At 45.0% G+C, this 576,716-nt stretch overlaps 2 protein-coding genes, 2 long non-coding RNA genes and 1 pseudogene across 10 annotated transcripts; 2 read left to right on the forward strand and 3 right to left on the reverse strand.

The window, feature by feature from the left end:
- Window positions 1-228: 228 nt before the first annotated feature.
- On the reverse strand, window positions 229-275,310 carry VWA3B (von Willebrand factor A domain containing 3B). Of its 5 annotated transcripts, none has more exons than XR_007915479.2 (29): window positions 275,086-275,295; window positions 266,333-266,560; window positions 248,386-248,480; window positions 246,244-246,494; window positions 243,519-243,678; window positions 234,435-234,604; window positions 229,298-229,413; window positions 194,248-194,373; window positions 169,378-169,574; window positions 161,979-162,133; window positions 157,201-157,339; window positions 155,964-156,095; window positions 144,677-144,775; window positions 135,967-136,149; window positions 111,374-111,501; window positions 107,041-107,198; window positions 100,107-100,223; window positions 98,104-98,188; window positions 97,859-98,015; window positions 70,185-70,303; window positions 61,770-61,820; window positions 46,905-47,106; window positions 27,832-27,943; window positions 18,133-18,257; window positions 16,158-16,295; window positions 11,154-11,254; window positions 1,184-1,325; window positions 730-947; window positions 229-290 (listed from the first exon to the last, which is right to left on the reverse strand). XR_007915479.2 is itself a non-coding variant. In XM_051835635.2 (28 exons), exons 2-28 carry the CDS (start codon window positions 266,526-266,528, stop codon window positions 810-812), a joined length of 3,792 nt encoding a protein of 1,263 aa, XP_051691595.2. In that variant the 5' UTR covers window positions 266,529-266,560; window positions 275,086-275,296; the 3' UTR covers window positions 229-809. The 5 variants fall into 5 exon arrangements, 3 of the variants coding, with proteins under 3 accessions (XP_051691595.2, XP_051691596.2, XP_051691603.2); XR_007915488.2 differs by lacking the exon at window positions 275,086-275,295 and adding an exon at window positions 249,373-249,573 and having other exon boundaries at window positions 266,333-266,445; XM_051835635.2 differs by having other exon boundaries at window positions 229-947; window positions 275,086-275,296.
- A 44-nt stretch (window positions 275,311-275,354) lies between these two features.
- LOC103347167 (uncharacterized) lies at window positions 275,355-288,981 on the forward strand. Its single transcript, XR_516083.4, has 3 exons — window positions 275,355-275,579; window positions 282,687-282,859; window positions 287,822-288,981. It is a non-coding gene; the product is annotated as an uncharacterized lncRNA (long non-coding RNA).
- Window positions 288,982-382,624: 93,643 nt separating this feature from the next.
- On the reverse strand, window positions 382,625-385,072 carry LOC138848554 (uncharacterized). The gene is made up of 2 exons (XR_011386478.1): window positions 384,890-385,072; window positions 382,625-382,971 (listed from the first exon to the last, which is right to left on the reverse strand). It is a non-coding gene; the product is annotated as an uncharacterized lncRNA (long non-coding RNA).
- A 337-nt stretch (window positions 385,073-385,409) lies between these two features.
- On the forward strand, window positions 385,410-554,499 carry TMEM131 (transmembrane protein 131). Of its 3 annotated transcripts, none has more exons than XM_017339810.3 (41): window positions 385,410-385,860; window positions 441,546-441,607; window positions 447,589-447,629; window positions 459,533-459,601; window positions 474,094-474,217; window positions 481,353-481,469; window positions 482,290-482,412; window positions 487,291-487,371; window positions 490,582-490,732; window positions 490,836-490,892; window positions 492,118-492,179; window positions 497,793-497,901; window positions 501,128-501,236; window positions 502,072-502,225; window positions 502,331-502,501; window positions 504,283-504,393; window positions 504,486-504,620; window positions 505,789-505,893; window positions 507,528-507,614; window positions 511,238-511,390; window positions 511,491-511,566; window positions 511,741-511,858; window positions 513,775-513,913; window positions 514,012-514,121; window positions 514,556-514,622; window positions 519,677-519,828; window positions 520,033-520,175; window positions 521,155-521,341; window positions 522,337-522,522; window positions 523,602-523,760; window positions 524,124-524,716; window positions 538,246-538,421; window positions 541,927-542,054; window positions 546,668-546,792; window positions 546,981-547,130; window positions 550,268-550,433; window positions 551,538-551,659; window positions 551,741-551,837; window positions 552,216-552,313; window positions 552,860-553,017; window positions 553,512-554,499. In XM_017339810.3, exons 1-41 carry the CDS (start codon window positions 385,677-385,679, stop codon window positions 553,782-553,784), a joined length of 5,628 nt encoding a protein of 1,875 aa, XP_017195299.2. In that variant the 5' UTR covers window positions 385,410-385,676; the 3' UTR covers window positions 553,785-554,499. The 3 variants fall into 3 exon arrangements, with proteins under 3 accessions (XP_017195299.2, XP_002710047.2, XP_051691624.1); XM_002710001.5 differs by having other exon boundaries at window positions 385,529-385,860; window positions 552,857-553,017; XM_051835664.2 differs by having other exon boundaries at window positions 385,529-385,860; window positions 550,313-550,433; window positions 552,857-553,017.
- On the reverse strand, window positions 535,317-535,659 carry LOC108176062 (large ribosomal subunit protein eL39-like; annotated as a pseudogene).
- Window positions 554,500-576,716: the final 22,217 nt, after the last annotated feature.

Genomic DNA, 576,716 nt, shown 5'->3' on the forward strand with positions numbered 1-576,716 from the left:
ACTAGATTGTAGATTTTGAGAGCATCAGAACCCTGCCCTGTCCAATACTTTTCTTATTAATAATCTGTAGTCTATTGTTACCTAGCCTCAGGGTTATTACCAACCAGAAAAAGGGAATATGGGAGAGCTATTTCATTTTGGAAATCAGTGAGCAGAACCAAATCCTTTTCCATGTCATTGCTAAAATGAGTTCTAAGATAACAACAATGAACAATCCAGGAGTTGTGAAAGGTTTCCAATGTAAGAGTTTTTATTCTGTTCCACGCTCAATTAGAGGTACCTACAACAGACTACAGACAAAATAATTAGGGAGGGCTCAATTTAAAAAAATCCAGAAAACAATCAAACAGTGAATGCTCAGTCTTGTAGCTCTGAGACAAGTTACCAGTTGTTAATTCCAGTCCTCTCAAAGGGTGACAAAATACCTACTTCACATGGGGCAACCAATTTAAAACAAGGCTGCAGGCTTGGATCCTGGCCTTGCTGACTTCCACAAACATTTAAAAGCCTATGACAGTAACTTGGCAGGTTAAAACCTCTGGGTGTGGACAGTCTGCCAGAAGACTGAGTGCTGTTCTGTGAGGCCAAGGCCAAACACAAGATACCGAGTGGTCAGGAAAAGCAAGAAGCACAGGCTCCAACAGGTAGGTGAGCCAGGTTGGGGGTGCCGGGGGAGAGGGGCCCGTGCTAGACAGAGGAGGGCACAGGTGGGATGCAGGGCGGCCTTACCTCAGCAGAGGGCCCAGTGTCACCGGGTGAGGTCTTGGGCAGCCCTGCAGGAGCTCTGGCTTTCTTAAACATGGTTGCCTTTAAGGTTTCCCAGTGATGGTCCTCAGCCTTTGCTGCTGTGGGCGCCTCAAGGAGGAAGGGGAGGGGATGCCGGAGGCGGTGGTGCGGCAGCGGTGGTACGGCTGGCTGACGCCTACACCTCTGGCCCAGGGCTTTCTCTGGAGAAGTGGGTTTCAGCATTACTTAAGGGGGTTGGTATTCTTGCTGTGCCGGGCCCTACGCTGGCCTGGAAATTGGGGAATGATCTCACATGCATTATTTTGAAAGAGATCTCAGGGCATGCTGGAGATTACACAGTGTCGTCCCTCCCCCTACCCTGGGCTTGGGGCACGTCTTGGCAGGGGGACTCGTGGGACCTGGTGCCACGGGAAGAGTCGTCCGAGTCTGAAGGTACCATCTCCTGGAGAGGCGGCCTCTTGACGGGTTTCTTTTTCTTCTTTCTAGGGTTCTCCTGTTTTGGCTCTTTCAAAGCTCCAGTGTCAACTTCTTTCAGTGGCCAGAGTGGGAAACTGTAGCTACTTGCTTCTACATCCTCCCTGGAGAGAGAGAGAGAGAGAGAGAGAGAGAGAGAGAGAGAGAGAAGGAGGGAGAGAGGGAGAGAGGGAGAGAGGGATGATTATGCTGGTGTTGACAGCTGCTGTGTCTATAGCAATATCCAAGCCAGCTCCACAGGCATTTTCTCAGCTCTTGGTCCATTGTTTCTCCCGGGGGCCCAATATTCCAGGAGGGGAAATCTTTTTGCACCAAGATAAATTTACTTAATTTGAGGCAGTAGGGAAAGAGTGAGCACAGGAGTGATTTCATCTACTGGTTCACTCCTCAAATACCTGCAGTGGCCAGGACAGGACTAGGTCGAAGCTGAGAACTGGCAACTAAATCCAGGTCTCCTTGTGTGTGGTAGGGACTCAGCTACTTGAGCCATCACCATCGTTTCCCTGGGTCCACACTGACAGGAAGCTGGAGCCAGGAGGCAGAGCCTGGACTCAAACTCAAGTACTATGATATGGGATGCTGGCATCTTAACTGCAAGGCCCAAACACTTGTCCCAAACTGATATTTTATTTTTATTTTTTTAAAGTTTTTTAACTTTTATTTATTTGACAGGTAGAGTTACAGACAGTTGAGAGGGAGAGACAGAGAGAAAGGTCTTCCTTCCATTGGTTCACCCCCAAAATGGCCGCTATGGCTGGAGCTACACCAATCGGAAGCCAGGAGCCAGGTGTTTCTTCCTGGTCTCCCATGCGGGTGCAGGTGCCCAAGCACTTGAACCATCCTCCACTGCCCTCACTCCCGGGCCACAGCAGAGAGCTGGACTGGAAGAGGAGCAACCGGGACTAGAACCCGGGGCCCATATGGGGTTCTGGTGCCGCAGGCAGAGGATTAGCCAAGTGAGCCATGGCGCCGGCCCCCCAAACTTATCTTTTAATTCCACAAGCCTTTTGAAGTACCTTCCTTAAGTTCAGTGATACCAAGTTCCCAGAGACATCATGAAATGACATGCCACTCAGCACCCCTGCTCTGTGAAATCACAAACCTTATCTACCCTACTCTAGTGACTTTTCACAGGTTTTTCTCTTTGTCCCATGTATTAGTTGATTGCAATCTCATCTATGAACTATAACCCCTCAGAAGGAAGAGTAACAAGAATTCAGAGCAGGAAGCAGAAAGTTTTTCCGGTATATACAAAGGAGATGACAAGCCTATCTATGTACCTGTCTGAAGAACACCAGGAAGGAGATCTTGGAAGAACCCAGAAGGAATAAGAGAGACACCCCCCCAACAAGGGGTTGGTATCATAAGTTATGGACCACATGAACAATGGAATCCTAGGCAGGCAATAATGAACAAGAGGTGTCATTGTCATGGAAAGACCCAGATAACATACTAAGTAGGAAAGCAGTTATAAAACAGGATGGATATTACATTCTCAGTTTTGTTTTCAAGGTTGGGAATACATAAGGATGACTGGAAACCATGGCATCAAATGGTTAATGGCTGTGTCTGGGAGATGGATTCTAAGACCAGAACTGTCACTTTCTCCACATTCAAAAAAAGTTTTTGCAACTATCATACATGATAAGGAGAAACAATGACTTTTTATTACAAGAAAAAATAAGGATCAACATAGTATGAACCAGCACTGTGGCATACCAGGTTAAGCTGCTCGTTGGGATGTGGACATCCCATTATCAGAGTGTCTAGTTAAGAGTTCCCGTTCCTCTGCTTCTGATCTAGCTCCCTGCTAATGTGTACCATAGGAAGCAGCAGGAGATGGCCCAAGTACCTGGGCCTCTGCTACCTACACAGGAGACCTGGATGGAGTTACTGGCTCATGGCTTCAGCCTGGGCCAGGGCCAGCCCCAGCCATTGCAGCCATTTGGGGAGTAAACCATTGGAATGTAGCTCGTTCTCCTCTCTCTCTCTCTGTCTCTTAGTCTCTCTGTGGCTCTTTCAAATAAACAAATCTTTAAAAAAACAAGAGGGAAGAACCAATGCAGCAGAGAAAACATTATAGAATGCTATGTACCCAAATATAAATGGTGACCACTTTTGAAATGTGGAACTATGGATGGTCTGTACATTTTTCCACTGGTTTCCAATTTATAAATTATATTAATTATGTCTTACTTTTGGAATAAGAATAAAACAGTATGAGTTGTCATGATCTGAGGAAAGAGCAAGCAGGGGTTTTGATCATGGAAGAGTCTATCAGTGAAGCAGAAGACGCTTGGTCACCATGTTCCACTCTCCAAAATGACCGATGCTGACCAAGGTCAAGATATTTCACCAAGAGGGATGGGGTAGGTATAAAACTGACATGAAGGCTGTTGCCCACTCCTTCCTCCATGCGCCTCACTCTAGTGCTTGGCCCAAACCCACTCTATGGGCAGGGGAAGGGCTGCCATGATTTTGACTTCCAGCCAACAGACTTTCCCCATGAGCTTGCCTGGAAAGGCCCTACTACATGGCTTTCTTTTGCTTAATCTCACACCACAACAATGTTTTTTTTTTTTATCTTTTATTTAATGAATATAAATTTCCAAAGTACGACTCATGGGTTACAATGGCTTCCCCCCCCCATACCGTCCCTCCCACCCACAACCCTCCCCTTTCCCACTCCCTCTCCCCTTCCATTCACATCAAGATTCATTTTCGATTATCTTAATATACAGAAGATCAGCTTAGTATACCTTAAGTAAGGATTTCAACAGTTTGCTCCCACACAGAAACATAAAGTGAAAAATAATAGATGATTTTTTTTAAATGATGATGAAATCAGATCAGACCTATTGTCATGTTTAATCCCAGTGAGAGTCAAGTTGGGAATTGATAATTTCTTTTTTTTTTTTTTTTTTACAGAAGATCAGTTTAGTATACATTAAGTAAAGATTTCAATCGTTTGCACCCCCATAGAAACACAAAGTGAAATATACTGTTTGAGTACTCGTTATAGCATTAAGCCTCAGTGTACAGCACATTAAGGACAGAGATCCTACATGAGGAGTAAGTGCACAGTGACTCCTGTTGTTGACTTTACCAATTGACACTCCTGTTTATGGCATCAGTAATCTCCCTGTGCTCCAGTCATGAGTTTCCACAACAATGTTAAGTCACATGCCCTGCTAATCACTTTAGGCTACAGATTTGATTGAATCATGTGATAAGTAGGCCAACAATGTGTGTGTGTTTGGGGGGGTGGGGAGGTAGAGCCGAATACTGTACCTTCATTGACTTTTCAGGAGAGGCTGGTCCTAGTTCTGGCAAGAAACTGCTGGGCACCCCTCTCCAAGCTCTCCCGGGGCCCGAACACCTTTAAGTCATCAAACATCACTAGCTTGCCCAGATTCCTGCTGGTTGTCTGGGGTCTCATGTCTATCTGTCAGCCCAGCTGTCTTAGGACATACAGAACATAAGTACATATGACGTAGGCACCAAAGGGATGTCTGATGAGAACCAGTAGGCTTCTGAGTCTTAACAGTTGAAGAGGCAGAAAAGGAAGAGAGTGGTAAGAAAAGAGAAGAGAAGAGGAGAGGAGAGGAGAGGAGAGGAGAGGAGAGAAGAGGAGAGGAGAGGAGAGAAGAGGCTGCAGCTGTCCAAATTGCTACCCCTGGCCCTGGAGTTCAGTGAATCATTCTGACCCTTTAGGTCCTCTGTCCCAAGTGCTATGGCAGTGCAGCATGCTTCTGAAAGCAGCCAAGGGCATCTGTCCTTGTGGGTAACACAGGTCACTTGGAGACAGAGTTTATCACTGAACTCCTTATTCTCAGGGCTTTGCTCCAGCAGGAGAAATGGGGCTCCTGAGCTTACCAGAAAGGAGACAGGGTGTGAATGACACACAGAGGCTTAATGATTCCAAATGCACATCTCGCTGGAAGGGAGACATCGTCAGGAATGACCGACCAGGTGAGATTAAGGGAAGTGACCCATGTAATGTCATGTTAGAGGCAGTGCTGAATCTTGAAGCTTCAATCAATGACTAATTTCACTGCTGTTGGAAGACAATGTGAAGCACCCTACGTGGAGCGAGGGAGGAGCGCTAAGTAATGCCGAAGTTTCCATTGGGACGCACTCCTAAATCCAGTAGCTTCATGGCAAGTTACAAAACTGTTCAAAAGGCAGCAGTCTGTGGAACAGGAATTGGAGAACTGACCGTATACACAGAAAAGGCACAGATGAGCCCTGGCAGGGTCTCCCCACTGCAGACTCAAACATGGCCACGTCCCCAAGATCACATAAGGACAATCAGACAGCAAGGGAAGAGTGTTACTTGCCTGCAGGATCTCAGTATTCAGTAACTTCCTTCAGGTACCCTGAGAATTTTCTGGAGCACAGAGAAAATTATTAGTGCTATTTGTCTTTCCTGAGGTCACATTTGAAATGTGATCCCTTTTCAAAAAGAAATCACACTTACTCTAGGGAGCATCTTCTTAAGGAAGATGGAAGTAATTTGCCCAAGCCTGGCTCTGCCAGGACTGATAGGAGGAAGCATTTTAGTTCTGTTGGAGGGATTTCTGGCCAGTCACATGGTCAGTTACATTTCTGGCAGGTATGTCTGCCAGAGCCCCTACCCTGTAGATAGTTGAGGGATACTGGCAGAGGCGCTTCCCTTCACTGAAGAAAACCAAGAGCCAGAGCATCAAACCCACCTCTGCCCTCTTCTGCAGCAGAGAGGGGCCACAGGTCTCCAGTGTGAACAGGACCCCAGAAAAGGCAGCGAGAATGAGCTTGGTCTGTGAGTCACCTTCCCCAGTGAAGACAGGATGCAAAATGGGGGAAGTTGCTCCCGTTCCACTCGCTTCTTGGAGTTATTGAGGCTACACTGGGAAACTACGTGTGTGTTCTCTACATGGCGAAAGTTATAGAGAGGTAAGGGAGTATTTCCACTTGGACAAGATCTCTCTGGTGTCATGGAATGTAGAAGAAAGCTCAGGGTCTACTCAAGGGAAGGGGAGGAGGGGAAGAAGAACAATCATTTCCTTCTGCAGAGACCCACTCTCAGAAGACCCACCACCCAGATGTGGTGTGTCAGCGAATGCAGTGGTCACACTACCTAGCAAAGAGGAAATTGGCACAGCCTCATCCATGTCTAACTGCACACACGGGGATGCCAAAATGCTCTCCTTGAAGACTTAGGCCTTTGGGATTGAGCAATATGGATAATGTAGGTTGCACGGTCTTCAAGAATCATTTAGGGATAAATCTTGAGTTGAAAATGAAAATCTACATCATCTTTGCCACATCAAATCAATGTTGGACCTGCCTTCCTCCTACCCCCAACATAATACTTTCCTTCCCGTTTTTCACTGTGCACCATCCTCAGTTACAAACCAGAGGCTGGATCTGCAGGAAATACATTCAGTTACCCACAGCTGAAGGCTCCCTGGGAGAAAGAAAGACAGGAGAGGCAGAGGATGGAGAGACGGATGCTGAGTATCTTGGTTCACCCAACTGTCTGAGGTCAGGTACTCCTTGTCTGACCACCCCAAATGGATGGTTATAGTGGATTCAAGATTTTACAATTCAATTTAGTCAAATTATATCCTGTTGGAGATGCCATCTTTGGTACATTTCTTTAATAGCCCATGAAAAGCAGTAGGTTTAAAAAAATAGTCTCATCTGCTATAGTGGCATGAAGACTTACTAAAGAGCAACCAAAGGGAGATGGACTATTTATAGAGCAAGAAGAGCGAGCTCCGGATTAAAGGACCTGCCAGAGGGAGCTCTCAACATAGATACAATATAAGACCCATACCTTTATCTCTGTGCTCAGCTCAGAAACAGAGACAGATTAAGCTCTGAAGGCACTGGGTTGAACGTGACCTCTGCTTAGGAGAATTAAACTCAGTTTCTTGCTCCCAGAGAGGGCAGCTAGAGCAAAAGCCAGTGGAAATTACAAGGAGGAGACTAGGGACTGAGTGGATATGTTCGCTCTGTGAAGCCCTAGAAGTGAGAGAGATAATTAGTACCTAAGAGCTTTCAGAAAGGCCAGGGGAAGATGATAAGCCACAAAAGGATTTCATCAATGTAGAAAGAACTGAATTTTAATTCTAAAAGGATGGTTGATAGAGTTGAGTTTAGTGAAAATGGGCAGTATCTTGACATGTCCATTCATATTCTGTTATGTACTATAATTTGGATATCATGTTGTTTGAGCAGAATTTTGAGATGGACAAAATGTGCTATGATATTCAGTGAAATATCATATTCATCAAGAGAGGATTGTAGCGTATGTTTTCTAGCTACACCTAAACAAAGACTCTCTGTGGAGTGGCATGCCCCTCAAGGAGCACCACTGGGCGTGCACTCCCATTTATTTCTTCATTCATTTGTTCTTCAGTATTGATTGAGCCCATCCTGTGAGCTGAATCTGGCAACCGGGATTCAGGAGTAGATAGAACTTGACCCCTATCTTCAAGGACTTGTGCCTCCATGGTCAACTATACCATGGATATGTTTTGGCCCCTACAGATTCATGTACTGGAGTTTTGGTCCTCAGTGTGCTGATTTGAGAAGTGCTGGATCCTTGAAGAGGAGAGGCCCAGTGCTAGGTGATGAGGTCACTGGGAGCACCACCCTCCGAGGGGACCATCAGTGCTGGCCTTGTGGAGTGAACTCTGCTGAGAGGGAGTTGTTATAAATAGTGCAAGACTTTTCCCCATCCTCTGGCTTCCTGTGATTTCTCCCTGTCACACCTACTCCTGAAAGATGCCATCTACTTATGTTGTGTGACCAAGAGGGCCCTCACCAGAGGCTGAACTCATGGGGCCACCTGACCTTGAACTTTCAGTCTCCAAAACTGTGAGATAAATGAACATCTTTATAAAGTACTCAGCTTCACATACTTTGTTATAGCATCTGAAAATGGACCAAGACCAAAGTCCAGTGCAGTGAAATTTCCTTTGATGAAACCTCTACAGGATGCACAGGGATCACCCCACTATGTGGGAATGTTGGGTGCTGGGACATGGCATAGTGGGGAAAAACTTGACTTCTATCTTAAAGTTCCCCAGGTGGCAATGGCAAGGGATGGCATTCCAGGGAGGGAATACTTAGTCTTTGCGTAGTGAAAAGTATAGTACTGGGTGGGGAAAGCTTACAAATATTTTAATGTGATTAGCATGCAGAGGGCACTGGGATTAGGGACAAGCAAGGATAGGAAGGCAGGCCTGGGTCAACCACCAAGAGGCTGATAAGAAAGGAGATAGGGGTGGATCTGAAGGATTGACTTATTTGAGAGGCAGAGAGAAAGAAAGAGAGCAAGTGAGCACTTCCATCCACTGGTTCACTCCCCAAATGTCCACAATGGCCAGGACTGGGCTGGGCTGCAGCCAAGAGCTATGACTGCAGTGCAAGCTGGCATGCAACTACCTGAGCCATCCCTGCTGCCTCCCAGGGTGCACAATGGCAGGAAGCTGGAGTCAGCAACTGGAGCAGGAATGAAACCAGACATTCTGATGTAGGACGAGGGACACAGGTATCTTAACCCACATCTTCTCCACTAGGCCAAACATTAACCTTGGATTTTTAAAGAGAAGGATGGGCAAGAGCAGATTTGCATGTGAGGCAGGTTATGGGGAGTGCCTAGGACTCCAGTGGGACATGGCTGGGGGAACTGAGAGCTCCTGACCTTGAACAGCAGGGTAGGACAGAGCTGAGAAACGTTTGCAAGTTGAGGTCCACCTAACTTGGAGACCAGTGGGGTGTGATGGTGGGTGGAGGACAAGAAGTGAAAATTATGGCAGATTTCTGCTTGGACGACTCTGTGACTGGTCGGGGGAAGGGGAAGTCTGAGATGGGAACAGGTTTGTGGGAAGCTTTGATTTCAGTTCTGGATGTGCTAAATTTGAGATTTTGAAGACTCGGGTGGAAATACCCAGTGAGCTGTTGAAAATATAATCCCAGCCACGTGTGTGAAACACCTGCCTATGCCAGGCACAGCAATGATCACTCTCAACCCTCACACTGCTCTAATCTTGAACTCAAAGATGATAAGGAACCTCCCTAGGGGCATACAACTGAGGTGGGCTGCCTATGAAGCCATGCCTGAGTTTCACAGGGTCCTTTCCACCATGGCCACCTTAGGAGCTCTCCAAAACCCATTGCAGCCCCCCTTCCTGCAGCGTGCATGATGTTGATGTAACAGCACAGAATAGTCTGGGTCTTTTGTGCAGAGTCATGGAAGCAAAGAGTGTGTGCAGAATTGGGCAGGGAGAAAGCCCATGGCACAACTCAAGAGGAGCAGGTTAGGGAAGGAGGGAGGGGCTGGCAGTGTTAAACACAACCGTGAGAGCGAGCACTGTCGGTGTGGGCAGAGCTCATTGGTTCAGTCATGGGGAAGGTCCCGAGTGGGCCCTGCACTAATAGTGCATCCCCTTTTAGGGATGAGTGCAGGAGTACCTCCTTCATCAGTAATCAAATCTGTTAGTGTTCTTTGATTTTCAACGAGGTATTCTTCGGTTTTCAATGCGATTGCTAACCACACACAAACCTGTATTGTGTGAACCTGACTCAATGCCTGTACCCACTCCGTAAGGCAGTACAAAACCTGTAGCCAAGCTCAGACTGTGGAACAGTCAGCACAGACAACTGATGGGCTGTTTCTGTGTTCACATGCTCAGTTAGACTGGCTGGATCAACTTTCGCTCTGATTTCTCAACTAGATTCTCATTTTCAGTTAACAGAAGGTTGACTCCCAAAGACAACCCACAACTTCTAGGTGAAACTGGAGGGTGTTTCCTGGGCCCATTTTCCCAACCCTTGCTCAAAATTCCATCCTCACCTCTTTTTGTATACCCTTGACTCCAAGGTCATGGCTGTATGACTGCAACTCTGATGCCCCTGGTGGACGTGGGTTTCCGCACACTCTTTATGCCTCAGCTCTTTTCTATGACTTGGCTTTAATTCACATTCACATCTCTTAGCAATCCTACTGCCTCAGAGGAAAATTCATTCACCTCACTACAGACCCCGGATGTAACCACCCATTCACTTACCTGAACACAGACAAGCCAGGGATAGCACCTTTCTTCCCAGTCCCAAGAAGGGGGAGGCAGATAGGTTCTTGCTCCCAAATGCAGTTCAATTAGAGGGACCTGAATCCTTAGTTATTTAAAAGAAATACTGTGTTTTTTTTTTTTTTTTTTTTTTTGAAGTGGAGCAGCCAGGACACGAACCAGTGCCCATATGGGATGCTAGCACTGCAGGCAGAGGCTTACCTTACTATGCCACAACTCTGGCCCCAAAATCACTGCTTTTTTTTTTTTAATTTGACAGGCTAAGAGAGAAGGACAGAGGGAGAAGGAGAGATAGAGAGAACTCCCCAATCTATTGGCTCAGCCCCTACATGCCCACAACAGCTAGGGCTGGACTCGTGGCTGGCTGGGAGTTGGGAACCAAATCTAGGCCTCCCCCATGGGTAGAGACCCAAGTATTTGAGCCATTCCCTGCTACCTTCCAGGGTCTGCATTAGCAGGAAGCTGGAGTCAGAAGCAGGAGCCAGGTTTTGAACCTAGGCACGCTGTTGTGGGTTGCAGTGTCTTAACCATTAGGGCCAAACACCTACTCCTGAATCCCTAGCAGAAGGCCTTGGCTAATTCCTGCACTTTCAACTCAGGACTGAATGCTTATTTGAAGTCTGGAAAATAATGTTAGATGTTAGATCAGAACCAGAAGAAGGAATGAATAGCAGATAAATGTGTGACCTTGAAGGGATAATAATCATAGAACTACATTTTAAGTAAGAAGTTGTCCACCTCTGCTTTTTGCCCCTAGAATTTAGACGTCTTGAATCTCAACCCAGAAACAGATGCTTTAAGGTTCAAAGACATAAATTATTATTTGAGAACACAGTTAGGTATACTCACACATGTGGATCCTCCTGGATCGGAGGCGACTTTATATGAGAGCAAGAGAGAGCGTACTTGTTTTGGCTGATCTTAATAAGTGCACTCCGAGGGCAGAATTCCTGTAATGCCAAAAGAGTTCTCTCAGTTTAAATCAGAAATGTCCACCATTCAAAGACAATATTATTCTAGCTCAACTCATTGTAACAGCGCCTGGTCATTATCCCATTCAGGGTGACACCTGAGAGAGCAGTTTAAATTTAGAGCCTCGCTTGGTAATTACTTGCTGAATAAAAGTCATTACCGAGGCCTGTCATTTCTCCATATTCGGAGTTGACTGCCAAGCTTGTCCACCTAAAATGCACACATGGCCCTTCCCAGGGTCACCTTCCTTTCTATTTCAGCTATCCCTTGCCTTAAGACCTGTAACCATCACCCTTTTGCTAACTATCCTACCTTCAGCCTCATGGGGTCTCCAAGAACTGTTTCCAGTGTCCCCATCCCCCTGGCCATGCCGCTGTGCCTCCAGCCCCTCATCCTCTGCCCCGTGTGTCAATTCCAAGATCCTTCTCTGTCTCTGGGGATTTTCCTTGGGAATCTTGGGCCAGTTGTCTCGTCGCTGCCTGCATTCTGAGGCTTACGTGAGGACATCTCTTCAAATGTCCCTCGGTTTGCTTCTCCCTGGCATAGTATATATCTCATAGCAGTGCCGACTGCCAGCAATACTCCCCCACATTCTGTTCTTCTAGAATGCTTCTTTGCATATACCCAGACAGCTCCAGGAAGCTCCTATTTCTTTTTTTTAAAAGACGTATTTATTTATTTATTTGAAAGTCAGAGTTACACACACACATGGGCGGGGTGGGGGGAGAGGTCTTCCATCCACTGGTTAACTCCCCAATTGGCCGCAATGGCTGGAGCTGTGCCAATCCAATGCCAGGAGCCAGGAGCTTCTTCTGGGTCTCCCACACGGGTGTAGGGGCCCAAGCACTTGGTCCATCTTCTGCTGCTTTCCCAGGCCATAGCAGCTGGATTGGAAGAGGAGCAGCCGAGACTAGAACTGGCGCCTATATGGGATACTGGCACTGCAGGCCAGGGCGTTAACTCGCTGCGCCACAGCACCGGCCCCGAAGCTCCTATTTCTTTAATGGATTTTTCCTGGGTTGATGGGGAGATGCCCCCTTCTCCTCTTGTTCTGTCAGATGGGATATGCTGCTGCTGTGGCCCCAGCATCTCATGATCCTCATTCTTTTCCTTAACCCTCAAATTCATCTCTCATGGCCCTGTCCCTGATGGAAACACCTCATGCTACAGTCAAGAATGTATTGGATATTTTGGGTGGACATTGGCGCAATGGTTAAGATGTTATTTGGGATGTCCACACCCCATTGTGGAGTGCCTGGGTTTTAGTTCTGGCCCTGCTCCTGATTCCAGCTTCCTGGGATGCCCCAGATGATGGCTCAAGTAGTTAGATTCCTGCCACCCACATGGGAGAACTGAACTGAGTTCCTAGTTCTTGGCTTCAGCCTGGCCCAGTCCCAGCTACTACAGGAACTAGTGGACAGGAAATCTGTTTCCTTCCCTCTCTCTACCTCTGTCTCTCTAACTTTCAAATAAATAATAATAAAAATTGTACTAGATATTTTAATTCTTTAGATCAGCAGTTGGCACAGTGATTTAGAACGCAGGCCAGGGAGCCAGGTTGCCTGATTTCCAATGCCTGCTTAACGGCTTGCAGGTGCATGATGTGACCTATCTGCCTCAATTTCCTTATCTGAAAATGGGGACAGCAGTCCCTTCCTCACAGTATCCTGCAGATTCAGTTTCACCCCCTGCAAAGTGCTTGGGCTTGCACCTGCAGCACAGGGTAAGGGCTTTAAAGCCACTGTTCTTTCGCTTTCTGCTTACCAACCTATTCTACTTGCCGGGATGTTTACCAGGCATTTTAAGTGGTCCAACCAGAGTCAGTTTCCATTAGAAATGTCATTCATTCAATAATTTTCAAAAATTATGAAAACTTTCTCTTCATCAGCAGCTGTGCTGGGGTGGGAGGGAGAGGCAAAGATGACTAAGACAGGGTCCTCGTGCCCTTAAAGGTTGAGATTGGTGAGGAAGAGACTTGACATTGGGTGGTGAAGAAGAGTTGAGATTGGTGGGAAAGAAGAGCTGACACTGGTGTGGGAAGAAGAGTTGTGGTCAATGTGGGAAGAGAGCATTAGAGTATGCAGGAGAACCCGCTAGGGCTTAGCAGCGAGCCACACTCAGGGAGAGTCTATAGGGTGACAGGAGTTTCCTATGGAAAGGAGATGGAGAGGTTAGTCCAGAAAGAGGGAAATCCCCGGGGCTTGGAAAGTCCACTGTGCAATGGGATTTTCACTTGGCTGGGAGTCAAGTTCATGGGTCAGGCTAGGACCATGTTGGGGCCACGCTGGAGCCATGCTGGGATTCTCCTTGAGGGTAGCAGGAAGTATGTGTGTGTGCGTGTGTGTGTGTGCATGCATGTTGGTAGGGGGGCACATCAAACAAATGACATCATCAGATATGTAAACTGAAGATTTTTTTCTAAAACTTTCAGAAGAAATTTCTAGAGAAATATGAAATGAAGGACTTCTTAAGCCAAATACCATAGAGGGCAATTCCTAAGGGAGAAGATGTATAAATTTGGCCATTTTAAATTTCTCTGCCAATTTCCGGCGCCGCAGCTCACTAGGCTAATCCTCCGCCTTGCAGCGCCAGCACACCGGGTTCTAGTCCCAGTCGGGGCGCCGGATTCTGTCCCGGTTGCCCCTCTTCCAGGCCAGCTCTCTGCTGTGGCCCGGGAGTGCAGTGGAGGATGGCCCAAGTGCTTGGGCCCTGCACCCCATGGGAGACCAGGAGAAGCACCTGGCTCCTGTCATCAGATCAGTGCGGTGCACCTGCCGCAGCGTGCCGGCCGTGGCGGCCATTGGAGGGTGAACCAACGGCAAAAGGAAGACCTTTCTCTCTGTCTCTCTCTGTCTCTCTCTCACTGTCCACTCTGCCTGTCAAAAAAAATTCTCTGCCAATAAAGATTTTAAATTAAAAGACTGGCAACAGACCAGGAAAAGAATACTGGCATGGCCATCATTGTGTGCAGCAGTTTAAGCTGCCACCTGCGACACCAGCATCCTGCATTAGCATCACTTGGGGTCCTGGCTGCTCTGCTTCTGATCCAGCTTCCTATTAGTGTTCCTGGGATAGCAGCAGAATATGGCCCAAATACTTGGGCTCTAGTACCCACATGGGAGACCCAGATGAGACACAGGCCCTGGCTTTGGCCTGGCTCAGGTCTGGCCATTGTGGCCATTTGGGAAGTGAACCAGCAGATGGGAAAGCTCGCTCTCTCTCTCCTTCAAATAAATAAATGTTTTAAAAAAAATACTGAATAGAGCCGGCGCTGCGGCTCACTAGGCTAATCCTCCGCCTTGCAGCGCCAGCACACCGGGTTCTAGTCCCGGTCGAGGTGTCGGATTCTGTCCCAGTTGCCTCTCTTCCAGGCCAGCTCTCTGCTGTGGCCAGGGAGTGCAGTGGAGGATGGCCCAAGTGCTTGAGCCCTGCACCCCATGGGAGACCAGGATAAGTACCTGGCTCCTGCCATCGGATCAGCACGGTGCGCCGGCAGCAGCGCGCTGGCCACGGCAGCCATTGGAGGGTGAACCAACGGCAAAAAGGAAGACCTTTCTCTCTGTCTCTCTCTCACACTGTCCACTCTGCCTGTCAAAAAATTTAAAAAAAATACTGACTATATATTACCAAGAATTACCATTCAGGAGGCACACAGGACCTTCCCCGATGCATAAAAAGACAGTGGTCCAATAGAAAACATAGGCTCTTGACAACCATCTATCCAATGAATGAATCAGTTTTGAGGTGACAGAGTTCATCACTGGCCATGGGGAGCGGTGAAGGAGGAAGATTCAGGGCTGAATCTACCGCAGTGACATCATCACTGCTGTTGTCTCACCCCCATCAGATGTACAGCTCTCTCATGTACACACAGAGTTTTCAAAAAGTGCATGGAAAATGCTGCCCATGGGCTTCAGATTTTTTTAATGAAAAACCATGCATAGATTTAAAAATTTTATAGCAAAATCATTTTTAATTCCTATTTCCCCGCAAACTTTGTGAAACACCCTTGTATTTTCTTTAATCCTCCCGGTTACCTAGCAAGATAGATGGAGGGTGTGATATAAAAAATACCCATTTCATATGTGATGAAACTGAGGCTCAGAGAAGTGAAGCAGCCTGCCCAGGTCACACAGCCAGTAAAAAGGGCAGAGTGAACAACGAAGGAATCCAGATACAGATCTCCTTCAGTGTGAAGCCCCCATTCTTTCCACTGTGCTCCACTCATGCTTCTGTCGCTCCAAATTCCCCACCGCCTCCAGCCATTGGAGGTGTTCCCTAAGCAGGCATGAGTTGGAGAACCTGCTGGGGGCATCCCCAGTAGAGGGAACACAAGAGGAGGCATGGGGGAGGAGGGGCTATCACAGACTCCGACCCTGTGGCTGAGCTGGAGGGAGCACTCTAGGAGGAGTCAGAAATGCAGGCTTGGAGCTCCACCCGGGGTGGCACCGAGAATCAATCGTCCAGAGATGGAGGCTCCCCGGGGAGACAGACCATGAGGAGGCAGAGGAGGACCGGGTTGGGAGGGGGCCTGGAGACCCCCACAGCTGCAGGGCCTGCAGTTGAGCGCAAAGCAGGAGCAGTCTGAGGAGGAGGGACACAGGGTTCAGAGAGTGTCCCGCTGTCAGAAGCAACCAGAGCTGGCCACAGGAGCCACGAAGGCCGCCCAGTACAGGGCTTAGGGGGTCACAGCAATCTCAGTGGGGGTAGGGTCTGCACTGCAGAGAAAACAGAATCAAAACACAGGGGGCAACCAGACATGGCCGGGGAAATCATTCTTACAAGATACCTAGCAGTGCCTGCCAAGGGGAAGGCAACACTCAAGACCCAGCCACTTTCTCCCTGGCAGGAAAGTCCTTTTCCAAGCGGAAGTCTACTCACTCTCCGGTTGTTACACTTTAAAACTGTGTAGAGCTTTTCTGAGGCCACATCTGGATTTGGAAGTGCTATGACAATGGCAGGGACGTAGAAGTCAAATCCTTTGGGTATCACAATTTTGGCAAACACATAATCTCCGACCTGCGGGGGAGAACGTATAGATTTTATAGACAATGTTAATATAAGCTTGTTTCAGAACACCCAAAGATGATTGGCAAGTACTGATGTTAAACTTCACACACACATTTTTCTGTTAATAAAGAGTTCCAGGGGCGGGGCGTCCCAGGAAGCTGGAATCAGGAGTAGGGGCAGGACTAAAATCAGGCACTCCCAATGGGATGTGGACATCCCAAATAACATCTTAACAACCACGCCAAATGCCCACTCAAAATATCCAATACATTCTTGACTGCAGCATGAGGTGGTGGTGCAGTGGGTCAAACAGCCACTTGGAATGCCAGCATCCCATACTGGAGCTCTGGTTCAAGTCCCAGCTGCTCCACTTCCAATCCAGCTCCCTGCTGATGTGCCTGGAAAAGCAGCAGATGGTGGCCCACGTGCTTGGGCCCCTGCATTCACATAAGGAGACCTGGGCTCCAAGCTTATTGTGGTGGTTTGGAAAATGAACCAACAGATGGAAGATCTCTCTGTCTCTCCCTCTCTCTCTATGTCACCCTGCCTTTCAAATAAATAAATAAATAAATAAATCTCAAAAGAAAAAAAAAAGAGTTACAACGGCAGGCATTGTGGGGCAGTGGATTAAGCTGTTGCTTGTGACACTGTGTCCCTGCCACACATATGGGAGATCTGGATGGAGTCCTTGGCTACTGGCTTTGGTCTGGCCCAGCCCCAGCTGCTGGGGACTGGACTAGTGAATGGAAGATTTTCTCTCTCTCTCTGCCTTTCAAATAAACAATAAATAAATATTTAAAAAAGTAAAAGAGATCCAATGTTCCATAGGCTCACTGGGCCTCGCCTGGAATTCTGTGATCAGTTTGAGGAAAGACTTTGGCTACTGACTGGGGTGCAGGGGACAGCCGGCAAGATGCTGAGAGTTCTGAAAATCTGACCCTACAGAGAAGGGTGGAAGGAAGTGGGGAGTTTGACACAAAGCAGTATGAACTGTGCCCTCCTATATCAGAACAGCTGTCACCCGGGCAAAGGAAAGGAGCAGGTTGGTTTCCTGGTGTTTCAAAGCACACACCTTGGAACCCATGAGTGGCAATAGCAAAGGGATGACCCGCAGTAGAAGAATCTCGTGAAGGGGCATACAGAGGCAGCTGGGCACTTGACAAGGGCACTGATGTGTGCCCGGGCTCTGGCTGGGGCAGCAGAAAGAGAGGACCAAGGCTAACTCCTTGCATTCCTCTCGGGGGCTCCTCCTCTTGCCCACACCATGCAAGAACCAGCGCTAGTGAAGATCTGCAGGTCTCTCCTTCCACTCCCTGGAACTGCAATAGCACCCAGGGTAGAGGCCAGATATGGCAGAGTTTTTACGAATTTATGAGTCGAAGAAAACACTTAAGTCCAGGTCATCTGTGGAATGCATGGGATAACTGTGGTGACGCAGCTCCACGGTCTGACATCCAATGATTATGATGCCAAGAAAAGTGCCACTCTGCTCCTGCTATTATATATTATATATTATATACTATAATGTTTTACAGCTAAAATGTCAAGAGCACTAGCAGTCAGAGCAACTCCCTTCCCCAAATCATCTACTGTCTTTCTTGCCAAGTGCTAAGTGCCACAGGGTGCAAGGTATGCACATGGGTGCAGATGTTAGCACCCAGGGGAATTGGCAGGTCAGAATTATGGATCATGAGCGAAGAAATTGCCAAGTGAAGGGGTGTCTGATACAAGCTCCCTGCAGGAGCCCACTTGGGTTAGCAAAGGACCAAACTGTGGTCTTGCCCTCCCATTACCCAAAGCCCTGGGGATGGTGGAAAAAGACCCTGAGTAGATGTAGAGCAGGTACCTGGAGCAGAGGGCAGGGCATGGCACCCCCGACAGGCGTGATGAATGAGGTGGGCACAACTTTGGTGTCTCCATACCTGAAGCCCACCAATGCATGAGTCCGGTTCAAACACTTCTTCACAACCCCTAGAAGGAATAATAAAAAAAAAAGCTCTGAAGATAAGAATATACTTATTTCCTCAGGCTTGCCCCCTCTCTGGGCTGTGCTCATTTTAACACTTTGCCTGTTTAATTCAGTTTGTCTATTTGATTTCCAGTGGGCAATGTTGGAAACAGTCCAAAGCCTACTGGGCTGAACCGCACAGAATGGAGAAGCACGATGCTCTAGTCTGAGGTGGGAAACCAAGAGAGCACGAGGGAGCGTGTGCACCCCGCAGGACACCGCTCCTAGAGATGAAGATCCTCTTCCCGGACGCCTCCTACCCCCTGATCTCCTGGTCACTTATCTACTCTCATTTTGTCCTATAAAGACAGAAAACAGGTGTTGCTAAATTGCGGAAGTCAAAAGGAAATGTGAAGTCCATCCAAAGTGAGAGGGTGACTAGGTCGCACACACACTACTGATGCCCTAAATGTACAGGGAAAAAGAAAACAGAAAGATGTTTGCCTTTTACTCAGAAAGTATGTGTGTGTGCCGGGTCTTGAACTGGCACCCATATGGGATGCTGGCGCTTCAGGCCAGGGCTTTAACCCGCTGTGCCACAGAAAGTCTGTGTGTGCATGTGTGCGTGTGCACTGTTTGATTATATCTTATAATGATATAAAAAGCTTATAGAAAATGAATTAAAAGATAAGCTCATTTGGTGCCAAAGAATTTAAAATCCATGCATGCAATGGGTATTCAAAACATTCATGGAACATATGTACTATAAAAAAACTATGCATGGATTTCAAAATGTTTTGCTTCAAAAGAGACATCTTTTAATGATATTTTTCCACATATTTCTTTGAAGATCCCTCACTTTGTGGGGAGCAATTCGGACTAGACTAAGTTACTGGAATTAAGACTTATTCTATGCATCTGCTCTCCCACAATATGGCGCTGGGAGAGAAGAAAACAGCTTCTGCACAGCTGCCTCCAGTTCAGCCAATAAACTGTGGGACTTGCTCCTGATTGGAGGAGAGCAGCGTACTCGGCGTGTGGGCAGCCGAGTTGGGATTGGCGGAGGAGGACTATAAAGGAGGAGAGAGACGGCATGCACCAGGAACATATAAGGGGAACACCTGTGCAGCCCCCGAGAGAGCCGGCCGGCGGTGTGCCGCTCCCCCGCGGAAGTGGGGAATGTGGCAGGGGGAACCGCCCTTCCACGGAGGTGGAAGGGACGGTAGCCAACCCGGGAAGGACCAGCAGCCAACCCGGGAAGGACCAGCAGCCAACCCGGGAAGAACCAGCAGCAAACCCGGGGAGGGCTGAGCAGACGAAAGAACAATGCAGGGTCCTGTGTCGTTCCTCCACGAAGACGGGGAGCGACACACTTAATTATTATAACAGGGAAAGAAAATACTTATGTTAAGATTCACATTTTTGTCATTTATTTGAGTTGAAATTTAATTTCTCATTAAATGGGATTCTAATTCTAATTCTAATTGAGGGTAAATGTTGACATTGGACACTTCCCTAGGCAGTAAAGCTGCTCACTGGCTGCCACTCAGAGACAGAAATACGCACTCGTGCCCAGTACCCCCACCCTCGCCCACACCCTAGCCTTGGCACAGTTCCACATCCTTCCATGTGGCAAACAAATAGCTGTTGATTTTCATGTGGATTCATGTTGCTGGCTTTAACAGGCGAAAGAAATAAAAACCCCTTCTCTAAAGGCACACACAGACAATAGCTTTGCATTGCATGTTTTCTTACTGAACTAAAATGTTTCACTTGGTTTTTGAAATTATATACTTGGGGCCAGCACTGTGGCCGTAGTGGGTAAAGCTGCCACCTGCAGTGCTGGGTCCACTTCCGATCCAGCTCTCTGCTATGGCCTGGGAAAGCAGCAGAAGATGGCCCAAGTCCTTGGGCCCCTGCACCCATGTGGGAGACCTGGAAGAAGCTCCCGACTCCTGGCTTTGGATTGGCCCAGCTCTGGCCCATTGCAGCCATCTGGGGATATATATATATATATATATATATATATATATATATATACTTTATTCACATAGCTACCATAAGCTTTCTTTATAAATCCTTTTTTTAAAAAGATTTATTTATTAATTTGAAAGTCAGAGTTACACAGAGCGGAGAGGCAGAGAGAGAGAGAGAGAGAGAGAGAGGTCGGTCTTCCATCCGATGGTTCACTCCCCAGTTGGCCGCAATGGCTGGAGCTGTGCCGATCCAAAGCCAGGAGCCAGGAGCTTCTTCCAGGTCTCCCACTTGAGTGCAGGGGCCCAAGGACTTGGGCCATCTTCCACTGCTTTCCCAAGCCATAGCAGAGAGTTGGATTGGAAGTGGAGCAGCCAGGTCTTGAACCGGCACCCATATGGGATGCTGGCGCTTCAGGCCAGGGCTTTAACCCACTGTGCCACAGTGCTGGCCCCTATAAATCCTTTTAATCAGAGAAAACAGCACTACTTTTTAGAAAGAATTTCTATTAGGAGAACAGTGAGCAAAACCACTCCTAGATGAGAACGAACAGAATCCTCACGTGCTACTCCCTCCCACTGCTCAGAGGTAAGGACCTGGGCGGCCCACGCTGGCCGGCATGACCCTCCTCCCACTCCTGGCCTTTGGGACTTAGCAGCATCCACCATTAAACCTGCTGTGCAGTTTTCAGTTGTTTGTGTTGAGGTCACCTGGCCCCCTGGCAGAAGTCCCTAGTAAAGAGGAGATCACTAGTGACGGAAAGCCAGTGGCAATCTGCCTTGGGCATTTCTCCCGGATTCAATCTGCATTGCCGCAGCTGTCAGCTAACAGCTGGCCTGCTCGCCTGTTGCTACCTTGCAGTGTTTTTTGTTTGTTTCTTAAGATTTATTTTATTAATTTGAAAGGCTGAGTTACAGAGATGGAGGAGAGAGACAGAGAGAGAGAGAGAGGGAGAGAGAGCTCTTCCACCTGCTGGTTCACTCCCCAGATGGCCCCAATGGGCTGGGGCTGGGACAGGCCAAAGCCAGGACCCAGGAGTTTCTTCCAGGTCTCCCACATGGGTGCAGGGGTCGAAGCACTTGGGCCATCTTCCACTGCTTTCCCAGGTACATTAGTAGGAAGTTAGATCGGAAGTGGAGCAGCTGGGACCTGAACCGGCACCTGTATGGGATGCCGACGTTACATCACAACGCGGGCCTTGCAGTGTATTTTAGTAAAATCTAACACAGCTCATTTCTCTCTGTATTTTGTTGCTCTAGTGAATTCTTCTTATTGCCTGTGACATTGGCCTTAGTGGGTCATTTTCTGTGACAGTTTGCCCCAAGCTGAGAAGTTGTGACAGAGATTGTGTGGCACACAAAACCTAAACCACTTTCTTTTACAGGAAAAATACAAATCCCTGCACCTGCATCTCTGCACCTGGACTTGGGAGTGTGTTACGAGGACTTCTTTTTAGTCCCATCAATTCGGTTTCTTCTTTGTACATGCTCTGAAGACAATGAAAACAAAAAAGAAACAGGAATGCCATCCAAACCCACTTTCCAGCTAATACTGGAGAAATGAAAGGTGACTAGGCTCAATACAACCTATGGCTTCCCTAAAATATACAACACCAAGAGGAAAAAGGGAAAAGAAGCAAGAAGTTTCCTTGTTTTTAAGTTATGCTCACAGAGCATATATATTGAGTATATGATATTGTAATAACTTAGGTATAATTCTATTTACAGTAATAAAAGGTTATTGCCATAAAGAAAGTAAATCCTGGGTTAAGATTCACAGTTCTGTTTTTATCCAAGTTGAAATTTATCTTCCCTTTAAAAAGGATTCTAAATTCTCTTTGGACTCTTTTGGAGTCTTTGTTCCCCTCCGGAAGTGAGAGTGGGTTCTCGCTGTCCATCAGCACCGGCTCCCCGCCAGCTGCACCCTGGGGAGCTGCAGGACCCTGAGGAGGTGGGGCCGAGCTCTCCATGTGCTCCTTCTCCGTCTAAGGAAGGAACTCCGTCTAACTCAGCTCAGCTCTGGTTTTCGGCTTCTCTTACACTGCAGTTTCTCTCTGTCCTCAGAGCCTCAGGTGAAGCTGTGTCTCCTGGCTCTGGAACCTTCCCTGGGACTGTTTCAGGGCCTGGACTCAGACAAACGAACAAGCAGCGTGAACTGCTTCCCTTCGTCTGTCTCCTGCTGGAGACTGGCCACTCCAGGCCTCTTCCTGGTTATCCACCAGCTCTCTGCCTTGGCCAGAGGGTGCTCCTATACTCAGCTGGGGAAAGAGAACACATTCCTGTTGAGACCCCCAGTGAAAACCTTGCCCATGCTCAGTGCTCAGATGATTGGCAGATTAGTCTAGTAGACAGCGTACGTCAGTTTGCTTGGTGACAGACACCAGTGGGCGGGCATTTGGTGCAGTGGTTAAGTTGCTGCCTGGGACACCCACATACCATATCACGTTGCTGGTTTGGGCCCCAGCTACTCTGCTTTTGATTCCAGCTTCTTGCCGATGCACGTCTTGGGAGGCAGCAGGGACGGCCCATGCACTTGGTTCCCTGCTCCCCGTGTGGGAGACCAGATGGAATTCTGGGCTCCTGGCTTCAGCCTGACTCATTGCAGCCATTGTAGGCCTTAAGGGAGTGAACCAGAGAGATCTCTGTCTCTATCTCTCTCTCTTTCAAATAAAATGAAAATAAAGTTTAAAAAAAAAAAAGTTGCATAAAAGTATCTGCTCCAAACTAGTTTCCTCTGGTTGGTAATTGGATTTAACTTTTTTTTTTTCCACTTCTGGCTTTATCTTCTGATAATTCAAAGTCCAGCTTCAATTCCACCTCCCCAAGCTGGCTTTCGCTTGGCTGCAGCCTCGGCCTCCTCTCCGCCTGCCCCAGCAGTGTCATCCACACTCTATCCGTCATCTTCTTCCTTTAGTCTCAGCAGTCGCTTCCTCGTCCACGGTGCTGATTTCTGCCTCTTTGACTTGCTGTTAAAGGTTTTCAACTGCTGTGAAGTTAAAAGAGCCCCCTCCTCCCCCAGGAGGGGACGGATTCACAGAGCCCTGTACCTGACGGCGCTTACACGACACGACAGTGCTATGTTAGCGGGTGTTGTTTTAAATCCTATTTGCAAAGACAGGGAGAGTGAGGCACAGAGATTAACAAAGTGACTGCAGTCACGTGGCTGGTCGAGGAGAGGGGGCAGAATGGAAGTGAAGGAAAACCTGACACCATTACACCTGAGGAGGAAGTGTGTAGTTTTGCACCTGTTTGCACCCATCATGATTTGTTCCTTTGGCACGGTGCAGCTACTACTGTGAATTTCCTGAAGTGAAGCGCTTTTGCTCACTGAACAAGAAGGATGGCCCAGTTCCTCAAAATCATGATTTAAAATCAGGTCTCTTCCTCCTTCCCTTTCTGGGTAAGTCACACTATCAGCTTGTCCCTTCCGTCCTGTACAATGTAGTCATTTCTTTGACTAGAGGAGCCAACCCCTGGAATAGAGCTGGCCATGTGGAAATCAGTGCCATGGTCCCCAGGAGGGTGAAAATACTGTAATTCCCAGCGAGGTGGCAGCAGTCGGGGAGCCCCACCCCAGCCCTGCTCCAGTGTAGACCTGCCCTCAAGCAGCGGCCACTCACTTCCGGGTGCTCCAATGCTGCCTTCACTAAAAACGTTTAGGAGGTTTTGAACAACAGTTAGCATAATAGGAGTCACCAATGAGGCCGGCACCGCGGCTCAATAGGCTAATCCTCCACCTAGCGGCGCTGGCACACCAGGTTCTAGTCCCGGTCGGGGCGCCGGATTCTGTCCCGGTTGCCCCTCTTCCAGGCCAGCTCTCTGCCGTGGCCAGGGAGTGCAGTGGAGGGATGGCCCAAGTGCTTGGGCCCTGCACCCCATGGGAGACCAGAAGAAGCACCTGGCTCCTGCCTTCGGATCAGCGCCGTGCGCCGGCCACAGCGGTCATTGGAGGGTGAACCAACGGTAAAGGAAGACCTTTCTCTCTGTCTCTCTCTCTCACTGTCCACTCTGCCTGTCAAAAAAAAAAAAAAAAAAAAAAAAAAAGGAGTCATCAACGAATGACAGGCCTGTGCTCTGCAAAACTGTATCTGCCCTTGGGCCGACGCTGTGGCACAGTGGGTTAAAGCCCTGGCCTGAAGCACCAGCATCCCATACGGGCACTGGTTCCAGTCCCAGCTACTCCACTTCCAGTCCAGCTCTCTGCTATGGCCTAGGAAATAGTAGTAAGATGGCCCACATCCTTGGGTCCCTGCACCCGCATGGGAGACCTGAAAGAAACTCCTGGCTCCTGGCTTTGGATTGGCTCAGCTCTGTCCATTATAGCCATTTGGGGAGTGGACCAGTGGATAGAAGACCTCTCTCTCTCTTTCTCTCTCTGCCTCTGTGTAACTCTGCCTTTCAAATAAATAAATAAATCTTTAAATAAAAAACCTCTATCTGCCTTTCTTTTACGCAAGGAGGAGAACAGAACTCAGCGCGCAGGTGACTCTGAGTTAGTATCACCAATGGGGACAGATGGACACCTTGTGTCTCTGGATGGGAGGCCCCGAGAGAGACATGGCAGCCCTTAGGTAGCTTTCTGGCCATGAACACATCCTCTGAATCCAGTCTAACCCAAAGTGAGGACCATTCCAGAACATCACTGGCCTTCTCCTCAAATAATGTTAATATCATGAAAGATGATGGGAAAGGCTAAATAATGATTTAGCCTGGATTAAAGAATACCAAAGGGACACACATGTTAACTAAATGCAATATGTGGTTCTGGATTAGGATTTGCACCAGAGAAAAACATGCTATAAAGGCCTGGAGCACTGAGACAAGATTAGATAAAAGTACTATAATAACGATGTATTTCCTGAATTCTATTACTTCACTGTGGTTATATAAAGACTATCCTTGCTTCTGAGAAATACAGGTTGATGTATTAAGGGCTAAAAAGACAAGATAAATATTACATAATTTCAAATATTTCAGAAAAAATAATGTGTGTATATACATGTGGGGGGGAGAGCAAGAGAATAAAATAATATATATGGTAAAATGTGACAAAATATCAGAAATTGGTAAAACTGGGTAAAGAGCGTAAGGCGTTCTCTGTATTATTCTTACAAGTTTCCTATAATCTTCAAATTAGTTTTCTAAAAATAGAACTTCATAGAGGTAAAGTTGGAATCTCCACAGAACAGATTAGCTGACTTCTTGGGGCAGAGAGAGGAGTGGGCACAAACACTAATCTCAGTCCATTTGCCAATCCATGCACTGCACTTAATTTGGCTGAGTCAGTGTTTAGTAACCAGCCACTAATCAAAATTACCGATTATATGACTATATTCAAATGTTTATTTCCTTCAAACTGACTTACCTGAGTTTAATAACAGCTACAACTAGTCAGATCCCACATGGCTCTCTGCCTCTAATTGCACATTTTTAGAAAGTCTGCCAATATGGTCGCAGGCATTGGCATGGTTGTGGTGTTAGTCCTAACTCCTCTGTTCTCACCCGGGAGGCCTTCCACATTTTTCCCTCCCCCAGGGCTGATGCTGGGAGGCATTTACTGTCTCCCCTGGGGCTCTAGCGGCAAACTGATCCCAAGCCCTAAACCAGGCAATAGAAACCCGGTCCCTTTCGGCACTTCCATTCAACTGCCAGGCTAGCCTTAGATCCCTCTCAGTCTCTCACATGGGGATGGTCTCCTATGATCAGCCACTGGCAAATGGGAGCCCCAGAGAAATGGAAGACCCCAGTCCCTGTTCCTGTAGACAAGACTCACATCTTGGAGCCCACGCTGTGGCATAGTGGGTAAAGCCACCTGCAGTGCCGGCATCCCAAATTTCAAAGATGTTCTGGTTCTACACATATGCCTGCTGGAGACCAAAAATCCTGCTTCATGAAGTATTTTTCCCACCCCAAAATATTATTTAATTAAATTTAGTGAATAGTTGTTCTTTTTATGGGTGATTGATAGAGAATGCCTATGCAAGACCAGTTTTGTTTCTGCAGCCAAAGGTGTGGTTTTTTTTTTTTTTTTTTTTTTTTGTTTGTTTTTTTTTTGGACAGGCAGAGTTAGACAGTGAGAGGGAGAGAGACAGAGAGAAAGGTCTTCCTTTTTCCATTGGTTCATCCCCAAGTGGCTGCTGCGGCCGGCGTGCTGCGCTGATCCGAAGCCAGGAGCCAGGTGCTTCCTTCTGGTCTCCCATGTGGGTGCAGGGCCCAAGCACTTGGGCCATCCTCCACTGCCCTCCCAGGCCACAGCAGAGAGCTGGCCTGGAAGAGGAGCAACCGGGACAGAACACAGCGCCCCCACCGGGACTAGAACCCGGGGTGCCGGCGCCGCAAGGCGGAGGATTAGCCTAGTGAGCTGCAGCGCCGGCTTTTTTTTTTTTTTTTTTTTCTGACAGAGCTTCCTCCCAGGTTTCTTTCCCCACAGACCCTTCTCATGACTTCAGCAATGACCTTTGTGTTGATGTCTGCAAGATCTCTAGACGGATTTCCTCTCTGGATTTGAGACCCTCTCTCCAATAGCTTTTCTGACCTCTTCACTTGGGCGCCTCCCAGGCACCTATACAGTTGCTTGCATCCTGGACACAGTTCTGTGCTTTCCCACCCATTCCACCATCTGCTGTGGGCACCACTACCTACCTAGTGGCCCACGCCAGGGACTGAGTGACAGCCCCATTCACTCCATGTCCATACTTCCCGTGGCAATGGAAGGGATCTTTTGAAAACTGCACTTATCCCTGCTTTAACTCTGGCTCCCAAAGCCGAGAGTGGAGCTCAAACCCCTTAACAGGACCCCTTATGGATGATGGATGGCCCCATACCAACCCCTCGGAGGAACTTCAATATTTTCTACCTTTCCTTTGCATGGTGGGTTCCACCCACAATCAGTTTGATTCCTCTAGACATCGAACATTGTACTCTCACTCTCCATGAAGCTCCCGTTCTAGCTCCACTCCTGCCAACCTGCACCTGGGTGATTCCTTCAGTCTTGGGCAAACTCCCATCCAGCTAAATTGGTCTTCCCGCTCTTTTTCACCATGCCGTGTGCACGCCAGCCTCGGGCCTTTGCACTGCTGTTCCCTCTGCTTGGAACTCCCTTCCCTCACATGATCTCACGCTGCACTCCTCCTCATCGACGGTCACCCTCCCCAGAGGCTCTTCCTTAACCATCGCGTTTCTAATTGCAACTTTCATCCTGACACTCTGGCTCGAGTTTGTGCTCTAGCACCGCATGGGATGTACTCCATGTTTCACTTGTTTGCTTTCTTCTCTCCCTCTCTAAGCTTCTGTCCCCTGTGAAGATAGGAATTTTCACCTGTTTGCTGACTGCGCAAGGCTGGTACTTTCACAGTTATTACATACATAGATCATAGGAGGCATGCAATAAAAATTTACTTCTTAACCAGGAGAGATTAAGAGATATTTTCTAGCTATCGTTATTTTTTTTTTTTTGCCCCCAAAACTCATCATCGTTTTCTTTGAGAAGTGGGATGCTTACTCACCGAGCTTATGAGACGCTGGTGTGCTAGGGAAAGCACTAGATGAAGTCCCTGGTCTCTAATATCAAATTATTCAGCAAAGAAGGTCTCACAAGTAAAACAAAACAAACAAAAAAATCTACCTGGAAAATAAAAGCCATTTTCATCACATCTTGCAATAACTTTCTGGCCTTTGAGAGGATCCACTTTTTTGGATTTGACTTTCTTTGTTGAGTTTCCTTGCGATTTCTGTGGCTGAAATAGACAAAACAATGACAACTGATGAGAAACAGTTGATGCAGGTAGTGGAATTCTTGGTGCTATGGTGTAAACAGGCCATGGCTCCCGAATCATGCAGATATTTAAAGCTCAAAGGTCATAAGCCATTGCCAGTAAGAGTATGGGAACTTAGTCCAATTGTGGTTTGTTTTTTTGTTGTTGTTTTTGGTTCACTCCCCAAATGGCCACTATGGCTGGCACTGCGCTGATCCGAAGCCAGGAGCCAGGTGCTTCCTCCTGGTCTCCCATGCGGGTATAGGGGCCCAAGCAATTAGGCCATCCTCCACTGCCTTCCCGGGCCACAGCTGAGAGCTGGACTGGAAGAGGAGCAACCGGGACTAGAACCGGCACCCATATGGGATGCCGGCACTGCAGGCAGAGGATTAACCAAGTGAGCCACGGCGCCGACCCCCCAATTGTGGTTTAAGAGATGGGCCTAATGGGAGGTACTTAGGTCCTTGGGGGGATGGAGCGTGCCTCTGGAAGGTAGTTCTAGTGAGAAGGTGGGTGATAGCAGCTCATTGGGCTCAGCCCCTCTCTGCCTCCTGGCTCGTTATGTGGCCCTTATTCTGTACAGCTTCCCTATCCACCACCCTCATCAGATGTCAAAACATCAGGGCCGCCTGAGCTCGGACTGAAACTCTGAGCTGAAACCAATTTCCTCCCTTCATTAGTAGCTTGTCTTAGGTACACTTAGAAATTGTGACAAAAGGCTGAAGAACAGAAAATTGGTGCTGAGGAGTGGGGTCATTACTGTCCCTACACGTGGAGGTGTGGAGGAGCCTTTGGAATTGGTTTATGGAAGAGTTTGGAGGAGGAGGCTGGAGCGAGACTAAGATGCAGTAAGCTCAGCATTAAGGCGCCAGGATGCTGATAGCAATGCGGACGGTCAAGGCCATGCTGATGAGATTTCAGATGGAAATGAGAATTCTACTGGGAATTGGACTGAAGGCCACCCTTGTCACACAGTGGCAGCAAAAACAATCTGGCTACATTTGATGCCTGTCTGAGACTTTGTGGGAAGCTGAACTTAAAGCTGATGGATTAGTTTTTTTTGGGGGGTGGAGGAGATTTCAAAATGGAAGCATTCAGGCTGCAGCTTGGATATTATTAATCATTTTAGTCCCTTTTACAGTGAGAAAAATGATACGGGCATACAGGTTTGGAAACTTCACAACCTGGTATGAGCGTGCATTCAGGATGAGAGCCTCTTGCTAAAGATACTAGTGCAGGTCAAAGGAAGCCATATACTAGCAGGAAGACAATGGGAAGAAAGACCCCGAAGACTTCAGAGTTTTCTGAGCGTCCCTCCTGGCCCCCGTCACCCAGAGGCCTGGAAAGGATGAATTGTGTCATGAAGCCAGGGCTTTCACGTGAGCGTGCTCCGTACCGCCTCAGGGCTCACTTCCCACGTTCAGCTGGCAAAGTGCTCCACAGCTGTGGCGGTGATTCAAGGGGGCCTGGCTGCAGCTCGTACAGGCAGCAGATCCTGGAACTCTCCACACGATGCTGGCTTTGCAGGTGCTCAGAACGACAAGACTTAGGAGGTCATGGTGGCTTCCATCAGTACTTCAAAGAAAAGTCTAGGAAGCCAGGCGAAGTTTGCTGTAGAGTCAGAACCCCTGCAAGGTGCCCCCAATGGGGTAATGCCCAGTGGAACTGTAGAGAGGAACCCCAGATAGATAGAGCAAACAGTAATGTTCAACACCTGCCTGGGAAAGCTACCAACCTCAGTGTGTAGCCTCAGAGAGTCGGTGAATAGAAGAGAGCAACAGAGCTGTAGAGGCACAGTGGGCTCCACCTAGATTTCAAAGTATGCTGTGAGTCCAGGTGGAGACCGCCACAGGGACAGAGCCACTGCAGGGAACCTCCACTAGGGCAATGCAGGCCGACAGGTGAGGTCGGAGCTTCTGCAGAGTCTCCCCACCAGGGCCAGGCCTCGTGGAGCTGCAGATATCGAAACTCCAGCCTGTGAGAACGAAGCATGGGCTATGACCAGAAAAGCCCGAGGACCACCGCGGCCCAAGCCCTTGGTGCCTTGCCCACCACAGCGTGTTCCAGGTGCTGGACTCTGGGGATTAATGTGTTCCCTGCTGGATTTAGGTCTTGATCTGATTAAACCTTTCTGCTTGCCTGAAGTTTCTGAAGTGGAAATGTTTACCCTGTGCCTGTCCCCAAGTCTGTCATGGAAGCATGTAACCTGGATTTTTATAAGCTTACAGCTGGCAGTTGCCTTGAGTTTTAGATGAGACTTAAGACTTTTGGACTTTTAAATTAACGTGGAACTGACTTAACACTTTGCCACTTTTTTGGATGGAATAATTGCATATAATCTGGGAAAAGGACACGAGATTTGGGGATCCAATTGTCAAGGTAAAAGGTGATCAATAGATACCAAAATTGAGAAGACCCCGCTGGTGAAATGTTTAGAACAAGACTTTAAGTCAGTTGTTAACAATAGTCCACGAGATAGGTTTTTTTTTCAGCAGAGAAATGGAAATTTAATAAAAAATAAAAATTGGGGTTGGGACTCTACAGTTGGTAAAACCACCACCTGCAGTGCTGCATGCCATATGGGTGCCAGTTCAAGTTCCGGCTGCTCCACTTCCTCTCCAGCTCCCTGCTAATGTGCCTGGGAAAGCAGTGGAAGACGGCCTAAGTCCTTGGGTCCCTGCACCCACATGGGAGACCTGGAAAAAGCTCCTGGCTTCAGATCTGCCCATTTCTGGTTATTGTGGCCATTTGGGGGAGTGAAACAGCAGATGGAAGATCTCTCTCTCTTTCTCCCTCTCTCTCTGTAACTCTACCTTTGAAATAAATAAATAAATAAATCTTTAAAAAATACATCTGAAGGATTCAATGGAAGAATTGATGTATCAGAGAGAACAAATATACTTGCAGATGAATCAATCAAAAGTTTACAATTTGAAGAACATACAGAACAAAAGGGTTTTAAAAAATGAAAACAGGGTCCTTTTTCCTGTTTCCGATAAGACCTTCAAAATCAGTTCAGTTAAAATCTTTCTGGAAGACGTTACTCCCAGGACATTTCTGAAAATATAAAGACGCTTTGTTATTTCAAAATCGTACTGCATGAATCAGCACTGGAGTAAATATCATGGCCATGTCCGCTATGTGAATAAACTGGTGGCTTCATTTTCATATGTGAGGTCAACTCTAAAGTTCTATTTTTTTATGTTCAATGGCTGACCATTAATATAAAGACCCAGTCCCTACTACCCTTGCCCCTTCAATTCCCCAAGCCTTCATTTCATCATTCAGAATAGCCATTATTTTAAATCCCTAATAAACTAGATGACCAATTCCCTTGTAAAATATATTAAAAATGAATTACTAGGGAGGTGAAGTAATGTACACACATAAAGAGTTTGATTCTAGGTAAATATATCCAAGGATTCTGAAAAGCAAATAGTAGTCATTGGGTGGGGAAGGAAAATGAATATTCAAAGTTCCACCAAACTAGTGATGAGTATAACAGGTTTTTTTTTTTTTTTTTTTTCCCCTCTAGTGTCTTCTGGCCTGATCTCAGGGTAGACCAAAACCCAGAAGTTGGCTCCTCAATGCAGACAGAGAGAGCTCTAAGAGAAGGCTTTCTAGTTCGGGATTAAGAAATGGGAGAAGGAACTCCCAGCGCTCAAAGAAAGAACACAGCTGTATCTCCCCTTTTATTCTCCATTCTCACAAACCAGTCCCCAACCAATCCCCATGGCAGCGGCAGCACTGTTGGCAACATGAGCCCAAAGGAGCCAAAACTCTGAATGAGGGGCATCTTCCTGTACAACTACTGGCACTGTGGTTCTCAAAAAGGAGCTGAATTCCCCAACCACGTTTTTCTCTTTTGCCGCCTCTGGCCTCAGATGCAAGTACAAAACGTGGATGCATACAACTAAGTCAGGTAAATAAAATGCCAGATTTCTGGCTGCAGGATTGGAAAGAGGAGCTCTAGGGAACTGGAAGTCACTAGATCACTTACAATAGAAAAGACAAGGCCGAGTGTCACCCCACATCAAACATACAACGGCATCACAAGAAAAGGAAACTACAAGCCTATATTCCTCATGAAGAGATGCAAAATACACAAGAAAATATCAGCAAGTAAATCCAATAACATGCAAGAAGCATTATACACAATGCCAAGTAGGATTTATCCCAGGTTGCAAAACTGGTTTAGCATCCATAACAGCAGAATAAAGGATATCAGTTAATTTTAATATATTAATATTATTATTAATAAAGGATAAAACTATATGATAAATAGAATAAAAGGTAAGACCACATTAAATGTATGGGAAAAGATTACTTGACAAAATCCAATACCCTTTCATGAGAAAAACTTAATAAATCGGGTATGGAGGGGAACATCTTCAAATTTATAAGACACCTACGAAAAGCCCTCATTGAGGGTAGGCATTTAGCCTAGTAGTTAAGATACCACATTCCTTGTCAGGGTACCCAGGTTTAATTTCCAGTTCTGCAGCCAGACCTGACCAACGCAGACCTCAGCAAGCAGTGTTGATGGGTCAAGAAATTGGGTTCCTACCACCCATGTGGGAGACTTGATACAAGGCAAGGCATTCTTGTCCGTTCTAGTTAACACTGTATCATTGTATTTGAGATTCTAGCCAGTACAATCAAGCAAGAAAAAAATATAAAGCTACCAAGACTGGAAAGGAACAAATAAAACTGTCTATTCATAAATTATATGAGCCTATATATGCAAACCCCTAGGGAATCCATCCAAAAGCTGCTTGAATTAATTAACAAGCTCAGCAAGGGGTCAGTCATGTGATAAGATAAATGTAGAAAAAGTCAATTTTTCCCATGTGTTAGGAAGCAGCACTATGAAAATGAAATTAAGAAAACATACCCTTTATAATAATATAAAATAACATTTAGGAATAAATTTTATCAAAATAAGTAAAAGATCTATACAATGAAAAAATACAAAACATCATTGAGATAAATCGAAGATTTAACAAGTGGAGTGACAGACCATGTTCATGGATTAGAAGACTTGCTATTATTGAAACAGTCATTTTTCACAAACTGATCTATAGACTCTATATTATTCATATAAAGTACCAGAAATCTTTTGTTTGTTCTTATATATTTTCAAAAATTGAGGTGATCCTAAAATTTACACATAAATGCAAGGGACCCAAATGAGTCAAAACAAATTTGAAAAAGAACAAACTTGGAGAACTTATGGTCATTGATTTTAAACTTCCTATCAAGCTACAGTAATCAACAAAGTGTGATACTATAATGGAACAGTATTTAAAGTCAAGGAATGAATATTATAGTAGATTGATTTCTGATACCTTGGAAAAAAATTGGTGGTTTCCTAAAAAATTAAACTTACCACATAACTATAAATATCACTATTTAGTACCTAGCCAAGAGAAATGAAAGCATCACCATACAAAGACTTGTGTGCAGGTGTTCCTATCAGCGTTACTCACTATAGTAAAAAAGCGGGGTTAATTCAATGTCCATTAACTGGGGCATAAACAAAATGTGATATACAATAGAATATTTTCAGTAGCTTATGTATGAAATATACAAAAAGGCCAAGTTTATAGGACAGAAATTAATTACTGGCTACTCAGAGCTGAGGGTGTGAACAGACACCAACTACAAGTGGGCTTGAGGATCTTTCTGGATGATGAGAATTTCTTTCTTTCTTTCTTTCTTTCTTTCTTTCTTTCTTTCTTTCTTTCTTTCTTTTTTTTTTTTTTTTTGACAGGCAGAGTGGACAGTGAGAGAGAGACAGAGAGAAAGGTCTTCCTTTGCCATTGGTTCACCCTCCAATGGCCGCCACCGCCGGCGCGCTGCGGCTGGCGCACTGCGCTGATCCAAAGCCAAGAGCCAGGTGCTTCTCCTGATCTCCCATGCAGGTGCAGGGCCCAAGACTTGGGCCATCCTCCACTGCACTCTGGGGCCAGAGCAGAGAGCTGGCCTGGAAGAGGAGCAACCGGGACAGAATCCGGCGCCCCGACCGGGACTAGAACCCCGGGGTGCCGGCACCGCAGGTGGAGGATTAGCCTAGTGAGCTGAGGCGTCAGCCTGATGATGAGAATTTCTATAACTGGATTGCGGTGGTGGCTGACAACTCTGTCCATTTTACTAAAATCATTGAATTGAAATAGATAATTTTATGGTTTGTAAATTATACTTCTATGAATTTTTTTAAAATAGGTGGCCATTTATTTTTGGTTTGCTCTGCACACCATTCATGGTATTTTGACTAGTGTAGGCTGAAGGAGTGAGTGATCCCAGAAGCTTCTGAATAAACTTTTAAATCAAAAGATAAACCACACAGCCCCTTTCTTCCAATAGTTACGCTGCCAAAACTAGGAACTTTTCCTTCCTGGATTTTCTTCATTTTTTTCTTATCATTGAAACTTATTAATTCAGGGCTGATGCTGTGGTGCAGTGGGCTAAAGTTGTGGCCTGCAGTGCTGGCATCCTATATGGGCACTGGTTCGAGTCCCAGCTGCTCCACTTACAGTCCAGCTCTCTACTACTGTTCCTGGGAAAGCAGTAGAAGATGGCCCAAGTCCTTGGGCCCCTGCAACCACATGGGACACCTGGAAGAAGCTCCTGGCTCCTAGTTTCAGCCTGGCCCAGCTCCGGCCATTGCAGCTATTTGGGGAGTGAACCAGCGGATGGAAGACCTCTCTTTCTCTCTCTGTCTCTGTCTCTGTCTCTACCTCTCTCTGTAACTCTTTCAAATAAATAAGATACATTAAAAAACTTATAATTCATTGGCTTCCTAAAGAAATGAGTCCTCCAACCCAGTTAGTGTCTAGTGAACTCAACTTCCAGTTTTTCCTCTCTCGAACCTTTCAATGGTCTCTCCTCCATGACACAAAGCACAGAATAAGGTATCTTCACCGGCACATTCGTGCCATCTTTTTGCAGTCCTCTATCTGTACAGCTATAGCTATATATTTGCCACGCCATAGTTATAGCATAAGTAAAGTATTTAATGCATACTTTATGAGTTCATCTTCAGGCCTCTCACTTAAGGAAGTCTGTAATTTATGAGGCAATTGACTATAAAAATTTAAATAACTTCAAGCAGCCCGAACACCATTTGCTCTTGGGTCATTATTCATGTTCAGTTCACTGTGGGTTCTGGAAATCAGCGGGCTCATTTCCATGGTGCCCTGATGAGACTGGGTTCTGTTGCAGCTGTATATCCCTTGGATCTGTTTGCAGATGCTCTTCAGGTTCATTAAAAGAAAGGGAATATGGTTTATTTTCTCCAAGATGAAAACTCAGGAGCCAGGTCTTCAGAAATGAAGAATTATTGAGCAAAGGGGTTAAGGTCTCCTAAAGGAATAGTGGGATATTTTCAAGCCTTCAGACCTGCCTGGCTTGTAACCTCTATAGCCAAGGACAAAAATGCACAATGAATGGAACACTCCTGTTTTGTTTATGATGTTTGTCATTTAGCCCGATTTTTCTTGGGTCCCTCCCTTCTCGTGGAATTCGTGCTTTCACTGAGATAGTCCGTATGTCGAGGAGAATGACCCAGCAGCCCTGGGGGCTGGTGAATGCTACCTGCTGATTCCGGGGCTTTCCCCCAGAGGAGAAGCTGAAGGCTCCCTACTGTGGGGACTCACACCGACCTTCTGCAGAGCAAAAGTGTCCCAAAGGGAGGAGCCTGCATCAGGACACGGCAGAAATAGCAGAGTGCTGCCTACCTGGCTGCGTGTCTTTCAGTAATCTCTTAACCTTCACAAGGCCTTTATTTATGCACATGCAAAACGAGGGGACAGGCTAAGTGGTCTCTAGTGCCCTCTGATTGCACTGCTCTGTCCAGGAGTGCCCGAGTCTGCTATCATTCTATGTGCACACAAGGAAAGGGACACAGTATGCTGCCTTGTTTCCACAATACGAGGGAAATTCGCCAGCCAGAACTGTGAAGCCAAGTAGCTCTCTTTTCCCATCATCCTACTTCAAAGCTATTCCACGGTCTCCTGCAGTCGGCTCCTCCATGTAAAATAGAGTAGTAATTAGCAGAATTTATACTCTGGAGAATCTGGAACACTCCAAGTTAAATCAGCTATTGCCAAAGGAGACTTTTAACTTAGCAGTAAGACTTTGGAATGCCTAGGTGAGATTCCTGGTTCTTGTTTTCCAGCTTCCTAATAAAGCAGACCCTACGGGGCAGTGGTGATGGCTGAAGTACTTGGGCTCCTGTCCCCCATGTGGGATACCTGGATTGAGTTTCTGGTTCCTAGCTTTGGCCCAACCCAGTCCTAGCTATTGTGGGCATTTGGGGAGTGACTCACTAGATGGGAGTTCACTCTGTCCATGTCTCTCCCTGTGTATCTCAAATTAAATAATTAACTAAAAATTTAGCTCTTGCCTAAAACTCTCATCTTTACACAAAGTCTGACTTAAAAATCTCCTTGCTTTATGTCATCAGTGTTCTCATTGAAGAGTGGCTGGTCAGGAGGCCACCAAGTAACAGCCTATTAGTCCAAAAAGATGTCCCACATAGAGTTCAGAAAGGACTTTAGATTTTGCCAGGATAACCCATCGTTCGCTAGATATATTTAAAGTCCCCTTTCAAAATTCTAAGTGAGGATATTCACATGATTTATTTAAGTAGTCCCCTTTCATCTTTAGATTTCAAACACTGACTATTCCACATCCTAGCAAGATGCTAACGCATGAGACTGCTTTCTGCAGTTTCAGAAGGGGCCTGGAGACACACAGCTATGAAGTCAGGAAACTAAAATAGTCAGGGAGCTTTTCCCCTGTAGCTGTCCCTCACGCCTCAGCTCATCTGGTACCGGGCAGCCCCATTCACTCTGTGAGGACCTCCTCCCTCTGCTCGGGCAGCTGCAGTGCTTGGAAACAATGCAGAGAGCTATGGTGCTCATTTTTTAGCACCAAGTCCCACTCGAGAAAATGCCTTTCCAAATGGCTAAAGGTGGCGAATCATTCACACACCTGTGAGTTCACCGGAAGTAACCAGGACAGGCTCTAAAGGGCTTTGGGACTCATATTTACTCTGCTTTTGTTTCCAACCGTTATTACTATCGAGAATTCATTTCAATTTGATGCCATAGCATGGAGTTCTGTGTGGAAAGAATCTCTCATCACGGCCTACTTAACGATGCATTTGCGGCCGGCGCCGTGGCTCACTAGGCTAATCCTCTGCCTGCGGCGCCGGTACCCCGGTTTCTAGTCCCGGTTGCTCCTCTTCCAGACCAGCTCTCTGCTGTGGCCCGGGAAGGCAGTGGAGGATGGCCCAAGTGCTTGGGCCCTGCACCCCAACATGGGAGACCAGGAGGAAGCACCTGGCTCCTGGTTTCGGATCGGCACAGTGTGCCAGCCGTAGAGGCCATTTGGGGGTGGGGGTGGGGTGAACCAACGGAAGGAAGATCTTTCTCTCTGTCTCTCTCTCTCTCTCACTAACTCTGCCTGTCAAAAAAAAAAAAAAAAAAAAAAAAAAAAGACGCATTTGCATCCCTGCACAACCAATTCAGCTCCACGGCTGAGAAAGCCAAGTAGCGAAACACGGCTCATCCTGCAGAAAGAGAGTGCGGGCTTCCCAGGATGGAGAGATGTCTTACAGGGCAGCTAGCCACGCCTCCTTTCTTCCCTGCCATGCCTCACCTGTTCACGCACCTACACTTCTTGTTTAGAAACCACTACAACATGTTTTTCCTGCCCCAATTCATGGACCTCCACGGCACATAGTCCCCAAAGTGTCCCACAGCAGCTCCGACTCGCCTCTCTGCCCGTGTCTGTCCTTTCGGCCAAGTCTGTGACTGCTGTAATTAAGGTAATGCACCAGGGTCAGGCAAGTTTTGTTTTGTTTTAATTTTTTTTCTTTTTTGACGGGCAGAGTGGACAGTGAGAGAGAGAGAGACAGAGAGAAAGGTCTTCCTTTGCCGTTGGTTCACCCTCCAATGGCCGCCGCGGCCGGCGCACCGCGCTGATCCGAAGCCAAGAGCCAGGTGCTTCTCCTGGTCTCCCATGGGGTGCAGGGCCCAAGCACTTGGGCCATCCTCCACTGCACTCCCGGGCCACAGCAGAGAGCTGGCCTGGAAGAGGGGCAACCGGGACAGAACCCAGCGCCCCGACCAGGACTAGAACCCGGTGTGCCGGTGCCGCAAGGCGGAGGATTAGCCTAGTGAGCCGCAGCGCCGGCCCAGGCAAGTTTTGCCCCTTCCTCTCTCTAGGATTCCTCATTACGAGGCCAGAACATGTGCAAACTGTCTCTGTGAATGATTCACCTCCCTGAAAAACCCTGCAGATAGGACAGGGTCAGCCCGGGACGTTCTCTGAACTCTCTCCTCACTTAGAGGTAGACACCAGGACGTATCCAGGGCCTGCAGCCCTTTAAAAAATGGCTCTCAGGGTAGGCCCTTGGCACAGTGGGTGAGACGTCCCTTAACCGTCTTAAACGTCTGCTAGGTTTGAGTTCCGGCTCGGCTTCTCACTGCAGCTTTCTGGTTATGTGCACCAGGGAGGCGGCAGTGATGGTTCAAGTCCTTGGGTCCCTGCCACCCACGTGGGAGACCTGGATTGAGTTCCCAGCTCCTGGCTCTGGCCAGACCTTTCCTGGCTGCCGCTGGCCTTGGGGGAGTGAATCCCCGGATGCAAGATCTCTGATTGTCAGTCTCTACCTCTGTGTCTTTCAAATAAGTAAAATAAAATCTTAAAAAAAAAAAAAAAAAAAAAAAAGAACTCTGGAGAGAACATGAGGAAAAGACCTTACAGGAAAATGTAAATCAGGAGGGTCAGACTCGCACCCTCAAGGACAGGGAGGGATTGACCCACGGAAACAAGCTGAAAGGCCTCCATGTGCTTTCTTTCCCGGGCCACTTTGGTTTCAACAGGAGGCAAATACTGTGCCAAAGAAGCGAAACTCTAAGTGGAACACCTGCCTCAGCCCTGAGGGAGAAGGAAGTCTCAGTACATCTGTTTGGGTTGGGGTCATGGGCTCACGAGGCTGGAATACTGCATGGGAGTCTCACGCTTAAGGGGGATTAAGGGCATTACACGCCTTCGGGCACTCCTCCTGCTTTAGAAACCCCAGGGCTGCCGGGGAGTGCTGCTGTGGAGTGGCTGTTTCTCCCTCCACAGAGAACGGCGTAACTTTGGAAAACAGCCCGAGAACCATGCAGCCCCAGGACTTGATGAAGTTTGCACAACCCTCTGCAGGGGCTGTCTCCAGAACCGATCTCAGAGCTGGGGCACAGCCCGGGTCCAAGCCTCCCCCCAGTGAGGGGGGCTTTGTGCCCTGTGATTGCCTCCTTGAGACGTGCCAGAAACAATCCCACTTGAAGCCAGGGCAGCAGAAGGGAAGAACCGATCAATTTGAAAGTAAAAATCTCCAAACACGAACAGATAGCAACGTCAAGAGCTTTTATGAAAAGATGAACTGGTGTGTTTTCTTTCTTTGGTTTTTTGGTAGCAGTGAAGGAATCTAATAAATACACATTAGAGGGGCCAGCACTATGGCGCAGCAGGTTATCACCCTGGCCAGAAGTGCCGGCATCCCATATGGGCACGGGTTCAAGACCTGGCTGCTCTGCTTCCAATCCAGCTCTCTGCTATGGCCTGGGAAAGCAGTGGAGGATGACCCAAGTCCTTGGTCCCTTGCACCCCGTGGGAGACCCAGAAGAAGCTCCTGGCTCCTGGCTTCAGATCAGCCCAGCTCCAGTTGTTGAGGCCAGTTGGGGGGTGAACCAGCAGATGGAAGACCTCTCTCTCTCTCTCTCTGCCTCTCCTCTCTCTATGTAACTCTGACTTCCAAGTAAATAAATAAATCTTAAAAAAATAAATAAATATACATTAGATTCTGAAACAAAACAAAACCAATCCCCAAAACTACTTCCCTAGCTTGACAGGCAAACCTGTAACACTCTCTCAGGGAGTACCCCTGGCTGCTTTTTTAGGGAAGTACCAAAGAGGAAAGTCTGAAATGTTTTCAGTGTTTAAATCTGAAAACTACCATAACTTTGGCATCTGAGTACTGGCTGGTACGTCTAGAGTTACCCATCTGCTGCCACTCCAGGGGTGAATAAAAGCCACAGGTTGGAGCCCACCTGAGGGTCCCACGTGGGTCCTGTTTCCAGCTGTTAAATCATCCCTGTGGTGCTATCCAGGGACTGTGTGGCCTGCCTGTATATGAGTCAGTCCTTCTGTCAGTCTTCCCGTTAGGACAACATCCTTGATATGTACCCCAGACTTGTCCATCTCTCACACCAGGAGACCTTATTGTTTTGGAGGGCCACTCAAGGTCACCAGGGAGCTATCTTCCTACCAGATGTAAAGCTTTGGGTGGTGGAAAGAGAAAGGCTGGCTACTTAGGGTGTGACGCCTCCCACCTCCCTTTAGAGAGGGAATCTTGGGAACTGAGACGGAATGGATCACAAAGCGAGAACTAACGGGTGCTCTGTTATCATTTGGGAACACAGGCAACCCTATATATTCTGACTCCGTTTTCTGTAACTCAAAGAACCTTCTGTCCGAATCTCCCCAACTAGCTTCTCTCCTGTGCGTAAAGTGTCGCAGTCACAGGCCAGCAAGTGTTCTCCCCGGCCGCGCCCACTCCTCCCTCCCCCTCGGTGCATTTTTCTAACACTCTCTCACACTGTGGGGCATGTGATTCACCATTCCTAAAGGCCACGGCTTCGGGAGGGAACCACGTGCAGCCAGCTGCGTGGGTGAATTCCAAGGCCTCCTGTAGTGTTGCTGGCAGCTTCGAAAGACTTTCTGCCTCCAAATTTTCCAAGGTGGTGAAGGTCGTGAGTCTGTAGAGGCCCGTGGATTGCCTCTGGGTCTGGACTCTGTGCTATTTCTCTGGAGAACAATACTTATTTATCACGGAAATGTTGCAAGAGGGCATGGCTGCCCTAGACCAGGCTCCCAAGAGACTGTGTGCAAGGTGAATTAGATTTCATGGATGTCCTCCAGTGATTCCCACTGCTGCTCAGCTCTGAGGACTGGCTAGTGAGGGTGAAATCTGCAGTCATGGGAACAACAGGGAGTTTTCAAGGGGGGAGTTACAATGCCAGACTTCGGATTTTCTTTCGTTATGCAGTCTTAACAGCTGATCACCTGTCTCCAGGATATCACAAAAACAGTGGAGGATGGAAACAGGGGGAGGCCATTACAGAGGCAAGCACGGATGTGCCCAGGGGAGCATGCTGGGCAGAGCAGGTGAGAAGCAAGGGTCTCACCTTAGGTCCGAATGGGGCCAGCCCAGTCTGAGGGAGTGCCAGCAGGGCCTTGAGCATGAAAAGCAGGTGCAGGACATGCCTTGTGCAGCCACATTTCCTTCCTACCCCTAATCCTCACCGAAAGAAAAATCTCAGAGCTGTCCCCAACTCAGGAAATAACGGGGGCAGCTCCCCTGGGTGTCAGCATCACGCCAGGGATGATACTAGCAAGCCAAAGACATCAGACTCCATAATGCACCCTGGAGTGGGCCTAGGACGGTGGCTTTTTGCTGCACATTAGCAATAAACTCTGGGGGAGGGGAGCTTCCATGAGGAACAGCGGATTCTTTCCAACTTTATAATCATCAGTCAAAATTTTTGGCAATTGCTAAAATAATTTAAAATGAGACAAGTGAGTATTTATAGGTGAATTAAGTGCTTGTAAAAATGACTTGCATCTGTGATGAATTTTTTACCTCAAGATCTCAAAAGGCCTGGCAATTTTGAGCCAATCAACATTTTTATCACTGGAGGTTGAGACCCATCAAGCGCATCAGGAAATCAAATCAGTGGGGCACGATCAAAATGGAATTACACAATTTCAGCATATAAACACGTGGTAAGGAGAAATAGCCTTCTAAGGAGACCATTGTGCTGAGGGGGGAAAGAACTCTGGAGATAAGCTGCTAAAATCTGAACCGCTCTCCCCAATTCATTTCCCACGGACACCTGTGCCGGGCACATGGGAGTTTCCCTGGGGGCTCGGGACGCCTTGTGGGGACCAGGGCAGTGATGGGAGAGCCGCACTCCTGATGGAGGCGAGGGCAGTCGTAGCTCAGGATACCATCACACTCTCCACATGCCGCCTCCCACACTGGCGCCCCCGCAAGGTCCCCCGTCTCCTCCTCCCTGCCTTCTCTATGAGGATCTAGAATGACCTGGAAGATTCAGTCTTCAGCTCCTATGGCGACTTCCTCAGCTTCCACTCACTCCTCCACTAGGGACAAACTGGCCTCACAGTCCCACCGCCATTCTTCCGGCTAATGTCACCCATGAGCCCTCTCTTGCCAAATCCAGTGGCTTTTCAGACATCATTCTGTGTAACTTTTCAAAACTCCCTGATCACAACTTTAGGGACAGAGGTTGCAATAATGAACAACATACTTACGATTGAACATCATCACACTGGTGAGCGCCCAGTGCTGCACACTGTCCCAAGCACATGATATGCACTGTCCTACAACTATCTTTTAGGCTGATCCTCCGATTTTTCTATGTTAAAGACAAAGATACCAGGTGTAGAGAGCCCACGGAAGGTCACCTGCTTCCAAGTGGCAGTGCTGAGACTTGTATCCAGGCTCGTCTGACGTGAGCGCCAGGGCTCTGAACCGCCCTCCCCTTGGCTCTCACACTGTAGCCCTCTACCCCGAGCCTCCTGCTCTTATGACTTCCGAGTTTCTCCAGTCCTCTGTCTCCTCTTCCTCTTGGCACCTCAAATGGCTCCAAATCTATCTCCTAACTCAGCCCCCTCTCCTAAGCTTCAAACATGGGGCTCTCTGCTGGCCTTCCTCACCTGGAAGCCTTGGGACACCTAGGAATTAAAGGCTAAAACCTCTACCTGTCTCTGAAAATCTCTCATCACACCTCTTTCTCGCCTTGCTTGTTCTTTCATTTATTCGTTGATATTTTTAAGAGGGTCCACATGGTGCCAACCACTCTTGTAGGTCCTGGGAGCACTTAGTACATCACAGTCCAGGTCACACCCTTATCCTGGCAGAGAACACGTACTTTAAATGTGTACATCAGGTGGGGAGAGGTGCTGTGAAGGGAATACCAGTGTGGCAAGGGATTGGAGAATGACAGGGGATTAGGCAGGCCAGCCCAGGAACATCTGTCTCCCCAGGGAGCAGAGAGGTAGGAGGAAGGAGTTAACAGTGTCCTTATCCCCCAAGTTGTCTAAGATAGAGATTTTGTGGGCATCTTCAACTTTTTCCTCTGCCTCCCCCCACATTCAACTTTCCAACAACTCAGCTCTCTTTACCTGTTCCCTCTCCACTGCTCATGCTTGGCTCAGGAGCTCCCTACAGGAGAACCTCCCTACAGGAGACCTGATTTTGGTCTTTTCCCTCTACATTGAGGCTTACCTGGATGCTAAAATGATGCTTCCAAGTCACAAGTCTGTTACTGTCTTTCACCTGTTGAAATCCATCACTGGGTGTCCATTTTCCTACCAGCACAGGTCCCGGATCCCAGGAGAATTCTGAGTCTATCCTATCTGGTACCATCTTGCCACACTTTTTGAACATCCCAGCTTCTTCCCTACATCCTTGCCTTTGCACAGGCTGCTTCTTTCACACCCCCATCCCCATTTCCTATACATCTTTCTAGAATAAACTGGATCATCACCCCTCTGTGAAGCCATCCCCAAGTCCCCAGGCAGAATTATGCACTTCTGCCTGTCTGTCAGTTGTTCTGTAAGTGTGCCTGTCTCGTCACATCTATCATACTCTTCCATAAAGATCGGGGTTTTATTCATTCAGTACATACCAGCTGAGTGCCCACTGGGAGCAAGCTCTACTCTTAGCGCTAGGGTGCAGCGACAAGTAAGGCCAGAGGAGGCGCTCTCGCAGGGATTGTGCTCTACTCCACATGTCTCCTCCACCATCCTGAGCCCACATCCTTGATGCAGGAAACAGACCCAAGTTTTGTATCCAATCTACTGTTTCTCCTAGGGAGACCCCAGGGAGGAGAAAGATGAGACCCACTGTTCTCCATGGGATCACCTTTGCCAAGAACAGAGTCTTATCCACAGTAGGGAGTGAACAAATGTTTTTGGGTGAATATATTATGAAAATTATTTTTATTCCAACTTTGTGGAAAGAGAATAAAGAAAGAAAACAATGAATTTATGTCTGGTGATAGTGAGCTTTGGATTGCCAGACAAATTCATAGAACACACTATCTTTGTTCCGGATCACAAGTGACATGTTTTCCCTCCACTAGCAACACTTCCTACTTGCAAATTTAACATAACATAGACTAAAAGAGTGTAGAGCTGGAGCCGCGGCTCACTAGGCTAATCCTCTGCCTTGCGGTGCCGGCACACCGGGTTCTAGTCCCGGTCGGGGCACCGGATTCTGTCCCGGTTGCCCCTATTCCAGGCCAGCTCTCTGCTGTGGCCAGGGAGTGCAGTGGAGGATGGCCCAAGTGCTTGGGCCCTGCACCCCATGGGAGACCAGGAGAAGCACCTGGCTCCTGCCATCGGATCAGCGCGGTGCGCCGGCCACAGCACGCTGGCCGTGGCGGCCATTGGAGGGTGAACCAACGGCAAAGGAAGACCTTTCTCTCTGTCTCTCTCTCTCACTGTCCACTCTGCCTGTCAAAAAAAAAAAAAGAAAAAAAAGAAATTAAAAAAAAAAGTGCTAGAAAGTTCTGCTCTCAGGCCATGGTGTCTCCAAAGTTCAACACAGAAAAGTTCATCACTGGGACCAATAATGGTCTCTGACTCCCTCACTGGAGTAAGGGTAGGACTTAGTTCACTGTGTTCCAGCTACTCGCAGTGCCTAGGATGGTGCTTTGTGTCTCGTAGGCTCTCACAAATGGTTCAGTGAATAGAGATGATGGGACAAGAGAACAGGAAGATGCGCAATGACAGGAAGAGCATAGACTCAAGGAGCAGGAAATTAACCTTCAGTCATCTTGACTGTTAGATGTCCCCAGGGCAACCAGGTAAGAAAGATGAGGCGAAGACAGCAGAATGTGTAGAGGACCAGAGGGTGTCTCCCAAGGAAACAGGAACAATTGCTTTGTTTGAGTAACATCAGTAGACACATGCTGTTTTGTAATAAAATGTTTGCCTTCTGCACAAAAGACATTACTTTTATGTTAAAGACAAAAATGTGATTTTCAGAGAGAAAAAGAGTAAAGAAAAACTAACAAAACACATGGATCTATATCAGTAAGTGCAGAATTTACAACCAGGCAAAATCAGTATCTCTCGGCCAAGACTGAAACCCAGAGGGTGAATCCTGATGGTCAGTTCTCCAGGAACGCTTTTCTCATATGGCAAATACCCAGAAACCTTCTAGGATGCAGTAAGGTTGTGGAGGAACTCTTCCATGTCCACACAAATCCACATGCAGCCAGAAAGGAGGGGAGTGCCACACCAGTAACATCTATTTAGAGCCGCAGGATCCCACTATCAAGATGGTATCCTAGGGGGCCGGTGCTGTGGTTCACTTGGTTAATCCTCTGCCTGTGGCTCCAGCATTCCATATGGGCACCAGGTTCTAGCCCCAGCTGCTTCTCTTCCAGTCCAGCTCTCCGCTGTGGTCTGGGAGTGCAGTGGAGGACGGCCCAAGTGCTTGGGCCCTGCACCCCATGGGAGACCAGGAGAAGTACCTGGCTCCTGGCTTTGGATTGGCACAGCGCTGGCCATAGTGGCCATTTGGGGAGTGAACCAACAGAAGGAAGACCTTTTTCTCTCTCTCTCTCTCACTGTCTAACTCTACCTGTCAAATAAAAAATAAAAAAAAAAAGATGGTATCCTAGCAAAAAAAAAAAAAAAAAAAAAAAAACCTTGACTATATGTACCGCAGGAGTCATGTAAACACTATGTGAAAGAACAGAACCTGGAAAATAACCCAAATGTCTAACACTCAGGTGCAGAGTTCAGTAAACCAGACTACACACAGGCCACAGAACATAAGGCAACCATGACACAGCAATCTAAAGATGCAGTAGAAACATATGCTTATGAAATAACATTAAGAACAGAGCAGAATATAAAGTAAATATGGATACCCTGACTGCATCTATTGTAAAAAAAAGTACTATTTACAGGGGCCAGTGCTATGGCATAATAGACTTAACCATATGGGCACTGGTTTGAGTCCTGGCTGATCTACTTCTAATCCAGCTCCCTGCGATGGCCTGAGAAAGCAGCAGAAGATGGGCCAAGTGCTTGGGACCCTGCACCCATGTAGGAGACCCGGAAGAGGCTCCTGGCTCCTGGCTTTGGGTCGGCTCAGCTACGGTCGTTGCAGTCATTTGAGGAGTGAACCAGTGGATGGAAGACCTCTCTCTCTGTCTTTCCTTCTGTAATTCTACCTCTCAAATAAATAAATCAATCTTTTTTTAAAGTGCTATTTACTTGAGAAAAAAAATGAAAGGCAGTATTCCAAAGTGGTGGTATTAAGGCAGGCAAAATATGAATTATTATTTTTTTTTCATTTTAAAAGGTTTGCTTTGTCATCATTATCATCATCATCGTCATCAATTACTAACACTTATGGTGGCCTTCAACACTGAGTACATTAAATGCTAATGTTACCCTTTAACCCAGGAGGCAGATACTGCTTACAGAAAACTGAGGTTTAAAGACACTGAGTAACGATCAGCACCATGCACAGATCAGGTGGTAGGTCCGAGGCTGGACCTCGGTCTGGCTGCTACTAAAGCCCAGGCTTTTACTCACAGCATTAGATTAACGTTTGGTTTTGTTTTTCAATTAAAAGATGTGTTATTTTAAAAATAAGGCTATCATCAAATTGAACAGCATTTCTTTTCTGATGAGAAAAGACCTGAGAGGTTAACTGGGTTGGTTCTAACTCTTTTCAGTGTGGTGAGGGTGGAGGGAGAGGAGGAAGACCGGCACAGGGACAGCAGTGACTTGGGACAGGCAGGGAGGGAGGAAATGTGGAGAACTCCGTGGCACCCACCTCTCCCAGTGCCTTGTTCACATAATCCTTCTGGGCGGCCTCCTGGAATTCCATGGCCTGCTGGATGTACCTTTTCCCAGCTAGGATTTCATTTTCTAGCATTGACAGCTCTTTCAACGAAATGGGCCAATTCAACCGTTCTAGTGCTTGGTTTAAAGCTGCCTTGTTTTCCAAGTACCGTATTGGTTTGTCTGCATCTAACCTAAAAGAGAGAAATGAAGAGGAAAAAAAAAAGCAAAGAAAATAACCATTGTAGAAAAAATATGGCAATATGGTCTGTCAGCCAACCCTCCCCTCGGAAATATCTGTCGAAGCAGGTGTCTGATGCCAGATGGCAGTCACACTTGTGTCCGCTGGCCCACCAGGACTTGAGTAGCTTGCACAAGTTAAAAACAACCATCCCTGTGAATTACAGTAGGAACATTCCCCTGTTACCTCATTTCACCATTGGATTTTAAAGTCATTTGATACACATGAGGCTTTTTTGCTTTTTTTCTTTTTTTTCAGCATATTTGGGACCCACTGCTTTATTCTGAGGCCTAACATCTGGCAGGACAAAATGTGAGCGTCAAAGAGATGTCATACAACTGCTCTGGAAAACAAAGCAAGACCCAGATGTTCGCCTCAGTGCAGTAATTCTTCTTGTTTCAGTCACTGAGGTCCAAACGTCTGGCTTTGTTGTTTTGGTACGTGAGGAACAGAAGCCAGAGCTTCAGTGCACCCACGGACAGGTGGGAGGACTCCAGGGGAAGCTAGTGTGGTGTGATGGCCTGCAGCCCAGATTCCACTTCCTGTCCCAGCTTCCTCTAAGCCAGATATTCCTATATGGAGAAGGGCACAAAGAAAGAAAACAGCTCATAATTATCAATTAGCTTCCTGCTGACAGTGTCACCAATTTGCTCCTCTTCCAGTCCAGCTCTCTGCTGTGGCCCGGAATCTATAGACGTTGGAAGTTGAGAGGGTATAATCTAAACTCAGCATAAACACACACAAAAAAATCAATCCAGAAACAAAACGTTGTCTACAGAAAACAGAAAAGATCTTCTTATTAAAAATCTAAATCGGAGACACAAATACCGCATGTTGTCCCTTATATGTGAGAGCTAAAATTTAAAGAAAGAAAGAAAGAAAAATCTAAGTTGGAGTGGTGTCAGAAAAATGATAGACTAAGAGGCACTGGTCCCTTGTTTCCCTGTAGAGATGCTGACTTAATAGCAATACACTGGAAAAATTGCCTTTGTGAGAATTCCAGAAGCTATTTACAGATTGCAGCACCTCAAACAGCTAAAAGCTGGGAAGAGTCACGTGGAAGGGAGTGAGAAAGCTAGTCGCACTTTTCCTTCACTACCTCTTCTTCCTCCTTGGAACACTACTGTGCAATGGGGAGAAAACTTCCAAATCCTGTCCTCTCCCTTGAAAGAAAGAGCGTAGAAGGTGCATCCAGCCAGCGCCGCGGCTCACTAGGCTAATCTTCTACCTGCAGCGCCGGCACCCCAGGTTCTAGTCTCGGATGGGGCGCCAGATTCTGTCCCAGTTGTCCCTCTTCCAGTCCAGCTCTCTGCTGTGGCCCAGGAGGGCAGTGGAGGATGGCCCAAGTGCCTAACCCTAACCCTAACCCTAACCCTAACTCCTGCACCCACATGGAGACCAGGAGGAAGCACCTGGCTCCTGGCTTCGGATCAGCGCAGTGCTGCGGCCATTTGGGGGGTGAACCAACGGAAAGAAGACCTTTCTCTCTGTGTCTCTCTCTCTAACTCTGCCTGTTAAAAAAAAAAAAAAAAAAAAAAAGGTGCATCCAAAATTCTTGCTTTTTAGAGGGTTGCCCGAGGGACTGGTTTCTGAGTTGCTTGACTCCAAGAGTGCTGACAGAAACAGTGGTTGCGAATGTCTTTTAGGTCAAATTGGTCTGTGTTATTCAAGATCTTCGGTTCCTTATTGATCTTTCGTGTGACTACTCTATCCATTATTGGAAGTGGATTATTACAGTCTCCCATATTTGTGGCTTGCTGTCTAGTTGTCTCTTCAATTCTCCCAGTTTATATTCCACTTCCAATAATGGATAGAGCAATCACACAAAAGATCAATAAGGAACCAAAGGACTTGAACAACACAGACCAATTTGACCTAACAGACATTTACAGAATCTTCCACCAAACAGCAGAATAGACACTCATGTTCTCCAGGATAGACTCACTTAGGTCACAAACCAAACATTAAAAACTTTTAAGATTGACATCATATGAAGTTATTTTCTAATCAAAATGGAATGAAGCTAGAAAGAACAAAAGGTAAACTAGTAAATCCATAAATAAGTATAAACAAAACAAACTTTTAAACAATGAATATGTCAGAGAAGAAGTCACAAGGGAAATTGGAAAACATTGAGATAAATGAAAATAAGAACTCAACATATTGAAACATGGGATGTAGCCAAAGCAGTACAAAGAGGAAAGTCTATTAGTTAACAGATTTTTTTTTAAAAAAAGTGTGATCTCAGAATCAATAATTGAACTTGACATCTAAAGATAACAAAAGGTAGCCCTGTTTCTCTCCCCACCTTCCCTGGGGTGCCATTTGGGGCACAGTAGTTGTTTCAATATGCATCACTGTACTAAAATAAATGATCATGCTGGTTATGACCAGTATGTGGTACTGTAGTACTTTTTTTTTTATTTAAAAAAAGTATGTTTCTCTAACTGAAAATTGATCCCTATTAAAAAATAAGAGTGGGAATAAGAGAGGGAGGAGATGTACAGTTTGGCACATGCTCTCTCAGCCTTACCCCTAAGTGTAAAGCTAAAAACTTGCCATGGGAATCCGAATCCCATTAAGTTGGCAGGTACCAATGCCACCTTACTAGTTAAAGTGATCAGTTTAAGTTCATAACTGATCATAAAGATAGGATTAAGAGTCAAAGGGATCACATAAATAAAACCAGTGTCTGCTAATAATAATTGATAGAATTAAAAAGGAGGTAATGGTCCAACATGGGAAGAGGGATACAAAGCAGACTCATAGAATGACAAATGCCCTAAACAGCACTCTGGCCTCAGAATCAGCCCTTAAAGGCATTCAGATCTGCCTAAAAAGCCCATGAGAGTATCTCAGGCATGGAAAGCCAAGACACTCTGGCAAAAACTGTCCTAAATGAAAGATCTCTGTGAATGAGATCTCAGTGGAAAGAAGGGGCCATCAAAGAAGGAGGTACCTTTCTCTGAAGGGAGGAGAGAACTTCCACTTTGTTTATGGCCTTATCTAAATAATGTCAGAGTTTGTGAACTTAAGAGGCTTCCATAGCCTTGGCAGCTCATGACAAGAGCCTTGGGTGATTACTGATGTCATAAATAAGAGTGTCAATTGTTAAATCAACAACAGGAGTCACTGTGCACTTGCTCCCCATGTAGTACCTCTGTCCTTTTTTTTTTTTTTTTAATTTATTTAATGAGCATAAATTTCCAAAGTACAGCTTATGGACCACAATAGCCTCCTCCCCGCCCCGTGTCTTCCCTCCCATCCACAACGCTCCCCTCTCCCACTCCCTCTCCCCTTCCCCTTCACATCACAATTAATTTTCAATTATCTTTATATACAGAAGATCAATTTAGCGTATGTTAAGTAAAGATTACCACATTTTGCTCCCACACAGAAACATAAAGTGTAAAATACTATTTGAGTACTAGTTATAGCATTAATTAAACACCTAAGAGTAATTGTGTATTAATTACAGAGCTCAACCAATAGTTTTAAGTAGAATATAAAATGCATCTTTTGCATTGTTGTGGCTTCCCCCCTACCTCCCTCCCTCCCGTGGCCCTCCCCTCACCCACTTCCTCTCCCCTCCCCCCGCCTTCATCACGTTTCATTTTCGGTTACCTTCATATACCGAAGATCAATTTAGTATATACTAAGCAGGGATTTCAACAGGTTGCACTCACACAACCAAACCAGGTATAGGGTATTGTTCGACTAGTAGTGTTGTTTTTGAGTTTCATAGATAAACATATTAAGGACAGAGATCCCGCGAGGGGAGCATGAACCCAGTGACTCCCGTTGTTGATTCAACAATTGGCACTCTTATTTATGACGTCAGCAATCACCCGAGACTCTTGCTATGAGCTGTCTAGGCTATGGAAGCCCCTTGAGTTCACCAACTCTGAATTTGTTTAGTCAAGGCCATATCACAGTAGAGGTTCCTTCCTCCCTTCAGAGAAAGGCACCTCTCTCCTTGATGGCCTGATCCTTCTGCTGGAGTGTTGTTCACCAGGATCCTTCATTTAGATTGTTTTTTGCCACCGTGTCATGGCTTTCCATGCCTGCGAGACTCTCATGGACCTTTTAGTCAGATCCGAATGTCCCAAGGGTTGATTCTGAGGCAGGAGTGCTGTTTTGGGCATTTGCCATTCTATGAGTCTGCTGTGCGACCTGCTTCCCCCGCAGGATCATTCTCAACCCTTTTGATTCTATCTTTCATTATTTGCTTACACTGGTCTTATTTGTGTAATCTCTTCGACACTTACCCTATCTTTTGGATCAGTTGTGTATTTATATTTGTCTCTTTACCAAGTGTGCTGGCATTGGTACCTGCCTCCTTAGTACCTCTGCCCTTAATGTGTTGTACTATGAGAATTAACGGTAAAACTAATCTTTAAACGGCACTTTATACTTTGTGTGTCTGTGTGGGTGCAAACTGTTGAAATCTTTACTCAATATAGAGTTGCTCTTCTGAATATAAAGATAATTAAAAATTAATCTTAATGAAAAATAGGATGGGAGAGGGATTAGGAGATGGGATGGTTTGTGGGTGGGAGGGTGGTTATGTGGGGAAGAACTGCTATAATCCAAAAGTTGTACTTTTGAAATTTATATTAAGTAAAAGTTTTCTATTAAAAAGTGTGTTTCTTTTTAGAGAATATAATTTATAATTGATTTTTATAATGTGCAACTTAATATAAACAAATCCTCTTTAATGAAAAGAGTTTTGTAATCAATTGGAGGATAAGATCATTTTACTGTGGAAAAATCTGCTATTTTTCAGTAAATTCAATAAAAATGTTTTAGCAAAAGTAAGGAATCAATAAAGGTTAGAAATAAATTAAATAGAGTATAGAAAAATAATAGAAAAAAGAATGAAACAGGGTTCTTTAAAGTTCAGCAAAATTGACAAATACTTAGCTAAGGAAAAAAAAAGACAACTGAAATCAGAAATTAAAGTGAAGGATTTTAAAACTGAAAAACAAAAAAGATCATATGAGGCTACTAAGAATAATATTACACAAAGAGATTAGATAAGCTAGAAAAGGTATATAAGTTCCTAGAAACATATTGCCTACTAAGACTAAATCATGAAGAAATAAAAAATCTGATCAGACCTATAGCTTTAAGATATATAAGAGGAAAATTTTAGGAAAGAAGAAAATTTATTTGAGGTTACAACTGAGAGGTTCACGGTCCAAGATCAGGCAAACCCATCAGTCTGGAATCTGATAGAGTTTGTCAGTGCCAGAGCATGAGCAGAAGAAGGGGCACACGGTGAGCAGGAAGTGAGAGACAGGAAGTGTGAGCTGCTTGCATAATAACCATCTCGCAAGTTCTACCTTCCAAAGGCTAATCCCCAAAGACACAAAGACCTCCTGTTGGACTACCTCCCAGACACCATAATCAGATCAAGTCTCTACCATTAATCCATTATCATTATCTATTAACCATTAACAAAAGTCAAGACTTAGGAGCTTAAACACATTCATGAGTTTGGGGTGTCAAATCCTATTCAAATCCTAACATCTAGTAAGGACATAAAATCAGTAATCAAAAGCCTACCATCAGAGAAAATCCCAACACCACAAGGCTTCACTAGAGAATTCTGTCAAATCCTTTCAAAGTTAACACTAATCCTCCTCAAACCTCTTCCAAAAAATTAAAGAGGAGGGACCACTTTCAAACTCATTCTCTGAGATCAGCACTACTCTGATATCAAAGTCAAACAGAGATACCACAAGCAAAGAAAACTACAGGCCAATATTCCTGGGGAACTGTGGTGCAAAATTCCTCACAAACTGAATTCAACAGTGTATTGATGGGAAAATACATGATTAGACATAGGATTTAACCCTGAAATACAGGATGGCTCAACATGTGAATATCAATCATGGTAGCGCAAAAACATTAACAGAAGGACAAAATCACACGATTATCTCTATGTAAAAGAGGCACTTAACAAAACGTAACACCCTTTTATTATATAAAAAATACTCAGCAAACTAGGAATAAAAACTATCTCAGCATAATGAAATCCACAGTTAACACTGCATCCAATGGTAGCTGAAAGCTTTCTCTGTAAGGTTAGGAAGATGGCAAGTTTGTCCACTCTTGCCCTCTTTTTTCAACAAAGCACTGGAAGTCTTAAAGACATTGGGGAAGAAAAAGACATAAAATACATATGAACTAAAAAGGAAGAAGTAACATTATCTGTCAAATACATGATTTTTAAATGGATCTATCTATCTATCTATCTATCTATCTATCTATCTATCTAGAACGCAGGATGACAGAGAAAAGGAGTGACAGAAACAAAGAGAGATATTTTATCTGCTGGCTCATTCCCCAAATACCACAATAGCCAGGGCTGGGCCACGCAAAAGCCAACATCCTGGGACTTCTTCTGGATCTCCAATATAGGTGTCAGAGACCCAACTGCTTGAGCCATCATCCGCTGCCTTCCCAGGTGCTTTAGCAGGAAGCTGGGTCAGAAGTTGGGCAGCTGGGACTTGGACCAGCACTCTGATATGGGATGCGGGCATCCGAAGCAAGGGCTTAACCTGCTGCACCACAATGCCTGATCCAAAGGACCTGATTTTATATGTAGGCAAAATTCTGTTAGAACTAATAAATGAATTCAACAAAGTTTGCAGGATACAAAATCAACACACAAAAACCCAAAAGTTGCATTTCTAGACACTAACAATGCATTTCTAGATGCTCTTTCAATGAACAACTCAAAACAAAAGTTAGGAATGCAATACCATTTACAATAGCATCAAACAGAATTGGCTTCCTCAAAAAATTACAAATAGAATTACCATCTGACCCAGCAATCCCACTTTTAGGCATGTAGCAACAGAATTAAAAGTGAAATCTTCAAGAGTTATTTCCATACTCACATTCAATGTAACACTGTCACAATCACCAAGAGGTGGAAGCATCTCAAATGTCCATCAACAGAAGAGAAGAAAAAGAAAAGTGGTATGCACATAAAATTTTGTCAAAGCTACAACATGAATGAACCTTGAGGACATTATGCTAAGTTAAATAAGCCAGTCACAAAAAGACAAATACTATATGATACCATTTATATGAGGAATCTAAAACAGTCTAACTCATAGAAACAGGAAACAGAATGATGCTTGCCAGGGATATAGGGATGGGACCCAGGGAAGCTGTTGTTCAAATGGTATGGAGTTTCAGGTTCCCAAGATGAAAAATTTCTAGAGATCTGTTACAATGTGAACACAGTTAACTCCAGTGAACTGTATAGTCAAGAATGGTTAAGATAACAAATTTTGTATTACATGTGTTTTGGAATTACAATTAAAGATTAAAAACTTGAAAAATCTGAATTAAGATTCCTGGGCTGTGTTCTTAATCTACTCATGGAAGAAAAGATTTCTGCTGATAAATTAATGGTCACCTGTTCAGAAAAAAATTTTGTTTTCATGGAAATAAAGGCAGTTTCCAGGAGGCTGGAGTCAAGGGAGGAAACCTTACTACGTGCTCTACTCATTCTTAAATTGAAATTTGTAAGATCAGGTTCAGTGGACATCTACAGTGCTCTACCCTGGTTTATGAGGCTGCATATAAATGTTGCAGCCCCTTTACTAAGTGCATTTCTCATAGTTATTCTTTTTAAAAGTTTTTAATTAATTTATCTATTTGAAAGATAGACACACACAGGGAGGAGAGGGGATTCCTATCTGCAGGTTAAGCTGGAGTAGTTATACTATTATATAATATTATATATTATATTATATTGTATTACATTATATATATAATATATAAAATAGTAGTTATACTATTATCAGACAAAAAAGATTTTAAGTCATAAATTGTTATGAGACAAAGGATAATATCTAATATTGATAAATGTCAAATAAAGATGATATAAAAATTATAAACAAATATGTACCTATCATCAGAGCCCTAACATATATGAAGCAAAAGAGAAATAGCTGTCCAAAAATAATTGGAGACTTCAACACTCCACTCTTAAAAACGGAGAGAATATCTATAGATGAAAATATGAAATAGAGGGGCCAGGACTATGGCATAGCAGGTGAAGAAGTCACCACCTGCAGCACCGGCATCCCATATGGCTGCTGGTTCATGTCCTGCTGCTCCACTTCCAGTCCAGCTCCCTGCTAATGCACCTGGGAATGCAGCGGATGATGGCTCAAGTCCTCGGACCCCTGCAGGCACATGGGAGACCTAGATGAAGCTCCTGACTCCTGGCTTTGGCCTGGCTCAGTCCTGGCTGTTGCAGTCATTTGGAGAGTGAACCGGCAGATGCAAGATCCCTCTCTTTCTCTGTCCTTGCCTCTCCTTCTCTGTAACTCTGACTTTCAAATCAATAAATAAATCTAAAAAAAGAAAAAAAATAGGGGTTGGCACTGTGGTGTAGTAGGTTAAGCATCTTCATGCAGCACCATATGGGTGCTGGTTTGTGTCCCAGTTGCCCCTCTTTCGATCCAGTTCTCTGTTAATGGCCTGGGAAAACAGTGGAAGACAACCCAGGTGTTTGGATCCTTGCGCCTATGTGGGAGACGTGGAAGAAGTTCTTGGCTCCATGCTTCGGAAAAGCACATCTCTGATCATTGCAGCTGTTTGGAGAGTGAACCAGCGGATGGAAGACCATTCTCTCTGTCTCTCCCTCTCACTGTCTGTAACTCTGCCTCTCAAATAATAAATGAATAAATCTTAAAAAAAAAAGAAAAAATGAAATAGAAGACTAGAAAAGATTTAAATATACTATACTAAATAGACACACACAAAACACCTGACCCACCAACAGAACATACATTCTTAAATGCACACTTAATATTTTGAAGGATAGGCCAATGTTAAGCCATAGAAATTCTCAGAGTATTTTAATACATCCAAAATATCTTCTCCACCTACAACAGAATGAAGCTAGTAATAGTAATCATGGGGTGGGGGGCAGCGCTGTGGTGTAGCAGGTAAAGCTGCTGCCTGCAGTGCCAGCATCCCACATAGGTGCCGGTTCAATTCCCGACTGCTTCACTTCCAATCCAGCTTTCTGCTATGGCCAGGGAAAATAGTGGAAGATGGCCCGAGTCCTTGGGCCCCATGTGGGGGAATCCAGAAGAGGCTCTTGGCCTCTGATCAGGCCAGCTCTGGCCATGCCATTTGGGGAGTGAACCAGCAGATGGAAGATTCTCTCTTTCCCTCTCCCTCTGCCTCTCCCTCTCCCTCTGTCTCTCTGTAACTGTGCTTTAAAACAAATATTTTTTAAAAAATGGTAATCATAGGAAAACTAGAAAAATGGCAATTAAATAGAAATTAAATATCACATTCAAACAACCAATGGGCCAAAGAAGAAATCACTTGAGAAATTAGAAAATACTTTGAAATGTGTATAAGGGAAACACAATATACCAAAACCTAGGAGATGCAGCAGTGCAAGTGTTTTGAGGGAAATTTATGGTTATAAAGTCTGTCATTGAAAACAGAAAGGTCTCACATCAATAATATAATACTTAATTATAAATACTCTTTATACTTAAGGAGCTAGAAAAGAGGCAAAAACTAAACCCAAAGCCAACAGAGGAAGGAAATAATAAAGAGTAAGAAGATATGAAAAAAACTAGAAAAATAGAATCAACAAAATAAAAAGTTGGTTCTTTGAAAGTATCAACAAAATTGATAACTTCAGACAGCTAAGAGAAGACACAATTGCTAATCTCAGAGATGAAAGCACAGATATTATTATTGACCTTATAAAAATTGAAAGGATTATAGAGAATATTAGGAACAGTTGTATGCCAAAAAAACTAGATAATCTAGATGAAATGGAAAAATTCCTACATATACAAATTAATAAAACTAACTTAAGAAAAATATCTCGTCTATCACAAGTAAAGACACTGAACTAGGAATCAAAAACCTCCAACAAAGAGAAGTCCAGCTCAGATAGCTTAATTGGTAAATTCTACCAAACAAATGAAGAATTCACGGGCCACGCTGGGGCGTAGTGGGTAAAGTCGCCACCTGCAGGGCCAGCATCCCATGTGGGCGCTGATTCGAGTCCTGGCTGCTCTTCTTTCAATCCAGCTCTCAGCTGTGGCCTGGGAAAGCAATAGAGGATGGCCCAAGTCCTTGGGCCCCTGCACCCATATGAGAGATCTGGAAGAAGCTCCTAGCTCCTGGCTTTGGATCAGCCCAGCTCCAGCCCTTGCTGCCATTTGGGGAATAAACCAGTGGACAGAAGACTGACTCTCTCTCTCTCTCTCTCTCTGTCTCTGGCTTTGCCCCTCTGTAACACTGCATTTCAAGTAAATAAATAAATTTTTGTTAAAAAAAAGAATTCACATCAATCCTACTCAAACTTTTCCAAAAAAATGGAAGAGAGGGAACACTTTTTAACATAGTGACAGAAATACTGTTATACCAAAGCCAGAAGAGATATCAAAGAAAACCACAGACCATTTTTCTTTATTAATATGGGCACAAATATCCTTAACAAAATACTAACAAGTCAAATCCCACATAGCCAGGGCCTGGGAAAACAGTGAAACATTATACACCATGGCTAATGAGATTTATCCCAGGAATTCAAGGGCTCCAAATGGAGCTGTGGGCTCCTGGCTTCAGTGTGGCCCAGCTCCAGCTGTTCTAGGCATTTGGGGAATGATCCAGCAGATGGAAGAGCTCTCCTCTGTATCTCTCTCACCGTGCTTTTCAATTAAATAAATCTTTTTTTTAAATAGGAAAATAATAGTCTCTTAAACAAATTGTTCCAGAAAACTGAATATCCACATGCAAAAGAATGAAGCTGAACCCCTACCTCACTCCATATACAAAAAAAAAATTTAAAAATGAACAAATCAAACATAAAAACTAGAGTCAGATCATATTATAAGAAAAAAGGAGAAATCTTCATGACCTCATATCTGACAAAGATTTGACATCAAAGTACAAACAACAAAAGAAACAAATAGATAAAAATTGACTTTCTCAAATAATGAAGATCATGAAATGATAACTGTCGCTCCCCCTCTTCGTGGAGGAACGACACAGGACCCTGCGCTGTTCTTCTGTCTGCTCGGCCCTCCCCGGGTTTGCTGCTGGTTCTTCCCGGGTTGGCTACTGTCCCTTCCACCTCCGTGGAAGGGCGGTTCCCCCTGGCCACTTTCCCCACTTCCGCAGGGGAGTGGCACACCGCCGGCCGGTTCTCTCGGGGGCTGCACGGGTTCCCTTAGATGTTCCCCATAGATGTTCCTGGTGCATGCCGTTTCTCTCCTCCTTTATAGTCCTTCTCTGCCAATCCCAACTCGGCTGCCCACACGCCGAGTACGCTGCTCTCCAATCAGGAGCAAGTCCTACAGTTAATTGGTTGAACTGGAGGCAGCTGTGCGGAAGCTGTTTACTTCTCTCCCAGCGCCATATTGTGGGAGAGCAGATGCACAGAACAAGTCTTAATTCGAGTAACTTAGTCTAGTCCGGATTGCTCCCCACAATAACCAACAGAATGGGAGAAAATGTTGGAAAATCATGCATCTGATAAGTTTCATATCTAGAAGATTTATAACTCAACAACAAAAATACAACCTAATTTAAATGGACAAAGGATTATTTGAATAGACAATTCTCCAAAGATATACAAATGGACAGCAAGAACATGAAAAGATGTTCAAGACCACTAGTCATTAAGAAAATGAACATGAAAACCACAATGAGATAGAACTTCACACTCATTAGTTGAATCCAGTATGTCTCATCATCCTATTTACATAGGACACCTATAAAAAGTTAAATTGAGCAGTAAAATAGATCATTTATGGTAACTTTGAAATAAACATGATGCTTTTAGATTCTATTCCTTTAGGAAAAGTAACAGGTGAATGAATAGAGCATTTGAAAATAGTTTTCAATTCTGTGAAGACTGCAGAAACTTTGCTGCAAAAGTTACTTTTACTAAATATTCAACTGAACAAAAGATTGCATACATAACTGATATCTAATATAAGAAATGCGTTCGTGGAAGTGTTTTCTAGAATAAGGTTGTCACTTCATTTTGAAGCATGCACTGTATTCGAAAAGGTCAGAGTGTTCTAAACCAGCCGTGCACGGGACACTGGGACCATGCACACGGCACAATAACGTGGAGTGTACTGCTCCAGTGTGTTATTTGTGGACAAGCTGTGACTTGAGTGCTTGAGAGGAAGGTAGTTCCACAGAAGAACCCGCAGTGATACTCTCTTTTGACAGTCTGCCTGTTCACCGGTTATGACTGCTTGGAACACCTCTGAAAGATTGGATTCCAAGCTACAGGCAGCACCGTGAGGGAAAACGGACTACACAAGTGTCCTCTGAAACTGACAACGCTGATGGAGAAACAAGCAAGAGGGCCATCTGATTACAGATTTGACACAACAATAAAATTCTCCCCGTGAAATGGTTAGATAATACATGTGTCACTTGTTGCAACAAGCTAGGACACAGTGGGATCACGTGGCAAAGTTCAACAACAGAAGAAATAGAGAGTAGAGCCAACGTGTCTCAGCAGAAGGGATCAGGCACCTGCTACCATTTCAGTGGTGGTGTGGATAAGCACAAATGTCTGGTTTCCAAACATCCCATTTCCAGTAGAGGTAAAAAATGGTACTGACCTTTGTTCACTTGAGTAATTGATATGTGTATCGTAAAGGGATGGATTAATCCCAAGTTTGTGAACAAAGACAGCAATGTTCCCATGAAGCTCTTGGATTTCAAAAGAGACATTTGCTCAGTATACCTACACCGATGCAATGAGGAATAATCAAGAGGAAGAAAGCCGATTGCTCCCAGACCTACAACTGTCCAAGATGATGCCAGACTTGACAGAAGCCTACGCACTCTCAAACAGCAAGAGCAACAGTGATGTCAGAATAAGCTGTATTATGGGAAGCTGTAAACATTTGTTGAAAATTTTCTGCTAACCCTTTGAAATGTTTTTGTTTAAAAATAATTATTAATCAAGTCATGAAAGCTGCTTCTTTGCAACCTGTGTAATGTAACAGAATGATATTTCATTTGCCTAATGTCCTACTTATAGGAGAGCTTTTATATACCGGAGAAAGACACTGTATTATCCCAGTATCCTACTTACAGGACCACCTGTATTTTCACTCTTAATGAGAATAAAGAATACATAAGCTCTAGATTATGGTTTCCAATTTATTTTTAATACAGCTGTGTCAATTTTGTTGAAATATTCACATAATTTGTTGAAATAATTAACAGAAACTTGGGACTTAGTGGGTTAAAAAAAAAAAAAAAGGAAAATAACAAGTATTGGTGAGAATCTGGACAAATAAGAACCCTTACAGATTGTTGGTGAAAATGTAAAATTGTGCAGCTGTTGTGGAAAACAATTTGGAGGTTTCTCAAAAGGTGAAGCACAAAATTACCACGTAGCTAGCAAATCCACTCCTAGGTATACACTCAAGAGAAATGAAAACACACGGCAAGAGGCTGGCACTGTGGCACAGCAGGTTAAGCCGCTACCTGCGACAGCAGCATCCAGTACGATAGCTGGTTCGAGAACCAACCTGGCTTACCACCCAGCTCCATGCTAATGTGCCTGGGCCCCTGCCACCCACATGGGAGACCCAGATGGAGTCCCAGGCAACTGGCTTCGGCCTGACCCAGCCCTGGCCATTGTGCCATTTGGGGAGTGAACCAGGAAGATAACTCTGTTCCCTCTCCGTCTCTCCCTCTGTCTGTAACATTGCCTTTCAAATAAATTAATAAATATTTTTTTAAAAAAGAAAAAACATATGTCTATTCAGGAGCTTCTACACAAATATGTATATCAATGTGGTTTATAATGGTCAAAAAGTGGAAACAGCCCAAATGTCCATCAATGGAAGAATTGATAAACGAATGGTGAGATATACATACACATACAGTATACGTGTAGTGCTGGCACATGCTACAACTTGGATGAATCTTAGAAACATTGAATTTTGCATTAAATAAAAGACAAAGATCATATGTGATATGATTCTTTTCAAATGATATCTCCAGAATAGACAAATTTATAAACATGAAACAGACTAAAGGAGGCAGGTGTTGTGGTGCCACAGGTTGAACTGCCACTTGCAACACCAGCATCCCGTATCAGAGAGCCAGTTTGGGTCCCGGCTATTCCACTTCTGAGCCAGCTTCCTGCTAAGGTGTCCAAGTATTTGAGTCTCTTCCAACCACTGAGACCTGGATGGAGTTCTTGGCTTCAGCCTGGCCGGGTCTGGCTGTTGCAACCATCTGGGGAGTGAGCCAGTGATGGACAACCTCCCCCTGTCCCTTGCCCCATCACTCTTTCAAATAATAAATAAATCGTGGAGAAGGAAAACAACAGACTAGTTAGTTACTATGGGCAGGGGCGGGGGGTGGGGGGCGACAGCTGCTTTCTAGGTCCAAGGTGTTTTTCTGGGTGATAAAAAGTTCTGAAACTAGAGATAGAAGCTGGTTGGCACAACATTTTGAATATTCTAAATACCGCTCAATTATACATTTGAACACGGTTAATTGTAGGTTACGTGGAATTCTCCAAAATTGAAACACAGTTCTGAGGGAGGGGACACAATGGCTTACCTTTCTTTTTCCTCTTCAGATAATGCTCTCCAAACAATTTTATTCAAGCGCCTGTTTGAAACAACAACAATTTAGTAACAGTACTTCATTCCATGGCCAAAGGTCAACCCCAGACCCAAGCCCAATACCATCACCATGGGACCCTGTCACTGTACCTACTTAAAGGCAGTGGACAGGAGTGTCTCCCTTCCTTAGCACCACTGCAGATGCTGCAAGGTGTTGTGACAACTGTGTCAAATGTTAGAGGAGCGCTCAGCTAGCCGCACAGCAAGGTAAAGCCGAGGCTGAGGACAGGTGGGAAACAAACTGGCCTTCATCATGTCTGTATGAAGGTGTGTATCCAGACACCCACCATTTTTCTTCCTAAGGAAACCACAACTGAGCCCTGGTTCTCCTTCTATAGACATTCTCCAGCCTGGATTCTCAGAGAAGGGGGTTCCCAGAGTCATCAGTAACAGGCTGGAGACACACTGGAGAGATCCACCAGCCCGGCCGCCTCGTTTTCCAGAGGAGCTGAGAGGCGCTGCCAGGTGAAGCGCCTTGCTCCTCCCCCAGCTGGTGGGCCACACTGAAAGGCCAGCACTTCCCTCAGCAGCTTTTCAGAGGGAAGCTGTCAACCCAAGGAGACTGGAGCCAGTAGCTCCTACAGGCAGGTCAGCTCCTCTTGTTACACTAATCAGCGATGTGTCTTTCAGGGCTCCAGGCCAGTTCTGTTCCACTTCATCATTTCCTGAAAGCAGGCTTCCTGGAGTGCAGGGCACAGAACACTGGCTTTGGAGGGTTTGAGCTGATGGTCCATGAAAATAAAATTGCTTCAATAAAAAGAGATGGGAGAACACCACACTCTCCTGGAGGCATTCTCCTAACCACTGGAGCCAGCATCAGTGGATCAGGGCCCTGAGAATACACTTTGGGTGGAGGTGCTGTTCTGCCCTGCTGTTGGGTCAGTACCCAACTCTGTCAAAATGGATAACAAGGGAAGCTCCTAGCTCCTGGCTCCTGGCTTCAGATTGGCACAGCTCCTGCCATTATGGCCAACTGGGGAGTGAACCAGCAGATGGAAGACCTCTCTCTCTGCTTCTCCTTCTCTCTGTGTGTAACTCTGGCTTTCAAATAAATAAATAAATCTTTGGAAAAAATGGATAACAAGGGGCCGGTGCTGTGGTATAGTGGGTAAAGTCGCTGCCTGCAGTGCCAGCATCCCATACAGGCGCCGGTTTGAGACCAGGCTGCTCTACTTCCGATCCAGCTCTCTGGTATGGCCTGGGAAAGCAGTAGAAGATGGCCCAAGTCCTTGTGCCCCTGAGCCCATATGGGAGACCTGGAGAAAGCTCTTGGCTCCTGGCTTCAGATCAGCGCAGCTCCGGTCATTGCAGGCAACTGGGGAGTGAACCAGCGAATGGAAGACCTTTCTGTCTGTCTCTGCCTCTCTCTGTGTGTAACTCTGACTTTCAAATAAATAAATCTTAAAAAAAAAAATCAGTGCGATGGAGCAAGAGGAGTGTCACCATTAGACTCCTGATATTTGTGTTTATTTCAGGATCCATAGATTCAATGAAACTGGGAGTTAATTCACATGAATTGCTCTTTATATGTAACTGACATGCTCCTCACAACAGCCCTGTGACACAGGTCCTATAAATAAGGAACCTGAGGTTCATGACCTTCACATCCTTGCCCAGAGCAGGCGTTGGGGATAAGAATGAAACCCACAAGCACTGTCTGACCTCAAAGCTGTAGCTTGTGCCCTGCACCAGGCCTTCACAAACCAGATAATTATAGAACTCGAATACTTCAATTACTCGAGCAAATTACATTAGAATTTGAATGGTAGTATATTTGCATTTTGAATAACTGAATTTGAAGAGTTTTAATGATTATCCTGGAATTAGATAAAGTATGAATTGATTTCAGATAACCAAATATATAAATATATATTTACAATCCAACAAATATATCAGCTATATATCCTGACATGTGCTGGGGATAGATGAGGCAGGAACATGGCTGGCCAAGCCACCAGCCTGTGCTGCCACTTCGTGGAGCAGAGACAGTCAACAAGCCACAGTCCTGTGCAGAAGCCCAAGTGTTTCAGCAGCCACATGCAGAGAAAGGTCTTTGGAGGAGGCCCTTGGCAATGAGGCAAGGAGGGAGGAGCAAGCCAGTGGGCAACAGCAGCGTAACTGGAAGAGGATCAAAGCTGGGAGAAGGGAAGGCCTGCGTGAAAGCCACAGGCCCATGGGAGAAGGTGGGCCTTGCAATGACTCACCTGCCTGGGAGAGAAAGGCCAAGGACCAGTGGAACACAGAGGGACACTGAGAAGTCTCAGTTCTGATGGGGAGGGCCAGTGGGAGAAGCTCCAGAGGAAGTGGGCTTGGGCAGGCCTGTGCGGGGCACAGGGCAAAGGCCTGCCATTGGATTGCATGATGTGCTCCTGTGGACAGGAGGCGAGGCCTTGTGCCTGTATTAAACACACACTGGACACACTGCAAAATGACAACAGACCAACAAATGCTGGCCTGGGCCACTGCATTGACTTTTGTTGACTTTTTCTCATTTTTTTTCCGCTCCCACAGGGTAGAAAAGGAAAATCCAACTAACTGTACAGCTTCCCAAAGAACGGGTTTACCTGAAGAAGCTGGACACACTCCAAGTTTAATTAAGTGCTGTGCAGCAAGGATTAATTAAGTGCTAGAGGGCAGGGGCAGACAAGGGTGATGACTGGATCATCTGCCTCTGTGGGGAGAGGTTCCTGTGTCAGCACAGACACAGGACTATTAGAGAATATCACTTGCATGGTAGTCAACTTGATCATCACCTTGAACTTGATACAAAAAAATGCTGAAATTATATAAACAGTCATACCTTTGTATCCGTGAGGGATTGGTTCCAGGACCCTCAAGTCCCTTCCATAAAAAGGTGTAGTATTTGCATACAAGCTATACACAAGGGAAGCCGCCTTGCTTCCTTCCCCTACCCGACTCCCGCAGAGTAACATACGCAGCAGCAAAAAGTCACGCAGTGCGCCTCTGTTCTCCTACCACCATCACAGTCAGGGCAACATGTGGGGGCAAAGGACAGATCCCTTGCATCCTGCAGCTGTGGGCGCTTTGGGGCATTAGCCCCAGAGCTACACTCACACACTCTATGTGAGCAAGGGGGATTCACCTTAGCTTTTGGGAGCTAGCACTAGAATCAGCCCATCAAAAAATCCCACCCTGGACATCTGGAGAATGACCCCACTATACCCTGCAACACCAGGACTATTAACAATTCATTCTAAATTTCCCAGTGCCATTGGAATATGCCTGGTGGACATAAGGAATAACCTACCTGCATTCCACTTCTCTGGACTCAAATCTTCCAGAGTAAAATCTCCTGTATACCTTGTAGTCACCCTGTAGGGCTGGAACAAGGGTCAGTTCATATCTCCTAGTCCCAGGACAAGGGCTGCTGGTCTTATAAGCCACAGCATCTGTTGGACTCTCCTAGCAGGACCTAAGGAAGGGTCCACCATTTCCACAGCCCTAGAGCCACAAGTCCTGGCATCACTCAGGCTTGCCAGTAGGACAAGGGGCAGCCACTCTTGTCCCCCACAACACCAACAACAAGGCCTTGGCTATCACATTCACCAGAGAGACTAACACTGAACTCTATGTAGACCAAAGATACACACCCAAGGAAACTCTTATTCATCTCAAAGCCACACTTCTACCCTACGAGCTGCAGCAGACTGGTCCCCTGTGCCACTTATAGACAGAGCAGACATTGGTGAAGCAAAAGAAATCACTCAGAGACTACACTCCTAAGCTCACCTAGAACCAAAGCCAAAACAACAAGTCAAGTGATACACTGCATTCCAGTCAAACCATAAATTATTTTACAATAAAACCCACTCCATAAAGGAAGAAGAGACAAATAAACCAGTTCAGCGGGTTACAGCCTTGGCTTGCAGTGCTGGCATCCCAAATGGGCGCTAGTTCGAGTCCTGGCTGCTCCACTTCCAATCCAGTTCTCTGCCATTGCCTGGAAAAGCAGTGGAAGATGGCCCAACCTTGCACCTATGTAGGAGACCTGGAAGAAGCTCCTGGCTCCTGGCTCCTGGCTCTGGATCAGCTCAGGTCTGGCTGTTGTGGCTATCTGGGGAGTGAACCAGTGGATGGAAGACCTCTCTCTCTCTCTGGCTCTGTAATTCTGTCCTTCAAATAAATAAGTTAAAAAAAAAAAAAGAACAAACTACCCCTCCGGAAATAGATCCTGAACTGAAGAAAATCTATGAAATGGCAGATACAGCATTCAAAATAATAATTGTAAGGAAACTCAATCAGATGCAAGTGAATACAGATAAATTAAAGAAATGAGGAAATCAATGAGTGACATGAATGAAAACATTTCTTAGGAGATAGAACTCAGTAAGAAGAACCAAATAGAAATCTTAAAATAAAATCTTCAGTGAAATAAAAAATACAATTGAGAGCTTTAACAGCAGAATAGACCAAGAGGAGCAAAGAATTTCTGACCTTGAGGACAAGAATTTTGGAATAACCCAATCAGGCAAAAATAAAGAGAAAAGAATTTAAAAGAATGAAATATGTGAAATATGGATACCATTATACAACCAAATATTTGTATTTTGGGCATTACAGATGGAGAAGAAAAGGAAAAAAAGAATGGAGAACCTGCTAAATGCAGGTATTTGAAAAATTCCCAGGTCTTAACATAGACATGGATATTCAGATAAAAGAAGTTCAAAGAACCCCAAACAGACTGAATCAAAAATGCATCGAGTTACATATAAAGGGAAACCAATTAAATTAACATCAGACTTCTCAGTGGAAACCCTACTGGCCAGAAGACAGTGGGATTATATATTCAAGGTCTTCAAAGAAACAAAAAAAAAAACACTTCCAACCAAGAATACTATATTCAGCGAAGCTATGCTTTAAAAGTGAAGGAGAAGCATTTCCCAGATAAGCAAAAACTGAGAGAATTCACCACCACCGGACCAGCCTCATAAAAAATCCTGGAAGGTGTCCTGCATTGACGTAAATGCTGGGGCCGGCACCGTGGTGTAGTGGGTAAAGCCACCGCCTGCCATGCTGGCATCCCATATGGGTGCTGGCTGGAGTCCTGGCTATTCTACTTCTGATCCAGCTCTCTTCTGCGGCATAGGAAAGCAGTAGAAGATGGCCCATGTCCTTGGGTCCTGTACCCATACGGGAGAGCTGGAAGAAACTCCTGGCTCCTGATTTCGGATTGGCAAAGCTCTGGCCATTGCAGCCAATTGGAGTTAACCAATGGAAGGAAGACCTCCCGCCCTCCCCCCTTCTCTTTCTCTGTAAATCTTTCAAATTAAAAAAAAAAAAAAAAGTAAATGTCATGAAAATACATAAGACCACCAGAGCAGGTAGACTCATTATCAAGTCAACAAAATGACAGGTCTTAGCTCTTATCTGTCAATACTAACCTTGAATATAAATGGATTAAATTCACAAACCAAAAGACTTAGGTTGGTTGAATCTATAAAAAAAACTAGGACCCCACTACATGCTCCCTACGAGAAACTCACTTCACAAAGGTATACACAGACTGAAAGTGAAGGGGTAGAAAAAGAAAGACCAGGCAAATGGAAACCAAAAGTGAGCAAGCTTAGCTATCCTGATATCAGAGAAAACAGACTTTAAATCAAAAACTGTAAAAAGAAATAAGAAGGACATTATATTTTGATTAAGGGTACAATTCAGCAAGAAGACATAACAATCATAAATACATATATACACGACCACCCAAATATATACAGAAAATAGGAATAGACCTAAAGGGAGAGATAGACTCCATTATAATAATAGTGGGTGACTTCAACACCCCACTCTCATCAATGGACAGGTCATCCAGACCAAAAAAAATCAATAAAGCTACACTGGAGTTGAAACATATAATTGAGCAAATGGATCTAACAGGCATTTATAGGACGATTCACCCAACAGCTACAGAACATACAGCCTTCTCACCAGCATATGGAACACCTCTAGGATAGACCACATACTAGGCCATAAATCAAGTCTCAGAAAATTTAAAAAATTGAAATCATACCATGTATCTTCTCCTCAGACCATAAAAGAATAAAACTAGAAATCAACAACAACAAGAAGAATACACTCATAAATACTTGGTTTTAAACAATATGCTTACATTTTAAAAAAGAGAAATATTTCAAACTAGAGATCTAATGATGCATCTTGAAGACTTAGAAAAACAAGAACAAACCAAACCCCAAATCAGCAGGTGGCAAGAAATGAAGATCAGAGCACAAATAAATGAAATTGAAACTAAAAAAAAAAAAAATACAACAGATCAACAAAACAAAACATTGGTTTTTAAAGAAGATAAACTGGGGGTGGGAAGACAGGTATGATGGGAAGAATCACTATATTCCTAAATGAAATTTGTACTCATTAAATACATGGTTTCTTGGGAAAAAAACATAAAGAAGATAAACATAATAGATAAACTTCTAGTCAGACTAACAAAAAAGAGAGAAAAAATTCAATCAAATAAAACTAGAGATGAAAAAGGAGACACTACAAGTGACACCACTGAAATGCAAAGGATCATAAGAAACTACTAAGAAAAATTATATGCTAATATACTTGAAGGCTGCAATTGAATCCAAAACCACATCAAAAAGATCATACATCATGGTCAAGTGGGATTTATCCAGAAATGCAACAGTGGTTAACATTTGCACGTCCATAAGCATCACAAATCACATCAACAGAATGAAGAACAACAGTAGTTGCAAGAAAGCATTTGATAAGATTCAATACCACTTGATGATAAAAAAAAACACTCCACAGGCAGGCACAGCGGCTCACTAGGCTAATCCCCCGCCTGCGGCACTGGCACCCCCGGTTCTAGTCCCGATTGGGGCACCAGTTCTGTCCCGGTTGCTCCTCTTCCAGTCCAGCTCTCTGCTGTGGCCCAGGAGGGCAGTGGAGGATGGTCCAAGTCCTTGGGCCCTGCACCCGCATGGGAGACCAGGAAAAAGCACCTGGCTCCTGGCTTCGGATCAGCGCAGCGCCGGCCGTGGCAGCCATTTGGGGGGTGAACCAATGGAAGAAAGACCTTTCTCTCTGTCTCTCTCTCACTGTCTAACTCTGCCTGTCCAAAAAAAAAAAAAAAAAAAACCTCCACAAATTAGGTATAGAAGGAACATTCCTCAAAATTATAAAAGCTCTATATCACAAACCAACAGCCAAAAATTTGAGGGTGCAGGGCCCAAGGACCTGAGCCATCCTCCACTGCACTCCCAGGCCACAGCAGAGAGCTGGACTGGAAGAGGAGCAACAGGGACAGAACCAGTGCCCCAACTGGGACTAGAACCTGGAGTACTGGCGCTGCAGGTGGAGGATTAGCCTAGTGAGCAGCAGCGCCAGCTACAAATGTTGTTTTATGAAACTTTTTAAAAATATCTTTGTCAAACCAATGGTTAAGAATGCTATACTACTACAGTTTTAATAATATGTAATTACTTTAAAATGCACTGCATATGGGTGAAATGGTCGTTTTTCCATTCAACTATCATTTATAACAGCTGTGGATATTCCCACTGATGGTCTTTTTGCTTTTTACTTGTTAAACTTCTTATTTGGTGAAGTATTAAGCCTTTTTACTGTTAAATTTAATATGTTATCTCAAAAACTAAAATATAAATACAAAGAAACAGAGAAGGAAGGAGTGAGGGGGGAAGGAAAGAGGGAATATCATTATGTTCTTAGAATTATATCTACAAGTCACATTGAATCTGTTAAAAACTAATTAAAAATTAAAAGTAAAAAATAAAAAAGAATCTATGCATATAGTAGTGTACTTTGAATCTACATATCCCATATAGTATACTTTGAATCTATAGAGATATTTATAATACCTAATACTATGCAAATGCTGAGTAACTAGCAGTTGTACTGTACTGTTCAGGGAATAATGACAACAATAAAATGTGTACATGTGCAGCACAGACCTGAATTTCTTTATTGTCTGCGACTGTTTGAATCCTGGGATGAAGACCGTGTGGATACTGAGATCAGCTGTGCTACGTACATCCCTGCGGAGTTTCAGTAGTCACGTTATAGAACGTTAGGTGCCAAAGTGATCAAATTCATTGTGCTCACTGAAACATGAGATGTCTATAGAGTTTGGAAAGGGAAGATGGTTTCTTTGAAACCGCAGAAAATATTCAGGTAAATTAACGCAGTGCCTGGCACATAGGATACCCATATGTTAGCTGTTGCGACTGATGTTGAAATTGGACAATTTCTAAATGGCTGCTTCAGATGAAAAACTTAAGCTTAAATAAAAGAAAATAAGCCAAACCCAACAAATAAAGAAATTTGAGAAGCCACGAGTGATACTTACTTTTCGTAAGACTTAATTGCCCGTTCCACTTTTTGCTTGTAGATATTGAGCTTGACCCCTTGGGGGTTAATTAATGTCATCTTATTTGCGTTGTTGCACACGTGTGCCAGAGGGAACACCTACACATCAACACCAAGAGCAGAGAAACTGTCACTTGATAAGTTAACAAAACCTTCAAAACACATCCGCATGGCTGTGCGGTATGTTTTCCTGATTGACAATGACATACATTATGAACTTAGAAAAACTGGAAAATACAGGAAATCATAAAGAAAAAAATAAGAATCAGTTATATCATCGTTAACCCTTTCCTTCCAATTTTGAAAGCTACATATTTTTGATAAAATCATCACCACTACCACAAACACCTCCATAAACATACAACACACACACACAATCAACAACAAAATAAACCCCAAACTGGTATAGGAAACCCTAGTCAGAATACAGTATTACCTTCAGAAGCCTATGTCAGATTGGTAAGAGTGGGCAATAAGAAATAAGATCTCATTGCTGTTTCTTTATAAATTATGAGCATGCGTGGATTCCAAAATTGTTTGCACCAAAGTAAATTTATCTTCTAATTCCATTTTCTGGGGCCGGCTCAGTAATGTAGCCGGTAAAGCTGCCACCTGCAGTGCCAGCATCCCATATGGGCGCCGGTTCCAGTCCCAGCTGCTCCACCTCCAATCCAGCTCTCTGCTATGGCCTGGGAAAGCAGTAGAAGGTGGCCAAGTCCTTGGGCCCCAGCACCCATGTGGGAGACCTGGAAGAAAGCCTGGCCCCTGGCTGTGGATGGGTGCTGCTCTGGCCATTGCGACCAATTGGGGAGTGAACCAGTGGATGGAAGACCTCTCTCTCTCTCTCTCTCTCTCTCCTTCTGTCTCTGTGTAACTCTGACTTTCAAATAAATAAATAAATCTTTAAATAATAATAATAATTCCATTTTCCATGAACTTTCTGGAGTATCCTCATACTAGTTGGATTACACATCTTTTTCATATGCTTATTTTACATTTTACTTTCTTTTGAGAATATTTGATTACAGTTAATATCTTCTTGACCATTTTCCTAATCAAATTAAAGAGGCTCTTACACATATCAAAGAAGGCTTAGTGGTCCAAAATTCCACACCCTAGGGGAATAGCAGAGGACCAGCAAGGCTTCTTTCTGTCTGTGCCTGCTGCTTATTCCTAGGTTTTGGGATACTTCTGATTCTCTGCCAGGCCACTCCAGGGAGTGAGGGAAATGCTGAATTTATTGCTAGTTTGGTAGAATTTCAAATTCTGCTATCTTTTCTTGATTCTTTTGGGGCCATTTCAATTTCAAAGTTTACTGATAGCTGCTCCAGGTTTTCTGTCCATAATGTCTGCTTGTATTCAGTGCGGAACCTGGGTGAAGTGTGCTTACTCCATCTGCCCAAGAGCCAGAACCCTCCATCATTCTTTTCTTCCCAATTCTTTCACATTAGTAGTACCTGTAATTTGATGTTGACCCATTTGCATATTACCTCTCTCTCCCTGATAGAATGTAAGTTTTATCAGAAAAGTAAACTGGTTTTATTCCTATCACCTAGAATAATACCTGGCACACAGTATGCCCTCAACAAATATTTGTTGATAAATGAATAAATTTATGTTTATAAGAAGATATATCCTATATCTCAATATTTAAATAAAGAACAAGTCTAACTGGAAAATATTAAGCTATACTATCATTATTTCAAAATTGTAGCATTCTGAATATAAGAAGCATGTAAGAATCTTGTAAATATAGGTAATAACTTTTAAGGAATAAATTACTTTCAATCAAGATGATATAGCTCATGTTTTTATATTCATTTTTGCCAATAAAATCATGCAATTTGTATTATGCTATTATAGTTTAAGAAAATAATGCAGAGAAGGAAAAAAGAAAAAAACTCATGCTTGCTGAGTAGATTTCCAGGCACAAAAAGCTGAACAGAAATGTTAATAAGTGAGCAGGGTTGAAGCCTGTTAGCTCTGTTTTTCAAAGCTGGCAGGGCCATGGGAACCCAACTCCAGGAAAGCAAATGGTACTGAGTGCTCTGGCAAACAAAGCCACAAGTCAGGATCAGTGCTTGCAGTCAGCATTGGTATGAAGGTCTTACAACCCTGAAAGAAGGCCTTGATGGCTAAGGCTGATGTGGTCTCACAACCAAAAACAGAACTAAGCCACTATTATCCTATAATATCCACAGTGTCTCTATGGAATAATTGCCCTAAATGCCTATGGTTGAGGAGGTGGGGAGTTCAGGGGGTAGATTTACACAACTGTAAAACAGAAGGAGAAAAAGAAAATCCAGATTTAACAAAAATATTGTTAAAATGAACCTGCATGATAAAATTCCTAAGTACATACAAAAAATAAAATGCCAAAAATGACAGCTCAGCAAATCAACAATTACCATGTCAATTCACTTGAGAAGAAATTAATTTGTCGAGCTATTTAGCAATGATGTTGACTTAATTATGATTAAAAATAACTTTTGATTAGGTTATTTCAACTCTATGAAAGCACAAAAACTTACCAAAGTGCTATAACAACAAATAATGGGAAAAATAAATTTTAATTTTTGAAGAAGGACTCTGAAATTGACACTAAAATAGTAATAGAATAAATTTTACACTAGATACAATTGAAAAATAAGGATTGGTGAACTGGGTGATAGTATTAAAGACTTTCCCCAAAATACAGCACAGAGAGACAAAAAGAATAGAAATGACAGATAGATTAAAAGATCAAGCAACTTCAATAAATAGAAATTTCAATAGAATACAATGGAATTTTAAAAACTTACTAGAGAAGCAAGATTTGAAGCTATAATAATTGAGTTTTGGGGGCCAGCGCTGTGACTTAGCAGGCTAAGCCCCTGCCTGTGGTGCTGGCATCTCATATGGATGCTAATTCATGACCCAGCTGCTTCATTTATGATCCAGCTCTCTGATATGGCCTGGGAAAGCAGCGGAAGATGGCCCAAGCACTTGGGCCCCTGCACCCATGTGGGAAGCCCAGAAGAAACTCCTGGTTACTGGCTTCTGATCAGCCTAGCTCCAGCCACTGCAGCCATGTGGAGAGTGAACCAGCAGAGGGAAGACCTCTCTCTCTCTCTCTCCCACTATGTCTGTAACTCTGACCCTTAAATAAATCAATGAAATCTTAAAAAAAAAAAGTTGAGATTTCTACAACTTGTAAAAAGAAGTCCTCAGAGTAAAAATAAGGCCACAACTTACTGATGATGAAATAAAAAGTAAACACACACACACACACAGTAAGTAAAACTTAAATATATGAGATCCCAAAGAAAATAATAAAAGCAATCCAAGCAAAAAAGACTGCATAAAGCATTGACATATAAAACAAAAGAGATATCGAAGATATTGTCTTCAAGGAGATAAGGAGTATTGTCAAGAGACCTTTATACCCAGCTATACTATCACTGAGTGAAGACAAAACTAAAGGCATGTTTAGATATGTAAAGAGACACAAGTGGAACTGTTAAATTTAACTCCTGAAAGTTAAAAAAAATATTAATATATATGTTCTAAAGGAAAAGTGAAACCCTAAACCAGGTTCTGAGGGACAGGATTTTCAATGATTTGTTAAAGATTACTAAAGTCTCTGATTATATTTGGGAGTATAAAAAAAATTTAATAACTTAAGGCTTAGTTAGAAAAGTATTGATGTACATTACAACTTTTAAATAATCAGTAAAAAATATTATCTATTACTCTCAAACAGGTGGATTAAGGGAGGAATATCAATAACTTAATCAGGGCCAACACTGTGGTACAGCGGGTTAATACCCTGGCCTGAAGCGCTGGCATACCATATGGGTGCCAGTTCGAGACCTGGCTGCTCCTCTTCCCATCCAGCTCTCTGCTACAGCCTGGGAAAGCAGTAGAAGATGGCCCAAGTCCTTGGGCCCCTGCACCAACGTGGGAGACCTGGAAGAATCTCCTGGCTCCTGGCTTTGGATCCGCGCAGCTCTGGCCATTGTAGCCATCTGGAGATTGAACCAGTGGATGGAAGACCTTTTTGTCTCTCCCTCACTTTGTAACTCTACCTCTCAAATAAATGAATAAAATCTTTAAAAAAAAGTTTGATACTGGCATAAAACCTGATACATAGATCAATGGAACAGAATAGACAGCCCAGAAATTAATCCATGTACAAACAGCCAACTGATTTTTGACCAAAAAATACTCAGACCATACAGTGGAGTAGGATAATCTCTTCAGCAAATGGTGCTAGTAAAACTGGATGTACATATGTAGAAGAAGGAAATTAGATCCATACCTCTCACCACATACAAAAAGCAACTCAAGATGGATTAAAGGCCTAAATTCAAGACCTGAGACTATGAAGTTGCTGGAAGAAAAAGTAGGAGAAACACCCTAAAACATTAGTGTAGGGGATGACTTCTTGGACAAGGCCCGCAATGCACAGCCAACAAGAGCAAAACTAAAAAATGGAACTACATCAAACTCAGAAGCTTTTACACAGCAAAGGAATTGACCAAAAGAGTAAACAGACATCCAACAGAATGGGATGTTTGCAAACCACCTATCTGACAAAAGATTGATATCCTAAACAAATCAACAACTTAATGACAAAAAAAAAAAAAAAAGAAAGAAAAAATACAAATGACTAACAAATATATGAAAAAATGCTCATTACTAGCCATCAGGGAAATGCAAATCAAAACCACAATGAGATATCACCTCACCCCTGTCAGAATGGCTAAAATCCAACACACAGAGAGTAATCAATGCTGACAAGGATGTGGACAAAGAGGAACACTTACACACTGTTGTTGGCCACTGTGGAAAACAATGCGGAGATTTCTTAAAAAAACTTGAAATAGACTTGTCATGTGATCCAGCAACCTACTACTGGCTATACACACACAAAACTTGAATCCACAGTGTATCAGGGATCCTTGTACCACCATGCTCATTAGCAGCACTGTTCATAATAGCCAAGATTTGGAACCAACCAAGGTGTCCATCATCAGATGAATGGATAAATATGATGTACATATACATAATGAACTATTATTCAGCTATAAAAACAAATGAAATTCTACTATTTGCAGCCAAATGGACACAACTGGAGGACACAATGTTGACTGAAATAAGCTGAACCCAGAAAGACAAATATATTGCATGTTTTCCCTTGTATGTGGGTCCTAAAATTTAAAAAACAAACAAACAAACAAAAAGAAATGTCTGTGTGTATCAATATTGTTGAAAATACAGTTTTGTAAAACTTTGTTTTATACCTTTGTCAAACCAATGGTTAAGAGTGTTATACTACTATAGTTTTAATGATCTGTATTTACTTTAAAATTTATTTTATATGGCAGAAAGTCATTTTTCCATTCAATTATTGTCAATAGCCACTGTGATACTCCCATTAAATGAGGGTCTTTCTGTTTTTCACTTGTTGAATTTCTTAGCTGATGAATATTAAGCCTTTTTATTCTGATGTTATTTTATACATTTTATCTCAAAAACTAAAAAAAGAAAGGGAGAAGGGAAGAGGGAGGGGGAAAGGGGAATGGGAGAGAGGAGGAAGGAAATGTCATTATGTTCTTAGAATTATATCTTTAAATCACATTGCATCTGTTAAAGATAATTAGGAATTAAAATAAAAATAGCAAAAATATGAATGAAGGTAGTTAAAAATCTCAAAAAAGATAATATTAATCAAATACCAAGTTTCAGAATGAAGCTTACAACATGATACAGCTTGTATAAAGTTTTAAACCTGTAGAACAATGTTTTAGTACTTTCATATTAATGTTAACACACACATTGAAACTCGGGCTAGTGTTTACCTCCGGGAAGGAGGAAGGGGAATCGAATCAAAAGGAGTTGCTCAGGAGACTCGACATTTATCAGCGAGATTCTATTTACTTTAAAAATATCCACGGGTGAGCACTTGGCTGAGGGGTTAAGATGCCGTTAGGACACCCTCTTCCATGCTGGAGTGCCTGGGTTTGAACCCTGCCTCTGCTCCTGATTCCAGCTTCCGCTGGTGTGCACCCTGGGGAAGCAGGTGATGGTTCAAGTGCTTGGGCCCCTGCCACCCAAGTGGGAGACCTGCTTTAAGCTCCTGGTTCCTAGCGTTGGTCTGGCCTAGCCCAGACTGTTGGGGGGCATCTGGGGAGTAACCAGCAGATGTAAGCTTGCTCTCACTCTCTCCGTCTCCATCACTATTTCAATAATAAAAAAATTAAAAATGAAGTATCAGAACCATAAAAATATTAGATTTAAAACTTTCAATAGTGGCTACTTCTAAATATTAGGATTTCAGAATGAGTGAAGGAGATAAATGGGACTTTTTTTTTTACTGTATTGTTTCATATTTTTAAAAATTACATTAATTAATTTTGTAACCAGATCATCACAACAGTGGGCAAAGATTTAGAAAACTGAAATGAGTTTAAAAGACCCAATATGTGGCATTTAAATAATCCTTGTCAAAATGAGGGAACCAGAACAGTGGCTTAAAAGGTAGGATGAACGGACTTTGAAAACTGAATGAAGCCTGCAGAAGTGAGGGAAAAAATCATCTCCAAAACGGAGCAACATGTCACATACCCTTCAGAGGAAAAATAAATCGCCTCAACAGAACGATAAACCGTTAGCGTTTGTCCCTCCCCTGGACAAAGTACCCCTTTAGAAATCCGTAAGACGCTCTTCGAATTGATTAACTCATAGCTCAACTGTAAAACCATGCCACAAAATAATTAACGACATGACATTTCCCAATGGTCAGCTTAACTCGCGTTAACACTGCTAAACACAGTTAAACCCACTGCTTGATGTTCTACTTCCCTCTTTCGTGGATTTAGATCTCATGCTTTGCGAGGCCATAATGTCCTTTAGCGTGGGAGTAGTTCAAATCTGGCTTTGCGCACCCACTCTCATTCCTTTCTGCGTGCGGCTTCGGGGAAAAACAAAGTCATACTCCACACTCTCAGTCTGCGGTCTTGGTTTTATAACATGGTGGTCAGGTGGCTGTCACATGGATACTGTCTTTATGATGTCAACCTCATTGTGATGATGAGGTCACTAGGGGCATTCTCACAGGGACTTGAGGGATTAGAATCATGGCTGCCCATCTTCTGTGAGGAGGCAAGTGGGGAGCAAAGGAAGGTTGATGAAGAAACCCAACCATCTGGCTTACAGGGAATAAAATCACATGATCCCAGCATTTTTTAAAAATGGCTTAGTTGGGGCCAGCGCTGTGGTGCAGTGGGTTAACACCCTGGCCTGAAGCACCAGCATCCCATATGGGTGCAGGTTTGAGACCCGGCTGCTCCACTTCCAATCCAGCTCTCTGCTACAGCCTGGGAAAGCAGTAGAAGATGGCCCAAGTCCTTGGGCCCCTGCACCCACATGGGAGACCCAGAAGAAGCTCCTGGCTCTTGGCTTCAGATCAGTGCAGCTCCAGCCATTGCAGGCAATTGGGGAGTGAACCAGTGGAAGGAAGACCTCTCTCTCTCTCTCTGCCTCTCCTCTCTCTGTATAACTCTGACTTTCAAATAAAAATAAATAAATCTTTTAAAAATTGCATAGTTATTACTTCCATAATGTAAATGGAGCATAACTGGCTAATGAGAGAAACTTCTGGACAATATTTGATGACACAAAGGAGCCTCAAGGTATTACCTACTTTGATGATCTTGAGGCAGAAACCTTGCCAAAGTGATATTACTAATAATCACATGCTTTGTGAGTGACTTTGACTATGAGTGAGCGAGAAAGAGCAAGAGAATGAGAGACAGACAGACAGTTACTGACAATGAAGGCAGAAGAAATTTTGAAAATAATGGACAGGTCTATTTGGAGGAATTCTGTGAGGATTTTTCCCACAATTAAATGAAATACTCCATAAGCATCCACTGTAGTCAAGAACAGCTTTACCAGGGGGCAGGCGTTGGCCTAGTGATTAAGATACCACTTTGGATACCTGCATCCCATGTGAGAGTACCTACGTTTGAGAATCAGCACGGGCTCTTGACTCCAGCTTCCCGCTAAGGAAGACCATGGAAGAGTGGTGATGGCTCAGATAGATGGGTCCCTGCCATCCACCTGGGAGACTTGCACTGAATTCCCAGCTCCCAGATTTGGCCTGGCCCAGCCTGCGCCTGTTGCAAGCATTTGAGGAATGAACCAGCAGAGAGAAGATATCTCTCTCTTTCTCTCTCTCCTCTCTCTCAAATGAATAAAATAAAAATAAAGAATAATAGGGTGAATGGCCCAACAATTAAGATGCCACTTGGAACACCTGCATTCCATACTGAAGTGTCCAGGTTTGAGTCCAGCTCCACTTCTGATGACAGCCTCCTGCTAACGCACACTCTGGGAGGCAACAAGTGATAGTTCAAGTACTTGGGCCCACTGCCGCCCATGTGGGAGATCTGGACTGAGTTCTGGGCTCTTGGCTTCAGTCTGATCCAGTCTAGCTCCTGCCAGCATATAGGAAGTCAATCAGCATATGGAATAGCTTTCTTTTTTTAAAATTTTTTTTATTTGAAAGGCAGAGTTACAAGGGGAGAGGAAGAGAGGGGGGGGGGGAGAGAGAGAGAGAGAGAGAGAGAGAGAGAGAGATTGATTTTCATCTGCAGATTCATTCTCCAAATACTGCAATGGCTGGGGCTGAAGCAAGCTGAAGCCATAAGGCTGGGTCTCCCATATGTGTGGCAGGTGCCCAAGTACTTGGGCTGTCTTCTGCTGCTTTTCCAAGGCACATTAGCAGGGAACTGGTTTGGAAGTGGAGCAGCCAAGACTCAAACCAGCACTCATAGGATGCCAGCCATTAAGGCAGCAGCTTAACTTGCTACGTCACAACACCAGTCCAGATTCATATCTCTCTGAAGTGAATAAAAGTAAAGTATTTTAGAAAGCAATTTTATTTTATTTTATTTTTTGACAGGCAGAGTGGACAGTAAGAGAGAGAGAGACAGAGAGAAAGGTCTTCCTTTGCCGTTGGTTCACCCTCCAGTGGCCACTGCGGCCAGTGCGCTGCGGCCAGCACACCACGCTGATCCGAAGCCAGGAGCCAGGTGCTTCCTCCTGGTCTCCCATGGGGTGCAGGGCCCAAGCACTCGGGCCATCCTCCACTGCACTCCCGGGCCACAGCAGAGAGCTGGCCTGGAAGAGAGGCGACTGGGACAGAATCCGACGCCCTGACCGGGACTAGATCCCAGAGTACCGGCACTGCAGGTGGAGGATTAGCCTATTGAGCCGCAGCACTGGCCTAGAAAACAATTTTAAAAGTAGAAAAAGAATAGATTTCTCAATAATGATAATAGTATTCATGCTTATTCTCTACCATGCAGTAGGCACTTTGCATGTTTCCTCATTCTCATTTGTCTTGATACACAACAAATACATTCCATTACAGTTTGTTATGCAGCTTTCCTCTGTAAAAACCCTATATTTATTCCTTTTTAATAATATACTAGTTCCTAGCACAATATATGAACAAAGTAACTATCCACTGAATACATGAAAGACTCTCCATAATAAATTAAAATGATGGCTGGGGATGCAAAATTATTTTAAAGTCATCTTACTGCAAAAACATAATTAAGTTTGCATTCCACCAAATCTGAATTCTGCTAGCTGAGGTATGGGATGAAGTGTAACATTGCCATTTCTAAAGAGGTACTTACTAAGAATATATAATGATTTTTATAAGAAAAACATTGACAAGCAATAAAAGCTCAAAATAAAAATGAACACCACTTTTACACAGCAAATGGCAAAAATTTTTTGTGGTTGCTTTGTATTCTTACTGTTCTAAGTGATAGCAAAAAAAAAAATCTAGGAAAATGAGCATTCTCAAAATTCCAAGTAAGCTGCCCAATTCCAGGAAGAACAGTGAAATAAATTGCAACAGCACAAATATGAAAATTCAACCCAAAATGGTCATTATAAGAAAATGGTCATTGTTGGCCAGCGCCGCGGCTCACTAGGCTAATCCTCCACCTTGCGGCACCGGCACACCGGGTTCTAGTCCCAGTCGGGGCACCGGATTCTGTCCTGGTTGCCCCTCTTCCAGGCCAGCTCTCTGCTGTGGCCCGGGAGTGCAGTGGAGGATGGCACAAGTGCTTGTGCCCTGCACCCCATGGGAGACCAGGAGAAGCACCTGGCTCCTGCCATCGGATCAGCGCAGTGCGCCGGCTGCAGCGCGCTGGCCGCGGCGGCCACTGGAGGGTGAACCAACGGCAAAAGGAAGACCTTTCTCTCTGTCTCTCTCTCTCACTGTCCACTCTGCCTGTCAAAAAAAAAAAAAATGGTCATTGCTGAAAAATACACTAAATGAAGAAAGTAGAATATACAAGGTGTACACACAGCTATTGATTGTTCAAAGAGAACAGGTAGAATTCCACCTGAAAACATTCTAGCTAGGTTTCAAAGTTAGCTCAAAACATTTAAACTTGAGAAAACAGTATGAAACTGGTGATTATATCTTTATTGTTCAACCTTAAGTTAATTCACCAACGTCACTGTTTTTTCAACTAAATTAGTTCTTCCCCTAAAAATCCCAGAGCTACTACCAGCCTGGCCAAGCAAGGCTCTGACAGGATCTATGCAGTACAAATGCGCAAGCTGTGCCGATCCCACGTGGCTGAATCTTCGAGCACAAATGCAATGGCTTTGTAGATACAGCAGGCGTACACACTGCTGAGTGCTGAAGCCTAAACGTCTGATTTTCAATTGAAACATCTGCAGGTGACGGAGAACGAAGGCAAGACAGCAAAACTTACTGGCAAGATGCTGTGGCAACGAGAGCATTCATTAAACCCATGAAAATATGTTACCACAGTATAGACTGCATCTCACATTTTAAGATCTAAACTTGTAGAAAATAAAAGATTATTTTTGATGTTCGTATTCCTTTTTTAATTTGAGAGTGGGAAAGCAGGTAAGGAGGGAGAGAGGGAGAGAGAGAAAAGAGAGAAAGCTCTCATCTGGAGGTTCACTCCCCAAATGCCCAGGAGCTGGGAATCCAACCCAGGTCTCCCATCTGGGTGGCAGGGACCCAAATATCTGAACCCCCACCTGCCTCCTCCCAGGTGTGCATTAGCAGGAAGCTGCACAGGGAGCAGAGTCAGGACTCAGACCCAGACACTCATATGGGTGCAGGAGTCCCAAACAATGCCATAACCACTGTACCAAACGCCAACCCCTGCTAGTGAGTGAGCGCTTTAACTGGCACAGCAGATGAGTATATGCTAGCATGGGATGATGATCATGAAAGATGGGAGAGTAAAAATACAGCTATAAAACAGTATGTTAAGTCTGACTCCATTCTGGTAAAAATAAAAACAAAGAACAAAGGATACACCTGTATGTGTAGTGAAAAAGGTCTGGCCAGATAATCACCAGATAATTCATATGCATGGAATTATAACTCTAATCACTTTATACAATGAATACATAAATAGCTTTCATAACTGTCATTAGACATTTTTAATTGAAAGGTTTTTCTATCAACATGTCGTTTGTTTGACAACCTGTCACGACTTACACAGTATCTCTAACCTTGGTGTATCTAATATCCCTTGTCAGCTAAGTGATGCAGTGAACCTCACAGGTTGCTCTAAATTTCAGACGGCACACTTTGAGGCTATCAAATGCTTTGCTCAGGACCTAGTATGTCATGAAAGTTCATCACATACTAGATTAGGGACCTTGCCATGGCCCTTGAGGAGTAAGTGACAGAGATGGAGCGCAACTCCTCTGAGTTAAGCGCAGAACTGAGAGGAGGACCAAGCAGGAGGCCTTGATGGGATGCTGTGAAGGCATTATGATAATGACGGGGATGATGGATGGTGACATGGACTCTCCAATGGTGCAGACTAATGTTCCCAAATTGTTTCTTTCTTTCTTTTTTTTTTTTTTCAAAGCAACTGGCAACAAAGAGCTGTGAAATCTAGGTTCATCAAATAGCTAAAGCACTTTCATTCTGTATGTGACTTGGTGATGAATTCATCTTTTTAAAAGAGCTAAGATAAAAATTATCTGGTCCATTTCTCATCTTGTAATGAAGAGTTGCTAGGGCAACCTCTCTGCTCAGTACTTCATTTCCAAGGTGACAGATCAGATGCTGGCCCAGGAAACACTGAAAACCATGACAGCATTGTGTTGCAGTAGAAAAGCCCATGCATAAGTCCTGAATGAAACAAAGGCTGGGGACAGAGCCAACACGGCTTTGCAATTCCACCCAGGCAGATGTGGCCAGGTGCAGAACATGGGAGGAAGAGTTCAATGAAATTCTCAGCGAAGAGGGTTAACAGGCCAGCAGGTTTCCAGCTCCATTCTACTTACTATCTACTTTTTCCTAAGATGTCAAGGTCCGAATCTCCATAAAGCTATCCATCCCATGAAGTGGGAGATATTTTAGGTTACTGTGTTGTTATTCTTTACATTTATAGCTGAAAGTCTCTTCCAGTCAGAGAAAATATTAGGGAATAAAAAATATAAATGCAAGACATTTGGAATTTACTCCCTTCGTTATTTTGAAATATACAAGACATTGTTTATGACTGTAGTTGCCCTGCTGTGCAATACATCTCCAAACCTATTCCTCCTGTCCAAAACTTCACGCCCTTTGATCGACATCTCCCCCTGCCCTCCTCTTCCCTCTTCTCCCTGCGCCCCAGCCTCTGTAACCATCACTCTACTACGATGAGTTCAACTTTTTAAGATTCCACATGGAAGTGAGGCCACACGGTCTCACCATAAAAAAGTGACAGGTAAGCCAGTTAATGATAATGGTCACATGAGCTTAATTAAAACCATACCACATTTATATGCACACGAGGACAATTCAGAAAGTTCCCAGAAACAGAATTAAAAGATATATTATGTGGGTGCAAGAAAGTTTAGAAGTCCATGCATCATCTGTTTATAACACACATTTCCTATGAAATTGTTCAAGTGTGTGTGTATATGTGTATATATGTACATATATGGCATTGTACTCTATAAATAGGTATAACTGTGATTTGTTTATCACAAATAAAATAATGCAGCATGTGGTGTAGCAGGTTAAGCTGCTGGCTGTGACACCAGCATCCCAGAAGGGCACTGGTTCACTTCCGATCCAGCTCCCTGCTAATGGCCTGAGAAAACAGTGGAGGATGGGCCAAGTGCTTGGGCCCCTGCACCCAAAAGGAAGACCCAGAAGAACCTCCTGGCTCCCTGCTTCGGCCCAGCCCAGCCTCAGCTGTTGCAGTGAACCAGTGGACAGTTCTCTTGCTCTGTAACCCCGCCTTTGAAACTAAAAATAAAATAATGTTTGAAAAGATGCAGATATGCACTGGAGGTGAAAATGAGTTTATTGCGGTGCATTTCTATCATCACCAGGCTTCTTGCTCTTTTCTGTTACTAAAGGATGGTGAGCAGCCTGGGCAGTGCACTCCCTAGCTGCAGGTTTGTGATGAGAGTTTACAGTGCCACAAATGGCACCAAGCACAAGTGCCCATGGAAGGCACCTGGGGAATGTTCCTCCCCTTCTCTTGGCTTTGACTTCTAGAGACAGAGACTAGACAGTTCTCCTGAAGAACAGGACCCTTGCTATTCTCCCTCTGTTTTTTGGCCTTCTTGATAATCTTTTTTTTTTCTTTGACAGGCAGAGTGGACAGTGAGAGAGAGAGAGACAGAGAGAAAGGTCTTCCTTTGCCGTTGGTTCACCCTCCAATGGCCGCCGCGGCTGGCGCGCTGCAGCCAGTGCACCGAGCTGATCCGATGGCAGGAGCCAGGTACTTATCCTGGTCTCCCATGGGGTGCAGGGCCCAAGCACTTGGTCCATCCTCCACTGCACTCCTGGGCCACAGCAGAGAGCTGGCCTGGAAGAGGGGCAACTGGGACATAATCTGGCGCCCCAACCAGTGCCACAAGGCGGAGGATTAGTCTATTGAGCCACGGCGCCAGCTCCCTTCTTGATAATCTAAGCTGAACTCCAGAGACCAGTTCTTGATGTTTCTCTCTTAGTTCTGTAGATCTGAGTATATGGATAGGCTCAGATGTCGCCCCCCGAAACCTCAGCTCCTGATTGCCCATCCTGCTTGCACCTCTCCAGGCATTTTCCATATAGTAGCCAAAGCTCAAAAATTAATTCTCTCGGGGAGGAGTCAAGATGGCGGAATAGGAAGGGAGCACACTGATAGTCCGGGGAGAGATAGTTTAATAAAAGTGGAGATACTGCAGGTTCAAGGAAGAGTAGGGGAGGAAACAGCAGAAGAAACTCTTCCGGAACGCGTGACTCACAGCAGACCTGCGTGGAAAGCATGGGAGCCCACAGTTTGGGACACCAGCGGCAGACTCAACACACCAGCGCTGGAACGCGTGGTGAGCCGAACCTCAATAGCCCGAGACACTGGCAGGCAAGCGGAGAGAGGAGACTAGAGGGAACGACCCCCGGATGGGGGGGGGGGAGTTCACCAGGTTAACTGGAAGAGAGAGAGAGAGAGAGAAAAAAAAAAAGGTGACTGGTACGGACACGGGTTTCTCTCTCTTCGCTCACCTCTCAAGGGCGAGCAAGACAAAGAGCAGGCGCCATCTTGGACATACGTCATAAGCAGAGCGACCTCAGGTCTGCACCGGCCCTGAGCCTAGCAGAAAAACCTGACTCTGGGCGGGGCGAATTAACAGGAGATTAGGACCTAGTAAATTTGTGGTGCTACTGAACTGAGACTGTGAAAAAAGAGACAGTGGGGGAGAGAACTCACGGAATTCACATGAGCACTCTCCAGAGATGCTACAATTCCGTAACGTTGGCAACCCAGTGGGAGACTGAAGGAGAATTTGAGCCCACTCTGAGGGCCGAACAGATTCCCTGTGTGGTCCTTGGGAAAGAGCTTCCGATCTCTGGCTCCTGTGGGTATATCATTTGCCTGCTAACTACCTCCAACTTCGTTCAGCTGTGCAGAATTACTTCCCTTTTGAATCAAAAAAAAAAAGAAAGAGAGAGAGAGAGGTTTACCACGCCTAACCTGGGAGTGTCACCTTTGGCACACCAAACAGAGCTCTCAGGCCACACCCATCTCAAGCCCTAAGGCTCCATCAAAAACAGATAGTCCACTTCATCTAGAGTCATAGTATAACAAGAAAAAGCACCACAGTGAAGAAACCAAATATCTCCAATATGCCAAATAACAAACGCAAAAACCGAGGTAATAAAAACAAGGAAGTCACCATGACGCCCTCAAATGAAAAAGACACCCCAATTCAAGATTATGAAGATGATGAGATAGAAGAAATGCAAGAAGCAGATCTCAAAAAATTGATAAGAACATTAAGAAGTTCTCAAAAACAAATTCTTGAACTACAGAAATCCTTCATGGACAAGATAGAAAATCTCTCTCGTGAAAATGAAATATTAAGGAGGAATCAAAATGAAACGAAACAACTAGTACAACAGGAAACTGTGATAGTGACTGAAGTGAAGAATTCAATAGATCAAATGAAAAACACAATAGAGAGCCTTACAAACTGAATGGGTGAAGCAGAAGAGAGAATATCGGACTTAGAAGACAGAGAACAGGAAAGGATACAGTCAGACCAAAGAAAAGAAGAGGAAATTAGAAATCTAAAACATATTGTCAGGAATCTTCAGGATACTATTAAAAAAACCAACATTCGGGTTCTAGGAGTTCCTGAAGGCATGGAGAGGGAGAAAGGATTAGAAGGCCTTTTTAGTGAGATATTAGCAGAAAATTTCCCAGGTTTGGAGAAGGACAGAGAAATCCTAGTACAGGAAGCTCACAGAACCCCTAATAAACACGACCAAAAGAGATCCTCACCACGACACGTTGTAATTAAACTCTCCACAGTGAAACATAAAGAAAAGATCCTAAAATGTGCAAGAGAGAAACGTCAGATTACTCTCAGAGGATCTCCAATCAGACTCACAGCTGACTTCTCATCAGAAACTCTACAAGCTAGGAGGGAATGGCGAGATATAGCCCAGGTACTAAGAGAGAAAAACTGCCAGCCCAGAATATTATATCCTGCAAAGCTATCATTTGTGAATGAAGGTGAAATAAAGACTTTTCATTGCAAACAGAAATTGAAAGAATTTGTTGCCACTTGTCCAGCCCTGCAAAAGATGCTTAAAAATGTGTTACACACAGAAACACAGAAACACGGTCATCAATATGAAAGAAGGTAAAGGAAGGAAACCAAGGAAGGAAACCTCACAGCAAAAGATCACAGGGAATTCAAAGCATATATTAGAACTTATCTTTGGCAAATGGCAGGGCAAAGTTACCACTTATCATTAGTCACATTGAACGTGAATGGCCTGAACTGTCCAGTTAAAAGACACCGATTGGCTGATTGGGTTAAGGAACAAAACCCATCTATTTGCTGCTTACAAGAAACACATCTTTCCAACAAAGATCCATACAGACTGAAAGTGAAAGGCGGGAAAAAGATATACCATGCCAACAGAAATGAAAAAAGAGCGGGCGTAGCCATCTTAATATCAGACAACATAAACTTTACCACAAAAACTGTTAAGAGAGACAAAGAGGGACACTACATAATGATTAAGGGATCAATTCAACAGGAAGATATAACAATTATCAATGTATATGCACCTAACTACAGGGCACCGGTTTATCTAAAAGATTTGTTAACGGACTTAAAGGGAGACTTAGACCCCAATACAATAGTACTGGGGGACTTCAATACTCCACTCTCAGAAATAGACAGATCAATAGGACAGAAGATCAACAAGGATACAGTAGATTTAAACGACACTATAGCCCAAATGGATCTAACAGATATATACAGAACTTTCAATCCTACAGCTAAAGATTTTACATTCTTCTCAGCAGTACATGGAACCTTCTCTAGGATTGACCACATACTAGGCCATAAAGCAAGTCTCAGCAAATTCAAAAGAATTAGAATCATACCATGCAGCTTCTCAGACCATAAAGGAATGAAGTTGGAAATTAGCAACTCAGGAATCCCTAGAGCATACGCAAACACATGGAGATTGAACAACATGCTCCTGAATGAACAATGGGTCATAGAAGAAATCAAAAGAGAAATCAAAAACTTTCTGGAAGTAAATGAGGATAACAGCACAACATACCAAAACTTATGGGACGCAGCAAAAGCAGTGTTAAGAGGAAAGTTTATATCAATAGGTGCCTACATCAAGAAATTGGAAAGGCACCAAATAGATGAGCTTTCAATTCACCTCAAGGATCTAGAAAACCTACAGCAAACCAGACCCAAATCTAGTAGGAGAAGAGAAATAATTAAAATCAGAGAAGAAATCAACAGGATTGAATCAAGAAAAACATTCCAAAAAATCAGCCAAACGAGGAGCTGGTTTTTTGAAAAAATGAACAAAATTGACACCCCATTGGCCCAACTAACTAAAAAAAGAAGAGAAAAGACCCAAATCAATAAAATCAGAGATGAAAAAAGAAATGTAACAACAGACACCACAGAAATAAAAAGAATCATCAGAAATTACTACAAGGACTTGTATGCCAGCAAACAGGGAAACCTATCAGAAATGGATAGATTCCTGGACACATGCAACCTACCTAAATTGAACCAGAAGACATCGAAAACCTAAACAGACCCATAACTGAGACAGAAATTGAAACAGTAATAAAGGCCCTCCCAACAAAGAAAAGCCCAGGACCAGATGGATTCACTGCTGAATTCTACCAGACATTTAAAGAAGAACTAACTCCAATACTTCTCAAACTATTCAGAACAATCGAAGAAGAGGGAATCCTCCCAAATTCTTTCTTTTGTATTTTATTCCCATGTGTCCTGCATCCCTGGGTGGGCTTGGCCCTCCCACAAGTGCCCTTGGAAGCCCTATGGGAGCCCCGGGCCCCGCGACCCCGGAAAGCCAGAGCCTCCCAAATTCTTTCTATGAAGCCAGAATCACCTTAATTCCTAAGCCGGAAAAAGATGCAGCACTGAAAGAGAATTACAGACCAATATCCCTGATGAACGTAGATACAAAAATCCTCAATAAAATTCTCGCCAATAGAATGCAACAACACATCAGAAAGATCATCCACACAGACCAAGTGGGATTTATCCCTGGTATGCAGGGATGGTTTAACATTCACAAGACAATCAATGTGATACACCACATTAACAGACTGCAGAAGAAAAACCATATGATTATCTCAATAGATGCCGAGAAAGCATTTGATAAAATACAACACCTGTTCATGATGAAAACTCTAAGCAAACTGGGTTTGGAAGGAACATTCCTCAATACAATCAAAGCAATCTATGAAAAACCCACAGCCAACATCCTATTCAATGGGGAAAAGTTGGAAGCATTTCCACTGAGATCTGGTACCAGACAGGGATGCCCACTCTCACCACTGCTATTCAATATAGTTCTGGAGGTTCTAGCCAGAGCTATTAGGCAAGAAAAAGAAATTAAAGGGATACAAATTGGGAAGGAAGAACTCAAACTATCCCTCTTTGCAGATGACATGATTCTTTATTTAGGGGACCCAAAGAACTCTACTAAGAGACTATTGGAACTCATAGAAGATTTTGGCAAAGTAGCAGGGTATAAAATCAATGCACAAAAATCAACAGCCTTTGTATACACAGACAATGCCATGGCTGAGGAAGAACTTCTAAGATCAATCCCATTCACAATAGCTACAAAAACAATCAAATACCTTGGAATAAACTTAACCAAGGACGTTAAAGATCTCTACGATGAGAATTACAAAACCTTAAAGAAAGAAATAGAAGAAGATACCAAGAAATGGAAAAATCTTCCATGCTCATGGAGTGGAAGAATCAATATCATCAAAATGTCCATTCTCCCAAAAGCAATTTATAAATTCAATGCAATACCAATCAAGATACCAAAGACATTCTTCTCAGATCTGGAAAAAATGGTGCTGAAATTTATATGGAGGCACAAGAGACCTCGAATAGCTAAAGCAATCTTGTACAACAAAAACAAAGCCGGAGGCATCACAATACCAGATTTCAGGACATACTACAGGGCAGCTGTTATCAAAACAGCATGGTACTGGTACAGAAACAGATGGATAGACCAATGGAACAGAATTGAAACACCAGAAATCAACCCAAACATCTACAGCCAACTTATATTTGATCAAGGATCTAAAACTAATTCCTGGAGCAAGGACAGTCTATTCAATAAATGGTGCTGGGAAAATTGGATTTCCACATGCAGAATCATGAAGCAAGACCCCTACCTTACACCTTACACAAAAATCCACTCAACATGGATTAAAGACCTAAATCTACGACCTGACACCATCAAGTTACTAGAGAACATTGGAGAAACCCTTCAAGATATTGGCACAGGCAAAGAGTTTCTGGAAAAGACCCGGGAGGCACAGGCAGTCAAAGCCAAAATTAACTATTGGGATTGCATCAAATTGAGAAGTTTCTGTACTGCAAAAGAAACAGTCAGGAGAGTGAAGAGACAACCGACAGAATGGGAAAAAATATTTGCAAACTATGCAACAGATAAAGGGTTAATAACCAGAATCTACAAAGAGATCAAGAAACTCCACAAAAACAAAACCAACAACCCAATTAAGAGATGGGCCAAGGACCTCAATAGACATTTTTCAAAAGAGGAAATCCAAATGGCCAACAGGCACATGAAAAAATGTTCAAGGTCATTAGCAATCAGGGAAATGCAAATCAAAACCACAATGAGGTTTCACCTCACCCCGGTTAGAATGGCTCACATGCAGAAATCTACCAACAACAGATGCTGGTGAGGATGTGGGGAAAAAGGGACACTAACCCACTGTTGGTGGGAATGCAAACTGGTCAAGCCACTATGGAAGTCAGTCTGGAGATTCCTCAGAAACCTGAAGATAACCCTACCGTTCGACCCAGCCATCCCACTCCTTGGAATTTACCCAAAGGAATTTAAATTGGCAAACAAAAAAGCGGTCTGCACCCTAATGTTTATTGCAGAACAATTCACAATAGCCAAGACCTGGAACCAACCTAAATGCCCATCAACGGTAGACTAGATAAAGAAATTATGGGATATGTACTCTTTAGAATACTATACCACAGTAAGAAACAACGAAATCCAGTCATTTGCAACAAAATGGAGGAATCTGGAACACATCATGCTGAGTGAAATAAGCCAGTCCCAAAGGGACAAATACCATATGTTCTCCCTGATCGGTGACAACTGACTGAACACCAAAAAGGAAACCTCCTGAAGTGAAATGGACACTATGGGAAACGGTGACTTGATCAGCATAGCCCTGACTGTTAATGAACAACTTAATACATTATCCCTCTTAGTAGTTTTTTTGTCTGTTCTACTTAATATGACTGGTTTAATTCTGTAATTAATACACAGTTATTCTTAAGTGTTGAAAATTAACTGAAATGTGATCCCTGTTAAACATAAGAGTGGGAATAAGAGAGGGAAGAGATGTATAATTTGGGACATGCTCAACCTGACTTGCCCCAAATGGTAGAGTTGGAAACATACCAGGGGATTCCAATTCAATCCCATCAAGTTGGCATGTACCAATGCCATCTCACTATTCCAAGTGATCAATTTCAGTTCACAATTGATCATAATGAAAGGACTAAGAGTCAAAGGGAGCACATAAACATGTCTAGTACCTGCTAACACTAACCAATAGAATAAATAAAGGGGAGAGTGATCCAACATGGGAAGTGAGATACTCAGCAGACTCATAGAATGGCAGATGTCCTAAATAGCACTCTGGCCTCAGAATCAGCCCTAAAGGCATTCGGATCTGGCTGAAAAGCCCATGAGAGTATTTCAGGCATGGAAAGCCAAGACACTCTGGCAAAAGATCTCTGTGAGTGAGATCCCAGTGGAAAGAACAGGTCATCAAAGAAGGAGGTACCTTTCTCTGAAGGGAGGAGAGAACCTCCACTTTGACTATGACCTTGTCTAAACAAGATAAGAATTGGAGAACTCAGAGGGCTTCCATAGCCTTGGAAACTCATGACTGGAGCATAGGGAGATTACTGATGCCATAGACAGGAGTGTCAATTGGTAAAGTCAACAACAGGAGTCACTGTGCACTTACTCCTCATGTAGGATCTCTGTCCTTAATGTGCTGTGCATTGAGATTTAATGCTATAACGAGTACTCAAACAATATATTTCACTTTGTGTTTCTATGGGGGTGCAAACTGTTGAAATCCTTACTTAATGTATGCTAGGCTGATCTTCTGTATGTTAAGATAATCGAAAATGAATCTTGATGTGAATGGAAGGGGAGAGGGAGTGGGAAGGGGGAGGGTTGTGGGTGGGAGGGACAGTGTGGGGGGGAAGCCATTGTAATCCATAAATCGTACTTTGGAAATTTATATTCATTAAATAAAAGTTAAAAAAAATAATTAAAAAAAAAGTAATTGTAAAGTAAAAATTAAATTAAAAGTAGTTGTAAAATGAAAAAAAAATTAATTCTCTCTCTCCTTTATTAAAAAGCCTTCCAGGGACCGATGCTGTAGTGCAGCAGGTAAAGCCACCATCTACAGTGCCAGCATCCCATATGGGCACCAGCTTGAGTCCCAGCAGCTCCACTTCCAATCCAGCTCTCCACTATGGCCTGGGATAGCAGTAGAAGATGGCCCAAGTCCTTGGGTCCCTGCAACCACATGGGAGACCTGGAAGAAGCTCCTGGCTTCAGATCAGCACAGTTCTAGCCATTGCCACCATCTGGGGAGTGAACCAGCGGATGGAAGATCAATCTCTCTCTCTCTCTCTGCCTCTGCCTCTCTTTAGCTCTGCCTTTCAAATAAATAAATAAATCTTTTTTAAAAAAAATTCTGTTCCTCTCAGAAAAAAGTTTAAATTCCTTAAATCAATCAAAGCCATTCCGGCTTTACCAGCTTCCTCTGGTCACAGTGCACTTCCCTTCCCCAACAAACTCTCCTGGACGCTCAGGCCTCATCATAGCCCCTCCACTGCCTGGCCTCTCTTCCCCAACTCTTCACCTTCCTAACTCCTTCTCTTCCCCCAGGCCCGACCTTGACCATCTCTTGCAAAGGCAAGCCTTATCTGACAACGGAAATGGACAGGGGCCTCTCCGGCATCTTCCCTTGGCACTTCCCACTCGGCACGTTTAACTCGAGCGTCTGTTTCCATTGCTATTTCCTGCACGAGACAGTAAGCTGTGCTTGGCCAGGGGGGTTAGCTGCCCTGTTTGGCGCTGTAACTGCAGCCCAGGACAGGTCTACAGGAGACACGTGAATATTCGTTGAATACAACAAGAGGCAACCTCTAGCAAGTGGCTGCTAAGTACTGCCCACCACGTGTATGACTTCTTTCAAACCCATAACAACCTTGGAGTAGATATATTACTAAGACGAGAGTACAGCTGTCTTGCACACATCTCAGAGAGCAGATTTCTCGAGGCTGGACTGGATTCCTAAGCTGACTGCTTCAGTGGATGAAAGGAAAGGAGAGGTGAATAAAAATGTTTGTCTTCATACTACTTTCAGAGTTTTAAAAACATTTTTACACTCAGAACACAGAACTAACGATTATCAACAATTATCGTCTAGAGTTCTAAGGAAAAGGGCATTATTGTATTTTGTCTGTGGAGATACAAACTAGTAGAAATGTAAAGGGTATTTGTGAGACGATTTGGATGTATCCATCAAAATTCAGAATCTTGCCCTGGGAAGCAGTGGAAATGGCTTAAGTAATTGAGTTCCTGCAATCTACATGGGATTGAATTCCTGGCTCCTGGCTTTGGCCTGGCCCAACCTGGCTGCTGCAGACATCTGGAAGTGAATCAGTAGATGGAAGTGCGCTCTCTCTCTTTCTCTTCCTCCCAAATAAATGAATACATAAATAAATTTAAAATCACATACCCTTTAGGTCCCATCAATCCTACTTGAGGGGAACTATCTCAAAGACATTCTTGGATCTGTGCCCAAAAATCCATGTGCAAGGAAATACGTTAGAGGATTGTTTGTAATGGAGAAAGGAAGGACACAACGTCAGTGTCCATCAACAATGAGGAGGGACCTTGAACTGCTAAGAATGAGACAGACACAAACCCACTCAGGTGGAAAGGTCTCCAAGATGATTGTGAAAAGCCAAAAATAGCAAATGCATATAGCATTGCTTATTTATGTTTATTAAGATGATCGCACACACATGTATGAACAGATGTTCTGCATAACCAATTAACATTAGTGTGTATAGGAAAAGGACTGGAAGGAAGTTCACCAGAGTTCAGAATATCTTGTTTGCAGGTGGAGTAGTTGTAGAGAAGCTTCCACATCTTCCCCTAAAGACTTCCATATGGTTAAACCTCACACATTGAGAATGTATTTGTATATTACTGATCAAGTAAAAATAAAACAATGAATTCAAATTAAGTTCCCTTCATATGTGCACCCTTGTATTATTTGCTTTTTGTCCTGTTTCTCTTAAGCATTTTCCTCTTTATAAACTTACTATATGTTCAGCGTTCAAATCAGCACAATAAAAACAAAAAAAGTATGTAAATAAAAAATAATCATCCCCAACAATCTCATTATTCAGTTAAACTGTTAACATTTTAGTGAAAGAAAAAGGGAGGGAGAAAATGCTATGTATACACAGTACATATGTTTAATCAAATTGCTAACAGAATATCAATGTAGTTTTAAGCTCTGATTTTTAAAATTTAGCCTAATATTGAGGGCTTTTCTCCATGTCACTATTTATTCTTCAGAAACATGGTTAACTAACGAATGTAAGACATTCCATTACATGAATGTAATGATTTCAATTTTTTCATCATTAGATAGAAGGCAATAATAATTTCTCTCTGCATTTTTTGTCAGTATCTTGTTATTTCCTTATATAGAATCCTAGGAATATATTGCTTTGCTGGGGTGTATGTTATAAGCTTCAACAGCCTCTGAGTATATTGCACCAATTTATACATCTACTAGGAGGATATAAAATTTCTCATTTCACCCTGATTGTCATTTCCATTTTTTAGTATTTTTTACCTTTGCCATTTTGATGGAGAAAAGACTGTCTAATTGACTTTTTTCATTTTATAAATTTTTTTTGACCCTTTGGTTCCTTGGTACTTCCATATAAATTTTGTGTGTGTGTGTTTTTGTGTGTGTGTGTGTGTGTGTGTTTCGACAGGCAGAGTGGACAGTGAGAGAGAGAGACAGAGAGAAAGGTCTTCCTTTGCCGTTGGTTCACCCTCCAACGGCCGCCGTGGCCAGCGCACTGCGGCCGGCGCACTGCGCTGATCCGATGGCAGGAGCCAGGTGCTTCTCCTGGTCTCCCATGGGGTGCAGGGCCCAAGGACTTGGGCCATCCTCCACTGCACTCCCTGGCCACAGCAGAGAGCTGGCCTGGAAGAGGGGCAACCGGGACAGAATCCGGTGCCCCGACCGGGACTAGAACCCGGTGTGCCGGCGCCGCAAGGTGGAGGATTAGCCTAGTGAGCCGCGGCGCCGGCCCAGTACTTCCATATAAATTTTAAGAACTCTTTGTCAATTTCTACAAAATATAAAAACAAAATATAAACCTGCTAGGATTTTGCTAAGGATTATATTGAATCTGTATGCCAAAACTTGTGAGAGAATTGCCTTCTAAATGATCTATCATGGGAGCATGAAATGCATCTCCATTTATTTATACCTTTCTGATTTATCAGAATAATTTTTATGGTTTTCAGTGCACAAATTTAGCACTTCCTTTGTTAAGTATTCCCTTATCCTGAAGTCAAAGAAATAATTCTTTTTTTTTTTAAGTGTGAATCTCTCTTTGCCTTTTGTCTGTTTTTTTTTGTTTTGTTTTGTTTTAACTGACACATAACAATTACACAAGTTTTTGGGGGACAATGTGATATTTTGATACATGTATACTTTGTATAATGATGAAAACAGGGTAATTAGCACATCCATTTCTTTGTGGTAGAACAATTAAAATTCCCTCTTCTAGTACATGTATATATATTGGGTTACCAAAAAAGTTAAAGATTTTTATGTGGTTTTAATTTTTTTTGTTTTCATTCCTTAGCTTTTCCACTGACATATCCATCATTTTCTTATTCCTCTACGGTATGGATATGTATGAATGCTGATTTATATACACACATTGATTTATATTGATACACGCATATTAAAATATTCCCTATGCCACTTTGTCCATCATACGTAACACATTTTTCTGAGATCTGCCCTGTAATTCATTTATGTGTTTTTATTCAAAAATTACATTTTTCTGTACTCAGTTTATAAATCTTTCCATTATGATTTCTTCCTTTGCTTTTATACTCATGTTTCTCTACCCTGCCATGTTTGTTTCTGGAGAAATTTACTCTTTTTTTTAAAGATTGATTTTATTTGTTTGAAAGACAGAGTTACAGAAAGAGGTAGAGACAGAGAGAGAGGTCTTCCATCCACTGGTTCACTCCCCAAATGGCCACAATGGCCGGAGCTGTGCTGATCTGAAGCCAGGAGCCAGAAGCTTCCTCCGGGTCTCCCACGTAGGTGCAGGATCCCAAGCACTTGGGCCATCTTCTACTGCTTTCCCAGGCCACAGAAGAGAGCTGGATCAGAAGAGGAGCAGCCAGGACTGGAACCGGCACTCATATGGGATGTCGGAGCTTCAGGCCAGGGCTTTAACCTGTTGCGCCACAGTGCCAGCCCCGAGAAATTTACTTTTAAATGTAGCTCAAGTTGTTGGGACATTTGGAAGGGAGCATGATGAGTTCAAGAAAGTTCTAAGTCCAGAGAGAGCTAGCCTAAATGTATTTTTCCCCAAGTAAAACTCAAGGATGCAAATACAATAAATTCACAGAATATAAAGAACCTGTCACAGACCTCCAAGAAGACATTAATCAATGTTCTGTCTTTCTCTGTTGCTTCTTGAAGAAGTGAACTTCAAGTGATAAGCTGGTACCTAACTAATCCAAACAGAGTTCACTGGAGATACAAACAATCTGCCAATCAGAAGGGACACAGTCAGGAACAGGGCCATGCATGCTGAGAAAAATAGCCAGGAGCCAGCCTGAATTATGACACAGAACCCTCCAGAAGAAGATAACTCAGGATGTATGTTGACTTCCATGGGTCATAGTTCTTAAAATACGATTAACAGGGAAAAAAAACCTCACCAATTCATCTGCTTTTTCCAAATACATCAACCCTCTACTATGTCAAGACCTGTTGCATAAGATCTTTGCTTTTATAGAAAGTTTTCCTGCCTTTGACTTCTAAGACACGTTCTACTAAGGGAAATGTTGTGTATATAAAAAAGGAGAGAGAATAGCAGAATGAGCCTCCCTCATCCTACCACCAATATTATTATTAATCAAATTTAACAATTATCAACTCATGATCCACCTGTCTGAGCTACTCCCACCATCTCCCATCTGTTCCTACCATCCCGATCACATCGACATAAATCCCAATCATCTTATCAATTCTTCTGTAAATATTTTAGCATCAAAAAAGGTATTTTAAAGCTATTGTTTCCATTTTAGTGACTGCAAAGCCTACTGTGTTGTTATTTAACTCCTTAGTTGCTGTTACACTTGCTAGGAAGCATAGGGTTCAGTCCTTATATTCTCATTGCTCCTGACATCCTCATCCCACAGCAATCTATCTGGCTGCCCCAATGGAACTGTTATTGCTAAAGATAATGGCTTTCTAGGTGCCAAATCAATGGCAACATTTCAGTACAGTCATGTCTGAGCCACGGGGCTTCCAGGACACCCCTGAGGATACCAAAATCCACAGATGCTCAAGTCTCTTATATAAAACGACACAGTACTCGCCTATACCTATGCATTCCTTCCATCTAATTTAAACCATCTCTAGATTACTTGTATAACCTAATGCAATGTACATACAATGCAAATAGCTGTTATTCTGCATTGTTCGTGGAATAATGACATGGGGAAAGGTCTGTACATGTTCAGTACAGATGCAACCTATAGGCCTAACCACATAGTATACATCAGCAGTTACCTAACATCGATTTTCAGACTCTTTCTGTTTTGCTTTTGGTTGGACCTCCAAATGTGGAACCCGTGGCTATGGAGGGCCAACTGCCTGGCTGGCCTTCCTCCACATTTAACCCTGCCAGAACCTTCCAACAGAAGTTCTTCTTCTCCTCTCAAGATACAGCTATCACTCTCTGGTGGCTCTCACACTCCCTCTCTCTTTTTCTTTCTCTCTCCTGCCACCCTGTCTCTCTTTCTCTCTCTGAACTTTTTCCTTTGGAAGCTATTCAGTTTAGGGAGAGAAGGTAAGAGAAGGAAGGGTGGAATCTCTCACAAGTTCTTCCTGTCCCTTGATGTTGGATGATGTCCACTCATGGCTCCAACTTAAGAGTTTTTGAGCATTTCTTCAGCTCCACCCCTCCACCCATCAACAGCGAGCCAGGAGCTGCCAGTCCAACAAAGGCCAGTTTCCTTGTAGCTTACGAATTCTCAAGAAGCTCATTTTCTCCCTTTTCCTTGCCTTTACAAATAATGTTTTCCATTGACTGAAATAGACTTATTGCAACTACACATAACTTGAAATAGACAACTTCTTATTGGAGCAGAAAATGAAAAGTGCCTCAAAAGCAGGGACATATACACGATTTGATTACCTCATCGAAGACCTTGGAAACAACATGCTTGTCCAGGATGGGGACATAGGTGGGGCTGTGTGGGACTGTGGTCGCTGACAGGGCATCCGTGATGGTGAGCTTCTTGGCAACCAGGCCGTGGACCTGCAGCCAGTCTGCTGAAGATGTATCTGCAGAGCTAAGGACAATAGACTGGGGTGTTTTAAAACATACAACTTGACAGGCAACAAACACACAAGACTGTCCACATGAATGAAAGCACTCACTCGTCGTCATAAACTTGGCTTCTTTCTTGAATCAATCTTGATGATGAGTTGTCACTCAGACACTCATTTCTCTGTAGGGCAGTTTCTGTGGAAGGAGAAATGACATATATTGTCCTCATAAATAGGGTTTAAATCAAAATGCAACAAGGATCATGTGTACCGTGACTGACATGTGAGAGGACTTCAAAAAATTCACAGAAAGATGGAATTAAAAGATGAGTTTATTTTGGTTCAAAAAATTTTGAAATCAAGCACATGAGGGATCTTCAAAAATTCATGGAAAATGTATATCATGAACAACTACATTGGTTCCAAAAAAATTTTTGGCATCCAAAGACACTTGGCTTTTATTTTATTTTCCATGAATGCTTGCAGTCCCCTCATATTATGTCAAGATGGATTCTCAGGCAAGAATCATTTGCAAGACCAACTTGATAGGTGAACATGGCACTGTCATTGTTTTGTGTATCTCCGCAGCTTACTTCCTTTGAGTCTCTCTCCATGGAGGGAAGAGCCATACTCATTGTCTGGAAGACACCTCTAAAATATATGCCACAAGCTACCAATAACTACTGACTGCCCAGGGTTGACCTCAGTAGACTTCCTCCGAGTTACATAGGAGAGGCTTGGTCAACATTTCGGTTTCTAATAGTTTGTGTTGTGGTTCCTCAGCTCTACACAAAAAAACAAAAATCCTGTTGGGTTTGTGAACTCAAAATCTCCACATTAATATCTGGGGATTTAAATGTATACCCTTACACAAGCTTGGATTAGGAGCATATGTGGGTGTGAGTTAACTAAATGTCTAAGAAGTCATACCATAATCATCATAGGACAAGCTCTTCAAGGAGTGTGCATGTAGCAGACTGATGGGCTTACCGAAACCCAGGAAACTACATCACACAGATCAGCACTGCGGGAGACACATGAGGTGTGCATTTGTCACCCAAGCTTCCTGCTACCTAGGGGACTGTATGTATGCATGTTTGGGATTTATTATTTATCAAGTATGAGGGACCTTCAAAAAGTTAATGGAAAATGTGTGCCATACAAAAACTATGCACAGGTTACAAAAAAAATTTTGTACCAAAATAAACAACTTTAATTATATTTTTCTATGAAATTTCTGCAATACTCTTCCACTTGAAAAATAAGGAAAAGCACTATAGGAATTAAACTTTTTTAAAAATCTATTACTTCGATAATAATAATCCTATCAATAGGAATAAATATTGAGTGGGAATATATTTTCCTCACATTTCACTCCCAAAAGCTGACAATTTGGAGCCAGAGAGGTCTGGTCCAACTTGGCTCATTGGATGGTACCACTTGTGAATGAAGGAAAGAAAATAAATCAACCATGAAGTATTTGAGTTTAAAATGCAAATCACAGAGTGGCAGTGAGCATTACCACTAGCATTGCAATTTATGTTTTTTGAAAGGCAGAGTGACAGAGAGAGAGGGAGACACAGAAAGAGATCTCCCATCTGCTGGTTTACTCCGTAAGTGGCACAAGGGCCAGGGCTGAGCCAGGACAAAGCCAGGAGTCAGAACTCCTTCCACGTCTTCTGTGTGGGTATCAGGATCCCAAGCACTTGGGCCATCTTCCACTGCCTTCCCAGGTTCATTTGCATGCAGCTGCATCAGAAGTGGAGCAGTTAGAACTCATATGGGTGCTCTGATATGCGATGTTAGCTTTGCAAATGGCAGCTTGACCTGCTGTGCCACAACGCCAGCCTCGTACCAGCACTGTAGTTACGTGAGCCCTGCACGGACTTGTATAAAACACTCAGGTGCTGTAAGCGTAAGCGTAGCCCTGAGAAACAGTTCACTAAAGCAGGTAGACGTGATTTACAAGGGATTCATCTGAATAGGAAGCAGTCTGGGCCCATTTAAGTTAGGATTTCCCCCAAACACACCTACACCCAGATGCTTCAGGAGCAAACACACTGAGCAAAGGGAGGCCAGTGTGGGTTTCCTGGGATAGAGACTCTCTGGCTTGCCTTTGTCCTTAGGAGCAGGGTTGCAGCTGCTAGAGATGCAGGGGCTGTCCTTCTCACTGCTGGCTGAGCTCCTGAGGGCTGACATCTGGCTTCTGAGCAGGCTGGTTTTGGTTGATTCTGTAGGTGTCGCATGGAAAAGGGTTAAATCAATTTGTTTGGATCCTTAAGAGTTTCCCAACACTCAGAGGATGGTCCTGCCACAAACTGAATGCCACATAATACTTTGCTTCCCTTATCTGAATTCAAGGGGTACTCCTCCAGGAGAGAAATCCGCTTCCTAGCTTATTCAGGTTGTTGGAAGAATTCAGTCCCTTGCAGTTGTAGGATGGAGGTCTCATTTCCTTTCTCAGCTCCTTAAGCCACCCGATTTCTTCTCACACAGCCCTAGTTAATCTTCAAGCCAGCACTGGGGTACTGAATTCCTCCCCTGGTTCAAAGCTCTTGGACATTCGCTTTTGCTGCTAGCTGGAGAAAGCTCCTGTTTCTACGGGCTTGTGTGATTACACAGGACTCGCCCAGGTAAGCCTGTCTTCAGGCCGATATAACATAGTTGGGAGAGTCATGTCTCATCATATTAAAAAGTTGCATGGCTGGGGGCAGGACGTCTTTGGCAAGCTGTTGTAGAAATTTTGTCTACCACAGTTGCTGTCCAGACCTTTATTTAGATTAGTTTTACTCTCAGTTGGGTCCCTTCAACCAGTAAGTGGGCACTTATCAAATGCTGATATTTAATCTGTATGCTTTAGAGGACCATGAACCTGTGCCAGGACATCTTGGTTCCTTTTCATGGTGTAACCTACACCAAGTGATTGTAGTACACAAGTTAGAGGCTCAAGGGTCAAGGCCTTATGAAAGCTTTCATGAATGGACTGTGTCTGTTTTCAACACAAGGAACTCACCCTCTCCTACATGATACAGATGGTCCGGGTAAACATCAGTTAGTAATCTGCCAGTGGCCTATCCTGAGCACAGAAAAGCAACACCAGAATTGTCTCCATGCATGGAGATGGCAGTGTGCTATGTGGCAGTCACTGTTTTTCTGGGTACCAAGAGGGAGTGAGTCCTGTCTTGGTAATCTCTGCCACCAGAAGTTAAGGTAGATAAATTTTCTTGGGAGCTGTGTCTGCAAGCAAAAGAAATAAACGGTCCACACAGGAGAGTTCATCTTCTGCTGACTACATTGGCAGCTCCTTCTCCCTAGATCATTACACAGAAACAACCAGATACATGAGTGAGCCAAACTTAAAATGAAATTTACCTAAAAACTGTACTATTTCCCAAACCTGCAGAGACTGAATAAAAACAGGTTTTCCTGGCAGTAGATTCAAGCATTTGCCCCACTTCCGAAACTGTACAGTGACTCACTACAATTCTTTACCCCTCTACATCAAAAGTGGAAACCAAATTTCAACACATGGCTGCCTGTTAATACCAAAGAAACCAAATTGAAGTGAAAAATGGCCAAAGTGACGAAAGGTTATAAAATGTTTAGGACAAACAGCAAATAAAGTTATATGCTGTTTATTTATTTATTTTTTGAAAGAGTTTCTGAGTGAGAGGGAAAGATACAAAGAGAGATCTTCCATCTGCTGGTTCACTTCCCAGGTGACCCAACAGCTAGGGCTGGGCCAGGCCAAAAGTCAAAAGCCAGGAGCTTCCTCCAGGTCTCCCACATGGGTAGCAAAGGCACAAACACTTGGGCCATCTCTGCTGACTTTCCCAGGCCACTATCAGGGAGCTGGATTGGAAGTGGAGCAGCCAAGACATGAACCAGTGCCCATATGGGATGCCGGCACTGCAGGTGGTGGCTTTACCTGCTGCACCACAATGCCAGTCCCTATGTACTATTTAACATTGGGAATATGTCCTGAGAAATGCATTGTTAGGTGATTTCATCATTGTGTGGATACTATGGAGTGGATTTATACAAACTAAGATGGGTACGATGTCACTAGGCAATATAATCTTTTTTTTTTTTTAAGATTTATTTTATTTATTTGAAAGACAGTTACAGAGAGAAGTAGAGACAGAGAGAAAGGTCTTCCATCCGCTGGTTCACTCCCCAAATGGCTGCAACGGCTGGAGCTGCGCCGATCTGAAGCCAGGAGCCAGGAGCTTCTTCCTGGTCTCCCACGTGGGTGCAGGGGCCCAAGGACTTGGGCCATCTTCTACTGCTTTCCCAGGCCATAGCAGAGAGCTGGATCAGAAGAGGAGCAGCCGGGACTAGAACCAGTGCCATTATAGGATGCCGGCACTTCAGGCCAGGGCATTAACCCACTGAGCCACAGCGCCAGCCCCGGCAATATAATCTTAAAAAGACCACTGAAATGTTGCTACGTGGCACACGACTGTAGCAACTCTGGACAAACCCAGGTTTACTAGGGAGCACAAGCAGGACTGACAAAAACAATACAGCCACGCAAATGGCCTGCTATGGAAAACCTCTTGGCCCCCGTGGGTCTAAGACACTGCGCCCATGTACGAGACACTAGAAGCAAGTAGACAGACTGCACAAGAAGCTCTGAGCTACAGCAAGCAGCCATACTACGAAGCCTCTTTGTTTTGTTTCAAAGATGCTCTCCCCTGCCCGAGACATGGAGAACTCAAAATACAGCAGTGGGAGAAGTCACCAACCCATCCCCCCTGCCTCCGTGAGATGCACCTAATACCTGGCCGTTGGAAATTTGCTGTACCTCAGGCACTACTGGCAGGGACCAGGAGGAGCCCAAAAGACACCAGAAAAGCAAGATTAAAATATAATTATATTACTGTTGGAACCACAGCCCACACAAGACAGCCAAGGCCTACAAGCTAAATATAAACAAGGTGTCTACCTCCCAAAATAAAAGATTTAAATATAATCCTGAGTCCTTTACATAACAGACAAGATGTATAGGATACTACAAACAATTACCCATCATATCAAGAACCAAGAAAATCATAATCTAAATGAGAAATAGAAAAAAAACCCCACCTGGAATCCTATGAGTCGATCAAGATGGATCAGATCCAACATGGGAAGCAGGCCACACAGCAGACTCATAGAATGACAAATACCAGCACTCTGGCCTCAGAATCAGCCCTTAATGCATTCAGATCTGGCTAAAAAGCCCATGAGAGCATTTCAAGCATGGAAAGTTAAGACACTGTGGCAAAAAATGACCTACATGAATGATCTTTGTGAGTGAGATCCCAGCGGAAAGAAGGGGCCATCAAAGAAGGAGGTACCTTTCTCTGAAGGGAGGAGAAAACTTCCACTTTGATTATGGCCTTGTCGGAGTTTGTGAACTCAAGAGACTTCCATAGCCTTGGCAGCCCATGACAAGAGCCTTGGGTGATTACTGATGTCATAAATGAGAGTGTCAGTTGTTAAATCAACAACGGGAGTCACTGTGCACTTGCTCCCCATGTAGGACCTCTGTCCTTAATGTGTTGTACTATGAGAATTAATGGTAAAACTAGTCTTCAAACAATACTTTATACTTTGTATATCTGTGTGGGTAAAAACTGTTGAAATCTTTACTTAGTAGAGAGTTGATATTCTGTATATAAAGATAGTTAAAAATTAATCTTAATGAAGAATGGGATAGGAAAGGGAGTAGGAGATGGGCTGGTTTGTGGGTGGGAGGGTGGGTGTGGGGAGGAAGAACTGCTATAATCCAAAAGCTGTACCTATGAAATTTATATTTATTAAATAAAAACTTTCTAAAAAATGAAAAAGATGGATCATAAGTTGGAATATCTGACAAAGACTTCAAAGGAGCTGTCCATAAAAATGCTTCAATGTTTGATGAGAAATTCTTTTGAATCAAATGAACAGATAGAAAAAAACTGATAAAACCTCTAGTGAGATTAAAAAAGACAAAAAAAAGGCAGATCCAAAGGACTAATCAACAATAAAACACGGAATATCACTACAGATTTTGCAGATATTGAAAAGATAACAAAAGAATATAATGAACAGGGCCAGTGCTGTGGCGTAGTAGGTTAAGCCTCCGCCTGTAGCACCAGCATCCCATATGGGAACCACCTGGAGTCCAGCTGTTCCTTTACTGATCCAGCTCTCTGCTTATTGCCTAGGAAAGCAGTGGAAGATGGCGTAAGCTCTTGGGCCCCTGCACTCACACAGAAGACATGGAGGAAGCTCCTGGCTCCTGGTTTCGGATCAGCCCAGCTCTGGCCGTTGTAGCCATTTGGGGAGTAAACTAGTGGATGGAATATCTCTCCCTCTCTAATTTTGTAATTCTGCCTCTCAAATAAATAAATAAATAAATCTTTTTTTTTAAAAAAGAATATAATGAACAAATTTGCCCTCATAAATTTGACAAATTAGAAAATAATGGACTAATTCCTCAAAACCCACAAACTTCCAAAATCCAACAAAGATAAAATGAATGACACAAATAGATTTAAAACCATTATAAAAATTTAATTCATAGTAGTAGGCATTTGGTACAGCGATTAAGACACTCACATTCCATATAAGCATCCCTGTGTTTGAGTCTTGGCTCTGCTTCCAATTCAGCCTCCTGCTAATGTGCATTCTGGGAGGCAGCAGGTGATGGTTTACGAACTTGAGTTGCTGCTACCTTTGTGGGAGACCTGGACTCAGTCCCAAGCTCCTGGCTTCAGCCTGGCCTAGCTCTGGCTGTTGCAGGCATTTCGGGAGTGGATGTGGAGCAGTGGATAAAGGAACAGTAGATAAAAGAGCTAGTGTGTTCTCTCTCTCTCTCTCCCCTTCTCCCTCTCCCTCTCTCTCTTTCCCTCTCTCCTTCTCTCCCTGTGTGTATGTAGGTGCCTTTTAAATAAGTAAAAATAAATTTGAAAAAAAAAAACACAAAAATAAAACAAATTGAATTTATAATTTAAAAAAACTCCTGAAAAAGAAACTCCAAGTTCACATGGCCCTATGACACTTTTACCAAACTTCCAAAGAAGAATAACATCAATTTCTCCCAGGGATAGAAGGGGGTGGGGTGGGGGGCGACTTCTTAACTCATTTGATGAAGAAAGTATTAGCTTGTTACCCAAACCAGATAAAGGCAGTATCAAAAAAAGAAAGGAAACTACTGACCAATAGTGTTCATGAACTTCGATTCAAAAATCCTCTACAAAAGATAAGCTGATTTAATTCAGCAATTTATTCAAAGAATTATACACAGCAAATGGTACTGGAACAACATCCATAGGCCACAGGAAAAAAAAGTGGGGAGGGAAGAAGAAAAGGAGAGAAAAAGAAATGACCTAAATGTCACACCTTATACAAAAGTGAGCTCAGAGGACAGACTCAAATATAACACATAAAGCTGTAAGACATCTAAAAGAAAAAAGGTCAGAATAAAAATCTTCAAGAATAAAAGCTAAGGAAAGAGTTCTTAGATTGGACATCAAAAGTATGATCCAGCAAAGACTAATCAAATGCACCTCACCAAAATTAAAATTTTTGATCTGTAAAAGGCCCTATGGAGAGGATGCAAAGACAAGCCATAGACTTGGAGAACGTATTTGCAAATGACATATCTGGCAAAGACCTAGTATCTAGAACATATGAAGAACTTTTTAAAAACTCAACAGTAAAAAAACAAAGCATTCATTTAGAAAATGAGCAAAATGCATGTATACACATTTAACCAACAAGGATTTACACATAGCAAGTCAGTGTGCAAAAAGACATTCAGCTAATTAAGACCTTCATGAGATATTACACCATTATCAGAAAGATTAAAATAAAAAATAGTGGCACCTCATACTGGCCACTCATTCACTCTGTGAAATGGCACAGTCACTTTGGAAAATGGATGGATGTTTTCCTTAAAATTAAGCATTCAATTATCATGACTCAGCAATTATACTCTTGGACAATTATTTTAAATAAATGGAAATTTACACTTATATAAGCTTTGTGCATGAATGTATGTAACTGCTTTATGTGTAATAGCCAAAAATTAGAAATGATTTAGGTGTCCTTCAACAGGTAAGTGTTTAAACCATCTGTGGCACATCCATCTCTTGGATTGTGACTTAGACAGAAAAAGGAATCAAGGAATACTGGCATATGCAGAATCTTAGATGAATCTCCAGTAAATTAAGCTGAGTGTAAAAGTAGTCAACTCCAGGGGCTGGCGCCGGCTCACTTGGTTAATCCTCCGCCTGCGGCACCGGCATCCCATATGGGCACTGGGTTTTAGTCCCGGTTGCTCCTCTTCCAGTCCAGCTTTCTGCTGTGGCCCGGGAGGGCAGTGGAGGATGGCCCAGGTGCTTCGACTCCTGCACCCGCATGGGAGACTAGGAGGAAGAACCTGGCTCCTGGCTTTGGATCGGTGCAGTGCCAGCCGTAGCGGCCATTTTGGGGGGTGAACCTACGGAAGGAAGACCTTTCTCTCTGTCTCTCTTTCTCACTATCTATATCTCTACCTGCCAAATAAATTTAAAAAAAAAAGGAGCACAGGCTCTATTAAAAAAAAAATAGTCAACTCCAGAAGGATACATACAAGTCCATTGCTATAAATGGCAACACTGTAGAAATACAGACCCTGGTAGTTGTCCAGGGTTAGAGAAGGGTTGCAGTGGGTGAGCACAGTATAAAAGGGCAACATGAAGGACCATGTGATGATGGAAACATGAACTCACATAGGGATATGGACCTAAATACAATACTGGAACAATCTAAATAAGACCTGTGGATTGTATCAACCTTAACAGCCTGGCTTCCATATTATACTATTATTTTATAAGATGTTACCATTGGGAGAAATGCTGTGAAGGGTAGGTATATGGAGGTTATGTGAATGTACAATTATCTTAATACAATTTCAATTTAAAAAATCCAACAGGTTTAAGGCTTTTAAAATTATACTATGCAGATTTAGTTTTCTTTGATTGTCATGCATTGAGGGAAAACCAATAAGAGTCAAACTACTTTGTTCACCAGTACCTGCATGGAGAACTTTCTTTCTCTGAATCTTTTGATTTGAAAGGTCCTCTGGTACTTTCAGCATCTTTAACGAAGTGGTTTGTGTTGATTCAACATCAGATTGAGGTTTTGCACATTTTTCTGGTGTTGAAATTATTGAAGAGATTTCCTTCTGATGCCTGTTTTGATTTAGATTTTAAAAAGAGATTAAATAAAAAAGGAGAGGAAAAAGAAATTTGCTGTCAAGAAAGCAGAGTTAAGTCAACACACTCATGTTACACATTGCAGATTTCAAGAAGAGATTTGGATTAACGTGAGAAGAGTCATTTCTCATTGCCCAGGCAAAAGAGTGGATGAGGGGACGGTGGGCTCAGCCCTGGAGTCACAAGACACCACTCACATCACAGGTCTATTCCTTCCCTCGAAGTCACTCAACCCTCCCTAAACGTCTTTCCTTTTCTCATCTATAAACTGCAGGAAACTTCACCAGTGCACCTCTACAAGAGGCTGGTGTGAGGACTACAATGAGGCAGAGCTGGTTAAAAACATACGAGCATTATAGGGATCCACGTCTCTTACCCAAGAGTCAACTAGCAAGCTGTTAGAAAAGCTAGAGAGGTCAGCGCCGCGGCTCACTAGGCTAATCCTCCGCCTAGCGGCGCCGGCACACCAGGTTCTAGTCCCGGTTGGGGCACCGGATTCTGTCCCGGTTGCCCCTCTTCCAGGCCAGCTCTCTGCTGTGGCCTGAGAGTGCAGTGGAGGATGGCCCAGGTGCTTGGGCCCTGCACCCCATGGGAGACCAGGAGAAGCACCTGGCTCCTGGCTCCTGCCATCGGATCAGCGTGGTGCGCCGGCTGCAGCGCGCTGGCCACGGCAGCCATTGGAGGGTGAATCAACGGCAAAAGGAAGACCTTTCTCTCTGTCTCTCTCTCTCTCTCACTGTCCACTCTGCCTGTCGAAAAAAAAGAAAAGAAAAGCTAGGGAAAGAAAATTCCTACTTTAGGCCGGCACTGCGGCTCACTAGGCTAATCCTCCACCTAGCGGCGCCGGCACACCGGGTTCTAGTCCCGGTTGGGGTGCCGGATTCTGTCCCGGTTGCCCCTCTTCCAGGCCAGCTCCCTGCTGTGGCCAGGGAGTGCAGTGGAGGATGGCCCAAGTGCTTGGGCCCTGCACCCCATGGGAGACCAGGAAAAGCACCTGGCTCCTGGCTTCTGCCATCGGATCAGCGTGGTGCGCCGGCCGCAGCGCGCCAGCCGCGGCGGCCATTGGAGGGTGAACCAACGGCAAAGGAAGACCTTTCTCTCTGTCTCTCTCTCTCACTGTCCACTCTGCCTGTCAAAAAAAAAAAAAAATTCCTACTTTGGACCTCCCGTGCCAGTACCAGATCTCAGGGAACCATTCAGGGGAAGATCTGGGACCAGGAGGGATCCAGAAATGCTTGAGTGTTTTCCCAGACATTTCTTTCTGTGAAGCTTCTCTGAACATAAAAGTCACAAAAAGAAAGTTTCCAGAACCATCTCCTGCCTTAATATAAAGGGTGGCTTCCCTCCTCTGCGAGTCCTCCTAGACCTACACTGAATACCTCCACGGAGCATCTAATCCATCTTCCACACATAAACCTTGCTGTGACTGTACCCACACTGCATCCATGGCGGAAGGACCAGGCTTACATTCATTTGTGCAACCCTGTTCTCCTGGTATGTGATTTGTATTCACTAATTCTTTGGGGAAAAAAATAAAAGATCCCGGGGCTCTAACATTTCTGTCACCTGGTAGAAAACTTGAAAAAGCCAGTTGGTTGTTGACTGTAGATAATTAACTTTTCCTGAAGTTACAAGGAATCTAGAAGCATAATACCTATAGAAGGAGGCATTGCCTCTTTACTCTTTATTCTTGCCTTTATGTAAAGTCAGAACTCACTCCACAACAGGTCTACTGTCACTGAATCCACCCCAGAGCCCTGTAACTATCACTTTACTGGTGTCACAGGTGAGAGAACCGGGGTTCAACAACTTGCCCAAAATCATCTCGCATGTAATGGTTGCAACATTAAAATGCTGCTCTGACTCCAAAATCTGCTCCCTTTAGTTCCCAAAAAGAAAGAAAAGCCAGCACCACGGCTCAATGGACTAATCCTCCACCTGCAGCGCCGGCACACCGGGTTCTAGTCCCGGTTGCCCCTCTTCCAGGCCAGCTCTCTGCTGTGGCCTGGGGGTGCAGTGGAGGATGGCCCAAGTGCTTGGGCCCTGCACCCCATGGGAAACCAGGAGAAGCACCTGGCTCCTGGCTTCGGATCAGCACAATGCTCCGGCTGCAGCACGCCGGCCACAGTGGCCATTGGAGGGTGAATCAAGGGAAAAGGAAGACCTTTCTCTCTGTCTCTCTCTCTCACTGTCCACTCTCCTTGTCAAAAAAAAAAAAAAAAAGATAGAAAGAGAAAAGACTACATCCTCTATTTAAGCAAACAGCAGACAGCCGACTGACCAATTTCAACTTTCAAATAACAGCTGGTCATTTTTTTTCCCCCAAGTTTTTTTTTTTTTTTTTTTTTTTTTTTTTTTTTTTTTTAGTTTGATTAAATCAGGGGAAGAAGATAAAGTAGTGGCTGACATAGTGAGAAGGTAATTTACACTTATGGGCTGCGCGTTTTCTTTAGTCTTAAATTCTTGGTTCACATTTTCTGAGTTTAGAAGATTTAAGAGGCAGGCCGGCGCCACAGCTCACTAGGCTAATCCTCCGCCTAGCGGCGCCGGCACACCGGGTTCTAGTCCCGGTTGGGGCGCCGGATTCTGTCCCGGTTGCCCCTCTTCCAGGCCAGCTCTCTGCTGTGGCCAGGGAGTGCAGTGGAGGATGGCCCAAGTCCTTGGGCCCTGCACCCCATGGGAGACCAGGAAAAGCACCTGGCTCCTGGCTCCTGCCATCGGATCAGCGCGGTGCACCGGCTGCGGCAGCCATTGGAGGGTGAACCAATGGCAAAAGGAAGACCTTTCTCTCTGTCTCTCTCTCTCACTGTCCACTCTGCCTGTCAAAAAAAAAAAAAAAAAGATTTAAGAGGCATCTTCAAAAAGTTCATGGAAAATATGAATTATGAAAAATATATGCAAGGATTTCAAATATTTTTGTACCAAAATAAACCTATTATTTAATTCCTTTTCTCCAACCAGCTTTCAGAAGTGCCTTGTATCTGTGCTTTCCCAAATACTTAAAATATAAGGCTGTAGGGCCCACGCCATGGCTCACTTGGTTAATCCTCTGCTTGCGGCACCGGCATCCCATATGGGCGCCGTTTCTAGTCCCGGTTGCTCCTCTTCCAGTCCAGCTCTCTGCTGTGGCCCGGGAAGGCAGTGGAGGATGGCCCAAGTGCTTGGGCCCTGCACTCGAATGGGAGACCAGGAGGAAGCACCTGGCTCCTGGCTTCGGATCAGCACAGCGCACTTGCCATAGCAGCCATTTGGGGGTGAACCAATGGAAGGAAGACCTTTCTCTTTGTCTCTCTCTTTCACTGTCTAACTCTGCCTTTCTAATAATAGTAATATATATATACACACACACATATATATATGGCTGTAAATCTCATTTTAAGTAAGCCCATTATAACACTGATCTCTTTTTTCTGATTTTATGTCCAGGCCCTGCCCCCAGAACAATTAGTTTTCAATTAACTAATAGCAAGAAAGTGAATTTTGATGAACAGAAGTTCTGATTAATAAATATATTTTCAGCTTCTTTCTATTTTGCTGTCACTCTTTCAAATAAAAAATGTTCCTGCCAGGGTAGGCTGTGACTCTTGAATAACTATACAACGTTAAATCATTTCAGTAAAAGTTGGCATATTTCTTGCATGTTTGGAGTTGTTTTGATTTTGACTTGAAAATCTACCAGTTAGAAACGTATCAGAATTTTAAGTACAGAGTGGGGAAAGACTTGAGAAATTGTCTAGTCCAAACCCTACTGTCACAGTCACCATTTTAAAGATGAGGAACAGACCCACAGCCCTGGAGAGGTGTGCACAGAAGTTAAGGCACCGGCCGCGGTCACAAAATGTGAAGGCCACACCTTGGGTCTGAGTCAGATCTCTTTCACTCACACATGGCCCATCACTGCTTGGGTTGGAAGACCTGCCCACATTCAGTGGAGAGCACAAAGGGACACTCTCACCTCTTCAAGCCCTTTGTTATTAAGTTACTAATTCACTTTGTTTTTCAAAAAATCTGAACTTAATTGTACGAGGTGATTCTTTTCACTAAAAGAAACCTCGTGAAGCATTTCAGAAAGGAAGTGGGTCAAGGAGAGTGAGTCGAGTGTGCGAGGGGACGCCCAGCGGTGGGGATAACAGGCGGTTTGACAGGCTCACTTGTCTCCTTCCTTTTCCCCGTTGTACCACCAGTCCATGATCAAAGACTCAGAATAGAGGGTCTGCACTCTCTCCAGGTCTCTGTATCCCTGCTCCATTTCTTGAACTAGAAGAGTCAGATCTTCATTCTGCCAAAAAGGAAAAGTGAATACATCATGAGCTTCTATAAAAGGGTTCAGAGTTCAAATATTTCTAGCAGAAAGCCGACTGTCTCAAGAAAAGACAGATCTAAAGGTGTTCATGTAGTTTTTTTTTTTTTAAAGAATTATTCATTTATTTGAAAGTCAGAGCTACACACAGAGAGAGGAGAGGCAAAAAAAGAGAGAGAGAGAGAGACGGGGTGGGGGGCAGGCCTTCCATCCGATGGTTCACTCCCCCATTGACCACAACGGCTGGAGCTGCGCTGATCCGAAGCCAGGAACCAGGAGCATCCTCCGGGTCTCCCACGCAGGAGTAGGGGCCCAAAGACCTGGGCCACCTTCTACTGCTATCCCAAGTCACAGCAGAGAGCCAGATCAGAAGTGGAGCAGCTGGGTCTCGAGCTGGCGCACATATGGGATGCTGGCGCTTCAGGCCAGGGCGTCAACCCACTAAGCCACAGCGCTGGCCTTTATGTAGTTCTTACATTAACCCATTCAGCTTTATGGACATAGACTTCACATACAATAAACTGAACGTGTATAATAGTATAACATTGAAAAGTTCTGACATTCACACTTGTGAAAGCATCCTCAGTCAAGATAAAGAATATCGGGGCCAGCTCCGTGTTACCGAAGGTTAATCCTCTGCCTACGGCGCCAGCATCCAATATGGGCGCCGGTTCTACTCCCAGCTGCTCCTCTTCCAATCCAGCTCTCTGCTGTGGCCTGGGAAAGCAGTAGAAGATGGCGCAAGTGCTTGGGCCCCTGCACCCACATGGGAGACCCGGAAGAAGCACCTGGCTCCTGGCTTTGGATTGGTGCAGCGCCGGCCGTGTCGGCCATCTGGGGAGTGAACCAACAGAAGGAAGACCTTTCTCTCTGTCTCTCCCTCTCACTGTCTGTAACTCTACCTCTCAAATAAATAAATAAAATCTTTAAAAAAAAAAAAAGACGATATCCATCACCCCAAAAGTTCCCATATATCCCATTAGAATGAGCATGTCTACAACCCCCAAAAGTTCTTTTGTACACCATTACAAGTCTGTATTTATATAAATATAGAAATTACTCATCAGCTTTCTATCACCACACATTAGTTTCAGTTTTCTTGATTTTTATATTAATGTATTCCTAGAACATGTACTCTTTTATTCTGGCTTCCTTCTCTCATATAGGTGGAGTAACCCTTATATAAATGTTTGGGTCAAACATGTCTTGATTTCCAGATTTTGGAATATTTGCACTTACATGTGATATCTTGGGAATGAGATCCAATCTAAATATAAAATTCATTTATGTTTCATATCTACCTTATATATTTAGCCTAAAGGCAATTTTATAATATTTTTAGTGTATCTGAATTTTGATTGCAACTTCTCACATGAGGACACTGTGGAATTTTTCACTGGTGGAATCATGTCAACAATTTGATTAGAGATGTTCAACTTGTACATTTATTTTGAGATTCACCAGTGCTGCAGAGTCAATCAATAGCTTATGTGTTTCTAGTGCTGGGTAGTATTATACTATACACTAAATACCAAAGTTTATTTATCCATTCACTTGTTGATGGACATTTGAGATGTTTTCAGATCTCAGGTATTATATAATAAACACATGAACATTTGTGTACAAGTCTTTGTATGAATATTTGCTATCATTTCTCTTTTGCAAACTAGTGGGTGACATCATTGCATCACATGAATGTCAATGTCAAACATTTCTTTTACAAGATGTATTTATTGAGGCTGGCGCTGGGGTGTAGCAGGTGGGACCACTACCTGTGGTGCCAGCATGCCATATGGGCGCTGGTTTGAGTACCAGCTGATCCACTTCCAAACCAGCTCCCTGCTAATGTGCCTAGGAAGGCAGTGGAGGATGGCCTAAGTCCTTGGGCCCCTGCACCCATGTGTGGGACCTGGAAGAAGCTCCTGGTTCCTGGCTCTGGATGGGCCAAGCTCTGTCCATTGCAGCCATTTGGGGAGTGAGCCAGTGGAAGGAAGATCTCTCTCTCTCTCTCTCTCTCTCTCTCTCTCAGAGAGGGAGAAAGAGTATACCATCTGCTGGTACACTCTCCAAGTGGCTGCAATGGCCAGGGCGGGGCCAGGCCAAAGCCAGGATCTTTTTCCAGGTCTCCCAACTGGGTGGCAGGGGCCCAAGCACTTGGATCATTCATTGCTGCTTTTCCCAGGCCATTAGCAGGAAGCTGGAAAGGATGTGGAACAATCGGGATACAAATCAGTGCCCAAATAGGATGCTGATGTTGCAAGCGGCAGCTTTACCTGCTACACCACAGCACTGACCCCAATACCCAACTTGTGATGAAACTACCAAACTGCTTTGTAAAGTTGTTGTGCCAGTTTACATTCCTCAAGTGACGTAGGAGAGTTACAGTAACCCCTCCCCCAGCTCTTGCGTTCTTGGCATAGTCAGCATTCTCATTTTAGCCATTCTGATACCTTTAATCATAGCTTTCATTTGCATTTGCCTAATCACTAATGATGTCAGGAGAATTGTTTTAAAGTTTGACAAAACTGTACTTGCAGTAATACTGATACACCCATTTTTTTCTTTTGTTCTTTGATTTTTAAAAAAATTTTAGCTCCTACAAATAAGAGAAAAAATGTGGCATTTGTCTTTATGTGTCCTTTTTATATTCTTATTTGATATGCATATATCTTTTTGGTGAAGTGTATGTTTAAATATTTTGCCCATTATTTGAGTTTACTCATTATTTTTTTAAGATTTATTTATTCATTTGAAAGTCAGAGTAACACAGAGAGAGGAGAGGCAGAGAGAGAGTGAGGCCCTCCATCTACTGGCTCACCCCCCAAATGGCCGCAATGGCCGGAGCTGAGCCAATCCAAAGCCAGGAGCCAGGAACCTCCTCCAGGTCTCCCATGCGGGTGCAGGGGCCCAAGGACTTGGGCCATACTCTACTGCTTTCCCAAGCCACAGCAGAGAGCCGGATCGGAAGTGCAACAGCCAGGTCTCGAACTGGCGCCCATATGGGATGCCAATGCTTCAGGCCAGGGTGTTAACCCGCTATGCCAAAGCACCGGCCCCCACTATTGGTTTTGTGAGATACTTATATATTCTGTACATAAACCCTTTATTAAGTAAATAATTTAAAAATTTTCTCCCAATTTAGTTTGTCTTTTAATTGTCATAACATTTTTAAGAAAAGATGTCTTTAATTTTGTTCAACTCCAATGTATCAATTTATTCTTCTATGGATTACACTTTTGATATCTAAAATTTTTTTGTCTAACACAAAGTCACAAAGAATTTTTCCAATATTCTTCTCAAGGAAGAGAAAAACACAGATTTCATGCTTTGGTTCATGAATCCTTTTGTGTTAAATTTTGAATATGCTGTGAGGCATGGATCATTTATTTACATATGAATATTCAATTGTTCTATCATTTGTTGGGGGAAAATATTGTCCTTTCTTGATTAAATTGCCTTTGAAGTTTTGTTGAGGGTCAGTTGTCCGTATGAGTCAGTCTGTTTCTGGTTTATCTATCCCACTGTGTCAATCTAAGTGGTATCTTTACCCTAATTTCACACTGTCTTGATTACAATGGCTTTATATGTCTTGAAACATATAGTGTTGACTCCCTGACTTGGCTTTTTTTCACAGCTGTTTTGATCATTCTAAATCCTTTGCATTTCCACAAAATCAGTTAAATTTTTTTAAGTCTACTTGGATACATTTTAAAAATATTATTTATTTTGGGATTCCGGCAAGATGGCGGAATAGGAAGGGAGCACACTGATAGTCTGGGGAGAGATAGTTTAATAAAAGTGGAGATACTGCAGGTTCAAGGAAGAGTAGGGGAGGAAACAGCAGAAGAAACTCTTCTGGAACGCGTGACTCACAGCGGACCTGCGTGGAGAGCGTGGGAGCCCACAGTTCGGGACACCAGCGGCAGACTCAACACACCAGCGCTGGAACGCGAGGTGAGCCGAACCTCAATAGCCCGAGACACTGGCAGGCAAGCGGAGAGAGGAGACTAGAGGGAACAACCCCCGGGGGGGGGGGAAGTTCACAAGGCTAACTGGAAGAGAGAGAGAGAGAGAAAAAAAAAAGGGTGACTAGTATGGACACGGGTTTCTCTCTCTCCGCTCACCTCTCAAGGGCGAGCAAGACAAAGAGCAGGCGCCATCTTGGACATACGTCATAAGCAGAGCGACCTCAGGTCTGCACCGGCCCTGAGCCTAGCAGAAAAACCTGACTCTGGGCGGGGCGAATTAACAGGAGATTAGGACCTAGTAAATTTGTGGTGCTACTGAACTGAGACTGTGAAAAAAGAGACGGTGGGGGAGATAACTCACGGAATTCACGTGAGCACTCTCCAGAGACGCTACAATTCCGTAACTTTGGCAAACCAGTGGGAGGCTGAAGGAGAATTTGAGCCCACTCTGAGGGCCGAACAGATTCCCTGTGGGGTTCTTGGGAAAGAGCTTCTGATCTCTGGCTCCTGTGGGTATATCATTTGCCTGCTAACTACCTCCAACTTCGTTCAGCTGTGCAGAATTACTTCCCTTTTGAATCAAAAAAAAAAAAAAAAGAAAGAGAGAGAGAGAGATTTACCACGCCTAACCTGGGAGTGTCACCTTTGGCACACCAAACAGAGCTCTCAGGCCACACCCATCTCAAGCCCTAAGGCTCCATCAAAAACAGATAGTCCACTTAATCTAGAGTCATAGTAAACAAGAAAAAGCACCACAGTGAAGAAACCAAATATCTCCAATATGCCAAATAACAAACGCAAAAACCGAGGTAATAAAAACAAGGAAGTCACCATGACGCCCTCAAATGAAAAAGACACCCCAATTCAAGATTATGAAGATGATGAGATAGAAGAAATGCAAGAAGCAGATCTCAAAAAATTGATAAGAACATTAAGAAGTTCTCAAAAACAAATTCTTGAACTACAGAAATCCTTCATGGACAAGATAGAAAATCTCTCTCGTGAAAATGAAATATTAAGGAGGAATCAAAATGAAACGAAACAACTAGTACAACAGGAAACTGTGATAGTGACTGAAGTGAAGAATTCAATAGATCAAATGAAAAACACAATAGAGAGCCTTACAAACTGAATGGGTGAAGCAGAAGAGAGAATATCGGACTTAGAAGACAGAGAACAGGAAAGGATACAGTCAGACCAAAGAAAAGAAGAGGAAATTAGAAATCTAAAACATATTGTCAGGAATCTTCAGGATACTATTAAAAAAACCAACATTCGGGTTCTAGGAGTTCCTGAAGGCATGGAGAGGGAGAAAGGATTAGAAGGCCTTTTTAGTGAGATATTAGCAGAAAATTTCCCAGGTTTGGAGAAGGACAGAGAAATCCTAGTACAGGAAGCTCACAGAACCCCTAATAAACACGACCAAAAGAGATCCTCACCACGACACGTTGTAATTAAACTCTCCACAGTGAAACATAAAGAAAAGATCCTAAAATGTGCAAGAGAGAAACGTCAGATTACTCTCAGAGGATCTCCAATCAGACTCACAGCTGACTTCTCATCAGAAACTCTACAAGCTAGGAGGGAATGGCGAGCTATAGCCCAGGTACTAAGAGAAAAACTGCCAGCCCAGAATATTATATCTTGCAAAGCTATCATTTGTGAATGAAGGTGAAATAAAGACTTTTCATTGCAAACAGAAATTGAAAGAATTTGTTGCCACTTGTCCAGCCCTGCAAAAGATGCTTAAAAATGTGTTACACACAGAAACACAGAAACACGGTCATCAATATGAAAGAAGGTAAAGGAAGGAAACCAAGGAAGGAAACCTCACAGCAAAAGATCACAGGGAATTCAAAGCATATATTAGAACTTATCTTTGGCAAATGGCAGGGCAAAGTTACCACTTATCATTAGTCACATTGAACGTGAATGGCCTGAACTGTCCAGTTAAAAGACACCGATTGGCTGATTGGGTTAAGGAACAAAACCCATCTATTTGCTGCTTACAAGAAACACATCTTTCCAACAAAGATCCATACAGACTGAAAGTGAAAGGCTGGAAAAAGATATACCATGCCAACAGAAATGAAAAAAGAGCGGGTGTAGCCATCTTAATATCGGACAACATAAACTTTACCACAAAAACTGTTAAGAGAGACAAAGAGGGACACTATATCATGATTAAGGGATCAATTCAACAGGAAGATATAACAATTATCAATGTATATGCACCTAACTACAGGGCACCAGTTTATCTAAAAGATTTATTAACGGACTTAAAGGGAGACTTAGACCCCAATACAGTAGTACTGGGGGACTTCAATACTCCACTCTCAGAAATAGACAGATCATCCGGTCAGAAGATCAACAAGGATACAGTAGATTTAAACGACACTATAGCCCAAATGGATCTAACAGATATATACAGAACTTTCAATCCTACAGCTAAAGATTTTACATTCTTCTCAGCAGTACATGGAACCTTCTCTAGGATTGACCACATACTAGGCCATAAAGCAAGTCTCAGCAAATTCAAAAGAATTAGAATCATACCATGCAGCTTCTCAGACCATAAAGGAATGAAGTTGGAAATTAGCAACTCAGGAATCCCTAGAGCATACGCAAACACATGGAGATTGAACAACATGCTCCTGAATGAACAATGGGTCATAGCAGAAATCAAAAGAGAAATTAAAAACTTTCTGGAAGTAAATGAGGATAACAGCACAACATACCAAAACTTATGGGACGCAGCAAAAGCAGTGTTAAGAGGAAAGTTTATATCAATAGGTGCCTACATCAAGAAATTGGAAAGACACCAAATAGATGAGCTTTCAATTCACCTCAAGGATCTAGAAAACCTACAGCAAACCAGACCCAAACCTAGTAGGAGAAGAGAAATAATTAAAATCAGAGAAGAAATCAACAGGATTGAATCAAGAAAAACATTCCAAAAAATCAGCCAAACGAGGAGCTGGTTTTTTGAAAAAATGAACAAAATTGACACCCCATTGGCCCAACTAACTAAAAAAAGAAGAGAAAAGACCCAAATCAATAAAATCAGAGATGAAAAAAGAAATGTAACAACAGACACCACAGATATAAAAAGAATCATCAGAAATTACTACAAGGACTTGTATGCCAGCAAACAGGGAAACCTATCAGAAATGGATACATTCCTGGACACATGCAACCTGCCTAAATTGAACCAGGAAGACATCGAAAACCTAAACAGACCCATAACTGAGACAGAAATTGAAACAGTAATAAAGGCCCTCCCAACAAAGAAAAGCCCAGGACCAGATGGATTCACTGCTGAATTCTACCAGACGTTTAAAGAAGAACTAACTCCAATTCTTCTCAAACTATTCAGAACAATCGAAGAAGAGGGAATCCTCCCAAATTCTTTCTATGAAGCCAGCATCACCTTAATTCCTAAGCCAGAGAAAGATGCAGCACTGAAAGAGAATTACAGACCAATATCCCTGATGAACATAGATGCAAAAATCCTCAATAAAATTCTGGCCAATAGAATGCAACAACACATCAGAAAGATCATCCACCCAGACCAAGTGGGATTTATCCCTGGTATGCAGGGATGGTTTAACATTCACAAGACAATCAATGTGATACACCACATTAACAGACTGCAGAAGAAAAACCATATGATTATCTCAATAGATGCCGAGAAAGCATTTGATAAAATACAACACCCGTTCATGATAAAAACTCTAAGCAAACTGGGCTTGGAAGGAACATTCCTCAATACAATCAAAGCAATCTATGAAAAACCCACAGCCAACATCCTATTGAATGGGGAAAAGTTGGAAGCATTTCCACTGAGATCTGGTACCAGACAGGGATGCCCACTCTCACCACTGCTATTCAATATAGTTCTGGAGGTTCTAGCCAGAGCTATTAGGCAAGAAAAAGAAATTAAAGGGATACAAATTGGGAAGGAAGAACTCAAACTATCCCTCTTTGCAGATGACATGATTCTTTATTTAGGGGACCCAAAGAACTCTACTAAGAGACTATTGGAACTCATAGAAGATTTTGGCAAAGTAGCAGGGTATAAAATCAATGCACAAAAATCAACAGCCTTTGTATACACAGACAATGCCATGGCTGAGGAAGAACTTCTAAGATCAATCCCATTCACAATAGCCACAAAAACAATCAAATACCTTGGAATAAACTTAACCAAGGACGTTAAAGATCTCTACGATGAAAATTACAAAACCTTAAAGAAAGAAATAGAAGAGGATACCAAGAAATGGAAAAATCTTCCATGCTCATGGATTGGAAGAATCAATATCATCAAAATGTTCATTCTCCCAAAAGCAATTTATAGATTCAATGCAATACCAATCAAGATACCAAAGACATTCTTCTCAGATCTGGAAAAAATGGTGCTGAAATTTATATGGAGGCACAAGAGACCTCGAATAGCTAAAGCAATCTTGTACAACAAAAACAAAGCCGGAGGCATCACAATACCAGATTTCAGGACATACTACAGGGCAGTTGTAATCAAAACAGCATGGTACTGGTACAGAAACAGATGGATAGACCAATGGAACAGAATTGAAACACCAGAAATCAACCCAAACATCTACAGCCAACTTATATTTGATCAAGGATCTAAAACTAATTCCTGGAGTAAGGACAGTCTATTCAATAAATGGTGCTGGGAAAATTGGATTTCCACGTGCAGAATCATGAAGCAAGACCCCTACCTTACACCTTACACAAAAATCCACTCAACATGGATTAAAGACCTAAATCTATGACCTGATACCATCAAGTTACTAGAGAACATTGGAGAAACCCTTCAAGATATTGGCGCAGGCAAAGAATTTCTGGAAAAGACCCGGGAGGCACAGGCAGTCAAAGCCAAAATCAACTATTGGGATTGCATCAAATTGAGAAGTTTCTGTACTGCAAAAGAAACAGTCAGGAGAGTGAAGAGACAACCGACAGAATGGGAAAAAATATTTGCAAACTATGCAACAGATAAAGGGTTAATAACCAGAATCTACAAAGAGATCAAGAAACTCCACAAAAACAAAACCAACAACCCACTTAAGAGATGGGCCAAGGACCTCAATAGACATTTTTCAAAAGAGGAAATCCAAATGGCCAACAGGCACATGAAAAAATGTTCAAGGTCATTAGCAATCAGGGAAATGCAAATCAAAACCACAATGAGGTTTCACCTCACCCCGGTTAGAATGGCTCACATGCAGAAATCTACCAACAACAGATGCTGGCGAGGATGTGGGAAAAAGGGACACTAACCCACTGTTGGTGGGAATGCAAACTGGTAAAGCCACTATGGAAGTCAGTCTGGAGATTCCTCAGAAACCTGAAGATAACCCTACTGTTCGACCCAGCCATCCCACTCCTTGGAATTTACCCAAAGGAATTTAAATTGGCAAACAAAAAAGAGGTCTGCACCCTAATGTTTATTGCAGCTCAATTCACAATAGCTAAGACCTGGAACCAACCTAAATGCCCATCAACGGTAGACTGGATAAAGAAATTATGGGATATGTACTCTTTAGAATACTATACCGCAGTAAGAAACAACGAAATCCAGTCATTTGCAACAAAATGGAGGAATCTGGAACACATCATGCTGAGTGAAATAAGCCAGTCCCAAAGGGACAAATACCATATGTTCTCCCTGATCGGTGACGACTGACTGAACACCAAGAGGGAAACCTGTTGGAGTGAGGTGGACACTATGGGAAACGGTGGCTTGATCAGCATAGCCCTGACTGTTAATGAACAACTTAATACATTATCCCTCTTAGTTTTTTTATCTGTTCTACTTAATATGACTGGTTTAGTTCTGTAATTGATGCACAGTTATTATTAAGTGTTGAAAATTAACTGAAATGTGATCCCTGTTGAACATGGGAGTGGGAATCGGAGAGGGAAGAGATGTATAATTTGGGACATGCTCAGGCTGACTTGCCCCAAGTGGTGGAGTTGGAAGCATACCAGGGGATTCCAATTCAATCCCATCGAGGTGGCATGTACCAATGCCATCTCACTGTTCCAGGTGATCAATTTCAGTTCACAGTTGGTCATGGTGGAGGGACTGGGAGTCAAAGGGAGCACATAGACAAGTCTAGTACCTGCTAACGCTAACCGATGGAGTAAATAAAGGGTAGAGTGATCCAACATGGGAAGTGAGATACTCAGCAGACTCATAGAATGGCAGATGTCCTAAATAGCACTCTGGCCTCAGAATCAGCCCTAAAGGCATTCGGATCTGGCTGAAAAGCCCATGAGAGTATTTCAGGCATGGAAAGCCAAGACACTCTGGCAAAAGATCTCTGTGAGTGAGATCCCAGTGGAAAGAACAGGTCATCAAAGAAGGAGGTACCTTTCTCTGAAGGGAGGAGAGAACCTCCACTTTGACTATGACCTTGTCTAAACAAGATAAGAGTCGGAGAACTCAGAGGGCTTCCATAGCCTTGGAAACTCATGACTGGAGCATAGGGAGATTACTGATGCCATAGACAGGAGTGTCAATTGGTAAAGTCAACAACAGGAGTCACTGTGCACTTACTCCTCATGTAGGAGCTCTATCCTTAATGTGCTGTACATGGAGATTTAATGCTATAACGAGTACTCAAACAATATATTTCACTTTGTGTTTCTATGGGGGTGCAAACTGTTGAAATCCTTACTTAATGCATACTAAACTGATCCTCTGTAAAAAAAAAAAAAAAAGAAAGGAAGAAATTATCAATTCCCAACTTGACTCTCACTGGGATTAAACATGACAATAGGTCTTCTCTGATTTCATCATCATTTAAAAAAAATCATCTATTATTTTTCACTTTATGTTTCTGTGTGGGAGCAAACTGTTGAAATCCATACTTAATGTATACTAAGCTGATCTTCTGTATATTAAGATAATCGAAAATGAATCTTGATGTGAATGGAAGGGGAGAGGGAGTAGGAAAGGGGAGGGTTGTGGGTGGGAGGGACGGTATGGGGGGGAAGCCATTGTAATCCATAAGTCGTACTTTGGAAATTTATATTCATTAAATAAAAGTTTAAAAAAAAATAAAAAATAAAAAATAAAAATATTATTTATTTTAAAAGTCAGCGTTATAGAGAGAGGGAGGATCTTATATCTGCTGGTTCATTCCCAAGATGGCCACAACGGCCAGTGTGAGCCAGACTGAAGCCCGGAGCCAGGGACTTCATCCAGGTCTCCCACATGGGAGGCAGGGGCCCAAACCCTTGGGCTGTCTTCCACTGCTTTCCCAAGCACATCAGCAGGGAGCTGGATTGAAGCGGAGCAGCCAGGAGAGGAACCAGCTGCTCGTGTAGGATACCGGCATCACAGATAGTGGCTTCACCTACTACACCACAGCACCAGCCCCACGGACTTGGATCTTGATTGGGATTGTATTGAGTCAATAGATCTTTTGGGGGAGAGTAGATATCTTCATATTGTCAAGTCTTCTGACTCATAAAAAAAAGACGTATCTCTCAACAAGGTTTCGTAGTTCTCAATGTAAAGGCCTTCAGGTTTTGATAGATGTTTCTCTACATAGTACGTATTTTTGAGGCTATGGTAAATCATTTTTATTTCCAATGTTCTTTGCTAATATAGAGAAACAAAATTCATTGCTAAGTTCCATGATTAGTTCCAGTAGTTTCTTTGTATGGTAGAGTTTCTAATGGGTGACCATGTGGAATGAAAGTTTTACTCTATTCTTTCCATTGCAGATGCTTCCACATTCCCTTGCTTGTTGTACCAAGTAGAACCTCCATTTCAGTGTTGAATAAAAGGGGGGACAGCAGACATCCTTGTAGTTTTCCTGATATTACGAGGAAAGCACACAGTCTTTTATCCTTAAAGTGCTGTTAGCTAATAGGTTTGTTTTTTAAAAGATACTATCTGTCAGAGGAAGGCCTTCTATTCATACTTTGCTGAGAGCTTCCATTGGAAATGCATGTTGAATTCTGTCAAAACCTTTTTTATATAAATTGAAATGATCCCAAGTCTTTTTGAAGTATGTTAATATGGTGAGTTACATGTTGATTTTCAAATGTTAAAGGAGACTTGAAGTTCCATGATAAACCCAATCTGGTCATGCTGTTTCAGGCTGTATTTGCCATCAAAGGCTTTGACTTGCCAAATTCTGTTCAGCATGTTTGCATTTATGTGAAAGAGGAAGGTTAGCTTATACATTTCTTTCCTTATAATGTCTTGTGAGATTTGGTAAGGTTAATGTTAGCTGTATGGGACAAGATGAGCAGCAGTTCCTCCTTTCAGATTTCTGGAGGATTTTATGTAGAGTTGAATTTGGTTTCCCTTAAATGCTTGGTACAAATCTGCAGTGAAGTCACATGGGACTGGGGTCTCCTTTGTGGAAAGGATTTTAACTAGAAACTTAATGTTTTTTAATAGAAGTAGGGCTATCAAAGTTACTTGCCTAGCCAAAAGTCCTCCAGATTTTCTTCCACATTTCTTTCTGGAAATTTCATGATTTACATTTAAGTCGATGATCAGTTTTGAGTTAACAGCTGCATAAGGTGTGATGTTCAGGTTGAAGTTCATTACTTTGCTATGGACACTCAATTGCTCCAGCCATCTGCTGAAAAGGCCATTCCTCCTTCATCGAATTGCTTTTGCACCTTTGTCAGAAATCGGCTGGGCGTGTCACGTGGGTGTGTTTCTGTAACTGTCCATTCTACATGTCCAGTGCTCTGCTAAAGCCATGCTGTCTTCCTTAATGCAGCCGCATAGCAAGCCTTAAAATCAGGGACTGTGATTCTCCTCACTTTATATTTTTGGCAAGCTTATTTTTAAAAAAAATTATTTAAAAGGCAGAGAAACAGGGAGAGGTAGAGACAGAGTACGCTCTTCCAGCCACTGGTTCACTCCCCAAATAGCTGCAATTGCAATTGCTGGAGCTGAGCTGATCCACAGTAAGGAGCCAGGAGCTTCTTTTTTTTTTTTTTTTTTTTTTTTTTTTTTTTTTTTTTTTTGACAGGCAGAGTTAGACAGTGAGAGAGAGAGAGAGAAAGAAAGAAAGGTCTTCCTGGTGAGCTGTGCCGATCCAAAGCCAGGAGCCAGGTGCTTCCTCCTGGTCTCCCATGCGGGTGCAGGGCCCAAGCACTTGGGCCATCCTCCATTGCCTTCCCGGGCCACAGCAGAGAGCTGGACTAGAAGAGGGGCAACCGGGACAGAATCCGGTGCCCCAACCAGGACTAGAACCCGGGGTAGCCTAGTGAGCTGCGACGCCGGCCATGGAGCCAGGAGCTTCTTACAGGTCTCCCACGCCATTGTAGGGGTCCAAGGAATGCAGCCAGGACTCGAACTTGTGCCCATATGGGATGCCGACACTGCAGACTGAGCCTTAACCCACTGTGCCACAGCATCGGCGCCAGCAAGTTTATTTAATTGACACATAATAATTGTATATATGTATGGGGTACAGTGTGATATTTTGATACTTGTATATAATATTTGATGATCAAAGGAGGGCCATAAGCATCTCTGTCACTTTAAACATCTGTCATTTCTTTGTATTGGGAACATTCAAAATCTTCTAGCTATTCTGAGGTACACAGTAAATTACTCTTAAAAGTAGTTACCCTAGCCGGCGCCGCAGCTCACTAGGCTAATCCTCCGCCTTGCGGCGCCGGCACACCGGGTTCTAGTCCCGGTTGCCCCTCTTCCAGGCCAGCTCTCTGCTGTGGCCAGGGAGTGCAGTGGAGGATGGCCCAAATGCTTGGGCCCTGCACCCCATGGGAGACCAGGATAAGTACCTGGCTCCTGCCTTCAGATCAGCGCGGTGCGGCCATTGGAGGGTGAACCAACGGCAAAAGGAAGACCTTTCTCTCTGTCTCTCTCTCACTGTCCACTCTGCCTGTCAAAAAAAAAAAAAAAAAAAAAAAAAGTAGTTACCCTGCCATACCACAGAACTCCAGAACTTATTTCTCTGACCTACCTGTATATTTTTACCCATTAACCAACCTACCACTATCTCCCCCTCTCCCCTGCCCTTTCCAGCCTCTGAGAAGCACAATTCTACTCTCTACAACTACTAGATCGTATTTTTAAAATCTTGAACATATGAGTAAGAACATGCGGTATTTGTCCTGCTGTGCCAGGCTTATTTTTACAGGTTCACCTGTGATACCACAAGACACAGAATTTCATCCTTTTTTTATGGCTAACATTTTATTGTGTGCACACACACACATATATGGATACACATATATGTATTTATATATACATGTAGTATATATGTATATGTGTGTATACATTTCCTTTCTCCATCTATTTATGGACACTTTAGGTTAATTACTAATCTTGGCAGTTGGGAGTGCAGCTATCTTTCTGACATATTGATTTTCTTTGCCTAGAGTATACACCCAGTAACAGGAATGCTGGATCAAATGGTGTTTCTATTTCTAGTTTTTTGAGAAACCTTCATAGTGTTTTCCACACTGATTTTATTCATTTATATTCCCACCAACAGTGTATGAGAGTTGTCTTTTCCCACATTCTCATCAGTATGTTATTTTTGTCTTTATGATGATAGCTACTTTAATTTGAATGAGATGATAGTTCATGGTTTTTTTGTTTGTTTAAATTTATTTGAAAGGCAGAGTTACAAGAGGCAGAGGCAGAGAAAGTTTTCCATCTGCTGGTTCACTCCCCGAATGGCCTCAATGATGGAGCTGGGTCAGTCCAAAGCCAGGCATCAGGAGCTTCCTCTGGGTCCCCCATGCAGATGCAGGGACCCAAATACTTGAGCCATCTTCCACTGCTTTCCCAGGCCATAGCAGCGAGCTGGATTGGAAGTGGAGCAACTAGGTCTTGAACTGGTGCCTATATGGGATGCCAGAACTGCAGGCAACGAACAAACAGCTTTACCCACTACACCACAGGGCTGGCCCCAGTTCATGGTCTTGGTACACATTTCCCCAGAGATAACTGACACTGAGCATTTTTCACATACCTATCAGTTGTTTATGTGTCCTCCGTTGAGAAGTGCGTATTCAGATCATTCCCTCTTTTACAAAATCAGATTACTTTTGTTTTTTTTCTGTGAGTTCCTTATACACTTTGGATGTTAACGCCTTATCAGGTTAATAGTGTAAAAACAGTTTTCTCCCATTCTGTAGGTTTTCTGACTTCACTCTGTTGATTATTTATTGTGATGTGCAGAAGCTTTTTAGTTTTATACAATCCCATTTGTCTATCTTTGCTTTCAGGGGTCATGTCCAAAATAAGCATTGTATGGTCCTGTGATCAGGATTCAGTGTTTCAGAGCCTGTGCCCTGGGGTGGTGAACTTCACACACACTCCTCAGTCCTCCCCATAGCAAACAGAATCCTCTAGAGGTGGGACAGGGTCGCTGCAGTGAGCTGAGGCTGCATATTCCCTTCTTCCTTGTGAAGGGGTGGAGGTGCCTGGAGTATTTCCCCTCTCCCAAGTCAGTGAGGCAGACTACCACAGGTTAGTTCTGGTTAAATAGGTTCTTCTCCCGAGAGCAGAGCTTGTGAAGAAGAGAATGCTCTGGTGTATTCCAGAATGGCTCCTTTCTCTCCCCGCTGCTGGAAGCACAGGGGGACTTTTCTGATATCACCATGAGAAGCATGCAGATCTTCAGGAGGTAAAGCTCACAAAACTCAGGGCCCCCCTGGAGACTGTATGTCTCAGACTTGTTCATAGTGAGCCTCCAACAATTTGTCAAGTGTAGTTCAGGTTTCCCCACCTCGTAACTGGTGTTCCTGTTCAAGAGAGGGGAACCTTTTTTTCTGCCAAGGGTCATGTGGGTATTTATAGCATCGTTCATGGGCCATACAAAATTATCAACTTAAAAATGAGCCTGCTTTGCCGGCGCCATGGCTCAATAGGCTTATCCTCCGCCTGCAGCACCGGCACACCGGGTTCTAGTCCCAGTCGGGGTGCCGGATTCTGTCCCAGTTGCTCCTCTTCCAGGCCAGCTCTCTGCTGTGGCCCGGGAGTGCAGTGGAGGATGGCCCAAGTGCTTGGGCCCTGCACCCCCATTGGAGACAAGGAGGAAGCACCTGGCTCCTGGCTTCGGATCAGTGCGCCGGCCGCGGCGGCCATTGGAGGATGAACCAACAGCAAAAGGAAGACCTTTCTCTCTGTCTCTCTCTCACTATCCACTCTGCCTGTCAAAAAAAAAAAAAAAAAAAAATGAGCCTGCTATAGATGTGTTGAATTTCAAGTCCTGCTGCAGTTGCCTTGGCAGGGCCAGAACCGAGGATTTTGCTGGCTCACATGGCCCAGGCGGGACATTCCCCACTCCTGCATGGTTCAGCTCATGGGTTTGCACAACGTCTCCTCTCTGTATTCACCTGCTGGTCTTTCTGACTTGGGGGGAAGTGGTTTGCCCTGCTAACCTCAGTTTTCTTGTGACCATAGGAAGAACAGCTGGTTTTTCAGTACATTCAGCTTTGTACTTGTCATTAGGACAGACTAGTGATTTCCAAGATTTTACATGCTGGACCAGAAACCAGAGGTCTGATACTTTCTTTACAGAAGTTTCAAAATTACAGTGTCAATTTCTCTCATGATTTCATGGCTACTCACAACATCTGTTTTATTTCCATAATTGTAGCTTCTGGATAAGTGGTGCTGTTTTTTCCTAAGTGGTCACATACATGAGTGCAAAACTGTTTACTGTATTTTTTTATTGCCCTTTTAACGGCTACAAGATCTGTAGTGATGTCTGATATTTAATTCATGATATCAGTGCTTTTTGACTGCTCTTCTTTTGTCTCAATCTTCAAAGAGGTTTTACCTGTAAAGCTGCTGCCTGCAGTGCTGGCATCCCATATGGGTGCTGGTTCAAGTCCTGGTTGTTCCACTTCCAATCCAGCTCTCTGCTATGGCCTGGGAAAGCAGTAGAAGATGGCCCAAGTCCTAGGGCCCCTTCACCCGCGTGGGAGACTTGGAAGAAGCTTCTGGTTCCCAGCTTCAGATCAGCGCAGCTCCAGCTGTTGCGGCCATCTGGGGAGTGAACCAGCAGATGGAGGACCTCTCTCTGCCTCTCCTTCTTTCTCTGTGTAACTCTGACTTTCAAGTAAATAATAAATACATCTTTTAAAAAAAAAAAAGAGGTTTTTCATTACCCGCAAATAAATAGTTTTTTGCCTCGTTAATTTTCTCCATTGTATTCGTATTTTCAAATTCATTGATTTCTGTTCATATCTTTATTGTTTCTTACTGCATTCATTGGGTTTATTTTGCTCTTCTTGTAGGAACTCGGATTGTCAATTCAAGGCTTTCCCTCATTTACACATGGGCATGTAGTGTTATAAATTTCACCCACAGTGCTGTCTTAGCTGCATTCCATATGGCTTGATATGTTGTGTTTGTGTTTTCAGTCAGTTCTAACTTTTTTATTTCCTCTGAGACTTTCTCTCTGAGCCATGGGATATTAAGACTGGGTTGTTTAAATTCCATCTGTTTAGATATTTTCCTGTTGTCTTTATTAATTTTTAGTTTGATTCTGCTATGGTCAGAGGACAAATTCTTTATGATTTCCATTGTTTTGTATTAGTTGAAGTTTATGTTATAGTCCAGTTTATGACCTATCTTGATAAATATTTCATTAACACTAGGAAAAAATATATATTCTTCTGTTATTCCCACTGTTGGTGGGAATGCAAACTGGTAAAGCCACTATGGAAGTCAGTCTGGAGATTCCTCAGAAACCTGAATATAACCCTACCATACAACCCAGCCATCTCACTCCTTGGAATTTACCCAAAGGAAATTAAATTGGCAAACAAAAAAGCTGTCTGCACCCTAATGTTTATTGCAGCTCAATTCACAATAGCTAATACCTGGAACCAACCCAAATGCCCATCAACAGTAGACTGGATAAAGAAATTATGGAACATGTACTCTATAGAATACTATACAGCAGTCAAAACCAATGAAACCTGGTCATTTGCAACAAGATGGAGGAATCTGGAAAACATCATGCTGAGTGAACTAAGCCAGGCCCAAAGGGACAAATATCATATGTTCTCCCTGATCGGCGACAACTAACTGAGCACCAAAGGGGAAACCTGTTGAAGTGAAATGGACACTATGAGAAACAGTGACTTGATCAGCCCTTGTCCTGACTGTTGATGTACAATGTAATACTTTATCCATTTTAGTATTTTTTTGTTCTAGTACTATTGGTTGAACTCTGTAATTAACACACAATTATTCTTAGGTGTTTAAATTTTAACTGAAAAGTGATCCCTGTTAGGAATTTGGAAAACATTATGCTGAGTGAAATAAGCCAGTCCCAAAGGGACAAATATCATATGTTCTCCCTGATCGGTGACAACTAACCAAGCACCAAAAAGGAAACCTGTTAAAGTGAAATGAACACTATGAGAAACGGTGACTTGATCAGCCCTCACCCTGACTGTTGATGAACAACTTAATACGTTATCCCTCTTAGTATTCTTTTTGTTTGTTCTACTTAATACTTTTGGTTGAATACTGTAATCAATACACAGTTATTCTTAAGTGTTGAAACTTAACTGAAAAGTGATCGCTGTTAAATATAAGAGTGGGAATAAGAGAGGGAAGAGATGTGCAATTTGGGACATGCTCAACCTGACTTGCCCCAAACGGTAGAGTTAGAAACATACCAGGGGATTCCAATTCAATCCCATCAAGGTGGCATGTACCAATGCCATCTCACTAGTCCTGGTGATCAATTTCTGGTCACAATTGATCATAATGATAGGACTAAGACCCAAAGGGAGTACATAAACAAGACTAGTGTCTGCAAATACTAGCTGATAGAATAAAAAAAGGGAGAGAACGATCCAACATGGGAAACGAGATACACAGCAGACTCATAGAATGGCAGATGTCCTAAACAGCACCCTGGCCTCAGAATCAGCCCTTAAGGCATGCAGGATCCGGCTGAAAAGCCCATGAAAGTATTTCAGGCATGGAAAGCCAATACACTCTGGCAAAAAAAAAAAAAAAAAAAAAAAAAAAACCACCCTAAATGAAAGATCTCTGCGAGTGAGATCCCAGTGGAAAGAACAGGTCATCAAAGAAGGAGGTACCTTTCTCTGAAGGGAGGAAAGAACTTCCACTTTGACTATGACCTTGTCTAAATATGATCAGAGTCGGTGAACTCAAAAGGCTTCCATAGCCTTGGCAACTCATGAAAAGAGCCTAGGGTGATTACTGATGCCATAAACAAGAGTGTCAATTTGTTAAGTCAACAACAGGAGTCACTGTGCATTTACTCCTCATGTAGGATCTCTGTCTTTAATGTGCTGTACATTGTGATTTAATGCTATAACTAGTACTCAAACAGTATTTTCACTTTGTGTTTCTATGGGGGTGCAAACTGTTGAAATCTTTACTTAATATATGCTAAACTGATCTTCTGTATATAAAGAGAATTGAAAATGATTCCTGATGTGAATGGAAGGGGAGAGGGAGCAGGAAAGGGGAGGGTTGCGGATGGGAGGGAAGTTATGGTGGGGGGGAGCCATTGTAATCCATAAGCTGTACTTTGGAAATTTATATTCATTAAATAAAAGTTTAAAAAAAATTAAAAAAGCAAAAAAAAAATCTTTGTCAATCAGATCCTGTTGATTGATTAGGCTGTTCGCATATCCTCTGTCCTTGCTTACTTTGTGTCTGGTAGCTCTTTGACTTGCCAAAAGGAAGGTGCTGAGGTTCACGACTGTAATTTTGTTTGTCTCTCTCTCTCTCCTTTCTGTTCTGTCAGTCTTTGATTCACACATGCACACACATTTAAAAACACTGAATGTCTACCTGATATATTGCTCTCCTTATAAGGCAAATTTGCTTTGCCTCAAAGTCTGTTTTATTAGATAATAAATTAGCCTTTCATTTGTATAATATATATTTTTAAATAATTTTACTTGAATCTACATATACCATGGTTGAATTTTCTTATAAGCAGCATATTCTTTTATCTACTCTGCAAATATGTCTTTTGGTTAATGTAATTAGATCATTCAATTTAAAGTAATTATCATTATGATGGCACTTACTTGTTATTTTATGATTTTTCTGGTCTCATTCCTCTATTTCCCTTTCTTGTTTGCTCTTTTTCCTTCAAGTTAGTTGAACTTTTAAAAAATTCTGTCTTGATTTATTTATAGTGTTTTTGAGTCCAGCCCTTTGTAGAGTTTTCATAATGGTTTCTCTGGGCATGACAGCATATATATGTGATTTATAACAGTCTACCAGCTTCAACTTTTTACTATCCTGAGGGAAATGTGGAAACCTTGCTTCAATTTAGGTCCCTTTAACTTTGCTAGTATTAAATATCTTTGTCTTAAATGTCAGGTGGTATTGTAACATTTGTTTCAAATGTCAAATATTATTTATAAATCTCATGAAGAAACAGATCTATTATATCTACCTATATTTTGCTCTCTCTTCATTCTCCAGATGTCAAGATTCCAACTTTAAGTTTTTGTTTGTTTGTTTGTTTTTTGCAGAGTCAGTGCTGTAGCATACCAGGATAAGCCTCCACCTGTGGGGTTAGCATCCCATATGGGTGCCAGTTCATGTCCTGGCTGCTTCACTTCCAATCTAACTCCCTGCTAATGTGCCTGGGAAAGCAGCAGAAGATGGCCCAGGTGCTTGGGACCCTGAACTCATGTGGGAGACCCAGGGGAAGCTCCTGGCTTGGGCTTGGCCCAGTCCCAGCCATTGTAGCCACTTGGGGAGTGAACCAGCAGATGAAAGATCTCTCTCTTCCTCTAACTCTCTTTCTCCTTCTCTCTCTGTATCTTTGCCTTTCAAATAAATAAATCATTTTTAAAATAAAAAAGATTTATTTTGCTTGAAAAACTTCCTGTAGCCAAGCTAGCAGAGCAAAACTTCCAGTAATAATTTATTTTTTATCTGAGAATATTTTTATTTTGCCCTCATTCACGAAGGATAGTTTCATGAAATATAAAACTTATAGTTGATAGTTATTTTCTTTCCACCCTGGAAAATACTGTGCCATTTTTCCCCTAGCCATCTTGGTTTTGGGTGAGAGACCTGCTGTCAAATTTGCTGTTGAAGCAGAGCCATTTCTTTCTGGATGTTTTAAGGATGTTTTTCTCTAATTTTCAAACTGTTAACTATCTTACATGGATTTCTTTGGGTTTATCCTGTTTGGAATTGACTCAGCTATGTAAATCTGTATGATTGTGAGTTGCACTGACTTTGGAATTCTCAGCTATTATTCATGTAGTTTTTCAGTCTCCTTTTTTTTCTCTCTCTCTTCTTAATGTTAGATCTTTTGTTATTGTCCCACATGTCCCTGTGGCTCTGTTAATTTTGTCTTATTTTTTTCCTGTTATTTACATTGGCTTAATTCTGTTGTTCTAATCTCAAGTTCACTGATATTATCCTCTTATTTCCACTCAATAATTGAGCGCATTCCATGAGACTTTTGATATTTTGTTACTGTATTGTTCAGTTCTAAGATTTCCACTTGGAAATTTTTTGTAATTCCTACCTATTTGCTGAGATTTTTTTCTTTGTTCATTTGTCTCAAGAGAATCTATAATTGGCTATTGAAGCATTGTTATGACAGCTCCTTTAAAAAGCCTTGTCAGATAATTCTAACATCTGATTCATCTCAATGTTGGCATCATTTGATTGGCTTTTCTCAAATTGTGGTTTTCTTGTTTCTTAGTATGATGGGTGATTAAAAAAAAAAAACTATATCCTGGGCATTTGTCTAATATGTTACAAGACTCTAGATCCTATTTAAAATCTTTTATTTTAGTTGGCAACTGCCCTGTTTAAATGTAGCATTTGAGACTTGCCCTATTTTTGTGGGGTTTTGCTTCAACAGGAGTTCAGTTTTCAGAGCCTTTTTGGCATTGGTTTTGTCTTCTTTGTTAATCTGGTGCCACTTTGGCTCCTGCTGGTCTCTGGTGGTGCTGCCTGAAGGAGCAGAAGGGGGTCCCTCTAGTCAGCTAGCGGGAGTCTAGGGCACCTCTACTGCTATCTCTCAGTGTCCCTCTGTCATTGGCCCACAGAGACAGGAGTCCTCTGGAGTGGGCCACTTGCTCTAGCTGAGCCCTTCCTGCCCATTCTGGTGTCTCTGAGGGGAGGAAAGTGTGAGGCCTGCTGGCACTAAGAGAGCCTTCCCAGACTGAGTCACTTGTGGCTACCCTTCTGTCTACCCACTAACCCAAGTAAACCTGTTTTTCTAGTATACTCCACATTTCATAGCTAAATGTCTGTTTCACTTGGGCACACCTATGTACCTGGTGAGTTTTTACAGCTATTCTTGTCAAGGTGAGCTGTCAGTATAGCCGGGGTCAGGAGTTCACTCTCTTTTTTGTGGGTGTTGTTTCCAATTTATTCATGGGTGGAGCTCCTAGGGGTGAGGGTTTGACAGAATACTGAGAAGCCACACCTAGCACTACCTCATTTGGCCTCACTGGTGCTGCATGAGGGTGGGGGCTCAGTTGTCCCGTGGGCCCATCTGACACCGTGGGGAGGACCACAGTGGGTCCAGGTTCACTCTTTCTCATTTGCTCCCCTCTCATCAAGCCTCACTCACACCAGGGAGAGGGGAAAGTGGGAAGTTGCAAGTCCTCAAGTCTCACTTCCTTTTTCATTTTCACTGATGCTGGGTGTTTGTGGAAGCTCAGCTCCTTGCAGAGTCCTGCTGACGTGAGGACTCTGGTAAACCCTGCAGGTGACTAGACTGGTCTTGCTTTGCCTTGGTAAGCCTCAGTGTTGGCAGGTAGGAGTATCCATGGACAGAACCCTGGCCAGAGAATCAGTGTACTGCTTACTTCTCCTGGAGGGAGGAGGGAAGATCAGCTTCCCAATCAGATACTACCCTAGCACAGGAATAGGAGCAAAATCTGCTTTTTGCCTGGGGTTCATAACTTTCTTGGATCTATGAGTTTATGGTTTTAATCCAATTTGGAAAATTTCTGACCACTATTGCCTCCATTATATGTTTATTGGGTTGCTTAAATCTTCCCACAGTTCACTAATGTATTCTTAAATGTGTTTTTTGTTTGAATTCTCTTTCTTCTCCATGTTACATTTTGTATAGTTTCTATGGCTGCCTTCCAGTTCACTCATCTTTGGTTCTGTAATTTTGGATCCACTGTTTAGCCAATGTATTTTTCATTTTTCACATTGTATTTTTTCATCTCATACCTTGTATTTTTCAAAAATTCTAGAAGTTTATTTTATGACTAATCCATTCCTTCCCTCCCATGTCTCCCCCTTTTGGACATATCAAATATGGTTACAGTAACTATTCTCATGTTTTAATTTTTTAGTTTGCTTTTTCTTCTCATATGGGTCATTATGGATTTTCCTGCTTTTTGAATGCCTGGTAATATCTAGTCGAGTCCTATACACTCTCAATTTTTCTTTGTAGTAGTGAATAATTATGTTTTTTAATAATTATTCTTGGGGTTTGTTCTGGGATGCAGTTAAATGATTCAGAAAAAGTTTGATCCTTTAGACTGTGTGTTTAGGATTTGCTAGGTGGAACTGGAGCAATGATTTGTTTTCCCTACAACTAAGGCAAGACACTCTTGTACAGTCTACCCAATGCCCAAAGGGTTGTGAAATTTTGCAGTCTAGCTAACGGGAGTAATCACTACTCCCAGTCCTGTGTGAGCACAGAGCACTGTTCCATCCAATCTTTCTGGATGGTTCCTTCCCCAGAAGCAGACAAATCAATACAAGCACAGATTGATACTCTGGTTTGTCCTGGTACCCACTTCACTTAAAGTGACTCCTCAGGACATAAAATAGGACACACACAAAAAAACACATTCTCTAGAAGGGCATTCTTAAAATGCACATCCTCAGGCCAAGATTGGAAAATAGAATTTTATTTACATTCTCTCATTAGCCCATAGGAAAGAGTTGCTTTACCAGGAGTTTTCATGATTATGTAATGCAAGTAGTCAGGAGACAATTACCTAACATCTGAAATTTCTGAGAGCTTCCCACAAATGTCTATACCCGACAACAGTTAACAAACTTCACACAGGAATCTCTTGGGATCCTTATTAAAAACACAGATTTGACAAAATGTTGATAATTACTGAATTTGAGCGATGGTGCATGGGGATCCATATACTCTTGAACTTTTGTGTATGTCTGGGGCTTCCCATAATCAAAATTTTAGAAAAAAAAACTGAGATATATTAATTGAGATTCCTGGGCCTCTATGCCCACAGCCTGATTGAGTAACTCAGAAGTGGAACCTAGGAGTTTGGGTTCATAAGCACCTAGCTCAGGATGTCCTTGGACCGTACCTTGAGAAACACTGGTACGCTCATGCTGAGTGATTCATTTCTTCAACTTAGTTCCCTTTGCACTTGGCTGTTTTCCCAACTAAGGTGATGCCCACAGGTGTCTGCCTTGTAGTGAACACACACTCTCAGCCCATCAAGCTCTTACCTGAACCGCTTCCGGAGGAAGGGGATCCTTACAACCAAAATTATAGGAATGAAACTCTCCTCCAGTCAAAGAAGCAAGCTCTTTCAAAAATGTATTTGCTGTCTCATCATGGTAATTGAAGGAAATGGCATAAATAGGAATTTTCTGAAAAACTCTGACTTGATCCATGACCATTTCAGGTGGCTGAAATAGGTTTTTGAACAGGAAAAGGGGAGATGGAAAGAGAGAGAAAGGAAAGAAAAACAAGACATGAAGATCCTTAATTTTTTGCTACAGATCACAAAATTCTCATATAGTAGTTCATTACTCAGTGGTGACTGGCTTCTTATAAATGTGTCAATTCAATTCATCAAACAAAGCAAACTTTGACAAGCAGGGAGAGTACAAAGACCAGTAAGACATGGTCATTGCTCTCTGAGAGTTCAGGCTTTGGTGGGAAAAGAAAGTTAGGAGAGATTTGACTAACCAAAGCATTCCACCGCAGGTACACCTAGGCCTAGGGTCCAGGCTTCTCAAGTGGTGTGTATGCTTTAGACCTCTTACAGTGCTGGGGTCAGAACCATGGTAGAACATCTGGCACTGGGGATTCTGTAGAGTAGTCTCAGGGTTCTCAATATGGCTTTCAATGCATCCCCCACACAAAGAGGAATTTCTACCTCTGACATGCTGTAGACAGCTTGCTTCCCACAGAGAAGACAAGAGACTTTTATTCAGCATCCTCCTATGTGTTGGGCATTCCTGTTCGGATCCTAATCTCTTGCTTAATCCTGACAACTGTCTTGTGAGACAGTGATGGAAAGATTGCTAATTACCTATCTAGCAACCATTGCTCTCCTCCTTTTTTTTATTATCAAAGCCCTGGTTTTCTTCTCACAGCAGCAATGTGCCAGTTAAAAACACAAATAAACAACAACGACAGATGTATGTAAAACCCACCATTTGAGATACTCTGGCAGCTAGAGGTGGCCTTGTGATCTAGTCCTGGCTAGTTAAGACATAGGCAGAAAGGCTCAGGGAAGGGATTCCTTTTCACCAAAGACTAGATCTGCAAGTAAAAGACTAATGTCCTTCTCCCTCTCCCTCTCCCTCCCTGGAAGCAGACACACTACCTGGAGGTCCAACAGCCCTCAAGACTATGAGGGTGGAAGTCATATATAAAGATGGTGGAGCACAAAGTAAAAGGAAACTCATGTTCTTGGAGACATCCTTGAGTACCTGGATAACCTAGACTAATATAACCTAGACTAATTACCACTGTATGACCTAGACTAATTACCACTGTACTTCCTATTCACATAAACATAAAGCCTTCATTTGTTTCAGCCATCTGATATCTGCTCTTCTGCTTTTCCCCTGGAATATGCAACTCTCATCAACTTACAGGATGCACAAGAGATAGAAGCTCAGAAAGAACATATATTTCCAGGGTCACTGGAAAACTGGGATGCAATCCTGATTCTGGCACTAGAATTGATGCCAGATGTGTGAAGACCGTCTCTTGGTAGGGATCAGCCCTCTGGGAAAATGAACTCCCCTGCCACCTCTTCTCTACACCCTACCACAGCCCAGCTGGGAAGAAACTGCTTCTGATTCTTCTGCCCCACCTAGCTCTGTGGGTTTCAGGGCTGGGAGATCCTCTTCATGGACCCAACTTGCTGGCTCCTTTAGCCAGTTCCTACCCTTTGACCTTTAACCTTTCCTCATATATTTTTCCAAGGCAGAGTGATCAAAGAGAAAGGGGACTCTGGGCTCATCACAAGCGAGCATTGTGCATCTCTCTCTCACACACTCTCTCTCTCTCTCTCTCTCTCTGCCTAGAGAAGTCAACAGTTAAATGGTCCTCAAGGGTCTGGTCTCAACCCAGCCATCACTTAACACACAGCCTTGTTCTCTGTGGCTGCAGTCCCAAGCCTATTCCTGCCCACGAGTTCATCATTACCACTACTTCCTCTGTCTCTCCTCTCTCTTCTCACTGTCAACTAGTTTCCTACTAAACACCAACCCAAACAGCTGGTCAGCTGAAGAGCTGACCCCTCTGTCTTGTCAGCTGCAAGGAGACAGCAAAACCCTTTACTGCTGCCTCTCTTCCTTCAACTCAGCTTCCATCTGTGGGCTCCTTGTACTTACTAGGCACTAAGATCTCTGCTTGTGTCTCTCGTTGGCTCCCTGCTACAATGCTTTGAGGTTGATACTACCATTAGTCCCCTTTTGTACCAGGGACTCCTGTCCACTGCCCATCTCCTTCATATACAAGACTACATTTTGTTGGTTTGTTAGACACAGTGCCAGCCACAAACTACTCCTATACTGACTTACAGATGAGCTATTTGGGAAAGGAAAGAAACACTGATTTAGTACCGACTGTGTGGGTACCACACATCTAGGGATGAGAGTCTATCTATAGAGCAATTTCCATCACTCTACACAGTTAAATTTCCATCACTTGCACCCAGCCCAGGTAGCCCCTTGTGCTAAGCCTGCATGATATTCCAGTGCCCCCAGGTGGCATGGGAGAGCTGGACAGAGGGTGGGTGCCCCTCGACTGCAGAGGGAGCTCCATCCCTGTGATGGGAAAGAGCCATTCCTTCGCTCCCACACTCCAGGGAGTCCTTCCAAAGGCTTACATCCATTCCCCAGCTTTGAAAGGCAGCAGCCACGGCAGCACCAAGTACAAGTAAACACCTCATCCCCCAGCCTGACCAACCCTGGCCATTCCCTTCCACTTACTCCAGCAGCTGGTGTAGGCTGTGGAGGGGAGAGCCCACTGCCTGTCTAGCTCCTGTGCAACAGCAAGGCAGGCTTTCTCAGCCCTGGCACCCGATGCACACACCTTACGAAGGCTGCCAGCTCCCTCAGGCCCTAAGAGGAGGGCCAGCAGCACAGCTGAATGACTCTCCTTGGTCCCCTCCTATCTGAGTCGGTACAGGCGGTACACCTTCCAGCACAAACAGCAAGCGGGGGCGACAAGCAAGGCAGGGCCCTGGTTCTCCTGGCTGCCTGAAGCTGATTACCTGTGCCTTTGCCATCTCCTAGCCCTCCCATACCTCCTGCTCAGCTTTATCCTCTGGTTTAATACAGAGGGTTTCTTGGTTTCTGCAGGGGCGAGCCCCTAACTTTGAAGAAGTCCTCAATGACCACAGCCCAAGCTGGGCTGGTGTCTTCCTGCGAGGCCCTCCCGTGGTAGTCCACAGTTAAGAGACGCCCACTAATGGATAGCTGCCTACTGTGTATCTGAATCCTTTTTATTGAAGACTCTTTCTCAGAACCCCTTTAACTTGATTCATTTTAAGGGTTTATCTCGATTTTAAATGCTACCCTGGACACCTAACAATCCAGCAATGAGTTGGTGTCCACACTTCTTTGTGGGTTCTTCCAAGTACAAAGCACTGTTGAATATGTGAAACGATAACATTGGCCTAAGAAATTCAGTCAGTGAGAATAAAAAACTAATGGGGTTGAGAGGTACACCTTAATATCTTCTACATAAAAATGAACATCAAACATCAGAGTCCCTTTGCTCTTTTGAAAAACTCTAAGGAATAACACAAAACAAATAGACTATCTGTGTGGAAAAAAAAGCAAATATGAATGCAAAACTTCTCAAGATTTGATAAATTATGTCACGGGAAATTTGTATATTCTGATTCTATATCCTGGGTTCTCTGGTTTAAGTGAACACAGACCTGTAAGAATCTGGTGAAATCTTCAGATCTTCTCCACAAAAACGTGAGTGCACTTTGTACAAACTATTGGGAAACTCCAAACCCTCGCAAGTCCCTGACAGGCAGTAGATCAGGAGTCCTCAAAATGCTGCCAGAAGGAGTGTTCTTTGGTCTGTCCTCTTTTTTTTTGGGGGGGGGGCACTATTTGGTAGCATCCATCAATACCATTTGGGTGGCAGATGTTTAACCTAGCAGTTAAGACACCCATATCCCACACCGGAGTACCTGGGTTCAAAAAAGCAGCTCTGGCTCCTAACTCCAGCTTCCTGCTAATTTGAGCACCAAAAGGTGGCCCTGATGGCTCAAAGTGATTGGGTTCCTGCCACCCATGTGAGATGTGGCTCAAGTTCCCTGCTGTTGGCTTTGACCCAGCCCATCACCAGCCTTTGTGGGAATTTGGGGAGTTAACCTGCAGATGAGAGTGCCCTCTCTCTCTCCCTACCCTCTTCCCCTCTGCCTTCAAAATAAAAATTTTAAAATATGTACCTTTTGACTGAGTCCACTTCTCAAAATTTATACTACATATGCGCAAAATGAAATAAGTATACAATACCTTTTACAATATTCAGTATAATGGAAAGATTGGAAACAGCCTAAATGCCCATCTCCATGAGCCTGGTTAAATAAATGATGGATTCGCCATGTAATGAAACCATAAAAAGAACAAGGAAGCCCTTTATGAAATGATATGATACAGCCAGCGCTGCGGCTCACTAGGCTAATCCTCTGCCTGCGGCGCCGGCACACCAGGTTCTAGTCCCGGTCGGGGCGCCAGATTCTGTCCCAGTTGCCTCTCTTCCAGGCCATCTCTCTGCTATGGCCCAGGAGTGCAGTGGAGGATGGCCCAAGTGCTTGGGCCCTGCACCCCATGGGAGACCAGGAGAAGCACCTGGCTCCTGGCTTCGGATCAGCGTGATGCACCGGCCACAGCGGCCATTGGAGGGTGAACCAACGGCAAAAAGGAAGGCCTTTCTCTCTGTCTCTCTCTCTCACTGTCCATTCTGCCTGTCAAAAAAAAAAAGTGATATGATGCAATCTACATTGTCTTATGAATAGAGGTACAGAATCATATGCTAATATTTATATTTTTAAAAGATCAAATTTATATAAGCATACTTCTACGTACATAACAAAGTATTTCTGGAAGGAGATTTTAAGAAATTAGAAATATCAGTTGCCTCCTAGCTAGTACAGGGATGAGAGGAAGGATTTCCTTTATGTGCTTTTTGTATCCTTATAGTTCACACTGTAAATGTATTACTATATTAAATTAATACTTATAGAAGCCTTACTGAACCCATATAGTGGAAAATGATGCAGTCATTGAGAACGATGCTTTTCATTTTCTCTTAGAAAAAATGTGTGACATAGTAGATGAAAAAATTCAAAACAAAATTGAATTATAGGGGCCAGCACTGTGGTGCAGTGGGTTAATGCCCTGGCCTGAAGTGCTGGCTTCCCATATGGGCACCAGTTCAAGACCCAGCTACTCCACTTCCAATCCAGCTCTCTGCTGTGGCCTGAGAAAGCAGTAGAAGATGGCCCAAGTCCTTAAACCCCTGTACCCTTGTGAGAGACCCAGAAGAAGCTCCTGGCTCCTGGCTTTGGATTGGCGCAGCTCCAGCCATTGTGGCCAACTGGGGAGTGAACCATCATATGGAAGACCTTTCTCTCTCCTCTCTCTCTATGTATCTCTGACTTTCAAATAAATAAATAAATAAATCTTTATTTAAAATTGAATTATGAGTATTTTTCTTCTTTATGCTTTTTCTAAAGTGCCTATAGTATAAGCAATTTTTAAAAAAGATTTATTTTATTCAATTGAAAGAGCTACAGAGAGAGGTAGAGACACAGAGAGAGAGATCTTCCATCTACTGGTTAACTCCCCAAGTGGCCACAATGGCCAGAGTTGAGCTGATCTGAAACAAGGACCCAGGAGCTTCTTCTGGGTCTCGCAAGCACTTGGGCCATCATTGGCCATGGCAGAGAGCTGAATCAGAAGTGGAGCAGGGGCCAGCGCTCTGGTATAGCAGGTAAAGCTGCCGCCTGCAGTGCCGACATTCCATATGGGTGCTGGTTCTAGTCCCAGCTGCTCCATTTCTGATCTAGCTCTCTGCTATGGCCTGGAAAAGCAGAAGATGGTCCAAGTCCTTGGGCCCCTGCACCCATGGGGGAGACCCGGAAGAAGCTCCTGGCTCCCGGCTTCGGATCAGTGCAGCTCTGGCCATTGCGGCCAATTGGGGAGTGAACCTGCAGATGGAAGACCTCTCTATCTCTCTCTCTCTCTGCCTTTCCTTCTCTCTCTGTGTAGCTATGACTTTCAAGTAAATAAATCTTAAAAAAAGAGGAGGAGGAGGAGAAAAGAAGAAAAGAAAAGAAGAAGAGGAAGAAGAGGAAGGAGAAGAGGAAGGAGAAGGAGAAGAAGAAGAAGAGGAGGAGGGAGGGGGAGGGGAAGGGGAAGAAGAAGTAGTAGTAGTAGTAGTAGTAGTAGTAGTAGTAGTGGTGGAGGAGCAGCTGGGACACAAACTGGTGCCCACACGGGACACATCTTTAAAACAAACCAACAAAGGTTCATGGAAAATGTGTATCATAAAAACACCATGTGTGGATTTCAGTTTCTCGCACCAAAATAAACTTATCTTTTAATTCCTCTTATCCACAAATTTTGAAGTCCTCTCAAATTTCCAAGGGCTTCTGGATACCCATCTACTACAGTTGCATAAACTCAGCTTCCTCCATCAGCAATCCCTAAGCTTGCTCCTTCTTGACCTGAAATTTCTATCAGTTAATAATTAATTACCAGAAACCAGTCACCTGCCTGCCTCTGCACTGCTTCCACGTTCTCCTCACCTGGTACTTCCTGCTCTCCAGCTGGTCACCACATCTTGCTGATGCCACTTTCCCTGTCCCATCCCTGAAGACAGTCCCCTCCTTGCTGTTCCGCTGCTTCTGCCCAAGGCTGGGCCCGCGCCAGCCCTCATCAAGGGCCCAGCAGCAGGTGCTCATAGCTCCAGCCCTCCCTTGGCTCTACTGAGGCCCCTTCCAACGTACAGATGGATGAGACCTGAGAGTTCCCCACAGCAGGGACGACTTCCTTTCTTTTTTTGAAAAAAAAAAAAATTTATTTACGTATTTGAAAGGCAGAGTGACAGAGAGAAAGCAAGAGAGACAGAGAGAGAGAGAGAGAGATCTTCCATCCACTGGTTCACTCCTCAAATGGCTGCAACAAGCAGGGCTGGGCCAGACTGAAGCCAGGAGCCCAGGACTCCACCCAGGACTCCCACATGGGTGGCAGGGGCCCAAGTACTTGGGCCATCTTCTATGGCTTCCCCATGCTGCTAGTAGGAAGCTGGACAGGAAACAGAGCAGCTGGCATGGAAACCAACATTCATATGAGATGTTGGATCAGAGACAGCGCCATGACACTGGACCAAGGCCCTCCCTTTCAACGTGGCATTCAAGAACCTTCACACTCCCCTCCAGCCCAACGTTCCTGCTTCACCCTGACACTCTGCCACCATCGCCCTGCCCTCAGCTTGGGCTCTGAGCACCCTCTGTATTGTTACACCTCCGTCCCTTCTGCCCAGGGTGCTGGCAGTCTCCTCTGTTCAGAGAATTCCTTCTCGACACAGCGCAAGGCCCCCTCCTCAGTGGCACCGTCTGCAGGCTTCTCTCCCTCTTGTATGGTGGAATTCATGGCTCTGTACTCCTAGACAGAGCCCAGGCCGCTCGTTCCCTGTGTTGTATCGGAGTTAACAGTATATGCCCAGCACAGCCCCCAGAGCTAAGCTCTCCCTACGGCAGGATCAAGATATTCCATCATGGTAGTGTCAAACCTTGGCACTGCACATGGAGCCTGACAGACACAATAACCTGCCTCTGAATGGAAAATACAATGAAGACAATAGGAAAATCACTCCAAATAAAATTATACTTTAAACACTATCTCTCTGCCATGAATTTAACACTATAGTAAAAAAAAAAAAAAAAGTTGCTTTACTATTTAATCCCTAACCATTTGACACAGGATAAGTTAGAATATTTATCTAGCAGTCTGCATATGCAAACATCTTAGGAGGAAGGACGCAAGTTGATACTAATTCACTCCAGCGGTTAATTTACACTGTGCCGGCCTGAAAACCCTCGTATTTAGTTCCTGCCTGGAGCATGTCTTTCATTCACAAAGCTCAAAGCTGAACAGACTCCTCTAACACTGTTCAGTGATTTTCCAGCCAGGCTAAACAAAACAAAGAACATTTCACTAGAAAGGCACGCTTTTGTTTAAAAGAGGGCGAAGCTAAATTTAGAGGTGAAACCTAGGACATTGTGCAGTGCCGTGCTTAGGTTCAGAGTCCTCCAAGGAAAACAGTATGGAAGACTCTCCCAACTCTCAGTTTGTAATAAAACATGAGCCAGTCTTCCTTGAAGGCAGATGGCTCTGAGGTTGGCCTCCAGGTGTGCCCCACGTTAACCAATGTTCACCACCACAGAAACTCTCCACAGGGCTCTAGCGGACAAAGGAAATCCTTAGTGTGCTTTCTCACCTCCAGTCTGGGCCCCCAGGTTAAGGAAGAATCAACAGTTTTTCCATGGCAGTTGAAGAAGTCTCCCACACCCATTCACAGGATTCACTTTCACAGCTGGCAAGTCTCTCTGTCCCCGGTTCCGATAAGGACCTGATCGGGTCTCTCTCTGTCCCCGGTTCCGATAAGGACCTGATCGGGTCTCTCTCTGTCCCCGGTTCCGATAAGGACCTGATCGGGTCTCTCTCTGTCCCCGGTTCCGATAAGTACCTGATCGGGTCTCTCTCTGTCCCCGGTTCCGGTAAGTACCTGATCGGGTCTCTCTCTGTCCCCAATTCTGATAAGTACCTGATCGGGTCTCTCTCTGTCCCCGGTTCTGGTAAGTACCTGATCGGGTCTCTCTCTGTCCCCGGTTCCAATAAGGACCTGATCGGGTCTCTCTCCGTCCCCGGTTCTGGTAAGTACCTGATCGGGTCTCCCGTCTGTCAGAAGGTAGATTGCTTGCGTTTCTTTATCAGTAAAGGCGATCTGCAGAGCGTCCAGGGTGTTTGTGGTACTTCCAACCTATGGAAAAGAGAAATACAAGGACATACGTGAATCTCAAAAAAGATCTCACGAACAAGTGGTACTAATTTTCTGCTCTCAAAAAGAAAAGGAAAAGAAGGAAAAGTGGTTGTGAAACGAAAGGTAAATTAAAATTATACTGAGTCATAATTGCAGCCCCGTGATTCTAGGAAATGAAATTTCTGGGTGTGCCATGAAAGTCTCTGCTCTGGCAGTCCAAGAAGAAGCCAGGACTGTGGATTTCCTGTCTTGAAGAGAGAGATCGTAAGCAATTCTGTCTTTGTGTATTTTTATGTGAGATGCTAACTCATTTATTGCTCACTCAGCTGTCAGGAGAGCTCAAACACATAGCCTAAATACACCCTGGTGGGGATTATGCTTGTTTCAAACCAGGATTCACTCATGACACCCAATGCTGGGGAAATACAAGCATGGCATCATTAGCAATCTAACGATGGACACACAGACATATCTCATGTAACCTGACTCACACAGGTCTGGTGACATATATACCTTCAAGCGCATGAACACACTGTGACACCTTATGTGAACGCATGGTATTGAATAGGGGAACCCAAATGTTGTGCTTTACATATGATGGGAATAAACAAGCAAATACAAAAGTCAAAACTAAAATCCATCAAAAGGAGTTGATTGTGGCTCATTCTCTCTTCCACACATAGCAACAATCATACACCATCCATAGAAAAACAAAATAGATAAAATATACATACTACATATCAAGAGAAATTAGTGATAGATTTACATCGATCTCTCAAACTATATCAAACAATATAAATTGAAAAATCTCTTGAATACTTTTTAAAAAAGATTTATTTATTCATTTGAAAAGGCAGAGTTATAGAGAGGCAGAGGTGGAGAGACAGAGAAAGGTCTTCCATCTGCTGGTTCACTTCCCAAATGGCCATAATGGCCAGAGATGGACTGATCCAAAGCCAGGAGCCAGGAGCTTCTCCCAGGTCTCCCATGCGGGTGCAGGGGCCCAAGGACTTGGGATCTTTTACTGTTCTCCCAGGCCATAGTGAGAGCTGGATCAGAAGTGAAGCAGCCGGGACTCAAATTGGCGCCCATAAGGGATGCCACCACTGTGGGCAGTGCTTTTACCTACTATGTTGCCACAGCGGCAGCTCCTCTTGAATACTTAATCAATATGGAAAGGGATAAATTTTTAGATAAATTCAAATTCATTGGGATATACTGTTTACTATGCAAAAATGATCCATACCACAAGACCATAAGATATGAAGGACCCTGAGTTGTCCAAAAGCTGCCTTAAACTTCCCACCTCATCTCAGTTCTAGTCTATCAGTCCAGCCTCTGTTGTAAGAAAACCAACAGAAAGGAATTTCTGTAAAGGGCAATGGTCTGACTCACAGGATCACAAAGACGGCAGAAGAACCTCATTGCGACCTCACACCAGGAGCGAGGTCCCAGATCCTGCCTGGTGGAGCCTCGTGGCAGCAGCATTGCTGATCAGTGCAGCTACAGCTTGCCCCACTGCTGTCACTGGGAGCATAAGCCATGAGCGGAACCAGCCGCCTGCCGACCCTGCCACTCCAAGAGCTACAGTCTATACCCACTACCACTGCCACAGTTCTCCATTGAGCCTGCCATCTGGAGTCATTAACTCTCCATTAAAACCTAGAGGTTGGAGCAAGTGTTGTGGAGTAGTAAGGTTCAACTGCTGCTTGAGACACCTGCATCCCATATTATAGTACTTGGATTCCAGTCTTGTCTTCTCTTCTGATCCAGTTTCATGCTAATGTGCCTGGGAGGCAGAGGATGATGGCCCAAGTACTTGGGTTCCTTTCACCCATGTAGGAGACTGGATGGAATTCCTAGTTTCTGGCTTCAGATTGCACAGCCCTAGTTGTTACAGTCATTTGGGGAATGAACCAGTGGATGGAATATCTGTGTGTGTGTGCGTGTGTGCGTGTGTGTGTGTGTGTATCTGTCTGTCTCCTCCCACACCTATTACTTTACCTTTTAATTAAATAAATAAGACTAAAAAAAAAAAAAAAAACCTCTAGAGGTTATTGTGACTGGTGGTGCCTGGGTCACGTTACCCCTTTACACAAAGGATGCCAGGACTTCCAGCTCCCAGAGTGAACAGGCTCATTCTCTTATAACAAGGGAGGCTGATGGGCAAAACAATGACAGATATCCAAACACATACCCAGCCTCTCTGCTTTCACCCGGGCCATTAGCAGCACCTAAGTACCACGTGCCTAGCACTGTGCGAGGCCTGGGACACAACTTACAAAACCAGCAAACTCTGTGTCTTGAGGGCGCTTCACAGAATGGTGCTGGAGGCCAAGGAAACCACCCTCCAGTACTGGGCCCAAAGCTGTAACAGCGCATGCCCAGTGTAGGATGCATCTTGCTCTAACTGAGAGGGTAGCTACAGACATCTCACAGCAGGGATTGGGGAGACTATTAAAGGATGAGTAGGGTGGGTGGGCAGACATAGAAGGGACGGTGGGCACTCCAGACTCCTATCTAGTTCAGGATTCGCTAAGCAATTCTACACTTGCAAGCTTCTTATGATGAGAAAGCACAGAAAAATGATGTGGTCATGATAATCATAAAAGCAGCACCTATTGAGTACTAGGCTAAGGACTTATTTTCCCTCATTTCTACCTTATGGCATAAGGAGACTCAGGCCCAGCAACTCCCACCTCTGTGTCCCGAAGACTGCAGAGCAACAACAGGTGGGCCAGGGATATGCCTTCCACCAAACCGGAACTGAGTGGGAGCCCCAGACGGCTCAGAAAGCTAATCTGGCACTGGAACAAAAGCCTGCAAATGTAAGTCAGAACTTGCTAAACCTAAACACGATGACTGCCTGCCAAATGAGAAGATATATTTGGGAATAGAGAGTCTCCTAACATATTTAAATTGTCCAGGATACAATAAAAAAAAAAAAAGTCACTCATTGTATCATGCCCAGAACCAGACATACCATATTTGCATGAGACAAGCAATCAGTTGACACCAATACCCACATACAAGCTCCCATATCTGGCACAGTAAAGAAGATATGATATTGATGCCATGAGAGTTTCAGAAAAGGAGTGATAGACTTAAAAGGATTCAAAAAGCAATGGTTGGCCAGCGCCACAGCTCACTAGGCTAATCCTCTGCCTGCACCGGCACCCGGGGTTCTAGTCCCGGTTGGGGTGCCAGTTCTGTCCCGGTTGCTCCTCTTCCAGTCCAGCTCTCTGCTGTGGCCAGGGAGTGCAGTGGAGGATGGCCCAAGTGCTTGGGCCCTGCACCCCATGGGAGACCAGGAGGAAGCACCTGGCTCCTGGCTTCGGATTGGCGCAGGGCGCCGGCCATAGTGGCCATTTGGGGGGTGAACCAACAGAAGGAAGACCTTTCTCTCTGTCTCTCTCTCTCACTGTCTAACTCTGCCTATCAGAAAAAAAAAAGTAATGGTTAAAATCATCTCAGATTTGGTGAAAGATACAAAACTACAATTCAGTTTGCTGGGCAGAGAGCCCAAATAAGATAAAACTGAAGAAGTTCACACAAAGACATGCTATTTAAATTTCTGAAAAGCAAGACAAAGAAAAATCCTAAACACAGCCAATGAAAAACAGTATGTTACCTACAGAAGGACACCAATTCAAATGGTAGCAGTTTCTCATCTGAAAACCACAGCTCTCTGCTGCGGCCCGGGAAGGCAGTGCAGGATGGCCCAACTGCTTGGGCCCTGCACCTGCGTGGGAGACCTGGAGGAAGCTCCTGGCTTCAGATCAGCACAGCTCCTGCCGTTGTGGCCAATTGAAGAGTGAACCAGTGGATGGAAAACCTGTCTGTCTGTCCCTCTCTCCCTCTCTCTCCCTCTGCTCTCTGTAACTCTGCCTTTCAAAAAAATAAATAATTTTTTTTTAAGAAAAGAATTAACATGAGTTTTACTCAGTCTACTCTAGAAAAGAGAAGAGGAGGGAACACTTCCCAATCAGCTTTATAAGGTCACTAGTACCCTGATACTCAAACCAAAGATAATATGTGCTCACATACACACACACAGACACACACACACACACAGAAGCAGAGAGACACACATAGAGACTACAGAGCAACACCTCTCATGAATTAGACATAAAATTCTCAAATTTTTAAAATTTTAGCAAATTGAATCCAACAATATATAAAGTTAATAGTATTCCATGACCAAGTGGGATTTATTCCATGCACGCAGAGCGCTTTCAGAATATAAAAATCGATGTAACCCACTATATCAACAAATCAATGGGGAAAATCCCATGGGCGTATCAGTTTACACAGGAAAGGCTTGACAGAATCAGCCCCTTCTACTACGCTGGAATGGAACGGGGCCTTCTCAGTCTCACAGAGAGCACGTGCACAAACCTGCTGCTAACATCAAACCGAATGGTAAAAGACTGCATTTTCTCCCTTACTAATTAGGAAAAAGGCAAATATGTGTACTCTCACCATGCTTCTCTAACACAGTACTGGAAGTTACAGCCACTTCAATAAAGCAAAGTAGGGACTGGCGCTGTGGCGCAGCGGGTTAAAGCCCTGGCCTGAAGTGCCGGCATCCCATATGGGTGCCGGTTCTAGTCCCAGCTGCTCCTCTTCCGATTCAGCTCTCTGCTATGGCCTGGGAAAGCAAAGGACTTGGGCCCCTGCGCCTGCATGGAAGACACGGAAGAAGCTCCTGGCTCCTGGCTTTGGATAGGCATAGCTCTGGCCGTTGCGGTCAACTGAGGAGTGAACCAGCGGATGGAAGACCTCTCCGTCTTTACCTCTCTCTGTAACTCTGTCTTTCAAATAAATAAAATAAAAATCTTTAAAAAAAAAAAAGCAAAGTAATAAAAGTCACAGAGATCAGAAAAAATAAATACAACCATCTCTGCTTGCAGACTGCTTGATTTTCTACATAAAAAACACAAGATACCTACACACACACACACACACACACACAACTCTTGGAATAAGTAAGTTTAATAAGGTTGAAAGATATAAGATCAACATGCAAAAAATCAATTCCATTTCTGTATGCTAACAATGAATAAGTGTGGAAATTAAAATAAAAATGCAACATCATGGGTAAGCACAGCGGGTTAAACCTCTGCTTGGGACACTTGCATCCCAAAAACAGAGTGGCACTTGAATCCTGGCTACTCGACTTCCAATCCAGCTTCCTGCTAAGGGATCCTTGGAGGCAGCACATTATGATGCTTGGGCCCATGGGCCCAAGTAGGAGATGTGGATGAAGTTCTGGGACCCCAGCTTGGGCCTGGCCCAGCCTTGGCTGTTGTGAACATTTGGAGAGTAAACTATTGGAAAAAAGATCTCTTTTCCTGTCACTCCTTCAAATAGACAAAAATAATTTTTTAGTATTTCACTATATTTTTTGAATAAGATCTATTCATTTATTTCAAGGTAGAGTGACAGAGAAAGAGGGGAAAAGACACAGAGAGAGATATCTCCCATTCGCTGGTTCACTCTCGAAATGGCTGCAATGGTCAGAGCTGGGCCAATCCAAAACCAGGAGCCTCTTCTGGGTCTCCCATGTGAGTGCAGAGGCCCAAGCACTAGGGCCACTCTCTGCTGCCTTCCCAGGCACATTAGCAAGGAGGTGGATTGGAAGTGCAGTAGCCAGGACTCCAACCAGTAACCATATGGGATGTCGGCACTGCAGGTGGTGACTTTTACCAGCTAAGCCACAATGCCAGTCCCTCACTATGTGTTTTATTTTAAAACATAATGTTTGTAAAGCAATCAAATTCATGATATTTAGCATTAATAAAATACTATTTTCCAACACAAACTCTATATATAAATTTTGATAACTGTCCCAGTAACGGCCCCCAACACATCCTCACCCCAGCCAGCTTCAAGATCCAGTTATTCATCAATGTAGAAAAGTCTCTTAACCTTTCTCTTAATCTTTCTTGTATTTACAGTTTTGGAGACTAGAGTTCGCTAGTTCTTTAGGGTGCCTCTCAAATTGAGTTTTTTGATGTGTTCTCATGCTTACATTGAGGTCACACATACTTTGCGGGAACACTTGCAGACCACAGCTTGTCCTTCTTAGGGCACACTTTAAAATGTAATATTGTTTGCAATTGCTCCGAAGAAAATGAAATGTGTGGTACTTCATTACTAAAGTACTTACTTCAGTGCTTTAAGTACTTAACAAATATGCACAGGATCTGTATGCTGAAATTACAAAACGCTGGTGACAAATCGAACACCTGAGTACTTGAACAAACATACTGCATGCATGGATTGGAAGAATCCCATAGTAAAGATGTCAATTCTTCCTAATGGATCCACAGGTAGTTTAATGCAGTTCCGGATCAAAGTGTCAGGTTCTACTGCATGATTCTGTGGTTACCTGGAGAGGGGAGGGATGACTGCCAAGTGACACACGAGGCAATCTGGGGAGGAATAGGACTGTTTTCTCTGGCACCGTGGTCAAGATGTATGGCTGTTTACATTATCAAGATCCAGAGAATTATACAGCAAAAACACGGTCTTCACTGGTATAAATTAAAACAAGATTCATGCAGGCTGAGAGAGTAACCCAAAGTGGAAGGCAGACAGTGACCAGTGAATCTACCTGCATCACTAGTGGATGCTGTAACCACACTGAGAGGAGTGGATGAGAAAAACCTTGACTTTAAAACTTTGGAAAATGGGTTTTTAACTGGACACTGTAAAGATGAAGAGAAACAGACTAGTACACAAACATTATATTCTAACTACTAAATTTGTTTCTCATAGAGTGTGGGTTAGCAATTCTAAAATCACTTTGTATGTGCATGATGGTTGAACATACAGGTAAATACATTACTGATGAGAGTTAGGTTTCTCAGAGTTGAGGAAGTTACAAATAGGAAAATAGACTGATTACAAATGAACTTTGTGGCTCTGGAGTGTATCCAAGAGGTATCAGTATGAATTTATGGTTTGTTTATTTCATATAACTACAGAGAGATATAGAAACAGACTGTTGTATATACAAAGACTATAAAATGTATTCTTTTCTATCTCTATCCAGTGAGAAGGCATAGAAACAGTGACACAGTCCTGTAGCAGTGAGCACATCTAGGTATTCCAATCTAGGTTTCTAAATTCTCCAACATAACATTCTCTAACATAATGAACCAAAGTTCCTTGGAGAAGTGGTAGATTCCAGGGCTGGGACTGAGAATTACAAGGTGATCAAAAACTTTTTCTAGAGACTTAAAGTTAGGAAGTGCAAAGGGAAAAATAAAGATAGACACATATTAGGGCTGGCACTGTGGCACAGTGGGTTAACGCCCTGGCCTGAAGCGCTGGCATCCCATATGGGCGCCGGTTTGAAACCTGGCTGCTCCTCTTCCGATCCAGCTCTCTGCTATGGCCTGGGAAAGCAGTAGAAGATGGCCCAAGTGCTTGGGCCCCTGCACCCGCATGGGAGACCCAGAAGAAGCTCCTGGCTTCAGATCGGCGCAGCTCCAGCTGTTGTGGCCAGTCGGGGAGTGAACCAGTGGATGGAAGACCTCTCTCTCTCTCTGCCTCTCCTCTCTCTGTGTAACTCTGACTTTCAAATAAATAAATATTAAAAAAAGATAGACACATGTGTAAAAGACATGGGAAGTTGCTTGAAAGAGTGCCCAGTGACCAGAGTAGAAACAATTTTCATAACAAAATAACTAATAGTATTGGATTATAACTCCAAGAGTCCAATCAATATTAATGAGGCTATACTGGATTAAATATATGAATTTTAAAAAAGGAAACTTCTTTAAAGAAAAGTTCTAATAAATAAATAAATGTAAAAAAGCACACACAAAAAAATAATCACCATCAACTCATTAATAATGCTATAGGAAAAAACCACCACTGAATGCTAAAATTACTGGGCAGAGTTTAAGAGACCAAAGACATCTGTAGTCTCAAAGTATCTCCTCTAAAACATTTATTATTTACAAATGAATTCACAGTAACTTTACAAAGGAGAAAACCTGGTAAATGATATCTTAACTAAATGATCAGAATTAATAAGGCTTACTAACACTATATGAGCTGTGATGAGATAAGGGCTCATCACCCCTATGATATTCCTTCCCCTGATTCATAGCCCAAATTTGATCACAAGAAAATAATCACTCAAAATCAAAGTGAGCCATACTCTACAAAATATCTGAGCAGCAGTCATGGAAACCATCAAAGTCATTAATGACAAGCAAAGGCTGAGGAACTGTCACAGATTGATGAGAATAAGGACACACTGCAATTCAATGTAACATAAGTGGCAGACATTTGGCTTAGCAGCTAAGATACCGGTAGGGCTCCCACTTCTTCCTGGTCCCATATGGACAGCCTGAGTTCAATCCCCAGCTCTACTCCCAACTGAGCTTCCCGCCAGTGCAGCCCTGGGAGGTAGGCTCAAGTAGTTGGGTCTCTGCCACATACATGGGAGATCTGGTTGAGTGTCCAGCTCCCAGCTCTGGTCTGGCCCAGTCCTAGTATTGCAGGCATTTAGCAAAGTGGAGCAGTTGATGGGAGCTCTGTGTACGTGTGTGTGTCTGTCTCTTTCTGCCTATCAAATAAATAGTAACATTTTAAAATTAAATAAATAAATGTAATGTGAGATTGGTTCCTGGAATATAAAAGGAACATTAGTGGAAAAGGAATGGGATCTGGATAAAGTCTGTGATTTAGTTAATAATATCAAAATAAGAACTGGCCCTGTGGCATTGTGGCCATCTGGGGAGTGAACCAGCAGATGTAAGACCTCTCTCTCTCTCTCTCTCTCTCTCTCTGCCTCTGCCTCTGCCTCTCTGTAACTCTGCCTTTCAAATAAGTAAATAAATCTTTTTTGAAAATAGTATCACTATAAATTTCCTAGCTTTGACTACTATGCTGCATCTGTCAGATGTTAACATTAAAGGAAGTTAGGGAAAGGTATCTGGGAAGTCTATGTCCTATTTTCATAACTCTTTTCTAAGTCTAAGGTTGCCTCAGATTTAAAATGTAAAACAAAACAAAACCCTCCTGCAGGATTTGGATACGCAATCATTGTTGGACAAGTCAGCTGTTAGGGCCCTGTTGAAAAGGTGGTGCGAAAGCTGGAGAGAGTCAGATGGAAAGAACCCCAGGGAAGATGGTCAGGAGCTGCAGTCTGCTTTGTACCTGCTCCCTGGCGGCCTTTGGCCAGACCCCTCCTACAACTACCGACAGCACTGCCCCAGTTGGGCTTCTCTGGCCTTAGGAATGACTGCCTGTTCAGGGACCTACTGCTTTATGACCAGCAGACAGCAGGCTCCAAACATCCTGAGTGGTGTTCTCAATTAACTGGGTTGATTACTGGACCAAATTAGCCAGAGAACAGCAGAAGAATTAGGTCCTCTTCACTACTTTAACTTATTTTTATTGACAAATAGAAAGTAGATATATTTATGGTATGCAATGTAATATTTTGATATATAAGCATGCGCATGCACACACACACACACTGTGGAACAATTAAATCAGGCTAATTAACATATATTATTATTAACATCCATTTGTGTGTGTGTACAGTAAGAACGTTTACAATCTACTCTCTCAGCAATTTTCAAGTGTATGGTATGAAACTGACAACCAATGTTACCATGCTGTGCGGCAGATCTCTAGAACGTATTCCTCTTACCCAAGTGAAACCTTGGACCCTTTGAAAAATCTCCCCAGCCCCCTGTTCCCACCTCCAGCCTCTGGTAACCATCATTCTATTCTCTGTCTCTTTGAATTTGACTCTTTCAGATTCCACATATATGCAAAATTATGCCTGACTTATTTCACTTAACATAATGTCCCCCATGTGGTCACAAATAACAGCTTTTCCTTCTTTTTTAAGGCTGTGTACTACTCCATTGTGTGCATATACCATAATTTCTTTGTTCTTGGTGTTCTTGAAAATGAATTTTGGATATTCAACAAACAAGCAAGGAATCATCAACAAATGGTTTTAGAGAGAGTAGAATCAATCTTTACAGTAACAATTTGAGTTATTTTGTTTTGCCAAATATCTAAAGTCTAAACAGTGGCTAATTCTGTTCATTAGTAGCATAAAAAGCAGAAGCCAGTAATATGTTTTCCAATGGAATTGCACGTATACTATCACCCTAAATCCTAAACTACTGGGTTCTGGGTTAACAAACCATTTCCTATTATCTAGAGTTTGCAAAAGGAGAGAACTTATTTCAAGTAACTTCATTAGTTAATCCTGGAAATTTAACAAATTGGGTATGAATCAATATTCTTTCCCAGGAAAAAGCAGTTAGGTCAAAATCTTTCAGGCATTAATATTTCTTATAAAACACATTTCCTTCTTTTTCCATTAAAAAAAATAAACCTCAAGGGAACCATGTTGCATCTTAATGACAGTACAGGCTCTGCTTTGGTTAATATCCAAGGAGTTCTGCTAATGTCCATTCGTGGCTTTCTGTCAAAGCCAGAACTCTGAACTCAGACACTGAAAAATCTCAGATTTTGTGATCTATATCAGGCTTTTTAAGAATAGCCCTTAGTCTTTCACCGTGTCTCAAGTCTCTGGAATGCTAGATGGTTCCGAAGAATGCTCAAAATTAACATAGGCTCAGGACAAGGAAAGTCCTTCTGGTGGTCTCTGTAAATACCAACAGTAGGTTTAAATGTCTCCAAATAAAATACACAGGCTAAAGAAATTATTTCTCCTTCATACTGTATCCTGCTGCCCTTTCTTCTCGCTTTCAGTCCTAAATACTGAGATTCTACTGTATGATTCCACAAGTTCATTGCTTGTGAATGAAGCCACTGTTAAGAAAAGCTGCAGCATATCTTTGGAAACAATAACAAAGTTTTACACAAAATAAATATGGATATCTGAATGCAAAAAAAATTATATGGCATTTTGAAATTTGTTTTCATAAATGGGCTGAGATTTGAGCCAAGGGCAGATCTGGAAATGTAGTACTGTGAATAGAGACTTTGCCTAAACTTTAAGATTTTAATCAATGAGATTGCATTAATGATGACTTTGGTAATCAAAATGAACGTCAGTGTGAAGCCACTGCCCTCTTTGGAGCTTGAAAAACTTCTCAAGAATTTCTGTCCTGTGAACAAATTCAGTACCCAGATGAGAAGCTCCCACTTGCTCTCCCAGGTTGAGTCTCCTTTTTACCTTAATATCTCTGATCCAGGACTGAGCCTGCTCCAAATTTTCTTCATTGATTTCAGCAAGTTTTTCCTGCCAAGCAACTGCTTGACCATCAAACTTTACAAAATTGAATTTACTTTTGTATTTCAGCTGTTCCTGTAAGACAAGTACTTTTTAATTATAAAATCAATCATATGTAAGAAAGGGTCTTGAAAAGTTCATAGCTTGATAAATGTTAATCATAGGACACCTATTTTCAGTTCTACAAGCTAAAAGTTACATTCAATAGAAAAAAATCTTTTCTACTACAAAATGTATTTAAATAAAATATGCAGTTTGGATGTTAAGACCTTCACAAATGTGTATATATATAAATATATATATATCGATCACATGTATGTATAAGTTTATATATGAGAGATTTTCAACAAGTGTGTAGAAAATGCTATTATAAAAAAATACGATGGGTTTCAAAATTTTGCAAAGAAATAAGTTTATCTTTAAATTCCAAATAACTATTACTACTGATATTATATACCAAATAAGCATATTAAATATAATATTCTTAAAGAAAAAATTCAAAATGGTAAATTTCATTCATCATCTTTTGGATAAAGCTTTTATTTGGTTACAGATTGATTCATTTGCCTTCCATCAATCCATTTATCTCCAGTGGAGATTTGTCAAATTAAATTTATGTAGTATTTCTCAAACACTCCCTACTACTACTGTTTAGCCAATGCTCACATCAATATTGACAGGCTAACAACAGCACTATGATGTCCACCACAGGCACAGGAGCTACAGCCTTAGAAATCCAAGCAACTGCTTCAGGTCATACAACTCACAGCAGCATAGGGAGAAGAACTTGGAGCTCCCAAACAGCCTACCCTCCTCCCATGCATCTATGCTGGGGCCTGTGTACACACATCCTTCCCCAGTCGGTGTACACCGGAAATTAAAGCAGAAATGGCAATATGACGAGTGTCTGGGAAAAGTCTCTGGACACCACAGACTTCTGGACAGATGCAGCCTGAAGCAATGAATGTATAAACTCACTGAAGCAACCCGTGTGTTACAGAAAGGGTCCTTGGAGGAGAGGCCTGCTTGCAAAGGAGAATGATGGTTCTCTAACTGATGAAAGGCCTAACTGAGCCAGCCTTCTTGCAGATTTTTAGTGCCCACAACAGACAATAGCCAGTGAAAATGCACTGGTGACACACAGGCCCCCAGATGCATGAACCAGGCAGCTCCATCTAACCTGTATGAACTGAATGATCTTGTCCTTCACCAAGTCCAGTTTGCTCTTCATCGAGTGAGATGTATCAATGAGGACATAGATGCAATCATTTTGTGCTTTTCCAAAGAGGAGTTGACTCCCATCCTGTAGCCATTTAATCCTAAGCAGAAAAATATGTTGAAAGTAAACAGGGACCACAGGCAACAAAATCTGCTTCCTAAGAACTTAACAGGGCCATCTACAGAAGCCATAGCTGGGCTGAATTCTTTATTACCCAATTTTCAGTGAGTGGATTATAAACTTTGAAGTTTTTCTGTAGAAAACCCTACATTCAGAATGGCTGACTTATCACTCTGCTCCATTACCCAACATTAATCCAAGTAAAACAGAAGTCAGAAAATGAATCTGTCAGAAAAATAAATCCAACACAAGCACCAAAGCCAAAGCAAAGTAAGTAACTGGTATTTTGAGGCCCTCAGCTATGAGTTCTGGCTATCTGTTCTGACCCTGATGCCTGCAGTCAATCTAGTAAAGCTAGCATTTTCCTGAAGCTTCCCAGGAGGCTTGGGAACAGCAACAAGTGACCCCAAGCCTTGTGAGAACCAAGCAACAAGTGGTGGTGTGAGCAGGACTGCTGCCTTTGTCCACGCTCAGGTGTCCATCACAGGATGTCAATGAAGCTCATGACTGTGACCGAAGCCTGGGAGAGGCAGGTGCAGAACAGAGGACCAAAGACAATGTTCAAAATTGAGTATAGCAGGGCCCAGGGAACTAGACTTTGTGGGGAAAAATACTGAAGAGGAGGTCACAGCACAGAAGAAGAGGGAAGGGGAAGAGGAGGGATAGAGAGAGAATAAGACATGGAGAAATTTTAGAAGAGTGCCCTAGAGAGTCTAAGTGCTGACCAAGGCATGCATGTGAAGTAACTACTGAAGCCAAGGAACAATTCGTCAAAAAGGAGTAGATGCATCAACAGCCTCAGAGTTTACACAAAGCTGGCAACAGTTCATCTTCCAACCAGCCAGAGTGTGGATACCTCCTTAATACATGGAGCATCAAGGAGAGTCCTCAAAAGGGCATTGCCTTAGTTATAGCACCAAGTCGGTCCTCACCCAAAGGCCACCCTGGACTTATGCTAACATAACTTAAAAACAAGTCCTAAAGAGTTCATATTGGCTCCAAACAACTTAACCACACCATAGAATACACATTTTAAAAAGTGAAATGAAATCCACCACTCAATAATATAAAATTCAAAATATCTGGCATGCAGTAAAAATTGTCAGAGCTGCAAAGAAGCAGGAAAATATGTTCCATAATCAGAAGAAAAATCATGTTCCATAATCAGAAGAAAAATCAATCAACAGAAACAGACCCCAAGATGACAAAGATAATGTAGAATTGGTGGAAAAGGATGCTGTTGCACAGCACAGCTAGCATAAAGCCAATGTACATGTTCAAGAAGTAAAGTATGAACAGAAGGAGGAAAGCAATGAAAGACATAGGGGGGAAGTCCCAAATGAAACTTCTAGAGAGATACAATATCTTAAATTAAAAAAGAATACACTGCATGGCATCAACAGCAAATTAGACATTAGGAGAAGAAAAGATGAAGGAACCTTGGAAAGACATAATAATATGAAACAATTAAAAACGAAAGACTAAATAGTCATACACATGCATCAAAGCAAAACAGATAGGGTTAATAAGTTAGTAATGAAGATAAAATAAAATAAAAATTCAAACAAAAGAAGACCATAAATGAAATAAAAGAGAAAGAACAGATGAGACAAAGAGAAAGCAAGTAACACAATCTTATATTTAAATCCAGCTGAATCATGGGGCCAGTGTCGTGGTGTAGTGGGTTAAGCTGCTGCCTGTGATGTTGTATCCCATATGGGCGCTGCCGACTCAAGTCCCAGTTAGCTGTCTGCTAACGCACCTGGGAAAGCAGAAGACTGCCCAAGTACTTGGGACCCTGCAGAGACCCAGATGGAGTTCCAAGCTCTGGCTTCAGCCTGGCCCAGCCCCAGTTCTAGCAGTTGCAACCATTAGTGAACCAGTAGATGGAAAATCTCTGTCTCTCCCTCTCTTTTTGTAACTCTGCCTTTCAAATAAATAAATCTTTTTAAAAATAAATGTATAAGTACAAATCCAACTGTATCAACAATCATTTTAGTTGTAAATAATCTTAGCATTCCAATTAAAAGGAAAAGGTTGTCAAGGCTGATTTAAAAACAACATTCACATACATGCTGTCTATAAGAAATTCCTCCATTAAAAGATAAGAGTTGAGTAAGGGGGAAAGGATAGAAAAAATAAACTATGTAGACAATTGGTTATATGGAAGCAAAGTACATTTCAGAACCAGGGATATTACCTACCAGACATAACACAGACCTTTCATAATCACCAAGGAGGCAATCCATCAAGAGATCCTAACAACCCTAATGGTACATGCACCTGCTAACACAGCTTCAAAATACACACGGAAAACCCTGATGGAATTGAAAGGGGAATTGGGTAATCCCAAAACTACAGTTGGAGGTTTCAACACTCTTTTCTCAATAACATATAAAACAGTTAAAAAGAAAATCAGTAGCAATCTGGAAGACTTGAGCAACACTGTCAACCAGCTTGACTCAACTGATATCTACACTGTACTCCACCCAACAAAAGCAATTTTTTTCATATTCTTGGTTACAAAATGGGGCCCAATAAATATTGTATGAAGTTATTAAAATAGAAATGAAGAATTTAAAAACTATGAAAGAAATCCACAAGTATTAGGAATGTAAACAACACATTTCTAAGTGATCTTTTGGTCGAAGAGGAAATAACAGGGGGAATTTAAAAATATTTTGAAGTCATTAAAAACAATACACAACATATCAAAACATGTGAGAGGCAGTTAACAAAGACTCAGAGGTATATCAGAAGGGAAGAAAGTTCTCAAATTAGTAACCTAAGCACTTATCTTTAGAAACTTAAACCCAAAATAAGTACAGCAAAGATAATAATAAATATTAGTGGTAATCAATGCTATAGAAAGCAGAAAGCCCTTTAGAGGAAAATCAGTGAAACCAGAAATTCTTTCTTTATCAAGATCAATAAAATGGATAACCTCTAACCAGCTGAGAAAACAAAAGGACATTAATTACCAGTATCACTTCTATGTGCATTTAAAGAAACTGAATGCATAGTTCAAAACCTTCCCACAAAGATGACTCCTCCAGACCCAGATGACTTCAGTGGTGAATTCTGCCCAAGAGGCAAGGGAGAGATGGTGCCAGCTCTTCACAAAGTCTTCCAGAAAACAGAAGAAGAGAGAACGCTTCCGGACAACCCTTGACGTCCTGTAGGAGGTGTGGGACAAAGGGACCCAGCGGCTGCCAGGTGGGGTGCTTTGCAAGAAGCATCCTCTGTCCTAGATCCAGAACCCAAACTACCCTCCCCATGGGGTCAGCTCCAAAGCCATGGGCAGAGAAGATTCCAGAACGAGAGGACTTGTTCTGAGCAACCCATCACCTGGGTTTTCAGAGGTAGGCTCCATGTGCAGCCTGTGGTTTATAACAGAAAACACAGGAGGGTGGTGGGCTCTCTCATTTTCAAATGGCTGCTGCAGGCTGGTACTGACTTAGGCTCATTTGATTTCATGTCTGATCTAATCCATAGAACAAATTCATAAATGACATTACTATTTCCACTTTATAAATGAAGAGACAGATGCACAAGACATTAGTTCACTTGCTCAGGGTCACACAGCAAGTGGCAGAGCTGGGATTAGAATCTTGTATTAGCTGACCTCAGAGTCCATGCACCTAAATGGTCTTGGTCTTCAGTATCTAAAACTCTTCTCTAGTACCTAGGAGGTGAAGGTAGATCATTCCCATGGGGCTGACCTTGAGATCACAGCATTCAAATGCTAGCGTCAAGGGTATTATCATATGTTACATATCCAGCAGGGGGCCAGCAGATAAAGCTACAGCCTGTAGTGCCAGCATCCCATGTGGGTGCTGGTTCAAGTTCCAGCTGCTCTTCTTCCAATCCAGCTCTCTGCTGTGACCTGGGAAAGCACTGGAAGACGGCCCAAGTCCTTGAACCTCTGCACTCACATAGGAGACGCAGAAGAAGCTCCTGGCTCCTGGCTTCAGATTGACCCAGCTCTGGCTACTGCGGCCATTTGGGGAGTGAACCAGCAGCCTGAAGACCTCTCTCTCTTTCTCTGCCTTTGCTTCTTTGTAACTCTGCCTTTCAAATAAATAAATATTATATATATATATATGCATATATATATATATATATATATATATATATATATATATATAAACCAAACCAGCAGGGTTCAGAGGGGTCACATGGAATTATTATTAGCTGACTTATAAAGTATATATATTAATTAGTTGTATTCAAATATTTTACAACATTGTAACAGTTGTCTTGAAATGTAATATTCAAGGATAGAGAAGACAGATGTAGTATCTGTCTACAGTATACTTGTAGCCCACAAAACACGAAAGGGCAGAAGCATTCCTTGGCCTCCTACACTTTCATGTAAACATGATAAACATACTTTTGCTGTTTTTAAGAATCTACAAAACTAGCATCAAGGCAGCTCTGAATCTGAATTCAAACATCCTCTTTCTTGTTAACAATGCCATCAGCAAATCATCAGATGGCAACCCTGACTTAACAATATTTAGCGGCCTTTTCTCCCAGTTGAGCTTTTACCAACAGATCTGGTAGATTTGCACTTCAAGAGAGACTAGACCACTGTACTGCCCAGCAAATACACCAACCTCCTTTGGATGTGAGCCAGGACTGTGTGAATTCTCTCACTGTACCACTTGCACTTCTCCTTTGTAATGTTGACATGGACCAAGCTCCCATCCTTCCAGGGAGCGTGAACAAACCTGCTACAATATTTTGCATGGACTGTCTTCTTCTTGGTCTCCTAAGGAAAGGACAAAGAACAGAAGCCACTCAGAAACTATTTAGGTGCCAGTGCTGTGGTGCAGCGGGTTAACACCCTGGCTTGAAGCGCCAGCATCCTATATGGGCGCCGGTTCGAGATCTGGCTGCTCCACTTTCAATCCAGCTCTCTGCTATGGCCTTGGAAAGCAGTAGAAGATGGCCCAAGTCCTTGGGTCCCTGCACCCACGTGGGAGACCCGGAAGAAGTTCCTGACTCCTGGCTTTAGATCAGCGCAGCTCCAGCCATTACGGCCATCTGGGGAATGAACCATCGGATGGAAGGCCTCTCTCTCTGCCTCTCCTCTCTCTGTGTAACTCTGACTTTCAAATAAATTAAATCTTTAAAAAAAAAAACCATTTAAAGAAAAGTTTCAGATGACATCATTTATTCCAGATGGCCTTATTTATTCAGCTCTTGGCACTCACCCATACAATAAATAATTTTTTAAAGGATTGATTGATTGATTAGAAAGAGTTACAGAGATGGGGGAGGGGAGAGAAAGGGGGTAGAAGGGAGAGAGAGGGAGAGAGGGAGAGAGAGAGAGAGAGAGGAAGTTTCTATCCATTGGTTAACTTCCCAGATGGCCACAACACACAGGGTTGGGCCAGGTTGAAGCCAAGAGCCAGGTTCATTCAGGTCTCCCACGTGGGTGGCAGGGACCCAACTACTTGAACTATCTTCTGCTTTCCCAGGCCACTAGCAAGGAGCTGGATGGGAAGTGGAGCAGTCAGGATACAAGCCAGTGCCCATATGCAATGCCAATGTCATGGGCAGTGGCTTTACCTGCTGCGCCACAATGCTGACCCTCTGTGCAGTAAATCATTTAGTCATTAGTGTGGGGAGCAACTCGGACTAGACTGTTACTGGAATTAAGACTTATTCTATGCATCTGCTCTCCCACAATATGGCGCTGGGAGAGGAGGAAACAGCTTCTACACAGCTGCCTCCAGTTCAACCAATAAACAGCAGGACCTGCTCCTGATTGGAGGAGAGCAGCGTACTCGGTGTGTGGGTAGCAGAGTTGGGATTGGTGGAAGAGGACTATAAAGGAGGAGAGAGACAACATGCACCAGAAACATCTAGGGGGAACACCTGAGCAGCCCCCGAGAGAGCCGGCCGGCGGTGTGCCGCTCCCCGCGGAAGTGGGGAAAGTGGCAGGGGGAACCGCCCTTCCACGGAGGTGGAAGGGTCGGTAGCCAACCCGGGAAGAACCAGCAGCAAACCCGGGGAGGGCCGAGCAGACAAAAGAACAGCGCAGGGTCCTGTGTCGTTCCTCCATGAAGAGTGGGAGTGACAATTAGCTCAGTCGAAGATGTCCTAGGGCCTACTACATGGGTAACTCTGTGCTGGGTGACATGTGTCAGAAAGATATGTATGATCCCATCCATGCCCCAGAGAACCCAATGATTCCAGCAGGGAGAAGCTGCACACATACACACACTTTGGAATGCAGATAATTAGATACCCAGTACTGGGTATAGGGTTCAGACAGTGAGGATTAGGACTAAGAAAGTCCTGGAAAAGAAGAAAGAGTTTGCAATGAACTGGAGGATCAAAAAACTATTCTGGAGGAAGTGAGACTTGAGACTCACATAAACCATTTTCCCCATTGCTACTCCCAGCTGCAAATGAAGTGAAGTGGCCAAGAGCTCCAACTCTCATGTAACACTCTCTACTGGGACACACAGAACTGGTCCCAGGACAAAAGCTCCCCACAAGGTGAGCTCTCATCAACTCTGTCTCTATCACTCATCTGACCAATACTCCTCCAGCACGACTCCAGGCCATGAACTCTGCTAAGCACTAAGAGCGCAATCCATAAACAAGCACATGAATCCCTGCTTTGTGGAGATCTCCTTACAGGGAAGAGCCAACTAACAAAGAAACATGGTCAGAGGATGACAAATTCTATGAAGAAAAATGAGGAAGGAAGGAGACTATAGAATCAGAGAGTGCTAGACAGAGAGGGGGAGAACGGAACAAGTTAAAATCTAGAGGAGAACGCTTCACATGGAGTTTAGTGGACCAGAGACCCGAAAGACTGAAGACTGTGGCCATGTGAAGATTCGGAGGAAGTCTGAGGACATGGCAGGCATAAAAGCCTGAGCTAAGAGTTTGCCTGCGGTGTTTGTGTAATTTTCAGATGTCCAGTAAGCCGAAATAGGGTGAGCAAGGGAAGAATGAACAGGATGAAACTGGAAAAATAGGCGGAGGAGGAGAGCCAGAATGCAGATCCTGTAAAATGTGACAGCTGATGGAAATGACTTTGGCCTTTGCTATGAGTGAGAAAGGAATCACGTACAGACTTTATCAAGAGAAGTGGCACATCTAATTTATGGTTTTACAAGATGACTCTGATTGCACTGCTGAAAATAGACTGCAAAAGGTCACAGGCAGAAGTAAGGAGTCAGGGGGTCATTTGGGGCATGGACAGGGGGAAATAGCAGCAGCAGTAGGAAGCAGTCAGATTATGAGTGATAGGCGATTCTATCGTGGAGAAAGAACTGGCAGGGTATAATGAGAGATCAGATATGGATGTGAGAGAAAAGAGAAGAGTTGGGAACGCCTCAGGTTTTTCAGCCCAGGAAGTGAAAGAATGAAGTTGCAATAAACTGACAGGACAAAGATTGTGGGAAAGCAGATTTGACTAGGGATGATCAAGGTTTGGTGTCTGATCTGCTGGGTTTGAGATGCCTGCCAGACATCCAAGCAACATGTCAAATAGTGAGGTGCAGATCAGAGAGGGACTCAGTGCTGGGGATGCACACCCGGAAATCACTGGAATGCACAGGACACTAAACAATATGGGCCTGGATGAGCTCACTCAGGGAAAGAGTGTAGACAGGGAAGTTGTCCAAGGTCTGCACCCGGAGGCCCTGCAGCATTTACAGGGTGGGGGCATAGGGAAGAAAGAATAAGGAAGACAGATGAGGAAGAGCCAGCAAGGTAGGAGGGAAACCAGGACTGCGTATATTCTACAAATAAAAGAATCTCAAGGAAGTGATCAACAGCATCAATGCTGATAACAGGTCAAGGGAGACCTAGCCTGAGAACTGACTCTAGCAATCCAAGTATTCCTGAAGAATGAGTTTTGGTGGAGAGGTGGGGACTTTTTCCTAATGGGAGTGGGTTCAAGAGAACATGGGAAGAGAACTGAAGAACTGGGGAAGTGATATGTCCACAACTCTTCTGAGGAGTGGAATTCTTTCTTCTTTTTTTTTTTTTTTTTTAAGATTTATTTATTTGAAAGGCAGAGTTACAGACAAGGAGAGGCAGAGAAAGGGAGAGGGAGGTCTTCCATCTGCTGGTTCACTCCCAAAATGGCTGCAACGGCTGAAGCTGCACAGATCCCAAGGCAGGAGCCAGGAACTTATTCCAGGTCTCCCACATGGGTACAGGGGCCCAAGGATTTGGGCCATCTTCTACTGCTTTGCCAGGCCATAGCAGAGAGCTGGATTGTAAGTGGAACAGCCAAGTCTTGAACCAGTATCCATATGGGATGCTGGCACTGCAGGCAGCAACTTTATTCACTATGCCACAGTACCAGCCCCTGAGGAGTTGAATTCTAAAGAGGAGCAGAGGGGTTGGTGCTATGGCAGAGTGGGTAAAGTGGCCGCCTGCAGTGCTGACATCCCATATGGGCACCGGTTCAAGACCTGGCTGCTCCATTTATGATTCAGCTCTCTGTTATGGCCTAGGCAAGCAATAGAGGATGGCCCAAGTCCTTGGGCCCCTATACCCCTGAGGCAGACCCAGAAGAAGCTCCTGGCTCCTGTCTTTGGATTGGCCCAGCTCTGGCCATTGTGGCCATTAGGGGAGTGAATCAGTGGATGAAGACCTCTCTCTGTCTCTGCCTCTCTGTAGCTCTGCCTTTCAAATAAATGGATAACTCTTACTTTAAAAAAAAAGAGTGGAGGAATGAGGCAAATGAGGCAGGGCCAGAGGCAGCTATAGGAACCACATTTTTAAGATGAGAGAGATAACAGCATATTTGGATGCTGATTGAAAATATCTAGAAGTGACTACAAAGCACTGTGTAAGAGGCTGGCAGACCCTGCCTCCAACCTGCTGCGAGATGAATTGCAGGTGAGTTACTTGCTCTTTCAGAGGCCATGCAACTCGGTTTTCTTGTGTTAAATGACAGCACAAATATATTTACCTTGTATATAAAGCATAAAGGCATTCCATTAGGGCTCATTTTTGACTCACAATTTTTGCAAGACATGAAAAGAAGGAAGGCAATATCCACTGTGCATCTCCTAAGTGCTGGGCACTTTATACCACCCCATTCTATCTACAGACAAGGAGAGGAAGTCTCAAAGAATCAACATGTCTCGTTCATAGTTACTAACTGGTAGAAATAGCACTGACACCCATTTCTGGTCACTCTACCCTGTGACAACTGCCTGATACATATTAGAAGCTCAATAATTATCTGTTAGAAGAATGAATGGTGAGATAGCTCTGGTTTTGCGCCAAAGCAGCAAACAACCATGCATGCAACATGACTTCAAGGGTGCCCAACATACGGTTAGTAGATTTTGCCTGAAATATGCTAATTAGGGTGAATTTTTATCTCTTCCTTCTACCAGTTCATCCATCTGAGAAACTTGACTTAGCAGGGCCTGTTTAATTATTTATTTCTCATTATAAATGGATTCCCTGGATCTGGTATAAGCCAGTTTTTATTGTTATTCATTTAGGGGGTCCAGCCCAGTGGCAGTCTTAACCTAACAAATTTCATAGCCTCATTTTCTCCCTGCTTGAGACATATCACCATTTTAGGTATAAATCCAGTTTCAGATATGTAGTCCCAAATACTAAAAGTATAAGTGTCTCTTTTTCATCAATATTTGTGGAAGAGGACAGAGGTACTATATAATTCTCAGTATTTATATTATTCCTTAGCACATAAACTTTCAGATAAAATTCCCTTTTATAAGTCAAATTCTTCAAACTGGTCCTGTAAAATTTCATTTTAAAATGTCAAGAAAGAATCAGGAGGAAATTAGTATTCACACTAGCTCTGAGCCTACATTGTCATAAGCTCATGGTACGTAATGTTTAAATCAACAAGTATTAATATTTTTATATATCCAAGGCCTAATATATTTTCAAAATGAAAATTCAGGTATGTGTGATTTCCTGAGCATTACTGAATAATGTCTACAAAACTGGAAAACTGGGCTGGGGGAGGAGACTCACAAATGAGATTTTGCCTGCATTGCAGCAATTGCTCCATATCCAAGGGTAAGTCAGGAAACAAGTCCTGTGTCAATGCTGTATCTATCTAATTCAATTTTTATATCTTCTTCTTTGCAGTTCATCATGAACACGCAGCAGTAAGGAAGCAAGAATACAACAAGGCATGGCTCAGGCGGCCCTCGAAGGAGAGACTCTTGCCTGATCAGCCAGCTTCAGAACAAGCCAAAGAGACTGGAGTCAAACATCTCAGTGTAAGGAGAGCCTTCACTGCCTTTCCCAGTTATCCCCACTGAGCTGCAGTCACCGGCGTGGCTGCTTTGTGGCTTCCATCTTAGCTTTCACTTCACAGTGAGTACCTGGTACTCTACCACCTCCTAAGGAAATTCTCTTTGGTTTTACAAACCTGGGATCCTCATGTCATTTTAGGTTTCATATTGAGATACTTCTTAGTCTTTCCACACTAAACTTCTGACATCTAGATTTCTGGTTCCTTGACATCAGTGTTTCTCACATGGCACCTGCACCAGCCGCTTCCGCACCACCTGGGGATTGTTACTGGCTATGGTTTGGATAGGATTTGTCCTCACCAAATCTCGTGTGGAGGCTTGGCCTTCAGTGTGGTGGTGCTTGGAAGCGGTGCCTTAAGAGGTGATCAGGTTTAGGGAGATCACCGCCTTTCTCTTGGGAATGAGCTAGGTCTCTTGGGAATGGGTTGGTTACTGCAAGAGTGAGTTGTTAGAAAGTTATTATAAAGAGTGGATCAGCCTCCCATCTCTCTCCCTCTCTCATGCTCTCCCACCCACATCCCCACTTGCTTTTTCACTTGCCACCACTAGCTGACACAGCACGAGGCCCTCACCAGAAGTCAAGATGACCGCACCATGGTTTTGGACCTCCAGAACTGTAAAATCAACAAATGTGCTTCTTTGCAAATTGCTCAGTCTCAAGTCATTTCTTATAGTAACACAAAATGGACTGAGAGACTATTGATGCCAAGTCTCGGGCTCTCCTCAGGCAGACTCGCTCATGTGCATGATGATAGCATTTAGGACCCACTGCTATTGAGCAGTATTCTTCCATCAGGAGGCAGAATCCAGCACTATGAGGAGCTGTATTCCCATAAGATCCATTTGGCATAGTGGAACTACAATTGTCAAGTTTCCAATATATACCTACCCAGTGTCATTTGATTTGATATTTACCGGGAGTCTGATTTGATATATACTGGGAATCCATTATGTGCTGGCTGGTAGTGATTAGCATAATGTGCCTTTAAAATAGTAGAAATATAAGGGGACCACAGAAATGCCTGTTTTGAGCCTATTCACCAGCAGTTTTTTGCTTTCATTCAACATGCGGAGACAAAAGGCTTCTCTTTTGATCGAATGGTAAGTAATTCTGAAATTCCAAATGCCTGAATTTTTTTTTTTTTTTTTGACAGGCAGAGTGGACAGTGAAAGAGAGAGACAGAGAGAAAGGTCTTCCTTTTGCCGTTGGTTCACCCCCCAATGGCCGCCGCGGCCAGCGCGCTGCAGCCGGCGCACCGCGCTGATCCGATGGCAGGAGCCAGGTGCTTCTCCTGGTCTCCCATGCAGGTGCAGGGCCCAAGCACCTGGGCCATCCTCTACTGCACTCCCGGGCCACAGCAGAGAGCTGGCCTGGAAGAGGGGCAACCGGGACAGAATCCGGCGCCCCGACCGGGACTAGAACCCGGTGTGCCGGCACCGCAAGGCGGAGGATTAGCCTAGTGAGCCATGGCGCCGGCCTGCCTGAATTTCTATAAGTCCACCCCCACCTTGTGAATAATTCCCATACTATAAAACCTATTTCCAGGCTTGCCCTCCTCTCCCAAGGTATCCCATAGAGGAGGGTAAGGTGGGAAGCATCTCCACCTTTCTTCTTGGAAACCCAGGCTGGCTTGCCTCCCTGCTGCCCTTCAACCAAGGCTCAGCCTTTAGCTTCTCATCTGAGGGCATCACCCACCCTGGGCATCAAGGGAAGGCCACAGCCCCCACCTACCGCACTGGTCTGCACAGACTCATTCTCTGGTTTGGCTTTTATGTCAACAACTCCATCAGCGTGGCGAAAGGAGCAGTTAGCAAGCACATCATAAAATGACAGCTTCTGAGATTTCAAGCCATATTTCTGCAGCCACTTCTTGGAGTCCCAGGTGTCCTCTGGATTTGACGCGTTCCCAGCGGATGCTGCTCCTGACTCTGTTTGGAAGCACAGTTCATCAGCCATTTATGTCGGTTCGAGTTTATACTGCATGCACCATTTCAATTCAATCTCCAACTTAATATTTACAGAGCTGGAACATGTTCTTTGTTAGGCCACAAAGACCATGTTTCATTTCAGGAAACATATTTTCCAAAGCAGGATCAGCAATAAATTAGTTCACAAGACTGGAAAGCAGGAATCTGTTTCTTTTCATCCCACTCCCTCCTCTACTTAAAGTGACTGGCCTCATGACTAGGTGGAGTTGACTGACAGGCCAAGTGTGTCTTGAGAGAACATTCAACTTGGGATCAGCAGTTTTGGGTTCAAGTTCTGGCTCCATCACCTACTAGCTCAGGCAAATTGCTTAAACTTGGGCAAATCATTCTGGAAGACATCTTCACCTGCAGATGGAAGGGAGACTCTGTTTAGCCTTCCTGGGGCTTACTACAGCTAAACAGTGAGAAAAGTTGAGTGAACATGCATTGCAATTAGGGAGAAAGAGAAGCAGAGGCATGGAGCCTGTGCTGAGGCTCAATCACCCCTCAAGGCTGGCAAGCTGCCCTCCAGGAAACTCCCTTGTCACCTTCTCTATTTATGCTGATTGTGAGCCTGGCTCTCACTTCTGCGGTCTTAGAAACCTCATACATCAGCTCCTGTGCCCAAAGCTACAGCTAGAACAACTTACCTTAGGTTCACAGTTGAAATATAACCCAGAACACTGTTTACTCAAACATTTCTAGCTTTAGGCACATTCCCTTGGGTTTTTATTATTCATTTATTTGAGAGGCAGAGACACAGAGATCTTCCATCCACTGCTTCATTCCCTGAATGCCTACAACAGCTGGGAACTCAATCCAGGTCTCCCACATGGGTGGCAGGGATCTAAGTGCTTGAGCCATCACCTGCTGCCACTCAGGGTGCGCATTAGCAGGAAGCTGGAATTGGGAGTGGAGCCAGGACATGAATGTAGGCACTCTCATGCGGAAGGCAGACATCGGAAGCTGTGGCTTAAACACGCCACCAAAAGCCCCGCCCCTTCCTTGGTGTTTTCCAGAGCTTACCTACTCCAACTGGAAGGTGGTGTAATGTTACCTGAGCAGGATATGCCAGTGTATCATACATGCAGGGGAGTACAAGAGGGCTTCACAAAGTTCACAGAAAATTGAATTAAATGAGTGTATTTTGGTGCCAAAATCTTTGTAAATCCGTGTGTCATTTTTTTCCTAATTTACATTTTGCATAAACTCTTTGAAAACCCTGCATACACTCTGAGGAGCAGGTGAATAAATGTGAAGCCAGAAAGGAGACAGTGGTGTCCGGAGTTGACTATGCACCTTTCCTTCCGACTCTATGCCCAGTGATAAACAGTACTTCGGTAGGGTGACCCACCATTGCCATAGTGGAGGACCTGACTGAGTCTGGAAACTGGCACACGCAACAGATCGGAGCTTTGTTATTCGAGAGCTGCACACCACTAGAAGGCAGGCTGAAAGGACCCTGTGCTTTTAGTCCCATGGGGACCAGCCAAGCACCAGGAGGACTGGAAGGGAGTGCTGGGTAGACAGATAATTTTTATAATGCTTTTTATCACACATGAGGTCCACCAGGACCATAAAGATTACTTATTTCTACTGAGATCAAGGGCTCTAAGGAGCTTTAAAGAATACTGGTGTGTGGCGGGCATTTATCCTAACAGTAAAGACACCCCACATTGTGTATCAGAGTGCCTAGCTTTGAGTTCTGGCTCTGTTCCTGATTCTAGCTTCCTCCTAATGGGTGCTCTTAGTGGCACCAAAGATGGCTCAAGTAATTGCCACCCACATGACAGACCTAGATTCAGTTCTTGGCTCCTGGTTTTGACCTGGCCAAGCCCAAGCCACTGTGGGCATTTGGAGAGTAAACTAGCAATCAGAAGCTGTTTTTTTCTTTAGTTTTCTTATTCTCAAATAAGTTTTTCAAAAAAAGAATACTGATGCCTGGGCCCCATCCATTACACTCTGTCTTAAATAGTTTGAGACTGTGACCCAAACACTAATTTCCCAGAGCTCCCCAGATGACTGCACCATGAGCCAAGCTTAGCAACTGGCATAAGGTGCAGTGAGCTTCTGTAGTTATCACTTCATAATCCCATCAGTTATGCTTCTACCAGACACAGATGCAAGGGAAATTACACCGTTAATTAACAAGTAACACTATCCGGGAAACAAAAACATTATGCAGACTTACCCATCACTACATTGAAAGAGAGACATAATTGGAATAGGATTTGATGAAATAAAAACACATAAGGGCCAATTATTTCTTGATCACATGTAAAAGATATACCCATTAACATTTCATGTGTACCATGTTCAGAAATTTAATAGGATATCTTTGGAGGAATGTACTCTGAAACCTACTAGAGTTGGAACTTTTCTGAGAATCTTGTTTTGGCTTTGGAACTTTTTTTTTTTTTTTACTGTTTGAGTAGTAGTTTTACTGTTAATTCGCATAGTACAACACAATAAGGACAGAGGTCCTACATGGGGAGCAGTGCACAGTGACTCCGTTGTTGATTTAACAATTGACACTCATTTATGATGTCAGTAATCACCCCAGGCTCTTATCATGAGCTGCCAAGGCTATGGAAGCTCTTTGAGTTCACCAACTCCAATCTGATTTAGACAAGGCCATATTCGAAGTGGAAGTTCTTTCCTCCCTTCAGAGAAAGGTATTGCCTTCTTTGATGGCCCATTCTTTCTGCTGGGATCTCACTCACAGAGATCTTCCATTTAGGTTTTTTTTTTTTTTTTTTTTTTTTTTTTTTTGCCACAGTGTCTTGGCTTTCCATGTCTGCGAAACTCTCATGGGCTTTTTAGCCAGATCCAAATGCCTTAAGGGCTGATTCTGAGGCCAGAGTGCTGTTTAGGGCATTTGCCATTATATGAGTCTGCTGTGTATCCTGCTTCCCATGTAGGATCATTCTTTCCTTTTTAATTATATCAATTATTTGCAGACACTGGTCTTATTTATGTAATCCCTTTGACACTTAATCCTATCTTTTTGATCAATTATGAACTTAAACTGATCACTTTAACAAGTAAGATGGCATTGGTACATACCACCTTGACGGGATTGAATTGGAATCCCCTGGCACGTTTCTATTGGCTTTGGAACTTGAAAACATCTAGGCATCAAAAGCCCCATGCTGAATGCCAACACCTGGTTTTCACACGAAGCACAAAGTCTTTTAACTGCTGTGCCAAATGCACACTCTTTTGAGGGTGTGTATGTGAGCTCTTCAATCCACTGGTTTTCTCCCCAAATGCCCTCAACAGTCCTGGATGGACCAGGCTGAAGCAAGGAGCCTGGAATCCAATCTAGGTTTCCATGTGGTGGGAGAGACCCAAGTGCTTGAGCCATTGCCTGCAGCCTCCCAGTAATATCAGTAACATATCCCCTTAAAAGTCTCATCTGGGGTGCCAATTATGTTACCGGGTGCTTAATAATAAGTTTGGGATATTAATAAGCCTTATGCGTTCTTGTCACGAATTCAGAGAAGAATTCTGAATACAGGCACAAATAAACAAGGCAGCATGATAAATTCTTAAGCTTTTATTCAGTGGGAGAAATACATAGGAGAGTGAGGGCCCTATCTAAAAGACAAAGAGAAATCTGGATTCATACCAAGCGCCAGGAGCCAGCCGCGTGGAGGAGCATGCAGGCCAGAAAGCATGGGGAGGGTGGCCTGAAGGCCACGCACCCCAGAGGCACAGGGCAGCAGGGGGATTCAGGGCAGCTAGGGAGGAGAAGGGCAAAGGGCAAAGGGGAAAGAAAAAAAAAAAAAAAAGGCTGGGCTCACCGGGTTTCAGGCCTTTAATCTACTTCCAAAAGGGAGTGGTTAATTAGTCTGATTGGCTGGTGGGCACGAAGGTGTGATCAGGTAGGGGCATGAGGTCACACGGGTGGTCTTCCAGCTCACAAACCTGATCAATTTTATCCTGTATGCCTGCCTACAACACCAGGGTGCACATTAGCAGGAAAGTGGATCGGACTTGGAGCTAGTATACAAACCCCCTCTGATATGGGGTGCAGCTGTCCCACTCTGGTCAGGGGCTCAATCCAGAGCCTTCCCTGAGGTTCTCCCAAGCTCTCAGGAATCACAGGAAGCAGCTAAGAGGACAAGGCCCCTTTTGTCAGGGACATCACTCCTTTGGTATAACTATTTTTCTCCAATTGTTGTTAATTGTAATCTGACTCTTTGTCCTCTCTTTAGTTCTACCTATGGAGACATTTTCTTTTTACTGACCAATAAGTATACTAGGAAACAAAATTTTTCACATAATTATTTCCATAGCAACATACAATCACTTCCCCCTACTCTTTTTTCCAGTTGCCTTCTTTCATAAAGACAAAAGGCCCTTATGAAGTACAAATTCAAGCTTAGCGTGAAACAATTGCCTAAAAGCCCATCTCAGCCTACCTTAGCAGAGGTTTTAAAGAGCCAGGAGCTAACTCTGGACTCCTGGCATCCCCTAGGACCAGGCAGTGCAGGCGCTGAGGGCAGGATTCAAGCTCCCTATTAGCATCTTAAGAAAGGGGTTTCAATGGAACCCCCAAAGCAACTTGAACTTACCGAAGGCAAGGAAGGGCAGCCAAGCAATCAAAAACAAAGAGCCCAGGTGCTTGGAGCTGAAGAAAGTAGGGGAAAAGGGGAAATCTTTTCACTGTCTGTGCTAATTACACCAATTAGTGGCTGAGCCTGGTTTCCCCCAGGAGGAGCGGGGGAAGGGCCTCATCACTCACTATGGGGTCCTTTCCATTCCCCTGCAGTCATCTTAATTAAAAGTGTTGCAGGAATTCTCACCTACAGAGCCTTCATTTATTAAGGAGGTGTGAGTTCACAGCTAATGCTGATTAGGAGGCTTTTCTACTTCACCTGACAGATTGCTAAAGATTTTCTATTGGTAATGGAGGCAAACAGCAGGGTACATCCATGGCACAGAATTAACTTGCCAAGTCCTCTCTGGCCTACTAACCAATCTCAGCACATTTTTTTTTCAAAGAGTAAGACCTACTAGCCAACTCTCTTTTACAAAAACTGCCATAGCCAGGGCCATAAACCAAATGGTAACAGTTGGCATGGTTCAGCAGAGCCACTCCCTCCACCTGTCCTTCATCCACCAACTCTCAAGGTTCAGCCTCCCAGGAGCTCTGACACGCAGCCGCCCCGGCTGCAGATGCTAGATACTATCAGGTCCTAGTCTCCCACAGGCTCCCAGCCTTTCTTCCGTAGAGTTTCCTTGTTCTGCTTTTATGACTACAAAGCAACCTCTTACTGAAGTTAACTCACTCAACAGAGAATGACATGGCCATCCTCATAGAGTCCTTGCTCACAAGACTCAGAAGGTCATTGATCTCCCCAGTAGATAACATCTTGCTGTTTAGTCATCTTGAGGGGTTTTCCAGGAACCCTGGGCTCGAGCCATAAGTACGCATCACCTGAATGAAGCTCACTTTGCCGTCATCAAAATTCCCAGAAGAGCACACAGTATCCCTGACCTGAGGAGGGTCGCGAGCACCGCAGAACAAAGAGGGGGCTGTATGCAGGCTGAGCACACACCTCCCAACGCCAACCTCAATCTATAAGAACATTCACCCCCAGTCCAGGGGTGGGGAACAAGCAGCCTGAGAAAACATTTGCTGGCCCGGCCAACGCAACTGCAGGCAGGCAGGACTTAGGATTCAATCCATCTGTGTAGCAGGCTCATTTTGAAGTTGATAATTTTATATGGCCAGGGAATGATGTTATAAATCTCCAAATGTCCCTTGGCAGAAAAAAAGGTCGCTGCCCCCACCCCCACCCCACCCCCCGCCTAATTCCCTGGAGAGCCTGGGAATTAAGTGATAGCTGCCAGGCTCAGCTCCATGCTCTGCGCTTTGCAATAAATACCTACTTTCTTCCACAACGCCAGGGTCAGTGATTGGCTTGCTGTGCGCTGGCCAGGCAGCCTCAGGTTTCAGGGCCTTCTACAGCAGCTCCACCCATCAGGAATTGATCACTCCCATACCTCCCCCACCCCCATGCCACCCCAGCCTCCTCCAGTGTCAGTGAGTGATTCAACTACAGCTCTGGATCTGGAACCAGCCTCAGAGAGCATCAAGCCTGCTTTGATTGCTGTTTGCCACAGTGGGTTCCACAACACTGGTTCCATTACACTTCAGTGGCTGCTAATTTGAGAGTTCCTTAGGCAAACACTCAGAGAGCTTGACAATGAACGGCCTCTGGGTGTTCCCCATCACAGGACTTCTCTATGCCTTTATTCTTGGAATGGGCAGGTGGGCTCAGCACACACAGGATTCCAAATAACTTGAAGTTAGTTAGCTTCAAAACACAGAGAACACTCTCAAGGGCTTGAGCTTTAAAGACCACCACTTGTTACACACTGTGTAACACCCCTGTTATCACAAGTGCACTAAGACACTGAACAAACTCTTCTCCACCCGTGGGAAGTAGTACCAAAAAGGCTGGCGTGAATTAAGTGAAAAGGAAGGAGGGACGCGGAATTGAGGCGAGCTGGGAAGGGAAAGGAAGCAGCTGGCAGGAAAAGAAACCCAGGTCCCGCCTGCTGGTGGGAAGAGTGAGGTTTCAGTCCCCTGAGCTCAGCAAACGACAGCTGCAAAGCCCGGCTTCTCTGAAGGTGAGGAGTCCAACTTGATCTGAGCCCCAGGGGACAGGTGGTGACAGCGTGGCCTGAGAGGGCAGCAGTTCTCCGGGCAGTTGTAGTAGGGTTCTTCTGAAAGTCCATGGCAAATGGAATGAAAAGATGTTTGTTTCAGTGTAATTTTTCTTTTTGAAATTCATGCAAACACAAGGGGTCTTCAAAAAGTTTATAAAAATGTGTATTGCAAAAAAAAAGCATGGATTTCAAAATTTTCTGCACCGGGCTTAAGAGAAAAAGCTGGGGAATTAGATGTCCACTGGTACTGGACAATGTCATGACAAGGCCATGCACGTGTACAGGGTGGTATATATGCCAGGGCTGTGTATACTCAGAAAAAGACTACGCTCTTGTTTGGGCTGTGCACAAGCAGGAAATGAAGGCTGGGGCAGAGTTGTAAACTCCTGTAGTCCTGAAAACTGGGTCCAATACAAACCCAGAGCCCTCAGCAAAAAGTAGCCCAAAGCATTTAAGGATGTGTCTGTTTAACTAGTAGCTGACTCCTAAGCTAAATGAGCAGAAACCTCCATGACTACAATGGCAAAAATACAGATTTTTATGGAATTTGAAAGTCACCAAGCCAGCAATAACAAGGAGAAACCACAATAAACCCTGGACAGGTGGGAGAATCTGATTTCCAGAGTTGCCACATTTTATTATTTAAAACTGTCCATTTGTCAGTAAACTTTGAGATATGCAAAGAAACAAGAAAATATGGCTTTTAGTAGAAAGGCAAACTGCAGGAACAGTTTCTCAGGAAGTTCACTGCTGACCTTACTAGACAAAGGCATTAGATAACTCATTAATTTTTTCTGTCAAAAAATATTTAAATTTTATTTGTGAGGAAGAGAGGGAGTGTGGGGAGCAACTGGGAGCAACTCGGACTAGACTAAGTTACTGGAATTAAGACTTATTCTATGCATCTGCTCTCCCACAATATGGCGCTGAGAAGGGAGAAACAGCTTCTACACAGCTGCCTCCAGTTCAACCAATAAACAGCAGGACCTGCTCCTGATTGGAGGAGAGCAGCGTACTCGGCGTGTGGGTAGCAGAGTTGGGATTGGCGGAAGAGGACTATAAAGGAGGAGAGAGACAACATGCACCAGAAACATCTAGGGGGAACATCTAAGAAGAACACCTGTGCAGCCCCCGAGAGAGCCGGCCTGCGGTGTGCCGCTCCCCCGTGGAAGTGGGGAAAGCGGCAGGGGGAACCACCCTTCCACGGAGGTGGAAGGGTCGGTAGCCAACCCGGGAAGAACCAGCAGCAAACCCGGGGAGGGCCGAGCAGACAAAAGAACAGCGCAGGGTCCTGTGTCGTTCCTCCACGAAGACGGGGAGCAACAGGGAGAGAAAAAGAGAAAAGCAAGCACGCCATCCAATGGTTCACCCCCAAAGGCTCACAATTGCCCCGTGACTGGGACTGAATCTGGGAGCCAGGAACTCAATTCGAGTCTCCTAGGTGGATGGCAGCAGCCCAGTCACTTGAGACATCACTGCTGCCTAGTAAGATCTACATGAACAGGAACCTGGAGTCAGGAGCCACTGTTAGGAACCTAACCCAGCCCCTCTGGTGTGGCATGTGAGAATCCCAGCTAGCATCTTACGACTAAACAAAATAACTGCCCCTAAATCATTATTTTAATATTTCAGATAACTAAAGGAAACTATGTTTAAAGAGCTAAAGAAAGTGTAAAAATTATGCCTCACCAAACAGAATATCAATAAAATAAGAAAATGACTACTCTTTTTAAATAATCAAATATAAACTCTGGAGTTGAGAAGTGCAAACATTGAGATGACGAACTCACTAGAAGGGCTCAACACTAGATTACGGCAAGCAGAAGAGTGAACCAGTGAGTTTTTAGATAGATGAGTAGAGATTACCCAGTGTGCGCCCAAGATGAATAAAGAAAAAGGAACGGAGCTGCAGAGACCGGCAGAGCAGCAGCAGCCTGCACGTGCACAGTGGAATCCCAGAAGGATAAGAGTGCGGGAGAGGGGGAAAGAGAGGGAAAAGCAGGAAGAGTATTTGAAGAAATCCTTGTAATGGATTTCTGACAAAGTCGGCTGCAATTGTGTGGGGACTGTGCTGAATCTATACATCAATTTGGGAGGTACACACATCTTAACAACACTGGGTATTCACAAACACGAATGTCTTCACATTTATTTAGGTCTTACTAATTTCTTTCAATGATATTCTGTATCATTGAAATGTATATATATGGTACTTGTTTTGATAAATTTATTCCTAATATTTTAATTGAAATTAAAAGTGGATATTAACATACTCCAAAAAAACCTAATGGGTGAAATATATCAAGTGGGAAATTAGGAGATACTTTAAGGCAAAGAAAAATAAATATTTCAACATGAAATGCAGCTAAAGCAGTGTTTAGAAGGAAACTTACAGCTATAAATATTGCTTAAAAAATATCTCAAACCAACAATTTAATCTTCTCTCTTAAGAAGTTAGAAGATCAAATTGAAAATAAGCAAAAGGAAGGGAATAATAAAGATTATAGAAGCTATTAATGAAATAGAGAATAGAAAAGCCATAGAGAAAATCAAATATACAAAATATTGGTTATTTTAAAAGAACAACAAAATTGATCAATTTTTAGCTTGATTAGCTAAGGAAAAAGAGAGAAAGAAAGACTAGTATTACTAAAATGAGGAATGTAAGAGGGCATTATGTCCACAAATAAGATAACCTGGCTGAAATGAACAAATTCATGGAAAGACACAAATGACCAGAAGGAATTTAGAAAGAAATGGAAATTCCGCATATATCTGTTATAAGAAGTTGAGTTAGTAATGATAAACAAACAAAACACACAAAAAACCTTGGCAGAAAGAGAGAAGCCTGAACAAGATGACTTTACTAGTGAGTCCTTTCAAATAAATATTTGAAGAATTAACAATTATTCAGATCCCTAAGAGGAAGAAACACATTGCAACTGAACCTGTGAGATCAGTTACCCTAAAATCAATTCCAAAGACACTATCATAAAAAGAAACTACAGTTTTCATATGTATATGCAAAAACACTCCACAAATATTAGCATACTGAATCCAGCAACATATAGAAAGAATTATAACAACTTAGTCAAGTAACAGCAGACTCATAGAATGGCAGATGTCCTAAACAGCACTCTGGCCTCAGAATCAGCCCTAAAGGCATTCGGATCTGGCTGAAAAGCCCACGAGAGTATTTCAGGCATGGAAAGCCAAGACACTCTGGGAAAAAAAAAAAAAAAAAAAAAAAAAAAAAAAAAAACAACAAACCTAAATGAAAGATCTCTGTGAGTGAGATCCCAGCGGAAAGAAAAGGTCTTCAAAGAAGGAGGTACCTTTCTCTGAAGGGAGGAGAGAACCTCCACTTTGACTATGACCTTGTCTAAACAAGATAAGAGTCGGTGAACTCAAAAGGCTTCCATAGCCTTGGAAACTCATGACTGGTGCATAGGGAGATTACTGAGGCCATAAACAGGAGTGTCAATTTGTAAAGTCAACAACAGGAGTCACTGTGCACTTAGTCCTCATGTAGGATCTCTGTCCTTAATGTGCTGTACATTGAGATTTAATGCTATAACGAGTACTCAAACAGTATATTTCACTTTGTGTTTCTATGGGGGTGCAAACTGTTGAAATCTTTACTTAATGTATACTAAACTGATCTTCTGTATATATAGAAAAAAAAAAAAAAACTTGGTCAAGTGAAATTTATCCTAGGACTGCAAGGTTGGTTCAACATACAAAAAGTGTCATATACTATATTAATAAAATGAAGGACAGATGTGACATAATCATCTCAATGGATGCAGAAAAATCACTTGACAAAATTCAGCAGCCAATCATGATGAAAATACTCACAAATTGGGAATACAAAGGAACCTCCTTTACCTGTTAAAAGGCATCTGGGGCCGGCGCTGCGGCTCACTAGGCTAATCCTCCGCCTGCGGCGCCAGCACCCCGGGTTCTAGTCCCGGTTGGGGAGCCGGATTCTGTCCTGGTTGCTCCTCTTCCAATCCAGCTGTCTGCTGTGGCCCGGGAATGCAGTGGAGGATGGCCCAGGTCCTTGGGCCCTGTACCCACATGGGAGACCAGGAGGAAGCACCTGGCTCCTGGCTTTGGATCGGCGCAGCACGCCGGCCGTGGCTGCCATTTGGGGGATGAACCAACGGAAGGAAGACCTTTCTCTCTGTCTCTCTCTCTCTCTCTCTCTCTCTCACTGTATAACTCTGCCTGTCCAAAAAAAAAAAAAGCATCTGTGGGGCAGGTGCTTAGCCTAGAGATGAAGATGCTGGTTAAGATGTCCATGCCCTGTATCAGAGTGCCTGGGTTTGATTCTCAGCTCTAGCTTTCAGCTCTAGCTTCCAGTTCCAGCTCCCTGCCAATGCAGACTCTAGGGGCACAGGCTCAGTAGTTAGGTCTTTGCCACCCACACAGGGGACCTGGACTGAGTTCCTAGCTCCCAGTTCTGGCCTGGCCCAGACCTCTTCTTTGCAGGGATTTGTGGTTGGAACCAGTGGATGGGAGTGCTCTATCTATCCGTCTTTAACTCTGTCTCTCTGCCTCTCAAATAATTTTTTTAAAATGCCTTATAGGTGGGGCCGGTGCTGTGGCGCAGTAGGTTAATCCTCCGCCTGCCGCACCGGCATCCCATATGGGCGTCAGGTTCTAGTCTTGGCTGCTCCTCTTCCCATCCAGCTCTCTGCTATGGCCTGGGAAAGCAGTAAAGGATGGCCCAAGTCCTTGGGACCCTGTACCCATGTGGAAGACCCGGAAGAAGCTCCTGGCTCCTGGCTTTGGATCGGCACAGCTCCGGACATTGCAGCCATTTGGGGAGTGAGCCAGCGGACAGAAGACCTTTCTCTCTGTATCTCCCTCTCACTGTCTGTAACTCTACCTCTCAAATAAATAAATAAAAAATATTTTTTAAAATGCCCTATAGGTAACATTATTCTTACGGTGAAAGACAAGGTTCTTTCCACGATATCAAGAACAAGACAAGGAAGTCTGCTCTTGCTACTGTTAAGCTTTCTATAGGAGATTAGAGCCAGCAAAACTAGTCAAGAAAAGTAAGTCAATGGGAGCAGCTTTGCAGTTACCCTATGGTTTGTCCTGGCTGTTTTCCACAACCTCAGACAGCCACAAAGTTAGTCAATTACTTATTGTTTTTGACACTTATCCCCAGGGAAACTCTTTCCACACAGGCAGACTTGGAGTCCGGTCAAATAAAGATGGCCTTGCAGGTGGAGTCTTCCTGAGACCCAGCAAACGAGCTGCATTATGAGAATCCTCTGGGAACAGGGCTTTGAAGGAACTTCAGCCCCTTCCCAGCCCCTCCAGTGACTGCTAGGCTCTCCACTGTGACTGCAGGCTACTGGTGTGCAAGGCTAGTGAGGAGCTGGAGAGGTGAAATGTGAGTGGGCCAAGTTAAAATGCCATCCACTCACTTTTCTCATTGAGATGCAGTCAATTTTCTTCAGCAAACACTCTCCATATTGCTGCATACTTTTGGTTAATTTCCAGGGTTCTAAAAAAGTTGATTCTGACAATGTCTGCATTGCTTCTATGGGGGAAGAGAATTTTTATGGGGCCTTAACTTGGCCATTATGACCTATGTAATTTTAGTCTTTTCCTAATTAAAGGGTACAATTATACTGCATATAATTACTTAATGGATTTGTTGTGCTTTTCCACAATTTTTTTTGAATTAAAAACTTTATTTGAAAAGCAGACACACACGCACACACACAGGATAGGCTGAGAGATCTTCCATTCGCTGGTTCACTCCCCAAATATCTGCAACAGCCAGGGCTAAGCCAGGCCAAAGCCAGAAGCTGGGAACTCAATCTGGATCTCCGACATGACAGGGACCCAACAACTCGAGCCATCACCTGCTGCCCCAGGGTGTGCACTAGCAGGAAGCTGGAAAAGACAACAAAGCCCAGGCACTCTGGCATGAGGTGCATGGATCTCAAGCAGAAGCTTAACTGCTATGCCAAATGCTCATCCTATAATTGCTTTTTTTTTTTTTTTTTTTTTTTTTTTTTTTTTTTGACAGGCAGAGTGGATAGTGAGAGAGAGAGAGACAGAGAGAAAGGTCTTCCTTTTGCCGTTGGTTCACCCTCCAATGGCCGCCGCGGCCAGCGCGCTGCGGCCGGCGCACCGCGCTGATCCGATGGCAGGAGCCAGGAGCCAGGTGCTTTTCCTGGTCTCCCATGGGGTGCAGGGCCCAAGCACCTGGGCCATCCTCCACTGCACTCCCTGGCCACAGCAGAGGGCTGGCCTGGAAGAGGGGCAACCGGGACAGAATCCGGCGCCCCAACCGGGACTAGAACCCGGTGTGCCGGCGCCGCTAGGCGGAGGATTAGCCTAGTGAGCCGCGGCGCCGGCCCTATAATTGCTTTTAACAACTTGATTTCAACTTCAACATTTCATCATACATTGTATTGCTTTTCAAAATTTATCCTAAATTAAATGCATCATATCTAGAAAATAATTCCAATGGAACAATTCTTCTCCCACACTTTCAGAGAAGTTTTTGAACCTTAATTCTGAGTTGTGGAAGCACTATTTGCTACTCCAATGCAGGTGCTTTGCTCTGTATGATTTTTGTCTGGAAAATACGGAGCCCACTATTCATGAGAAAAATGCATGCTTGAGTCAATGTAGTCTTGGTCCTTCCTAGCACTTTCACTTGCTGCTTACCAATCAACCTTGTCAGTATACATTTGATGGGGCTGAAGCTGTGGCGTAGCAGGTAAAGCCGCTGCCTATGGTGCCGGTATCCCATATGTGTGCCAGTTCACATCCCAATGGCTCCACTTCCAATCCAGCTCTCTGCTATGGCCTGGGAAAGCAGTAGAAGATGGCCCAAATCCTTGGGCCCCTGCACCCACATGGGAGACCTGGAAGAAGCTCCTGGCTCCTGGCTTCGGATCAGGGTAGCTCTGGCTGTTACAGCCAACTGGGGAGTGAACCAGCGGATGGAAGACCTCTCTATCTCTCTCCCTCTCTCTCTGTCTCTGTCTCTGTCTTTCTCTCTCTCCTCTGCTTCTCTGTAACTCTGACTTTCAAATAAATAAATAAATAATTTTTTTGACAGGCAGAGTGGACAGTGAGAGAGAGAGAGAGACAGAGAGAAAGGTCTTCCTTGCCATTGGTTCACCCCCCAATGGCCACTGCTGCTGGTGCACTGCAGCTGGCGCACCACGCTGATCCAAAGCCAGGAGCCAGGTGCTTCCTCCTGGTCTCCCATGCGAGTGCAGAGCCCAAGGACCTGGGCCATCCTCCACTGCACTCCCGGGCCACAGCAGAGAGCTGGACAGGAAGAGGAGCAACCAGGACAGAATCCGGCACCCCAACCGGGACTAGAACCTGGGGTGCTGGTGCCGCAGACAGAGGATTAGCCTATTGAGCTGTGGCGCCAGCCATGCCCAAATCTTATTCCACAGTCCCATTTGAGCTAAAGGGGAAGACACTCTTGAGAAGGTAAACAAGGTCAAGTTCTCTGTAAATCTGGTTTGTCCTGATCTCAAACCATAAGTCACCATGTTGGTAACATAGTCTTCATGTGGCGTACTAGCTGGCCATCTACCATTGGTGAGGCACAGAAAATTCTGATGATACATCCTTCTCTGGGTATCAGAATCCAGAGAACGTGGGGTCAAAGATTCAGAAACTCAGTGTCCCCACTTGATGTGTCCATATTTATCCTTATGCCAAACAGCGTTCACCTCACCCCAACAGTGTGTTCCTCACAGCTATCTGAATCCCAGACCTGTATCATCAATCGCCTCCTGTAGTGGATCTCTCACGGATGTTCCAGGATAAACAGGTTCAACAAAGTTCATCATCTTTCCCCAAAAACCTGGTTCTCCCCCAGCATTTTCTTAGCTTGATGGCTGGCACCAGATCTTTCTAGGATCTTACTTTTGACACCCGTATCTCCCTCACTCTCAAGCCTTGCAAATTCAACAACTCAACATTGCCTGCTATCTGTCTACTTAGCTCCTTCTTATGCTAACAGCCTAGACTAAGATGCCACTACCAGTCATCTGTACTAATGTCTTACTCTCTCCCCTCATCCATGTTTGCTTCTTCATCTCCAAATTGTTTTCCACTTAGTGGTCAAAGTGATTTTTGGTAAATGCAAATCCAATCTTATTACCCTGCATAAAATCCTCTAAATGGCTGACCATTGGTATGAAATTTAGGGCCCAAATCTCTACCATTGCTTTCTAGAGCCAGTCCCTGCCTACCTACCCAGACTCATTAGTGAACTGAGAGCTTCAACCACAGTTATCTTTCTAGTTCCTCTCAAGCGTCATGCTCTTTCCTGTCCCAGGGCCTTTGCATATGCTACTCATCTACCTGGCATGCTCTCCTCCCCCACACCCATCCCTTCACATTGTTAGCTTACCTCCTCACCCCCTCAGACACCAGCTACAAAGGCATGTCCTCAAGGAAGCACTCTTCACCCTAGGGAACAGCTCAGGCTCTCCCACTTGAACTTTATCATAATACCCCAGTTGTAATTATTCTTTTATGTTCATCTGACTGTACACCTTCACTGGGGAAGAAAAGGCGTTTATAGGTCCTGCTTTGCAAGGACCCATTTTGTGTGTTTTATTCACCACTATGCCTACCATCTAGCATAGCACCACATAAGCTAATGAAAAGAATAAGGGGTTGGGGCCGGTGCTGTGGCCTGAAGCGCCAGCATCCCATATGGGCGCCGGTTTGAGACTCGGCTGTTCCACTTCCAATCCAGCTCTCTGCTATGGCCTGGGAAAGCAGCAGAAGATGGCCCAAGTCCTTGGGCTCCTGCACCCACGCAGGAGACCCGGAAGAAGCTCCTAGCTCCTGGCTTCGGATCAGCTCAGCTCTGGCTGTTGCAGCCAATTGGGTAGTGAACCATTGGATGGACTCTCTCTCTCTCTCTCTCTCTCTCTCTCTTTCTCTGCCTCTCATCTCTCTCTGTATAACTGACTTTCAAATAAATAAATACATCTTTAAAAAAAGAATAAGGGGTTTTTTTCTTAAGATAGCATTACATTCTAATTATATGCTAACATTGTTCTAGCTATTATACAGATATTTTTCTTTAATTTTTACAACAGCCCTGCAGCGCAGGTATTATCATTATCACCAACATTTTGCAAATAAAGAAACTAAGGCACAGTTAATACACATCTTGTTTAGGGCCACGCAGCAGGAGTGGGCAGAGCCAGGTTTAATATCTTTCTAACACCATGTCTGCATGAATCACCACCACTCAGGGCTATGGGGAAATCTTGCTGGTTATTTAATACAATGCCAAGAAAAATGAACATTACCCCCCTCTCCATTTGTTCAAAAAACATGTGCCCCAGCCTCCTGCCGAGCCACTGGCTGGAAGTGCCTGCAGAGTGCGAATGAGCCTCCAGCCACTTCCTCGTCTTTTGACATTGAGTTTGATGTTTTCAAGCAGCCAAGTATCGAGTCAAATCTGGAGTCTCAGATGGCAATCTCTGGGTCTGTCTCTGTTTGTGATTAAAGCATGACTCCACACGATTAGGCCAATTATGTCTAGTGAGTCACAAAATGACTGTGAAGGTTATTCCACATGAGGAGTTCCTGAAGAGTCTTTAGCCGAATCATCATTTTAAAAAAAGGGGGGGGGGGTAAAGTTTTTCTAACATTCAACAAATGAACATGTTCTGAGAGAAGCACCTCCTTGTTTGAGTCATGCCTCCATCTCCTTTGTACCGTGTATCTTCAGCACACACTAGCACAGATGGCTCTAAACATCTCAGATCCTTCTCGCCCATCAACAGCTGCCTTAAGGTATAGTTAACACACAACACCTTTAAGATGCACTAACTGATGGTATTTTTTAATTAAAAATTTTGAATGTTTAAAATTTATTTTCATTTTATTTGAAAGGCAGAGAGATAGATCTTCCATCCTCTGGTTCATTCCTCAAATGCCTGCAACAGCCAGGGTCGGACCAGGCTGAGGCCGGGAGCCCGCCACTGCATCTGGGTCTTCCTTGTGGGTAGCAGGGAGCCAAGCATTTGAGCCGCCACCTCCTGCTTCCCAGGGTGTGCGTTATCGGGAAGCTGGAATCAGAAGTACAGCAGGCTCTGAAGACCCAAGCTCTCTGATAAGACACGGGCCATCACGAGCTGCATCCAACCTGCTGCGCCATACACCCACCCAGACTAGCAAGTTTTGACATAGTATGATAGGTTTGCGTTTACCCTCTTGCTATTTGCCTTCCATTGTTCTTTGTTCTTTCCCTGTGCTTTTTTCTGACAGCTTGTGGAGGGTTTTAATTCGATTTTATCTCTTGTTCTGTGATTTTAGTGGTTACTTTAGGTTTATAGCACACATCTTCAACTATCTTGGTCTGACTGTAAGTAATATTGTATCCCTTCACGTGTAATGATAGAGGTCTTCGAAAAGTTCACGGAAATGCTTATTTACAGAAAAGGCATGCATGAACTTAAACATTTTTTGCACCAAAATAAATTTCTCTTTAATTCTATTTTCCCACAAACTTTTTGAAGTATTCTCAGATGTGTTAATGAGCAATTCTTTTCAGCTTTTGTATATCTCAAAATGTCTATTCTGCCTTAAATTTTTTTTTCTGAATATAGAATGCTAGGATTTATGCTTAAGGTACTGAAAGATAAGAAAAATGGTGCTCCACTGTCTTTTTATTTGAATGAGAAATCTGCTGTCATCCTTATCTTTGTTCTTTTATACATGGAAGTTTTTCTCTGGTTACTTTTAAGGTTTCCTATGTATTATTGCTTTTAAGCAAATCAATTTAGATATTTTTTGGTGTAGCTTTCCTTATTGTCATGTGCTCAGCATTCATTGAACATTTTAGATCTCTGGGCTTGGAGTTTTCATCAAATTTGGAAATTTTTTAACATTGCTTTCTTCTTTTAAGAATTCTCTATTTACTTGAAAGGCAGAGTTACAGAAAGAGAACAGGAGAGAGAGAGAGAGAGAGATCTTCCATCCTTCACTCTCCTAGATGGCCACAATGGTCAGGCCTGGGCCAGGAGCCTGAAACTGCATGTGTGCCTTCCACATCGCAGGGCCTTCTGCTGCTGCTTTCCCAGGTGCATTAGCAGGGAGCTGGAGCAGAAGTGGAGCAGCTGGGACTCAAACCATAACTCATACAGAATGCTGGTGTCCTGGGCAGCTGTGGGGAGCAACTCGGACTAGACTAAGTTTCTGGAATTAAGACTTATTCTATGCATCTGCTCTCCCACAATATGGCGCTGGGAGAGGAGTAAACAGCTTCTGCGCAGCTGCCTCTCGCCAACTTGAGTGACGACCTGCAGGAGCTGATCCTGCTCCTGATTGGAGGAGAGCAGCGTACTCGGCGTGTGGGTAGCAGAGTTGGGATTGGTGGAAGAGGACTATAAAGGAGGAGAGAGACAACATGCACCAGGAACATCTAAGGGGAACACCTGAGGAACATCTGAGCAGCCCCCGAGAGAGCCGGCCGGCGGTGTGCAGCTCCCCCGTGGAAGTGGGGAAAGTGGCAGGGGGAACCGCCCTTCCACGGAGGTGGAAGGGTCGGTAGCCAACCTGGGAAGAACCAGCAGCAAACCCGGGAAGGGCCGAGCAGACAAAAGAACAGCGCAGGGTCCTGTGTCGTTCCGCCACGAAGAGGGCGGATATTTTTCTTCTCTGAAAGTTTTCTTCTCTAAAAGTTCAAGACAGGTCTTTTAAAAACATCTTCCCTGTTCGTCTTAACTTTTTGAATATCGGGTATCTAGGAACAGTAACTCTGAATGCTGTTCTGCCAATTCTAATGTCAGTGTCCGTTCTCAGTTTTGATTGGTTTTTGTCCTTATTGAGAGTCACATTTTTCTGCCTTTTTTTAAAGATTTTATTTATTTATTTATTTGAGAGGTAGAGTTACAGACAGAGAGAGGGAGAGACGGAGAGAGAGAGGTCTTCCTTCCTTTGGTTCACTCCCCAAATGGCCACAACAGCCGGAGCTGCGCCAATCCAAAGCCAGGAGCCAGGAGCTTCTTCCTGGTCTCCCACGAAGGTGCAGGGCCCAAACACTTGGGCCATCCTCCACTGCACTCCCGGGCCACAGCAGACATTTTCCTGCTTCTTTTCACGTCAGGTAATCTTTGGATGCCAGTCATTATGAACTTCCCCTCGTTGGAAATTAGATGTTTCTGTAGTCTTATAAATTTTCTCGACCTTTGTTCTGAGATGTACTTGTTACCTAGGAATAGCGTGTTCTTTTCGTGTCTTGCTTTCATGATTTCTTAGGAGTGTCCAGAGCTGTGTTTAGTTTAAGACTAATCATTCCCTGAGATAAGAGCTTTCCAAGTAACTCATCCAGGGCCCTATAAATCAAAGTTTTCAGGCTGGTGAGAACAGGTGTTTTCTTGGAGCTGTGTGAATTCCAAGCTCCTTCCTTCTAATTGTTTCTCATGGCTCTTTCCCCAGCCTCAGGTCATTTTTTTCACATGCTTGAGCTGATCATTAATCAAGTAGCTCCAGGGGGGCCTTCTGCAGACTTCTGGAGTTCTCTGTACAGTTCCCTCTGGTTCTCTGTCCTGTGAATTCTAGCTGCTTTGCTATCTCCAGAGCTTTGTCTCTCAAGCTTAGCAAGCCTGCGTTCTTCTGTGCACCAGGGCCTGGAACTGTCTAAAAGCAATAAGCTGGGAAAATCTAGAGTTTCCCTTGTTTTTGCCTTGTATCTTGGGGGTCAGTGGCCTGCACTGCTTGGTGTTCAATGTATTAAAAGCCACTGTTTGGGGGCTGGCCCTTGTGACACAGCTACTGATTATGATGACGGCATCCCATACTGGAGTGCTGGTTTGCGTCCTGGCTGCTCCACTTCCATTCTAGCTTCCCCGCTAAAGCACGTAGGAAAACAAGAGTAGACGACCAAAGTGCTGGGGCCCCCGCCACCCATGTGGGAGACCTGGGTGGAGTTCTGGGTTCCTGGTCCAGTCCTGGTCCAGCCCTGGCTATTACAGCCATTTGGAGAATGAACCATTTGGAAGATCTTTCTCTTTTTCTCCCTTTCTCTCTTTCATTTTGCCTTTCAAATAAAGTCTTTAAAAAAATCATTTCATATATTTTGGTCAGTTCTAGCCCCTGCCCGCCCCCTCACCCAGGAAATACTTAGGTCCTGCTCACAGTAATTAAAAGAGGCCAAAATTACCAGTGACCAGAAGGCCTGGTCTTATCATCTTCCCATCCCAGGCATCGGGCTGGTGAGTCGCCTCTGACAGAAACTGCCCTCCTGGCCCTAGGGTTAAATGGACCTGCTAATCCCTGAACCATCGTGCCCAGCCCAAGTGGGGGCCAATATCCCCAAAGAGGGCAGCCTTTGTGTAATTCACCTGAAGGCTCCCTGTGGAACAGCAGCCCACCTGTCTCTGGTCTCCCCCTTACTCTCTCCAGCTGGCTACCATATCGCCTGTAGCCTGTAGGCTTTGAGAAGCCAACCTGGGGGAACGGCTGCTATCTTCCCAGGAAGCAGACACAGAGTCCTGGACTGACACAGACTTTGCCTCAATAACAGTGGCCTGTAGGCAGGAAGTCAAGCGGGCCAGACACCCTATATAAAGCCAGTGGAGCCAAACCAAGTTTACAAAAGCTTCCTCCTATAGGAGGAAGGGTCCTAACCAATTTTTTGAAAAATCCAAATAGTACATTCTAAGTATTTTTTAAAAAGTTTTCTGTTCGGGAGCCTTTTCATGTCCTGGCTGCTCCACTTCAAGTTCAGCTCCCTGATAATGGCCTGGGAAAAGCAGTGAAAGATGGCCCAAGTGCTTGGGCCTCTGCATCCATGTGGGAGACCTGTAAGCAGCTCCTGACTCCTGGCTTTGGATCGGCTCAACTCCAACTGTTGCGGCCATCTGGGGAGTGAAACAGCAGATGGAAGACCTCTCTCTCTTTTCCACTCCCTCTGTACTCTGATTTTCAAAAAAATAAATAAATCTGGGGGCCAGCGCTGTGGCACAGCAGGTTAACGCCCTGGCCTGAAGCACCGGCATCCCATATGGGTGCCGGTTCAAGTCCCGGCTGCTCCTCTTCCAACCCAGCTCTCTGCTATGGCCTGGGATAGCAGTAGAAGGTGGCCCAAGTCCTTGGGTTCTTGCACTCATGTGGGAGACCCAGCGGAACCTCTTGGCTCCTGGCTTCGGATCGGCGCAGCTCCAGTCATTGTGGCCATTTGGGGAGTGAACCAGTGGATGGAAGACCTCTCTCTGTCTCCTCCTCTCTCCATAACTCTTTCAAATAAATAAAATCTTTAAAAAAAATTTTAAAAATAAATCTTAAGAACAAAAACTTTCTGCTTGGAGTTACTTGGTGTTTTAGGTGTGTGTTAGATTGAAACAAATGGACAATCATAGATCATTGTCTAATTTCAGAAGCCTATAGCTCTTCTGTGTCCTTTACAAATAACTTCTAAAACCTCCTGTTAAGCCTACACCAAATATGAAAACTCCCTGTATGGTCTGCTTGGGCTGCCAAAACAAAATCCCAAAAGCTGGACAACTTAACAGAAATCTACTTCCGTAGCTTTGGAAGCTGGAGGTCCAAGGCGTAGGTGCCGGCAGCAGTGGGTTCTGGTGAGGCCTCCCGCCTGGCTCGTGCCTATGTAGAGAGACAGCTCTCTGGTGTCTTAGAGGCCAGCCATATCTGATCAGGGCCCTACCACCTTTAGGACCTCATTCAACCCTAATTACTCTCCTAAAGGTCCTGTCTCCAAATACAGTCGCATGGGGGCTTCAATGTCGGAGTTTGGGAAGTCATCGTTCAGTCCGTGGCACTCCCCAAACAAACAGTGCAGCAGCAGGCTCACCGTCCTCTTTGCCTGGAATAGAGGTTTGCTTTAGCCTGGGCCCACTGCTTTATTTTCACTCTCCTGGGATGACAGGGGAGCACCTGAGTCTTTGAGTGAGATGTCTCTAGAGTGGCTCCTCCAGTCCAGCCAGTGTAGGCACCTCCTTAGGAAACCTCAGGGGACTGGTCCCCAGGAGTGTATCAAGTCACAGAGGGAATGCTCACTCATGCCTAAACCTCTCCCTGCCTCTGCACAGGTCCCCGGCCCACTTCTCTACTTAACCACATCTCCATCCGCAGCCAGCCGGCCTCCTTGCTCTTAGCCTCCAACAGACACCTCTGCAATTTGGGCAGTACCAAGAGGAGCCACACCCTGGACGTGTTGGTCCAAACCGTACTGCACGTTAGGATCACCTGGGGAGCTTTCCAAAGTCCCAATGTCTTCCCACAAGGTTTCAATTAGAATGTCTGGCAGTGGGAGGCAGACATCAGCATTCTTATGGATGGAATAGATTTCGAATCCAGGTTTCATCACCTACTAGCTGTGTGCCCTAGGGGAAATTGCTTAATTCAAATTGAAGATAATAGCAGCAGCAGCACCTGTCTCATGGGGCTGCGGTAAGGGTTCGATGTTAACACTTGTGGAGACCCCAGAACAGTACCTGACATGTAAGGTTCCTGTGTTTATTGTTAACTATTGTCAGTACAGGTATGCCGGACAGTAACTTCCAGAAGAAAACCCTTTGCTAGCTCAAGAATTTACACAGGAGAATCAGCGTACAAACTCCCCTGTGAAAGGGAAAGAGTGAGCTGACATTGCTCAAGCACCTGCTTGGTGCAAAGCACACATTATTTAATCATTACGATAATCTTTCAAGATGATTATAGTAATTTTTCGGAAGAATAAACAAAGACTGAGAGAGGTTAAGCTACTGATGGAGTTGGGATTTATAACTAGGCCTTTCTCATTCCAAAACTCATCCCCTTTTTTATAAAAAATATTTTGGGGCCGGCGCCGCGGCTCACTAGGCTAATCCTCCGCCTGCGGCACCGGCACACCGGGTTCTAGTCCCGGTCGGGGCGCCGGATTCTGTCCCGGTTGCCCTTCTTCCAGGCCAGCTCTCTGCTGTGGCCAGGGAGTGCAGTGGAGGATGGCCCAGGTGCTTGGGCCCTGCACCCCATGGGAGACCAGGAAAAGCACCTGGCTCCTGGCTCCTGCCATCGGATCAGCGCGGTGCGCCGGCCGCAGCGCGCCCGCCGCGGCGGCCATTGGAGGGTGAACCAACGGCAAAGGAAGACCTTTCTCTCTGTTTCTCTCTCTCACTGTCCACTCTGCCTGTCAAAAAAAAAAAATTTTTTTAAAAAAATATTTTGATTGTCAAGAAAAACGTGGGGAAAAATACTTCTCAATGTCATCCATCCACTAATAATAATGTAATGAGCTCACTTCTGTGCTGTGCCTGTGGGGCCTGAACACCTCAAACAAGGGGAGAGGGGAGCTTCCTTTTGGTTATGATAGCGTAAGTGCTAATTAGTAACTGGGAAAGTAATGTTAAGGTGGATGTAAGAGAAGGTGTTGTGGTGCACTGGGTTAAGCTACCACTTGGGATGCCCACAGCCCATTCTGCAGTGCCTGGGATAGAGTCGCACCTCCGTTTTGAATCCAGTTTTCTGCTAATGTATGTGGGAGGCTGTGGATGATGACCCAAGTACTAAAGTCCCTGCCACCTACTAGGAGGCCAGGATTGATAGCCCAGCTTCTGGCTTCAGCCTGCCTTGGTCTGGCTGTTGAAAGCATTTGGGGGAGGAAACCAGCAGATAGAAGGTACCGCTCTCTCTCTTATTCTACCTTCCAAATAAATAAAAACTAGTAAATTTGACCGAAAAAAAAGATGAATGTAGCTTCACTTCCAACGTCTTTTGACAATGCAGTCAGGAAAGCTTCTCTTTGGCACTGGAGTTCAAAATCAGCCTCCACGCTTTCCAGCTGCATGTCTTCAGGCTGACTACTTAATCTCTCCCTGCCTCGGGTGTCTCACCTGCCAAACAGGGATAATAGTTATGGGCTCAGCACAAGCCTAGTCCTCAGCCTGACTATAGCAAGTGCTCTCTAGACGGCTGTCAGCATCGTTGTCATCACCATTTAGGGACAGCAAATCAGATTTCTGACCTCCAGAATTGCAAGGGGCTTTTCCAAGTCACACTAAAAAGCTCTAGAGACTGGGAGATGCAACTGGAGTGTGGTCATTCCTTTTTCATAGTAATAATGTAAACCGTTCCCCTATCACCCTCTCCCTTCCAGGCAGGCACTCCACACTCCTCCCCAGCCTGCGACCCCTCTTCTGCAGGGAGGCTGCAGATCCTGCTCAAAGAAGCGTGATGGCCTTAAGTCAGGACGAGAGAGAACACATCCAGCCTTCCTGTCAGCTGAGGAAGGTGAGTCAGGTGACTTCCTGCTGCAGGCAGTGTAGATAGGATTGAGGCTGCAGGCCAAGGCCAAGCCCAGGTGTACCGACAAAGTCTCCCCTTAACCAAACTTTAGTCAGGCTCCCCTGCGTCCTCTTCCACACTAGGCCTCAACCTTTGGACTTTTATGTACATCTCTGCATTGCCCAGTTTTAGCAAAAATCCTGCTGAGTCAGTTTAGCCATCATGATCGGGCTAAACTTCCCTAGGCTTCCATCCCCACTCACCATCCTATCACCGTGGCCCAACCTCAGCAAGAGTCCTGTCATACAGGTTTAGCCAAAATCTCCCTTTACCCCTGTTGTCTCCTCTTAGAAATTTCCCATCCAAAACCCCCGCTCCCTGTTCCTTGGCCTTAAATCCTCACCTGTCCCTGCTGCATTCAGAATTGAGTTCAGTTGTCTACTGAGGTCTCTTTCCCCTATTGCAACAGTTCCAGAAAATTTTGTGCTTGTCATGTTGGCTACCGCCCAGCTCTCATTCCTCTTTGACAGTCCACACATGCATGTGCAGCGCACGCACACATGAACACACACATACACACACACCCAGAACAGCTCTAGGAGCTCTCAGCAGCTCCGCACACCTGCCCTAACGCACACCCTTTGGTTAGGATCATGGAAACGACTCCCCATTCCCAACTGGTAGCAACAGTACAAACCGCAGTCTAACGTGGTCATGTTGGACTTGGGAGACTCGGCCACCAGCCTCTGGATCTGGGCCAGCGTGCTGCAGGCTTCCTCCATCTCCCTCCAAATGAGAAACACGTCCTCTCTGACTCCAGCTCCTGGAAAGCAAAACACAGCATGGGTGGCCACCTAAGACAGGTCCGGGAGCCTCCACTAGCCCTCACAGCCCTCACACATTCCATCCACGTCTCTAGGACATTTGTGAACATCACACTGCACTTTCCCCACTAAACTCTTTCTCAGAGTCAGAACTGAAATCCCCCAAAGAAGTGCTGTGACTTCTAGAAATCATAAATGTGAACCTTAGGCTACCGTATCATTGTGGCAGGTACAGAGGGTTAAGCCACTGATTGGGATGCTTGCATCCCATATTGGGCACTGGTTCAAGTTCCAGCTACTCTGCTTCCAACTCAGCTTCCTGCTAATACGCCTGGGAAGCTGGCAGATGATGGCCTAAGTACTTGGGTCCCTGCTACCCATGTGGGAGACCCGGATGGAGTCCCTGGCTCCAGATTTTCAACAGATAGAAGATGTCTCTCTGTCTCTCTCTCTCTGTCACTTTGCCTTTCAAATAAAAATCAATCTTTTTAAAGAATCCAATATATCCTTGGGAATATCTGTAGCAGAAATAATATTTGAGGATAAAATATAGCTAACACTCAAACATTCAAAAGTGTCCCATCAAGGCCATGGTCCCATGGTCACTGCCCTGAGGAAGGGAAACACATGAAAGCGGCATCCCCCCCCCCGTCCTCTCTTGATTAGGCTGAGACTCCTTGCTGCTTTTAAACCACCTTCACAAGTCTTTATTGTCCCCTAACCTAACAAAGATTCTTCAGCCTCTTTCTCTGAATCTTTGCTACTTCAGTGAAGGACTAGGTTTAGCTGTATGGTATTTAGAAAATAATATTGCTAATAGTGCTTAATTGACAGAGATAGTTCTGTCTCTCCAAGTTCATCCAGGGTGCGCGATTGGCCTAGTAGTTAAGATGCCACCTAGGTTTGATTCCTAGCTCCTGACTCCAGCTTCCTGCTCATGTTCACTCTGGGAGGCAGTAGTGATGGCTCAAGCAATTGGGTTCCTGCCACACAGATGGGAGACCTGGCTTGAGTTTATGGCTCCCAGTTTCAGCCCCCAGTCCTGAGGGCCACTGCAGGCATTTGCAGAGAGAACCAGCAGATGGGGGTACTCACTCACTCTCTGTTTCTCTCTCAAATAAATAAATTAAAAACAAACAGAAATCATTTTAAAAGTTCATTCCACAGTAGGTAGTCCAGGGCTGGGACGATGCTCTGCCTCCATTCAGGGCCAGGCCCTAACAGACCACTGGCTTCCAGCAGCTAAGGAGGGTGCAAAGGGCAGGAGGGACACAGCTGCGATGATGATGATGGAGTACAACATGAGGGATCCTGTGCTGGGATCTTTTCCAAGACATCACTGTGCGGCACACGGGGCAGAGGGTGCACGGGCACCCCTGGACTGTCTCTCACAACTATTTGGGGAATCTATAATCAGCTCAAGATAGAAAGTTTAAGTACAAGAATTTGAAAGCCCAGGCTCTGTCTTCCTGCTGCACCATTCCAGCATATCCTTCTGTCCTGAGTCGCCTCACAATTCAAGATGGCTTGCAGGCTGCCAAGCTGGGCTAGCGTCCAGAGGCAGAAGGGATGCTGCACAGGCAGATGAGCACCCCCAAGACAGTCTCTTTCAAGCACCCTTCCCAGGAGTCCCAAATGCAAGCTCTATTACTTAACCATGGCCTCACCACGTGGCCCTGTCTGGTGCAAGGAAAACTGGGAGATGGAGCTTTTAACCTACATCCTACAGAGGGTGGGGTGTGGGTGTGGGTGGTGACTGGCAGTGCCGGCTACCTCCACTGAGACCTGTTCTGCTGCCAGACGCATCCAGCAGCGCCGACTCATAGCTCCTGTCCCCTGCTGCTGACAACTCGCCAAATCTGCAAATTATGATTTAAAAAAACACCTTCCCCATTCATTTTCCAGCTGTTCCACAAACCCCTTGTTAGAGGGCATGGGGGAATCTTTTTTATCCTGTTGCTGATCAGAAATCTCAGCAGCGGTTTCTTTTAAAGGAGCAAAAAGAAAAGACAAATACCGTGGGACCTGCAAATGTTGATGCCAGGCAGCCCCCACCTGGCAGAGCTCCTGCACCTCTCAGCCGGGGCCTGTGGCACTCACAAAGCCAGCATGGACCCTGGGAAGAAACCACAGCTGCATTTTCAGTGGACTCCTCGGGCCCAGCCACCAAGCTGCAACCACTTGGAGAATCATGGGGTGAGGACAGTACCTACTTTGAGGCTGCTTTTTTTGGGGGGGAAGGGGGAGGAGAATGGGAGGGTATTTCCTTTTTAATTAACTAAAGAAATTTATTAATACATTAGATTTTCAGGGTCACAGTAAATGCTGATATTACTACCATAACTCTCATCAATTTTTATATTAATGTGGTATTAATACAAAGAGAACAAATTCAATGTAGTTCCCTGATACAATCCTAAGAATATAATGCTATTTCCCATTCTTCTCCCTCCCCCTCTCCTCTTTCTCTCTTTTCTTCCAAGGTCACTTCTAATATGGTTGTGTAGGCAAGAATTCAGCAGACGTATTCTCTGGTTTTAAAACCTCCACTGCAGCAAGGGGCGTGCAGTCTAGCAATTAAGATGCCACTTGGGGCTGGCGCCGCGGCTCACTAGGCTAATCCTCCGCCTTGTGGCGCCGGCACACCGGGTTCTAGTCCCGGTTGGGGCACCGGATTCTGTCCCGGTTGCCCCTCTTCCGGGCCAGCTCTCTGCTGTGGCCCGGGAGTGCAGTGGAGGATGGCCCAAGTGCTTGGGCCCTGCACCCCATGGGAGACCAGGATAAGTACCTTGCTCCTGCCATCGGATCAGCGCAGTGTGCCGGCCGCAGCGCACTGGCCACGGCGGCCATTGGAGGGTGAACCAACGGCAAAGGAAGACCTTTCTCTCTGTCTCTCTCTCTCACTGTCCACTTTGTCTGTCAAAAAAAAAAAAAAAAAAAAAGATGCCACTTGGATGCTTGCATCCCACATCAGAGTGCCTGGGTTCAATTCCCAACTCTGCCTCCCAATTCCAGCTTCCTAGCCAGGCAGACCCCGGGAGGCAGGGGTGGTGGCTCAAACTTGGTTCCTGCCGCCCACATGGGAGACCTGGATTGAGTACCTGGCTCCAGCCTGGCCCAGCCCCAGAAACTACGGTCATTTTGAGAGTGAACCAGCAATGGAAGATCTCTGTCAGTTATATCTCTGTTGCTCTTGAAAAAATAAAATATAAAATAAAAGCTCCATTTCAGTAAAATGGTTATTTTTTTAAATGACAACCGAACCCCTCTATTCTACAAACTGTATATAGTCAGCTCAGAACACTGATGGTGTCATCACAAAAGCCAACAGCTGATTCCAAACTCTTTGATGAAGAGCCGTGATACGCCTGGCATTGCCCATGGACCTTTTCAACATTTTCTCGTTTTTCCTCACCACAGCTCTGCAGGCAAATTCTATTCTTGCCCCAACTCCAAAGGGGAGTCAACTGAGACAGAGTGAGTCATCCCGGGTCCCTCAGCGATGAGAGGCAGAGCAGGCAGGCGAACTCAGGTGGATGTGGTTATACCCACTCAGCTGCTGCTCCGACTAGATGAAAAAGGCACGGGTGGCCATGAGGGGCTCTGCCACCGCCTCCCCACACAGCTGGTAAGAACCCCCTTACCCAACCTGTCTTACTGTTCACAGTTCCCTGAGATATCGCAACAACCGAGAGTGAGAGCTTACCATCCAGTCTAGGGGACACCCGAGGAGATTCATCCACCCAGGACCAGAGGACTGAACATAAACTACCAAGGCAGACCAGTCAATGCTTCTGCTTTTAAATCGTAGCCAGGAAGGGCAGGGCAGAAGCAAAAGGACATCAGGACTCCAGCCCTCCAAGGTTGTCCAGATCAAGTGAGAGAGTATTAATAGTTCTGTTCATCAAGAAGCAGGTGACAAGCCCGGCGGAGATACATGATCAGTGCAGCTTTGCAGCCCAAGGGGAGAGGTTCCGTGTGTGCTGAACTCCACAAGCAGAGCACGCTGCTGCCAAGTATGAACCTTAACCTCACAGGACTCCTGACCGCTATGAAACCAAGACAATTCCGGCTGCTTCCTTTAGCGTGGAGGTGCTAAGTAGCCGGATCCTCTCTTAAAAAGTCTCAAGTAAGTCAAGGCTTTCTTCTAGACTTGTGAAGACACTGCAGGCCAGCATCAGTGGAAACATTTCCAGGGAAACACAGTTAGTTCTTGATTATCCAAGGACAGAGAAGTGTGCCTCTGGGTAGCAGTGACCAGGGTACGCTCTCTGTGCAGGCAGTAACTCGGTTGATATTGTACTCAGGCAACCACAGATGGCCTTAACCAGAAAGCAAAACAATGCAAAACTACCCACTGAGTTAGCTTGGCTGAAAAAGAAAAGGCATGAAAAAGAGAACCCCCAGGGCAGAAAAAGCATAACTTGGAAAGCACAGGTTTGATGTGAAGTTATTCCACGGGCAGTGACGAGAGGCTGCCACTGTGTCCAGGGTCACTTTTCTCCAGGGACTTAGCCAGGATATGTGACAGTGACAGCTGAGGCAGAGAGCTCCATGGAAATCGAAGAGGAGGAAAGCCAAGGCACAGAAAAGCCAGTGTTCACAGGGCTTTGGGAATTGGGAATTCTCCAGGCGAGTCCACACAACGCCTTACGGATCTCCACTGCCCGGGGTTATTTTAAGCCAGCCAGGGCCTGCCTTACCCAGAAACAGAGGTAGATCCTCAGACATGCTGCGGAAGACCTTAACTGCCTCACACCCGATGGGCCCACCTGCACCAACCACTGACCTGCCTCACACTAACACAGCCAGAAGCACCTGGAGGCGATGTCACACTGAGCTTCCGTTTTTCATTCTGGGCTTGACTTCTCAGATTGGCTGGTTTGGCAAATGAAATGAGACCCCGCAGAGATACATTTTGGTGTGGCCAGCAGAAAGCAGAAAAGCCCACAGAGAATCTGCAGCCAAATGCCATCTCACCTGCAGGATGGAGGCTGGCTGTCTCCGTGGAGTTGGTGAATATATTCATTTAGCAAGTATGTCTTTGGTACCCACCATGTAATGGGTGGGCACTGTCACTGCTGGTGATATGGAGTGAACAGGGCACTGCTCCTTGAACTGATTCCAGTCCAGGGTACAAGGTCCTCTTTTTTCTTTTTTTAAGATTTTATTTTTTTATTTGAGAGATAGAGTTACAGAGGGAAGGGAGGGAGGGAGGGGGGGAGAGAGAGAGAGAGAGGGAGAATCTTCCAACCACTTCCAACCACTGGTTCACTGCCAAATAGCCACAACGGCCAGAGCTGAGCCAATCCAAAGCCAAGAGCCAGGAGCTTCTTCCAGGTCTCCCACATGGGCACAGGGGCCCAAGAACTTGGGCCATCTTCCACTGCTTTCCAGACATAGCAGAGAGCTGGATCAGAAGAGGAGTAGCTAGGACTTGAACCAGTGCCCATTTGGGATTCCAGTGCTGCAGATGGAGGCTTAGCCCACTGCATCACAGCGCCGGCCCCTCAAAGTCCTCTTTAACACTCTCCCTACTACTGCCCCTGTGAGCCAGGCTCATCACAGTACTGTTCTCCTGGGCCTGTAGGGCCCCTGTACCCATGTCAGGGGACTCAGCCCTCCTCCGCAGCCACTCCATCCCACCCTTCATTCAAAACACACTGCTGGCTCCACTATCAAGCTTCGTTCAGCTTCTCCAGGCAAAGGCGGTCTGCCTCCTGCTCCCCTCTCCTCCATTCCCATGGAATGGACGAGCTACACTCCTGTTGTCCACCCTCGTGCTGCCAGGGCACACTGTGGCCACGCCATTAATTAGGCTGGCAGTACACGAAACTCCCGGCTGACCGTCACGCCAGCCTCCGATTTCAGAGAGCACCAGGAAGCATGAGCCGCTGATGGCACAACCCTGAACGCGCTCTGATTAGGTCAACCCTTCACAAGCACGGGGCTTAGGTTTAGGAGGCAGCTCCCCACTCGGCTGGAGCCTGCCCGCGTCTCTCCTCTGGTACTGCGCGTGCAGTCCCGGGTTGCTGTCTCTGTATGGGCTGACTCTGCCCACTCTACCATCTTGAGTGCATAGACATTGTCTTTCCTTTCTCTGTAACCGCCACAGCATTCAGCGCAGGATCCAGTGTTCTCAGGCTCCTTCCCCGTTTTTATTTTTCCCTATGTCAGAGGGACCATGATCGAGAACCTCATGTATTCTCTCCTGGTAGAACTGCCCTGCCAGATAACTTACAGCCCCCATGAGCACAAGCAACTCATGTACGAGGTACGTGACAGCCCCACCCCCACCCCAGATAGGACACAGACCACTGAGCCTATGGCTGCACCGTAGAGGTCCCAGACATGGCAGTGACACGGTCCTCATGCCACAGCAAGGCAAGAATGTCCCCCAGGCACTACCAAAGTACTATCACCCGAGGTCAGGAGGGTAGGCATGATTAGAAGCACAGGTAGGCCTGGCACTGGTTAAAGGGACAATTTAAGGTAGCCCTGGGAGAGTGCCATCCAGAAACAAACTGTCCTTCAAACCAACCTCTAGGCCCCATGAGGCCTCATTGGTTTGTGGCCCCTTCCTGTCGCCCATGACTCGTGGGTGAAGAACTGGCCCAGCGGGGTGGGGATCTGCTGTCTGCCCGAGCCCCAGCCTCCTTTTCACATGTGCAGGTCTGAGAGATCTACATGTAACTACAAAAGGGAAGTGCTTCAGGAAAAGGCAGCGTACGCTTCTATTTTCAGAAAGCAATATTTTAAAAATAAAGTAAACTGTGAAATGTCAAAAATTCCCAGAGACCTAAGATGATGATGTGGATCAGGTGAAAGGGGGCACATTCCACCCTTCAGGGGACTGCCAGTGGGGAAATTGGTAGTTTTTGTTGTAATCAAAAAATTCCCACCTGCTTGTGTTAAACTGTATTTTAAGATGTTTTGCTGTCAAGGGGTAATTGAACACCTGCTGGCCTGACTCAGCCCCAGGGCCCTAACAGCAGAGGCACACTGTACAGGTGCACTTAGCCCCACCCTATGGGCCTATGGAATTAACCATTGATTAATTGAAAGCAAGTACAGAGTCCTATCTCCAGCTAGATAAGTGTTTAATGTTTTCTGGGGACAATGAAAATATATGTTTTGTAGGGGCCATTCTGTTACCTGAGAAGTGGTTTCAACCACATAGTATGAACAACTTGAGCTATAATCTAACATGTGAATGTGGTACTGTCTCCACCCCTCCCCCCTTTAAGTGGAACACTATAAAATGCAAAATGTAACAGAGCTGAGTGGTCCAAAACTCAATCAGCAAACCTGAGAATAAGCTGCTGCTGTTCTGCCTGCAGGAAAGTTGATTTGCTCCCGCAAACTTAGTAGGCAACATTGGCCTCAGGTCACGGGGTGCAACTAGACAAGCAGATGGTCAAAAGTCAGCAAACGACAGAGAGGCAATGTCTAAAGCACAGAGGCACTGATAAAAGCTTAGTTGGACAAATCTGTTCTATTTAGAATAGGTGATACCTATTTATAAGATACCAACTCAAGAGGTAAGTGTTTTTAGGCCAGCACCATGGCTCACTAGGCTAATCCTCCGCCTGTGGCGCCGGTATACTGGGTTCTAGTCCCAGTCGGGGCGCCAGATTCTGTCTCGGTTGTTCCTCTTCCACTCCTGCTCTCTGCTGTGGCCCAGGAAGGCAGTGGAAGGTGGCCCAAGTCCTTGGGCCCTGCACCCGCATGGGAGACCAGGAAGAAGCACCTGGCTCCTGGCTTCAGATTGGCGCAGCGCACCGGCTGTGGCAGCCATTCGGGGGGTGAACCAACAGAAGGAAGACATTTCTCTTTGTCTCTCTCTCTCACTGTCTAACTGCCTGACCCCCCCCCCAAAAAAAAAAAAGAGGTAAGTGTTTTTAATGATATGTTAAATTCAGGTGAACTTTATTCAAGCAAATTTACAAGGATTGTTGCTTTTCCAATTTTTCCACCACAAAAAGGCCAGCACAGAAAACAAAACAAATGCAGAAGACAGAGAGCTGCTCCCCAATTTCTCATCAGCCAACTCAGAACTGACAGAGAGGAGTCAGGATAGGACTGCTGCTACTGGGGAGCAACACCCCACTAGCATGTACTCCGCCTTGGTCCTCAGCAGCAGCCATCTTTGTAACCACGGGTCCCTGTGACCGCTCAGTCTCACTCACAGAGTGGGGTTTGTTCGCTGTTCTGCCAGGTCATTCAGGAACACGCAAGCTCTAGGAGATTTTCTTCAAACTCACAAAAGACTTAGAAATCAGGAAGCCGATTATTTAATAACACTATCCTCTTCTCAACAGGACAACCTACTTGGAGAATCATCATGCACTTGTTAATTCAATCAGACTGGATCAGTGCCCATTATATCAGGTACTGGAAATTCAGGGTGAATAGGAAACAGCCCCAGGTCTTCAGAGGTCCTCACTCCAGTGTGGTCTTCCCAGAGTGTGATCCTCAGAACCTGTGCAGAACCCCTGAAATGCTTCCTAGTGCTGATTCCTAGGCCCCATCCCAGGCTCATTCTAAAGGTGGGGAACCAGGAAAGAGGATTCCTAAAAGCGTCCTGGTGACTGTTTTGCAACAAACGGTCACAAAGCTTTAGTTCAATCGATGAGACGGGCATGTGAGCAAATTATTACTATCCAAGATACTCTGAGAGGAAAAGAAACAGCGGGTGACTCCCAGGAACAACACTCTCCCGTGCTGATGTCCCTGTTTCTGCTCTAAGGGGACATTAGCCAGCGATGTTAGCGCTCCTCTCCCTCTTCAAAAGCCAGGGGGCTCCCTGACGTGCCATTTCCTCCATATGCATTCCAGGCCACCTCTCCCTGATACCCTTCATAACATACTACTCTTTCTGGGAGTGTCACTTATTTCTATACTGGCTGCTTCCTGCTGATATAGGAGGGAGGGGGAGCTAAAATTTACTATGCATCTAGTGTGCACAGGTCATTGTTGCTGTAGATACCCTACTTATTTGCACACAACGATCTCATTATTTGCAATCCTTGCCTCTTCTGCAGAGGAGCCCACTGTGATTCAGAGAAGGTAATGAACTTGCCCAAGGCCACACACATAGCAAGTGGGGAAGATAGGTTTCAGCCTCAGAGCCATCCTCCTTCCACACTGCAGCATATCCCTGTATATCCCTACAAGCGATCACAGTGCACAGCCACCAGGGGCTTGCAGGCCCACTTGTTCTAGGGTGGAAACCACCCGGTTTGTAATTCTGCTGTAGTTTGTGAGTGTTGGTGAGCTGTGCCCCCTGAGCCAGGTCTAAGGTACCACTGTGATGAGTGGCAACACGTCTGTCTTCTGGCTCAGCTTCAATCTGCCTGCCTGGGGCTGCTGGGGTTGTTAACTCTGAGGGCTTGCATGGGTTGGGCTGCCACTATCTACTTGTTTGTCTCTGCTATGGTTTGGATTTGGTGTGTCCCCAAGGGTTCACGTGTTGGAAGCTTGGTTCCAGGGTGGCAATGTTAAGAGGTAGTGGGACCTTTAAGAGGAGGGGACTAGTGGGAAGTCATTAGTTCATTAGAAGAGATTAAGGTAATTCTCATGGGACTCTGGTTAGCTCTCATGGAGGGCTGCTATAAAAGAGCAAGGCTGTCCCCTCCCTAGTGTCTCTGGCTTCCTGTCTTGCCAGAGATCTCCCCCTCTCACACGCACCCCTGCCATGATGTATCCACCATGGTGTGATGCCATTAGGAAGGCCCCTGCAGAGACAGCACCACGCTGTTGGGACTTTCTGCCTCCAAAACTGTGAGTTAAAGGAAACCTTTTTTCTTTATAAAATACTTATTCCTGGGTATTTCATTAAGCAATGGACAACTAAGTCTCTTTCATCAACCATGACTTCCCTGGGAGCAGAGCTATGTTAATCTGTTTGTGTAACCACCCTCGTTGGTATATCCCTGACACAAGGTCAGTGTTTCTGAAGCTATTCTAGAACAGCAGCTTCTTGAGGAACCTCCTTTTTACATAATGCATCCCCAGAGCCTAGCACAGCCCTTGACTTCTATTTATGTGTGTGTTTGTTTATTTATTTACAAGGCAGTGGCAGAAAGACAGAGAAGCGGGTGAGGTAGGGTCTTCCACGTGCTAGTTCACTTCCCAACTGCCTACAATACCAAAGGCTGGACCAGGTTGAATCCAGGAGCTTGGAACTCCATCCAGGTATCCCACATGGGTGGCAGGGATGAAACTATTTGAGCCATCCCCTACTGTCTCCCAGGGTACACAATAGCAGGAAGCTGGAATTGGGAGTGTACTGGGACTCAACCCAGGCACTCTGATATGGGATGTGGGCTTCCCAAGCAGCACCCCAACTGCTGTGCCAAATGCCTGCCCCAGCACTCAACTTTTAAATAACAAATGTGCGGGACCCGGCGCTGTGATGTAGCAGGTTAATGCCCTGGTCTGAAGTGCCGGCATCCCATATGCGCGCAGGTTCTAATCCCAGCTCTCTGCTATGGCCTGGGAAAGCAGAAGAAGATGGCCCAAGTCCTTGAGCCCCTGTGCCCACGTGGGAGACCTGGAAGAAGCTCCAGGCTCCTGGCTTCGGATGGGTGCAGCTCTGGCTGTTGTAGCCACGTTGCGGCCAATTGGGGAGTGAACCATCAGATGGAAGACCTCTCTCTCTCTCTCTCTCTGCCTCTCCTCTATCTCTGTGTAACTCTGACTTTCAAATAAATAAATAAATCTTTTTTAAAAAAATAAATAAAATAAGAAGCATGGAGTGGATCTCTCATCTTGAAATCAGAGCAAGTTTATTCTAACATAATCAAAAATTTACAGTGGCTCTCTTTTTCCACAATTCAATTTAAGTTTTAAAGACTATCTCAGCCACCGCCGCAGCTCACTAGGCTAATCCTCCGCCTGTGGCCCTGGCACACCGGGTTCTAGTCCCGGTCAGGGCGCCGGATTCTGTCCCGGTCGCTGCTCTTCCTGTCCAGCTCTCTGCTGTGGCCAGGGAGTGCAGTGGAGGATGGCCCAAGTCCTTGGGCCCTGCACCCGCATGGGAGACCAGGAGAAGCACCTGGCTCCTGGCTTCAGATCAGTGCGGTGCGCCGGCCGCAGCGCGCCAGCTGCGGCGGCCATTGGAGGGTGAACCAACGGAAGGAAGACCTTTCTCTCTGTCACTCTCTCTCACTGTCCACTCTGCCTGTCAAAAAAAAAAAAAAAAAAAGACTATCTCTATGTCATGTGTTGTTGGGTGACAGGATGCCTGGATCCACTCAATTATTTCAGCATGATTCTAAGGGGTTGATTGCAATGGCTGACCCAAGACCTGGACTGAGCCTGGCACTGCCCATTGCCAAGGGAGACTATAGTAAGTAGACCATACTGCAGCCAGGAGCTTCAAATGAAACAAGGAACCTAGATCATAAACCCAAGATGGGGGATAGGAATACAGAAGCTCCCTGCCCTTTGGGGCTTAACTCTGTACTTTGGAAACTAGACCTGCACACATCAGACAAAGGTGTGAACTAATAGAAGAAGAGGGGAAGGAACAAGTGGGCATTTTCTAAGTCAACTGGGTTCCTGGAGTTATGGTGGGAAGCAGCAACCTCTGGATCACAATGCAGAAGCAAAACTGATGTCTTTTTTATATATAAGATTTATTTATTTATTTGAAAGGTAGAGTGATATATAGAGAGGGAGAGATAGAGATTTTCCATCCACTGGTTCACTCCCCAATTGCCCACAACAGCCAGGGCTAGGTGGGCTGAAGCCAGGAACCAGGAACTCCATACAGGTCTCTCATAAGGATGACAGAGACCCAAGTACCTAGGCCATCACCCTGCCTTCCTAGGCACATTAGCAGGAAGCTGGATCAGAAATAGAGGAGCAGGAACTCAAACCAATGTTCTGATATGGGATGCAGGCACCCCAAGTGGAAGCTTAACCCACTGCACTATAACACCTGCCCCGCAGAATTGATATTCTGAGGACCTGGGGTTCCTTGACTTCATTCCTCACTTTTAGGAAGGCTCTGAAGTACGCAGGAGGTGTTAAATAAAAGCTTGTTCGCTAACCAGAGGACTGTCTCAGAACAGCAATGAGAAGTTCACAGCGCCTCACTGTTAGAAGGAGCAGGACTTCGGAGGTAATTAAAGTCACTCAGCCTAGTAAACCACAACATGGCAACAGTCTGGGGAGTGCAGCTGCTCCGGCTCCATCCACTGAATTCTAGGGAGCAGGAAGGAGACTTCTAAGAGAACCTCCGGCTGTCAGTAAGCTATAAACAGGCACCAACCAGTGCTCCTAAATTAAACAGGAGAAATAAGGCAGCAGTGCCAAGCCTGGGTGATGTGCCAGTAAACTCCAATATCTAAGGAAGGACCACAAGCGTCTGCCAAGAATAGGACTTGGTTTTTTCTCTGTAAATAAACCCACCTGCCATAGCCTCAAGTGAACACGGTTTAGTTTCATCACATTTAGTTTTAGTTCACGTACTTTTCTCTACCAACACAGAAGAGGTCAGTTTGTTTCCAAAGCTAGAATCAATCATAACAATCACAACATTTTTGGACTTAAAAACAATGCTAGGGAGTAAAGCACATTTTTGAATTCCATTTTGATGGGGGTACCAGATGCAAACAACACTACACTCAGAAAAACAAAGCCTTTTGTTGTTACCTAGTACTTGCTCCTTTTAATTTGTTTATTGCAAAGTCCTCCCCCGTCCCACAGCAAAATAATGGTGATGAGCACAGTGAATCCTATTTGCCTGCTCTGATCAACGAGTTGGGCTGGCCAGAGTGCTACACTGTGAGGGTCAAAGGCCAAGCACAGGCTCCATGGGGAGAGTGATGATGCATTGATCAGTGATGGCTGCCATGGGTGGGGTGGGCCTAGAAGTGAAAGGCTGCAGTGACAACCCTGATCTACTGAGATGGGGTTCTGAGCTGTTGGTACTTTGGATTGCACATATGAAACCACGCCAAGTCAAAATGATGCCCTGATTGTCGGCAATCTCCCCTCTCTTGTTGTCCTCAGATACAAAGCATGATGCTCTGGTCTGAAGCGGGACCCCAGAGCTCTGACTGCGGCTTTTACCCTGGGTGCTCATCCTACCACGTGGCTTCTTGAATTTCCAAGTCCAAAGGGCCTGACATCGTCACAGGCCTTCTCAAGTAGGTCCACTGTCAGCCTCACCGGTTAGCGCAGCCCCTGAGCTAGCTCCATCAGTGCCAAAAGTATCTACGTTTCTTTAGCCTGATGCTGGGCCTTCAGTGAAAAATGTTTACTCTAATGTAATCTTACTAGTCCATAATTACTATTTCAGTTTTAAAATTTCCAAGGATAAAACAAAAGAGAATAAAAGAGAATCAAAATAAAAGACGAAACCTGTCCCATGCCTAAAAGATCAGAAGCCTTGTTCCTTCCTGAGGAGTCCTCAGACCACTGAAGACAGAAACAGGGCCCTGCCTGCAGGCCTACACCTTGAATAACCTAAGGAGAAGCTGCCCAGAGGGTCACCATGGTAGCCCTTGGAGATACAGTTCCTGGGGACCACGAGTAATTAAAGTTCCTTCCTAAACAGCAATAAGCCCAGCACGCATCCAGGATAATCTTTCCCTACATGAAAGCTGCTGAGAATGGAAGTTATCACATCCAATTTACAAATAGTCTCACACCATTCAGGCTTCTCACTGGGCTCTGTCTAATAACAAAGACAAGAGCAAAAACCATGCCCAGAAAAGGCCTTGCAGGATAACCCCAGAAAGATGGGTGCTCCTAATTTCCTACACTAAGTCCCAGTGGCCCACTGCTGGTACTGGCCTTGAAAAATGGACCTGTTTTCCATGAGGACACAGGTCAACATTATAATGTTGACTTCTTTGTTCCAAATTCCAATTCTCATCCATCATTATGCATGCAAATAAAGTGGTTAGTACTATGACTATTATAAAAATGTTCTTTTAAAAAAAAAAAAAGATTTATTTATTTATTTGAAAGGCAGAGTTACAAAGAAGCAGAGGCAGAGGCAAGAGAGAGAGTCAGAGAGAGAGGTCTTCCATCCGCTGGTTCACTCCCCAAATGGCCACAATGGCTGAAGCTGGGCTAGTCTGAAGCCAGGAACCAGGAGCTTCTTCCAGGACTCCCATGTGAGGCCCACATTTGCAGGGGCCCCAGCATTTGGGCCATCCTTTACTGTTTTCCCAGGCTATAGCAGAGAGATGGATCACAAGTGGAGCAGCCAGGTCTTAAATTGGTGTCCATATGGGATGCCAGCACTGCAGGCAGCAGCTTTACTTGCTACGCCATAGTGCCGGCCCCAAATGTTCTTTCTTTTTTTTTAAGAGATGTATTTTAATTTGATTTTTCTAGAGCTTTTTTAAATATTGATTTATTTGAAAGTCAAACTTACAGAGAAAGAGGGAGACACACAGAGAGTTTCACTCCTCAGATGGCCACAACAGCCAGGGCTAAGTCAGACAGAAGCCAGGAGCCAGGAGCTTCTTCCAGGTCTCCCATGTGGGTGCAGGGGCCCAGACACTTGGGCCACTTTCCACTGCTTTTCCCAGGCCATTATCAGGGAGCTGGATTGGAAGTGGAGCAGCCGGGACATGAATGGGTGCCCATATGGGATGCCGCCATCGCAGGCAGCATCTTAACCTGCTATGCCATGATGCTGGCCCCTAAAAAGTGTTCTTTATGAGACAATCTGCCACACTCTTTGGGATGATTTTACTTACAGAACCAATTCCTATAATAAAAGCCCACTTGGAATCCCACAAAATAAAAAGAAAATTATCATTTTGGGCTAAGTATTTCAATTTGCGTCATGTGATTTAATTCTCCCAAGAACCATATGGGTGTTATTATTCCCAATTTTATAAAGAAAACATAACTCATATAGGTTAGGTAACTTGCCTAAGGTCATAAAAGCAGTTAGTGGCAAAACTGGGGTTTGAAAACTGATTTCAAAGTTGATCCACTTTCTAGCAAATACTGTATCTGAAGAAGAAAAAGAATCACACAAGAAAAGATTGTGGTAGTGTGCATCATTGTTCATCAGATATTCACTTCCTTCCCCATCTCAGTTAACCGCTCCCCCACCCCACACTGATATTGGACTTGGCTGTGTGATTTGCTTTAGCCAGTAGAATGTTAATGGATGTGGCATGAGCCCTAAATGTGGCTGCCTCATTGGCCTTGGCTCTTATGTCCATGCTATTCACCACAATAAGGATATACTCCGGAGAGTACAAGTTAAAGGAAAACAAATCCACCCTAGATTAATCAAAGTGCAATTGACAAGTAGAACTATCATTAAAAAAATAAAAATAATGGCTAAGGGGCAGGCCTTTTCCTAGCAGTTAAACCCCTACTTGGGACACCTGCATCCCATATTGCAGTTCCTGGGTTGGAGTTCCAGCTCTGCTCCTGATTCTAGCTTCTTGCTGATGCACACTCTGGGAGACAGCATTGACGGCTCCCATGTGTGATGCTATTCACATGGGAGACCTGGATGATGCTCCCAGCTGCTGGCTTCTGGCTCCTGGTTCCCAGCTTGGCCTGGCCTGACCCCCGTCATTGCATGCATCTGGGGAGTGAACCTGTATGCTGGAGCCATCTGTCTGTCTCTCTGCATTTCAATTAAAAAGTAAGAATAAATACTTTTGAAAACCAAACATTTAAAAAAAAAAAAGAATAGCTTAGACATTTCCATACTTAACAAAAACTATAAACCAGCAAGTCCAAATAGCTCAATAAACCTCAACTACAAGACATGTATCATTGGGGGTGGAAGGAAGATTCAGTGACATTTCTCATTCTTGAAAAGAAACCATGAGAGGCTTCAGGGAGTAAAGATAGAAATAGCAGGGAAGAGCCAGGGAGGATGTTGGTCTGTCTTTTCTCAGCCTCTAGAGAGTCAGTAGCAGCTATTAAAATCACACTAATGAAATGTGAGAAGATGGCAGAGGGAGGAATCAAGGAGTTGAATTCCCTTCCAGGCCAATGTGAGGAAACCACACAGCACATGCAAACATGACCACCGAAGATCACAGGAATAGACGGTTGACTCCTCCCTGAGAAGTTCACAAAAATCCAGGGAACAGGTCTTAAGACCTCACAGGATCAGGGGTTTGAGGCAGGTGCTCCTGATCCTAAAGGGGGCAGGTCCCAGCATCACATCTGGGTCACATCTGCCCCAGTGCTCAGAAAGACTCCCGACTCAGGGGATGCCAAGAACCTTTGTCCTCTCTCCCTGCCCTTCATCCTCATACTCTTGACAGCCAAAGAAGATCGACCATGAACTCTTAGGAGGTAATGTAGGAAAGACTTAAAATGTACCACCCTCAATAGCACATAGTGTCTGTGTCCAAACATCGGGAAAGTTTTTCATCATCTGAAAAGGAAAATCCTGGATAAATAAAAGGAAAAAATTAAATTTGAGAAGGAAATCTTCCCCAAAGAATTAATGTACGTGTGAGAATCCAAAACAAGCACAGCATAAAGAAGTGATTTAACATAATATATCTATTTTTGTCTTTGCAATAAAGCAAGAAACAAGACAAAATTGCTCCTGGCCTACAAATACTTTTTGTTTTCTCAAGGAAAGAGGGTGACATAAGGAGTTACCCCAAATACAAAGCCTAAAAGTTGGTAATCAGTCACATATAATTAATTTATTTGAAGACAGTACTATAATTTAATAATCAAGCCCATTATAAGAAATGCAGATTTCTACAAATATCCACTTGCCAACAATTATTAAACATAAAAATTGAATGAAATTAAATTTGTTAATCTAATTTATCCAAGGTTCTACTAATTTAGATTGGAGTGGTCCTTTTAAAACTTTTAATCATAGCCTTTTAAATCTCCAGTTGATAAAGGATATAATTACACTATCCTTGTTTCAAATTTTAAATATTTGAATACACCTACAAGCAGAGCTGCAGTAAAAAAAACTGCTGATACAGCTCAAGATGGTTCTCCTTTCACACGGTAGCACTGGGGATACTCAAACCTGTATTAATAAATCAAGGAATGGGGGGGAAAGAGAGAAGAAAGGAAGGAAGGAAGAAAGAAAAAAAGAGAGAAATGTATTTGAAGCAAAGCTCACAAAAGGTTAGAATACCAGTCAATACCATAAGAAAAATAATGTGCATTGAATAAAACAGCGGAGAACCCAAGTGAATATGTGCTCATGCCTTAGAAGATTTGCTCCAGCAACATATAAAATGTATGCAAGTTTATTCAGATTACATCAAACCCATTTTTCACATCTACGATAGATATTTGGGCAGATGGAAAAAAATATCAATGTCAAAAACTCAAGACTAAAAAAAAAAAAAAAACTCAAGACTAACCTCAGACTAGAAAGGAAAGAGTGATGAAGCTGTATAGGATAATCCAGGGGCAAGACCATCATATATAAGAATAGATTACAAAGGATGTCACAAAAGTCAGTGGAGGAGGATGTGAAGGCAGTACACACACATAAATACACACACACACACACACACACACACATATATATATAGCTATTTATATCTTCACATCGCATCATACCTCAGATTAAGTCTGGATGGACCAAAGAGAGTTTTGCTTTTGTTTTAAAATTCAGGCCATAAAGAACCAAGAGGAAAATCAATAAAATCACAAAGGAGCTATAAGATTTACAGATTGTAGTTACTGTGCAAATTTTAAGGTTGCATATAAAAATAGCCAAAATGAGAACAATGACTAGGATAAATTATCCATAAGTAATACACCAAAGAGTTAATGTCATCAGTGTATAAGCGGTTCACACAGTGTGATTAGGAAACATAAGACCCCACCAGATAAATGGGGAATAGACAAACGACGATTCACGAAAGTTAACAAATGAAAAATACTGAAGCCTACTACAATTCACTAGTCATTGACATTATTCCTTCATCAAAAAATTCAAATGAGATATTTTTATAACACTGTGTTTTTATATTCAGTGAGATGGGTATCATATATACACTGTTGACGTGAGTCTTATTGTATTAAAATATTTTTGGAAAAAAATTTAATGTGAGATATCATCACCAAAATATTCAAACACCTTGAACCAGCATTTTCACTATTTTCACTTTTATAAGTTTATTCTTTTTTTTAATCTAAACTACAGAAGGAAACATACTACAAAAAAGTAGCATATTATTTCTAATAGCAAAAGAATTAGAAATTATCTAAATTTCCAACAGGAAATGATTACCAAAACAATAATATACAACTTTAATAAAGTATTAGACACGTTAAATCTCAACTACAAAAGTTTTTATAGCAATATGGGAAAATATTTGCTACAATATTAATTAGAAAATGCAATATTCAAATTACCCAATAATATTTATGTCTTAATTATTTTTAAATTTTATAGTAAGAGGGCTGGTAGGAAATACACTAAAATATTCAATAGTGAAAATCTTTGGATGGAGAGAATCACTCATTTCCTTCCTTTCTTCTCCATACTTTCCAAATTGTTTATGTTATATCTATAAATTTCAGTATAACCATGCTCATTACATCCTGGATTCAGACCTCCAGTTCTGTCCCTTCCCAACCATGTAACCTCAGCAAGTTATTCAAGATTCTTTCTCTCCTGAAAACCTGAGATAATAGTAGTCACTTAGCTCGCAGAGCTGCTGTGAGTTTTAAATGAGATCTTGTGGCCGGCGCCACAGCTCACTAGGCTAATCCTCTGCCTAGTGGCGCCGGCACACCAGGTTCTAGTCCCGGTCAGGGCGCCGGATTCTGTCCCGGTTGCCCCTCTTCCAGGCCAGCTCTCTGCTGTGGCCCGGGAGTGCAGTGGAGGATGGCCCAGGTGCTTGGGCCCTGCACCCCATGGGAGACCAGGAAAAGCACCTGGCTCCTGGCTCCTGCCATCGGATCAGCGCGGTGCGCCGGCCGCAGCGCGCCGGCCGCGGCGGCCATTGGAGGGTGAACCAACGGCAAAGGAAGACCTTTCTCTCTGTCTCTCTCTCTCACTGTCCACTCTGCCTGTTAAAAAATAATAATAATAAAAAAAATGAGATCTTGTATGTGATGCATCTAACAACACTGTGAAGCACTGAGTAAATGTTAGCCTAATGGGGAAAACAAACACATGGGGAAAGGGGGTGGGGGGAGAGATTGATTTAATTTGTAATTGTCCTGGGGGAAAATGCTTTGAAAGAATAAGAGTTAAGCATTTAGACAATCGGTGGTCATCACCCTCGTCCAATCATTAGAAATCATATGATGGTTTCCAGGAGGTAACTGATGTATTGGTGTGCAAAGAAAACAGATGATGATAGAGTTGTTTCCTAATATTTATAATTAATTGTATTCTAAACGCCAGGATTTGATGCCACACCATCAAAAGCCTTTGGTAATTTAAGGAATTGATAATAGATGGACAAAGTGTCCAAATGATACTTGATCAATTACATATAAGTACCGTGAGTGGCAAAACAGTATGACACATAAATACAGGACGAAAACCGAAGTGACAGGTACTGTCCACCCCATTCAGCACATGAAGACATCGGGCTCCATACCGGCTCCTAGAGCTCATGTCCTAACACATCTCTGAGTATAGCAGACCTAGCCTTCACTTCCAGGATGACCTCGGCTATGTAAGTCAGTTTCTTTTCCTGTTCTCTAGAAATTATGGGAGGAAAATGGGAATGGGAAAGAAAACACATACACTCTGCCAAATTGGGAAGCAAAAATAATATCCAGATAAGGTTTGTCAAGAGCAGCTGAGATGGGACCAAAACTGTGCAGCAGAGGGCACAGACGGCGTGCACCTGGAATGCTCAGGCTACGGCAGGTGTTAGGAACGGGGGCTCACATAAAGTCAAGGGGGAGTCTTGTTGGCATCAAGGGATGCTGGAACATCACTGACAAGGGCAAACAGCCAAATCTGCCTGTCTGGGGAAGAGGGGCAAAGGAGGTAGGGCTCCAGAAAGCATCATGCCCCTCACCACCACACACACACACACACACAAAGTATGCACAGAAACCACTCAGTCCCTCTAGCAGCAGAGAAGTAGTGAACCTACCTTAGTGACTCCCCTAACCCATCTCCCGCATGATCCACCTGCATGTATCATTCTCCATTCAGTGGCAAACAGTCAAAAAGGAAGCTGGCATACAGTATCCAAATAAGGATACTAGAAGAAAAGGATGTGGAGAGAGAAGCAAAACTCCCCAGAGATGAGGAATACTCCACTGGAAATGTTACAAAGGAATATTTAAAATATGAACCAGTGCTTCTCCATGAATTAGGGTACATCTGCATAGATATTTATAAACATGCATATATGAAGACATCATCTCCACGATCACAAAGCAGAAACTCAAGAACTGGAGAATGAGATAGCAAAGCAACAGAAGGAGATTAAACTTGAAAAAAAAAATCCAAGAAGAAAAAAATAAATCACAGAAGTTACGATGAAATTAGTGAAAACTCAAGAAGACACTATGGCACTCCCGATAGAAACCAGAAAAGAGGAACATGGCCGGAAGAAAGCGTTTTAAGATATAGAGAAAATGACAGATATGGAAGACATGCAGAGGAAGCATGGCAGCCACACACAGCGAGTGTCTGCAGAAGAAAAGCAGATGGTGCGAAGCTCCAGGAGCAAATGGTCTTGAGTTTGAACCTTGACTCTGCCACTTTCTAGTTCAGTAGAGTTGGGCAAGTTTCCTATCTACTCTCTGCCTTGGTTTCTCTGTGACTAAGATGAGGACTAAAAATGCTACTACTCCATATGGAGTAAGTAAGTAGGAGTAAGAAGATGGAGTTAAAAATTTATAAGAGGCTGGAACAGTGCAAGTACCAAGCAATAGGTAATGCACATGCTTGTTGAATGTAAAGACATCCATGAAACCATGGAATAGGACAAATACTGACAGACACGACTCATGGAAACCTGCCTCTGTTCAAATTCCTGAATCCCATGTGGAAAGGGCACACTGAATGGAAAATGGACTACAGCATTCAACAGTCAGACAAATCTAAAACTTAATGGACTTTAAAGATTAAAGAAAAAGAATTCTCTGGGTGTTGGGCATCTGGCCTAGCATCCCAGTTGGGACCCCTGTGTCCCAATCAGAGGGCCTGGGTTCACTCTCTGGCTCTGGGTCTGGCTCGTGAGTTCATCTTCCTGCTAATGCAGACCCTGGAAGATCAAAGTGTCGGCTCAAGTAGTTGGGTTCCTGCCACAAACAATGTAGATCTAGGCTGAGTTCCCAGCTCCCAGCTCCGGCCTGCCCAGTCCACGCCACTGTGGGCATTTGTGGAGTGAAGCAGTGGACAGGAGCTCTCTCTGCCTATCAAAAAAAGAATTATTTGGGCAACCAAGCAAAAAGATAAAGGCACTAGGCCAGCACCATGGTTCACTAGGCTAATCCTCCACCTGCTGTGCTGGCACCCCTGGGTTCTAGTCCCGGTTGGGGCACCAGATTCTGTCCCGGTTGCCCCCCTTCCAGGCCAGCTCTCTGCTGTGGCCCGGGAGTGCAGTGGAGGATGGCCCAGGTCCTTGGGCCCTGCACCCCATGGGAGACCAGGATAAGTACCTGGCTCCTGGCTTCGGATTGGCGAAGCGCCGGCCGTAGCAGCCATTTGGGGAGTGAACCAATGGAAGGAAGACCTTTCTCTCTGTCTCTCTCTCTCTCACTGTCTTAACTCTGCCTGTCAAAAAATAAAAATAAAAATAAAAAGGATAAAGGCACTTACAAAACAAGGATTCTAAGTGGCCTCAGATTTTTCCTCAGCAGCAGGCAGCACAAGAAGACACTAGAACACAACCAGGAGACACTCAAGAGAAAAACAGTGATTGGAAGACATTGTATCAAGCCAACCTGGCCTTCAAGTATGTAAGACTACAGAAAAAAACATTTGAAAATTCTGGGAATATTGTTCCTTTGGCCCTTTGTGAGGAAACTACTAGAAAATGAATGCTAGCCAACCAAGAGGTAACTTGAGAAAACCAAACTAAACATATTAGAAGTGAGATTTGGGGCCAGCGCTGTGGCACAGCAGGTTAACACCCTGGCCTGAAGCGCCGGCATCCCATATGGGAGCCAGTTCAAGTCCCGGCTGCTCCTCTTCCAACCCAGCTCTCTGCTATGGCCTGGGAAAGCAGTAGAAGATGATCCAAATCCTTGGGCCCCTGCACCCACATGGGAGACCCGGAAGAAGCTCCTGGCTCCTGACTTTGGATCGGCGCAGCTCCTGCCATTGTGGCCATCTGGGGAGTGAACCATCGGACCAAAGACCTCTCTCTCTCTGCCTTTCCTCTCTCTGTGTAACTCTGACTTTCAAATAAAATTTTTAAAAAGTGAGACTTAAGTATATTTTACGATAAAGCTAAAAGAAATGTAGAAGTTAGGATTATAGGAGAGAAGTAAAGACAAGAAAGATTTAGCCTTATGGTTGGAGCTGTGGTGTAGTGAGTGAAGCCGCCACCTGCAGTGTTGGCATCCCATACGGGTGCTGATTGGAGCCCTGGTTGCTCCACTTCCACTCCAGCTCTCTGCTGTGGCCTGGGAAAGCAGTAAAAGATGGCCCAAGTCCTTGGGCTCCTGCACCCATGTGGAAGCTCCTGGCTCCTGGCTTTGGATCAGCCCAGCTCTAGCCATTGCAGCTATTTGGAGAGTGAACCAGAGGATAGAAAACAACCTCTCTCTCTCTCTCTCTCTCTCTCTCTCTCTCTCTGCCTCTGTGTAACTCCTTTTGAATAAATAAATAAATCTTAGGGAAAAAAAAGGAGGAGGATGAGGAGGGGAGAGGGAGGAGAAGGAGGATGTGGGGGAAAGGGAGGAGGAGAAGAAAGAAGAGGAGAAAGAAAGCCTTTAAGTTGTTTACCTAGAGCTAATGACCTTAGCAGCACAATCCATAGAATGATGATATTATGGCAACAGTAACAGCTGTAAACTACTGACTGCTTAACTTTGTGCTAGATACCATGAAAACATTTTTTTCATACATATATAAATATATAACAATCCATTCATAAGTAAGAGAGCAGAAGCTCAGATTAATTAAGTACTTTGACCAAACTCAGGTTTGACTGAGTGCCTCCCCATCAAGGAACATGGTCAATGCAACAGCAACAAACTCTTATTCCATTTTACACCAGGACATTTTGAAAAGTTCATGGGAAAATATGCATGATCTTTTAATTACATATTTCCATGAACTTTCCTTTAAAATTTATTTGAGATGTAGAAAGACAGAGTGCTCCCATCTGTTGGTTCATCCCACAAACTCCTGCAGGAGCTGGGTAAAAGTCAGGAGCCAGTAGCTGGGAACTCAACCCAGGTCTCTCACGTGAGTAGCCAGAGCCCAACCACCTGAGCCATCACCACTGCCTCCCAGGGTCCACAATACCAGGAAGCTGGAGCTGGGTGTGGAGCCAGGTATTGAACCCAAGTACGCCAACATGAGACATAGACATCACAACAGCATCTTAGCCACAGGCTGCACAGCTTCCCCTTCCATGAACTTTTAGAAATACCCTCATGGATGATGAAAAGCAGGGAGAAAGCCTGAATAATGTGCCCAAAGTTACAGAGCTATTTAAGTGGTGGGGCCAGCGAGTTTGCCTCTATAGTGGTGTTATCTGATAGACATTTGATACAAGCCACATATATAATTTTAAATTTTCAGGGCTAGCACTGTGGCACAGTGGGTTAAAGCCCCAGCCTGCAGTGTCAGCATCCCAGATGGGTACCAGTTGGAGTCCCAGCTGCTCCACTTCCAATCCAGCTCCCTGCTAATGTGCCTGGGAAAGAAGCAGAGGATGGCCCAAGTCCTTGGGCCCCTGCACCCACTTGGGAGACCTGGAGGAAGCTCCTGGCTCCTGGCATTGGTCACTGCAGCCATTTGTGGAGTGAACCAGCAGATGGAAGACCTCTCTCTCTCTCTCTCTCTCTCTCTTTCTGTAACTCTACCTTTCAGATAAATAAAATAAATCTTTTTTAAAAATTTCAATTTTCTAGTGGTCACACTTTAGACAGTCAAAAGAAGCAGATGAATTTAAATTTACTAATATATTTGATATAACTCAGTATATGCATGCTATCATTTCAACATATAATCTATATTCAAATTATTAAAGAGATGGTTTCTATGTTTTCACACTAAATCTTTGAAATCCAATGTATATTTTATACTTACACACATCCCAATTTGGATTTGCTACATTTCAAGTGTTCTATAGCCAAATATAGCCTGTGGCTGATGGATTGTACTATGGAGTGACACAGTTCAGCAAGCAAACTCTTCATTTTCTGTTCTCCAGCATCTATTCCAGAAGTGTGAAATTAGAACAACAAAACACAAAGTAACTAACTGTATAATTTCAATGATTCCAACCTCCACAGAAAAGCCATCTGTGCTGGGACTGAACATTATACCCCTGGCACTCAGAGAAGATGCGCACGGTTGGATCACGTTCTGCATCCGTAATCTGATTTCCTTCTCCTCTCCCTCCTGCATCCCCTCCTCCACACTGCCGCAGAAATCTGACTTACTGCAAACTTGCCCCCAACGAGGTATAGGGCAGCATAAGAAGATGAAAAGAAGGACACTCTGGCTTTTTAAAACCTAAATCCCCAGCAGAACTGTTAGGGCTTACAAGGCAGGAGGGAAGAGGCTTATCCCAGATTCAAAGGAGATTGCACTTGACTTGGAGCAGAAGAGGAGAGAGGTCCCAGGAGAATACATGAGCTGGCTCTGGGTCTCTGCAGCACCTGGTAGATGCAGGGGAGGGGGGAGCCCGAATGGGGAATCCAGGGAATTGGGCACAGTCTGCACAAGATTCTCATACCCAGCGCCCAAATGTGGGAGCAGAGAGAGCTACTTGACCGGAAGTGTCCCAAAGACAGGGACAATGGGTATTTACAGGGTGATTCGCTGGAACTGATGTACAGTTCCTAGAGCTCCCCTCCCATGGGCTAGACACTGTTTGGGATCTCCAAAATGTGGTTAAAGCTCAGGAGGAAGACCTTGATGATGCCCGAAGTTAATTTCCCACCACCCAGAACAGAAGACGACTGGCATCAAAAATCAAACTGAATTCTAGAAGTCAAATGGTCAACCTCATCTTGGTGATGAGTCATTTCTGTCTGTCACTTAGGGGGTCTCACTTGAGTCTGCCAGGACCTTGGGCACTGTGCCCTATACAATCAACACCCTGGAGTAGACAGCAGTAACCACAGGGACCTGGTGAGCAGAGACAGCTGTGACCCCTCAGAAGTCACTGCTTATTTCAGGGACACTATTGGCCTGGGACAAGATTGAATTTCAAAGACTATCAGAGAGTACTTTTGAGTCTCTGGCCAGATACAAAGTGGTCAGCAGAAAGGCCACAAGGAGCTGGCTCAGGGATGAGTTTCTCTGACTCCCCGAGAATGCCCTGAGATAGAGGGGCAGGGGTGATTTTCCACCTCTGTTCCAGACTCTGCCTCTCTTCCAGATTCTGAAGGAAGAGGTCTCTTTCAGCAGCACCAGCTGGAGCCCCACCAGCCAGGGCAGTGGCTGCCACCACGGCCAAGGCAGGGCTGCCGTGTTTCTAGGCTCTAGGAAGCCAAACAGGAAAAGTCCCAGAGAGACTTCAGTGACTTGCACAGAGTCCCAAAGAGCCAGGTGCCAAGGCTGGCACTGATGGCTGCATCCCTTCATGTCCGTGCCTTATCATGCCATCCTCAAGAGTGCCCAGGGCCTATGTGGCTGCAGATGGGGGAATGATACCCCAGGGCAAGAACAGGGAGAGTGTTGCACAATGTTGGAGAGGAACCCTTTCCAGGAAAAGCACCTAGCGTTCAGGGAAGCTCAACATGTCTCTATCTTACTTTGCTATGGTTAAAATAAATATTCCCTGGTAGACAGAGGCTATGCAGAGAATCCACAGTCATTAACAGGGAAGGGCAGCCAAGTTTCAGGATTGCCTGGAGCAGCATCACTCTGTCCCCTAGTAATCCAGATGCTGCTGGTGGCTCTCCCCTCTCCGGCAGACAGCCAAGCCCATAGGAAGAGACAAAAAGGCAGACACATGGGAGTGGAAGGTGCCAGTTAGCCAACAGTATAGCTCCTGCCTTGCTCTATGCTCCAGATATGAGCAGGGGCCCAGCCAACTCTGGGCCACAAGCCAAAGGGAAGGATGGCTATGATGAGGAAGAGCACAGAGCTGGAGCTTCAGGTCGGTGTCATCTGCCAGAATCAATCTCCCACACTTCCTAAATCTAAGCCGAAGATCCTGTTTCCCCCATAGGGGGAGCCCATGTCAGCTTGATGGAACCCTCCTGGATGGGATGGACCTGCGCTGGGAGGAAGTGGAATCTTCAAGGCAGGAAGTCATCCTCAGAAGTGAAAGAGGAGGAGATGACCCAGTGCCCGGGTTCAGACACACTGCTTGGGGTTATGACCCACTCAGTACAGGCCAGCGACATTGTAGTCCCACCCGCTCTTCAAGTAAGAAGTTGTTCCTTTCTAGAAACAGTGATTTTCTTCAGGATACGTGGATGGCTGAGATCATGTTGTGAAATATTATGAGATATGCTCCCCCGCCACCCACTTTTCATTTGTCATTATTCTGTGCTGCCTGCCCTCAGGGAAATGCCCAGCAAGGAGGAGCAATGAAAATCTGCTCATTTTCTGCTGGTGTTTAAGGAAACATGGGTGAGGCCAAGAAAAAAATAAAATATCATTATGAAATGTTTAATTGATCTATCTAGCATATCAGGATTTGTGAACAGAGATTCTTGCCTGCTTTGGTTTCTGGACCCTTCTCAAAAGGGATTGTCCTGGGGGCTAGTGCTATGGTTCAGTGGGTTAAAGCCCCAGCCTGCAGTGCCCAAATCCCATATGGGTGCTGGTTCAAGTCTTGGCTGCTCCACTTTCGATCCAGCTCCCTGCCAATGTACCTAGGAAATCAGTGGAGGATGGTCCAAGTGCTTGGGCCCCTGCATCCAGGTGGGAGACCTGGAGAAAGCTCCTAGCGCCTGGCTTTGGCCTGGCTCAGTCCTGGATGTTATGGCCATTTGGGGACTGAACCAGTGGATGGAAGATGTATGTGTGTGTGTGTGTGTGTGTGTGTGTCTTTTTATCACTCTGTAACTCTGCTTTTCAAATAAATAACCTTTAAAAAAAATGAGACTGTCCTGTCTACAGCTCATATGTTACAGCAGATGCCTCCACAAGCAGTCTGAAAAGGCAGAGAAGAGAAGCAGGTTAGAGAAGGCTTCCAGAAAGACAAGGTCTATACAGAAGAGGAGACACCCCAACAGAGAGGAGGAGAGGCATCTTTGACGGCTCTAACTAGAGCCAATGTCCTCAGGAGACAGCAGATGTTTAGACGGGACCATAAAGCACAGTGCATGTGGAAAAGTGATGGAGGGGAGCTGGAAGGCGGGGAAGGACCATGTGAGCAGTGCCATGCAGAGCTGAGAGCAAAGGAGAAAAACATAACCCCCCCTACATATATACATACATGTTGAATGGTTATTTTCCAGAGCATGAAACTAATTGAAAAGAATACTGAGAAATTGCAAAGGGAGAATATTAAGATTTAAAATTTACATTATTTTAAACTTAAATATTTTATTTATACCAAACAATTGATGATAATTTTATTTCCCTGTTTTTGATAAAAGCAAATTCATCAATTAAGTATTTTCAAAATCTATTTATTTTCCTGTCTCATTTTCAGCTGAGAATTGTCAGTTACATCAAAGGAGAGAAAGAACTTTGAATTATGTTTGACAAATATAAAACCATAGCAAGAGATATGAATGTCCTCTTCAAATAACTAAACTTAAGATAATCTGTGGGTTGTAATATGTCTATTTCAATCTTCAAAACCACTTTAGTAGCCTGGAAAAATTAATCATTAAAAATAATAAATAAATTGGGGCCGGCGCTGTGGTGCAGCGGGTTAATACCCTGGCCTGAAGTGCCAGCATCCCATATGGGCGCTGGTTCTAGTCCCGGCTGCTCCTCTTCCAATCCAGCTCTCTGCTGTGGCCTAGGAAAGCAGTAGAAGATGGCCCAAGTCCTTGGGCCCCTGCAGCCGCGTGGGAGATCCAGAGAAAGCTCCTGGCTCCTGGCTTCGGATGGGCGCAGCTCTGGCCACTGCAGCCAATTGGGGAGTGAACCAATGGGTGGAAGACCTCTCTCTCTCTGCCTCTCCTCTCTCTATGTAACTCTAACTTTCAAATAAATAAATAAATCTTTTTAAAAAAAGAAAAAAAGTAATAAATAAAAACATGTTCAGGGTACTTCAAAAAGTTCATGGAAAATGGAATTAAAAGATAATGTAGGGGCTGGCACTGTGGCATAGCAGGTAAGGCCACTGCCTGCAGTGTCGGCATCCCATATGGGTGCTGGTTCGAGTCCCAGCTGCTCCACTTCCAATCCAGCTCTCTACTATAGCCTGGGAAGGCAGTGGAAGATGGCCCAGGTCCTTGGGCCTCTGCACCCACGTGGGAAACCCAGAAGAAGCTCCTTGCCCCCGGCCTCAGATCTGCACAGCTCTGGTCGTTGCGGTCAATTGGGGAGTGAACCAGCAGATGGAAGACCTCTCTCTCCCCCTCTCTGCCTTTCCTTCTCTCTGTGTGTAACTGTGACTTTCAAATGAATAAATAAATCTTTAAAAAATAGATAATTCTATTTCGGTACAGGAATTTCTGAAATCCTTGCATTGTCTTGTATCATATGCATTTTCCAGGAAATTTTGAAGACTTCATATTCAGGAATTTCGTTGTTTTTTTTTTTTTTATTTTTTTGACAGGCAGAGCGGACAGTGAGAGAGAGAGACAGAGAGAAAGGTCTTCCTTTGCCATTGGTTCACCCTCCAATGGCCGCCGCGGCCAGCGCACTGCGGCCGCCGCACCGCGCTAATCCGATGGCAGGAGCCAGGTGCTTCTCCTGGTCTCCCATGGGGTGCAGGGCCCAAGCACCTGGGCCATCCTCCACTGCACTCCCTGGCCACAGCAGAGGGCTGGCCTGGAAGAGGGGCAACCGGGACAGAATCCGGCGCCCCAACCGGGACTAGAACCTGGTGTGCGGGCGCCGCTAGGCGAAGGATTAGCCTAGTGAGCCACGGCGCCAGCCCATATTCAGAAATTTCAAAACCTTTTTGCACCAAAATGTAACTGTCTTTTAATTCCATTTTCCATGAATTTTTTGAAGTCCCTTTGTATAGACAGCCATAGATTTTTTTTCCCTATTGGTTCAGGTCTAAGATGACCTCAAATAGCACTGTTGGAGCCTGTCTTTATTTAAAATTGCAATATGATCATTGTGGATTTTTGTATTAATCTTGATTTTTTTTGAAAAAAACTTATTCTAACCATCATGTGAAATGATGCTCAACATCACTAATGATTGGGGGGTGCAAATCAAAGCCATAATGATCTAGATACCACCTCACACTCATTAGGATGGCTATTATCCCAAATAAAGAAAATAACAAGTGTTGGTGAGAATGTCGGACAATTGTACACTGTTGGTGGGAATGCAAAATGGTATAGTTGCTATGGAAAACAGGAGGGAGGTTCCTTCAAAAAATTGAAAATAGAATCACCATACATGATTTAAAACTTCCCCTTCTGAGTATATATGCAAAAGAACAGAAATCAGGATCTCACAGAGATATGTGTACACTGTGCACTAGGCAGTATTATTCTCAATCACAAAAAGATGGCAGCAACCCAAGTGCTCACTGGGTAAAGAAAATTTGGTTTACACATACTATGGAGTATATTCAGCCTTAAAAGGGATGTAAATTCTCAAATATGCTACCGCATAGATGAACCTTGAGGACACTACACCAAGTGAAATAAGCCAGTACTGTTTGAGTCCTCTTACTTATGACATGCCTAGAAGTAGTCAAAATCAGAGACAGAGGCAGGTGCCGCGGCTCACTTGGCTAATCCTCTGCCTGTGGCACCTGCAAAGCGGGTTCTAGTCCCGGTTGCTCCTCTTCCAGTCCAGCTCTCTGCTGTGGCCCGGGAAGGCAGTGGAGGATGGCCCAAGTGCTTGGGCCCTGCACCTGCATGGGGACCAGGAGGAGGCACCTGGCTCCTGGCTTCAGATCCGCACAGCAAGCCAGCATGGCGGCCATTTCGGGGGTGAACCAACGGAAAAAGGAAGACCTTTCTCTCTGTCTCTCTCTCACTAACTCTGCCTGCCTATAAATAAATAAATAAATAAATAAATAAAATCAGAGACAGAAAGCACAGTGGAGGCGGCCAGGGCTCAGGGGAAGGGAAACAAGGTGGTACGGTTTGAATGCATGCTGGAAAGTAATAAAACCCAGTGTGAGAGTGTTAAGAGGTGAGGCCTTTGGGGAAGTAGTTAAATCACAGGGGCTCCACTTTGGGAGCGGATTAGTGTTCTTATAGAAGAGGCTGGGCCGGCACCGTGGCTCACTAGGCTAATCCTCCGCCTTCCAGCGCCGGCACACCGGGTTCTAGTCCCAGTCGGGGTGCCGGATTCTGTCCTGGTTGCCCTTCTTCCAGGCCAGCTCTCTGATGTGGCCTGGGAGTGCAGTGGAGGATGGCCCAAGTGCTTGGGCCCTGCACCCCATGGGAGACCAGGATAAGTACCTGGCTCCTGCCTTCGGATCAGCTCAGTGCGGCGGCTGCAGCGCGCCAGCCGCGGCGGCCATTGGAGGGTGAACCAATGGCAAAGGAAGACCTTTCTCTCTGTCTCTCTCTCACTGTCCACTCTGCCTGTCAATAATAATAATAATAATAATAATAATAATAAGAGGCTGAAAGTAGCACCCAGTTTTGCCTGTCCATTTCTTCTGCCGCGTGAGGACATAGGCGTTCTGCCCTGCAGGGGACTCAGCCAACAAGGTGCCATCTTGGAAGCAGAGAGCATGCTTTCAGCAAACACTAAATCTGTTGGCGCCTGATCTAGGACTTGGCAGGCTCCAAAACCCTGAGAAACAAATTTTTATTCCTTATAAATTACCCAGTCTCGGGCATTTTGCTATGCAAGCCATGGAAAGTTCTTGTTTCATGAGTATAGAATTTTAATTTGAGGAGATAGAAAGTTTTCCAGAGTTACAGGGTAGTCACAGTAATGTGAATACAGGGAACTCTACTGAAATCTGCTCTCAGAAGTGGTCAATAGGGAGCAGAGGTTCAGCCTAGCAGTTAAGATGCCATGTCCCACTTGGAATGCCTGGGCTCACTTCCTGGCTCTGGCTCCTGACTCCAGTTTCCTGCCAGTGCAGACCCTGGGAAGCAGCAGTGATGGTTCAAATCAGTGGGTTCCTGCCACCCACATGGGAGACCTGGATTGAGCTCCTGGCTTCTGGCTCCTGGCTCCAGTCCCAGTTCAGCCCTGGGCATCGCAGGCATTTTGGAAGCAAACCAGCAGATGGGAGCACTCTCTCTCTCTCCTTCTCTCTCTTCCTCTCTCTGTTTCTCTGCCTTTCAAATAAAGGTTTTTTTTTTTTTTAAATGGGTAAGATAATACATTTTATATTATATACCTCTTACTATAATTTTTATAAATATTCTTTATCTTGATGACAGAGTATATATATATATATTTTTTTTTTGCATTGTTGCACAGCATGGGCTAATGGTAAGTTTGTCCTCTGAAAGCTAGAATCCAGAAAGTCAGTAACAGCAGGGAATTTCTTTCAGATTTCCAGGTGAGTCGTTTGAGAAATGCTTCTCCAGCCACTCACTCCATAGCTTCTACTTTATATACAACAGGAGGCAAAATCACCCCCTGAGGAGAACCCCCACCCAAACTGCAGACTGACCTGAGGGAGCTGACACTGATAAAGCTGACAAGACAATGGGGAGAAGGAGTGGATCGGGGAGGGTCAGAGAGCTGCCTCTGAGGCCCAGGTGAGGTGGGAAACCACAGGAGTCCGTCAAAGATTTCGGGACAGTTTCTGAGTGGGAAGGGAAGGAAGGCTTTGAACGCTGGCGTTTCTAGGACATCGTGATGGATGGAGGAGAGGAGATTGCATATGCGGTATTGGAGACTCTCCTCTCGAATTCAAATCATGTGATCACTGTAATGGCTTTAGAATGGCAACTCCTGCGGAGCGTTTCATTCTAAGAAAAATGTTTTTATCTGTAATGTAATTTGTATGCTTCACAGGGTGGGGAAGATGGTAGCTGCTGGAAGTGCTAAGTTCTGCAGCCAGATCCAGTTTCCTTTATGACTCAATCGCCGAGTGCTGTAATTTTGAAGTGTTCTCCGGAATTCATGTGTTGGAAACTGAGTCCCTGGTGCATCAGTGTTGGGAACTGAGGCCTAGTAAGAAGTGGTTAGATCACGAGGCCCTGGCCTCAGGAATGCCTGTATCACAGGAGTGGATTTGTTTGATTTGCTACAAAAGTGAGTTTGGCCCTTTCTTGCTCCCTCTTTTCCACCCTCTCTTGCCTTCTGCCATGAGATAACACGGGTTGAAGGCCCCTGCCAGATTCCGGCACCAGGCTCTTAGACTTGTCAGCTTCCAGAGCTGTGAGCCAAATGAATCTCCGTTCCTTATAAATCATACAGTCTCAGGTATTCTGGGATAGGCGCAGAAAATGGAGTAAAACACCATGGAATAAATAGAATAAAATTAAACCTCATTTACAGTGATGGCATGCCAAGGGGAACTGGTAACATCTCACATTCTTTACCTGATTGAATCATTACCCACTAGGCTTAATCCTTTTTTTTTTTTTTTAAGATTTATTTATTTATTTGAAAGACAGAGTTACAGAGAGAGAGAGTGAGGGGTCTTCCATCCACTGGTTCACTCTCCAGGTGGCCACAATGGGTGGAGCTGCACCGATCCAAAGCCAGGAGCCAGGAGATTCTTCTGGGTCTCCCACAAGGGTGCAGGGGCCCAAGGACTGGGGCCATCTTCTACTGCTTTCCCAGGCCATAGCACAGAGCTGAATCAGAAGTGGAGTAGCCTGGACTTGAACCAGCGTCCGTATGGGATGCCGGCACTGAAGATGGCAGCTTTACCAGCTCCACCACAGCGCCAGCCCCTAGGCTTAATCTTATAACTTTCTTTCAATAAGCATGGCAAACATCTTTTTTTTTTTTTTTTTTTGTGACAGGCAGAGTGGACAGTGAGAGAGAGAGACAGAGAGAAAGGTCTTCCTTTTGCCGTTGGTTCACCCTCCAATGGCCGCCACGGCCAGCACGCTGCGGCCGGCGCACCGCGCTGATCCGAAAGCAGGAGCCAGGTACTTATCCTGGTCTCCCATGGGGTGCAGGGCCCAAGCACTTGGGCCATCCTCCACTGCACTCCCTGGCCACAGCAGAGGGCTGGCCTGGAAGAGGGGCAACCGGGACAGAATCTGGCGCCCCGACTGGGACTAGAACCCGGCGCCCCGACTGGGACTAGAACCCGGTGTTCCGGCGCCGCAAGGCGGAGGATTAGCCTAGTGAGCCGCGGCGCCGGCCCGCAAACATCTTGAATTGATTTTTTTCTTAGATGAACACAAATCTTGCTTATCAATTGGCACTTTCTCAAATCCCCTCGAGATAGATGTCAGTTACCTAAAGAAGTGCCCGTTATCTGCACAGGACCCTCTCCCATGCTGTCCTCCGGGACAATATGACCCTGAATCTATAAAGCAGGTGTCACGAATAGGCTTCAGAACCCAAACGCTTGTCTTTATCTCCATCGGACAAGCTGGCCTGGTAGTGCGACTGCCTCCTTTCAGTCCCAGTGCGCTTCTCCTGGGAGCCTCCGCAACCTCACTGTGTATGCAGAGGGATCTTTCAAGCTGCTACGTGCTGTAGCTTCTCTACCCTCAAAGAGTCATCCCTGCCTTACTATGACGCTGGAGCTCTAAGAACAAGAAATAAGCAGGTGTGTGGAGGTGGGGAGGGCTTACTCAGAGTCCTAACCGTCCGCCGGGCCACAGCACCTAACCATCAGACAGTAGCTTGCTTCCTTCCTTTTTGCGCTGGTATTTATTCATTGTCTTCGGCAAACTCATCAGCTCCAAACAAACTCCCATCTCTCGGCTTTCTGAGTAAACTCCTGAGTCAGAGCCCTACCTCTCGCGGACTTTGTGACCTCATTCTCTGTGCCTGGATAAAAAGGGGAAGTTCAGCCAGCTCCCCTAAAGGTTCCTGTGCAGCCAGCCTTGGCCCTCACAAGGAGGAAGGTCAGTCGACAAGTACCACTTTCATCACAGGAAGCACAGCAGAGAAGCCCCCACCCCCGCCCCAAGAATTGCTGGCATCCTCACGGCAGCCTCCCAGCCAACCCCCCAGCTAACCCAGGCAGCAGAGCTCATCTGCACTGCCCTGAACGAACACTGGTATTGCCACGTCTCGGGCCACATCTCCAAAAGATTCCCAAGTCAGTAAACTCACATCACTTAGACCATTTCCCTGGGCAATAAACTCAACGCTTGGTGACTAAGCTGACAAAGTCACCATTAACCTCCATTAATTCTGCCCTTGTACTACACTGATAATGAAGAGACGGGTAATCCCTACCTAGTACTTTGTGTCTTTTAAAAAAAATTTTTTTAAGTTGTTTGAGACGCAATGAATGTGGGGCGGGGTGGGTAGAGGGTAGGGAGGCCTGGGCAGGGGAGAGTGCGCCCATGCTCTGGTTCTCTCCTCAACTGCCCACAGTGACTGGGAAGCTGGGAGCCTGGGACTCATCCCAGGTCTCTCACATGGGTGATAGGGACCCAGGTACTTGGGCCATCACCTGCTACCTCCCAGGGTCTACATTAACAGGAAGCTGGAATCAGGAGCAGAGTCGGGACTGAACCCAGGCACTCCAATATGGAATGTGAGTGCCCCAACGGTGTCTGAACTGCTACGCCAAACGCCCACCCCAACACTTCATTCTAATGACACAAGCATCACGGTTGTTAAGGATATACACACTGCCTCTTTTGGATTCCAGGTACCTGGAGGGAGTTTTCCTTTCAGTTTCCTGGAATTCCAAGTAATCACACTGTCACCATCCTCCGTGGGGGACGCAGGAAAGTCTACACACTCTGACCTCTCGGCAAACGCGTGGAATCTGAAACATGAAGTTCAACATGAGTTCAACGTGAGGCTGGTGCAGAGGAATCTGCACAACACTGCTAATTCTCCCGGGACTGCGAATTGGCTCTTCTGTGGGACCAAGCATTTTTTAAAAATGTTTAACCAACACATAATAATCCTAAGTATTTATGGAGCTCAGTGTGACATTTTAACACATGTGTATGGTGTGTAATAATCAGATCAGGGTAACTGGCATTAGCATCACCCCAAACAGTCATCATCTCTTTGTGTTAGGAACATTCAAAATCCTCTCTACTAGTTATTTGAAATATATAATCGCTGTCGAGCACAGTTGTCCTACTGTGCTGCAGAATATTCTTCCTCCTATTCAGCTTCTCCCCCGTACCCAGGCACTGAGGACCACTATTGCACTCATCCTCTGCTTCCATGAGATCGACATCTTTGGCTTCCACCTTTGAGTGAGATCATGCAGTGCTTGTATTTCTGTGCTTAACTCATTTCACATAACACAGTGTCCTCCAGTTCCTTCCATGTCTCTGCAATGACAGGATTGGATCCTTTTTATGGCTGACTAATACTCCACTGTGCATATATACCACATTCTCTTTGCCCATTCATCCATCGAAGGGCTTCCCGGTTGATCACTATCTTGGCACTTGTGAACAGTGCTATAATACACATGTAAGTGTTTACGGGCATCTTAATCTTAGTTGTGTCCACTGCTCTTCCCTGTGCCTTGTCATTTCCATAAGCGACAGAGAAGCAGAAGAATACAGAGAGTGACTTCGGATTTTAACTGATGACATGTCTTTTCACTAGCGGGTAATTAGCTCAACCAAGTGGCAGTTCTTGACCCTGTGCTTCTGCACTCCTCTGATTTCTTTTTTTTTTTTTTTTTTTTTTTTTTTTTTTGACAGGCAGAGTGGATAGTGAGAGAGAGAGAGACAGAGAGAAATGCCTTCCTTTTTGCCGTTGGTTCACCCTCCAATGGCTGCCACGGCTGGCACTCTGTGGCCGGCGCACCACGCTGATCCGATGGCAGGAGCCAGGTGCTTCTCCTGGTCTCCCATGGGGTGCAGGGCCCAAGCACTTGGGCCATCCTCCACTGCACTCCCTGGCCACAGCAGAGAGCTGGCCTGGAAGGGGGGCAACCGGGACAGAATCCGGCGCCCCGACCGGGACTAGAACCCGGTGTGCCAGCGCCGCAGGCAGAGGATTAGCCTAGTGAGCCACGGCGCCGGCCCTGATTTCTATTGTTCCTAGAATTCCATCATGTCAACACAGTGTTGAGAAGCCAGGAGTATAATGAGGGGCCCCAAAAGCTCCCATTAGCAGTACAGGCTCAGTGCTGAAAGCTGGTAAGGCCAGCGGCACTGGCTGACCTGCCTACTGCTGACGGGCTTCAGTCAACTTGAACTTCTCCAGGATTCAGGCTGAAGCATGAATGAAAAGAACCCCTGTGTGGGCAAGTTCTAGGGGCCTGCCTACTCATAGTGTGGCCCAAGGAGCAGCCACAGCAGCAGCATGGCCTGTGAGCTGCTTACAGATACACGTTTCCAGGCCCCCAGCTGAACCTGCTGAGTCAGACTATGCACTTTAACAGGATGCCCTGTACACTCGTGTGTGCACTTGTGTGTACAAGCGCCAGCGTAGCGCACAGCGTGATGGGCGAAGCTGCAGCCTCGAAGCCGTGTCACTAGAATCCAGAAAGCAAATAACAGCATGGCACTTCCTTCAGATTGTCTTGAGAGTGCAGAGGAATTCCTCTTCTGCCTGTTGCCCATCACTAACTCAGAAAATCTTGCAACCCGGCTTGGGATGAACAGAAGGGCAAACAAATGACAACAGAGGCCTAGGAGGCTCATGAGAGCCACAGAAAGCCCAGCCTTACTTCTGAAAGGTTTCAGGTAAGACTGGGAGAAGAACTTCACGGCAACGAACTAGACAGCCTGTGGGCAGTGGACTCTGAGCCTGGCCACGCCCGCCTCCTATAGGAGCTTCATCGAGGGCAGAAACAGCCAGCTCCTCCCTCCCTCCCATGGCCTCCTTGCCCTGCAATGAGGGCCAATGCGTGAGGTTTGTCCTGGGAGGCCCCACAACAAGAGTGCAAAGGCTCCTGGTGCTTTCCACTCTATGATCTGTTCTCCAGGTTAGAAAACAGAACCGGCTGGAAGTTTCCTCTGGCTAATGCAGCTTCCCTGGTGCTGAGGCAAATGACCAGTGGGACAGGCTCTCTGGAGTCTGTGGAGTGCAGCACTGTCCTAGATGGGTGGTTTCACCAGACACAGCCTCAGGCACACAGGAGCCACAGTCCAGCTTGAAGGCCACTAGGCTGAGGCAGCCTCCCACGAGCTGAGCTTCCCAGGACACACCACTTCCAGATTGACAATAACTATTTTCAGCTAGGGCCCAAAGCCCAGAGTACACCAGGAGAGCACCCAGGAGCCTTGGAGCTCCTGGGCAGGGAGGGGAGCAGGTGGGACCACCTCTGGCTGTGGGCTGGGCTTGCTTGCAAGGCCCACAGCATGCACAGGAGGGCATGCCTACACCTCCTCCCTTTCTGCAAAACTCACCCCCAGGCAGCGCACAATCTCAGTCAGTAGCAGAACTGCAGCTTCTCTTGCACGTCATTACTCCTGTGCCCCAGCAAGAGCTGAGCAGAGGACCAGCAAGAGAAGTGGCCCTACCCGTTGTGCCTTTTTCTCTCTCCACAGGCAAAGGGGGTGGGGGGCAGGGAACCCCCTTGTGTCTTCTGTGGGGCTCAGGAACCCAGAATTGAAGCCAAGTACCTGACAGGGAAAAAAAATCTCAGAGCTCTCAGAGTGGCCAGAGCAGTGGCCCTCAGGATCCCCAGAGGTTAAAAATGAAGATTCCTGGACCACCTCAGACCTTGGGCTTATGGCCATGGACGTTGCATTGCTAGGAAGCTCCCCGGGCAGTTACGCACACTGGCTGACTAACATGCCTATTCCGGAGCTTCCCCCTATTAGGTGGAATCACCCTCCAAGATGAAGCCCAGGCCTCCGTCTCAAGAACAGGTTCCTCGGGGCCCTACAGTGAGTGAGCGCCTACACTGGAGAACAAGTGCCCTGGGCAGACCCTGTCCCTGTTTCCAACAGACTAACTTGGGAGAGGACTTGGCAGTTCTCCATATAACCACAGAAGGAGCTGGCCTCTCTCCCCTAGAGACCCATGTGTTCACACATATACAAGCCAAGGGAGCAATTTATGCTTGAAAATGCAGCCTTGGGCAGGAGCCGTGGTTAATCCTCTGCCTGCAGCACCAGCATCCCATATGGGCACCGGTTCTAGTCCCAGCTGCTCCTCTTCCGGTCTAGCTCTCTTTTTTTTTTTTTTTTTTTTTTTTTTTGACAGGCAGAGTGGACAGTGAGAGAGAGAGACAGAGAGAAAGGTCTTCCTTTGCCGTTGGTTCACCCTCCAATGGCCGCCGCGGCCAGCGCGCTGCGGCCAGTGCACCACGCTGATCCGATGGCAGGAGCCAGGAGCCAGGTGCTTTTCCTGGTCTCCCATGGGGTGCAGGGCCCAAGCACCTGGGCCATCCTCCACTGCACTCCCTGGCCACAGCAGAGGGCTGGCCTGGAAGAGGGGCAACCAGGACAGAATCCGGCGCCCCGACCGGGACTAGAACCCGGTGTGCCGGCACCGCTAGGCGGAGGATTAGCCTAGTGAGCCGCGGCGCCGGCCCCAGTCTAGCTCTCTGCTGTGGCCCAGGAGGGCAGTGGAGGATGGCCCAAGTGCTTGGTCTCCTGCACCCACGTGGGAGACCAGGGGGAAGCTCCTGGCTCCTGGCTTCGGAACGGCACAGCGCCAGCCATAGCGGCTATTTGGGGAGTGAACCAATGGAAGGAAGACCTTTCTCTCTGTCTCTCTCTCTCTCTCTCACTGTCTAACTCTACCTGTCAAATAAATAAATAAATAAAAAAGAAAATGCAGCCTTTATTATTATTCAGCTATGGTGAAGCCAACGCATCAGGGGACTTTGCCATTGAAGAGAGAGTTTATTACTTACCGTTGCTATGGACTGAATTGCGTCTCCCACTTAAAATTCCTGTTGGGGCCTGATTCCCAATGTGACTATATTTGGGGAGAGGGCCTAAAGGGAAGTAGCAGTGAAGGTTAAATGAGGCCACAATGTGGGCAGGGGGCACTCTGATCCACAGAATTAGTAACTTTACATGAAGAGAATGAGACACCAAAGAGCTCACGCGCGCTCCCTCTCTCTCTCTCTCCATACCACGTGAGGACACAGTGAGAAAGCAGCTGTTTACAAGCCACAGAGATGGCCTTCACCAGAAACCCAACTGGCCTTGATCTTGGACTTCCAAGACTCCACCAGTGTGAGAAATTAATTTCCCGTTGCTTGTGCCCCACCTCCAGCCTGTGGCATTTTGTTAGGGCAGCCCAAGCAGATTAACAGATTTCAAGAGCAGGATCAGGCTGTACCACAGGGGGCCACACAGGCAAACACCAGGGCAGTGGTCTTGTGGTCAGGAGGTAGAGGATGGAGGTGAGACACAGCCCTTACGGTGATTTCAACTGGAAGGAACAGGTGAGGCAGAAAACACAGGGTTAGGATTGGCTGATCTGAATAGTCTCAGTGGGCCTTGGGGTGCAGGATTGTCTAGAATTGTTTGATTAGAGCGGAGGATAGTGGCTGAGAGTGTGGCAGCCTGTACTGAGGGAGCAGGCTCTGGGATTGGCTGGTTTGCACATGGGAGTCGTACCCTATGCAGGACCTTTGCTATCTCTAGGACCTGGCTAGCTCTGGGAATAGCAGTTCCTCTCGGGTCAGACCCTCAAAATGGCAAAGCCTCAGAATTACTGAAAATAAACAGGCATGACTGACACAAGACAGAGAAGAAAAGATGCCCAGAGAAGAAAGGCTGTATTGGAAAGAAGGGAAGAACAAGGCAGCAGATGGGTTAAGAAGAACCCAAAGAATCTAAGACCCACTGTTGATCCTGTATAAGCAGCGATCCCTTGCTGTCACTCAAGACCATGTTTCCTGCCTACCTGCTGTGGGTCTTGGCACTCAGATCCTTTAGGAAAGCCATAGTGCCTTCTCCTCTGGCATTGAAGGACACTGTGTAGACTGGACACGGAATCTCCAAAGCTCTTTGCAGGAGAAGCTCCTTGGCTTTCTCAGGAACATCCCCCACCACAAAGTAGTAAATGGATTCGATCTGCAAAACAGTGGCACCAACAGATCACCTCCCTGACACTCCCCAGGTTTCCCGAGGTTTGTCCTGGACTCGCTGACAACAGACTTTCTCTGAAGTTACCTCTTGATTTTTTCAAAGGTGGGCAGAAATAATGGCAACATGGCTTGATGCTGTGTGACAAAACTGGGAGGCAGAGCCAGGAAATGAGACATTCAAAGCCTTGTGCCAAGAAGGTTCCTTGGAGTGGCTCTAATCTTAGGGACTGCATGAGAAGAACGTGGTTGGGAGATTTGGAAAATAGCTCCCTCTGGGCTCACAAATCCATTATACGGGTTAGACATGTTTATTTTCAAGTCAAGAAACAAAGGAAGGGGCCAGCAGGTAAAGCCACCACCTGCAGTGATGGAGTCCCTTATGGGTGCCGGTTCAAGTTCCAGCTGCTCCACTTCCGATCCAGCACCCTGCTATGGCCTGGGAAAGCAGTGGAAGATGGCCCAAGTCCTTGGGTCCCTGTACCTGTGTGAGACACCAGAAAGAATCTCCTGGCTCCTGGCTTCAGATCGGCGCAGACCCAGGTATTGTGGCTATCTGGGGAGTGAACAAGCGGATGGAAGACCTCTCTCTCTCTCTCTCTGCCTCCGCTTCTCTGTAACTATGACTTTCAAATAAATAAATACATATTTTTTAAAAAACAAACAAATAAATAAATATATCTTAAAAACAAAAAAAAGAAACAAAGCAAGTACTGGCCCAGCTAGCGCAAGCAGGAAGCTGATGAGCCACTTCCAGTGGCAGTGCCAGCACTCTACAATGCAAACTCATCCATCCCGGAAAGGAGGGCTTATTCCCAGTTGGTTTACTGTCTGTGGTCTCATCTCACAAAGAAACTGGCTGTTGGGGACCGGTGCTGTGGCAGAGTAGCCTAAGCCTCCCATATGGGTGCCAGCATCCCATATGGGTGCCAGTTCGTGTCCCAGCTGCTCCTCTTCTGATCCAGCTCTCTGCTATGGCCTGGGAAAGCAGTGGAAGATGGCCCAACTCTTTGGGCCCCTGTACCTATGTGAGAGACCCAAAAGAAGCACCTGACTCCTGGCTTCAGATCAGTCCAGCTCTGGCCATTGTGGCCATTTGGGGAGTGAACCAACAGATGGAAGACCTCTCTCCCTGTCTCTCCTTCTCTCTGTCTATAACTCTGCTTCTCAAATAAATAAATAAAATCTTTAAAAAGAAAGAACAGGCTATCTTAACTGTAGACAATTAGCCAGGAACCAGGTATACCACTGGACCTTGCCCGTCACCACACCAGGCCAAGAGAAGAATGAGAGAATGAGCAACCCCTAAACTTTTTACTGGAAGCCAGGTCCCACCCCATCTTAAACCAATGACTGTGGGAAATGCATACCACACCCAGGTAGGAGACAATTCAAAGGAATGCTCACTTCTTTATTTAGAGTGATATAAACCCATCTAAAGGGTCCCTGTGACAACACCCTCCATCCCCTATTGCTTTTGTTCTTCTCAAGGATTTCCTTCCACCGTAGTTTTTTTGTTTGTTTGTTTGTTTGTTTGTTTTCTTTGGACAGGCAAAGTTAGACAGTGAGAGAGAGAGAGAGAGAAAGGTCTTCCTTCCATTGGTTCACCCCCCAAAATGGTTGCTACGGCCGGCGCGCTGCGCCGATCCCAAGCCAGGAGCCAGGTGCTTCCTCCTGGTCTCCCATTCAGGTACAGGACCCAAGCACTTGGGCCATCCTCCACTGCCTTCCCGGGCCACAGCAGAGAGCTGGACTGGAAAAGGAGCAACCAGGACAGAACCAGCGCCCCAACCAGGACTAGAACCCGGAGTACTGGTGCCACAGGCAGAGGATTAGCCTTGTGAGCCTCGGCACCAGCCTATTCCACCGTGTTTTATTCTTCTGCCACTAATGCGATCTGTCAGCTGGACCCGTGATCTAACTGCACTTTCTTCACTTGTGAAAAGGGAGATAATATGCTTTATTCTTCATGACTGAGTTTTAACAAAATGACTTATGCTAACATGTATGTGAATTTATAGAAATCTCAGAAAGTAAACAGCAGGAGAACTGGGAATACACATGAGGAGTCTCAACAGAGTTCATGGAAAATGCATATTATGAAAAATCTATGCATAGATTTCAAAAAATTGTTATGCAAAAGTAAATTCCTTTTAATTCCATTTTCTATTAATTTGTTGAAGTCCTCATGAATTTGCAGTCCCAAAAATGTTCTAATTGATTGTTTCCACAGATAACTGGGGAAGAAACACCAGTAAGTGCATTGTGTTTGGAGGGACAGATGTCACTACCCCTTTCGGATTCACGAACTTCACCTTGCTTTCATCCCAAATCCCCAAGAGCTAGAGTCAATAAATGGTCTCACCTCAACTTCAAACCTACAACTTAAACTCACCTGGCAGAGACAGCGGTGGACCCCACCTGGCTCCCATTTGGTCAGGAGGCTCTGTCTGCAACAGACAGGACAGACTGCACCCAAGGAGGCAGGTATGGGCAGCGATGGCCCAGGGCCCAGGCTAGGAGTTAGGAGAAGGCCAGAGTGGGAGTGGAGTCCAGGCTACATCAGCGTCCCTCCTCTATCTAGGCACAGAAAAGCCCTTGCCCCAGCACGCACACGCATACACACACACACACACACACACCCCTCTGCCTCTTTCTTTCAACTTCAGCTTCCTGGTTTTAAAAATCACCTTCTTAGGAGCTCAAGACTGAAGAATGCAGTCAATGGGAGGCAGAAGAAAAGAAAACAGAAAGAAGGAAGAAACAGTGTCCTGGAGACACCATTCTAGGCAGCTGCTAAGTCCCTCCAGCACAGGCATCGCCTCTTCTTCTTCTCCTGCTGTGTGACACTACCTTGAGTACTAAAGAGGCTTTCACTGAGCCACACTGCTGCTCATTAGAGTTTCCTAGCTGTGTCAGTGCCCAAGTGTAGCATGGGAACAGGTGCATCCCATCATAAGGATAAAAAATGACACATGGCCCAAGACAGGGGACAGACACGGGTTGTCTTCTGGGAGAGGCAAGAACAGGCCAGGGGTATTCGACAAGTTCATGGGAGATGCATTTTATGAAAAAACTACACAAGGATTTCAAAACTGTTTATAACCAAAATGAATGCATCTTTTCCCATGAGCTTTTTGGAGTCCTCTCCTCTATCTCTAGGCGGGCTTTCAGCGCTTCTGACACCACTGCTTCTCTGCTGCACTTCAGGCTTCTTTGCTCTGGCAGTGACCCAAGAATCTGACTCCTTGTGCAGAAATTATTTTCCCTTGAGATTATATCAAACCGAAAACTGCTGCAGTCAAGCGTGAGTCAGGATTTCCTTTCCTTTCCTAAAGCTTTGACATTATTCACTATTCATTAAATTCATGACTCATCTTCTTAAGTGCTATGCGTGCAGGCAGCTCTCAGTTATCCATACTACACACTTTGCACTGAGACCACCAACTGCGCTTGCACTTTCCGGCACACTGCATTTCTGCTCACATGATGACATTCAGAAAAATAGGAAGATAAATATGTAAACTCTTTTTTAAAAAAGATTTGCAGGGGGCCGGCCCTGTGGTGCAGCGGGTTAACGCCCTGGTCTGAAGCACCAGCATCCCATATGGGCACCGGTTTGAGACCTGGCTGCTCCACTTCCGATCCAGCTCTCTCTGCTGTGGACTGCAGTAGAAGATGGCCCAAGTGCTTGGGCCCCTGCACCTGCATGGGAGACCTAGAAGAAGCTCCTGGATCCTGGCTTTAGAATGGCACATCTGGGGAGTGAACCAATGGAAAGAAGACCTTTCTCTCTGTCTCTCCCTCTCACTATCTGTAACTCTACCTCTCAAATAAATAAATAAAATCTTTAAAAATTTTGCTTATTTATTTTAAAGTCAAAGTTACAGAGAAAGACAGAGACAGAGAGACCGTGGGGAGGAGGGTAGATATCTTCCATCCTCTGAGTCACTCCCCAAATGACCACAATGGCCAAAGCTGGGCCAGGCCAAAGCCAGGAGCCAGGAGCTTCATTTGGGTCTCCCACTTGGATGTCAGGGGCCAAAACACTTGGGCCATCCTCCGCGGCTTTTCCCAGGCAATTAGCAGGGAGCTGGATTGGAAACGGACCCAAACCAGTGCCCATACAGGATGCCAGTGTTACAAGCAACGGCACAAGCAATGGCACAACACCAGCCCCACAAAATGCTTCTTAAAGCAAAATGGTTTTATAGTTATCTACTATAAGATGATAAGCTATGATAAATTATTTCATTTAATATTTATAATAGTCTTATGGAGTACAAATTATTGTTATTACACCCAGTTTACAGAATAAGAAACTGAGGCTTAGGAAGGTTGGTTGACTTGGTCTTGGAGATAGTAAACCCTAGTCACCAAACACCATGAGCTCTGCCTTGTTCTCAACCACTACGCTGTGCCAGCTCACTACAAGGCTGGTCACCTATTAGAGACGGACGTGAATCCCAGAACAGTGAAAGCAAGATCGTGGGACCAGAACAGGCATTTGGCATAGCAGTTAAAGTACCACTTGGGACACCTGCCTCCCACAGAGGAGCACCCGAGTTCAAGTTCCAGTTCTCGGGATTCCAGCCTGCTGTTAATACCCACCCCAGGAGGCAGCAGGTGACGGCTCAAGTAGTTGGCTCCCTGCCACCCATGTGGCAAATCCAGATTGAGCTGCTGGCTCACAGCTTCAGCCTGTCCCAGTTCTGGCTACTACAGGCATTTGGGGATGAACCAGCGGACAGATCTCCTTCTGCCTTTCAAATAAAGACAATATAAAAAACAAGTGTTTACAAAGATCATGCGACAAAGAAGGTGACCATAGGCAGGCACTGTTTTCACTTTGGAGACTCTCCCACTGTCCAGAGGTTTAGGCTCCTATTCCTGATCAACAGCAAGAACCAGAAGTTGGGTCCTGGAGATTGTGCAGCTTAGGGGAGTTTTCCTCGTGGGAGTCCCCTCCTAACCAGTACCTGTCAGCTTCCTGAGGGCAAGGGCTAGTCTTGAGGCTCAGTAGCAGCATCCGGGCCAGGAGCAGCTTCATCACTGACCAGCGTCTCCCTAAATGCTGATGTGCACTAAACGCAGTAAAAATGCATGGGTTCCACTCAGCTTCCTTACTTCGAGGCAGGAACTCTTGTGCTTCACACTATAAAAAATAGTGTCAAGCCTCTAGGTTTTCATTTGAAATGTCTTACTGTGTCCGGACCATTACTTCCGCAGTTTCACACTGTAACCTGCATTCTGCCTAGCCGAGGACTTCTTGACCTTTGTTGTCGGGGTTGGGGGAGAAACACATGAGATGTGGCTGCTTCTACCCTGGCTGCCCTCTGCACCAGCCTGTTACAAATCTGCTCTCTCACCCCTGGGCCTTTAGCTTAGAAAAATCTCAATTTTTCAAGGAAGCAAAAATGAAAGTCAGCCAGAAAAGTAGCGACAGTTCCACCTAAATTCTGTCTTGTTCTTCATACAGCTTTGGGCATTACAATATTTTTGGCCAACACCAGGCCTTGGGCTCTACCCTCCAGACACTTCCTGCACCTGTGACATCCCTTTCCTGGTATGGGCCATTTTGATTTCCTGATTTCCTTCATGGTGGTGACCATTCCCTGTAAGTATTCAGCCAGCTCACTTCTCAGATCCCTCCTAACACCCTTGACCATTGCCAACTTTCTGACCTCTCAGGCTTCACGGTCCCTGTCCCCATGCCCTACCGGAGTTCCACAAGGCTCAAAAAATTCACCTGCCTGGTCCCACACTGACCACCTGCCTTCAGTGATCGAAATGCAAATCTGGGGGGCCAGCGCTGTGATACAGCAGAGAAAGCCACCACCTGCAGGGTCAGCATCCCATATGGGCACCAGTTCAAGTCCTGGCTGCTCCTCTTCTGATCCAGCTCTCAGCTATGGCCTGGGGAAGCAGTGGAAGATGGACCAAGCTCTTGGGCCCCTGCACCCACGTGGGAGACCCGGAAGAAGCTCCAGGCTCCTGGGTTCGGATTGGCTCAGCTCTGGCCATTGTGGCTATTTGGGGAGTGAACCAGCAGATGGAAGAACCCCCCCCCCTTCCTCTCTGTAACTGCGCCTTTCAAATAAATTTTAAAAATCTTTGAAAAGAATAATGTTATTTAAAACACACACACACACACACAAATCTGTGCCACAGCTTGGGGATGGAAATCCCTGAGACCCACATACAGCTCCCACACTCAGGAATATCAACATTATTTCCATCCCTTCAATGGCTAACACATAGTTATAGAGCTCGTATTCAGCATTAGGAGCACAAGAATGAAGAGTCGATGCCTGCTTGAATCAGTACAGGGAAATCACTGCAATGCCAAGTTCATGGAGTGATATGACCAGGCTTTCAGCCTACAGTCCAGCACCAAGGTTCCTTATAGAATCAAATGCGTCTGGATCTAATTCACCCACTCAGTCTCCCAGTGAGTAAGATCTGAAAACCCCCAAAACTAAACTGACTTGTGCCTGTCAGGTGAATGGAAGGGAGTCCGAGACAAAAACAGATCAACAAAGCTGTCTTCTAGGCAGAAGGCCTTTTCCTGAAAGCAGAGGCAAAGTCCCTGTTAGCTTTCTCAGGCAGCTTAGAAGCAGAGCTCCGGATACACAGCCTCTCTCTCCTACAGACCTCTTAGATCCTGTGTCAGTCAGCAGGCTTTCCAGGCTTCCCGGCAGCCCACCTTCCCTCGTAAAGGCCGGGGAAGCTACTAACTCCAGAAAGATGTACATCCTAGGCCCAGGGGATGCTGCAGTGCAGAGACCACTTGTTGGTCAACACACCTAGGCTCTGAGGATGCCAGCCCCTGCAGCGGCCCAACGTCTCCTCGTGCCGCCCTTCTCATGAGCCAGGTCCTGACCTGCAGCCCATGACAGTAATGCATGCAGTTATGTGGATTAATTTAAGACTAATTGATGTAGACATAAGAGGCACAGAGCCGTGCCTCTTTTATGGGAACTCACTCCCCTTTCCAACCCCTCCTCCCCAACACATGCTTTTTTTTTTTTTTTTATTGTAAAGCACAGAGCGTGGCATTTTTAATATATGAAGCAATTGCATGTATCAGAATTTTCCTCAGAACCGCCCCCAGTTAGAAACTCTAGGTGGAGGGACAAAGAGGTCATACATTGCTTTGTGTTTCCTGTATGCCACACTCTTCTCCAGAGCACTTTCAATTTTCATTTGATGCTAAGTGCCTGTGAACTTCCTTCTGGGTTCTTCCTCTTCTGTAGGACTACTCCGGAACTCACTGAAGTGTCCCTTATTTCCTAGACTAGGGACATAGAGAAAGGAGAGGCACAAACTGGAGGGAAGTGAAAGAGAAAGGCAGGGTCACCATCAGGTGGCCAGACACAGCTATGACCACAACAGCCAGATTCACAGACAAAGAAGAGGGCGTTCATGTACACACACACACACACACACACACACACCACATTCAAGGGCCTGGATAATGTCTTTGGTTCTTTGTTAATGGAAAACATTTGTTCCTCTGGTTTTGGGGGGTAAAAAATGTGCTCCCATGTTGAAGCCATCACACTCAGCGATGATAAACACAGGCTGGTGACCAAGGGTCTATTCTTTCAAAGGCCAATACACAGTCTCTCTGCCCAAGAGAGGATCTCTGCGCACACCCAGGCCAGGCTTGAAACCTACAGAAACCCCAGGCCACTACACTGGAAGAAGCAAGAAAATACCGACTACCTGTGTCCAAAGGCAAGCAGACCTCCGAAGGCCCAGGGAGTGGAGGCTGGCCCAGGATCCGACCTTGTCCATCATCTGGCCACTACCCTGTGTAGTCCATCACTAGAGTCACAGAAACACGCTCCCTTATGGCTGAAAGGGACGTAAGACTTCAGCATTTAATTGCTTCTTCCAGGTAAACGTTTATTTCCTAAAGGTCCTTAGCACGATGCGTTAGTCAATGTATTAACATCTGAAGACGGATGGGCTCATCAGCACGCTCACCTTAGAAAGCACGCGCTCAGTCTCTCTGAGAGCAGAAGGAACTGGGGAAGATTCAGAATGTGGGTGCTGTGGAAACCTAATTCCCTTGACCTCGGAGCTCTGCGAGGAGTCTTCCAATCCCCGCCCGCTCCCCTTGGGAGATGCACAGCTCTATCTAACCGGCAGGCAGCAAGAGGGGAACAGGTGTGCTGAAGACACACAATGATGGCCTCACTCCCAGTGTTTTCGTGAAGCCCATGGGTATGAGCAGCACTTGGCTCTTCTGGCGCTCGACAGTGAGGGTTCACAGAGGGTGTCTTAGCCACACTCAGGGGACAGGTATTTGGGAGTCTCATTTTGGTTGGCCCAGCTCTGCCACCACAAAGTTGCTATGGGACCTATAACCTATTTTTCAATTGGTTCCAGATTCAGAGTGAGTAGGATTATGACTCATGGGGTTTTCAGTGCCAAAGATGAGGCCTCTGTGGGCAGTCAGCTGGGAGGGGAACATCTGAAAGGCAGGTAAAGATACTAAATATGAAAAGCCATGCTTGGGAGCCGGTGCTGTGGCGCAGTAGGCTAAACCTCCACCCACAGTGCCAACATCCCACATGGGCACTGGTTCATGTCCCAGCTGCTCCTCTTCCGATCTAGCTCTCTGCTAGGGCCTGGGAAAGCAGTAGAAGATGGCCCAAGTGCTTGGGCCCCTGCACCCACATGGGAGACCCAGAAGAGGCTCCTAGCTCCTGGCTTTGGATCAGCCCAGCTCCGGCTGTTGTGGCTATCTGGGGAGTGAACCAGCGGATGGAAGACCTTTCTCTGTCCGTCTGTCTCTCTCTCTATCTCTCTCTCAAATAAGTAAATAAAATCTTAAAAAAAAAAAAAAAAAAGTCGAGCTGGAGCGCGGGGGCGCCAGCCATGTGTACACTCACAGTTCTGTCTGCCCCAGCTGCCAGCAGAGCGTCCAGACGGCTAACCTCACTCTCAGTCTGCTCAAAAGTCAGTTTCTTAACCCAGCTGACGGCAGCAGCTATGGCTTCTTCAGTCACAGGAGTGGCAGTTTCCTGCCATTTCACAGGCTCTTGAGAAACCCTGAAAGGAATCACATGGAGTGGTCAGCGGGCAGTGATCAAGGCCCCCGGGGGAATGTCAGCCCTCTGCGTCACAGCCATGGGCGACAAGACCCCTAACGTCGTCAGGGCCAGGAGAGCTCTCAGTCCTTGAGAGGTACTGGCCAAACAGGTCAGCTGTTAGGATGGTCTCCCAAAACACCCTTCTGATCTGTAAGCCACACTGACTGGGAGAAACCACACCTGCGTGGGAACACAAACCTCAAAAACGCAAGCATTAACAAGTGCTTTAAAATTACTGACAGGAGTCATTTTCATAAACAGGCAGGTTTACAAGAAACTGTCTTCTGTGGGTAGCAAATTGACAGTATTAAGATTTGCAAATTGGCAGCAATTCTATTACTCTCAATGTTTTTTTTGTTTTTGTTTTTGTTTTTTTGTTTTTTTGTTTGTTTGTTTGTTTTTTTGATAGGCAGAGTGGATAGTGGAGGGAGAGACAGAGAGAAAGGTCTTCCTTTGCCGTTGGTTCACCCTCCAATGGTCGCCACGGCTGGCGGGCTGCGGCCAGCGCACCGCGCTGATCCGATGGCAGGAGCCAGGTGCTTCCTCCTGGTGTCCCATGAGGTGCAGGGCCCAAGCGCTTGGGCCATCCTCCACTGCCTTCCCGGGCCACAGCAGAGAGCTGGCCTGGAAGAGGGGCAACCGGGACAGAATCCGGCGCCCTGACCGGGACTAGAACCCGCTGTGCCGGCACCGCTAGGTGGAGGATTAGCCTATTGAGCCACGGCGCCGGCCACTCTCAATGTTATTTCTGATTCTTCCATATTATTTTCATTGCTGTTAAGAGATTCCTCTTCAGGTACCTTCTTGGGATCAAAAATGGTATTCTTTGCTATAACTAGTACTCAAACAGTATTGTTCACTTTGTGTTTCTATGTGGGTGCAAACTGTTGAAATCTTTACTTAATATATGCTAAACTGATCTTCTGTATATAAAGAGAATTGAAAATGATTCTTGATGTGAATGGAAGGGGAGAGGGAGCGGGAAAGGAGAGGGTTGCGGGTGAGAAGGAAGTTATGGTGGGGAAGCCATTGTAATCCATAAGCTGTACTTTGGAAATTTATATTCATTAAATAAAAGTTTAAACAAATGGTATTCTTTTGAGCTCAGCAAAGCATTATTTTTTAAATCCTGAGAAAAGTTGGTTAAACCATTTAATTTTGCCTTGGAAATGACTGAAGGAAACCCACAAGGACAAAAAAAAGAAGGGCCCCCTGGATTTATTTCTGCTTATGACCATGAATCAGTTGGCCTGGTAGTCCTCTCATGGCCTACCTCACAGGCAGAGCTGGCTCCTACTTGTGTCCCCGCTGTGTGGCTTCTCTGGGCAGAGACTGGCTGAGCATTATATACGTGATAGCAATCACCTCCAAGAAAGCAAAAGCTCTGCAGACTTCGGTACTTTCTTCCTTCAATAGTATACCAGTGACAGAAATAGACATCTGGGGGCCGGCGCTGCTGCACAGTGGGTAAATCCATTGCCTGCAGTGCCAGCATCCCATATGGGTGCCAGTTCGAGTCCCGGCTGCTCCACTTCTGATCCAGCTCCCTTCTAATGCACCTGGGAAAGCAGCAGGAGATGGTCCAAGTCCTTGGACCCCTGGGCCCATATGGGAAACCTGGAAGAAGCTCCTGGCTCCTGGCTTTGGAATGGCGCAGTGCCAGCCATAGCGGCCATTTGGGGGGTGAACCAACTGAAGGAAGACCTTTCTCTCTGTCTCTCTCTCTCTCTCTCACTGTATAACTCTGCCTGTCAAAAATTTTAAAAAGCACTTTATTTTTAAAAATTTAAAAATCTAGGGGTCTCTCTTGGAGCCCTACTCCTGGCTGCTGCAGCAGGAAGCTTCTGCCTTAAACAAATCTTACTTTGTTCTCTCTCTCTCTCTCTCTCTCTCACACACACATGCACACACACACACACACACACATCCAATTAGGTGGATGCTCTCCGGCTTCATCCAGATGCTTCTTGTCAGGGAGGTGCAATCACTGTTATGGATGGGAAGGCAGCAGTGAGGTCCAAATTTTCTTGAATCCAGGAATCCATAAATAATTGACTGTGAAAATTCTGAAATGTGGGAAATTCTGTGAAGCCAGGCACCTGTTGTTCTGATTAAAAGGGTCAACTTACAAAGGGGATGAACTGAAGTCACAAATTCAAAGTAGAAAAGCAATGGAATTTGTGATCTTTGACTTCACCACCCACACCGAAACCTAAAACGAGTGGAGAGATTTAGGGCCTTAAATATTTATCTCATATAATTCGCATTCTTGTATTTTGCTCTTCCCAGGAATTGAAGAAAAGTGTGTTTCTAAATCTCTCGCAATGCGAAAATTAAGATACCTAGAAAGGCAAAAAAAAGTTTCCTAAGATTTACTCAGCGCGGGTTTTCTGCTGAGATTGTATAGTCTAGGAGATTACAAAATCACACCTCCTTCCCGCCCCATGGAGCTACCTTAGCTATGCCACTTAATTCCAAATATGTGCAAATTAACTGAAAAGACCCCCTTCCCGCTGGAACTCACCCTATGATGTTGAACTTGGTTATGTGAGCCACCTGCTCCTGCAGGACCATTGCGAGAGCTTCTTGGCACAGAGTGAGCTCGCCTTCCAGAAGGCCACCACAATCCAGCACTAAGGTGACGCACCGCTCTAAGATGACGCCAAAAATCTGCCGGCTTCCGCTGGTGAGCCACTTCATCCGCTGCTTGTAGCGCTCCACAGCTTGTGTTAAATATTCCACCAATTGATAGATCAGGTCTGACTTAGCGGTCAGCTTTATGAAAATAAAAGGCACAAACAAAAATGATACAAGTGCCAGTAAGTCTGAACCACAGTGCTGTTGTCTAGAAAGGTGCATTCATAGCAGTGCTGGGAGGGATCCGCCAAACCCCACGGGATCCAGGAGGAAGTCCTCCAAACTTCCCACTGGAAAACCTGGAGTGGTTCCCCAAAGAAGAAAAGATCAAAATACAGCACTCAGGGAAAAAAAAAAAAAAAGTGTTCCCAGGTTGTGTTTTATGGGAGATAGTCAAAAAGTTCATGGGAAATATGTGTTACAAAAATGCTTTGAAAGGATTTCAAGATTTTTTGCACCAAGATGAATTCACCTCTTAATTCCGTTTCTCTGCAAACTTTCTGAAGCACCCTCATAGCTTTGTAGTTACAGATTTTCTTCATCATGAAATGCCCAGGGGCACTTTTAAGAAGCCAGGTAGAAGAAAAGAAACAACAACAAAGGCAGATGGGGAAAAAAAAAAAAAGCCTCACTTTTCCTACATAAAACATGTCAAAAATTTTTCTGCAAAGGCTTCTAAGCTGGTGCTTGGCACATCTGCCTGGCTTCCTCTTGGGGACGACAGCTGCATCACTCATCTCCCTGTGCATCACCTTCGTCCTCTGTCCTCTGTCTCTCAGGCCAAGCACCCCTATACCTGGAGCGCCTGATCGCCTTTAGCTGCCATCAGTACTTCCAGGGGCTGCCCTGGACAGAGCTGGCAGAGCCTTACTGGCAATTTCTGTTATGCACAAATAAACCATAGATCAGGTTCACTCAGATCAGGCACAACTATACAAGGTCTTTCAAGGGTATAGGTAGAACACATAGAAAAGGACTAAGAAAAAATGGTGCCTTGTGCCACAACACATAAAAGAAGATCTGGTACATAAAAAAATATTTTAATGACACTAAGACACCCTCAAATATACAAATCGTTAAGGAAACTGTGTCTTCTGAGTACACCACATAGTTCCATGTTTTCGTACTTTGGCTCCTTAAACCCTTTCCTTTCCCCTCCCCAGGTCTCTGTCAAGCACCTGCCTCAAGTAAAAGTAAATAAAAATTTTAAAATGTGTATGTACTGAACGTATAAGGGCTTTTTATGCTTGTCTTTATGCCCTACACAATACAGTGTAACAACTATTTACATTATTAGGTGGTGTAAGCCTTACAGTATACATCAGTATACAGGAGGCTATGCAGAGTTTATGTGGAAGCACCACGCCATTTTATATAAGAGACTAGAGAATCTGGATTTTGGTATCTGAGGGGGTCCAATAAGGAATCCCCCATGAGCACCAAGGGCCGACTGTATCAGGAAACAGCAGCCCAGGTGGTACACGGATGCACGTGAACAAGAATCTATAAATGGACATGACAGAACAAGTGTCTGAGAGAGATTCTGAGCTCCATGTGGTGGAGCAGGGCCTGCACAGGGCCTCACACACACAGGGGCACAAGAACCACCTGGTGAATTGCTGGAAACAAACAACGCCAGTTCAAAGAACTGCTTGCTCTCTCTCCTCTTCTACCTGCGAAGATGGCCCCCACACCAGGAGCTGCTATCAGATATCAGCAGCAGCTTGCCCCTGGATTTTAGCTAACACCTGTCATCTTGCTTTTTCCCTTACTTTCCAGTCCAAACAACGTGTTGATGTGCAAAGTCTTCATCTCTGGTTGAGGGCTTGTCTGCCTCAACCTCTGACAGGTCAAGGGTTTCCTTCTCCAGCTCAGTGGCCACGACTTTCATCACCCCACTGCCAAAACAAAGCCTGTGGCCTGAGCTCTCGCAGCTCAGCTGTATCACTGCCAAGCAACATGAGCCCACTCCCTGATGCGACCTCGGCATCATGTCACAGGACCTGTTCAGCAAGGAATGGCGCCTTACGTTGTAGACTCTGCCGTCTTCTGCCCTGTAGAACTGTGGAAACAGGCCATCAGCGTACCGAGAAGCCACGAGTCTCCCCAGAGAAGACACATAATCTGTATTGTTATAAAAAAAAAAAGACATACAATTTGGTGAACTCTTTACTTAACACAGAGTTAATCGTATGTGCATAAAGTTAATGGAAAATAGATCTTAGTAAAAAATAAGAATAGGAATAGGGGAGGGAAGAAGTAGAGGGGTGGGAGGGCTGGTGGTGGGCAGAATCACTATATTCCTAAAGTTTCATTTACGAAAGGCATGAAGTTTATATTCCTTCAATAAAAGGTTCCTTTGGGATAAAGAAAGACAATCAAAACAGGGCATTATTAAAGCATCTTATTTTTATCCAAAAACATTTTTGCTGGCCCCATGCAAAGCATATTCCCAGTGACATAAACAATTGGCAATACTTTGTATTCTGTTCTAAATCATGGAGCATAAAGTGTCTTCAAAAAGTTAGTGGATAATGTATGTTATGAAAAAAACACATAGATTTCCCAAAATTTTTGCACCAACATAATCATAACTTTTAATTCAGTTTTCCCACAAACTTTCTGAAACGCCCTCCTATTTCTAAGCGAGGTGATAAATGTAAGTGCTTGTGGCTTGTGTAATTTTCTCATGCATGAAGTGAGAGGGAGAATAGCTCTGTTTCCTGGTTTCCTGGTTCTTTGACCCAGGATGATCATGGCAGAGGTCAACATTGTGTATAATTCCCCAAAACTTTCAAAACCTGGATTTAGTTCTCAGAATTTTAAAATTGAGCGTCAGTACTATCTGCTGTTCTCTCAAGTGGAGCTTCCTGAATTAATGAGTAAAATGATGCCTGCAAGTAATTGATACAGAAGAGTCGCACAGAACACGCTAGAAGCACGAGGTTTCCTTCTCATCAGATCATAGGCTCAGCCGCTCAGACATTTACCACACAAATGCTTACTGAGCACCTACCACTAGCGAAGCACAGTGCTTGCTGCATGGGAGTACAACACGGCGTAAAACGCATCGCTACTCCTTCACGGACCACCAGCAGACTACAGACTGGCTTCACGGACTAACCAGCTTAGCAGGATGGAACTGAGATAAGGCTTCACAGAGATGTTTCTATTATGTGATTACTTGAAGGATGCTTTTCAGAAGCCCAATTGATGCCTTTAGAGACAAAGTAAGAGGAGTTTTCAGATCAAATTTCTTTTTAGATTTTTTTTTAAATTTTTGTTTATTTGACAGGTAGAGTTACAGTGAGAGGGACAGACAGAGAGAAAGGTCTTCCTTCCGTTGGTTCACCCCCAAAATGTAGCTCCACTATGGCCGGAGCTATGCCAATCTGAAGCCAGGAGCCAGGAGTCTCCTCCTGGTCTCCCACGGGGTGCAGGGCCCAAGCACTTGGGCCATCCTCCACTGCCTTCCCAGGCCACAGCAGAGAGCTGGACTGGAAGAGGAGCAACTGGGACAGGACCGGCGCCCCAACCAGGACTAGAACCCGGGGTGCCGGCGCGGCAGGTGGAGGATTAGCCTAGTGAGCCACAGCCCTGGCCAAGATCAAAATTAGTTACCACTATTTGTCAGAGGGTCTGATGCAGCCACTCATGGCTCCCAAGAATTCCTAAACCAGGTCAATGGGGTCACATTGCCAATGCCTCACTGTAAAATGACTTGAGTCTAGTGAAATTTCATTAGGGTTAAGAATATTTCAGAGGGACTGGCAGTGTGTCGTAGTGGGTTAAACCTCTCCCCGCAGTGCTGGCATCCCATATGGGCGCTGGTTCGAGTCCCAGCTGCTCCACTTCCAATCCATCTCCTTGCTAATGTGCCTGGGAAAACAGTAAAAGATGGCCCAAATGCTTGGGCCCCTGTACCTGTGTGGGAGACCGGGAAGAAACTCCTGGCTCCTTGCTTCAGATCAGCTCAGCTCCGAGGCATTACAGCCATTTGGGGAGTGAACCAGCGGATGGAAGGCCTTTCTATCTGTCTTTCCCTCTCTCTGTCTATACCTCTATCTCTCAAATAAATAAATAAAATATTTTTTAAAAAAAGTCTCAGAGATCCTTAATATGTTTATTTTTGTTTTCTGAAAATGGATTTTATCTTATAATTTCAGTTCATCTAAATCTTGTGTTCTGTACATGTGACTTTTATTTTTAAGGATTTATTTATTTATTTGAAAGTCAGAGTTACACAGAAAGAGGAGAGGTAGAGAGAGAGAGAGAGGTCTTCCATCCAATGGTTCACTCCCCAGTTGGCCGCAACTGCCGGAGCTGTGCCAATCCGAAGCCAGGAGCCGGGAGCCTCCTCCAGGTCTCCCACACAGGTGCAGGGGTCCAAGGACTTGGGCCATCTTCTACTGCTTTCCCAGGCCACAGCAGTGAGCTAGACCGGAAGTGGAGCAGCAGGGACTCAAACTGGTGCCCATATGGGATGCCGGCACTGCAGGCAGCTGTCTTACCCACTACACCACAGTGCCAGCCCCTGTACCTGTGACTTTGCACCACTTGATTGTTATGGAAGTTCAGTGCTGCATGTCTCTCTCTACACTGGGGTGCACTTAATTTGTGGATTTTTTTAGACTAAAAATGTAGAATAAAGACTATTTTGAAGGCCTGAATAAAGTGATAAAGTTGCATTACACCTCACTCCAAGAATTCTTCACTTAGCTTGTTTGCAAGATTTTTCTGTCTGAATCTTCTTTAAATTCCACCCAGCATTCAGCTAGGTGCTGCAGTTTGTTCAGTTTTCCTTAATAAAGTCTTTGAAATCAACGCAGGAGTACGAGGCTAAGATTTGGCCATTTTCATGAGTTCCACTTTCAATGTCCAATTTTACTTCCTGAATTCTTTGAGATCTTGGGATTCGGAAGCTAAACTTAGAAGTAAGAGAACAAATAGCTGATTCTTTTAAAGTGCTTTGAAATTTGGTTTCAGGAAAACGTTTCTGTGTAGCACTTTGTATGTGTTCAGGGCCACCTTTCGTTTCTCCAAAGTTCTGTGTGGAGAAATAGGGAAACTCCAGAAGTCTAGGCTGCCAAGATGGATTCCTCTTGGGTCTCACCTTGGGTGGGCTTGAGTTGGGATTGGACAATGGAGGCAAAACACTGCATCTCAAAGGAGATCAGATCTAGCTTAACTTCAAAGTTGTCAGTGCCTGAGGGGCTAGTTATTTTAAACGCACTCATTTTGAGACTTAAATCAAATCTATGTCAGATTCCCAGAACGCTGGAGGGAAAGGCGGGTGGGCAGATTGTTCCTGTTCCTCTTGTGTCTAAATAGAATGAGTTCTGGAGGTTCTGGCCCCTGGCGGATGGAAGCTACACCAGCTATCTACCAGGTTTGTTTTGGCTCCTCTGGGCCAAGCTTCCCTGGACCATTGTTGCCTCAAAGTCCTGAGATGGTTCTGGGAACTGCTGCTTGTTGCTTGAGAGAGAACACGGAAGAGTTAAGCCAAAGAAAATGATGTTGAAAAATTTAAGCAAGGATAAGTAAAATGCAAAAGTAGTTACTTCTTTTTTTTTTAAAATTTATTTTATTTATTTGAAAGAGTTACAGAGAGATGTAGAACCAGAAAGAGAGAGAGGTCTTCCATCTGCTGGTTCACTCCCTAAATGGCACAAGCTGAACTGATCTGAAGTCAGGAACCAGAAGCCTCCTCCAGGTCTCCCACAGGGGCGCAGGCGCTCAAGGACTTGGGCCATCTTCCACTGCTTTCCCAGGCCATAGCAGAGAGCTGGATAGAAAGTGGAGCAGCCAGGACTCGAACCAGCGCCCATATGGGATGTTGGCCCTGCAGGTCAGGGCTTTAATCTGCTGTGCCACAGCACCGCCGCCCCCAGTAGTTACTTCTTGAACTGAGAGTCTGTTATTGAAAATTTTAATTGAAACAAAAAAGGCCTTAAGTTTGAGGTTGTTGTGTGAGGAGTCAGATGGCTTAATAGGTAGTTAGGGTGGTCCCAATGAATTTGGGGTGTAAATATTTGCTTCCTTCCCCCCCCCCCCAAAATGGTTATCTTTAACAAGAACAAACAGGCCACCCTCCTTCCTTCAGAATCTCCAAATTTACCATGTGAATAGCAAGGGAGCTCTTCCAGAGCTTACTGTGAAAACAAGTTACCTATCCCACCCTTCTGGATGGTCTTTGTTTCATCTGAGCAGGCCAGGCAGAGTGGAGAACTGTAAATCAGGTCCTCTGGGTTTTGTCCCTGCCGGGTAACTGAATGCCAATCTGATCGTCATTTTTTTTTTACTTCAAAATTGTACTTAAAAACCCGAATGCTACCTATTCTAGGTCCTTTTGGGTTTCTTCCTCTCTTGGAAGCCCCACTCCATGCCACTCTGGCCGGAGCTCTTTGACTCTAATAAATTTTTTTAAACCTCTCTGTTGTCCGCTTGGAAATTCTTCCACGTGACCCAGAGAATCAAGGTAACAATATTTTCTCTGCCTCCATTTTCATGTAACAGTTGGGGAACGAGAAAAAGAAGGAAGGGATGTCATTCATCAGGACTAAGATCCCCACTGTCTCCTCCACCCCTGGCCAGCCTACGGGAAGTTCTGTGGTCAATATTTCCTCTGGGGTTATCACTACGTGACCAGGGAGGACACAGAATGGAGCAGTCAATGACTCCAACTCTTTCTACTCTCATCAACCTGTGAGAAAAGTGAACATGGCCGAGCATATGCTCCAAGGCTCCCTGCTTCAGCCAGTCACGTGCACAGGCTCTATAATAAAGACATCCCAGGCAGCTCTCTCCACGTCCCTGGAAGCAGCCATGTTGGCACTTGCGCCTGTGTCCTGGAAGAGGTTTAAATTTTCCCACATCAATCTGCTTCTCACTGGGTTCACAGAAAATCTTCATCTAATCAACAGTCCACGTGTTAGCCCTGGAGACAGGAATAACCTGCTGGGCCTGGGGATCATTCCATGAAATACTCTTCCTTCTCTTGGTCCTTGGCTGAGTTACTCTCCCTCTGGAGCGTGGCACTGGGCTCCACTTCTGCAGGTTCCTAGGTGACATAGCTACCTTTGTTCTTTTTTTTTTTTTTTTACTTTTTTTTTTTTTTTTTTTTGACAGGCAGAGTGGACAGTGAGAGAGAGACAGAGAGAACGGTCTTCCTTTGCCATTGGTTCACCCTCCAATGGCCGCTGCGGCCGGCGCACCACGCTGATCCGATGGCAGGAGCCAGGTGCTTTTCCTGGTCTCCCATGCGGGTGCAGGGCCCAAGCACTTGGGCCATCCTCCACTGCACTCCTGGGCCACAGCAGAGAGCTGGCCTGGAAGAGGGGCAACTGGGACAGAATCCGGCGCCCTGACCAGGACTAGAACCCAGTGTGCCGGCGCCGCAAGGCAGAGGATTAGCCTAGTGAGCCGCGGCGCCGGCCACCTTTGTTCTTGGTACAGGTAAAACATTAAGACCACAGTGCTAACAACTGCAAATGAGGGCTGTGAGGGCTTCTTCAGCTTCTAGGGACAAGGGCCTGCAGAACTGGAGTGGCCATCAATCCTCCTGGAGAAGGTGTGGTTGAGAGGCTGGTCCTTGCTACTAAAGGTCAGGCACCTGCAGGGAGGAGTGGATCTTTCCAGTCACACAGGCCTCCACTCTGCGTGGGGCGGGCACCGCAGTGCTCTTAGAGCCTGGAGAGGCCGACTAGGAGACCAGGCCAAGGGACGCACGGATCTCAGGCCTGCCAGGACATGGGGGCCAGGCCAGCTGGATGGGACAGGAAAAGAGAAACGAACTGTCCTCTGCAGGTTCCCGCCAGCCACCAGGCCGCTCCACTCCCTTAGGAGGAAAGACTCTCTGTACTCCCCGGCCACAGCTTTGCTCCCATTACTGAATCTTACAGGTGGCAGAAATTGGTGGCACTCACCGTTCCACTCCTCTCTTTCCCCTGCTTTTTTCCTTTTTCTTTTTTTGAAAGGCAGAGTTACAGAGAGAGAGGCAGAGACAGAGAGAGCAGTCTTCTATCTGCTGATTCACACCCCAAATGGCTACAACCACGAGGGCTGAAGCCAGGAGCTTCTTCCAGGTCTCCAACATGGGTGCAGGGGCCCAGGCACTTGGGCCATCTTCTGCTGCTTTCCCAGGTGTATTAGGAGGAAGCTGAATAGGAAGCGGAGCTGCCAGGGCTGTAACAAGTACAGGTGGTGTCTTTACCTCCTACACCACAAGGCTGTTCCCTTTCCTCTGCTTTCCTATGGAGACAGGGTAACAGCTTGTTTTGGAAAGAAAGAGCAAGGCTAAATTTAACAGCCACCTGGCCAGGCCTGGTTCCAAGCCATAAGCAGTGACAAATGTTACAGGTTCAACTTTCATAACAGTAAAGAATAAAGAATGGATACCTGAATTCCATCCACTGGATAGACCTCTAAGACTCTAAAATCTCTATTTCCAAGACTTCAGTTTCTGCTATGGTTTGAACATGATTTGGCTCCCAAAATCATGCAGACATTTAAACCCAAAGGCAGAAGTTAATGGTACTAGGAGAATAGAAATCCTATTTAATTCTGGTGTTTAGGAGGTGAGCCTGGTGAGAAATCCTGAGGTCACAGAAGCCTTGCCCTTGGATTGTAATTCTCATGAGAAGGTTGTTATAAAAGCCTGAATTCAGAACCAGTTTCTCTCTCTGCTTCCTGGCTCACCATGCAGAACTCCCTCCATGAATGCTCTGGCATTGGCCATCTGCCACCCTCAAGAGGTCCAAGCAAAGGGGACACCTGATCTTGGACTTCAATCTGCAAAACTGTGAGCTAAATAAACCTTTTCTCGGGGCCAGCGCTGTGGCGCAGCGGGTTAACACCTTGGCATGAAGTGCCGGCATCCCACATGGGCACCGGTTCTAGTCCCAGCTGCTCCTCTTCCAGTCCAGCTCTCTGCTGTGGCCCAGGAGTGCAGCGAGGATGGCCCAAGTGCTTGGGTCCCTGCACTGGCATGGGAGACCAGGAAGAGGCACCTGGCTCCTGGCTTCGGATCAGCGTAGCTCCGGCCATGGCAGCCATTTAGAGGGTGAACCATCGGATGGAAGACCTTTCTCTCTGTCTCTCTGTCTCTCTGTCTCTCTCTCTTTCTCTCTCTCTCTCACTGTCTGTAACTCTACCTGTCAAATAAATAAATTTTAAAAAAATCTTTAAAAAAAATTTCCATTTATATGAAATGGACAGAACAAAGAAATCTGTAGAGAGAGAAAGTATACCGTTTATACATCGGGGTGGGGATAGAGTTGTAGGAGAGTGGATAGCTAACAAGCTAGGACATGTATGTATGCATTTATTTATTTAGGAGAGGACAAGAGAGCACTAGCTCCTATCTACTGATTAACTCCCCAAATGCTCAAAACCGCCAAGGCTGGGCCAGGACTGGAGCAGAAGTGCAATCCAGGCCTTTCACAAGGGTGACAGGAACCCAGTTACCTGAGCCATCATCTGCTGCCTCAAAGAGCTGCATAAGTAGGAGGGTGGAGTCAGCAATCGTGCCAGGAACCAAACCCAGCTACTTCAATGTGAGCAGAGGCATCCTTTTTTTTTTTTTTTTTTTTTTTTTTTTTTTTTTTGACAGGCAGAGTGGACAGTGAGAGAGAGAGAGACAGAGAGAAAGGTCTTCCTTTTGCCGTTGGTTCACTCTCCAATGGCTGCTGCGGCCGGCACGCTGCAGCCGGCGCACCGCGCTGATCCGATGGCAGGAGCCAGGTACTTCTCCTGGTCTCCCATGGGGTGCAGGGCCCAAGCACTTGGGCCATCCTCCACTGCACTCCCTGGCCACAGCAGAGAGCTGGCCTGCAAGAGGGGCAACCGGGACAGAATCCGTCACCCCGACCGGGACTAGAACCCGGTGTGCCGGCGCCGCAAGGCGGAGGATTAGCCTAGTGAGCCACGGCGCCGGCCTGAGCAAAGGCATCTTAACCAGTTGGCTAACCACTTGCTCCAAATGGTTTTCTTTATGAGGTTATGAAGATGTTCTAAAGTTGACTATGGTAATGAGTGCATATAGTGTGAATATACTAAAAGCAACTGAATTGTACACTTTAAATGGATGAATGATACAGAATATTTTAAGACAACATAGGTCGGCGCCGCGGCTCACTTGGCTAATCCTCTCCCTGTGGCGCCGGTACACCGGGTTCTAGTCCAGGTGGGGGCGCTGGATTCTGTCCCGGTTGCTCCTCTTCCAGTCCAGTCCAGCTCTCTGCTGTGTCCCGGGAAGGCAGTAGAGGATGGCCCAAGTGCTTGGGCCCTGCACCCGCATGGGAGACCAAGAGGAAGCACCTGGCTCCTGGTTTTGGATCAGTGCAGCGTGCCAGGCGGTAGCAGCCATTTGGGGGGTGAACCGATGGTAAAGGAAGACCTTCCTCTCTGTCTCTCTCTCTCACTGTCTAACTCTGCCTGTCCAAAAAAAAAAAAAAAAAAGGCATCAATAAACTTGTTACAAAAATATATTCATTTTTAGATAATGAAAAAAAATCAGCTGTATTAGGAAAAAGATAAAACAACCCAAAGTCTGTATAACCATCCACATTGTCCAGCATAAAAAAAAAAATCAAGACAGGTAGTCAGTGCTGTGGTGCAGTGGGTTAAGCATGGCCTGCAGTGCCAGCATCCCACTTGGGTGCCAGTTGGAGTCTCCACTACTCCACTTCTGTTCCAGCTCCCTGTTAATATGCCTGGGAAGGCAGCAAAGGTTGGCCCAAATCCTTGGGCCACTGCACCCATGTGGGAGACCCAGAAGAAGCTCCTGGCTCCTGGCTTCAGCCTGGCAAATCCCTGGCTGTTGCAGCCCTCCAGTGGATGGAAGATCTCTCTCTCTGTAACTCTACCTTTTAAAGAAACAAGTAAATCCTTTTTAAAAAATCAAAACATACAAAGCAACAGGAAAAAGGTGGCCAACAGTTCAAAGAAAAAGCAATAAAACCTATCCTGAGACTGACCAGATGTTGGAACCAACTGAAAAAGGCCTCAACACATTTATATAATAAATATTTTGTCTATGTAAACATATATTATAAATATTTTCATTATGAACATTATAAATATGCTGCAGGGAAAGAAAGATAGTAAGTAAACAAATGGTAATATTAGCAGAAGATCTGAAAGAACCAAAAGTAATTTTAGGGCAAAAAATAAAGTAAAATATACACTTGGGCTTAATAGTAGACTAGAGATAGCAGAAGAAAGTGTCAATTACCTTGACAGTTTGTCAAGAGAAATCACCCAAACTAAAGAACAGAGAGAATACACTATTTACATAAATGAACAAAGTTTCAGTAATCTGTGGGACAGTATCAAGGTGTTTAGCATACCAAAATTGGAGTCTCAGAAGAAAAAGAAAGGAAATAAGGCATAAAAGAGATTAGAAGAAACAAGAAATGAAAATTTCCAAGATTTGCTGGAGAACCTACTGATCCAAAAAGCTTATCACATATAATGTTGTTTTTTTGTTTTGTTTTGTTTTGTTTTGTTTTTTGACAGGCAGAGTGGACAGTGAGAGAGAGAGACAGAGAGAAAGGTCTTCCTTTGCCTTTGGTTCACCCTGCAATGGCCGCTGCGGCCAGCGCGCTGCGGCCAGCGCACTGCACTGATCCGATGGCAGGAGCCAGGTACTTATCCTGGTCTCCCATGCGGGTGCAGGGCCCAAGCACTTGGGCCATCCTCCACTGCACTCCCTGGCCACAGCAGAGAGCTGGCCTGGAAGAGGGGCAACCAGGAAAGAATCCGGCACCCCGACCAGGACTAGAACCCGGTGTGCTGGCGCCGCAAGGCGGAGGATTAGCCTAGTGAGCCGCAGCACCGGCCACATATAATGTTAATACAGAAGCTCAGGTTGCATACTGATAAATTCATCACAAGTTATAAATGTCACAAACCAAAAGTGAATTCAAGGGGCCGGCACTGTGGCACAGTGGATTAAGCTGCCGTCTGCAGTGCCGGCATCCCATATGGGCACTGATTTGAGCCCGAGCTGCTCCACTTAAGATCTAGCTCCCTGCTAATGTGCCTGGGAAAGTAGCAGAAATGGCCAAAGTGCTTGGCCCCCTGCGCCCTCCTGGAAGACCCAGATTTGAAGCTCCTGGCTCCTTGTCTTCAGCGTGGCCTAGCCCTGGTGCTGCTGCCATTTGGGGAGTGAACCAGTGGTTGGAAGAGCTCTGTCTCTGCCTCTGCCTCTATCTCTCTCTAACTCTGACTTTCAAATAAACAAATCAATTTTGTTTTTTAAAGAAAGATTTATTTATTTATTTGAAAGGGAGAGAGACAGAGAAGAGATCTTCCATCTGCTGTTACACTTCCCAAATGCCTGCAACAGCCAGGGGTAGGCTGAGTCAAAGCTAGGAGTAAGGAAGTTTATCCAGGTCTCCCACATGGGTGCAAGAACCCAGGTACTCGGGCCATCATTTGTTACCTTTCAGGGTGCACATTAGCAGTGAATTGGAAGTGTAGAGTAGCTGAAGTTAGAACTAGCACTCTGATCTGGGATGTGGGTATCCCAAGTGGTGGCTTAACCCGCCACACTGCAATGCCCACTCTCTGGGTTTTTTTGTTTGTTTGGTTTTTTGTTTTTTGCTTTTTTTTAGTGGATGGAAGATCTCTCTCTCTCTCTCTATCTCTCTCTCTTCCTCTCTCTCTGTAATTATGACTTTAAAATAAATAAATAAATAAATAAATCTTTTTTTAAAAAAAAAAGTGAATTCAATATACCTATCCTATCAAACACTATAGCTTAGCAACACAGAACACTAGAGAATATTGGTTGTTTACCCTCATGATTGTGTGTCTGTCTGGGAGCTACATTTCACTGCTGCTGCCCAGCACTGCAAGAGAGTATTGTACTACATATTGCTATCCTGGGGGAAAAGAAACCAAATTCAAAAATTGAATTACAGGTTCTATAGAATGCGTATTGCTTTCATACCACTGTAAAGTAGAAAAACCCTGAGTTGAACAACCCTAAACTGGAGATCATCTGTACAAAGAAAATCAAACCAAGGCATACCACAGGTAAAGAACTGCACAACAGATGAAACCATCGATAAAGGGAAAAATCTTAAAAGCAGCCACAGGATAAAAGGATGCATTCTGTATATCACATACAGAAGAAAAATGCTATGATTTATGGCTTATTTCTCAGGTGAAAATCTGGAGATTAGAAAACAATGAGCCGGCGCCGTGGCTCAATAGGCTAATCCTCCACCTTGCGGCGCCGGCACACCGGGTTCTAGTCCCGGTCCGGGTGCCGGATTCTGTCCCGGTTGCCCCTCTTTCAGGCCAGCTCTCTGCTGTGGCCAGGGAGTGCAGTGGAGGATGGCCCAGGTGCTTGGGCCCTGCACCCCATGGGAGACCAGGAAAAGCACCTGGATCCTGGCTCCTGCCATCGGATCAGCGCGGTGCGCCGGCTGCAGCGGCGGCCATTGGAGGGTGAACCAACGGCAAAGGAAGACCTTTCTCTCTGTCTCTCTCTCTCACTGTCCACTCTGCCTGTCAAAAAAAAAAAAAAAAAAAAAAAAAAAAGAAAGAAAACAATGGATTGGCATGGTTAAAAATCAGAAGTAACACAAATCTCAACCAATAATTCTGTAGCAAGCAAAAACACATCCTTCAAGAATTAAGCTGAGGACTGCTGTGTCTGGAGAGATGAAACATTTTCTTCCTTAACTAAGTACAACTAAAACCCATGGGCATTATGTATACAAAACGAAGTGTAAGAATAGCCTAAAATGGGGAAAGGAAGAGGCAGATTGGGTAGCGACGGAAGGACCTAACAAACGACACTCTACTCCAGCCACCTACCAGAGAGCAGTGCCAGAAAGTAGCTAAATAAGATCCCCTCTTATTACTTAGTGCCCAAAATGCTGCAGTTTTAATTAAGATATCATTCATCATCCCCTAAACCAGGAAATCTCAAAGTTAGTTAAACAAAAAGAATCAACAATATCAACACCCACCAAGATGGCACACCTGTAATAATGATCTGACAAGGATTTTAAAGCAACATTCATAAAAATACTTTAACAAGCAATTACAAACATGCTCGAAATCAATAAGACGCAGGCAATCTTGGCAAACAAACAGAAGATATAAAGAAGAACCAAATGGAAATATTAGAACAAAAAAAGAGTAACAAAAATTTAAAACTTATAGTCTATTAACTAACGAATGGATAAAGAAAATGTGGTACATATCCACAATGGAAAACTATTCAGCCATAAAAAGGCTTAAAGGTTGTCATAAGCAATAACATAGATGGAATTAGAAGTCATTACATTAAATACACCAAGAACAGACATATAAGTACTACATAATGTCACTTATATGTAGAATCTAAAAAAGCTGATCTTATAGAAAAGTATACTGTTGATTATGAGAGGCCGGGAGAGTAGCAGGGAGGAACATGGAAAGGTGGCTAAACTGGTACTAAGTATAGTTACAGAGGAGTCGGAAGTTCTGGCACAGTAGGGTAGCTATAGACAATTAAAATGTATTGTGTATTTCTCTAGGAAAAAAAAAAAAGAAAAAGGGATCTTAAGTGTTTTTGCCATGAATAAATGTGAAATGTTTGAGATACTTTTACTCTGATTTGACAATGCAAAACGTACATGGATCAAAAAAATCACATAGTATCCCATAATTGTGCTGAGTTGTTATGTCTCAGTGAAAATTTTTCAAAAATTTTAAAGACTCAATGGGTGGGCTCAACAAGACAAAAGAATGAGTAAACTTGAGAACAGAGCAACAGAAATTACACAATCTAAATAACGCAGAAAAACAGACTGAACAATATGAAGATAGCCTCATGGGTATGTGGGACTATAACAACAACAGCAGCTAATAATCAAGTCACTGGAGTGCCAAAAGGTGAGGAAGAGGCCGAAAAGAAATTAGAGTTGAAATTTTTTCAATTTTGACAAAAACACAGAAAGTATAAAGCGATGGATTCAAGAAGCTGAGTAAAACTCAGAGAATAAACTTAAGAAATCCACATCAAAACACACCATGGCCAAACTTTTGAAAACTAAAGACAAAAAATAATCCTGAAGGACAAGAGTTCATTTCAGTGGTTAAGAAACCTGTGGCACAATGGTGGAGAGAAAGATAAAGGTGAATAAAACAGAACAGAGAATCCAGAAAGAGCCCCATGTAAGTACAACTAGCGAGGTTTTAACAAAGATGAAATGGCAATTCAAAGAAGGAAGGATGATCTTCCCAATAAAAAGTGCTGAGCAACCAGATATCCACAGCCAAAAAATAAAATCTTAAAAAGAAATGAACTCAAAACAGCATAGGCTAACTGCAAAATGTAAAGTCATATAACTTGCAGAAGAGGGGGCCAACGCCGTGGCTCACTCGGTTAATCCTCCACCTGCGGCGCTGGCATCCCGTATGGGCGCCACATTCTAGTCCTGGTTTCTCCTCTTCCAGTCCAGCTCTCTGCTGTGGCCCAGGAAAGCAGTGGAGGATGGCCCAAGTCCTTGGGCCCTGCACCCACATGGGAGACCAAGAGGAAGCACCTGGCTCCTGGCTTCAGATCGGCACAGCACCGACCATGGCGGCCATTTGTGGAATGAACCAACATAAGGAAGACTTGTCTCTCTGTCTCTCTCTCTCTCACTGTCTGTAACTCTACCTGTCCACAAAAAAAAAAAAAAAAAAAAAAAAAAAAAAAACCTTGCAGAAGAAGGGAAGGGAAGTTAGCATAAGCAATATTTTTATGGTAATAAACCATTCTGTATCTTGACTATAGCAATCATTATCATTACAAAAATCTACACGTGATAAAATTACACAGACTTACATACACGCCTTATACCACAAATGTCAAATTTCTGGTTTTGAGATACTTTTATGAATTTGGTTCTTTGTTTTTTTTTTTAAGATTTATTTTATTTATTTGAAAGTCAGAGTTACACAGAAGCAGAGGCAGAGAGACAGAGAGAAAGGTCCTCTATCCCCAGATGGCTGAAATGGCCGGAACCGTGCCGATCTGTCGCCAGGAGCCAGGAGATTTTTTTGGGTCTCCCACATGGGTGCTTCTACTGCTTTCCCAGGCCATAGGAAGCACCCATATGGGATTCCAGCACTGCAGGCAGTGGCTTTAACCCCTTACGCACAGGGCCGGCCCCAGCTAGTTTGGTTTTGATATCAATTTTTTTTTTTTTTTTGACAGGCAGAGTGGACTGCGAGAGAGACAGACAGAGAAAGGTCTTCCTTTGCCGTTGATTCACCCTCCAATGGCTGCCGCAGCTGCCACGCTACAGCCAGCGCACCGCGCTGATCCGATGGCAGGAGCCAGGTACTCATCCTGGTCTCCCATGGGGTGCAGGGCCCAAGTACTTAGGCCATCCTCCACTGCACTCCTGGCCACAGCAGAGAGCTGGCCTGCAAAAGGGGCAACTGGGACAGAATCCGGCGCCCCGACTGGGACTAGAACCCGGTGTGCTGGCGCCGCAAGGCGGAGGATTAGCCTAGTGAGCCGCGGCGCGGGCCTTGATATCATTGTTTAAGACATGATCCTTGAATAAACTGGGTGAGGTGTACATGGGATCTCTCTATGCTATCTTTGTAACTTCCTAAGAATCTACATTATCTTAGAACAAAAAGTAAGAGCAGAAAGCAGGCCTTTAGCCTAGAGGTTAAGATACCTGCATCTCACAGCGAAATACCCAGGGTCAGTTTCTAGCTACAGCTCCTGACTCCAGTTTCCTGCCACCACAGATCCTGGAAGGCACCAGTGATGGCTCAAATAATTGGGTTCCTGCCACCCACATGGAATAACTGGATTATGTTCTAGCTTTCCATTTCAAAACGGCCCCTGCCATGAACCATCAAAGGACATTCTCTGTCTGCCTCCGTCTCTGTCTCTCGGTGACACTCTGCCTCTCAAATAAAATAAATATATCTTTCTAAAAAAGGCATTTGGGTCTGTGACCCGCCTCATTCTTTTCTGCTAAAAAAAAAAAAAAAAGCATAAGAGATTGAATAAATGAATGAGTAAAAAAGTAAAAATGAGGCTGAAATAGGACACTTTAAGGTCCATAAAAATTGAGAAAATCTATCACCAGAAGACCTGTACTATAAGAAATATCTAAAAAGAAATTCTTTAGAGAATAATACCAAATGGAACTTAAAATCCCATAGGAAGGAAGAATATTGTAAGTGATAAATTGTGGGGAGCAACTGGGAGCAACTCGGACTAGACTAAGTTACTGGAATTAAGACTTATTCTATGCATCTGCTTTCCCACAATATGGCGCTGAGAAGGGAAACAGCTTCTACACAGCTGCCTCCAGTTCAACCAATAAACTGTGGGACCTGCTCCTGATTGGAGGAGAGAGCGTACTCAGCGTGTGGGTAGCAGAGTTGGGATTGGTGGAAGAGGACTATAAAGGAGGAGAGAGACGGCATGCACCAGGAACATCTAAGGGGAACATCTGAAGGAACACCTGTGCAGCCCCCGAGAGAGCCGGCCGGCGGTGTGCCGCTCCCCCGCGGAAGTGGGGAATGTGGCAGGGGGAACCGCCCTTCCACGGAGGTGGAAGGGATGGTAGCCAACCCGGGAAGGACCAGCAGCCAACCCGGGAAGGACCAGCAGCCAACCCGGGAAGAACCAGCAGCAAACCCGGGGAGGGCCGAGCAGACGAAAGAACAGCGCAGGGTCCTGTGTCGTTCCTCCACGAAGAGGGGGAGCGACAATAAATATGTGCATCTTAAAAAGTTTTTTCTTCTAAGTTTTACTAAAAAGAAAGTGACTTTTAAAACCAAAAATTAAGACACTGGATTGTGGGATTTATAAAGTATGTAGAAATAAAATATCCAAAAATAATAACACTCAGAAGTGAAGAGTAAGTAGAGCTATACTATTGCAACACTCTTCAGAAAATTAACTTCTACTGGACTGGGACAAGTTCAAGATGTAATCACTACAGCAATCACTGAAAATATAATGCAAAAAGGTAAACATAAAAAGCCTATTTGAATTTAAATGAAAATCAGATTAAAGACCAAAAAATTCAATTAGCCCAAAAGAATGCAAAAGGAAAAACTAAGGGGAAAGAAAAAGGTTGGACAAATAAACTGTATGTCTTAATTTAAGTATATCAATTAGTTACATTAAATGTGGAGAATCAAACACTATAATTAAAAGACAGAGATTATAAGGCTGGGATAAAATATAAAAGTTAACTAAAGTCTGTCCCTAAAAAGCACCTTTTTTAAAAAAAAAAAGATTATTTATTTATTTGACAGATAGAGTTACAGACAGTGAGAGGGAGAGACAGAGAGAAAGGTCTTCCTTCAGTTGGTTCACCCCTCAAATGGCCGCTATGCGCCGAGCTACGCCAATCCAAAGCCAGGAGCCAGGTGCTTCCCCCTGGTCTCCCATGCGGGTGCAGGGCCCAAGCACTTGGGCCATCCTCCACTGTACTCCCGGGCGACCGCAGAGAGCCGGACTGGAAGAGGAGCATTCAGGACTAGAACCCGGTGTCCAGATGGGATTCTGGCGCCGCAGGCGGAGGATTAGCCAAGTGAGCCACTGCACCAGCCCCTAAAAAGCACCTTTAAAAATAGAGACTATAGGCCGGCGCCGTGGCTCCCTAGGCTAATCCTCCACCTGCGGCACCAGCACACAGGGCTCTAGTCCTGGTCAGGGCGCTGGATTCTGTCCCGGTTGCCCCTCTTCCAGTCCAGCTCCCTGCTGTGGCCCTGGAGTGCAGTGGAGGATGATGGCTCAAGTGTTTGGGCCCTGCACCCTCATGGGAGGAGACCAGGAGAAGCACCTGGCTCCTGGCTTCGGATCAGCGCAGTGCGCCAGCTGCAGCGCGCGGGCCGCATCGACCATTGGGGGGGTGAACCAACGGAAAAAGGAAGACCTTTCTTTCTGTCTCTCTCTCTCACTGTCCACTCTGCCTGTCAAAAAAAAAAAAAAAAAAAATAGAGAGAGACTATAGATATTTGAAGGTAAAAGAATGTAAACATATATGCCATGTAAAATTGAAGAATAAGAAAGCTGAAAGGGGTATATTAATATCAGAAAGAGTACATTAAAACAAGGACTGTTACCTCAAATAAAACATGGAACATTTTCAAAATCACTAAAATTTTTCAAGTCATCAGAAAATTATAACAATTCTAAATATGTATGTATTCAGAGTTTCAAAATATATGAACAAAACTGACATGATAAAGGATAAAAAAATTATCAACTGCACAGACTATCTCTAACACTATCAACTATCTTGGCCTAAATTAACATTTACAAGTAGTATCTAACAAGATAACATGCAGGGGCCAGTGCTGTGGTGTAGCAGGTTATGCTTCCAACTGCGGTGCTGGCATTCCAAATGGGTGCTGGTTTGAATCCCAGCTGCTCTACTTCCGATCTAGTTCTCTGCTATGGCCTGGGAGGGTAGAGAAGGATGGCCCAAGTGCTTGGCCCCCAGCACCCACATGGGAGACCCAAAGAAAGCTCCTGGCTCCTGGCTTCTGATCTGCTCAGCCCCGTCCATTGTGGCCATTTGGGGAATGAACCAGCGGATGCAAGACCTCTCTCTTTCTGCTTCTCTCTCTCTCTGTAACTCTGCTTCTCAAATACATAAATAAATATTTTTTTAAAAAAGAGCAGAATGCACACTGTTTTTAAGTGTATATGAAATATTCACAGCTATTGTCTTAGTGGCCTCAAAAGGGACTTGCAGTACATCCCAGGAGACACATGACTTCTGCTGGGGTACATATAAACACAAATTACTTCTACTTTTTTATCTTTTAAAAATGAATAATGCATTGTTAATATTTAACGTGTGGACTGACAAATGTACATCTGTCTACCTGTTCATCTACCCAGGGGGCACATGCATAAGCATTTCGTGACAGATCTGCATCAGAACTAAGGCAACCTCCTCAAAAGGTATCCGGCAGCAGGCTGGTGGCTTGTACTTCACCTTCACAATGTGGGAATCCGATCTGTGACAAAATCTGCTTCAAGGTCAGTTTGTTGCTCTTCAGCCCGTGCAGTTGAAGCCATTTCTCGGATGAAATAAGACTTTGCTCAGCCAAGCCTGTTGTGGTGTTGCTCGGTGCCCCCTGCCTCTGCAGCTGCTGCTCAGAGATGGAAGACGAGGAGCCTGATTTCGCCATCTCTGAACCGGGATCTAAGTCACGGGGACCTCCTGCAAGGGCAAGTGTCAAACTCAGACCTCGTGAAAACTTGGAAACAATCAAACATTCACAGAGGAGGGGATTAATATAAATTATGGTATGCCCATGAAGTGGCATTCTATGTGCTTAAATTTAAATGTAATCGTAGGCCGGCGCCGCGGCTCACTAGGCTAATCCTCCGCCTAGCGGCGCCGGCACACCGGGTTCTAGTCCCGGTTGGGGCGCCGGATTCTGTCCCGGTTGCCCCTCTTCCAGGCCAGCTCTCTGCTGTGGCCAGGGAGTGCAGTGGAGGATGGCCCAGGTGCTTGGGCCCTGCACCCCATGGGAGACCAGGAAAAGCACCTGGCTCCTGGCTCCTGCCATCGGATCAGCGCGGTGCGCCGGCCGCAGCGCGCCAGCTCCGGCGGCCATTGGAGGGTGAACCAACGGCAAAAGGAAGACCTTTCTCTCTGTCTCTCTCTCTCACTGTCCACTCTGCCTGTCAAAAAAAAAAAAATGTAATTGTATATTTGTTGGCAAGGAAAATATATGTATTGCTAAGAGATAATCACAATATTCATATGTATATTCACACAGAAAAACCTCTAGAAAGACATATGCCAAGAGGTTCCTAGTAGGTGGTTTTTTTTTTAACTTTTATTTAATGAATATAAATTTCCAAAGTACGATTTATGGATTACAATGGCTTCCCCCACATACCGTCCTCCCACCCACTACCCTCCCCTTTCCCACTCCCTCTCCCCTTCCATTCACATCAAGATTCATTTTCGATTATCTTAAAATACAGAAGATCAGCTTAGTATACATTAAGTAAGGATTTCAACAGTTTGCTCCCACACAGAAACATAAAGTGAAAAATAATAGATGATTTTTTTAAATGATGATGAAATCAGATCAGACCTATTGTCATGTTTAATCCCAGTGAGAGTCAAGTTGGGAGTTGATAATTTCTTTCTTTTTTTTTTTTTTTTTTTTTACAGAGGATCAGTTTAGTATACATTAAGTAAAGATTTCAACAGTTTGCACCCCCATAGAAACACAAAGTGAAATATATTGTTTGAGTACTCGTTATAGCATTAAATCTCAATACACAGCACATTAAGGACAGAGATCCTACATGAGGAGTAAGTGCACAGTGACTCCTGTTGTTGACTTTACCAATTGACACTCCTGTCTATGGCATCAGTAGTCTCTCTATGCTCCAGTCATGAGTTTCCAAGGCTATGGAAGCCCTCTGAGTTCTCCGATTCTTATCTTGTTTAGACAAGGTCATAGTCAAAGTGGAGGTTCTCTCCTCCCTTCAGAGAAAGGTACCTCCTTCTTTGAAGACCTGTTCTTTCCACTGGGATCTCACTCGCAGAGATCTTTTGCCAGAGTGTCTTGGCTTTCCACGCCTGAAATACTCTCATGGGCTTTTCAGCCAGATCCGAATGCCTTTAGGGCTGATTCTGAGGCCAGAGTGCTATTTAGGACATCTGCCATTCTATGAGTCTGCTGAGTATCCCACTTCCCATGTTGGATCACTCTCCCCTTTATTTATTCCATCGGTTAGTGTTAGCAGGTACTAGACTTGTTTATGTGCTCCCTTTGACTCTTAGTCCTTTCATTATGATCAATTGTGAACTGAAATTGATCACTTGGAATAGTGAGATGGCATTGGTACATGCCACCTTGATGGGATTGAATTGGAATCCCCTGGTATGTTTTTAACTCTACCATTTGGGGCAAGTCAGCTTGAGCATGTCCCAAATTATACATCTCTTCCCTCTCTTATTCCCACTCTTATGTTTAACAGGGATCACATTTCAGTTTTTAACACTTAAGAATAACTGTGTATTAATTACAGAATTAAACCAGTCATATTAAGTAGGTTTTTTTTTTTTTAATGTGTTAGAAATATGTGTGGTTAGGGTCGGCGCCGAGGCTCACTTGGTTAATCCTCCACCTGCAGCACCAACATCCCATATGGGCGCCGGGTTCTAGTCCCGGTTGCTCCTCTTCTACTCCAGCTCTCTGCTGTGGCCCAGGAAGGCAGTGGAGGATGGCCCAAGTGCTTGGGCCCTGCACCCCATGGGAGACCAGGAGGAGGAACCTGGCTCCTGGGTTTGGATCAGTGCAGTGCACCAGCTGTAGCGGCCATTTGGGGGGTGAACCAATGGAAGGAAGACCGCTCTCTCTGTCTCTCTCTCACTGTCTAACTCTATCTGTCAAATAAATAATAAAAGAAATATGTGTGGGTTTTTCCTTTTATTTTTTTTTTAATTTATTTATTTGAAAGCAGAGTCAGAGAGAGAGAGGGAAAGGTCTACCATCCACTGATTCACTCTCCAAATGGCTTCACAGTGGGGCTGGGCTGGAACTTCATCTGGTCTCCCACTTAGGTGCAGGGGCCCAAGTACTTGGGCCATCTTCCGCTGCTTTCCCAGGCACGTTAGCAGGGAGCTGGAGTGGAAGTGGAGCAGCTAGGGACTTGAACCGATGCTCATATGAGATGCCAGTGTTGCAGGCAGCAACTTAACCACTGCACCACCACACCTGCCCTGCCTTTTCTATACTATGTAAACATCTGTATTACGTGAACATTTCTAAAATAGGATTTACAGTTATAATTAGAAAATAACAGGGCTCTTCCACTTTGGAAAATTAACACTCAGAATCATCACAGGTTCTTGTCTGCATTCCAATTATGCTCACACCTGACATTTTGCTGCCAACAGGGATAAAGAGGATAAAACCCTGAGAGGAAATTCACCTGTTCTACATGTGCAGTGGCTACCTGGGAGCTGGCAGCAGGGTGGAATCAGACCACAGCTCAGGCCTGCTGGAATACCAGGACTTACTCTCTGAATGTCTTATTGTCTGGCACTTTGCTCTGACATTGGACTTGAACAGCCTGGCTCAGGGAGTCAGCTGTTCTGGGATCAGCTGGACTCCAGGCAATACGCAACATATTAAACTTATCTAGGCCTGCCTGAAGGCAGCCAGTGTGCGCAAGAGGAAAGGAGTGGCCAAACTGGAATGCAATCTTGACCCACTCACCACAGCTGGGCAGGGCCAGATAACCCGGAGGAAGTGTAGGAAGCTCTGCTTCCATGGTAGGCAGTGCACATAAACCGACACCCTAGATTGTAAAACTTCTCAACAATGAAAATATTCTCTTTTCCCATTTCTAAAACTCACACTGTATTTCCTGAAAGCCTCAGCATCAGGACAAAGAAATTTAGTCAAACACAAACGTCAGTTGGACCGAAGCCGGGTGGGGGGGTGTTAAAAGAATTTAGAAATATTACTATTAGCAAACACTTGTTTAACATTATGCTATGTGCACTGTGCCTTTATTCCTTAAAATAACCTTATGAGGTAGACACTATTTTTAATCCCATTTTACAAATAAGGAAACCAAGACAAGGAGCCTTAGCTAAATTTTCTACAACCTCACCACTAGTAAGGGGTGTAGCTGAGATTTTAAACCAGGCCATCCTGCTCCCAAGTCTGTGTTCTATGGCTTTCATTATACTAGGAACAACCGCAGCAACTTCCGTTTCTTAGTCACTGGGCAGAGCCCTGTGTGTGCACTATCTCACAGATTCTTCATAGCCATATCAGTCACATGCTGTTAACACCCTGATTATATTCGAGGTTTATGATTGAGGGAATCGGAAGTTTCGAGAATTTAAAGAACTCATTCAATAGTTCTGCCACAGCTAGTAAGAGGCAGAAGCAGGAGTCAATGCCGTGACTCAACCACTCTGCTATCTTTACAACTAATCTCCAGTTCGTTCCTCTGGGACAAGCTGGCAACTGTGTTCCAGGGGGACTGCTTTCTGGGAGGTGGCCTGAGTCCTCATGGAAAACAAAGAGCTCCAGCCTTGGTTCTCAGAGCTTGGATCAGCAGGCGTCCTAGTTCATCTCTCAAGCTTTTAAAGATAAGTATTCTGGGGCCAGCGCTGTGGCGCAGTGGGTTAATACCTTGGCCTGAAGCGCTGGCATCTCATATGGGCACCAGTTCAAGACCTGGCTGCTCCACTTCCAATCCAGCTCTCTGCTATGGCCTGGGAAAGCAGTAGAAGATGGCCCAAGTCCTTGGACCTCTGTACCCGTGTGGGAGACCCGGAAGAAGCTCCTGGCTCCTGGCTTGGATTGGCCCAGCTCCGGACATTGTGGCCAATTGGGGAGTGAACCATTGGATGGAAGACCTCTCTGCCTCTCCTATCTCTGTGTAAATCTTATTTTCAAATAAATAAAATATTTAAAAAAAATAAAGATAATTATTCCCCTTTCAAGGTTTATGTGCATTTTTATTTCTCACATATAAGGAAACTTCAAAAAACTGTGGAAAATAGAATTAGGAGATAACTTCATTTTGGTTTGGGATTTTAAAGAATTTATTTATCTTCATTTTATTTGAAAGGCAGAGAGAGAGAGGGAGAGAGAGAGATCTTCCATCTTTAAATGGCAGCAACATCTAGTTCTGGGCAGGCCAAAGCCAAGAGCCAGGATCTCAGTCTGAGTCTCCCATTAGGTCAGCAGAGACACAAGTACTTGAACCATGACTGCTGCCTCCCACAGTGCACGCACATTAGCAGGAAGCTGGATCCAAGGCAGAGTCTGGGACTCAAATCAGACACCCCAATATAGGGCTGAAGTGTTGAAAGTGGCAATTTAACAGCTGTGCTGGATGCCCCTCCCAAATAGCTTTAATTTTGGTGCAAAAAATTTTTGAAATGCATGCATAGTTTTTTCATAGTAATTATTTTCCATGAACCTTCTGAAGACCTCTTAAGTTGAATTTCAAAGGCACACAAATTCATATTATTGAAGATCTTGACTTCTTTCTACAAGGGTTCCTTTTGATGAGACTGTTAAAATACGACTTGCAGAACATCATGCAGGAATGGAAAAGTTTAGAATCAAAATCAAGAGGTAGACATTTGGCCTAGCAATTAAGATGTCCCTGTCCCATATCAAAGTACCTGAGTCTGAGTTCCAGCTCTGTTTCCTGATTCCAGTTTTGTCCTAATGCAGACTCTGGGAGAAAATGCTAAGGGCTCAAGAAATTGGGTCCCTACCACTCACATGCGGGACCTGAACTGGCCCAGCCCTGGACATAGCAGTCATTTGAGAAGTGCATTAGCAGATGGGAGTTCTCTGTCCCTAATAAAAACATTTTTAAAAGCTCGGTATAAGCTCATTCTGCCACTTTAGGCAAGTGATTCCACCTCTTTACAATAGTAATAATACCTGTACACTCTGACTCCCAGGGCTATGGCAAGGAACAAATCTGATGATGCAAGGAGTTACTCATGGAGAAGCTTTGATATATCGGAAAGAGCTACGTACAAATAAATCATCCAGAAGGCGTTATCCTTTGGTAATTAATGTTTTATGATAGCCACTTTCACTCAAAGCTGTAATCTCCTAGTCCCCAGTCGTATTGAGCTGTGGTTTCCAATCACAGAATATGAAAACAAGGGCAGATTCGTATGATCTGACAGAGCCAGCATTGTGGCATAGTGGGTGAAGCTCCTGCCTGTGACACTAACACCCCTGGGAAGGCAGCAAAGATAGCCCAAGTACCTAGACCCCTGCCACCCACATGGGAGAGCCAAATGGAGTTCCAGGCTCCTGGCTTCAGCCTGGCCAGCCCCAGCTGTTTTAACTATTTGGGGAGTGAACCAGCAGATGGAAGACTCTCATTCTCTCTCTCCCTCTCTCTCCCTCTCTCCCTCTCTTTCCCTCCCTCTCTCTCTCTGTAATTCAGCCTTTCAAATAAATAAATAAATAAATCCTTAAAATATATTTTTTTTTTACTGTCCTTTGGGGTTCTGTCCACAAAGACTCTGGCTGAAGGTCTTTTAAGTTTGGTCAATTGTTCCTATAGAAGCCAGAAAAGGAAGCTAAGAAAGCTTCACTATTTCATCATTTCCAGTTCATTTTTTCTCTCCCTTGAAACATAACCCTCCTCCTTCATTCTGCTTGCTGGAAGAAGTTACACGTCCTATGTGAGAAAGGGAGAACTTTTACATAAATCGCCCTAATAAGGTTTTCTCAGATTGGAGACTAATCTTCAAGACTCAGAGGAGTCACGGATTTGCTTTTAAGACAAAAAGACACATTCTAGATCCCTCCCCCCCAAAATCAAATTCTCCAGCCTTGCTAAGGTACATGCCCCAGTTCCTTTTGCATTCATTTGGCATTTTTTTTTAAATGACTTTAAAAATGTCAATGGCTCTACTGGATCTAAGAACCAGGATGACTCATTGGGATGAGTCATCATAGGCCTTAACTCTAGGGTTTTATAGCCTGAGAATACCTGTATTGTCAGAAATGAAAGCAACTAGAATTGGAACCTAGCCAGAGCAAATAAGGAAGGAAAGAGAGAAAGGCCATCTCCCAACCAAAGGCACTGTTCTAACCCAATGGGGTCAAGGAAGCCTGCTGGCAGTGAGGACCTGACAAAGCTACACCTGCCCTCTACTCCCTCCACCCTCCCACCCCTTACTCTGCACACAGCTGACCTGCTTGCCCACCTCCAAGCAGGTCTCAGTACGTTCCTATGTGAGCTCTAAGCCTGCAAGGCCAAGGCCAATTTCAAATGCTACGTCCTCCATTAAGCCTCTCCCTGGGAAAGCCCTAACTTTTGCTTGGATACTTCCTCTCTATGGCCTTGAACCCTTGACATTAGTCCTCTCTAGACCGAAAGAAGAGTTCAATGACTACAGGGACAAACTAGATTTGGTTCTCAACACAGTACCTGCATACAGCAAGCACTTAGTGTGAGTCTTGCAATGAATTAAACTGACCCCCCCTCAGAACTAACTACTCAGAGAAACCTCATTTTTTTCAAACAAGGCAAAAATCTGATTTGCTAAGAACAGGAAATAGCTGTCTCTTTGAACAGAAACCTATTATTCTCTGGGTAGTATTATGTCATTTATTATTATTCAGTTTCCGCAATAGATTGGGAAATGGAAGAATCCAAAAATTAAAAACAACATATCTCCATTGAATATTGCCCTACGTTTTCAAAGCCATTTCAAGAGCCACTGAGTTTGGGGAAATAGGAAGGGATTTCTCCAGTAGAAGGAAGAAGTCCAAAAGGGAGGAAAAAAAAAAGGAAAGAAAGAAATGAAAGTTTGAGCTGAAGGCATAGACAGGCAAAGCACTTGGGAGAAAAAATGGAAAAGTTAAGCTGGCACAAGTGGAGAAGTCGTAACCAGAGGAAGCTGCAGCTGCACCTACAGACAGCCCTGTGCTGCTGGAGTCTGCCCAGCGGAGCCCCAGACGATGCTACAAGGCCGCTCTGGGGTGTGAGTGGAGTCCTGAGGAAATCTTTAGGCCCTAAGAAAGAAGGTTCCCTGTGGTCAGAGTCTGAGAGCTACCACAAGGCTTAGAGTCCATGAATTCAATGTAAACGTTTGGAAAGCTTCTACCTACTCTAATATCAGCACCTCAACCTTCCTATCTCCTTGTCAGTTTCTGAAAAAGACATCCGGGCGAGGTGAACATATCTCGTGAATTAGTTGTCTTTTGAATTACGATTATTCTGGGAAGGAAATTAGAGTAACTGGAGTGTGTTAGGGGAAGCTCATTGCTGAGAAGAGACACACGAAGAGCTCACACACAAAAAAAAGTTTTATGCCTATATGAAAAGGGTAAAAGAAAGTGACTGAAAACCATGCAGGTGGCCGGCACCCTGGCTCACTAGGCTAATCCTCTGCCTGCGGCGCCGGCACACCGGGTTCTAGTCCCGGTCAGGGCGCCGGATTCTGTCCCGGTTGCCCCTCTTCCAGGCCAGTTCTCTGCTGTGGCCCGGGAGTGCAGTGGAGGATGGCCCAGGTGCTTGGGCCCTGCACCCCATGGGAGACCAGGAGAAGCACCTGGCTCCTGGCTCCGGATCGGTGCAGTGCACCTGCCATAGTGGCCCTTTGGGGGGTGAACCAACGGAAGGAAGACCTTTCTCTCTGTCTCTCTCTCTCTCACTGTCTAACTCTGCCTGTCAGAAAGCAAGAAACCCACGCGGGTGTGGAGGGGTGACGTGACTGGGAAAACCCTGTGGGTGTGAGAGGGAGGCAGAGGCCATTCCAGGCCAAAAGTCACGGAAAGCTTTAGAGAGAAAGAGGTCATTTTTCGTTTTAGACTCTTCATACTTATCACTCTTTATTCAAAATAAATTCTTCCTGGTTCTGGTATTACCCTCCAAAACGCAGGTAAGCTTTGCCGTCTTAATGCTGTTGGCCTATGGCTCAGACAGAAACTTCCAGAGCTTGTTCTCCGCCCGGGAACCTCAGCTTGTTCCGGAAGCGAAGTAGCGGGAAAAGCTCTCCAGAGCAGGAGCTGCCGGGTCCCTCGTCTCTCGACCAGAACCTAGCCCCAAACAGTGAGGCGAGCCTGGGCAAGCCCCTGAGCTTTCCCGGTACTACTTCTGCATCTGCAAGGTGGGAACCGGGCCCGGCTCGGACGCTCCTCCGCTTGTGGGAAGGTCAGCACCTCAGAGGTTCTGACGTGCGTGCAAAGGCTGATGTCCCACACTTACTAGGCAACCTGTCAGCTGGAGGACCAGACGGCTCCCGTTCAGCAGCCCCTGTCCCATCCTCCGGGGCCGGTCTGCGCGCTGAGGGCAGGCGGAGGAAGCATCCCACGATAAAGGAGCGATTCCCGCCCGCCGGCGAAGGATTCCAGAAGGGCGATCTCTGTGACCCCGGTCCTCCAGGGTTCTCAGCCCCGGCCGGCCGGAGCGGTGTGTTGACGACGGCGTCGCCGCGGTTGCTAGGACACAGCCAATCGGGATGCGGCTCGCCCGGCCGGCCCCGCCCAGGACCGTGAGGTCAGGCCCGGGGTCAAGGGGCCGGGCCTCCAAAGCCCACTCCCCTGCTCGGCGCGGGAGGAAAGTGTCGCCCACGACCGGCGGCTCCCGGGACGCCCGGGGCGGGGCCGCACCAGAGGGACGGAGCGGGAGGCCTGTGCCCAGTGCCCGCTGTGAGGAAAAGTACAGTGGTGCATATTAATTATGTCAACAGGTGTGCCCAGGTGAGCCCCCGTAGGGAACCGGGGTGCGAGTAGATTGTGGGGGGAAGCGGGGGCGAGCGGACTTAAACTGGGAGTTCTAGCGTTTAGCCCTGTGTCCCCTTTTTAAATTTCACCTCGAGGCTGTGAGGAGATACTCTGTTCGTTGTACACGGGCACTTGGAAAAGTTCATGGAACATGGGCTGAAAAAGGGTAAATTTCACTCTGGTGCCGGCATTTTTTTTTTTTTTTTTACTATCCATGCATAATCTTTGCAAGACTGCATTTTCTGTGAACTTTTTGAAGAACCCTGCCTACGCAAGGATTTCAAAAATGGTTGCACCAAAGTATAACATCTTTTAATTCCACTTTATGTGGACATCTGGAAGGACCCTCCTGCAGTGGCCATTTGGGGAATGGGGGCGATTCGGTGGCAGACGCTCAGCCATGGGACGTGAGTGCAGCTGAGGCAGGAAGAACTGGAATCCCTGACTTTGGCAAATTTGCAGTTTTGGAGGGAGGGGCTGCACTCCCCCCCCCCCAAAGATTCACATCTATTAGAAAAGAATATTCCTGTAGGCATCATTTTCTCCATTCGGGTTACTTTAAGCCTGATTTTAGTTTTACCTTATCAAATTATCAAAAGACTCAAAATAATTCCTAATTTTTGTAGTCACTAAGAAATAAAGGTGTCCTAAGAAAAGCTTCTTTTTCTATTAAAAATTTAATAGAACATCTCATAGATAAGCATTGTTTTTAGTATCTCGTAAATCTGAAATAGCCACAAAATCAGAAAAATCTAGTTCATCCACAGGGACTAATTTTCCTTCTATTCTTTTAATGCCCTTATAATTTAAAAAGTGCTGAAATGTTTGCTTCTCTATCACAAATCATTCCTTAAAGTTATTAGGTGGTGTACTTTTTGGCCTCCCTGCAAACGACACCTGCCTTTCACACCACCAACCACCACCAACAGAAAACTTGACAGTGCTGAAGATTCTGTTCGGGAGAGTCCTAGTATGCTAGCCACACCCACATCTGCGGGTGCCGCCTTAATTCATCCTGTGCACACCCTGCTGTGCTAATATTGCTGGGGTGAGAGAGCGCAGAGCATCATCACACAGCCCAAGGCACTGCCCCACCTCCACCCCATGCCTTCTCCCTTCCCTGGGACTGCTGGCACAGTTGGGCAAGTCACTGTGGATGACTGTTTCTGTCAATACTGTTTATGTGCCTGCAAGCACACATTCATGTGGAAACATTAAACATTACTTAGATTGTAGGAAGAAAAGTGAGCAGGTTTAAGGTCAGTACGCACTGTATAGCTGATAAGGAACTTGAGCTAGCCACAGGACAGCTTGCCTCATTTTTGTTTGTTGAATGATCTGCAATAAGATCCTGTCCCTCTGTTGAGCTATACCATTTTACTGAACTTCAACAATTTTTTAAAAGATTTATTTATTTTATTTGAAAGGCAGAGTTGCAGAGAGGCAGAAAGAGAGATGTCTTCCATTCACTGGTTCATTCCCCAGATGGCCACAATGAGCAGAGCTGGGCTGATTCGAAGCTTCTTCTGGCTCCCCCAAGTGGGTTCAATGGCCCAAGCACTTGAGCCATCTTCCGCTGCTTTCCCAAGCCATGTCAGAGAGCTGGTACAGAAGTGGAGCAACCAGGACACGAATTGGTGCTCATATGGGATGCTGGCACCACAGGTGGAGGCTCAACCTGCTGCACCACAGTGCTGGCCCCAGTTTTTTTTTTTTTAATAAAGATTTATTTATTTGAAAGTCAGAGGAGAGGCAGAGAGAGAGAAAGAGAGGTCTTCCATCCGATGGTTCACTCCCCAATTGGCTGCAGTGGCCAAATGCAGGAGCCAGAATCTTCTTCTGGGTCTCCCACACGGGTACAGGAGCCTAAGGACTTGGGCCATCTTCCACTGCTTTCCCAGGCCATAACAGAGAGCTGGATCGGAAGTGGAGCAGCCGGGACTAGAAGTGGAGCAGCCGGGACTAGAACCAGCACCAATATGGGATGCCAGCACTGCAGGTAGTGGCTTAACCCGCTACGCCACAGTGCTGGCCCCTAAGCAGATACTCCTTCCTTCCTTCCTTCCTTCCTTCCTTCCTTCCTTCCTTCCTTATTTGACAGATAGAGTTAGACAGTGAGAGAGAGAGACAGAGAAAAAGGTCTTCCTTCCATTGGTTCACTCCCCCAAATGGCCACTATGGCCAGAGCTGCGCCGATCCGAAGCCAGGAGCCAGGTGCCTCCTCCTGGTCTCCCATGCGGGTGCAGGTGCCCAAGCACTTGGGCCATGCTCCACTGCCTTCCCGGGCCACAGCAGAGAGCTGGACTGGAAGAGGAGCAACTGGGACTAGAACCCGGTGCCCATATGGGATGCTGGCGCCGCAGGCGGAGGATTAACCAAGTGAGCTATGGCGCCAGCCCCAGCAGATACTTCTAAGTTCTGTAATGTTCTTGTGCTCAGTACCTATTATTTGGGGAGCACGTGTAGGCATGTGGCTCTCAAGCTGACATTTCTCATGAGAAACAGAGCTTTTAGGCAAAAATCTTTTATCCTTGACCATCACTATATTCACTTTAATCAGACTGAATTAGCACTTAAAGTGATAGAATTTATTGAATGCCAGACAATGTTCTAAGTGCTTTCAACATGTTACCTCATTGAATACAATCACGTGCCACAAAACATTTCCGTCAATGTCAGACCACACACGTGATGGCGCTCCCATGGAATGACAGCACCTAGTGACGCTGTGGTTGTCTTAGATTGTGTAAGTCCTTGCTGTGGCATTCTCTTGATGACGAAGTCACCTGCTGGCGCTTGCTCAGAACTTACCCTGCCGTTAAGTGATGCATGACTGTAGTACTTAGAAAAGCTCTATGAGGGAGCGACCGTAATTATCCCTACTTTATAGATAAGTAAACTGATTAAGTAACTTCTGCAAGGTCACTCAGCTGGTAGCTCCAGAATTTGAACCCCAGCACTCTGTCTCCACACCCTGCCCTCTTAATTATATGCTGTGTTTATCCATTGTTGTCTTTAGTTTCCTCCAAAAGGAATTTTTTGTCATCTCAATTTACAGGGTCCATTTACAGCTTGATATGAATGCCACAGTGAAAACCCTACTAAATTTGAATGGGTTTTTAAAAGGACACATTTCAAGTTTAAATGTCATAAAGCAGGTCTGTTTTGTAATTACTATGCTTCCCTCCCACACTTGTTAACCAACACCTTTGCAATGTGGCAGTGCTGTCAAATAAACTGGATGGTAGGCTATTATCATGCCCCAGTAGCAAATTAAGAAGGACTGAACAACAATATTTTATATATAAATAAAAAGTCTCAAATACTTGAAAATTTAAAATTACCCGTCAAAATAGATACTGGGAATAAAACCTGGCAAAGACAATACTCCTGTGGTGAAAATTTATATTAAATTTTGTGTATTTATTTGAGAGACAGAGAGAGAGAGAGTACTTCTATCCTCTGGTTCACTCCCCAGATACTCACAATGGCCTGGGCTGGGCTAAGGCCAAAGTTGGGATCTGGGAACATAAGCCAGGTCTCCCACATACGTGTGGCAGGAACACAGTTACCTGTGGCATCCCCACTGCCTCTCAGGGTCTGTATTAGCAGGAGGCTGGCTGGACTCAGGAGCCAGAACCAAGAATCAAACCCAGTCATTCTGATGTAGGATACAAGTGTCTTAACTGCTAGGCTAAAGTAAACACTTGCTCCCTGGGATGAAATTTTTTTTTTTTTTAACAGCACATTAAGGACAGAGATCCTACATGAGGAGTAAGTGCACAGTGACTCCTGTTGTTGTGGGATGAGATTTTGATCACATGGAAATGATACTCAGGAATAGACTGAACCTGTGTTGACCTGGTGGTCCTCTCCCTGAGGGTCCTAGGAGAGGAGTGCACACGATGTACAATGAGCAGGAGTAATAGGAATCTCCTTGTGTTAGGTGCTTCTACCCCTAGCATAGGGAGACCTGGCAGCCCTGTGTGAGCACAAGATATGGGCACAGGATGGAGCCTCTCCTGCTTCTGTGTTCAAATTTTTCCACTAGCTCCTGGCTGAACCTGGAGGAGTCAATGTGCAGTGCTCCTTATATGGGAGTTAGAGAGATAAGCGTCTGCCCGCTCTGGTTTGTCTGTCCTCTTCTCCACCTTGAGAAAGAGTAAAGTACCCTGGGAAAACCATGGAAGGGATCATAATTCCCACAGTTGGCACCATCAACCTCCTAGAATCTGATCCAGTGACATTTGTGTTCTCTCTTCTTGAGAAGTGAAGAAGGAAGAGGAAAGGGAGGAAAAGGATAAGGGTAGAAGAATTAAAACATTCTCATGGAGGAATCTAATTATAAGAATCCTAGATTAAATGCTGGAAGTAACCCACTTTATAGTAATTGTTTTCAAATTTGCAATGGTAGTCGGCGCTGTGGCACAGCAGGTTAACACCCTGGCCTGAAGCACCAGCATCCCATATGGGCGCCAGTTCGAGAACCAGCTGCTCCACTTCCAATCCAGCTCTCTGCTATGGCCTGGGAAAGCAGTGGAAGATGGCCCAAGTCCTTGGGCCCCTGCACCCACGTGGGAGACCCGGAGGAAGCTCCTGGCTCCTGGCTTTGGATCAGCACAGCTCCCGCCGTTGTAGCCAATTGGGGAGTGAACATCGGATGGGAGACTTCTCTCTCTCTCTCTCTCTCTCTCTCTCTCTCTGCTTCTCCTCTCTCTGTGTAACTCTGAGTTTCAAATAAATAAATAAATCTTTTCAAAAAATTTGCAAAGATACATACTTTTCTGACAAGCAATTCCACTTCTGGGTTTCCTTGAGAACACAAAAGTGTTTTTGTAATAGCAACATAATGGACATAAAGGACTGCTTAAAATTATGATATATTCTCATTATGATGTGACAACAGTATAAAAGAATAACATAAATTTATTTAAAACAAAATAAATCTCCAAGATTTTTTAAAAAAAATCAAATTATAAAATGTATATTTAGTACCATGCATTTCATGCTAAAACATACGTACTGATTTTTGCTTATTTATTTGAGAGTGGAAGGAGAGAAAGATCAAGAGGAAATATACTGGGGCCGGCACTGTGGTATAGCAGGTTAAGCTGCCGCCTGCAGTGCCAGCATCCCATGTGGACACTGGTTCGAGTCCCAGCTATTCCACTTCCAATCCAGCTCTGCTATGGCCTGGGAAAGCAGCAGAAGATGGCCCAAGTCCTCGGGCCCCTGCACCATGTGGGAGATCTGAAAAAAACTCCTGGCTCCTGGCTTCAGATTGGCCCAGCTCCAGCCATTGCAGCTAATTGGGGAGTGAACCAGAGGATGGAAGACCTCTCTCTCTCTCTCTCTCTCTCTCTCTCTCTCTCTCTCTCTCTGCCTCTCCTTCTTTCTGTGTAACTCTGACTTTTAAATAAATAAATAAATCTTTAAAAAAAATAAAAGAGGGAGTATACTAGGTCTCATCTGCTGGTTCATACTCCAAATGTCCAAAGCTGTGAGCCAGGAACTCGAGCCAGATATTCCACAGGAGTGGCAGGAACCCAGTTACTTGAGCTGCCTTCACTGCCTCCCAGGAAGTGCATTAGCAGAAAGCTGGAGTGAGGAACTTGACCCAGGAATCCAACTCAGGTACCCCAGTGTGGCATCCAGGCATCCTAAATGGCAGCTTAACCACTACACAAAACTCTTGCCACCTACATTTGTCTGTTTGTTTCCACTCTCAGCCCATTGACCAGAGTAGGTCATATGACCCCACCTTTAGGAGATAGGAAGATATGGGAACACAGGGTACTTCCTTGGCAGTGAGAATTTCTTTCTGCTGTGTTAAACCAAGGCTTAAGCCCTTGGAGCATGGCAGCCAAGCCAGAAAGAGCTGCAGGAACACTGTGTTCCATTGTGCTACACACACACACACACACACACCCATGAAACAAAGGAGAGAATAGGCTTCCTGGTTGAACACAGTGGCAAGAACGTGTTAAAATACACAGAGTGGGAATAAACACATGTACACACAACACAGGCACACATATGGTATAGCTTCATCTAAAGTTACATACAAATAGAAATGCTGACACAGGGGTAGGGTTTATAATATTCTGTGCCAAAGGCTTTTGCAAAACATGAGTATAATAATGATCATCTGAAAATTATCTATATATGCTCTAAAAGCATCTATGAAAGACACCATGATGTTGTCATAAGTCTTTTTTTTTTTTTTTTTTTTGGTCAAAAGTCTTGGTTCAAACACTCTACGCACTTCTCAGACATGTAGTTCTATGCAAACATGTCTTTTGTTGAGTTTGTAGTTTCCTTGTTTTCTCTTTTTAAGACAATAAAGACTAAGTAACAAATAAAATTTCTCTTCTTGCCTTGACAGCAAAGAGGCTGGGAGTAGTGCTTTAAGTTCACCTGGAGGACCACTCTGATACATTAGCTCCCTCTCCTCTTTCAGCTCTCGGCTAGTATTGTTCTGCTCTGGTCTTAATGTTCTTGTGAGTGCATAGAGGATTGGCCTTTAACTGTAGCTTTTTGCCTTTAGAGAAATGAGTAGGGTATAACATATCAGGAAAATGGTGGCATATTCGTTCAGTGTCCTTCACAGCCTGCACTGGTGCTAGGAAGGCCTGAGCAGGGACATTGTGATAAGGGGTGCACCATGGCCTGCCGTCCCTGAGAGTGGGCGATGGTCACACACAGTCCAGAACTCAGTAGTCTAGGGCAGAAAGGACTCTGCCCTCTTCTTCTGTAGAGGCACCATGAGGTAGGGGAGGACTCTCAATGTAGCTAAGGCCTCCATGGGGCAAGCCGAGCACACGGAGGCCCCACCTGCTCAGAGCTGTGCGTAGGAGAGAGCTCCTCATCTCATCTGCTCACTCAAGTTAGCAGGAATTTGCTCCACCCTCCAGGCCCCAAAGCCCAGACATTGCACTGAGCTTAATCCTATCCCTCCTCCCAATCCATGAGTGAGCCAGATTCTTCAATCATTAACAGATCATTTGTTGATTTTTAACTGCAGTAAAATTAAACAAAATTCCCTGAAAGTCATTATCCAAATGTCACTTTTGTCTTTTGAAGGCCTCTTGAGCTGAAGTGATGGTTCCTTAAGGCTACAGAAGTAGTAGGTTTCTTCCTACCCTCTGTGGAAAGATTTCCTGGCTTACTGATGAGTACTGAGCGCCAGTCCTTGCAAGACTCAGACACCAGCTTTTAAAAGGCCTACTTCATTTCCTACAAGAATAGAACAAGAAGTGAGTTATTTGTTAATTACCCTGATTGCATCAGTACACACTGTATACATGTATTGAAATATCAGCACTGTACCCCATAGATATGTACAATCATTGTGAATAAAAAAAGGTCTTAACGTTTTTAAAAGTAAATTTAGGGAGCAGCATTGTGGCATAGCAGGTTAAGCCAACATCTGCAACACTGGCATCCCATGTGGACACTGGTTCGGGTTCCAGCTCTTCCACTTCCACTCCAGTTCCCTGCTATGCACCTAGGAAAGCAATGGAAGATGGCCCAAGTACTTGGGCCCCTGCACTCACATGGGAGACCCAAAAGAAGCTCCTGGCTTCAGCCTGGCCCAGCCCTGGCTGTTGAGGCCATTTGGGGAGTGAACCAGCAGATGAGAAATCATAACTTGCAACCCAGAAAAGGCCCTCACTTGACCCCAAGCATGCCAACATTCTGATCTTGGACTTCCAGTCCCCAAAATTGTGAGAAATAGATTTCTATTGTTCAGAAACCACCCAGTCTATGAAACTTAACTAAGATAGGGTATCTTGCTATGTATATATTCATCTGTTTAAATACATATGACAGGAGCTAGCACTCTGGTGCAGTGGGTTAAAGACCCGGTCTGCAGCTCTGGCATCTCATATGGGTGCCTGTTCAAGTTCCAGCTGCTCTACTTCCAATCTGGCTCCCTGCTTGTCGCTCCCCCTCTTCGTGGAGGAACGACACAGGACCCTGCGCTGTTCTTTCGTCTGCTCGGCCCTCCCCGGGTTTGCTGCTGGTTCTTCCCGGGTTGGCTACTGTCCCTTCCACCTCCGTGGAAGGGCAGTTCCCCCTGGCCACATTCCCCACTTCCGCAGGGGAGCGGCACACCGCCGGCCGGCTCTCTCGGGGGCTGCACAGGTGTTCCCCTTAGGTGTTCCCCTTAGATGTTCCTGGTGCATGCCGTCTCTCTCCTCCTTTATAGTCCTCCTCTGCCAATCCCAACTCGGCTGCCCACACGCCGAGTACGCTGCTTTCCTCCAATCAGGAGCAAGTCCTACAGTTTATTGGCTGAACTGGAGGCAGCTGTGTAGAAGCTGTTTTCTTCTCTCCCAGCGCCATATTGTGGGAGAGCAGATGCATAGAATAAGTCTTAATTCCAGTAACTTAGTCTAGTCCGAGTTGCTCCCCACAGATCCCCCTTTCTTTTTATTTTTTGGCGTTGATACGCGCCTGTCTTCGGTGTCCCGCGGCACACACTCTGCTCTACTTGCTAGAGTTGCCACAGGTTCTTACAAGTCCTATTAATCAGGCAAACCGAATCCGGGTCCTCTCTTTGCCATGTTGTGAGGAGGTTTTTAGGCGCTGATACGTGCCTGTCTTCGGTGACCTGCGGCTCATACTCTGGTCGAGCCGCCTGCTGGTGCTTACCGCCTTAATCAGGCAGACCGAATCCAAGCTTTCTCATTGCCATATTGTGGGGGAGACTTATTAGTGTTGGTTCGTGCCTATCTTCGGTAACCTGCAGCTCATACTCTGGTCGAGCCGCCTGCTGGTGCTTACCGCCTTACTAATCAGGCAGACCGAATCCAAGCTCTCTCATTGCTGTGTTGTGGGGAGGCCTTATTGATGTTAATTCGTGCCTGTCTTCGGTGACCTGCGGCTCATACTCTGGTCGAGCTGCCCGCAGGTGCTCATCGCCTCACTAATCAGGCAGACCAAATCCAAGCCTTCTCATTGCAATATTGTGGGGAGGCCTTTCTATTTCTCTATTTCTCTATCTCCGGGCATTCCTATTTCTCCTGTTTTACTTCTGTCTGCCAACATTCCTATTTCTCTCATTTTACTTCTAAACTTCTGTTTCTCCTATCCCTGCAGCTTCCCGGCGCCCGCCCCGAGGCTGCTTCTCGGCGGCTTTCCGACTCTGAGCCGCTTCAGCCCGCGCCTCTCTCATCTGCACGGCTTTGCACTAGCCCAGCGTTCCCTATCTACTTGAGCCCCTCACGCTCTGTCTGCACGCGGCAGCCTCCGCGAGTCACACAGCGTAGCTTACGTCTCCAGCCACTAGTATTCAATCTAAGTTCCCCGGGCTAACCTGGCGAATTCAACCCAGCTCACATCTCCACCCCACGATTTGGCTTCCCGTCCTTTGCTCCCCGGGCTAATCAGACGGATCCCAATCTGGCTTACGTTTCCGCTTCTGGTTTCAACTTTTCGCCCCTTATTCCCGGGCTAACTTGAGACTCCCAAAGTGGCTTTCGTCTCCGCCTCGGCCTGCCCCCCGCGGCTTCAATTTCCCTAACATTTTTCTCTACCCGGTATGTTTCCCCAAGCTTTCCTCCAACAATACTCCTCCCTCATTTCTCCTGGCCTCTCCCCACAGTCCGCATCCGAGTCTGTTTGTTCTAGCTTTCACTTTCGCTTTCGACCTTAGAGATTTCTCCCAGCTTCCCCCCGTAGTCCGTATCCGAGTCTATGCCTAGGCTTTCAATAGCTTCTTCTGGCACCTTTTTCGTCCGGCTTTTCCCTAGGCTGTTTGCTAGTCTCTCTCTCCAATATTTTCCACTTCTTCCCGTTTCTTCCCTCCTAAGTTTCATATCCGTCCTAAGTTTCATATCTGTCCTAAGTTTCCTATCCGTCCTAGGTTTCCTAATCCGAGTCACGGCACCATTATGTCGCTCCCCCTCTTCGTGGAGGAACGACACAGGACCCTGCGCTGTTCTTTCGTCTGCTCGGCCCTCCCCGGGTTTGCTGCTGGTTCTTCCCGGGTTGGCTACTGTCCCTTCCACCTCCGTGGAGGGGCGGGCCCCCTGCCACTTTCCCCACTTCCGCAGGGGAGCGGCACACTGCCGGCCGGCTCTCTCGGGGGCTGCACAGGTGTTCCCCTTAGGTGTTCCCCTTAGATGTTCCTGGTGCATGCCGTCTCTCTCCTCCTTTATAGTCCTCCTCTGCCAATCCCAACTCGGCTGCCCACATGCCGAGTACGCTGCTCTCCTCCAATCAGGAGCAAGTCCTACAGTTTATTGGCTGAACTGGAGGCAGCTGTGTAGAAGCTGTTTTCTTCTCTCCCAGCGCCATATTGTGGGAGAGCAGATGCATAGAATAAGTCTTAATTCCAGTAACTTAGTCTAGTCCGAGTTGCTCCCCACACTGCTGATGTGCTTAGGAAATCAACAGAGGATGGCCCAAGACCTTGGACGCCTGCACCCACATGGGAGACCCGGAAGAAGCTCCTGGCCGCAGATCAGCTCAGCTCTGATCTTTGCAGCCATTTGAGTAGTGAACCAGCAGATAGAAGACCTTACTCCATCTGTCCCAACCTCTGTCTGTAACTCTATGTTTCAAATAAATAAAATCTTTTAAAAAAATAAGATAGGGCTGGCACTGCGGCTCACTAGGCTAATCCTCCGCCTTGCGGCGCCGGCACAGCGGGTTCTAGTCCTGGTCAGGGCGCCAGTTCTGTCCCGGTTGCCCCTCTTCCAGGCCAGCTCTCTGCTGTGGCCCGGGAGTGCAGTGGAGGATGGCCCAAGTGCTTGGGCCCTGCACCCCATGGGAGACCAGGAGAAGCACCTGGCTCCTGCCATCGGATCAGCGCGGTGCGCTGGCCACAGCGCACCAGCCGTGGCGGCCATTGGAGGGTGAACCAATGGCAAAAAAGGAAGACCTTTCTCTCTGTCTCTCTCTCACATTGTCCACTCTGCCTGTCAAAAAATAAAAAATAAAAAAATAAAAATAAAAAAAAGATAAAAAAATGCACATGACAGTCTCCATGACTGCACAATTGATTGTTGTGAAATGATCCTTAATTTTAAACAGAACTTACAATTAGGGCTTATAAACAAAATATTATAAAACTGACAAATATGAAATAATTTCTGCCACTTCCACCTAACCTTATCCAAGATGGAGTAAGAGAATGTGTGAAGGTATGAGAATCAGAGATGTTGAGCCCATGCCACTGCATAAAGACACTAGGCTGTGTGACTTTGGTTCAGTTAATTATACTCTCTGATCGCTTTTTCACATGCTGTTTGTAATTTATTAGAGGGTCTTGCCTACCTCCTGTTAGGCTCAAAAGTGAAAGGGAAATCATGTCTATATCTGAGCTTAAATCCTTAAGATAGGAACCAAATGAGCTCTGGGAGAGGATGGAGGCAGGAACCCTCTTTCAGGGCCCAGAGCAGTGAGATAGAGAGCAAACTGTGAATGTAGGACCCTGTAGGTACAGAGGACCTGAGATACACTGTCCCAGAGGGCACAGTGCAGGGGAATACCTAGAAGGGTATGGAGGAAGGGGTTGCAGAGTTAATAAAGAGGTGTAGGGGAGGTGGCTGATCAGTCTGAGACACCTGTGAGTACATGTCAAGCCGCCTGGATAGACACAGGACACAGAGAGGAGAGAGGAGCCTGGCTTTGGGCAGAGGATGGAATGCAAGCAGAGCTAGAGTTGATGCCCACAGCAAGCCACATAGCATGAAAAGAGCAGCAAAGATAGCCAGATCTATGGCTGCTGGTATTTCTGGCCAAGCAGAACCACTGTGCTGAGTCTTCCCTGGGTGACCCACTGCCAGCAGCTCAGAACACTCTTCCACCATGGCCAGGCATCTTCGTGCCCTTGGATCTCCCCCAAAGTAGCTTACATGGAAGTAAGAGAAGAAGCGAGCAGAGGAGCCACGCTTGGGGACTCAGCCACTGAAAAAGCCCCTTCCCACCCTAAGCCAACAGAAGAACTTGAACCTGGGTGGAGGAGGCTTTGTGTTTACTTACTGCTTTGGCTCTTCCCCCAGAGAGCCATGTGACTCCTTCACTGCCTTCCAATCTTGATCAAACAGCAGCTTCTCCCTGAGGCCTTCCTTGACCAGACACTGGAAGTGGCAGATGCCCCATAACCCACCCCCCTTTCCACCTCCCCTGCTTGACCTTCCTTCGTAACATATCATTGGTTAGCTTTTAGAAAATCATTGACTTTCTCATCTGTCTTTCCACTCTAGGATGTGAGCTCCTAAAGAACCAGAGATCTTTGCACACCTGCAGGACCTAGAACAGTGCCTGCCATGCCATGAGTCTTCCATGCATCTTTGTAGAATAAAAATGTGGAGAATGTAAATCCAGTTGCTTTCTACTTTGGTTTAAATGTCTCCCAAAGGCCCACATGTTAAAGGCTTGGTCCTAAAAATCTTACATGAATTGTATGAAGAGGGTAGGAAGTTAATCTAATTTCAGTGTTTAGAGATGAGGTATTTGAGAAGTGATTAGATTGCATTGGATTTTGGGGTGCAGCCCTAGTGATTAAATCATTATGGCTTCCTAAGTAGAGACATAGACAGGCACCCCTCGTCCTTTCCCACCTGTGCCATCTCAGGCCTCTGCCAACAAGAAAGCCATCACCAGATGCTGAAATAATGGGGTCAAATGATATTGGACAGTGAGCCTCCAAAACCATGAGTCAAATTACCTCCTTTAGCTTGTCTCAAGTATTTTTTTGTAATGAGAAAAAGCAGACTAGCACACTGTCTTCTTGAAGGCTGTTTCAGGGAGGTAGCCACTTCATCAGACTGATTGGCTTCTACCAGACAACCCACGGTGAACGGCTAATCTTCCTCTTGCTGAGTAGAAACAGGTAGTCAACTGCAGGGCCCCAGCGGATGCTCTAGACTGGGGACAAGAAGCTTACGATGAAGCTAACAAACCCAGAAATACAGGCTCAAACCCACGCAAGTTCATGTATTGCTCACATAACATCCAAAAAAGGTCTTCTCTCCTGGCTCTGCCATCTTTTTCACTGACTTTAAGGTGCTCATCTCCACCTTAAAAGTAGAAAGTAAGGCCAGCACAGCGGCTAACTAGGCTAATCCTCCACCTGCGGCGCCAGTACTCCAGGTTCTAGTCCCGGTTGGGGCGCTGGTTCTAGTCCCGGTTGCTCCTCTTCTAGTACAGCTCTCTGCTGTGACCTGGGAAGGCAGTGGAGGATGGCCCAAGTGCTTGGGCCCTGCACCCGCATGGGAGACCAGGAGGAAGTACCTGGCTCCTGGCTTCGGAATGGCGCAGCACACCAGCCGTAGCGGCCATTTGGGGGGTGAACCAACAGTAAAGGAAGACCTTTCTCTCTCTCTCTCTCTCTCACTGTCTAACTCTGCCTGTCAAAAAAAAAAAAAAAAAGTAACAGCTGAGAGATTATTATGGGACAACTGAAAAGCAGAATAGCAACTGGGAGGTTTTTAGGGAGCAAACCTAGAAGAAGCATTTGTCACTTTCCCTAAAATGCTATACTCTAGAACTCAGTTGCATGGCTACACTAACTGCAGCGGAGACTAGGTCACGAGACCCAGCTGCATACCCCCAGCTGCATACCCAGGAAGGAGTAACAAAGGTTGTGACCAGGGAGCCAGTCTCTGCCACACACTGTGTTCATTGGACTCACAAGATTCACTCCATACAGCATGCTGAGTGAGCACAGTTCTGTCAGTTCCTAGGATGGGCGCGTGAGCCATGGGCGGGCACTGCTTGAGCCGATTGAGAAACATTTAATCTTTTTTTTTTTTTTTTTTTTTTTTGACAGGCAGAGTGGACAGTGAGAGAGAGAGACAGAGAGAAAGGTCTTCCTTTTGCCGTTGGTTCACCTTCCAATGGCCGCCCCGGCTGGCGCACTGCAGCCAGCTCACCGCGCTGATCCGATGGCAGGAGCCAGGTGCTTCTCCTGGTCTCCCATGGGGTGCAGGGCCGAAGCACTTGGGCCATCCTCCACTGCACTCCCTGGCCACAGCAGAGAGCTGGCCTGGAAGAGGGGCAACCGGGACAGAATCCGGCGCCCCAACCGGGACTAGAACCCGGTGTGCCGGCGCCACAAGGTGGAGGATTAGCCTAGTGAGCCGCGGCGCCGGCCAAGAAACATTTAATCTTGTCAGCTATATTTGTTCTCAAACTATTAATGCTAGTTTAATGCACTTTGTATAATTTAATTAATTTTTTTTGATTAGTGAACAGGTAGTATTAAAAAAGTAGAAAGTTTTTATATCTATGAAGAAAATGGGTTTATTTTTAAAAGGGTATTTTTTAAATTTTATTTTATTTGTTTTCATTTGTTTGAAAGGCAAAGAGGAGAGAGAAAAAAAAAAAAAAAACAGAGATCTTCCATCTTCTAGTGTCCTCCCCAAATGCCTCCAATAGCAGGACTGGGCCAGGCCAAAGCCAGGCTCCTAGAACTCAATCTGGGTCTCCCACATGGGTGGCAGGGACTCAAGTACTTGAGCCATCATCTGCTCCCTCCTAGGGTGTGCATTAGCAGGAAGTTGGATTAGAAATACAGGTAGGATTCAAACCCAGGCACTCTGACCATAAATAGTGAAGGAAGGAAGGAAGGAAGGAAGGAAGGAAGGAAGGAAGGAAGGAAGGAAGGAAGGAAGGAAGGAAGGAAGGAAGGAAGGAAGGAAGGAAGGAAGGAAGGAAGGAGAGAGAGGGAGGAAGGAAGGAAGGAAGGAAGGAAGGAAGGAAGGAAGGAAGGAAGGAAGGAAGGAAAGAAGGAAAGAAGGAGAAAGAGAAAGAAAGAGAAAGAGAAAGGAAGGGAAGGAAAGGAAAGGAAAATCCTGACCCTGTTAAAAGATAAATTTCAGAAAAAGGTAAAATCATGACTCTTACTCGGATAGGAAAGTGAACACATGTCAACAATTTTATCAAACTGACCAAATAAAGGAACCCAGCAAATGTCACAACCTTCAAAGGAAAGTCAAAAGGAACAAATTTATAAGGAGTAGGGTGACATTGAACTGAACGTGCGAATGACACAAACTGGCTTTTTCCTTGGGGGGAGGGATGTATATTAGCCACCTACAAGGTACAGATTCGTCAAAGAGCTCTTTAAGGAACAAACTGATAAAACAGAAGGGTACACTGTTGACAAGGCACCGTTCTGCACTGAAGCACAAAAATGTCGTTTTTCTGTAACTTTACATCGAAAAGTTGGGGAATGAACACATTTACATGAGCCAAGTTGGATAAGATGTGTAAGATCTGTGTATCATTCTTTAATGGTTCCTCAATTTCCAATTAACTGGTTAACAATTAGCCCCCATCCCTCAATTAAGATTTGGCTGTGACAGATTTTCTTTCACTAGGAAAAAGAAGTTTTTGTTTGTTAAAAAAAAAAAAAAAAAAAAAAAAGCCTTGGCCGGCGCCGCGGCTCACTAGGCTAATCCTCCGCCTTAAGGCGCCGGCACACCGGGTTCTAGTCCCGGTCGGGGCGCCGGATTCTGTCCCATTTGCCCCTCTTCCAGGCCAGCTCTCTGCTGTGGCCAGGGAGTGCAGTGGAGGATGGCCCAGGTGCTTGGGCCCTGCACCCCATGGGAGACCAGGAAAAGCACCTGGCTCCTGGCTCCTGCCATCGGATCAGCGCGGTGTGCCGGCCGCAGCGCACCAGCCACGGCGGCCATTGGAGGGTGAACCAACGGCAAAGGAAGACCTTTCTCTCTGTCTCTCTCTCTCACTGTCCACTCTGCCTGTCAAAAAAAAAAATTAAAAAAAAAAAAGGCTTAATGTTTCGTAGCATAAAACAAAACAGGAACTGATTATCTGTTCCAAATGTAGTAACCTCAAAAAGTGTACTGATAAGCACTAGGAGAAATTGAGCGAGGGGAACCCAGGACTGCTCTGTACTGTTTTTGAAATTTCATATGAATCTATAATTCTTTCAATATAAAAAGCTTTTTTTAAAAAAAAAAGAATAATATTGAAGTACAGAACCAGGAGAACCCCCAAAATTTCCACTTACCCTTCCCAATAGAGCAACAGAAGGAACAAAGCTGGCTACCCTTCGTATTCACAGCAAGATTAGCAGTATTACAGGAGACAGCATCTTTCTGCCCAGAGAAGGCATGAGTATTACAAAGCCAAAATAGCCTGAACCAGGTGGAGGATGGAGAACTTGAACCTTAGCAGTAGATCTTGGCAGGGGACAAATACCTCCTCTCTTAAGTTTAGGACTTTCAACTTTCAGTTTATGTAGTCAGATGTCAAGAGTAACAGTGGCAGTAGCTAGCACCAATGTCAATGCCAATTTCCTGGTTTTGAAAGCATACTTCAATTACAAGGTGTTACCATTGGAAGCTAAGGTAAGAGTATAGGGAACACTGTGCTAGTTTTAAAACTTCCTATGAGTCTCCCATTTTTAAAAAATAAAGGTTAAAAAAAGAAATATACTTCAAAATTTATATAGTTGACTTCATGAACTTTGTATGATGATATCTTGTTCATGACAAAGGCAAAACTGTAATTTCTCTTGGATGTTGAGTCCATTGTGAGGTCAGATGCAATACGGTCTGAGTTAAAGGTACAAGTATCATTTTGAGAGTATTAGAATTTCCTCCACCAGCTTCTTAAGGATGATCATATTCATGGAAGAATGAACAAATAGAGGTGCTTTTTATATCTTCAGGGAAGGACAAGCCCCAAAAAGAGCTTCCTTCTGCAGATTTATGTCAAAAGTCTAGTTCCCAGTGAAGAAAAACCTTGTGATGGTTTCTCTTCTGTCTCTGTGGATGTTTGCAAAGTCAGAGATTTCCAGGAGACTTCTTTCCACATGTACAAGTCTAAACATAGCCCGGGCCTGACTGCGAGTTTCCCTTGAAAGGAAGAATGGCATCAGGTACCCAAGTGTTCAGTGGTTATTGTTAATTGTTACAGCAAGTGGGCACTCAATGTTCCCTGGTCCTCATGGACCTTTCAATAGCCAGACGGGAGCTGGCTCACAACAGTGATCTCCAGACATTCCTTTTGGCTTGAAATGTCAACCTCATGCTGAGCCACAAATAGAACATCCATAAAAACCTGCCTCATCTACCCTCCGTGTCTTGTCCATTATTTGTCCTGGATGCACCCCTTTTTGTTCCCATGGAGACTCACAGTTAGGGATGTGAAAAGATTCCTTTGCAGACTGAACAGGCTACAAGAATTTTGTTGCCTCTTTTAGAATAATGATAAACAAGACACAAGTGTCTAATGACCATCACCTTTTAAAATAGACCTTCCCTGAGGAACACGGAATTGTTTTTGAGAAAGTAGATTTTAGTAATGTGTTAAATGACATTATCTCTCAGTTACTTATTTTTGCAGAGGTTCAGCTGGTGTTGGTGTCCTGACACCGGTTTAGTTCAGTGGTGTAAAATATACTCTTTTGCTGTAGGAAATATAAAAGATCACCATTCTTCTTTTACAGAAGAGAATGAACAAACTTTTGACATATCCTCATCAGGATTTGCAGCTATGGCTGAAAGATGTTCTGTTTTCCAAAAGGCAACTTATATCAGAAAACCAACCCTTTCTAAGGTTAATTTTACTTAAAACTTGTGTTATTTATATACAGTCTTCTTTTTTAATTAAAATAATTATTTGAAAAGTAGAAAAAAAGAGTTCCCATCCCCAGGTTCACTCCTCAAATGTCCACAGTGGCCAGAGCTGGGCTGAGCTGGACCAGGCTGAAGCTAGAAGCCGGAAACTCAATCCAGGTCTCCCACATGGGTGGCAGGAGCCCAATTACTTGAGCTATCACCACTGCCTCCCAAAGTCTGCATTAGCAAGAAGCTGGAGCCAGGAGCCAGAAATGGAACCCAGGCACTGCAGTGTGGGATGCTGGTATCTTTACCACTAGGCCCAACATCTGCCTCACAGATGTGGTTTTCTAATAGTTAAATCCATTTTGTTAAGCTAAATATATGTAATAAGACAAGGACAGTCTTCTCCCTTTGGAAATTTTTACCTAAATTACAAAGTCAACAATAACTAAAGGCTAAATATGTATCAAGCAAAAGTTTATAATGCCAAAAAAAAAAAAAAAAAGATCAACCTGAATTTCAAGCGAAAGAAACTTTAACTTTGTTAAATAAACTATGTTCTATACATACAAGCAAGCTATTTAAAACAGTGTGTAGAAGACACATGTAATGATTTGGAAAGGTTAAACTACTAAGTAAAAGAGGCAGGTGTTTGGCGCAGTGCTTAAATTGCCCCTTGGGAAGCCCACATCCCATACTGGAGTACATGGTTTGAGCCACAGGTACTGTGCTTCCAATCCAGCTTCCTGCTAATGTGTACTCCAGAAGTTAAGTCCCTAACACCATATGGGAGACCTGGCTTGCGTTCTAGGCTCCTGGCTTCAGCCTGCCCAGCTCTGGCTGTTGTGGGCAGTAGGGGATGGGAGCTCTCTTTCCATCTGTCTCTTTGTCTCTGTCTCCCTGACTTTCAAATTAAACATGAAAATAATAAATATAAAATTTAAAGACTTGATTTTTAAAAACCCCAATGATACATATTCTGTGTGTAGCATGAAAGTACCAGAAGGAAGAATAATAACAGATCACTGGAGATCATGTTCAAACAGTAAGCTAAAGGACAATCTTTGTTTTCTTCCTTTTCCTTTTTGTATTTCTAGACTTTATGTAATAAATATGCTATTTTATAATTTGAAAAACTAATAACTCCCCTGAAATGAAAGAAAATGCCTTCCTACTGCTATGTATGATATTAGAATATCACACTAATCAGTTCTTTCGGAATGTGTATGTGAGTAATTGTCTGTGCATAAGCTATTTCTGGAAGTAGACCTAAGTTGTAATATTGGTTGCCTCCAAGGAAGGAAAAGCAGTGTGTAGGGACATAGGTGGAAAGACAGCATTTCACTATACATTGATTTGTATTTTCTGAATATGTAGTCTACTCAAAATTAATTGAAGCTTGGAAATTAAAATGAAATTATATTAAATGGAAGCTATCTTTATCAGTCTTAAGTCCTTGCCTTGCTGTAGTTGGCAAACGTTTGATGCCTAGAACCTCAACCAGCACATCCTGTGTGTGTTTTGTCCAGCTCATTCACTGCAGGTGATGCACACAGGGACTACACATACCTAAGGCATAGTGGTTGCTGCCTGACAAGGAATCTCATTGCCAGGGGCAGAAGATTGAATCTACTGTAGTCTATGGCCTCCTGTGCACAAAGCAACCTGTCAGTTACCCAAACTTCTGCTTGCTGCATAAACAGGATTGCTACCTCCTTGCTACTTCTCTGGGGTGGGGAGAAGAAAGGATGAATGACAGTCACTGATTTCATTGATTGGGAAAAATATATTCACCACAATGATCAAAATTAAGTATAACCTTAGCACCTTTACTCTCATGGCCATCCCTTGTCGTCCCGTGTGTGAGGTTCCTCTGTCAGCGTTAGGACACTCTCAATTCCACTCTACACCGATTGCCTTTTGGGAAGCACAGGAGTAGAAGGGCTGCTGCTCTTCCGTTCTGTCTTCTGAGGCACCATTCAGCTGCCCTTCCCGTTAAACATTGTCTCTCCACTCCGCCAGACTCTGGCCTCGCTCTACCTGGGTTCACTTTGTAGTTAGTTGTGACTGTCTCTCCAACTAGATCCTCAGCTACCTGAAGGAAGGAACACAAATTTCACTACATCCTCTACTGAACAGAACACAAAGTAGATACTCTTGCTCATTTGACTAATTATAATAACATAAAGTTATGCACACATGCACGCTCACAGACAGACATTCTTTCCAAGGATATTGCTCTCTGCCCTGAGTTCCCCTCCTTTATTCTCTACCTCAAGGAATTCCTTATTCATCCAAGCCCAGCACAGATGTCACATACTTGATAAAGCTTCTTGGGTTCAATGCTTGACTCCAGCTCCTGACTCCAGCTTCCTGCTATTGTGGACCCTAAGAGGCAGTGCTATTGGCTCAAATAATTGTGTTTTTGCCACCTGTGTAGGAGATCTGAATTGAGTTCCCAGCTCCTGGCTTTGATCTGGTCCAGCCATTGTGGGCATTGTGGGAAGTAAACCAGAGTATGCGAACAAACCAGTATATGGGATAATTTCTCCCTCTGTGTGTGTGTGTGTGTGTTTGTGTGTGTGTGTCCATCCTGTGTGTGTGCCCATCCTCTGATCTTTAGAACACCAAGCCTCTCAAGCTGTACTCTCACGTTGAACTGATGGCTGTGACCTTTTCCCTGCCTCCACTTTATCTTCCCTTCTAAATGTCCGGTACTTAGCCAAGTCTAAACATAACAGAAGCGTAGGTATTTGGTCTAATGGTTAAGAGACCTGTATCTCATATTCCGAGTACATGGGTTCAATGCCCAACTCCAATTCTTGACCTCAGTTTTCTGATTGTGGAGACCCTGGGAGGCAGTGGAGTTGGCTTGAGTCATTGGGTTCCTGCCATTCGCATGGGAGACCTGAACTGTGGACCTTTGGGGAATGAACTAGTGGATGGGAGCTCTCTCAGTCTCTCTCTCTTTCTCACTCTATCTCTCAAGTTAAAACATAATAATAATAACGGAGACCAAAACATTTTTAATGCATCAAAGAACAGCAATGTCTCTCAAAAGAGACTCCAACCCCATATTTCTTAAAGTTAATTTTGTAAGTCCACAATGAAAATTTGTTAATATTGTGTTTTCAATACCATTATTAAATGCTTTAAATATATTTAACCATTTTTTGATTAGTGAATATTTGAATGATGTCCTGTTAACCAATAGGATTTGGGTGACACTGTTCACATGTATTTATTCATGTTAGTGTTTATTACTAGCTTTATGTTGGCACATAGTTCAGAAATACTATGACAAAAAATGATGTCAGGGAATAGTACTGTCATCTTTTCCTTTAAGAGAGCCCACATAACCCTCAAGTTTAATAAACTCTGACTTTTAGGGATCTGTCTTTGAATTTATCCACCATGTGATCCGAGGCACAAAAGTAACTGCACCTATTCTGCTTATTTCCTATACCATCTGCCGTAGTACTTAACTAGCGTCTATAATAAGTATCATGACAAATTACAAATGCTATGTTAGAACTGCCGTTTTCCTGCAACGTGGACCCAATTGCAAGTTTTATGTGGATGTTTTACAATGAAGCTACTTTTACTGTTATACCCCCACCTCCTCATTATTATTTGTATTTATCAGTTTGGTTGGAAAAGCTTTAAATGGTGTCTTGACTGTTAATGACAATCATTTCAATAAATCCTCTCTGAGGCATTCTTATGGTCCGTGGCCCACAGACAGGTGTGTATCAGGCAGATAAGCCTACACAGCCCTATTATCAGCACACACATTATTTCATTCGGAATCTTGAGGCATCCATCACCTGGGACCAGCCAGCATGTGTTACCAAGGCTGGGGGACATGGAAACCAACTAATAATCAAATGATAGCTCAGTGAAAAAAAAAAATAACATAAGACACTCCAAAAACATAGATGTTAACTACTTGTTTCAATTTTTAATAGGCTGCTTAAATTACTTACCATAGCAGCTAAAGAATGTTCTCGGTTTTGATAAGAATTTGACAGATTTTCCAGTGTAGTTGACTGCTCCAAGTAGAGATGTTATCAAGATGGAATTCTTTTGCACCTAGCAATTTGCAGCTCCTTGTCAATCTTGTCATTATCATTCTTGACAATACTCAGAACCATTGCATGGATATGGATTAGGTGCTCACACAGTCTAAGCTCCAGTCAGAACAGGAAGATAGAACTCTAGTTTTTCTGAAGACAAGAAGGAATCTACAGTTTAACCCTCCTGAATCTTAAACACATAATTTGGGGTCACCTCAAGAAGAGGGGCATTTGAAACAAGCATTCTTCGTGGCCCAAAGTGCCACAAACCTTTGCTGTTACCACTGAAGTCAGGAAAGATAAGTGAGTTTCTCAAGCTTCCCTGCTGAGGTGAGCTGGCCCCCTGCTCTGTGTTTCTGTCTCTCCCCATGAAAATCTGTTACAGCCAAGAAGGCTACAACTTCCATTATCTAAGTAAAGCACAGAAATTAAAACCAACTTTAAGTCATGTATGGGTGATCATAGCTGTGTGAAAATGTGCTAAAATTAGTTTCACAGGAGCAGGAGCACCTGAATCAGTTTGGGGAAAGGCAACAGTCAATCCATTGGGTCATTGCTACATCTACTTACAACTTGCATAAAGCAGGAGTTCTCAAAGTATGGGCCACAGACCTCTAGGGGGTGCTTAAACCCCTTTAGGGGGTCCACAAGGTCAAAATTTTTATATCAATGCCAACATGTTATTTTTTTTCTTTAGGTGCTCACATGTGTACTAATGTGATGAAATAAATTTAAAAAAAGCAAAAAGCTGCTGGGATGTTAGCACAAAGCCTTGCAGTGGCACTACACTCTAGAGATAGTCATCATTTTAAAAAAATTTCTTTATTTGAGAGACAGAGGAAGAAAAATATACAGAGAGAAAGTGCTGTCTGATGGTGTACTCCCCAGATGTCTGCCACAGCCCAAGTCCAGATTGAGAACCAAAGCCAGGAGTTGGGAGCTGAGTCCATCTAACATGGATGGCAGGAATTCAGTTACTTAAATTATCACTGCTCCCTCACAAGGTCCATATTAATTAGAGGTTGGTATCAGGAGGGGCCAGTGCTGTGGTGCAGTGGGTCAACACCCTGGCCTGAAGCGCTGGCATCCCATATGGGCTCTGGTTTGTGTCCTGGGTGCTCCTTTTCCAATCCAGCTCTCTGCTGTGGCCTGGGAAAGCAGTAGAAGATGGCCCAAGTCCTTGGGCCCTTGTACCCAGGAGAAGCTCCTGCTCCTGGCTTCGGATTGGCGCAGCTCCGGCTGTTGTGACCATCTGGGGAGTGAACCAGTGGATGGAAGACCTCTCTCTCTCTCTCTCTCTCTTTCTCTCTCTGTGTAACTCTGACTTTCAAATAAATAAATAAATCTTTTAAAAAGGAAAAAATAAGTTGGTATCAGAAGGCAGAGCTGGAAGACACAACATGTTAACTATTAGGCTAAACACCTACTCCTAATCATAATTTTTTCTTCAAGATTTATTTATTTGAAAGCAGAATAACTGAAAGAGGGAGAGACTTCCATCCACTGGTTCGCTCCCCAAAGGGACACAACAGCCAGAGCTAAGGCCAAAGCCAGGGGCCAAGAATTCCATCTGGGTCTTCGACATGGGTGGCAGGGACTCTAGTACTTAAGTCTGCTCCCAGGCACACTAGGAGGGAGCCAGATTGGAAGCACAGCACCCAGGACTTGAACTGACGCCGCACTCTGGGATGCAGGTATCCCTAATGGTGGTGTAACCCACCATGCCACAACATCTACCCTCTGATTATGTATTCTTGAGAGAAAATATATGAATGAAACTCAACAGAAAGAAATTCAGGAAATCCATAGCTATATGCAAATAAAGAAGACATCGCAAGGTAAACTAGAAACTTTGAAATGAATAAAAATGAAAACACCACAAAACAGTATTTGTGGGTTGTAGTGAATGCAGTGCTTGAAGGAAATTTTTTGTAGGTGTCAACACCTAGGTTTTTTAAAAATATTTTATTTATTTGAAAATATATCGTGCTATACTTGAAAAATTAGAAATATAGGAGGGAACTTCAAAGATTTTGTGAGAAGGTGTCTATTTTTCCATCAACTTTCTAAAGTACCTTCACATTTAAAATAGATTAGTTTAGAAAAAATTCCTAGCATAATGAATATGCCTATTTTTACATATTTTAAGGCTAAGTTGTATTCTCCAAATGTATCTTTAAAACTATTTTCATCTTGCAGGGCTTTAGTTAGCTCACGGTGTAATAATAGCCCTGCCATGAAGGAAGGCATAGATGATGTCAATTGAGCAATACCAGATCCAGCAAGGGTTGCTGTGAGGACAGATGGGGCCCAAGAGGACTGCTCTCCAGAGAATCAAGTTCCCCGTCATTCAGTGGCCACATCTGCCCTGGAAGCTAGCAACCGCCTACAGCAACTCTCCAGGAATTAGAAACAAAGGCTCCTGGGCCGAGCGCATTCCCCGTGGTTGTCAGAAGACTTGCTGTTAATAAAGCATGGTGGCTCACACTGACAAAGTCAGAAAGACCAGCATCACTCCAACACTTGCTGCTGTCACATCTCTTTAACCCCTGACTCCCACCTCTCCTGGGGATTGGCATGGCCACCTGCTCTTCTTTCCTTACATTCCAAGCAAAGAGAACTTAATATGGTTGGCCTTTCAGAGTCAAAGCAAACAGCTTCCTGCCCAGTAGGGCTTCACTAAAGAAATGTTATTCGGTAAACTGGGTTGGGTTCTTGAGATTGGAAAAGAGTTGAAACAATAAACAGGTAAATCTGTAGATAGAAAGTAGGTTGGTGGCTGCCAGGGGCTGGGAGCACGGTGGGAGTGAGGAGTGACTGCTAATGGTCACAGGTTTCTTTTCAGGGTAATGGATATGTTCTGGAATTAGATAGTAGTGATGATTGGACCAGTCAGTGAAGATACTAAAAACCACTGAATCGCACCCTTTAAATGGATGGGTTTTATGGGTTATGTGAAGTATATCTCGATCAGTCAGCCAATAAGTAGGAGCTATTTCAATGGCAAAAAAAAAAAAAAAAAAAAAAAAAGCAGAAAGAGCAAGGTAGTGTGGGGACATGAAGGGCTACTGCACAAACATTTTGAGCATCACTTTTTATTCTTCAACTGGAAACTCAATTTGGGAGACAAGACTAGATATTTTGAAGAAGGTTTTATGCGTGATCAAAGGAACAGAGGAGTCTCTCTAGAATGGAGGAGTGTATTTAAGGCTATTTTCTGATGTTTGAAGATGAGATAAGAGGGGTATAAGTTTATTGAAGTCAATATTTGACTTTGCATTTAGTCTAGGAGAAACGATTTATTAAAAGATCAGGCAGTTCTTACACATGCTCTAGTGTACTGTAAGGACTTTGTGTGTTAGGCCATTGAGGGGAGAGGAGACTTCAGGCAAGAGCAGAAGAAAAGGATCTCAGTGGTGGGAGAACCATCTCTAATAGGGAGATTTGGAGCCAGACCTGAGGGAAATACGGACTTTGGGGGAAAGGAGCAGTAGCTATGGTGAACTGGGCAACCCAAGCCATGAGACGCCCTTACCGCTTCTGATTCCTGACCCTCCACTCTTCACACTTTGAGTGTCCCAACCAAGGGAGCAAGCAATTCAAAAGTACCAGGATGTTTTGGCCTGTGAGCTCAAAGGATTTTCTTTTCTTTTCTTTTGTAAGATTTTTATTTATTTGGAAGGCAGAAGTGGTGGGGGTTGGGGGAGGGGGGCTCTTTCATCTACTGGCTCACTTTCCAAATGGCTGCAATTGGCTAAGACTGGGCTGAAGCCCGGGAGCCCAGAGCTCCATCTGGGTTTCTCACATGAATGGCAAGGGCCTAAGCACTTGGACCATCTTCCTCTGCTTTCCCAGGCACATTAGCAGGGAGCTGGATCAGAACCAGAGCAACCAAGACTTGAACCATCGTTTTTAGAATGCTGATGTTGCAGGCAGCAGCTTAGCTCACTGCGCCACAGAGCCAGTCCCAAAGGAACTTTTCTTTTGTTTTTTTAAAGAGAAGTAAATTGCCTTCTCCTAAAGGTACTCTTTAAAAAAAAAAAAAAAGATTTATTTTTATTATTTATTTGAAAGTCAGAGTTTCACAAAGAGAAAAGGAGAGTCAGAGAGAGATCAAGACAGAGAGAGAGGTCTTCCATCCGCTGGCCTACTCCCCAGATGGCTACTACAGCCGGTGCTGTGCTTATCCGAAGCCAGGAGCCAGGAGCTTCTTCTGGGTCTCCCACGCGGGTGCAGGGGCCAAAGGACTTGGGCCATTTTCTGCTGCTTTCCCAGGCCATAGCAGAGAGCTGGATAGGGAATGGAGCAGCCGGGACTCGAACTGGCGCCCATATGGGATGTCAGCACTGCAGGCAGCAGCTTTACCCTCTACACCAGAGCACTGGCCCCAGAAGCTTCTCAAATGGGTGTCTGAATTGGTTCCCAAGTATAAGATGACATGGTTTTTCTTCTCAGGTAAAAAAAGGCTACTTTACTGATAGAGAAGAGAGACCCAACCTAGGTAAAAGCCTGCCCACCCCTTGGTAGACAAGATGGAAATCTAGTGGACACATGGGGTAGATTCACATGTCCCTAGCTAAAGGATTGAGCTCTCCCTGGGAGGGAGCTCATCGTAAGGAAGAGAGACAAGAGACATATGAAACTGGCATAAATTTGTTGATGAATTTGGTCCACACCCAAATCTTCCCTGAAATTATATTTGAACCACAGGGAAAATAGGGGCAATGAATCCAAATGCAAGGAAACAAATTCACTTGAAGCATTTGTGAGATTGGGCAGCTTTCACCAAGTGTAACGCAAAAAAGGAGCGAGCCATTCTGTTTTCAACAGAGCTAAGCCAATCTCTAGGCCCAACAATCCTTCTGCTATTTTGGGTATCTGTAGGCTCAGCCAGTTGGATGTGGGCGGGAGCTATATATTGCCTTCCCCACAACCTCACAAACAGATGGTGTGTAACAATCAGTATTGCTCTCCCTGTGGATTCTGCCACATGTACAAGCCTAACTAGCAACTAGACTCAAAGTCACACAACCATTTTTCTGACCTCAGTGGGGTTCCAGCCCTTTCCGCTTTCCTGGCAGGCTGATGCATACCGCCTTCATTTCCCAGGGCTGCCGTGACGGCGTGCTGCAACTTCTATGGCTTAGAAGCAATAGATACGTGTTCTCTCGAAGTTCTGGAAGCTAGAAATGGGAAGTCCAGGTGCCAGTGAGACCAGGCTCCCTCTCAGGTTGGGTGGAATCCTTCCTTTCCTGTCCTAGCTTCTGGTTGTTAGTCAATCCTGGGTACTTTTTCACTTGGGGCCTCATCACTCCAATCTCCACCTCTCTTGTCATTTTTTTTAAGATTTACTTATTTTATTTGAAAGTCAGAGTTAGAGAGAGGCAGAGAGAGAGAGAGGTGTTCCATCCATTGGTTCACTCTCCAGATGGCCGCAACTGCCGGAGCTAGGCCAATGTGAAGCAGGAGCCAGGAGCTTCTTCCGGGTCTCCCACGTGGGTGCAGGGGCCCAAGGACTTGGACCCTCTTCCACTGCTTTCCTGGGACACAGCAGAGAGCTGGATCGGAAGTGGAGCAGCCGGGTCTCGAGCTGGCACCCATATGGGATGCCGGCACTGTAGGTGGCAGCTTTACCTGCTACACCACAACACCGGCCCCTATATATGCTTTCTTAACATGTTAAATGACAAGATCCAGAAGAAAGTGGCAATTGTTGTAATTTGAAAGTAATGATGAATTTCAGAGTATTGGGAAAAAGTTGCAACAAGTGTAACATCAATGAAAAGGCCCGAGATCTCTGCTGTGACAGTCGATCCCCTCCCTCTACTGCTAATCGCTGTCTACTTTCATAATGGAAGGAAAACACAGTTCTTTAGTTTGATGATAGTGAAAACAAAGACATAATTTTCTCCTGTCCAAATCGTCAGATTTCCATAAATCAGTGAAGAAGGTCTGTCCCCAATGGATGCAGAGAGTGTGTGTGTGGTTTTTTTTTTTTTTTTAAGATTTATTTTATTTATTTGAAAGAGTTACAGAGAGAGGCAGAACCTGAGAGAGAGAGATCTTCCATCCACTTTTTCACTCCCCAAATGACCGCAATGGCCAGAGCTGCGCTGATCTGGAGCCAGGAGCTTCTTCCAGGTCTCCCACACAGATGCAGGGGCCCAAGCACTTGGACCATCTTCTACTGCCTTCCCAGGCCATAGCAGAGAGCTGGACAGGAAGTGGAGCAGCCGGGACTAGAACTGGTACCCATTTGGGATGTCGGCGCTGCAGGCCAGGGCCTTTAACCTACTGTGCCACAGCTCTGGCCCCGAGAGTGTATTTCTAATTAGGGAGCTATGAGCGCTTGGGAGGAGGAAAAAAGCGTGAAATTCTACTGTCGGCGGGCGCCGCGGCTCACTAGGCTAATCCTCTGCCTTGCGGCGCCGGCACACCAGGTTCTAGTCCCAGTCGGGGTGCCGGATTCTGTCCCGGTTGCCCCTCTTCCAGGCCAGCTCTCTGCTGTGGCCAGGGAGTGCAGTGGAGGATGGCCCAGGTGCTTGGGCCCTGCACCCCATGGGAGACCAGGAGAAGCACCTGGCTCCTGGCTTCGGATTGGCGCAGTGCACCGTCCACAGCACGCTGGCCGCAGCGGCCATTGGAGGGTGAACCAATGGCAAAGGAAGACCTTTCTCTCTGTCTCTCTCTCACTATCCACTCTGCCTGTCAAAAAAATAAATAAATAAGAAGAAAAGAAATTATACTGTCTAGACTGCATCATCTTTATGGAGATCCCTTAAGCACCTCCTGCTCATGAATAAATTCTGGGAATCTGAGGCCATGCTGGCAACATGGAGGAGGTCCAGCCAAAGAGGAAGGGGTCTCAGAGAAACAGCATGAACAGCGGGAAGCAGGGCAGGGGTGGCCTAAGGAACATGAGGGACGAGGAGATGATGGTGCAGACCATTTCACAGGGCCAGGAAGAAAGCAGACCCTACAGTGGCCAACGCTATTTGATAAGCAACCTGGTGTGTTCGGAGGTGTGTGGGAAGTGACTGTAGACACCGCTAGAAGTTACCTGGGAACGCTCCTGCAATGTTCAGGGGACTTTCATCTGCAAACAGCACAAGCTCAAAGCTTGGAAAGCAGTAATCACAACCCTGCTGGTACCTCACTATGTGTTCAAGGTTTAAAAACAAAAACAACAACAACAACAACAAAAAAAAAAACCATGTACTTCAATTCAGTGAGGATGCCCTCAGAGAAATGGATTTTTTTAAAAAAAGATTTTATTTATTTATCTGAGAGGTAGAGTTACAGACAGTGAGAGGGAGAGACAGAGAGAAAGGTCTTCCTTCTGTTGGTTCACTCCCCAAATGACTGGAATGGTCGGAGCTGGGCTGATCCAAAGCCAGGAGCCAGGAGCTTCTTCTGGGTCTCCTGTGCTTGGGCCATCTTCTACTGCTTTCCCAGGCCATAGCAGAGAGCTGGATCGGAAGTGGAGCAGCCGGGACTCGAACTAGGGCCCATATGGGATGTTGGCACCATAGGCTGAGGATTAACCTGCTGTACTACAGCAGCAGCCTTTTTTTTTTTTTTTTTTTTTTTTTTTTTTTTTTAAGCAAAAAAGAAGCTCCCAGCAGAGAACCATTCTGGAGTCCACTCGCGTGCATACAGTCTGTGTCATCATTTAGAAATGTCAAAAAAAAAAAAAAAAAAAGCCCTTTAGCCCGTCCTTTTTCATCTTCTGCACTTACTCAAATGTCACGGAGGTGGAGTACATGGTAAGGCTGGCCTTGGTGAGGTTACAGGGGAGGGGTGGTATGGTGGGGACTGATGTTCAGCCTTGTCTCTAAACTTCCTTTTTTGTTTTTCAATTGTGTCTGGCCAACAGTTGATGTATTCCATGAGTCAGTGGCCTGCAAAAGGAAAAGCAAAGCTCCCAGCCTCTGTTTTAGAGAAGACATCACCATTCAGTCATCTAGGACTGAATAATCCGCCTCCTTGGATCACTCTTCTGAACAGCCGTGCCTTGGAAGGGGGCCTGGGCTGGACACCAGGGGATCTGGGGCTGCTCACAGCCCTGCTGCAGATTAGTTGACTGACCTTGGAAAAGGCCTTTAATCTCTTGGGGTTTCAGTTTCTTCCATACTTGATCTCTGTAGAAATTTCTAGTTTAAAAATTATCCTAGGACAGCGCAACGCTTTAGGGAAAAGCATTCTGGTAGCCCGCCAGTTTTGTTTTCAATGACTTCAAAAAATATTTCCTGATGCATATAATTTTGGGGATTTGTAACAAGTAAAACAACAAATCCAAAAGTTTTTATGTCAATTCATATTGTTGCACTGTAATGACTTTTACTCATTAAGGACATACTCTATCAATTCAAGCTGTTGGGTACTATTGGCTTTCTGGACCCAAGTTGCTGCACGCACTAGAATATAATTTTCCAGAGAACTGTCTCTGCTGCTGTGTTCCACGCCATGACTCAGTCCTCCCATCATGCTTTCTGTCTGAACAATTGTGACATTTTCTGCAAGCCATGGCGTCACTTGGCCTTTTTCTTGGAAGAATGTACTGTTTACATTTTACATCCTCCTTTGCTTTTTCTGTCTGAGCCATTTTTTTGAAACTTTAATTGAGAGACAGAGGGAGAGAGAGTGTACTCCCATCTACTCGTTCATTCCCAAAATGGCCACAACAGCCAAGGCTGGCCCAGGCTGAAGCAAGGAGCCAGGAACTCGAATCAAGATTTCTCATGTGGCAGGGACCCAACTACATGAGACATCATCTGCTGCCTATCAGGCTGCACTTTAACAGAAAGCCGGAATCCTCAATGGAGCTGGAACTCTAATCCAGGCGCCCTCATACGGGATGCAGGTGTCACAAATGGCATTTTAAACACTAGACCAAACTCCCACCCCGTGACTGCAAGTAAGACAGTAAAACTATATGGCACCAAATGACATTACTGTCGATGGCATATCTCTGTACGGGTCATGCAGATATCAAAAGTGTTTATATTAATATTTTTTATTAAATTATCATTGAAATAAAAACAAATGCAATATTTACTTTCTCATAAAGTCAGTCCTCTGGGACTGTTGTGCTTGGATCTCAGTTTAAGAAGTGCCCTTTTATGACTCTCTGGGGGCCTCCTCTAGTGCCCGGCCACCACCTCCAGATGAAGGACACAACATGTTCGCAAAGCCCTCAATTCCTCTCAAAACACAACACCCCATATGTTTCCAAAGTCTTCAAACACAAGGTGACCAGCCCAGAAAACTCATGCTCTCTGTTACAGAAATCCAGTTCCACATCTCTGCTTTCCAAAAAGAGATTTAAGTAAGGAATCATGCTGAGAAGGTCCAAGGACCAAAAGATGAAGTACTAAGGTGAGAGAAGCACAGCCAGAGATACAGGTCCGGGCCTCCCAGGGTGCAGCCTGTTTGATTTTATGTAGGATGCTGCCACAGAAAAATAGGAGACTCAAAGGCACAAACGCAAGTTCATGGTGAGCATTCTGAAGTCTGCACACTCTGGAGCGCTCTCGTAACAGTTCAAGTCCCGTTCTAGAAACACGAAGTAGCAGCCTACTGTGTACAAGACAGCTATTAGCCTGACCTTCAGTGTGTAGGCCAAGCCCTGACACCTCCTGGTCAGAACAATGTGAAGGTGGTGCTATTGTGATGAGGCCCCCGAAGGTGAACTTGGTGTGGAAATTGCTTATGACACAGAAGCCAGTCACTGCACAGGAAGTCCTCCTCCAGGTCACCCCTTTCTTCCCCAGGGTACAGTGGATCCAGAATGACTGTCAGGATCTTTGAGCATTTGACCACTCTGGGGCCGGCGTTGTGACATAGCAAGTCAAGCTTCCATCTGTGACACTGGCATCCTTTATGGGCACCAGTTCCAGTTCCGGCTGCTCCCCTTCCAATCCACTCCCTGCTAATGCACCTGGGAAAGCAGTGGAAGACGGCTCAAGTCCTTGGGCCCCTGCACTCACTTGGGAGACCTGGAAGAAGCTCCTGTCTCCTGGCTTCGGCCTGGCCCAGCCCTGGCTGTTGCAACCATTTGGGAAGTGAACCAGCAGATAAAGATCTCTTTCTTTATCTCTCTCCTCTTTTTCTATAACTCTGCCTTTCAAAGAAATAAAATAAATATTTTTAAAAAACTATGATTCCGATATTATAACATTTATAGAACTATTCAAATTATCTATTTCATAATGGGTAAAATGAGGTAGTTTGTGTTTTATGAAAAATTGGTCCATTCCATGTAAGGTTCAAATTTATGTGAGTAGAGTTGTTGGTAGAATTTATTCTCTTATTATCCTTTTAATATCTGCATGGTCTGTGTAATATACTTCATTTCTGTTATTGGTAATTTGTGTCTTATCTTTTTTCTCTTTCAGTCGTGACAGAGCTTTTTAAGGCTTACTTCTCTTTCAAAGCACAAACTATTTGTTCCATTGGTCTCTATTTTTGGTTTACTTCTAATTCTAGTGAATTCTACTCTGATATGTAGTATTACATTCCTTCTCCTTGATCCAGGTTTCTTTTGCCCTTCTTTTTCTAGGTTCTTAAGATAGGCACTTAGTTTATTGATTTGAAGTCTTTTATCTTTTCTCAGATTTGCCATCAGTGCCATAAATTTCCTTCTCAGCACTGTCTTGGTTGTATCCATAAATGTGGAGATATTATTTTCATTTTCATCCAGTTCAATGTATTTTTTTTTCATTTCTCCTCAGAATTCTTCCTTTACCTGTGGATCATTTAGAAGTGCGTTGCTTAGTTTCTAAATATTTGGAAATTTTCCTATTATATTTGTGTCATTAACTTCCAATTTGATTCCACTGTGGTTGAAAACATACTGTATATCATTTCAATTGCTTTTGCTTTGTTAACTTTGTGTTATAGCCGAGAATATGGTCTACCTTTGTGAAAGTATTGTGGACACTTGAAAGGAATGTGTATTTTGCTGTTGTTAGATGGAAGTTTCTATAAATGGTGACTAGATCCTTTTGCATACTTCTAAATTTGTACTGATTTTCTACCTACTATCAATTGTTGACAAAAGATGCTACACCTTCCAAGTATAATTATGGATTCCTCTACTTTTCTTTTCACTTTTGTATGTTTTGCTTCACATATTATGCAGTTCTGTTGTTTGCTGCTTACACATTAGGATCACTGTGTCTTCCCAGGGGATTGACCCTATCATTATTATACACATACAACATTCTCTGCCCCTGCTAATTTTCTCTGCTCCATAGTCTGCCTTATCTGATACTATTAAAGCCATTCTTCTTTTCCCTTGATTAATGTTTGCATTCTGTATCTTTTTATATCCTATTATTTTCAACCTGCATAGTTTATTATAGTAATATATTTGAAATGAGTTACTATAGACAGCACTTCATTGGATTTTTTTTTAACAAGCCCTATCTTTTAATTTGTGTCTTGAAACCATGTACATTGAATGCAGCTATTGATACGTTAGGGTTGAAGTATGTCTTTTTTAAGTAATAGACTTTATTTTTATGAACATTTTGTGTCTTCAGAAATATTGGGCAGAGGGGTCGGCGCTGTGGCTCACTTGGTTAATCCTCCACCTGCAGCGCCAGCATCCCATATGAGCGCCAGGTTCTAGTCCTGGTTGCTCCTCTTCCAGTCCAGTTCTCTGTTGTGGCCCGGGAGGGCGGTGGAGGATGGCCCACGTGCTTGGGCTCTGCACCCGCATGGGAGACCAGGAGAAGCACCCGGCTCCTGGCTTTGGATCGGCGCAGCTCTGGCTGTAACGGCCATTTTGGGGGTGAACCAACAGAAGGAAGACCTTTCTCTCTGTCTGTCTCTCTCAGTCTATAACTCTACCTGTCAAATAAAAAAAAAAAAAGAAATATTGGACAGAGATTACAGAGTTCTCATACCCCTCCCCCCCCACACACACACAGTTTCTCTTGTTATGAACATCCTGCATTAGTGTGGTGCATTTTTACGTTGGGCAAAAGATGTGAATAGACACCTGACCCAAAAAAGTGGCAAATACAAATGGAAAATAAGCTTAGGAAAATATGCCGAACATCATCTGTCATTAGGGAATTGCAAATTAAACACACCAATAAGGATGTTTCAAATCCAAAACACCAACCACACTTACTATTACTTTTTCCCTTTTCTCCTTCTCCATTTCCCTCTCTTCTTCTTCAGTGTTAAGATAAACGGTGATGTGGCCAGCGCCGTGGCTCACTAGGCTAATCCTCCGCCTTGCGGTGCCGGCACACCAGGTTCTAGTCCCGGTCGGGGCACCGGATTCTGTCCCGGTTGCCCCTCTTCCAGGCCAGCTCTCTGCTGTGGCCAGGGAGTGCAGTGGAGGATGGCCCAGGTGCTTGGGCCCTGCACCCCATGGGAGACCAGGAGAAGTACCTGGGTCCTGCCATCGGATCAGCGCGGTGCGCTGGCCGCGGCGGCCATTGGAGAGTGAACCAATGGCAAAAGGAAGACCTTTCTCTCTGTCTCTCTCTCTCACTATCCACTCTGCCTGACAAAAAAATAAAATAAAAATAAAAAGATAAACGGTGATGTGTTTTTAATTTCAAATTCTGTTGTTCATTGCTGATCTATAGGAATGCAATTAACTTCTGTCTGTGTTCTAGAGGTTTTGTTGTTACTGTTGATTCTTTGGAATTTTCTACACAGACAAATATGTCATCTGTGAGCAAAGACAATTTTATTTCTTCCTTCTCAATCTGTATACTCTTTAGCTCCTTTCCTTGTTTTCTTGATAGGACATAGACTATAATGTTGAACAGGAGTAATAGATAAATGCAAACATTGTTTTCTTCTCCCTGATCTTAGGAGAAAAGTGTCTAATTTCTCACTTCTAAGTATGAGGTTAGCTGCAGGTATTTTGTAGATGTTCTTTATCACATTCAGGAAATTCCTTCTAGCGCTAGTTTACTGACAGTGTTATCATGAGTGGATGTTAGATTTTGTCAAATGCTTTTTCTGCATCTACTGATATGTTCATGTGATTTTTCTTCTGTAGCCTGTGGATGTGACAGATTGATTGATTTTAACATTTTGAAGTAGTATTATATACTTCAGATAAGTCCCACTTGGTCATGGTATATAAATCTTTTAATTCATTGCTGCATTTGATTTGTCAATATTTTGTTCAAGATTTTTTTTTTTTTTTTTTGACAGGCAGAGTGGACAGAGAGAGAGAGAGACAGAGAGAAAGGTCTTCCTTTGCCGTTGGTTCACCCTCCAATGGCCGCCGCGGCCAGCGCGCTGCGGCCGGCGCACCGCGCTGATCCGATGGCAGGAGCCAGGAGCCAGGTGCTTTTCCTGGTCTCCCATGGGGTGCAGGGCCCAAGTACCTGGGCCATCCTCCACTGCACTCCCTGGCCACAGCAGAGGGCTGGCTTGGAAGAGGGACAACCGGGACAGAATCCGGCGCCCCGACCGGGACTAGAACCCGGTGTGCCGGCGCCGCTAGGCAGAGGATTAGCCTAGTGAGCCGCGGCGCCGGCCATGTTCAAGATTTTTGCATCTGTATTCCTGGTCTGTAGTTTTTCATTCTTGTAATATTTTGTCTGATTTTTATCATATGTGTTTGGTAATTTTTGGTATTATGCTAACCTTACAGGATGTGTGAGGAAGTATTCCCCCTGGCTTCTATTTTCTGGAAGAGGTTATTGATAGTTGATTTAGGGTAGAGCTCCCCAGATGTCCGCAATGGCTGGAGCTGAGCCGATCCAAAGCCAGGAGCTAAGAGATTCTTCCGGATCTCCAATGCGGGTGCAGGGGCCCAAGCACTTGGGCCATCTTCTACTGCTTTCCCAGGCCACAGCAGAGAGCTGGATTGGAAGAGGAACAGCTGGGACTAGAACAGGCGCCCATATGGGATGCTGGTGCTTCAGGCCAGGGCTTTAACCCACTGTGCCACAGCGCCGGCCCCTCCTTTATTAATTTTCTAAGTTCATTGAGATCAGTTGTGATGGCTTCTTTTAATTTCTGATACTAGTAATGTGTATCTTCTATGTGGTTCCTCTAGTTAGCCTTGCCGCAGGTTTATCAGTTTTATTGATCTTCCATCAGCCGTCACTCCCCAATTGACTGCAATGGCTGGAGCTGGACCAGGCCAAAGCCAGAAGCCAGAAACTCCATCTGGGTCTCCCATGGGTGGTAGAGGCCCAAGCACTTGGGCTATTTCTGCTGCTTTCCCAGGTATATTAGCAGGGAGCTGGATCAGAAGTGGAGCAGCTGGGACACAAACTAACACTCGTGGGTTGCCAGCACTGCAGGGCAGCAGCTTAACGTGCTGTGCCACAACACCAGCCCCAGGAAATAAAATGTTTCTTAAAGCACATCAGAGGGATTAGCACTGTGGCATAGTAGGTTAAGCCCCTGCCTATAGCATCCCATTTGGTGCCAGTTCGAGTCTCAGCTGCTCCACTTCAATTCAGCTCCCCGCTAATGGCCTGGGAGAGCAGTGGAAGATGGCCCAAGTGCTTGGGCCTCTGCACCCATGTGGGAGACCCAGAAGAAGCTCCTGGCTCCTGGCTTGGCCATTTGGGGAGTGAACCAGTGGGTGAAAGACCCCACTCTCTGTCTCTCCCTGTCTCTCTCTCTGTAATTCTGCCTCTCAGGTAAATAAATCTCTTAAAAGAAAACACACACATACACACACACACCAAATAGTGTTACAATTTTTGCTTCCATCATCAAATATAATCAAGGAAAATCAAGAGGAAAAGAGCACATTGTATCTTTGCTTAGTGTATTTCACTTCCTTTTTACTTTGCCAAGGTTCCTTCTTTCATCATTGCTTTTATGTTTAGAGAACTTCCTTTATCATTTTAGCATAGATATCCTGATAACAGATTCTTTGGTTTCCTTTCATCTGTGGATGTCTTTACTTCTTTTTTTTTTTTTTTTTTTTTTTTTGGACAGGCAGAGTTAGAGAGAGAGACAGAGAGAAAGGTCTTCCTTCCATTGGTTCACCCCGCAAAAGGCCACTACTGCCGGCACTGCGCTGATCCGAAGCCAGGAGCCAGGTGCTTCCTCCTGGTCTCCCATGCAGGTGCAGGGCCCAAGCACTTGGGCCATCCTCCACTGCCTTCCCAGGCCACAGCAGAGAGCCGGACTGGAAGAGGAGCAACCAGGACAGAACTGGTGCCCCAACCGGGACTAGAATCCAGGGTGCGGGCGCCGCAGGCAGAGGATTAGCCTAGTGAGCCACAGCACCGGCCACTTCTTCATTTTTGAAGTCTAATTTTACTGGATATAGAATTCTTTGGGGTGACACTTCTTTCAGCACTTGAAGGATGTTGTGCCACGTTCTTCTGGCCCTCATGATTTCTGTTGAGAAATCTGTTGTAATTAAAACTTTTAATTGTTGCTTCTTTTTTTTTTTTTGGCTGCTTTTGAGATTTTTTTTTCTTTAGTTTTCAAATATTTGACTATAGTGTGTCTCAGTGTAGATTTCTTTATATTTTTTAAACTTATTTATTTATTTATTTTTATTTTTTAAATTTTTTTGACAGGCAGAGTGGACAGTGAGAGAGAAAGAGAGAGAGAGAGAGAGAGAGAAAGGTCTTCCTTTTGCTGTTGGTTCACCCTCCAATGGCCACCGCGGCCGGCACCCTGCAGCCGGCGCACCACGCTGATCCGAAGCCAGGAGCCAGGTGCTTCTCCTAGTCTCCCATGCGGGTGCAGGGCCCAAGAACCTGGACCATCCTCCACTGCACTCCCGGGCCATAGCAGAGAGCTGGCCCGGAAGAGGGGCAACTGGGACAGAACTGGTGCCCCGACCGGGACTAGAACCTGGTGTGTCAGCGCCGCAGGCGGAGGATTAGCCTAGTAAGCCATGGCGCCAGCTGATTTCTTTATATTAATTCTATTTGCAGTTTGCTCAGCTTCTTATTCTGTAAATTTATCTTTCTTGCCAAATTTGGGAAGGATTTCAGTCATTACATTTTCCAGTATTTTTTAAGGCCTGCCCTCTTTCTCCACACCTTCTGAAGCTCTGAGATAAAGATTAGATATTTTGTTCCATTCCCACAAGTTCTCTAGGGATCCTACTTTTTTTTCCAGTCTATTTTCTTGGTTATTCAGACTCAGTAATTTCTATTGTTCCTAATGTTTCACCTTCAGGTTCATTCATTCTTCCTACTGTCTTATCCATTTTGTTGTTGAGTCTATCTATTGCCTTTTTTGGTTAGAGTAGGTTTCAGTTCTAAGATTCTTGTTTGTTTTTTATAACCTCTAATTCTTTGCTGAGAATTTCAGGTTTTTCATTTAATTCAAGGGCATTCAAAACTGTTCACTGAAGCATGCTTGTTACGGCTGCTCGAAGATCTTTGTCAAATAACCCTAAAGCCTCTGTCCTCTTAGTGTTGACATTTACTGAGTTTTCAGAATTCAGTTTGACGTCTTTCTGGTTCTTGATAGGGTGAGAGGACACTTTGGGTATCACATCTTGAGACTTTCAGTCTCATTTGAACCTCACTTGGCTTCTTTTGACACCAGTCTGGCAGAAGGGGGTTTGCTGCCTCGTTTCTGCGAGGTGAGGGTAGAAGTCTGGGTCCTTCTCGTGGCTGTTCTCGGCATTCGAGGAGGTGGGGCTCCCATTACCTCTGGGTGTAGGCAGGAGAGTTCTGGCTTTCACCAGATGCGCCACTCCAACTAGAAAGGACGAGTTTGTCATTTGCCTCCGCTGGCCCCATCAGGCGTGGCTGTGTTATCAATGGATGGGGTGGACATCCTGGCTCTCCCCTAGGGCCCTCTCTGACACAACCTGGGCAGGGAGATTGGGACTGCTCTTTCAGCTTGGTGAGGGTACGAGTCTAGGTTCTGTGCGGAGGTGAGAGTGGGGCCACAGCCGTTTTTGCAGCATCTAGCTGATGAGAAAGAGAAACTGTTTGTTTCCTGTCTTTCGAGGCTCTGCCTCTCCCTATCCCTCAGCCAAAAAGAGCCGGTTTTATTGATGTTTTGCTTTGGTTTTGTCTGTACCACTGACAGTTTCAGGTTTCCAGTTTCTTCTTTTAACTCTGGGCTGCTTTGAGGCAGTGGAGTGCAGGGACCTGAACATTAAGTCGTTCTTTGAGTGCTGCTGTCCCTGATCAGTCTGCCTTCTCCTCTCCGTCTTCTTAGGTTTTTTTGTATATGACAGTTTTTCCAAAAAGTTAATGGAAATGGAATTAAAGTTGAGTTTCTTTTGGTGCAAAATTTTTTGAAGTCCTTGCATAATGCACATTTTCCTTGAATTTTTTGAAGGCCTCTCACACAAGGTCAGTGGTGTTCTGTTGTACTTAGCAGGAAGAATAAGTACAGTGCATCTCCCCTACCACTCCAGAAGGCCCCTGGTGCATCTCAGGACCTAGTGTGGAAGTTATCTAGAGCTGAGGCAGAGAAATGGAGACTCCAGCAGCAGACACAAGGCCAGTTCCCTCGGAGTCATCCTGATCATAACAAGGGCAGGGATCTTCATGGCAGTGTGTAGCTATACAGGACTGCACACTCACAGGCACCCATCTGATTGAATGCTCTGCTCCCAGCAACCTGGAATTCTTAATAATTTGCTAAGAGACCCTATATTTTCATTTTGCACTGGACCCAGTAAATTATATACCCAGTCCTAGGCAAGGGGCTAGGGTAGTTAGAGCTCCCTACTCCCAGAGGAGTTGGAAGATGTAAATTCCTAGGCCTTCTGGGTTCTTCCCAGGTGCATGTAAGCTGGGTTGAATAGTGTAACTCCTCTCACTCCCCAAATTCTGGTTCACCAGGACCCCAGAACATGGCCTAATTTGAAAATAGGGTCTTTGCAGAAACAATCAGTTAAGAGGTGATACTGGAGTAGGGCATGTTAGGAAAATGGCACAGTCTTATCTATCGTGCAGTCTATACCCTGACACCATCCTAGGCTCTAGCCCCCGCCGCCATTGCTGGAAACCAGGTGACCACATGTCTTAACCACCGGTGTCAAGCTCCACCCCCATCCTAATGGGATTCACTGCTCCTGCTTCCCTGCCCGCCCTCCGGCAAAGTTTTAAAGGACCTGCTCCAGAACACATGTGTGTCTCTCTCTCTTTCTCTCCCCACAAACCCTCTGTCTCCTGATCTCTCTCTCTCTCTCTCGATCTCTCTTGCACTCTCCTTCTCCCTCTTTCTCCTTCTTCACCCCTTCCCTCCGATCTGCTGGATTTTCTCCAATAAACCCTTTCCCTTACTCTGGTGTCTGGTGTGTTTTGTGGCAGCCTTACAGTGCAGCCCCTACTCCTATGAATGTCCTTATAAGAAAAGAGGATAGACAAACACACGCACACGCAGGAGAATGCCACATGATGATGGAGACAGAGATTGGAGAAAAGTATATGCAAACCAATATTAATAAGCCCAAGAGGGTTCTTGCCTAATATTTAGATTAGAATTCTAAATACCGGCACAGATCAACGAGGCAGCATGGTACATTTTAAGCTTTTATTTAGTGAGAAAAATGCATAGGAGAGTGAGAGCTTTATTTAGAGGTGAATAGGGGTTCATACCAAACACCAGGAACCAGCCATGTGGAAGAGCATCGGCCCAAAGGCCATGCACCCTGGAGGTGTGGGGCTACGGCAAGCCCCTTCCCCACAAGAGGTCAGGGGACAAGAGCCCACCCCAGACACACTGTGCCCCAGGCTTTTAACCCAGTTCTGAAGGGGAGTGGTTAATTAACCTGATTGGCTGGTTGGCACCCAGGTGTGGCCAGGTAGGGGGATGAGGACACACAGGGGCGTGGCAAAGGCGTGGTCTTCCAGCTCACAAACCTAATCGATTTTAACCTGTATGCCTGCCCACTTCAACACCAGGAATTGACAGCAACCACAAAGGCTGGGGGAAAGCATGGAAGAGGTCCTGTCAGAGCCCCCAAAAGGGACAAACCCTGCGGACACCTTGATTTTTGACTTCCAGCCTCTTTAACTGTGAGAGAGAATACATTTCTGTTGTTTCAGGCAACCCAATTTGTGGGACTTTGTTAAGACAGCCCTAGCAAACTAAAGTCAGGTAAATTCCAGGTGCTCATAGTTGGAAGAAAAAAAAAAGCCACACCTAAGTCAGCCTCCAAAAAGACTGACCAAAGATTTAAGGGGCAAGAGCAGAACCCTGGTTGGTCCAGGCCCCTTAGATTTGGCCTTTCATTTAACCAACTGACTTCTCACCTCTAAAATGAGGGTATGGACTAATGACCCAGCCATGAGGGAGGCATTCAGACAAGAGGGAAGGTAAGACCTCCAGTCCCCCAGAGCATTGGCTCCACTTAAAGGCATTCACATTCCAATTCGAATTTTAAAACAAAACCTGCCAAATGCTGCCAAACGTTCAGCTCCTGGTCCTAGAAACTACACTTAGGACCCAGCGGCTCCCCAGGAGCTCAGCTGATCCTTACCTTACAGCTGTTCTCTTAGGTTCTCGTTGAGGAGTCAGATGGGTTAATAGTCAGGGGATCCCAATGGAATTTGGGGAGTAAAATACTTGCTTCCTTCCCCAAAACTTTATCTTTAGCAAGAACAAACAGGCTGCCCTCCTTCCTTTGGAATCTCCAAATTTACCATGAGAATAGCAAGGGAGGTCCTCCAGAGCTCACAGCTTCCAGTGAAAACAAGTTATCTACCCCACCCTTAGTAGGCCAGCCAGGATGGAGAATTGTAAATGAAGTCTTCTGATGGTTTTCATGTCTGCCTGTTAACTGAATTCCAATCTGATCAATAAGGTGAAGTGGGCAGGCACACAGGTTAAAATCAATTAGGTTTGTGAGTTGGAAGACCACGCCTTTGCCACGCCCCTGTGTGACCTCACGCCCTGATACCTTCACCACGCCCCTGTGTGACCTCATCCCCCTACCTGGCCACACGTGGGTGCCCACCAGCCAATCAGGTTAATTAACCACTCCCCTTTGGAAGTGGGTTAAAAGCCTGGGGCACAGTGTGTCCGGCCCTTCTCTTTTCCCTGGCCTCTTGCCAGGAGGGGGCTTGCTGTAGCCCGGCGCCTCTTGGCTTCCTGACAAGGGGCCACATTTTTGTATAAATTTTAGGGAGTCATCTCCGATTTCAAAGGTTTTTTTTTTTTTCCTCAAAATTGTACTTGATGCCAACCACCACCAGTCCCCTTTGGGTTTTCCTCTCTTGGAAGCCCCCCTGCATGCCGCTCTGGCTGGAGGTCCTGAAAGGAGCCAAGAGCCGCCATAAAAAATGGCCTTAATAAAACAGTCCTGGGAAATGGGGAGTAAACTAAGTTCACAGAGAAAGCAGATAGCTACTACCCAGAGATAAGGGCTACTACCCAGAGATAAGGGCGACAGAACATCCTGGTATGCACCTAAGCCCCCTCCCCTGTGCTTATTCAAGCTTAACAAAGAAACCGTGAGGCACGTAGGGCACGTAGCCACCCCTTTCTGCTCTTCAAGGACAACCTCCCCTTGTCCAAGCTTAGACACGTAGGGCACGTAGCCCCCGTTTCTCCTCCTCCTCGACGACCTCCTCCCATTGTAGTTACCCAATAAACTTACGCCACCCTATGGTATGTTAATTTTGTGGTTTTGCCCCTTAAAAGCTGTGTGAGATAGCTGCTCGGGGCTCCTCTCGCTTGCTTGCTGCTTGCAGCAGTAGAGGGCCCATTTGCGCAAATGAAATAAAATTACCTCCTGTTCTATTGCATCGTCTGGTCTGGAGGACACCGCTTTTGGGGTCCTACAGTCCTTGATTCCAGAAAATACTTTTTTTCTTTTTTTTTTTTTTTTTGACAGGCAGAGTGGACAGTGAGAGAGAGAGACAGAGAGAAAGGTCTTCCTTTGCCGTTGGTTCACCCTCCAATGGCCACCGCGACCAGTGCGCTGCGGCCAGCGCACCGCGCTGATCCGGTGGCAGGAGCCAGGAGCCAGGTGCTTTTCCTGGTCTCCCATGGGGTGCAGGGCCCAAGCACCTGGGCCATCCTCCACTGCACTCCCTGGCCACAGCAGAGAGCTGGCCTGGAAGAGGGACAACCGGGACAGAATCCGGTGCCCCGACTGGGACTAGAACCCGGTGTGCCGGCGCCGCTAGGCGGAGGATTAGCCTAGTGAGCCGCGGCGCCGGCCCAGAAAATACTTTTAAATCTCTTTGCTGTCCACTTGGAAATTCTTCTTCCATGTGAGACAAAGAACCAAGGTAACAATACTTTCTCCGATGCTGTTTTCCCATAACACTTCCACTCCAGGTCAGGCTAACTTTACTCACAGTTCTGTGATCTGGCCAGCTATTCATAAAAATCTCCCTCTCTGGCCCTGAGGGTTTTGAAATTGCAACTGACTTACTTTTTGGGTTAAGAGGTTAAAGTTATTTGCACAAATGCAAACAGTATCAAGGACTACTAAAGCAGTGGAAGATTAACTTAAATTATATCACCACATCACCACTCAAGGCCATGCAGAGTCTTAAGCCCAGGAGACCCAGAACAGGTATGTTTTGATCTAAGTAAGGGAATCAGAAGAGCCTGGCCCTTAGGCTGTTGCCCAGGGCGTGCTGTCTAGGGAGAATGGCCCTGAAAAAGGCACCAGGCAGCAGTGAAAAGGTAGGTGTGATGAAGAGGAGGAACAGAAAAGGAAGGAGATCTGGAAAACAAATAGCACTGAATGAAAACATTGCATGGGCTGTCACTGCCCACAGAGATCCTCAGGGGGGCCGGCGCCATGGCTCAGTGGCTCACTCGGTTAATCCGCCTGCGGCGCTGGCATCCCATATGAGCACCAGTTCTAGTCCCAATTGCTCCTCTTCCAGGCCAGCTCTCTGCTGCGGCCCGGGAGGGCAGTGGAGGGTGGCCTAAGTGCTTGGGCCCTGCACCCCATGGGAGACCAGGAGGAAGCATCTGGCTCCTGGCTTCAGATTGGTGCAGCGCTGGCCGTAGTGGCCATTTGGGGAGTGAACCAACGGAAGGAAGACCTTTCTCTCTCTCTCTCTCTCTCTCTCTCTCTCCCTCTCTCTCTCTCTCACTGTCTGTAACTCTACCTGTCAAATTAAAAAAAAGAAAAAAGAAAAAGAAAAGCTCAGGGAGCAAGAATACCAAGAAATTTCTTCCTGGGGCTGGCATTGTGGTGCAGCAGGTTAAGCTGCTGCCTGCAACACCAGTAATCCATATGGGCGCTGGTTTGAGTCCCAACTACTCCACATCTGATCCAGTTCCTGCTAATGCACCCGGGGAAGCAGCAGAAGATGGCCCAAGTACTTGGCCCATGCACCCACTTGGAAGTCCTGGATGAAGCTCCTGGCCCTGGCTTCGGCCTGGCCCAGCCCTGACCATTGTGGCCATTTGGGAAGTGACCCAATGGATGGACTATCTCTGTCTGTATTCTATAACTCTGCCTTTCAAGTAAATAAAATAAATCTTTTAAAAAATATTCTGTCTCAATTTTAGGCAAATTGGCCTGATGCCATGGACTCAAAAATAATAAAACAATACATTTAAATATATTGTATATAAATCTCTACATTCCCTGAGTATTTACCCAACTGTGGATCAAATATATTTTTTAAAAATTGCATCTGTGATAAACACGTATACACTTGGTTTTCTTGTCTTTATTCCCTAAGTAATATAGTGTAACAACTATTTTTTTTTTAATTATTTGAGATGGAGAGTTACAGACAGAGGGACAGACAGAGAGAGATCTTCCATTCTCTGCTTCATTCCCCAAGTAGATACAGTGGCCAGAGCTGGGCCAATCCAAAGCCAGGAGCCAGGAGCTTCCTCTGGGTCTCCCACACGGGTGCAGGGGCCCAAGCACTTGGGCCATCTTCTACTGCTTTCTCAGGCCAGAAGCAGAGAGCTGGATCGGAAATAGAGCAGCCAGGACTTGAACCGATACCCATATGGGATGCCAGCACTACAGGTAGAGGCTTAGCCCCGTACACTGCAAAGCCGGGCCTCAGTGTAACAACCATTTACTTAGCATCTACCTTGTCCTAGCCGTTGTAAGTAAACCAGAGGTGATTGTAAGTTCACAGCAGGAGGTGTACAGCTCCCATGCAAATGCTATGCCATTTTCTCCGAGGGACTTCAGCGTCTGTGGACTCTGGTATCCGTGGGGTGTCCCAGAACCAATCCCTCACAGACAATGGGGGCCAACTCTGCTTTTCTTTCACGTGACCCTCACAACATCTCTCAAAAGCTGGTAGTCACACGTGCATATTGGTAGAGGACGGGAATTAGATGCCCAAAGATGAAGTGCGCTCTTACAGGAGCAAGTAGGAAAGCAGGCGTCAAGTCAGCTTCTTTCCGGAATTTTAAGCTGTGTTCACCCAGGGATCCCTGGCACACGTGAGTTCATATCTCACCAGCGGGAGATTGGACAGGAGTGATTAAAGATGAATGGCAGGCAAGCTGGGTAAGTCTGCAACCAGCCAGCCTCCCAGCACTGTGCTCATCAGGGCCCAGGGCTCGGGTTCAGTGCCCTGCGGTTGCCAGCTTGAAATTCCTAAGACTTTAATCTTTGCATTTCTCCTTGAAGAGTTAAGTCTGTCCTCTGGGGGTTGGAAACTCAGTTAGCATGCAGTCCCACCTCACGGGGCTTCCCCAGTGCCCCAGGCTCGGTTACCCGCCTGGATGCAGCCTGCTGGCATCCTCTACCTCTCGGGGCCACTCCCCACCATTGCAGCACAACATTAAACAGTAAACTTTAAGAACATCTAATCAGATAGAGAAAGACGTGAGGTGTGAGCAGAGAAAGTAAAAGAAAAGAAAAAGTCTTCCTTTTTTTTTAAATTTTTTTTGACAGGCAGAGTTAGACAGTGAGAGAGAGAGACAGAGATAAAGGTCTTCCTTCCATTGGTTCACCCCCCAAATGGCCACTACAGCCAGTGCACTGCGCCGATCTGAAGCCAGGAGCCAGGTGCTTCCTCCTGGTCTCCCATGCAGGTGCAGGGCCCAAGCACTTGGGCCATCCTCCACTGCCCTCCCAGGCCACAGCAGAGAGCTGGACTGGAAGAGGAGCAACTGGGACAGAATCCGGTGCCCCAACCAGGACTAGAACCCAGGATACCAGTGCCCCAGGTGGAGGATTAGCCTAGTGAGCCACAGCGCCACCCCCTCCCCCTTTATAAACAGAAGGATGGATCCAGATCTTCCTTGCACAGATCCCAACGTAAGATGTGTATAAAAGCAGGGCACATGAACCAGGAACCTGTAAGCAACTTGACTGACTCAACACAGACCAAATATTGTAAATTTTTTTATAAAAATAAACTTAGTGGGGCCAGCGCTGTGGCTTAGTGGGTAAAGCCACTGCCTGCAGTGCCGGCATCCCATATGGGCACGAGTTCCAAGTCCTGGCTGCTCCACTTCCCATCCAGCTCTCTGCTGTGGCCTGGGAAAGCAGTAGAAGATGGCCCAAGTCCTTGGGCCTCAGCACCCACGTGGGAGATTAGAAAAAGCTCCTGGCTCCTGCTTCAGATCAGCCCAGCTCCGGCTGTTGCGGCTGTTTGGTGAGTGAGCCATCTCTCTCTCTCTCTCTCTCTCTCTCTCTCTCTCTCTCTCTCTCTCTCTCCCCCTCTCTCTGTCCATCTTTGCCTCTCTCTAGCTCTGCCTTTCAAATAAATAAATCTTTTTTAAAAGTAAACTTATCTGTTAATTTCAGTTTTTTCATGAGTTGTGTTAATTCATTTCTGTCGTTAAATACTTGTTTATTTAAGAGGTGGAAAAGAGAGCGCCTATCTGTCGATTTGTTCTCCAAATGCCTGTGACCGGGAGAAAGCCGGGAACCAGGAACTCAGACTAGATCTCCCACGTGTGGACTCAATTACTTGAGCCATCATTGCTGCCTCACGGGATCTGCATTAGCAGGAGCTAGAGCCAGGTGTTGAATCCAGGCAACTCTAATCTGATGTGCAGGCCTCTTAACTGCTAACCTAAATGCCTGCCCTGACGTTGTAAAAAAAAAAAAAAAAAAATTTTTTTTTTTTTTGACAAGCAGAGTTAGACAATGAGAGAGAGAGACAGAGAGAAAGGTCTTCCTTCCGTTGGTTCACCCCTCAAATGGCTGCTACGGCCGGCGCACCATGCTGATCCGAAGCCAGGAGCCAGGTGCTTCCTCCTGGTCTCCCATGCAGGTGCAGGGCCCAAGCACTTGGGCCATCCTCCACTGCCCTCCCGGGCCACAGCAGAAAGCTGGACTGGAAGAGGAGCAGCCGGGACAGAATTTGAAACCCCAACCAGGACTAGAACCCGGGATACTGGCACCACAGGCGGAGGATTAGCCCAACGAGCCGCGGCGCCAGCCAACGTTGTAAAAATTTTAAAGACTCATCTTTAGCACTAAAAGTAGTGCTCCAGGGACCCCCCAGCCTGTCACACTCTCTCATACCTGTTCCTGTCCTGTGGGCCAATCCACAGGTCAGAACTAGGCAAACCAGCTACCAGTTCCCTTCAAAGAACCAGAACTAACCTTTACCTGCCAAGGAGCCCATATCCCTTGCTCATCCTCTTAGACTGTGATATTCTGTATAGAAATCACTATGTTTAATATGTTCATTCCTGAATCCCATCAGTAGAATCCCAGGAAAGTTCATAGAAAACTAAGTCGTGTTCTTTGGCCTTGATTCTGGGCTCCATCAGAGGCATGCACAGTGAAACAAGTTGTTCACATCCCTGCCAGCCTATTGCCCTTGATCTCCAGAGATTAAAGTTGGAGTTTTATCATCTATTTTGGGGTATGAGTCAGCCTTTCAGATTAAATACAACTGCTCCCAAAATGGGGCTACTTTTTGCTCCAAGTCTACCATGGCGGTTTGTGTGTTTTCTCTACCTCCTGTGTTGCTCTGGGGATATTCAACTCCGTTCTTGTCACTGTTCCCAGCAACAGCTGCCTGGCAGGACAGTCTCCTCCTGGGCCTGCTCCCAGACAGCTGGCAGGAAGGGAGGCCATGCACAGAAACCCTGTCCAGCAGCAACCAGGGCACATAATAGAAGCAGGTGGGCCAGGGCAAGGGCGGCTGGGCTGAGGGGGCTCTGCTACCCTCTGACTGGCAGAGCTGAGGGCAGAGAGCAGCAGGTGCACCTGAACCACATAGGCCTCCTCGCATCCTGCCCATGTGGGATCCATAGAAGAGCATAGAGAGCGTGCCTGTGTCTGCATTTGCCAAAAGCATTGAAGCACAGGTGACAGCCCACTGGTGTGGCGGCCCCTGAAGGACCGCGTGCAAGGCTGCACCCAAAGGAAGCCATGGCCAGGGATTCTGGAGTCTTGCATGGGTTCCCTGGCAAGAGAGCTCAGCCTTTTTAAAAGTACTTGCCTAGTCCAGTAGGACTGGCTGCAAATGGGCTTGAGGGGTTTTATTAGGGTGATAGAAACGTCCTAAATTGCACTGTGATGGCTGGTGCACAGCTCTACTAAGCTATTGAATGGAGCACTTGGAACACGTGAATTTTATGGTATGACAATTATACCTGAATACAGTCTTTAAAGAAAAAATCAGAAACACACAAAAGGACTTTGAAAAGTTCATGTGAAACTGGAATTCAAAGATAAACTTAAGGGAAGGCATTTGGCATGGAGGTGCGCATGCAGGTTGGGACATTTGGGTCCCATATTGGAGTTCTGGATTCAGGTGCCCCCTCCACTCCTGTTTGCAGATTCTTGCTGGTGCACACCCTGGGAGGCAGCAGTAATGGCTCAAGTTGTTAGGTCCCTACCCTCCACGTGGGAGATACGGATTGAGTTCTGGGCTCCCAGTTTCTGCCTCGCCTCCTGGACCTGACTATTGTAGGCATTTGAGGGTTAAGCCAGTGGATGGGAGGGCTCTCTGAGTCTCTCTCTCTCTCTCTCTCTCTCTCTCTCTCTCTCTCTCTCAGACACACACACACACACACACACACACACACATATAAAGCAACAATTACCAAAAAAATTCTCCTTTTTTTGAAATTCATATTTTTTGAAAACTTCATATGCATGTGTTTTAAAACATTTTTTGCAACAAAAGAAACTTTTCTTTTAATTCTGTTTTCCAGAAACTTTCAGAAGTACCCATGTGTGCCCTCATTTCTTTGAGAATTTTTGCCCATTCAGATCCTGGCTCCAGATTGCAGTTACGTGCGTGCCTTTAAATCAGTTTTGCTGGAGTGTAATTTACATGTAATTCAATATGCAGTTTGATGAGTTCTGACAAATGCAGATGTCTGTGTAACATAACACTGTCATGATCACGATGGAGAACGTTTCCATTCCCCCGGAAAGTTCCCTCTAGCCTCTCCGTGGTCCCCGGCCACCGCTGATCTGTTTTTTCTCATTTTAGATTAGTTTTGACTCTCCTAGGGTTTCAGATAAATATTCTCTCTTGGATCTGGTTTCTTTTGTGCACGTAATATTTCAGAATTTCATCATCTATTTCTCTGTAACCCACTATGTCCCATTGTCCTCTAGGTAGGTCGCTTACAAAAACCTAAATTGAGCAGTAAATGCACCACTTAAGTTAACTTTGATATAAATATTATGTGGTTGAAATAGTCACAGAATTGAAAACTTGGGTATTAATGGATTAAAAACAAAACAAAGCAAACTTGTGTTGCTGATTTCTCCGAAGAAGAAATCATCTCCATCGAGAAGACTTTCTTTCCTTCATTAGTCTAAGGCTCCTGGCTGAAGATATTTTTCTTAGTAATTAGCTTGAAAGGAAATCTAAGTTCATTATCAAGAATGAGTCATTCCAAAGGGCAGGTATTTGGCCTGGCAGGTGAGACATTCCTTGGGATACCCACTTCCCTTATCAGAGTGCCTAAGTTTGATCCCAGCTCCAGCTCTTGACTCCAGTTTGCTGCTAATGCATACCTCGGGAGACAGCAGATGATGGATCAAGTAGTTGCATTCCTGCAACCCACATGGGAGATCTGGATTGAGATCTTAGTTCCCGGCTTCAGCCTGGCCCAGCCTCAGCCACTGTGGGCATCTGGGGAGTGAACCAGTAAATGGGAGTTCCCTGTTCCTCTGTCTCCCTCTCTCTGTCTTTCAAATATCAAATAAATAAATACATACAGTTATGGGGCAGGTATTGTGGCACTGTGTGTTAAGCCACCACTTACAATCCTGCATGCCATACCAGGTTCAAATCCTCGTTGCTCTGCTTCCAGTCCAACTTCTTGCTAATCCTGGGAGGCAGCACATGATGACTCCAGTATCTGAGCCCCTGCCACCCATGTGGGAGACCCAGCGGAAGTTCTGGGCTCTTGGCTTAGCCTGTCCCTGCCCTGGCTGTTGCAGGCATTTGGGGAATGAACTAGCAGATATAAGATCCTTCCTCCCTTCCTTCTTCCTCCCTCCCTCTCTCTCTCTCTCTCTCTCTCTCTCTCTCTCTTTCTGTGTCTCTCAAATAAATAAGTATATACAATTATAATAATTAACAAAGATGGGGCTGGCTCTGTGGTGTAGTGGATGAAGCCATTGCCTGGGCTGCCAACATCCCATATGGGCGCCAGTTCCAGTCCCGGCTGCTCTACTTCTGATCCAGCTCCCTACTAATGTTCCTGGGAAAGCAGTGGAAGATGCTCCAAGTACTTGAGCCCCTGCACCCACATGGGAGACCTGGAAGAAGCTCTTGGCTTCTGGCTTCAGCCTGCCCCAGCCTGGCTATTACAGCCATTTGGGGAGTAAACCAGCATATGGAAAATCTCTCTCTCTCTCTCCCCCTCCCTCCCTCCCTCTCTCCCTCCCTATCTCTGTAACTCTGCCTTTCATATAAATAAATCATGTCTTTTAAAAACAATCTTTTAATCTTAAAAAAATCATATGTTTTTTAAAAAGTAAGAACTATTCTTAATATTAGTGGTTGTTATTAATAAATTCACTTCTTGGGGCTGATGTTGTGACATAGTGGGTAAAACTGCTCTCTGCAACACCGGCATCCCATATGGACACTGGTTCGAGTCCCAGTTGCTCCACTTCTGATCCATCTGTCTGCTAATGTGCCTGGGAAGGCAGCAGAAGATGGCCCAAGTGCTTGGGCCCCTGCAGTCATATGAGATATCTGGATGAAACTCCTGGCTCCTGATTTCACCTTGGCCTAGTGCTGGCCATTGCGCCATCTGTGGAGTGAACTAGTGGATGGAAGATCTCTGTCTCTCCATCTTTGTCTGTAACTCTGACTTTTAAGTAAATAAATAAATCTTTAAATAATAATTTGGAGGTTAGTGTCATTGCGTAGCAGGTTAAGCTGCTGCCTGCAACACTGACACTGGGCACTGGTCCAAGTCCTGGCTGCTCCACTTCCAGCTCCCTGCTAATGTGCCTAGGGAAAGCAGTGGAGGATGGCCCAGGTGTTTCTGTTTCTGACACCCATGTGGAAGACCGAGAAGAAGCTCCTGGAGCCTGGCTTCAGCTTGGCCCAGCCCCAGCCCTTTGTGGCCATCTGGGGAGTGAACCAGCAGATCTAAGACCTCTCTCTCTCTCTCTCTCTCTCTCTCTCTCTCTGTAACTCTGGCTTGCAAATAAGTAAATAAATCTTTAAATAACAATAATAATTTTACTTCTAATTTGGAATGAACTCAAATTACCTCTGTTAAATGAGAAAATGAGACAAAATAGAAAAAGGGCTTAGGTTAGATGGAAAGAAACAAAATAAAACAGGAGTATATTTTAAACTGAACCACATACCCAGAAAGGTCACTTATTTAAAGTGTTCAAACCAGGTGAGCAATTCTTTAGGAAACACAGAATATATCATCTAAAGGCTATTTAGACAAGTAACTATTGAAAAATTGAATGAATGTGAAAATGTTTGTAGAACTTGCAGGAACAGATAATACCTCTCCAAACCTCCCTAAATTGCTAGATGAAGCAGTTAGTGTGAAATCTGCCTTTGGTCACAGGCACATTTGGCTGGCAAGATAGCAAGTAGTCTCTTTGAAAATGCAGGGTAACGGGGTTGGCACTGTGGTGTAGCAGGTAAAGCCACCGCCTGCAGTGCCAGCATCCAATAAGGGTGCTGCTTCAAGTCCCAGCTGCTCCACTTCCGATCCAGCTCTCTGCTATGGCCTGGGTAGTACAGCAGAAGATGGCCCAAGTCCTTGGACCCCTGCACCCATGTGGGAGACCCAGAAGAAGCTCCTGACTTCGGTCCGCCCAGCTCCAGCCGTTTCGGGAGTGAACCAGCAAATGGAAGACCTCTCTCTCTCTCTCTGTCTCTACCTCTCTCTCTCTGTAACTCTGCCTTTCAAATAAATAAATATTTAAAAAGAAAAAGAGTGACTTTTTTAAACAGCCACAGAACGGGTGCTGACTGACAGGAGCATGCTACTCGGGGACTGAGGCCTGGGAACCATTACTGAGCCACACGGTGACCTCAACAGGTGGAAGCCCCGTGGGGAAGGAGATCGCGTGGTGACTGTCAACAAAAGAGGGCTTCAGGCCTGGCACATAGCTTCCCGTTTGCCTTCCCTGACACATCCCCGCACGTTCCCAGAATGGTGCTTCCAGAAGCCATTCCCAAGAGCAGCGTCTGGAGAGACCTCTGCTCAGGCCTCCTCCCCCTGGCCCTTTGACGGTGCCGCTGTTGAGTGTTTCGACGTTCCCACGTCGAAGAGTACCAGGCTTCTAGACATACTCAGTCCTTTGCAGTCTCCATTCCCGGCTGGTCCCAGCTTCCATCAGGGACCATCTTCCTTCTCACAGCCTGGCCGCTGTCACCCAGATCCCTCAGCCCCGCTTCTCTTCCCACGGGCTCAGTCCCTGCTAGCAGCACCCACCTGAGTGGCACTTCCTACCCAAGGAGCCCTTACCCAATCCACGGCTCACCCCTGTTCCCTCACTCCCTCCAGGGTAAGGGCTGAATTGTGCCCCTCCTAAAACGTTGAATAGCTGACCCTTACACTACAGAATGTGGCTTTATTTGGAAATAGTAGCATTGCTGATGTAATTAGAAAAGACGGGGTCATACCAGGGCTGGAGTTGTGGCACAGCAGATTAAACCTCCGCTTGAGACGCTGGCATCCCATATCAGAGTTGGCTGCTCAGCGTCCAGTCTAGCTCCCTGCTAAATGCACCCGTGAAGGCAGTAAATGCTGGCCCGAGTACTCGGGCCCTGCCACCCACATAGGAGACCTGGATGGAGTTCCAGCTCCTGGTTTTGGCCATCTGGGGAGCGGACCAGCAGACAACAGACCTCTCTCTCTCTCTCTCTCTCTCTCTCTCCAAATTTATAAATAAAATTTTTTTAAAGAAAAAGAAGTCATACAGGAGTAAGGTGGGCTCCTAGCGCAATATGACTGGAGTCCGTATGAGACAGTCGTGTGAAGACGCAGGCACAGGGACACACCATGATGTGACAGTGGCAGAGACTAGAACAAGGCAGCTGCAGGCCAAAGAACAGCACTACCTGAGGCTGGAAGAGGCAAGGCAGGGCTCCCCCATGGTCGTCAGAGGGAGCATGGCCCCGCCCACATCCTGATATTAGGTGGCTAAGCTCCAGAACTCTGAGATGATAAATTTCTATCTTAGGCTGCCCAGTTTGTGGTGCTTTGTCACAGCAACCTTAGGAAACTAATATAACAGGGACCTCTCTGCCCTTGACTGTTAACACCTCCAGGAAGTCAGTCGGGATTGCAGGTCGTTCTGCCAAAGTTCTGTTTTATCCTGTGTGTAACTCCCTGGTGAAACAAGACTAATAACAATTTTTACAGTAACTTTTTTGTTTGTTTTTTGCTTTCCAAGCAAATCATTTGCTCAGTTAGAGCCAGGGATATGATAAGATGGGGGAGAAAATTTCCAGCAAGATTCTTGCCAAAGTAACTTGAAACAACAAGTATTTCTTGTTTCACACTTTTTGGTAAGGCAAGACTTCGGGAGTCATTCTCATTTAGAATTCCTCACGTAGCTACAGCAAAGACAGTGGCTGGGCTTGGATTCCACCTGAAGGTTTGGATTCCAAAGCCTGGGACCCCAGGAGACCCTGGAGGGCTAAATCATAGATACTCGGGTTGAGAGATGTGAGGGTTGACAGGTGTGGAGGGGTGGAGGATGGAGAGGGGAGCAGATGAGATCAGGGGGTCGGGGCCTTCCAGGAAAGAGACTGCAACTGGCTTTTAGAAAGACTTTTGGGAGCCGGCGCAGCGGCTCACTAGGCTAATCCTCCACCTGCAGCGCCGGCACACCGGGTTCTAGTCCCAGTCGGGGCGCCGGATTCTGTCCCGGTTGCCCCTCTTCCAGGCCAGCTCTCTGCTGTGGCCCGGGAGACATTGCAGACTCCATGCACCTGCATGGGAGACCAGGAGAAGCACCTGGCTCCTGCCATTGGATCAGCGCGGTGCGCCGGCCGCAGTGCACATGCCGTGGCAGCCATTGGAGGGTGAACCAACGGCAAAGGAAGACCTTTCTCTCTGTCTCTCTCACTGTCCACTCTGCCTGTCAAAAAATAAATAAATAAATAAAAAGACTTCTGGGGACAGGAGGGCAGCCAGCCCTGTAGTGTAGTGGGCTAAGCCTCCACTTGCAGCAGCGGCATCCCATATGGGCACCAGTTAGTGTCCCGGCTCTCCTCTTCTGATCCAGCTCTCTCCTATAAAAGGAGCAAAAATGGCCCAAGTGCTTGGGCCCCTGAACCTGTATAGGAGACCCAGAAGAAGCTCCTGGCTCCTGGCTTCAGATTAGCACAGCTCTGGCTGTTGTAGCCATTTGAGGAGTGAACCAGTAGATGGAAGATTCTCTCTCTACCTCTCCCTCTCTCTGTGACTCTACCTCTCAAATAAATAAATAAAATTTTTTAAAAGAAAGAAAGACTTCTGGGTAATGCAGGAAGATTCTAGAGGAGAGCTAAGTACTTTATGAGAGCTTTTTATAAGTGTTTAACCCTCACGGGTCCTTGTGAAGTGAGCATTATTACTTCCAGATGAGGGACCTGAGGCTCAAAGAGATGAAAGAACCTGCACAAAGACACACCCTAGGTAAGTAGGCATGGTAGCCAGCCTCCATGGCGGTCCCCTGGGAGTCTGGCCCACTGGTATCCATACCCTGCGCAGTCCCAGCCCACACAGTAAATCAGGATTGGCCTGTGTGACCGAGAGACCATGGCAGACATGAAAGTGTGTCACTTCTAAGGCTAGATCCTAAAAGACAAGTAGCTATTGCCTGCTTCCTGTCGGATCGCCTGCTCTGGGAGACATCAGCCGCCATGATATGAGGACACTCAAGCAGTCAACGAAGAGGCCCGCGTGGTAAGGAACTGAAGCCTCCCGCCAACTGTCACATGGGTGAACTGTCTTGGAAGCAAATCCTCCAAACCCAGTCAAAGCGTCAGGTGACTGCAGCCTCACCTGACATCCTGCCTACAACAACATAAGAAATTCTGGAACCACCCTGCTAAGCGACTCCTCAACTCTTGCCTCACTGAAAGTAAGACGAGAACAATTAGTCCCCTTGGTAGTCAGTCATGTAACTAACTAGCAGGGTTCAGAGAGAAGTGTGAGCCCTGGACCATTCCACCAACCTCCTCAAGACCCTGCTACCTTCTGTTCTTTCTCTAATTAATAATCAAGGGGTTCCGCCTGAGGTGCTGGCACCCCAGATTCTAGACCTGGTTGGGGCGCCGGTTCTAGTCCCAGTTGCTCCTCTTCCAGTCCAGCTTTCTGCTGTGGCCCGAGAGGGCAGTGGAGGATGGCCCAAGTGCTTGGGCCCTGCACCTGCATGGAAGACCAGGAGGAAGCACCTGGCTCCTGGCTTCGGATCAGCGCAGTGTGCTGGCCATAGCGGCCATTTGGGGAGTGAACCACAGGAAGGAAGACCTTTCTCTCTGTCTCTCTCTCTCACTGTCTATAACTCTACCTGTCAAATAAAAAATAAATAAATAAATAAATAAACAAATAAAAATAATCAAGGGGCTACATTAACAATACGAATTAAAATGCAGGGAGCGGGCATTTAGCCTATTGGTTCAGATCTCACACTGAAAACCCCAGCCCTGGTTCCTGACTCCAGCTTCCTGCCAATGCAGACCCTGGGAGGCAACAGTGAGGGTTTAAGTAACGGGCTTCTTGCTGCCCACCTGGATTGTGTTCCCAGCTCCTGGCTTCAGCCTCAGTCTAACCCTGGCCATCGCAGAAATTTGAGGACTGAATCAGTGGATGAGAATGATATCTCTCCCTCCCTCTCTCTCTCTCTCTCTTTCTCTGCCTCTCAAGTAAAAAAAAAAAAATGCAAATGTTATTGAATAGAGGGCATAGCCAAGGCAGAAAAGCATTCAGCTGGCAAACCTTAATGATGACAAATTCTGGGCCAAGCATGAGCCAGACATGGACCTTACATAAAGGCCTGGTGCCTGTCTTTAGGGATCTTACAGACTAGCAGGGACAAGTCTCCTTTTTCTGGTGTGACTGGTGGTCAGGGACAATTTGGGGAGAGGTAGGGGAGGAGACTGGGGAGTCCCAGAGGCACAGTGGGGAGCACACACTCAGAAGATGTACATTTGTGGTTCTCATGGGGAACTTTTGGGTACTTTTCATTCTGAAAGTGTTAAGTTGTGAACCTCAAGAGACAGCAAGGATTTGAACCTTGCTACAGGTATGCAGCACCCTAAGGGGTAGCCATTGCTGGAGCTTGGCAGGATAAGCCCAAGTTAACCTAAGGTGTTCCTATTCAAACAGCATTGAGTGAATTTCTTCTGAGCTTTTGCATGCTAGGCTTTGCAGACTCCATGTTCAAGGATCCAAGACTGGGAGCCAAGCACACAAAGAATTAAAATCCAAGAAGAAAATTCGCTGTCCATGAAGTTGATGACCTAGTCTAATGTCTAGAACTCGGCCAGCAACTGGGAGATTATGGCCTGGGTCTGACAGGGGCAGTCAGGCTGCCCGCTTGATTGAAGTCCTCTGGAAAGTGGGACTTTTTATTGGCTGGTACCAAAGAAATATATAAGCATTTCCAGTCTGGAACTAGGACAACCAGACACAGATGGGGACAACATAAGGCCCAGGATTTGAAAGTTCCAGATCAAAGCAAGAAATGTATAGGAACAAATTTTAATCCAATCGAGAGCCCACATGGAAATTCATGGGCAGAAGGAACCAGGAGGGCCCGAGTTTGGAGATTCGATAGGTAGACAGTTTCTAGAGGACAGGGGAGTGAGCTGAGGGTGCTCCCCTAGGAAGCAGGACCTGGCCTGAAAATGCAGTCCCGGAGGTACAGAGCAAGTTCCTGCCTGGCTGGGGAGTCAGTGGCATCCTGTGGGGCTTTGAAGCAGAAGCAGGAGTGCAGGCAGGAGCAAAGAGGATTCCTGGCGGAGGAGCATGAGCGATGGCACAGGTGCGGAAAAGTGTGAGGCATGCTTGCTGAACAGCCCACAGGAGTCACAACAGGACAGGAGAGAGGACGCCACCAAATCGTGGAAGACAGGGATTTGACTGGCTCACTTAACCCCATCTTCAGTTTAGTTCTGGCTTTCTAAGGTGGAGGGTGCTGCCTACCAGGCTATAGCATTTAAACCTTGTTTGCGTGGATGATTAGACAATGGGCTTGTTACAAAGTTGGAGGCAGACTTTATTTCTAAGTTAAAGAGTTGGCATTCAGTTCACTAGAAAATGGAGTGCTATATGCCAGAAATTGCTATTTTCCTCCCCAGTTGGACTCTTTGCTCTTTAACCCCTGCAAAATTCACCTTGAGGTTTGGTCTGCAATGTGGCAGTGTTGAGAACAAGTGCAGGGGTCCAAGGACTTGGGCCATCTTCTACTGCTTTCCCAGGCCATAGCAGAGAGCTGGATCGGAAGAGGAGCAACCAGAACTAGAACCAGTGCTCATATGGGATGCCGGCACTGCAGGCCGGGGCTTTAACCTGCTGCACCACAGCACCGGCCCCACTCCTTTACTTTCTAAAAGGTTCCAAGTGATAGCAGCACAAAGCGGGCTAAGACAGGCAGAGTTAGACAGTGAGAGAGAGACAGAGAGAAAGGTCTTCCTTCCCTTGGTTCACCCCTCAAATAGCTGCCACGGCCGGCGCTGCGCTGATCTGAAGCCAGGAGCCAGGCACCTCCTCCCAGTCTCCCATGCAGGTGCAGAGTCCAAGCACGTGGGCCATCCTGCACTGCCCTCCCAGTCACAGCAGAGAGCTGGACTGGAAGAGGAGAAACCAGGACAGAATCCGGCACCCCAACCGGGACTAGAACCCGGGGTGCCGGCACCGCAAGCGGAGGATTAGCCTAGTGAGCTGCAGCGCTGGCCTCCTAATGCCCTAAGACAAATAGCCTCTGCACAAGACCTCAGGAACCTGCTGGACCCTTTCTGTCCTCTGAGCCCACCTGAATTGCCAGACACCATTTTTCTCCATTTTTACATTTCTGCTTTGGGGAAGCAACTTAAATTTATGTCCAAATGCTTACTGGCTGCCAGGCAGAGAATGGCTCTCTGATGGGGTTGCCACTGCCTGCACATATATAAGTCCAGCCGTGTGTGACATTGTCTGATGGTCTGGTCGTCACTTCAGTGGAGTTATACCAGGCGAGACTGAATTTCAGTTTGAATCCAGTTCCCGAATCATGACTTAAAATGACTCTTGATAGATTATATGTGACTATGAACTGACGCTAAAAATAATGCTGTATGCAAAAGACTCTTCAGGGGCGAGCCGTCTGGTTTGAAAGTGTGACATCAAGGGAGCGCCTTCCCTCTTCTCGGAGAGCAAGAGGTAAAGAGAAACAGGAGCAAAGCTCTGTCTTGAAAGACATTAAGAGACATCTGTAACCCTGAACCAAAATAGATAAGGAAGGGCTTCCAAATACAGTGAAGGTCAAGTGGGCGTGCGGGAAGATAATGGGAGAGGATATCCACTGTGGAAACATCAGTCAAAGCCAGGAAAGCCTAGTTCCTCCAAGCAAATGCCACACCCCGAAGAACAAAACCCACAGGCTCCTGCTGGAACAATGGGAACAACGTGCAAGCTCGTGGCTGGAGAGGCCCTAGGCTGGTTAGATCCAAAGTCTTGGCACAGACGTGTGGGGCTGGCTGAGAAGGGGCACGGACACGTGTGCACTCTGATGGGGAGGCGTGCCAACGTGAGCCATCCTGCCATGCTTGTCACCTCTGTCTGGGAGAAATCAAAGGGAAAGGAGCTGTCACACACACAACCAGCTTTAGTCTGGACGATGGCAACCAGCTTCTCTCCATCTGGGCCTCTGGGAAGAATTCACCTTTTTACAAAAGAGTGTTGTAAGTCACCAGATCTAAACAAAGATACCAAGACTAAGAAAAAAAGCGAAAGTCACACTGGAGAAATGGCCATGAAGAACACTCACCCAAAGTGCCGTTGCCATGGGAGAGAGGAAAAGTTGACCAGAGTAGCAGGAAGTTTTCAAAAGAAATGAATTCAGCATTTGCTTGTAGGCAAGAAGAGTAGGAAGTGCGGATTTAAGAGTCACAAGGTGTAGAGACAGATGAGACTTTAGTCAGCAGAGCATAGGAAAGCAGTAGTATAAACACACACACACACTATTACGGAAACAAAGCCAAAAATAGCAGCAACACTCAAGAGATTTAGTGGAAAACACAGTAAGATCAAAGGAAGAGAGAACTGAAAAAAGTGAGCAAAATGAAATTACAATGACCAAAGAATTTAAAGTGATTAGCGGTATCTCCAGCCATCATGGAATAGTTGCTATCAGAGCAGTCTCTCCTCCCCACCTCATGAGAACCCCAGCTTAGACACAGAAGAGGAAATTAAGGAACAAGAACATAGGTAAATAGGAAATTTCAAACTTGAAGTCCTAAAAGGAAAAACGAAGAAGGTACAAAGAGCATAAGAAACATACGGGAGCTGTTGGGAAAGCCTGACGTTCGAGGAGCTGCACCATCCATCTCAGGAAAAGAGAAGGGTGAGAATCTGGCTTGTCATTTCCTGAAAGCGATGGACAAGACAGGGGCAAGAACCCTAGCAGGGCAAACACAAACAAAACCATGTCTGTGCATGCCATTAAAGGATAAGAGACAAACCATAAAAATCTTTTAAAGTAGAAAAATAAAGTAAAAGCCCATTATATAAAAAGATACATTTCTAGCCTGGCTTTCAACAGTGAGCACGAAAGCCTGAAGAACTGTGTTGCCAGTTTTCTAGTACTAACAGAATCACAGCTGCTCACCTGGAGTTCTCCACCCAGAGAAAACAGCATTCAAAAACAGGAGGACTGGGCATCTGGTACACCAGTGGAGATGCCACTTGAGATGCCCACATCCCATTTCTAAGTGCCTGAGTTCCAGTCCCTTCTCTGCTTCTCAGTCCAGCTTCCTGCTAACGTATGCCGTGGAAGGCAGCAGGTGATGGGCCAAGTGCTAGGATACCGGCCACCCACACATGGGAGACCTAGATGGAGTTCCTGACTCCTGGTATTTTCCTGGCCCGCACTTGGAAGATCTCATTTTGTCTGTCTTTCTGTTTTTCTCTCTCTACCTCTCAAATAAATAAATTTAAAGTTCAACTTATTATACATTACTATTATATACTTATTATACATATTACTAAAAAAATGGAGAGATAAGGTCAGATTCCAAAAACAAAAATAAATATAAAAAAAAAAAAAACTCAGAGAGATTGTATTTGGAGAACTGAAAGTTCTTTAAGTCAGATGGAAATTGGTATCAGTTAGAGGTATGGGAGGAATGAAGAGAACCAGAAAAAATAAAAGCAAGGAGAAAACTAAACCAATATTCAGTTTAAAGTAGTATTTTTGAGGTGTTTAATAATTAATTAAAATACATGACAGCAGCAAAAAGGCAAAAGCACATAATGAAATTAAAGTCTTTTAGGATCTTTGTATTGTCTGAAAAGTGATGTATTAATATAAGAGATAATCTAAAAAGTCAAAGATACATGTTGCAATATTTAAGGTAAATGAATAATAAGAGAGTGTGTTACTAACAATAAAGGGAGAGGCATTGGCTCAAAAAAATTTTAAGGTTTTTTATTATTATTAATCTAAAAGAAGCCAAGAAAGAAGAAACCTAAAGGAACAGAGATACAATATAAACAGAAAAATGAATTGTAAGTTGGTTGATTTAAATCCAAATATATCAGTAATTTCATTAAACATAAATGGACTAAATGCTTAAACTAAAAGAAGAAAATACTGTCAGATTTGATTGAAATGAGCCAAGCTTTATGCTGTTTTAAAGGTACATCTTAGGGGCTGGTGCTGTGGTGCAGTAGGTTAAAGCCCTGGCCTGAAGCACCGGCATCCCATATGGGCGCTAGTTCTAGTCCTGGCTGCTCCTCTTCTGATCCAACAACTGGATGGAGTTCTGGACTTCTGGCTTCAGCCTGGCTCAGTCCTGTTCATTGTGGCCCATTTGAGGAGTGAATCAACAGATGGAAGATCTCAAAATCTCTTTCTCTCGCCTGTCTCTGTCTCTTCCTCTTTCTCTGTCAGTCTGCCTTTCAAGCAAACTTTTTAAATCTTAAGAGAAGAAAAGAACAGAAGGATAGGCTGCTTGCCATTCCCCAGGATTAAATCCAGTTCACGTAGCTCTGCATTCCCAAACACCAAGAGCACCTTCGGGGCACGGATTATGGACTCACAGAGCAGCACTGTCCAGTAGGATTCTCTGTGATGCTGGAAACGCCGCATCTGTACAGGAGGTGCAGGCCATATGTGACCTAGGGAGTGAATTTTCAATTTTAGTTCATTTTTAAATTAATTTTAATCTAATTTGATTGTTTTCCTTTTTTTAGGTCCTGAAACCGGAAAACATGAGAATACTGCGTCATCCCACATACTGGGGGATCATGTGAAAGGTTTCTGGTTTTTTTCTTTTTCTTTTTTTTTTTTTTTTTTTTAAGATTTTATTTATTTGAAAGGCAGAGTTAGAGAGAGAAAGAGAGATTGTCAATCGGCTGGTGCACTCCCCAAATGGCTGCAGTGGCCAAGGCTGGACCAGGCCAAAGCCAGTAGCCTGCGATTCCACCCACATGGGTGACAGGGGCCCAAGTACTTGCACCATCTTCTGCTGCTTTCACAGGTGCATTAGCCGGGAGCTGGATCAGAAGTAGAGCAGCCAGGACTTGATCCAGCACTCACTTGGGATGCTGGTGTGGCAGGTGGTAGCTTAACCCACCGTGTCACAGGCCAGCCCCTTAGTTTAAATAGGCACACCTGACGACAGATCTGGAAACATCCGTGGAGATCATAACTGCTGGTCTCCTAGTCTGTCCCAGTGACTCCCCAAAGACTCATCTCTTATATGTGAGGTCTTCCAAAAATCCATGGGAAATGATTATGAAGACTGTGCATGTATTTCAAAAAATGTTTTGCACTAAAATAAACTTTTTTTTATTTGACAGGCAGAGTTAGACAGTGAGAGAGAGAGACAGAGAGAAAGGTCTTCCTTCCATTGGTTCACCTGCCAAATGGCCGGCACAGCCGGCGCGCTACGCCGATCCGAAGCCAGGATCCAGGTGCTTCTCCTGGTCTCCCATGGGGTGCAGGGCCCAAGCACTTGGCCCATCCTCCACTGCACTCCCGGGCCACAGCAGAGAGCTGGCCTGGAAGAGGGGCAACCGGGACAGAATCCGGCACCCCGACTGGGACTAGAACCCAGTGTGCCGGCCCTGCAGGTGGAGGATTAGCCTAGTGAGCCACAGCGCCGGCCTAAAATAAACTTTTTAATTCTATTTTCTGTGAACTGTTGAGATGCCCTCCTGGTACTATTCACTAGTATTTCCTGAACAATTGGGTAAAGTTCTCAATTAGATGCTGAGGGGGAGTAAACAGTGAAGGGGTCCCTGCCTTCAAGGAGCTCACAGCCTAGACGGAGGGAAACTGGCTTGCCACGAGTGAGCTCAGGGCCCGAGAGCGTCCAGGATTCTGGGCCGGCACAGTGGGGGGATGCGGCGCTCTCAGTCGCTCAGAGGTCTTCTTAGAAAAAACAGAAATGTGCGGCAAGCTGGTATTAGCAATGGCGGCTGGAACAGACCAGGTGGAGGCAGCGCCCTGCAGTTGTCATGGCAACACGGGGGGCCGGGACCTCACAGCCTGCCCTTGGGCTGCTAGGGAACAAAATCACCAAGCCACAGCGGGAAATTACCGTTCATCGAATTGATTTTTTTTTTTTTTTTTATCTTATTTCATCCCCAAAAGAGTTGAGGAGGATTGTCAGAACAAACTACAGTAGTACGACGGGTTGACACAGGGAGCTGTTCAAGTGATGAGAAAGCCAGGATAACTAGGAAGATGGGCCCAGGGAGCTGCAGGGTTTTCTTCAACCCTGGTGAGGGGTGAGTTGCATTTATTCATATGGAGAAGTCCCTACCTGCTGTGACATCTGGGACCTGAGGCCCCGGACATCCACAGCAGCAGGATTCCAGGCTCGGCTTCCCTGGACAGTGTCTGACCAAACCAGTGCTCAGCTGGGAAAGCAGTGGAAGGTGGCCCAAGTGCTTGGGTCCCTGCACCCACGTGGAAGACCAGGAAGAAGCTCCTGGCTCCTGGCTTCAGCCTGGTCCAGCCCTAGTTTTTCTGGCCATCTAAGGAGTGAACCACTGAATGGAGGATCTTTGTCTCTCCCTCTCTCTCTGTAACTCTGCCTTTCAAATAAATAAATTTTAAAAACAAGAAAGGAAAGGAAAAGAAAAGAACAGGAGGAATCTTTCCCCTACAGGGCCTGGAGGGAGCGCAGCTTCACCTGTATCTTGATTTCAGACTTTGCACCACACAAACTGTGAGGTGACGGATGTCGCTTGGAAGCCATCTAGTTTGTTAGCACTCTGTTACAGCAGCCCTTGGAGACTAATGTGAAAAGGAAGTCTCTCTAGACAAATAAAGTACAGTAGAGTTTATCTGTGCCCTTATAAACAAACAGAACAAAGCAAAACCCAAAAAGGATTTCTGGTCACACAGCGCCCAGAAGCAGAGCAGGCTCTGAGAATTCCCACCAACGTGATCTGATGGCATTTATAGAAAATGCAGGTGAGGTACAGAGACAACTGGCTCCAGCTGAACCGGTTAAAGGGCTACAGAGCTGCCTGTGATGAACTAACCCCAGCTGCTGCCAATACACTGGAGATCGGTTTGGTCTGTGGGTCCCGGGTCCCAGCGCAGAAGCCTCCTGCTAGTCAGCGGCCTCCTACAGGTTTCATTTCCCAGCGATATCCAGCCTGAGCGACACCTTACCTTGGGAAAGACTGGTTGGTGAGCGCCAGCCTGGGAGTGATGACGGTACTGAGCCCAGGAGGGCGGGGCTGAGGGTGGCCGGGGCCTGGGAGAGAGTCCAGGTCTGAGAGCGAGGCCACGGGCTGCACTGACAGCGATAGTTAAGGGCTCCAAACATTCATGGAAAAATAGAATTAAAAGATACATTTATTTGGGTGCAAAAAAAATTGTGAAATCCAAGCATAGCTGTTTCAGGGTAAGCATTTTCCATGAACTTTCTGAATACCCCTCTTGCTTCTAATTCTAGACACTCACTTCAGTGTTGACTTAATAATTACTGTCCTTCCAGCAGTGGGAGCAGATGACTCATTTCATCTCATACACAACCTCAGAGAGACTTCCATTTTCTCCTCAGTGTTGACCTAAAGAGCTAACCATTTTTCTACATAAGCCAGTAGCACTTTTAAAAACTTTATTTAAAAACTCAAATAGCCAGTTGTAGCTAATGTGCAGGATTAGAATGTCACTTGTCATGTCTGACAGAGTTTAGATGTGCCCTGGTGACTAAAGTTCCTGAAATTTAAAAACTATATCAAAGGCTCCTAAAACAATTTTTTTTTGACAGGCAGAGTTAGACAGTGAGAGAGACAGAGAGAAAGGTCTTCCTTCCGTTGGTTCACCCCCCAAATGGCCGCCACAGCCGGAGCTACGCTGATCCGAAGCCAGGAGCCAGGTGCTTCTTCCTGGTCTCCCACGTGGGTGCAGGGGCCCAAGCACTTGGGCCATCCTCCACTGCCCTCCAGGGCCACAGCAGAGAGCTGGATTGGAAGAGGAGCAACTGGGACTAGAACCCATGAGGGTGCCAGCGCCGCAGGCGGAGGATTAGCCAAGTGAGCCACAGCGCTGGCCCCATAACAATAGTAATTATCAAATGTGGGTGATGATCCTGTGCCTGGCTGGGAGACTGCCTGCCTAGTCCATGCAGGAGGTTAGGAGGGCGTGGCACACCATGCCTCCTGGGATGGCCTGACTGCTGGCAGGCGGCAGGAGTCCCAGGCACATTTCCCCCACCCCCCCCTCCCTGTTGAAGGGCCCTGTAATTACCAATCAGGTCACCAACTCCCGGGTGTGGCTCAGGCCCATTAGGACCACCTGCGAAGCTACTAGGCTACATGACCTTCAAGCTGATTGCGGAAGCATAGCAGTGCCAGTATCAGCTTTATCCTAGAGAATGAGTGCTGCCCTGAATTAGCTCTGTCCCCTCTGCCTGCCTTTTAAAAGGTGTGCTTGCTTGTTAATAAAGCAAACATGTTCACCGAAACTTGTCTCTGGTGCTTTTTGTCGATGCTGTCACCCCACCATCACCTCACCATCCTGGCAGTGCGGGCAAGCCCATGATGGAAACTGGGAACCTTGACATTGGTACAATCTACAGGGCTTATTCAGATTTTACCAGTTTTCCATGCACACACTTGGATGTGTGTGTAGTTAAAAATAATTTTGTAAAAAAATTTTTCAATAGCTGTACTCACAAAACTTTAATGTTGGGCATTTAAGCTGCTACAGTTGTCACTAGAATTGTCTATATGTTTGTATTTTGGAGTACAAGTCTTATGTTATTTTTTTTTTAACTTAAATGTTATCAGTTTATTTCAGAGGGAGGGATGGAGGTGGGCAGAGAGAGAACATGCCGCCCATCAATTGGTTTTCTCCCCAAGGTGCCTGCAATGGCTGGGACTGAACCAGACTGAAACTGAGAAGCAGGAGTTAATCCAGTTCTCCCACATGGCTGGCAGGGAATCTAACTACTTTGGCCATCACTGCTGCCTCCCAGGGACTGCATTAGCAGGAATGTGGAGCCAAGAGCCAGAAACGGACATAAAATGCAGGTACTCCAATGTGGGATGTAGACGTCCTAACCACTAGGCCAAATGCCCGTCCTTATTTGTTGAATTTGCAGGAGTGGAATTTCAGTCTTAGTTTAAGGAGGAATGTGTTCACGTATTTAACCTGGGATGGCTGTCCAGGGAGCTAGTGCAGTATTGCCATCGGTGAAAGTCAAGTACCATCAGCGTGACCATGAGTCAGGGATGTTGTGGAGAGGCCTTGGTTAGCGGGCTGGGTGGCCTCCGCGTTCCACATCAAGTGCTCTGGGATGGAATATGCCACTACTACTCTACTCTGTAGGAGTAAGACGGAGCTCCCCTACTGCTCAGACTTGCTCCTCTTCCTAGAGCCTCTCTGCCTTTGGGGAAGCCACTGCTTCTGTGTAAACATGTGTCTTTCTTCTCCAGGACAGATAGCTCAGAGTGTGATTTCTGGCTTGTATGGAAGCGGCATGTTTAGGGTTTTTTTGGTTTTTTGTTTGTTTGTTTGTTTTTGGTTTTGTTTTGTTTTTATTTGAAAGAGTTACAGAGAGAAGGGAAAGAGATCTTCCACCTGCTGGTCCACTCCCCAAATATGGCTGGGGCTGAGTCAGGCTCAATCCAGGAGGCTGGATTTTTCTAAGTTCTTGAGAGATTGTCCGTAGCTTTTTTTTTTTTTTTGGTACCATTTTTGTCTAGTATTGATACTAAGGAAATACTCCCTTCACTTCTACTTTCTGAAAGACATTGTATACAACTGCTGCTAATTCCTCTTTAAATGCTTCATAGAATTCTTCAGTGAAAACACCTTCAATCGGAGAGTATTTGGAAAGAAAATAATATATTCATTCCAAGTTGTTGAATTTATGAGCATTAAATAGTTTATAGTATTCCCATGTTTTTAGGGATGGCCTTTAGATCATTTCTGACCATTGTGATTTGTATACTCTTTTTTTTTTTTAAGATTTTATTTATTTATTTGAGAGGTAGTTACAGATAGTGAGAGACATAAAGGTCTTCCATCCGTTGGTTCACTCTCCAAATGGCCGCAACAGCCAAGGCTGTGCCAATCCGAAGCCAGGAGCCAAGTGCTTCTTCCCGGTTTCCCAAATGGGTGCAGTGGCCCAAGCACTTGGGCCATCTTCTATTGCTCTCCCGGGCCACAGCAGAGATCTGGATCAGAAAAGGATCAGCCGGGACTAGAACTGGTGTCCATATGGAATGCCGGCGCCACAGGCGGAGGATTAATCCACTGTGCCACGGCACCGGCCCCGATATACTCTTTTGTAAAGAGATTTATCTAGGGGCCGGTGCTGTGGTGTGGTGGATGAAGCTGCCTCCTGCAGTGCAGGCATTGCATATGGGTGCCAGTGCACGCGCGTGGGAGACCTGGAGGAAGCTCCTGGTCCTGGCTCCTGGCTTCAGATCAGCGCAGCGTCAGCCGTTGTGGCCATTTTGGGGAGTGAACCAGTGAATGGAAGACCTCTCTCTCTCTGCCTCTGCCTCTGTAAGTTTTCCTTTCAAATAAATAAATAAATAAATCTTAAACAAATCCTTTTTTATTTTTTAATTTGAAAGTCATCGTGGGGCCGGCACCATGGCTCACTTGGTTAATCCTCCACCTGTGGCGCCGGCATCCCATGTGGGTGCCGGGTTCTAATCCCGGTTGCTCCTCTTCCAGTCCAGCTCTCTGCTGTGGCCCGGGAGGGCAGTGGAGGACGGCCCAAGTGCTTGGGCCCCTGCACCCACGTGGGAGACCAGGAGGAAGCACCTGGCTCCTGGCTTCGGATCGGCACAGCTCCGACCGTAGCAGCCATTTGGGAAGTGAACCAACGGATGGAAGACCTTTTTGTCTCTCCCTCTCACTGTCTATAACTCTACCTGTCAAATAAATAAAAAAAAAATTAAAAAAGAAAGAAAATGAAAGTCATTGTGACAGAAGAGAGAGAGAGAGAGAGAGAGAGAAAGAGAGAGAGAGAGAGAGAGATCTTCCATCTGCTGGTTCACTCTCCACATGGCTACAACAGCCAGAGTTGGACAGGCTGAAGCCAGGAGCCTGTAATGCCGTCCAGGTCTCCCACAAGGGAGGCAGGGGCTCAAGCACGTGAGCCATCTTCTGCTGCTTTCCCAGGTGCATTAGCAAGAAGCTGGATTGGAAGTGGAGCAGCCAGGACTCGAACTAGTGCCCATATGGAATGCCAGTGTTACAGGCCGCAGCTTAACTTGCGGTACTACAACACTGGCCTGTGCATATTCCTTTTATCTGTCTGTCTTACTAGAGGATTCTTGACTTCATTGCTGTTTTTGAAGAGTCAACTTTTTGTTTAACTGATTTTCTGTTTTCAGTTTCATGGATTTCCTTTAGATTGAGAAGTCATTCACATATCACAAAATGCACCCTTATGAGGTGTACAGTTCAGTAGTGTGTAGAATATTCACAAAGTGAGCACATATCACCACTATCTGCTTCCAGAAAACTTTCATCACCTCAACAAGAAACTCCACACAGTAGCAGTCACTCTCCATCCACTCCTCCCCCAGTCTTGGCAGCTGTTCCTGCGGACTTGCCTGCTCCAGACATTGCATGTCGGTGGAATTGTACAGTATATGATCACTGGGTTTGGTCTGTTTCACTTTGTATGTTGTTTTCATTATTATAGCATATTATAATAGTGTAACATAAATTAGTGCTTCATTCCTCTCTACAGAGGAGTAATATTCCATTGTATGGGAATACTACATTTCACTTATTCATTGATTGATGGAATATGAGGATATTTGTTTTGGGTTTTCTTGGGAATACACCTAGGAGTGAATTTGCTGGGTCACCTGGTAACTATGTTTAGATATTAAAGGAGTTGGGGCTGGGGCTATGGCATAGCGGGTAAAGCTGCCACCTGCAGTGCCAGCATCCCATATGGGCTCCAACCCAGCTCTCTGCTATAGCCTGGGAAAACAGCAGAGAATGGCACAAATCCTTGGGCCCCTGCACCTGCATCAGAGACCCAGAAGAAGCTCCTGGCTCCTGGCTTTGGGTCAGTGCAGTTCTGACCATTGCAATTTGGGGAGTGAACCAGTGGATGGAAGATCTCTCTGTCTCTCTCTCTCTCTCTCTCTCTCTCTCTCTCTGTGCCTCTCCTCTCTGTGTGTAACTCTGACTTCCAAATAAATAAATAAAATCTTTTTAAAAGATAATAAAATAAAGGAGCAACCTTGTGGTTTTCCAAAGCAACTGCATCATTTCATAGTCCCATCAACAATACAAGAGTACGTCAAAAGTCTGTCCCCACTGATATCTACCATTTCAGGCAGCTGTGACATTAAACAATATCCTTGAGATGTCTTCAACAAATGCCTCTAGGGATGAGATTTTCCGTACTGTGCGAGACTTGTAGGGAGCCACCAGATAGATCAAATAATGACAATTCTCTGGGAATGAGGCTGGGAAGGAGTGTCAACTGTGCCCAAGGCCCTCTAGGGCTGCCAGGCTATTGGTTTCCACAGCTGCCACAAACTGGGGTTGGGGGAGATGAAAACAGGGCAAGCGAAAATGCCAGAAACTCATTATTCTTACGCGAATTCACCTTTTCTGCTGAGTAAACACTCCTGGATTTCGGAAAACCTTCGGGTAATTTCCGGAGTGAAAAATGTTGGTTGTGAAAAGTTTTCCACTTACTCATGGCTTTTACAGGGAAAAGCTTTGCAAGTCCTGATTCTGTCATTTTCTCTGATCTTATTTTTCATTGACTTCTGGTCTGGTTATTATTTCTCTTCTGGGCACTGCTTTAAATGCACTCCACAAATATTGATATGTAGTATTTCATTTTCACTCTGGTACGTGTATTTTTTCCCTTGGAGACTTGCTCTCTAACCTATGGATAATTTAGAATTCTGTTGTTAGATATCCAAGCGTTTTGAGATTTTTTTTTCCTGCTGACTTTCTGTTATTGATTCCTCTCTCCATCCCATTATCTTCCAGGAACTTACTTTGAATGATTTCAGGTCTCTTAAATGCCTTGAGGTTTGTTGTATGACCCAGGATATGAAGGATCTGTCTCGGTGAATGGAATGTCCCATTGGCAGTTACAAAGAAGGTGTATTTTGTGTTGTTAGGTTGAGTGCTCTTCAGTGTCAACTGGACCTTACTGGATGGTGGTGGTGTCCAGATATTCTGTATCATTGCTGATTTTCTGTTGAGTAGTTCTGTCAATTGCTGACAGTGAATTATTGATATTTGCAAGTATATTTGTGAAAGTTGGTGGAAAATGGAATTAGAAGACGTTTGTTTTACTGAAAAAACTTATATTTGAAATCTATGCATAGAGATTTTCAAAAAGGTCATGGAAAATTCAGTGTTATGATAAAATAACGCATGGATTTCAAAAATTGCACTCAAATAAACCTATCAGTTTCATTTTTTACAAGAACCACTTGAAGTACCCTCATACACATACATTTAACTTATCATGGCCTATTGTTAGTAATGTGTTACCACTTTTAACAAACTGTAGAAAACTTCCTTCTACCTATCTACTTTAAAGACATAATTCTTTGATATTTCCTATACATATTTTGAGTACCATATGAGATGATAATTTTGACTTCAATAACTTTTATTATTTAAGAAACACATGAGGAATGAGATGAATTATTATGTTTACCCCCTCACCACTTGGTGGTTTTATGTTTGCACCCATTTCATCCTTCTTTCCTTTATGTACACCCAGCCTTCTCTTTTCCTTAAAAAGTCTCCTTTAGCCATTCCTTAAGGCGAGACGTGCTGGCAGCAAGTTCTGTAAGTTCTCCTTTGTCCGAGAAATGCCTTTACTAGCTCTTCATTTTGCCTGACGTGGAACTCTTGGTTGACAGTCCTTTTTTTAGCATTTAAAAAATACTGTGCTACTTTCTTTGGCCTCCCCGGTTGGGTTTGTCCTGAGAAGTTTGCTGTTACTCAGGTTGTTTTTCCTGTAAAGAGAAAGTATCATTGCTGCCCCAATGCTTCAAAATTGCTTATTTCTTTTAGTTTTCAGAAATTTGCCTATGATATGTCTTGGTGTGGATTTCTTTGAATCTCTGTTTAGGATTCCATAATTTCTGGGTTCTGTTATTTTCTGAGTTTTACCAAGATTGGGAAAATTTCAGTCATCATTGCCTAAAATTGTCTTCATCTCCATTTTCTTTCCCCTTTCCCTCTTTCAGTAATATGAATATTAGGTTTTCCATTATAGCCTCTGAGTCTCTTCTTTTTCCTTCAGTCTATTTTCTCTGCATTGTTCAGATTGGATAACTTCCTTTCAACATTTTGCGATATTTACGTCATAGAGTAAATGTAGTAGAAACACACACATACCTACTATTTTTCTTTTCTTTTCTTTTTTATTTTTGACAGGCAGAGTGGACAGTGAGAGAGAGACAGAGAGAAAGGTCTTCCTTTACTGTTGGTTCACCCTCCAATGGCCACCGCGGCCGGCGCACCGCACTGATCCGAAGCCAGGAGCCAGGTGCTTCTCCTGGTCTCCCATGCGGGTGCAGGGCCCAAGCACTTGGGCCATCCTCCACTGCACTCCCAGGCCACAGCAGAGAGCTGGCCTGGAAGAGGAGCAACTGGGACAGAATCCAGCGCCCCGACCGGGACTAGAACCCGGTGTGCCGGCGCTGCAAGGTGGAGGATTAGCCTAGTGAGCCACGGCGCCGGCCACTATTTTTCTTGAAAGCAGGGATATTATCACTTAATGTAGGATTCATAACAAGAATAATAAAGTGTGGAAAACAGGGTATATATTACTACGTAAGGGATATAACTCAGTGAAGACATTTATAAATATATGTATACCAAAAATATGGCATCCATTCATTTTTTTAGTATATATTTACTTCCACATATTAGAAAAAATATTTAGGGGCTGGCACCATGGCTCACTTGGTTAATCCTCCGCCTGCGGCGCTGGCATCCCATATGGACACCAGGTTCTAGTCCCGGTTGCTCCTCTTCCAGTCCAGCTCTCTGCTGTGGCCAGGGAGTGCAGTGGAGGATGGCCCAAGTGCTTGGGCCCTGCACCCACATGGGAGACCAGGAGGAAGCACCTGGCTCCTGGCTTTGGATCGGCGCAATGCCGGCCATAGTGGCCATTTGGGGAGTGAACCAACAGAAGGAAGACCTTTCTGTCTGTCTCTCTCTCTCTCACTGTCTATAACTCTGTCAAATAAATAAAAAATAAATAAAAATAAATTTTAAAAAACCTTATTTATTTAACAGAGTTCCCACCCGCTGGTTTACTCCCCACATGCTTACAACTGGGCCAGGGTTTGAATCAGAAGCCAGGAACTCAGTCTAGGTTTCCCACAGTACCTGAGCCATCTTCACCACTGGAACCAGAAGCCAGAGCCAAGGCTTGACCCCAGGTGCTCCAAGAGGGGATACAGGTGTCATATACACACACACACACACACACACACACACACACTTTATTTATTTATTTGTGAGGCAGAGTTGCAGAGAGATCTTCCATCTGCTGGTTCACTCCCCCAACAGCTGAAACAGACAGAGCTGGGCCAATCGGAAGCCAGGAGCCAGGAGCTTCCTCTGGATCTCCCATGTGGGTGTAGGGTCTCAAGCACTTGGGCCATCTTCCACTGCTTTCCCAGGCCATAGCAGAGAGCTGGATTGGAAATGGAGCAGCCGAGACTTGAACTGGCGACCATATGGGATGCCGGCGCTACAGGCTTTACCTGTTACACCACAGGGCCGGCCCCCAGAGTTTCATTCTTTTATGGCTGAATAATATTCCAACCGTATCTGCACCACACAAGGCATCAGTTAATGGCCATCTAGGTTGATTCCGTATCTTTGTGTTGTGAGTTGAACATGGAGTACAGGCATCTCCATCATATGCTGACTTCCTTCCTTCAGATATAATCAGAGAGGTGGAATATCTGAGTCACACAGTGGATCTATTTTTAGTTTTTTGAGGAATCTCCATTTTCTCTAGTGAGCTGCGATAACTGCATTCCCACTAACAGTGGGTTATACTTTCCTGTTCCCCCATCCTTGCCAGCATTTATTCTTCTTTGACTGTGGATAATAAACATTCTAACTGGCGTGAAATGATACTTCATTGGGGTTTTAACTTGTATTTCCCTGATTTCTATTGTTCTGTTTTTAACTTCACTGATTCATTTCTCTATCATATTTTTTTCTGACATTTAGTCCATTAAGTGATCTCTTAAAATTGTTTTTGTGTTTTTTTGTTTTTATTTTGTTTGTTTGTTTTGTTTTCTGTTTTTTAAATCAATTCTTTATTTAGGTAACAAGTTCGTTGTGTCCACTGCATTCTGTGAAACATCGCAATATCATGCTGGAAAGATATTAGCAGAATTTTTTTTTTTTTTTTTTTGCTTAGTGTACTTTCTATTCTGTAATTTAATTTTCCTTTGGTTCTTTCTTTTGGGGGTGTGTACCATCTATTTTCCTGAGATTATCAATGTTTCATGTGTATCAAACATGTTTGTAGTTGCTTGTTGAAGTATTTTTATGACAGCTTCTTTAAAGGCCTTGTCAGATAACTTCAACATCTGGGTCATCTCAGTACTGGCATCTGTTGGCTGTCTCTCTTGCTCGAATTCTGACTCTCTTACCTGTCTGATGAGCGGCTCTCAGTTGTATCCTGGACACTTGGTTATCATGCTGTGAGACCCTGAATCCTGTTTAATCTCCTTTTTCCCCCCGCTTGAGCAGACAGTCCTGCATTGTAGGTGCAGGTCAAGGCGTGGGTGACTGCTCGGCTCCTCCCAGGCCTTGCCGACTCCCTCCTGACAAAGGCTGGGCGGTGACTCATACTGCCTGTGAGTGCATGTGAGTGGGGTGGAAGTCCAGCAGCCCTGTTAGCACCACACACACTGCCTCATTCTCTCTAAATGGGGCACAGAATCAGCTCTCAGCCAGACCTAGCTGACGCAGGGTCAGGGGCCAGGAATGGCCGAGTAGCTCTACCACAAACTCTCTCCCACACACAGTCGCTTTGATGGCAAATGAAGTGGTTGCTCAGTAAACCCCTGAGCCCCACTGATAGTAGCAAAGCAGAAACATGGGACCACTGCCTGCTTCTGTTGGGTGGCAGGTGGAAGATTCGCTCCCATTTGGCCTAGTGGGAACCTGGGGTGGAGAGAGTTCTTTGTTGATGTGTTGTGGAACAAGGTAGATACTCTCTTGTCTATGCCTTTCTTTTCCTGGTTCCTTGTTCAGGGAGAATGGGCTTTTCTTGGAGCTGTTTTTCCCTCCTTTATTGTGCCTGTTGGTGAAGTGTGCAGGCTTCAACAGCACTCTGTTCAGGATACAGAGGAGGCAAAAAGAAAACCCAGGAACTCACCACTACATTGCTCAAGTTCCCCAACCCCAAGTCAGTCTACCTTCTGCTCTCTCCCTTCCAGTGTTGTCTTAGTTTGCTTGTTACATGCAGAGTGTCTTAGTTGTAAAAGGGAAGACTTGGGATGAATGTGGCTATTCCCGCGTGGCTGGCACCAGAACTGGGCAGTAATCTCCTGTGAAGACGTCTAATGAGGTGTGAAGTGCTTGATGTTAAGTAGAAAGAACTTGCATGTAGCGCACAACCTCAACCATGAATTTCAGAACTGCATGAGCTCTTTCCTACTTGCCTGCTCAACTGTGGTCTTCCTAGTGTTTATTTGTTAATTTATTTAGGGGCACATTAAGCCTTTGAATATAATGTAAATTAAAAATATATTATCTCAAAAAATAATAAATAAAAGATTAAGTTAAGAAAAGAACTAGATGGGAATATGCCATCCTTTCAGCAATGTCTATAAATGAGTTATGAGCATAGGTGCCCACTTTGATTATCTTCATGTTAAAACTTTTCTGTGTGTTCAAATGTTTGTACAGTGTATATATCAGTCCATCTTCCATCACTCTAACAAAATACCTGAGGCTAGGTGACTTAGAAAGACAAAAAGTTTTCTTTCTTTTAAAGATTTATTTTATTTATTTGAAACATAGAAGGTCAGAGAGACAGAGACAGAGACAGAGAGAGACATCTTCCATCCATTGGTCTACTCCCCAAATGGCCTCAACAACTGGAGCTGGGCCAGGCCAAAGCCAGGAGCCAGGAGCTTCATGCAAGTCTCTCATGTGGGTGGCAGGAGCCCAAACACTTGGGCCATCTTCCGCAGCTTTCCCAGGTGCATTAGCAGGAAGCTGGATGGGAAGTGGAGTGACTGGGACTTGAACCTGTGTTCATATGGGATGCCAGGGTTTAACCTGCTACACCACTAAGTGGTCCCAAAAAGAGGTTTCTCTAGCTCACAATTTTGGAGCTCAAGGGCATGGCACAAGCTTCTGCTTTGGTGAATGCAACAAGTGTAAGGGGAGCGATGTCATAGTGAGACAGGAGGCCAAAAGGGCGCCTTGCTTGCTCTTATTTTTTTTTTTTTAAGGTTTATTCATTTATTTGAAAGGCAGAGTTAGAGAGAGGCAGAGTTAGAGAGAGAGAGAGAGGTCTTCCATCCCCTGGCTGCAAGGGCTGGGCTGAGCCAATCCGAAGCCAGGAGCCAGGAGCTTCTTCCAAGTCCTCCATGTTGGTGCAGGAGTCCAAGGACTTGGGCCATCTTCTACTGCTTTCCCAGGCCACAGCAGAGAGCTGGATGGGAAGTGGAACAGCAGGGACTCAAACCGACTCATATGGGATGCCAGCGCTGCGGGCGGAGGTTTTACCCTCGACAAGACAGCGCGGATCCCTTGCTTGCTCCTTTATAATAGCCCTTCCTGAAGGAACTAACCGGAGTCTGTTAAGAACTACACCAACTCCTCCTGAGGGCAGTGCCTTCCCTTAAAGATCCTACTGCCTCTCACATCACCACCCTGGGGACAAAGCTCAACAGGTGAACCCCTGGGGACACTTTCAAACCATATCCAAACCACAGGAGGATGAGAAGGAAAGCCTTTTACAGTATAAAGGCACATTGAATTTAACACCCTTTAAATGCGAAGTTTAAAATCTCCCTCTTCTTTTGTTGGCCCAAGTTTCCCCCATTGGAGATACGTGAAACAAATTCAGTGTCTTTCTCCCTGAGGTCCCATAACATATTCAGAGATACCTAAATTCATTTAGAGTAAGTAAAGTTAGAGTAAGTCTCTCTCCGATTTGCTCTCACCTGTTGGTCTTCAGTTTCTTCCTGCCCACACTGTATTATTTCAGGTTCCAAGGGCCTTCTTGAAAAACTGGAGGACACTGGGAATTGGTTCATGACTCTTGTTCATCATCTCAGACTAATTCAGCTGCCTATGCTCTGGGCACCAGAGAAACCTGCTCCCTTCTGTTCGGTTCCTTACAACCTGGGCTGCCATCATCAGTTTGATTTCCACTCCTACGTAGAATAAATCCCTTGAACTCCCACCCCGTTCTACCCCTAACACCTAACGGTGTGCCTGGCATCGAGCTGGCACTCACTCTCTGAGTATTGAATCAGTTGCATGGGTAGATGAATGGGCGGGAGGGAGGAGTAAACCTTTGTTGGATGCATGAATGAATGAACTAGAACCCTCAGCCAGTGATGCACCACCTGATTCCCCAATCTGATCACTCTTCTACTCCAAGCCCTACGGTGTCCAGAAGCCTTTGTGAGTATGGAGCTCTGATCTCACCGAGGCGGACGGCCTGAATACCCTTCAACAAGTCAGTTTTATATTCCTTACTTTTAAGATGTTGTCTGTTTTTATGGTATTTAGCAACTGATGAAATTTTAGGACTAGAGATTTCAATAAATCGGTTGTAACATGTTAGTCATTTTTGTGCAACTGGTAATTTTGTCAAATAATTCATTTTTCCTACCCATCAAGGCAAGCCAGTTGCATTGAAGCGTCTACCCAGCTAACATGTGGCTGTGACAGGAGTGAGTATTAAAGAGACTTACCATTTAAAGCTCAAAATCACCAGCTGACCAGCGAAAGACCTGAGGACATCCGGGGGTAGACAGGATCCATCACGGGGAGGGTCAAATACCTGAAGGGGCTCACGGTCAGGCTTTGGTATTATCTCCCAGTAAGGTCGTCTATGCAATCCCAGAGGCACCTCGGAGAGCATCATGACACCATGGATATTCTTGGTTGGAAAGCATGCATTTGGGGACAGTGCTGTGGCGTAGCAGGTAAAGCTACCGCCTGCAGTGCCAGTATCCCATATGGGTGCTGGTTCAAGACCCAGCTGTTCCACTTCTGATCCAGCTCTCTGCTATGGTCTGGAAAAGCAGTAGAAGATGGCCCAAGTCCTTGGGCCCCTGTACCCACGTGGGAGACCTGAAGGAAGCTCCTGGCTCCTGGCTTCAGATCAGCACAGCTCCGGTCATTGCAGCCAACTGGGGAGTGAACCAGCAGATGGAAGACCTCTCTCTCTCTCTCTCTCTGCCTCTCCTTCTCTCTGTCTAATTCTGACTTTCAAGTAAAAATAAATAAATTTTTTTTTAAAAAGCATGCATTTGTTCAACAGAGACATTGAAATATATCACATTTTTTTGTGATCTTGTTTTGGAATTTCGTCTTTTTTTTTTTTTTTTTTTTTTTTTTAAATATATAAGGAATCCCGAAAAACAGAAGGGCTGGAAGGCCTCTCTTGATCTTTCTGCAGCTGTGAGAACTGGGGTCAGGATTCCCTGAGATGCCGATCACGGCGGCCGGGAGTAATATGTCCACTGTTGCCACTGTTTGTCACTCTGCAATGGTGAGCAAGTACCAGGGTCCTGGTGAGAACTCACTCCAGCGCAGGCAGAGCTAAACCACCCTCGCTTCTTTGGCCCAGCCACACTCCAAGGGGTGCCCTGTGGCTTTGCAAGAGCTTGGAACACACAGGGAGGGAAGCATCTTTGCAGGCTTCCATCAGGCAGTCGCTTCCTGGGAGGGCAGCTTTTGCTCATTTTATAGGAACACAAACACAAGAGGATTTCCTCCTCACATAGGTTTCTTTTCCTTCTCACAGAACGAACTTGGAAGTTATTTTCAGCTCCAAATGTTATTGTTTCTGTTGAAGACAAGGGGAAAAAACGAGTTTCTTTCTGGAAGACACAGACTGTTGTCCTAGGCACCGCCTTTTCTTATTTTTATATGTTCTTCTGTTGGGATTTTTATTGAAATGGGCCTGTGGGGAGAAGGTTGAATCCAGAAAACTTCACCTAGATAAAGAGGAACTGGATAATTTCCCCACTGTTATGTAAAGCAACTTACAAATGTATTTGCATTAATGGTGTTTGTTCATAAGAGTGAATAAACTATTTAGATTTTTTTTCCCCAGTATATTTGCAATTCAGGATACTTTTTTTTCATAATTGTTCTTCAGCACTCTGAACCACCTCACAAAAATTGAATTAAATATATTTACAATAATTCATAGCACTTGTGCAACTTACTTTACTGAGACTTACTTTACCGAGAGCATACTCAGTACCAGGCACTGTCCTAGGTGCCTGAGATGGAGCAGTGAACAAAAATCCCTGTTCCCATGGAGCTTGTGTGGGAAAGAATAATGGGAGCTTGAGTGGGAAAGAATAAATGAAGCGAAAATAATGCTATAAGGAAATGCAGCAGGGCGGTGGTGGGATTCTACAGAGACAGGCAGGGAGGTTTCTCTGGGAATGTAACAGAGGGGAGTGAGGTGTTAAGAGAGAGCACTGGGGCAGAGGAGCCGGATGATACCAGGGCCCTTTCCTGGGAGAGCACACGGCATACTCATGAGACAGGCAGGAAGAGTGGCGTCATTGAAGGACGATGAGAGAGGGAGAGAGGGAGAGAAGGAAGCAAAGGGAGATGTCCAAGGCTCAAATCAATGACGGGGGAAGTGCCAGCGAGGCTCACGTGGGATGGAAAGTTCAGCTGCCAAGTTAGAAGGGCTTAGGACACATCTGGAACATTCCACATAGGAGGGTATTTCAAAAAGTTCATGGAAATGGAATTAAAAGATGCACTCGTTTTGGCACAAGGAAAATGAAATCCATGCATAGTGCTTTCATAATACACATTTTGCGTGAACTTTTACAAAACTCCTTGTAGCTGCAGTATCCAAGTGTAGAATGAAGCCTACATGAACTCACAATGATCAGCTGCTAATGAATTATCCTGCTGAAACAAGATTCAACGCTCTTCAAAGAAAGATAACGGAAAGCAAGGTTCTTTAATGTGTGCTATCAGGGCAAGTGTTTGGCCTAGTGGTTAAGATGCGACTGGAGACACCTGCATCCCGCACTGACTCTCTGCCCCAACTCCTGTCACCGGCTTCCTGCTCACACAGATCCTAAGAACTCAAGTGTCGGGTCCCTGCCACCCGTGTGGGAAACCTGGACTGACTTCCTGGCTCCTAGCTTTGCCCTTGACCAGCCCCAGCTCTTGCCGGCACTGGGGAGTGAGCCAGTGGATGGGATGGGAGCACTCACTCTGTTCTTTTTCTCTGTCTGCTTTTCAAATGAATAAAATGAATAATTAAGAGTGATTTTTTAAAACATTTGAACATATTGGTTTACTGCAGCACCTCCTAGAGCTTTTAATATTCTTCCATGCGTTATGGATTTCAAGAGCGTACAGGATACCATGATTTCTGAAAATGGACGACTACAGGACTCAGCTCATCCAGGAGCAACAGCTTATGGGACACATTTAAGGACTTTCCTCGGACTCCACACTCCTACCTCTTCTAGCTCTGCCCATTCCTCACCGCCACATACTCCCCTACACCCATGCCCTAGGATACCATTCCCTCTGCTTTGAGCCATTTGCATCTCCACATCTCTGATTAACTATTTCTCCTTTAACGTTTGCCTGAAATATCCCTTCTTTCTAAATTCTCCCCCAACAGCTTCTCATGGCATCAGCTGCTCCATCTTCCACACTCTGTGGAAACGCCCACTGAATCACCATTGCTATGCTGCATTATCCTTAGGTGTTTGCTCGGCTCTCCATCTTGTGACCTCCTGGTGGAGAAGGCAGTGGTCAATCTGATTCATCCGGATGTCCTCAGCACGCTTTCTAAGTCCAGAGGTGGGCAGTGTCACGGGTATTTGCTGAGAGAGCCTTGTCTTACTTGAGAAGATGACAACCAATGGGAAGCCATGGCCAAGATGATACAGGCCCTAATTTCCAATAGCATGCAGGTGAGTCACTATTATCATCTGAGGCTCCAAATTTCACGGTGATTAGTAACACAAACTCGGGGACCAGGCTGCCAGCACTCATGTCTATGCTTTATCGCTTGCTATCTGTAGAACCTGGGACAACTCTTTTTAACCTCCTTTAGTCTCAGGTGCTTCATCCAGAAAATGAGGGTACCGGCAAGTAGGATGTGAGAGGAGTAAATGAGGCCATCTACATAACATTGTTACGGGACTCTCCACAAAAGCACTCCCTGAACACTGGCTGTTTGTATTTTTATGTTTTCCTGCTGTCATTTGTCTGCCATCACCCCGCTCCCAAGCATCAGTTATCCAAATTCTCCCCCTCTAGCTGCTTTCCACACCCAATTCCATGCCTGTTACTAGAACCTCTGTACTAACATTAATACACCCATTCATGCCAAAAGGACAGCTTGAGCTGCCAGCGTGTTCCAGCATGCACTTCACCTTCGCTCCCCACACACCTCAGTGCTCTAGGCCCAGGCCCAGGGCACCTCTCAAGGCCAGCGTAGGGCTGAGTCCGCACGTGCAGCTTTCCCCGCTCTTCATCTCATCCTCTCCCCCGGCACTATGGTCCGCTGATTCGACATTTCACTGTGTGCCCCTCGGTTGCTCCGTGCAGGCACTCGCTCCTCAGGAAGACTCTGGGCCCTCCCAGCAGAAGCCTAAGCTCACTCCATTCCCTTCTGTGACCACCTGCTGGACTGGGGTCCCGGGAAGGGGCCATTGCAGGACACTTAGGGTGCAGGAGGGCATCAGGCTGTGTCTCTGGGTTGCAGTGACTGTACAGCTGTAGTCTCAGAGCCCAGGCAGCAGGTTTGTGTGTGAGGTCGTCACAGTTTTAGCTATCTGGACATTGGAAATCGGTGGTCCTTGAAAAGCATTGATGCGATTGGGCTGCGTGAGTAGAGGAAGGGTCCTATGTCCTCTCTGTGGCTGTGAACATGTGCTCCGTCTTCGCACGGTGATGGGTGGCAATGGCGATCCCAAGAACGTGCGAAGGAGGGAGGCAAGAATATGCATCTGAGGATGAACAGCTGCAACACTTGAATAATTCAGTCGAGAAAATATAGGATTCGGTGCAGCGATAATAATAATAAAGGTCGTCAGGGCTTTTCCCTCAATCTGGATGTCTCACCTTGACAGTGACATAGCTGTAAAATCTTAGCAAAAGGCTTTTTATCAAATTACCCTCCATGAAATCTTCTGGATTAAGTGATTTGGAAATGTGCTTTCTCCTTCCTGTTTCCTATCCTAATCTTAATTAAGGAAAAAAAACAGCCCACAGCAATCTCAGATCAAGGCCTTGAAGCACTATGAATGATCTCATACAAAGTGTAAGGTCTGCGTGTCAGTGAGAACATCACTCTAAACTAAGCATTCACTGTAGGAAGACAGAGAATGCTATCTTGCAATACTGAGATTTTGTCACCACAAAGCCTCCTGTTTCCATGAGCTTGTAAGGAAGGAAGACCTACCGGTGTGCAAAGGGTGGAATTTACATTTTAAGAACTAATATTGGCCAGCGCCCCACCTCACTAGGCTAATCCTCCGCCTTGCGGCGCCGGCACACCAGGTTCTAGTCCCGGTCGGGGCGCCGGATTCTGTCCCGGTTGCCCTCCTTCCAGGCCAGCTCTCTGCTGTGGCCAGGGAGTGCAGTGGAGGATGGCCCAAGTGCTTGGGCCCTGCACCCCATGGGAGACCAGGAGAAGCACCTGGCTCCTGCCATCAGATCAGCGCGATGTGCTGGCTGCTGCAGCCATTGGAGGGTGAACCAACGGCAAAAAAAAAAGGAAGACCTTTCTCTCTCTCTTTCTCTCACTGTCCACTCTGCCTGTCAAAAAAAAAAAAAAAAAAACTAATATTAACGAAGCAGTTAAGATGCTCAGAAAGATAAATCAATGAATAGAATTCATAAGTCAGAAAGAGAACATTGAGGACAACAAGGAAGCAAATAGAGATTCTAGAAATGAAAGATACAGTCAATAACACTTACAAATGCAATAGAGGAGCCTGTGTTTGGCCTAGCAATTAACATACCAGTTACCGTGCCTGCAGCCCACACCTGTGGTTAGCCTGTGCTTGAAACCTACCTTCAGTTCCTGACTCCAGTTTCCTGCTAATACAGACCCTGGGAGGCAAGGGTGATGATGGCTCAACTAGTTGGGTTACTGCCACCCTTGTGGGAGACCTGGGTTGAGTTCCTGGCTCCCAGCTCCAGTGGCCCCAGTCCAGCCCTCGCTGTTGGCAGACATTTGGGAAGAAAACCAGCATAAGAGCTCTCTCTTCTGTCCCTCTGCTTTTGAACTAAATAAATAGGTATTTTTTTTAAAATGTCATTAGATATGTTGGGCCAAATGACCAGACAGAACTAGTGATTTGGAAGACAGACCTGAGAAAATCGCCTCAAAGCACAGAACAAGAAAAACAAAAGTTATCAATGTGATATCAGTGTAATGTGAAGAACAGTATGACAAAAGCCAATATAGGCCGGCGCCTCAGCTCAATAGGATAATCCTCCACCTGTGGTGCCGGCACACCGGGTTCTAGTCCCGGTCGGGGCGCCAGATTCTGTCCTGGATGCTCCTCTTCCAGGCCAGCTCTCTGCTGTGGCCCGGGAGTGCAGTGGAGGATGGCCCAAGTCCTTGAGCCCTGCACCTGCATAGGAGACCAGGAGAAGCACCTGGCTCCTGGCTTCAGATCAGCGCGGTGCGCCGGCCGCAACGGGCATTGGGGGGTGAACCAACGGCAAAGGAAGACCTTTCTCTCTGTCTCTCCGTCTCTCTCTCTCTCTCACTGTCTACTCTGCCTGTCAAAAAAAAAAAAAAAAAAGCCAATATAAATCATAGGAGGGACCAGCGCTGTGGCATAATAGGCTAAGCCTCTGCCTGTGGTGCCAGCATTCCCTATGGGCACCGGTTCCTGTCCTGCCTGCTCCTTTTCCGACCCAGCTCTCTGCTTATGGCCTGAAAAGCAGCTGAAGACAGTCCAAGTGCTTGGGCCCCTGAACCCACATGGGAGACCCAAAAGAAGTTCCTGGCTCCTGGCCTTATATCAGCTCAGTTCCAGCCATTGTGGCCATTTGGGGAGTGAAACAGCAGATGGAAGACCTTTCTTCATGTCTCTCCCTTTCTCTGTCTGTAACTCTGCCTCTCAAATAAATAAATCTTTTAAAAACATCTTACAGAAATTCAAAAGGATGAACAGAGAAGACAAGGGAGAGGCAACAAACTGAAGAAGTAATAGCAGAGCTGGTTTTGTGGCATAGCGGGTAAGCCTACCACCTGTCTGGCATATGAGCACTGGTTCTTGTCCCAGCGACTCCACTTCCAATCCAACTCTCTGCTCATGGCCTAGGAAATGCAGTGGAGGATGGCCCAAGTGTCTGAGCCCCTGCCACCCATGTAGGAGACCCGGATGAAGCTTCTGACACCCAGGTCCTAGCTTTGGCTTTAGAAAAGCCAAAGTCCCCAGATGATCAGCCAGTTTTCTTAGAACAGGGCTCCTTAACTTGAGCACTGTTGACCTTGGGGGACAGATCTTTTTTTGTTGCGGGGGCACCCTGTGTATTGCAGGGTGCTTAGCAGGATCCATGGCCTCTACCTAGTAGATGTCAATAGAAGCCCCTCCCACAGCTGTGACGATGAAACATTGCAAACCAGCAGGCCAGTGTTTCTCAGATTACCCTGTGACCCTCAGCTGGACATACTCACGTACCTAAAGCAGAGTATTAGAAAACGTTCTCTTACCTTTACTAACTGTGATGTGCTCTAACAGTCTGGGCTCTCCCGTGCTTTTCTGAGTCCTTCCCTTTATTGCTCATCGTGACTTACCAAAGCTCTCGTCATTCTTCAAGCCCCTGCGGAGTGACTTCTGTCTCACGATCTCAACACAACTGTTCTTGGTGAAGATGACCAATGACCCCCCTTCCCATAGAACTGAGCTCTCAGCGGCACTACACAGAACACTACACAGGTCCTGTCCTCCTTCTAAAACTGGCCTTCCTTTGGCTTCCCTGATACCACAGCCCCTTGCTTCCCTCTGGCCCATGTGTCTTCGTTCCTGGATAGTCCTTCTCAGCCTGATGTCTGTATTGTGAAGTTTCTCGGGGACAGTCCTGTCATGTTCTCTCTTGCCCTAGAGGAGCTGTGCGTCCCTGTGACCTTCAATACCAACCATGTGACAAAGACTCCCACATTTATGCTTATTTTATTTTTTTTTAAAGATTTATTTATTTATTTGAAAGAGTTACACAGAGAGAGGAGAGAGAGAGAGAGAGAGAGAGAGAGAGAGGGAGGTCTTCCATCCAATGGTTCACTCCCCAGATGGCTGCAATGGCCAGAGCTGCGCCAATCCAAAGCCAGGAGCCAGGAGCTAGCTTCTTCCTGGTCTCCTATGTGGGAGCAGGGGCCCAAGCACTTAGGCCATCTTCTACTGCTATCCCAGGCCATAGCAGAAAGCTGGATTGGAAGAGGAGCAGCCGGGACTAGAACCGACACCCATATGGGATGCCAGCACTGCAGGCCAGGGCTTTAACCTGCTGCTCCACAGTGTCGGCCCCATGATTATTTTAGACTTTCTTTCTTACCCCCACTGTTTGATGTTTCACAGACCTACCACAAGAAACAACTGTCCTTTCTCCAGCCATTTGTCTTTCTCACCTGGTTAAATAACACCACAGATCCATGCAACTGCTGCAGCCAGAAACCTAGACATCCTCCTTGCTGCCTCCTGGGATCCAATGTACCATTTCTGTCGGTGTGCCAAGTGCATCCTAGGCCTGCCTACTTCCCCCCACCTTCAAGGTCACTGTCCCACTCTGGATCACCATCAGCTCTCTCCTATAGCACTACAGTAGCCACCCGATGGTCCTCCTGTTTGCATTCAAAGATCCCAGTCAAGCCCCAGAGGCCCTCCCTGGTCTCACCCCTCCCCATCTCCGTAGACCCATTCAGCCCTGTTTCCACATCAGCTCATCAACACCAGCCACGCTGGCCCAACTTTTTTTTTAGTTCTGTGAATTGCCTGCCTGAGCTCTTTCTTGCCCTGGGGCTTTAGCGTTTGGTGGCCCCCTGCCTGGAACACTCTGCCCTCACTTCTTGCAGGCCAATTCCTTTTACTCTTTGAGGCGTCACCTTAGTTCTGCTTGCTCAAAGATGCTTTCCTTTAAAAAAAATTTATTCAAGAGACAGAGTTCCTACCCGCTGGTTTACTCCCTACATGCTTACAACTGGGCCAGGGTTCGAATCAGAAGCCAGGAATTCAGTCCAGGTTTCCCACAGTATCTGAGCCATCTTCGCCACTGGAACCAGAAGCCAGAGCCAAGGCTTGACCCCAGGTGCTCCAAGAGGGGATAGAGGTGTCATATATATATATATATATGTGTGTGTGTGTGTGTATGTACATATGTGTGTGTATATGTATATATGTGAATATATATGTTTATACACATATATATATACATATACATTTTATTCATTTACTTGTGAGGCAGAGTTACAGAGAGATCTTCCATCTGCTGCTTCACTCCCCCAATGGCTGAAACAGACAGAGCTGGGCCAATCGGAAGCCAGGAGCCAGGAGCTTCCTCTGGATCTCCCATGCAGGTGTAGGGTCTCAAGCACTTGGGCCATCTTTCACTGCTTTCCCAGGCTGTATCAGAGAGCTGGATCAGAAGAGGAGCAGCTAGGACATGAACCATTGCCCATTTGGGATGCCAGCACTGTAGGTGGCAGCTTAACCCGCTACACCATAGTACCAGGCCCCAGTGCTTAACTGCTAAGTCACATGCTTGCCCCAAAGAGACCTTCCTTAACCACCACCTCCCACCCCAATCTAATTAGACCCCTACACACTCTGTCTGAGAACTCTCTGCTTTTTCTGTTGCACCATCAGAGTTTATGATTGTGTGACTCTCTGTGCTTTCACTGGAAAGTAAACTCCGTGAGAAATGACTATGTCTTTCATACTCACCCTGAGTGTAGGCCAGAGACTGGCACAAGTTCAGCACTTCACACAGGTGAATTGGACGAATGAAGGAACGGTGTCAGACTTTTCAGAAATAAAGAATAGAATGGGAGCCAACTTGCCAATAAGTAGATGTTACAATGGCAAAATTGCACTGGTCTTTTGAGACTATTGATGATAATAGGGATAGAGGACGGCAGCTGCTTGGAAGTCAAAGAACTGTGTTTAACCTATCTGGAGAGTGACATCCTTACGCTTGAGGGCTCCCCGCCTCGCCACATCCTGAGGGAACTCAGTGTACACTCCGTATGTGTCGAGTGCCCCTCTGAGCATCAAGCCCTGATAGAGCCAACCCCCCATGACCGGGCTGCTGGGTCCCTGCTCTCCCAAACCGTGGTGAGGTGCCCAGCACAACCCCACCACCCTTGGTGGAAACTCCAGCCTCACTACAGGTGGTGCTGAAAGAAGCTTGCTTTTTAGACAGCATATTGTAGCAACATGTCAATATGACCTTCGAGACCTGCTAACCTGCACCCTTGAAGGTGGACACCAATAGGAACTAGGAATGTCTCCACCATGTCACTTACGCAATGACAAGCAGATGACGAAAGTTGCGTTCTGGCATGAATTGTAAGCATCATCACCCGGAGGAGCTCTGCTCCCGGATGAGGAGCCGCGGGACCCGGAACAGATCTGATGAAACCGCCTCTTTCACTCCTGCGAGGTTGGACAGGTCACTTTGCTCTCTGGGCTTCGGTTTCTTCATTGCCAAAACGAATGGGGGAGTTAGATTGGACTCTGGGCTTGTGGTTAAGAGTACACACATGCTCAGACCTCACAGGGGACTTTCCAGACCTGGGGCTTTGGGGGTGGGACTTAAGCCTATGCATTCTTATTTTAAAGGACCTATTAGTTATTTATTTTTATCTGAAAGGCAGAACAACAGAGAGACAGAGATCTACATTTTGCTAGTTCACTACCCGGATGCCCACAATGTCTGGTGCTGAGTCGGGCTGAAGCCAGGAGCCTGGAATTCAGTCTGGGTCTCCCTCGTGGGTGGCAGGGATCCGAGCATTAGCAGGAAGCTGGAATCAGAAGTAAACTGGGAACTTGAACTCAGGCAGGCCCTCTAGTACAGGATGCAAGTGTCCCAAGTGGCACGTTAATCACTGCATCCAACTCCAGCCCTGGCCTGTGTATTTTAAGAATGCTCTAAAGATGATAATGAGATACACTGCTGGTTACTACCTTGGATTCTTCTAATTCGTAATCCCTTATATTAATATTCTCACTTTTTTAAGTAAAACCATGTATAATAATAGTATTAAAATTTCCCTCATAAAATTTTAGTACTAGGATTATATTGGGATTTTTCTTTTCCTAAGGAAACTTTTTTTTTAAAGATTTATTTTATTTATTTGAAAGACAGTTACAGAGAGAGGTAGAGACACAGCGAGAGGTCTTCCATCCGCTGGTTCACTCCCTAGTTGGCTGCAGCGGTTGGAGCTGTGCCAATCCAAAGCCAGGAGCCAGGAGTTTCTTCCAGGTCTCCCACGCAGGTGCAGGGGCCCAAGGACTTGGGCCATCTTCTACTGCTTTCCCAGGCCATAGCAGAGAGCTGGATCAGAAGAGGAGCAGCTGGGTCTCGAACCAGTGCCCATATGGGATGCTGGCACTTCAGGCCAGGGCTTCAACGCACTGTGCCACAGCGCCGGCCCCTCCTAAGGAAACTTTGGATGAATAACTCATTTATAAAAAAGAAAATCCAAATTTGAATACTTTTGTAATCTGTAGGGCTGGCCTATGCACCCATTGTTGAAGTGAAACGAAGTCCTTGCTTAAGGAAGAATGTCACTGCGTGTACAAGACTCCTTAGTGAGGAAATGTTCTACGACACCCGTGATGGGAAAGGGCAATGTAGGAGTCTCCAAGGAAAAATCACCTCATTGCATTACCAATTTGACCTGAGAATTGGACAAAAGGTCTTCTATCAGGGCTGAGAATGAAGAACTGAAACTTGCCATGGAACTGAGAACAGAAATTGCAGGCATAGCTAAAAAGCAGAACGTAGCAGTCGGGGAATCACTGTCTTGTAATAGAACCCAGAGTATGAGTAAGCAGGACTGACGCAAGGGAGGTGGTCCTGATGGGACGGGCTCAGACGCGGACCAGTCCCCGTCTCTCTCTCATCTGCACGGAGGGGCAGCAGCATTGTCCCAGCCACCTGTGCGTGAACTAAACACTCCACCCTGCCACCAGGAATCTGGCCCATAAGCGTGGCAAAGATGGGGCAGGCCCGACACTCGCAAGCTGTGAAGTGCCTCCATCCTGTTAAAAATCAAGCCTCAAGGGCAGACTCTGTACCATAGCAGGTTAAGCCTCTGCCCGTGGAACTGGCATTCCGTACAGGCATCAGTTCATGTCCTGGCTGCTCCTCTTCCAATCCAGCTCTCTGCTTATGGCCTAAGAAAGCAATGGAGGGGCTGGCACTGTGGTGTGGTGGGTGGGGCCGCTGCCTTCAGTGCCGGCATCCCTTACGGGAGCCAGTTCGAGACCTAGCTGCTCCACTTCCGATCCAGCTCTCTGCTATGGCCTGGGAAAGCAGTAGAAGATGGCCCAAGTTCTTGGGCCCCTGCACCCGTGTGGGAGACCCAGAGGAGGCTCCTGGCTCCTGGCTTCAGGTCGGCGGAGCTCCGGCGGTTGTGGTCGATTAGGGAGTGGGCCAGCAGATCAAAGAACTCTCTCTGCCTCTGCCTCTGCCTCTCTTTTCTCTGTGTAACTCTGACTTTCAAATAAGTAAATATTTTAAAAAAAGAAAAAAAGCAAGCAAGCAGTGGAAGATGGTCCACGTGCTTGGGTCCCTGAAAAAAAAAAAAAAAGCTTATTTGAAAGGCAGAGAGAGAGAGAGAGAGAGAGTGCACTCACATCCACTGGCTCACTCCCCAAATGATCACAATGGCCAAGACAGAGCCAGGCTGAAGCTGGGAGCCAAGAATTCAATCCAGGTCTCCCACATGGAGTGGGGGTCGGCAGGAACCGAACTGCTGGAGCCATCACCACTGCCTCCCAGGGTCTGCATTAGCAGGGAGCTAGAATCAGGAGTTAGCAGCCAGAATTGAATCCAGGTCCCACATGGGAACATAAGCAGCCAAAGTGGCCTATTAACCAGTAAGCCAAACACACGCTCTTCAAGTGGAGATCTTTGGCATAGCCTAAGTCCTCTCTCTTCAAGCTGCCATCATTCCCTTTCATTTCTCCAACTATAGGCTGGCCTTTCTTCCCTCCCCTACGGTGGGAGAATTCCTTCATTTCCTTCTTTGGTTTGTTTGTGCCATAAAACACCTTGTGCTGGAGACCACTTTAGGTAACAGAACTACAGCAGGCTATCTTCCTTCTCCTGAGGGTAGCATTCTGAAGGTGAGCAACAGATAGTAAACAAATCAATATATAATGTGTCAAGTGGTGACAGTGCTCCGCAGCTAAATATAGCAGGGTAAGGAAGGAGGAGGTAGCTGCTATTTTAGAAGCGACCAGGGAGGACCCTCCGATGAGCTGACATTTGAGCACAGGGCTCTGTGAACTTATAAAAATGCTTTACACACAAGATAACCACAGCTAATCAGCCAACTGGCTCAGCTGGGGGACTGTCCCCTGAGCAGTATGCCCAGAGCCCTGTCACAATGAATGGCTAAATCAAATGGCCTCCAAAAGACATCTAAATGTCATCTAGGTGTGCATCTCCATTGGTGAAAGAGACACTGACCACAAGGAGTGGGCTTCCATCCAAAACAGAGTCCCTGTAAACATAGGACAAATTTCTTAGCAAAAGAATAGATTTGAGGGCCAGCGCTGTGGCGTAGTGGATTAAAGCCCTGGCCTGCAGCGCCAGCATCCCATATGGGCGCCAGTTTGAGTCCTGGCTGTTCTACTTCTGATCCAGCTCTCTGCTATGGCCTGGGAAAGCAGTAGAAGATGGCCCAAGTCCTTGGGCCCTTGCACCCATGTGGGAGACCTGGAAGGAGCTCCTGGCTCCTGGCTTCGGATCAGCTCAGCTCTAGCCATTGTGGTCATTTGGGGAGTGAACCAGTGAGTGGAAGACCTCTCTCTCTCTCTCTCTCTCTCTCTCTCTCTCATTCTCTCTCTCTGGCTTTACCTCTCTCTGTAACTTTATCTTTGAAATAAATAAAATAAATCTTCTTAAAAAAAAAAAGAATAGATTTGGACAAAAATGAAATGCTTAGAACCCTCCAGTTAGTGCTTCTCGGTGGTGTTTTCCCTCTTACTATATTGATTTGAAATTTAAAAATATATATTATTTTATTATTTAAAAGGTCCGGTTATAGAGAGAAAGGAAGAGGAAAGAGAAAGAGAAGAGAGAGGGATTCTTTCACCCCCTGGTTCACTCCCAAAATGGCTGCGACGGCTGCGGCTGGCCAGGCAGAAGGCACGAGTCTAGAACTCTGAGTCTCCCGCATCGGTGGTGCGGCCCAAGTGACAATGAGAGCGTGTTCGTGGGCTTAGTTGGCGTAGTGAATATCAAGGGCAAGCAACTTGAGCCATGATCTGAGGGGCAGCTCATTTAACTTCACTGCTGTTTAGCATTTGTATTTTGATTCTAGATTTTCCCGTGTAATCTGATGAACCCAAACCAGGGTGAATTACTTTATATCCTATAGCAATAAGTACAAAGGCTGGAAGGCTGGGACAAACTGGGTATAATATCTGGGGAGTATCAGCCCGACTCACGGGGATCCTTTTACTTCCTCTCTTACCTATAGAAAAGCTATGACTTTTCGGAAATTCTCCAACATCGACCTCAACCCAAGCACATCTGATGAGCTCTGTGTCTCCTTTCTGGGAACTGAAAATTAACCCAAAATTCTGGTTCTTTCTGTTCTGTTTTAATAGACATTGCAGGTTCGGGGTAATGGGAACAGATCTTGGAGGAGAGGAATGATGCAGATGAGGGGTTCTTAAGGGCAGGGGCGTTCAGAGACATTCCTGTTCCACTTATGTCCTTTTCTGAGACCCATCCTTAGTGTTCTTTTTTTAAAAAAAAGTATTTCTTTAGTTGAGAAGCACACACACACACACACACACACACACAGAGGTCCCACCTGATGGTTCACTCTTCAAATGCCTGCCACAGCAGGGACTGTGCCTGGGCCTGTACCACAACCAGGAGCTGGCAACTCAGTCTAGTCTCCAACATAGGTGGCCAGGACCCAACGAGTTAAGTCCTCCCCACGGCCTCCGAGGGTCTGCGTTAGCAAAAAGCTGGAGTTGGGAGCCAGAGCCAAGAATCAGAGCCCTGGGAGATGCAAGCCTTAGAACAGCTGGCATGCACAATGGCTGTGACACGCCCTTGTTCTTATGATAAGGTTTGCCTTTCAGGCGGTCGGATCTGCTAGTTACCACAGCTGGAACAGAAGTGTCCTGATGAGCGCCCGTAGTCAGCAAGGTCTTCTATGGGGCTGGTTTGCTCAGCACCGTATCTCCAGTGCCTGCCATTGGGCCTGGCACACAGTAAGGGCTGAATCAGTCTATAGGGAGTAGATGCATGAACAGTAGCTGGGTGTTGTATCCCACATGTGGAAGGAAAGTTCAAGAAGGAAGCCGACCAGAAGGGGCAGTTCCCTGTCTGGGGGCAGTGATGACAGGATGGTAGGCACAGTAGCGCGAAGAAAGAGAAGTCTAATTTGATGGTGAACAAGAGCTGAGCGGATTGCCTGTGACTGCAGTCCAGCCCAACCTTGGCAACACCTGCTCTGTATCTTGATGACTCCCCAGGTGGTGAACTCACCTTTGGCTGTAGAATCCATTTCCTGGCCTCCCCTTCCCACAAAGGCACACACCTTTGAGTGGGGTTCCACCAATTTGGTGAAATCGGTGTGAGATGCCGACGGGAAGCCAGGTGCAGGAGCACAAGGGCAGCGTCTTGGGCGTCCGTGTCATTGTCGTGGTGCAGGCAGAGGCCGCAGGGCTCTAAGGCAGGTGCTGCTTCCCGGGTTGAGTCTCTAGGAGCTTGTGGATGTTGTCCCTAAAAGTTCAGCCCAGGAAGTGCCTGCCGCCCTTCTAATGGCACCACGGTCTTCCTCATACCTCTTTGTAAGTCCCTTCCAATCTGAACCTCCTAGAGAGGATACAGGATATAGGAGATGAGGTCTTCGACACGAGGACAGAGCTGAACGTCATGTATGATAATCAAGATGAGAGATCTAAAACGAAAGGATGCCTAATTATAAGGGAAGCAGGAAGCCAGAAGAATGATCTCAAACAATCGAATTTGGATTACTTGGTCTTTATTATTTCTCTTTCCTATTTTATTAATGTTCATCCCACCACTTTTTCATTTCCTTCTATTTATATTAGCTCAATTTTCTGTTTTCTTACTCAAGGCAGAAACTTACATCATTGATATTAAGCTTTTCTTCTTTTCTATTATAAGCATTCAAAGCTAATTCTTTTCCCTCTAAGCAACGTTTAAGGAACCATTCCACCAATTTTGATACCTCAGATTTTCATTATTGTTCAGTTAGGAATACAAGTGTGGGGAGCAAACCGGACTAGACTGTTACTGGAATTAGGACTTATTCTATGCATCTGCTCTCCCACAATATGGCGCTGGGAGAGAAGTAAACAGCTTCCGCACAGCTGCCTCCAGTTCAACTAATAAACTGTAGGACTTGCTCCTGATTGGAGGAGAGCAGCGTACTCGGCGTGTGGGCAGCCGAGTTGGGATTGGCGGAGGAGGACTATAAAGGAGGAGAGAGACGGCATGCACCAGGAACATCTATGGGGAACATCTAAGGGAACCCGTGCAGCCCCCGAGAAAGCCGGCCGGCGGTGTGCCGCTCCCCTGCGGAAGTGGGGAATGCGGCCAGGGGGAACTGCCCTTCCACGGAGGTGGAAGGGATAGTAGCCAACCCGGGAAGAACCAGCAGCAAACCCGGGGAGGGCCGAGCAGACGAAAGAACAGCGCAGGGTCCTGTGTCGTTCCTCCACGAAGAGGGGGAGCGACAACAAGGATACTTCAAAACTTCTTGGAGAAATGCATGTTATGAAAAAGTATGGCCGGCGCTGCAGCTCAATAGGCTAATCCTCCACCTGCGGCGCTGGCACACCGATTCTAGTCCCCGTCGGGGCGCCGGATTCTGTCCTGGTCGCTCTTCTTCCAGGCCAACTCTCTGCTGTGGCCAGGGAGTGCAGTGGAGGATGGCCCAAGTGCTTGGGCCCTGCACCCTCATGGGAGCCCAGGAGAAACGCCTGGCTCCTGGCTTCAGATCAGCACGATGCGGGGGCCATTGGAGGGTGAACCAACGGCAAAAGGAAGACCTTTCTCTCTGTCTCTCTCTCTCACTGTCCACTCTGCCTGTCAGGAAAAAAAAAAAAAAAGAAAAGAAAAGAAAAGAAAAAGCATGTGTGGATTTCAAAAAATTTTGCACCAAAATAAACTTGTTTTTAGGTCCATTTTCATGGACCTTTTTTTTGAAATACTCTTGTATTTTTCTAATTTTTCTCATGAATTTTCTTTGACACATGGATTTTTGAAAGGTTGATTAATTTTCAAACATGTAATAACTTTTATTTTCCTGATATCTTTTCCTCTTCTTCTAGAGAAGTGGGGGATGGGGGCATGGGAGGAGTAAGAGAGAGCACTCCCATCTACTGATTGATTCCCCACTGCTCTCAACCTTCCTGAAGCTGGGAGTTGGGAACTCAACCCAAGTCTTTGACATGGGAGGTGGGAATTACTTGAGCTATTGTTGCTACCTCCCGGGAGCTGGAGCTGGGAATTGAACCCAGGCACCCCAACATGGGAAGTAAGCATCTCACCATAAAAACTTGATAAATATGGAAATTATTTCATATTTAATTAGCTCAGTTAGCCATTCTACAATGTATACTTTTTTTTTTTATTTGAACGACAGAGTTACAGAGAGAGAGGTCTTCCATCCGCTGGTTCACTCTCCAAATGGCCACAACGGCCAGAGCTGAGCTGATCCAAAGCCAGGAGCCAGGAGCTTCCTCTGAGTCTCCCACATGGGTGCAGAGGCCCAAGGACTTGGGCCATCATCTGCTGCTTTCCCAGGCACCTTAGCAGTGAGCTGGAGCAGCTGGGACCTGAACTAGTGCCCATATGGGATGCTGGCACTACAGGCTGGGGCTTTAACCTGCTGCACCATGGCACCAACTCCTGTACACCTATTTTAAAACACCATGTTGTACCCGATAAATATACACACTTTTTTACTTGTTAATTTAAAACAATTAATTTAAAATCCCTTTTTGACAGAATACAGATGCTAACCATTAAGCAGACTAAATTTGAAGTAAAAATATTCCCCTGAGAACTTGCATAGACTATTTCTTTGCAGACCTTTTTCTTTGAATGCAGGAGCGGGCATTTGACCTGGGGTTAAGAAGCCCAAGTGCCACACTGGAGTGCCTGGGTTCAGTCCTCAGCTCCAGCTCCTGACTCCGGCTTCTTGCTAATGCAGACAGTGGGGGGAGGCAGCAGCGATGGCTCAGATGGTGGAGTTCCTGCCACCCAAATGGAAGACCAGGATTGAATTCCTTGTTCCCAGCTGGCCCAGCCCTAACCATTGTGGGCATTTGGGGAATGAGCCTGTAGTTGCAAGCTCTCTGTATGGCTGTCTCTTTCCCTCTCAAAAAAGAAAATAATTCAAACTCTTGTTCATTCATAGTCAAAAAGACATCTTAGCACGCAACATGGTTTTTTAAAATACCAGATTTAAAATGCCAGATTTCACTTGTGGTTGAAATACCAGAAATTAAGATAATGGCATTTAGAGGAAGTAGGATTCACTTTGGGAAAGCACTGCACGGATACGTGTGTGTATGTGTGTGTGTGTGTGCTCTGTTTGCTCCTGACTACCAAGATAGAGTCCACACAAAGCAGCCCCTTCTTGATTCTCTGTTCAGGAAGGTCAAACTAGACTTGGCAGAGAGAATTTTGTCTCTTCTTCTTCATCCTGGCGTCAGCAGTTGTCGTTATGGTACTGCCTCATGTTATGAATGTTTTGTTTTTTCATTGTTTCTGGTCTCCATATGCATCTTGAATACATTGGCCATTGTTTTACTGAATATTCCTGGAATTTTTATAGTTCCAAGTAGTTAAATAATACAGGGAGGTAGGAATGCCAAAGTCCCTCAACATTCTGTTTGAAGTCTTCTCCTGAATGACTTTCCAAGGTTGCTGATCAGCACCAAACCTGCCATTTTACAAACAGTCGACTAACGGGTGAGGCAGGCTCCTTTAATAATGGTGTTTAGCTGAAGTGCAGGAACTCAGGGCTGCCTGAAAATCAATGTCAAAACACTTATTGAGTAGTAGAGAGGACAATGGCAGAGGAGATGGAAAGAAGAAGAAAATATAGGGATATTCCTTGTTCTCAAGAATATTAATTCCCGCATTGTCATGGAAAGATCACCAAACCACATGGAACTTTTCAGAGTCCAAAGATTAATAAGTGTGGTAGGAGCCGATAAGTTAGAGGTGCTGGAGCCCACTGTGGAGACTTTGAAAGGGCAAGGCTGAGGTTTTAGCTCCTTTCAAACTAGAATGTTTGCCAAGGGGAAGACATTTGGCACAGTGGCTAAGATGCTGCTTGGGATACTCATGTCCCATATCAGAGTGCCTGGTCCAAGTGCCCTGCTCCAGTCCCAGCTTCCAGCCAACATGCACCCCCGGGAGGCGGCAGAGGACGGCTCTGGTACTCGGGTCCCTGTCATGCATGTGGAAGACTTGAACTGGGTTCTGGGCTCCTGACTTCAGCGTGGCTCAGCTCTGGCTGTGGTGGGCATTTGGGGATGAGCCAGCTACTTGAAGATCTCTCTCTCTCTCTCTTCCCCAACCCTATGTATGTGTTATGTGTGTGTAGGAGGGGGCTTTCAAATAAAAAAATAAATTTTAAAAGAAAATATTAGTAACCATACAGAGATTAATACTTGCTTGGAAAATGTGTCAGCTCGGAGGGAAAAATATTAAACATAGTTCATTCTAGCCTCTAAATGCAATGTGCTTATTAGTAAAGCTGTATATTTGGTAGTGGTTGTGGTCATTGATGAGACATTAGTTCATGTGAGTTTGGAAACTACAAACTGAATCTATGAATAAAGATCTTCAAACAGGATAGGATCCCCACTGATACAGAACTCAGTCTACAACCCCAGAAAATACTACCCTAATCCTACATCATGAACCTGGCTGAGGTTTATTTTCTGCTTCCTACGACATAGTAATTTAACTAGTAAGTTGAACATTCTTGTGCCCAGGGCTTTGTGAGTTTACTTGTTTTTTATTTTATTTTTTTTTATTTTCAAGAGTAACACCAAGGGAGATCTACCAAGAAATAAAGCACACAGGAAAGAAAATGAGAATAATTAGTATGCAGAAGAAGACAAAGTGTTACGTTTCTTATTTAATCAATTGCTGTGGTCTGTGTTCATATTCTGGACAAGATGAAAGAGAGATCTGAAAACAAAGAAAAATGAGTTAAAGAAGTTGAAAAGTCTGGGTAATTAAAGATGTGGGTAAAATGCAGAGTTGTCTTCATTTAATAATCCCCCTCCTCTTTTCTCCTTTGGTTCATTCCAGCTGTTATATTTTGTATATGTCTATCTTATTTACCTGATTTTAAGCTTTTTTTTTTTTTTAATTTTTGACGGCAGAGTGGACAGTGAGAGAGAGAGAGACAGAGAGAAAGTTCTTCCTTTTGCCGTTGGTTCAACCTCCAGTGGCCGCCGCGGCCGGCGTGCTGTGGCCAGTGCATCGTGCTGATCCGAAGGCAGGAGCCAGGTATTTATCCTGCTCTCCCATGTGGGTGCAGGGTCCAAGCATTTGGGCCATCCTCCACTGCACTCCCGGGCCATAGCAGAGAGCTGGCCTGGAAGAGGGGCAACCAGGACAGAATCCAGCACCCCGACCGGGACTAGAACCCTGTGTGCCGGCGCCGCAAGGCGGAGGATTAGCCTAGTGAGCCACGGCGCCGGCCCTTTAAGCTTTTTTAAGAGAAAGAACTGTATCCTACTAATTTTTACTTTTTGATTCTATCAATTCACCCATTCATCCATCAACAAAACAGATAGGAGTAAAAGTCAGATAATAACAATACATTTAATGAGTAAGTACATTAAATGGTATTATTCAAAGTGTCATGGAAAAAAAGAAAAAAATAGTAAAAGAGTAAGGTATATTGGGACTTGGGGTGGGTATTCACAGGGTTTTCAAAAAATCCACATGGGAGACTCAGATGGAGTTCCAGGTTCCTGGTTTCAGCCTGGCCCAGCCTCAGCGGTTGGTGGCCACTTGGAGAGTGAATCAGCAGATGGGAAGATCTCTCTCCTTCTCTCTATAACTCTGCCTTTTAAATCAAAATAAAAGAAATATTAAAAAAATTTCACGGAAAATGATTATTATAAAAAATCTATGCATGGATTTCAAAAAGATTTGCACCAAAATAAAATTTTTCCCAAATAAACCTTTTATTTAATGAGTACAAATTTCATAAGTACAACTTTAGGATTATAGAAATTCTTCCAACCATACCTGCCCTCCCACCCCTACCTCTCTGATTCCCAGTCCCATTCTCTATTAAGAAAAAAAAAAAAAAACTGTTCCTTGACAGTCAAGATGAGGACTGTTCAAGTCATTGCTTCACAAAGTGTCAATTTCACTTCTACAGATCACCTTTTAGCTGCTCTATTAGTTATCACAGATCAGGGAGAACATATGGTATTTGTCCCTTTGAGACTGGCTTATTTCACTAAGTTTGATGTTTTCCAGATTCATCCATTTTGTTGCAAATGACTGGATTTCTTTTTTTTTCTTACTGCTGTGTAGTATTCCATAGAGTACATATCCCATAATTTCTTTATCCAGTCTTCAGTTGACAGGCATTTAGGTTGATTCCATGTCTTAGCTATTGTGAACTGAGCTGCAATAAACATGGGGGTGCAGAGAAGTCTTTTATTTGCTGATTTCATTTCCCTTGGGTAAATTCCCAGGAGTGGGATGCCTGGGTCATATGGCAGGTCTATATTCAGATTTCTGATCTCCAAACTGACTTCCATAGTGGTTCTACCAGTTTGCATTCCCACCAGCAATGGATTAGAGTACCTTTTCCCCCACATCATCACCAGCATTTGTTGTTCGTTGATTTCTGTATGAAAGCCATTCTTACTGGGGTGAGGTGAAAGCTCATTGTAGTTTTTGATTTGCATTTCCCTGATGGCTAGTGATCCTGAACATTTTTTCATGTGTCCATTGGCCATATGGATTTCCTCTTTTGAAAAATGTCTGTTTAAGTCCTTTGCCCATTTCTTCACTGGGTTGTTTGTTTTGTTGTGGAGCTTCTTGATCTCCTTATATATTCTGGTTATTAATCCTTTATCAGTTGCATTGTTTGCAAATAATTTCTTCCATTCTATCAGTTGCCTATTCACTTTCCTGAGTGTTTCTTTTGCACTACAGAAGCTTCTCAATTTGATGCAGTCCCGTTTGTTAATTTTGGCTTTGACTGTCTGCGCCTCTGAGGTCTTTTCCAAGAACTCTTTGCCTATGCCAATATCTTGCAGGATTTCCTCAATGTTCTCTAATAATTTGATGGTATCAGGTCATAGATGTAGATCTTTAATCCATGTTGAATGGATTTTTGTGTAAGGTGTAAGGTAGGAGTCTTGCTTCATACTTCTGCATGTGGAAATCCAGTTATCCCAGCACCATTTGTTGAAGAGACTGTTCTTGTTTCAGGGATTCATTTTAGCTCCTTGGTCAAATACAAGTTGCTCATAGATGCTTGGCTTGATTTCTGACATTTCTATTCTGTTCCATTGGTCTATCCATCTGTTTTTGTCCCAGTACCAGGTTGTTTTGATTATAACTGCCTTGTAGTATGTCTTGAAATCTGGTATTGTGATGCCTTCAGCTTTGTTTTTGTTGTATAAGATTGCTTTAGCTATTTGAGGTCTTCTGTGTTTCCATATGAATTTCAGCATCATTGTTTCTAGATCCGAGAAGAATGTCTTTGGCATTTTTATTGGTATAGCATTGAATCTGTAAGTTGCTTTTGGAAGAATGGATATTTTGATGATATTGATTCTTCCAATCCATGAACATGGAAGATTTTTCCATTTTTTAATATGTTCCTCTATTTATTTCTTTAATATTTTATAATTCTCGTCATACAGACTTTTGACATCCTTGGTTAAATTTATTCTAAGGTATTTGATTTTTTCTTTAGCTATTGTGAATGGGATCCATCTTAGAAGCTCTTTCTCAGCTGTGGCATTGTCTATGTGTACAAAGGCTCTTGATTTCTGTGTATTGGTTTTGTATCCTGCTGCTTTACCAAACTCTTCTTTTTTTTTTTTTGTAGATTTTATTTGTTTATTTGAGAGGTAGAGTTGCAGACAGTGAGAGGAAGAGACAGAGAGAAAGGTCTTCCTTTCCGTTGGTTCGCTCCCCAAATGGCCGTGATGGCCCACACTGTGCCCATGCGAAGCCAGGAGCCAGGAGCTTCTTCCAGGTCTCCCACATGGGTGCAGGTGCCCAAGGACTTGGGCCATCTTCCACTGCTTTTCCAGGTCATAGCAGAGGGTTGGATTGGAAGAGGAGCAACTGGGATTAGAACCAGTACCCATATGGGATGCTGGTGCTGCAGGTGGAGGATTAACCTATGGCACCACAGCACCGGCCCCACCAAACTCTTCTATGAGGTCCAATAATCTTGGTGGAGTCTTTTGGATTCCTATATATATATAATTATGTTATCTGCAAATAAGGATAGTTTGACTTCCTCTTTCCCAATTTGAATCCATTTGGTTTCTTTTTTCTGCCTAATGCCTCTGGCTAAAACTTCCAGGACTACACTGAATAGCAATGGCGAGAGTGGACATCCTTGTCTCGTTCTAGATATCAGTGCAAATGTTTCCAACTTTTTCCCATTCAATAGGACATTGGCCGTGGGTTTGTCATAAATTGCCTTGATTGTGTTGAGGAATATTCCTTCTATACCCAATTTGCCTAGAGTTTTTATCATGAAAGGCTGTTGCATTTTATCAATTTCTTTGCATCTATTGAGATTATCATATGGATTTTGTTCTTTATTTTGTTAATGTGATGTATCACATTGATTGATTTGCAAATGTTGAATCATCTTTGCATACCAGGGATAAATCCCACTTGGTCTGGGTGAATGATCTTTCTGATGTGTTGTTGGATTTGATTGGCCAGAATTTTATTGAAGATTTTTGTGTCTGTGTTCATCAGGGAAATTAGTCTGTAATTCTCTTTCTCTGTTGCATCTTTTTCAGGTTTAGGAATTAAGATGATGCTGGCTTCATAGAAAGAATTTGGGAGGATTCCCTCCCTTTCAATTGTTTTGAATAACTTGAGAAGAAGTGGAGTTAGTTCTTTAAATGTCTGATCGAATTCAGCAGTGAAGCCACTAGGTCCTAGGCTTTTATTTTTTTGGGAGGGTGTTTATTAGTGATTCAATTTGTGTCATGATTTTGGGTCTGTTTATGTTTTTTATGTCTTTATGGCTCAATTTAGGTAGGTTATATGTGTCTAGGAATCTTCTGTTTCTTCTAGGTTTCCCAGTTTGTTGGCACATAGCTCTTTGTAGTAATTTCTGATGATTCTTTTTATTTCTGTGGTGTTTATTTTTATATTTCCTTTTAATCTCTGATTTTATTAATTTGGATTTTCTCTTTCCTTTTTTTGGTTAGTTGGGACAATGGTGTGTCAATTTTGTTTATTTTTTTTTTAAAAACCAGCTCTTTGTTTTGCTAATCTTTTGTATTTTTTTGGATTCAATTTTGTTGATTTCTTTTCTAAGTTTAATTATTTCTCTTCTCCTACTATGTTTTTGGTTTGGTTTGCTGTTGTTTTTCTAGATCCTTGAGATGCACTGATAGCTCATTTATTTGATGCCTTTCTAGTTTCTTGATGTAGGCACCAATTGCTATAAACTTTTCTCTTAACACTGCTTTTGCTGCATCCCATAAGTTTTGATATGTTGTGTTGTCATTTTCATATGTTTCCAGAAAGCTTTTGATTCCTCTTTTGATTTTTTCTATGACCCACTGTTCATTCAGGAGCATGTTATTCAGTCTCCATGTGTTTGCATATGTTCTAGAGATTCCTGAGTTGCTAATTTCTAGCTTCATTGCATTGTGGTCTGAGAAGATGCATGGTATGATTTTGATTTTTTTTTAAGTTTGCTGATCCTTGCTTTATGGACTAGCATATGGTCTATCCTAGAGAAGATTCCAAGCACTGGTGAGAAGTATTCTGCATCTGTAGGATGAAAAGTTCTGTAGATATCTGTAGGTCCATTTGGTATGTAGTGTCGATTAACTGCTGATTTGCTGTCTGGTTGATCTGTCCATTACTGAAAGTGGCATATTGAAATCCCCCATTACTATTGTGTTTGAGTCTGTGTCTCCCTTTAGATCCCTTAACATTTCTTTTAAATAGATAGGTGCTCTGTAGTTGGGTACGTAAACATTTATAATAGTTACATCTTCCTGTTGAATTGATTCCTTTATCATTACATAGTGTCCTTCTTTTTTTCTTTTAAGAGTTTTTGTGTTAAAGTCTATTTTGTCTGATATTAGGGTGGCTATACCAGCTCTTTTTTGGTTTTGTTAGCATGGGATATCTTTTTCTATCCTTTCACTTTCAGTCTGGATGCATATTGGTTAGTGAGATGTGTTTCTTGTAGGCAGCAAATACATGAGTTTTGTTTTTTAATCCATTCAGCCAGTCTGTGTGTTTTAACTGTAGTGTTAAGGCCATTTACATTCAAGGTGACTACTGATAAGTAATGACTTTGCTCTGTCATTTTTTCATAAATATTCATATTTTATACATTGGATTTCCTTTGTACTTTTACTTTGAGATTTCTGTCCTTTACCTTATTTTGTAATGATGATCAGTTTTTGTGTTTCTGTGTGCAGCACATCCTTAAGCATCTTCTGCAGGGCTGGACGAGTGGTGACAAATTCTTTCAGTTTCTGTTTATCATGGAAGGTCTTTATTTCACCTTCATTCATTCATGATAGCTTTGCAGAGTATAGTATTCTGGGTTGACAGGTTTTTTTGCTCTTAATACTTGGAATTGATCTCACCATTCTCTTCTAAACTGTAGGGTTTCTGAGGAGAAGTCAGTTGTGAGTCTAATTGGAGATCCTCTGAAAGTAATCTGGCATTTCCCTCATGCATGTTTTAGAATCTTTTCTTTATGGTTTACTGTGCAGAGTTTGATTGCAATGTCATGATGAAGATCTTTTCTGGTCATGTCTATTAAGAGTTCTATATGCTTCCTGTACTTGGATGTTGCTTTCTTTCTCCAAATTGGGAGAATTTTCTGTTATTATTTCACTAAAAAGGCCTTCTTCTTCTTTTTTTTTTTTTTTTTTTGACAGGTAGAGTGGACAGTGAGAGAGAGAAATAGAGAAAGGTCTTCCTTTACCGTTGGTTCACCCTGCAATGGCCGCTGTGGCCAGCACACCATGCCGATCTGAAGGCAGGAGCCAGGTGCTTCCTTCTGGTCTCCCATGCGGGTGCAGGGTCCAAGCACTTGGGCCATCCTCCACTGCACTCCCGGGCCACAGCAGAGAGCTGGACTGGAAGAGGGGCAACTGGGACAGAATCTGGGGCCCCGACTGGGACCCAGGGCGCCAGTGCCGCAGGTGGAGGATTAGCCTATTGAGCTGCGGCACCGGCCAAAAAGGCCTTCTAATCCTCCTCATCTTTCCATGGTTTCAGGAACTCCTAGAACCCGTGTGTTGGGTCATTTGATAGTATCCTGTAGATTCCCAACAGTGTTTAGTTTTCTAATTTCTTCTGCTTGTGTTTGGTCTGACTATATAAGTTGTAAGTCAGATATTCTTTCTTCTGCTTCACTGATTCTGTTGCTAAGGCTTTCCAGTATATATTTTTTCAAAGTTATATTTATTTATTTGAATGTCAGTTACACAGAGAGAGGAGAGACAGAGAGAGAGAGAGGTCTTCCATTTGTTGGTTCACTCCCCAATTGGACCGCAATGGTCAGAGCTGCACCAATCCGAAGGCAGGAGCCAGGAGCTTCCTCCAGGTCTCCCACATGGGAGCAGAGGCGCAAGGACTTAGGCCATCTTCTACTGCTTTCCTAGGCCACAGCAGAGAGCTGGATTGGAAATGAAGCAGCTGGGACTGCTTGGAAATGAAGCAGCTGCCCATATGGGATGCTGGCACTGCAGGCAGTGGCTTTACCCCCAACATCACAGCGCCAGCCCGCCACTATATTTTTATTTGTTCTACTGAATTCTTTATTTCCAAGATTTCATTTTGATTTCTCTTTAAGATATTGATTTCATGGGAGAAATTTCTTTCATGTCATGTATGAATTTCATTAGTTCATGCATTTGCTTGATTATTTCTAAGTGATCCTATGATCAATGTTTTGAATTCCATTTCTGGCATTTCTTCAGTCTCATAATCTTCACAATATAGTATTGAGGTGTTGTGTTCTTTTGGGGGTGTCATGTTGTCTTCCTTATTCTTGTTTCTTGAATTTGTGCATTTGTTATTTGACATTTGTGGAGATACTTGTTGGTTTCCTCTTTTTTTTTTTTTTTTGCTGTGGCAGCATTTATCTTTGGACTACATCTGACTGGATTAGTGGAGTGTCTGCTTTCAGGGAATACCTAGAGGTATGTGGTGGGTGTAGCTAGGGAGCTCTCTGTTCTGTGCTCCAGGGTGGAGAGCATGGCTGAGGTGACACACCCAGGTTTGTCACAGTAAATTTTTTTTTGTCAGAGCGGAGGTTTCTTCTTGTCTGTTGGCATAGACTCAGCTGAGCTGTCCTCAAAGGAGCCCAGTGCCTAGGTGATAGCCTCAGAGAGTATATTACTAGTCTGCTCTGCCCCAAGGACCACACAAAAATTCTGTGCAGTCCTCAGTGTAAGCTGATTCCCCAACAATGTCCCTCACCAGGTAACCAGAGAGCCCTGATGGTGTGGAGCCTCCCACAGTGAGTGCCCAAAGTCCCAGCCATACCCTGAGTCTTCCCATGCAACCTCAGTGTTTTCACAGTCCTAACACACAAGCCTCCCACAGTCCTGAGCACCCAGCCCCCTGTCTGTTCTCCCCACCAGACTCAGGAGTCTTTGCCTGGCTCATTGCTGGGTGCAGAATAAATTGGTTTTCATTTCATTTTTCCACTAACTTTTGGGAGTACTCTTGTATTAAGCTGCAGTATTAACAATGGTGATCAGGATACCACCAAGAAGGTGATACCTAAGCCAACACTGAAGGGAACAGGAGCGGAGGAGCGGGTGGTGAAGGTTGGAAGGGTGGAGCCCAGGACTGGGGAGAAAGTGCTCGGGCAGAGGGAAGACCCAGGACACAGGCCCTGCAGGGGCATCCCTGGAGGTGCTTCAGGACCAAAAACAGTGGTCAGATTGGCTGGCACAGAGCTGGAGGAGGGAAGCAGGCATGGAAAGCAAAGGCGACAGTGCTGCAGATGGCATAGCGCACTGGGGGACATCGTACGTGCCCCAGTTTTAATTCTGAGATGGGAGTAACTGCAGGAGGGATGTGAGATAGCTTCCATTCCACTGAGTGGGTTATTCTGCTTGATGGGTTGACAGTAGACCTTAAAGGTGCAAATTTATATGAAAATAAAAAGCAAAGACCACCAAAATGAAACAGGACACAAGCTAAGTTTACATGTTTACCAGACACAGAAAATCATCAGTGAAAGGGTGCACTGAGGGGCTGGCACTGTGGCTCACTTGGTTAATCCTCCGCCTGTGGCACCAGCATCCCATATGAGTGCCGGGTTCTAGTCCCGGTTGCTCCTCTTCCAGTCCAGCTGTCTGCTGTGGCCTGGGAAGGCAGTGGGGGATGACCCAAGTGCTTGGGCCCTGCACCCCATGGGAGACCAGGAGGAAGCACCTGGCTCCTGGCTTCAGATTGGCGCAGCGCTGGCCGTTGCGGCCATTTGGGTAGTGAACCAACAGAAGGAAGACCTTTCTCTCTGTGTCTCTCTCTCACTGTCTGTAACTCTGCCTGTCAAATAGATAAATAAAAATCTTTTTTTAAAAAAAAGGTGCACCGAGTAATTCATGAATCAGGAAAAGTCAGGGTTAAGTGTTAAGAAGAGGAATCAGGGGTTGCGGTGGATGTGCTAATGGTGGACTGAAATCAAGTGCTCTGTACAAGAGAGAATAGTGCTGATAAAACAAGTCCCTTTGTTCACCCGATAGGAACAAATCTTCAGTTAGGTCTAGTAAGAGTCTGTTCATATGGGTCACTCAGAGTTCACCAGCCTTTATCAGCTTCAGTTGGCTAGAACCAGGTGTAGTACAACACAGCATTCCATTTTCATATCTACTCAGCAGGTGATCTATGTGGAAAATTTTCCTTTTACACATAGAAACAAGGAAAAGCATTTAGGGAGCTCTTGCAAACATCCAGGCAGCTGATGACAGGGCTCATCCATAGCAGAGTACAGCATTGTATGTTGGGTAGTGAGAAGCAGTTAGATTCTGGATCTATCCGGAGATGAGTAGAGAATGACTCCCAGGATTTTGCCTGTGCAACTGGATGATAGGAGCTACCCTGGAAACTGGAAAGGCTGTGGGTGAAGCAGGTTTTGGGGGAAGATTAGGAGTGCATGTGAGTTGAAGAAGTCTATTAGACATGTGAGTGGGAACAGCAATAGGGGCTGTGAGGACTGGCTGGTGACATAGCTCTGGGACTTGCTCAAGTATATGGATGTCATTGAAACACATGAGACCACATGTATTCCCCTAAGGAGTCAGTGACCTAGAGCTCCAGAAACTCCAGTGGTGTTTTCCCCTCCTGGTTCCAGATTTCAATTCATGTAGGTGTATTTAGTACAATGAAAGTATTTTTTTTTTTTAATTTGACAGGTAGTGTCACTCCCCGTCTTCGTGGAGGAACGACACAGGACCCTGCGCTGTTCTTTCGTCTGCTCGGCCCTCCCCGGGTTTGCTGCTGGTTCTTCCCGGGTTGGCTACCGTCCCTTCCACCTCCGTGGAAGGGCGGTTCCCCCTGCCACATTCCCCACTTCCGCGGGGGGGGGCGGCACACCGCCGGCCGGCTCTCTCGGGGGCTGCACAGGTGTTCCCCTTAGATGTTCCTGGTGCATGTTGTCTCTCTCCTCCTTTATAGTCCTCTTCCACCAATCCCAACTCTGCTACCCACACGCCGAGTACGCTGCTCTCCTCCAATCAGGAGCAGGTCCTGCTGTTTATTGGTTGAACTGGAGGCAGCTGTGTAGAAGCTGTTTCTCCCTTCTCAGCGCCATATTGTGGGAGAGCAGATGCATAGAATAAGTCTTAATTCCAGTAACAGTCTAGTCCGAGTTGCTCCCCACAGGTAGAATTTATAGACAGTGAGAGAGAGAGAGAGAGAGAGAGAGAGAGAGAGAGAGAGAGAGAAAGAGAAAGGTCTTCCTTTCGTTGGTTCACTTCCCAAACGGCCGTCATGGCTGGTGCTGCGCTGATCCATAGCCAAGAACCAGGGGCTTCTTGCTGGTCTCCCATGCGGGTGCAGAGCCCAAGCACTTGGGCCATCCTCCACTGCCTTCCCAGGCTGGAAGAGGAGCAACCAGGATTAGAACCCAGGACCCATATGAGATGCCAGCGCTGCAGGCAGAGGATTAGCCAAGTGAGCCACGGCGCCAACCCTGAAAGTATTCTTGTAAGCTGCCTCAAATAATCATGGAATGAAGTGGGGGCTATAAATGGATTACTGAGCTTTGAAACTTTCACTGCACCAAAGAGGATGTTTTGAGAAAAACAGGTACTAATTAGTAGCTACTCTCGACAATCTCCTACCATGGGCCAGACACTATTCTACATGTATGCTTCACATACCTATCTTGCTAAATCTCTCCAAATTTAGTAGAGAGTTATTATAATCCTCATTTTACAGAGAAGGAAACAGAGGCCAGAAAAGGTGAGTAATTTGCCTAGCATCATGCAGCTACTAAAGGCAAGATGGGATTTAAGCCCAAATGTGTTTGAGTCCCCTGTAACTCTGCCCTCAGTTGTAATGTACTAACCTGGGTAGAGAACAAAATGAACAGAGAATGAGCAGTCACTAAAGCTTGTAGCTCCTTGTAATGTGTGGGGTCTCAAAAAGCTCATGAGCAATGCACATTATGAAAAAACTGCACGGATTTCAAAACTTTCACACCAAAATAAATTCTAATTCAGATTCTGCATGGAGCTTTTAGAGTTCCAGCATTCTCTCTTTCTCTCTTTTTAAGATTTATTTTATTTATTTGATAGAGTTATAGAGAGGTAAAGACAGAGAGGCAAAGACAGAAAGGTCTTCCATCCACTGGTTCACTACCCAGATGGCCGCGACGGCTGGAGCTGCGCCGATCCGAAGCCAGGAGCCAGGAGCTTCTTCTGGGTCTCCCACATGGCTGCAGGTGCCCAAGGACTTGGGCCATCTTCTACTGCTTTTCCCAGGCCACTGCAGAGAGCTGGATCAGAAGTAGAGTAGCCGGGTCTCGAACTGGTGCCCATATGGATGCCGGCGCTTCAGGCCAGGGCGTTAACCCGCTTCACCACAGCGTTGGTCCCTCCAGCATTCTAAATTTGATGTAAAAGTTAAAAGTCTTTATAATCTTGAGTGTGTTTCATCATCACGCAGAATGCCGGACCTCCACTTAAGAGGTTCTGATTCCATGGGTCTGGGGTGTGGCCTGCTGATCTGCATTTCTAACAAGTTCCCAGGTGAGGCTGCTGCTGGTCTGGGGATGAGACCTTGAGAACCACTCGTTTAGCAGGTTTTCTCTGACTTTGCCAGCTAATTAGCCTCCACCTGCTCAATGACCGGGTCTTTCTCATTTCCAAAAGGGGAGATGGGAAATTAACCACTATCAGAGAAGCAGAAGGGTCCTTGACGTGACAGTTCCTTCAGTTTTAACTCAGCTCTCTCCTTCCCAGAGCTCATGGAGGTTAAGGGAGGGGGGATAGACCGGTGATGGTGGCTCAGTTCCAGGTGCTCTCCAACACCCAGCTTCCCAAGCTGCCTAGCAAGCCTTCTTGTTTTACTACTATACCCTCAATGATCTCATGGTCCTTTCCTGGGAAGACACTAACATCATTACCCCTCTTGCTTCCAATGCCCATGAGGCATAGCGGAGGGTTCCGATAGGATGTATCTTAAAAGCTTACCCACTATTTGGAGGGCTCCTTTAAGAACAAGCATACAAGCTTGATAGATAAACACACAATTAGATGCAGGGCCTTGGGAGGAGCTTGTGCAAGCCAGGGCCCCGGCAGCTTAAGCCTCATTAGCTTCATGGGCAATTGACCTCCGATCAAACATGTCTGCATATGTCTTAAGCTCCAATTATAGACATATGCAAGTTATTTCCCATGGGGTTCTTCAGCCTTAGGCTAATCAGGGATGTGGTTGATTCCTGTGTAAGTCGACCTGTGCGTTGCAAAGTTGGAGACACTGGTTTGCCCCGAACCTGGCAATGGGGGCAGGGCTACCGACTCCAGCACCCGGAGGCTGTTTTGACCCAGCTAAAGCACTCAGTTACTTATCTGTGGCCTTGATTTCTTCCCCAAGTTATGCTTTCCCGAAATCTCTTGCCCTAGGTGCATACCAACAGTCAATTTACAAGTAACACTTATTCCTGTTTCTTTACATCAAGGACAACATCTGATGACCCAATTTTAGCACTAACATTCAGGAAAAATAAAAGTGCCTTTAAAAATCATTAGGGTAAGGGCAATTTTCACATGTATCATTTAAGTGCTTGCTTGACAAAGACTACACGTGGGGTAGCACTTTGTTGTTTCTTCTGTGCCTTTTGGAAATCGTAATTTCCTATGTATTTTTTTTTAAAAAGATTTATTTATTTATTTGAAAGTCAGTTACAGAAAGAGAGAAAGAGAAAGAGAGAGAGAGAGCTTTCATCCACTGGTTCACTCCCTAGATGGCCAAAACGGCCAGAGCTGCGCCAATCTGAAACCAAGAGCCAGGAGCTTCTTCCAGGTCTCCCACGTGGGTGCAGGGGCCCAAGGACTTGGGCCATCTTCCACTGCTTTCCCAGGCCATAGCAGAGAGCTGGATGGGAAGAGGAGCAGCCAAGATTCGAACCGGTGCCCATCTGGGATGCTGGCACTGCAGGCCGGGGCTTTACCCGCTACGCCACAGCGCCGGCTCCTCTAGTTTGTTTTGAAGGTGCATTATGGACAGGACTGGTCTTAAAAAATATACCGGCTCCCTCAACAAACAGTCCCGAGTCAAGTAAAACGACTTGGCCATGGAATTGGGGGAAGTTACTAAGATGAGGGAAGAGGGACCCCCTCACAAAGGTTAAATTAGACTCGCAACACCTGAGCTACAAGGGGCATCAATGAGGCGTGAGCAGCCGCCGCCAAAGGCACGAGGGGTCCCTCAAGATCCGCCGGGCACAACATTTCAAGGGGACACACAGATGAACAGAACGCGCCCGGTTCTCGAAACACCCCCCTACACACACACACACACCAGGAGCTGAAGCAGCCCCGGGGTATTCTCGACACCAAAGCAGCCGCGAGGCCGGGAGCGACCTGGAGCCACCGGAAAGGATTTTCCGCGTCTGGATGACCATTCAGATTTGGGGAAGGCTCTTGCATTGCAGTATAGAATGAGGGCTGTCCCCTCCCGGCGCGCCCCGCCCGCCCTCCACCACAGCGGCTGCGCGGCGTGGCTGCCCCGTCCCCACGTGATCGCCGTCACTGCCTCCGGGAAGCGCGAGCGGCCATCATAAGTCCTGGCAGCCGGGTCGAGCCGGCCTCCCTCCTCCCCTCCATCGGGGCAGCGGTGGCGCGCTGGGGTTTGCTGTATCGGTCCCGGCTGGTCAGTGAAGCCGCGGGCCCCCACGAGCACGGCGAGGAGCCGAGGCCTGCGAACGCCAGGGCGGGCAGACTGACCGGCGGGCCGCCCAGGTGTCGGCACGGCGGGGGCGGTGCCCCGCCGCGTCCCCGCCCCTCGCAGGCCAGCGCCCGAGGCCCCGCGGCCCGTGCCCGTTTCCAGTATGGCCGCCCGCCGTGCTTGACCCGCGGCCTCTCTGCTCCGGCTTCTCGTAGGCGATGCTGAGGCCGCGGCCGTGACTGACACTCTCGCTCACACGCACGCACGGACCTGGTCCCACGCTAGGAGCCCGAGCCCTGGGCCCCGGAACAGCTCTCGCCTCCGGCACCGCAGCTAGAACCCGGACCACGGCTCCCGCGCCGCAGCCTCGCCGAGAAGGGCCGCGCCGGACGTCGAGCGCGGCGGCCCCGGGCCGGCAGGGATGGGGAAGCGGGCGGGAGAAGGAGCAGCAGGAGCCGCCGCCGCCGCCTCCGCGTCCGCCGGGGCCGGGCTGGAGCCCGCGGCCGGCCGCAGCGGGAGTCCTCGGAGCGCGGCCGCCGGCTTCTTGGGAGCGCTGCACCTGGTGATGAGCCTGGTCGTGGCGGCGGCGCGGGCCGAGAAGGAAGGTGGGTGTCGGGCGGCCGGCATCCCGGGCCCCGCGGCGCGGCCGGGCTGTCACCGCGTCGTGGCGGAGGCCGCCGCCGCCGCGGGGCTGCGGCGGGAAGTTGCTGGGTCGAGCCCGGTGCGGAGCCGAGATCTCGCGCGTGGGGTGCCGACTGGCGGTCTCCGCCGCGCGGGCGCCCCGGGATTCCGTCTCGTCTCTTCCCCGGTGTCCTGTCAGTGCCGTTTCAAAACTTCCCGAGTCGGCTCGCTCTGCAGGAGGGGCACGTTTGGTGCTGATAGGTAGATTTTGGGACCCTTCTCTTTTGTTAGGGGCCGTTTTCATAACGGCGTGCAGCTAGCTCTCCCTTTAAAATGTCGTTGTAAGAATAGCCGAGACCCGTGGGAAGGCTCCAAACACAGCTTTTGAAATTTTACTTTGAATTTGCTCAAGCGTTTCTTGGAGGGGAATTCTGTTTCCTTGGCTTCCTCCCGATCGCTTTGTAGTATTGATGATTGTTTAGGGGATGATTCGTTAGCTCCCACTGCAATCCCATTCAACTTTCTCGTACACTATGCAAACGTGTTTCCGTTTCTTATTTATTTGAAGGTCTGTAGTTCAGCGCCTTTAACTTTGATGTGAAAGATTTTGAGAACAGATATCAAGTTGCTAGCTTGCAAAGCTTTGTATGTTACTTAAAGTTCAGAGCTGGCAGTGTTTTTAAAACTGTAGTATCTAGTATCTTGACAGGGTCAGAAATTATTTAGTAATATTGAAGACCAAATCTGTGTGATTTCGTGGGGAGAAATGTGAGTGGTCTGAGAGCCTTCCCGAAGAATTCACTGAAAGTGAAGAGTCTTTTAAAAAAAAAAAAAAGGCAGAACTTGTTGGTAAATTACCTCTATAATTTCCTGCCAAGTTAGAGTTGATGCTTGATTTCATAGGGAAAGTCACTTTTCATTGTTACTAAATGCAAACCAGGTTCATGTTAAAATGTAAACATGCTTCAGTTTCTTTCCTTTTTTTGTTTTTGTTCAAAGCATTGCAGTGTCTTTTTTAAGGCGCACTCACCTGAGTCTGGGTTACCGCAGGTGGAAATTATTCACAGAATTGCCATTGCTATAGAAAGGACTGATTGACAGAAAGTCATTTTCAGAATAAAACCTTGCCGCTTTTCTGGGCATGTGTGGTTCATAGTTGGTTGTGGATCTGCAGTTGGTTGAATGTTCTCTGTGTGGCCATGGCACGCAGTGTTTTGGCTAGTGGTGGGTGTCCAGTAAGTCCCAAATAATGCAGAGAATGTAATGGGCTTGTTTCTTTGAGCTTCAGGTAGGCCTCGGCAGGTATTGTGTCCTTGCTGTTCTGTTCCTTTGCTTGCCTCGCACTGTGCCAGACACACAGTAGGCACTTAACCATTGTCTGAGTGAATGACTTCCTGGGCCATTAGCACAGGGAAATGATAATGATTGAGTCTAGTAAAATATTCAGTTTGTGCTATCTTACTGCTGCTTATTTTTCCAACAGCCATCTTATATGATAATTCTCTGGGTACAGTTAAGTAAACAGACCTCATGTTTAAGAACTGTCAGCCTGGAAGGTATTTACTAATTTCCCGTGTGCTTGGTTTATAAGTTTTAGTGCTCTCATGCCCATGAATGTGGAAGGGCTTGGCGAGAAGAGCTGCCAGGGTGTTCAGTTTGAAAAGAAGTGGTTGAATCAGCCCGTGGTCCCGGCCGAATCGCAGAACCTTTGTGGCCCGTGCTGTATCTGCATGAACGTTGTGTATGCACCAAGTCATGATTCAAGATATGGATGGTGATGACACCAGTACAGAACCCAGGCCTCTGCCCGTCAGAGACAGATCTGGTTCCAATCAGAACTCCTGAAGGAATCTCCAGGAGTGGCCTGTGCTTCAGCTTGCGTGCTGATCAAATTGAAGTGTGGTTTTTATTTTGAGTAAGTAGGGGAAATGCAGCTGATTTTCTTACATGATAGTGGTGTCTAATGCCGTACAATGCATCATTTGCACCTAAAGAGTGCTGGTGTGTGTTTTCAGCAGGTCTGGACAGATTTCTGAAGATCTGCCCAGTTCAGTTTGAGTTTGTTCACTTACACCCTGAGGGTTTTTTATTTTGGGGGGGGGGGGGGGGAGGTTCTGTTTAGATGGTGTAAACTAGTTGAAATTTTCAAAGATTTACCTGTAGTTTTAATGATGGTTCTGTGAGTATTTTGTGTGTTCATATATTTTTCTTGCGTTGCCCTAGAGTTTCACCAGAAAATCTTCAAAACAGTATCGAACTCACTGTTCCCTAAAGAAAAACCGCAGAAAAAGCCGTATTACCTAACTCAGTTTTTCCACGTTTGGGCTAGGTGTGAACTTTGTTGAGTCAGACATGAGCCATTCCTTGCCTTAACATCCTATATGGCTTAACCTTTCTTTATCTTAACTTCTGTCTTAACTGATCTCTGTGGGTGTGTTATCTATCACTAGGCCAGAGGAAAGAGACCTTTGAGACTGTTTTGGCTAGGCCTTGAAGTTTATAAGGACTTTGAAAGAGTTGCCAGCAGTAGCTATAATTACTACAGATAAATAACTTATTCTGAAGTAGTGTCAGGATTCTTCTTGAGGATAAGATATTGAGTGGCGGAATAGTGTGTATATAGTGAAAATATATTAAACATGTAATGAAAATGCATATGCATATATTTAAAATTTTTATAGTCAAATTATTAAAAAGGTATCATATAATATAGTTTCAATGTGAAATGTGCTTTTGGAAGCTGTGGTACCTTTTAAATTTATTATCAAGGAGAAGCTACAGTTTATATATCTAGTGAATATAAACTTGGACAAATTTTCAGGAATCTGATTCCATGACAATTTAAGACTCAGTTGGTGATTAATGACAATTAAATTTATCTTTAGGAGGTCTTTAGGAGGACTTTCCTTTTGTTTTTTGTTGGTTTTTTTTTTTTTTTTGGCCAGTATCTTATAGTTTCATGCACAAATTTTTGTCTAAGCCGTATTTGTGACTTACATGTAGGATGGTGCAAAAGTATTTTCTCTACAAAGTGTATGTTCAAAGTGCTTAATACCAAAGGCTGGAAGAGAAGATGTAAAAACCTATTAATGATTTGTCCAAGGGTGGTGGAGTTGATCAGGAGTGGTGTTTATTTCTTCTTAAATTGTTAATTTAAAATGTAAAAATAATTTTTAAAGTGATTTTCTTAAGAATGAGGTTTTTTTTTTTTTTTTTAAAGATTTATTTATTTATTTGAAAGATTAGAGAGATCTTATATCCACTGATTCACTCCCTAAATAGCCACAACTGCTGGGGCAAGGCCAGGAACCGGGAACCTCTTCTGTAACTCCCATGTGGGTGCAGGGAACCAAACACTTGGGTCATCTTCCACTGCTTTCTCAGGCCATTAGCAGGGAGCTGGATTGGAAGTGGAGCAGCCAGGACTCGAACCTGTGCCCATGTGGGATGCTGATAATGGTGTGCAGGCAGGCACTGGCAGATGGCTTAACCCACCACAATGCCCGCCTCAGAGTGAGATGTTTTAGCCCTTTGAATGGTGGTGGAGCAGCTACCTTTTAATTTAGGGCCTAGTAAATAGAATATTCCTTCCTAGGTGCTTGAGTAATGAGCTTTGGTTGCTTACTTTTTGCCACAAGCTGTTTGCTGTTTTGGAATGCTGTAGTTGGAAAATCTGTGTCCTCTCTTCTTGCTAGAAGCTATTTTCCTTTATAACATTTAGGAAGGATCCTCATAGGCACCTAGGGGTAGATGTAAAATTATCTGATTTTGTTTTGTGTTGTTTTATAAACCAGTGTAGTGATAAGCCAAACTGCTTTCGGGAAAACATCTTTTTTTTTTTTTTTTTTTTTTTTTTTAATTTTTTGACAGGCAGAGTGGACAGTGAGAGACAGAGAGAAAGGTCTTCCTTTGCCGTTGGTTCTCCCTCCAATGGCCGCCGCGGCCAGCGCGCTGCTACCGGCGCACCGCGCTGATCCGATGGCAGGAGCCAGGAGCCAGGTGCTTTTCCTGGTCTCCCATGGGGTGCAGGGCCCAAGCACTTGGGCCATCCTCCACTGCACTCCCTGGCCACAGCAGAGAGCTGGCCTGGAAGAGGGGCAACCGGGACAGAATCCGCTGCCCCGACCGGGACTAGAACCCGGTGTGCCGGCGCCGCTAGGTGGAGGATTAGCCTAGTGAGCCGCGGCGCCGGCCGGGAAAACATCTTTGCTGGGTGCTTGATATTTTAGATATTCTCTGTGTTCCTTGGTTGTCTTTGTGCCCTGGCTGTCAATTACTACTCTCCACTTGCCCATTGGATGTCTTCCTTCATCTGTGTGTCTTGCCACTGGCACACTGCACATTTCCAGGGCAGAATTGCCTTGTGCCACCTCTGGTTTTCCAGTGTTTTATTATTGTCATGATTGTTCTCCTTGTCACATTGGACCATCAAAAAAAAATTTTTTTTTTTTAATTTATTTGAGAGGCAGACAAAGAGAAGTATATTGGTTCCTATATACGGGTTCACTCCTCCCAAGTCTGCCACAGCCACGGCTGAACCAGGCCAAAGCCAGAGCTGAGAACGCAGTTCGATCTCCCACACTGGGTGGCAGGGACCCAGTGCTTGAGCATCACTTGCTGCAGCCCAGGTTGCACATGATTAGGGAGCTGGGATTGAGAGGGGACATGGGACGCAAACCCAGACACCTGCGATAAGGGTGTTTCAAGTGGTATCTTTTTTTTTTTTTTTTTTTTTGAAACAGAGTTACAGGAAGAGGTAGAGACAGAGAGAGAGGACTTCCATCCTGTGGTTCACTCCCCAGATGGCCACAATGGCTGGAGTTGCGCCAATCTGAAGCCAGGAGCCAGGAGCTTCTTCCGGGTCTCCCACATGGGTGCAGGGGCCCAAGGACTTGGGCCATCCTCCACTGCTTTCCCAGGCCATTGTAGAGAGCTGGATTGGAAGAGGAGCAGCCGGGACTAGAACTGGCGCCCATATGGGATGCTGGCACTTCAGGCCAGGGCGTTAACCCACTGTGCCATAGCACTGGCCCCTCAAGTGGTATCTTAACCACTTTGCGGAATGCCTGCCCCCCACCCAAACTCATTTTTGACCTTAACTAAGTGGTGTCAGATCCTGTTACACCTCTTCTTGGTCAGCTGTTGTACAGTCCTCACGTTCCAGCCTGCAGCCTAAGGTACTGCAGTAGGCTGTCGCGTCCATGTGCACCCCTCTGGATTTGCGGTGTCGTTGGTACTCATCACCATGCGTTTTGAGGCTTGCGTACTCCGTGTTCAGCTAAACGATTTCCCGAGTGTCTTCTTCACTTAGACTGCTGCAGTTACTCGAGGGCAGGACTGTCTCCATCCGCCACGTTTCATAGCAGGTGTTCCGTTTTGAATGAAGGTTTGCTTAAAGTGATCTCATCCTCCCCTTTTCGTACCTGAGATGTGGGTTGAGCTTCAAGAGTACAGGGAGAACTCGCAGGTGCAGGGTCGTTAGGAATTGTACTGTAAAAGGACATTGGCTGACAGCACTTTTTTCTTTCCCACATGTTGCTTTCCCTTGTAAACTAAATGAATTCTGTTCACTTAGCTAAACATAACTGTGACTTTTTGGTTTTTGTATAGATTTATTATTTGAAAGACAGAAGTAAAGAGGGGGGGGAGAGAGAGAGAGAAAGATAGATAGAGATAACATCCATCCACTGGGTCACTCTCCAAATGGTGTAACTGCCAGAGTTGGGCCATTCCAAATCCAGGAGCCAGGGGCTTCCTCCAGGTCTCTCATATGGTGCAGGGCCACAAGCACTTGGGCCATCCTCCACTGCTTTACCCTGCATGTTAGCAGAGAACTGGACTGGAAGTGGAACTGGCGCCCATATGGGATGCTGGCACTGCAGGCAGAGACTTAACCTTTTACACCTCAGCACTAGTCCTGCTCTGTGACTTTAAGATTTTCGGGTCCTTCTAAACCCCAGTTTACAGATCATGAAACTGAAGCATTGATAGGTTACATAATAATAAGCACAGTAGCAGAGTTGGTAGGTGGTTGAACTGTGATCCCATCCCAAGCTCTCTGATCCTAGAGCCAAACTATAGTCCTCAAGGAGTACTTACGGAAGTAGGCTTTGTTATGCTGTGTACCAGCTGGGGAAGAAAGAGATAAGCCAGTTTGTGGAAAACCAGTGTATTAAGTGTTTAAGTGAAATGTGCTTTTTTGTTTTTAAACAATCAAACTTTCATATCACTTTCTGTTGACTTGTTAACTATTGAAAAGATCACAGGCCATTCTGGATCATGAAAATTATTTTTTTTAAAAAAGATTATTTTTAAAATTTACGTAAAAGGCAGAGAGAAACAGAGATCTTCCATCTTCTAGTATACTTCCCAAATGCTCCAACAGCAAGAACTGGGCCAGACCAAAGCCAGGAGCCCAGAACTCAGTCTGGGTCTGCCACGTGGGAGGCTGGGACCCAGGTACTTGAGCCATCACTTTTCAGGATGTGCATTAGCAGGAGACTGGAATGGAAACAGAGCCAGGATCTGAACTCGAACACTGTGATATGGGATGGGGGCATCCCAGCCACTGTTGTCACTACATGCCCACCCCAGTGAACGTTCTTAAAAGGAAATCAAGGAAATTGATGAGTGAATAATTAGGGAAATGGATCTTTGGTGTTGGAAGCTACTGACTCTTTGTTCTTGGTGATTTAGCTATCTGCTTTATATATATATTATATATATATATTTTACAGGCAGAGTGGACAGTGAGAGAGAGAGACAGAGAGAAAGGTCTTCCTTTGCCGTTGGTTCACCCTCCAATGGCCGCCGCGGCCAGCGCGCTGCAGCCGGTGCACCGCGCTGATCCCAAAGCAGGAGCCAGGTGCTTTTCCTGGTCTCCCATGGGGTGCAGGGCCCAAGCACTTGGGCCATCCTCCACTGCACTCCCTGGCCACAGCAGAGAGCTGGTAGAAGAGGGGCAACCGGGACAGAATCCGGCGCCCTGACTGGGACTAGAACCCGGTGTGCCAGCCCCGCAAGGCGGAGGATTAGCTTAGTGAGCCGCGGCGCCAGCTTCTGCTTATATTATTTAAGCTAAGGTTGTATGTGAATACTCGTTACCCGTAGATGGGTGTGACGAGCTAGCTTAGACACGTGGAAGGTTGTCAGAAGCCGGCCCCGGACTAAGAGGCGCTGGGGATAATCAGGGGTTAGTAGTTAGTAGTAGTTTTTGACAGGGAAGGAGTCTTTCAGCTTCCCTTAGAGGCCCAGGAGCTCCAGAGGAAAACTCATTTCTGGGGCTGTGTTCTTTCCTGTGAGGGTGTTTTAGAATTAGGTGTCGATTAGTTTCATCTGCAGTACTGAATCGGTTTTTCTTTCATTCCCGTGTGATTACTTTAAGATTCTAGATGGAAGGTTTCTAGAAAGCCTTACTGCGTGCTTGATTCACTTCATTTTATTCAACACCTTGGCCAGAGGTCTAAAAACTGTCAAATATCCAAGAGGATCCTTGACATGATCTGTTGTAAGTGTGACATCTGCTTTACTTATTATTTAAAAATATTTAGGGGCTGGTGTTGCTGTGTAATGGATTGAACACTACCTGTGATGCTGGAATCCCAAATAAGCACTGGTTTGAGTCCCAGCTGCTTCACTTCTGATCCAGCTCCCTGCTAATGCACCTGAAAAGCAGTGGAAAATGGCCCAAGTATTTGGGCCCCTGCACTCACATGGGAGACTCAGAAGAAGCTTCTGGCTTTGTCTTGGCCCAGCACTGGCCCTTGTAGTCGTGGGGAGTGAACTAATGAATGCATATTTTAAAAAATTTAATTGTGGTAAAAACAAAATTTACCATCTTACCATTTTAATTGTACAGTTCCGTGGTTTTAGGTGTATTCATGTAATTGTGCCATAGATTTAATGTTAAAAGTTTTTCCTCTTGGAGCTGGCTTGTGGTATAGAAGGCTACATGTCTGCCTGCAGTGCTACCATCCCACATTGGTGCTGGTTCGAGACTTGGCTATTCCACTTCCGATCCAGCTCCCTGCTCATGCGCCTGGGAAAGCAGTGGAAGATGGCCCAGGTGTCTGGGCCCTGCACCCACACTGGAGACCAGGAAGAAACTCCTGGCTCCTGCCTTCAGATCAACCCGGCTCTTACAGTTGAGGTCATTTCGGGAGTGAACCAGCAGATGGAAGATATATTCTCTCTCTCTCTCTCTCCACCTCCTCCTTCCTCCCCCCCCCGTCTTGTTCTCCTCCCCCCTTATTTCTATTTCCGCCTTTCAAATCAATAAACATTTTTTTTCCTTAAAGTTTTTCCTCTTGGGAAACTAGAGCTTCTCTACAGATGAAACAGCTCCGCATGTCTCCCCCTCCCCCCCACAGCCCTGAGAACTCTTTCTGTTTTCTGTATATTTGACTACTTAGATACCTCATCTAACAAGGAGCATGCGGAATTTGTCTTTTTTATCAGCTTTCTGCATCATGCAGTGCCTTCAAGGTTCATCCATATTGTAGCCTGTGACAAGATTTCCTTCCTTTTTCAAGGCTGAATAATATTCCATTGTATGGGTGCACCACGTTTTGTTTGTTCGTCTTTCCTTGGATGTTTGGACTGCTTCCACCTCTTAGTTGTTATAAATAATGCTGTCAAGATGTGCCGAGAATATCTCTTCAGGACCCTGCTTTGGAGTTATTTGAGTATATGCCCAGAAGTGGGATTTGTGGTTTGGATGGTCATTCTATTAACTTCTTTAGCAACTGTTTTCCATAGTGGATATACCAGTTTACAGTCCTGCCTTGGTGTACAAGTTCAATTCCCGCGCACCTCACTAACATTTGTTATTTTCTGTGGTTTATTTTTAATAGTGGCCATCTTAAAGGGTGAGAAGTGATATGTCCTTGTGGTTTTGGTTTGCATTTCTCTAATGATTAGTGATGCTGAACATATTTTCATATGTACGTTAGCCATTTGTTCTCTTTGCAGACATGTGTATTCATTTGTCTGGATTTTAGCAGTTAATTTTTTATTTAAATTTTGTTGAGAAGAAGAGAGAGAAATTTCTTTCCACCAATTCACTCCCTAAATGCCCACAATGGTTAGGGATGAGCCAGGGTTGAAGCCAGGAGCCGGACATCAGTCTGGAACTCCCTTGTGGGTGGTAGGAACCCAGCTTCTTGAGCCACTGTCACTGCCTCAAGGGTTCATACTACCAGGAAGCTGGAAATCAGAGCTCAGAACTGAACCCAAGCACACCATTGTGGGACATGGGCATCCTCACCAGTGCCCACTTCCAGGTTGTTTTTGGTTGTTCTGAAGTTGTAGGAGTTAATATATTCTGGATATTAACCTATTATCAGAGAAATGATTTGCAAATATTTTCTCATTCTACAGATTGCATTTTTGTTAATTGTGTTTTTTGATGAACAAGGCTTTTTTGGATATGGTTCCATTTATCTATTTTTGCTTTTATTGCTTTTGTTGTTATATCAAGATATTGTAAAATCTGTCATGAAGCCTTCCTAATTTTTCTTCGGTGATTTTCATGGTGTTCAGTCTTATATTTGGGTATTTAGACTGTTTTGAGTTAATTTTATTTATGAGGAAGGTAAAAGGGTCCAGTTTTATTCTCTTGCATGTGGATGTCCAGTTTTCCCAGCACCATTTATTGGAGAGACTGCTGTTTTCTCCTTGAGTGATCTTGCATCTTTGTTTGAAGATGATTTGGGCATCTATGTGAGTGTTTCTGTGCTCTTTATTTAATTGTTCTATGTATTTGTATGCCAGTGCCATACTGTTTTGCTCAGTGATCTTATAGTATGTGTTCAAATCAGGAAACGTGAGATCCTTGACTTGATTCTTCATTTTCAAGAACTTTTGGGTATTTGAAGTCCATTAAAATTATATATGAATTTAAGGATGAGTTTTTCTGTGTCTGCAAAAAAAGCCATTGGGATTTTGATAGGGGTTCTGTTGAACTTGAAGATTACTTTGAGTACTATGACAGTTTTCTTTTTTAAAGATTTATTTATTTTGAAAGAGTTATGGGGTGGGGGGAGAGAGGAGGGAGATCTATGTTTCATCTGCTGGTTCACTCCCTTGGTGGTCGCAATGACCAGGGCTGGCCAGGCTGAAGCCAGTAGCTTCACCAGAGTGTTCCACTTGGCTTGCAGGGGCACCAACACCAGAGCTGTCTTCTGCTACTTTTCCCAGGCTGTTAGGGAGCTGAATCAGAAGTGGAGGAGCCAGGACTCAAACTGGTGCCATATGGGATGACAGCATTGCAGGCAGTAGCTTAACCTACTGTGCCACAACACAGGATCCTTGCTGTTTTCTTTTTAAATATTTATTTTTTATTTATTTGAAAGGCAAAGTTATAGAGAGATGTAGAGATACAGAGAGAGGTCTTCTATCCACTGGTTCACTCCCCAGATGGCCACAACGGCTGGAGCCGCACAGATCCAAAGCCAGGAGCTTCTTGGTCTCCCACATGGGTGCAGGGGCCCAAGGACTTGGGCCATCTTCTACTGCTTTTCCAGACCATAGCAGAGAGCTGGATCAGAAGAGGAGCAGGTGGGACTAGAACTAGGCGCCCATATGGGATGCCAGTACTTCAGGCCAGGACTTTAACCCATTGCGCCACAGCACTGGCCCCCAAGATCCTTACTATTGACATCTTAACGATATTAAGTCTTGCTATCCATGAACATGGGAATGTCCTTTCATTTATTTTTATGATTTTTTTCAGCAGTGTTTTGTAGTTTTCAGTGTTCTCTATTTCCTTGATTGTGTTTATCCCTAAATGTTATTGTTTTTCATACTATTGTAAATCAAATTACATTTTTGAACTGATGATTTGGTTGATATATGACCAGTACCAGTACTCATAGTTACAAATTTTTTTTTCTACTTTTGTTAAAGAAGCATACTCTTCTTGAAACAAACAAACAAAAAATGCTATATGCTTAAAGTAGTTCCTTAGGTTTCTTGTCTGCAAAATGAAATGTCTTTTTTTTTTTTTTTTTAATTTGACAGGCAGAGTTAGAGAGAGAGACAGAGAGAAAGGTCTTCCTTCCGTTGGTTCACCCCCCAAGTGGCCGCCACAGCCGGCGTGCTGCGCCAATCCGAAGCCAGAAGCCAGGTGCTTCCTCCTGGTCTCCCATGCGGGTGCAGGGGCCCGAGCACTTGGGCCATCCCCCACTGCCCTCCCAGGCCACAGCAGAGAGCTGGACTGGAAGAGGAGCAACCAGGACTAGAACCCAGTGCCCATATGGGATGTTGGCACCACAGGTGGAGGATTAACCAAGTGAGCCACATCGCCAGCCCCAATGAAATGTCTTTTAAGCTCTCTTTAGTTCTACCAATTTATGACTATGTTTTAAATAAATTTTAGTGCTTTCAAATTGATACAGCAGTTTGGTTGTTTAAAGCTTTTTTTTTTTTTAATATATATATAGTTACTACATTTGGTCAAAGCATGTACTAGTTCAAACTGTTTCAGCAATAAAGTTAGAGAAGTAGCATAAGCCAGCTTAACTGATAGGCCCTAATTAGTTTGTATTAATGGTATGGCAAAGGCTCCTGTACTTGGACTTTCTTTTTTGGGAATGATTAAATTAGAGACAGGAGATTTTTCTGGGGAGTTATGGTACAGAGGTATTCTCTGAAACTTAACTGTATTGTAAAGAGCTTGGAGATACAGCTTATCATTCCCAAAGTAATTTGATAGAGCAGTATACTTACAAGCAAGTCTGGTGAAATTTGACTGCTCTAAAAATTATTGGGGTGGGCATTTGGCCTAGTGATTATGGCTCCTTTGTCCCAAATCAGATGCCAGGGTTTGAGTCCCATCTCCCGATTCCAGCCTCCTGTTAATGCAGACCCTGGGAGGCAGCAGGTGGCAGCTTAATAGTTGGGTCCCTGCCATTTGTTTGGGAGACCTAGATTGAGCTCCTTGGTTCCTGGCTTCACTCCAGCCATCGTAGGTGTTGTTTCTGTCTCTGAAATTTAAAACGTGCTACAGAGGTTGGTGAAAGAGCTCATCTGATTATTGCTTCTTGATTAGCAAATGCGGAGTGAAGTGGTAATCTGCACTGCCACGACCTGATAGCTGTTTCGGGACTACTGCAGCAGAGGTTACGTTTCGCATGTAGGGAAGCTACTACATGTGTAGGGACTCACTTCTCTTGGATTATAGCTGGACACGGGAATAGGGTACTGAGAATTAGAGGAAGATGGAAGAAGGAGGAAGCAGGTTGGGAATTAGATTCAGTTTTATTGGCTTCCTAGAGAGTTGTTTTTTTTTTTTTTTTGATTTATTTATTTATTTGAAAGTCAGAGTTATATCTGCTCTCACTCGGAGCTGCAGCTATCCGAAGCCAGAAGCCGGGGCTTCGTCTGGGTCTCCCACGCGGGTGCAGGGGCCCAAGGACTTGGGCCATCCTCCACTGCCTTCCCAGGCTACAGCAGAGTAAACGGAAAATTATTTCTGAATATTGTCAGCCCTTCCTGACTGGGTTTATTTATACTTGTGTAGTACTATGAGCTTTGGGAGGTTGGGGGCTGGGTCATAGCATCCCCAAATACAGCATGTAGAAGGGGTTCAACCTGCTGAGTTTTATATTGGCAGACGTGGCAAAACCATTACTATAAAGATGAACTAGAATGAAGTAAAACATATTTCTGAAATAATAAGAAATACATTTATGAAATAATAGATTTATACAAGTCTGATTTCCTACCAATTTGGGAATACATTATACCAGCAATGCTGGCCCGAATTGGTGATGCCTGTGACACTGCGTGATGATGATGATGGCAAGTGTTGTGGGTATTTTCATTGTGTCAGGCACCGTTGGCAGTTACTTTGCATGCCTTATCTCATTTAATCTTTATATCAGCTCTAGGTGGGTGACAGGCCTCCTTCCACCCCCAAAATTTGTTTGTCCCTGGCTCGTTTCCCTGTGGCTGTCGGTATTGCTGGAGGTGCTTGTTTGTGCCAGTGTGATACATGCTTTTAACTTAGTTACAATGAAAGAGCATAATATGTGATAGCTGATCTTTAGAGATTGGTTTTCAGAATCAACTCATTTCTCTCTGTCTCTCTCACTGTCTAACTCTATCTGTCAAATAAATAATTAACTCATGTTGATTGTCAAAATAAAACAAATTATAAAATACAGATTACCAAATGATAAAACATTGTTCAAGAATCAGTGGCAGTACGTGTTTTGGTCTGTTCCATCTCCGTTCCCTCTCCTCCCTCTTCCTCCTCATTCCCCATTTTAAAAATAGATATTGCCAAGTTGCCTTTGAATATAATAGTATCAGTTCCTGTTTCAACAGTGTTGTATGAGGGTGGCCACTTCCCCACACTGGCTTTTACCATTCTTTAAGTTCTCACTAATCTGCTAATAAAGTTGTCCTATTGTTTTAATTGATTTTTAAATAATTACTAAGAACAGACACTTCTGTGCATTTGCTAGCTATTTGCGTTTCTTTTGTGTTTGGTCATGTCTTTTACCAATTTCCCCATTGCTTTGAAGTTTTCTATTTGATTTAAGAAAGCTCTTAATTAAAGATTTAATATTTTTCCAAGTTTCTATTTGTATTTGAAATTTTTTTCTGTTATTGATTTCATCACCCAAAACAGTCACCCTTCTTTTGGTTTCTGCCTTTGTTGTCATGGCTTTTAAAGCCATGTGCATAAACATTATATATTCACCAATATTTTGTCTCCATGCTTGTATTTTTAAATATGTCTCATAATTCCTCAGTCTGTTTATGTCATGTAGGGAATCTGTTTGTTCTCAACTGTTAGTAGCCTTAATGGCATCTTTTAAATTATATCCAATACTTTCTTTTTATACAAATTCTGTTGTCTACTTGGATCTGTTTCTTTCTTTCTTTCTTTTTTTTTTTTTTTTTTTTTTTAAGATTTGTTTTGTGTTTGAAAGAGTTCCAGAGAGACAGAGAGAGAGAGAGAGAGAGGTGTCTTCGGTCCTTTGGTGCACTAGAGAGAGAGAGAGAGAGGTCTTCGGTCCTTTGGTGCACTCCCCAGTAGCTGCAACGGCCAGAGTTGAGCCCATCTGAAGCCAGAAGCCAGGAGCTTCTTTGGGGTCTCCCATGTGGATGCAGGGGCCCAAAGACTTGAGCCATCCTCTATTGCTTTCCCAGGCACATTAGCAGGGAGCTGGATCAGAAGTGGAGCAGCCGGATCTGAAACTAGCGCCCAAATGGGATGTTGGCACTGCAGGCTGGGACTTTAACCCACTGCACCACAATGCTGGCCATTGGATCTGTTTTTTGATTTTTTTGTTTTTCCCCTCACCTATGTATTTGTATATTTCTGTCCAAAATCTGTTTTAACTAATGCAGTATACTTGTATATTTTATTAGCTGGCTTGGCAGGTCTTCTTCCTCCCCCCAAACTCATTCTTATAAAGCATTTTCTTGTCTAATCTTGTTTTTATTCTTTATAAACCGTAAAATCATTTTGTGCATAAAATTTTTAATTCCTGTTTGCTTTTTGATTACAGTTACATGAAAATGCTCAGTAAATTTGGAACTTGCTGACATCTATCCAGGATCCCAAATGGGTGCCGGTTCGAGTCCTGGCTGCTCCACTTCTGATCCAGCTCTCTGCTAATGGGCCTTCCATGGCTCAAGTGCTTGGGTCCCTGCACCCACTTGGGAGACCCAGAAGAAACTCCTGGCTCCTGCCTTCAAACTGGCCCAGCCAGCGGCCATTTGGGGAGTGTACCAGCAGATGGAAGATTTTTCTCTCTCACTCCCTCCCTCCCTCTCTACTTCTGCCTTTCAAATAAATAAACAAATCTTTTAAAAAATGCTTTTTTTAAAAAAAGAGTTATTTATTTGAAGGGCAGACTGACAGGAAGAGAGAGAAAGATCCTCCATCCTCTGGTTTACTCCCCAGATGACTGCAACAGCTGGGGCTTATGCAGGCTGCAGCTAGGAGCCTGGACGCCATCTGGGTCTCCCATGTAGATGACAGGGGTCCAAGCACTTGGGTTATCACCCACTGCCTTCCCAGGTGCATTAGCAGAGAGCTAGATTGGAAGTAGAGCAGCCAGGACTTGAACCGCTGCTCCAGTATGGATGTTGGCATCACAGGCAGTGACTTAACCCACTGTGCCACAGTGCTGGCCTGAAATTACCATTTTTATAGGTCCAAAGTGATTGAGTAATATCTCGATTATTTTGTCTGTCACTCGTAGGCATTTGTGTGTGCTACTGCATTGGCCAGTGCTGTAGGACCATAGCAAAGGGGAATGGTGACAGAGCAGGTGCCCTTGTCTTTTCCCGTTGTAAAGGGGGAAGCCTTAAGAGCACCACTGCAGGATGATGGTGTCGTTGAGGTTAGATGCTCTTCAGAATAGTTAGGAAATTCCCTGTGTTTTTCAGAGTTTTGGTTTTTAGACTTGTAAGATAAATGTTATATTTTATCCAGCAAAGTTCTTTTAGGTTGGTTGTTTTTTTTTTCCTTTTGGTACCTTAATCTGTTGATTTTGGCTGTTTGGGTTTAGTTCTCAGTTGAGCTCTCCTTGAATTAACTCATCTATGCCTGCAGGACTTGGGCTACTTGCCAGCCTCCACTGTCACACAGCTTCTGCCTGTTTGTCCCCTGACTTCATGGGTATGTGTGTGTGTGTGTGTTTTAAAGTTTTTATTTTTGTACTAAAACTTTTATTTTAAAGATTTATTTATTTATTTGAAAGGCAGAGTTGCAGAGAGGCAGCGAGAGAGAGAGAGAGAGGGAGTCTTTTATCCGCTGGTTCACTCCCCAGATGGCTGCAACAGCTAGAGCTGTGCCAATCTGAAGCCAGGAGCTTCTTCCGGGTCTCCCGCATGGGTGCAGGGGCCCAAGGACTTGGGCCATCCTCTACTGCTTTCCTAGGCCTTAGCAGAGAGCTAGATTGGAAGTGGAGCAGCTGGAACTCAAACCCACTCTCATGGGATGCCGGCACTGCAGGTGGTGGCTTTACCCGCTTGGCTTTACCCGTTATACCACAGCGCCGGCCCCACTAAAACTCTTTTAAAAAAGCTTTTTGAAACATTTCAGACATTGCAAAAAGCTATCAATAGTAACAACAACAACAAAACAGTTTGAGTAAACTTAAACATGCAAAATCTGAGGAAAACTTTGAAGCATTCTTGAGGAGTAGAGAAGTTGATTTGAGTGGTACAAGACACTGTTGTGCTTAGATAGGATAACTCCGTGTCATAAAGCTGTCAGTTCTTCCGAGGTGTGCTTGGTAGCTTTTAAAATACCAACAAAACTTTTATGGAGCTAGAAAACTTGATGTTAAAATTGATATGGAAAAATAAAAATGTAGGAATGCTGGGAAAATGCTGAGAAAGAAAAGTTATGACGGGTTACTGGCACATACAGTTATTAAAACATGTTCTTAAGCTATTATAAAATTGGATTAAGTAAGATACCAGTCTATAAATAGATTAGTGGCATAGACTAGAAGTTCCATCAGTAGTCCTAACACACTATGTGGTTTATGCTAAAAACCTTTCTCCTGGGAGCCTGGAACTGTGGCGTGTGCTATGCAGAGGATGACCATCCCCAAATAAAAACTTTGGACACCATTTTAGTTTCCTGTGGTGGCTGCAGCAAGTTACCACACTGTTAGTGGTTTAAAACAGCACACATTTGGGGGCTGGCATTGTGGCACAGTGGGTAAAGTTGCTGCCAGAGACACTGGCATCCCACATGGGCTCCGGTTTGAGTCCCAGCTTCGGATCCAGCTCCCTGCTTGGTCTGGGAAAAGCAGCAGCAGATGGCCCAAGTGCTTGGGCCTCTGCACCCACGTGGGAGATCTGGATGAATTTCTGGCTTGTGGTTCTGCCAGGGCTAGTGCAGCCATTTGGGACTGTGAACCAGCGGATGAAAAGATCTCTGTCTCTCCCTCTCTTGAACTCTGATTTTCAAATAAACAAATGAATCATTAAAAAAATTATGAACACAAATTTGTTCATTCACATCGTGGAGGGCAGAAGTGTAGAATCAAGGTGTTGACAGGGCCGTGCTCCTTCTCCAGGTGTCAAGAATCCGTTTTTTCCTTGAGTTTTCTGCATCTGGAGGCTTTCTATGTTCCTTGGCTGTGGGCACTTCCTCGCTTCAGCCCATCCTCATGCTACCCTCTGCTCCTCCATGTGGGATCATATTTGACCTGTTTGGATAACCCTCTATCCTCAAAGCCTTAGTGCAATCACATGTATGGAATGCATTTTATCAAGTAAGGCAATATTCATATTCAGTTTCCTGAAATTAGGATGTGGACATCTTAGGGAGACATTAATGAGCCTGCTGTAGACATTGAGTTTCTACCGTGTCTTCTTGTTAGATATGACACCCAAAACACAAATAACAACAAAATAGATTAGACATTGTCAGAATCACATTCCACGGAATGAAAGAAATTTTTATAAATTGTCTTTGATAATGTGTGAAGGGGCTGGCACTGTGGCATAGCGGGTAGAGCCGATGCCTGCAGTGCCGACATCCCATAGGGGCACCGGTTCGAGTCCCAGCTGCTCTACTTCCAATCCAGCTCTCTGCTGTGGCCTGGGAATGCAGTGGAGGAAGGCCCAAGTCCTTGAACCCCTGCACCTGCATGGGAGACCTGGAAGAAGCTCCTGGCTTTGGATCGGCGCAGCTCTGGCCGTTGTGGCCATTGGGGAGGGAACCAGCGGATGGAGGGCCTGTCTGTCTGTTTCCCTCTGCCTCTCCTTCTCTTTGTAACTCTAACTTCAAATAAATAAATCTTTTTAAAAAAACATAATATGTGTAGAATATATGAAGAACTCTTTAGTAACTGACTTAGACAACCCAATTTAAAGGGATATACGGACATTTCTTCAAAGAAAATAGGCAGTGAGTATATGCAGAGATGTTCAGCATCCCAGAAACAGAAATGAAAACCAGAATGACTAGAGTTCACAGTTGCTAGTATGGCTGTAATAAAAAAAGAGAATAACAAGTGTTGACAAGGATGTGAGACTTGGGATAGCATATTTGCTATTGGGAGTATAAATGGCGCAACTGCTTTGAAAAGCAGTCTGTTAGTTCCTCAAAATGCTAAACATGTCTTGTTCCTAGGTATATACCCAAAAGAAATGAAAACATAAAAACTTGTACTAGAATGTTCTTAGCAACATATTCATAATAATCAAAATGTGGAATAACTAAAATGTTTCTTGACTGAATGGATAAATAAAATTAAATATTATTTAGCCATAAAAAATAATGAAATACCGATGCATGCTGCAACATAGATTGGTCTTGAAGTCATTGTAAGTGAACAAAGACGTTCACAAAAGACCATGGACTCCTGAGAATACAGAAAACATTTATATGAAATGTTCAGAACTGACAAGTCTGTGCAGACAGAACTAGATGAGTGACTGCACAGGGCTGTAGGTGGGAGGGATGGCGAGTGACTAATGTGCACAACTTTTTGGGTGATGAAAGTGATGCGGATGCGGCAATGGCTTGCACAACTCTGAATATACTAGAAACTGTGTCCTTTAATTGGACAAAGTGTATGGTATGTGAATTATGTCTCAATAAAGTTATTAAATAAGTTTTATTTAAAAATAGATATGTTTTTCTTAGGAGAAAAAAATGAAATACCATTTTTCAACTTTGTGAATGGCAAAAGTTGAAAAAACTTGCTAACACTTTTGGTGAGGCTGTGGAAAAGTACATATTCTCACACCTTGCTGGTGACAGTACGTAAAAAGCACAGCCTTAACAGAAAGAAAGTTGACACAGTATCTAACAGTACTATATATACAGTAGTATATAACGTGTTTACAACTTTACCTAGCAATCCCGTTTTTAGGAATTGACCCTGAAGACACACTTCTAACAGTGGAAATACATATTCACAAGGTTATTCATAGCATGATTATCTGTAAATGAAAAATAGTGGAAGCTGCCTAAATATGCCTAAATAAATTATGCTCCCTCCACGTAGTGGATTATTACTTTGTGCCTGTAAAAAAAAAAAAAAAAAAAAAAAAAAAAAAAATGAGGAACTCTGGAATCTACTGTTTAGTGATCCTGAGTACCTTGGCTAGTGTATATGTGTGTGTACTATGCTACCTTAGCAAAATTGTGTGTGTGTATACTATGCTACTGTAACAAATTTTTTTTTTTGAGTGCAGAGAAGGAGAACAAAGCTGAGGGTTTACTTAAATGCCCATTAATAGCCCCAGACCAGTCCAGGGGCTGAAGTTGAGAGTTAGGATCTGATTCCAGGTTCCCCACATATTTGGCAGGAACCCAGTCACCGGAGCCATCACTGTTGCTTCCTGGGATCTGCATTAGCAGGAAGCCGGAGTCAGGAGCCAGAACCAGGCATTGAATCCAGGTACTCTAGTATGGGACCAGGTGTCTTAACTGCTAGGCTGAACACCTTCCCCTCCTGCAAAGCTTTTTTTTTTTTTTTTTTTTTTTTTTTTTTTTTTTTTGTGGACAGTGAGAAAGAGAGCGATAGAAAGGTCTTCCTTTACCGTTGGTTCACCTTCCAATGGCTGCTGCGGCTGGCGCAGCTTGCTGATGCGAAGTGCTTCTTCTGGTCTCCCATGTGGGTGCAGGGCCCAAGCACTTGGGCCATCCTCCACTGCACTCCCGGACCACAGCAGAGAGCTGGACAGGAAGAGGAGCGACCAGGACAGAATCTGGCGCCCTGACCGGGACTAGAACCCAGTGTGCTGGCGCCACAGGTGGAGGATTAGCCTAGTGAGCCGGGCACCAGCCTGCAAAGCTTTTAAAACATGATTTGGTCCCCTCTAGGCATTAGTATGCAGTCATTCACCATATGAGATTTTGATCACCAGTGGATCACATTTGCATTGATGGTCCTTGTGATTATAATGGAATGCAAAATTCCTGTGAAATATTGTAGCTGGTATAAAGTTTTAGATCAAGCAATGCTCAAGAATTTGTGGTGGTGCTGTATAAACAAACTTACAGGGCTAGTTGTATAAAACTACAGTACACATACTTACACCATAGTGCAACGTACTTGGTAATAAATGACTATACTGGTTTATGTATTTACTAAAAAAAAAAAAATTTATCTGAGAGGCAGGTAGACAGGGAGAGCTCTAATCTGCAAATTCGCTTCCCAAATGCCTGCAATTGCTGGGGCTGGGCCAGGCCACAGGTAGGAATCAGGGATTCAACCTAGGTCCCCCAAGTAGGTGACAGGGATACAGCAATTTGAGCCATCACCTGTTGCTTCCAGGACCTGTGTTAGCAGGAGGCTGTAATCAAGAGCCAGAGCTCTGCTAACAGATTTTTTTTGTTGTTTATAATTCTATGAAAGACATGCGTATGTTTGTGTAACCACTAATAGTCACTGTACAGAATAGTTCCATTTTCCCCTAAACTCCTTCATGTTATTCCCCATTTAGCCACTCTCTTTGTCTGAAGTTTTATTTACTTGAAAGGTAGACAGAGATCTTCCATCCATTGATTCATTCCCCAAATATCCACAAACAGTGCTGGGCCAGGCCAAAGCCAGAAGCCTGGAACTCAGTCTGGGTCTCCCACATGGTTGGCCAGGACCCAAGGATTTGAGCCATTACCTGCTGCCTCTTAGGGTGCACACAGAGCTGGGACTTAAACCCAGGCACTCCATTATGAGATACGGGCATCCCAGGTGGCGGCTTGACTGCTGGACCTGACACCTGCTCCCTGCCTGTCCACTTGCAACCTTTGGCAACCACTGAACATTTAAGAGCATCATTTAAATTAAATCACACAGTGTATGTAATTTTGAGATTATATGATTTTGAGGCTGATTTCTTTTATGCAATGCCTTTGAGATTCATCCAATTTGGTTTATATGAATAGTTTTCAGTGTTTTATTATATTGTATAAATATACCATGAGTTATTTGTTCATCTGTTGTTGAAAATTCCAGGTGTTTCCAGGTTTTGGCTATTACAAATAAAGATTCTGTGAAGATTTATATGAGTCTTTGTATGCATTCATATTTCATTTTTATGAGGTAGATACTTGGTGCTATATCATATGGTATTTGTGTCTTTAATGTAAGAAGCTGCTAATCTATTTTCAAAGTGGTTGTTCCATTTTATATTCCTACCAGCCCAGAATTAGAGTTTCAGTTCTTCTGTATCCTTGTCAGCACTTAGTATGATCAGTCTTTTTAATTGTCATTATGTTAATGGGATGTAGTAGTATGTCATTGTAATTTTAATTTGTATCTCCCAAGTGATTAATGATGTTGGGCATCTTTTCATGTGCTTATTTGCCATCCAAACACCTTTGGGCAGAAATGTCTCTTCAGATCTTTTACCCATGTTTATGTTGAGTTATTTTCTTGTTTTTGAGGTATGAGAGTTCTTTATGTATTCTGAATACAAGTCCTCTGGAGGTATACATTTGCAAAGATGCCCTCCAAGGCTATGGCTTGCCATCTTGTTCTACCAAGTATCTTTGGAAGAACAGACATTTTTAATTAATAATTAAGTCAACTTTATTAATTTGTTCTTTTATAGGTCATGTTTTTGGTATTGTGTCTAAGAAATCTTTTCCTAACTCAAGATTGCAAAGATTTTCTCCTTTGTTTTCTTCTGAAAGTTTTGTAGTTGTAGGTCTTCCCTTAGACATGATTGGTTTTGGGGGCTGGTGTGGTGGCCTGCAGCATCCCACTTGGGCACCAGTTCAAGTCCTGGATGATTCATTTCCAGTCCAGCTCCCTGCTAATGCGCTTGGGAAAGCAGCAGGGGATGGCCCAGGTGCATGGGCCCCTGCACCCGTGGGGGAGACCAGGAAGAAGCTCCTGGCTTTGGCCTGGCTTAGGTCTGGCTGTTGTGGCCAGTTGAGGAGTGAACCAGCAGATGGAAGATTCTCTGTTCACCAATGCCTTTCTTTAACTCTGCCTTTCAAATAAACAAATAAATCTTTTTAAAAAAGAGTTATACAGAAGCAGAGTTATACAGAGAGAGAGGAGAGGCAGAGAGGTCTTCCATCCGAAGGTTCACTTCCCAGATGGCTGCAGTGGCTGGAGCTGCGCTGATCCGAAGCCAGGAGCCAGGAACCTCCTCTGGCTCTCCCACGTGGGTACGGGGCCCAAGGACTTGGGCCATCCTCTGCTGCCTTCCCAGGCCATAGCAGAGAGCTGGGTCAGAAGTGGAGCAGCTGGGACTCAAACCGGCACCCATATGGGATGCTGGCACTGCAGGCGGCAGCTTTACCCACTACGCCACAGCACCAGCCCCCAATAAATCTATCTATAAAATGATTCATTTTGGGCATTTTGTTTATTTTTGCATCTGAATATCCAGTTGTTCCAGTGCCTTTTCTTGTGAAGACTGCCCTTTTTCCATTGTGTTATCTTTGCACTTGTTGAAAATCAGTTAACTTTACGTGTGTGGATTTATTTCTGATGACTCTTTCCTCTTTTGTCTCATTAATCTATTTGTCTATCTTTATACCTAGTACCACATTGTCCTGAGTACTGTGGCTTTATAATAATTACTAAAACACAGCGTGTTAGTCCTGCAACTTAGTTCTTTTTCAGAGTTATTTTTAGCCCATTCCATGTCCTTCACATATTATTAGGTTAAATTTATCAGTTTCTGTGCGGAACTTACTCAGGTATTGATTGGGATTGCTTAGATCCTATTAGGAAAGAGTTGATATCTTAACAATATTTATTCCTGTGGTGTATAAGCAGAGGTATTTTCTCCACTTACTTAGGTCTTTAAGTGCTTTTAGCAATAATTTGTGGTTTTCATTGTACATTTTTTATTTTTTTATTTTTAAGAATTTGAAAGGCAGAACAATAGAAAGGGAGAGACAGAGAAAGTGAAATCTTCCATCTGCTGGTTCACACCCCGGATGGCCTGGGGGCCAGCAGACAAAAGCCAGGAGCCTGGAACTCCATCCAGGTCTCCCGTGTGGGTAGCAGGGGCCCAAGCACTTGTGCCATCTTTTGGTGCCTTCCTAGGCCCTAGTAGCAGGGAGCCAGAAGTGGAGTAGCCGTGACTCAAACTAGCACTCCATTATGTGGGATGGCGATGCTGGTATTGCAAGAAGCTGTGGATTAACCTACTGAGTCATAATACCGGCCCCTGTGAAAGTTTTTGTATATTAGATTTATCTGTATTTCATAACTGTGTTTTTGATACTATTCTAAATGATTTTATTAAATCTCTATTTCTGGTTGTTGCTGGTTTATAGAAATATATTGTTTGTATGTTGATTTTTGTATTCTGTAAAATCTTGCTAAATGGACTTATTAGTTCTAATAGCTTTTCTGTAGATTCCATTGGTTTTTCTGTGATAATGTCTGCAGATGGAGATACGATACTTCCTTTACTATTCTGAATCCTCTTTATTTTTCTTGCCTGATTGCACTACCTAGAACTTCCAGTACAGTGTTGAATAGAATTAGTAAGAGTGGATGTTCTCAACTCCCTGCTAATACTCCTGGGAAACCAGCAGAAGATGGCCCATGTCCTTGGGCCCCTGAATCCACATGGGAGACCCCAGATGAAATTCCTGGTTTGCTCCCCAAATGCCCACATCAGCCAGGGCCAGATTAGGCCAAAACCAGGAGCCAGGAACACCATCTGAGTCTCTGACATATGTAGCAGGACCCAGTACTTGGGTATCATCTGCTGTCTTCCCAGGTACATTAGCAGAAATTTGGGTTGGAAGCGTGGAGTAGTGGGGACATGAACTGCCGCTTGAATGGGGCATGCAGCGTCCCAAATGGTAGCTTAACCTGCCATGCCACAACGCCCTCCCCATTCTCTTTTCTTCTTGATAGGTCTTGCTAGAGGTTTATCAGTTTTCATAATCTTATTTTTAAAAAGCAGCTTTTGGCTCTAGTTTTATTGCATGTATGTATCTTTTTTCTATTTCATTGATTTTACTTGAATTTTTATTTCTTTTGCTTACTTGTAGGTAATTTGCTCTTCTTCTTCTTCTTTTTTTTTTTTTTTTTGTTTCTTAAGGTAGAAACTGAACTTTGGTTCGAGCATTTTCGATACTTGCCAAGGGTCTTCTTGAGTTTTTGAGTTTATAGTTTTCATCACGTTTGGGACATTTTTGCTTATTATTTAAAATTTTTTTTTATCCTCTTCCTCTCGACCTAATTTTGGAGACTCCAATTATCTCTACATTAGGAAGCTTGAAGTTGATCTTACAACTCACTGTACTGTTTAATTTTAGGGATTTTGTGTGTGTTTGATTTTTGGATAGGTTCTCTGTACCTTCAAGTCTCTTAATTGTTTCTTTTGCAATATCTAGTCTACCATTAATCCCATCCAGTATTTTTTCATCTCTCACATTGTAGTTTTCTTCTATAGAGGTATATCTTCATTCTTTGTTTCTTATTTCTCTACTTTTTGGACATATGGAACATATTACCTGCCTTACTGTCTTGTCTGCCAGCCAACATCTATGCCAGTTCTAGGCTGATTTCAATGATTAAGTTCTTTTCATGTTTTCTCCCTGCTTTGCTTGCTGGATTATCTTTGATTATATGCTAGATGTTGCAAGTTTTACCTTGTTGAGTGCTGATGTTTTTGTATTCCTATGAATATTTTTGAATCTTGTCCTAAGTTTCTTGGAAAACTTTCTGGGGTTTTGCTTTGAAGATGTGTTATGTGGATTTGGAGCAGTGCTTAGTTCTGGCCTAATTTTCCCACAGCTGAGGGAAGGCCTCCTGAGTACTCTGTTCAATATCCATGAATAATGGATCTTTCCAGTTTGATTGATGGGAACAGAGACTATTCTTAACCTGTGTGAATGCCAGTTTCCTGTTTCCTCAGCCTTTTGGATGATTCCGTCCCTCAGCACGGGTAGTTACTCCCACACGCACAGATCAGTATTTCGCTGAGTATTCTGTGGGGATCTCTGCAGTTCTGTAAGTTCTCTGTGCAGCTCCCCCTGCTTTAGTTTCCCCCCTGGTATTTTTGTCCTAAAAGCGCTCAACTTTGTCTCATCACCCTCCAAAGTCCACTGGACTCAGCCACTTTCTCTTCCCTGAGCTGTAGCCTGGAATCACTCTGGGGGCAGTAAGCTGGATTAGTCATAGGACTCACCTTATTTGTTTCTAGTTTCTCAGAATTTTTGTCCTTTGTTGGCTGAAAACTCTGATTTAATGTATTTTGCCTGAACTTAGGTTATTTCCAAGTGATAGGGTACATTGGTTGCTGGTAATCCATGTGTCCAGAAGGAGATGAGATGTTTACATCAGTTAATATTCTCTAGAATAACCAGCACTGTTATTGTCAGGTGTTATTCCTGAACCTCTCGGTGTAGAGAAAATCTTGGTGAATAATGGGAGAATGGTGTGTTAGTTTCCTTTTGCTGCTGCTGCTGCTGCCACAGTTAACAACCATAGAGCACTTTAGTGACTGAGAACAGCAGTCTCATGGCTCTGGAGATCAGAAGTGGAGCTTGTCTCACTGGGCTAAAATCATGATGCTGGTAGAGCTGTGTTTATTTCTGGAGTGTGGAGGGGAGGAGTTGTTGCTTGACTTTTCCAGCTTCTAGAGTCTGCCCCCATGCCTTGGTGTGTGGTCCCTTCCTCCGTTTTCAAAGCCAGCATTGTCAGCTTAAGTCCTCTCATGCTGCCATTTCTCTACCTCTTCCTCTGCTGAAAGGACATCAGGACTACCCAGATAATCCAGAATAACCTCTCTTAATTTCAATTCCACCTTAATTCCCTTTTACCACCTGACAGATCCACAGGAGCCTGAGGTTAGGATGTGGGCACCTTGGAGAGGGCTGGTGAACATTATTTGAAGAATGCAACATCATTGTTCTCTGCCTCTGACATTTTTCTTTGTTTTTATGATGAAGAAGAATGGTTTATGTAGGATTTTCTCCTTAATCTACACACATTAAAATGTGTTGTTAGAAACCATGAGACTGCAAGCCTACACTTTCCTAATGTATTAATATGTATGGCTTGGCTTGTCTCCCATACATTTCATATAGAGGTAGTTTATTTTAATTTCAGATATGATTCAGAAATTAATTTTTAAGGATTACCTCACAGAATTTTGATTTGAAGATTTCTCAGCCAGTTACATTTGGCAAATTTACAGACACTTAAAACTTGTGAAGTTGATTGATTGCCACATATATACTCTTAGGCAAGAACAACTACCTTATGTTTCAGTTTTTTCTTCTTTTAAAATCATATAATAGTATCTTTTCCCTCCTCTCTCCACTTATCGCAGCTAACCTCTTATGCTCTTTGTCACTGTTTATCACACGGAACAGCTGGTCACTCCTTGTATGCTCTTTTCCTATCAGGCCTTCAGCAGTGTCATCCTCCACATGTCAGCGCTGTCAGTGCCCTCTGACAAATGTCGCAGTTGTGGGCCCAGGGTTTTCTCTGACCTTTACCCAGGATCATTTGTGGAGGGTTATGTGTACTTTATGTTGACAGAATAATTTACGCACAGCAACTCTGAGCAATTAGGTAATCATTCTTGCTTCTACACCTATCTTGGTGTTGTTTTGACTCTTATCTTCTTCATATGTTTAAATAATTAATGATGGGATTCCAGTATAGTTGTTAATTTAAGCCAGAAGTCAGTGTGCAAGCTGAATAAGAATTTTAATCATTCTTTGTACTGTCACTCTGCAATAAGCTACTTTAAAAGCAAACCAGGCTTTTATTTGTCCCCAGACTGTTGAGTGTCAGTAGACCAGTAGGGCCAGTTTCAGAGCCTACAGTCAAGCCAGAAGGTGTTTTTGACACCTTCTGCTGCCGCTTTTTTTTTTTTTTTTTTTTTTTTTTGCTTTGCTGCTACTGGCACTCCCCTAGGTGAAAATGAGTTAGATATGCCCTGCGTGGCAGACCATCAGTTGTTGGCCACATCACTCAGCACTTTGTCCTTGCTGCAGGAATTAGGCCCAGGTTGTCACCCTCCTTTGGCCATAGTCCTATGGCCTGGAACCCAGTTGGCTGAGCACCTGTTCTTCCAACTGGCTGATTACTGCCTGGGGGCCAGTGCCTAGTGAACAGATAAGGTCAAGGCTTTGCAGATGAGTGACTTTTCTTCATATATTTAGCATTTACTAACTGTCTGTGTCTTTGGGGCACATTATTTGATTGTTGACTTTCCTCAGCTACACAGTGGGAGTACATGAGCTTAATAGAGCTCTTAGGCACTCCGCATAAGTATTCAAATGTTAGTTTTCTGATGTGTTTACAGAGAGGACACCCTGCCTTTTTAAAAGGCATTTCCTTTGGCCTATGTCTCTATTTACATTCTCCCCTCCTTCCACCCCATGAGAGGAACTGTACATGGAGTTTTGGCTCTTGGATCAGCTCTCAGTACTCTCATGCTTTCTACTGAGCAGTTGCTTGTGAGTAAGGGGAGCATAAGAACATACCCCAAGGAGGTGGCCATTTCTTTAAGCTGTTGTGTTTTATTTAATAATGTATGCAGATTTTCTATCCTTTTCCGGTGTGTGTCTGTGCTGGTTCCAGTAGAAACACTTCCTGAGGTGGCTACCCCTGGAACGTGAGCTTCATGCTGTGTGCTTAAAGCTTCCAGTAGCACATTCCTGGAAGCATTTCCATGCTGGCCACCGCAGCACTTACAGTAATTCTCCGTCAGCAAGGACAATATATGGAATGCAGCCAGGATCTGGATTCACAGAGGTAGACTAACCTGACTCCTGCACAGCTCAGCTGTGGACAGGTTGTTGTGAAAGACACTGAGTAAAAATCAAAGAAGTAAACAGTCTCGCATCATTTATATTAGCACCAAGTAATGCAGTGTTGTATGAAAGACTGCTTTGGAAGTGAGAGCATGTGGTGGATGCCAGCTACCAAGGCAGAGTGTGTTTGGCTTTCAAATTCATGGTTTTGTTATTACAGATTCTTACTGCATCAGCTTGTTTTATTGAACAAGCTGTATACAGTGATGTATGGAATAATCTTCACCAGTTGGATGTATAGATAGATGTCTTTCTGACTCACTGCAGTGTGAGTGTTATAAGTCCTGGGAAGAGGATCTGGGGCTGTGGTGTAGTGGGTTAAAGACCTGGCCTGGAGCGCCAGCATCCCATATGGGCGCCGGTTCAAGTCTCAGCTGCTCCTCTTCTGATCCAGCTCTCTGCTATGGCCTGAGATAACAGTAGATGATAGCCCAGGTCCTTGGGCCCCTGTACCCGTGTTGGAGACCTGGAAGAAGCTCCTAGCTCCTGGCTTCAGATTGGCGCAGCTCTGGCCATTGCGGCCATCTGGGGAATGAACCAGCAGATGGAAGACCTCTTTCTCTGTCTATACCCCTCTCTGTAACTCCTGTCTTCCAAATAAATAAAATAAACTTAAAAAAAAGACCTGGGAAGAGACATTCAGACACATTCAAAAATATCAGAGTTGGCCTGAAACTCATCAGTTAAGAAATGAAAAGGAATTTTTTTTTTAAAAGATTTACTTAGTTATTTGAAAGAGAGAGGTCTTCTATCCTCTGGCTCACTCCCCAAGTAGCTACAGTGACCAGGCTGAGCCAGTAGCTTCATCCACATGTCCCACATGGGTAGCCAGAGACCAAGCGCTTGGGACATCTTTTCTGCTGCTTTTCCCAGGTGCATTAGCGTGGTGCTGGATCGGAAACAGAGCACCTGGGGCTCAAATCTGTTCCCATATGGGATGCCAGTGTTGCAGGCAGCAGCTTTACCTGCTATGCACAGTGCCAGCCCTGGGAAATTTCTTTATAATTTCATTTATTTGAGAGGGAGAAAGAACTCCATTTGCTGGTTCACTCCCCAAATACTGGCAAGAGCTGGGTCTGAGCCAGGCTGAAGCCTGAAGCCAGGAGCCCAGTCCGAGTCTCCCATGTAGTTGATGAACCATCATCAGCTGCCGCCCAGGGTCTGCATTAGCAGGGTGCTGGAGAAGGGAGTTGATGTCAGGATTTGAACCCACATACTCCATTATGGGGCATGGGCTTCTCAACTGCCAGGTCAGATGTCTGCTCTGGGAAGTAATTCTGAAAATGTAAGATAGGTGTTCGGGCATCTGTAGAAAGAGAGGAGAAAAAGAGGTAACACACTAAGCAAAGGGAAGTCTGCAGGAGGAGGTCGTGCGGCAGAAGGGCCAACACAGGGAGCTTGGCCATGAGCCTGGAAAGAACTGATGATAAAGCAACAGTTATCTACCTAAATACACATACCACACCACCCCCATGTTTAGGAGGCTGGCTTTAAGATACTCACTGTACACAAGGTAGCTTTTCCTTTATACAGTTGAAGATAAAAGACTTAACTTATACATGCCCAGTATCATAATACATCAACAAACTGCTTGTGAGTGAATTTTTCAGCTAATTAGCATAAGTGTCATAACCTTCTTATTCTGATGGGAAGAGTGAGCCTTAGAAAACTGAAGTGTAGCCGGCGCCTCGGCTTAACAGGCTAATCCTCCTTCTAGCGGCACCGGCACACCGGGTTCTAGTCCCGGTCGGGGCGCTGGATTCTTTCCCGTTGCCCCTCTTCCAGGCCAGCTCTCTGCTGTGGCCAGGGAGTGCAGTGGAGGATGGCCCAAGTGCTTGGGCCCTGCACCCCATGGGAGACCAGGAGAAGCACCTGGCTCCTGCCATCAGATAGGCGCGGTGCGCCGGCCAAGTGCACCGGCCGCGGCGGTCATTGGAGGGTGAACCAACGGCAAAAGGAAGACCTTTCTCTCTCTCTCTCACTGTCCACTCTGCCTGTCAAAAACAAAAACAAAAACAAAACAAAACAAAAAAACTGAAGTGCAAGTTGGGGAAGAGGTATAATCCCTTGATAATGGAATAGTGGCCGGGCAACTTGCTGTGTTTGGGTCTCATCCTCGCCACCTGAAGATAGCTGGGAGGTGTTGGGAGCCACCCGGGTCCTGTGTAGGCTTCCCTGGGTGCACATGCCTATGCTGCATGGCACACTTTCTGAACATCTCCTCTCTGAGGGTGCGGTGCAACTCATTCTTGGAGGCCTCACTGCGGGGAGAGAGGCGTGCTGTCTGTTATCTGAATTGTGCATGGTACACAGCAAGTGCTCAGTAAATCTTGACTCAGTTGAAGGTGAATTACACAGTGACCAGCTGGCTGGTTTGACCATTCCTTTGTTTACCTCAGAAGATCATGTTGATATCTTGAAAGGTTAATACTTAAACAGTAAATGCTACATTGTTTCTTTGTAAAACTTGGCCCTTGTGAGCCCTTACCTTGTAGTCATACCTAAGTTTTAAAAATTTTGTTTTTACTCATTTGAGAGGCAGAGAGAGAGAGAAAGAGATCTTCTAGCTGTTGGCTCACTCCCCAAATGCCTGCACTAGCCGAGATCTGGCCAGGCTGAAGTCAGGAACCTAAAACTCATTCTGGGTCTCCCATGTGGGTGGCAGGGATCCAAGTACTTAAGCCATCAGCTGCTGCCTCCCAGGTCCCCCCAGCAGGAAGCTAGAATTGGGAGCGAAACAGGTACTGGAACCCAGGTACTCTGACAAGGGATGCAGCCGTCCCAAGAGGAACCTATGCCTCAGTTCTTGTCAGGTCACTAGATTAGTCTGAACCCTGGTGAATTAATTTATTTGTATTCGGTGGGTGCTAGGCTGGGCCCCATAAAAGTTGTCAGTATAAGCCAGCACCGCGGCTCACTAGGCTAATCCTCCGCCTGTGGCACGGGCACTCTGGGTTCTAGTCCCGGTCAGGGTGCCGGATTCCGTCCCGGTTGCTCCTCTTCCAGGCCAGCTCTCTGCTGTGGCCCGGGAAGGCAGTGGAGGATGGCCCAAGTGCTTGGGCCCTGCACCTGCATGAGAGACCAGGAGGAAGCACCTGGCTCCTGGCTGCTTCGGATTGGCACAGCGCACCAGCCATAGTAGCCGTTTGGGGGGTGAACCAACGGAAGGAAGACCTTTCTCTCTCTGTCTCTCTCTCTCTCACTGTCTAACTCTGCTTGTCAAAAAAAAAAAAAAAAAAGTTGTCAGTATAGTGAGGTGAAGAGTGCTGCATGTATCCACTGGAGTCAGAAGGGTCGTCAGGCTAGACAGGGTGCTGGGGGGTAGAACTGGCGGACTGGACCAGGCTGCTGGGGAGAGCAGAGGCCTCGCCTCAGCTTCGAAGCCTGAACCAAATCCATGCGGTGTGGTTCAGTTTATTTGCGTCTTTTTAGAACTATTTATTCCTTATAAGCAAACAGTTTCACTCTGAGTAAAGCTTTTGGGATCCACAAGGAATCACACATTTGAACTCACCTTGCTTAGAATAAGTAACTCATTTTGGGGTCTTAGGCAGTAAGAAGCTTTTGTTATGATATATTTGTATCTCTAAGGGAGTTTTGTTTTTCTGTTTTCTCTCTTCAACTTGGAAAAAAAAAACCCTCCGAAAACACCACCACCACCTAAAAAGTGGTGTAAGACATTCTAACAGGATCTTCTCATGGTGGGGGTAGGGGGGATGGAGAGGAGCCAGCACAATGTGATAAAAGAAGAGCTTTGAGGATCTGGGACTGGCTAGTTCTATTGTACTGAAGGGCAATAAAAGTATGTTATGGAGTGTTGAGGAGGTGAAAGTGTTTGTTTCAATATGCTTAATCTGTCTTCCTTCATCTTCTCTCCTGCCTTATCAACCCTCTTGAAAAATTTCCCCATTGCAAGGTTCAGATTGATGAATGAATAGTTTCTCATTGTAAGTAGTTTGCTGGTTACTTGTTAACATTCCATATTTCCATAATGATCTTTATGCTTTTATTTTTGATTCTTGTCTCATTTCTGCCAGTTGGTATGTACCTAGGGAATTTAAATAAATGGAACTCTCTCAAGCATTCCATTTGGTGGTCCTGTATGAATAAATTTACACATTGTGTTGTTTTATGTTATGCTTCCTGTTTTGTATCAGCATGTGTCTTTCAGGCAGCCAGTGTTTTTCGAACATACTGTTGGGCTCTGGGAATATGTTTGGGAGTAAGATGTAGTCGTTAGTTTCCAACAATTTTTTGTTAGAGAGACTGGTATAGACAATTATAGTGTAGGTTAAAGATACTTTACAAGGTGTGTTTGTGTCATAGGAGGGAGTTAGGTTGACTATATCACAAACTTATGTATTGATCAATTTATATAATGGAGAAAATGACAGTGTGGGTATTAGGTCTGGATTTGTGTAGCTCAGTTTTGCATTGAGTCAACACACTGATGTATGAGTTCCATCTCATTTACCACCCTTGTCACCCATTTAAGAATTGTGTCTTTTTTGTTTTAAGTTTTCGGCAAGTATGTCTGAATTCAGACTTATGAACACTGGAGGGAAAACTTTGGTTGGAGCAAGCACACGTCTTCCTTGTAAAATGGTCAATCATCACATCTCAGGTTAGAAGCGTGCCTGTCTGTCTCTGTGTAGAGAGACTAAACATTGAACTGACTTGGGATTTGGGCTTGACTGTGACTTTGAGCAGATTAACTTCTTGATCTGTTTTAATGGGAGTGGTTAGGAGTACCTGCCTCCTGGGGCTGGTGAGAGTGCTGAATGAGATCATCCTGAGGACTTGCGGAATGGTGAGTGCTAGGTTAGTGCTAACTCGTGGGGTTGCATATTCATATCATGTTTCATTCTTTTCTTGTGTAACATCAGGTGAGCCAGATTGCAGGTATTTTCGGCAGGACCAGACCAGGTCCTTGGTCTGAAGGTATTCCATGTATTTAGCTCAGCAAACATTGAGGGCCAGTGTGTCAGACACTGGGTTGGTCACTGAAGCAGAGATGAAGTGATTCCTGTCCTCAATTTTATTTGTACGGTTCTCTTTGGTTTCCCAAAGTACTTTTTTTTTTTTTTTTTTTTTTAGATTTATTTATTTGAAAGGCAGAGTTACAAAGAGGCAGAGTGTGAGTGAGAAAGGTCTTTGATCCGCTGGTTCCTTCTCCAAATGGCCACAATGGCCGGAGCCGAGCTGATCGGAACCCAGGATACAGGAGCTTCTTCCCGGTCTCCTATGTGGGTGCGGGGGCCCAAGGACTTGGGCCATCTTCCACTGCTTTCCTAGGCCATAGCAGAGAGCTGGCTTGGAAGTTGAACAGCTAGAACTTGAACCAGCGCCCATAGGAGATGCTGGCACTGCGGGCGGTGACTTTACCCCCCTATGCCACAGTCCCGGATCCCCAAAGTACTTTTAAGATCACGACATTCAAAGAGTTAGATTTGAAAAGTGGGAGAAATTTTCGCAACTACAAAAGAATTCTTTCTGGCTTGCGCTGTGGCATAGCAGATAAAGCTACTGCCTACAATGCTGGCATCCCATATCGGTGCCAGTTCGAGTCTTCACTGATCCACTTCTGATCCGACTCTCTGCTATAGCCTGGGAAAGCAGTGGAAGATGGCCCAAGTCCTTGGGCCCCTGCACCCACGTGGGAGACTGAGAAGTTGTTCCTGGCTTTAGATGGGCCTGGCTTCAGCTGTTGCAGCTATTTGGGGAATGAACCAGTGATGGATGAAAGACTTTCTCTCTCTTTGCCTCTGCCTCTCTGTAGCTCTACCTTTCAAATAAATAAATAAATCTTTAAAAAAAAATAATGCTGGTCTCATGGAGTTATTTCTCATGAGAATGGACTGATACAGAGCAAGTTTAGTGTATGGCTTCTATCAGCTCTAATAATCTTAACGTATTAGTTATGACAGAATGTGTTATGACAAAAACAAATAGAAACCTGTGTCAAGTTAGTGATTACAAAGAAATTCAATTTGATATTTTCACATTTAAAGTTTTTCTTTAATTTTCCTTATGAAGTTAGTGGTGGCTGCTGTATCCAGATACTCAATACAGTAATGCCTGTTCTTTTTTTCTAATTAATTAATTTTTTAATGCTTGTTCTTACAGGAAACATATACGTGTTTTGTGGAGAAGGTCACTGGGCTTTAAAAACCAAAAGTTGGTGTTTTCTAAAACTTGATTATAGTAGTTAATTTTAATCAGTAATTTTACTACAGGTTGAATATCCCTAATCCAAAAATCTAATTGTCACAATTCTACAAAATCTGAAACTTTTTGAACACTACTGTGATACCATAAGTGGAAAATTCCACACCTGACTTTGTGTGATAGTCAAAATGCATGTGCTCTAAAAATAATGTATAAAATTACCTTCAGGCTGTGTGTATAAGGTAAAACACAAATGAGTTTCATGTTTAACCCTGGGTCTCATCCCCAGATATATCATAATATATATGCAATTACACTAAAATACCCCCCAAAATCTGAAGTTGAAACACTTCTGGTCCCAAGTATTTCACCTAAGGGATACTCAACCTAAATTTGGTAGTTTGTTTTAGAGATCAGTGTCTTCCCTCACATGGTTTGCTGGGATTAAATAAGTATAGTGGGGGCTGGCGCTGTGGTATAGTGGGTAAAGCTGCCACCTGCAGCACCGGCTTCCCATGTGGGCACAGGATCGAGTCCTGGCTGCTCCACTTCCGACCCAGCTCTCTGCTGTGGCATGGGAAAGCAGTAGATGATGGCCCTCTGCACCCCTGGAAGAAGCTCCTGGCTCCTGGCTTTGGATCAGCCCAGCTCCAGCCTTTGCAGCCATTTGACAAGTGAACCGGTGGATGGAAGGCCTCTCTCTTTTTGCTCTCTGTCTCTTTCTGCCTCTGCTTCTGCCTCTATGTAACTCTCTGCCTTTCAAACAAATAAATAAATCTAAAAAAAAAAAAAAAAAAAAAATAGTGTGTGCAGGTTGCCTAGCACAGTGCTCGGTATGTAAAAACCATTCAGTGGATCCTGTCACACATTTTACTCTGTATATTTTTATTCTGTTGTGTTTTCTGTCTGGAGGTGTGGTTTAAGGAAAGATAATCTGATTGCAATGGCATTAACTTAGTGGAGAACATGTATCTCAAATATGCATTTAATAAGCTTGACGTGTTAAAAATCCTTTCTTGCATTTTTGTTTTCCTCACATTTACCTATTTTAAGGAAACTGGAAAAAACTGACTTCTGTTCTAACTATATTCTGTATTCCCCTGTGGTTTGCCTTAGGACTAAATTTACTCTAAAGGGGTACGGTGTGACACGCATACCAATTTCGGCAATAGGAAATGACTTGAGCAAAATTGCAAGGAAGTAGAGGTCAGAGATCAGCCTTGACAAATCCAGTATAGAAGTAAAACACCGTAGCAATTCTCCTAATTTCCTGAAGTTAATAGCAGCATTTGGGAACTTCTGGGTGATGGACAGAGGTGCTCTTCTGAGTGAGAAAGAGACCTGTGGCCACAGCCTGTGTATGGTAATGGGTGTGTAGGGATTGCTACCAATCAACTGGTAGGATATTCCCTCATGTTTAAATTAGCTTTGCTGAGATGTCTTGCACACAATAAAATTCACCAGTTTTAATTATACGTTTGATTTAGCTTCACAGACATACAGCTGTGAAAACATTACCCTTAGAATAGTACAGTATTACTTCTAAAATGTCACTTGTGCCTCTTGGCTACCCATGCCCTCCCTGCATCACCTAGTCCCGGGCTACTCCTGATTTGCTTTTCATTACTGTAGTTGCTGCCTTTTCTAGAATCAATAACTGTCTTGTCTTCTCTACTATTTGAGAGGTGGAGAAAAAGAGAGAGAGCACATTCTTATCCACTGGTTTACTCCTCAAATATGTCCAGTGACCAAGAGGGGGTCACACTAAATCTGGGATCTGAGAACTCATTCCAGGTCTCTCTCAAATGTAGCAGGAATCCAAATACTTGAGCCATTGCTGCTGCCTCCACAGGTCTACATTAGCAGAAAGCCAGAGTCAGGAGCCAGAGCCAGAGATTAAACCTGTGCATACTGATATGGAGTACATGTCCTACCTAACTGCAGCTTCTAGACCAAATGCCTGCCCTTTCAATTTCAAATAAATGAAGTCATACTGTATGCAGTATTGTGTTGGATTGTTTCCCTTTGCATAATACTTTTGACATTAATTCATGTTGCATGTTAGTTTGTATTTTTTGTTTCTTCGTTTTTTTCTTTTTTTTTCTACATAGTGATCCATTATATACTTTATTTATAAAAAGTTCACTTGGTGGTGAACTTTTGGTTATTTTGAGTTTGGGACTATTATAATTTAAGATTTTATGAATATTCAAGTAAAAAGTGTTTTATGTGAACAAATATTTTCATTTCTTGTAAGTAAATACCCAGGAGTAGATTGATGGTTTGTATGGTAAGATTACGTTTAATTAGAAAAAATTGAAAAGCTGGGGCCAGGCCAGCGCCGTGGCTCACTTGGTTAATCCTCCGCCTGCACAGCCAGCATCCCATATGGGTGCCGGGTTTTAGTCCCGATTGCTCCTCTTCCAGTCCAGCTCTCTGCTGTGACCCGGGAGTGCAGTGGAGGATGGCCCAAGTACTTGGGCCCTGTACCTGTATGGGAGACCAGGAGAAAGCACCTGGCTCCTGGCTTCAGATCGGCGCAGTGCACCAGCCATGGCGGCCATTTCGGGGGTGAACCAACAGAAGGAAGACCTTTCTCTCTCACTGTCTAACTCTGCCTGTCAAATTAAAAAAAAAAAAAAAAAAAGCTGTCACCAGAGTATGAGATTCCTGTTGCTTTTATAGTACTGCTTTGCCTACACTTGATGTCATTTTAGCTGGATGTGTAGGATATTTCATTATGGTTTTAATTTGCATTTGTAATTTGCTAATGATATTGGACATCTTTTCATGCATTTATTGGATATCTATATATAACTTTTTGTTTCTAGTCAACTATTTTACACAATTTTTATTGAGTTTATCTTACTAACTTTTGAGAATTTTTATATATTGGATATGTATCTTTTTAATTGTGTATATTGCTAATATTTTCCCCCAGTGTATGGTGTTCCTTTTTATTTTTTAAACAATTTTTTGAGACTAAATTTTTTTAAAGATTTATTTTATTTATTTGAAAGAATTACAGAGAGCGGTAGAGCCAAAGAAAAAGAGAGCGAGATCTTCCATTTTGTTGGTTCACTCCCTAAATGACCTCAACGGCCAGAGCTGAGCTGGTCCGAAGCCAGGAGCCAGGAGCTTCTTCTGGGTCTCCCACGTGGGTGCAGGGGCCCAAGGACTTGGGCCATCTTCTACTGCTTTCCCAGGCCATAGCAGAGATCTGGATCAGAAAAGGAGCAGCCAGTACCTGATCCGGCACCCATATGGGATGCCGGCTCTGCAGGCTGGGTTTTTAACCCTCTGTGCCACAGCAATGGCCCCAAGACTAAATTTTTAAAACATTAATGAAGCTCAGTTTTTAAACTTTTTCATTAATTGTTACGTGCTTTTTTTAATCCCAGAAAGATTTACTCCTGTGTGTTTCTCTAGGCTGCTATAGTTTCAGAAGTTGTGTTGAAGCTAAAGCTTATTCTGAGCTAATTTTGGGGAATGGTAGGAGGTAGAAGTCAATACTCAATATTTGCATATGGATATTCAGCTGTTCCAGCACAATTTTGTAAAAAGATTTCCCTTGTCGAATTGCGTTGGCACCTTTATTTGAAAAATCAGCTAACCATATATGTTCAAGTCTGTTTTTCCTCAAGTCTCAATTCTGTTCTGTTGATTATATATCTTTTTGTCAGTACCATACTGTCTTGATAACTGCAGCTTTTTAGTCTTCAAAGGAGGCACGGTGTAAGATCTTCAGCTTTTTTTTTTTTTTTTTTTTTTAAATCACTTTGGCTGTCTTGGTTATGTCAGAAGTGGAGCATCTGGGACTCAAACCTTGTGCCCTATGGGAGGCTGGCACTGCAGGCGGTGGCTTTACCCACTACACTGAGTGCCGGCCCCTTGCTTTGTATTCTATTGCTTCTATTTATGTACTGACTCTAATAGCACCTTTTTTTTTTTTTTTGATAGATTCATTAGGATTTTTGTTTCTTTTAAGATTTATTTATCTATTTGAAAGGCAGAGTTACAGAGAGAGAATGAGAGAGAGAGAGATCTTCTATTCGCTCGTTCATTCCCCAGATGGCTGCAATGGTCTGAGCTGGGCCAGGCTGAAGCCAGGAGCTTCCTCCAGGTCTAACACATAGCACTTGGACCATCTCCCACTGTTCTCTCAGGCGCATTAGCAGAGAGCTCGATTGGAAGTGGAGCTGCCAGGACTTGAACTGGTGCCTATATGGGATACAAGCATCGCAGGTGGCAGCTTAACCCACTGTGTCATAGAGCGGCCCTTCATTAGGATTTTCTACACACATGATTATCTCTGTGAATAAAGACATTTTTGTAGCTTCCTTTGCAGTCTGTATGCTTTTTCTTGTATCGCTTCAGTTCAGTGGGTAGGACTTCCAGAACAATGTGGAAAGAAGGTGGCAAGAATGGACGCTCTTGCCTGGTTCTCTTTCAGGGGGAAGCATTTAGTGTTTCATCGTTAAGTATGATGTTATTTGTAGGGTTTTATTTATTTATTTATTTATTTATTTATTTGAAAGGCAGAGTGACAAAGAAGGAGAGGCAGAGAGACAGAGAAATCTTCCATCTGCTGGTTCACTCCTCAAATGATCGTAACAGCCAGAGCTGGGCCAGGCCAAACCTGAGAGCCAAGGGCTTTATCCAGGTCTCCCACATGGGGACAGGGGCCCAAGTGCTTGGTCCACCTTCCACTGCTTTTCTAGGTGAGCTGGATTGAAAGTGGAACAGCTGGGACTTGACCCAGTGCCCATGTGGGATGCTGGCGCTGCAGGTTGCAGCTTTACATGCTATGCCACAGCACCCAGTTGTATGTTTTCCTACAGATGCTTGTAATCAGGCTACAGAAATTCTTTGTTTTCTTAGTTCACAGATAGCTCTCACCATGAATTAATTTAATCAGATACTTTCCCCATATATTTAAATGATTATAATAGTTCATTGTTTTTGTATAATTTTATAAGTAGAAATATATTAATTTTGAATTTTTAGTGTTAAATGAAACTTGTGTTTGTGGTATTAGCTCTGTTTGGTCATTATTTTATTCCCTTATATATTTCTGGTGTTAATTTGTTAAAACACAGTTAATTATTTTTGGATCTGTTAGTGAGGGAATATTGGTTTTAGTTTTTATATAATATTGTGTCTTCTTTTAATGTCAGGATAAATGCTGGTCTTAAAAATGATTCAGAAAGTATTTTTTCTGGGATGCTAAATTATTTGTATAAGGGTTAGTTTTATTTCTTTTATGCTATTTCATCATAATTTGTTAATAAAGCTTCACCATTGAAACCAGGAGTGGACAACCTTTTTTAATGCCAAAGACCATTTGGGCAATTGTAACATCATTCCCAGGCCATACAACATGATCAGGTTAAAAGTTAGCCTGCTGTAGATTTTGGAATTTCATGATCCCCTGCTGATGCCCTGGCAGGGCCACATCATAGGGTTGAACAAGCCTCTTATAGCCTCAGGGCCAGATGTTCTCCAGCCCTGAATTTTAAACCACGTGGAGTTTAGACCAGAAAACTACAAGATGATCCTGGAATTTTTTTTTTTTTTCCCTTTTTATTTGAAAGGCAGAGTTAGAGACGGAGACACAGAGATCTTCACTCTTCTGGTTCACTCCCTAAGTGGCTGCAGTTCCTGGAGCTGGGCTGGTCCAAAGCCAAGAGCCAGAAACTTCTTCCAGGTCTCACACATGCTTTCTCAGGTACAGGGAGCACTTCCATTAGCAGGTAGCTGGATCGGAAGTGGGGCAGCCAGGATATTGACTGGGATACTGACACTGCAGGTGGTGGCGTAACCTGCTTTGCCACACTGCTGACCCTGATCTGATCCTGGAACATTTTACTGTGTAAGAAAGCAAAGAGGGGCCAGCGCCGTGGTGCAGTAGGTTAATCTTCCACCTGCGCCACCGCAGGCATCCCATATGGGCACCGGTATCCCACATGGATGCCGGTTCAAGTCCCTGCTGCTCCACTTCCGATCCAACTCTCTGCTATGGCCTGGGAAAGCAGTAGAAGATGGCCCAAGCCCTTGGGCCCTTACACCCATGTGGGAGACCTGGAAGAAGCTTCTGACTCCTGGCTTTGGATTGGCCCAGCTCCCCTGTTGGCCGCCATTTGAGGAGTGAACCGGCAGATGGAAGGCCTCTCTCCCTGCCTCTGCCTCTGCCTCTCTTTAACTCTGCTTTTCAAATAAATAAATAAAAATCTTAAAAAAAGAGCCAGGCTTTAAAAATGGTTAAGATAGTAAAATTTATGTATTTAAAGAAAAAGAGCAGAGGAAATAAAAATGATATTGCCATTTAAATAATGCCATCTAGTAAAGGTACAAGGATTCATTGGGCTAGAAAATCACCATTTTGCAACCACTGCTGAAATCATTGATTCAGGCTGGAATCACCAGTGGGTGCTAAAACCATTGATGAAAGTTTGTTAGATACATGCACACTATCTTAAAGTTCTACTTATGCCTTACTTATTTTTAAAATTAGTTATTTGAGAAACATGTTAGCCACCAGGCCAAGCACCTGCCCCTGTGGATTACTTACATAATTACAAAGGGGATAAGACATCTTTTTCAGTTCCAGTCTAATATTTGAGAGTTAGGGCCACGGTGGCTCATCCACGCCTTTACCGTGTGTCTGAGAGTTGGTTCTACGCTCCCCCGCTCTCCCTCAACACTCACTCCCCCCAAGACTCACAAGTATGACCTTGCATCTTAGCTTATTAAAGACAGACCCTGCAGTATCAGCTCCTTCTGGTACTTCTCTCTTTTGAAAAATGTATTTAATTCTTTCAAAGGCAGAGTTACAGAGAAAGAGCAAGCATTCCATCTGTTGGTTCACTTTCCAAATGGTTGCAGCAGCTGGAGCGAGGCCAGTTCAAAGCCAGGAGCTCCATCCAGGTCTCCTATGTGGGTGCAGGGGCCCAAGCACTCAGTGCATTTTCTACTTCTTGCGCAGACACAGCATCCAGGGAGCTGGATGAGAAGTGCAGCAGCTGGGATGCCAACACTGCAGGTGGCGGCTTTACACACTAAGCCACAGCGCTGGCTCCTTCTTCTCCCTCCTCTTAACCTTACTTTGTGTCTCCACTCGGTGTGTTTCTGTGAATCTTCTGGAAGAGGATTTCTTCTTAAACTTTCTAAAGTTTACCCTTTGTTTCATTTTTGTTTCTTGACCTTCCTTGTCACCCACGTTATCATCTGACCTCTCTGCACACAGGAGCATGTCTCATGATTTACCGGTTGCTTCTAGTTGGTCAGATCCCATGACTTAAAGTTTCTGCACCTCTCTCAGCTCTTCTCCGGAGGATGGCCTTTGACAGTGTTGACCTTCCTCTTGTTCCTCGTTCCCACAAACCACTATGTCCATGACTCCCCTGCTGCTTAAGGGAGGTTCTACCTGTATTAAATGGCAGACTTAAGCTGTCTGCTGTTTCTTCCTTGGTGATGTTTGAAGGCTTGGCACTTCTGTTTTCATGCCTCTTCGAGAATCTACGTTTATGGTCTCTTTTCCCAAGTTCAAATACTGTCTACAGTATACCTACATCGGCATTTTTACTTGCGTGCTTCATTGTTATCTCGGATCATATTTGTCTGAAGTTGAATTGAGCCTTTCATTTCTTGACTCTCCTCTCTAAATCTGGCCCTTCAAGTACATTCACTCTTTTTTTGGACAGGCAGAGTGGACAGTGAGAGAGAGAGACAGAGAGAAAGGTCTTCCTTTGCCGTTGGTTCACCCTCCAGTGGCCGCTGCGGCCGGTGCGCTGTGGCCGGCGCACCGCGCTGATCCGATGGCAGGAGTCAGGTGCTTCTCCTGGTCTCCCATGGGGTGCAGGGCCCAAGCACTTGGGCCATCCTCCACTGCACTCCCTGGCCACAGCAGAGAGCTGGCCTGGAAGAGGGGCAACCGGGACAGAATCCGGCGCCCCGACCGGGACTAGAACCTGGTGTGCCGGCGCCGCAAGGCGGAGGATTAGCCTAGTGAGCCGCGGCGCCGGCTTTGTTGGCTATTTCTATGTTCATTGTACTCCCTCTAGTGCAAATCTGTGCTATTCTGAGGATATTTGTGCCTTAAAACTAAGTTTAGTTTCCTTCTTTGAATCTTTATTGGCAGGTTTTTTTTTTTTCCATCTTTGGTTTCAAATTGGTAGCTGAGCAACCAATTTTAATTCCCTAACGTTAAGGAACAGACTGTAATCCTGGGCTGATAAATCAGGATGTAGATATGGTAAAGGCTAGATTCTAAGGATTAACAGACCCGTGTTCTAGTTCTGCCTCTCAAATCATTCAGCTTCTGTTCGACCCCTGAGGTGCCTTTAACTTTAAAAAAGAGAACATCAAAATCATCTCTCTCTTACTTCCCTGAGATTAAGTGCTTCCTCAATCTGTGTACCCTTCACCAGAGTGAAGCAGGATCTGAAGGAGAAGGAGGTTTAGGGCTGTGGAGATCATGGTATTTTAGAGAGGACTGGGGCTCTAGAGGCCACAAAGACAGGCTGGGAAGAGTCTGGGGGAGGAAAGGTAGGGATGTTTATAAGCTATAGGGCTGCTACCTCAAATTTTATCTAAAGGAAGTGCACATATCTTAAGTACATGGCCTTTTCGTGTTTTTATGTGTGCATATTTATATAACTGTCATCCAGGTGAGAATGCAGGCTAAAGCTCTGCCGCATTTTCTTTGGGGAAAACTTTCCCGTTCACTGATATGATGCAGTGGTTAAGTATTGGCTTGATAGGTATGTATATTTTGTGTTTTTTTTTGTTGTTGTTGTTCTACTTGTATTGAAATTGTGGATATTCTGTAAGAAAGATACTGTTTAGCTTAATGAGGTCAAAAGCCTCATCATCACATGACAGTCCTGTATTTCTGACAGGGGTCCTCTGATGGTGTGCCGGTGCAAGGAGCAAGGCATGGAAAATGGTAGTCCTGGAGAAAAGGCTTCATGTATTGAATGTGAGGTAGTGGTATGGGATGTTTACATAACTAAAGAAACAAGCCCTTGACTTTCTTGTTTTTAAAAAGATTTATTTTATTTATTTAAAAGACAGAGTTAGAGAGGTAGAGTCGGGGGAGGGAAGGCATCTTCCATCCACTGGTTCACTCCCCAAATGACCACAACGGCTGGAGCTGAGCTGATCCGAAGCCAGGAGCCAGGAGCTTCCTCCAGGTCCCCCACCTGGGTGCAGGGGCTCAAGGACTTGGGCCATCCTCTGCTGCTTTCCCAGGCCATAGCAGAGAGCTGGATTGGAAGTGGAGCAGCTGGGTCTTGAACCGGCGGCACCTGTACGGGATACCAGCGCTGCAGACTGGGGCTCTAACCCACTGTGCCACATGCCAGCCTGCCCTTGACATTTATTTATTTATTTATTTATTTTCTTTGACAGGTAGAGTCATAGACAGAGAGAGGGAGAGAGAGAGAGAAAGGTCTTCCTTCCGTTGGTTCACTACCCAAATGGCCGCCACAGCCGGTGCTACGCTGATCCGAAGTCAGGAGCCAGGTGCTTCCTCCTGGTCTCCCATGTGGGTGTAGGGGCCTAAGCACTTGGGCCATCCTCCACTGCCCTCCTGGGCCACAGCAGAGAGCTGGACTGGAAGAGGAGCAAGTGGGTGTCCATATGGGATGCTGTCGCCGTAGGCGGAGGATTAACCAAGTGAGCCACAGTGCCAGCCCCACCCTTGACTTTTTAGAAACAGGTTTGTCAAGGTATAATGTTCAACCAGCTACACACTTTAAAAAAATATCTATTTGAAAGGCAGAGTTAGGAGGGCAGAGTTAGTTAGGGGTAGAGAATGAGAGAATGAAAATCTTTCGTGTGTTGGTTCACTCTCCAAATGGCTATAATGGCTGGGGCTGGGGCTGGGGCTGGGCCAAGGCCAAGGCAAAGGAGACAGGAGCTTCCGGGCTTCCCTCCTGGGTGTAGGGACCCAAGCACTTGGGCCATCCTGGATTGCCCTATCACCACCAGGTACTCTAGCAGGGAGCCAGATAGAAAGTGGAGCAATCAGGACTTGAACTGATGCCCGTATGGGATGTGGGCGCTACAGGCACTGGCCCAACCCTCTACACCACAATACTGGCCCCAACTGCACACATTTCCAATGTACACTTTGAGTTGTGGCCTATGTGAGCACTTGGGAGCTATTACCACAATGCAGATAAGGCACCTGTGTTCTCTTCTGAAGATTCCTTGTAACCCTTTGTAATTTTCTGCCCCATCCCCTGCACAGCAGCTGTCCTGCCTTGTCATTATAGATTAGTGTGCATATTCTGAACTTTTATGTAACCAAAATCATATAGCATGCACTTTTTTTTTTTTTTTTTTTTGACAGAGTGGACAGTGAGAGAGAGAGACAGAGAGAAAGGTCTTCCTTTTACCGTTGGTTCACCCTCTAATGGCCGCTGTGGCCAGCGCACTGCGCTGATCCGAAGCCAGGAGCCAGGTGCCAGGTGCTTCTCCTGGTCTCCTATTCAGGTGCAGGGCCCAAGCACTTGGGCCATCCTCCACTGCACTCCGGGGCCACAGCAGAGAGCTGGCCTGGAAGAGGGGCAACCGGGACAGAATCCAGCGTCCCGACCGGGACTAGAACCTGGTGTGCCGGCGCCAGAGGCGGAGGATTAGTCTATTGAGCCGCGGCGCTGGCCATCATGCACTCTTTGTTATCTGCATTTCTTCTTTCAGTATAATTAAGAGCTGTCTGTAAAGTTACATGTTTTGATAGTTTATTCCTTTTTGCTACTGCATAGTATTATATCATGAATAAACTACAATTTAGCCATTCACCCATTAGTGGGTGTGAGGGTCATTTCTAAGTAAATTTTATCTAAACATTCATGTGTGAGTTTTTATACACACATATTTGTATTGTCCCTTGGGCAGTTGTTTGGTAGGTCTATATTTAACTTTTTCAGAAACTACTAATTCATTTTCCAGTATGATAGCACCATTTTACATTCCCATCAGCAGTGTGTTTGACTTGTAGTTTTTCCACATCCGTACTTTTAACATTTAATCCTTATAGCGGATAGGTGATGGTGTAGTGTCTTACTGTGTTTTCAATTTTCATTTCTCTAGTGACCGTCTTTGTGCTTATTTACATGTGCCTTATTTCCTATGCCATTCATAGTCTTCACTTAAATAAGTTTATTCAGATCTTTTCTGCATTTTTAAAATCTGTTTAGAGAGGAGAGAAAGCTTCCTTCTGCTGATTTACTCCCCAAATGCCCACAGCAGACAGGGCTGGGGAGGCCTAAGTCAGCAGCCAGGTACTCCAACTGGATCTCCTACATGGTTGTTAAGCCATCATCAGCTGCCTTCCTAGTCTCCCTAGCAGGAAAGTGGATCAGAAGTGGAGAAGCCAGCACGCAGACTGGCACTATGATTGGGATAGGGTGTTGCAAGTGACAGCTTACCTCACTGCACTACAATGCTAGCCTCAGTTTTTTGTTTCTTATTTAGTTCGGAGTGTTATTTTTCTTATGATTTTTATTTATTTATTTATTTGAAAGATAGAGTTAGACAGTGAGAGATACAGACAGAGAGAAAGGTCTTCCTTCCGTTGGTTCACTCCCCAAATGGCCGCCATGGCCGGAACTGCGCTGATCCGAAGCCAGGAGCCAAGTGCTTCCTCCTGGTCTCCCATGCAGGTGCAGGGGCCCAAGCATTTGGGCCATCTTCCACCGCCCTCCCGGGCCGCAGCAGAGAGCTGGACTGCAAGAGGAGCAAGCGGGACTAGAACCCGGCACTCATATGGGATGCCGGCGCCACAGGTGGAGGATTAACCAAGTGAGCCACGGCACCGGCCCCAGAGTGTTATTTTTGTATTCTGGATGCAAGTCTTTTGCAAATGGTATTTTTGCAAAATTTGCAGTTGCTGTTTCTAATCTGCGGCTTGTGATTTTACTTTTGTCACAGTGTCATTTTAAGAGAGTTAAACATTTTTTGCATTTGAATGGTTTATTTCTTGGTCCATTCTGTACCATTTTAGTCCCAGTACCTGTTAGTTTGTTCTTAAATTTTTCTAGTATTTCAGAATAGTTTTCAATTTACAAAACAAAAATTGTGAGATAGTAATACAAAGAGTTCCCTTGTACCCCTCACCCCAGTTCCTGTATTAATATCTCTTATTAGTACCTTTGTCACAATTAATGAACAGTATCTGGCCTTCTCCATTTTTTATATCCAAACTCCTTTTAGTCCAGGAAGCCCAATCTGTGTCCAGGGTAAGGGTTTTTTGTTTTTATAGCTCCCATGTATAAGAGACGATGCAGCATTTGTCTTTCTGTGTCTGGCATATTTTACTCAACATGATGTCCTTCAGTTCAATCCATTTTGCAAATGACAGAATTTCTTTTATATATAATATATAAGAAATTATAATATTATAGAATTTTATATATAAGAAATTATATATCATATAGAATTCCTTACATATAAGAAACATATAAATATATAAAATGAGTAGTATTCCATTGTGTATATATTACCACATTTTCTTTTTTGAAGACTTATTATTACTTATTTGAAAGGCAGAGTTACAGAGAGAGGCAGAGACAGAGAGGTGTTCCATCCACTGATTTACTTCTCAAGTGGCCTCAGTGGCCAGAGCTGGACTGATCTGAAGCCAGGAGTCTCCCACATGGGTACAGGAGCCCAAGGACTTGGGCCATCTTCTGCTGCTTTCCCAGGCCATAGTAAAGATCTGGATTGGAAGTGGAGCAGCCAGGTCTCAAACTGGCTCCCATATAGGATGCTGGCTCTGCAGGTGACAGCTTTATCTGCTATGCCACAGCTCTGACCCCCCACATTTTCTTTATCTGTTCATCTGATGATGGACATCTTGATTGATACCACATTTTGGCTGTTGTGGATAGTACTGCTATAAACATGGTGGAACAAGTATCTCTTTGATAGAATAAGTTCATGTCTTTTGGTTATATACCCCTAGTGGGATTTCTGGATCATATGGCAGATGGCAGTTCCATTTCTGGATTTTATTTATTTTTATTTTTTAAAAAGATTTATTTATTTATTTGAAAATCAGAGTTACACAGAAAAGAGGCAGAGGGGGAGGGAGAGAGAGGTCCTCCATCCGCTGGTTCACTCCCCAATTAGCCACAATGACTGGAGCTGCGCCCATCTGAAGCCAGGAGCCAGGAGCTTCTTCCGGGTCTCCCACGTGGGTGCAGGGACCCAAGGACTCGGGCCATCCTCTACTGCTTTCACAGGCCATAGCAGAGAGCTGGATCAGAAGTGAAGCAGCCGGGTCTTAAGTGGCACCCATATGGGATACTGGTGCTGCAGGCCAAGGCATTAACCCGCTGCGGCACAGTGCTGGCCCCGCATTTCTGGATTTTAAAGAAATCTCCATACTGTTTTCCGCAGTGGCTGTACTAATTTATTTTTATATATATATTTATATATATATATATAAAATTTTTTTTTTGACAGGCAGAGTGGATAGAGAGACAGAAAGGTCCTCCTTTTGCCATTGGTTCACCATCCAATGGCCGCCACGGCTGGCACGCTGCGGCCAGCACACCGTGCTGATCAAAAGTCAAGAGCCAGGTGCCTCTCCCGGTCGCCCATGGGGTGCAGGGCCCAAGCACCTGGGCCATCCTCCACTGCCTTCCCGGGCCATAGCAGAGAGCTGGCCTGGAAGAGGGGCAACCAGGAAAGAATCTGGCGCCCTAACCGGGACTAGAACCCGGTGTAAAGGAGTTTGACTTTCTCAAGATCCTCATCAGCATTTTATTTTATTTATTTATTTATTTATTTATTTCAAAGAGAGAGAGGGAGAGACAGAGAGCTTCCATCTGCTAGTATACTCCCCAGATGACTGCAATGGCTAGGGCTGAGCCAGGCCGAAGCCGGGAACTTCATCTGAGTCTCCCATGTGAGTGACAGAGGCCCAAACACTTCGTCCATATTCTGCTGCTTTTCCCAGGCCATTAGGGGATTGGGAGTGGGGCAGCTAGGACATGAACTTGCACACACGTGGAATGCTTGCATTGCAGGTGGCAGCTTTACTCAGTCCACCACAACACCGGCCCATTATTCTGTATTTTTTGCAGTAGTCTTTCTAACAGAGATGAGGTGACACCTCATTATGTGTTTCCTTGATGGCTAGTGATAATGGCATTTTTTCATATCTCTGTTGGCCTTTTGTATTTCTACTTTTGAGAGCTGTCTGTTCAGGTCCTATGCTCATTTCCTAACTGGATTAGTTTTTGTTGTTGTTGAGTTTTTCGAGTTGTTGATACATTCTGCATATTAATCCTTTATTGGATAAGAAGCTTGCAAATATTTCACCCCATTTTGTTGAATGTCTCTTCACTCTGTTGTTTAGCTGTGCAGAAGCTTCTAAGTTTTATGTAATTTCATTTGTCTAGTTTTGCTTTTGTTGCCTGTGCTTTTGGGGTCCTATCCAAAAAGTCATCACCTACATCAGTATCTTGAAGTGTTTTCCCTATGTTTTCTTCTAGTAGTTTCATAATTTCCTGTCTTACATTTAGCTCTTTGGTCCATCATGAGTTGATTTTTGTATATAGGGAGAAGCAGAAATCTCAGTTTTATTCTTCTACAGATACACATCCAGTTTTGCTAGCGTTGTTTATTGAAAAGGCTGTCCTTTCTTCAATATATGTTCTTGGCACCCTTGTCAAAAATCAGTTGACCGTATATACATGGATATTTTGGGGTTCTCTGTTTTGTTCTGTTGAGGTATGTGCCAGTTTTTTTAATGTCAGTACTATGCTCTTTTAATTGTAGTGTACTTTGAAATCAGGTATTGTGATGCCTCCCACTCGATAAATTTTTTTGTTTTTTGCTCAGGATTGCTTTGGCTGTTCTGAGTCTTCTGTGATTCCATATGAATTTTAGGATTACTTTTCCCAATTTTGTAAAGAATGCCATTGGTATTTTGATAGGAATTCAGCATTGAATATGTAGATTGCTTTAGATAATGTAGACATTTTAAATAATATTAACTCTTTCAATCCATGAGGAAGGAACATCTTTCATTTTTGTGTGTGCTTGATTTCTTTCATTAATATTTTACAGTTTTCATTGTTGAGATCTTTCACTTTGATTAAATTTCTAAGTATTTGATTTTTTTGTGTGTGTGGCTGTTGTGAATAGGACCTCTTTTCTGATTTTCAGCAGAATCATCGTTGATATATACAAATACTGCTGTTTTGATGTTGATTTTGTATCCTGCAACTGTACTGAATTGGTTTATCAGTTATAACAGCTTTTTGATGTAGTGTTTAGAGTTCCATGTTCAACATTATGTCATCTGCAAACAGGTATTTTGACTCTGTGCTTTCCAATTTTGATGCCCTTTATATTTCTTTCTCCTTCCTAAGTGTTCCTGCTGATTCTTCCAATATTGTATTGAATAGGAGTGATGAAAGTAGACATCTTTGTCTTGTTCTAGGTCTGAATAGAATTGCTTTTAGCTTTTACCTGTTCAGTATGATATTGGCTATGGTTTATCATATGTAGCCTTAATAATTTTGAGGCATATTCCTTCTAGATATAATTTGTTAAGAATTTTTTTATCATGAAGAGATGTTAAATCTTATCATGCTTTTCTGTGTCTATTGATATGGTTGTATTATTTTTTCTAATTCATAATATCGACATGATTATGATGTTTATTGATATGTGAATGCTGACCCACTCTTGGATCTCTGGGATAAAGCCCACTTGATCGTGATGTATAATCTTTTTTTTTAAGATTTATTTTTTATTTATTTGGAAGAGTTACAGAGAGAGGGTGAGACAGAGGAGGAAGTGGTGAGAAAAATCTTCAATCCACTGGTTGACTCCCCAAATGACTGCAATGGCCAGGACTGGACCAGGCTGAAGCCAGGAGCCTGGAGCTCCATTGAGGTCTCAAGCTCCATCGAGGTCTCCCACGTGGGTGGCAGGGACCCAAGTATTTGGGCCATCTGCTGCTTTTTCCAGGCGCATTAACGGGGAACTAAATGTGTAGTAGCCAGGATTCAAGCCCGCACTCATGTGATGCTGGCATCACAGGAGGCAGAACGTCGGCCCCATGATGTATGATCTTTTTGATGTTACATTGGATTCAGTTTGCAATATTGTACTGAGAATTTTTGCATCTGTGTTCAAGGACATTGGTCTTTAGTTTTCTTTTTGTGTTGGCTTTGGTATTATAATGATGCTGGTCTCATAAAAGGAGTTTGGCAGAATTCCATCCTTTTCAGTATTTTGGGGGTAGTTTCCTAAGTATCAGAGTTAGTTCTTTAAATATTTTTGTAGAATTCAGTAGTGAAGCCATCAGGCCCTAAACTTTTCTTTGATGGAAAACTTAATCAACTATTTTAATATCATTGCTTGTTATACATTTGTTTGGATGTTGTTCATGTTCTTGATTTAAGCTTATTAGGTTATATGTATCTAGCAGTTTATCTATTTCTTTGACATTTTCTAATTTGTTAGCATATAATTGTTCATAGTAGTTTCTTGTGAGCTTTTGTATTTCTGAGGTATCTGTTGTAATGTCTGCTTTCTTTTTTTTTTCTTTGTCAGTCTAGCTAAAGTTTTGTCTGTTTTTTTTTATCTGCTCAAAAAATTGCTCTTTGTTTACTCAAATACAGCTATCTTTCCTTTCTTATACTTCTTGGCTATTTTGCAACCTACTTAAGAAATTTTTCCCAAATCTCTGGACACTAAAATTTCCTGCTGTGTTAAGTTCTGTCATTCATTTGTGTTATCCAGGTTCCTTCCTTCCTTCCTTCCTTCCTTCTTCCTTCCTTCCTTCCTTCCTTCCTTCCTTCCTTCCTTCCTTCCTTCCTTCCTTTCTTTCCTATATAGATCTGCATTTGTAGCAGCATGATTTATTTATTTATTTTTAAGGAAGAATGATAGGGAGAGACAGAGGATCTAACATCTGCTGGTTCACTCCCTAAATGGCCACAACTGGCCAAGGCTTGGCTAGGCTGAAACCAGGAGCCAGGAGTTCCATCCAGGTCTCCCACATGGGTGGCAGAGGCCCAGGCACTTGGGCCATCTTCCACCGCTTTCTCAGGCACATTAGCAGGGAGCTAGATTGGAAGTGGAACAGCCAGGACTTGAACCAGTGCCCATATGGAGTGCCAACAGCACAGGCAGTAACTTAACCCGCTGAGCCACAAAGCAAGCCCCAGGAGCTCTACTGTTGTTGAGAGTTTTTGTGATGAATGAATGTTGGGTTTTGCTGAGTACTTTGTCTGTGTCAGTTGATGTGGTCATATTATTTTTTCTCTTTAGCCTGTCGATAGTGTTCCAAACAGGGGCTCCTTGACACAGGATGTGAGGCACTCCTGAGACGTGCCTGTGTGGGTTTTTCTTTTTTTCCTGATGTCTGGAGAGGAAGGCTTAAAAATCACTCGTGTGACTAGTTCAGCCTCGTAAACTTACAGTGATGATCCAGGTTCCTAATGTCTGGTACTCCCCACCCCTACCCACAATATGGCTCATATGTCCACTGGTTACTTAGAACGTTTGTTGTTCTCATGAATTATCTTGGAAGATTTATCTATCTATCTATCTATCTATCTGTATTTATTTATTTGAAATTCAGAGTTACAGAAAGAGAGAGAGAGAGAGATCTTCATCTGCTGGTTCATTCCCATTATGGCCGCAATGGCCAGTGCTGGGCCAGACTGAAGCCAGGAGTTTCATCCCAGTGTCCCACATGGGTAGCAGGTTCCCAAACACTTGGGCCATCTTCTGCTGCTTTTTCCAGGCCATTAGTGGGAAGCTAGATTGGAAGTGGAGCAGCTGAGACATGAACTGGCACGCATATGAGATGCCAACATTGCAGGTGGGGGGCTTTACTCACTGTCTCACAAATCCAGCCCCTAGAAAGATGTAATAAAATAGGCAGTAGACAGATTGTTTCCAGTTGTCAGTTGGGATATTCAGAAAGTCCTCCTGAAAAGAAAAGGAAAGGGAAAGGGAGAGGAAAAGGGACCCCCAACTAATTATAGTGGAGAAAGTTTTTGATTTGTTAGAGTAAAAATTTAGGGGAAATACTTTTGGAACAAGAAACAACTGTCAGTTTGTGGTTTTGAATCTAGATACAGAGATAGGGAAATTGACTTGCTTCAGTTACTTTGTGTATTTTATAGCTTAATAGCACATGAACTGATTAGGTGCATATCTAGTTTCAGTTCTGTTTCTGTAGGCATATAAAATTCTTATAATTGGTTATTTAGAGCAAAATATTGTTTTCATGCCATAGTTGAATCCTATGTATTTCTACATCTTTTAAAGAAAACATTTTCCTTTATATTTCCTTTATATTATAGGACTTTGTAATCAATTTCTATTAACTTTGTTTTTATGTTTTTTAAAAGGCTCCTAATTAAGAATACAATACACCGTAATTACATTACTGTCTAATAGCTTTTAGGTACATTTTCACCAATTAGATGAAGGATTGATCCAGTTGGATGATGAGCGCTCATGTGGTGATCATTTTTTTGAATACAAGTATTCCTGATTATTCCTGAGCAGAAAGATGGCGCTTCATTCATTCAGTGTTTATTGTAGTTTCTCTGGGATAAGAACTTGATGGGGATGACCAGAAGTGCAGCAGGTTGGCTGTGATTGCAGAGGAGTGGCAGGAATGGAGGATGGGGGCTTCCCTGCTTAAAATCAGGATGTGCTTTCTAAGCGAAGGGGAGGCAGGAAGACACCATCCAATTAGGTATGGTAGTGTAATTAGCTAGCGTCTTGCCCTATTGCTAGACTTTCAGCTTGAATCATGCTAGCAAAGCCTGCTACATGGGATTGAACACTAAGCTTCCTCCTGAATCTTGAAAGACCAACAAATAGGAGTAGTCTGTGAACCATATTAAGCTAAAATCATTGTTTCATGTTGTTTTAAATTAACTTTGTATTTCAGAACTTTTTTTAAAGATTTTTTTATTTGAAAAAGGGAGAAACGGGGGTGGGGAGCAGCAATCTTTCATCGTTGTTTCACTCCCCCAAATGACCTTAACAGTCAGGGCTTGGCCAGGGCTTGGCCCGGGCTTGGCCAGGCCAGGAGCTTCGTCTGGATTTTTCACATGAGTGGCCGTGTTCAAACCCTTGGGCCATTCTCCAGTCTTTCCCAGACCTTTAGCCAGGAGCTGGATCAGAAATGGAGCAGCCTGGACATAAACTGGCACCATATGAGATGCCCTCATCACAGGCGGCAGCTTTACCCATGGCACGCAATTCCAGCCCTTAGAATGATTTTATATTTATATAAAAATAGCAGAGATAGTACCGAGTTCTCATATAGCCCACCCTAGAGTCCCTTACATTGGTATGGTACTTTCATTTTTTACAGTTAATAAGCCAATATTACTCATTAAAGTCCATATTTTATTCACATTTAATTTTTACGTGATTTCCATTTTCTTATGGTTTCTTGTATTTCTGAAGTTTCCATTCTAGGATCCTGTCCAGGACACCACATTACATTGTTGTCATGTCTCCTTAGGCTCCTCTTCTCTGTGACTGTTTCTCAGACATGTTTTTGACGGCCCTAACAGTTTGGAAGAGGCAGGCGTTTTGTTCCACATCCCTCAATTGGGATTTGTCTGAGGTTTTTCTCGTGATTGGCTGTGGTTGTGGATTTGGTGCAGAATGGCCATGGAGGTCAGGTGTCATGTTTATTACATATCCAGGCTGCACACTATCAACAGGACTTCAGTTAACATTGACTGTGGTCTTCTGGGAAAAGTAGTGTTTGTCAGGATTCTATAGTGTAAAGCTACTCATTTTTTTCTTCCCTTCCATACTGTGTTTTTTGGAAGGAACTTATTTTGTGTATCTTGACATTTAAGGAGTTTTGGAGTTAGGTTCCATTTTCCAAATAGCAGAGTTTCTGCATGACTTAGTTGGAATTCTTCTGCATAAAAGAATTTGTCTTTTCTCTCCAGTTCATTTATTCAGTAGTTTACTTATATCCCTGTGGACTCATGTGTATATTGTCCATACATTGGCTTATAATCCAGTACTGCTTTATTTTCAATTGCTCAAATTGCTCTAGCTTTGTTCGTTTGGAGCTCTTCCTGTTGATTATCGCTTACCTTTACCTATCCCCATCTAAGTAGGTGTTTTGACGTTTGTGTGTTTTAATACTGTATTACTCTCTGGCACTGTAAATGCTTCAGTCTTATCTTGTATTTCCTGCCCCAGTCTTAGGATCAACCGTGTCTCCAGGGAGCCCTGGCTCCTTTTTTTGGAGAACAGTAATAAATCCAAGATGTGGGTAGTAGATGTGTTCTTTGCTGCTTACTGGCCTGTCGTTGTTCTGTGTTTTTTCACGGCCAACAGAGCAAAGAAGGAAATCAGTGTGTGTGGACATTAACTCATGTATATATACATCTGTAAATACTCCTGTGAGTTTAAACCTGTGTCACCAACTCTAGTCCATTACCACATCAATTATTCTAGCCTCCTCCCCTTGTTCTCTGAAAACTCCTATTTCAACAGTGAGAAACCTAGCTCCCATCATACACTGTCCATGTATTTTGTTGTTTCATTCCAGGATACATGTATAATGGTATCAGAATTGTTACCCTAGATCTCATTGGGAATAGCTCCGTCAACTAAAGTGCAATGCATATTGTCTAGTTTCTTCTGCCTTTAATCTTATTTCCAGGGTTATTTAGGTCAGCACTCTCCCATGCCCACCTCAATGAGGTTGTTTCATTCATTTGTAATTCAGTTAAATTGTTTTATTACCAACCTTCTGTATGATTTTTAAAATTTACATAATTTAGATTCACTGTGCTGTAAACTTCTGTTGCAACAAATGCATAGTGTCATGTGCTGTTATTACAGTATTGTATAGAATAGTTTCACCAAAATGTTTCCTGTGCTGCACTTATTCAACCTTTCTCTTCTCCACAAGCCCAAGCAACCACTGATCTTTACCATCTGTGGCCTTTTCTAAAATCTCATATACTTGGAATCGTATAGTATATAGCCTCTTCTTTCACTAATAGTCCAATTTTATGGATGTACCACACAGTTTTTCTGTTCACCTATTAAAGGATAACTTGATTATGTGCAGACTTTGGTAATATGAATGAGACTGCTATAAAGAGTTGCATGCACATTTTGGCATGGACATAAGGTTTCAGATCAGTTTGACAAATGCCACTAATGTGATTGACAGATTGTATGATCAATCTGTATTAGCTTTTCAGTATCTTGTCTTTGTATTGGTGTATTTAATCTCTTTTTGTTGTTTTCTTCACCTGCTTCTTGACTGAGTCCCTTTTGACTGTTGATCCCAGGTCACATCATCACTACAGAAGAGCAGATTATACAGAATTTCAGATGTTCTTTTGGGGGGAGATACAGTAAACACTCTAGTGATCTTTTCTGTGTGCTAATGAGATTTCCAGTTAGTCTTCTAGTAAAAATAATTACCTGAGCTGGTTGATTTTAACTGTTTTGTGCTTTTTTCTACAATAGCAAGAATACATGTTTTCCCTACATAGCCTGTAGGTTATTAAAGCTAATATGTTATTGTATTATATTGTTTTATTTTAAAGTATTTTATAGTTGGTAAAATCCTGAAATATTGGTCATATTTCCTCTGCAACCGTCACCATCAAGCAATGGATTTTTATATACAAAAGTGTATTAACTTTAAAGGATTTTGTTCACATTTATGTTCTTGTAAGTGATATGTGTTTTGTTTCTTCACAGCGTTCATTCAGTCCGAGAGTATAATAGAAGTACTGCGTTTTGATGATGGAGGGCTACTACAGGTAATTTTAAAAATTGAGTTATTTCAGTGTCAAGCCTTGAATAATGTGATTATTATTTTTCTTTTAAAAATTTAACTGATTTCTCTGTAATATATTTCATGAGCTTCATTTGCATGCAGGTTAGTTGGGTCATTAATAATAAGAGCAAACTAGTCGTAGAATTAAAGCCTGTAAATAAGTAAATCATTAGTTTGTAGCAAGTATGTGTGCCTATGGCTCTGGTGGGCTGAGAGTCAGCTCAGGAGTAAGCTCTCCATGAGTGGTGCCAGTGAGTGAAATGCTAAATTTACACGTCGGATCTCGAAATACTCATCCAGGAGAAAATTCTTCTAAACAGTGTAAGTGCTTCAGATTTCACTGGTATTCTTCCATGTGCCATCCTAAGCCACATCTTTATTATGCATCAAGTGAGAAAGTATAATCTGACGATTATTTTGGCCTTCCTGTCAGGCCTAGTTCATATATTACCAGGAAGCACTTATTTTGATCTTCTCAGCTGAAAATCACTTGTGGAATTTCAGAGCTCAAAGAGACAGACTCACTTCTGATTTTTTTTTAAATTAATTAATTAATTAATTTGAAAGGCAGAGTTCCAGGGATGCAGAGGCAGAGAGAGGTCTTCTATCCACTGGTTCACTCCCCAGATGGCCTCAACGATCAGAGCTGGGCTGATCCCATGCCAGGAGCCAGGAGCTTCTTCTTGGTCTCCCACATCTTGGTTCATCTTCCGCTGCTTTCCCAGGCCATAGCAGAGAGCTAGATCTGAAGTGGAGCAGCCAGGTCTCGAACCAGTACCCATAGGGGATGCTGGCACTGCAGGCGGCGGCTTTATCTGCTACGCCACAGCACCTGCCCATCACCTATGATGTTTAGGACTAGGTGTTTTCTCCTTTCTTCCAAGCTTCTATCGTGTTATGTATTTGTCATTACCTGCCAACTTTGTAATGGTAACATTTATTTTTAAAATATTATGCTATTTGGTAGCATGCCTGATCATTTGTGTTTATTTTATATTCAAGGGAAACAAAGGTTTGGGTTAGGAAAGGTGCCCAAGATGCCCTGTCTCTGTAGTGATGGGATCATGGTCTTCTCACTGTAGATGTGATTGTTAGTCTCCTATTACCTGGTACTCCCCAGGATGTATTTTTTACTTATGGATAAGTAAATAAATAACTTATTCTGAAAAAAATATTTCCGGTAGTTTATAATAAAATGACAGGAAAGGAAAAATTAAAATTAGGTTAAGACAGTAGAGAAAATAATTCTAATAGGGACCTGGAATGGCATTTCTCCTTACATTTTAACACAGATTTAGATTTAAATTTTATACACTAAGTGAAACAGAACAAGAAAAAATTAGTGGATTTTGAAGAATCATTTTCTCTGACAGTGAAGCTTATATGTGTTTTGGAAGACAAGCTTTGCTTTCCTGTAAATTTCTAAGTAAATTTATCACTTGTGTCTTTATGAACTGTTGAGAAACAGCAGGCACTAGTTGCATGGCACTTGAAGAAAGTCTTTGTATACATTAATATTTTTGAATTGAGTAAGAACTGAAGATAACAGAATAAGCTATAATTTATAAATCCATATAACTAGAAACTGAACTGAGTCCCCTAGTTCTTTAATCTGAGTGGGAACTTGGAGATCTTATTGGAATGAATGTTTTGAATATCTCCCTTGAGGTGGCTGTTTGTGTAATCTGGATGCCGGGCAAATTGGGAGTGCATTTCTGGACAACTCCCTGAATGTAGTTCTTTTTTGGTTGAGGAAGGATCTGCATTCATTAGGAACCAGACATCTAGATTGATAATAAGATAAGTTGATAAGCTATTCTGAGAATTCTGCAGCATGATTTGTGTTTTTGTCGAGGAAGGCTATCCATCCATGTCTCTGTGGGTTTGGCCATGGAAGACCCGTGGACTGGGATATGATTTGTTCATACTCTTCTGATATGCTTGAATACTTGGATAAGAGCTTGGTTGAGACCTCAGAATTCTATGGCAAAGATAATTTTGTCTTGAAAAAATGTTGAGGGTGGTGGTATCAGTGGGTTACCTGAGCTGTAATAAAACCTCACTAAGGCTCCTGCAGAGTGTCTCATGTTGAGGTGCTGTATATGTGTGTAATATCTCTTCAAATAGCTGAGTGTAAGTTTAGAGTAGAGTTCATTTGAACGTTAAAGAATATTTCCCAGAAGCAACAGTTTTGACATGTTATTCTTCTTGACTGTAATTTTCCAATAGGTTTGACTATTTTTGAAACAGGTCCTGATTAGAACATAAAAATGTGCATGAAGCATTTCTACAGCAGAAAAATGATCAGATTTCTCCAAATTAAATTTAAGCTAAAGTGGGGAAAGCTTTAGCAGCAACCTTGTTTAATTTTTCCTAACAGCATGCCTTCCTGTGTCTTGTTACCCTCATGTGACTTGCTCATAGTAACTTTTTTAGTCTTCAATTGATAATAAGTCGGTAAAAATGGCCAAACTCAAAAATATTGCTATAAATATTAGGTTCATAGAAGTTAAATAATTTGTGTGGTATTCATTTGTAAAGCAGAAACATCTAACAAAAATATCCCTAGTTGGCGCTGTGGCATAGCAGGTAAAGCCGCCGCCTGCAGTGCTGGCATCCCATATGGATGCCATTTCAACTCCTGGCTGCTCCGCTTCTGATCCAGCTCTCTGCTATGGCCTGGGAAAGCAGTAAAAGATGGCCCAGGTCATTTGGCCCCTGCACCCACGTGGGAGACCCGGAGGAAGCTCCTGGCTCCTGGCTTCAGATTGGTCCAGCTCTGGCCATTGCAGCCATTTGGGTAACGAGCCAGTGGATGGAAGACCTCTCTCTCCACCTCTCCTTCTCTCTGTGTGTAACTCTGATTTTCAAATAAATAAATAAATAAATCCATGATGTCTAGCGCTAGAACTCTTTCCACAGCAGAACCTGTGCCTTTGTCCCAGATGTGTCTCGTGGATTACCACTTGTTATGTAGTGATTAGAAATGATAATCCGCTCAGCTTGTTTTCTGTGGCTTGTGCTTTGGCCGTTGTCGTTCCTGATTGACACGGCTGTTAAGATTTGCTATATAAAATAGGATCAGATGATTCCTAATGTGGGCACGGACACCAAGCAGCCCGCATCTCAACAGAAGGAGTCTGCATCCTGCATCCCGCACCACAGGATGTTCTGGCCAACTCTCAAACCTTCATTCCGTTTTGATTAATCAGAATGATTGGTTCTTCCTAACCTGACCCTTTGAAAGACAAATGCAGTAACAAAAGATACTCTTGCCCTTAAACACATTAATCTGTTCAAAAGCATTAACCTATTTCCTGATCCAGCTTTGTTAAAAATAAGTAAAGATAAAGCATAAGAAAAAGCTAGTTATGTACTTTTTCCCATTATTCTACCAGAATAATTAGACAAATTTTAAGATGCTGGAAGGCAAGCTCCAGAACGGTCGTGTATTAAGAGTACACAAGTTTTATCTTGTAAAACTTCTAACAAAAGAAATTCTAGCCACTTAATTAGGGACCCTCTAGAGTCTTTTACCAAAAGTTAGCCACTGTCTTTTCCCTAAAGTTTTACCTTCTCAGTATTTATCTCTAAATACTCTAGTTATACCTGGTTTTTGAGTTTCACACATTTTGTAGTCTTTCTTCTTTTTTTCCCTGGTTTCTTTTCCTCAGTATAATGTTTCTAATGTTTCTAAGATCCTCTGCGCTGAGTGTGATTTAATCACACATTTTCAGTGCGCAGCATTCCATTGGGTGGATGCTTAAGCTGCTGCACCATAGCACCTACTCCACTGTACTTTGGAGATCTGGTAGAACAAGGCCTCTCATTTTCTTATTCTTCAGTACATAATGCCTTGGTTATCTTTTCATGTCTCCTCGCCTTTTATTCTGTTCCTTGGAAAAGTGTCTAGTTGATTCCTTTGTCCATTTTTTAATCAGATTCAGTTTTGTTATTGAATGGTAGTTCTTTATAGATTTTAGTTATTAATCTATTATCAGATACATGATTGGGTATAATTTTCATTTTTTTAAAAAGATTTTTTATTTCCTTGAGGAGTAGAGTTACAGACAGAGAGGAGAGAGAGAGGGGACTTCCATCCGCTAGTTTACTCCCCAAATGGTCGCAGTGGCCAGAGCTGGGCAGCTCTGAAGCCATGAGCTTCTTCCGGGTCTCCCACATGGGTTCAGGTCCCAAGCACTTGGACCATCCTCCACTGCTTTTCTAGGCCATAAGCAGAGAGCTAGATCACAGAGGAGCAGCCTGGGACATGAACTGGTGCTCATATGGGATGCCAGCACCACAGGCAGAAGCTTAGCCTACTATATCATAGGACCAGCGTCCCATTATATTTTTCATAACAAAAAGTTAAAGAAATTTGTCTTTAAGTACAGAAAACATGAATTTATGAATACCTACTCACCTATCACTCAGACCTGACAGTTAGCATTTTGCTATATTTGCTTTATCTGTACACAGCATTATATTGCTGAAACAATTTAAAGAAAATTACAGACCTTTTTACATATTACCTCTTACACACTTTCAAAAAAGAGCATTTTCCTGCATCTGCCAAAAATACATGTTTTCCCCATGTATATTTTCAACAATGCCATTTCAAAATAATATATATTAATGAGAAAACTAATGGCACACGTCTACTGCTTTTTTAGTTTTCACATGGCAGCCATCCTGTTGGGGTAAGCTCACCTATGGCATGGCGTGCTGGCATCTCTCCTGTGACGCTCAGAACTGTTTCCTTTGCCACCTGAACTCCAGCAGTTGCCTCCTCCCCTACTCCAGCCAGAACAGTGTCTTTAAAACTTAGATCAGATCATGTCCATCTCTTTCCCTTACTCCTTCCTATCCCTCATGTTTTTAAGATTTTTATGATCCATTTGAGAGTAAAAGCCACAGATAGAGAAGGGGAGAGACCGAGAAAAAGGTCCTCTATCTGCTAGTTCACTCCCCAAATGGCCGCAACAGCTGAGCCTGGCCGAGATTAAGCCAGGAGCCAGGACCCTCCTCCAGGTCTCCCACATGGGTGCAGGGGTCCAAGCACTTGGGCTGTCCTCCACTACCTTGCCCAGGCCACAAGCAGAGAGCTGGGTTGGAAGAGGAGCAGCCGGGACACAAACCAGCTCCCGTATGGGATGCCGGCTCCAGAGGCAGAGGCCCGGCCCACCATGCCATAACGCTGCCCATCCCTCTTGTTTTAGTTAGGAGAACACCGCATCAAACCTTGCCGAGGCTTAGCAGTGCACAGCATGATCCGGCCTCTGCCCAGGCCACGAGCCTCCGTTTCTCCCCTGTTCTCTCTCAGCTGCAGCCAGGCTGACCTCATCTGTTTATTGAACCTGGTGCTCCGTTCCCCGACGAGGGCCATCACATGTGCTGTTTCCCCACTCCGCCCCACTGCTCCTTTCTCATCCTCCAGGTTTTAGTGTAGATGTCCGCTCCTCAGACAGGTTTGCCTCATGACGTGCTCAGCTGCGTCACCTGTGTATTCCTTTCCGCAACACCTCTCCGCTGTTTGCAGATGTATAAGTACATATTTATTTAGTTCATAACTGACTGTCCTGCCCTCTCTTCCACTGTGCTTTGACCTCGGTGGCAGTAGGGATCAGAGACCCCAGCCTGGCACACACAGTTGGTCAGAGGTGAACGGGAGAGGCTCACATGATCGTAAGAGGACGGTTCTCAGAGGTGACTCTGGCCTAGCAAACTTGTACAGCTCAGTTGCGTTACCTTGTGTTACCTCCATTTGAGAGCCAAATGATTCTCCCTTAAATTATATGTTGTGACCAGTCAGTTCATATGATTTTGAGAACAGGTTTAGCCTGAAAAGCCAAGTGGGTTTAAGATCCAAGTTTGAAAGTACAGTAGAATACTTTGGATATCGTATATGTCTGTAGTGTAAAAATTACTTGCAGTGTTTTCATCATCATCTTCTTCCTTTTACAGACTGAGACAACACTTGGACTCAGCTCATATCAACAGAAAAGGTAAGGCTTACGGATTTGGTAAGATGTTAGCATTCTTTCAGTTCCTTCTGGGGGATTCCTGTGGTTCCCCCCTTTCTTTCCCCTAAACATTTTTGGTAAAGAGGGAACAGCAAATTGTATGTCACACTGTAAAATATATTTCCGCATATTGTGTATGGCAGCCCGGTTTAATTCTGAATTTGCGTGTGGTGCAGTGTGTGGCATGCCTCCCCTGCAAATACTGGGGGCTTGTCCTCGGAACCAAAGCTCCCCTTGCTGTGGAGGAGGAGTGGCCGTGGGATTTCCCTTGTGGCTCTCCCTGCCTTTTATAGACTGACCTTTGCAGCCCTTGCAGGGCTGCCTGCAAACTCACAGAGACAGGCTCGGAGCCGTGGAACCCAGTCTTGTGATTCAAAGACCCCTGTTTTCTCCTCCCCCCTCCCCTCTCCTCCCTCCCCCTCCCCCTCCCTCCTCCCCTCTCTCCTCTCCTCTCCTCTCCTCTCCTCTCCTCCCCTCTCCTCCTCCTTCTTTTCTTTTTTTTTTTTTTTAACTTGACAGGCAGATTTAGAGAGAGAGAGAGAGAAAGGTCTTCCTTTACCGTTGGTTCACCTTCCCAAATGGTTGCCACAGCCAGTGCACTGCGCTGATCCGAAGAGAGAGAGGGAGAGAGAGAGAGAGAAAGGTCTTCCTTTACCGTTGGTTCACCTTCCCAAATGGTTGCCACAGCCAGTGCACTGCGCTGATCCGAAGCCAGGAGCCAGGTGCTTCTCCTGGTCTCCCATGCGGGTGCAGGGCCCAAGTACTTGGGCCATCCTCCACTGCACTCCCGGGCCACAGCAGAGAGCTGGACTGGAAGAGGAGCGACCAGGACTAGAACCTGGCACTCATATGGGAAGCTGCGCCACAGGCAGAGGATTAACCAAGTGAGCCATGACGCCGGCCCTCTCAAAGACCCTGTTTCAACACAGCCTCCCTGTGATAACTGGGGTAGAGGTGTTACACCTCCAGAATGATGGGAACACATGTGTGTGGATTTGCAGACACTTTCTCTACTCCCCACCCCTCATTTCTGGTTCTTTTGGTGCCTTCTCACAGAGTTAGTGAGGCAGGGTAAAAGGAGATGCTGGCCTCATTGCCTTCCCGTGTCCCGTGAGAGACTGCCTGGCACCTCAGGGCGAATGCAAACTGTCTGAGTTACATAACCTATCCTTCCAGCAGTGTTTCGTGTTCTGTCAGCTAAGACACTCTTACCCCATCCCCCATAGATTTAAAGGAGTTTAGCTTCGAAGGTATGATAGTTTAGAAGAGTGATGCCAGGAGTAACTGGTCAAGCCCCCAGGACCTGTTGCAGTAAATGTCCTTGGGTAACGCTGGGATGATGGCACTGGTATCACTGGTGTTCTCAGATCGGGAGCCCATTTCACAGCTTTAAAAATCCAATTATTTTACAGCGTATATTTTTAGAAGAATGTTAAAAAAAAAGTTCATGGAAAATGGCTTTTTTTAAAAATGCCATGTATAGATTTCAAAATTTTTTCACCAAAATAAACTTTTGACTCCATCTTCCCACAAATTTTCTTAAGTACTCTGTAGATACATAAATTTCTTTGAAAGGCAAAGTGATAGGGAGAGGGACAGAGAAATCTTCCATCTGCTGGTTTTACTCCGCAAATGGCCTCAAAAGCCAGGGCTGGTCCAGGCTTAAGCCAGGAGCCCAGAGCTCCATCTAGGTCTCCCATGTGGGTGGCAGGGGTCCAAACTCCTGGGCCGTCCTCTAGATACATTAGCAGGGAGCTGGATGGGAAGTGGAACTGCCAGGATTGGAACTGGGGCCACAACAAGGGATGCCTGCCAGTACTACAAGCAGCAGCTTAGCTCACTGAGCCACAGTGCTGGCCCCAACTATTACTTAATCCATAAACATTCTTTGAACTTTGTCAATTGTCCCATTAATGTCCTTTATTTAAAAAATAAATTTTTGGCCCAGAGCTCAAGCCCTCACATTTAATTTTCATGTTTCTTTAGGATCTGCTTCAATGTGGAACAACTTGTTTTTTTGTTTTGTTTTGTTTTGTTTTTGTTTTTGTTTTTGTTTTTGTTTTTGTTTTTTTTAATCTAACTTTGACATGTTTGAGAGTAGAGGCTACCTATTTTATAGACTACCCCAGTTTGGATTTTCTAGTATTTCCTTGTGATTCGATTCAGATTATGCTTTTTTTGACACAGATATTACAGAAGTTTGTAGAAGTTTGTTTCCTTCTCCATTGAGCCTATAAGTACTTGCTGTCTATTCTGTCCTTGTTTTGTAGTTCATAAGTATCTTTAGAGAAGTACTTTGAGACTATATAAATATCTTCTCTAACTAGTTGTAGTATCTTGATTCTTGTCTAAAACAGTTACTACTCTAATGATAGTTTTTTAATCTCCTCATTCTACTTTTTTTAGTTGACATGCTAATAGAAGTAAGCTGGGAAAAAGGTCAGAGTTCACTTTTCTCCAGTTATTTTACGATCGTTTTCACTGCTGCCAAAAATCACATGTACTTGTATCTGTTGTGTGTCTTTACATGCCCTGTCACTCATTGGGCCCTTTGGTACGTTATGGCACCTGTTCCAGGCTTATCTGGTAATTGCATTCCCCTACCCGGAAAGAGTTCATTTCAGTGAGGACGCCTGCTGCATTGTAGTGGAGGACGATACTTGGAAACTATGACTCGTGTGCCCTGTGCGCTTGCCATGGGTGTGGGGGATCTCATTGCTAACGAGGTGTCATTATCTTCAGCATTCTTAAGTGAAAGAGTTGGGAAAAATTGTTGACATATGTGTACATATTTTCTGTCCATACACACATAAGCATGCATTTATATAAAAAACCGTGTTGTTACTGGTACCTCCAGTTTTAATACAAAAACTGTATTCTGTCTGTCCTTCCCTTCATTGTTTCTGTCTATTCTCCAACAATGAGAAACCTGGCTCCTGTTTGCAGTATCTGTATGATTTGCCTAATTCTAGAATATGGATAAATTAGTTTCAGAGTCACTAACCCATAGCATCATGAAAAACGGACCTACTAATTACAGTACAGCGTTTGTCTAGAATCCTTCCTTGGTTTGGTCCTTCCCCTCCTGTCTAAGGACGTATCATCAAAATACCGTGTTCCTAATTGACAGGGACTTTGGTGCTCTTCATCTTTCCTGGTGCTTCCCTTTCCTTGCGTCCTCTCTCCACCCCACCCTCCGTTGTGGTTATGTACATTGAAATAACGTGTGTATTTCATTTGAGATTTTTATGACCATTTTATGCATATAAAACTTGAGATTTTTATGCACATAAAATTTGAGATTTTTATCTCCACTTTATATTAACCTATTGTCCTTCATTCATTTGAGCATTTTGCTTTCTAACATTTTGCTTTTGCCCACAGTGCTTTAAAGAATAACCCTCTATATATGTAACTGCGTATTTTGAGGATTATCTTCAGGGTAAATTCCCATAATGCATACTGCTGAGTCAAAAGCTAAGTGCATGTGTAATTTGTGGTATTGAAAGTGTATGTATAGAAATAACCAACAGCTGTATTAGTGATGCTCATCAGAGAAATTCAGGTTAAAACCACAATGAAACATCACCTCACATCTGTTAAAATAACAACAAAATACAAGAAGTAATGACTATTAGTGAGGCCGTGGGGAAAAGGAAAGCCTGGTACATTGTTGGTGGAAATATAAATTAATAAAGCTGTGTGGAGTTTCCTCAAGAAATCAAAAACAGAGCTGTTATTTGAATTAGCAATCCTGCAGCTAAGTATATCCCCAAAGGAAATGAAATCAGTGTGTCCAGGAGAGATATATATATACTTCCATTGCATCATTTTCACAATAGCCAGAGTGTGGAATCAACCAAACGTCCCATCAGTGGACAGATGGGTAAAGAGAATGTGATCTGTGTATACGATGGAATGCTATGCAACCATAAAAAAGGAAGTCCTGTCATTTGCATAGGTGAATGTTATGGATACTGGAGGAAATTATGTTAATGAAATGAGTCTGGCACAGAATGATAAATATCACATGATCTCAGTTACTGTGAAACCTAAAAAAAACTTGACCCATAGGAGCAGAGTGTTGAGGGTGTCAGGGTTGAGGAGATGATAGTCAGAAGACACAAAATTTCATTTAGTTAGGAAGAACGAGTTCAAGTGATCTGTTGTACAAGCATGATGACTGTAGTTAATGTATTGAAAATTGCCTAGATTTTAAATGTTTTTGCCATTAAAAAATGATAATTTGTGAGGTAATGAATGTTAGTTGGCTAGATTTAGCCATTCCACAGTCTGTTACATATTTTAAGGTATGTTTTTCACCATGAATAGGTACAATTTTTATTTATGAAGCAAGTAGATACATAGGCAGATAGTGTGTTTGTTATAAATTCCTAGAAGTGGAATTGGTGAGTCAAAAACAGATGTGTGTGTTAGTTGTTGCAAACTATCCTTCAAAATAATTGAGCCAGTTTGCCTACCTTCATCAACTAGAAGGAGTGACTATTTCTCACAGCCTTTCCTACGGATTATGTTAGACTTCTGAACTTTCACCAATCTGATAGGTGAGAAAAGCTGTCACAGTGTAGTCTTAGTTTCTCTTTTTCAGCTTATGAATAGGGCTAACTGTTATGATTTTACTGATAAGTTCTATCAGGCACCTAACAGAGAAGTATACTACTCGTACACAAAGAAAAGACGATGGTATCCTTCTCCACAAATTTCATGAGATGCCATTTGCAGGTATTACAAGAAAACTGGAGCCTGTATCACTTAAGAATATATATCCAGAAATCCTTAACAAAATATTAACAAATTGAATTTATGAAATATATGAGGGATAATAATCATGACCAAAAAGGACTTATCATAGGAATAGAAGACTGATTAACATTTGAAAATCAGTCAATATACTTTTTCTTGTTTAAAACCCCACATAAAAATATGAATAGATGTAGAGAGAGCATATGATAAAATTCAGCATTTATAATTTAAAATGTATAGATAACAAAGTAGGAATGGAGAATTATTTTGCCAACCCGATAAAGAGTGCATGTGGAAAAATAACAGCTAACGTAGCACTTGTTGCCAGAAGATTGAGTGCTAAGACTGGGAAAGGGGCAGAGATACCTACTTCAGTTACTTCTGTTCAGTGTTCTTGATGTGCTATATACGGCCAGACACGGAACTCGGAGGTCCCTGATTGGAAAGGAGAAAGGGAGAAAGGATTTGGGCTGTAAACAGTGTGATTGTGGACATAGAAAATTTTAAGGGCACTAAACAACTGATGAGAACTAATAAATGAATTCAGTACGATTGAAGGATACATAATAATTAGAAATAACTTCAGTTCCATAACAATTACAGAAGTAAAGTGTTTAGAAAAAACGCCATTTACAATAGCATCAGAAAACATTACAAACATTGGAATAAATGTAACAAAAATGTCTTAAAACTAGAACGTATTGCAGCAAATAGTTAAAGGAATCCTAGATATATTGAGAAACTGTTCATAGATTGGAAAATCAACATTCTCCCCAGATGGATTTTAGATTAAGGACAGTTCCAGTTAAAATACCAACAGATACTTTTGTAGAAATCAACAGGCTGATTTTCAAATTTATATAGAAATATTCAGCACCTAGAATAGCCCAAGCAACACTGAAAAAAAAGCAGCAATTTGGAGGACTCAACATCTGTTTTGAAGACCCAGTTTCAAACCCTTTAACAGAATGTGCCAGGATCATTCAGTGGCACAAGGGTAGTCTTTTTGAACAAATGTTAGATCTACTGGAAACATACCTAGAAATGAAAAACAAAATGAATTTTTAATTCTTAATTCATACTATACACCAAAGTTAGCTTTAAATGAATAATAAACAGGCCTATATGTAAAAGCTAAAGGTGTAATACTTTTAGAATAAAGTAGAAGTCTTTTTTTTTTGGTAGAAATATTTGCAACTTGGACACACTTTTCTTAAGATACCAAAAATGTATATCATATAAGAAATGAAATAGGACTTTATCAAAGTTAAAAACTTGTACTCTTCAAAAGATACCATTAAAAATAGGGAAAGGTAAGTCCAGGATGTAGAGAAAATATTTGCAGTACATATACCTAGAATATATGAAATTTTTTATGACTTAGTAACAAGCTAAATGTTCCAGTTAGAGAAAATGTTTGCAGTACATATATCTAGACTATATGAAGTTTTTTTTTTTTGACTTAGTAATGAGCTAAACATTCCAGTTTAAAAAATTTGAATAGACCTTTGTTAAAAGGGGTACCCATCTTAAAACTAAAAGAAGTTTGAATGGTTTCACCATAAAGAAAATATAAATGCTTGAAGAGATAGCTTTGTTTACCCTGACTATAATTATACAATGTGTACATGTATTGATAAATCAGATGGCATTCCATATATACATGCAATTTTCATGTCTGTTAAATTTTTAAAAATCAAATTTAAAAAATTATTCAATTATGATACATAATTGTAATTATTAGCATTAGGGAAATGCAAATTAAAAATAAAATATATTTGTTGGAGAAAAATATATAGAAGTTCTGTTCATTTCTCTTAAGTCTCTGTTTATTTAGCTAGTAACTATGAACTGTTGGTGACTGAAAGTTTGACTTGTTGAGGTACTTCCTCCTGCATGCCCCTATGAATCTGTGGTTGTAGTGCTTGTGGATCAGAATGCAAGATAATAGTTCCCAAATGGGAAATGTGCTTAAAGATAGAGGTTTCTGGGCTCTGTACTAGATGTAAGGAATCAGATTCTGTAAATGGGGCCCTGTCATGTCCTTTTTTTTTTTTTTTTTTTTTTTTTTTTTGATAGGCAGAGTGGACAGTGAGAGAGAGAGACAGAGAGAAAGGTCTTCCTTTGCTGTTGGTTCACCCTCCAATGGCCGCCGCTGCCGGTGCGCTGCGGCCGGCGCACCGCGCTGATCTGATGGCAGGAGCCAGGAGCCAGGTGCTTTTCCTGGTCTCCCATGGGGTGCAGGGCCCAAGCACCTGGGCCATCCTCCACTGCACTCCCTGGCCACAGCAGAGAGCTGGCCTGGAAGAGGGGCAACCGGGACAGAATCCGGCGCCCCGACCTGGACTAGAACCCGGTGTGCCGGCGCCGCTAGGCGGAGGATTAGCCTAGTGAGCCGTGGCGCCGGCCTGTCATGTGCATTTACACATGCATTCTAGCGGTTTAAAATGCAGGTAAGCCCCAAACCACTCTAAGAAAAAGTGGCCAAAGAGTACCTGTTGCTTAGGTGGTAGTTGGATCATAGGGACAAAACCCTTTAAGTTTCCTAGCTACAGCAAACTTGTGGAGCACCAGGAAGGCCCTCCATATTTGGGTTTGGGATTGCCTGCCCAACTTCGACCTGCAGTTTGCCACACAGCATAGAACACTCCCCTGAAGATTTCTCCACACATCACTCTTTTAGTGAAAATTGTAAGCAAATGACTGAACTGCAACTTCAGAACAGACAAAATCACTGTAGAAAGCAGGGAAGCCTGTACTGTACTATGTCCTTGCTTTGAAATGGGAAAAAGGTACAGTTTTTCATAATTTCTTCCTCAATTTATTTTTCAACACCATGTATTTGCAAACATTTGTTTTCTGTTAAAAAAGCACTAACCCATGTCGTGCCCTTTCTAAGTGTGGCAGCAGCCATTTCCATAGTCTGCATAGCTGACTGCTCTGTAGCATACCTGTGTCCGCTTGTGTTGACGGCTCAAACAAATGTGAAACTGTTCTTGGGCAAAAGTCCACTGCTGTGTTGAAAACATGTATTTTTGATGAGGGAATCATCTTTCATGAATTACTCCTTCAGTATCAGAGTAAGAATGCTGAGCACCACTTCTGTAGAGCGTTTTACAGAAGTCTTAGCACAGGGCGTTAAGAAAAGAGAAACAAAATCAAAAGACTTTGAAAGAAAGAAATGGAACTGTGCAACTCACAGATGACCTTCTACAGTGAGCATTCCAGTTATTCAGTTTGACAGCATCTGTGGCAACAGTGGAACATCTTGAGAGAATTTGGATAAACTATTAGACTTACAAGGCGACTGAACATAAGCCCAGTATGTGTGAAAACCATTACCGTGTTAAACTTAAGCAGTGTTCATTTATATCTAGTCATCTATGTAATATCTCCTTCTAGATAGTGTATCTCAGATTTAACTGTAAAATAACCCTCTTGAACATCTTCCTATCTGCCTCTCCCTGCATCCAACCCATCTCTACCATATTACAACTGAGTATCCAAACTCTTAGACTAAGTCGTGATTCCTGCCTTTTCTCTCACTGTCCCTGATCATTCCATCTGTATTACCTGTCGTCTGTAGCTTCCAGATACAGTCAGGAAGCAGCCACTTCTCACCACTCTCCTTGTTAGGAAGCTGGCGCAGTTTTAGCCAGGTGGCCACAAGGCCCCACCTCTGTGGTCAAGCTCCACCCCCATCCTAATGGGATTCGCTGCTCCTGCTTCCCTGCCCGCCCTCAGGCAAAGTTTTAAAAGGGCCTGTTCCTGAACACGTGTTCTCTTGGCTCTTCTCTCTCAGTTCTTCTCTTCTTGGCTTCTGTCTGCTCTCTTGGTTCTTCTCTCCTGCTCACTCTTCTAGCCTCCTCTCCTCTCTCACTTCTCTTCTCTTTCTCTCTTACTCTCTCCTGCCCTTCACCGCCCCTTCACTCTGGTCTGTTGGGTGTTCCCCAATAAACCCTTTCCCTTTTTCCGGCGTTCGGTGTGTTTTGTGACGGCTAACATTAATATATAACACTCCCTCGCCGTCACCGTAGACCATAGCTCCCCTCGCCTCTGTTGCCTAAATCACTGCGGGACCCCTCTGCTTCCTCTCTGCTCCTGCAACCTGTTCTTCAGGGAAGCCTGGGTTCACATTTTTGAAATGCGTCAGATCACGTTACTTCCTTGCTTCACACACTGTAGAGAGGCTTTTTGTTAACAGAATGCTACCTCCTACAAGGGGATCTGACCCAGAAACCGACTCCTGCTCCTCCTTCCCTGCCTTCTGGTCTCAGCTTGCCAAGTACATTCCTACTTTCTTTCCCGGTTCTCCACCATTCAGGTGTCTCTCCTGAGAGAGGCTTTCTCTGTTCTAACCACATCACATGCCATCACCTAATAGTGCCTACTTTTGTCCTCCCCACTGAGATGTTAGTGCCATGAGAGCAGGCACTTTGATCTGTTGCCCCAACCTCTAGACAGTGGCTGGCATGCAGTATGTGTGCAGGACATTTAGGTTGAGTGAGTGAGTGTGCGCTCTTACCCTGCATGGCCGCTTCAGACATTTCCTTCACAACCTGCAGGATAGAACATCTGACACGGCAAAGACAAGTACCCATATCTTCAGGATCTGACACAGTCATGTTTATCTATGTGAATTAACGATGATTTTATGAATTGTGAAGATGCTTGAAGTTCCTAGAAAATCAAATTAAAAGATAAGCTTTGCAAAATATTTTGAAGTCCAGGTGTATGAAGAGTCTTCAAAAAGTTCAGGGAAGATGCATATTATGAGAAAACTGCGTGGATCTTAAGATTTTCACACCAAAATGAACTTTCTTTTAATTCCATTTTTTTCACCAACTTTTTAATTCCCTCAATTTTTCTTGATTTGAATAAGATTATATTCAAAAAAGTTTATTTACTATTTGAAAGGCAGAGTTAGGTCTTCTATACGCTGTTCCCTCTCCAGAGGGCCACAACAGCCGGAGCTGCGCCGATCTAAAGCCAGGAGCTTCTTTTGGGCCTCCCACGCGGATGCATGGGCCCAAGTCCCTTCTCCCACTGCTTTCCCAGGCCATAGCAGAGAGCAGCTAGATCGGAAGTGGAGCAGCTAGCTGGGACTTGAACCAGCACCCATATGGGATGTCCGCACCACAGGTGGCAGCTTTACCTGCTGTGCCACAGTGCTGGCCCCTGAATAAGATTTTCTTTAAGTTTGGGTTCTTTACTATTAAAACTCAGCATCGTGTATTAAAAGAACCATATGATTCATCTCTACAAAGGGCTGAAAGCAAGAAGGCGTAGATCCTGTACCTCTTGCTGTGGGTGGCAGCTGCATTGCAAGGGACTGTGCCTTTTTTAGTTTTGCGTTTTAGTAAAATATCATATTTGGTGTTTTCTTCCTTTTTTGTGTTTGTTACCTTTTCTGTTCCATATAGGTAGAGGTATTATCAAGCAGTACAGGATACTCTAAATTGACTGTACCACTCAGACTGTTTCCTCTTTATGGAACTGAACTAACGCCAAGTTTCCTGTATATTGTGAATGTCCTTATCTATTTCCCATGTATTTCCTATATCTTCTGAGTGAAGTTACTATATTATTTAGAAGCTGTGTTCTTGTAAATTGCAGTGGTGATGGAGATAAAGTAGTCTCACAAAATGGGGGGTGCTCTAACATCGTTTCTTAAAATAGATCAAAATGTACTATTTTGGAATTTTAGTGGCTAACTGAATTCCTGACCTTCCCAGTATATAAACAAATGTCTTAAGTATGTGAACCCATTCCCTCCAAAAGGTCATTATACTTCACATCAGTATTAGGTCATAATGATGTCTGAGGTTTACTATTCAGAATTCTGTTTTATTGAGAAGCTCTGGTATGAAATGGGATAGTTAGAAGTGATACTCTAATATTCTGACCAGAATATCGTAGATCACTGTGTTCCAAAATCTTGGAATAGATACTTCAGTTCTTGGAAATTTATGTCCCCAAATTCCTATTTTTTTAGTCCTTTGCTGCTCTAATTACATGTGATTGTGATTTTTGTCTCTATGTATTATCTGCCAAATACCTATTGTTATATTGCTAATTATTCATCATAAGTGTATCGAATCTAAGGGAACATATTAGAGTATATTGTTATCAATGATATTAACCAAATAAACATCATCATTCAATATAGTTGAATGTTTCTTATTTTCACATACTTTTAAATAGGAAAAATACTCTCACTTTTGCTTTTCTTTTTTCTTCTCTCTCTCTCTCTCTCTCTCTCTTTTTTTTAAGATTTTATTTAGGGCCGGCGCTGTGGCTCACTTGCCTCATCCTCCGCCTGCGGCACCGGCATCCCATATGGGCGCTGAGTTCTAGTCCCAGTTGCTCCTCTTCCAGTCCAGCTCTCTGCTGTGGCCCGGGAGTGCAGTGGAGGATGGCCCAAGTGCTTGGGCCCTGCACCCACGTGGGAGACCAGGAGGAAGCACCTGGCTCCTGGCTTCAGATCAGTGCAGCCATTTGGGGAGTGAACCAACGGAAGGAAGATCTTTCTCTCTGTCTCTCTCACGGTCTATAACTCCACCTGTCAAGTAAATTAAAAAAAAAAAAGATTTTATTTATTTATTTGAGAGGTAGAGCTATAGACAGAGAGGGAGAGACAGAGAGAAAGGTCTTCTATCTGCTGGCTCACTCCACAAATGGCCACAACTGCCGGAACTGGGCCAGTCAGAAGCCAGGAGCTGGGAGCTTCCTCTAGGTCTCCCATGGGGTGCAGGGGCCCAAGCATTGGGCCATCCTCCACTGCCCTCCCAGGCCACAGCAGAGAGCTGGATCAGAAGAAGAATGACTGGGACTTCTTGAACTGATGCCTATATGGGATGCTGGCACTGCAGGCAGAAGCTTAGCCCATTACACCACAGCGCCAGCCCCTACTTCTCATTTTTAAAAACATAAAGCTATTCATTGGTTCCTCTAATGAAAAACAAAAAAAGTAAGGCACATCCCCAATACAACTGGAAACTGGAGTCCGTACTTTTCTTAAAGATACTTCCTCATGACAAAAAGTCAAGTGTCTGATACTGCAGTTTGGGGAAATATTTATTTTGAAGAATTGCTTCTTATAGTTTTTCTTTTACTTGCAGTATATCTCTGTACCGGGGGAATTGCAGGCCCATACGATTTGAGCCACCAATGCTGGATTTCCATGAACAGTAAGTTAAACTTTTTCAGTTGTACTTTCCTGTTTAATTATTATGAATATTTTACACATGTATGTCCTACCTTTTGCCTGTGTGGTTTTTTGTTTGTTTGTTTGTTTGTTTTTTTGTTTTGTTTTAAGATTTCTGTTTCTCAGACAGTGGCATTGAGTGATGTCTCTGACATTTTCTCAAGATGCACAGGGTAGAAGTAGAGTGTCAAGACTTTTAATGTGAAGTAGTGAGTATTCTAACCCTGAAGGACTTAGCAGGAATTATTTTCCAGGGATTGCTTCAAAAGTGACACCCAACTGCTTTTCATTTTATGATTTGCTTTTTGAGGGAGTTGTGCAGGTTTGATTCTGAGATCAAGAAGTTTTCACATACACAGGGTACCTACATTGAGACTGGAGTTTCCTGTTCCAAAGTACGGCCCTCAGTCTCTTGAGCAATATCCTGCTCCCCAAGTGAGAGAAACTGGGATGCGGTCAAGCTTGACTCGTGCCCTGTGGGGAGCAGCCCGGACTAGACTGAGTTACTGGAATTAAGACTTATTCTATGCATCTGCTCTCCCACAATATGGCGCTGGGAGAGAAGTAAACAGCTTCCACACAGCTGCCTCCAGTTCAACCAATAAACTGTAGGACTTGCTACTGATTGGAGGAGAGCAGCGTACTCGGCGTGTGGGCAGCCGAGTTGGGATTGGCGGAGGAGGACTATAAAGGAGGAGAGAGACGGCATGCACCAGGGAACATCTAAGGGGAACATCTAAGGGAACACCTGTGCAGCCCCCGAGAGAGCCGGCCGGCGGTGTGCCGCTCCCCTGCGGAAGTGGGGAATGTGGCCAGGGGGAACTGCCCTTCCACGGAGGTGGAAGGGATAGTAGCCAACCCGGGAAGAACCAGCAGCAAACCCGGGGAGGGCCGAGCAGACGAAAGAACAGCGCAGGGTCCTGTGTCGTTCCTCCACTAAGAGGGGGAGCGACAGTGCCCTGTCTCCATCAGGAGTGGACAGAGACTGGACCCTCCTGTTCTTCTTCACGCACACAGAGTTACACATACAAGCCATGCTTTATCTGTAGATTCAGGGGTTATCGACATCCTCAAACTTTGTATCTGGAGCCTCAAGAGCTAGGGAGGGATTCCTATTCTAGGCTGCTGGTGGTTAAACCAGCACCATAAAAGCCACTGGTGTTTGGTTGCTGTATTGCAAGTAAATATCCCCTGTCGTACACTCAGGAAAGAAGAAAGTAAAAAATTACTAAAACCCAGCCACCTAGGAATGTTAAATTAGAGATTTTTGTCCTTTCTGTATGCATTTATATTTTACTGAATTACAGAAACATAGCCATTGTTTCCTCAACATACCTTATAACTTGCTTTTTAAACATAATATTCTGTGCATATTTTTTCTTAAGATTTGCTAATTTTTTTTAAAGATTTATTTATTTATTTGAAAGACTTACACAGAGAGGAGAGGCAGAGAGAAAGAGGTCTTCCATCTGCTGGTTCACTCCCCAATTGGCCGCAAGGGTCGGAGCTGCACTGATCTGAAACCAGGAGCCAGGAGCTTCTTCAAGGTCTCCCACGTGGGTGCAGGGGCCCATGCACTTGGCCATCTTCTACTGCTTTCCCAGGTCAAAGAAGAGAGCTGGATCGAAAGTAGAGCAGCTAGGTCTCAGACTGGTGCCCACATCAAATGCCGGCGCTTCAGGCCAGGGCATTAACCCGCTGCGCCACAGCGTCGGCCCCAAGATTTGCTTATTAATTTGAAAGGCAGAGTTACAGAGAGAAAGAGGGAGACAGAGAGAGATCTTTCACCAACTGGTTCACTCCCCAAATGCCTGCAATAGCCAGAGCTGTGTTGATTTGAAGCCAGGAGCCAGGAGCTTCTTCTTTGTTTCCCATATGGGTGTAGGGGCAAAAGCACTTGGGCCATACTCTGCCACTTTTCAAGCACATGAGCAGGGAGCTGGATCGGAAGTGGAGCAGTCAGGGCTCCTAACGGCATCGCAGGTGGCGGCTTTACCAGCTATGCTGACCCCCTGTGCGTACTTTTTTTTTTTTTTTTTTAAGATTTTATTCATTTATTTGAGAGGTAGAGTTACAGACAGAGGGAAAGACAGAGAGAAAAGTCTTCCATCCACTGGTTCACTCCCCAAATGACCGCAATGGCCAGAGCGAGCTGATTGAAGCCAGGAGCTTCTTCCGGGTCTCTCATGCTGATGCGGGGACCCAAGCGCTCAGGCCATCTTTTACTGCTTTCCCAGGTCATAGCAGGGAGCTGGATTGGAAGAGGAGCAAGCTAGGACTAGAACCAGCATCAATATAGGATGCTGGCACCACAGGTGGAATATTAGCCTTTTGCGCCACAGCGCCGGCCCCCATTGTGTGTGCTTTTAAGAATTCCATTGAATTTTCTGCTGCATTATTTTATAGTATTAAAGAACATTAAATTATATGATTACAATCATTAAATTCATTTATTGTTTTCAGTTGTTTCAAACCTTTGCCCTTGTGTTCAGTGCTAAAATTGATGATTTAAACACAACCGTGACTGTTTGTTCAGGAGGAAGTCCTAGGAAAGGCTTTTCAGAATATTTAAGTTTTGACTTATCTCCAGGGTTTTTGGTGTGTGTATGTGTGTTTTGGCAGGTGATACAAATAAAAGAGTCATCGGGCCGGCGCCATGGCTCACTAGGCTAATCCTCTGCCTGTGGTGCCGGCACCCCGGGTTCTAGTCCCGGTTTGGGCACTGGATTCTGTCCCGGTTGCTCCTCTTCCAGTCCAGCCCTCTGCTGTGGCCCGGGAGTGCAGTGGAGGATGGCCTAAGTCCTTGGGCCCTGCACCTGCATGAGAGACCAGGAGAAGCACCTGGCTCCTGGCCAGTGGGAGTTCTTGTCTAGACTGATGCTAGTCGTGAAGAAACTGAGCTGAGAGAAGCTGCAGGGTTTGCTGAATATGTGCAGCTGGGCAGGTCTACACCAGGACATTGTGTCAGCAAGGGCCAGGGGATCTTGGTGAGGAACACTCGTGCCTAGGAAAGAACACAGTACTTCTATAAACTACTCACCAGAGCACCCAATTGCAACACTGTTCTAACATGTGAGTAGTGGACATGAGCAAAGACAGACATCTGCTGTTGTCTGGATGGCTGTGTCTCCCTGAAATTCCTTCATTCCAACATTTTCTCTAATACATTGTGTTGGGGGTGGGGCCTTCGGGAGGTGATGAGGTCATGAGGTTGCAGCCCTCGTGGATGGGATCCATGCCCTTGAAAAGAACTGTCTAGCCCCTTCCTCCGTGTGAGGACACAGTGAGAAGGCACCATGCAGGAACGTTCCTGCAGAACTTTCCCCAGAACCCAGACACGCTGGCAACCTTGATCTCAGACTTCCCATCATTCGGAGCTGCTGAGAAATAAATTGCTATTGCTAATCAAGCAACTCAGTGAGTGGTATTTTGTTTAAGCCCAAATTAATGAAGACATTAGATTTTTTTTCTTAAAACTTTCCTTTGTCCAGTCTTTGAACACTAAATGGAGTGTACTGTAGGAGTAGGTGAGGCAAGATAGGAACACCTGTGTATTTGGATTCAGTCGGAGAAGCACAGCCTGCCAGATTCTGAATGTGTGTGTATATTAGTATGTGTGGGTTTATCCTGGGGAATTGGCTGATACAACCGTGGGAGCTGGTTAAGTATGGTCAGGCTGTGCAGGGCGGGAAGTCAGGAAGGGAAGACTGGGAGGAGGCTGGAGGCCCAAGAGCATGGGCTGAAGCTCATCCCCGCGTAGGTGTTCAAGGACTAGCACGAGCCTGAGGGGAGGAGAGCAGTTGCACATACAAATGCCCACAATGCCTGGGGCTTGGCCGGGGCCGGGGTTAGGCTAGGAACATAATCCAGGAACCCAGTTGGCAAGAACCCAATAGTTGAGTCACTGCCTTTTGCCTCCTTGGGTCTTCATTAGCAGGATGTTGGACTCAGGAACAGGAGGCAGGTAACAAACACAGCCCTACAATACAGCACCAGGGCATCTTAACCATGCTAGCCTAAGCACCTGCTCCTACAGTTCCTTTTGTGAAATTTTAAAGTAGTTTTTTTTAAAGTTATACATTTTCACTGCAGAAATTAAATTATCCTTGGCTTCAGCAAGTAACTGCTGAAAGAAATATGTTTAAGGTTGATCCACTTTTCAAGTCATCACATGCTTATTTTTTTTTCATTCTCAGAAACGTATAACTTGTTAGTTGATTAAATTGTTTTCCTGAACTGACTGCATTTCTTTCTGCTTCCAAAATTCCCTGCTCTTTCTAAAAGGGAGTGGGGGGTGGGGGTGGGAATCAGAATATCATAGCACAGAATGGCCCTTTTTCATGCCTGTTAACTGTTCAATATCTTTTCCCACTTCTTGTTTAAATTATACAACCCCAAGTTTTTCAGTTATCCAGCCCTTAGGAAAAGTGACCCAGTCCCTAGCTTGGAATTAAATCCTGATGAATCTAAGTCATTTGTAATAATGCCATTCTTCTTGTTTGTGGTCAGTTCAAGGGTGGGTGTGACTATCCAGTTCTATCAAATAATAAGCCCAGGTCTCCTGAGGGACTTCTGGGGAACAATTTTTTTTTTTTTTTCATTCTAAGAGATACAGGAAAGAAATAGCCCTCTTTGGTGCCAGTGTCCTCTGCATGTGATGTCTGCGGCCCTGTGGCAGCCGTCTAGTGGTGAGTGAGGGTGCCCGTCTGAGGATACAGCCAGGGCAGTTTGTCTAACACAGTGCAGACATGGAAAGAACCCACATGCTTGATGATACTGCTGGACTGATGAGTTAACAAGCCCTGGGACTGCCTGCTTCAGGTCTTTTTGTTGGGTGACACTTTCCGGTCCTGGTTCTCTGGGTCTCCTGTGGAGTGCACTGCTCAAGCTGCTTCCCCTCTCAGACCTTTCTCTACCTCCACCCTGTGAACACTTCCCATGTTTCCCTCCTGCGTCTGGAGCTGTCGTTTCCTAGTCTCGCAAGGACTTTTGTTCCTCTGCCACTTCTGTCCTCAGCCCATTTCCGCCAGCTCTGCACTTTCTTACCGGGTCAGCTTTTCCATGCCTTTGGTGGGATGCTTGTGGTTTCCCAGTCTTTGCCGCCCCGTGATCGCTCAGCTTGTGTCTGCAACAGCACCTTAAACAACAGACCCCACTGGAGCTTGTGTGTTCCAGGTTCTGTGAATTGTACCTCACTGTCAAAATCCAGAGGCCCCTGGACTTCTTCCTTTCCTCAAAGCACTCCCATCCCTTCCCCCTTCAAATTCCTTACCAGAAGGACTCTGTCAATTTTTCATGTCTACTCTTAATTCAGACCCTCATCATTTCTGATCCAGACTGCTACCACCTGCCAGCCATTTTATGATTTATGATCCATACCATCAACAGAGAAGTCTTTTTATTTTTTTTTTAAAGATTTTATTTATTTATTTGAGAGGTAGAGTTACAGAGAGATAGAGAGTAAGAGAGAGGAGAAGGGTCTTCCATCTGCTGGTTCACTCCCCAGATGGCTGCAAAGGCCAGAGCTGGGCTGATCTGAAGCCAGGAGCCAGGAGTTTCTTCTGGGACTCCCATGCAGGTGCAGGGGCCCAAGCACTTGGGCCATCTTCTATTTTCCCAGGCCATAGATCAGAAGAGGAGCAGCCAGGACTGGCACCACAAATGGAGGATTAACCTGTGCCACAGCGCCGGCCTTAAGAAGTCTTTTTAAAAGCAAAATCTGACCATGTAATCTGCCCCTCTTACAAAATATTGCCTCAGGATAAATGCGAAATTCTAATTATAAAAATTTGTCCTTTAGAACTGGCATTTGGTGCATCTGTTAAGATATTGCTGGGAGAGTGCCTGGGTTTGAGTTATGGCTCTGCTCCTAGTTCTAGCTTCCTGCTAATGTGCACCCTGGGAGGCAGCAGGTGATATTCAGATAGTTGGATTCCTGCCATCCATGAGGGAGACCTGGATTGAGTTCCTGGCTTTCTGCTTCAGCCTAGCGCAACCCCAGCTGTAACTGGGAAGAGAAGCAGTATACAGCAGCTCTCTCATTTTCTATCTCTGTCTCTGTGGATGTCTCTCTGCCTCTCCAATTTTAAAAATTTTCAGATCAGTTCTTTACCTTCCTGTTAGGCCTAGCACAACTGTGCAAAGCTGTGTACCATTTCCTGAAATTATTATATTTCTAAGCTCCTAAGAGTCTCCTTTTCTGATAAGAATTTTTGATAATTTCATACATAGACAAAAGTAGAAAGAATGATATACTCAACATAAATTCAGTAATTGTTACATTTTTGCCATATTTACTTCATATTTTTTTTGAATCATTTGAAAGCAGCAATCATCATGACGTTTCATTCCTAATTCTTAGACATACATTTCTGTACATAAGGACATTCTGCATAACTACCACTACTGATACTATAAGAAAATCAATAGTAATTACAAACTACTTCCAATTCCTGTTTTGGTCATTACCTGTACTTGATGATTGTGATAGAAATCTAACTGAAGCTAGCTAAGGAAAAAGTGGGAATATATTAGAAGGATTACTGAGGACCACATATTTGCAAAGAAGGTCAGAGGTGCAGTTGACATGTGCAGACTACAGGGTCCATATCACCTGACAGCATCAGAACTCCTCTCTGCGTCTGTTGTCCCCCCTGCCTTGCTCTGCTGGCATATTCTGTCCCTCAGTGCCGGTGGGTTCACCCTACAGCGATGGGAAGAAATCCACTGGCTGCTCCACAGACTTGTGCTCCGTGGCACCTCTCCATCGGAAACACTAGCTGCTTCATCTACGGCTTGCAAAGTCTCGAGCAGACAGGGGTCTTCCTCATCAGGCAGAAAAGGAGGTGGCTGGCGTGGGTGTTTCTTCCAGGTGCCATCCTTGCATTTACCTAGCTTTCATTTGGAAAAAGAGAAATCATGGTGGGCAGCTACTCCAGTTGGAGTCCATAATAATCTCCTTGGCCTGTTGAATCCTTTGTGACAAATACTGTAGAGTGTAGCACTCCTGTGCACACCAAGCCTTACCCAGTTCGCTTTGCTGAGGTAGACACCGCCTTCTCTGCTTCCTGCTTATGGAGGTGGGCTGGATCTCCACCAGAGTTTTGTTTGGATATCAAGACATGATGTCAGACATGCACGCACACCAAGAGGGTATGAAAGGTTTATTACACAGATATTTCTCAATTTATAATGGGATTACATTCTTATCAATCCGTTGTAAGTTAAGTGTCAGGAATGCATGTAGTGCACCTCACCCACCAAACATCCTATCTTAACCTAGCCTACCTTAAACATGCTCAGAACACTTAATGTTAGCCTGGAGTTGGGCAAAATCATGTAACACAAAGCCCATTTTAGTCTAAAGTATTGAGTGTCACATAACTTATTAAATAAGAGTACCTTAGCCAAAGAACGCTGGCAACAGAGAGCTCTCTGGAGTATGTTGTTTGTCATTGGGATTGTGGGGCTGACTGGGAACAGCCGCTGCCCAGCATCACGGGAGAGAATTGTACCACATACTGCTAGCCTGGGAAAAAATCCAAATTCAACATTGGAAATATGGTTTCTGCTGAATGCATATCGCTTTCACATTGGCATGAGTCAAACCATTGAAAGTCAGGGGCCATCTGTGCCCACGTAATGAAGCTATCTAGAGAGGCCTTGGCAGGCCTCCAAGTAGGTCTGAAAAATGGCTCCAGAGAGCAGAAAAAAGAGACTGGCTCGGCTTTTAGTGTGATTAAGGGTTGAAACAGGCACTCCCACCAGGGCAGGGGAAGGCTTTTGTTGTTGACTTCTTCAGGTGAGGGGGCATCAGTGGGGCTTGAGAGCTCTCAGTGGTCAAATAGGAAAACCAGAATTAGATTCATTCCCACTCATGGTGTCCTCTTGCAGGGCCTTTTAGTAAGGATGCAACTAGGATGTCCCTCTATCCTTTCTTGACCCTCTCACCACTATAATCATCCACACTATCCTCTAGAACTTACTTCACAGTCAACTGATCAGATTAACTTCCTTCAAAAAGAGTTGTCTTTGTTTTTATCCTTTTTGTTGAAGCTTATTCTTTAATTCTACCTTTATTCTCTCTTGCTGCCTTGGTCTCCCTCCCCTCTTTCCTCCTCTCCTCTCTTATCCCCTCCTTTTTCCTTCTCTGTAACAGCTCACTGGGGAAATCTGGGCCTTCCCACCTCCCCTCCCTCCCTCTCGCCACCCTCACTGATTTATGCCCATGCAATGCAGTTAATTGCTTTTCAGTCTCCATGACAACTTTTTTCAAACATATATTGCAGACTATAAAAGATGCTTTGGGTGGAAAGTTGGTTTACTGAATTCTTTCATTTGTATAATTACTAAGTGTATAAAATCTTAGTTTCATATTTAAAGTGTAAAATGGCTACTTACTGACTTAGAAAATGGACTGTCACTAAAAGTGGAAGTCTTTATTCTCAGAGTAAATTCAGTTTATGAAGGCATTTCTCCCTAATGGCATTTTGGTATTCAGAGAAAATTAGGTAGGCCCTCCTTTTTTAAAAGGAGGCCACTTAGCTTTTCCGTTTCTATTCTGCGAGCAGTTTTTCCACCAACACCTCAGCTCAGCCTGTGGTCTAAAATGTGTTTGAGGGGATGGTAGGATTTTGTGGTATTTGAGTGGTACAAAGTACTGCCTATTGATTTGGCCCAGCTTCCTGCCAAAAGCTGAGTTTAACAGAGTGCTGTGTCACTGTCATTCATAAGGTTTGTCTCAGGGCAGTTGCTAAGCCATCTCTTCAGCTGTTTCCCAGCATTGCAGTGTCATCTTTCTGTGAGATAGGAAACTTGCCATTGACCGCAGAATTGCAGTTTGCTTTCCAAGCTGGTCTCTAGTTCATAGCTGCTTCTTCCTAATTCTTGTGGGCCTCAGACTGCTCTAAAATATGGGCAGTCAGTAGTTCTGCTGCAGCAGCAGAGAACAGCTGTTCCCTTGCTTCAACTTGCTTTATCTAAAAATACTTCACACTGTCCCCTTTGGCCCTCCTTCTGTCTTTGGAGCAGCCGATAATGGAAACAAACAGGACCAGCAACCAGCACTGGCTGGCATTTAGAAATCTTTGTTTTATTTTTAAATTTTACCTGTCCAGCCAAACAGTCACACGGACTACTTATGATAGGAATAATTCCTGGCCTCCACTGCGCCTACACACATCTCTCACTTAATCTAATCTAGATGTTGCTGAAAAGGATTTTGAACTTGAAATTAAGGTCCCAATATAGGTGACCTTTCAGATAGGGAGATTATCTGGGTGGACCAGATCTAACCCGCGAATCTTTTGAGTCTGGCAATAGCAGTCAAAACAGAAATGCTGGAGCTTTGAAGCGCAATAAGTATTTCATGCAAGGAAGTTTCTTTGTGCTGGCTTTGGAAATGGCAAGAGACTGAGAGCAGTCTGAATTTTGCCAGCAACCCGAATGAATACACTGTGTGTTTATAAGCAGACACATGCTTTCCATGTTCTGTGCTCCTGTCACCAGGGGAGGGGAGGAGGGGCCAGGGCGTGCTGTTTTTAATGGGACTGTGAGCTTCCAGGGGTGTGGACTGCCCTGAGCTAGAGGATGCCTACTCTGAGCAGACACACCCAGCCCGCAGACACCTTCCCTCTGTCCACATTACGCCAGCTGTCTTTGAACAGCACAGTGGATGACCCTTGCTCTAGAAGGGGTGGCCCAAGACCTTTGCTCTTTGATCTCCAGAAGAAACAGCAAGGCCAGCCTCAGCAGCTTTGCAAGTCAGACCTGACAATCCCGGCTCTTACAATCTTCCTGCTTTTCTCCTTACCCCAAAGGAAACATTTGACCATCTCCAGGCCTGCCTTTTTCATCTGAGCTGAGATCGATTGCGCTAAGATCAAGTAGGCAAAACATCAAGAATGAATTCACAGGAAAATGACTGATTGCCAGTTAGCCTACAATCTCTTTGAACTGTAAAAGAACATTTTTTAAGAGAGCACATAATTAGTGAGGATGTTTTCATTTCTGTGTACTGCTGTTCTACCCATATGTCTATAAAGCTTAAGGAAGAAAACTTTATCTTCTACATTAAATTTACACAGCTTCTCCCTGTAGCGTTGTGGCCACAGTTTGAGGCCCTGGCTGGACTTACACCAACGTAAGTGTGTTGTGTCACACAGCAGTTGTGTCAGGGTCCTGTGTTCCCACCTGGGATCACTGAGCCTGGTGGTTAAGGACTCTAGCTCCAGAGAGAGTCTCCACCAGAGGCAACAAGGATTCGTAGGTTGGGTACTTGTTGTTTGAGGAGTTCTGAAGACACTCAGCTTCCTGTTCCTTGGCCCCAAGTGTGTCCTCTCAAACCTGCTTGGGGTCTGCCTCTGTTGCTGTCTCAGCACCTAAACCTGGTTTCACCTTTTTCACCCCCCCCCCCCCATCTGTCTGTCAAACCACAGAATGATTGTGACTCTCACGGTAGCTGGGCTGTATGCCACGGAGTGAGGCGCTGTTGGACAGTGGTGTCTCCCTCAGCAGCGCACTGACCCAGGACTTTGGAGGGCCAGAGGGAGCAGCTGGAGGAGAGCACGCCTCAGAGCAGATGGCCCTCGGCTCCGTACCCTGCAGGTTTTTCTGCTGTTCTTGGCTGAAAGCGCAGGCTCTGGCGGTCTCGAGGCGAACATGGAAGGAAGTGGAGAAGAATAGAATTGGGAAGCCTTCCTCTACCTCAGTCCCTCTTTGTCAGCTCAAGCTGCCTTTCACCCCTCACTTCCCCAAACCCACCAGCTCAGCGCAGTCTTCATTTCCCCAATGGGTTTCTCACCATTTTTTAGTTACTCCCTGAGTCAGTAGCTCCCTCTGACTCTGACTTTTTCCAGCATTGTTGGTGGGGGGCGGGGGCAGAGGTGGAAGAGGAAAGCAGAAGAGCCAGCGTGTAAAGCCTTGATTCATTTTCTTAAACTACGAGAATCATCAGCTGTTCACTATTTTCTCAGCCTTCCCAAGTGACTGAATTGAAGAAAAGATAGGGGCATAAAACTTCTTAAAAGACAAAAGTTTGGTGGACACTTGAACTCTGCATTTTCAACTGCTTAGAATTTTTTTTTTTTTAAGATTTTGTTTATTTGAGAGGCATAGTTAGAGAGAAAAAGGTCTTCCATCTGCTGGTTCACTCTCCAAGTGGCCACAACAGCTAGAGTTGGACCAATCCAAAGCCAGAAGCCAGGAGCTTCTTTGGGTCTCCCACGTGGGTGAAGGGGCCCAAGGACTTGGGCCATCTTCCAGTGCTTACCCAGGCCACAGCAGAGAGCTGGATCAGAAGAGATGCAGCCAGGACACCAGCGCCCATAACGGATGCTGGTACTGTAGGCAAAGCCTTAGCCTACTACGTTACAGCACCGGCCCCTCAACTGCCTAGAATTTGAAGTCTATGCACAAACCTTGAACTTGAATTACAAAACATATACAATTTCAAAAAACATGGACCCGAATGGCTGCATGAAGAGAGGACCTTAAGAAAAAGTTATGTGGGAGACGTTCTCTCTTTGCCCCATCTTCTGCGAGGATGAAGACTGTTCTCAGAAATCAGACTGTTGGGCAGGTGCCGTGGCTCACTTGGTTAATCCTCCACTTGCAGCACCGGCATCCCTTATGGGTGCCGGGTTCTAGTCCTGGTTGCTCCTCTTAAAGTCCTGCACTCTGTGGAGGATGGCCCAGGTGCTTGGGCTCCTGCACCTGCATGGGATACCAGGAGGAAGCACCTGGCTCCTGGCTTCGGATTGGCACAGTGCTGGCCGTAGCGGCCATTTGGGGAGTGAACCAACAGAAGGAAGACCTTTCCCTCTCTCTCTCACTCTCTCACTCTCTCACTCTCTCACTCTCTCACTCTGTCTATAACTCTACCTGTCAAATAAAAAAAAGAAAAGAAAAAAGAATCAGACTGTTGACATTCCAGAAAATGTTAGCCTCGGTCTGAAGAGGCAGACAGTTATTGTGAAGGGGCCCAGAGGAACCCTGTGGAGGGACTTTAGTCACATCAGTGTAGAACTCGGCCTCCTTGGAAGGGAAAAAAAGAGGCTGGGTTAACAAATGGTGGGGAAATAGGAAGGAACTGGCAGCTGTTTTCACTCTGCAGTCATGTACAGAATATGATTAAGGGGGGTTACACGGGACTTCTATTACAAGATGAGGTCTGTGGATGCTCACTTCCCGTTATTCAGGAAAATGGATCTCTTGTTGAAATCCAACATTTCTTGGATGAAAATTATATCCAAAGGGTTTGTATGAAGATGGGTGTTGCTTGTTTGCTATCTCAAACCTGGAAAGGTGAAATAGTCCTTGAGGACTGTTGAACTTGTTTCAAATTCAGCTGCTTTGATCCAGCAGGCAACAACAGTTAAAAACAAGGAACCAGAAAATTTTTGGGTGGTATCTATGTCTGATCAAGCTGATGAGTAAGATCTAAAAATTGTTAAGCAACAGAAACAAGAACCTGAGTATTTTAATAATGCAATGAAAGACCTAATGATTTGAGACTTACAAAAAAAAAAAAAGAAAAAAAAGTTATGTTTGAATTAGAAAAAGAGAATTTGGATTGGTGTAGAGGATTGGGAGAAAACAGGGCAAACAGTTGGCAAAGGCGTGGGAGTCTTCACCTGGAACCAGCCTGACTTAAGTGGAAGGTTGTTTGCATTGATGAAAACAGTTACTTGTTTAGATTGGTGATGTCAGATTAGGAGTACTTCAATAACCAGTGAGAGGACGAGACAGCAGGCAGAGAAAGTGAGCAGGCGAGCATGTGCATTCTCTCCCCACACGCTGGTACTGTGCCTAGGTAGTGTGAGGAGTTCACCGTAAGTGGGGGAATACTTCAGAAAGTTCCTGGAGGCGTGGGCGTTTGATTGCGGGGTTCAGAGGCCGGTTAAGAGAACCCAGGCTGTGGCTCTTGACTCCGGCTTTCTGCTAAGGCAGACCATGCGAGGCAGGGGAGGGGCTCTATTAAACAGGTTCCTGCCATTCAGCAGAGACTTGAGTTGCATTCCTTGCTCCGACATAGACTATTATAGGTAGAGTAAATCAGCAGATGAGAGCTCTCTAGATCTCTCTCTCTCTGCCTCTCAAATAAATTTTAAAGTATTTTTAAGTAAAAATGTTTTAAAATTAATGGAAAATGAAATGAAAGGTTTATTTTGGTACAAAAATTGAAATCAGTGCCTAGTTATTACATAATACATGTTTTTTTGTGAACTTTTAGACAACTTCATGTGCATGGACTTCAAAATTTTTTCATACCAAAATAAATTTACCTTTCAGTTTAGTTTTCCATGAACTTTTTGAAATAATCTTGTGTAATGTAGCCTTTATCCTCAAGATGCTGATAATCTTGTTGGAGAAATAAGACCAGTTCCAGATAAATGATGAGAAAACACCCCCAAAAAGATGTAACTTTTATGGAGAATTCGCTGATGCTGTAGAAGTTAGGAAGCCTGCAGTACTAAGTAGATGATGTAATACAGTTTGACTGTTTCTTTTTTAAAAAAGATTTATTTATTTATTTGAAAGGCTTACAGAGAGGCAGAAGTCGAGAGAGAGAGAGAGAGGGGTCTTCCATCTGATGGTTCACTCCCCAAGTGGCCACTATGGCCAAAGCTGCACTGATCCAAAGCCAGGAGTTTCCTCTGAGTCTTCCATGCGGGTGCAGGGGGCCAAGGACTTGGGCCATCTTCTACTGCTTTCCCAGGCCACAGCAGAGAGCTGGTTCAGAAGTGGAGCAGCTGAGATTCAAACCAGCACCCATATGGGATGCCGGCACTACCAGAGGCAGCTTTACCCACTGGCCCCCACAGTTTGACTTTTAAGGCAGACTGTAACCCAGGTGCCAGGGGGGACATTAAAGCAAATCTCAGGATTTCAGAGCATGGAGTGTATGTTTTATATAGCTCCTTTGAGAGGAGACAGTTTAGTACTGGGGGTTAGAGGATGGACAAGACCCAGATGGCTTAGATTCAAAGCCCAGGCCCAAGGATATCGTTGGGCATGTTAATAAAGTTTCTGGTGCCTCAGAATCCTCGCCTGTAAAAGTTCCTGCGATCTCTTCACACGACCTAGCCTGTCTGTTTCTGTTCCTAAATTGAAGAGTATACGTCACTAGAACTGGAGAAGAGAACGGGATTGACGGTGAGCAGGCTGACGGGGTGGCTGCAGAGAGGAGAGCAGCCCTCCACTGTGTTCTGCCTGCTGCCTCACGCGACTGTGAGCTTCATGGGGCTGAGACTTCCTTAGGGCTCAGAACTGGGCACACTGTGTAATATAGAACTGACACCCAATACACATTTGCTCGATAACTAAATGTAATGTCTAATTTTGAATATAAATCCATTTAATATATTTTGATAAGAATTGGGCTAATTTTGATATTTAATTTTTGAACTAGAAATTACTTTAACAACTAGAATTATCTTTGAAATAGTTGTGACAATTTCCTTTTTATTTTTATAGGCCAGTTGGAATGCCAAAAATGGAAAAAGTCTATTTGCATAATCCTAGTTCTGAAGAAACTATCACTTTAGTATCCATATCTGCTACAACATCACATTTTCATGCATCATTTTTTCAAAATAGGGTAAGTTTCTCTACTGAAAAATTTCTCCTGAGTTTGTGATTGAAATGTCTCATTTTTAGGATAATTTATTTTGCTTTGATTATAATCTGACTTGAACATTTCATATCTGCTCCTGGACTTCAGTTTATCCCATTTCCCAGGAATTTTACTTCTACCCTTAAACACCTGATGTTTTTCCTCAACATGAAACAACAAGTCAGCTGTGAGAAAGCACTCTGAAAAATACTGCGTTCATATATTCAGTTGGTTTTCTTTTCCCTCTTACTACTAGATAATTCCTCAGCACTGTGTGAGTTTTCTGTTGCTGCATAATAAATTACCACAAACTTGGCGGCTCAAGCCGATACCTGCTTATCAGCACACAGCTCCCTGGGTCTTGAGGCCAGTGAGCTGTTCGCTGACATTAAGATGTTGTCTGGGCTGAGTCCGTGTCTGGAGGCCCTGGGGGAAAATCCACTTCCAAATTTGTTCAAGTTGCTGGCAGAATTAGGCAGTGCTGAAGTCGGTGCGTTTCATTCCTGGCTGTTGGTGCGGCTCTCTCCGCCCTCTCCTGGCTCTTTAAGGCAGCCTCCTCATCCCTGCTCATCTGCGGGCCAGCAGCGGTGCAGGGTTTCCCTTTGTGCTTCCTCTCTCTCTGGCTCCCTCTTCTGCCGCCAGTGGAGACAACTCTGCTTCTCCAGGAAGCGTTGTCCTTGGATCAGGACCCTCTGGAGAGTCTCCCTTTTGATCAGCTCAAGATATCAGACTGGTGACCCCAGTCACACCTGCAGAATCCCTTCTACACTACGGTGTGAATGACTGCACATATGCAGCCTCCTCACAGGCCCAGTCTCAGAACCTAGAGCCTGAGCTCTTGGGGGTCATTTAGGGTTCTGCCTACCACAAGTGTCTTCTAAAATTTTAATTAGAATTTATAGTAGGCCATATGTGAACTTGTTATTTAAAAATAACTTTTTTCTGACCAAAATAATTACATCTTGAGTAAATTTTGAATTTAAGAGAGTGCAGTAAGCTTTAATTTATAGGTTTCTGAAATAATTAACAAAATATCAAGTGTCTAAAGAAGTAAATGACTAGAATCAAATTTCATCTTCCCAGGATTCTTACTGAATCCTTTGAAAGAGTATTACTAAATAAAAAGAAGGTCATTTTTTTAAAACAGGATACTTGTTACTGTATTAATTTTATATCTGTTACTTAAGATTTTTACATTTCTTTTTTTTTAATGATTTATTTATTTAACTTGAAAGGCAGAGGTAGGGAGAGAGGTTTTCCATCCATTGATTTACTCCCCAGATGGCCACTATGGCCCGAGCTGTGCTAATCCGAAGCTAAGAGTCTCCTCCTGGTCCCCCATGGAGGTGCAGGGGCCCAAGGTTTTGGGCCATCTTCTACTACTTTCCCAGGCCATAGCCGAGAGCTGGATAGAGAGTGGAGCAGTCAGGACTAGAACCCGTGCCCATATGGGATGCCAGCACTGCAGGTGGCAGCTTTACCTGCTATTCCATAGTGCCAGCCCCAGGTTTTTACATTTCTGCTTTCTAAAATCCTCTTTCATCGTATGTTGCTCTTAGCTATTTCTAGCTTTTAAAAGTTGACAATATTTTGGCTTTTTAAAATATTTTATAAAGAAAGAATTGATAAGTTTCTTATTGGTATTAAAATGTTTAACGAGGTAGTATTCATAGGAAAATCCCTTTTTAAAAATATGTCTTAAAATAAGATTTCCTGGAGTTGTTGTTACATAAAATATATTTTCACAATTTTTATGAATGTGCTAATGGTCCAAATAACAGAATTCCGAAGGAAAACCCATATGTACAGGGAGAGCAGAGCCCCAGAGGTGTTTGCCATGGTCATGTAGTTGGTGACAGGGGCCAGGAGGTGTACTGGCTACCCAGTGATCTGTATCATATTACTTTAGCTACGGGGAGTAACTGTACGAGATACATTTGCGTACAGACAGCCACACAACTTTCCATCACTGTGCAGACGTGTTGGGTGAGAGGACAAAATGGTGAAGTAAAAATGGAACCAGTTCAAAAATAGCTCACACCTGCACTACACATTTTATTTTTAACTTGTTACTTTTATTAATTCAAAGTTTTGTTATTTCTGGACACTCCAGCTTTTCAGTTGGGTTAGAGGCCAAGATTTCCACTTTTTTCCAGTAGACCAAGAGTTACAAACGTAAATTTTTTGTTGGGCCAGATAAACAGTGTAAACGAGGGTAGCAAGCCCAGTGAGATGTGGAGTAGCCAGACCCAAGCTGTCAGTCAGCACTCAGCCAGCCGGTGGTTGTGTGTGGGAGTGTGAGCCCATGGGTAATTCCGCACAGTTTTCAAGAAAACTCCTAAGTAAGATTTTTTTATGTGTCTTCCAATTTTGACACATGGAAAATAAGTTTAGTTTTAGAAAGACAGTCTGGACCAAACAACAGGAGCCAAAGACCACCCATTGACATTTCTGAAACTAGACTCACTCAGGACCTGTTTTTAAACAGGAACCTATGCAAGGAGAGTTTTTCTGAAAATTCTTCCAAAGATAAACATGTAAATAACCAAAGAATAAGTTAAAAGCCAATCTGTTTTCCACTCTCAGGAAATGGAATTAGGCAATAAAAATAATTACATCTATCAAAAACCTACATTAATATTACATAGACTTAGCATCCAAGGAGATAGCCAAAATTTTTGCAATCTTCTCTTACCTTTTTTCCTTCTTCTTGCTTTTCATCTTTTTTTTTTTCTTACAATGAGACATTGATTCCAGAAGCTCAATAATTAGAGGGGGAAAGAGAATTAATTCTTAGGGAAAGAAATAACCTCATTTCCCCTCTACTACAGTTTTATGTCTACAGTGAGAGACACTGGGGGAAAATGAAGAGGAGGAAGAACCTTTCTACCTGTCGATTCTAACTCTGATTGCCTTTGTCATCCTCAGCTTCCTAGTCAGCACACAGTTTTTGATCATTAAAGGCTTTCATATCTAGATTTACTGGTAGGAAATACAGAATACAACAATTACTTAAAAGGCTAGGTGATACATAATCATAGTTTAGCAAACAAATACTCCTCTTGTTAAGGTGTTGGTTTTAAGATCACTTGAAAATCAATAATAGAAATGATAAGAGGAGACACAGGAAATGTGGTTGTGTGACTGTTCTTCTGTATACAGTTTCTTCTAATTATCTAATTATAAATAAAATATTAAGACTATAATTTAGACCTATTTGTCTGCCATAGCTATGCAGTGTATTGACCATCTAGTATGTAATATATGCTTTTCATCAGAATACAGTTTTATTTTTTAAGATTTATTTACTTGAAAGGCAGAGGTACACAGGGAAAGGTAGAGAGAGAAAAAGATCTTTCATGTGGTGGTTCACTTCCTAAGTGACCCCAATAGTTGGGGCTGGCCAGGCCAAAGTCAGGAGCCTGGAACTCCATCTGGCTCTCCCACATGGGTGGCAGGTGCCCAAGCAATCAGGCCATCTTGCACTGCTTTCCCAGGCACACTACCAGGGAGCTGCATCAGAAGCAGGCAGCCAGGACTGGAACTGGCACTCTGAAATGGGATGCTGGAGTCCTAAGCATCCCATTAACCCATTGTGCCATAACACTGGCCCCCCACAGATTTTTAATATTCTAAAATAGTCAATTTTTGATTGCTTGAATTCTGGAAATAGGGTACCTTATACACATGGTAAGGAAACAAAAATTATATTTTCCCTGATTGGAGGCTTTAATTAAATAAATTTCTAGATAAACTGAAAATTAAGGTAAACTTTGTTTCCATCTATGGCTAACATTGAAATGTTTTAGTCCACTTATTTTAGAAGGCTTAATAAAACAAGTAATCTCTTACCATAGATTGAAGGTAATTACTAAATATTAATGATTATTTTAATTAATTATGGAAACCTGGACATTAGTTATTCTGTTTCAGCTTAAACTCTGATGTGCACACGTGTTAGTGGAGATTGAGCAAAATGTGACACAGCAGGGGTTTAAGGTATTAGGCAGATAGTTAGTGAAATAGATCTGTATCTGTTGATCTAGAATAATATACATGATGTTTTAATATGTAAGAAAATACATTGTACAGTAGAATAGAATGACATTTTTATAAAAAGCAAAAAATCAGTATATTTTGGGGTTTATTAATAAGAGCCAGAGTAAGGTACAAATAAATACATCAGGTTAACCAGATAAACTTGAGAATGGTAAGAAAGGAGGAGTTTGAGGGTATTAACTGTTTTTTCTTCATATATTTTCATTATATTAATAAGGAAAATAAATACTTTTCTAGTTTTTTTTGTAAAAAGAACTTCCGCCACCTATGTGGAAATAAGGAATTACTTGACAAATATTTATTGAGTTCCTGCCAAGTGCCAGGTGCTCTGGATTCGTCAGTGAATGACACAGATCCTTTACTCATGATATTTGACCTCTGGGGGCATTGGGTGACATCAGCAGGAGAGGGGAGGGAGGCATCATGGATACAACTTGGGAGATTGAGAAGAAGATAGGAGCTGAGAAGAAAGATACAGGATTAGGGGTGCACTGGAAGGTGTGGTCCCTTTTTAAATAGGGTGGCCAGGGTAGGCTTCATGCAGAAGATGTTTGAGCAAACACTTGGAGGGGGTGAGGTAAGAGGATTCTGGAAGAAAGTAGTATATAGCGAAGAACATTGCAGAGCAGAGGAACGGGCAGTGTGCAGGCTCTGAAATGGAGGGAGACCTGGTATGCCAAGAGGACTGCACCAGGTCACAGTAAGCAAGGGCAGGGAGTGGAGCAGGTTGTGAAGAGCCTTCTTACAGCTATGGCAGGGACTTGACCTTTATCCTGATTAAAATAGGAAGGCAACAAAGACGATTGAGCAAAGGAAGGAAACAGTAACTTGTATTTTAAAAGAGTCTGTGTTTATAAAAATAGAAGGCAAGTGGGGGACAATCAGGTGGAGAACTGTTCTGGGTATCTCTTTGATTTAGAGTGAGCTTTGGAAGGTTGTGTCAGATTGTCAGAGAATGTGCCCATTTCTTCTAGTTTTTAAATTTGTAGACATGGAGTTCCTTATAATATTCCTTTTTCATTGTTTTTATGTATAAAAGGTGTGATGGAACAAAGACATAACCCTCAGCCCAAAAGGTAGATAAACACTGGGATTTATTCCTTGCCTTTGAATCTCAGTTGGGTCTCACACCCTGTTGCCTTCACACTGGACCCCCCTGCATTCTGTTTCAGCTTCCCAAGGTGCTGCCCGTTCCAGGAATTCACCTCCACATGCTACCCTTTACCCCACCCCCATCCCTAGTCCTCCTAAAATATAAAAAGGCCCTGCCCCTGGGGTTGGGGCCTGCTGCCACGTGTTCCATCAGTGTGCACGGCAGCAGTTGGTTACTCACCTCTACAAATTTAGTTTCTCTGAATAGATTTGATATGGCAGTAGATTGGTGCACTGCCTCCTCTCTTGTCTGTGCCTCTTGTCCTAACATGTATGGTGCCCTGTTTGAGGAGGGCAACTCTTTTCCTAACAGGGTATATAATGATGTCCCCATTTTGGTTCCTTATATTTTTGTTCTTTTCCTTTTTATTCAGAGTCATTCTATTTAAGTTTTTATCACTTTTACATATCTTTTTGACAGGGGAGCTTTGGTTTTTACTGATTTTTTTGTTTTTATTGATTTTATTCTATTTCATCAATTTTTCCTTTTGCCTTTATTATTCTTTCACTTACTTTGCTTATTTTGGATTTAATTTACTCCTTTTCTAGTTTATCAAAGTAGAAACATTGATTATTGATTTGAGGCTTTCAGTTCAAAATAAACATATCATGCTATGAATTTCCCTCCAATTATTGTTTTAACTGCTGCCCACAAATTTTAAAATGCTGTGTTTTCATTTTCAGTTGATTCAAAATATTTTGTAATTTTTCTTTGTGGCTACTTAAATGACCAGTGGGTTATTTAGAAGCGTTCTGTTTAATTTCAAACTATTTGAGAATTTACCAAGTGTAAATCTACTTTTGATTTCTGGCTCCACTGTGAATTTCACCTGATGTCTATAGCCTCCAGGGGTTCTGTACTCTCATGCTTACCCACACTGTACCCTCAGCAATGTGTGAAAATTCTAGCTCTATTCTTTTCCTCTTTTGCAAGGTAGCTACATCTTACTGCCATTCTCTGCTAAGAGTGAGCCGGTACTCACATTCCATCTCTTAGAAGTATTGGTCTTGTCTTAGATTTTGGGCTAGTTGATAAACAGTCTCTATTTGGTTCAAGAAATGTTCTGATTTTAAATATTTTACTGCTTTTTGTTGGTGGTAATGCAAGAGAAAAGCTCTTCCCAGCTTTCTTCACCCTAGGATAAAACCAGAATCTCAATGATATGCATTTTGAGCTAAAATTTGGGTAGTGTTTGAGTTCTATACATAGAGGCAAAATGAGGCTGATGGCTTAAGACATTATAAAATGCATTTTAAGGCTTTGTTACAGTCAGAACTACAGTGCTAGTCTCTCCAACTTCATGCAATAGGCCCTCTTGTTTTGTTGTAATGAAATTTTATTTCCCTGACTGCAGTGACATTCCCAGTCTGCGTGGGTTAACGGAGGCCCGTACTTTGTCTCTGCCTCCTTCCCTGACTTAAGTTGCTGGAGCATTTTGTGCCCTGTGTGGATGGGTGATAGAAGTTGAGAGGTTGAGTCCTGGGCTTATTTAGAATAATAGATGCTGCTGTTCAGTTGTCAGAGTAGTACATCTGTATGGAAAGCTCAGCTTCCTCTCAGCTCCCCCTTGAGCATTTGATTGTGGAATCGCCTATAACTAGGTGCTTCATTCTAACCTAGGGATTCTTCAGTGACCAGAATCCAAGAAACCATCTGTGATACAGGGCTTTAGACTGCCAGTGGACGAAGATATTTAACTGTAGACATTCACTGTGAAGACAGCGTTGTCATCATTTTCTGTTTTGCAGCAGTTTGACTAATTTGAAGGTTAAACGTTTAAAGGAAAAAAGCTAGTTTATGGAAAAGATTCTAATATATTTACTATAGACAATTTAAGCTGTCTAATTTTGTTCAACATGATCTAATTTTTTGTTGCCCAATTTAACTTTATTGCTTTTTTTTTTCCAGAAAATTCTTCCAGGAGGAAATACATCATTCGATGTAGTTTTCCTTGCAAGAGTAGTAGGGAATGTAGAAAATACTTTATTTATTAACACATCTAATCATGGGGTATTTACTTACCAGGTAAGAACTAGAGTTAAAACTTTCATTTATTTCTAAAATAGAAGCATCGTCTCTGGCTTATCACAGGACAGCCTTTTAAGAACTTACTTTGTGTTTATTTGGAATATTTCTACTACATTGCCCAGAGCACTTCAAATATTTTAAAAATAAGTGTCAGAGCAAATATTCTGTTTTGGTAAGGAACAATGTTCTACTTAGGGTGAATAAATCTTCAAAGGCTGTTTAGTAGGCATTCAGTAAATTTTTGATGCTTGGTTCAGTAATTCTGAACTGCTGAGTAAATGACCCATTTAATATACTCCTGTGAAGTAAATGGTAAGACTTTATCACAAGAATGAAGGTCGTGGCCCTATACAGGCATCTCCCAACAGACCTGGGTGGTTGCAGCCAAGCTGACCTGCAGGTCACCATCAGGTTGTTTTTCAGAGTGAGCCCCCATGACCAGCTGTTGTCTGTCTTTATTTCTCCACACCTAGTCCTTTACCAAGTCTTCCTCCTACATTTTTCACGTGTGTATTTCTTACCTTTTCCTACCACTGCTTGCTTCAAAACCATCATCACTTCTCACTGGATCACGTAACAGCTGTCCTTCTGATCCTCACCAACGTATTACAGAAATCAGTCCAAATTCACCTATTTCTAGTAAAGCAAATATGTAGCCAAATCTACTATGGAAGCTACATATGTGTTTTTTTTAAGGGTGAGATTGTTAGTATTATTTTTGTCTACATTAGATTCACCAGTCTCCCTAGATCAGAGCCTTAACTGTAAAAATGTTTAGAAAAACATCTTGTATCGCATTTTTTTCCCTTTGAAACAGGTATTTGGTGTTGGAGTTCCAAATCCATATCGGTTAAGGCCGTTCCTTGGGGCCAGGGTCCCTGTGAATAGCAGTTTCTCTCCTATAATAAACATACACAATCCTCACAGTGAGCCTCTACAGGTGAGTGTATGATGCTGACTTTGAATGAGCTTCATTTTGGTGGGAATTAATGCTTGACATGAAATCTCAGGTTGTTAGTTGCCAAGATGATTTAAAATAATGGGGTTTTATAGCTGTTTTTAAGAGTGGTTTTACTGAGCCGGCGCCGTGGCTCAATAGGCTAATCCTCCACCTTGCGGCGCCGGCACACCGGGTTCTAGTCCCGGTTGGGGCGCCGGATTCTGTCCCGGTTGCCCCTCTTCCAGGCCAGCTCTCTGCTATGGCCAGGGAGTGCAGTGGAGGATGGCCCAGGTGCTTGGGCCCTGCACCCCATGGGAGACCAGGAAAAGCACCTGGCTCCTGGCTCCTGCCAGGATCAGCGCGGTGCGCCGGCTGCAGCGGCGGCCATTGGAGGGTGAACCAACGGCAAAAGGAAGACCTTTCTCTCTGCATCTCTCTCTCTCACTATCCACTCTGCCTGTCAAAAAAAAAAAAAAAAAAAGAGTGGTTTTACTTTAATACAGCTTGCTGTAGTCTGAATTTTGTAGTTCAGCAGTCTGGATTTTGGTTTTTTGGAACATTTTTAAATGACTATGGCTTCTCTGGTGTTACTGTTTAAGCAGCTCTGCATTAAATTTCAGAAGAGTTTTCAGTTACACAAGATTGCTTTTTTCCCCCCCCTTTTCTGGGCTCTTTCTGGCACCAATAAAATTTTTGAAATGGTTCTTTATTTCTGTTGCTAGTAAATTTTTGGTGATGGCAGTCTAGAAATTAAATTCAGGGCAAGAGGAGTACAGAATCATTAAATGAAACTTATTTTTTACTTAAAAAGTCCACTTCCTTCTCTTAACCAGTCTTTTATAATAACCAGTTTCAAATTTGGAAGCTCTCCACCAAGCTCCGCCTCTCCTCCACAGAGGAAGATTTCCTTAAATGCCTGCCCCCTTCTCAGTGACAGGCGCAGCCACAATATCTTCTAATTCTGTTGTCTGTTGGAAGATGTGCCTGCTGTCCAGAATGGTCCATGATAGCCACAGCCAGGGCCCAGAGTTCTAGGACCAACACCATAGGACTTAGCGGTGGCTGTAAGATGACGGCTGGAGGAAAAATGTTTGTAGTTGAGCACAGGGCTTTGGCAGCTAATGTTTGTCAGAACTGATGTCTCTAAGCAGTGAAAGGGGAAGTGAGGAACAAGGGGAGGTTTTCAGGGCTTGACTTGTGAGGTGTGTAGGAATGATGAACGAAAGTAGAAGCAGTCTCTCCCCAACCCCCGGCTGGCCCTGGAAGGAGCTGGACTCTACTTAGCTAGAGAAAATGCTCCAGGGACCTGCTCTGACAGGGAGAGCTTCTCCGCTCTTGTTTCCTCGTCACGCTGTCATTTAGAGCCTTTTGCTACATTAGACGGGGGGTGAATTTTCTCTAACCTGGCTAACTTTGGTGACAAATCTACACAGAAATTCCACTGCTTTCTTTCCTTGACTGTTTTCAGTCAGTGAAATCCAAGCTTGTCCTCTCACTGTGGCAGCCCCTGCACTGCTGCACTGCCGTAGAAGAGGCATTATGCATGGTTGCCAGATCACGGACCCAGGAGCCTACTCGCAAAGCGAGGCCTGGAGCTGGCAGAACTCGCTCATTCTGCCAGTGTTTACAGTCTGTGCCTTTGCTCCTGAGCCTTTGGCAGTATTAAACTCTTGTCCAGAGAACAGTTACCTCTTCAGATGCAATTCATGTAGTCTTTTTCCAGTTAGAATGCTGTAATTCAGCACTTAGCGCAGTAGACTTTTCACAAGCACAACAGGAAAGCAAATGCGAAAGCTAAGCTGTCTTCTTAGAAGCACTGCAGGTTATTTGTCTGGGAAGGAACTCTTCACCTGTAGTATGTTACATTGGATCATTAGTCCTGTCCTTACATTTAAGAAAATATTGTTGTGGCCTAGTAGCTAAGGTCACCACCTATGACACTGGCTTCCCTTATGCATGCCGGTTCCAGTCCCAGCTGCTCCACTTCTGATCCAGCTCCCTGCTAACACACCTGGAAAAGCAGGGGAAGATGGCCCAAGTCCTCGGGCCCTTGCACCTACATGGGGAGATCTGGAAGAAGCTCTTGACTCCTGCATTTGGCCTGGCACAGCCTTAGCTGTTGGAGCCATCTGGGGAGTGAATCAGCCGATGGAAGATAGCTCTCTCCCTCTCTCTGTCTCCCTTTCTCTCTATAATCTCATTTTCAAATAAATATATCTTTTTTAAGAAAAAATTGTAAAAAAAAAAAAAAGTGTTTATAGATCTGTTCTTCCTGAAAAAAATGTTAACAATTCTAACGTGTGTGAAACAAATCACCTTGAACTTCCTACTTTGTGATCAGCTCTATCTGACAGAACTTTGTACCACGGTGGGAAAGTTCTGTATCTGCTTTGTTCAGAACAGTGGCCACCAGCCACGTGATTGCTGGCTAAGGAAGTGAATGCTCTACTTAATTTTAATTGAAATTTATATAAGCACATTCAGCTGGTAGTTACTTTATTGACAGCCCAGCTCCAATCTCAGTGCCTTCTGCATGGATAGGTACCACGCATATCGTCTTGGTGTCTCCTCCAGACCTTTTTCTGTGCGTTTGCAGGCACATATGTGGGCACACAAAAATGAACACTTTCTGTAGAAATTTGTTAACATAAACTATACCCTGTATATTTTGGCTTCCTTTTTTCTCCCTAAATTAAGAATAACATTGGGCTTTTAATTTTCAATTTCCAAACATTGTTATGCTTGTTTCCTTGATATCTTGAAAAGTAAATAATGTGCGTACTTTCTGATTTCTTCATTCACCCCCTCAGTTAAAATGTACCATTAATTGTATTTGTTATTAATGCAGTCAGTACTATAGAAGAGTGCTCTAGTAAGTCAGGAGACAGGTAATAGTACTCCGTCTTAGCTCATTAGTCTTTGTTAAACACATTCTTTCTAAGGTAACACACGACAAAATATAAAGCAAACCAAAAAACCCTCTAAGTTTATGCAAAGGTGTTGCCGTTCCTCTTCCTTAGTCCTTTTCTGTTCACTTCTAGAGGACCTTGTGTAATCACACAAAGTGAAAATTTTCTATATTTTCTCACTTCACCCCAAATTTAATTAAGTTAAATAAGTGTATTCTTTGTTTTTAAGAACTGGAGTTCCCTGCTTTTATAAATTACAGTTATAGCTATAAAATAGAAGTGAACTCTTAGTTCATACACTATGATGGATCTCAAAATCATTACACAAAAGAATATACTTTTAAATTCCATTTGTGTAAAACCCTAGAAGTTTCAAACTAACCTGCAGTGGTTGCCTGGCAATAGGAGGGGCAGTGAGGGATGCATGGATTGCAAGAGGCAGGAAGAGACTTCTGGAGGGTGAGAAGGATATTTAGTGTCTTAATTGAAGTAACGGCTTCTTGCCTACCTATATACTTCAGAACTCATCAAGTTGTGTACTTTATGTATCATAGTTTATTCTCCGTCAGGGAGTGATACCTCAGTAAAGCTGTTCTTTAAATCGTGAGCATGGGCACAAACCACAAAGCTATCGATAGTACCTTTGATTTTTGCTACCAGTAGAAATCAAATAGTTTCCTTTTTTTAAAGATTTATTTAATCTATTTGAAAGAGTTACAGAGAGAGGTCGAGACAGAGAAAGAGGCCTTCCATCCGCTGGTTCACTCCCCAGATAGCCACAACAGCCGGAGCGGCACTGATCTGAAGCCAGGAACCTGGAGCTTCTTCCAGGTCTCCCATGTGGGTGCAGGGGCCCAAGGACTTGGGCCATCTTCCACTGCATTCCCAGGCCATAGCAGAGAGCTGAATCAGAAGAGGAGCAGCCAGGACTTGAACCGGTGCCCACATGGGATACTGGCACTTTAAACCCACTGTGCCACAGCGCAGGCCCCAAAATCAAATGTTTCCATGCTGTATCAAAATAGTTAGGGACTGGCGTTGTGGCTCAGCAGGTTAGGATGCCGCCTGTGACACTGGCAGCCTACATCGCATCACAGTCCCAGCTGCTCCGCTCTGCTAAAGCAGCTGGGCAGGCAGAGGAAGATGGCTCCTGGCTTTGGCCTGGCCCAGACCTGTCTGTGGTGGCCATTTGGAGAGTGAACCAGTAGAAGAAAGCTCTTTCTCTGTCTCTGTCTGTCTGTGTATGTGGCTCTTTCTCTTGATCTTTCTTTCAAATAAATACATACATCTTTGAAAAGGATTGTAATTATCTCAGAATAATGCTTACATTCTTTACTATTTCACAGAATAGTTATTAGAGCCATTGCTAGATCTTGTTATTTATGTGTAAATAAAGAAACACTTGTGTTTCTGTAAGAAATACATAATTTAGGTCTGGCATTGTGGCATAGTGGGTTAGGCCACCGCCTATAGCACTGGCATCCCATATGGGGCCCGGTTCAAGTCCCGGCTGCCCCACTTCCAGTCATCTCCCTTCTAATGTGCCTGAGAAAGCAGAGGTGGATGGTCCAAATCCTTGAGCCCCTGCACCCACATGGGTGATCCAGAAGGGGCTCCTGGCTTCGGCCTGGCCCAGCCCCGGCCATTGTGGCCATTTGAGGAGTAAACCAGCGGATGGAAGACTTCTCTCTCTCCCTTTCTCTCTATAACTCTGCCATTCAAATAAATCAGTTCTTTAATTTAAAAAAGAAAGAATTTGTATTCCTAAAACTTGATAATTAAGATTACTTTAAATGCAAGTACCACTCTTGCTTACACCTCCAGGACACTGAGTTTAATGATACTTATCCTGCATATCTGTAAATGTTTTTAAACTTTTTCTAATAAACAGTTTGAGGATGTCAAACTTACTTCTCTGTTAACAGCATATTACTTGCACTGAGAAAGAGTTTGTGTTCTTTTGTCCTAGGTTGTAGAAATGTACTCTAGTGGAGGGGACCTTCACCTAGAACTCCCGACAGGGCAGCAAGGAGGTACCAGGAAACTATGGGTGAGTGCTAATACAGTGTGCGCTTGAGTGTGCTCAGGTCTTACCACCTGAAAAAATATGAATGGCTATTCTTTATTATCTTAATATTAAATTTATATCAAACACAATTCAAAATTGGATATGAAAGTTGAGAGACTGTAGTAATTCTCGGAAAGAGCAGTGGACAAAATTGGCAGGAGCTTTGACCTACTGTGTAGAAAGGAAGCAATTTCAGTTGTTTTTTCAGATTTTTATTGGTAAAGTTATCTCTGATTAGTTATGATGTACTTTACGCTAAGATTTTAAAAACTTGTGAAGAAGTCATTGTATTTTTGAAGGTAGAGAATTTACCATTCAGATTCACTATTAATAAAAGAGATGGCTTTTACAAAGGGAGCCTTGTCAACCTCTGTGATGATGTAGAAAAATTTGCATCCCTAGGTGATCTACCTCTACTTTGATACTGTTACATACTTTCACTTCCTCTTGCGGAATACTAGCAGATGTTAACCAAATTAAAGGGTATGAAGGCGTTATCTTCCCTGTAAAGGTTCTTGACACATGAGAGGTTTCTGTTTTATTTCGATTTTATCTACCACGTTATCATGCAGGAGGGAAAAGGCAGGGCTGGTAGGTGCAGTTCTTGTATCAGGGCTACTCAAATCACTGTTCTTCGATTGAAAACATCCTGTCTTTACCACTATGAGTAATTTCTGAGAACCAAGGTATCTGTAGTAATTGCTCTGTTAATTACCTCTTGATTTTGTCTTCCTACCTTTCTTGACCTGGGAAGAGATATGGAGGTGACATTGGACTTGAACATTTAGATACAAATTTGTCAGTCAGTGATGTGGTTATTTCCGAAAGTACAGAATCATACATTAGCAGGAGGAAATATGTAGTGGACAGTTTATTTATATCTTTTTGCAGAAATATTTTACCTTGACATTGTTTGAAAAGTCTTTGGGAGGGCTGGCACCGTGGCTCACTAGGCTAATCCTCTACCTGCGGCGCCAGCACCCCAGGGTTCTTAATCCCGGTCAGGGCATCAGATTCTGTCCCAGTTGCTCCTCTTCCAGTCCAGCTCTCTGCTGTGGCCTGGGAAGGCAGTGGAGGATGGCCCAAGTGCTTAGGCCCTGCACCCCATGGGAGACCAGGAGGAAGCACCTGGCTCCTGGCTTTGGATCGGCACAGCGCGCCGGCTGTAGTGGCCGTTTTGGGGGTGAACCAACGGAAGGAAGACCTTTCTCTCTATCTCTGTCTCTCTCTCTCTCTCACTAACTCTGCCTGTCAAAAATAAATTTAAAAAAAAAGTCTTTGGGAGAAATAATATATAAAATAGTGCTTCAAAGGACTAAATATAGGCTAGTAAGTTTGTATTGTAATTCTAAGTAGAAACATGAGAACGTTGCTGGGAAATATAATTGGCATATGGTAAGGAAACATAGGAGGATTTGTATTTTTAAATAGTTAATAACCATAATGGGGACCAGTGCTGTGGCATAGTAAGTAAAAGCTACCACCTGCAATGCCCGGCATCCCATGTGGGCGCCTGTTCGAGTCCCACTGCTCTGCTTCAGAGCCAGCTCTTTGATATGGCCTGGGAAAGCAGTGGAAGATGGCCCAAGTCCTTGGGCCCCTGCACCCACATGGGAGACACAGAGGAAGCTCCTGGCTTCAGATCAGCCCAGCTCCAGCCATTTGCAGCCATTTGGGGAGTGAACCAGCAGGTAGAAGATTTCTCTCTCCCCGCCCCTCCCCCCACCTCTGCCTCTGCCTTTCAAATAAATTTTTAAAAATTAATAAAATTTTTAAAATAAATAAAATTAATTTTAAAATTAATAAAATTTAAAAATAAAAATCCAACTAATTTTTTTAAAAAACATAATGGAGGGCAGCAAAAAGTAACATGTTTCAGTGCTCCCAGTGGCTACAGTAGTTCTTACTCCTACAAACCTGAGAGTGAGGATTAAGTCAGTGGTCCTTGACCTCATCCCCAGACTAGTGCTGTGTCCATGAGAAAGCCCTAGGAAACAAGGTGGTCCCCAATAGGAGAGTCCATTGTAAACTCTTGGGAGGGTTCCAGTCACTTGTTCCCACTTTGTTGAAGAGAGTAGGGGTAAGTGAATACCAGTGAGTTCTAGAATGTAGGGGTTTCTGAAATACCCGGAAGGATCTGTGCAGAGAGCTTCCAGTGGTTCCCTTGATGCCAGATTTTTCTACAGCCAGGAAAAGAATTACGCCTCAAAAAACTCTTTTTTTCCACCCCTCAGTGAGTCCTCCTTTTGTTGTTCGTATGACTATTATGTCTTTATTGGACTGAAAATTCTTTTTTTTTTTTTTTAAAGATTTCATTTATTTATTTGAGAGGTAGAATTACAGACAGTGAGAGAGACAGAGAAAGGTCTTCCTTCCGTTGGTTCACTCCCCAAGTGGCCGCTACGGCCGGCCGATCTGAAGCCAGGAGCCAGGCGCTTCCTCCTGGTTTCCCATGCGGGTACAGGGCCCAAGCACTTGGGCCATCCTCCACTGCCTTCCCAGGCCACAGCAGAGAGCTGGACTGGAAGAGGAGCAGCCGGGACTAGAACCCAGTGCCCATATGGGATGCCGGCACCTCAGGCGGAGGATCAGCCAAGTGAGCCATGGCACCAAGCCCCTGAACTGAAAATCCTTATCAAGAGCCTTCTCAAATGTGATTGGTAAACAGCTTGCTTGGGGAGCTTTGTTTTGTTTTGGTGGGTTTTAAATGAAAGGAAAGGGGAAATCTAAGCTTCTTGGTTATCATTTAGCAAGATTCCGGTGGACTTCCAGAAGAGTTCCTCTAATGGTGACATTTCTTTTGGTTAGAGAGCTTGAAGAACAAATTATACATGCAAGCCACTTGAACACATTTTTAAAAATGACTGATTTTATAGATTAGTTCTACCTGTTAATGGTGATTTTACAACTGACAATGTGTTTTCAGGTCATTTGACTTCTGTTCCTTTGCTCTTGCATATCATACTTCTTCAGTTCTAAGAAGCAAAGTTTTTCACATTCTAACATTCTTCAGAATTGGAGCATGTGTATTAACAGCCAGTAGAATGTGTTTGTTTAATTGGCAATGAATTTTTTTCATAGTAGGTATATGGAATAATGCATCTTTTAATTGACATCATCCAGCCCAATAAAATCTGGTGATTTTGCAACGTTACAAAAGCTGTGCTACACTATGATCTGTTAACTTGTCAGGAAATTCCTCCTTATGAAACAAAGGGAGTGATGCGAGCCAGTTTTTCATCCAGAGAAGCAGATAATCACACAGCCTTCATAAGAATAAAGACCAATGCTTCCGACAGCACGGAGTTTATCATTCTTCCTGTTGAGGTTGAAGTTACAACAGGTTAGTGGAAAACTGAAGAAATTGCAAGTCTGTTCTGTTTTATTTTGAGTACATCCTACTGTGACAAAATGAAAAATAATTGTTTATTTTTCTCTTTCCCAAGCTCCTGGAATTTATTCCTCAACAGAAATGTTGGATTTTGGTACATTACGAACACAAGGTAAGAAAAAAAGACCATCTTTGTAGGTGGCCAGAAGACAGTTCTGTGCTCAGTGCTGAGTGGTTCTGTTGTACTTTGTAGCTCGGCTGTGATGGTCGTTCCCAGTAGCTTGTGTGATCCCGTAGAACCCTCCTTTTGGGGACCCAGAGCGTTTACAAGTTTAGACCCCATTCCTCTGGGGGTGGCATTGCTTACGAGTGGGAAAACAAGGTCAGGCGATTCCTGAAGTTTTCCAGATGGAAGGCTGTGGTAGAAAGTAGTGGTCTAGTTTCTTAATCCAGCTGCTTATCCATTCAGTTGTGGTGAACGAAGGAAATCGAAACATTTACTTCTAGGATTTTTTTTTTTTAGGTGTAGGTTATTCAGTTAATGACTTTGATCCCTGTGATCAAGGAACAGATTCTTACTCTAAAATGGAAAGTAACCAAGTAAGAACTTTTATTAAGGAAAAAGTAAAAGTACTTATAACTTGAAATTCATTTGAGTGATTCATAACTAAAACTTGGTTTTTAGGATTGTATTTTTAAACTTAGGTAGGCTCTTGATATATTTCACATTCTACGTTGTACTTTATTTATTATTTATTTTTATACTTTGCTGGAAAACTTGAATATTTGTAATACCTGTGCTCACTAAAAAATTGTGTTCTTAGGCTAATCCTCCGCCTAGCGGCGCCGGCACACCGGGTTCTAGTCCCGGTCGGGGCGCCGGATTCTGTCCCGGTTGCCCCTCTTCCAGGCCAGCCCTCTGCTGTGGCCAGGGAGTGCAGTGGAGGATGGCCCAGGTGCTTGGGCCCTGCACCCCATGGGAGACCAGGAAAAGCACCTGGCTCCTGGCTCCTGCCATCGGATCAGCGCGGTGCGCCGGCCGCAGCGCGCAGGCCGCGGCGGCCATTGGAGGGTGAACCAACGGCAAAGGAAGACCTTTCTCTCTGTCTCTCTCTCTCACTGTCCACTCTGCCTGTCAAAAAAAAAAAAAAAAAAAAAAAAAAAAAAAAAAAATTGTGTTCTGAATTTTGTTCATCTAATGATTTAAGATGGGGGATATTCTTAAAATACAATGTATGTGTATTAGTAAAGGATTCCTATCTGATGTGTCGTTAATATGATTGTCATGATATTTCACATTCTAGAATAGGTTCAATTTGATACCTAATAAGATAAGATGCTAACTTATTGTAAAGCGTACCTCTTTAAGAAATATTTCTTTTCCTCAATTTTAACAGATCTGCCAAAAGTTTTAAATCTTCATTTATTAAATTCAGGAACAAAAGATGTACCGATAACAGTAAGTTTTTATTTATTTTTTCATGAATTGTCTCTTCCCACTTGTCATTTGTTCTAATGCTGTTTAGGGATTCAATGGGAAAATGCCATAATTAGCTCAAGAAAACTAGCCTAACTTTTCATGCACAGTAAATGGACTGAAACAGTGTCTTTTTGAATAAGCATTTTATAGAAAAGTACAGTTAGTGAAGAATTCTAAGAATGTGAATAGGAAAAAAATATGGTATTCAGTTCATGTATGAACGGAGTTAAGTAAGGGCATGTTTGTTCCTTTCTTTTTTATTGTGAATGAGTTTTAGGATTCACTGTAGGTGAATGCTGTTGTCAGGCACTACACTGATTTCATTACATGGATTCCCTTATTTAATACAGTTAACTCCATCAGGCACACTAGGTCTTCTAGCTAAGGAAAACTGTGCTTTTTTTTACCCCCAAGTGACATACCCAACCACAGAAAAACTTCAATCTCATCAAAGTATATTAGATGTACAGTGACACTTAGCAGTCGAATCTTTATGAATTGACTTCATAAGTATTTCTGTTCAAAACCTAAGTGTCTGTGTATCTACATCAGTACTTACCTATGTATGTATTTTCTTGTAATACCCAAAGCCCATGTTATACCAGTGTTTTGGTGTTTTTGTCTTACTTCCTCGTTCATTCATCCATTCATTCAATGAGCATTTAGTAAGCATCAACTGTATGCAGCTGCTCTGCAAAGTCCTGAGGGTACAGCAGTGAGTCAGAGCATCAGGATCCCTCCTGTGTCAGGCTAACCTTCACGCAGGGCTCCTGTAGCTCTGCTAGGTGTTTAGATTTTATTCTAAACTCAGTGGGAAATTACTATAAGATTTGAAGCAAGAAAGTGGTGTCATCTGATTTATGTGTTGTCAAAGGTCACGGTAGCAACTTTGTGCAGCGTGCACTGTGGAGGAGACCAGTTAAAGCCTGTGGCAGTGGTCCCCTGCACAGGTGACAGAGCATAGACTTCTCAACTTACCCAGCTTGAGTCAAACCCACCTACAGTGCAAGCAGAATCTTAAGAGGTTTTCATGTTTGCTTGAGTATTTTCTGCATAATGCAAGGCTTAAAGACTGATATCTTTTTAGAAAGGTTCATACCCCCTTCTGTTTCACACATAAACAGAATTTTTAGGATGGGCTAGGCAGTGCTAGATGCTAGAGATTTTTTTAATTTCCCCTTTAGGGAATTCAATCTTTTTTTCTAAATGCTTTAGTCTTAAAATAAATGATTATACTAAAGCAAGTAGCTCCAAATGTAAGTTTCTCACCCATTTGACAGTCAAGATGCCTGTTTAAGTCATTCCTAACATATTCTATAATGTAACTTTGAGAAAATTATTTTACTAACATTTACAAAACACTAATGCTGTATACGTGTTAGAATTAGTCCGCCTGAGATGTCTTTAGAGGAATGTTTATGTGAGGTTTCCTCGCTAGCTGATGAGTAAAAATCAGGTTTTCTTACCCATTTTACCAATATCAACTTGATATATGCTTTCATAAGTTTGTGCATAACTTATTAAAGTATTAGGTACTGAAAGGTTATTTGCCTTGTTTACTCAAATGCTTTTTTAGGTAGTTTCCTTTTTTAAAAAAGATTTTATTTATTTATTTGAGAGGTAGAGTTACAGACAGAGAAAGAGCGAGACAGAGAGACACTGATTCACTTCCCAGATGGCCGCCACAGCTGGAGTTGAGTTGATCCGGAGCCAGGAACTTCAGGGTCTCCCACATGGGTGCAGGGCCCAAGCACTTGGGCCATCCTCCACTGCTTTCCCAGGCCACAGCAGAGAGCTGGACTGGAAGAGGAGCAACCAGGACAGAATCCGGTGCCCATATGGGATTCCGGCACTGCAGACAGAGGCTTAGCCCACTACACCACAGAGCTGGCTCCTAGGTAGTTTCAGAATGTTCTGGACTCCTCAGTATCACTTTAATGTTAGCATTAATTGGGTCTGAATGGTGAGAGAAAAGTCTGCAAATGTATTTAGAACATATGAAAGCTGCCTTTCCTGGGAATCATGCCATGTTTTTCTAGTTCATGATTGCCTTTGAGTAAGCAACAGTGACTAATACTAAAATAGCTTGTTAATATAAATGTTCGTTATAAGGTAATGATCATGTAGTTTGTATGGTAAGCCACCAGAATGAGCCAACTACTTAAATATTTTGTTTCCTTGAAAAATGGGTGTTAACTGATTTAGGTTTGTTTATTGAGTTGTTGTTTTTTTTTTTAACTCAAGTATTTCTTTGGTTTTCTGGTTTGGTTTTGTTTTAATTTATTTGAAAGGCAGGAAGATGGAGACAGACAGGTCATGATCTTCTTTCATTGGCTGGTTCATTCCCCAAGTGCCCACAACAGCCAGAGCTCCAAAGCCAGGAGCTCAGAACTCAGTCTGGCTCTCCCACATGGGTGGCGAAGACCATTACTTGAACCATCACCCACTGCCTCCCAGGGCATGCATTAGCAAGAAATAGAATCAGAAGTGGAGCCAGGACTGAAACCCAAGCACCCTGTGATGGAATGTGGTCATCTTAGACACTGCATGAAATGCCCACCTCCTGGGATTGCTTTTAGTGCTAGTGAATGAAGAGTTCAGACCACTTGTATTATACATGAGTTGTTAATTGAATATTTGTTTACCATTAATATAACATTTTAAGGTAATAATGTAAAATTTTCCTCTGGTAAAGAGAATCTTAAAATGGTGTCTGTCATATAGGAAAAACATTTTTTCCATCAGTGTTCTCAGCTCTCCCTACTTGCAGAGACTGTATTTTAACAAATCCCGTGGCTTACCTGTTTCTGGCATGGTACTGTACAGGCTGGTCATACTGGAAAAGCGCCGTGTGGCTGTACTGATGAACTGCCACTTCCAGTGTGTGAGCGTGCTGGGAACTGGTCCAGCACAGTAGAGCAAGTGAAGGAATCCGGGGCCATATTTGTGAAAGTCCTCTGCAAACTGCAAAGCTTTGTAAGATTGTGTCTCTAACGAATTGTGACTTCAAGATAAAAGTGACAAGAAAAAAATACCATCGTTAACTGAATCACAAAATTGTGTGATTAGGTGGGATCTCAGAAAACATCTAATTCAGACCCCTAAGATTTTTTTTTTAAACAGGTGAGGCAAATCAGCCTGAATGCATAGCTGGCAAGTTTTTTCAACTCACACTTGTAGTTCAGTAGTCATAAACTGATTGCCCTTGGATTGCTCCTTTTCTGTGGGAAAAGGATTAGTATGGTGGTATAGTGTAATGAAGCTTTCTCCAATTTGTAGTTTGTCTTAAAGGTCAAAGTGCTTTGTTTTATTTTTAAAGACACATATACATACACACAGGCATAGTCCCATCACAGATAAAGAGATTGGTATTTTCAGTGATTGCTAATAGCAGCTTTCATTGATAAGTAAAGCCGAGATGAGCAGATCATTCACCTCCAGCCCCAGCTGAAGAACCAGAAGCAAATGGGTCAAATGGGTTGCAGCATAGTGGGTTAAGCTGCTGTTTCTGGCTCTGGCATCCCATATTGGAGCGCCGGCTGCAGTCCCAGGTGCTCTTCTCGCCATCCAGCTTCTGGCTAATGTGCCTGGGAAGGTAGCAGAAGGTGGCCCATGGACTTGTGTCCCTACCACCCATGTGCGAGACCAGGATGGAATTCCTGGCTTTGGCCTGCCCCAGACACGACTATTGTAGCCATTTGGGAAGTGAACCAGCAGATTAAGGAGCTCTGTCTCTCTGAGTCTCCCCCTCTCTCTGTCACTATGCCTTTCAAATAAATAACTCGTTAAAAAAAAAAAAAAGTTCAAGTCTGCTCAAAGAAAAAGATTAAAAAGTTAAAATGCCGAGAGCTAAGGCTAATTAAGATTTCCTGCACAGAAAACTGTTGGCCTACCCGTAGGCCATCATGCCAGGCCCTGTAACAACTTGCTAATAGCTCAGGACTAATCCACAATGCAAAGGAAGATGCTCTAGCAGCACCTGTAAACATTCTGATATGCTAGATCCACTCAGTTCCCTGGGAGCACAGACAGCAAAGCTACAGGAACAGTTGTTTTTCTTCACACTCTTTCAAAATGCTTCTTGTACCTCCAGGGAACTGCTGTCGTGTGTTGAATGTAGGCAGATTTCTCCTTTACAACTGAGCTAAAGCTGCAGGGTACCGGGGAAAGAATCTGCTGACATGCTGGATCTGACCTGTTGACAAGCAGCTCTTCTCTAAGAGAAATGACAAGCTGTTTGATAAGCCCCCGAAAATTCACTGGGTCCCTCCAGGAGGGTGTTCACTGCAAGGTCAAGAGTCAGAAATGATGAAGGAAAGTTTTTGTTCAAGATTTGTGTACAGTACCACTGTTTTGTGAATGTGTATTTGTAGAATAGGATGTCAAGTGAAAGTCTGGAGCGAATGAGGAAGCCAGTGTTTAGTCTGGTGTTTTGATGCCTCGCTGTTGAAGCATCACTCAGTATCACTAGGCTCTCTTCTTTAGTAATGGGGAAGGAAGTTCCCATTGAAAGTGCTCTGTGTCAGTGAGGATAATCAAAAAGAACTGGGCCTTAAATATGCCTGTTTGATGAGCATACTGTAAAGGTGTCAGCTATTACTGTTGTGTGTTGCTTTAGGTTTGTCTGTTTTAATAGAAACATCTGATTCAGTTAAGTCTAAAGCATTCTGACATCTTCCAAGGTAAACATCCTTGCAGTCTGCCTCACTGCTGAGCCCCATAGCTAGGAGGATAGCCCTGCTCCCTGTCAGCAGCATATCCCACTAGCACAACCAGATCCAAGCGAGGAAGAGAAGATGCCATTTCAAGTGGAATCTAAAACGCCTTTGGCACTGGTGTCAGGTTCATAATCGTTGTTCACCTTCAGATAGTGTGGATGTTGCATTTAGTGTTGTGGATTTTGTTAAGTGGGACCCTATCGTAAGTTACCTTCTCTGACATATGAATTGATTGTTCATTTAGAAAATAAATACCTTTTGTTAACATTTTATATACTTGTACCCAGTGTATTAAATATGTTTTTAGATTTTTTTAAAAAACATTTATTTATTTGAAAGGCAAAGTTAAAGAGGGAGAGAGAGAGAGAAAGAGAGAGAGAGAGGGAGGGATCTTCCATCTGCCAATTCACTCCCCAGAAGGCCTCAGCAGTCAGGGCTGGGCCAGGCCAAAGTTGGGAGCTTTATCCAGGTCTCCTACATGGACACAGGAGCCCAGGTACTTGGGCCGTCTTCCACTGCTTTCCCAGGCACGTTAGCAGGGAGCTGGATTGGAAGTGAAACAGCCAGGACATGAACCAGTACCCATGTGGGATGCTGGTGTCACAAGTGGCAGTTTAACCCACTACACCACAACACTGGGGCCTGTTTTTAGTTTCATACAGTTACTTATCTCTCATACTGTGTTACCCTTGGGTCATCATTTTCCTTCATACTCTTTGGAAATTACTTTGAAGTGTTGCCAGTTTGGTCCATTCCATTTAAAGGGACCACGTAAGAAAAATTTGCCAAATTTTGATTCTGCTTTACTTTTCTAGTGACTAAACCATTAAGCCAAAATAATGCCATTTATGTATTATTTTTTTCCTCCATGCAGAGTGTTCGACCTACACCTCAAAATGATGCTATAACAGTATACTTTAAACCAATTACGTTAAAAGCTTCTGAAAGTAAATATACTAAGGTTGCAAGCATTAGTTTTGATGGTAAGTATTTGCCTTTGTCCTCTTTGATACAGTGGTATTACCGTAATAAACAGGAAAGCATCTGTGTTGTCATCTCTCTTTGGTAATCCAGACTACTTCATAGTCAGATTTTACATTACTGCTTAGGTCGATTTATTTTTTTCCTGTGAGCCATCATGGACTCTTACTGATTGATACATAAAAGAAAATATCATTGCTTCATAAATCTAAGCTAGTATTAGCAAGTACATTAGGTTTGAAATATCTTTAATCTGGGCTAACCCTTTCACATGTGTCAATTGCAATTTGCCTTAATTATGAAGTCATTGATTTTTGTAATTATATTGCATTTAAATTTCAGAAGCATGTCTGAATTTGAAAGCAAAAATATTTTGTAACATTTTTATATATTGGCTTTTATGAGCAAGGCAGATAGTCCTACTTAAATAAAAGCCTTTATGATAGAATTGTCAAATTAGGTGTTAACTTCAAACATGTATAATAACTGTTTTGTCATTTAAACTGTTAACTGCACCCAAACATTTTTATAGTATGTTTTATTCAGTTTTGCCTACTTTAATAGAAATTTATTGTTACAAAATGTTTTAAATAGTGATTTACTGTCTCCTGAAAATATAAACAGGGCTTTTCTCATAGGGGTCATGCAAGGGAGGAGCTGTAGAGTTGACTCTGGCACCATGGCAACACCACCCAGGCTCAGAGTCCACAGCTCGGCTCCTCACAGGCTGAGGGTTGACTGGGGAGTTGGGGCTGGGACATCGAGAGCATCTGGGCCTGCTCCTCACTGTAAGAGGCTTGGTAGGCCCTCAGGCACCTGCCAGGCAAAGGCGGACTCCCCGCGGACTCAGCTAGAACTCCCCAGGAATCAGCATTAAGCAGGCGGCATAGTATCCTAATAGAGTTGTCAGGAAGTAGAATTATAGACGGTGTAGCTGCCACAGTTCTTTCCCAATCTGCAGAAAATTGTCTTCTGTGTCACTGAGAGATCATCTTTGTGCAAACCACCCCCTCCCTCGCCCCGTGTGTGCCTCAGCAGAGGGGAGCAGCCAGGGCCCCGCTTGGAGCGTTGGCCACCGTGTTGCAGGTCGTCCCCTACCCCGAAAGGATGAGCGGCTCCTCTTCTGCTCCTGTGCAGACTGTTCAGCAAGGCTCTCCCGCCCTCGGATACATGCAGTGCGTTAGTGTCTGCTTGAGATCATAGGATGTTTCTAGAAGAAATTACGTAAAGTTAAATACAAAGGCATAAAGGAAGTATCTTTATAAAAACGAACGGCTGCATTTCTCAAGTGGTTTTTACCTGCTTACAGCTTTATTTATTCATTTATTTATTTGAAAGTCAGAGTTAGAGGGAGAGGTGGAGAGAGGAATCTTCTATCCAGTCGTTCACTGTCCGGATGGCTGCAGTGGCGAGGGCTGGGCCAGGCTGCAGCCAGGAACTTAAAGGTGGCAGGGGCCCAAGCAGTTGGGCCATCTTCTAATTATTCAGGCCATTAGCAGGGAGCTGGATCAGAAGTGGAGCAGTCAAAAGTGGTTTTTAATCAAAGAGAAGCCTGTCTACCTTCCACTTCTCCTGTCAGCCCTCTGGGTCCCTACACAGAACATGTCCCTGAGATCGCTGTGGGAGCCAGGAAGTATCTTTATCTTGTAATGTTTTCAGAATGTACTTGATTTAAACTCCATGCTGTTCACCTGTCAAGCATCTTTCTCATCAAAACTCACTACTCTTCATGATTTTTAACTGAATTTTCTTGAGATTTTTCACCACTTCATTTACTAAAATATAACTTAATATGATACCATGAAATGCCTAAATTATGGCACTTGGAATCACCCTTACAGCAAAACAAATAGAGAAAATTTGAAAGTATCCAGGAATGGCTAACTAGCATGCACAGAAAAATATCAGGGTAAATGGGAATTTAAAAACCTGAAGTCATCATGTGTACTGGTAGCAGTCTGCTACTAGATGTCATATTAGTTCTTTGTTCTGGTTTCATCCTGAAGTTAGGTACCACACATTTGCCTAAATCAGATTTAGATTATTCCCATAAGTGGGAGTGTGCCTGAAGTACTTCCTTTTTTCTTTCTTTCTTTTTTTTTTTTTTTTTTTTTTTTTTTTTTTTTTACAGGCAGAGTTAAACAGTGAGAGACAGAGAGAGAAAGGTCTTCCTTAAGTTGGTTCACCCCCAAATGGCTGCTACGGCCGGCACACCGTGCTGATCCGAAGCCAGGAGCCAGGTGCTTCCTCCTGGTCTCCCATGCAGGTGCAGGGCCCAAGCACTTGGGCCATCCTCCACTGCCTTCCCGGGCCACAGCAGAGAGCTGGACTGGAAGAGGAGCAACCAGGACAGAATCTAGCACCCCAACCAGGACTAGAACCCAGGGTGGCAGCGCCACAGGCGAAGGATTAGCCTAGTGAGCTGCAGTGCCAGCCCTGAAGTACTTTCAAGGGATAAATCGTTTCCTTATTTCCTTTGAAAGGAGCATCTGACAAATAACCAGATTGGATCTGCAGACTCAATTTCTGTAATTCCAGATGGAATTATTCAAAACTGCTGCAGAATCTAAAGGTTTTGCCTCATTGATGAGGGCTACATAATGCAGTGGCAGAAGGGGATTTGTCTCCTCTTAGACTCCGTATGCTCTCAGGGTTGCCTCAGTATGGGAAGTCAGAGCTCATAACTCTTGCTTTTTTTTTCTTGCATGATGCTACTTTATCAGTATTGCTAGCAAGACTGGTCTGACAAGGAATGTGACTTTTTTCTCAGTAAAACTAGAAACCAGTGGTTCTCAATGAGCAACAGTCTTGCCTCTCGGGGGATATTTGGAGGGATACTAATGACATCTAGCAGACCCTGGGTGCCGATACACTTCCCGCAAATTCACAGGACAGCCTCCCACAACCAAGAATTCATCTGGCCCCAAATGGTAGTACCGCAGAGATGGAGTAGCTCCTGTTGTAACAAGACCAGAGCTGTGGCTGCCCTTAGAGAGGTGGCTTGGAGCGTGGTGTTCCTCCCGAGTGTGTTCGCTCGCTATTCCTCGTCTGTTCATCCCATTTTTTCCGTTTGTATGAGAAGCGTATTATTTTGAAACTGTATGAAAGTAGACTGTTTACCACCTTGAAAGCTTGAATTCATGTAGAGTTTTTTGCCAGTCAACATAAAAGTCACACATATTCTTTGGTAGTAAAAACTGACAGATGATTTTTCATATTTGCTTGCAGCATCCAGGGCAAAAAAGCCCTCCCAGTTTTCTGGGAAGATAACTGTTAAAGCGAAAGAAAAGAGTTATTCTAAGCTGGAAATACCTTATCAAGCAGAAGTCCTAGATGGGTGAGTTTCTTTTTAAAATAAGCTTTTTAAGTTTTTGGTTTTAAATTCTGTTTTTAATTATTAACAATTAAATAAAAATTTAATACAATGTAAATGTTATTTAATATTTATTTAATTCTAAATAACTGTGGCAACAATAGTAGCCAAATTCACATAAACTCAGCGGGATTAGTGATGAAAAGAAAACCTGAACTACCTAGGAGATCCACCTTTATTTTGTTTATTTCTTACTTTAAAGAGATAAGTGGATGGTATGATTTTGGTTTAAATGAACTTAATGATTCACAAATGAATCTGATTTTTTAAATATTTACATCACTTGAACCATTTCCTTTTTGTTGTTCCTTTTGCAACATATAAGTGTTTGTGGCTTGTTACTGTTTTGTCACTTGAAATGGAATCTTTTATATTCCTTTATAAACTTATGAACACTTAGAGAATTGTATCTCTTTATTAACGGGCAGTAACATGCAGGTCATTTTCTAGTGAGTCTTTAACCAGTGATAGTTTAATATTCAATTTGGTAGATGTTTATTTTAAGAAAACTGGTTGCAAGTCAGTGATAAACATGATTTGTTTGTAAGTAAGGGGTTTTTTTTTGTTGATACATTCTTGATTCTAATTGTTTGATTATATATAATTCATTAGAAAATAGTCCTTTATATTTCAATATTTTATAAGCTAAATTTTGTTTTAAACCATGTAGTCAATCATAAAAATATTATAGTTTTAATTCTCTAAGTCTTTAGTGCTAGAAACAATTACTACTCATAACAAAAGAATTTAGATGTTAGATTAACATATGGAAATAAAAATCATTTTTTTTTCCAAATAGTTACTTGGGATTTGATCACGCCGCAACACTGTTTCACATCCGAGATAGTCCTGCGGATCCTGTGGAGAGGCCAATTTACCTGACCAATACTTTCAGCTTTGCCATCCTCATTCATGACGTGTTGCTGCCAGAAGAAGCCAAAGCAATGTTTAAAGTAAGTCCAGGACCCCTTGTGCTTCTTATTTATCTGATCTACCAACTAGATGATGCTAATGTGTTTTTTTTTTTCTTTCTCTCTCTCTCTTCCATCATTTCCTAGGTTCACAACTTCAGCAAACCAGTCTTAATTCTCCCTAACGAATCGGGATATATTTTTACCCTGTTTTTTATGCCATCCACATCATCCATGCACATAGATAACAACATTTTACTTATTACCAATGCTTCTAAATTTCATTTACCTGTGCGGGTATACACAGGCTTTTTAGATGTAAGTATGTTATCTACCTTTTTCTTTTTAAAGACTATTTATTTATTTGAAAGGCAGAGTAACAGAGAGGCAGAGAGAGAGAAGTCTTCCATCTGCTAGTTCACTCCCCAAATGGCTGCAGTAGCTGGTGCTGAGCCGATCAGGAGCTAAAGAGCTTCTTCCAGGTCTCCCTCAAGGGTGCAAGGGCGCAAGCACTTGGGCCATCTTCCACTGCTCTCCCAGGCCATAACAAAGAGCTGGATCAGAAGAGGACTCAAATTGGCGCTCATATGGGATGCCAGCACTGCAGGTGGTAGCTTTACCCACTACACCACAGCGCCGGCCCGTTATCTACCTCTAAAATTTAAACTCCCTGTCCATCTTTTGTGTGTTCAGATAGTAGGCAATCAAGGTGCATACTCTTGTTTTGCCATTATCTGTGCTCTACAAGTTGATCTAACTCCTTCCTTGTCAGTGCTTCCAAGAAACAGTAGTTTTCCCGCAGGATACATTCCAAAGCCCCCAGTGAATGCCTAGATTCAAGGGTAATCCCAAACCCCATTCATCCCTCAGCATCTGCACGAGATTCGTTCCAGGACCCCCTCTTGAAATACCATAAGCATGATGCTCAAGTCTCTTAAATAAAATGAGGGAGTGTTTGCATATAACCCACACACATCCTCTTGCCTATAATAACTCATCCTTAAATTACATACAATACCTAATACAATGTAAATGTTATGTGATTAATTGTTATTTAACTGTTATGTTGTAACATTTGGAAAATAATGATGGGGAGAAAGTCTGTACATGTTCTGTATGGACAGACACAATTTTTTTTCCAGTTATTTTTTATATGTGGTCCTATAAACTGTAAACATCAGATAGAATCTTAGAACTGGAGGGGTCTTCAGTATTACCCCCTCCTTCACTTACTTTGTTTAAGTGATTACATATTTGTAATCATTCACGATGTTAATTGAAATTCCAGGCTTTTTGCCTAATCCTCCTAGGCTCCATGCACCCTCTCCTTGTTCTTTAGCTTCCTGCTTCTTTTAGCTACTTAATAGAGGCCATGGCTGTTTTCATATCTGATTGGTTCAAACTGATTTTGTTTGTATGGAGTTCTCAACTATATATGTGTGGCTACATATGAAAGTATTACATGAAGTTCATGGGAAATGGTTTTAAAACACAAATTTAGGGGCTGATGCTGTGATGCAACAGGTTAAAGCCCAAGCTTGCAGTGCCAGCATTTCATATTGGCGCTAGTTCAAGTCCTGGCTGCTCCTCTTCCAATCCAGCTCTCTGCTCTGGCCTGGGAAAGCAGTGGAAGATGGTCCAAGTGCTTGGGCCCCTGAACCCACATGGGAGACCCCAAAGAAGCTCCTGGCTTCAGTCGGCTCAGCTCCCACCATTGCGACCATTTGGGGAGTGAACCAGCCGACAGAAGACTCGCTCTCGCTCTCGTTCTCTCCCTTCCTCCCCAGCCCCCGCCTCTACTTCTCTCTCTCTCTCTCTCTGTCTTCAAAATTAACAAACAGAAAAGAGAAATTTATCTGGTACAGAAAAAGTTTTATATCCATACATAATTATTTTCATAACATGCCTCTTTCATGATTTTTGTATGCATGGATTTCAAAAAATTTTTGCATTGAAATAAAATCTTTTAATTAATTTTCCATGAACCTTCTGAAGTATTCTCATAACCATATATACATAAAATACAGAAACTATTTTATCTTTAACGTTCTATTACATAAATATTTTATATTTAATCTAGTTCTTTTATATCTTCCCAGTACTTTGTATTGCCCCCCAAAATAGAGGAACGTTTCATAGATTTTGGAGTACTGAGTGCTACAGAAGCAAGTAATATTTTATTTGCAATTATAAACAGCAATCCAATTGAGGTAAAAAAAAATCTGTTTTTATTCTAAATCACATTTAAATATTTTATGTTTGTGTTGTGGTAATCACTTTCTTCTATTTCTCTTTTTTTAAGTTGGCTATAAAAAGTTGGCATATCATAGGAGATGGTTTATCAATAGAACTTGTAGCTACCGAAAAAGGCAATAGAACTACAATAATTTCAAACCTTCCAGAATTGGAAAAATCCTCTCTATCAGACCAATCATCAGTAAGTAGACTTTCTTACTATTTCCTTATACTAAGATGAATGTCTACACTGCAAATAAGAGACCATTGCTGTGTTGCATTCCTCAGCCCATAGTTTTATGTGATTCATGATCGCATGGATATTTGGTATTGAAGAGACCTTACTGGTAATCTGCTCAGTCCCTCCTTTTGAAGGCACTGAAACCCAGAAGGTTCATTAAGTTCAACCTTGGCATAAAAAGTTCTGTAGTGAGCACAATTTAAATTATCTTTTGTCACAAAAGTGCATTACAGGAGAAATTCTGGAGATCCTACACCAACCCTGTGTACATTGAGTTTATTGGGGGGAAGAAAAAACAAAGAACAGATAGCCTTAAGCATTGGTAGAAAGCATTTTCAATTGTATAATGATATTTCTGGCCAGTTTTCGGTACTGATTAAAAAAAAGTATCAATGAGGCAAACATTGTTTTTGATCCCTATATGAATCTGCCCATGTGCTTTTACTCTGTCTCCTAAACACATGCAGTTGCTCTTAAGGGTGCAAGAGAAGACAAATGCATCTCTTCTTGGCCCTTACCGCTACTGAGACAGGAACTCAGAATTTAAGCCTATTGAGAAAAGAAGTAGTGGAATCAGCTTCTGCAGGTAGGGGCGTCACATATCTCATCTGCAGGTTAGGACAGAACTCAGAAAGGAAAAGCACATGTCCTCATGCACAGGTTACTGGCTGTATTAGCCCATGGAACACCATAGATGTGCTGCTTTGATAATGTCCCAGTCCCAGCTGCCAGGAAGACGTGACTGTTCATATTCCAGAGCTACATTCAGAACCTGAAGCAGACCCAATTGTGTGTGCACTTGTGCCCCACGTGTCGCTCACTCCCTAACCCCCAGACAAGGCTGTGGGTGATTAGTACCTCTGCTGGCCGGAGGACCACACTCCTCCCAGCATGCAGCTGGGACTCTGACTGTTCTTCCTTGAACCAGCTTTCTCAGAGGTGGCCCAGGCAGTCAGTGTGGCAGCTGAATGTCAAGGAGTGGGCACTCTTGAGATATTTATACATGATGATGTTGTAACTCTGGGTGTTGGAGTTGTATGTTAGGAGGTAAGAGTTTATCTATAGCCGTCTTTCATTTTAATAAGAAACTGCAACTAACAAGACTAATGAATGATGTCATTTCATACAGGTAATATTAGCTTCAGGCTATTTTGCAGTGTTCAGAGTCAAACTTACTGCAAAAAAACTAGAAGGGATCCATGATGGAGCCATACAGATAACAACAGACTATGAGGTAAGGACTTTATGGGGATTCTTGTATGTGGGGTTTTTTCTAAGTAGAAACAGAAAGCTTACGTTTACTCATAAAGTGATAATTTATCAGTTTCATACCTTAAAAACTGAGCTTTTGCAAATAGTTCACAGAAGATTGATGCTCCCTAGCTCTTAGATTTCTGATAAAACACAAACCTCATAACTAAAAAAAAAAACAACTTCAGAAAAATGCCATTAGCACATTCAGAACTGCTCTGTTAGAAACGTGCTTACAGCTGGTCATGGCCTTACACAGGCTGCCTGATTTCCTGGCTTGCATGTCTCTGATTGTCAACGCGATCATAAATACACTCTTTTGTAACATTTCTAAAAAGGAGAGTAAAATCAGGAAACCACGTCTTGATTTGAGTTTTTAGGTTTGTGTTTATGTGAGTCATTCATGTCAGAGGTCAGAAAAGATGATTAAGCTTGCTCAAGACTGTCTGGGGTTAGTGCTGCATGCAGTAAAACTTTAAATAGATATATTTTTGCCAAATGTAAATATTTTTAATATTTAAAAGTCAAGCACTGCTAAATTCAACAAAATATTACCCTATCTTCATCCATGTTTTGAGCACATGCAATCCTCACATAAAAAAAATCTAATTGCAAAATAAATAGAACTGGTCAGGGGCCAGCATTGTGGCTCAGTGGGTTAAACCACCACCTGCCGTGCTGGCATCCCATGGGAGGATCGGTTTGAGTCCCAGCTGCTCTACTTCTTGTCCAGCTCTCTGCTAATATGCCTAGGAAAACAATGGAAGATGGCACAGTGCTTGGGCCCCTGCCACCCACATGGGCAATCCAGATGGAGTTCCAGACTCCTGGTTTCGGGCTGGCACAGCCCTGGTTGTTAGAACCGTTTGAGGAGTGAACCGTACTATGAAAGATCTCCCTCTCTCCCTCCCTCCCTCTCTCTCTCTCTCTCTATATATATATATACACACACACACATATACACTCTATATATATACATATATACACATATGTGTCTATGTATATTTGCCTTTCAAATGAATAAGTAGATCTTTATTTAACAGAATTGGTCTCTTAATAATAAGTTACTTGTTGGGAGAATGTCAAATTAATTTCCTCCAAGTACAGAATTTCAGAATTAAGAAAAGATTTTAATATGGATAAAAATAAGAGAAAATATTCTAAGGAAGTATCTTTGTGAGTTACTAATGATGTGTGATTTGGGATTCTGACACTAAATATTTGACTCATTTTTAAATGAAATTAAAGTCTGTTTCTGTATGCAAACAATAGAGAACTGACCGTATAACTCTAGAAAATGAATTTTCCATCCCTTGTTCTAACAGTATAATTTGACTTTCCTTTTAAATCCTTGTAGTTTGAAAATTCTGTCTTTGCTGCTTCCCCATTGTTTAGTCTTACTTCCCTGTTTTTATTGGGTAATTGAGAAGGCACTGCAGTTTATTATATTTCATTCCATTTTATGGAGTACATTGGACAAATTAAAAGCATCTATGGTTGAATTTATTATTGGTTTTGAGTTGATTCTTGCTAGCAGAAGTCCCAAAGTGAATTTTTTAATCCCAAAAAGTAATGCAGTAATCGTCATTTCATGGTGTCTGCTGCTTCCCTCCACAGATCCTGACAATCCCTGTGAAGGCTGTGATCGCCGTGGGTTCCCTGACCTGCTTCCCTAAGCACATGGTTCTTCCTCCTTGTTTTCCAGTAAGACAGTTCATTTCTAGATTTATTTTTTTCTTTCTTTTTCCTATTGCTTTTACTGCTGTCTTTCTAGAATTAAGTGGTAAAGTCAGTTATTCTTTATTGTTTATTATAAGATAAGACATTCCAATGTTTTAGAAGAAGTAAAGAAGAATAAGACATAATACAGGCCAGCACCGCAGCTCACTAGGCTAATCTTCCGCCTGAGACGCCAGCACCCCGGGTTCTAGTCCCGGTCGGGGTGCCAGTTCTGTCCCGGTCGCTCCTCTTCCTGTCCAGCTCTCTGCTGTGGCCCGGGAGTGCAGTGGAGGATGGCCCAAGTGCTTGGGCCCTGCACCCCATGGGAGACCAGGAGAAGTACCTGGCTCCTGGCTTCAGATCAGCGCGGTGGGCCGGCCGCAGCGCACCGGCCACAGTGGCCATTGGAGGGTGAACCAACAGTAAAGGAAGACCTTTCTCTCTGTCTTTCTCTCACACTGTCCACTCTGCCTGTCAAAAATAATAATAATAATAATAAAATTTAAAAAAAAGACATAATACAGTCTCTTCCCTCAGAAAGTTTTCTGTCTAGGGACAGGCATTTAGCGTAGCAGTTGAGATACTCACATTCCACATTGGAGTACCTGAGTTTGATACCTGGCTCCATATCCTGACTCTAGCTTCCTGCTAATGCACACCCTCAGAGACAGTAGTGGGTCCCTGCCACCCACAGTAACTGTGTGTGTTTGTAACATGAAGTTGGCTATGAGAAACATACACCTTATTTCTGACCTCTTCATTTAAGGACTGAATTGGTATCTTTTCAATTACTTTGTAATTTAAATATGGCTAAAAAAATTTTAAACCCAGTGCTAGATCATTGAGCCCAAGGACGTCTGAAGGTTTCTGGGCCCCTCTAGACAATAGTAGTTGTTTCATATGTGGTCCTGGAGTACTTTGGAAATTACTGCTTGTAGCAGACCTCAGATTGTGCCCTACATATTTCCTTACAGATTGACCTCCGCACTGACGCTGCAATCCTTTAGAAAGGGGTTGAGGGATCTTCTCTCCCCGGTGGCCGTCATCTAGGAGAGGAGAGGAACAAAGCGGTAGAGGAGGAGCACAGGGAAGAGTCGGCTCATACATTTGCAATGTGCTTAAGTGTTCTGAAGAGGGCCCACAGATTGAAGCAAGTCTGGGGCGATGGGGACATAGAGGAGTCAAAACAATGGTCCAGGGTTTGAGCCTGGAGAGCAAGGAGGAAAGCAGTGGAAAATTGGGAAAAGGTAGTGCCTCTACAGGGATGTGGGGCAGCTAATTCAGGACATACTGGGCGAATGTAGATGTATCTGCTGCTCTGTGACAGGAGAAACAGGGTGTTGCAAAATCTTAACGCTGTACATGATAAAAATGAAACTTAAAATTTATCTCGTTAAAATACAAATTCTGAGTTATTAGATGCGGCACATTTAAGTGTTCAGTCTTTAACTCCTTTTTTTTTTTAAGATTTATTTATTTAAGAGGCAGAGTATACAGAGAGGGGGAGAGAGAGAGACGAGTCTTCCATTCACTGGCTCACTCCCTAAGTGGCCACAACGGGCCAAGGCTGAGCCTGGCTGAAGCCAGAAGCCAAGAGCTTCCTCCCAGTCTTCCTACGTGGGTGTAGGGGCCCAAGCACTTGGGCCATCCTCTGCTGCCTTCTCAGGTCATTAACAGGGAGCTGGATTGAACATGAACTGACACCCATATGGGATGCCAGAGTCACAGGTGGGCAGCGTCCTGCCAGGGAGGTGCAACACTGAATGAAGCTCCTGGCTTAGGACTGGTCCACTCCGTTCCAGCCATTTGGATAGTGAGCCAGCAGATAGAAAATTTCTCTCTCTCTCTCTCTCTCTGCAACTCTACCTTTTAAATAAATACATAAATCTTAAAAAAAAAAAAAAAAAAAAGATTGTAGCAGCTACTAGGGGACTGGATATCAAAGGGTTATGGAATGACCAGAGCATTGTGGACTTCTATTCTAGCACTACCAGTGAATGGATTTATGACTTCAAACAGCTCACTTAGACTTCTCTATTCCTTTGCCTCCTCATGTAAAATGTGGACAATCAAAAATACCAATACTTGTAGAATTGTCCAAAAAATTAAATAAGTAATGCGCACAAAAGGCTTAGCATAATTGTTGGCTCATAATCTTTTCCTAGCTCAATAAAAATTAATTTTCGTCCTACACCACAAAGTACTCACGGTTTTAGATTGTGTCCATCATTCTGTAGCCATGTTCTGACATGACATCAGCTCCTTGGGTCTTTAAATGTTCACCTTCCTGTCATTCCACTGTGTACTGAGTTACCAAACTCTTGACACCATTATTCACGCATAAGAACTTAGTTCCTCTGTTTACCCTCTCAGTCAGTGACTCCTAAATGCTCAAATCCTGGAAGGGAGTAGTTCACTTAGAAGACAGCAGATATGTCAGAGTGAGAAGTCCCATGCGTGGAGTAAATGAGAAAGCATTTGTGTTGGTTTTGAACTGCTTCACATTAATTTTTCAGATGTCTTTTAATGGCTTTCAGAACCAGATATCTGCCAGAGTTACAGATCAACTTTGTATAACCAGATTCTGTAAAATCTGTTTATCAGATGGAGAATACTAGAGCTGACAATGATGTCTCAGAATAAACATTTACGTAACATACAGTTTCTTACTTAGTACTTGAATAGAATTACAGAAGGGACGTCTATGTGCACGCCTCTTTTGATTGGCACCGCCGCACGCCTGCGAGGGATGTAGTCCTCACAGGTGCTCGAGCTCGGGTGACTGCCAGAGGCACCACCTGTGCGTGCTGCTCTGGTGCTGTTCCCACTGCGACGGCGTCTGCCTCGTGCTCGGGTGTTCTGTTCTCACAGGGCTGTGAAATGGGGGTGACTATTCTTCCCGTGTACTCTCTTAGCTTCTGCATTTTGAATAGCAGATATTTTAAAGGTTTATCATTTTAGAAATTCCAGGTAGGTTGGGATCATGTGTACAAAAAGATAAGATTCTGTATTCGTCCAAAGGAAAGTAAAAGATTATGATATAGTCTTACAGAGGGTTCTTCATCATTTTCATTTTTATTTAAAATTAGTACCTAGCGAGAGAAGTCATTGGTTATGAAAGTTTAATCTGTTTGCTGTTTTAATAAGATATTTGATAATCCATATTTTTCAAAGATGTCTGACTGCTTTTTGATCACTCAAATGGTACTCTCTTTCACAAAGAAAATACTTTTTTATCGTTTGGGTTTAGATTTTAGAATTTAGTCATTTCAGGGTGCCCTTGCCATAGAATAAGCAAACCTTACTTAACAGACTGAAAAAAAAATTCTGTTTAACTAAACTTATTTTTGTTCGTTCCTTAGTGGCATCTTCAAATGACTCTGTGGACATTTTTACTTCAATTCATTTTCACAACATTGTAAAAATTTATCCTCTTAGTTTTTATATGAGTGCTTTGGGCTCTTGATTTCAAATTTAGAGATTATCAACAGCTGAGAATTCCAGTGTCTTGTGGGCTTTAATTTCCTACAGTATGCTTGTCAGCTCTATATGTGATCTTGAGAAAATTCAGCCATATGCTCATGAGTTTCTTTGTTTCCTTCCTTCAGGGGAAGATAGTTCATCAGAGTTTAAACATCATGAACTCCTTCTCACAGAAGGTGAAGATACAGCAGATCCGATCTCTGTCGGAGGACGTACGGTTTTACTACAAGCGATTGCGGGGTAATAAGGAAGACTTGGAGCCCGGAAAGAAATCAAAGGTTTGGAAATGTTATATTTTTGAATTTCAGTAAATTCCTATTTTGTTATTGTGACCGCCCATGCACGTGGGATTCATGGTTCTCCTGTGCCTCTTTGTAGATTGCAAACATCTATTTTGACCCTGGACTGCAATGTGGGGATCACTGCTATGTTGGCTTGCCTTTTCTGTCCAAGTGTAAGTTATCTTGCTTTCTCTCATGCCTTCCCTCCCACAAATACCCTTTTAATACAAGGTTGCACTTTGTAAAGTCCATCCCGGTCTCTTGGTATAGAAATCACCGGAAGGAGTTTGGTAAGTGGATGTAGATGTAGGGCCAGGTCTGTCATAACATGTGTTTCCTTGTTTTAGCTGAACCCAAAGTACAGCCAGGGGTAGCCATGCAAGAAGATATGTGGGATGCTGACTGGGATTTGCATCAAAGCCTGTTCAAAGCATGGATGGGAATAAAGGAGAGTTCAGGTCATAGGTGAGTGGCTTTGTTTTAAATACCTCAGCTATCTTTCCACATTTGAAACATCTCAGTCGACGTGTTTTCTAAATCTTAACACTAGTCTTATATTAGGTTATTTTAGTTTATATTTATAGCTGAGAAAGTATATCCAAGAAAGTTATTATGAGGCATCCTAACTTGCCATTTTAATTGTATATTGCTCAGAAATATACCCACTACCATTTTTCTCTTTTCTCCAGTGCCTTAGATACTTCCTTAGAGTCAAAGAAACTATTTGAAGTTGTCTTAATGTAGGATGACTGCAGTGTTCACCTTAATCACATCCATTTGCATAAGAAAGAGAGTTTTAATCTACCACTGACCTCTGTGACAGGCAAGGAAACCGTTTTCTAGGTTTATCCCCACCTTAGGAGAACGAGTGTCTATTTGCCCCTTGTGGAAAGAACTCCCCCTCCCTTTCTGAGTGCTGAGCTGGTAGGGGCATGCCAGGCCCGCTGCACATGGGCTGCTCGTGTGTCATGGCAGGTGGGAAATGTGCCAGTGACAAATCAGCACTGCCCTGGGTGCGAAAGCAGAGCGGTATTTGGTAGTATAGAAATCTAATCTTTCCACCTACTTCAGAAAAGAATTTGACTAGAATGATGATGGTGTGACAGCTGATGAAAACTGCGCTTCTCATTTGGCTGATTGGGTAACTGGTGACTGGCTGTGTTAGTCTCCAGACCTTCCAGACCAACACTGGTTGTTGAATCTCAGCAATTGTTACCTGAACTCTGCTGTAAAGTTTTCTCCTTAAAATGGTTAAAACAAGTATAGAGCAGCTTACCCAGATGGACTTGCCAAGCGAGTTCTTATTAAACCTTTGCTTTGTACCACGCGTTTCCACAGTGGACATCATAAAGTACAGGCGAGCTCCGCCTGCCAGTATCCAGTTAGGAGTGAGTGGCTTGAAGTGCTGCCCAAGCTCAACTGCTGGGGAACCTCTTCACCGCCCTCTCCCCACCCCTCACTCCAAGACGCCTGCCTGCCTCCCTCTGTGTGCCTGCATCCCAGTGTGTCTGCCCTGTGCCACCAAGTCCACAGTGAATGTGGCACTTTTCCCTTTGTGTTACCTTGTCAGTGTGTGTGATACAAAGGATTTCTGCTATGGATCTTACAAAACCTGTGCTTACTGATGTTAGAGTATCACAATCCAGTAGTATGAAGACTAAAATAATCTTCAGTGTTTGCTCCCAGGGACCTTGGTCCCTTTTATAATGTTTCCTTGGGGAATGCATTCTGAGTTCCAAACAACTGGCTAATAAACACTCGTCAGTAGGGAAATACTCAGATGAGGTCCTGATTGCTGCTGAAGACTTGGCATGTCTGCTCAAAACCCTTAGGTACTTTGCCTCTTCGACTGATGCCTTCCTTGTATGTGAGGGTGGCTTTTGTTTTTATAGAGGGGAGAAAGGCCATCTGCCAAACAGCACAGCCGCTGCTCTGCTAACTCAGTTGTGACTCTTAGCACCCTTCTCCTGGTCATGTAGGATCCTTTAGGACCTCCATAAGATCCTTTGTTCTTTGTATATGCCTGGGTAAGAGTCCAGGTTTTCTTATTGGGTTTATGCTTTTCAGGGTTTTTCAACATTTAACAGGATTGCAAACTAATGCTACTGAAGCTGTTCATAAGATTTGTCATCCTTTACATATACAGTCCAAAATAATACAGGTGATTAGTGATACATGATTTTGGCAACTCTGTGCCAAAACAGAGACATCTTCACATAGCATTAAAAACAGAGTACAATGAATGTTAGAGCAAATAAACCTGTGGTTTTTTCAGCGTCAGAATAGAATTTCTCAGTTACATAAGCCTTAAGAGAATTTGTTGTGTTCAGAAAATTCAAACATTTCATGTTGATACCGCTACTTATAAATCGTTTTTCTAGACTGAGTGCTATATTTGAAGTCAATACAGACCTTCAGAAAAATATCGTATCCAAAGTTACTGCTGAGCTCTCCTGGCCTTCCATACTCAGCTCTCCCCGGCACTTGAAATTTCCACTGACCAATACCAACTGTTCTTCAGTAAGTATTCAGAGTAATGCTGGTCTTAAGAATCAGTTTGTAAGTTACTGTTGCTTTTTTCTGTAGAAATCTTTTACTTCATGTTTCATTACTTCCAGGAAGAAGAGATTACTTTAGAAAATCCTGCAGATGTGCCTGTCTATGTTCAGTTTACTCCTCTGGCTTTCTATTCCAACCCTTCAGTCTTTGTAGACAAGTTAGTGTCAAGGTAAGCACTGCTTGAGATAATGGTATGTATGGTATCAAATGATCATTCTGCACACTTGAAACTTCAGTGAAGCCAATACAATCATAGATTGAACCTAAAAAGATTCTGGACCTCTCAAGTAGAGAGAAGGTACTGGAGGGCGAAGCTGATGTTATGTTAAGCATCTAGAAAAGCTTTCAATTTAAGGGAAGAAAAATAGTGTGGAACTCCCTCCTGAGTGATTTGAAGAGAGAAAATCAGTGGAGCCTTCCCATTTTTTTTTACTTTAAAAAAGTGAACAATATATTAATTACAAGTTGTGGCCTTTAATTTATTAATCTGATAATATTGATCTCAAAATCTGCCAGAAGACAATTTGAAAATAAAGCACAAATTTAATTCTCTGTTATTATGATGCTGTTTATGAAGGAAATATATGTGCATTTTAATTTTAGGTTTAACTTGAGTAAAGTGGCAAAGATAGATTTGAAAACACTGGAATTCCAAGTCTACAGAAACAGTGTAAGTATTCAGACTTCATACTAAAACAATTATAGAAATGATCAAAACCAACCTGAACGAAACTATTGACTGCCCTGACGTTTGGCTGAAGAGCAAAGTTCCTGGAGAAGTCAGAGCAGTCCAGTGATTATCTTAGAGACAGAGAAGGGTGGGTGAGATTTAGATCAAGGTGAGGCACACTGAACAGAAGGTTCCTGCTTGCGAGCATTTGTAGTCAGCCAGGAAGGTTTATAATCATAGCTACCAGAGGTTGTGAGAGTATACAGGTGAGGTGTATACTAATAAAAAACTTATTTTTATTAGCCATGAAAGTATTAAACTCAGTCTTCTCTCTGGATACTTTCTAACTGTAAACCCCAGGAACCTGACTCACAACTGACTGTATTCCTACTTAGCAGAATAGCGTGCATGACTTTCATTCAACTGGTATTCTTGGGTTCAAAATATATACATAAGCCGGTTGGTTCTAGGAACCAAACTCTTCTCTGTAACCACTGTGCACTGCCTGTCACGCGAGGCGCTGGTGTGGAGTAGGCGTGTCACTCAGGAAGAGCACTGACGCCCCTGCATACTGGCCCAGTCTGTCGACCCCAGGTTCAGCTGGTCCTTACCATCGTAACAGCCGCTAACCAACCTCAGCAAACTCGGTGTCCTGGAGTTCTTGAAACATTGTGCTCTTTCCCATAGCTTTGTGTTTTAACCTGTAAGGCATGCATTCGCCAAACATCTTTTAGAATAGTTTTTATAAGCCTGTGTTTAAGCCCAAAAATTACTTTCTTGTAGTTTTCACTGTTGTATTTTTTTTTCTCTTGAACAATGACTAAACCACTAGACTGAAGTTCAGACAGTTAATGCATTTTAGTCTCCTGCCTTTCTCTTGGGGGTCTCTTTGTGCCTTGCTTTTCCCATCTACAAAATGCCAATATAACAAACTGTTCCTGGAGGTTACCTAGAGTGCTCAAAACCGGAACTTTCCTTCACTCTGCTTTTATAAGTGAGAACATATCAAAGTAGCTTGCCCTGAACCTCTTTTGAGTCCGTGACTGTGAGTAGTGTTTGCAAGGTGTAAAGTACCGTGATAAGAAATGGAGGCAGTCCAGGGGTAAGCTTAGGATACATTCTGTCCTAGTTCCCTACAGTGCTGTAGAGCTGTGCTTCTGAAAATGTTTGGTCTCAAGTCTCCTAAAGATAGGGTTAAAATTACTAAGGACCCCAGAGAGGTGTATTAGAAATTAAAACAGAAATCTTGAAAATATTGATGTAATTCATTTAAAATAACCTATTCCTTTTAACACAAGTAACAAAAAATGAAAACTAGCTATACTTTAAAAAGTATTTCTTTCTCAAGAACACTGAATTATTTTACATTTCTGGAAATCTTTTGAATGACTCTCTTGCTTAATGGACAGGTGGATTCTCACATCCCCTTCAGCATTCAACCCCTGCTGATCCATTGTTCTGGTTTAAGTATGTGATGGAAATCTGAACTGATACAGACTTGGAAACTGACTTGATAGAAAAGAAGGAGTATCTTAGTTGTTTGTTTTAAGATTTATTTATTTGAAAGAGTTACAGAGGCAGAGAGAGAGGTCTTCCTTCCTCTGGTTCACTCCCTAAATGGCCAATCTGAGCCAGCAGCCAGGAACTTCTTCCAGGTCTCTCATGTGGATGCAGGGGCCCAAGGACTTGGGCCATCCTCCGCTGCTTTCCCAGGCTACAGCAGAAAGCTGGATCAGAAGAGGATCGGCCAGGACTTGAACTGGCACTCACATGGGATGCAGGCAGTGGCTTTACCCACTACACCTCGGCACTGGGCCCCTTAGTTGCTTTTTTAGTTATAACATTATCCATCAGTCACTTGAAAGCTGCTGCTTTACAGAGATAGGCAGACCTTACACACGTTGATCCAATTCATTCACAACATCCAGAAAATCATGCTCATTAGTCCAACCACCAGTCCCATCAGAAAATTTGAAACTCACGAGAGAGGATACAAGTTATCCAGAATTCTAAATTTTGCTCTAAAGCTTATATTTTACCATTAGCAACAAATAATTCGGTTATTCCCCTTCAGGGGACAGACTCCCTCGTTTTTATGAAAATGTCTGCTAAATATCCAAGTCTGAGCGTGACTGTCCGTCATTCTCTCAGACGTGAATGATGTTCAGTTAGTTCAACTTACATCTCTAGGAGCTTCTTAAGGGAGCATGGTAGCCTTCCCACTTTCTCACATAGATTATTTTTATTTTTTAAAGGTTCATTTATTATTTGGAAGTCAGAGTTAGAGAGAGGAGACGCACAGAGAGAGAGAGATCTTCCATCCGATGGTTCACTCCCCAGTTGGCTGCAACAGCCAGAGCTGGGCCAATCTGAAGCCAGGAGCCAGGAACTTCTTCCTGGTTTCCCACGCAGGTGCAGGGGCCCAAGGACTTGGGCCATCTTCTACTGCTTTCCCAGGCCATAGCAGAGAGCTGGATCAGAAGTGGAGCAGCCAGGACTTGAACCGGCGCCCATAAGGGATGCCAGCACTGCAGGCAGTGCTTTACCCACTACACCACAGCACCGGCCCTTCTCACATAGATTGTTGAAACGTGTTCAGCAGGGTTGAGATTTAATAAAATAGTATTTATTACTGCTTTATCAAGGCCGTTTTTCTCTTTTCCACTGCAAGTGCTTGGTAGTAAAGCATACAGTAGCTATGAGGGGCCTGGGCACCACTGCCTTGGCTTAGGCTGTTGGGTCAGCTGTTTTGCCCTCCACTGCTTGCACTGACCATTGCAGAAACGTCACAGTAAAAAAGGCAGTACTGTCTGTCATTCTTACTGTGAAAATAGTTTTGACACTGTGGGTACGTGCAAGGATCTCTGAGATGCCTGGGAGCTCTGGATTGCTCTTGAGAATGATCACCATAAAGTGAGTGCAGCTTTATTGGTCCCAGCGGCATCAGCATCTCCAAGCACCCCCATGTTATCAGATATAAATTAGCTACTGTTTGGGGGAATATACAAGGCTACTTGAAAAAGGTCATGAGAAATGGAATTAACAGAAAACTTTATCTTTGGAGCATGTGTGTAGCCTAGTGGTTAAGACTTCCAGGTGTGTCCTGTATCACAATAGCTAGGTTTGATACCTGCCTCCAGCCCCTGATTCTAGCTTCCTGCTGATGTAGGCCCAGGGAAGCAATGGTGATGGCTCCTATAATTGGTTCCTTGCCACCCATGTGAGAGACCCAGATTGCACCTGCAATTCTCAGCTTTGGTTCCAGCCCAGCCCTGGCCATTGTAGGCATCTGGGGACTGATAGGAAGCTCTGTATCTGTTTTGTGTCTCAACCTCTCAAACTTAAGGGAGAAATATGCTAAGTTTATTTGAGTACAAAAATTTTTGGAATCCATGCATTTTTTGGTTTTATTTTTTAGTTATATATCTTTTCCTTCATATGTTTAGTATATCATGTGTCCATTTGTTACTCAGACTACTTAAAAGGGAACTTATTCACAAATCATTTCGGAGCAGTTAGAGTATTTTCTTGTCCTTGTAGACTTTGAGAGAGAACAATGGTAGATGCAGAAAAAAAATAATACTTCAGAAATGAGTTAACGAATTAAGAAGCAGCGTGCTGGGCCCAGCATTAGTGGCGTAATAAGTAAAGCTGCTGCCTGTGATTCTAGCATCCCCTATGGGTACTGGTTCAAGTCCCAGCTGCTCCACTTCCTATCTGGCTCCCTGCTATTGCCCCTGGGAAAGCAGAGGAAGATGGCCCATGTACTTGGACCCTTGCCCCCATGGGGAGACGTGCATGGAGATTCGGGCTCCCAGATTCAGCCTGGCCCAACTCCAGCCATTGCAGCCATTTGGGGAGTGAACCAGCAGATGGAAGATTCTCTCTGTATCTTTCTGTAACTCTGCCTTTCAATTAAGCTAAATAAAATCTTTAAAAAAAAAAAAAAAACAGTATGCTGCATTGAGTACATCAACAGTGAGTGGTTGTAGAATCATGCTAATGCAGGCTGATGGACTTTTGTCAGGATTAAACCTAACTGCTGAGGGAGAAGAAAAAGATGCAGCACTCACTCTCCTTCTGTATGTTGACAGCCGTGCCAGCCTTTCCCCCAAAGTTAAATTTACTAGTGCTAAAAAACCAGAACAGTGTGCCCTTATGTGTGAACTTTAATTTTTTTTTAATAAAAATGTTTTTCAACCTTTCAGTAACTGGTCCTCAGAAAGTCATATTTTGGGACCAGAGCTGTGGCATAGCAGGTATAGCCTCTGCCTGTGCTGTTGGCATCCAGTATGGGCAGCAGTTCATGTCTGGCTGCTCTACTTCCAATCCAGCTCCCTGCTAATGTGCCTGGGAGAAGCAGCAGAAGATGGCCCAAGTGTTTGTGCCGCTGCACCAATGTGGGAGACCTAGATGCAGCTCCAGCCCTAGCCATTGTGGCTATCTGGGTAGTGAACCAGCAACTAAGCTATGCTTCAAACGTTAAATTGTTGGTAAAACAGTATCATGTGTGTAGTTTTCAAAATAAAACTTAAGAAGGTACTGCTAGGAATGGCAGCGATTTTGCGATGGAAGTGTGCTACAGCTGGAAGTCACCCCAGGTGCTTCCCTGTGGCGGGGAGTAGACAGCAGTGATCGAAGCAGCCTCAGGAGGACCCCAGGGTCCTGCTGTTGGTTGTGTGAACATTCGTGTTGTGCAAAAAGTATTGGGCGATTTATCTTGGGCTTGTGTCCATTTCTATATGTGTGTGATATTTTTAAGTTTCTGAAGGTTAAAAATGCAAAGATCTGTGTACAAAACAAATGCCTTGTACAAACAATGTGGGCTTTGGTGATGTGAGAACAAAGCCCCGTTTTGTAGAACAAGAAGCCTCGTTAGCGGTTTTTTTCAGCTCTCTCATTGCAGATATTCAGTGTGTAAAACATGAAAAATAAAGTTGTTTGCATATTCAATCAACTTGAGAAATTCTACTGGGTGCTACATGTGATAAAGGAAAAACCATTTTTCCAGAGAATATATTAATGACACCTGTTTGTCCATCCAATGATTCAAGGCTCATCCACTGCAAAGTTCAACGGGATTCACAGAGGGCCTCTCTCGTCATTTAATTTTAAACCTGATTTTAAAACCTGGAGAAAAGAAATCTGTCAAAGTAAAGTTTACCCCAGTTTATAACAGAACTGTTTCCTCACTAATCATAGTCAGGTAAGTTCTGAGATAGAGCTAAGAGTTGATTTTTATAATATAACAAAAGTCCTTGATTAGTTTCAAGATGAATTTGCAAATATAACAGTAAAATTCAGTGCATTCGTTCTGTGTGATGATTTATAAAATAACAGTAGAAATTACAGATTAAAAGATGTTGCAGATTTACTGGGAGGAAAATCTGTAATTCTTGTTCTTGCGTAGGAATAACCTGACTGTGCTGGATGCCGTGATGGTCCAAGGGCAAGGAACAACTGAAAATTTGAGGGTGGCAGGCAAGCTTCCAGGTCCTGGAAGTTCCCTGCGGTTCAAAATCACAGAAGCATTGTTAAAAGATTGTACAGATAGTGAGTATTTCTAACAATTCCAGTGGCACAAATTTCAGTATTTGCTTTCAAATATTTCTAAAAGACAGAATATCTATATATGCACACCTTAAGCATTAGTGAAGAGTGCTTAAGATTTTGGGGAAATACCACATCTTGTGTTCAGGGTTGCTTTGGATCTTTTTTTTATTTTTTGTAATTTTTTTTCAAAGATTTATTTATTTATTTGAAAGGCGGAATTACAGAGTTCACTCCCCAAATGGCCACAACAGCCAGAGCTGTGCTGATCCAAAGCCAGTAGCAGCCTCTGGGCCTCCCATGCGGGTGCAGGGGCCCAAGCACTTGGGCCATCTTCCACTGCCTTCCCAGGCCATAAGAGAGAGCTGGATTGTAAGTGGAGCAGCCGGGTCTTGAATTGGTGCCTATATGGGATGCTGGTACCACAGATGGCAGTTTTGCCTGCTGTGGCCCAGCACCAGCCCCTATCTATATCTTACAAGATTGAAAGTACTGGGATAGGCATTGAGGCACAGTGGGTTAAGCTCACTTCGGATGCCTGCATCCCATATCAGAGTGCTAATTTGAGTCCTGGCTACCCAGTCCAGCTTCCTGCTAGTGCACCTTGGGAGGCAGCAGATGATGGCCCAACCCGGGCTATTTGGAAGCATCTGGGGAGTCACCCAGCAGTTTCTCCCTTTCTGTCTCACTGTCACTTTGCCTTTCAGATAAATAAGTCTTTAAAAAATATATCAATAATCACTGTACACCATAATTAATTTATTCTAGGTATGAAAAGTAAAGCATAATAAAATGTTTGCCATTGCAAATGACATATCAAAGTAAAGTACTTGTGGAGCCTGAGTGGTAGCCCGTCTCTCTGGGGGTGGGGTGGTTCGTGATCTCTGGCACGGGGTCCTTCGTGGCTAAGGCACTTACCAGTTGGACCAGGAGCGCAGGATGGGAAGGAAGCTTGACCCTCACTCCTGATGTTTCTCTTTAGGTTTAAAACTAAGAGAACCAAACTTCACATTGAAAAGGACATTTAAAGTAGAGAATACAGGACAGCTTCAAATCCACATAGAAGCCATTGAAATCAGTGGCTATTCCTGTGAAGGATATGGCTTCAAAGTTGTGAATTGTCAAGAGTTTGCACTAAGTGCTAATGCCTCTAGAGACATAATCATACTGTAAGTACTTGATTATAAGGTGTAATGAATCATTGACTTCTCCACTGTGTGTACTTGGGTTGTTCAGATTCTGAGCAGAAGTTTATCAAAAAAAAAAGTCATTATCCACAAATTTGATTTTTTTCACATTTAATCTCTGCCTCGGGTTTTCTTTATGTATTTGTTTTCAAAGTTATAAAACTTCTTCTATTTCCAAAGTGAATGAGATAATCTTAGAACAAATTTCAAAATTATTTTCTATTAAGTTGTTGGCATAAATTCATATTATTGCAGCAATAAACAGGGATTTATACCCACCAATACTGGTTTTCCAGGTTATTCAGCATAACAGTATATAATATTTTGGTCAAAAAACAGTGTTAATCCCTGTATCAGTAATAGTTGTAGCATATTTTAAAAATTGATAACCTGTTAAGTAATAAAGTTTATGTAATAAAATATAACCTCTGCCCCTTAACTGAATATTTTTTTAATCTTCAATGTTTACTTAAGTGATGATATTACTACATGTAATAGTAATAATGCTTGACACCTAAAGATAAGAGTGAGGAATATTGTATCTTTTTCAAAGTGCAAACAGCAAACAAGAAAAATAATTGTGTCAAAAGTGATAGTACAAAAGATAATGCAAAGATCACTTGGATTAGGATTTTTTTTTTTAAAGCAGCATTACTGCCAATGAAGTCTAGGAAATGATGTGGTTGTAGATATGGAGAAAGAAGGAAGGTAGAAGAAGAAACTGAGAGACAACTTTCTGAATTAATAATTATGGAAAGTCAGTTATTATTCTTTTTCTATGTAATTTCTCCAATTACCCACAGAATATAGTTGTTCCCATTCTTAACCTCATGGGACAATGCTTTCTTCATCTTAAATGACTGAAAACATCATAGTCAAATTCTGTGTTGCATTTCAAAGGCTTATTGGGACTGATACCATTTTAATCTGCTCCTTGTGGTATGTTCTTAAAATTTACTGCCATCATTCTGTTTTAGGTTTACTCCTGATTTCACCGCTTCTAGAGTTATTCGTGAGCTGAAGTTTGTAACAACCAGTGGTTCTGAATTTGTATTTATATTGAATGCATCCCTTCCATACCACATGTTAGCAACCTGTGCAGAAGCCCTGCCCAGGCCCAACTGGGAACTGGCTCTGTACATCATCATCTCAGGAATAATGAGGTACTTGTGCCTTTTTCCCAGGTTGGCCTTCATTTGTCACTGGATGTTGTTAACAAAGTGCCCCTGGGTGCCAGTCACTATGAACAAAATAGAGCTCTGTGCCTTTGTCAAGCTTATAAAGTGGCAGGAATTGTTAGAACTGAACCCCTCTTGGGTGGCATTTATGATACATGAAGTTTCTTTTACCTTTGAAATATGTTAGACAAATTAAGTCCACTTTAAATTCTTAAGAAAAAAACCCTGATAATTTACCAGGTAATGTTACATGCTTTGAACATCGATGATTATTTACTTAATTAATAGTATACTCTTCTGGAATAGTACCTAAACAACATGAAATTGATTAGGAAAAAAGTGTTTTAAGTTCTTGGGATCATTTAAGATTTATTTATGTGACAGATATATATATACACACACACATACACACACACACACATACATACACATATATATATCTGCTAGTTCACTCCCCAAATGTTGGAATGGTGGAAGCTGGGCCTGACTAGAGCCAGGAGCTTCATCTGGTTCTCCCGCATGGGTAGGGGCCCAAACACCTGGGCCATCTTTTGGTGCTTTCCCAGGCCATTAGGAGGGGAACTGGATCGGAAGAGGAGCAGCCGAGAACTGAAAAGGCACCCATAGAGGATGCTGGCGCTGGAAGCAGTGGCCTAACCCTCAACACCACAGCACCAGCCCCAACAGATAGATAATCTTTGTACATTTTGAGAATCAGATATACTCACCTGAGTTAATTAACACAGTTATCTCATGCATTCTATAAGAGAAAAGAATTGGCCCAAGAAGTTGAAACCAAAATTCTTTTCGGTAGAAGAAAAATTATCTTCCAGGTATATCTTCTGGTACAAGTAATTAGTTCCTCCCCATCACCTCCGTGTAACAGGGCACTCAGTAAAAACTGTTTGTAAACTTTCATCGTAGCACTTTGATTTTTGTCTTATGCATTGTAAGTGACCATAGACATCTTTCTTTTTTTAATTTCATGTTGTACTTCACCAAGAAACTGCTTTTAACAGCAAACTTTTGTCCCTTGCACTCACTCTGAGCTCTGTCCCCTGCAGTGCACTGTTTCTTTTGGTCATTGGAACAGCCTACTTGGAAGCTCAAGGAATCTGGGAGCCTTTTCGCAGGCGACTTTCCTTTGAGGCCTCAAACCCGCCCTTTGATGTGGGAAGGCCATTTGACCTCAGGAGAATCGTCGGTATTTCACCGGAAGGAAAGTAGGTTCACGTGCTGGCAAGGGGTTTTGTAACTCGTGTAGACTTGGTTGATGTCATCATAAGGAAGAATAAATTCACTTTTCAGGAGGAAGAAATTCTCCAGTCAGATTGCTTAATAGAATCCTTTATAAGCCCTCAGTTACTAAGAGCTCGTTCCACATAAAGTGTCTTACATTGGTGAGGGTTAAGGTGCTCTTGAACACTGACTTCACTCCTAAGTTATCAGAAAATGGACCCTAGAACGTTGTAGAAATCAGCTCTATATTTCTTGCTGGTTTTTTCCCAGAGTAGTTTATAATGTTTTTTTTAAATACTAGATATTACAGGTTGCTATTTACTGATCTGCAGTTGGTCCTTTTTCAGCTTGAACACACTCGGCTGTGACCCTGGTCACAGTAGGGGTTTCTGTGGTGCAGGCGGCTCATCATCCCGACCCAGTGCAGGGAGTCATAAGCAGTGTGGCCCATCAGTCCACCCACACAACAGCCACAGCAGTAGGAACTCAGCTGACGTTGAAAATGTCAGAGCCAAAAACAGTTCAAGTACCTCGAGCAGGACTTCTGCACAAGCAGCTTCCACACAGTCTGCAAGCAAAACAGGCACCCTGGTCTTGGATTCAAATGCAACAACCCAGGGACACGCAGCAGGCAGGAAGTCCAAAGGGGCAAAGCAGAGCCAGCACGGCAGCCAGCACCACAGCCACAGCCCGCTGGAGCAGCACTCGCAGCCGCCGCCACCAGTGCCTCAGCACCAGGAGTCCCAGCCCGGGAGGCTGTCTCCTGCCCCCCTTGCACACCCTTCCCACCCAGAACGTGCCAGCAGCACAAGGCACAGCTCAGAGGACTCAGACATCACCAGTCTCATAGAAGCCATGGACAAAGACTTCGACCACCATGACTCCCCACCCCTAGAAGTGTTTACAGAGCAGCCGCCGTCGCCACTGTCAAAAAGTAAAGGTAATCCTGTGTTCCCATGTCAGGACGCGTGGCGGGGGAGGGGCAAGCCAAGGCATGCTTAAGGGGCTGCGTGATTGCAGTCATGGTGAGAGCTGCTCTGGTAGGTGTCCTCTGGCTCCTACGTCTCAGTACTGTTGGACGACTTCTCCACATCCCTTGCAGACAGAGGTATGCCTTTGTCAAAAAGGTGTCTCGTAGATTGCTTGTCGATATCAGAAACTTGTTGGACATCTGTTTCCATTTTCAACTAGTAAATTGGAGATCATCTGCCTGTTATCTCAAAAATAGAAATTCTGCTTTACTCTGGTGTAGGAGTTGGCAAACTATAGGCCGAATCACCACCTGTCTATAAATAAAATTTTATTGGAACACAGCCATGGTCATTTTCTACATATTAACTATGGCTGCCTTCATGCTGTAAAGATAGGGTTGGGTAGAATGACAGACAGTATGGCTGCCCCTGCTTTAGAGTTCTGCATACTGAGGTAATTTTCAGAATAACAGATTACCCCAAAACCTAGTGGCTTAATCACCAGCATTACTGTCTCACAGTTTCTATGGGCCAGAAGTCTTGGTCTCAAGGCTGCAGTGCTAGCTGGGGCTGACGTCATCTCAGAGTTCACCTGCAGACGGATCTGCAGACAGGATTCAGTTTTTCATGGGAACCAAACACAGCTCCCAGTAGACCTGAAGGCTCCCGTTCCTTCCTTGCTGTGACCAGAAGCAGCTCACTGCACAGCATTTGGCTTCACCAGAGTGAGCGAGAGGGCAAGAGAGGAAGTAGGCCAGCATGGCGGAAGGCACTGCCCTTTACACCCGGATCTTGGAAGTTACAGCCTGAAATGTTGAGTTGAGCTCACACTCCAGGAGAGAGGATTTCTTAAGGGCAGAAACAGCAGGAGGCGGGTCATCTTGGCGAGCTGATTGTAACTTCTAGAACCAAAATGTCGAAACCAGTTAGTGGCCTCCAGTTGCGGTTCAGTTTTTATCCTGCTATGGCCTGAACTTTTTGACTTCTTCCCTGCTTTCTGTGGTAGTTAAAGTAACCACACATGACCCACTGCCACGCCTGTGTGTTATCTGCTCTGGTTTCCCCAGGAGTTTGCCTTTGGTTCATGCAGAGAACCTAAGAGGTCGGAAAACTTGCCACCTAGAATCTAGGAGTTCCCTTTTAGAGGCTGTCTTAGTCCCACTGATATAGACTAGCTGTACTGAATCCTCTTTGTATTCCATGCATTTAGATTTTACAGAATGGTAAAGTATCTTGACTATCACTAACTTCTACAGAAATCCTTTTTAGGTAACTCATTATTAATAGAGCTCATAAATTTTAGGATAATTTTTACAGTAATAAGTAGTGAATACCAAAACCTCTTTTTTTATAGGCCAAGATACAGAATATGGTTTTTCCACTTTGAGGTCATGAATGAAATAAACATACTTTCTTATCACAGAGAGTGGGGAATCGGGACAGCCCTCCGCAGTAGTACAATAGGTCTCCTTTGTTTTCAGGCTCATTCGTTTAGAATGTAATTATTTTTAATGCTTTTGAATTTCCGTAGTGGTCCTAAAGGCAAACTACTAAAACTGTTTAATGAAGGAGCATAGATAACCCATTCGTGGTGACTGTTGGGCCCACACGGAAACTGTGGCCATAGGCCTCACAAGAGCAGCCACTCTGCTTGTTAGCCTTCTCCCACTGCTCTTAGAAAGAGAGAAGAGGCCCAGAATGTATATTTTTTCCTTCAATAAATGTTTTAATGAAGATATAGCACACATAGAGAAGACCAGTCTTTAAAATGTACCTTAAAAGTTGGGCATTGCTCTGGGGGTTCTAAAACAGTATGTCAGGGAGCTATATGTAGGCTTTCGGCTGGGCAGAACCTTTGCAGTTGCTCAAAAGCTAACCCCAGTTCCTTTGTACATAGTTACTGTGTCTGTGTTACTACCCAGAACTGTGGGCCAGGAACCAACATAGTGATATCGCCTGGGAGCTGGTAGCAAATGGAGACCGTTGGGCTCCAACCCAGAATACTGAATCAGAATCTGCGTTTAACGTCATCCCCAGGTCTGTGTCCCCTGTGTTAAGGTCCTAACCCCACAACTCGTGAAATGTGACCAGTGGGATACCCCTGGAATTGACGGGGTGTTAGTATAATTCTTTGTAGATTCACCAGTTTCTTGTTGTGGCTAAATAGTAGTCCATGGTGTGGATGTAGTTTGGAGAATTTTTTGGTTTTCATTTTTATTTATTTGAGAGTCAGAGAGAGCTCCCATCCACTGGTTTACTCCACAAGTGTCCACAACACTCAGAGCCAGCCGGGTAGGCCCAAAGCTGGGAGCTGAGACCCAGTCCAAGTCTCCTAAATGGGCCGCAGGAGTGCAACTACTCAAGTTAGCAGGGCTTCCCACAGGGTCTACACCAATAGGAATTCAGAGTCAGGAGCCAGACTGGAACCCAAATCCAGGCACTTCAGCATGGGACATGGGCATCTTACCCCCCAGGATAAACACTTGCCCCTGTAGCGTGGTTTTTTTTAATCATTCCCTGTCGAAGGGCATTTGGATTGTTTCCCGTTTGGGGCTATTATTTATGAAGATGATATAAATATTTGTGTACAGGTTTTTATATGAACATGCGGCTTTGTTTCTCTGGGATCAGTGCTCAATAGTGAATTTGTTGGGTCTTACTGATAGTTGCTGTGTAGTTTTTTGTTGTTACTGTTTTTAATTAAAGATGTATGTATTTGAAAGGCAGAGTTACAGAAGGGGGGTGGGGAGAGAAATCCTGTATCTACTTCCCAAATGGCTGCAACAGCCAGGACTGGGTGGGGCTGAAGCCAAGAGCCAGGAGCTTCATCCGGGTCTCCTGTGTGGGTATCAGAGGCCCAAGCCATCTGCTTCCCCAGGGGCTTTAGCAGGGAACTAGACTGGAAGTGGAGCAACTGGGACTTGAATCAGCATTTATTTCGGATGCAGCATTGCAGGCAGCACCTTAACCTGCTATACCACATAACACCCACCCACTATGTAGTTTTTTTTTTTTTTAAGAAGCTGGCAGAATGTTTTCCACAGTGACTGTACTCTCCCAACAACAATACAGAAATGATCCTGCCTCTTCGCAGCCTTGCCAGCATTTGTTGGTGTTATTATTTTTTCTGCCGTAATTGTTCTGATAGATTGTACTGATAACTCATTATGGTTTTATTTTGTGTTTCCCTAACAGCTAGTGTGATGTTGAACATACTTTTGTGTGCTTATTTGCTATCTGTGTATCTTCTTCCATGAAGTGTCTTCTTCTTGTCTTTCGCCCATTTTCTAATTGGATGAGTTGTTATTTTAATTGTTTGAGTTTTGAGAATGGTTTGCATATTCTAGATGCTGCTTCTTTGTCTGGTATGTAGTTTGCAAGTATTTTATCCCAGTCTATAACATGTCTTTTCATGTGATCCATTTGAATTACCTTTAGTTTGAACTGTGGGAGTTCACTTTGGGAGTGAATGTTAATTGCAAACTCAATTTCTGTAATTGTTACAATTATTTACTTCATGTTAGGTGAGTTACAGTAGTTTATGTTGTACAAGCAAGTGGTCCGTTTCAGCTAAGCTATCAAATTTATATGATTGGGATTTTGTTTATTTATTGAGAGGCAGAGAGACAGAAGAGAGGGAGTTCATCCATCCACTAGTTCACCCTCTTAGTGCTTGTGATGGCTGATGCTGGGCCTCGACCAGAGCCAGGAGCCAGGAGCACAGTCCACGTCTCCCACATGGCAACATCACCTGCTGCTTTCAAAGGTCTGCATTGTTGCGAAGCTGGAATTGAGAGCCAGGGCTGCTGTTTGAGCCCGGGTGCTCTGATGTAGGGTTGAGGTGTCTGAAGTGGCATCCTAACTGCTGGGCCAAACACTTGCCCTCAAGTTTATGTGTTCAGAGATGATTGTAGTATTCCCTCATTATCTTTTTGATGTCTGTTATTTCATTTCTGACGCTGCTATTTCATTTCTGAAGCTGGTAAGTTGTGTCTTGTTGGTTTTTGTCAGTCTTGCAGAGGTTTGTCAATTTTATTGACCTGTTCAAGGAGACAGCTCTTAGGTTCCATTGACTTTTCCCTGTTGCTTATGTGCTTCAGTTGCTTTGCTTTCTGCTCTTTATTAGCACCTTGCTCCTGCTTTTTTTAGGTTTATTTTTCTTTTCTTTTCTAAGGTTCTTGAGATGTGAACTTAGATTGTTGCTATAAGACAAATTCTTTCCCCTCCCCCCCTTTTTAATTTATTTACTGGAGAGACAGATTTACAGAGAGAGTCTTCCATCCACTGGTTCACTCCCCAGATGGCCACAACAGCAAAAGCTGGGCCAATCTGAAGCCAGGAGCCAGGAGCTTCTTCTGGGTCTCCTACATGGGTGCAAGGACCCAAGCACTTGGGCCATCTTCTACTACTTTCCCAGGCCATAGCAGAGAGCCAAATCAGAAGAGGAGCATCCAGGACATGAACTGGCGCCCATTTGGGATGATGGTGCCACAGGCAGAGGCTTAGCCTATACAGCCACAGCACCAGCCCCTTCCCCCCATTTAATGTATGCTTTGTAAACTTACCTCTTAGCTCCGTTTTTCATAATCAGTTTTCACTCCATTCCATATTTATTTTTTATGTCTCTTGACCCAAGGATTACTTAGAAGTTTATTGCTTAGTTTCCAAGTGGTTGGAGATTTTCCTCTCTGTTAATTGCTTTCTTTCTTTTTTTTTTTTTTAAAGACTTATTTGAAAGTCAGAATTACATGGAGGGGGAGGGAGAGGGAGAGGGCGAGGGTGAGGGCTGGATCAGAAGTGGAGCAGCGGGGTCTCAAACTGGTGCCCATATGGGTGGCCAGCACTTCAGGCCAGGGCATTAACCTGCTGTGCCACAGCACCAGCCCTGTTAATTGCTTTCTAGTTTGAAATTATAATGATTGGAGACCACACTCTGAATGACTTGAGTTCTTTCAGATGTGTTGAGGTTGGTTTTATGGACATGGCTGTAGTCTACCTTGACATATGAACCATGGGCTCTTGAAAAGAATTATATTCTCCTGTTCTGCATCAAATTGTTTATAAAGGTCTATTAGATGCTGTTGGCTGGTGATGTTGAGTTTTTCCATGAGCTTCCTAATTTTCTGTCTAGTTGTTGATTGTTTAGAAGAGAGTGTTGACACTTCCAGCTGTCAGTATGGACTTCTCTCGAACCTGCTTCTGATTCACATACTTTGCAGCTCTTTAAATGTGCATACATGTAAAGATGTCTACGTCTCCTTGGTGGACTGACTGTTTTATCAGATCATTTCCTCCTTTATCTCCAGTAATGTTCTCTCCTTCGACGTTTACTTTAGTATGAATATAGCCTCTCCTGTTTTCCTTCACTTAATGTTTTCACAGTGTACTTTTTATTCCCAACTGGTCTATATTATTATATTTGAAGTGAGTTTCTTATAGGTAGCATACATTTCTTACAGATAGCATACATACTTTTAATTCAGTCTGCCAGTCAGTCTTTTTCTTTGTGTAATTAGACAGTTTTCTTTTAATGAAATTGTTGATGTGTTAGGACTTAAATCTGTTGTTTTATTTCTGTTTTCTCTGTTTCCCTCCTTCCTGTGGGTTATTGTGGGGAGCAACTCAGACTAGACTGTTACTCGAATTAAGATTTATTCTATGCATCTGCTCTCCCACAATATGGCGCTGGGAGAGGAGGAAACAGCTTCTACACAGCTGCCTCCAGTTCAACCAATAAACAGCAGGACCTGCTCCTGATTGGAGGAGAGCAGCGTGCTCGGCGTGTGGGTAGCAGAGCACGGATTGGTGGAAGAGGACTATAAAGGAGGAGAGAGACAACATGCACCAGGAACATCTATCTGAAGGAACACCTGTGCAGCCCCCGAGAGAGCCGGCCGGCGGTGTGCTGCTCCCCCGCGGAAGTGGGGAAAGTGGCAGGGGGAACCGCCCTTCCACAGAGGTGGAAGGGACGGTAGCCAACCCGGGAAGAACCAGCAGCAAACCCAGGGAGGGCCGAGCAGACAAAAGAACAGCGCAGGGTCCTGTGTCGTTCCTCCACGAAGAGGGGGAGCGACAGGTTATGTGTATCTATCCAGAATTCTGGTTTGATTTCTCTGTAGTGTTTTTGAGTATGTATCTTTCTTAGTATAGCTTTTTTTTTTTTTAATACTTATCTATTTGAAAGAGTTACACAGCGAGAGAAGGAGAGGCAGAGAGAGAAAAAGTTCTTCCATCCACTGGTTCACTCCCCAATTGGCTGCAACGGCCAAAGCCAGGAGCTTCTTCCAGGTCTCCAACACAGGTGCAGGGACCCAAGGACTTGGGCCATCTTCTATTGCTTTCCCAGGCCATAGCAGAGAGCTGGATCAGAAGTGGAGCAGCCGGGACTTGAACGGGCACCCATATGGGATGCCAGCACTGCAGGGGGCAGCTTTACCTGCTACGCCACAGTGCCAGCCCTGAATAGCTTTTTCAATGGTTGCTCTAGGTGTTACATAATTTTTCAAAATATTTATTTAGTTAGTTAGTTATTTGAAAGGCAGAGTTAGAGAGAGGAAGAGACAGACAGATCTTCCATCTGCTTAGTCATTCCCCAAATGGCCACATTGGCCAGAGCTGGGCTGATCCAGAGCCAGGGGCCAGGAGCTTCTTCCAGGTCTCCCATGCGGGTACAGGGGCCCAAGGACTTAGACCATCTTCCACTGCTTTCTCAGTCACATTAGCAGGAAGCTGGATCAGAAGTAGAGCAGCCGGGACTTGAACCAACACCATATGAAATGCTGGCATTGCAGGAAGTGGCTTTCCCCCCTGCCACAGTGCCAGCCCCGGTGTTCCATAATTTATCAGCCTTCTGAGGTCATTGTTTTACCAGTTCAAGTAAAGGGTGGGAGCCTTAGTTCCCTTTCTGCTTCTTTGCTTCCCCCCATTTATAACATAATTATCTTAAATATTTTCTCTAAGTGCATTTAGAACCAAGATACTGTTAGAATGTTTGCTTCAGTCATCAAACATAACTGAGAAATCTGTAGACATGAGGGAAAGCCTGTTCTGTTTACTCGTATTTTTGCTTTGTGTGCTCTTTTCTTCTCCAAGGCTCTCGGGTTCCTCCTTTGATCATTTTCTGTTTGGGGAACTCCTTTTAGCCATTCCTGTTGAACACTGATTCTCTTAAGTTTTCCTTCATCTGCTGGTGTCACGATATTCCTGAAGGATGTTTTCATGGATGTGTAGGATTCTAGAATGGTAGTCGTTTTCTTTGCTTGAAAAATGCCGGCGCTAGCCACCATGAAGTGTGAGAAATCAGTTATTCTTATTGTTTCAGTACAGGCGAGCTGTCAGATTTCTTCAAAGTTCTGTTGTTTGCTTTTAGGATTCTCAAGTTTGATTCAGATATGTCTTGGTGTGGATTCCGTCATGTTTATTCTGTTTAGGTTTGCTTTTTTCGTTCATCGGTGGATTTGTCTCTGGTCAGATGCAGGATGTTTTCAGCCATTGTTTTTGCTGAGTACTTTTTCAGCTTCTCTCTTTCCTTTCCTTCTGAGACTGCGATGACACGAACGCTAGGTATGTTTTTCTATATTCATATTTAGCGATTATTTCTCATCCCCTGTATTCTGTTGTAGAGAAAAGTCACAGAACCTGGCCACCATGTCTTTCCTCAGCTCCCACTGTCCCTCCCCCATCTGGCCCCTTCTTCCCACCCCCAGAGTCATCTTATATTTGTTTTTATATCTTGTCCATGGATTTTAGTTGTGCTTATCACCCCATATTCCCAAAAGTGTAAGTACCCAGATATTTTTCCCAAACATTTTTTAATTGAAAAAATAAGGGATTTGTGTCTCTTAATTAGGGAAAACTGGGCTCCACTTAGTGTCAATTCTGAAATGGGATTAGACTGTCACTGGTAGAGATTTGGACTGTAAAGCCACAGATTGATGGCACTCTCACAGAAACCACAGTCCTTGACCCTGACCACTAATTCTAGAGGAGACTTCCACTAAAAGCTGTTATAATCTAATCTACTTATTGATGGACTGAGTTACTTAGAAAGACTTGAGATGGGATGAGCATGAGAATTTGGGGTAGCACGTCTCAGAGCAGCTCACGCTGTTGGTGTGTTTCACTGTTGGGAAGGCGCAGAACTGATGGTGCTGCTGAGCACTTCCTGAGTGCCGGGCACTGTGCAAGCCCTGAGGGTGGAGGGCTGGCTACGGCCAGCTCCCTGCCCTTAACTGCTCAGACCGTGCAAGCAATTTCAGCCAGCTGGGAACTTGGAGAGTGGGAACCATAGGGAAAATGTCACAGAAGAGCTTCTTGCCTGGAGACAGACGTACAAGATTGGGTGACTATAGGAGAAAAGCCAGCATCCCCAGTCGGGAGTCTGCTTGGAGATTGTGGGGAAGGCAGGTGGGTGAGTAGCCCCAGGGACAGGTCACCTAGCCTGGTAGGAGCCTGACGCGTCTGGCTGCCCTGCCCGGCTCCCTCGTCGCCCCAGGTTCACAGTGTTCAGTGTGTTTCCCCCTGGGCCACTTCAGCGGAAATGTGCTCTCTGTGTTTTTCTACACCGCTTCTCCCTTCAGCTTGTGCCATCCTAATTTGGAATAATTAAGCTAATTAACATGTCCAGCGCCCCGCATATTTATTTTTTATAGGAGCATTCAAAATATCTTTGGGCAACTTTGAAATATGTAATCCATTATTATTTACTGTAGTCGCCACTTATTCCTCCAGTCTGAGACTTTGAGCCCTTTGAACATCTCCATATTTCCCATTTATCCCCTCCCCCCTTCCTCTGGAACTTGCCGTTCTGCTCTCTGCTCCTGTGTCACCTCAAACCTGTTAGAAAGGCTATCATCAAAAAGGTGAAAGACCGCAGTGTAAAAAAATCAAAACTTCCTTATGCTCCATAAAATATGCAGTATATAAATTAGTACTTGTCAATTAAAGTAATTTTTTAAGAAGGCAAAAGCTAAGTTGTTTGTTTGTTTGTTTGTTTTTGACAGGCAGAGTGGACAGTGAGAGAGACAGAGAGAAAGGTCTTAATTTTTCCGTTGGTTCACCCTCCAATGGCCGCTGCGGCCAGCACACCGCGCTGATCTGATGGCAGGAACTAGGTGCTTCTCCTGGTCTCCCATGGGGTGCAGGGCCCAAGCACTTGGGCCATCCTCCACTGCACTCCCGGGCCACAGTAGAGCTGGCCTGGAAGAGGGGCAACCGGGACAGAATCCGGCACCCCGACCGGGACTAGAACCCGGTGTGCCGGCGCCGCAGGCGGAGGATTAGCTTAGTGAGCCACGATGCCGGCCAAAAGCTAAGTATTGACAGCGATGTGGAGGAAAGGAATTTCTGAATTCTGGATTCCCATGCCCAGTGCCCCTTGGTCTCTGTGTAGTGAGGACAACATGATAGCATGAACAGGTGTTTGTGCTCAGGAAGCTGAGCTCCCTGGTAGGCCAAGGCCAGAGCACACTGAAGAACTGGGGCCAAGGCTAGAAAGACAAATGGGTCCAGATTGTGAAGGAACGTGAACTTTATCTCATAGAAAATGAAAAACAGAATAAAGTTGTTAAGCTTTTCAATTGCTTCGGAAGGAAATCAGTGTTCTTGCCAATGGAGAAGATAGAGGAATAGGAAGGGATAGCAGGAAGTGAGAGCCATTGCAGTAGGCCAAGCAACAGATGAAGTCTTGCGCTAAGGAAGAGCGGTGGGGGTGAGAAAAGAATTAGCAGTTTGACAGGTAGCGTCCATTCTACTGATGGATTGCCAGTGGGAGTGTACTGTTTAGATGATTTCTTCCAGGTGACCCAGAATTCCCAAATCCTACTCTGAAAGACAGAAACTGTTCCTCTGGGATTCCTAGGGGATATACACTTGTAGTGGTCATGAATGAGGTGCTCCGTTACTACCAGTAGTGGCCAAGGCAAGTGTCTGACAAACCTGGACAGAGCTTACGACCTGAGCCTGGATTCTCTCATTGACCCTGTGTCACAGTCACCTGGAGTGCTGGAGGGCTGCTGTGCCCACCTCCAGAGTGTCCTGTCCTGGAGATTTGGAATGGGGCCATATAGAACTTGCATCTGTAACAAGTTCCCAAGTGATGCTGTCTCTGGGTTTCAGAAATATGCATTTAGAACCATTGACTTACCAAGGCAGCATTTCTCTGTCAAGCCCAGTCCTTCTACAAGAAACCAGCCCACGAGGAAGGAGAGAGACGCTTAGAAACGAACATGCCCTGAGAGCCAGCTTGTTGCCTTATTCTACCAAGTGGCAAGACACAGGCAGAGCCCCACTCCCTGAGCACAGCTTTGTGGGGAAGTGACTTCGTGCAGATAGATGCGGGCTCACTGTCAGTCTACTCAGTCAGCTTTTCTGATTGTTCTCTTGGAAAAGCAAGCAGTCTCCTCTCCCTTCAACAGCTGAACCTGGGAATGGAAGCAGCAGAAGAAATCACACCTGCCACTCCTGTGCCAGGGTGACTGGAAGCAGAGTAGCCAGTTCTCAAACCAGGCACTCCCTACGGGATCCCAAGTGGCAGCTTAACCACTCTGCCACATGCCCGCCCCAGCAATATTTTTTTTTTTCAAAAGGGCTCACATATTTATTACTGAACCAGCCCACTGGTCACAGCCCTAATCAAACATGTCCAGCTGTCCAGATGATGGTGACATCTTCAGCTTGATGTGGTAATAGTGACATTGAGACAGAAGAAATGAGCACGCCATTCAAGTGCAATTCCTTATAGACTCAGCTTGGTTCTTCTCCAGTGTCTCCTCTTGGAGTTATACCTGATTTTATTACCAGTTTTCATCCGAATCCATTGTGGAATGGGCGGTTTTGTTTTTGTGTTTTGGCCAGGAACCTCTTGATTCTGAAGGTCTTGTGAGAAGACATGGCGAGGAAGAATCAGGGACACCCACCACAATGGTGGAGGAAAGGAGAAAGCCCAGCAATATTTTTTTAGTGCTCCCTAGGTTATGCCAAAGTGTGTCTGGCTAAGAACCACTAGTATACACCAAAAATTGAAAAGATGGTTTTAGGATATTGACCTTGCTGATATGGACAACTTGGTTTTGATTGCTTATGTTCATTTACTTGAAGTGAGTCCCTGGGGAGAACAGGAAGGGGCAAGAGCTGTCCAAGGGTGGGTCACTAGGGAGAGAGCATCAGCAAAGATGAAGCCAGCAGTCCTGTCATCGGGAGACAGTGAGGTTGGCGCCCTGCAGGGCAGGGACAGGCACTTGGTGCAGTGTCCAGGAGAAGAAAGGTCATGTACAACGTGAAGGTGAAGGGGTCATGGGTAACCATTTCAGAATGACACTTGTTACGGTGCTGCAGACAGAAGTCCACGTGCAGCATAGTAAGAAGTTGATAAAAGATGAGAATTCAGAGGTAAAAAGGATAAACTGCACTTTCATGGGATAAACTTGGTTTCTCTACGTTTTCAACTAAATTGTTGGTTTAACTGTTTTGTTGTTGTTGTTGTTTGTCTATCCATAACTTCAAAATTTAATTTTAGTTTAAAATTTTCATTTCCAGCCTTTCTTATTTATTGTGGAAGTTTCAGTTCATTGTAAATATAGGTGATTGATGCAGATTTACTGCCTCTCACCCCGAGAGTCTGAACAAGAGAAGATTCTGTAATTATAGATAAGCAGTTGATTGCCTGGATACGGCTCTTGGTCACGTGGGAAAGTACGGGGCCCTGTAAGCATGAGCTCTTGAACTGTGAGGATCTGAGAAATCACAGGGCCACCTCTGACATCCCCTTCCCTTCTGCCATGCAGTGTGTTGTGTGGGGGAGGGGGTGTGTGTGTCCACTGGCCCGTCAGGATAGGGCAAGGGCTATTATAATTAAAGCCACTAGCCAGTCTTCTAGAACAAAGACCCTAATTTTAAAATTTGTGTTCATTTATTTGAAAGACAGAGCTCTTCCATTTGCTGGCTCACTCCAGTGCCCACAACACTGGGCTGGGCCACACGAAACCCAGGGGCCCAGAACGCAATCCAGGTCTCCCACGTGGGTGGCAGGGGCCCAAGCACTTGAGCCATCACCTGCTGCCTCCCGGGGTGCACATTGGCGGGAAGCTGGAGAGAAAGCAGAGAAACAGGAACACAGGCCCTCTGATACGGATGCGGACATCCAAGCAGCATCTTGCCTGCTGCACAGAATGCCTGCCACAGACCCCTAATTTTAGAGATTAATTTCTCAGCTCTGATTCCAAATCTAGCACCTTCTGAAATCCGTGTAGTGAAATGATGAAATGACACTCCTGGAAACTGGTCAGTCAGAGCTTCGCGGGTTTTTTGGTTGTTGTTTTTTTCTGGATCAGGCTCAGCAAACATTTTCTGTAAGGGGCCGGGTGGTAAATGTTTGTTCCTTTGTGAGCCACAGACTGACTGTCACATACTCCTGCTTTTTCAACTAGTTAAAAATGTAAAAACCCTTCTTGGCTCACAAGCCATATAAAGCAGGCTGCAGACCACAGGTTTGGCCCAGGGGCCATAGTTTGCCAACCACAGTTTTAGATGTCAAAAGTTTGCATCTCTGGCACCCACTGAGAGTGGCATTCTTTTGGATAAAGCATGAAACGTCAGGGCTTAAGTTGCATTACGTCTCTCTCATCAAAAGGATGTATTTAAAATGACAGTACCCACAGAAAGGATTAAGATGCGGTTTGTGCGGTTTCTGCCTCTTTAACCTACTTGCCTCTTCAGATGGCTTTGCAGGCACCTTTTGGGGGGCCGAAAGCTGGGATTTCTTTGCCTCTGTCCAGGCCCCTAGACTGTAAGCTCCGTACTGCTGTGTTGCTAGCACACAGAACACCACCTGGGAGTCACGTTGTGAGCTGGTTCTCATTTGTCTTGGTAGCATCCAGATCTTTTGAAATAATGGCCTTTTTGTAGCTCCGCTTTACCTGTCCATATGCAGAGTGGCATCACATAGTATTCACCTGCCAGCCACTGTGCTGAGCCCTGTCAAGTCCTGTCTTCCCAACCCACAGATGAGAAGCCAAGTCCACGCAGCTCGGTAAGGGAGAGCCAGGATTCGGGCCCGGCCATTGTGGTTCCATTGCTGAGGCCCCTGGCAGCCCAGGAGGGGAACAAGGGTGGCTCAGTGTGTGTGTGTCCCCATCAGGCTCCCATCTCCAACACAAGTCAGAGGATCTCTGCTTTTCACTTAAATGGCTTTTAAAAGCTCCACCATCCTCTGGAGAGTACAAAAGTGTTCTCAGATTGGTCAAACCATGTTCATTGAACTGTACGCTTAAAGTTGATGCATTCTTTGGTGCATAAACTGTGCCTCAATAAAGTTGATAAAATTCTCATCACAAAGTATGATTTGGAAAGCTTTAATTAGAGGAGAACTGCACACAAAGGAAGAGAAGAACCCCTTCTGGATCAGAAGGATCCACCTCGTCCAACAAATACACATGTAATTGCCTTGTTTTCTCTGCTGTTGACAAATCAGTGCTTCTCTGACGTTGATTCTCCTCCCCAGGGAAAGGCAGATCTCTGCAGCGCAAGGTAAAGCCACCTAAGAAGCAGGAGGACAAGGAGAAGAAGGGCAAGGGGAGGCCCCAGGAGGAAGAGCTGAAGGACTCGCTGGCCGACGATGACAGCTCCTCCACCACCACAGAGACCTCCAACCCCGACACAGAGCCGCTCCTCAAGGAGGTATGGGCCTGCAGCTCGGGGCTCTGGGTCCGAGTGCACAGCCGCTGTGTTCTGTTCGCGGGCATGCAGGAAGGGCCGCACCCCTGCAGAGACAGGCCCCACGGCGAGCAGTGGCCGCGCTGCCCCTGGGGACCGCTGCGGAGCGCGTTAATACAGTAAAGTAGTTAGAATGTGGGCCCACTGCTGCTAAGGACTGTCTGGAATGGCAGGCGCTCTGCCTCAGGATGTCTGTTTCAGATTTGAATCACTGGGCGAGGATGAGGAGGAACCGTACCATTTAATCATGCTAGGTTCGTCCTGTCACGCAGGGCTTTGGTGACTGCTCACTCCCTGTCCTGGAGAGAGTGTGTGGCCCAGGGCAGGACTCCTGTCTGTAGTGGTGACCAGGAATCCAGAGCCCCGCGTGCCCCAGGACACAGCAGCACCTGGAGAAAGCTGCCCTACCCCTCTGAGGCCCAGCTCACAGGGAGCTGTGAGCATCAGCAGTGATACTGCAAAGTGCCTGGTGCATGGCGGGCGTGAGAGCTGGGGGTGAGGCTCTGCTGCGTGTACAAGAGCGTGAGTTATAAATGGAGTGCAGGAGACACGGTGGCATTCTCCTTCACCTGTCTTCAGATAACTGTATTTCAAATTATTTTTTATTTATTTGACAGGTAGAGTAATAGACAGTGAGAGAGAGAAAGGTCTTCCTTCCGTTGGTTCACTCTCCAAATGGCCGCTATGGCCGGCACTGCACTGATCCAAAGCCAGGAACCAGGTGCTTCTTCCTGGTCTCCCACACGGGTACAGGGGCCCAAGCGCTTGGGCCATCCTCCACTGCCTTCCCGGGCCACAGCAGAGAGCTGGACTGGAAGAGGAGCAACCGGGACTAGAACCCAGAGCCCATATGGGATGCCGGCGCCGCAGGCAGAGGATTAACCTAGTGAGCCACAGCGCCAGCCCCTGTATTTCAAATGTTAAATGATCCTGATGTAGCCTTTAATGTTGGAGACCAGAATTTCACTTTTAGTCTGGTGACCCAAAGAACAATTTCTTAAAGATATTCAACATTATCTACAGACATTACTTTTTAAATAAAATCTGTGTGTGAGTTACTTTTCACGTCAGCCGCCCCCACCCCCTGGCAGTTGGCCTGGCACTGGGCCTCCTGTGGTTCACTTGGAAACTAGGGCTGCAGTCCCGGCTCTGTTTGAGCAGATCACCCTGGAGAAGCAGAACGCTGCTCAGCGTCGAGGGGCGTCGAGGGGCGTCCCACGGCGCGAGCTCCGGGACCAAGCGTCAGGGAAGCCTTTTCAGCACAGGCTTCCTTCGCAGCTGCACTTGGCGTCCCTTCCCACCTTCCTGCCCCACCTCATTCCTCCCGGCCCCTCTGGCTGACCGCCCTGGCCAGTGCTCTCTGTGTGGCCCTTCCATCCTCCCGGCCTCTCTGCTTTGTCCCCTGCTGTTCCCCCTGTTTTCTTGCATGCTGTTCGCTGCCTCACAGGCTCAGTTGAAAGCTCACCTTGGTGAGGCCTCTGAGCCCACTACCCCTCTCCCCTGGATCAGTTCCTATTCCTCCTGCTCCACACTCTTGCAAAGAGATCTCGTGTATTTGTCTTTGTGACAGCACTCACTTGCCCAGTTAGGTGCATTCCGTACCCACCCACCCCCACCCCCTGCCCGGCAACTAGATTGCAAACTCCACAGTTTAGTTTCTTTTTTTTTTTTTTAAGATTTACTTATTTGAAGGGGGGGGGGGGAGGTCTTCCACCTGCTGGTTCACTCCCCAGATGGCCACAGTGACTGGGCTGGGTCCTACCAAAGCCTGGAGCCTGGAACTCCATCTGGGTCTCCCATATGGGTGGCAGGGGCCCGAGCAGTTGGGCCATCTTCCACTGCTTTTTCCCAGGCATGTTAGCAGCAAGATGGATTGAAAGAGCAGCTGGGATTCAAACCCATGCTCCAATACAGGATGCTGGTGTTGCAGGCAGCAGCTTAACCTGCTGCACCACAGTTCCAGCCCCTCATTTTCTCTTGTGTGTCTTTGCCAGCCCTGTTGTAGCAACAGGTAAGCACCTGAGTGCCAGGCCTTGTGCAGGGTGCTTGGGTGACAGCAGTAGAAAGGCTATGGCTTGTCCTCAAAGGACTCTTGGTCTACAGATCACCTGGTGGGCTAAGCATTGAGAAGATTCTTCATAAAAACTCTTAGTGGTCTCAAGAGGTGTATGATCTGGTGATTTACTCTAGATAATTCAATAGATGGACCTGACTTGCTCTATTAATAACAGCAAACTGTGAGGCTGCACAGCTGTTGGGTAGACAGGAATTCACCACGCGTGGAAGCCCTGACGCCCACGGCCACCCCCCTTGCAGAGTATGTCCTTCTCCTCTCTCTCTCTACTTCCATCAGCACCAGTGCTTCCCAGACTGTGAGTGGAGAAGAACCAGGTTGGTCTTGTGCATAGCCCACAGGCAGCTGCCCGGGCAGGTTGAGCCACTCCTGAGTGAATATATACCCTGTTCAGCAGAGGCCCCCTGACACCATACTCAGTGCCACCACACTGTCAGCTCACCCTCAGGTTCTGTACTAACCTAGTGCTGGACCAGCAGCAGCAGCTAAACAGCAGCACAGCTGTAAGATGCTGTTTGGGCATGGCTGGCAGTGAGCCAGGCAAGACCGCTCCTCTGGGCTCCAGCGACTATTTCTATACCCAAGGTTGATCCTTAAGTGTTATGTGTTCTCCCTCCTGCTGGGCTTCACAGTCCTTGGGAGAGCAGCCAGGGCCCTCGTGGTAACTCCACTGCCTGGCACCCAGCGAATGATCAATAAATGTTGAAAAAGTGAATGAATAACTAAGCCCCACCTCCTGAGATTTGTTGCAGAATTGGGCCCAATGGGGGAAGTGTTTAACTTAGAAAAGTTCAGCGAAGCAAGATTTTACTTCCTCAGTGCTTAAGAAGCTACGAGTTGTTAAGATTTGTTTATTTGAATGTCAGAGTTACAGAGAGAGAGATCTTCCATCTGCTGGGTCACTCCCCAGATGGCCACAATAGCTGGGGCTGGGGCTGGGCCAGGCTGAAGCTGGGAGACAGGGGTCCAAACACTTGGGCCATCTTCCGCTGCTTTTCCCAGACCGTTATTAGGGAGCTGGAACAGAAGGCGAGCAGCCAGAACTCGAACTGGTGCACATAAAGGGGCTGGCATCACAGACAGCGTCTTCACCTGCTATGCCACAGCACCGGCCCCTCAGAAGCTACCAGTTTGCTGCTGCCACGGCTCCACGGTCAGCATATGGGTGTAAATTGAAATGACATTCTTTATAACTGATTATAAACATAATCATAATAACTTGAGGGCAGCTAAAAAATTAAAAGAGCCATAGTAAAGGTAAAATTGAAGAAAGGAGTTTGTGGTTTTCGCACGTTAAGGTGAATATATTTGTTAAGTTGTGTGCATCTTCAAATGAGACCAATTTCAGCCATTTTTGTTATTCCTTCTCAGCAATTAAGTGTATGTTTTTTACAGGATACAGAAAAGCAAAAGGGAAAACAAGCCATGCCTGAAAAACATGAAAGCGAAATGTCTCAAGTGAAGCAAAAAAGCAAAAAGCTCTTAAATGTTAAGAAAGAAATCCCAACAGATGTGAAACCCAGGTGAGAAAAATAAATGGGTGTAGAGAATTAATATATCAGAGAAGTTACAGTGAAATATCCAGGTAATATGTTCATTCACTTTGTTGATTGGTTGGTTTTTAGGGAGGCTTCATACCAAAAACCAGGTCTGTATCTTGTTTCTCGTAGTTTTTACCTGATGGCTAACATTCAGTCGGTGGCTGGGGGCAGCCATTGTGTTCTGGTGTCAGACAGGTGGAGGGCAGACTTAATGCCTTATGAAAATTTTGGTTGATGATTTGTTCCAAAGCTGTCTCCCTTCTACACAAAGGTGACCCTGATGGTGCAGCCACAGGAGTGAGCATAGCTTTTCTCAGAGCTCTGAGTGTGTTGAGTCACTAATTCAGAGCTACAGCTGGGATCCAGAGTTCTGTGCCAGAAAACTTGGAAGAGTGTATTCTTACAAAAAAAAGTTCAACAGAGGTGTCACCAGTCAATTATACCATGAAATAACTCCAGCTGAGACCCCATGTGTTGCTGTGGATTCGTTTCTGGGAGGAGGAGCGTGGTGAGGGCAAGAGGTGCAGAGTCATCACACAGACCCAGGCAGTCCGTGAAAGCAGGCCTGAGGCAAGCAGCCCACAGACTCGTTTATTTCAGTTGCTACAGCAGCTTATATAGCCAAGGCAGCCAATCCAGTCAAGGGGCGGTCTATGCCCTGTTGCCAGGCAGTTTCTGAAGCCATCCAGTCACAGCCTGTTGCCAGGCAGACTCTGTTTCCAGAGGCCATCTTGGCATGGCCTTCTCATTCCACCACACCTATGGGACAGGATTCAGGTGAACCCAGGAAGGAAAGCTTGCTGTTGAATGCTTCCCCCCAGGAAATGTGTAGATCAAAGTACTGGATTAGGGACTAAGATTACTCCATATTTGCATTAAACCTTGTGTGAGCACCACTGGTGGGGCCCGGTGGGGCACTCCCTGGTTAAGTTCGTCATGTAAGATGGTCACCAGCATGGAAGCCGGTGCTTGCCTCCTTGTGGATCATGGTAAGTGGAGTGTGATCCCCGCAGTCAAAGGAGTTAGGTATAAATGAAAATGGAAGGCATAGATTGGTTGTCATCATTCACTTTGGCCCTAGAATTGTGGCAAGTCTCAGATCTGCAAATAATTCTTCAGCTTTGCAAAAACCCAGCTTACATTCAATTCCCATGTTATTAACTCAGATTAACTCAGGGCCAATCCTGTTCTCTAGAATCAAAAGCTAATAAAAAAGTGACCACTGTAGTAAAACTTAACCCTGTCCCTGAACTTAAACAATAACACATGGCAGTGAGTAGTAATAATGAGTATTTGAGCCTAAAGTTTACTCTTTTGTGAAAACTGTTAGTTTGAGTGACCCAGTCCTACCATGGGTTGAGAACAGGTCAGCCCAGTTAGAAGGCCTGTCAAGTAGAGCAGGATGAGAAGTTAACCATTTGAGGCGAGAGAGCAGTCACCCCTCTTCCAGAGGGGAGGGGCGGCTGGCACACTGGATCTCTCTTGAGGTATCAACCTGAGGCACAAAGTGGTGCTAGGTCCTGGCACCTAGAACAGGAATGATGCAAGTCTGGTGGCTAGGGACGGTTTTTCTAGGCCTTTTTAGGTTTAAATGATTTGGTGATTAGATACTTCAAGTCTCCAGGTTTATGAAAAACTGGTTTTTACATATACAGACATCTTGTGTGAGACCAGACAGTCTTGCAGAAGTTCTTAGGATCATAAACTTAAGAATTATCCTACAGATACCATTCCATGGGTGATTGTTAAGAGGTTGGCCCTGTATATTAGCTGTGAACCTGAAACAAAATACTCTGCAGTGGCAGAAGTCCGTGAAACCGTTTCTCTGAGCTGTAGCACCATAGCAGTGCCCTGCAGGACTGCAGGAGGTCGTATTCCAGCTCAGAGAGCTCAGGGACACAGGAGGTGTGTGCAGCCCTGGGAGGACCCAGGGCCTCACTGGCGTGCAGCACCAGCTCCACGCTGACGCTTGTCTTTCTGTTTATGAGCAGTTTTCATGTTTACCTAACTTAAATGCAGTAATCCAAAGTAAGCAAAGCAGGTTTAGTATAAAGAAGAGATGTATCCCTTCTGATGATCCGCTTGAGTAGCGTGCTCAGCTCAGGGCCCAGGGCTGTGGACTTGCACTCAGCAGCCTGGACTTCAGCCCGGGAGAGCCTCACCCTGCTCTCTGCTCTCCACCTCCCCACCTCCCCTCCTCCCCGGACGGGCGTGCACTGGGTGTGACGTGGGTAAAAATGAAACCTGGTATCTGAACCATCCTCTGTTTTTCTCTTTTAGAAACAATCACTTCAGTTACACTAGCTCATACCTACTTTAGATAAGAAGTCTTAAAGGAGTGTTCTTGATATGAGATCATCGGGTGTAATTTAGGAATGGATGACTCAGCAAAAATAAAATAGTTGTCTGGCACCTTTTTTCTTAAAACCAATTAATTTTTTTACTGTGGCACAGAGTTAAACTTTGTATAAATAAATAACCCCCATACTTATAAATGACTTGCTTAAAAATAACCCACAGTTGGCCGGCACCGTGGCTCAGTAGGCTAATCCTCCGCCTGTGGCGCCGGCACACCGGGTTCTAGTCCCAGTCAGGGCGCCGGATTCTGTCCCAGTTGCCCCTCTTCCAGGCCAGCTCTCTGCTGTGGCCAGGGAGTGCAGTGGAAGATGGCCCAAGTGCTTGGGCCCTGCACCCGCATGGGAGACCAGGAGAAGCACCTGGCTCCTGGGTTTGGATCAGCACGATGTGCCAGCTGCAGCGCGCTGACCTTGGCGGCCATTGGAGGGTGAACCAACAGTAAAGGAAGACCTTTCTTTCTGTCTCTCTCTCACTGTCCACTCTGCCTGTCAAAAAAAAATAAAATAACCCACAGTCTCCACTAGGGGCTGGATGTCTGTGTCATGGGAACCTTGTGGGTTTTTAAGTAACCCTGTCAGTCAGAAGTAGAAGGACAGAAGATTTTGTAGTATGGTGGCATGAATAGTCTGGCCTGTGGCCAGTGAGTTTTTTATAGTACAGTGGCATGAATAGTCTGGCCCGTGGCCAGTGAGTTTTTCTCAGTTCAGTTTGTTATCGTATCTGGAATTCTCTACGTTGGGGCTAAACGAGATCCTTTGGGGCTTTGCTTAGCTCTTTTACTTATTCCAGATATGAAACCTACTTACTATGGAGAATTTGTGAACTACAGAAAAACAAAAGAGTGAAAAGAGTATATCCTTTGACCTTACCACATCTAAAATGTCTATAAATAACATCTTCAGAATGTGTGTTTACAAGCTTCACGTTACATGTCACCTGTTCCTGTTGGGGGAGGGGAGGGGAGCGGAGCGGAACTATTGTGGTGCTATTGGGTCTGGAAAACTTTGAACCGTTCTGATCTTTGAGAGGAGTGCGGTCGTCTCTGACCCAGATCCCAGCAGAAACTGGCTGCGTCCTAGGATGAACTTGCAGCGGTGATGGAAGGAAGGTGATGTGGCACAGAAAGAAATGGGATGGGGCTGGGAGTGCGCTGAGAGGGGGCGGTGCCCGAGCACAGCTGGTTGACAGCTGCGTGAACTCTGCAGGTTGGCCGTGACCCACGAGTCCAGCTGTCACCAGGAGCTCGCTGCAGACTGCTGTTGAGTTCTCTAAGTGGTGCCCTGCAGGGCCACTGGGCTTTCTCAGCTGTGCCTCGTCCTGCCCTCAAAAATGTCCCTCTTGGACCACATTAGCTTAGCTCACTCCTTCCCACGCTCGACACACGATCAGGGCATTACACCAAGTGGCTTCATAAAGAACGCCCCTGCAGCCCGTGTCGTCGCGGTGCCGCCTTGTCTGGGCCAGCTCCCCCGGTCAGTCCCCGAGTGCTGACTTCTCCTCGGCTGGTTGTCTCCCAGCAGCGTCTTCCGTCCAGGCTGCGGAGACGTAAAATAGCCCATCAGCCTCTCATTTTGCCTTGGCTGACAGGATGTTCAGAGTCAGTTAACAGTCTATTTAAACATGTTTATCATCAAAAACAACGTACACTTTTCAGTCGTTTAGGATATTTGCATTTTTGGCCGAGGATTCACCCTAAATTCAGGAAGAGAACCTTTATCTCGGCCCCACCTAGCCCCTCGACACATAGCACAGTCCTGCTCTGCAGGGGGCTCCGTGGGTTTCTCTAAGTAGCCCGACCACCGGCCTGTCTCATGTGGTAGTTTGAGAAAAATGTGTTTGGGGTTTTGGGTAGAAGCAGCTTTGGTGATGCACATCCCACACCTTTGAAAATCTGCATATTCGGGAGTTCCACCAGTAGTCTAGATGCTGGGGAGGCGCCCAGCAGCCGAACAGCCACGGACAGCAGGTTCGTGCTGAGAGCTTTGTCCGCCTTAGCAGGCGCAGCCCGGGGGCCTCAGTCCATTGTGGGCTCTCAGAGCAGCGCAGGGGAAATCTGCAAGGACTGTTCAGAGGCAGCCAGTCCTGAGTGAGGCTGTGGGTGGATCCCACCAGGGAGACCCTGTTAGCAAAGCCCACAGTTGGACTTGTGGAGTAATTACAGCCTTAATGACTTGTGCTGTCCTGGCCTTCAGGAAAAAAAGATACATTTGTGTTTCCCTCCCATGATTGTCTTTCAGTTCTTTAGAATTATCCTATACTCCCCCACTGGAAAGCAAACAACGTAGAAGTCTCCCCACCAAGATTCCTCTTCCAACTGCATTAACAAGTGGATCCAAATCACGAAATTCCCAGAAAACAAAAGGTATTGTCATTCTGGTCCTAAGATATTTCCGGCATTCGCTGTATTGATGTTCTGAGATCAGTGATTAACCAGTAGTTACTGGTCATAGGAGGGTAGGGCTGTGGTCTCGTCCTCATTAGAAGGGTCCGTGAAATGACCTGAAAGAAAGGAAGTGTCACCTAACAACTTCATTTCTGGTTTTTCTACAGGTACAAATAAGTTGGTGGATAACAGGCCACCTGCCCTAGCCAAATTCCTCCCAAATAGTCAAGAATTAGGAAACACCAGTAGCTCAGAGGGTGAGAAAGACTCGCCTCCACCTGAGTGGGATTCCGTGCCCGTGCACAAACCCGGCAGCTGTAAGTATGATGATCTGGAAACCACGGTGCTCCCCTCCCCCTGCCTGCCCCACTGCACAAAAACTCAGCCTCTGTGGCCTGCTGGAGCCAACTCCTGTCAACCAGCAAGAGCCCACTGTTAAATGGTGTAGGCGGTGCTCAAACTGCTGTGGATTGAAATGAGCCAGGTGGGAGAGAAAGGCACCAACAGCTCACAGCAGGACTTCTGCTCCCCAAGGAAGCCGGTATTCCTGCATGCCTCCACCACTCCAGTAGAGTGGAATGATCTGTTTGTAGTGGCCAGTCATCCAAAGGAATGTTGGCTTTATGAAACGCTGATCCAGCAGTCCTCACCTAACTAATCCCTCGAACGCTGCAATATAATCATTTTGGTGAAAATTCATCTGCTCTCAGCTCTGCCACATCTTTTACATAAACTGCCTACCTGAAGGTTCCCCTGGCTTTCTCCCCACCTCCTTGACACTATTTCTTAGATGTGGCCTGCAGTAGATCAAGCTGGCCAGCAGTCTGCTAAGACAGATGGCAGCAGAGACAGGAAATGGGGAGGGGCCTAGCAGCAGGAGCCTGGGGCCTGCAGAGGTCCCAGCCTCGGAACTGACCTGCCTGCACTCAGCACTGTGGCAGGGCAAGCCCACCGCTGGCCTGTCCCTGTGTCTCCCCCATTTTCCCTTAGTGCAGTCAGGGAGGTTGAAATGAAAAGTGGGTGACTGGAGGAGCACTGGGGCCGCTGAATGAGGGCAGAGCAGCTGGACAGGTCGGGGAGGGCCTCCAGACATGGCTCCGTCCTGCATTGGCCTGGGCATGTATGTCCTAGACCGAGCGCTCTCTGCCCTTGTCCTGGTGAGATGTGGTCCCCAGTCCTTGTTGGTTCCAGGAGTCTTCAGCAAGTCTGTGAGTGGTCTGTGCGTCCAGGGAGAACGCTGTGGTTTCTCAGGTCCCCTCTGAGGTTTCAGCTGGACATTGGTCCTTGGCAGGCCTTGGTGATTTGGGCAGTTCCCTGTTAAACAGATGCCACGCCCACTAAGGAAACTGGCGCTGTGGCAGCCAGGTCGCAGGGCTGCCCAAGGCCCAGAGAAGTAACCTAAGTTCTGGTGACGTAAGGACGAAGGCACATGGAGTCACGCCCAGAGAGGAGAGGGTGTCAGCTGGGCACGGCAGCCGGCTGGCAGTGTCGTGAGGCCACATATTAGTGTCACTCCTTTGGGGTAGAGGACAAAGGGCTGCAGGATCCAACCCGTGGGCTTTTGTTCCGCACCAGAATCAGGAGAGAAGAGTGTGGCAGACAGCCGGCATGCAGCTGGAGAAGGTGCTGTGTGTGGAGCCCAAAGCCATGGGCTCTGGTTCCTGCCCAGCTCCTCTCTGGAGACAGCTGTGCCTCCACACGCACAGGGCCTCAGGGCAGAGCTCCTGCACAGCACCACGGCCCGATGGGGCTTCAGGGCCAGCGCTCGGTCCGAGGCCCCCTCTGCGCAACCCTTTTGTGTTTTTCTGCCCAAGGATGCCTCACACCGGCCCTGAGCCTCTCTGCCTTAACCCCTTGCCTTGCTAGAAAGGTCTAAGCAGGGCTCGGCCCTCCACAGTGGGTCTTCGAAAAGTTCATGGAGAACGCGTATTATGAGAAAACTATGCATGAGTTTCAAAGTATTTTTGCGTCAAGATAAATTTGTCATTTAATTCCATTTCCACAAAGCTTGTGAAGCCCCCGGGTGTGTGATACAGTGAGAGGAAACCAGGAAGAGCCAGTCACATGCATGTCTCTTGTACCTCTTCCCCTCTCCACCCTCGGGAGGTTATCTTGCTTGGCCTTTTGCTCCGCGGCCACTCTGGGAGCAGTCTTGGCTCCTGCCGTGCTCTGGTCAAGCCCGGCTGGAGCAGGAATTCCAGGCTGGGCGCCTGCGCCTCGTGAGAGCCTGAGGAGTCCTCCAGGAATACGTCAAAGCAGAAAGCGCAAAGGAAAGCCTCACTGACTCGAGCCACCGAGCCCTGCGGCTGCACTACACCCTGTGCCTCCCCTCGTCCTGTCCGTCCCTTGGCAGCGCCATGCTGTGAAGTCTTTCTCTCAGCACTCCCTGTTTCATTCCGTCAGCGTTGGTCAGGTGCTTCTGTAGCAGTGGCCCCTGTGAAACCCCACGTTAGCAGGGAGCTGGCCCAGGGACGCGGCACACACAAGGCAGAGCCTGGTCTGTTCGTTAGGAGCAGGTCACTTCTGGGGTTGGCGGGGGCGTCGGAGGCGCCCTGCTGGAGGATGCTGGGGGAGCGTCTGGATGGTAGCCCGGAGCAGTGCTGTAACTAGAGTATTGACAGAGCCAAGGAGTGGGCATCCAGTGCAGGTCCTGAGCCCTGGAGGTTCGGGGAGGAGCAGCTGGTGCTGGAGAGCATGACCAGGCAAGTCGAGTTGGCACATGGGGCGGTGCAGCATGGGAGGGGTGCAGCATGGGAGGGGAGGGAATGAGAGAAGGCAGGCGGAGAGTGCTCGCTGTACCCGGGCTGCAGGGGCCGAGCTGGACAGAGCTGTGCTGGCTGGAGGAACACGCCCTGGGAAAGCCAGGAGCCCACAGATGCCACAGCCCCCTCCCTAGTTGCCCTCGTTCCACAGTGGTGCACCGAGCTCACACAGCAGAACGTGTTGTGCTGTATACGTATTTCCGCCTAGCAGCTACAGAATAGCGTGATAATGAATTTTTTTCTATTTTAAATGTTTTAAATAGCTGTGTAGGACACAGGTCTGTCCTAGGAGTTCACATCCTTGCAGGACAGGGACCAGACGCCCAGAGAGAGAGGGTGTCCTTGTCCTTCCCGAACCTGCACTCAGCTGTAGACAGAGCCAGGGGCTTCGGCTGTGCATACTGGAGGACGCAGAAAAGCCTCGCTCGGGGCCCAGGGTGGAGAAGGCTGAAGCACCCAGCAGCACCCTCCCGAGCACTAGGCACAGGGTGCAGCTCACCCCTGAAAGCCCCGAGCACGGAGAAGCTGCTTCCCTCCATCCTCCGAACCTTTCGGGAGAACACTCGCAAGCACCGTTCTCTCCCTGTGGAGGGACTTCAGTTCTGCAAATGTCTCCGCTCGTCAGAACCTGATTTTGAAGAGCACATTCCAGAATGTCCTCATTAATGACGCCCTTCGGTTTTCATTTGCAGCTACTGATAGTCTTTATAAACTTTCTCTGCAAACCCTCAACGCAGACATTTTCTTAAAACAACGCCAGACCTCACCCACACCTGCCTCTCCGTCTCCGCCAGCTGCTCCCTGCCCGTTCGCATCCCGGGGCAGCTACAGCAGCATCGTCAACAGCAGCTCCAGCAGGTAGGCTTAGGGCCGGGCCTCCTCTCCATGGCAGCACACAGACTGCCACTGTTCTGTGGCCACTTGGCCCCCGTACGTGGGCAGCTGTCCCTTCCCACCACCGAGTTTGTCCTCAGTCCCAGCAGTGCCCCAGGTCCCACTCTAATCATTCATTCTTCTCACCTGTAGACTGAGATGTGTCACCTGACCCATCAGAACTAGGTTCCCATTCAAGAGTGAGTGCACGCACTGAGCATTAAGATCTAAGGCGATGGCTATGAGTCGGGCAGATGGGTCAGGTGACACTTTGGCTGTAGCTAGGAGAGCAGGATCTGGAACAGGTGCCGTGCAGGTGCAGCCAGCGCAATGGCGTCCTCACCATCCCTGGATGGGGCAGGTTCTCCCATAGTTGTCCCAAGAGGCAGTAACCAGCGCTGGGGACGGCCGCGTTGGGCTTCTGGGTTCTGACTGCGTGTTCCCTGGCCCTGGTCTCGTCATGACATCCTTTCCTCATAAATCCCGTACCTTCTCTTAGAACGCGGGGCACGCTCCTTGCGGCTGGCTGCGCTCTGCGATGCCCTGAGCAGTCACCAAACCTGCTGGGTGGGCCGGCGCCGCGGCTCACTAGGCTAATCCTCCGCCTGCGGCGTCGGCACACCGGGTTCTAGTCCCAGTCAGGGCGCCGGATTCTGTCCTGGTTGCCCCTCTTCCAGGCCAGCTCTTTGCTGTGGCCAGGGAGTGCAGTGGAGGATGGCCCAAGTACTTGGGCCCTGCACCCCATGGGAGACCAGGAGAAGCACCTGGCTCCTGCCATCGGATCAGCGCGGTGTGCTGGCCGCGACGGCCATTGGAGGGTGAACCAACGGCAAAGGAAGACCTTTCTCTCTGTTTCTCGCTCTCACTGTCCACTCTGCCTGTCAAAAAAAAAACAAACACACACCTGGGTGAAGCACACGCTAGGGCACTGCACCTGCCACGGGTCCCGGGAATGGCTTCAGCTGCCCGTCCTGGAGGGTACAGAAACCCTTCCCGACCTAAGGTGGGAGAAGGGAGGCTGCAGGGCTCAGTCCTGGGGGCCCGAGCAACAAGGAGTAAGTAAGTTCTCGCTCTGCTTCTTCCTTCAAGTGACCCTAAAACAAAGCAGCCAAACGGAAGCAAGCACAAATTGACGAAAGCAGCCTCGCTTCCGGGGAAGAACGGCAACCCCACTTTCGCCGCCGTCACGGCGGGTTATGACAAGAGCCCCGGTGAGTGTGCTGCCGGGCCCGGGCTCCTGGGCGGCGGGCGGCAAGGAGGGGCCCTGCACTGATCCGAGTCCCTCGTTACAGGCGGGAACGGCTTCGCTAAAGTTTCTTCCAACAAGACAGATTTTTCCAGCAGCCTTGGCATCTCACACATTCCTGTTGACAGCGATGGCTCAGACAGGTAGGCGCGCAGACTTGCTCACTGCAGGTCAGCCCCTGGGGGCCGGCACCCCGCCGCCGTGTGTCGGAGCTCTCATTCTGTTAGCACGCTCCCAGGCAGGCAGGGCCGTGAGCTGCTCATTGGAGAAGCAGCCATGATAAACCTTTCAATGAAGCAGGGTCCTGGTTGCCTTCTGGGCAGGCCCGCGGCTTCGGGCCAGGCAGTGAGGAGCTCTCGACCTTGGACTTGACCCCAGTGGTAGAGCAGCTCATCCCCGGCTCTCCCTCTTGTCTCTGCTTTTACTGCCCCAGTCCCCCCAGCTGAAGCTGTGCCCAGAGACCTGTCCTCGCTAACCCGTGTGCATTTCTGTGTGTTGCCTCTTCCCCTTGCAACGTTTAGCTCGGGTTTGTGGAGCCCCGTCAGCAACCCAAGCAGCCCTGACTTCACACCCCTCAACTCGTTCTCGGCCTTTGGAAATTCTTTTAATCTAACCGGTGGTGAGTGTTGAACACTAGATCTGTCACTGATAAGTCTGTGGACCGAGGCGGCGGCGGGGTGGTGCCCCAGCTGCAGATGCGGGAGACAGGCTGAGTCAGCAAAGCCGGGTCTCCTCTCGCCCTCCCAGATTCGGGGGCCCCCACCTAAGGAGGAGGGGCCCCAGGGAGCCGCGGAACAGGCCTGCGCGGTGGGTTCGTGTGCCCCAGACATGAGGGCTTCCGGCGAGGGTTCTGAGCTGAAAGGTGACTCCCGGGTGGGGCAGGGCGCCTGCTGTTTGCTCTGCAGTCGGAGGCAACGACAGGAGCTTGCCTGGCTGCGTAGAGCTGTGGTGTTGAAGCTGGGGGCTGTGTGGGTGAAGTGTTGAGATACAGCCTTGAGTTTGGGAACCCTCCTCCTCCCCAGCCTCCCCCCACTTGACAGGTGGCGTGGGCAGAGGAGGTGGGTGTGATGGCCTCCCGTGAGCAGCCGTGGGAGGTGTGCCCCGAGGGGTCCAGTCTTGGCAAAGCCCCACCCGGACTTAACAGGTGCTTCCTTGTTTCCAGAAGTTTTCAGCAAACTCGGCTTATCCCGGTCGTGCAATCAGGCCTCCCAGAGGAGCTGGAACGAGTTTAACAGTGGCCCTTCCTACCTTTGGGACTCTCCAGTGACAGACTCCAGCCCCTCCTGGCCAGCCAGTTCCGGTTCCCCAACCCACACAGCCACCGTGAGTACTCGGGCCCCCCACACCGCTGTCACTTGGATGGCGGTGGGAAGGGGCTGGCCCGCTGACTGCCTGCTGCTTTGTCCTCCTGTTGTGCCAGAGCGGGCCCTCGGTGCGCCCCAGAGCTGCTAGGGCGCGCGCCTGAGCAGCGTGGTGGTATTTCTGAGGAGCCCCGCTGCCGGCTAGCGTGCATGTTTGCTTCTTACCTTACACTTCCGCAAAGATCACGCTCCGGAGAATTCTTAATCAAGGCAGGTAACAGTGCTGGCTGGCGCTCAGTCTTGACAGAAAGAGATGATCCAGGCGCGTGCTTCCTGGCAGTCAGAGTTGGCACTGCAGGCCCTGCCTTGCAGCTCATGCGCTCCGCCGCGAGCAAGCGGGAGGGCGGCCGGCCCTGTACTCGAGTAGCAGAGCCATGTGCCCCGACCCTGGCTGGCTGTGCCCAGCCCACCGTCTGCGCTCCGCCGCTCACGCCGGCTGTTTGTGTTTTGTCACAGTCCATCCTCGGCAGTGCCAGCAGCAGCTGGTGGTCCACCACTCCGTTCAGCAACTCCATCTGGTCCAGCACCCTCAACAGCGCCCTCCCCTTCACCACCCCAGCGAACACGCTGTCCAGTATCGGCCTCATGGGCGCCGAGAACGCGCCATCCGCCTCCAGCCCCGCAGACGACCTGGGACAGACCTACAACCCGTGGCGGATATGGAGCCCCGCGATCGGCAGGCGGAGCTCCGACCCCTGGTCTAATTCGCACTTCCCTCATGAGAATTGAGTGAGGCGCGCGTGCGCACGCGCAGTGGGCCCTCGGCGGGAGCGTGCTCTGCCCACTTGGAGACCTCCTTTCCAGGCTCTCTGCTCTAGCCCCTCCCCGCCCCCCTCGTCCCCAGCAGGGCAGGCTCGCACCGCTGCTTCTCCGGTCTCGCAATTATGATTCTATGAGATTTGCTGTTGTGCTTTTAGAGAAGTCTGGACTCAGCCACACACTCACCTGATCCTTACCCGCTCCCAGGCCCCCCCCCACCTCCTCCTCGCGCTCCTCTGTCTGAACACAGATCTGACACGCAGCGGAGGAAGTAACTCGCGCTGATTCAGAAGTCCTGGCATGTGACCGTTTTATCAAATTACCAAATTCGGTTTTTAATAATTTCGCAATATTATGCACCAAGATCTAATTTTAAAAACGTATGAGGACTTTGTGCTGAAAATACAGAGTATTTTTTTAAAGTACGGCTGTCTTGGTTTAAAAGCAGACTACAGAAACGTAAGTCAACATAAGAACAGAGAATGAATGTAAAAACATTCGGTTGAGACCATACGCATTTTCTGTGCTGTTTGTACTTGAGGTATGTAACATTTGTATACCTGAGTTTATTTTAAAGATGAACTGAAATGCACATAGCCAAGTCTTGAGATACAAGATTGAATGTGTATTTCTTAAAAATACAACTTTGTGTTGTACTTTGAAATAAATGATGCTTTTTTCAAAAGCCTTGAATTGTCTTGCTTGGCTTTTTTACACACAAGAGGTGTCTTGTGGAGCTGACAGCTCAAGGCTGCGTGTGCCGTCTCGTGGCTGGAGCCCCCTTAGTGAGGTGGAGCTGTTCATTCCCCAGGGATCACCGGGAGTCCTACACAAAGTCACCCGGAAGCCTGTTGGGGTTCACCCAGCGGTAGTGCTCCCTCTTGTCACTATCCTGAACCAGAAGCCCTCCGAAAACCAGTTCCCAGCGTTTACTGAATACACGCTCTGAGCCAGGTGCCTGGCCACGGCCCAGGCTGGGTTGTCTCATTTTTCCTAGGTGATGAGGCGGTGCCCAGACACTCCAGGTCCTGCCACCCCCCGCCCCCATCACACAAACGTTGGTCTGAGGGATCCGTGTTAGGAGAGGAGGACATGGAAGGAGAGGTGGAGAAGCGGAGCCGCGCCAGGAAGTGGGCAGGGCTCAGGCGGGCTCTCCCTGGCAGCTGCACCACACGGATGCCCAGGGTGACCCCTCGCAGTCTGGATCAGGGGAGGAGGGGGCGCCCTGGAGACGCGGCTGCTGCCCACTTCAGCCACAGTCGGGCTCTGTGGAAGACAGCCGTGGAAAGCTGAGGGACGGAGCCAGGCAGAGCTGCTGGCCGCACTGCCTGGACAGGAGGACCCGAGACAGGCTGGAAGCCAACCGACCAAGTCTAGGAGGCACAAGGAGCGAGCTGACACACCTAAAATGCACCCTTCCTCTTAGAGCAAAGTGACCATCTTCCAGCTGGAAGACTCCCTCAGCGCCTGCAGATGGCGCCCATAAAACCCATGGGGACCTGAGGCAGGGGGCGGTGACGCCACGACGCAACGTCTCAAAAACCATGCTTGATCTGACTTGCTCTCTTGGTCCTCGGGTTTCCAGTCTGTTTAAGTTTTATTTATTTATTTGAAAGGCAGAGGTATAGAGAGGCTGAGGCAGATAGAGATGTTTTCCATCCACTGGTTCACTCCCCAAATGGCCACAATGGCCAGAGCTGTGCCAATCTGAAGCCAAGAGCCAAGAGCTTCTTCCAGGTCTCCCACATAGGTGCAGGGCCCCAAGGACTTGGGCCATCTTCCACTGCTTTCCCAGGCCACAGCAGAGAGCTGGATGGGAAGTGGAGAAGCTGGGACTTGAACTGGCGCCCATATGGGATGGCGGCATTGCGCCAGCCCCTCCAGTGTGTTTTAAAAGCCAGCCTCCGCTAGGTATGAAAGAGATGCGTCCATAACTCTTCTGAGGTCAGCTGCCTCGGGAAGAAATGAAACCATCCCCGCGAAGGTCAGAGTGGTTTAACTGAAACATGTGGCGTGATTTTCCGTCTGACCTTTTCTCTGCTTCATACCAGCCACATGGGAAGATGGAGCCGAGGTGCAAGGCTTGTCAGCAGGGCCTGCCATGCACGCTTGCAAAGCTCTGCATGCTCACGGGTGAGTGCTCCAGAACCTTGTTTATAAGACACAGCCTTGCTGGCAAACTGCCCCGTGGCATCAGGAGAGTCGCCTCGGGTCTGAAGATCCATCCGGCCCGGGAGACCCAGCAGCAGACTTGAGAAGCACCACGGGCTGGAAAAGTGGCCAAGCACAAGCTTGGGGCTTCTCTGCCGCTCCTGGCTCGTGGCTCACATGGTGCTCGAGGGGCCGCATCCCAGCCAGATCTGACCTCGGACGGGATTTGCAGGGAACGCAACAGTTTGCTTTGTCCTAGAGGAGGGTTGAGTCTGAGATAAAAAGATATAGGCCGGCGTCGTGGCTCACTAGGCTAATCCTCCACCTGCAGCGCCGGCACACCGGGTTCTAGTCCCGGTCAGGGCGCCGGATTCTGTCCCGGTTGCTCCCCTTCCAGGCCAGCTCTCTGCTGTGGCCAGGGAGTGCAGTGGAGGATGGCCCAAGTGCTTGGGCCCTGCACCCCATGGGAGACCAGGAAGGGGCACCTGGCTCCTGGCTTTGGATTGGCACAGCGTGCTGGCCATAATGGCCATTTGCGGGGGGTGAACCAATGGAAGGAAGACCTTTCTCTCTGTCTCTCTCTCTCTCATTGTCCACTCTGTCTGTCAAAAAAAAAAAAAGAGAGAGAGAGAGATGAAAAGATACACAGAGAAAGGCGTTTGGCCTCGCAGTGAAGATGGCGTCTCGGGTCAGGTTGTCTGGGCTGGATGCCTGGCTCCCAGCAGGCGATGCTGCAAGTGGCTGGGTTCTTGCTAGCCGCGTGAGAGACCCAGATTGGGTTCCTGGCTCCTGGCTCCTGGCTCCTGGCTCCCAGCTTCAGCCTAGCCCAGTCCTGGCCCTTGTGGGTATTTGGAGATTGAACCAATGAATGGGATCATTCTTTCTCTACCTCTCAAAAAAAAAAAAAAAAAAAAGTTTAATAAAGTTGTTAATCCTAATAAAAATACACAGGGTTCTTTAAAGCGCTGAAAAGTTGCTCATAGTTTAAAGCTGTGGTTAAAAACTCCGCGGTTACCGCTTTTGTAAGTTTATATATGCAACTACACACAAATGTAAGTAGATAGTAGATCCTTTTTAAGATTTCCTTACGTGACTAATGTACCAAAGAAACAGAACTTGAGGTTTTCGTGGAAGACGATTTGGCTAAATTAAGCTAGATAAAGAGAGATTGCAAGTTAATTCTTTGGTCATAAAAAACAAATCCCCTTTAATAATTTTGTTATGGATTCCCTTTAACAAAGCCTTGACTTCATTTTATTTGTTCCTATTTCCAAATGCCATCCCAGACTTAAATTCACCCTTAAATTAGAGGCCCACCCCAGAAATTAAATCATCTCAAATGACTCAGATATCTGCTCCTAAACGGCCCAGCTGGGAAAGAATAAAGGAGCAAGCGGAATTCAAAAAGCGCGTTTGAAGAAGGCGCGTGCTTGTGTAACAGACTTCTAACCTGACGACAGCCAGAAAAGGCTGAGTGACAAGGCGTCTTACAAGCTCTCTCACTCCCTAAGGAAGCGCCACAGTCGCAGTAGAAGCGCGGCACGAGGCTGGAGCCCCTGCTGGTAATGCTGCGGCTGACCGCTGTGCTGAGAGCAGCATCAGGCCACAGGAACACTTCTGAACCTCGCTCGCTTGCAGGAACCCAGAGCGTGTGGTCGGGGCTCTCAGCTCCTGAGCTGGAGGACAGGAAATGCAACCCAGGATGCTGCCCGTTCCATGTCCAGGTGGCCAACCGGTCACACCAGAAACCTCCGGTGGACTCGGCCAGGAATTCCTCACGACTGTACCTCTACTGTATGCAGAGATACCCGGCAGCAAGAGGAAACCCAGGGTCCCTAGGAAATTTTGGAGGTAATGCCAAGGCTGCTTCCAGAACGTGAAGGGACTTCAAAATGTTTCTGAGAAAATGGAATTAAGCAGCTGGCACTGTGGCGCAGTAGGTTAAACCTCCTCCTGCAGCACTGCATCCCATATAGGCGCTGGTTCGAGGCCTGGATGCTCCTCTTCTGATCCAGCTCCCTGCTAACACACCTGGGAAGGCAGTGGAAGATGGCCCAAGTGCTTAGGCTCCTGCACCCAAGGGGAGACCACAAGGAAGCTCCAGGCTTCGGATCAGCCGGGTTCTAACCACTGCAGCCATATGGGGAGTGAGCCAGTGGATGGGAAACATTCATATTTTCTCTCCCCCGCCAACTCTGCCTCTCAAATAAATAAATAAGTCTTAAGAAAAAAAAAAAGAAAATGGAATTAAAAGTCAAGTATGGGCCGGCGCTGCGGCTCACTAGGCTAATCCTCTGCCTTGCGGCGCCAGCACACCGGGTTCTAGTCCCGGTCAGGGCGCCAGATTCTGTCCCGGTTGCCCCTCTTCCAGGCCAGCTCTCTGCTGTGGCCAGGGAGTGCAGTGGAGGATGGCCCAAGTGCTTGGGCCCTGCACCCCATGGGAGACCAGGAAAAGCACCTGGCTCCTGGCTCCTGCCTTCGGATCAGCGCGGTGCGCCGGCCACAGCGCGCCAGCCGCGGCGGCCATTGGAGGGTGAACCAACTGCAAAGGAAGACCTTTCTCTCTGTCTCTCTCTCTCACTGTCCACTCTGCCTGTCAAAAAAAAAAAAAAATTAAAAAAAGTCAAGTATGCTTTGCTGCACAAAGTGTTAAGCTTCATGCACATGAGACATCATCCATATTTTCCGTGTCTGTGTTTTAATTTGTTTGAGAGAGGCAGAGGGACAGAGACAAGCATCTTCCATCTGCTGGTTCACTCCCAAATGGCTTCAATGGCCAGAGCTGGGCTGATCCAAAGCCAGGGGCCAGGAGCTTCCTTCAGGTCTCCCATGTGGGTTCAGGACCCCAGGACGTGGGCCATCTTCTGCTGCTTTCCCAGGCCATAGCAGGGAGCAGGATCAGCAGTGGAGCAGCTGGGACTCGAACCAGTGCCCATATGGGATGCCGGTGTTGCAAGTGGAGGCTTAGCCCACTACGCCACAGCACCGGCCCCTTCCATGCATTTTTGAGCGCCCCATACATGTCCTCCCTATGAACAGAATCCTGAGAAAACTAAACGTGGGCATGGACAGGAGCCAGAGCCCTGAGGGCCCCTCTAACACCTCCAGGGACCCTAAACCAACGCTGTTCGGCCTGGTTCTCCCCCGCCCCCGCCGGCCTGGGTTCTGAGTCCCTGGTGCTTTGAGCCCCTGTGTTTTCACTGTGGCCTGGAAAATGCCCACTTAGCTGTCTAATGACAAGGGTCCTTACTTCTCTAGTTCAGGAGTTAAGAAACGCTGAAGGTTGGCTTCTAATACAGGAATTTCACTTGCCATTATTTTAAGAACCAGAGAAAATTAGCATGCCTCTCCAAAAGTTTTGAAATCCTGCATCTGACCCAATTACCTAGAGCGCCAGCGTTTGCAAGGTCAACCACGACTGGGTCTCATGTTGCCTGCGTATTATTTAACACATGCCACTGCTACAGTTTGAAATTCCACCCCTATCGTAGATTCTCTGAATTCACACACTTTATTTCCAGCTTTTTCTCAACCGATACCAACCATGCATCCGAAACACCCACATCTACGTGATCTGTAGCTGCAACACGAAAGGCACGCAGAGACATCAAACGGACCCCTAGGATCACAAGGAATGTAGGCTTCAGTGGGACATTGCACATCCGACTCTCCCTGTCTCTCTTCCACACGCTCGCCCTGTGTGCTCAGAGTCGGGAAAGACGGCCAGGTAACAGACAACTAAGCCCTCCAGTAATCCATCCTTCGAAAGAATACTCAGCGCTCCAAGAGAAAATTATCATAGGTGATTCAAGAAATCCCCAGCAGGGACCACCGATTTGCTCATCACACACTGCAAACTAGAATTTTTCCCACCAAAGGAATCGAACAGGTAGAGAGGATGAGTAGAGGCTCACTGTAAGTTATCTGAAGTCCTTTTTTTTTTTTTTTCCAAAGATTATTGGATTTGAAAGGCAGATTAGCCTGCGCCGTGGCTCACTAGGCTAATCTTTCGCATGCGGCACCGGCACCCCGGGTTCTAGTCCCGGTTGGGGCACCAGATTCTGTCCCGGTTGCCCCTCTTGCAGTCCAGCTCTCTGCTGTGGCCCGGGAAGGCAGTGAAGGATGGTCCAAGTGCTTGGGCCCTGCACCTGCATGGGAGACCAGGAGGAAGCACCTGGCTCCTGGCTTCGGATCAGCATAGCATGCTGACTGTAGTGGCCATTTTGGGGGTGAACCAACGGAAGGAAGACCTTTCTCTCTCTCTCTCTGTCCACTCTGCCTAGAAAGAAAGAGAAAGAAAGAAAGAAAGAAAGAAAGAAAGAAAGAAAGAAAGAAAGAAAGAAAGAAAGAAAGAAAGAGAGAGAGAGAGAGAGAGAGAGAGAGAGAGAGAGAGAAAGAGAGAAAGAGAGAAAGAGAGAAAGAGAGAAAGAGAGAAAGAGAGAAAGAGAGAAAGAGAGAAAGAGAAAGAAAGAGAAAGAGAAAGAGAAAGAGAAAGAGAAAGAGAAAGAGAGAAAGAAAGAAAGGCAGGCAGATTAGGGAAAGATAGGGTGAAAGAGAGATCTTCCATCCACTGGTTCACTCCCCAGATGGCCACAATGGCTAGGGCTGGGCCAGGCTGAAGCCAGGAGCTTCTTCAGAGTCTCCCATATGAGTGGCAGGGGTCCCAAACACTTGGGCCATCTTCTGCTGCTTCCCCAGGCCCATTAGCAGGGAGCCGGATTATAAGTGGAGCAGCTGTGACCTGAACCAGTACCCACAGAGGATGCTGGCCCCACAGGCAGTGGCTTAACCCGCTGTGCCACAGCGCTGGCCCCTGCCAAAATCTTCAATGAGAGCACCCACTCGGAGAGTCCAACCAAGTTCAGTCGGAACGAGCTGTCAGGAGCAACCGTGGACTTGGTCTTCAGGTCAGGAACTGCTTTTTCACATCTCGGAAAGCACTGCAGGGCCCTTCTAAAAGGACCAGCCCCTGGACTCTCGGCTGACCCAGCTGCTCCTGGGAACACAGCGCCACTGCCCTCATCTAGGCGACCTGTTCCAACGACTGACTCACGCTCTGTTCTAACAATTGCCTGTAAACAGCTGGCCGGCATATCCCATAGAGCGTCAGCTGCCCTGACATGACATTTCGTTCGCTTCAGGCACGCACTTAACAAAGGAAGCAAGCAAGCTTCGCCCTGTTGTAACTCCGGACGGTGTTCAGTAGACGCCCTTCCACCCAGCTGCAAACCAGAGCAGACCCAGCCCCCCGAATCCCGACCCAAGCCCAAGTTCTACCACTGGTGTGAAACTTCCCACATGCTCTGAGGCGCCCTGGGGTCCACCACCGTGTGAATTCTCCCCCTGCACCGAGACAGAGTCCAAGTTCAACTGCAGGTGGTCTTTGAGGAAGGGCATTAACAATTCAATTGTACACACAGGTGGAGGTGTGGAACCTGAGGCCTGCACTACTGACTGAGCCTTGGGGACCCTCCCTAGCTTGCTCTCAGAACATTAGTTTCCCTGCATGCAAAACAGGAACCTCCTGTCTCAGGAGGAGATGGGAAAAATGAGATGAAGGCAAATAAACAAATGGTAGCACTTCCGGTTCGTATCAGCTACTGTTGTAAATTACTCCAATGGCATGTCAAGAGACAGCCTGTGAGGCCGGCGCCATGGTGTAGTGGGTAAAGCCACCACCTGCAGTGCCAGCATCCTATATGGGCGCCAGTTCGAGTCCCAGCAGCTCCCCTTCTGATCCAGCTCTCTGCTATGGCCTGGGAAAGCAGTAGAAGATGGCCCAAATCCTTGGGCCCCTGCACCCACGTGGGAGACCCGGAGGAAGCTCCTGGCTCCTGGCTTCGGATCAGCACCACTCTGGCCGTTGCGACCATTTGGGGAGTGAACCAGCAGATGGAAGACCCCTCTCTCTCTCTCTCTCTCTCTGCCTCTCTGTAACTCTGCCTTTCAAATAAATAAATAAATCTTAAAAGGGTGGGGGGAGGCTGCTAGAAATGCAAACTTCCTGATAGGATGGAATCAACTTGGGGGCATGGGGCCACAGGCCAGGAAACCCCTGAGCTCCTTGCCACTGCCCCAGGGATCCCGCACCCAGCCTGCACTGCACAGCACCACCCCACACCGGCTCTGCCACTGGCACCAGGTGCCCTTGACCTGGGCCCCATCCATGAGCGCACCCTGCAGCAGCAAGCCTGGTACAAAGTTCCTTTTTTTAGTTAATCAATGTTCTCATTTGAGAGGCAGAGAGAGAAAAACAGATGCAGATCTTTCATCTGCTGGTTCACTCCCCAAATCCTGTGAACGTCTCGGGGGCCCAAGCTGGAAACTGGGAATTCCATCTGGGTCTCCCAAGTTGTTGGCGGGGACACAACCACTTGAGCCACCTGCTGTCTCCCAGGGTGCCCGTTAGGAGGAATCTGGGATAGAAGCAGAGCTGGGACTGGAACCTAAAACTCTAACCCAGCACTCCCGTGTGGGAGGAAGATGTCTTAGCTGCACCAAACACCTGCCCAGGCAAGTCTTTAAAGGGCTTGAGTTTTGCTAAGTTGGTCCACCCAGGGCCCGATCATTCCTGCTGGCCAGATCTCTATGTCCACAAAGCACCTGCTCCTTTCGCCGGTAGCCAACGTGGGGTTGCAGGTTTTCATGCATCTGGTGCCCTTCTGCAGTTAATCCTCTTGCCCTTGCTCACCTCCCCGTTTCTCCTCTCAGGCTCACCCACTCCTGCTGGTCACCTGAGCTTCATCACCTGCTCCTTGAGCATTTGTTACCAGCTGCCCAGGAACTGGCGAATCTCACACTCAGTGGTTTCCATACCTGGTGCTATGGTTGCAATGCACTCTGTCCCTGCCAAAAAATTTAGTGGAATCTCTTCATTTTAAAACAGCAGAAAGACAACTCTCCCAGAGGCCCACAAGGACCAGGACCAGGGCCAAAGCCAGGAGCTGAGAACTCAATCCACATCTCCCACAGGGGTGGCAGGAATCCAATGACTTGAGCCATTGCTGCTGCCTGCTAAGATCTGCATTAGCAGGAAGCTGGAATTGGGATCTGGAGCCAGGATTGACACCCAGGATCTAGGATATGGAAGGAATGCAGGCATCTTAACCACTAGACTCAAAACCCATCCCCTCGTGTTGCCATGTAGAGTGGTACAGAGAGGCTCTTTCTCCCAGGGGTGGATCCTGGTGAAGGAATTACCAAAGTTCCCTCTAGAGTGGACCAGCTGTTGAAGAGTGGGTAGTTCCTTGCCTCCTCTCTTGCACGTGTGCCTCTCAGCGGCACATGCCCACTTGCTTTCCCATGTCCTGCCCTGAGTTGTAACCATTGTGAGGCCTGTACCAGAAGCCAAGAGGATGGCAGTGCCGTGCATATGCCATAGCAACCAGAAACAGACTAAGACTCCTGGGTTTCACAGTCCAGGCAAGCGGCTGCAAGACTCATTGCAAGGACTAAAAGTCATTTTGTCCCTGACAGTTGTCTCTCTTGGAGAGGGCAAGACCTTCAAGGCAACAGAGCCACCAATGCTGCAACATGGGTTCAAGAACTCAGCCGACGGCCACAGGCAAAAGATGAGCCCAAGTCAAGCACACACCATGCCTAACAGCCACTCTTGTGACCACAGCTCCCTTCTTTAAAGAGATCAAGTTCACCACTTGTATCATTTTAAAGGCTACATCTTGGGGGGCTGGCATTGTGGCATGTGGCAGGTTAAGCTGTATCCTGCAACACTGGCATCCCACATCAGAGTGCCAGTTATAGGCCAAAAGGCAGGTGGTAAAAGGGATAAACAGGCAACTGAGAATTTTATACCCAGCAAAACTGTCCTTGAGGGGTGGGCATTTGGCCTAGCAGCTAATTCACTGGTTAAGGTGCCTGAGGAGCTTATCAGAGCACCTGGATTCAAGTCCCAGCTCCACTCCTGATTCTAGCTTCCTTCTAATGTGCACCCTAAAAGGCAACCATGCTGCATTAAGTAGTTGGGTCCATGCCATCCATGTGGGAGACACGTGTTGAGTTACTGGCTCCCAGCTTGAGCCTGGCCCAACCCCAGCCATTGTGGGTATTTGGGGAGAGAACCTACAGATGGGAGGTCTCTGTATGTCTGAAATCACTCTGTCTGCCTTTAAATAAATAACTGTCCTTCAAAATGAAGAAGTTGGGGCCAGTGCTGTGCTGTAGCAGGTGAAGCCGCCGCCTGGAGTGCCAGCATCCCATACAGGCACTGGTTTGAATACCGGCTACTCCACTTCTGATCCAGCTCTCTGCTGTGGCCTGGGAAAGCAGTGGAAGATGGCCCAAGTCCTTAGGTCCCTGCACCCACGTGGGAGACCCAGAAGAAGCTCCTGGCTCCTGGTTTCAGATTGGCTCAGTTCCAGCCATTGCAGCCAACTGGGGAGTGAACCAGTGGATGGACGGCCTTTCTCTCGCTGCTTCTCTGTAACTCTGCCTTTCAAATAAATAAATAAATAAATCTAAAAGGGGGGGGGGGCGGGAAGGGAGGCAGGCAGGCAGGCAGGATCAACAAGAGTTCCCAGCGACTGGTTCATACCCCGGATGCCTGCCATGACAGGGGCTGGCCCACGGGAAGCTGGGACACAGGATCTCAGTTGGGGCCTCCTACACGGGTGGCAGGACACACTACCTGAGCCATCACTGCTGACTCCAAGGGTCTGTGGTAACAGGAAGCTGGAACTGGGAGCAGAGCTGAGATGTGAAGCAGGCACTCCAATACTGCATCCATTTATCTTGACAATCCCCGAACTTAGTTTTCAATTTCATATTTCCATGAACTTTTTGAAGTACCCTCATACTGGGAGCCATTGGTACTTTTCGATATTGGCAGTCAGTGAGAAGATCAGTAGAAAAGAGAGGACTCGAACACCACCACAGAGGTAGTGGACCTACAGGTAACTGGGAACATTTCACTCCACAGCAGCAGCAGAGAGTCCTGTCAAATGCACGTGGAAAATTCTCTAGGACTGATAGTATGTAGCCCATACAACAAGGCTTGACAAGTGGGAAAACAAGGAAAGAAAGTGTCTTTGCCAGTCACCATGGAAGGAAACCAGGAGTCAACAGCAGAAGAACCAGAAAATTCATCAATATGTAGAAATTAAACATATTCTTAAACAACCAATGAGTCAAACAAGAAATCACAAAGTAAATTAGTAAATATCTTGAGATAAACAAAAATAAAAAAGCAAAATCAATGGTAACAATGACTCTCACAGCCATAAATGCTTACATTAAAGAAGAAAGTTCTCCATTCAATGAACCTAACTTGATATCTTAACAAGAAAAAAAGAAACCTAAACCAAAAACTAATAGAAGGGGTGGGCAGCGCTGTGGCATAGCTGGTAAAGCCACCGCCTGCAGCACCAGCATCCCATGTGGGTGACAGTTCAAGACTTGGCAGCTCCACTTCCGACCCAGCTCTGTGCTATAGCCTGGGAAAGCAGTGGAAGATGGCCCAAGTCCTTGGGCCCCTGCACCTGCGTGGAAGACCCGGAAGAAGCTCCTGGCTCCTGGCTTCAGATCAGCACAGCTCTGGCCATTGCGGCCAATTGGGGAGTGAACCAGTGGATGGAAGATCTCTCTCTCTGTGTCTCTGCCTCTCCTTCTCTCTCTGTGTAACTCTTTCAAAGAAAAATAAGTAAACCTTAAAAAAAAAAAAAAACTAACAGAAGGAAGGAAATAATATTAGAACAGATAAAAATAATAATTGAAAACAGAAGAACAACAGAGAAAAATCAATGAAACTAGGCATTGATTCCTTGAAAAGATCAACCTAGGGGCTGGCACTGTGGCATAGTGGGTTAAACATCTGCCTATGATGCTGCCATCCCATATAGGCACCAGTTTGAGACCCAGCTGCTCCACCTCCAATCCTGCTCTAATGCAGCTGGGAAAGCGGTGGAGGATGCCCAAGTCTTTGGGGCCCTACACCCACGTGAGAGCCCCAGAAGAAGCTCCTGGCTTCAGCCTGGCCCAGCCCCAGCCGTTGTGGCCATTTGGGGAGTGAACAAGGCGATGGCAATATCTATCTCTCCATGTTTCTCTTTAACTCTGCCTTTCAAATAAATAGATACATAAAAAGATCAACCTCAAGTGACAAACCTTTAGTTAGACTGACAAAGAAGATTTAAATAAATAAAACCAGAAAGGAGAAATGACTATCAATCATAAAGAGGATTACAAAAGGGGGCTAGCAACAATTTTATACCAACGTTCTCAGATAAGCTAGATAAAACGGACAAATTCCTAGAAACACCCACTCTACTAAGTGAATTGTGAGAAACTAGAAATTCTAAATTGAATGTGACTAGGAAAAGATTCAATCAGCAATCAAAAACCTTCCAAAAAGGAAAGCCAGGAGCAGATGGCCTCACTGGTGGATTTTACTAAACATTTAAAGAAGAATTAACACCAAATACTCCCTCATGCTATTGCTGCAGAAGTCCTGAACAAAACAATAGCAAACTCAATTCAACAGCATGTTCCATGGATTGTACACCCTGACCGAGTGGGATTCACACCTGCAACGTGAGGATAGTTCAACACATGAAAGTCAGCTGACGTAGGACACCACATTAATGTAACAAGGCAACGCAGCCTCTCCTGGTGCAGAAAGAGCATCTGACAAAATTCAAAAATCTTTGCTAAAAGGTAAAAACAAAAAAAAAGTTGCCCTAAGCATGTAAGGCAATGCATATGTTAATTATCTTGATTTAACTGTTCCACAATGTGTGCAAATTTCAAAGCAACACGCTGTATACAATATACATCATGTCTGTCAACAAAATATTAAAAAATACTCAAACTAGCAATAGGAAATTACCGCAATACAATACACACACGTGAAACACCCACAGCTGACACCCCACTCAGTGGAGAGGAACTGGGGCTTCTCCTCTAATATCAGGGATAAGACGAGGCTGTCCACTCTCACCACTTCTATGCAACAGAGTTCCAGAAGTCCTAGTCAGAGCAATTTAGGCAAGTAAAAAGAAGTAAAGGGCACCCAAATGGGAAAACAATATCTGAGACTATATAGTCTAGCATGTTTTTTAAAACCTTTAAAATTCCATCAAAACAAAAACAGCCTTTAAGACTGATGAGCAGGGCCTGGTGCTGTGGTACACGGGTGAAAGCCCCAGTTTGCGGCGCCAGCATCCCATGTGGCACTGGTTCGAGTCCTGGCTGCTCCATTTCTGACCCAGCTCCTGAATGGCCTGGGAAAGCAGTAGAAGGTGGCCCAAGTGATTGAGCCCCTGCACTCATGTGGGAGACCTGGAAAAAGCTCCTGGCTCCTGGCTTCAGATCAGCGCAACTCCACCCAGTGAACCAGCAGATGCAATACCTCTCTCTCTCTGTCTCTACCTCTCTGTATAACTCCGCCTTTCAAATAAATAAAATAAATCTTTAAAAAAAGAAAAGACTGATAAGCCACAGCCTGTGACTCTGGGATCCCATATGGGTACTGTTTTTTTTGTTTTTGTTTTTTATTTTTTGTTTTTTGACAGGCAGAGTGGACAGTGAGAGAGAGAGACAGAGAGAAAGGTCTTCCTTTGCCGTTGGTTCATCCTCCAATGGCTGCTACAGCCGGCACACCGCGTCCGGCGCGCCGCGCTGATCCGAAGGCAGGAGCCAGGTACTTCTCCTGGTCTCCCACGGGGTGCAGGGTCCAAGCACTTGGGCCATCCTCCACTGCACTCCCTGGCCACAGCAGAGAGCTGGCCTGGAAGAGGGGCAACCAGGACAGAATCCGGTGCCCCGACCAGGACTAGAACCCGGTGTGCCGGCGCCGCAAGGCAGAGGATTAGCCTAGTGAGCTGCGGCGCTGGCCGGGCACTGTTTTATGTCCCAGCTGCTCCACTTCCAATCCAGCTCCCTGCTAATGCACAGAAAGCAATAGAAAATGACCCAAGTGCTTGGGCTCCTGCACCCACATGGGAGATCTGGTTCCTGGTTACAGCCTGGCCAAGCCCTGGCTGTTGTCACCAACTGGGGTATGAACCAATGGATGGAAAAATCTAACTGCACTTCAAATCAATGAATTTTATTTTTTTGAAAATCAAGAGATACAAACAGTTGTGCTCCTACATACTGACAATAAATAATCTTAAAAGGAGTCATAAGATTCCACTTACAATAGCCCAAAAAGTAATAAAATACTCAAATTTATGAAAAATGTGAAAGATTTTTACACTGAAAACTCAAAATGCTGCAGAGAGAAATTAAAGAAGTCATAGACAAATCAAAGATGACACACATATAGAAAGACATCTGGGGTTCACAAAGTGGAAGACTTCATAGCAGTAAGATGACAACATGAACCAACGCGATCCGTAGATTCAATGCTGATCCCAGTGATGTTGTCAGTAGAAACTGCATCCTAAAACTCTCATGAAACCTCAAGCTACCCCAAATAGCTTGAAAAAGAAAAAAAAGTTGGGGCCAGCACTGTGGCTCAGCAGGTTAAGCTGCCACCTGCGATTCCAACATCCCAAATGAGCACTGGTCCGAGTCAGGCCCATTCCATTTCCAGTCCACCTCCCTACTAATGTACCTGGGAACACAGCGGAGGATGGCCCAAGGCCTTGCACCTCTGCCACTCATATGGGAGACCCAGATGGAGCTCCAGCCTCCTGGCTTCCGTCTGGCCCAGCCCCAGCCACGGCATCCATGTGGGGCATGAACCAGCTCATGGAAGACCTCTCTGTAACTCTGCCTTTCAAACAAGTAAATCTTTAAAAAGGAGGAGGAGGAAGTTGGGTCTCAAACTTCCCAATGTTGAAACTCACTGCAAGGCCTCAGTCATTAAGGCAATGTCCTTCTGGTATAAACTGAGTCACACAGACCCATGGAATGCATAGGGAGCTTGAAATGAATCTTCATGCACGTAGAAGACTTCTGAGAAGGATGCCAAGACCACTCAGTGGGGAAGTGGCACCCCACGTTCAACAAATGGTGCTGGGATACTGGACGTCCACACGCAGAAAAACAAAGCAGAGGCCTGACTTTACACCATATCCAAAAAGTAACTCAAGGGGCCGGTGTTGTGGCGTAGCGGGTAAAGCCACTGCCTGCAGTGCCGGCATCTCACCTGTGTGAGAACCGGCTGCTCCACTTCTGATCCAGCTCTCTGCTGTGGCCTGGGAAAGCAGTAGAAGATGGCCCAAGTCCTTGGGCCCCTGCACTCATGCGGGGGACATGGAAGAAGCTTCTGGCTTCAGATCAGCCCAGCTCCGCTTATTGCAGCCATTTGGAGAATGAACCAGCAGATGGAAGATCTCCCTCCCTCCCTCGTTCGTTCCCTCCCTCCCTCCCTCCCTCTCTCTCTCTCTCTCTCTCTTTCTTTCTCTCTGCCTCTGCCTCTCTGTAACTCCACCTTTCAAATAAATTCATTAATTTAAAAAAAAAGTAACTCAAAATGAATCAAAGACCTAAATATAAGAGCTAACACTATTAAACTGTTAAACAGAAGGAAAAGGCTTCATAACATTGATTTGACAATGATCTCTTTGATCTGACACCAAGCACAGGCAACAAAAGATAAACTAGATTTCATCAAAAGTAAAATCTATTCATTGAGGGACAGTAACAGAGTGAAAAGGCGATTTACGGAATGGAAGCACATTTTGAAAATTATCTCTGTTAAGGGATTACTATCTAGACTGTATAAAGAGTTCCCACAACTCCATGATAACAAAATACAACTTAAAAATGGACAAAAGGGACAGGTGCTGTAGCACAGTGGGTTAGGGCAGCCCAATCCCATTGTTAGGTAGAAATCAGCCTGTGTGTGGGAGAGGGGCCTGGGAGGAATGCAGAGCCCACCTGCTAAGTCCTGCCCAGACCCTGAAACTTCCCAGGTGCGCTCAGCCCTTCTCCCCAGGGAACACTCCCCAGGAGAATTCTCTCTCCTCAGCATAACACCACATAAAACCATCACATCCTTCATCCAAGCGCTTCTCCAGGGCGCCAGGTGGGCTACCCAACCTGTTACATTGAGCAGTAAATCCAAAGGAGGAATTTTCCTAATTGACACTCAGCCAAACCCTTTGTCTTGGAGGAGAAGCGGGGTGGGGGTGGGGGGCGGAGAGAAACCGTGGGAATGACCCGACCCATCCCCTGCAAAGACCGTGCGCTCCGCACTCAGCTCTCTGCTGAGCCGCCCACCTGGCCTCCCAGGTGTATCTGCTCCATGTAACCTCAGTTGCCCCAGTCTGAGTGACTGGGCGCTCTCTCTCTGTCCTTTCTGTTCCCACGGATACCCTGTCCCCAGTAAACCTTACTACCGTGCTCTCCACCTCATGCCTGAATTCTTTCTTGCACAAAGAAGAACCCCACACACTCATCTCCGTAAAACCACTGTCAGAGCACCATGTTGAGTCCTAGCTGCTCTGCTTCTGATCCAGCTCACTGCTAATGCACCTGGGCACACAGTGGATGATGGCCCAAGTACCTGGGTACCTGCCACCCACATGGGAGACCTGGGTGGAGTTCCTGGTCAGCCTGGCACGGCCATGTGGGGAGTGAACCAGCAGATGGAAGACCTCTTTCTCTCCCTCTCTGACACTCTGCCTTTCAAGTAAATACAACAAATCTTTAAAATATATATGTGTGTATACATATATATTTAAAATATATATATTTTAAATCTTTTAAACATCTTTTATATATGTATGTATGTATATATTGGGGCCGGTGCAGTGGCACAGTGGGTTAACACCCTGGCCTGAAGCACTGGCATTACATATGGGCGGCAGTTCGAGACCCAGCTGCTCCACTTTCCATCCAGCTCTCTGCTATGGTCTGGGAAAGCAGTAGAAGATGGCCCAGGTCCTTGGGCCCCTGCACCCACGTTGGAGACCTGAAAGAATCTCCTGGCTCCTGGCTTCGAATCGGCGCAGCTCCGGCCGTTGTAGCCATCTGGGGAGTAAAGCAACGGAAGGAAGACCCCTCTCTCTGCCTCTCTCTCTCACTGTCTGTAACTCTACCTCTCAAACAAATAAATAAAATATTTTTAAAAATAAGATGCAGCCGGCACCGTGGCTCACTAGGCTAATCCTCTGCCTGAGGCACACTGGGTTCTAGTCCCAGTCGGGGCACCGGATTCTGTCCCGGTTGCCCCTCTTCCAGGCCAGCTCTCTGCTGTGGCCCGGGAGTGCAGTGGTGGATCCCTGCACCCCATGGGAGACCAGGAGAAGCACCTGGCTCCTGCCTTCGGATCAGCGCGGTGCACCAGCCGCAGCGGCCATTGGAGGGTGAACCAACGGCAAAGGAAGACCTTTCTCTCTGTCTCTCTCTCACTGTCCACTCTGTCAAAAAATAAATAAATAAGATGCTAAACTTCTCCAATCACTAGGGATGTGCAAACTGAAACCATAATGAGATGCTGCCTCACTCTTACTAGGACGACTATGACTTAAACAAGAGAAGGAAGGGCAAAGGGCTCTGCTGAGGGCTTGGGAGGCCGGCGGGCCCGTGCGCTGCTGGGAGGGGGGGGGGCTATAAAGCGGTGCGGCCGCCGTGGAGACCGATGCGGAGGCTCCTCACATAGGAAAAGCAGCATGGCCCGTGAGCCAGCCACCCCACGTCATCCTACGTACCCCAAAGAACCGGAAACAGGGACACCCAGGCGTTTGCACCCATGTTCATAGCAGCGTTACTGGCAGCAGCAAGGTAGAAACCAGCCAAGCGCCCATCAACACGAGTGCAAGAACAAACTCTGATAGACAAAGCACAGAATATTATTTAGCCTCTAAAAACGAAACCGATCCTTGCTAGGAGCGGGTGATTTAGAGACATTATGCTAAATGAAATAAGCCAGCCACGGAAGAGTGACTTTGACACGATTCCCCGTCTATGAAATATGTAAGTTAAGAGGCTCTCACAGCCGGGAGCAGCAGCTCGGGAGGGAGGGGCGAGCTACTGTTGAACAGACTCCGCTGTCGGCTGAGGCCAGGCAAGGAGACTGGAGACAGCAGGGATGACGGTGGTGCTGTATGCAGAACACCCCCAGCAGTCCCCACTCAGCCCCGGACCCCGGGGCCTTCGCTGCAGAAGCCTGCAGCCCTCTCAGGCCCTGAGCTGGGTCTGGGGACTTGCACTGCCCTGGAGCAAGAGCCGGGCTCGCTGTGCACCTCACCACCACCCTCCACCCCACCCCTGCTCCCGGAAGTCCCCTGGGGACCCTGCCCGCTGAGGAGTCTGGGAAGGGCTGGGTCGCTGCCCACAGGCACTCAGCTACCCTGGCCCTGCAAACCGACAGGTGGCCCCACCCTCCTTCACAGGCCCAGGAAGCACCTGGCCAGCCCACCCCAAGCAGCTCCACCTGCAGAGGCCCCCAGGGAACATTTGGGAGTCCCACACATACCCCCACCGCCCTGGAAATGCCTAGGCAGCCCTGCCCTCTCCTGCCACCCCAGGTCTCTTGTTTGGCCAGGGGTCCAAGGGGTCAGCCAGGGGGTGCTGTCCATGCTCCTGTTACCCCAGCTCAGGTAGGTGACCCCTGCCCCCTGAGAACATAGCTAGGGGGCTGGTGATGTGGCATAGTGGGTAAAGCCGCCTGCAGTGCCGGAATCCCATATGGATGCTGGTTCTAGTCCCAGCTGCCCCACTTCTGATCTAGCTCTCTGCTTTAGTCTGGGAAAGCAGTAGAAGATGGCTCAATTCCTTGGGCCCCTGCACCTGTGTGGGAGACCTGGAAGAAGCTCCTGGCTCTGGATCGATGCAGCTCTGGCCGATGTAGCCATCTGGAAAGTGAACCAGCGGATGGAAGATCTCTCTGTCTCTACCTCTCTGTAACTCTGTCTTTCAAATAAATAAATAAATAAATAAATAAATAAATAAATCAGGGAGAGGAGAGGAGAGGAGAGGAGAGGAGAGGAGAGGAGAGGAGCGGAGCGGAGCGGAGAGGAGAGAAGGAAGGAAGGAAGGAAGGAAGGAAGGAAGGAAGGAAGGAAGGAAGGAAGGAAGGACGGAAGGACGGACATGGCTGGGCGGCCTGGCCTGAGGAGTTCGGCCCACAGAGAGCCTGGGAAGCAGCTGAGCAGGTCTCCCCAAGTGGCTCAGCCCACGGAGGCCTCTGGGAGGCGACCAGGTGCCCAGCCCACCATCTGAGGGGCCTAAGAGGCCACTGCGCAGCCCAGGCTGCCAAGGCCCTGAGAAGCAGAGGGTCATCACCCGCTCAGCCACCCTCTAGCCCGGGAAGCAGTTGGGCAGGTCCCCGGAGCAGGTCTCCCATTCAGCCAGCAGACACGCCTAGCCCGCTGGCACAGCCTGGCCACTTTGGGACCCTCAGACTGCCAGGCACCCTGTCCTGCTCCCGGGGTGGCTGCGCCACACCCTCCTGGGTCCACCAGGGTGTCCCTGCCCCTACACGATTCACAGAGCCTGGTGGGTGCCCCACAGCCCCGGCTGAGCACACCACCTGAGAGAGTTGCACCCTGGCTCGCGGAGCAGTCCCACGCGCCCTGCAGCTATCACAGATGCTGATTATGAGTGAAGAGGCCAGCACAGCCTCCCGCAGCTCCCCCGACACACAGCCAGCCGGGAGCCTTTCACTATGAAAGTGGTAGAGGCACCTTACCCACGTGACACACAGATACCCATGTAGGCACCCCCCAAAAACATGGACAAAACAGGCAGCCTGACACCTCCAAAGGAAAGTTAACTTTCTAGCAATCAACCTCAAAGAACAGGAAATCCACGAATCACCTGGAAAAGAATTCAAAGTAAGGATTTTTTTTTTTTTTTTTTTTTGACAGGCAGAGTGGATAGTGAGAGAGAGAGAGACAGAGAGAAAGGTCTTCCTTTTGCCGTTGGTTCACCCTCCAATGGCCACCGCGGCTGGCACGCTGCGGCCCAAAATAAGGATTTTAACCACAGAGTAAGATACAAGAGAATACAGACAGGCATTTCAATGAAATTACAAATTCATCCTGGGAAGCAGGTGGGCCGCACCCAGCCGCTGATGACAAAATGCAACATATTCAGGATAGGAATGAGAGATTCAGGAGACTTAGGAGCAGGCACTACCGCTGGCAACTTTGTGAGCGAGTTCAGTGCCTGCCTGAGCCAGTGAGCACAAAGCAGAGCTAGTGGTAGACAGGGCGGGACTGGGAGGCAGGGCAGAGCCGTGAAATTCACACTTGAAGCTCCTGCAGTGGTGACTGCAACCTGACTCCCAAAATTTGTATACAAATAATAATAATAATAATAATAATAAAATAATAACCACCTGTACTTTCAGCACTGTTATAGGGGAGATTCCAAGATGGCTGAACAGGGAAGAGACGTGCTGATTTTGCCCAGGGGAAGAGAGCAGAAGCCAAGCGGAGGAAGTGCACTCCCAGGAGAGAGTAGGAGAGACGTTTGCAGTGGGAATTCTACAGAAAGAAGACGGACGCCATGGAGCAAGAGCAGATGAGCAGCCGCAGGCGAGGACCCCACCCCGACTCCCACAGCCGAGGGCTGGAGGAGACACCAGATCCTGAGAGCAAGGCGGGGGCAGACTGTGGTATCTGGTGCCACCGCAGATACAACCCAAGGGAGAGCCCTGCCGATTGCGCTGTGGTTGAGTCTGGCCTGGAGTCCCGGGGTTGGGGCCGGGGGAAGAGTACCCACCTGATCCAGTGAAGGAAACACATTTCTTTCTCCCCATCTGCCCACAAGGGCGCCTCGCAACCAGCGGGGAGAAGGCGCCATCTTGGCACTAATAGAAGCTGCAGCTGCTCTTGTTTGCAAGCATGACCCTGGGATTATACCAGAAATAAATCTCTGCATTCCCCACTGACTTTGAGTCTGGCTGGGAGGATCGACCAGGGACGCGGCACCCAAAGGGTCTGTGAGGTGTCCCCAGGCTCTCAGCATATCACAGCCTCCAGGGCTCAAACTGCCCAAGCAGAGCACCTATAGACAGCTGGCTCCGGGAACAGCTCTGCTCTCTCCTGGACAGGGCAGGCTCACGGGGCTCAGGGGGGACCCTCCGCACACCATGACTGTGGGAGCCTTATGCATTGTGGCTGTGGGGATTTGGTGACTGCACCATAGGGCACAGGGTGTAGCTGGGTCTCTGGGCAATCACTGTGCCTGTGGTAGAGGCTCAGAGCTCCCAGACTGCCTTGGGTGGGTCACTGCAGAGGGCTCCATGCGTACACTCAGGGCCACACAGATCCTTTGTGCAGTTCATGCGCCAGCATGGATGAGAGTTGTACCCACTCCAGGCTAACCCTGGGCACTGATCGCCTTGGAAGAGAGGAGGTGAGGGTATGATTACACCAACAGGCATGAGCATCCCCTCTCCCTCTGCTGAGGGAGATCTACCAAGCCCAATGTGGGTGCCACCCTGGATTCTCGCCCCACACTTGAGCACTGACCAGAGCTCCCTAGCCCCACCCAGCACTTGCCTCTAGGTATTCACTGAAGGAGCAGATGCTCCACTAAGCCACAGAGCAAGAGGTCAAAGATAAAACCCATCAGAGGAGAAAACCAACCAGTGTTGCCACAATTGCCTAAAAAGAAATGCAGAAATGCAAGAAACAAGAACAAGGAAGACAACATGACTCCCCACAAGGAACAACGGGCGCTGCACAATTAGAATGTGAAGGCAGAGAGATTGATGAAATGACTGAAAATGAACTCAAAAGAGTGATCATAAATTACTCAAACACAGAGAAACAAATTCAGGAGATAAAGAAATCCATCTACAATATGAGTGAGAAATTGCCCTGAGAGATGGAAAATCAAACTGAAATGTTAGAAATGAAAAATTCAAAGGCCAGCGCCGTGGCTCACTAGGCTAATCCTCCGCCTTGTGGCGCCGGCACACCAGGTTCTAGTCCCGGTTGGGGTGCCAGATTCTGTCCCGGTTGCCCCTCTTCCAGGCCAGCTCTCTGCTGTGGCCAGGGAGTGCAGTGGAGGATGGCCCAAGTGCTTGGGCCCTGCACCCCATGGGAGACCAGGAGAAGTACCTGGCTCCTGCCATCGGATCAGCGCGGCGTGCCGGATGCGGTGTGCCGGCCGTGGCAGCCATTGGAGGGTGAACCAACGGCAAAGGAAGACCTTTCTCTCTGTCTCTCTCTCTCACTATCCACTCTGCCTGTCAAAAAAAATAAAAAATAAAAAAAGAATTCAATATGTCAAATAGAAAATACAGTGGAAAGCCTCAATAACAGACTTGGAGAGGCAGAAGAAAGAATATCCAGGCTAGAAGACAAATCCTCAGAAATATGTCAGTCCTACAAAAAAAATATATAGAAAAACTGAAAACAGGGAGTTGGCACAGTGGCATACTGGGTTGGACTTCTGTCTGAGGTGCCGGCATCCCATGTGGGCACAAGTTCCAGTCCCAGATGCTCCACTTCCAATCCAGCTCCCTGCTGATTACCTGGGAAGGCAATGGAAGATGGCCCAAGTACCTGGGCCCCTGTGCCCATGTGGGGTACCTGGAGGAAGCTCCTGGCTCCTGGCTTCTGTCCGGCCAGCTCTGGCAGTTACAGCTGTTTGGGGAGTGAACCAGCATGTGGAGGATCTCTGTCTGTAGGTCTGTTTCTCAAATAAATAAATCTTCAAAAAAAAAAAAAAATTAGGGGCCGGCACCATGGCATAGCGAGTTATGCCACTGCCTTCAGAGCCAGCATCTCATATGGGTGCTGGTTTGAGATCAGCTGCTCCATTTCCCATCCAGCTCTCTGCTATGGCCTGGGAAAGCAGTAGAAGATGACCCAAGTCCTTGGACCC

Source organism: Oryctolagus cuniculus, chromosome 2 (genome assembly GCF_964237555.1).
Source record: "Oryctolagus cuniculus chromosome 2, mOryCun1.1, whole genome shotgun sequence".
Classification (NCBI taxonomy): Eukaryota; Metazoa; Chordata; class Mammalia; order Lagomorpha; family Leporidae; genus Oryctolagus; species Oryctolagus cuniculus.

Coding starts and splice junctions, on each gene's coding strand:
- VWA3B (XM_051835635.2), bottom strand. CDS start 266,528: ATGGCGAAATCAGGCTCCTCGTCTTCCATCTCTGAGCAGCAGCTGCAG. Junction 246,495..248,385: donor AAGACGGCAGAGTCTACAAC/GTAAGGCGCCAT, acceptor ATTTTCATAAAG/CTGACCGCTAAGTCAGACCT. Junction 27,944..46,904: donor TGAACAAGGCACTGGGAGAG/GTGGGTGCCACG, acceptor TGTCTATTTCAG/CCACAGAAATCGCAAGGAAA.
- TMEM131 (XM_002710001.5), top strand. CDS start 385,677: ATGGGGAAGCGGGCGGGAGAAGGAGCAGCAGGAGCCGCCGCCGCCGCC. Junction 523,761..524,123: donor GGTATTTCACCGGAAGGAAA/GTAGGTTCACGT, acceptor GTCCTTTTTCAG/CTTGAACACACTCGGCTGTG. Junction 547,131..550,267: donor CGTGCACAAACCCGGCAGCT/GTAAGTATGATG, acceptor TTTCATTTGCAG/CTACTGATAGTCTTTATAAA.